Here is a 576,716-nt window from a genome sequence, read left to right on the forward strand (position 1 = left end):
TGGGTGGTGACAACTTTTTCTGTAGATGGCGGACAACTGTACGATGTGATGAATAAAGCGTTTAACACGCCGACAAGAAACCCATTCCTCACAGCACCATATAACAAACAACGATTTGCTCGGGATTTATCACAAAAAATCTCTCAGTACGGTGCTGGTGACTTTGATATTGGGAATCTGAAATATTACTTGGCTCAGGTGAAAAAATCTCCTTATTTCCGATCAATCTCGATCAATATAGAGGCGAGTTTCGGACTGAAGCATGTGTGTCTTGATGTGAAAGTCAAAAGCGATTCTATTCCGAAAGCTTTCCTTAATCAAATTAACAGTTTGATTAAAGCTAATGGTAGAATGTATTTGAAATGTTACAGTACCACTTTTCTTAAAGAAAGTTCTAAGCTACAAAGCGCGGCAGCATCGAATATTGAAGGAGGTCTAGGAGTTTTGATGCAACAGTCAAAGAAACTTGAGATGGATGCTTTTGACGGTACAGTTGCTAATAATTGAGGTTAATTCGACAAAGGATTGACTTATCTGAGTTTTTTCTTTCACTATCCCTATTGTAAATTAATATTTATTTTAGCATTGGATAAGGTCAATGTTTGCATCATATTGGCAACTGTATTTGCTTCACTTGCCTTGATCGTTTCATTCATTAAATTACCTTGCGTCACTATTCCTAAAAAGCAATGGATTGTGGGTATAACTGTTAGTTTAGCTATCATTGCAGGTGAGGAAAACACACGTATTATAGACGTTTATTACATCTGTAGTCAAATTTTTCCTTGCTTTAACTCGTAGCCTAGATGGAACCGCTAAAGAGATTTGACTTTGTTTTGTAACAGTACGTGGGGCAGCAGTACCCCCGCAAGATAATGATATCGTTCTGATTTAGTAATATACGCCCCGACTGAGTTTGGCACAGTAACTAAGAACGAGCATACTAAAAATGTTGATAACGTCTGAGTTTTTGCCATTTAAATACCCTTTTGTACCCTAATAAGCCAGGATATTCTGCAGCGGATTTAAGAACAGCCACTAAATTTCTGATTATGCACCAATTAATAACATTAGATTTCGAACTCAAGTTTTGAAAACAATCCAAGGTTCGCTGCGTCTCTTTTTCTTCCGAAGAAATTCTTTAAGAAATCTATTCGCGCAGTTTTTAAAAAACTAATATTTCAATAATATTTCATGTGTTTTATTCTTTTAAAAATGCCACACTATGTAAAAAAAAACATTTCAATAGATTGATGCCTTTGTGATTACCAAATTATGTTTGTTTCAATACGGTCAACTGTTGAACGAGGACTAAAATTGCTGAAATTTATCCCACAAGAATATTATTGGTACTTACCTCGATATAAAATATTGAATTCTCCCTTTACACCTTATACATTTTTGCATACTTAATTATATATTTTATATTTAATAAAATTTTAAATGCATTTCATATTTCATGACAGCTTTATCATCGGTTGCTGGTGTTGCTATTTTGAAAAAAGACTTTCATTTCAAGGACGACATTGAAGATTACAAAGAGGTCGCTATCACGTATCTCAAGACCTATCAGAAAGAAGCATACGCCCAATACGCCCCTTTCTTTGACGTCATAAAAATCACAGAGAAGATTGGCTACTCGCACATCTTGGTTTGTGTTGGTATTGTGTTCTTGATTGTTGCTATGGTGATGAATATTGGAGAATTGTTCAGTGCCAAGAAGAGCCATGACGATGCATATGAAATCTCTTTGTTATCTTCTGATGGATATAAACCAGCAAATGCGTAAAAAAACTTCATTTAGTTGGGTTATTTCTATTCACTTTAAGGTATTGCGTATCTTTTAAAATAAATAGTTTTTACATTTGCTTATTATTTTAAATTGATCATTTTTCATTGTTAATTGGCTTCTAGAAGCTTCATAAATCTTAAATTAATGTCAACAAACTCTCATGTTATTCTAGTTATTAATTATGTTTAATTATATTTTTAATTAATTTTCTGGGAATAAGGTGTTAAAAAAACGGTATACCCTATTACTTTTTATTTTTGTTTCTGCTTTTTGCGTACATTGAAATCTTTATATTTCCCGCAAGTAATTGACAGCGTGTCGGCTCTCCCGGCTGCACCCAACAAGTTCATAAAAGGCGCTAGCTATAGTTTTTGGTTCTTTTTTTTTTACTGTCTTTTCAGAGTTATAGTTTTTGTTATCGGGAAAGAACATTATGAGCTTTGGTTTTGAGTTAATGTTTGACATATTCTCTTGATGGCTTCATCAAGTATAATGATGTGTTCCTTCTTTAGAAATACTACATAGACACTTTTGACTCATATGTATAGCAATCTAAAATTGGAACTGGTAACACAAATAAGTGGACAGTCTTACCATCTCATTAATTTAATACCAATACCTGTCCATGCTTGAGTAACAAGACAGGAATTTCTTAAAAGCAACTTCCTAAATAGTATAATTGTATGTAAGTGTATTATCTGTCCCAAAATTTGCTTGCTTCTTTTACACCTATTTTATTCTGATTGGACAGTTTGTCAATAGTGGATTTTCAGTTGATCTTTTATCATTATAAGGCTCATTGACTTAAAATAAACCGTTACAGAAAAATTGATTTCTAGATTGTGCTATTTAAAGGTGTGTGTATAGTTTTTATGCTTAGAAAAGTAGTTTTACGAAAACATCTTTCATTTTAGACAGCCAGTCGGTTACTGAATGTGTGTTTTTAAAATTAATGTATATATCTGAATTACTTGCCTAAGCATCAAATGTATATTACAACAATAGCGTTCATTTTGAGGACAATGTTTTTATTTACCGCCCGTGGAGTGAAAATTTCACCCCGACAGTATCATTTACGCCCGATGCGAAGTAATATAATACTTGTTAACTCATACGTATATATGGTTATGGTTTTTGTGTCCGATATGCAATATCTCAAATGACCCAAAACAGGTATAATAAAACATTTCTGAAATATCGCTACACCACAAGCAATATTATTTACTAAATTGATATGCTAAAACGTCTTCCTTATGAATATCAAATGTAGTGCAGTATTGTTAACGTATTAGTTTTCACAAATCACTATTTGTATATTTCACTACATGAAACATTTTGCAAGTTCAGATAATACGTTATTTATTTCAAATAACGAAACAACATTGTAGAAGTTCTGTACAAAACAGGCTACTGGCAACCTAGGTATAGAGAATAAAATTACACACCAACGAGAATTCGAAATCTTTTACCCTGCAAGGGCTTTTCGTTATTGCTTAAAATAATCTAAAGCTAGTCCTGTTTCTGATCGTCTTTACTGGTGTATTATTATTTTTTTGTTTCTTGAGATTTGAGTTGGATCATAAAGCACTTGTACCTTTTTCTGAAGGAAGATTGAAGTAATTTAAACAATTATAACGCGCCAAACCGTGTGTTATTTTATCCTTTTATGCTGTTTCCAGATCATGTGCAGATCAACAAGGTAAAGTTTACACATAAGGTAGCTAGCTAGCTATAGCTAGCTACATTTTGTAAGCTGCGCAAGCTAGTTTTCAAATTTTGTTGTGCATATACAGCTATACGTATAAAAGAGTTAAAGGTATTCTCTGGAAAAAACATGGAGTAGCTATACTATTACCTCTTGACATCAGCCAGAAAAACCTGTAGCTTTAGCTAGTAAGGCAGACATAACAAATGTCTGGTGTTAGGTCAGCCAACAACCCTGCTAGAATCAGCCAACCGACTCTTCTTCATAACAATTTTTTATTTAGTAAGTGAAAACATGTTACAGTAAGTAAACAATGTGCAAAACCGTCATTAAAACAGAACTACAATGCAGCCTAAGCTGCACTTTAAATTTTGTGTGCGTTTTCGAAACTGTTTGACACTTTGAAATTTCATCAGCAATATTAGTCCAAGAAAAATTACATCACAGTTTCTCGTCCACCCCCATGTTTAAGCACCATATAAATAGTTTGTTATTTTTAAAATTAAGCAATTATATGTAAAAATTTCGATTTTGTTTACTATAAGCATTTTAACAGTCATCTTCATCCTTTTATTCACCTAAACGCAGAATCCCCTTTTTATCCAAGGTACTATTCTATAATGAAGGACGTGTTCCGGTGTAGTTTTTAAAATGGTCTGATTGTAAAATACGGTTTACCTGGTTAGTCTTACCAAAGAAGTAAATTAAGTCCCAGAATGAGTTGTATGTATAATTATCTCTGGAATTTGGAATGATTTGACAAGATTCGGAAACTTTCAGCACCTTTGTTGCTATTGTTGGAACTTTTCATTTACAGATTAGTAAAATTGCCTAATTTTTCATTTTTTCTTGCCGGTGAACTGAGTAACCCTTTATTCGGCGCCTAAATGACTCTAACATCAGATAGTGTTGTGTTCAACTGGCTAAAAGGAGAAATAAGATGATTTTAATGTTATGAATTTGTCAATTAGCCAAAAAATCCATAAGTATGAGGGCAAGCTTGGGTAAATTTTTAAATACAATTTGTACTTTCCAAATGAAAAACAGTACTTTCAATTCTATTGTCTTGGCCACAAGAAGTATTGAACTATATTTTATGTGGTTAGCCTCATTAGTTCCACTTAATTTACCCTGTAAATTTTTTCCAGGAGGGACAACAAAAGCGATTCTAAAGTGTTGAAAAGCTTCCATTTGAGCTACAGAAACCTTTTAAATTTCTGTTCAATAAGGAACAACTCTTATGTGGGATTGAACACATATGAATATGAAGTGAACGCTCTACCGACTGAACTACCAATCTCAAAAGAAGACAACCCTCAAAGTACACAGAGTTGCACGACTTTATTAATTTTTAAGCATATTGTATGTAGTAAACACTTTTTTAGTACTCTGTTCTAAAAAATGATATATATTTGTAGTTTAGAAGTTTAGCTCTAAATATCGTCCTTTAAAGGCACCGGATTTTAATATATTTAGAGACCTCATCATATCTATTATAATATACTATATAAAATGTTTTTTGGTTCCTTTTAGATTCAGTACAATGAAAGCGAGAGATGTTATCTTTCAATATGTGAGATAAAGCGAAAAAAGCAAAACCTCACACCGCGTTGTTATTGTTTTTCTGTCAAAAATTTAAAGCTGTTTTATAAATCTTGACGAAGTTAACAAATTGTTTTCATTTCTGTAGATTGTTTATTTTTGTTTATTGTTTCCCGTAAGTTTTGGAAACTCATTGCAGCAAATTTTGTGGCTTCAGGAAATCCATTTTCATATCTAGTGTAGTTATTTTTACATAAAAAACCCACAAGCTGCTTTGATCGTCTTCTCATCTCTAAAATCGCAAAAGCGAACGTCTCTATTATTATTTGCGTTCCGAGTATTATTTTCCGGTTAAAAGATCGTACCTTACGACTCGCATCCCCTTAATTCGTGACATTTTCGTAAAAGCTTCATCAACGTTGAATTTACGTTGACCAATACTGACAATACTGTGATTATTATCGATCTTTAATTAAGATTTCGGATAACATCCAAGATCTTATTAAAACGGGCGGCCTTTTCCTTTTCCTTCTCCTTCTTCTCCTTCTCCTTCTTCGACCGATTTTTTAACCGATTGCCGTAACATCACGACTTTTAAAGTCCGACCTGACCCTGCGACCTAGCGCTACGCCGGCTTTGTGCGTATCTTGATATTCGTAAAGAATGAAGACTGCGCTAAGAATTTGATCACAAATATAGTTGTAGACTTCTATTTTATTTGATATTATTTTATATTATATTATTATATTATTTGATGAGCTATGCTAGATACTCCTTCAAATTTTCGTTTCCAGATGTTTTTAAAACGAGACGGATTTTGTTCAACTAAACCGAACCCTAGGGTTTAAGGTACGTCTCGTTCCTTTCGAGGGACCGAGTTCAAGCAAAGCGAAGTTTTTTGAAGCGAAGGGAAATATTTAGTTGGGTTAGGTTAGTATAATTATTGCTGCTTAAATTTCAGTTCTATGAACGTTTAAGATATTCTCTTTATTGTGTCTATGTTTTCACATATTAAGACAAAAATATCATCAGGTTTTCTAGACATGTGTAAATCTTAAGCAAATCAATTTTAAGATTTTAGCTAGCTACAAACGCAGATTTCAAAGCAGCATCCTGCTTAAGCTGTACCTAGCCTTATTTATTCTTTTAAAATTTGGTATACTATTATTTATTTTTATGTTGGGGTTGTGGCTAGCTAGCTCTCTAGCTACCTGGGTTAAGAGTAGAAGTAGCCAAATGGCTTGCTAGCTAGCTACAACAAAATTCTTAACCAATATTTCTTATACTAAAAATGCAGTTTAGGTAGCAACACCTTGATTACTATTATAAAAACTTACTCAACAAAATAAAATTGCTGGAGGATTTTTTTAGCTAGAGGGCGTAACTACAGGCTGTTGCCTGTTTTTTAATTTACACAGAAGTTGCAATAAATTTTTTTTGGATAAGGGTATTGCGCCTATACACATGTGCAATACCGTTTACCTGTACTAAGCGCTCAGTCAAATGCTAATGATGGCTGTTTCCTGTGTTTCTGTTTAACCGAAATTACACTAAAGTTTTTTTCAAAAAATGGTATTATACCTATGTGACATTGTTTGCCCGTACTAATCACTCAGCCCGGAGTAATATTTATTTTTGAACTTTTAGTGGGAACGTTCTCTAAAAAATAATGAAGGTTGGCAGACTGTTTTTTCTCTATGACAGGGTAGCAATGATTTGTGTTTTTATTTCAGCTGAAGTTGTGGAAAGTTATTTTTTGTAAAATATATTACACCGGAAACACCATAATGTTTTACGGCTCACTCGATTTATGACATACTATACTATAAAGCGCTCCACCTAAATGTGTGGCATAATTCACATTAATCACTCCTACAGGCGTTCAATGCTGGGTAACACAGTTACTTGTGGTCTAACCCGGCGTTTCGACTCTGGGTCCCCGGCTAGTCTAAATAATAATACGAAGAAATTGCATTTTGGATTTAGTCTCTTTTGTTAATTCTAAACCGATGAACGTAGTCATAATCTTTTTGTTCCTTTCGCCTACTTCCATTTTTTTTTTTTAAACTTGTAGGATCCAATTTTATGGTCAAATCTTAGATATCTTAAACTTCATAATGATTTTAGTTATGTTGCAGGTATAATAAAACATTTCTAAAAAATCGCTACACCACAAGCAATAATATTTAATAAATTGATATGCTAAAATGTTTTCGTTTCTTTGTTATGAACGTTAAGTGTAGTGCCGTATTGGTTTAAAGTATTAGATTTCACAGGTTACTTTTTTACGAGCATCTGATTCTGAAGTCTGATCGACTGGCGTTTTTTTACCGCTTTGGGCAACTTTAAATTTATGACCCTTGCTCTGCCCGCTAACAGTAACACGTTGGTTTGTTCTAGCCTGTATCTCACATACTGCATAAAATATTTTGCAAGTTCAAGATAATACCATGGGATAATACCTATTTATTTCAAACGATGGAACAACATTGTAGGAGTTCTGTACAAAACAGGCTACTGGCGACCTTGAAAGGTATAGGGAACAAAATTACACATGACGAACAAGAATCTGAAATCTTTTAGCCTGCAAGGGCTTTTCATTTTATAATTTGTTTGTTCAGTTTCGTGCGATCTAATTTTCTCGCACCTTCTGAAATGAAATATTTCGCTTATGTTGAATTTTCATCAAAAAATCAGTACTTTTGCGCAACGAGTTGTTGTTGTTCCGTGGTGAGTTCATTTAACAATCTCTTCCCAGGGTTTTCTACGTCTATGGTATTCAGCTTTGTTGCATTCTTAAATATCTGCTGCAGTAAGATGTTAGCACCTCGCTGTATTATATCAAAGAGAAACAAAAACCACTACGGACAACTATGGGCTAGTTTCAATTTTGCTTGCAACTGGCGTAATGCAATGCGCCCCCATAAACAAATATTCGATTATTTACGGAAGCCAAAAGAGAGAAACTTGTTTGAGTTCAAAAAATCGCGAAACTTTTTGCATTCTCTTCCCTAAATCGACGATATAAGCACCTGTCTGACAGTGATCGCGATCTGGCTTGTTTAAACTGCAACAAAGCCTAACAAAGTTTTAAAACAAAACTGTAAAAATAAAATTTCCTGGAAATTTTAGCTCTAGGCAGCCATGTTTTTGGCGGAATCCTTCTTTTTGAGCATTTTTGCATTCGACTTGCAATTATTTTCCTTTCTCACACTCAATCACGTTATTTTATTTTTAAATCTGTCAAATTCGCCTGAATAAGGGTTATTACTGAGCCAACTGGAGCAGTCAGAAAATCATAGGAGTGAAATAGTGCAATGGTAGCGCATTCGACTTGTAATCAAGGTTTCAAGTTCGAGTCCCCTCTCCGGCGCACTTTAAATGTAGTGATGTCAGTCCATTTGGTGCCATCTACTGACCGTTAACCGACTTGTGTGGCAGGCAAGCAAGTTAGACCAATGCTATACGTACCTCTAACGATAATGTAACATAGTTACAGTCGGAGGGGAGAAAGAGCCAACCGTTAGGATGGAATCCGTAAGGACGTAAGAACTTCCCGTTACTTACATACTTACTTATATAGGAACTTTTGTGAGTTTACCTGGGACCTCATTCCAATGCGAGTTTTTTAGGATCAATAAAAAAGTGCTTTTTTGCAAGCTCTTTGTGTTAAAATTATTTCTTACGTTATGCTGATTGAAAGTAAGTACTTTTATAAATTCATATATTACGATTTAACGTGGTCCCAGAAAACTGCATTTTTGAAGAGCATGTGAAATGTAACAAAGCAGTTTTGTGGGACCTTCTGCAAGAATAAAAATGTAACTTAGCCAGTTTGGTGGGACCTTTTGTAAGTATAAAAATGTAACTTAGGCAGTTTTATGGGACCAGGTAAAAGTATGAAAATGTGGCAGTTTTGTGGGACCTTTTGCAAGTATGACAAAGCTGAAGTTTTTAAAGCAATATAAAACTCTGGTTAGATTTTACTTAAATTTAAAAAAAAATAATTATTTTGAAAACGAGGCTATTCTTAGAAAGCTCGGCTATATGAAAGGTTTGACCGTAACTTTTAGCTTGCAATTAAGTCACTTAACGAACAAAAATATTTACGAAAATAGGTAATTTGTTCTACCTTTCGGTGAGGAACTTAGGGATAAGAATCATTTTTAGTATCGACCTCTTCAATTGAGTTTGACATAATTAGGAGATTTGGGAAAGGTCTATTTAGGCAAAGAATTATTTCTTGACAAACTTAAATTTAAAATAGAGTGTTAGTTATGGGTGAGTGTATCGTGCGTCAAACATGTGTTTTTAGTTTTAATTTTTTAGTTTTTTTTTTTTTCATGGCAAACTTGTAACATTTTTTAAAATTATTTTTCTCGAAAATATTTTGAAAAAAATGGCACTAGGCTGTTTTTTTTTAGATGGCGTCCAAAGAATTTTACCATTTTAGGGTCAAATATTCGAGCTGGATGGGTGCATGGGTGGAGATAAATATAGTTTTTACGTATGGCAAGAAAAGACTAAACTTAATTATTTGTTTTGTGATGTGGCTTTGCAAACAGCAATAAGCTAAGGTTGTAAGGTGTTTTCCCATATACATCCAGTTACAAGGTCAACTACGCATCCAGAAAAATTAACAAGAATTTTATGAACTTTGAGCGCATATGTAAATTGTTGTGGAGGATTCTTTTGCAACTTTTTTTGCAGCTTGCATTTAATCTTTGCATGAAACCAAATACTTAGCAAGTTTAAATTTCACCACAAATAACGAGGAAAGATATATTTATATATTTAATTTCCGTACTAATTTAGTGCAGCAACAAATTTTTTTTGCACACATTAGTACAAACGAATAAAGTAAAGTGACCCAAGAGCATCGTTTTTAAGGGATGATAATTGGGTAGTGTAGATAAACTTGGCTAGATCAGTGTGTGTTATATAAAAAGTAAAATAATTGCATTGATATTGATATTCATCATGAGAACATTATACAAATACTTGTTCAACCACACTTTTACAACTAAAATAAACTTTTAAACTGGAATTCTTTAATAAGGTATTTAGCAAAAATTCTACGCAGACCAACATACCAAAACAGGTGTGAAATTGCGGGACTGTTTTCAGTCATTCAAAAGGATGGTTCATATTGAATAGAAATTGTGCTCCATAACGGCTATTGCCCCATTTCAACTTCTACGATGATTTTCTTTTTTTTAGCTTTGATCTCATTGATAAGTTTATTTTTCACAAATTTCTCGCCACGTTTTTGAAGTAATGGAAACGCTTTTTCGGCGTTTTTAACACGATTTAACTCAGTGTGACAGACAGAATCTGGGTATCATTAAAATAGAGACCGGTTCATTTTAAAATTAGAAGTTGTATATATATAGAGGACTAAAAATTGAAACAGCAAGCAAACCTAGATAAAAATCCACTTTTCGGATTATAAGAATTTATTTAAAATTTCTATGAAACATAAACATAAATCGTTCCTTTTCTAGGTCGCAAAACGATGGACTTTGGGACTGCTGAGGATATACCACAGTTCAAAAATGCCTTTACTTTTTTGCTTGGTCCTCCTAAAGATGAGTTGCGAAACCGGACAAAACAAGAAGTGTGCGGAACAATAAGACACATCCTATGACGGGCGAAAATCCGAGTGCCCGTGGACTCTTCCACGTCTAAAGACTAGTAAGAGATAAAATATAACAATAATATAGTAAGGCAAAATAATAAGCATTGCGTCATTATTTAGTTAATGAATATGCATATCTTCGTAGGCATATTCATTAACTAATATATTTATCATGGTTTGAAATTTGAGCTATGGTTTTGCGAATAAAGACTTGAATTACGTGGCACACAGTGTAAGAAATAAACGATGCTGACTTTCAGATTTATACTTGAGTTGTTAAGTTTATATTTAGATATATTATATTTATGTTTGTATATTCTTTAGATGTGAAACGTTGTTTATCGATTACAAACTGTGTTTTTTGAATTTTCATGCCATTCGCCAAAATAAAATCCATACACGTTTTTTACAAACACATAGATATTTCATGTTTAGCTTCCAAAAACGTTTGCTTTATCTTAAGGATTCTAATAAGGCTTTAATGGCGTCATGGTATTATTGTTTTTCTTTTTTAATATTTCAGGAGAACGATTTTTTATTTTTGATCAGCAAAATAAGAACTTAGCTACACACATAAAATGTTATGATTTTTATTTCAGAAATCACTTTTTCCATGTGGCGACCAACACATTTACCATATATCAAGGGATGTAGTAAAGTAGCTTTTATTCTTCCCATGGATTGATTTGTATCAGTATATTCAACAACTGTGCTGTTTAGGTTATCATCTAACGACCAAATTACTTCCCCATCCGCACTCTTGGACATTTTAAATTTTTGTTAGATCATTTTGGATAGAAGTTAATTTCATCAATTAAACAACTAAGGTCGCATTTTCTCAATCAGAATTTTAGTCCACCCGAGATACGACTAAGATAAATAGATTACGAAAAAACATTTGAAAACTGTTATGAACATTTAAACCCAAAGCCTTTAAAAAATCAGGTCTTTGATTTTAATTTTGAGATAAAAATACAAGATAAAAATACAACAACAGCATTTAATCAATTTTGTAGTAACATATACCTTTTTAGCTGGCATGTCATGTTCTATATCATGTTCCACAACTCCTGGTAAAAACTTTTCATGTTCTTCACTTCCTCCAGCCTCCAAATTGTCTTCATCAATTACATTTCTCTCTATAAAGTAAAAGTTCAATTCACACTACAAAACGAGTTCTTACAAAACGTCTTAAAAAAAACCGCCCTTGAATTTTTACGAATATTAGGGATGTTGAATGTGGCAAGTTTGTGAAGGAGAGACGTTGGATTCTGGAGTGCAAAAATAGAATACCGAAAAGTTAAGCCCATTTTAAGCTGCTACAATTCTGTTCATAGTTTTTTGGAAAATGACAGTTTTTTGGCCATTTGTTTAAACATCGTGATGGGTAGGGCTTACTATAGAACTATCAACGCGACAGTCAACGAAGGTCCGGGAAATAGAGGAAATGGGCCATGCTGACGTCAACAACAATGTGCACATTTTGAGAGTTTGAATTTAAGTACTAAGTCTGCTGTAAACATTAACAAGTTCAAATTAATGAATCTAATATAGAAATAGTCTAAAATTACTACTTGTGGGGGAAACTACGAAATTTGAACATAATTCCAATAATTTTCTAGACTCCAAATAGGACCTATAGTAACTGCCATATTTTAGACACATCTTATTCCGAAACAATTATCTTCTTACGTGCATTGCAACATTTGGCTAAACAAATTTGGGTAACTAAAGTTAAAGATAGTTGACATAGTTAAAAGGAAACAAACCTTTTAGTTTCACCAAAGAACACTATTTGGTATGGCTCTTTTTTGACAATAGGTACATTTTATTATAAGAATATCGAGGCTAAAAATGTGTTTTTGAAAGCGAAGCTATTCTTAGAAAGTTTGGCTATATGAACACGGACAGTGGTCATCGTCAACATCTCGAGATGTCTACATAAAAGACAGTAAAACAAATAGACTTAGCGTTTCAAAAAACCTAGGATTGTAAATATTCTCAATACTCCCGGTTACTCTTTTATACCTCTCGGATTTCAGCCACCGCATAATACCAATGTTCACCAAAACTGTAATTTTTTATTTGTTTGTCAGGAAGATGTGAAAAGAAGCGATGTTTCCCGATTTCGAAGATTTCGGGTGGCAAAGTTTCTTTTCGGATTCTGCACTGCAATCAGTGCGTAAATGATGCGCATGCGCTGTTTAAAGCGCGTCTAATATATATTCAATAGTTAAATACTGTTCTTTCTCTCTCGCAACAAGCTGTTATCGTTAACTTAATTACTAAAAAAAATTTTTCTTTCTTTTATATACTATGTAGAACTCGACGACCTCGACAAAACAAGACACCACCTAATCAATTCAAAAGTAAGAGACATCTCCCAAAACAAATCTTGGAGATAAAGGATGATTCTGTTTAAACATTGTTAAATAGGAAATTAGTTAAAGTTAAACTCAAAGGTTTTTTCAACCGAAAAAAGCATAAGAAGCTATAGTTCGGCTATTACAGAGTACGGTGTAATACTAATAATTATCAACAATCAACGCATGCGCTGGACTTTGTTAAAATGTGTATATAATAAAGATGAGTTGTTTAAGAATGCCATCAGCAAACTATATAGCACCGTGTCAGCACCGGTGGCAATCGACTACAGAGTGTGCAAGATACATACAGTTGCATTCTATTACAACAAGACAAGGGAACAAATTTCGGGAGGGACAACGCTTTACGACGAGATTGAACGGGAGGCAATGGAGGACTACATGAGGGGGATATTCAAAGCCCCGAGGACGATATCCAGATGTTGGAGGATGGAAATAGGATCAAAACATGGCGTTTCAACAAGCATCTAAACCAACCTCTAAAGGACGCGATTATCCAAAAAAATTACACCACACATGGACATGCGCGTTAACCCTATTATACCTGAGCTTTTTTGGCCCTTGTAACCCTGGGTGGGCACAAAGTGCCCGCGGCCCATAAATCCTGAACCACTTGTGCTTAAGTGATGAAACATGGCTCAATTGGAGAATGTCTTAGTACAAACTTAATCGAGGTAAAAACATATTTTGATGACGTCATAATGACGTCACACATGTGAAAAATGGTCATTTTCCCAATTCTTCAGTACGTTTTAATTTTTCGCGTGTTACTAATGATATGGCCTTGATTCTTGGTAAATTTATGGAATGAATGCCAAAATATGTGTTTCACATGAAAAAAGTAATTTTAATGACGTCATTTGGATAAAAAATGACGTCATTTTGGCAAAATATTTCTTATTTTAACGATAAAGATAAAAGACCCGTTCTACCAGAAATATTGATGCTCATGTCATTAAACTTGGCATATATGTAGAACAGGACATTTAAAGATAATCGAAGTAAGGAAAACAATTTAATGACGTCATTGGGATCCGAAATGACGTCAATTTGCTGGATCGATAATTCCTTCAAATCTGGTCTGCTTTTTGTCCCTAGTAACCATATATCACCTTAGCAACACCTTGGTTACCACTCAGTAACCAACATACATGTAATAAATAATTATATACCCAATACAACATCTTATAACATTCTTACATGAATGTTAACGGTTTTCAAAATTCCAAAAATTTACCCCCGTCCAAAAGAAGCAATATCTCCAGCAAGGTACATAATTTTTCCAAATTTTTTTTTTTTATCTGAAGCATTATTAAAATTTAAAAATAGTCACAAAATTTTAGCACTTAATCACATATGCCTAGTCAAAATGGCCGCGGGGACTTTGTGCCCCCCCCCCCAGGTATAATAGGGTTAAGGTTGCGTACAGCTTTGGCTGTCATATTTACAAGGGTGGGGGAGATGTGTCTGATTACCACAAAGCTAAGAGCTCTGGGTCATTGTCAAGTATAGCGGAAATTGAAGTTTTCGTAGTTCTGGAATAAGGCTTATTTACCACCCACTACAACCACCGAGACCTCGGGAGCGTATGAAGGCAAATTTATCATCTATCACGTACAGATTAAGGTGATAAGCACACATGAACACCTCTTGGAATGCGGTCCTCTCCCGGGTTTGTTGCGAAAAAAGAGGTGCATCTACGCCATGGACGGGGAAAAAAACGAACAGACAATCTATGTTTCTGGAGATGCTTTGGTGTGATTGAGAGGGCTAACGTAGCACTGGGAACAGAACGTCTAACGAAGACCGCTCTCATATTAGCTCGAAAGTACTACGGGTACCCTAACCTTAAATGTAAGGACGTCAGGCCTACGAGGTTGGTGGATCTGGAGGGCGGTGCCACACAATTCAAGATCAACGTCAGAGTCTTTGAACCCAGAACAAACTCTGAGAAAGCACCATAGCGACTCGTCTATGGTCAAAAGCAGTGCAAAAAGGCTTTAGACACTGTCAATCTTGGTATGCTGGACGGGCACTGTTTTTACATCAAGTATTCAGATGTGCTGACCCAACACTTGCAATGCAAGGTATGCGGCCAAGTTTTTAACGAGGTTTGGAATCTCACGCGGCATAAAAGAAACGAATGCAGGGGTGTCTAGACAACAATTATCTGCAAAGGCTGAGAAGGTCTTTTATGATGAGAAATATAGCTATGATGCATCAAAATGGGTAGAATACATGTCAAAGCAAACCGGAAGGCATATCCATCATGCTTTATGCGGTCATGGTGTTGAACGTGTTATCCGTGATGGCAGAAAGGAGTGGAAGGTTGATGGCTATTAACCTATTTCAAAGACTGTTTACGAGTACAATGGTTGCAAATAGCACGGGTGTCCTTGTCAGCCCAAGGAAAGGATGATGCAGGAAAAGGGCTATAACCTCGTCACGGCTTGGGAATGTGAAAAAGCACCCAAAATCAGGAGGTACTTTCAGAAAGAGTTCAGGACATATCCTCACTACCTGGCATTTGATTTCGAAGCCGTCTTATCACCTTTAAATTACCAGAAAACATCCGATCTAACATACCTTTTGAGGCATGTTCCCATAAGTGTTAGTATTGCAGACAGTTTGAATGGCCACCCGACGTTCATCGAGCACGAAGTTTTGGTTAAGCAGTTTGTGGAGGAGCTGGAAAAGAGGCATGCCCTCTTTGTGAAAGAATTCGAGAGAGTGTACATGAAGCCCAACGACTTTGACATGCTCTCCAAAAAAAACCAGGAGTTGTGGGATGAGTGGGTAAATCAAGTAGCCGTAATAAGGTTTAATTCCAGCAAGTACGACATCAACCTGATCAAGCGGTATTTTGTTGAAGAGATCGCGCAGGGCGATAAGATCAAGGTGGCGAAAAAAGATAAGGACTACATGTTCCTCGCTACCTCGAGATTTAAATTTCTAGATACTAAAGCTATGACGGTTGGTGCAAGTCTTTGGAATGTTTCCGTATGAAAGATCATGTTTCCGTATGAATGGTTGACGAGCCACGAGAAGCTGAAACATGTTGGGTCTGAGGACTTTTATAGCCGTCTAAGTGGGAGAAACACACTATCCGGCAAAGAGTACGAGGCATTCCGCTCCGAGTTTTACGGGCGAGGCTGTGTCACCATGATAGACTGGTTGCGTAAGTACAGCCTAGCCGATGTGGAACCGTTCATTGAAGCCGTGAACAAGACGAGGTTGCAGTACTACGATGATGAAATGGATATTTTGAAGGACGCGATCAATATTCCGGGCGTGTCAATGCGCTACGTGTTAAACATGTCTCTACGGCTGAACCCAAAGCTAGAACTATGAGTAGAACTAGGTATAATGCAAACATGCTGTACCCGAGTACCCTTATGCAGGACCTTCCTTGTGGGAAGAAACAGGTGATGAAGGTGGCCACACCGACATCGGCACATAACTTAGAGCTACTTGCGCGGGATGTGAGGTACACGAGTATCTCCGCGAAACGTTTAGTGAAATGTCTCCCCCGTTTGTCGTCAAGGAGATACATGATGATCAAATTTTTGGGCTTGATTGAAGCTGAAAAATCCTACTGTATACCTCGGTGCTAAAGTGTTACCTTAACCATGGGCTGAAAGTGACTGCCCTTCACCAGTTCCTCAAGTACGCCCTTTGCCTGGTTCCCAGAGGAGATTGCCGATGCACGACGACAGGTCGATAAATATCCCGACAAACGTATTGCGGGATAAACGGCAAAGTTGAAAGGCAACTCGTTTTATGGCAAGATGATTAAAGATTTGGCAAGGCATGCAAATACTACATTTACAAGGGATGAAAAGGAGGTTGACGCTGCTCTGCGAAGCCCGTACCTTGAGGACCTTGAAGAGATTGAGGATGCGTATGAGGTAAGAAGACGCAAGCACAAATGTACTATCGATAGCGCCTACCAGTGTGGTATAGCGATATATCAACTAGCCAAGCTTCGGATGTTGGAATTTCATTATGATTCTCTGGACAAGTACGTGGATCGTCGGGACTTTGAGTATATTTACATGGACACCGACAGTGCGTATTGTGCCATCTCTGGATAAGAGTTGAGGGATTTCGTTCGTCCCGAAATGCTTGACGAGTACGATAAAGACGTAAAAATCTGGCTCGTCACTGATAAGTACTTGAGCCAAACAGGAGGGTTATTCAATTTGGAATTTATTGGGTTTCGGATGATTGCCCTGACAGCCAAGTACTACTTTGTTGAGGGTAAAGAGGGTACTAAATTCTCATGCAAGGGCATGTCAAAGAGACAAAATGCTGTGACCTTGTGTAGATACCTGAGTGCGCTGAAGGGTGGTTTGGACATGGCCAAAAACGTAGGTTTTCGGGTACATGAGCAGGGTATGATCACGTACGAACAAAAAAAGCTCGGGCTCTCGGCCTTCTTCGACAAAGGAGTTGTAAATGACAATGGTGTACATACCTCCCCGCTTCTGCAATGATTGCCTACATACTTGTGTCATATCAGCTACTAAAGAAAGGATGTCTGATATTGCACAAGTCTTTGACAATGCCTCTATAAACAATGCCAATATAAACATGTAGAGCCCCCACCCAATAAACGTTAAGTCCTGAAAGAGGCCCTACGTAAGGGCAAGGGACACCTTCTGCCCAAAAAATGCACAGAGGGCTCTATTGACAAAGCCCCCGACGAGACTATCGACAAGATCCATACCGAGTACCTCCAACGCGAGCTTCGGGAAAAGGGGGAGAAAACAGCTAAACCACTGTCTACCCATGTGGTCAATCTGTATGCCAACATGATTGGTAACTTTGTGGATATTGACAATGTCGAGGAGCTGAGAAGGGATATCGAAGAAGACCCTATAATTCGAGACTCTATGACAGATCTCCGGATCATGGTGTACTGCACCATCGGCAGATGCCTTGCACCACTCCTGGTCCTGTATCACACGGCCAGGCATATGAGCAAGAAGAAAGGGAACGCGGAGGAGGCCAAAGATAACAAAGATGAGCAGTGCGTGTAGTGTAGTATTATCATCAATCAACAGCAGCCCGAGACGTAGAAAAAATTATTGAGGTACGCAAAAAGCACCCGAAAAGAGTTGCTGCTGGCAAGAGACTTGCCGAATGGAACCGGCTTCGAAAGCCCCAAAAGAATGAACCCATGACGTTTAGGGAGTTCTTGAGATACTTCGAGAGGGATTTAAACACCCCGAAGCCATACTCAAGGGGATAAAAGAGACCATGGAGATCCTTGAGGACCAGAGCCTTACTATCTCTCTTGTAGTAAAAAAGAGGTAATTTGTTATAATTTTTAGGACTTATAACATATGAGTGAAGATGATAAACAAGAAGAAAGAGTCATTACTAAAGCACAAAAGCATCCGTTGAGGGTTGCGCAGGGGCATAAGTTGGCGGCATTGATGAAGAAGAGGAAGGAAGGAATGAGGCAACAGGAGGGTACTGTAAAGCCTGCATTCAAATCCTCTTCTGGGATAGTTCTATACAGTCGCTTCACATCTATGGAGTTGGAGCGATAGCTGTTTGACAGGGGTGGGAATGACCCAACAAGTCGGTGGCTAATCCAGAGCCTCAGCATGGCAAAACCCAACTAAATATCGATATTTTTAAAATGCAGTAATAATATTAAATGAGTGCAAGCAACGTAACACCGATGGAAAAGAAAATTTTGGAAATGTTGCACGAGACGGTCGTGGACCTTGGTTTCACATTCGCCTATGCAATGGCGGGTAAAAAGGTCCTGGGCATAGCAAGGCTTTCTACAAAAATGGACACAGAAGACGTCCTCAAAATGGTTGCGTACTTCGCGGCAGGGAGAGAAAGTCGTGAAATGGACGTATCCAAAGGATGGCTACCCGCAAGCACCGTCTCGAAGCTTAAATAGAGTGGACAAACATGAGTTATGGAAGGAGTGAAGTGCTCAAGACGCAAACAATGAAATGGATATAAGATGTTGTCGCGTATGTAAACAGCTATTACCCCCGCACAAATTTAAAATTAGGGGCAATACTTTAGCGAAAAGTTGCATGGCCTGCCTAGCTAAAACCAAGAAGAGGCTGGCAGCAGCAAATAGAGATATCGAAGACGTTGAAATGGATCCCCTTGCTATTGATAGGAAAATTAGGAGTGTTCAACAGGATGAAAACTAGCTAAGCCTGTATGATCTACTCACATACATCATTATACCCCGATACATTGAACTTATCGGAGATAGCCCCGAGAAGGCAAGGCTCGTTGAGAGATATCGCAACGCATTGCGGTGTCTGCAGGGTAAATTAATATATACTCCACCACCCCTCGAATATCAGACTCGAGAGACCAAGCTCTGCCCTACCTGCCAGGGGTCCTGGGAAAATAAGCATGGAGGTGTATGGGCATGTGCGGAATGTGTGGCAGTACACCCCAAAATTTACAATCGAAAGTGGTCGAATTACTGATAAATTGACCGGTAGAATTTGTATTTGCCCTTAATGGCAAACACAAATCAACATGGAGGGGACCAGGAAATGCGCGAACTGTAAACACTCTTTATCTTTAGAAAAATTTAGGATCAAGGGTAATGGTCAATTAACAAAAATGTGCATCAGATGCCTCGATAGAAAGAGGGTGACAATAGAACGCGCAAGGTGCTCCCATCAGCGCGTGAGATCCTCCTGTAAAGAGTGCAAAGGTAGCCAGAATTGCCGCCATCAAAGGCTGAGATTCCGGCGTAAAAAATGCAAGGGAAGCTAAACTTGCCACCATCAAAGGATAAGATCTCACTGTAAGGAGTGTAAGAGAAGTCGGTATTGCGACCATGAAAAATATAGGGCCCAATGTCAAATTTGCGACTTTAACGGATATATGGCCCAGGTGGTAAGAAATTGTGTCTACCAGGCCCTGAAGGGAAACAAGGAGCTTAGTTCTCAGGAGTAGTTAGGTTGCGACATGGCTACGCTGCCGGCCCATATTGAAACTAAGTTTTCTGAGGGGATGACCTGGGATAATTTTGGTAGGGGGTGGCACATCGATCACATAATCCCGCTCAGGTATAAGGAGAATGGGAATCCCCATCGCTTGCCGAGATTGTTAGGAGATTGCACTACACCAATACTCAACCTATGTGGACAAGTGAAAACATATTAAAGGGCAATCGATATATTACAGAATAGGTGTAGCTTGATAATGAAATCCCTCAGCAAGAATAAAATGTTGGATGCTTTAAAAGACCCCCACACGGCAATCTTCACTGTCCCGACAAGAATATAAGAAGCAATTCAACAACATAGTCATTTTGTGCTCAACTATACGGTGGAATGCCACTTATTTGGAGAGGACATCAGAACCCTTTTTGGAGTGGGTTGTAGAAGAGGTGCTACCCAAAGAAATGCGAAAGCTTACTGCGGCAATCGAGAACAGAGATACTGCCGTCGCTAAACTCAAGGATGATCTAGAAGATAGAGACAACCAGCTCATGGTATTGGGGGATGAGCTCGAGGCACAGGCCCGGGAAAATGCAAGGCTTGGGGAAAGACATGTACCCAATGCTCAGGACCCCGGAATAGACAACGTTATTATCATCTACCGTAAGCACAGCGCACAGGATGATGACGAATACCATCATCTTCCCTATTACTGCACGCGTGTTTAGAGGCGCAATATTAGCAGGAAGAGATTGTGGTTCAGTGACAACTACCCAGGCGCGGAGGAGATTGTCGTCATCGATAACCCCAAAAGTATACAAGCCTTTAATCGGTTTGAGGAGGAGGAGCATGTGGAACGTTATAGAAACCATTTCAGGCTTATCGATCTTACTCGGGATGACCTGTACGATTTTGGTTTTTCGGCATTAGAGGATTAGGCAGACGCTAATTTTAATACCCTTGTATGTTAAAAGGTATTGAAATATCAAAACAGTGGAAGCCTATGTACAAAAAAAACAAGTAAAGGGTTATGATATTCGGGTACCTGTGCTGCATTGCTGCATAAGGGTAGGCTCAGTAACTGGTTATTGTACTACTTGCCTAGAAAATTTTAGTTATCGAGACGGGGCATGCTATGAAAGTTTTGAATACCCCACGGATGATGATCTTTTACGCGAAAAATCATGGAGAACATTTGCAAGAAGCGGGATCGATGATGATCTCGAAGATTATATTGAACGCCTAGGGCTCCATAACGTCTCGGTTAAGGAGAATAAGTATGGGGCACTCCGTTACGAGGTTATCAAGGATAGGGCGTTGAAGTTGTCGGATTTGGCTAATATAGAAACAATAAGCAAAATACTCAATTTTCCTATACCGGATAGACAACTGGTTGATATTAATTGGGATATTGAGCCTGATGTCATTAAAGGTATCGTTTATGGATACCCATTCTATACCCTACTTCCTTGGCTGTATATAAGAGATCCGAGTAAGGAGTTGGAGGATGAACCCTTGGACGTACTTCTGAAAATTCTCTTTACCAATCCTTCACACCCTCCGGGGGCATCTGAACATCCTTCGGAATAAACATTAGTTCTTCCGAAACAAAGCTCCTTTCAGGAGCGTCCTTTATGTAGTATAAAATATGACTACCCATCACAATACGATCCAACCTGTACGTATGTTTGCTGTAAAAGGCGTCGGTGGCGCGTCTTTTAGAGTCACTATGCTCCTCTCCGGGTTGAAAGAGGTACAAGTACAGCCCATCCTCCGGCAGGGGGTTCTCTTTGGGATTTTGCTGACCTTTCGCAATTAGGACACCTTCGAGCTTGATTGCCTTGTTAGGCTTCCTGTTTATCATGGTAGTCTTGGTATTGTTAAGACTTTTGACGATGGTATACAGGTGCTTGACCCAAATGGTACTAGTCTTGTTAGAGACCAACTCCTACGCATCTTGTGGCTTGAATAGCCTTTCCGCAAGGTCTTTATTGTAGCTTTCCACAAAGGCAGTGAACGTATGGTGGTATTTAGTAGTTGCCCGTCTAATTTCAACACCCTTATCCTCCAGTAGTTTCGTTATGTAGGATTTGAACTCACTACCATTATCGCATAGAAAAGTCTTGGGGTATCGTAAAGGTCCTGCTTTGTATATGTCCTTCAACATCTCGGCGACCACCACGATCACTGCTATTGTGGCCATGTCCCTTTATTCTTCTTGCAGTCTTTGCATCGATACCTTCTCCTTTCATGCTGGCATATCTGACTTCCCTTGCAGTCTTTACACCTGGATCTCTCCCTTTGATGGAGGCAAATGCTTCCACCGCACACTCTTTACACTTGGATCTTATCCTTTCATGTTTACATATTTGACTTCCCTTACAGTTTTTACAAAAGGCCCTCTGCCTTGAATGGGGGCAGATTTGACTTCCCTTGCACTCCTTACACTGATCCCTCCGCCTTGAATGGGGGCAAATTTGACTTTTTCCGCATTCCTTACACTAGGTTCTCTGCCGTTGATGGGGGCACCTATTCCGTTCACGTGACGCGTTATTTTTATCCAGGTATTTGATGCATGTCTTTGTAGTTTGATCATTTTTTAACATCCTAAAATTGTCGAAATATAAAAATTGCTTGCATTTTGAACTCTTACATTTTCATCCATATTGATTTTTATTTGCCTCTTGAAGACAAATACAAATTGTGGTCAATTAATACTCCACAGAATGGAACCTACCGTCCAGAATGTTCAGCTGGGCATCCTGTAAGAGGTAGACGTAACCCATAAAATCTCCGGTTCCGCCGTCTGTTTTTTTGGTAATGTGTAGGGTGATACCATCAATTAGACGTTGTAGGGGTCTTCCACTACCATGTAGGATATGATCGAGAGACGCCGAAAGTGTACAAAAATTGAAAAATTGCCCGATGGTTACGCTAGAGTCATTGCTACTAAAGAGGTTCACAATCTGTTCAAGGTGATCCTTGGGCAACATAGCGTGAGAGTACAACTCATTAGGCTCTCCCTCGACAGTGACGCTAACCTTCTGAATCCCAGGGTTATAAAACGTTTCGCGTAAGCCTTCACTTTTCCGGGGTCTATGAAGAGTAGCAACACACGCTTAAACGATTCGGAGGGGGTGTCAATTTGTGGGTTATAACTTGTGTCGGCTTTTTTCACAGTAAGCACCTTGCTACGGAGTATCCATTTGTATGGCAGAGCCAATTATGCATACCCCAAGATCATGGCGCTCGCGAGACCTTCATGACTGAGCTTGTCAAATTCTAGCCTAATGTTGGTGATCCCGTACGCGGCATCGGCTGCCTTCGCCGTTGCCCTGGAGCCCATACCTCCATCCTTGATGACGTTAGCATGTCCGACAAAATGTATTACGAATTGTAGCCTGTCGTACAGGCCCGCTGCATAAAAGGGTAGGTCCCTCGTCAGTTCAAACATTTTGCCTAGTGGTATGCTGAAAGTGTTTCCATATGCCTCCGCGATTGCCTTCTCCTCATCTGTTCCCACATGACCAGTTGCCTTGACTTGCAAGGCCTTGATGGTTCCGTCGTTAGGATTGATGCACTCCAAAACAAGGTTGTTGCCCCTATCAAATTTTGGCAGCCACAAGTCTCTATATACGACTAGGATATTGTAGTCCGATATGTTTTTTATCTTGTAGCCGTTCAAAGCGATACGTAGGTTCTTTACCAGGCTTTTACCAATGTTACTAACAATGGTACGTGTCGTGTTGGTCCCCGTCAGCCTCAGGTCAAACAGAAGCTTGAGACTACCCGGAAAGATGATATCATTATCGGACATATTAGGCATATCCACACGCAGGTCCTCGTTCTGGTTGATGGTTGAATGTATGTGACTTATCTGAATCCTTTGTTTTCGGCCCTTGATACCAAAGAGTTGCTTCATCTCTGCATAGGGGTGTAGCGTCGTTTCAAATGCACTTATGTTTGTTATATATAGGGAAATATTTTAAGTAAAAGAATGCCAACCAATCCAATTTTTGTACCTGACATTGATATTGATGATGAGGAGGAGGATGGGGGCCATCCAGATAAGCCCGATGATACTACATCGAAACTCCCCGGAACGCCAAAACTCCCTGAAACGTCGGGGCCTTCAACAGAACTACAGCATGGGGATCTTTCTGGGCAGAGGCAAAAGTTACTAAAATCAAAGATCGATGGTTTTTACGATCGTCTTACGGAAAAATTGGGGTTACAGCCTAATATTATGATATGTTCAGGGTATACAAGGGGAATCAACTCATCGTAAAGGAGAAAGTGAAGTGTAAGAAAACCTTCAAGGAAATAGTGGTTACGAGCCAAGATGGTAGCCTAAAACCGTGGGTCAGATACAAACGCTCCTGGGTAGTAATCGCCTGCAAGCCGTTGGGTTTGTTAGCTATGTTACACCCAATAAAGGCGGTAAATTTAGGGCCCAAAACCTCCTGAAAAGGTACAATAAAATAGAGGAGGAGGCCGAACATATTGAGATGGAATTGTTGGAGGAGATGGATGAATTTGTAGATGCCACGCAAAGCCTTATACAGGACACTTCGTTTGTCGGGCCTGATGAAAGTGGCATCACCCCACGTGAAAGAATGGGACTTGAAATCGAGCTTCAGACGCTAAGGGGTTACTTGAAAAGCCTGAAAAGTAAGATTATCCTATACGACAGCGAGATTAACAAGGCACAGGGCAGGGTGAAAGAACTCGAGAAGTAGAAGGTTGGGGCCGACGAAGAACAACAGGCTAACCTTGAGAAGGAGATAGAAAAGGCGAAGAAAGAGATTAAGGATCTTAATGATAAAAAGAAGGCTATAGGGGAATCACATGGTATACTATCTACTGACATATACCCCTAACTGAGACATATCAAAGATACGCTGTTGAAAATTGCTGGAGATAACACAACTCTGCTTGAGAAGCTTCGTATACTCTTCAGGGAACAGGGGATAACCATAACAAGCATCGTCTCTGCTATTGGTCTATTGATAAGCACCATTGTACTCTCTGTTATAGGAGGGGGAGGTGCCGCCGCAGGTGCTGCAGGTGGTAGTGAAAAAAGCTTTGTGCAAGAACAACTTGAGAGGCTCGGGAACTTCCTTAAATATATAGCAGGCAAGGCAGGTGCTTCCCTACCCGGAATTATCGGTACGGTAGTCTCATTCTTTCTGGGGGTACCGTCAACTATCGTTACATACGCGGCAAAACATCTGTATATGGCCATCGCGGGAGCTGCCGGGCTTGTCGTACTATACGTGAAATAATAGGCCTTATTTTTTTAGCCATATATAGGCCAGTATGATGCGTACTCCTATGGTGATTAATGAGGTCTTGGTATGTATAGGAGATGTAATAGGTGTTATATGCTTGGGTATCATGGTATACTTTGGAGGTATAGTATACATGGGTGGTGTGGTATGCTTTGGGGGTGTAGGTGGTATGGTATGGGGTGTTGCATGCCTTGCAATAGGTTTGTTATTCAAGTCAAGCCGGATGCCATTCATTGCATTTGCGGTGCAATCAAAATATTATTGTTATACCCGACAACTTTGCCTATGCGCAAGTTCATGTCGGATGGCAGCATATACACACCATGCATGACGGCGAAGTTCACTGGGGTCGGGGCATATTGCAAAACTTTCTGAAATTCGGTGATGTCATGACTTACATTTTCTTGACGTTCCATAGCCTCAAATTTCTCTACCAGAATCTGCCTTGCTATGTAGTTTTCCGCACCAGTTCCTAGAAGGGATTCTTTGGCACCTGCCTGGGACCCCAGCAATAGAACCACATAAACCCGCATACTCTCGCTTAGCTTGGTCAGACCCTCGACGTTAGGCCTTGGGTTGTTGGCATAATAAACTTAGCTCCGTCGCCATCAACCTGGGGCCAGTATCTACAATTTGTCAATGAGGACATAACGGCCTTGAATTTGTACAAGGCGTTAGGGTCTGCACCGTATTCGCGACAGACCTGGGCGTATCCGGAGCTCGAGTAAGGGTTTTATACTGTGAGAACCCACCGTCATACGGCATGGGTGCCTTCATTCTTGCAAGAATACGACGCATGTGGTAGTACACGTGGAATTTGAAGATGGAGTTGATGAGTGGTACAGAGCCCGTAATGTGCTTGGTACAGATGCCTAGGGCCGTCGTTGCGCAATGGGTAGCGAAGTTAACCTGAATATTCCAGTAGTCCAACGCTTGACCTTCGCAATTCACGCTAACAGGGTCATTGAGGTAGGTTGTTGGAACCTTGATGGCGTACTTCGTGAATTTGGGAAAGGCCACAGAAATATGGGAGTCTGTACTCACATACAGGTCCTGATGCTCCAAATTCGTAACACCAAGTGGCCATTTACCCTTGTAACTTTTATACTTTGCCACGGGATGGTATTAATAGATATTCATTTCTCAAAACAAAAGGATATGAAGCAACTGTATATTAGAGACATCGATAAACCTACCATATTCGAAGACTACTTTACTATTATTAATCATATTTATACAGGTTTACATCTTTAGTTTGATATAATATATCTGCACTGTTATCGACGAGTGACCTGCTAAAACAAAAATAAACAAAGTAAACAAAGAGCCAAAAATTGTTTTTCTTTTAAATAATATATATAGAATTATGAGAATGTTAGAAAAAAAAGAAAGAAAAGAAAATAAGAATCAAATAGCAGACTATGAACAGAAAATTAGCAAAAATGGGAATTAGAAAAAAATTGAGTTTAGGATTCAAACTAAGGTCAAAAACTTTTTAAAATTTATCATACTCTTTTCTTCCCTGATATTAGAGGGGAGACTATTAAAAACTAAAGCTCCTTGATAATACGTAAGCTTCCGACCAGCTTCTGTCTTGATGCTAGGTAAGACTAATTTAGATCTATTTCCTATGGTGCTAATCGAATGGCTAACCAATTTGTAATTGCTATCAACAGTAATATTGTTAACGGCTTTGAACACATCAATTGCTACTTTCCGTTTTCTTTGAGTAACGAATGTTGACCAATTCTTGCGGGTTTTGATGATGTTATTAGCTCTTCTCAGCAAGGACTCAAATTTTCCAATCCATGTTTATTCATTCCACCAAACATGTCGTAGCAGTAGAAGAACAGTGGACGCTTATATGTTTTTTTAAGGTGATGGTTCATGTTAAGGTGAGTATCCAGTTGAATCCCAAGGTATTTGTAATAATCTGGTTGGTTTATATCATTTTGATCGATCACAATACTGACAGAGGCTTGTGGTTTTTGGGACGCAAAGACGGCAAATTCTGTTTTGTCCTTTTTTGGATTAAGAATTAGGCAATTTTCTTTCATCCAATCGTGAATGATATTTGCATCCAAGTTTATACAATGTTCAATTTCATCTAACGACTTGCTTGATGAATATATGACTGTGTCATCAGCATACAATACTCGACAGTGTTTCAATTGGCACGGTAAGTCATTGATAAAAAGAATAAATAGCAATGGACCCAGAATGGAACCTTGGGGTACACCATGTGTCATATTTTCAGGATCTGATCAATGAAAACAGTTTGACTTCGATTAAAATTACTACCAGGCACTACCTACCTAATATTATTACCTGAGACAGGACACTCGAATAGCCCTAAGATCCATCAGCATTAGACCCGGTTGGCTGAACTTGTATAGCAATACAGAGTTTACAATACGTAAAGGAGCGAGATCATCAGCGGTTTGTTCAGGATAGAAGATATTGCGACTATTGTGAATAGCCAGGCAAATCAGGTTTTTCGTATTGAAAAGTGGCTACTACAGGCTCCGTGTCGGCGATGGGTACTCAGTGGTGATGAATCGACAATTACAAGAGCTCCTAGGCCTACCGGACCGTTTGGAGTTCCTTTTAACAGACGTCTTCCACCATGAAAAAAATGCGACGTTCACCGGCCTTACAATGTGCATTCACATAGAATAATAAATGAGCGATATCAGCAAACTTTACCCGAGTTTGCTTAGTACGCCTGCACAAGGCGCCCATATGCAAGAGGAGAGCCAAGTATATAGGCTCAAAAAATCAATGATATTGAAAAATATCTGCGAAAAGAAATAAAGGAGCGGGACAAGCTTCCAAAGAATTTTGAAATGCAAGGGATCTGGGTGCAAATCTGTGACCATGGCTTGCTTAGTGTGAGCGTGATTACGTCGGGGCTTGGTATCGGCGCTACAGCCTCGGGCTTAGGGGTACCATTGGCTATTGCCTTGGGGGCTCACTATTGCAGCTGGGATAGAAATGCCTCAAAAAGGCTCGGGGTTAAGAGTAAGAAGCATGAAGGCATAAGGTTGCTTGCGGAGGCTAAATTAAATTATTTTATCGATCTTATTTCAAAAGCGATGGAAAACGGTGTGATTAGTGACTAAGAGTATAGCCTGATTAGTAGGGAGAGGGAGAAGTATATGTTGCTAAAGGAACAGATGAGGCAACGTTTTAACCGTGTCGTGAACAGCATCAACGAACAGGAGCGTGCCCAGCTGGTCGCTAGGCGTAGGGAGGAAGGTAAAAATGACATTTTAAAAAAACTTCAGTCTGTACAATATGCAAGCACTACCTAGAATCACCACCCGGGTAAAAGCCTTAATTTGTATTATATTTTATAGGTCCACAAAGCCTATAAAATATATGTTTTTTTCAATCCTCACTTAACAGCATTCTTTTTTGAAGTCCTTGTATCGGCATTCTGTAATATGTACCTGGGGGTAGTGGTTTTTGCCCTCTGTGTAGACCGATGAAATACTCAGAATTGCACTGACTTGGCAGGGCTCATCGTAGGGTACCGGCATACCGTAGAATTTATTTGTAATTGTATGGTACTTTCTAGGTGTAAACTTTTCAAAATTTTTGCAATATGACTGCCTCTGCTTTTATTTTATTTCAAAAAAATTGTTACGATTGGTTATTTACCCCATCGCTTATCGGGTGGAAGCTTCTAGACACCTTGCACGGGTTCTCTGTAGATATCTATTTGGCTGCAGCTAGGTGTCTTTATACCACATTGTAGGTTACTTATTTTATTGGGGGGGAGATGTAGAGGTAAATCCTGGTCCTATAACTGAGCCAATCACAGTGTGCCATTGGAACTTAAATGGACTTGCTGCTCAAAATTTTATACTTGAAGCTCTTAATGCTGTTCATAGCTTTGATATTATTTGCTTGTCCGAAACCTTTTTGGATTCTAGTTATTTGAGTGATGATCAAAGGCTGAAGCTCCAGGGCTATGATATGATCAGGTGTGATTTCCCCGGTAACATTAAATGTGGAGGTGTTTGCGTATATTACAAGGAAAGCCTACCTTTGACTAGGAGGGACGATATTTCTACTCTTGGCCAATGCGTAGTTTGTGAAATCAAAGTTAAAAAGTCGAAATGTTTTGTTTCGTGTATGTATGGTTCTCCAAATGAATCTGAAGAGGAAAGAGAAATGTTTTGTCAAAAATTTAAAACCACATGCCATAACATGGCCTTGGAGAATCCCATAGCGTGTTTTATTCTTGGTGATTTTAACGCGAAATGCACAAGCTGGTGGCCTGATGGAATAAACAATCAATGTGGTTTGATGCTGAATGACATTTCCACTTTTTACAGCTATACCCAGCTCATTCATCAACCTACTAATTTCGAGCCGAATAAATCCCCCTCTTGCATTGATCTTTTTTTCACCACACAACCAAACCTCGTTTTGGAAAGTGGTGTTCTTCCATCCCCGTCTAAAACTTGTCATCATCAAATTATTTTTGGTAAAATTAATTTTGAAGTATTTCGGCCTCTGCCTTTTAAAAGAAAAGTATGGCATTTTAAAGAAGCTAGAGTTGATCTTATTAGGCTAAGTATTGATCGGTTTGATTGGCATGGAGCCTTTGCTAACCTTGGGGTTGACCAACAAGTGGAGCTTTTCACTGAAACTCTCTTAAATATTTTTCGAAATTTTATACCTCACGAATTAAAAACTTGTAAAGCTAAAGACTCTCCCTGGATGACAAATAATATAAAAATAGCTTTACGTCGTAAAAATCTCTAGGGGTATGAAAAAGGAAGACAAAAATGTTCTCGATGAGCACAGTAGTCGCTGTTATAACCTGATCACTTCTCGTAAGGAATCTTATTACTTAAATTTTGGTCACACACTGAACAACTCCAAAACATCTTCCAAAGCGTATTGGTCAATTTTAAATCGGTTTATGGGAAGGTCAAAAACACCTGTAATTCCCCCATTACCTGTTGAAGATAAACTTGAAACTGACTTTCAAAAAAAAGCTAATTTTTTTTAATAAATATTTTTCTAGTCAGTGCTGTACTTTAACGAACAGCAGTACTTTGCGTCCATTTTCTCTCTTTACTAATCATAGCATATCTAAAGTTGTTTTTAACGATGATGGTATATCGAAGATTTTAAAAGATCTCAATCCCAACAAGGCTCAGGGTTTTGACACTATCTCTATAAAAATGATTCAGATACGTGGGGATTCTATTATTCGACCTTTGCCAGCCATCTTTAAAAACGCCCTCAAGTCAGGAACTTTCCCCGAAAACTGGAAAAAAGGAAATATTGTTCCTGTTCACAAAAAGTCAAGCAAGCAGCAAGTTCATAACTATAGACCTATATTACTACTGCTAATCTTTGGGAAAGTTTTTGAAAAAGTTATTTTCAATAACTTTTTCAAGTACTTTCAGAGTAATATATCTTTACAGATAAGCAATCCAGATTCAGACCTGGAGATTCCTGTGTCAATCAACTTGTGGCAATTACTCATGAAATTTATAAAGCTTTTGATGGAAAGACCTCTCTTGAAACTAGAGGCGTATTTCTTGATATGTCTAAAGCGTTTGACAAAGTTTGGCATGATGGCCTTCTTTTCAAGCTAAAAAGTTATGGTGTTCAGGGAGAACTTCTTAGTGTTCTCGAAAACTATCTAAAAAATCGTCAACAACGGGTTGTTCTCAACGGGTAACATTCGACGTGGAAGGATGTACTTGCTGGCGTTCCTCAGGGGTCCGTTTTGGGTCCATTGTTATTTCTTATTTATATTAATAACTTAGTCTCTTCAACCAAGTTATTTGCTGATGACACGTCCTTGTTTTCTATTGTAACTTCTGTTGAAAAGTCTTGTAATGATTTAAACGGGGACCTCGATGCCATTAATATGTGGGCTCATCAGTGGAAAATGTCATTTAACCCAGACCTCAAAAAACAGGCTTCAGAAGTTGTTTTCTCTAAAAAAAGAACTCCCAAAATCCAACCCCACTTCTTTTCAACAATGCCCCTGTTTTAGTTGTACCTTATCAAAAGCACCTTGGTCTAACACTTGATGGGAAATTAGCCGTTGATCATCATTTAAATGAAAAGATTGCCAAAGCTAATAGAGGTATTGGTCTTATCAAACAACTTTTCGGCAGCCTACCCAGAAGCTCTCTTTTTACCATGTACAGGTCATTTGTGCGCCCTTATCTCGATTATGCGGATGTAATTTATGACTAGCCGCATAATGATACCTTCTGTAATAGGATCGAATCTGTTCAATATAATGCTGCTCTAGCAATAACAGGTGCTATAAGGGGGACATCAAGGGAGAACATTTACCAAGAACTAGGTCTAGATAGTCTCCGTGATAGGCGATGGTATCGTAGGTTATGCTTATTTTATAAAATTGCAAGTGGAGATGCTCCTCAGTATCTCATTGATATTTTGCCTGGTTATGTGTGTTCGCGTAGTGTTTTTCGTAGAAATTTATTTAATCGCATACCATCACGGAGTAACTACTTTGGAAATTCTTTTTTACCGTACTCGATAAATGAATGGAAAAAACTGATGTATCAGGGAATTAGATTCTTTGCCCTTGTTTAAAAAATCCATTCTCAAGTTTATTCGCTCTAAACCTTCTCCTATTTATAATATAATGGACTCTCTTGGTTTGAAATTGTTAACACGTTTAAGAGTTAGTATGAGTCACCTAAAGGACCATAAGCATCGGCATAACTTCGCTGATACGCTTGTTCCTTTATGTAATTGTGGAATTTTAGAATCAGAAACCACGTCTCACTTTCTCTTGCGCTGTAGTTTTTATGGTAACCAAAGAAAACTCCTTCTTGATAATATTATAGAAATAATTGGTGATATTTCAAATTTTTCTGATGAAAACCTAGTGCAAGTACTTCTTTATGGCCAAGAAAACACTAATATGGTCGAAAACGTATCTATACTGAATAACACAATTGTGTTTCTTAAATCGTCAGGAAGATTTGAGGGACCTCTTTTTTGAGTTAACAGTCCTTTTCAAACCATTCTCTTAAACTTTTTTCTTGCCCATTTCTTAAAGCGTTAAAAAATATTGTATATCACTTATATTTTATTTTTGTTTATTTTGGTAGTTAAGTTTGTCTAACACCTATTTAAATGTCGTACTTTTAGTATTTTTCCATTTTCTGTATCTGTCTTGTAATTTTTTCTAAATCATTATATAAAATATTTGCAGTTATCATCTTAATCTCAAGGGAAGTTGCCGTTCGAAACAAAGTGGATATCACATATTTTCTTTTGTGTGTTGATCGCATGACTTTTTTTTCACCTGTACAAACACACAGACTCGTATTAATATGTATCTGTTGTGTGACCCCCGTGTTCTGCGTCAAAACTAAACTTCACTGATTAAACACGCAAAAAAAAGATGATATATAAAAAGCTTTTCGTTTATTTCTTAGTTTAGATTAGACTTTGCAAGCTTTGGATTGACAAAACAAAAATAATGCGCATACTTGCTTTAGCATTTTCAATATTTTGTTTGAGTTCTTTCTATGTGAAAGGTGATGATGCTACAAGCAATCCATGTGATGGAGGAGAGCTCTTCTCCTTAGTGTGTAAAATGCTGACTATAATGAAAAGAAATACGGCTACCGCAAGAAAGCATTTAGAAGCAAAGTTTGTAGCTGTGGAAAAAGAGCAAAAGAACGTTACCTTGCAAGTCCAAAAAAAGTTTCGTAAAGAATCAGAAAAACTATTGCAGAAACACGACAGCGATGTGAAAGCGTTAGTAAAACTTATCGAGACAAAGGTCCAAACAGTTACAAAAATCTTGGACAAAAAGATGTCCGAAAACAAGAAAACAATGGACGAAAGGCTTACAATGATTTGGGGAGTGACACAAAGCAATCTTTCACGTTTGGAAACCAAAATAGTTAAACAAATAAATAACAGTATGGTTTTAAACAGTAAAAACTTCAACAAATTGGAATCTGAAATTGTTGACAACAAAAATGATCTAACTGAGAAACTAAAACTGGAGAAGGCAGAGATGAATGCGAGGGTGAACACAAAATATGAAAACATCAAAAACGAATGTCAAAAAAAGATTACTTCTGTGCAACATCAAATGACAACACAGATTCAAAAAAATCAGCAACAGATTCAGAACCTGTTAACCAAATACAAGCAAACATCGAATTGGCCGTCGGGAAGTTATTGTATTTTGCAGAATGGGGCGTGTCCTGCAGGATTCAGATCAATCATGGGACACATGATAGCTCTCTCCATGTATGCCGCCACTTCAACTTACATCAAGCCAGTTGCTTTTGGAAACAGCAGAATCAGTTGCCATGGTAGATGTGGACAATATCCAAATTATTTCGGAGAATTACACATTAGTGCATGCTGCAAATAATCGTATATTCCATTCAGTGTTATATTAAATATTAATCTTAAAATTGAGTTACCAAATTGTGTTTTTTCTTTTTTATATGCTACTCTAAGATACTACCGTTTCCATGTGAATTGAAGTATTATTCTTCAAACACACATTCTAACTGTAATACCTTGTTAAGGAAACATTTCTGGAGTAATGAAGACGAATATACTTGCTTATGATATGTTCGCCAAAGAAGTCTTTTCACAGAAAAATTAATAAAATTAAAAGCACTTTTATTTTCATTGGCTGAGGATAGCAAATAAAAGAAAAAAAGAATTAAAGTTATTAATTCCATCTTATAAAAGTTAATACAGGGTGTAACATAATACATAAATTTATAGAATGCAGCAATGATAGAATTTTATGGTATGATGCCTTATCAAACAGAAAAGTGCTTTTACGCTCTTCATCACTCATTAAAGGAAAAACTATGAACTTCCTGCACAATTAATCCTCCCTAGGATAGATGCACCTACAGCAAAATATTTATCAGTGATAGCTGATGCTGACATTATTTCCTCTGTAATTTTCGTTCACAACTTTAGTTTCGATCTTATTTTGTTTACATCATAGCTTTGCTAACCACTATCTATGCTTATTTGTAGCGATGATTGTTGATTTGAAATAATCTTTCTTACTTTACACTAAACATTACTTTAGAATGAAAAATCGGTTTGTTTTTTCAGAAATATCTTTTTTTCAGAATCTACTTGATACAAAAACTTTGAGCGTTGAATTTCAGATGCCATGAGCCTAGCTTAATTCTATATTTTATTTTATAGTAGCAGCTTGTTCACTATAAAGAAGTAATTACTTGAAGCAAAGATATGTGGTGTGGCAATGTATCTCTCACATATGATTCTAACATTTTAAATAAACCTTATACATTTTCAAATCATTACTCGCCCTATAGCTAACTTAGAATTTAAATATACTAGTCGTTAGCCCGTGGAAAAATCCACGGGTTCGCCCGTTGCAGCTAAGCTACCATTTTGCGTGACAGACAGGCGGACGGACGGACGGACAGGCGTATACGGGCATTATAATATAGACTGTGCAGAATATGCTTCAGAATCTATACAGAATATGCTTTTTAATAAGTATTACATCTGAAGCAACGTGAAACTCAAATGTGGAGAAAAATAAAGTGTTAAATAAGGAAGAACCAGTCTCGATTAAAGTCCACCTGAAAAATGAATTGACATTCTTCAGAATTAAACACAACGTAAGGTAATCACAAGTAAACAAAAATAAGACTTCCTTGTTCCCTTACGAAAATTCACTCATGTTCTACTTTAATAACTAAGTTATTAGTAAAGTCTTTATATCTATAGATTTTATCATTATTTTAAATTATATTACGATTAAGCAAATTGTTACTCGTTTGAATCATTACACAAAACGTTGTTAACTACTGAATCACTGTAAAATTAAGCAACAACAGCGAGACGACAAAAAGCGTTGTTCGGTCGTCAATAGGATTCTACGAAGTACACACCGTAATGATCCGATTAAGCCCAGCATTTTTTAAGCGCCCCCTCAAATAAGCGCCCAGGTAATTTCCTCAAAGTTCAATAAGCGCCCAGCACTTATTAGACGCCCTCCTTGAATAAGCGCCAATCTGATAAAAGGGAGCGCTTAATCGAAAACTACCTTGAGAAACGGGGCTCTTATTGGAAAATTATACTTTCTTATACCGAGAACCCTAGAAACACTAAACTCCAATTTGTTACATTCTTTGTTCAGTTTTATTTTTCAGGAAAAAAAACAAAGTTGAAAATTACTGTTGTCTTTAACTTGTACAAAATTTGGAAAAATTCATAACCGCCCAGCATTTTCAAGCGCCTCCCTCGATTAAGCGCCCATGCAAAAAATCCAAACATTTAATAAGCGCCCAGGGCGCTTCTTCGGATCATTACGGTAAGTACAATAGAATTCTGCGAAGTACATAAGTACAATAGGATTCTGACTAATAACTTGGCACAGTACCTAGCCAAAATAAAAAACATATTTTGGTTGACGTCATCATTTTTGCTATTTTTAACAGTTTTTTCCTTATTCCTATTTTTATTCCCGTTTTTTTAATTTAAAAAATTTTTTCGCCAGTTTCAACAAAATATACAAAAACGTCACTTTGGTTTCAGTAACGAAATGCTTTTCCACTTCTCTTGCAAGAAAAAAGATGTAAAACTTATTACCGTTTTAGCCTTCCTCTAGGTGGATCTGGTTGAAAAAAACCTATCCAAAAAATTTGGTGAAATGTCTAATTCATATAAATCATAGATAAAAATGCGATTCATCTTTACTTGTTTTCGTCGGTTGATGGGACTAACAGAAAATATTGATTTTGCTTAACAAAGGGATAACCATTGTAATACAGAGATAGAATTTCAAGGATTATTACATTACACTGCGGTTTAAAACAGATTTGTTTTAGCTCACGCATGTTAACGCATCGCTTGTCTTTTTGTTCCGTTTATCCGTCAAAAAGGAAATTACATTAAAACTCTTACATAGCGGACATACTATATAGCGGACACACAACGGAAAATTTTATTAGGAAAAGGTGAAATGACAAAAAAACATTTGGAATAAGATCTTTGTATAGCGGATACTTTAAAACGGAAACAACACCACAGCGGGCGTCATTTTAAGGTGATAATTTGCATTTCTGTTTAGAAGTGACACTTTTGTGGTATACACGTCCACGATGGGTCATTTAAAACAATTGTTGAAAGATTGTTCAATTAAAAAAATAGTTTACATTTTTGTTAGTTTTTCTTTTCAGTTTTTGTTATTATATTATTTAGCCAGCTGATGGCGCTTTTATTAGGCCCATGAAATCCGCATTCGTATCTCGGCTTGGCACGTACAGTATATTTCTTCAGGCTCTACCTTCTCTACAAACCAGCCTCTTGGCATCTATAACTTAACAGCCTAGAGTAATTTCTTAAAGCAATATCAGCCTGTATTAGTCGATAAGTCTATTGGAAATCCACTAAGGCAGCTTTTATGACGTCAGCAATCGCCCGTCGATACTTAAAAAATGTATTTCATAATTTTTTCCGTAACTTGGAACGCTTATCAAGAAAATGTATAGAATCATGTGCTTTTGACAAACAGTTCAAAAGATATTGTGGTTTAAAGTCTTTTTGGTGTCGTCATCAACTCGTCCATTCCAAAACTCTATGAGACGAATCTTAACTTAATGGACACTTCTATATAGCGATTACTATGTACCAAAAGTGTCTACTATGGAAAGCTTCTACAGTAAAGCTCTCTTAACGTAATTTAGCATCATCCAATATAGGTAACCAGTCATGTGGAACCACAGCGTCAGTCATGCTTCTTAATAATGCGCAGCAGTGGGATCAATCAAAAAAAGAAATAACTCAATCTTCCAACGCAAGTTGTAATTAACACTAAACGACATCATTAACGTCATTAATTAGAAAGAAACAAAAAAATTAATGACAATGCAAGCTGAGAACAAAATAAGATTGAAAATAACAGTTTCAAAAAAATAACAACATGAACACTATAACATTATACATATATTTCGCTTTTATTTTATCAAGTTCAGCGCTAAGAATAGAACGAAAACAAGATGGGGATGTTCTTTTAGATGTACCAAGCGAGGAAATATGTAACAGATTTAAACAAACTGAATGGACGGGAAGGATTTGTCGTTGTAAGACAAACTATGCAACTTTTTACTCTACCAGTAATGACGTGTTTGGTTGTTACGCCGCAGATGAAATAAAAAGTAAGATTTCTACAGTTTCTAACACAGTTGGAAAATTCTATTACAATTTTTTCAAGGACTAAGTTTATAAGAACGTTGAGGTTAAGATTTTTTGATAGATTATTAAAAACAAAATAATATTAAAAAATTGTTAAAAACATTTAATGATAGACTTTAACAGCATTTTTAAAAAACTATTTAAATTTTGAAGCATCTTTGAAAAAATATTATCAAGGCTGAAGAAGCATAAGAAATAAAACGTACGTGTAATAAGAATCATAATGTGTAGTAGCCCATATACAGTTATACAGAACAGATATTTGCACGAGAAAGAGTGTTTTATATAAAGGCAGCACTAAAAGAGATAAACTGCAGCAAACCTATCGGTAAGTGGCAGTGATCAAGTGCTTCTTACAGTAGCTAAGTTCTTGTTACTTAATGAATGCAAAAGGACATTAAATAAGTCCATTTAAATTTTATTCAAATTTAATGTGACTTTTACTGGTTGGGAGTCCTGGCACATATTTTTCGATATCAATACTTGAGAAATAAATTGAAAGATATGACCATCGGGTACAAGCGACGGATTGTACAATCCGCGCGCTCTACTTGGTAGAAAATCGCATAAATTACTTGATTGACCTTGGTTGACTCCCAGAGCTAAGTATCGTTTCATTGCACCCTCTTCCATTAAATTTTAAAGAAACTACTGAGATGCCTCTCCTTCTCTTTCTAAATCTTCTTGAATAAATATAGTTATAAAAAGTAACCTGAACAGCCTAGCTCGAGTTTAAATAATGTTTAACATAAATTTTCATTTCATCATAACAGTATTTACTTTTCTAGAATGTCAAATTAAAACCCCTGGAGGGACTGGAATTGTTTTGTTGACGAATACGAAAATAGATTTGATGGAAAAATTATCTTGTAATAAAAACACCAAAGCATTTTTGACGCGACGAAATTACACTGATCACATGTGGAAAAGTACGGCGGTGATTTATGCCGAATACTCCAATGAAAGACAAATAATAAAGGTAACCCTCAATCAGAGTATACATGATGGAGAGCACTGTCAGCGAAAGTTTTGGGCTGTCTGAGCAAATAAATCTGATTTGTTTGCCATTTTGAACACATTGACAAAAGGCCCGACGTAGAACGTGGTATGACGCTTAGAGCGACATGTTAAACGCCGTTTAGCATTCCTACACATAAGTATTGGCGATTTGATGCTTTTTGTAATGTTGGAAACGTGCTCAAGAAACTTTCTTTGTGCTAAGTTTTTTGTCACTAATTGTAGCTAGCAGCATAAAATTTCGAGCGTAATCTACTACCAAAAAGGGCCATATTTCACAGTTCTATAAAAGACATACTCATTACTAACTCATAAATGTTAAATTTTGAATAATACTAATTGTGCTGCCATTACATTGCCCTGCTCCTCAATTTTCAGACTTTATCTTTCGGCCGTGTGAATTTTTCCATAATATAAAATTTTTAAAAAAAATATAGCACCTAATCAACCCCCTTTACGTGCGAAAAGCAAGGCTTCGCAGCCTGTCTTCTGCGAAGTTTTGGTAAGGTGATTCTGTTTAGTTAATTCGACAAATAGTCCAAAACACACTGCCATTTGCAAAAACACTTCGAGCCAAATTCGAGAAAAATTTCTACATAGCAGCTTTGAAGTTCTTTTTATAAAATCATTAAATTCAGCTTTTTGCATTAAATCTCTCGAGTTAGGAAACAACTTTAAATTTTAATGAAAATGCATCTATGTTTTTTTTTCAGTTCCATTTTTTTTTTTTTTTTTGATTTTGCTTAACATCAGAAGTAAACTCCTCTTCGTCAAACGTATTTAATTTATAATCAAAAATACCACCGATAATTAATAAGAGAATGTTAAACAAGCCGATCTGACTTTAACTTTGCTCCCAGATACGGTGAAAGTATAACACTGCTTCGATTTATTGTGCTTATTTGCAGTATAGTCACAAAGAAATGGAATGCTTTTTTTAGTTTGCACAAAATAGCCTCAACTTGAAAAGCTTGATCGGCGCAGTAATGAATCTAGACTTTGTAGATGATGGATGTGATGATTGCATGCTTGTTAAATTTGGTGGGAAAGGTAAAAATATATTAGTTAATAGCACATAGCACTAGAATTGATGATATTGAAATGTAGATAGATTTTTCCTTATGAAGTTATTGAGTGATCTTGAGGCGAATGACATTTAAAGACTAATATTTTTTATTTTATTCTTGTACTTAGAAAATATTTTAAATCTAAACTACAAGAACCTTTTTATTACTACAACACCTATGCTGACTGGTACGACATCCACGACATCCACGACATCATCTGCAACAACAACTACGACAACGACGTCGGCACCATCACCACTACCACCACCACCAACAACAACAACAACAACAACATCAACAACAACATCAACAACAACGACATCTACTACAATGACAACAACAACAACAACAACAAAGTCGGGAAACAAGCCTAATCCTACGACAAATGCGCCTACCACAACGAATCCTACTTCACAAACAAACAATACTATTATTGAGCAACAAAAGGAAGATTCCAACATATTTACATTACCTCTCATTATTGGAATTGCTGCAGCAACATTTCTTCTCTTTCTTATTATTGCAGTACTAATTTGGAAAAGGTAAAAGATACAGATTTTTCTAAGAACATTGAATATTTAAGAAGCCTTGAGTTGCCTTTAAGATTGTTAAAAGCATATTATATGTAGGGTATCAGTATGACTTTTTATTGCCGCACTACGAGTTACCAAGTTCTGTTGTTATCAGTTGTCAAAACAGTTTGTTATTGATACTTTTGGATAGAAAGTTGATTAAAATCCTAAAGTTTTCCTTTCTCATTCTAAATACTTAAGCCATGACAGATTCTGCGTTTTTATTCTTTGTTTTAATAAAAAAAAATGTTTATCTAAATGAACTGCAACAGAAAAACCTGTAAAGAAATTCTATTGCTAAACACCTCTTTTAACCTATAAAGTAGTTGCTTAGTCTCAATTTAACTAAATCCCTTGCAGTAAAAATTTCCATTCTTCAGTTTACCAGTTTATTCAATTATTCGTTTTATTGTTTCTCGTTTTTAGATGCCACAGAAAACGCAGCAATGTAAGTTTATTGATACTGTTTAAACTTGGTATTTGTATGAGTTCATTTTCAGTTGTTGATGCGTGGTGTGTTACCCTAGCTAACATTTCGCAAAGGTCATCTACAAAAGAGACAGTTCTTGTACCTTTTCACTAACCTTGACAAGTTCGTAATACGTAAATCTCAAATAAAAATGGTCTATATAATTACTTGTGGCGAAAATTCGAAATTAACTGTTCTGTTTCCATGTATTTTATCCATGAGTGTAGGTTTTTTTTGGAAAAAAATTGCACAGTTATTATTTGAGTTAATGAGGGTTAGGAAGGAGTTGAGAAATATATTGTAGTTCATGATAATCAGGTTATGTCAATATTTGATATGCCATTGCGAGAACAAATCATATCAGATAAAAACATGACCATACAAGTCTACATTGGACGAAAGAGTGTCACAATTGTTTTGGTGCGTTTTGTAATGCGTACCTTATATAATACCACGTTTACACTGAGCACACTTCTGCTTTTTCGTCCAAAAATTTTGTTTTTGTAGAAAAACGCTAAAATCAAAGATCAAATATTAGATGACTTGCGTTTTCGTGTTTTCGTGCGTTTACATTAGTCACAAAAAATCATTAATAATTTTCGCTTATAAACTCTGGTCGTCCCAATATGTTCAAAATTCGCAATGGTTAATATTTTTTATCATATTATTCCAGTCGGCTGTTCCAGTCCGTAGCAATGCATCAATAAATCAGAATGGAGAAAATATTTATCAATATGCTCGTCCACAAGATTTAAAAGTATTTTCAAGTAAGAGTTATTTCACTTAATAAGCTTGTTAAATTATGAAGAACTTTATTCAACTAGATAGTCACCAATCTTGTTTAAATATTATCACTGGAATTTTTTTCAATTATAATTGGTTACAGTTTAGTTAACTTTTCATACTTCCAGAGAGTAATCTTTGTGTAATTAGATTCGGTATTATTACTCAATAATCTATATGTTTTGTGACTGAATGAAATGTATTTCTTTGAGTGATATACAAACTCTTCACGTTATAAACTCACAACAAACTTTTTTTATGTTTATTGTGTTTCTTTCTCTCTTTTAAGGCAACAACAATGACAAGAAAAAGAAAGAAATTAAAGAAAATCAGGTCAGTTTTTTATGGTAACATTTTTAAAGTTTCCATTGACAGTTTTGTTTGTTTGTTCGTATTATATTATTTTCTCTTTGAAGAGTGACTCAAATTCTTTTCAGGCTTGTTTAAAAACCAAGGGAGGAATAGGTGGGCAGCAGTGGATTACACACATGCATTAGGTTTCTTGATAGCACCACTGACATTTTTAAAAACTTGAAATTTGAAACAGTTTATAAGCTAACGCTTTCATTTAAATAGGCTGTTACATCTGAGCAAAGAGGTTATACCAGTCTAAGCATCACACATAATCCTGCAGAAAGTTATGGAACGCTGAACAAGAGACCGAACATAGTTGATAGCACTATCTACGATCAACCATTACCTGGTCAAGAACCTTTATATCACGAAACACAACCAGAGTATTTTGAAACACAACCGGAGTATTTCGAAACCGAGCCCGAATATGACGAGGCATTACCGGGAGATCCGCGTTTTATACCAAGTGACAATAAAAATGAACCGTTATACTTTCAAACTCAGCCTGATGAATACGCAGTTATTAACAAACCAAAAAAGTAATCGGATATACACTCAGGTGTCACAAATGCTGGTGCAAGCGAGATACAATTTATCATTATATGTGGAAATGTATAGAACTATTAAAATTTAGTTAAAAAGAATTTTTGCATAATCCGACCTACAATATTCCAAAAGGCTTTGAAAAATAAAGCAGTAAAATATAACTAATTATTGCAGATCTTACATATTATTTTTATAAATATCGACGAACAACATTTTACATTTATCATAATTACATACTATATTATATTATTTTTATTAACCATTTAGTTTTGCGACGGATTTGGAATGGCAATGTTCTTAACCCAATTCAAAATGGACTTAAAAGTCCCCCCCCCCCCCCCTCCCAGTTGTAATAACTTTTAGAGCGTATCGTTTTAAGGTTAAAATTTTCATCTTTATTTATATAACTTCAGAATAGTAAAAACAAAATGGTATGACGTCACATGCTGACTTGACGTCGTTTCCTAACTAATAAACAGGCAGCAAAATTGAGCAATTATTTTATTTCTTCTAATATCCTTTTATAGTTCCGAAGTCATATTTTAATTATTTCTGTTTCCACCAAGTAAAAACGTTTGCAATACCGAACATTCCGCCGTTTCAGTATTCTTCAGGTTTAGAAATATATGATGACGTCATCTTGGACTCAATGGCGTCATCTAAATACAACTCTCTTTACCGGATCTTCTTAGAAATACAACGTATCGTAACGTAACGTGTTATTTATTTTAGCGACCATTTTACAACAATCTGTTCAGCCTAAAGAAAGATTATTCTAGAACTCAGTGATGCAAATTATAAATATATTTCTAATGAAAAAATCAAACGTTCCCGGATGTTTTTCCTATATTTTCGTCTGGACAGACGTTCACCAATAGCCTCTCCACAAAGTCCGACCTGTAATAGTACCATTTCATTATTAAGTCAAAATGATAGACGAAAATGACGTGAGATAACACACCATATACACATGTATCTTCTTATAAGCGACAAGTTGATAAACCGCTGTACTGATATCTGCAACTTTAATATTAGCGCTATAAGATAAGCTACAATTTAAGTGCAGGTTTAAAAAAATACATCATATCAATCAAAGGTAGGGTGGGCTTGAAAGTTTTGTTTTTATAGCAATAATCCTTTTATACGCAATTATGGAACACTTCTTTTCTTTTTCCTCCTTTCTATAACACTTCCTTTTGATAATGTACGATTTTCATCAAAACAACTCCAATACGCGATCAAAATCGGGTTGCTGATACAGTGGAGTCCCGCTAAGGCAAACACCGAGTCTAAAGCGAACAGCTCTATAAGACCGACAGTGGTACTAGAAACAGATACATATTAGGCTAAATTATTAAAACGGGCGAATTTATCAGTCGGAACAGCCCTGCTACTTTATAGGCCCTGGGTATAAGCCGCAGATGCGTAAAAATGTAAATATACATTTCAGAAATATGTTCATTTAACGCGAAGACAGGATTTTATTTCACTTAATTAAATCAACCTTTTAAAAAGATAGAACTCCAGGGGCCATAGGTAAAGGTATCCAACGAGTCAGCTTTGGTTTATATTTGTCTGTGTGAGTAAAAATCATTACTGTTATCAACAGACACTTTAGTTTTTTTTTATCTGCGTTTGAAATAACCTGGTTCCTTTTTTGGTTCCAATGTAAAAAAAGGCAAGGCATCCTGGGAACGAGATTCCCTATGGACGTCAATCCAATAAAGTTTAAAAGTATCATGGCTGCCTAGTCTCTCGTGACAAATAGATGTTCGCTGCTTAATTTTTTTCGACCTTCGACTTCTTATCCCCCAGCCCATTTCATGCTCAATGCTCAACTTTAATCTAAAAATTAGTGTCACACAAGATTTTTAGCAAATATATACTCTATCGAATAAAAAACGCCTCCGTATATATCTATTTTTGATATAAAGATGTCGTATCTAACCAACTTGGATTTTGCGGCTTACCATGTTATGTCGTTCCCCAGTTGCCATGTGGTCATTTGTGGCGAAGATTTTTCTTAAAATATATATATAAAGGGTAAAAGAATACTTTACTTCAAAAGAAAATCTTCAGTTCTTTATTTCTTAATATGTTTCCCTAGGTGAAGGGTAATCAAGCGATTAATTAACACGACAATGTTTGTTTAAAAACCAATTTTGAAATAGTTTATTCACGGTACAGTAGGCTCTGAAGAAAATTTAGACCAAATTTTTGATAATGAAACTCAGAAAATCCCTTTGTGTTTGGCGTTCTACGTTATTACATTTTGTAACAACGAAAAAAAGCTAAGCCTTATCATCTAAGGCAACTTTTCATTTTTACAATTCAAAGATAGCTATACGCTAGGTCCTCATTCAGCATGAAAACAGTGTGTTCCTCACTTTCTGTTTCATGCAAAAAATGAGAAATTTCAAACAGCTCTACACCACACATTCAGTATTGCTGCACCACCAACCAAAATGGTGAACAAAAGGGTTTTACATACATTGGTAAGTTAATATCTTCTTAATATCCATTGTTACTCCAAAGTTAGATAACCAAATGCTTATCTAACTTTGGAGTTCTTACAGTAGCTTCTGATGAACCTAATCTTGCAGCACCTTTCTTGTTTTAGGCATAAAAAAAGCTCGTTCTATAGTTTCATTATTGCATGCTTATTTTATTGTGACTTGTGATATTTCTTTTTACAGCGTCAATTTTTCACGCGTGATGGGAATGTCACAAGCTTTATGTGCCTAAAATAAAAACATCCTCCCACAGAAATAAACAACATCAGACGTAGTATAAAAGAGATTTAATGACAACTCAAATGGAGTGTAACTAACTAGCTAGCTTCCTAGTTGTACGTTATAACACAACCTTTATATTTCACTTAGATTTGCTTCAGCTGTTTGATTTTGAAAGCAAACAGTCAACTTCCTCTTTGGGATAATTTGGTTGACTCTGATGTTGTACAAGTTGTCAAAGATGAACTCACTTCAAGAACTGTCGTTGGTAAGTTGAAATATTTGTTTATTTATTTCCTCTGTACTTTTGGGAATCTTATTTTGGGTAGAGGTTTTGGTTTGTGTTATAAGCTTATACCTTCTTTATTCTGTAATAAAAATCATGCGGCTTTTTTCTTTACTATAACTTTAAGCAAACACCACAATCCAAAATTTATGAAAATAATATTTAAAAACATAACCTTCTGTTTGTTTCAGAGAAACCGTTCGAGCCAACATGGGAATCTCTTGATAAACGAACGCTACCGAGCTGGTATGAAGATGCAAAATTTGGAATTTTTATGCATTGGGGTGTTTATTCAGTGCCAGCTTTTAAATCAGAATGGTTCTGGTGGCACTGGAAGGGTAAGAAATGATACAAGAATCGGGAAAATTGAAAAAATGCCACATATCTTTATAAGCTGCACCTCACATCTTTAAAATTTCACGTATTTTTTATTTCTTATTTCTTATTTTGTTTTTGTTTTTGTTGTTAGCTATATTTATTAATACGTATTTACAAAGTGTTCTGATATTTCTTTTAAAGAAGAATTAACGTCAAACAAAGCTATGGTAACGTAAAGATTTAACCGAAAATAAAATGATATGATCAAAGCATTTCTATATTTCTTAAATCTCTGACGTCCCCTCTAAAAACTTTCCAAAATAAACCGTTTTAAAAGTTCTGATGCAACCTGCAGACAAACTAATGAAAACGTTTTCAAATGAACCAGTTTTAATTTCCGATAAAACTTGTAAAACTTGGGATATCAGTTTTATTTATATTTTTTTGTCTTTTATGTTTTTTAAATTCTGTGTTTAGCACATTTCTATACGCCCAACTCATATCACCCATCGTTTTTATAACGAAGGACTGAGTAAGAATATAAACTGCTCCAAACAAATCAGTTGACATCACGCTCTAAATGGGAATTTTTAATTTTCCAGACTCGCTGTGCGATCCCTTGTGAAAAAAAAGTTCCTGAATTAGCTCTCCGAAGCTTCCCGCGCTTAGAAACAAATAGTTATTGCTCGTCTTTCTTCTAAAACATTGGACGTCACTTTTTATACCTACTTTTAAGTATCTAAAGCGGTCCAACTATGGTGTGGTTTATGTCTGATTTTTGACCGGATGTTTCTGTGACCCACCTAAGTGTACAATAAAAAAATTACCAGTACTATAAAAATTTGCATTTCACAAAGCGAGTACAATCATGACAACAAATTGAGGAAATAATCAGGTTGAATGACAAACAATACTTTGAACTTACCTAAATCTTCATTCCAGGCCCGTAGTAACCGGTTGTGAGACAGTAATTTACCACGCAACCAATAATTTATTTTTTATCTGCCTTAACAATCACAATTTCCTTATAACTTGACAAAAAATAACAAAATGAAGCTAATATTTGGAAAGTTACTTTATCGTCAACAATACTTTCATGATATTTAAAAAACAGCATGCTCATTTTAACGCAAAACCCCCTTCAATTCCTAATTTTAAGCTTATGTATATGTCGCTAAAGTCACAACTCGTTCAAAACGTACTTGAAATACTAATATGACTTTTTCTTCTCAGGAGATCGCAAGAGTGAGTACAGTCAATACATGAAAGAAAACTTCCCTACATACTCATATCAAGATCTGGCGCCTAAGCTTACTGGAAAACACTTTAACCCTGATGACATCGCATCATTAGTTGAGGATTCTGGCGCCAAGTAAGTTTCCTTAAACTAAATTATAGGATAAAGCTTGAAGCTCAATACATACAACTAGTCGGTGGCCCGTTGATAAATCCACAGGTTCGCCTGTCTTCTTATAACGCATTTCATATGTCTCGCTGTTGCAGTTACTATTTTGCGCAGAAACAATTAGATGACGGTTTTAATTATAGAAACTAGTCGTTGGTCCATAAATAAATCCACGGAATCACCCGTCGTTTATTTACTGCATTTCGTGTGTCTCGCTACTTGCGATACCATTTTGCGCAGAAAGAGACAGAATATGGCTGTTATGATAGTCAGAATATCTCTTGATCAATACTACACTTTATCAATTGAGTAAAACAGAGAGAGAAAGGAAAGGAGCAACAAGTTTTATTTTTGGGTTAAAACAAAAATATCATTGATGTTTACATGGTTTCGTGCAAAATGAAACTTAAGTTTTCGCATTGACGTATGTGAAGACGACCAACCTGAGATAATTCCATTGCGCATGTATACGAAACTGCTGCGCATGCGCACAAAGTTGTTGTGCATTTATGTTTGCAAGACCCTAGAATGTAAAAAAGACGTAATTTTATAGCGGTTTAAAACCTCATCGGGTAAATCTCATTTTGGGTACACGTAAAGGCTACGTAAGGCAGACGATTGTCTTAAGAGTAAGGGGACATTGTTCTAACGTTGTGACGAAAAAATTTCGTTTAGATAAACACAGTCGTTAAGCAAAATTCTTAAATATATCTCACTCACAATTGCAGGCATCTATAAGGAACAGTTTAGCCTTTTCCCGCGTTTCAGGTATTTTGTTTTTACAAGTAAGCACCATGAAGGGTTTACACATTGGAAGTCAGAAGAATCGTGGAATTGGAACTCTGTTGATATTGGTCCCAAACGTGATATAATCGGTAGGTTGCTGGTAAAAAATAGATAAATTTGTCCTGTTCCTTTGAGCAGCCCGTATTAGCACTGTTATGAATTGATAAAAAAGTTCAAAAGGAAAATACGACATATCCTTTGAGATTTTTTTTTCCTATTTTTTATTTACGTGACTTTTCAGCCTTAACTAAATCACAAATAATTCAGATTAAGAAAAACACAAGTTTTAATATTTTTTCAACACCTGTTGTTAAAAGAAAATTCTTTTTTTCAGTTAGATGAAAGACTCTTTTTTTCAGTTTAACTATCATTACCTTAGACCTTCAAATAAAAAGCTTGGTTTACCATTACTCATCATTAACCTTAAGGATGTCATCTGCAAATTTTCTGACCTGTGTAGCTCAATTTTTTTCTTGAAGTGAGCTAAATTGCTCAGAGGGAATCATTCGAACATTCTCGAAATGATATTATGCCAAATCATTTTACACCATCATTTTTACATTTTTTTGGTGTGTTTCAGATGAATTAAAAGGTGCATTTGCGCAAACTAACGTGACTTTTGGGTTGTACTTTTCGTTGTATGAATGGTTTAATCCTTGGTATAAGAAAGACAAGAAAAACGAGTTTACAACTCAAGAATTTGTAGAGGTATGTTAAGAATACAATTATAATAGCCGCATTGATCTTGCATATCACCACATCTAGCACCTATTGAAGTTCTTTGAAACATTAAACTATTTCTCTTCCCAGCGATACAGGAGCTAATATTATTTATTCTATTAACCTTATTTATACTTAAACAGATTTGCACCAAGTTTTATAAAAAATATTAACAAGAATTTAAACTTATCTCTGTCGTCATTGTTGTGACCAATTTTCTCATAGCATCGTTGCATCTAGGTTTTTCATTTTGAGATTATATCAGTTTAATTGGGAAAGTCACATGTATCTTGTTTTATATATTTTTTTTAAAGTTTTAATTTATCTTTAGGTTCTTTCTTTTCTGCAAACTAGATTCTCAATTTACGCTTTTTGCTTAGAAAAAAATTCGACATCAATTGCGTGATATTGTGGAGAAGTATAAACCTTTATATATATGGTCGGATGGTGATTGGGAAGCGCAGTCGGAATATTGGAATAGTACCAACTTTTTAGCATGGCTGTACAACGAGAGGTAAATCATAATCAATTGCGTACGCAAGTCTATTAGATAAGATTTAAAATCTAATTCCATGAGTATTAGCATTTAAGTTGATCTGTTTACCCTTCTATTAAAACCTAAAATGCATTTTTGCACTACAAGCATTGCGAGTTACATCTCTATGTTAGAAAAATAATAATAATAAAACCGATTGTAGATCATGGTTTTCGTCACCATGTTGTAAACACGACGCATTTGAATCGCTTATTACTTCCTATTTATGACACGTCTCAGTTTGCAAAAAGCTTATAAGCTGTTTTATTAGCGCGTGCGCACTCGAGCAAATCTCTAATTTTGCTATAGTGCGAAGGTGGTAATGAGAAAACTCGTAAGCTGTTTGCGCTGTAGCAAAAAACAGTCGAATAAAAACAACCCTATACACATGAAAAAAAAAATGTTTTAAGAAAATCAATAAATATGAGTGAAATGCTACTCCATATGTTGTCGCTCTTATCCAGCAGAATTGGAATCCTGGTCGTTATTAGCCATTTTTCACAATGACTAAACAAAATAACCTTATTTTTCTGTTGTGTTTGTTAGTAAGTATTTATATTTATGTTTTTTATATTTATGTTTTTTATATTTATACATTTATATTTATATTTAGTCCTGTCAAAGATGACATAGTGGTGAATGATAGATGGGGAAAAGATGCCAATTGTGTTCATGGAGACGTTAAAACATGCAAGGACAGATATAACCCAGGTATCATGTTTAACCTTTCCCGCTTTGTTTTATGTAACATGAAACGAGGGGTAGTTGTTCATTTTTAAGCATTTTGATACCAATGTTGATGACAATATATATATAACACATACCTTATTGACTATAGATTAAATGTTTAAATATTTAAACTATTAATTTTATACCAATTTTATTATAAAAGTGATACCTCATATGTAAAAGAAATAATCGGGCAAAAAATAATTAGCACCTTTAATTGGGAAAAATTTAATAGGATAATAATAATTATAGGATAATAGGGTAACTGTCCAAATTATTAATTTTTGCCAAATTTCACATAATTGGCTAAAACATCAAATAACAGTGGCGTTTAATTTAGAGAAAAAAAAATTGTTTATTGTCTTCTTAAGGTATTTCTGTTCATTTTTAGGCAAGAAGTTACCATTTAAATGGGAAAATGCAATGACAATCGACAGAGAAAGTTGGGGATATCGTAGCGAAGCTACCTTAAGTGCATACATATCATCTGCTAAATTAATTGAAACTCTTATAGAGACGGTCAGGTAGGGTGTGTCTATTTCCTTTAAATAAATCTACCCTCCTATGACTGTTGTTTTAATGTGCAAAGATAAATTAATGTAACCAAGTTTAGTTCAGTGACAACATTTGTAGTGAACAAAAATAATTTAACGACAACTTATTTTTACCCATTTGTTGTTGTTGTTGTTGTTGTTGTTGTTGTTGATAGCTTTTTTGTTAATTTTGCTTATTCTTTTTTATAATGCGTTAAGTACTAGAACGCCTTAATAAAAATGATATACAAACTTTAAATATTTTCAATTTACCAATAAATTCATTATGTAAAAGGGACATCTAATAAATTTCTTTGTACTTGCTTTCCATTCTATAAACAAGTATTTTCAACAACAAAAATTTAGCTGGTAAAAAGTACTAATTAAATTTTTAAGCAAGTGACTAATATTTTCACCGACCGAAATTTTGTCACCGTTAAATTATTATTTAGTCGTATACAAACCTTTATGCCTGGTCTTAATCTCATGCAAACGTCAAACTACCTGTAACAATTTTGTTCGCATCGTGCTTTTGAAATCCTTAACAGGCGTTAGTTGTAGTAAAATGGTATTTTAATGTTACAACGATTCATCCATTTAAGCAATACTTATTAATATCATGAATTTTAGGATTGAAATAAGGATTTGACATCATTACTTTCACGAAATTTAATTTACGACATACGACAATATTTGATATGTTGATTCTTACACATAATTATAGAAATATTTTTTTGATTTAAGACTCTTTTTCGCCTATCTAGAGCAACAAGTGGATAGGAAAGGGTGGAAACTAGGGGTAGGTTTGTTGGAATTATTATTTTATGTTTTTTTCCATGATATTTTGTTTCAGTTGCGGGGGCAATCTGTTAATGAATATTGGACCTACTGCTGATGGTAGAATAATTCCTATCTATGAAGAAAGGTTGAGGGATATGGGTAAATGGTTGAAAATAAATGGTGAAGCTATATATGGTACAAGACCATGGAGGATACAAAAGGATCCAACCGGTTGGAAAGTATGGTAAGGATTGAGATTTTGAACTGTTTATATAAGTTGTTAATCTTGAAGCAATATGAAAGTCTTGCAATGCAAGTAAATTCCATGATCACATGTCAAAACTATTTTTATTATTGAAATGTGTTGTGAGTTGATCACATAGTGTTAGTGACTGATCAATTTTTTTGCTGGTTAGTTAGATTATAAAAAAATTAAAATGATACTTTAGCAGTTATGAAAATCGGTATGATATCATCTTATGACGTTGGGTCTTCTCCATTATGCGATTTCATCATAAGCATCTATGAGCATCGCCGCCCCAACACCCCATTTAGCATCTAAAGCGCGCTCTGTTTCTTATTTTTTTATTTATTTATTAGTATATTGAATATAGTGAGCAAAACTTAAAAAATATGGTAAGCAAAACTGTATCTTTCCTTTGTTTCAAACATTCCATTTTTTTTAGGTACACTACTAAATTCAATCGAGTTTATGCACACATGTGCCGGTGGCCGAAAAACCGATATTTAAGAATACGTTCACCAATAGCAACAACAATAACAAAGGTGAAGTTGCTAGGGTATGATGGTGACGTCAAATGGGAGAAACAAAATCCTGGACTAAAAATTGACCTGCATCAAATTCCAGCAGGAGAATTGCCTAGTAATAAAGCTTGGGTGTTTGTGTTAGAAAATGTAAAATAGGTTAGCTTTATATTTATTAACCAATTTTATACAATTCTAAGCAATTTTCACCTTCACTGCAATCCTCCATAGAATATATTGAGACTCTACCGACTGTGCCGAATTAGCAAGAAAAATATCGAAAAAGTTAAATTATCTCAATATTTTTGTGTGGGATTGTAGCTTCAATTAATTATAGTTTTTTCTTATTTTATTTAGGATCCTTAGTTTTGAATTTAAAACCTTTTTTATAAAAAAAAAAAAGTTAAAGGCAGTTTCTTGCAGAACAACTGAACAAATATGTTTAGCATAATTACTCATAATTAATTATTTTAATTATTTATAACTATAACAACATTATATTGTAATTCATAAAAGTTAATACCCATAGTATGATTTTTACAATAATTACGTTTCTTCAATTGTTTTTTTAGTCTGCACCAAACCCACTTAGAGCTTCATAAGGATAGATAAAAAAATTCTCATTTTTTAATTTGCAATACTTTACTTAAAAATAATAAAAGTAGGGATTTTAAGCTGACGAGATCTTACATAAGTACGTAATCGTTCTACCTAAAAGACGATGTAGACATAATTCTGAAATAGGCTCGGTTTTATATTCATTTGATTTTAATTATATTTTATTGTGGTTTATAAATTGACCCTTTTTAGCTATTTATTAGATTAACTAAAATTTGTAAATATACGTTTAAATATAATAATAAATATATTTATTCATTAAAAATAATTACAATTTAATTAAAATATAAATAAACTAAGGTTAGATAAAATGAAAATTAATAATGAAAGGAGAGTATAGAGTAAAACTGTATTGTCAAAGGCTATGAGCCACGCGAGTGTTTGACTGAATAGGAAAGAAGTGCGCATTGGTGACTAAATAAAAAACTTTATATTCTGGCATCTACACAGGCAAGATCGAAATCATTAACCACCTCTGTGTGCAACTTGCTATTCAAGGATCTGGAACTTCTAAGGCCAAGCAAAGCAGATTTCATTATTACATTATTCATTTTCAGCTTCATGCTTTTTATAAATCTTACTAATTGACGTTTCAATTTGCGAAGGCGTATTTACATTGGTCAAACGTATATCGAAGTAAGCCGATTGTCCTGAACGCCAAAAACCCCTGGCTCTTACATCAATCCTTGCTTCATCGTTGTTGACTGGTGAAAGCTTTGGCTCGATTTCCACATCATTACAAACTTTTTGCAACAAATTTGCTTCGAAATCACATACGATGTTATGACGCATAGTCACAAACCACCTTTTTTACAGCACACGGCATGGGTGGCATTGAAATCATCTACGCACGCACATTTTGATGGAAGATTTTTCACTGAATGATTGTATCTCAGCGCATGCACATATTGAAACTCTTCCTTTGTAAGATCCTTTTTCCTTTAATGGTATAACGTTAAGCCAGCTCGAGGCACCTTTTTCACTATTCTGTTCCATTGCCCGTATCTCACTCCTGTTCAGTTGATTGTTCATTATCATTTCGTCTTGTTTACGAGGTTCCCTGACATCATGCACACGACAAGCTTTAACTGGTTTTGTTTCATCTTTATTCCGAAGAGAATCTGATATACATTAGATATACATAATCAGATATACATCAGATATACGTTTAATGAAGGTTATTATAAGCTATTTGTTTTTTGTAAATTAATTATTTCTTAATTTTTTTCAGCTAGTATCCAGTGAAACTTCTCCCTTTTGCAATACTGTTATTTATAACAGCACTTTTAAAAAGTAACAGTTAGTACATGAACCATAATCTACAATACCTTTCCATGCGAACCGACACTATACAGCATTATATATGACTAGCAGGTCAGTCGCTAATGACATATAAAATTGACGTGTTAGTCTCAAGTCGTGTAAATTTTTTACGTTGATTGTTAATCACAAGTAAACTGCTATGTTAGTCGTTAATTACAAGTAAACTGCTACGTTAGTCGTTAATCACAAGTAAACTGCTACGTTAGTCGTTAATCACAAGTAAACTACTATGTTAGTCGTTGATTACAAGTAAACTGCTACGTTAGTCGTTAATTACAAGTAAACTGCTATGTTAGTCGTTAATCACAAGTAAACTGCTACGTTAGTCGTTAATCACAAGTAAACTACTACGTTAGTCGTTAATCACAAGTAAACTGCTACGTTAGTCGTTAATCACAAGTAAACTGCTATGTTATTCGTTGATCACAAGTAAACTGCTACGTTAGTCGTTAATTACAAGTAAACTGCTACGCTAGTCGTTAATTACAAGTAAACTGCTATGTTAGTCGTTAATCACAAGTAAACTGCTACGTTAGTCGTTAATCACAAGTAAACTACTATGTTAGTTGTTGATTACAAGTAAACTGCTACGTTAGTCGTTAATTACAAGTAAACTGCTATGTTAGTCGTTAATCACAAGTAAACTGCTACGTTAGTCGTTAATCACAAGTAAACTACTACGTTAGTCGTTAATCACAAGTAAACTGCTACGTTAGTCGTTAATCACAAGTAAACTGCTATGTTAGTCGTTAATCACAAGTAAACAACTATGTTAGTCGTTGATCACAAGTAAACTGCTATGTTAGTCGTTAATCACAAGTAAACTACTATGTTAGTCGTTGATCACAAGTAAACGGCCAGGTTAGTCGTTAATCACAAGTAAACTGCTATGTTAGTCGTTAATCACAAGTAAACTACTATGTTAGTCGTTGATCACAAGTAAACAACTTTGTTGATTGTTGATCCCAAGTAAACTGCGTTGGCCGTTGATCACAAGTAAAATACTACGTTAGTCGGTATATATGCTACACACCCACCATTGTGTTTAATGAGGTCCTATTTGTGTTTCTAGGCGTTCTAAATTGGTTGAGAAATACAAATAAGAAATACAAAATGGACAGCACACGAAACATAGTAAGCAGGCAAATGAAATAAAGTAATGAGTGAGTTTCTTTTAAAGTCGAATATTTTGAACACTCGATTTACCATAATATATCAGTATACACTATTCACAAAAAGTCGTATTAGACATTATTATAAAGTACACATCCAAAAATTCGAATACGCAATAGATAGGAAAGTATGTTGGAATAAATGAACGTTCGAATTAAGCGGCAGTAATCTAAAAAAATTCATAAAGCAAGGCACAAAGAAGTTTGTTTAAAATAACGGATATTCGAATTAACTGCATTCGAATTAATTGATGTTGTACTGTACACTTTAGAAATAAAATAAAATGAAATAATAAAAAAGAGAATATTGGTTTTATAAGATTTAAAATTGCAGGATATACTTTTGTCAATTGATGTGGTATTGTTGCAACACGACATCAAGTGTTTTACGATAAATTGACCATATAAGAATTTAAAAATAGAACAGTAGCAGCACATAAGCGTGATTATGTGCTATAACAATTTTTAATATTGTTTAAACAAAATAGCTAACACAAACTTTAATAAGCAAACAGAAATTAAAAGAAAAAAATTTGAACGGCCTTTTGATTGACAACTCTGCCGATTTTCTTTTAATACTTGTTATAGAAGCAAATTCAATGCGCATTTATAAAAAAAGTAAAACCTTGTCTGTGTATGAAAGAAAAACTGTACAACATTAATTAATATTCTGTTCACTTTATGAAGCCGTTTCAGCCGTATTGATGCTGCAGGAGTCCGTTTTGGTGCTGTCGCCACGAAGGGATTTAAGCGAAGCGAATGATTTCAAGTGATTCTTCAAAGATTTGCTCATATGCGCGAGGTAAACAAATGGGTTCAGCAACGAATTGAGTAAAGCAAGAGTGAAGAATGATCCACCCACATCTTTGGTTCCACACCAATAGCCCATAGCTTTGATCAAACTGCATGTCGCAACTGGTGTCCAACATATGATGAAAACACCAACTGTCTTTGCTGCTAACGCGACAAACTTCACCTAAAATAATCCAAATGATGAAATAGACATCTTTTATTCTGATTTTGTTGACATGTAGTATATTTCAAGTGACAGGTGTTTTGTGAAGTATTCAGTGTACTGTCAATCTCCTCGGAGTATGTCTTTAAGGATATCAGAAAGATAATTTGAAAAAGACTGGTGTTAGCGATAAGCAAACGCGAACAAGTGAAAACTATCGCATATGAACTTGCAAACAATTTATTTTGAATATTCATATTAAATACATGTCTCCTTCGACTGTCTATAAACTCTCTCTGAAGTCTTAGGTGAACTGAAAATCTCAGCGGTGGAGAGCACTGGCTCCTGAACGAGTATTTCAGAAGAAAATTTTAAAATAAATTTCACGTCACGCGCTCGTATTCCGAGATGAAAATAACTTTACACCACTAATAAAAAAATATGCCTTTTGCACGCTATTTTAGCCAATCAGTAAAAACATAGCTAAGCTTTTTGCACCCTATTTCAACCAATCAGTAAAAAATATGAACTTTTGCACTGTAGAATTGAAAAATAAGTAAAATTACACTTGTTTCTCGGAAAAAAAAAGGCATTTGTAGCATATATGTCGTGCTTATCACAGTGCGAGAAAAAATCAACAATATGATAAAAGCAGCCAAAAAGAGCTTATTATAAAATGTTAAAGGGAAATAGTTTTCTTTTTATTTTTTTATCCTATTCCGAATCTCTTGTTAATTCGCGCCCACAAATCTAAATAGAATAATACCTCGTGCATAGACGATCTCTGCACCGATTTTTCTTTCCTTTGGCTTGATCTTGTTGTGGACGATTTCACATGCAAGCTACTACGTATGGTTAGATAGATCTTCACGTAACATATCACGAATATGATGATCGCTGTATATGTTGGGATGGGAAACACCAGGTTTTTATACACCGCTGTATTCTCAGGATAAAAACGGGACAAGCAGTAAAGAATGACCACACACATGACCGATAACAACCATACACCAACGCAAATCTTGACGGCACTTTTTTTGCTCAGCTTTCGATGGGATAAGGGTCTTGTAATTGCCCAAAGTCTGTCCAATGTCAATGCAATTAAATTGAAGACAGACACAAATAAGGAAATTCTGATAAAGCAGAACTGGAAGATGCTGTAAACTTCTTGCACGATCTCTACTTTCTTCCATGTTGTTGAAACGACTGGATGCATGGATTTTAACAACACGATCAAAGCACCAACAACAACATCAGATATCGCAAGATTAAGGCTGTACACAATCGCCATTGGTCGTTTTAGTTTGGAGTCCTTGTATATCAAACCAATCTCCAATGCATTTACCAGAACGATAAGTGTGCCAATCGTAGGAGAGACATACTTGTACAATATATCATAATATTGTGACATAGCTGATCAAACCAGAGTGAAACCTTAAAAAATTAACTTACATTATATTTATGAGTAAAAATGTGAGGCTAAATAAGCACAGGGAATTTATAGAACCGCCGTAAAATTATACGTCATCTCTCAACAAACCATTGAGGTAAAATCTTTGAACGGAATTCGTGGGATGTGTGAAGGTGTACTAGACGATACATATCGCGTTTCTCACAACTTACTTGAAGAATATTAATAAAAAAGTTTCTTAAAACCTACGTGAGTTCCTTAAATCTTGTGTGTTAATTAGAAGAAGAATTAGAAGAAGTCAATAAAAACTGAGAAAGCGTTTTGTCATATCGCCTAACCTGTTATTGTTTACTCTCCTTAAACGAAATATTTTGTTGTTGTTTTTCAAATATTTATTCAAGCAGTCTGGAAAAAAAGATTTTAAATTCATTTTTTTAGTTTCTTTATCTCTACATGTCTTATTACATCTACCGCTTCTATCGTTTATCTGTATACCTAGTAATATTCACTAGAGAAACTTTTTTATCAAAGTTGCCGTGGTTTCTATCCAACAGATGCTTCCTAGCTATATCTTTTTGAGTTTTTTTTTCGAGGTCAGTGCTCCTGTGTTAGCTAGATACGCATTGTCTTAATACGAATTTTTTTGTAACATTTAATGAAATTTGAATATCCATGGGTTCTCCCGTCCTTTTTATACCGCATTGCGTCCGTCTCGCTACTTACGCAGCTAAGCTACCATTTTGCGTGACAGACAGACGTATACGGGTATTATAATATAGACTAGTCGTTAACCCGTGGAAAATCCACGGGGTCGCCCGTTGCGTTCGCTCGTCCTTTAAATTTACCTGTCGCAACATAGTGGATAAAAATATATCACATTTGATATTCGTGAGCATTTTAAAAATTTCGTGTTTCCATTACGGGACGCCGCTTTCGAGGAAACACGGACAGACGTCGGCTATTATTAAAATGACGTAAATGTTGTGTTATACTTACTGCAGACTTAAAAATTAATATTTTTTTTTTGTATTTCTAGAATTTCTTTATTTACAACAAATATTCCTACTTAAAATCTAAAAAAATACACCAGGTTATAATATTTTGGTTTTGTTTTTTGAAGTCGGTTTTCCGCCCACTTCTATTTTATTGCATAAAGAAAAAAATGTGATCAAATTTACTGTTCTTTTATCTTTCTTGTTGCTATGAAGCAATGGTGATGAGTAGTAATAAAAACATCGATAAAAATATGCTTTCACAATGGGTGGCCTGTAAATCCCGCCCTGCGACATTTCCGAAAAAATTTAAGGTTTTAAAACAATTTTACGTCCGGCTTTAAAAAAAAAAAGAAAAAGGATAGCGAAAATAAGTTTTCTTTGTTGACTCTTGACATTTGAAGGCAAAAAGCCCTGGAAGGAAAGAAGGTTGTGTTATAGTATTCATCTGTTGAAAGTTCAAAATATTTGCAAAATAATTTGTAGGGGAAAATTTACAGTTGTATTTCCGTAAGAAGGTAGAATTCGTCTGTCCACAAGAAAAACGTTATGCAAACACGAATTGCGATATTTTAAGGACGAGCGAACCGGTGAATTTATCCGCACGGTATTGACTAGTCCCTATAAAAAACTGTCCTATAACTAGTCTATTCAGATTAATTTCATTACTTTATGAAAAGGGGTTAATTTCATAACGAATATTATTACTAACTAGTTGATAGCCCGTGCACATATCCACGGGTTAACCAGTCTTCAGATTTTCCCCCGTCGTACTTCTTACCCATATCGACATTTTGTGCATTTTTGATCGCCTGTTAGCATGAAGTAATTCAATTACACTGCGGTGGTCCATTTTTATGACGGTTCAAAGTTGCAACACAACCATTTTAAACGTGTGTTATGTAATATAGTTATCGCACAATGCCGAGAAAAATATCGGAAGATTTTTATGTTGTTATTCAAGAACTTTTAGGCAAGCGAAATATACGAGACTAAAGAAAGCGAGCATAAATCAATGTATTTTGTATACTCGGTAGAATAAGGCATAATTTCAGTCATGGTACATAAAGTTGTTTGTTCAAGCAATCAACAGTGGGTAAAGTTATTTCAAGATAGTATACGTGACAACAGGGCATTGTCTTGTTGATGAAGTTGATACCGGCGAAAAGGTTTGCTGCCCACTCCGTAATAACGGCTCAGGGGGCACAAGACCCTGGGGACGAGGATGTATACGTGACCAAGCAAGTTAATGCGTAATAACTTTGAATAATCAAATTAAACACAAGTCTTCTTCAATGTGCTATAAATCTTAACGTGGTCACAGCGGAAATAAAAGTAATTGTGGAGATTTATGTTTGTTAAAAATTATGTTTTGATTTGAGGAGAAGAATTCAAAATGAATTTCCCGACAAGTTATCATTTATTAAGAAAAACATAACTTTTATATAACATAATATAAGCTTTTCACGCTATTTCAGCAAATCAGATAGAAAATAAAGGCAAAAAAAGAACTCAAAAATAGCAGGATAAAAAAAATAAAAATAAAAATTAACTCAACACAAAATAAAAATAGAGCATATTTTCGCGTAGATTAGTCAAAACTCAACCATACAAACAAACAACATTGTTATAAAGATTATACGAAGTCACAAAGTTGGACATTGCGTGTATTTTTATAACAGTTTTTTAATTAGCCAATGTACTCACCGCTATTCGTCAAAATACCAGTTTGGGTAGGTTCCCTATTACTTACAATACACTTATATCCAGTGTTCATCCAATCGAACCTAATTTTTTACTGGTTAAGAAAATTGGGCGAGTTTTTCCAAATATAATTTTAACTATAGGCACGTGCTTAAAATAAGACACGTGTCATTAAGACATAAAAATATTGTCAAATCAATCAAATCGCGGCAAATAACAATAGAACTTTTTTATATACATATTGTTCTCCACAATGGTTACCAAGGGGATTTTATGACAGATTTCGACACTGTCAAATATATCGTCTTCTTTGCAGTTGTCAAGGATTGCATTATTATGGAATTTAAAGTTATGTGTAAAAATTACGCTAAAATCCATCACCCATTGCTACTTGCAGCTACTAGGCTTAAAAAACAAAAAGGCGTTGAGATAAGAAGTATAATAGACTAGTCGTTAGAAAATCATTTTGCCCGTGCTATATAAAATGGTATTCAAGGTATTATCAGTTATACATGAATCAGATCGCATTTAGTACATCCTTATCATCAAGTAGCGATTCAGCTAACATTTTGTACTATAGTTATTTCAAGATAGTATGCGTGATCGCGTGAGTTAATGCATGATAAACGTCCTTACTTTGAATAATCGAGTTAAACACAAGTCTCCTTCAATGTGCTTTAAATTTCTATAGGCTCGCAGAAGAAATAAACATGATTCTTTAATGACTATATGCAAAAGTAATTGTGAATATCTATGTTTTGAGGAGCTTGTGCGGAAACTCGCGTTTCGTCCATCTGTTATATATCGCGTTTTGTGTTTCCATAGCACAGGGAAAGACAACGGGTATTGTTACCATGGAGCAGTGTAACAATTCTTGTTACTTTGAAGATACATTATTTTGAAGATTTGGCGAAAATTGAGACCATTAAGAAATAATTCGACGAATATTTGGTTCATCTTTAAGTTTTTGTTTTTGGAAAATGCTAAAGAAACTTATAGTCAAGTAGCTTGTAAAAGAGATGCAACAGATGTTAAAACAGCAACAACGCTCTCGTCATGTTAAAGTGACAGATTTTGTCAGGTTAATGTGGCAAAGTTTAAGTAGATGAAAAAATTTTAGTCAATGAAAAAATGTTAGTTAATTTTTTTTTGGTATTAATCAAATGAAAGGAGCGATTGTTTTTAAACTTCATTTATGGGTTTTAAATTAACTAGTGACATTTTTAACGTTACACTTTGATAAGGATCATTTGATTGACGCGAATTTTAAAAATTCGCGTAATTTTGTGTCTCATTAATTTCCTAGATGAAGTATTCTTGACGATGCTATAGGATCGATATTTATGTAATTCTTACTGAAGTTAAAATTTATTTTAATATTGAAGGTAATGTAACCAGGAAATCTCAGCTGGGTCATCCTTTGAAATTATACAGCGTTAATAAAAAATTATAAGAAAAATATGAACAAAAAGATCTTTATAATTCTTACCTTATTCCGTGTTCAAACTTGGAAATTTGAAAGATTGTTTTTTTACTGTTTTAATAGCTTCTATCCATCTGTTTCAAAGTAACACTTCTGTGGAACGGTAACACAGAAGAAAACCAATCAGTGTCAAATATAGCAGAAACATCTGTCCGCATGTAAATTTCTGTAAAATTTTGCAATGTGAACCTCATATTTGTATCTGAATAAATATCTATTTTCGTTTTTGTAGAATTTGTCCAATATGTTTCTTTACACTTGACACGTTTGAATATTTTTTTTTTTTTTTTTTTTAGTATGCATATTCCACAACACTTTAGTTATAAATGGAATGCACCTTTTCCGAATTAGTTTTCTTTGATGTACCGCTGCTATTTCCCAATTTTGTCAAACAACCTTGACTGTAACATTATTACCACTAAAACAGCATCTTCACATGTCTTCACAAGTTGAAAATTTATACGCACACCAAAATAATGATGCTAAATATGATCTTAAAGTAAAAACATCAAAATTCTAAAACTTTCAAATACATGCAATTCGGAAAACATGTATATATTGATAATTATTATTTATTGATAATTATTAATTATTAATTATTATTTTATTTTTTATGCCATGATATTTTTTTTCAGTTGCGGGGGCAATCTGTTAATGAATATTGGACCTACTGCTGATGGTAGAATAATTCCTATCTATGAAGAAAGGTTGAGGGATATGGGTAAATGGTTGAAAATAAATGGTGAAGCTATATATGGTACAAGACCATGGAGGATACAAAAGGATCCAACCGGTTGGAAAGTATGGTAAGGATTAAGATTTTGAACTGTTTATATAAGTTGTTAATCTTGCAGCAATATGCAAGTAAATTCCATGATCACATGTCAAAACTATTTTTATTATTGAAATGTGTTGTCAGTTGATCACATAGTGTTAGTGACTGATTAATTTTTTTGCTGGTTAGTTAGATTCTAAAAAAATTAAAATGATACTTTAGCAGTTATGAAAATCGGTATGATATCATCTTATGACGTTGGGTCTTCTCCATTATGCGATTTCATCATAAGCATCTATGAGCATCGCCGCCCCAACACCCCATTTAGCATCTAAAGCGCGCTCTGTTTCTTATTTTTTTATTTATTTATTAGTATATTGAATATAGTGAGCAAAACTTAAAAAATATGGTAAGCAAAACTGTATCTTTCCTTTGTTTCAAACATTCCATTTTTTTTAGGTACACTACTAAATTCAATCGAGTTTATGCACACATGTGCCGGTGGCCGAAAAACCGATATTTAAGAATACGTTCACCAATAGCAACAACAATAACAAAGGTGAAGTTGCTAGGGTATGATGGTGACGTCAAATGGGAGAAACAAAATCCTGGACTAAAAATTGACCTGCATCAAATTCCAGCAGGAGAATTGCCTAGTAATAAAGCTTGGGTGTTTGTGTTAGAAAATGTAAAATAGGTTAGCTTTATATTTATTAACCAATTTTATACAATTCTAAGCAATTTTCACCTTCACTGCAATCCTCCATAGAATATATTGAGACTCTACCGACTGTGCCGAATTAGCAAGAAAAATATCGAAAAAGTTAAATTATCTCAATATTTTTGTGTGGGATTGTAGCTTCAATTAATTATAGTTTTTTCTTATTTTATTTAGGATCCTTAGTTTTGAATTTAAAACCTTTTTTATAAAAAAAAAAAAGTTAAAGGCAGTTTCTTGCAGAACAACTGAACAAATATGTTTAGCATAATTACTCATAATTAATTATTTTAATTATTTATAACTATAACAACATTATATTGTAATTCATAAAAGTTAATACCCATAGTATGATTTTTACAATAATTACGTTTCTTCAATTGTTTTTTTAGTCTGCACCAAACCCACTTAGAGCTTCATAAGGATAGATAAAAAAATTCTCATTTTTTAATTTGCAATACTTTACTTAAAAATAATAAAAGTAGGGATTTTAAGCTGACGAGATCTTACATAAGTACGTAATCGTTCTACCTAAAAGACGATGTAGACATAATTCTGAAATAGGCTCGGTTTTATATTCATTTGATTTTAATTATATTTTATTGTGGTTTATAAATTGACCCTTTTTAGCTATTTATTAGATTAACTAAAATTTGTAAATATACGTTTAAATATAATAATAAATATATTTATTCATTAAAAATAATTACAATTTAATTAAAATATAAATAAACTAAGGTTAGATAAAATGAAAATTAATAATGAAAGGAGAGTATAGAGTAAAACTGTATTGTCAAAGGCTATGAGCCACGCGAGTGTTTGACTGAATAGGAAAGAAGTGCGCATTGGTGACTAAATAAAAAACTTTATATTCTGGCATCTACACAGGCAAGATCGAAATCATTAACCACCTCTGTGTGCAACTTGCTATTCAAGGATCTGGAACTTCTAAGGCCAAGCAAAGCAGATTTCATTATTACATTATTCATTTTCAGCTTCATGCTTTTTATAAATCTTACTAATTGACGTTTCAATTTGCGAAGGCGTATTTACATTGGTCAAACGTATATCGAAGTAAGCCGATTGTCCTGAACGCCAAAAACCCCTGGCTCTTACATCAATCCTTGCTTCATCGTTGTTGACTGGTGAAAGCTTTGGCTCGATTTCCACATCATTACAAACTTTTTGCAACAAATTTGCTTCGAAATCACATACGATGTTATGACGCATAGTCACAAACCACCTTTTTTACAGCACACGGCATGGGTGGCATTGAAATCATCTACGCACGCACATTTTGATGGAAGATTTTTCACTGAATGATTGTATCTCAGCGCATGCACATATTGAAACTCTTCCTTTGTAAGATCCTTTTTCCTTTAATGGTATAACGTTAAGCCAGCTCGAGGCACCTTTTTCACTATTCTGTTCCATTGCCCGTATCTCACTCCTGTTCAGTTGATTGTTCATTATCATTTCGTCTTGTTTACGAGGTTCCCTGACATCATGCACACGACAAGCTTTAACTGGTTTTGTTTCATCTTTATTCCGAAGAGAATCTGATATACATTAGATATACATAATCAGATATACATCAGATATACGTTTAATGAAGGTTATTATAAGCTATTTGTTTTTTGTAAATTAATTATTTCTTAATTTTTTTCAGCTAGTATCCAGTGAAACTTCTCCCTTTTGCAATACTGTTATTTATAACAGCACTTTTAAAAAGTAACAGTTAGTACATGAACCATAATCTACAATACCTTTCCATGCGAACCGACACTATACAGCATTATATATGACTAGCAGGTCAGTCGCTAATGACATATAAAATTGACGTGTTAGTCTCAAGTCGTGTAAATTTTTTACGTTGATTGTTAATCACAAATAAACTGCTATGTTAGTCGTTAATTACAAGTAAACTGCTACGTTAGTCGTTAATCACAAGTAAACTGCTACGTTAGTCGTTAATCACAAGTAAACTACTATGTTAGTCGTTGATTACAAGTAAACTGCTACGTTAGTCGTTAATTACAAGTAAACTGCTATGTTAGTCGTTAATCACAAGTAAACTGCTACGTTAGTCGTTAATCACAAGTAAACTACTACGTTAGTCGTTAATCACAAGTAAACTGCTACGTTAGTCGTTAATCACAAGTAAACTGCTATGTTATTCGTTGATCACAAGTAAACTGCTACGTTAGTCGTTAATTACAAGTAAACTGCTACGCTAGTCGTTAATTACAAGTAAACTGCTATGTTAGTCGTTAATCACAAGTAAACTGCTACGTTAGTCGTTAATCACAAGTAAACTACTATGTTAGTTGTTGATTACAAGTAAACTGCTACGTTAGTCGTTAATTACAAGTAAACTGCTATGTTAGTCGTTAATCACAAGTAAACTGCTACGTTAGTCGTTAATCACAAGTAAACTACTACGTTAGTCGTTAATCACAAGTAAACTGCTACGTTAGTCGTTAATCACAAGTAAACTGCTATGTTAGTCGTTAATCACAAGTAAACAACTATGTTAGTCGTTGATCACAAGTAAACTGCTATGTTAGTCGTTAATCACAAGTAAACTACTATGTTAGTCGTTGATCACAAGTAAACGGCCAGGTTAGTCGTTAATCACAAGTAAACTGCTATGTTAGTCGTTAATCACAAGTAAACTACTATGTTAGTCGTTGATCACAAGTAAACAACTTTGTTGATTGTTGATCCCAAGTAAACTGCGTTGGCCGTTGATCACAAGTAAAATACTACGTTAGTCGGTATATATGCTACACACCCACCATTGTGTTTAATGAGGTCCTATTTGTGTTTCTAGGCGTTCTAAATTGGTTGAGAAATACAAATAAGAAATACAAAATGGACAGCACACGAAACATAGTAAGCAGGCAAATGAAATAAAGTAATGAGTGAGTTTCTTTTAAAGTCGAATATTTTGAACACTCGATTTACCATAATATATCAGTATACACTATTCACAAAAAGTCGTATTAGACATTATTATAAAGTACACATCCAAAAATTCGAATACGCAATAGATAGGAAAGTATGTTGGAATAAATGAACGTTCGAATTAAGCGGCAGTAATCTAAAAAAATTCATAAAGCAAGGCACAAAGAAGTTTGTTTAAAATAACGGATATTCGAATTAACTGCATTCGAATTAATTGATGTTGTACTGTACACTTTAGAAATAAAATAAAATGAAATAATAAAAAAGAGAATATTGGTTTTATAAGATTTAAAATTGCAGGATATACTTTTGTCAATTGATGTGGTATTGTTGCAACACGACATCAAGTGTTTTACGATAAATTGACCATATAAGAATTTAAAAATAGAACAGTAGCAGCACATAAGCGTGATTATGTGCTATAACAATTTTTAATATTGTTTAAACAAAATAGCTAACACAAACTTTAATAAGCAAACAGAAATTAAAAGAAAAAAATTTGAACGGCCTTTTGATTGACAACTCTGCCGATTTTCTTTTAATACTTGTTATAGAAGCAAATTCAATGCGCATTTATAAAAAAAGTAAAACCTTGTCTGTGTATGAAAGAAAAACTGTACAACATTAATTAATATTCTGTTCACTTTATGAAGCCGTTTCAGCCGTATTGATGCTGCAGGAGTCCGTTTTGGTGCTGTCGCCACGAAGGGATTTAAGCGAAGCGAATGATTTCAAGTGATTCTTCAAAGATTTGCTCATATGCGCGAGGTAAACAAATGGGTTCAGCAACGAATTGAGTAAAGCAAGAGTGAAGAATGATCCACCCACATCTTTGGTTCCACACCAATAGCCCATAGCTTTGATCAAACTGCATGTCGCAACTGGTGTCCAACATATGATGAAAACACCAACTGTCTTTGCTGCTAACGCGACAAACTTCACCTAAAATAATCCAAATGATGAAATAGACATCTTTTATTCTGATTTTGTTGACATGTAGTATATTTCAAGTGACAGGTGTTTTGTGAAGTATTCAGTGTACTGTCAATCTCCTCGGAGTATGTCTTTAAGGATATCAGAAAGATAATTTGAAAAAGACTGGTGTTAGCGATAAGCAAACGCGAACAAGTGAAAACTATCGCATATGAACTTGCAAACAATTTATTTTGAATATTCATATTAAATACATGTCTCCTTCGACTGTCTATAAACTCTCTCTGAAGTCTTAGGTGAACTGAAAATCTCAGCGGTGGAGAGCACTGGCTCCTGAACGAGTATTTCAGAAGAAAATTTTAAAATAAATTTCACGTCACGCGCTCGTATTCCGAGATGAAAATAACTTTACACCACTAATAAAAAAATATGCCTTTTGCACGCTATTTTAGCCAATCGGTAAAAACATAGCTAAGCTTTTTGCACCCTATTTCAACCAATCAGTAAAAAATATGAACTTTTGCACTGTAGAATTGAAAAATAAGTAAAATTACACTTGTTTCTCGGAAAAAAAGGCATTTGTAGCATATATGTCGTGCTTATCACAGTGCGAGAAAAAATCAACAATATGATAAAAGCAGCCAAAAAGAGCTTATTATAAAATGTTAAAGGGAAATAGTTTTCTTTTTATTTTTTTATCCTATTCCGAATCTCTTGTTAATTCGCGCCCACAAATCTAAATAGAATAATACCTCGTGCATAGACGATCTCTGCACCGATTTTTCTTTCCTTTGGCTTGATCTTGTTGTGGACGATTTCACATGCAAGCTACTACGTATGGTTAGATAGATCTTCACGTAACATATCACGAATATGATGATCGCTGTATATGTTGGGATGGGAAACACCAGGTTTTTATACACCGCTGTATTCTCAGGATAAAAAAGGGACAAGCAGTAAAGAATGACCACACACATGACCGATAACAACCATACACCAACGCAAATCTTGACGGCACTTTTTTTGCTCAGCTTTCGATGGGATAAGGGTCTTGTAATTGCCCAAAGTCTGTCCAATGTCAATGCAATTAAATTGAAGACAGACACAAATAAGGAAATTCTGATAAAGCAGAACTGGAAGATGCTGTAAACTTCTTGCACGATCTCTACTTTCTTCCATGTTGTTGAAACGACTGGATGCATGGATTTTAACAACACGATCAAAGCACCAACAACAACATCAGATATCGCAAGATTAAGGCTGTACACAATCGCCATTGGTCGTTTTAGTTTGGAGTCCTTGTATATCAAACCAATCTCCAATGCATTTACCAGAACGATAAGTGTGCCAATCGTAGGAGAGACATACTTGTACAATATATCATAATATTGTGACATAGCTGATCAAACCAGAGTGAAACCTTAAAAAATTAACTTACATTATATTTATGAGCAAAAATGTGAGGCTAAATAAGCACAGGGAATTTATAGAACCGCCGTAAAATTATACGTCATCTCTCAACAAACCATTGAGGTAAAATCTTTGAACGGAATTCGTGGGATGTGTGAAGGTGTACTAGACGATACATATCGCGTTTCTCACAAGTTACTTGAAGAATATTAATAAAAAAGTTTCTTAAAACCTACGTGAGTTCCTTAAATCTTGTGTGTTAATTAGAAGAAGAATTAGAAGAAGTCAATAAAAACTGAGAAAGCGTTTTGTCATATCGCCTAACCTGTTATTGTTTACTCTCCTTAAACGAAATATTTTGTTGTTGTTTTTCAAATATTTATTCAAGCAGTCTGGAAAAAAAGATTTTAAATTCATTTTTTTAGTTTCTTTATCTCTACATGTCTTATTACATCTACCGCTTCTATCGTTTATCTGTATACCTAGTAATATTCACTAGAGAAACTTTTTTATCAAAGTTGCCGTGGTTTCTCTCCAACAGATGCTTCCTAGCTATATCTTTTTGAGTTTTTTTTTCGAGGTCAGTGCTCCTGTGTTAGCTAGATACGCATTGTCTTAATACGAATTTTTTTGTAACATTTAATGAAATTTCAATATCCATGGGTTCTCCCGTCCTTTTTATACCGCATTGCGTCCGTCTCGCTACTTACGCAGCTAAGCTACCATTTTGCGTGACAGACAGACGTATACGGGTATTATAATATAGACTAGTCGTTAACCCGTGGAAAAATCCACGGGGTCGCCCGTTGCGTTCGCTCGTCCCTTAAATTTACCTGTCGCAACATAGTGGATAAAAATATATCACATTTGATATTCGTGAGCATTTTAAAAATTTCGTGTTTCCATTACGGGACGCCGCTTTCGAGGAAACACGGACAGACGTCGGCTATTATTAAAATGACGTAAATGTTGTGTTATACTTACTGCAGACTTAAAAATTAATATTTTTTTTTTGTATTTCTAGAATTTCTTTATTTACAACAAATATTCCTACTTAAAATCTAAAAAAATACACCAGGTTATAATATTTTGGTTTTGTTTTTTGAAGTCGGTTTTCCGCCCACTTCTATTTTATTGCATAAAGAAAAAAATGTGATCAAATTTACTGTTCTTTTATCTTTCTTGTTGCTATGAAGCAATGGTGATGAGTAGTAATAAAAACATCGATAAAAATATGCTTTCACAATGGGTGGCCTGTAAATCCCGCCCTGCGACATTTCCGAAAAAATTTAAGGTTTTAAAACAATTTTACGTCCGGCTTTAAAAAAAAAAAGAAAAAGGATAGCGAAAATAAGTTTTCTTTGTTGACTCTTGACATTTGAAGGCAAAAAGCCCTGGAAGGAAAGAAGGTTGTGTTATAGTATTCATCTGTTGAAAGTTCAAAATATTTGCAAAATAATTTGTAGGGGAAAATTTACAGTTGTATTTCCGTAAGAAGGTAGAATTCGTCTGTCCACAAGAAAAACGTTATGCAAACACGAATTGCGATATTTTAAGGACGAGCGAACCGGTGAATTTATCCGCACGGTATTGACTAGTCCCTATAAAAAACTGTCCTATAACTAGTCTATTCAGATTAATTTCATTACTTTATGAAAAGGGGTTAATTTCATAACGAATATTATTACTAACTAGTTGATAGCCCGTGCACATATCCACGGGTTAACCAGTCTTCAGATTTTCCCCCGTCGTACTTCTTACCCATATCGACATTTTGTGCATTTTTGATCGCCTGTTAGCATGAAGTAATTCAATTACACTGCGGTGGTCCATTTTTATGACGGTTCAAAGTTGCAACACAACCATTTTAAACGTGTGTTATGTAATATAGTTATCGCACAATGCCGAGAAAAATATCGGAAGATTTTTATGTTGTTATTCAAGAACTTTTAGGCAAGCGAAATATACGAGACTAAAGAAAGCGAGCATAAATCAATGTATTTTGTATACTCGGTAGAATAAGGCATAATTTCAGTCATGGTACATAAAGTTGTTTGTTCAAGCAATCAACAGTGGGTAAAGTTATTTCAAGATAGTATACGTGACAACAGGGCATTGTCTTGTTGATGAAGTTGATACCGGCGAAAAGGTTTGCTGCCCACTCCGTAATAACGGCTCAGGGGGCACAAGACCCTGGGGACGAGGATGTATACGTGACCAAGCAAGTTAATGCGTAATAACTTTGAATAATCAAATTAAACACAAGTCTTCTTCAATGTGCTATAAATCTTAACGTGGTCACAGCGGAAATAAAAGTAATTGTGGAGATTTATGTTTGTTAAAAATTATGTTTTGATTTGAGGAGAAGAATTCAAAATGAATTTCCCGACAAGTTATCATTTATTAAGAAAAACATAACTTTTATATAACATAATATAAGCTTTTCACGCTATTTCAGCAAATCAGATAGAAAATAAAGGCAAAAAAAGAACTCAAAAAAAGCAGGATAAAAAAAATAAAAATAAAAATTAACTCAACACAAAATAAAAATAGAGCATATTTTTGCGTAGATTAGTCAAAACTCAACCATACAATCAAACAACATTGTTATAAAGATTATACGAAGTCAAAAAGTTGGACATTTCGTTTATTTTTATAACAGTTTTTCAATTAGCCATTGTACTCACCGCTATTCGTCAAAATACCAGTTTGGGTAGGTTCCCTATTACTTACAATACACTTATATCCAGTGTTCATCCAATCGAACCTAATTTTTCACTGGTTAAGAAAATTCGGCGTGTTTTTCCAAATATAATTTTAACTATAGGCACGTGCTCAAAATAAGACACGTGTCATTAAGACATAAAAATATTGTCAAATCAATCAAATCGCGGCAAACAACAATAAAACTTTTTTATATACATATTGTTCTCCACAATGGTTACCAAGGAGATTTTATGACAGATTTCGACACTGTCAAATCTATCGTCTTCTTTGCAGTTGTCAAGGATTGCATTATTATGGAATTTAAAGTTATGTGTAAAAATTACGCTAAAATCCATCACCCATTGCTACTTGCAGCTACTAGGCTTAAAAAACAAAAAGGCGTTGAGATAAGAAGTATAATAGACTAGTCGTTAGAAAATCATTTTGCCCGTGCTATATAAAATGGTATTCAAGGTATTATCAGTTATACATGAATCAGATCGCATTTAGTACATCCTTATCATCAAGTAGCGATTCAGCTAACATTTTGTACTATAGTTATTTCAAGATAGTATGCGTGATCGCGTGAGTTAATGCATGATAAACGTCCTTACTTTGAATAATCGAGTTAAACACAAGTCTCCTTCAATGTGCTTTAAATTTCTATAGGCTCGCAGAAGAAATAAACATGATTCTTTAATGACTATATGCAAAAGTAATTGTGAATATCTATGTTTTTAGGAGCTTGTGCGGAAACTCGCGTTTCGCCCATCTGTTATATATCGCGTTTTGTGTTTCCATAGCACAGGGAAAGACAACGGGTATTGTTACCATGGAGCAGTGTAACAATTCTTGTTACTTTGAAGATACATTATTTTGAAGATTTGGCGAAAATTGAGACCATTAAGAAATAAGTCGACGAATATTTGGTTCATCTTTAAGTTTTTGTTTTTGGAAAATGCTAAAGAAACTTATAGTCAAGTAGCTTGTAAAAGAGATGCAACAGATGTTAAAACAGCAACAACACTCTCGTCATGTTAAAGTGAAAGATTTTGTCAGGTTAATGTGGCAAAGTTTAAGTAGATGAAAAAATTTTAGTCAATAAAAAAATGTTAGTTAATTTTTTTTTTGGTATTAATCAAATAAAAGGAGCGATTGTTTTTAAACTTCATTTATGGGTTTTAAATTAACTAGTGACATTTTTAACGTTACACTTTGATAAGGATCATTTGATTGACGCGAATTTTAAAAATTCGCGTAATTTTGTGTCTCATTAATTTCCTAGATGAAGTATTCTTGACGATGCTATAGGATCGATATTTATGTAATTCTTACTGAAGTTAAAATTTATTTTAATATTGAAGGTAATGTAACCAGGAAATCTCAGCTGGGTCATCCTTTGAAATTATACAGCGTTAATAAAAAATTATAAGAAAAATATGATCAAAAAGATCTTTATAATCCTTACCTTATTCCGTGTTCAAACTTGGAAATTTGAAAGATTGTTTTTTTACTGTTTTAATAGTTTCTATCCATCTGTTTCAAAGTAACACTTCTGTGGAACGGTAACACAGAAGAAAACCAATCAGTGTCAAATATAGCAGAAACATCTGTCCGCATGTAAATTTCTGTAAAATTTTGCAATGTGAACCTCATATTTGTATCTGAATAAATATCTATTTTCGTTTTTGTAGAATTTGTCCAATATGTTTCTTTACACTTGACACGTTTGAATACTCTTGGTTTTTTTTTTTTTTTAGTATGCATATTCCACAACACTTTAGTTATAAATGGAATGCACCTTTTCCGAATTAGTTTTCTTTGATGTACCGCTGCTATTTCCCAATTTTGTCAAACAACCTTGACTGTAACATTATTACCACTAAAACAGCATCTTCACATGTCGGATTAAGTTGAAAATTTATACGCACACCAAAATAATGATGCTAAATATGATCTTAAAGTAAAAACATCAAAATTCTAAAACTTTCAAATACATGCAATTCGGAAAACATGTATATATTGAGCGAACCAACAGAAATGGGCTGTTCATACGGAGGAAAAATAAAACGAATGCCAACACAAGACAAAGATCGAATACTTTGTGCCGCTTTTATACAGAACATAGCGTGCCCGAAACAAAAAAAAAGAATGTTATACCACGAACGAGACATCACGTTTCAGCCAGATGGGGCAAAATTACCGAAGGATCAAACTTTATAATCCCGTGAAATTTGTTTTAGGACAAATTAAAGGAAATGATTACCCGTTTTTGTTCCTTTACCCGGCCTCTTTTAAAAACTCATTCCAGATTCAGATACATAAAACATCCAATTTCTTTTGCTGTTCTACCAATCATATATAAGGACATCAATAAGTTTGACAGCATAATAATTAATGTAAACAAAGAAGGAAAGTCCTGTAGCAAAATCACGGGGGGAGGTAGAGGTAGACAAGTTCAGATAATGTAAAAAAAATGAAAGTTATGTATTATAGAATATTATTGTGATCGGTAAATGCGTATAAAAAAAAGGCCGACAATATATCGGTGTATTTTTATGAACCGACGATATTAGACTTTTAATACAACGCATCATTCTTTTAACGCTTTTTCTTTAGATTTGTCCACCCAAAAAGTAATATTGCAGCGATCCAAACTTCGACTTTTTACTGACGGTTTGTATATTATGTGGTTAATTTTATAATTCCGAGAGAAATAACCTTGCCAATAATTATTTCTACTTCGGAATTTTAGTTAAAAATTAAAACATTTTTTATTTCCAGCAACTTATCGCCAACGCTTTTTTTTACTTCGGTGACCGAAGTATTAATCCAGTAATCCAGTAACAACTTTAGTAGTCCTACTAAAGGCACCCCCGCCCTATTTTGGTTTTTTTTGCCTCCGTAAAACCAGAGGGCAGAGATAGTAAATTCGTAATCCGTAAAAATTGCAATACATTACCTAATAGAAGCATTAAACATGGCGCCTCAAGAGTCATGGTAATTTTTTTTATCTTTCAGCTACTGTTTTTTGTCAGCACTAGGTCTTAAACTAAGTGAGAATTTATCTATACAAGATTATGTGGATTTCCTCACCATGCCTAGAATTTTCCATTTTCTATATATATATATGTATACACAAGCCAGTTTTGAACTGTTCAAAAATATTCTTGACCAAATGCTTCTTTCACTTCGGGAGATGACACTAAAAGGGAAACGGTTTCCCATGGAAATTCCCATGTCATATAAGGAAATGGTTTCCCATATAGGAAACTGTTTCCTAAACTAATTTTTTTGATTTTAATTTGGGTTTCCCTTTTGGTAAACCGTTAGCTACCCATTCTCAGAACCATTTTACGGAATTGCGGAAAGAGGCTACGATAATTTTTTTTCCTTCGGTGAAAATTTGCTGGAAAATATTCCCTTTCTATTGGTTAAAAATTTGTAGTACGCTTCTTAACCAGCTCTTGCGCAGATTCCTTTTTATTTTGGTGGTTTTCCTAATGGAAAACCATTGCCATATTTCTGGCTTGTTTAGGGTAACAGTTTTCCAAATTGGAAACCGTGAAGTTTCCCAAATGGGAAACCGTTTCCCAGATGGGTAGTGGTTTCCCTTTTTGACTCAACTCCTGAACTGTCTTTGTTCTGCTAGAAAAACACAATATTTTGTATAATAATATATAAATATATTGACACATTAATAGCATATAATTGCAACAACTGCCGTCCTGGCTAACTTCTATTTTACAGAAAAATTGTAAGCCAATGTCTTGCTCACTGATGGGATGAAAAAAATTTTCTGCAGTGGGGTATGACATCATTTTAATTTAGGCCACCCTTAAAAATATAATTATAAGGCAAAACTCAAGTCGGGTAATTTGTAAAAAATAAACCAAACAATCCACAAACAATCTTCGACACGCAACAAAATCCACCATTTATCTTTTCAGCGGCCCTCCGAATTACGGTTGTTACGTCCAAATGTTATTTCGATAGGGGACTGCGCTGTGCTACTCAGTGCTATATTTTCCTGCTTTGCATATATATGGCAATACAAGCAAAAACCATGGGAATGACTTTGATTGTCAAAAATGTTACTTGAAACGGAGGCTAAAAATTCAGCCAACGTACATTTAAAACAAATAACAAAATTTGGCTGCAAAATATAGTATTTTTGTAATTTTTCAGAAAATAATTTTATCGCATCGATTGACTCACTTTTGTAATTAAATATGACGCTAACCAAACATATTTTCAACGGTGGCCTTACTTTTTTGAATGTTTACATTTGCTGTGGTAAGCTTTTCTAACAACTGGGTAGCAGGCAGAAAGATTTTGGAGCTTTTTGTTGATTGACTATTATGTTAAGTGCAGAGACGTATAACTTCTGATTGACATATATATATTTAGCTTGTAAAGTTGTAATGATACCTTCGTGTGAAGAAATAGACTAAGAAGGACCACACTTCACCAAGCACCCACATCTTTTTGCCTGTCATGCAATTGTTAAAGCCAAAAGGGCTACCGTGAAAAAACACAAACATTTAAGAAGGTCCATAGCTAGCTAGCTAGTTATCTTTGTTTTTTTTTGATATCCTTGTTTATCTATTCATTTGAAAATAGCAGCAATAATTTTATTTATGCACAGCAATTATATATATACTCAATGAAAATCCCATGAGCAGAGTACAGACATTGTCTACATAATCTCCACCTCCATCAATACAAGTTTTCTTAGTTAATCGACTCTTTTACTGGCCCATCCAGGTAGAATAATAATAAATATAATAATCCTTGGGGACTAATGTTTCTTTTACAAGGTTTCCAAATTGCTGAAAAATGCTGCATATTTGAGGGTTAGGAACTCACTCAAATCATTCCAAAATGCAAACAAACGAAATTCGTCAAAACTATAAAATATTTTTTTTTAATAATAAACTAATTGCTACATGTTGTGCAGGTGCATCCTTAGATATTTACATATAGTACAATCTACATGCTAGCTAGTTAGGAAATATTTCTTAAAAAAAAAACACTTTGTTGATTTGACATGAATAGCGATAAGCATCATTTCATAAGATTTATAATATGACCTTCAGTTAGCTAATTGTTACACTGTTTTTTCATATATAGCAATCTTACCCTTACACACTAGTTTTGTTTTCATCTTGCCTATATTGTGGAGTACTAATAATCGATTGGTCATGTGACTTAGCCACACGTCAATTGTCACATGGCAGCAACTGTATTTCAAACCTTCCTGTTGGCGAAAATGTGCCTAAATTTTTTGCTGTCATATAAAACTTTTATATAGATACAGATAATGGAAGTTAATATCTCTTATAATATTATGAAATGATGTCTGTCTGTAACAGGCTAGGTGGATATGTTTATTTTACTTTACGGCTGCGGAAAAATATGTCTCAAATGTTAATTGACAAATTAAACGTAACAACATCAATAACATTAATTTCAATAGCTTAATTTGAGCTAACAAAGCCATTTCAATGCATCATGCACTTGTTTATTTAGGGGTCGTCTACAAATTTCGTATGATATTTTATACGAATATATACAAATTTAATTGCTTTTAATTCGTATAAAAATCGTATACAATTCGTATAATGTTAAATAGTTATACGATTTTTAAAAAATCTAATACAAATTTTATACGATTTTCATACGAATTGTCATACGAATTATATTCTCTTTTATACGAATTTTCATACGAATTATACTCCTTTATTTATACGAATTTTCATACGAATTATATTTGGTTTTTAAACTTTTAAAATGCGATCTAAAAAAACAAACATTAAACAATGGCTCTTTGTGTCACATTGATAGAGTTGATAACATTTGCAATCATGCTATTGGGAGTAGTTAACACTATTTAACAATAGTTACGCGCAGTTATAATAAGCTTTTTTTTTCTTCAATAATCCCTTGTTTATTCCGCGCAAGTTAATGACTTACAAGACTCAAGATAATTAATAAAAACAAAAGACAAACAACTACCGCCTCCGAGAAAAAGGTGTAAAACTTGAGCGTACGCATAAGCTTGCATCTGGACTGTATTATATACGAATTTTTTTTAAAAAAAACCATACGCATCTAATTATAAAAACTCAAACGAATTTTATTTTAAAACTCATATACGAATTTAATACAATGTCAAACGGTTTTCTTTTTTTTAAAACCATACGCATCTAATTAAAATCTCATACGAATTTTTTGTTAAACTCGTACGAATTTAACTCATACGAATTTAATTTAAAACTTTTACGAATTTAATTTAAAACTCATACGAATTTTTTTAAACTCATACGAATTTCATACGATTTTAGAAAAATTTCATACGAATTTAATTACTGTATGGCAAAAGAAAATTCGTATAGCATATACGAATTTTTTTGATACAAATTGCTACGAATTTTGTAGATGACCCCTTACCTTAACTATTCATTTACATCCTACCCCCTTTTTCTTACCGTAATTACATACAATATATTGGCAGGTCTTTGGCGTGGCACGGTAGATTAGTGGTTATAGCTCTCATACTCTATACGGGAGACCGGGGTTCTATTCCTCATGACGGCGATTCAACATGGGCGAGTGAATGTTACCATAGCCTCGGGTTAATCCAAGCCATGTGAGGAAAATTGGGGATGGCACATTTTGTGGGTAGTCGGATGTTGCCGGAAGTTGTCTAGTAGATCGCAGGCCTAATTGGGTCTGCGTAGCTCAAAAAGAGTATTAAATACTCTAGGACTTTCCATCTAAGCCATGGCCCCTCCTGGAAATAATAGACAGGGTATATCCCTCGATATTTGTGAGGCTAGCCATGCAAAATATGCACATCTATCTATCTAATTTTGCAACTTGTGCAATCTGTGCTTTGTTGAAATTTACTAATGTATAACCAGGTTAATTTTGTTTGTCTTGGTTACCACTGGCAAAGAGACCAAGCAACTGTAGGTTACATGTCTATACTGCTCTAATTTTTAGTCAGGAATTTGTGAATGAGATTTCCAGGCTGGTCATTTGAACAGGTCAAACCAAGGGTCTACTAAATACACCTCTATTCAACACGTATATTTGAACAAAGCTCCATTTGCTACCAATTTATTCTATTTTGGAACTCTATCCTGGCAAACACCTCTTTGCATCTTACAGATTTTCTCTTACAAACTTTTGATCATCAATCACCCAATACTGCCTTGAATATGTTATAAGACCTGTTTTATTTAATCTATATCTGATATTGTTATACACTATTATTATCTGGATTAAGACAGTTTTTGTTTGCTCAATTTTGCTCCCATATACTATGTTTAGTCATCCATTTTTTTCCTGTGAAACCAGTGAATAAGAATTTTATTCTCTTCTCCCCTGGACTTTATGGATATTGCATGCTTCTGTTGAAACATGAATTTTGCTATGCTTTTGGTTGTACTGTAATTTTAGCTTGTTAACAACATTTCTCCTGGAAATATTGCTTAACTACATCTTAACTTTCAGGAATTGAACTTTTATTGAATATAATAAAGAAATCTTTATTATATTCAATAATAATAAATATATATATAAACAATTAACAACAAACAATTAACAACAATAACAATAAACAATTATTATATCCAATATTTTATTTGGATCATTGGATCATTTGACTTTGTGGATACATTTTATGCTGTTTTTCTCCCCAGTGGTTAAAGTGGTTAAAGTTAAAGTGGTTTTTTTTTTTAAATTAAATTTTTTTTTTAAATGATGTTATACACTTTCTATTTTATTACAGAAGTGAAATGTTATTCATTTAAAAATAAAATATCACCATTTCACGAAAAGAAAAACATAAAAACTTTAGATATATACGCTTCATCATGCTTCATCATTATCATTAGCTTACCGTTTTCCATGCTAGCAATGGTTGGACATGTATGTTAACAACCCTCATTTAATCTGATCTGTGTTAAATCTAAACTCAAATTCAAGTTCCTCTGCATTAAGTCTGTCTTTATTACCTTCTGCCTAATCTTTCTCTGTCTACCTCTTGAACTATCAACTTACTTTTTATACTTTCTCACCTGATTATCACGCTCCATTTTTTCCAAGTGTCCCAACCACCATTTTGGTCTTCTTATCTGGATAACATCTTTAATGCTACGGATACCTAGCCTGCTTCTTAGCTCATTTTATCTCTTTCTGTCTCTCTTGGACTGGTGCTATACATCCACCTAACCATTCATATATTATTAATTTCTCAGGGTTAATCCAGCGTTCTCAGTGGCCATTAAACGGTTATTTCCAAATTGAAATTTATCCCAAATGTTTCAATTTAATAGAGGAGCTAATTATATTCTCTACAACAATATCGATTTTTTGTCTGGTAAAAGGATTGACTTGACTGACTGAATGTAGAAAAATAAGTTTGATAATTCTTAACTAATCACGCTTAACATATACACCAACAGCCAGGTATGTCACACACACAAAAATTTTTAAAAATGCTATCAATAGTATACATCCAGAATGCCAGAGTTTTTTTAATTGAGCTTTTTACATTACCTGTGTCAAACATTTCCTGGAAAAGCCTTGTTACAACTAAGATATTAACTATTTTTCTATTTTTAAAGGAAAAAACTCACTTGACGAGTAGTCTCAGAAAAACCCTTATAATTTATCAATACTGTTATATTTTTTTTTTATGTTTTTTTGTTTCTGAATGCTTGATGAAAGACTTTTTTGATGGTGTTATTTTCGTGAGATTGTAATTTTCCAAAAAGAAAATATAATGAAATAAACACACACCAATTTTTTTTCACCGTACGTTTTAAAATGGCTTCTTTTTCCGAACGCGTGGTCGCAGACTTCTCCTTTTCGCACCATTATATTCAGCATAAATTAAATTCAAAAATGTTCCTGGTTTTTTTTTTCTAATAACGTCGTTATGAAATTATTTGTAATTATATATAATCATTTAAAAAAAATGCATATTTTTTTCTTTCTGTCGTCAAATTCGCTAATCAGTAATTTATACAAAAAAATCCGGGAACCTTTTGTGCATAATTTATTCAGCTTTTCATTACTGAAAATTTCAATGAGCCAATAGGAAGCTTTCGGAAAAAGAGACCACAAACGTAAAGGCATGTATGCGAAAATTTACTAACGAGATATTTGTTTTTAAAGATTTTCGTAGGTGTTTTGAAAAAAATGTGTGAACTGAGTATGCAGAAAGATGATAGAAGTGCGAACTTTTTCTTTATGCTGAATATGCGTGCACGCTTTCAGAATTATTAATAGACAAAAGTCAGGTTTACAAGAGACAGCTCATATGCATATTCCTTAACTTTGATTTTTTTTTAATTCGATAGTGAAAATAAACTATCTAAAAAATATTATTATGCATATTTTTATACGGGAGTTCCATATTATGCATAATGTTTACAAAACATATGCTCAACTCATTTTGCACATATTTTTTCAAAGGTGTGAAGGATATAACACCTCTAAAAAGGCTTTTTCCAGAAAAAAGGGATGTTTCAAATATTTTCATAGAATATAAAAATATGTCATTAGAAAGAGATTATTTTTTCTGTATGTTATGAATTTTTTGCAAAAAACCTAAAAAAAAATTGTTTCCTTTACAGTAACCTTAAAGACATTTTTTAATATTCACTTGTAAACCCTGTGAGAGTGTAATTTCTTATCACTTGCCCTACCTGAATTTCTGTGATTTTACTTTAGGATGCGCAATTACCTAGATGCCGAGCAACTTGGTCAAGAAATAATGGAGTTAATAAATGAGCGTAATTCATTACAGAGAACTGGATCCAATTCAGCTAGGGTGTGTATGTGAAAAAAAAATTGAAAATATTGTGCTTTGCATTATTGGTGTACTATTTCGTAATAATCTGTTTCATTTATGCTGTATAGATTCAGTCCACAATTCGAAGCAAATTACAGCAATTTTCAAGAGATATAAAAGATTTAAAGGATGTATTAATGCGTACCTCATCATCTTCTCAAATGTATCTTTTCATCTTAAATGTCAATCAAGACACAAAGCTTGAACATAAATGTTATAGGTGAATCAATTTTTGTCATACTGGGGTCAACATTATCTTTTACGTTGTGGCATTATAAGACGCATCTACACCTTTCTTCACCCGCCCCCAAAATAAGTTGATTGAAAAAGTTATTAATTTCGATAGGATTTTATGCTAAAATCAAAAACCTTGTTTAGTTTCGATATCCTGGAATGGATGAAATTTCCTTTTGTAAAAACCTAAAGTCTTACACATTGTATATAACTCTTACATGTTTTTGTAGAAAGATGATGTTATTTGATATTCGCATGACATTGTTTAAAAATTACATTATTTAAAAAATCAAATTAGCTAGATAGCTAGCTAGTATGATATTTTGTATAAATATTTTGTTAAATGTATTATATTAGGGCCCATATGGCTTATATAATGGAAAAATTTAAAATAATATTATAAGCAGTAAAAGGAAAACGTTTTGATATGTTTTTTTCGATTTTAATTTCATAAATATAATCTTGTTTTTCTTCTCCATTTTTATTTGTTTACAAGTTGTCGAACATTCAAATGCAAACATCATCATCAGCTAAGAATAATTGTTATGCTGTAACCGAATTTAAAATTGCTTTGTTTTCAATAAATTTAGAAAGTTATTGTGATGTGTGATTTATTTTCTACTATATTATTTTTAAGCTATTTTTAAACAATGAATTTTTACAGTCTTTCTTTAAACTTGTCTTCTTGGCTTGAGAGATAGAGAATCTGTTGTGGTGTTTAAATTTGTTGAAAGAAAATGACTTTAGTTGCACCTTAACACACGCATTAGCACTATTCAAGAAGCCACACGGAGACAAAATCAACTTGATCTGCTTATATCAAGGTAAGCATATGTAACTGTACTGCTGGTCAATTAAATTTGTCAGTAAAAAACCTTGTTTTTCCTCGAAAACAATCTAATTCTTTTTGAGATGTATAAAATATTTTGCACAGCCTAAACCATAGATAGCATACTCATCTAAAGTTGGATCTGCACTTACAGATTACCAATTTTTGTTTTCTAACTATATATAAGAATTCCACAAAGACTTTCTATGTCTTGAATCTATTATTCCTGAATCTTAATTTCATGTTTTTTTAAAGAAGGCTGAAAATTCTTTTTAAAGATCCTTTAATTTGACTCTACAAAAGGGTAGCACAGAGAGACTTTTGAAGTTTGTGGCCAAAAAGACAACTAAACAACCGTGTTATTTGTCGATCGTACTCCCATATACAACATGTGTTAGTGATAATATCAACCTGTTGATTGATAATTTAGGGAGAAACAATTAAATGAAGCCTTCAAGCCATCTGCAAATTATAACAATGACTTTGGACGGTAAATGTTTCTTTTGTCCTGGTTTATAATGTTCTTTTATTTCATTGAATTTTTCCACTTTGACTGCTTTTAGAATAGCTCTTTAAGTCACAGCATCGACTTGGTTTGTCATCGACATTAATTTTTTGTCATCATTAAATAATTTGTTTGATAAATTTCCACCTGTATTAATTCTAAGGCATGTAGCAGCTTGTGTTACTATGGCAATGAAGACATTAAGTTAAAAAGAATTCTATTGCTGTGTTATGCTACTTTCCTCTCCGCATTAATTTCCTAGACCAGATTATGATTACACTCATATTCTGAATTAATTTTTGCTCTATTAAATTAACATTTGACGCTTACATTTAAAATATTCTGTGGTCATGTAAGCCTTGTTTTTACAAATTGGCCTTGCGAAAAATTTTCGCACGGACAAAGTTTCGCGGTTATGGGTAAAAATTCGCGAAATTCGCTTGTGAAATTATTCAAATTTAGTTTTGTTGTTTATTATTCATTTGAATGTTTGTCTTACCATTCAGGTCTGGTCTGTTAAATGAAGGATTCGATCGCGAAAAGAATAATCCATTTGGTGCCACGTCACGTGATGACAGGGCGGATGATATTACTCCAGACAAATTTCGGACACAACAACAACAAATTATAGCTGGTAAGTACTTTGCACTGTTTACCAGGTTGGCTAGTACTACTGGAAAGTCTAAAAAACTCCTTGTAATAGGAAAACGTTCTTGAAAATAATTTTTCTGTATCTGTTTTGTTTACGTCAGTTTTTTAAGTCATCAGGTCGTGGGAACTGTGTACGCTTCTTTTTTCTTATTAAGATTTTTGGGTTTCCTGATATCAGTTCACTTTCTCTAAAATTTTAGAAACAAGGTTGCTTTTTCTTTTTTTATATTACGTAACATGTATAAGTTGTCCTATTACAAAACAAGTCGGCCAAAGCTCGCACAAGAATTGACATCTTGTGGATGATGGGACGACAATTTGCCATCTTAAACTCACGTACTTAAACGTTGCGAATCAGTTTCAACACTCATTTAAATTTCATTTTCGCACTACGAATAATTTAAAGCGTTTTTGTGTATTGCACTTTTAAGTTGATAAAATCCGAATTTTGTTTGATATGAACCAACATATCGTTCTACATATTTTTTTCTTTGATAAGCAGAAACACATGCTCAGGTAGGGAAATTTTTTAAGCATGTGCTAAGCGTATTACTCAGGCTTTGCGAATCCTTCTTATGTGTGTTTTTTCTTAAAGATTTCATTAACACCATGGAGTCCAAACTTGGCCTTGTGTTAATGTACCATTAGTCTTGTCGCTGTTTTATTAAGGCTAAAGAAAAAAAAAATAATTAACTCAATTAATTCAATAAACATGACGTAAGTATACTCTAAGCGTGACTGTGTTTTTCGTATAATCATATCCCAGCGCGATTTCAATTTTTCGCTTGCTTGAGGTGTACAATCACTCTAAACAATGTGTAAGGTAAGATCAGATAAAGAGATACGTGTGCGCCATTATTACATGTTAGCGAGAATCATCTACAGCATTTTTATTGCTAACCTTTTCTGACTGTTCGGACAGCCTAAAAGAAAGTTGCTGTTTGGTTGAAACAGTTTGATAATAACAGTTAAAAATAAAATCTAGTTTAAAATCATTTCTATATGTAAAATTTCTCTGTTTTTTTAGAACAAGACAAAGGCCTCGATGCGCTTTCTCAAGTCATAAAAAGACAGAAGTTGATGGGTCAGGAAATTGGAAATGAAATTGACTATCAAAATGGTAACCTTTCTGTTTCTTGGTTTCTGTGTTGTTGTTTCTGTTTGCCGATTTTAAGAAATCACTTCATGAAAATGTTTAAAAACATTCAATTTTCTGGAATTCTGTTTTCACAGAATTGTACTGAAGTAGCCCTGAGATATATAATAGGTGAATAGATCAAGTTGGCCGAATTTTTTCTGTGAATATTTTCTGTTATTGCCTTTCTATACTCCATTTCGGAATGTTGATCATTCCATTGGTGTAGTCTGGCAGCATTGGAATCAAACCAAGAATAACTTAATGCGTTAACATGTTTACTGTTGGAACAAAATTTTTTTATGTAGTCTAACGTAAAAACCCTCACATATAGTATCTTGAACAAAAAAAAATGGGAGACAATTAAGAAAAGAAGCCTATGAATATTGCCAGTTTGTTGAGTGGGTTTTAGCTAATGAGTTTTTGGGGTAGTATTAAAGCACCGAGATGGTTTTAACACTTTGGGAAAGATTAGAAGCACATAGGGATATATTCTTTCAAAGCAGCCAAACTGGAAGCTTCTTCCAAAACAGCCAAACGGAAGGCTTTTTTCAACACAGGCACTTTAAATATAGTGTTGTCAGCCCATTTAGTGTCATCTGCCAGTTTACGGCCGGCTTGTGTGGCAGAAAAGCAAGTTATAGCAATGATATACTTATCTCTGGCGGTAATGTAGTTTAGTTAAGATCACAGGGAAGGGGGAGCCAATCATTAGGATGGAATCCCCGAGCATCTGTTCCTGGCACCTACTTTTCTGCCTACTTGTCGTTTACCTTACCATCTTTTTCGGTCAACACAATGTTATGTATTGTGATTGTCCATGAAAGTGAAAAACTTGATTCGGCAAACGAATTTGTTTTGACCATTTGTATAGCCATGTCGTACAATGTTTACATGTACAAGGCTTTCACCGAGTCAGGGAATTTTATCTGTGGTCAGGGAAAGTCAAGAAAAAAGACCCATGGAAAAGTCAGGGAATTTTTGTCTTTTAACTTGACTTGGAGTGATAGAGCTTTATTTCTATAAATTCAAAAATTGCAAATGCAAAGTTGTATGCCTGATTAATGTTATGCCGTGTTTCTAATCTTGTCAGTTATGTTGCGGCAAATACGGTTTAAACGGTTTTAGTTAATTTGTTTTTCTGTTTGGCTGTAGAATTTCTTGAGAAGTCAGGGAATTTGACCTCAAAAAGTCAGGGAAAGTCAGGAAATTTGATACCATATTTTCGGTGGAAACCCTGATGTGCAATTTTTCACTGTATGAATTTTAAAAGTTAAAATATGAGCGTTCATTTTTTAACCAATGGTCGAATGAAAAATTGTTGACAGCTTGTCTTTGATATTGCGTTGGTCTAGTTTTCTACAAAATTAAAGATATTTAATGGTGTATCTTTTTTTATTTTCTAGATTTAATTGATGAAATAACAGACGGTGTGCAGAATACGAATCAAAAATTAATTAAAACAGATGCACATACTAAAAAAGTGACGAAGAAAACAGGAAGCTGCGGTATGTTTTTTATCACGCATAACGTTTTGAAAAATATCGCGTTTATATTTATTTGAGATCAACAGTATATTTATTTAACAGAGATTATGAGCGTAGATACTGAAGAGTGAGCTATTTAAGACTAGGAGCTTGTTCGGTAGTTGTTAGTATATAACCTGGGGCGAACTATAATTACATATAAGTAAAATTGATCAAAATACCAAGGATTAAGATGACTAATTTTGACATCAAACAATTTTTTCCAGTTTAATTATAAAAGCGCGACACTGTCAAATAAAGTTCTGATGGAATGGTGATCGCCCCCACCTCTCCTGAGGGCAATCTTATCATATTAAAAAGATCTGTAGCTTTAGTCGAAACCTTTTTATAAATATTTGTTTATATATTACAGTGTTATTGAAGAATTATTTTCTAGCAGAGTTTAAATAAATCGTCCCAAAAATCTTTTATAACGCCAAAAATTTTAAACTTTTATCTACTTTTTACATTTTACTTTCCGCCACAGCCACTGTCATAAAAGTATGAATCTTTCATTTTCTTTATTTTTTTTAAAAAATTTTTTACTTTAGAACAGATAATCAAAAAGTTTTTAAAAATCAATTCTTCAGTCAATACAGAAAAAGATCAACTTAAGAACAATACACTTCTGAGTTCTCACATGTAATGTCTTTTTACCATAAGTTGTTTTTTCTTTGTTTTAGTGTTGATGATTATCGTCGTACTTCTGTTGATTGCTATCATTGTTACCGCTGTTGTTCCGAAACCATAGTAATGTCCACATGGCAGGTATCTTACAAAAAAATCTAAAACGACTGAATTTTTAAATTGTGCAAACTGAAATTCTGCAGCAACTAGCTATTGTACAATGGCTCCAATTACAATTTCATGAAAATACGTATCGCCAATAATATCCACAAAACCTTGCTGTAGCTGTTGCTTAACCATGGAGCGTAACAATTTTAGCTTTGTGTTGTTTCACGTTTAAATTACTTTAGCTAGACCAAACAAGATTTCTTCTTTCTTTTCTGCATTTATATAGTAAAGAAAAAGCGAGGGGCTTTTTTGTCGTCATAAAAGCAAGAAAATAGTGTTGTTTTGTTACTGTTTTGTAAATAAATAAATTTTTTTGGAATATAAGAAATTAACTGTTAAATTAAAAGTTTATAAACAAACATTTGTTTTTATTCAACATACCTTATTGTGAGAAATTGAGACCAACTGCGAATTATTCTTTACTTTTATCTGACATAAAATATATAGAAGTGTAAGCTGGTTGATTTCCAACTAAACATGACATCAAAATATATTTAGCTGGCCTTATTTTCGTGGATTTTCAAAATATGCGATGCAGTACTCGGTTGCGACAGGCTACTAAAAGAAGATCAGAAAAAGTTTCAATGACGATACACATCTGGAAATTTGCAAAAAAATAAATTTTCCGTTTTTGATAAAATGCCCTAAATTTTACCTAACCCCCGACATAGTTAACATCGTTTTATGGAACCAAAGTCCATCTCCCTTGGATTTGGCCTTAGAAACTCTCGATTTAACCGGCTGGTGACCTGGTAGAGCGTTCGCCTCCAGTACAGGCCGAGTCATGCGAAAGACCATATAAATGTGATCGATCCTTTCTGCTTAACGTTCAGCATGAGTACTGGATTGACGCGGTTGTCCATTTAGGCAATTGCTCTTAACGGAAGTACACTGTCCCAAATTTATGCAAACTCAGTTAGGCCAGATATTTCTCTCCGGTTGCAGAAATGCTCGCTTCAATCAAAATTAACATGTTTCTGCTTGATTACTCTGTATGTTTCTCTTCATAAGTTGCTATATTCTATAAAAATATTAGTCAAAATAACTATTTACAGTAACACAAAATATTTTACGTAAATAAAAGTTCACGTTCACAACTTCTATAAATGTACCTACAACCCTTAAGAAATAGCTAAATAATAACGCAAGATGTTAACATCATTACTTGCGGAAGCACAAATTTCTGACATTTTGTCGATTAAAAATGGCGCGATATATAAATATATAAATATAAGCAAGCGCACGATATTATGCATCAACGATAAATACACAAAAAGATACCTTCAGGGAAGAAATATGCGAAATTTACAGGACAATTTCAAACGAGTCGGAAATAAGGTAAAATGAAAATACGAGGCAAACACGCAAACAATTATTCCCCATATTTTCTTCCGCATTTTTCACTTCTGCATTCGTTTCTTCCCTAAAGTTAAATAAATATTATTTTACAGAAAAACGACATATTACAAGTACGACGTACGGCATAGCAACGACTAATTGCTGTCGGCGCCAGTTTAAAATCGCAGATGCAAACATTTAACAAAGAAAGAAAGACAAATTATCGCATCGTCTGTCATCTTAACAAGATAAGATCGTTGCTAAGCGATCTTAGGACTGCTGTGTGATTAGTTTATACACAATACACCGTTCGATCGAATCCTTTTCCTGTAAAAAAGAAACAAAAAGAAGATAATAAACCAGCTGATCTGTTTGTCCTGTTTGCATGGCGTATAAAAAAAGGTTTTTCAAGTGATAAACTTTTTGACTTACTTACAAGAAGCAAAACAGAGGACAACAAACAAAAAAATTCCTACCTATTCCTTCGATAATCTTCTTCGACTACAAATTAAATAAGAAATTATTAAGTAAAACCGATGTGATTATTCTGCATGGAAATATTTAAAGAGATAACTCACCATAAAAGACGTATCACTAGAAAAAACACAACATTCGAATTTATCTGCAAATGAACACGTGGTATTTCTAAAAAGAAAACAAAAAACACGTGACCATCGGAGTGATATTAAACCTCAAATAATATTACAAAGGTTTTACTCATTTGAGTTGTACTTTACGTAAAAACATATCGAATGGTGTTCCTGTAACAGAATTAGTTCGCTACTTCTGTACGTAAAAAACACATAACCAACCACAAAAAGGAATACTTAAATACAGGTACGTAGCTACGTAAAAAAATATCCAATGGTGTTCCCTGTAAAAATAGGATTGCTACTTCTGTACGTAAAAATACTTACCCAACCATAAAACCAAAGAAACTCGGATCAGTGTCATAGACTGCGCATGAAGAAGTTTCGGTATATGAATATCTTTTAAAAACCTAAACATACAAATGATACATCCTGTAGCAAGGACCTACTCTCTCATCAAAGCAGTATTTTAAGGTTGTTTTTATTGCAGGGGTGTTCATTATAGCAGCTTTACTTTTTTTGCAGAAGCAGTACTTGCTCGAGGGAAGTTTATTACAAGAGAGGAACATAAAGTGTACTCTACTTTACTATCAGAAAGTTTCGTGGAAAAACAATTCCGCAACATTCTAGGTTTAATATCAAGAAACAAGAAAAACAGTACTAAAATCTTTAATTGCGAAAATTTCTGACAATAAAGTATATTTCTGTTAATTTCTATAGCTTTGATTGGAATTTTATGTGGCAGTGTAAACTTAGCCTTCTAATGTTTCTTGTACCTCTCCATCTTCTTTGGTTAAGACAATATCTCTCTCCATAAGTTGCAATTTTAGTCGTACCTACAAGTGAAAAAAAATATAATGGAGAAAATACCCTCGTACGCAGAGCCTAAAATATTTATCTAAACAAAAGGTTACAAGAACATGGCGCTGCACTTACGCCTCCCAGTTGGCTAAAAGGCGTTATGCTAATTTCTCGGAAATGTCGTTTTTAAAGTTGGAAAGCAGAATTATTTAAACGCATAGAATAAGATCTTGATATTAGATATTTTTTACTTTTAATTTTATCTAGCGCTTACAAGAATATCCGTTGCTAATTTATCAACCAACTTCCCGTATTAAAAGATGATTTGCTTCGAAGTACGCATGCGAATTCATAAAAAAAAAACAATAATGGCGCATAATTGAAAAACATGATGGCGCATAATTGCAAAACTCAAAAACAGTCGAGAAACCTAAAGGTTTATTTTAAAAAAAAGGACAAAATCTATGATATTTTTAGTGTTTACACCCTAGAGTAACAAAAAAACTATGAAAGTATCCTCTATGTATACAAATACTAGACAACATAACACAGTATGTACATAATACTTACACTTTTGTATTCTGATTGTAAAAGTTTTTTGACTCCATCTTGAACAAAAATGCAACTGCCATTCTATAGCAATAAAAACGTTTCTTAATCACATATCAAACGAACAAACTAACAAACAAATGACGGAGAAACTGATTCTGCATCTGTTGTTATCGTCGTTGTTGCCATGGTAATTACTTGTTAAAATTGACGACTAATTTAATCCTAAGAATGCATTGGATGGATTATTTATAGTCGAAGAGTTGAACATCAAAAAAAATTCACTAACACTTCCGACATCAGAAGAACCATGATAATTCACGTAAAACGTATGAAGTAATCTCCTAAAATGAAAGAATATCTAATTTTATTACGCAAGAATTCTATAGAAGCATAAGTAAAGAAAGTCTTATAAATCTGTTTAAAGTTTAAGTTAACCTTTTCTGTTTAAGCACGGTAGAAAAATATTTAAAGAGGGGCATGAAACGAAATACGTGTTTTCTATTTCACATTCTATTCACAAATAACACAAAGGGTACTCAGGGTACTACACAAAAAGTCTGGGTGTAGAACTTATAACGAATGATTGCTAATACATAAAAACAAACAAACAAACAAACAAACAAATCAAAAAATAACTTAATCATACTCGTTTTCTTGATTGTTTGGATCACAATTCTCTTTAGGTTGTTCTTTTTGTGTGACCATGGAACATTTACCAGCTGAGCACAGAGCTGCAAATCTTCTATAAAGCGGCGAAAACCAACGGCCGTCTGGAAAACGACCCTAAATAAAACAGGCCTACTCTTTACTAGAACTTGTACATTTAGGACTTTTTAGTAGAACGGTACTGGTAGCGAATTCTTGCGAAATGGGCGACATTCGATCCGTAGAAAAATCTGTAAAAGATCTGAAGCAAATTTACTTTAACAATGGTAGCTGTGATAGGCTTTCCACGATTTTTCCTTTTCAACTCGCTTATCCTACATGACCAACGTTCATCTATTAACTGTCCATGCAACTCATCGAGACAATCTCCGGGCTGAACATCATTCTGGGAAATAGAAAAAATAGTTGTAGCATGACAAGCCACACGCGGTATTGATTAACATTAAAAAGAATTGAAGAGAATTTTACAATATTTATTTTTGGGGGCCAGATTAGACCTAAATGGGGAAAACTCTTAAAACACGAAAGTTATCATCAGTACGTTATGAGTATCAACATGCGTGTTTGTGAAAAGTTCAGGCGAACGTATACAACAGGGGAGTGTGCGTATAGAACAGGGGAGAGTGCGTATAGAACAGAGAGGTGGGCGTATAGAACAGAGAGGTGGGCGTATAGAACAGGGGAGGGGGTGTACTAAACGGGGGAGTGGGCGTAAATTCCAGTTTTCGTTAAAATACCTCGTCAGCTGCACTACCAACCGCAACATCAATGATCATGCATTTGCCTTCCCAAGTACTAAAAACAGATGCGAAGGTGTGTATAAAAAGATTAGCTTCAAAAACATCTTAAAGAGCGCTTTTTTTAAACAGGCTGTGTGAATGGAGCAAATGCCTAGTTAAGCTGTATTTGATCAGTATCCATCTGGTAAACACATAATTTTAGAGAGAAAAGGGTGTTGAAGATCATTGACAATATTTGTGTGAATATATGTTGTTGTTTTTGTTCCAAATTATCGCTCACCTCTCTTGTATACCTAGAGTAAATACATTCTCATCCTAGTAAGAAGAATGAAATTCGCAGCAATTATTTGGATTTATACAAGCAGAACATTCTAGAGAGGCGAGTATGTAAAATAATCCTCTAAGTTGTCTTGTTAACACGTTCTAACTTAGAAAAGTTACAAAATAGTTCAATTCTTAAAAGATGTTTGCAAAACTCAAAAGTACTCACAACAATGTCATTCCTAAAAATGCGCATGGTACGAACTCAAATCTTTGATACGCCTAAAAAGAAAACAAAGTTTTAACAAAAACTATCTATAATACCCGTATACGTCTGTCTGTTACACAAAATGGTAACCGCAGTAGCGAGACACACAAATTGCGGTAAATAAAGGACGGCGAGCCCGATTTATCCACGAGCCACTGACTAGTACTATAAAAAACAGTACGATATCGTATGACGTGACACAAGGCGGAGGGCGGTTAAGGGCGGTTAATATTATGTTAAAAAATCTTTTGTATTCAAGTACTTACTGGTATTAACCATGTTTCGTCAAGAAAAGAACAATCCTGTGATAAAAATAGTTAATTTCAAACAAAAAAAGAACGACATTAACAACGATAACGACGTCTAAATTGACAACGATTACGACAATAACCAGAGCGACAACGACAGCAAATGTAAGCAACAACAATGATGGCAATAAAAATAATAACAAAGACAAAAACAGGGACGACGACGACAATAATCAGAGAGACAACGGCAGAACAACATCGACAACAAAATGACAGTACGTACAATGACAAAAAAACACATACATTTATATTCAACTTGTAAGTCTTTTTCTTGAGCGATTTTAATATATCGATCACCACACCTAAGATGAAAAGGAAACTGAGTGTACTATTAAACTTTTTAAAGTAAACTTTTCTGAAAGTGACAATTAAAATCAGTTTTTTAATTGTTATGTACGAAAAATAATATTTTGCAGAATACCTAAAGTCATAAATTTCGCGCGTAAATTAAAACTTCATAAACATCAAGTTTTGCACATCTTTGGACAATTTTTATAGGTTGTTCAGAAAAAATATATTATTAACAAGCTCGTGAGCTTGTATTAATTAACAAGCTCGTGAGCTTGTATTAAAACGCAAATGTGTCCCACAAGAATGGAAATTTTTGACTCTCTGAGCACCGACATCGTGGTAACTATTTTTAATTTTTTTTTCTTTGCTGTTTTAAATTTTATTTTTTAAAAAGATAAGATAAGTGTTCAAAAGCATTATTTAACTAACTGGTAAAATAAAGGTGTCTCCACCAAAGTTTACAAAAGTAAATGTAGGCAGAGTTAAGGTCTTCCCACATGCCTGGAAAGTAGTCTGCCAAAAATAAAAATTTCACAACTAAAGTAAGAGAGAAACGAAGACGCTCCACCATATCAATTTATTAAATACATCGATTTTACGAAATTTGGTTAATGTAATGCAAGCAAAAGGCGAATTATATTGTAAATAATGACGAGAACGGAATTCTTTTCACTACGCTAATGACACTCCAACATAAAGAAATATGATTTCGGAAACACTCCGAGAAAACGTAAATTTTCCGATTCCCTCCTTGTTATTTTTCTCCGCGCTATAAGTGCACAGGATTCTTTTTATCGAAGTTTGCTGTTTGTGACAGTTCTGGTAATATATATTTTTTTAACTACAGCTATTTTCTTTTTCGAACAATTAAGATATAATCGTATATTTTTTTTTATTTTGCTTTTTCTCACTGAGTGACTCTCTTATACCCCGTTCTTTTTTTTGGGGGGGAAAGGTCTACTAAATTATTAAATTTCGCAAATTTTAGATGCGGCTTGTAGTCTTTCTTCTTCCTGTCAGTCAGAATATCCAAGACTGACCAACTAAAAATAGAAATTTCGAAGAATTTTCCGTTCAAGAAGATCTCACAAATCAATTTTAAAAAATAACTGCATAGTGTGTAACACATATTATTGCCTATCTGAATAGCAAAATATGTCGTGTCTAACTTCGTGACAAAATTCCCAATCTGATAGACAGCTTTTGTAAACTTTATTCGCGAGGTTGTTTACGTGTATCATATGTCTTGTTATACTTTAAATCTTAATCTTTTCCAATTTCGCATTTTTTTAAAAGTATTATTCCACTAACATCAATTTTCGCGCAATCAAATGCACAAAAAATAGTAATTTTGTGCAACCAATTGTTCGTCCAGCGGCTCTTGCGAGAGTTAAGGTAACAAATCAAAACGAAGAGAAAAAAAAGGAAAAAGGTTATCGAAAATTTAGAAATACCCTATTTTATTTACACTTTGAAAACATCCAAGGTAGCCTTGTGATAAGTTCTGCGGAGAAGAACGGAGAACAATACGGTACATGTTACTATAGAAAGGTGACTTCATAAAAAAAAGTGACGTATGAAACATACCTTTCTCGCGGTAATCTACCAACACTGAGTAATCTTTGTACCAATACTGAAATATAATGTAAACAGTCTGTTATTTAATAACAATGGAAGGGGGGAAGGTTTGAGTATCAAGGTGTTTTTAATTAAACACAAATAAAATACCTTAACATAGTCTTGATTATCTACAAGTGATTTTATTGCTTGCACCAAAACACCTTTCACTAAAGCAAGGCGAAGAAACACTCGACCGCGACTCAGTGACGTACAAACCTAAATAAGGGGGTAATAGGGTTTAGGGGTAAAAGGAAAAAATTAAAATTCCAAAAAATTGCAGATAGGGATGTATTATGCCATGGGTAAATCCTTTACCATGTTTGTACTTATATTACCTACTTAAATATATTACATTAAAATAGCAAATTCGATATATCTTTAGCAATTCCAAAAATTTTTTCGCGGGCTAACGACTAATACTTTTCATTGCACTGCACGAAAAATGAAAACAAACCACTGCAAGAAAACTAAATGTTCAAGAAATTCTACGAAATGCAGTAGAGTAAGAAATGATGGATTTGTGTTTTTATCACATGTTGCAATACAATGTGCTTGCAAACCTGAATGACTAAACACATCAATCACGTGATCACAAAAGAATTTTCTGGTTCATGCAATTTCAAAGACAACTTGTAAAATATATCACTGAAAAAAAACTGCAAGAGTTTACCACTTACCCTGGGACATTGTTTTACCACAGATATAACGTGAGAGATGGACGGAGGGACGCTAAAAAAATAGCAACACATCACTACACACTGACTAGCCAGTTTAAACCGTAGCGGATTCCTCTTTGATAAGATCTTTAATAAGATACTGACAATGAAGCCAATAAGTGATGTCACACATTTTGACAAACCATCCTTATTCCGAATTCGGAATAATTTCAGCAACACCTTTGTGAAGAGAACATGACACACGTATATCACAAAAATTAACTGTTCTTTTATGGTTTTTTTTATTAAAACAAAGCAATAGCTTGATCACGAAAGTTTTTTTGGCAATTTTATCCTATAAGCTTTTAAATGGTTTTGTTAACTTTAGATGCGTGCGTGTCTAACCAAGATGTCTGGATAAGAACTGTGTCAAATTATCACCTTTTGTTATATTTTGGTAGATGTTTAGAATTAGCAGATATTGATTCAACTTTCTTTTAGAATAAGGAATTTTCATAGAAGAATTTGATAAAATTTGAGGAGATTTTTATATTTTGATTTTTTAAATAAAATTATTTGAGGAGATCTTAAAGGTGATGTCAGAAGTGAAGAATAAAGTAAGAGCAAACTGGGGAATTTTAGGGAAGCCTTTTAAAATTTAGAAGAATTGAGGAGTTTTGATGAGGCTCTTTAAAATAAGGAGAATTGATGAGTTTTGATGAGGCTTTTTAAAATGAGGAGAATTGATGAGTTTTGATGAGGCTTTTTAAAATGAGGAGAATTGAGGAGTTTTGAGGAGGCTTTTTAAAATGAGGAGAATTGAGGAGTTTTGAGGAGGCTTTTTGAAACTGAAAACAATTAAGGAGTTCTGAGGACACCTAAAAATTGAGATGAATTTAAGAGTTTTGAGGAGGCTTCAAACTTGAGAAGAATTGAAAAGTTTTAAGAAGTCCTGACAACATACCGATTTACTACTTTGGAAGAAGTCGTCAAACCTTCTATACAGTTCCAATAGTCTCGATCAGCCAATCTAATAACACCAAGCCCGCCTATAAGAGAGATTTTAAATTAAGAAACTCAGACACACTGATATACATTCGTTTCTTTATGTAAAAAATCAAATATTCCAACCTTGTTAAAATTAAAAAAAATTACTAAACAATTTGGCTGGAGCAACGAAGTAGTTAAAATAGTAAATAAATACAATCTTTTTTAAAATCAACTTAATATTTAGTCAAATCTCAACATGCTTATTTTTTAGTCAATATCCAGATTTGAAGTGGTTTAATCGGTGCTTAATTGTATTCACCTAATTTTCGTAATTTATGTAAGAAAATAGAGTAACAAATTATATTCTTAGTTCTGTACAAATACCGAACTGAAGTTCGTTAATATTTTTCATATCCAGTTCAGTTTTTTTTTGTAGCAGAGTAACAAAAAATCATTTTTTTATAAAGAAAGAGTGTAGCTATTAATTAACATGGCCGAATTAAAATTCTAAAAGTAAGATTTGAAAGAGAACAGCGTCTGCAAATTGCCAAAAATAAAAAGATATCCGATTTAGAAAACACAGATACTGCCGAACGCGTAACAACTTTCCAAAAAACATTCCATTGATTTTTTTTACTAATTGAAATTATTGTTATTGGGTGACATATCAATATATATATACAATACATACATATATATCAAGCCTCTTTGAAATTTAGTTTAATTACGCTTAAACTTCCTTCAAACCGTCTCAAAATTTTAATTCTATTTGACTATTCCTCCTTACAAAATATTGTTATTGTCCAGAAAAGAATAAACTCAGTCATACATGATTCTCTCTAAAATCTTTGAGAAACAGGGGGCAGTATTGAAATTGGTCTGTAATTAGATACTTTATAAACATCTCCTACTTTACAACTCTACTCAGGTGACTTATGGTGCGACCCTATAAAGTTCGTGTAGAGATAATGAAATCGTCATTGCAGCATGAGGTGTTGGTGTGTTTAGGTTTACTATGTTAACAAAGCTGCACGACGCAGCAAAATGCTGTTTTCCGCGTTTCACGTACTGCTGAGTTGCCAGAACGTGCTTTTCTCGAGTTTTTATAAATTGAGTGTTGTTCACTATAGGTATTATTAACTGACTGTCGGAACTGAAGCTTAACCAACACTGATACGCGAGCAGACGAAATGAGCAACACGCATACTTACGTTTTAAACCCTGTCTCAAGATGGCTTCCAGTGACTGACAGAATGCTGGCAACACTTCACTTGAATCTGTTATTACGTCTTCATGTTCCTGAAGTGTCGATGTAGCAGCTGAAAGTAAAAAAAAATCATCAGTTCGATGAAGAACAATGCTTAACATCAAAAACATTAAAACCTTACACAGTTAAATGTTAGAAAACTATCGCTAACTCTTGCCAGAGTGTAGTGAGATCATTCTAAATTCTCTGATAAAGAATTTTCATTGTTAATAGCACTATAAATAAACTAGTCTTTTGATAGCTTATTAAAACAATGAAAATATCATCGTCAACATGTACCGTAGTTAGAGGTGGGCAGTGAAGCAAGGAGATCTTTATCGTTTAGAAAGGAATGATATGAGACGGACCAGGTGGTAGCTATGTAACATCATTTTGTAAGACAGAGAGAGAAAGTTCAAATGAGCTACGAAACAGACAAGTATTTTTAGTTTTAAACATATTATTTAAATAAAAAAGATTGAGTTAGTTGAGAAATTTGATAATCAGTTCCTTAGACAAAGCTCTAAGATAGATCGAGAAAGACTTGGCAAGAGATAATAAAGACAGATTTGATGCAGAGGGGTTTGAGTTTAGAAATAATATAATCTAGATCAGATTGAAAGGTCATTAATACACCACGCTCAACTCATGCTAGGGATGGTAACCCAAGAACACAATATCGTTAGTAGGACTGGGACATAAAAAATTTAACAGAAAAAGAACATGTTTTTCTTTGAAGAAAGTTTAATGCAGTAACAACATATGTCAAAGTTTTTTTTTCGTTTTATTTTTTATTTTTGTCAAACTGCCCATGCGCTAACAAATAAACTCGCGAACTATTTGCGCTACAGCGGAAAATGGAATCAAATGGAACTAAGGCTAAACAAAGTCTAGGTTACGCAGAGGGTCTTCGAAGCGTGACGAAACTCTCCTCTGATTGGTGAATAATTCTGGATAGTGAAAACATTTCTAACAATTAATGCAGGGTTGAGTTAAAAATTCCCTGATAAGGAATTTTCATTGTTAATAGCACTAACAAACTACTCGTTGGATAGCTGATAAAAACAAAAACAACAACAACAACAACAACAACAACAACAAAAGCAACATTTTGCAACTTGACTAATCGCTTTTAAATAATTAATTAAGAAAAATGTATTATTGTAATGAGACCTTACCACTGAATCTATCAAGCAAGATGCTTCTTTCTGTGTAAAAAGACATACTGGAACGGTACCCGACCACACCAAAAGAGTTATAATTACGAATTCAGTTTGACCATAATAGCCAGAAATTTTTAAGCAAATTCAAATTACTCTTATTTAAAAGAAAACTTCACAAAAGAAAAGTTTTTATTGCATGTTTAAAAAAAACAGAGCTCATAATGGGTACAAATTCTCTAAGTTGAGCAGCATGCATAATTTATGAAAACTCATGTTAACATTCTCCCTAATTATGCAACTCAAGTCTGCATAAATTATTAACAGCCACTTCCATTTTGTAAAACCTATAACGCTAATTCATTCAAGCCAGAAATAGACCTGAAATAAGTTTGACAGATTTCTTTTTTTATATAGCTTCTAAAAAAACTATATTTTTCTCACTTTAGTACTGACATCTGGTTCGAAAGAATATCTTAAAAAGAACATATTTTTTATAGTAAAAGTTATGAAAGAATATAAAGAGAAATTCCACTGTGAATTCTTATTTTACATAGTACCGTACTACTTACAGCAAAGTACGGCACAAAAACAAAACAAAAAATCATAGATATTTATAGACTCATACTATAGGTCATAGTCTGCAAGATCATGTGTGCTTAATATAAATCATAGAAGATTGGAATCAAGCAATGCATATCAAAATTCAGAATCCATCCAACCATTTTAAACAGATCCTACGATGGGTAGGCGGTAAAAGATAGGGGAAAGTGGTGTAGACTAAATCCTTTTTTTTAGTCATTTCCCCAAGGTGCTACTTACGTTGTAGGACTTGCAATCAACTATTAATTGAGTTGAAGACTTTGTCTAACGTTTTAAAAAATTGCTGATGGATTTTACAGACTTTTCTCTTTCATATTTTCTTAAACTACTGGTGTAAACAACATAGAACTCTTTAAACGCTACGGCCGTGGTCACGTTCTTTCTAACACACTGCTTTCTGTACTGAATAAAAACATTGAAATTTCACCATGAAAAGTGGTTATTTGCCACATGATCTGTTTAAATCACCCATCATAATAAAAATGAACATAGAGGCATATTGACAGATCACATGGCAGATCACATGACAGATCACATGACAAATAACCTGAACATGGATGAACTTTCTTGATTTTTCCATAAATAATTTTTCACAAAACCAGTTTTTCTTCCAAACATAGTAATACACTGCTGACACTTGATACCATGGTTTTACATTAAATCAAATCTTTATAGCAAACATGAAAGTATCATTTTTTCTTCTGCTCTTTCTCTCTCTCTTTCTTACCCATTATAACAAATCAAAACAAAAAAGAAAGAACTAAATAAAAATTCGCAAATTCAACTAATAAAAGTGCTCAAGATTTCCCAAAGTTCCTTTCGTAAAAGGTTTTTCTGGGAATATAACAGACAAAAATTTTATTCTCCATTTTCTCCTTCTATACGTTTCAATGTATGAGGCCTAAAATACATGTTGTCAAAGTATAAGGCCCAGAACACATGTTCTCAAAGTATAAGGCCTAGAATACATGTTGTCAATGTATAAGGCCTAGAAAACATTTTCTCTAAGTATAAGGCCTAGAATACATGTTGTCAATGTATAAGGCTTAGAATACATGTTGTCAATGTATAAGGCCTAGAATCCATGTTCTCAAAGTATAAGGCCTAGAATACATGTTCTAAATCAGTCCTAATAACTTTAAAATTTCAAAGTAAGCTATTTTTTGTGACTTCGAGAATCATAAAACATTAAAAATTTACTTTCCTAACACAGGAGTGAAAATCTACAAGATTGGTGTAGTATAAGAAAACATACTGCAGTATAAAATCAATCCCTACCATCGTCAGTGTTGTTGTTCATAGTTTTTCAGCAAAACAACTTTCTAACTTCTTCATAGCCACAAAATTAAAATTATTAATTAAAATAATCTAAACATAAAAACAAAAATTAGTTAGAATAAAAAAACCCCAGCTTTCCTCATTTACCATAATTACTGGATTAAAGATAAAAACAAAGGATGGCTTTTAAAAGAATATCGGAGTACATGAAAAAAATGAGGAGAGTTGTGTAATCGTGTAAAATGGCCGTTAAAATTTTGATCAAATTATAAAATAGCCTCGTGAATCTGGTTTAGTATTGTCTTACTTGAAAATGACAGTTAATATCTAAGAAAATGTATTGATGAGTTTATACTAATATCAGATAAAATTCATAGAAGATAATAATAGTATCTCTGCACCGCCATTACTGACACTTCATGGTGGGTTGAATAAGTTGGTTAATCTTATCATATAGAAAATTGTTTTTGCTAGGCAATTGCTATATAAATGGTCTAACATTATTCGTTAATAAAAATCATTGAGTTGCTGTGGATTTAAAGACGTTTGACTTTACAGAATTATTCCGTTTATGGCATGGTAACCTAACTTAACTGATTACAAGATGTCGACAAAGAAAATAAAAATGCAGTCAATGGAATAAAAACAAAACAGCAGAAGTTATCTATGAATAAATATAATTTTACCTCAATAAATATAATTTTTTACATAATTCTCGTACATACTATTGAAAATGTGACTCAGTCCAAGATTATTCTATAACCTCTTTAAAAATGTAAATCTTTACAAGAGTAAAAATAGTTCATCATTAGTTTATACACATATTGCTTGCAAAAAATGTTTATTTGTTGTTTTATATTCACCAAAGCAAACAAGAAAACAAAAAATTCGAAAAATTATTCACACATGTAAACAGATGTTCCCACCAATCCTGATATATTTATATTCTTAATAAAAATTATTAATTATAAATTACATCTGATATTGTTTTGATATCGGTGAGAAAATAAAGATAAATATCTTGTCTTGAGCACATAAAAGCACTTATTGAAGCCACATATTGATAAAATGTCACAATAGTGGCATAAACAAGAAGCAAGAATACGATAAGAAACTAACTGTCTTGGTTTTGTCAATATTTTTAAACATGTTGGATAAAAATTTGCCAAAACCAAATTAAATCTTTTAAGAAGTGTTACCAACAAAAAAAAGTTAAAAAAATCCCTGCGTCACTTTCTGTTCTGTTCTTTATTTGTAGGAAATGAATATTTGCATTTGTTATTCATTTGTTATTTAAACAAAGAGCAACCTAACGATTTTTCTTTTTTGACAACTTCGACCACTGTAAACCGTAAACCCGCACCGTGGAATTTCTTCTCTTGATAAATAAAAAACAAAAACTCAATTCCTGAAGACCTAACATTTTTTTAACAATCTCTTAGAAATAAAGTTTCATAAGAGTGTGGATTAAAAAGGACAGGAAAATATTGACTAAAAAAACATTATCCCTTACGTAGTTATTAAAAAGAATGCATTTTGAATTTTACTGTCAACAAGTGAACGAAGAATAAAAAAACAGACTACATCTATCAACGTTCCATAATTCAGTCTTTTACAAAAGTAGTGATGTGACGAATAATACACGTAACATTGATCGCACAACATCACGCCAAACATGCCTGTCCCCTGTTTTCCTCTACTTATCCAATGTTGACCCAAGTGAACCGCTACACAAGTCTACTTCAATCGGAAAAACATTAGCTTTGTCCAATTCTGTTTCACATTCATTATGGAACATTGTCATGGCTTCTAAAAATCTTTGCAGCTGATACACAAGATCTTGTACTGAAATGAAGAATAAAGGAGTTGTGAATACAACTATCTGGTTTTAACGGAACTTGACTAATAAAAGTGCACGGTAATATCACCAATTATAACACCAAATTTTACAGAAAAGTAAGTAAAAGAACATCATTTTATTTTCTATGCATGTTCCCAAAAACCTATTTCGTTGTTAAAAAATTCACAAAAAGAGGCCTATTTTAAAGGTAAATGAAAAGTTGAACTGAAATTTCTCTCCTTACCATGCTTATTATCGAGCAGTTCCAACTTGACAAGTACGTCAGATCGAAGCTTCGCAAATCTTTCTCGAGCTAGCTGTCTGCAACGTAACACAATCCTTAAACATAAATGAAGAATTAATCAAAAGAGTATGATCAGACATTTGTATGGTGTTCACTCACAAAAGTCTTTATGTGCTCCTACCTATAATCATAATTACCAGTTTCAACTCGGTACAGAGATTCATGTAAAGCCTAAAAACACAGGTCTAATATAAACAAATGGTTGTTTTGTTTAAAATGACAGATAACAAACAGAAATAATCCTAATGAAAGTATATCATCAATTATCATAGCTCAGTTTAATAAAAGAAAAGTATTTAATTTTAAAGCATGCAAAATCACACAGAATATGTAAATGTATTTTTGACATTTCGAGAGTATCCTGAAGCCTTTTGAAACCAAGAAAAAAATCTTATCAAGATTTCTACCTAAGATGAAATAAACCATGATAATGAACTTGTCATTATGTACCAATGAGCTAGAAAAAACTGTTGTCTGTATGTAAGTCATATTCAAACTGTAAGGGAATGCAATAACCCTGTAATAAAAATTGTAATAAGTTTAATATTTCTGGAAAATAGGTAGCTGCCTTATTTAAACACAAAGCACTATTTTTATGAGGGGGAAAATTATTTCTATTATTAAAGTCATTATTGAATAATAATAATAATAATAATAATAATAATAATAAAAAGGAGATTTTCTAAGGTCCTATACAATGAGGTGCTTGAACAAATAATGAACCCTAAACAATAATAAACAGTTTCTGGTCGCTTTAACCCTAGCGACCAAAGCGTTTATCAGATCTCCTTTTGCCATAGAGAAGTAACAAAAGTTTATCACGTTTTCGCTATCTTTATTATGACCCTAAAGACAATTACTCTCGATCTCAGCAAACACCCTATGCAATTTATGTGTATGCTTACCACTCATCTGCAAATCAACATTGTGGAAACGCAAATAAATTGTTGTTATTTCCTTGTGATTTTAAGACATCTTTTACATAAAGTTTCATTGTAGGTTCATGCAAAGGCTACTTAAGTGAGGCTGTTTTGCAGTTAATTACAAAACAAATCAACTATGGTTGGGCCAATACTGACTGCTCAATCCGTCTAGTAATGTATTGTTGTTATTAACATACTGACTTATCTGATCAATGAAGTGTTTAACAAAGCCAGGTTGGATGAGTAGTTTTTATAAAAATCAGTACAATCATTGGTAGGTACTTACTGTTAATGTTTAATATTGTGATTTTCTTTGTTTTTATAGTACTCTAGACAATAGAACATTGTGGAGGTGCAAAGGGGAAGCAAAAATATAAAGACCAACTGGTAATATCCTATATATCTCTTTAACAATGGTAGTAGAACTGGCAACGTTTATCCACTGCCCAAGTGTAATTGGATTACTGAGGTATTTATATTGACTCTTTTGACGATTATGCATCATGGAAGAATGATGTTGAAGTTTGGCAATACTTCACAAAGGAAGAACCTAAACATCAAGGGCCTACTGTATATCTGTCATTGAAAGGCAAAGCTCGGGAAGCAGTTCGTGCCATATCAGTTAATGACCTGAAAGGAGATGATGGTGTCCAAATGACGAGACAACTCGTGCATATCATGCATTCAAAGAGTTTGTAGAGTATAGGACGAGTAATGGAGGGAATTTTTTAACCTATACTGTGGAATATGAAAAACGATATTGTGAAGTGAAGCGGTACAAGCTAGAATTACCGTCGGGTGTGCAAGCGCTTTTCTTACTGCAAGCTGCAAATTTATCTACTGATTTAGAGAAACTGACGAGAGCTACTGCCAAGTTAGAGTACATGGATATGAAAGACAAACTACAGAAAGTATTTGGTGACTCGTTTAAAGACAGCTCTGAGGTGGTTCCTGTGAAGCAAGAAGAAGCTTACTATACTTATGGCAAGGACAAGTATTGTAATGGAAAACAAGGCAGGAGAAATTATTCCTGTGGAAGCAGTTTCTGGAAGTCAAAGAAAAGGAGTACAGCAAATACATCTGGTAACCCAGTTGATTCTGAAGGCAATGTTTTACGATGTCATCATTGTGAGTCAACAAAACATTTCGTTGGAAATTGTCCTCATCGCGAGAAAGTGGTGAAAGAAAGTAATATGACTGTTCATATTACACTGGTGACTGGGAAAGGTAGTGGAAGTATGGTGTTAGAAATGCTGGAAAAAGGTATCCTTAACAGTGCTTGCACAAAGAGTGTGGCTGGATCAGTGTGGATTGATAAGTTTGTTAACATGTTGAGTGAAAAAGATCGACAAAAGGTTCATCAAAGTACTGTTTCAAGTGAGTCGCTGTTTCGTTTTAGTGATGGTGTGGAGAGCCGTAGCTTCAAATGTATGAAAATTCCAGTATTTTTTGGTGGAAAAAAGTGGAAAATTATGAGAAAGTTGATGTTGTGAGTAATGAGATTCCATTGCTTACAAGTAAACCTACGATGAAGTCCTTGTGTATGAAAATTGATTCTGAAAATGATTCTGCGATGATTGATAGTAAAAAGCTTGATCTTCAGTGTAGCTCATCAGGACATTATTTTTTGTCATTGACAGAGTTAGCTCATGAAACTGTAAAGTTGTTTTTCAACATGTTGACCTTACCTAAAGAAGAAAAGAAGAAGAAGGCAATAAAACTTCAATGTCAATTATGTCATGCGTCAAAAGAAAAGTGAATGCAGTGACAAAAAAGAAAAGTGGATGCAGTAACAAAGAATTTTTTTGTGTGATTGATGATTGTTGTTCTTCTTGTAAGTTCTGTGAGCTTTATAAAAAACCTTACTCTAATCCTGTTGTCTGTATGGATTTGAAAGAGCTGGAAAAAGGAAAGTTGTGGCTCCTTCATCTTGTTGATGCTGGTACTCGATACACAGCTGCATGTTTGATTAATACGAAGAAGAAGTTGTGGTATGCAGGATATTTCAATTATGGATAGCTTATTTTGGAGCACCTAGAAAGTTTCATAATGATTGTGGAGGGGAATTTTGTAATGCAGTTATGAATGAGAAGTTAGGTGTCGAGATTAACACAACACCAGGTGAATCACCTTTCAGTAACGGCATTGTAGAGAGAAAAAATAAAGTGCTCTATGAATTAATGACGAAAACCAAAGATGTTAAATGCCATATGGATACTGCTTTGGCATGGGCAGCTTCGGCGAAAAATGGGCTTCAAAATCAGGGAAGATTTTCTTCAAATCAGCTTGTTTTCGGCACCAACGTGAATTTACCTTCCGTAATATCTCACTCACCTCCTGCTTTAAAATTAACTACTTCCAGTGAAATTGTGAGACGAAATCTTAATGCTCTTCATTCAGCTCGTGAAAATTTTATTAAAGCAGAATCAAGTAACACCATTTGCAGTGCTCTAAGACACAATGCACGCACTTTTCCAGAGGAAATTACACAAATGGCGAAAAGGCTTTCTACAGGCACAAGAATACAAAGAATTGGAAAGGTCCTGGAACAGTTCTTGGTAAAGAAGGCAATTTTGTGTTAATACGTCGTGGTAGTTCCTTTTACAGATGCCATCCTTGCCAAGCTGGTGATGCCTCTGATGTTGATGACGAAGCAGAGAGAGTAGTTGGCAATGTTGAAGGCGAAGATGCTGATAATTGTGGTGAGACAGTAAGTGATGTGGATGCTGAAGTTGAAGAATTGGTAGCAAGTTGTGCTAGAGAGGTACTTGATGAAGGTGATGCTGAGAAGCTAGATAGCACTGTTAGAAAATAAAGTGACAAAACTACTAGATTTGCGAGGAAGAGCGAGGTGTCTCAAAAGTAAATACTTCAGCCAGAAACTAACATTCGTTATATGCTGAGAGATGATTGTGGTGTTCAGGCAAGAGTTTAATCAAGGCAACCAAAAAGAACAGGTGGTTTTAGAGATTGGGTTAATGTTTTGAGCGCTGGAAAGGATGAACCAAGTAGTATAAATTGGAATCAGGTTTCTTGGTGGAAAAAATTGGCTTGAGAGGAAACTGTGTTGCTTCTTTCAGAAACGGATGAGTGTAAAAAAGCTGTGATTGATGCAAAGGAGAAGGAGTTCTCTAATCTGTGTGATCATAATGTGTTTCAATGGGTTGATGATGTTGGTCAAGCAACGGTGTCATGCAAGTGGGTAATTACAGAGAAGGAGAGAAACGAAGTTACGTTGTTGAAAGCTAGGCTAGTACCATGAGGCTTTGAGGCGGTTGTAGAATGTAGAACTGATTCTCAACCTTGTGGTCGCCAAGCTTTAAAAATGGTGTTTGTGTCCACAACATCAATGTCTTGGAAATTGGATTCATTAGATATTACATCAGCCTTTTTTAAGGGAATTTCTTAGAGAGAGATGCTTTTGTTCGATCGCCTGCTCAGTACAGATAAAAAGGTAAAGTTCGGAAACTTAGGGGCTGTATCTATGGTCTTAATGACTCCCCACGGGAGTGGTGCAATAGAGTTGAAGAAGTTTTGAAAGATTTCAGTGAGAAGAAAAGTCGTTTTGACAGTGCAATGTTTCTGTGGTATGATGATGATGAATGTTTGTGTGGCATTGTGGTGACCCATGTCGATGATTTTATACATTGTGGCACCAACACGTCTTCTGTTATCGATGGTATTTTTACGATATTCAAAGTTAGTAAACAGGAGTGGTATGCTTTCGCTTTCAAATATATTGGACTTAACATTGTACAAACACTTTCAGAGATTTTTGTAGACCAAATCAATTACGTTTAGAATCTCAGACCAATAGAAGTGTCTCAACAGCGAGCTTCACAGAAAGATGATGATCTTACTCTTGAAGAAAAGAAATCCTTAAGATCTTTTTGTGGTCAGCCTATATGGGTTACTTCTCAGACCAGACCAGATTGTGCCTTTGATGCATGTTATGGGAGTAACTATGGAAAGAGTCCAAAAGTCCGTAATCTCATTAATACAAACAAGGTGGTTAAGAAATTGAATGCTACAAAACTATGATTGACATTTCCTAATCTTGGAATCTTGGTCATCCAGAGAATCTTGCAGTAATGGTATATGGTAATGCGACTCATGCGAGTCCACTTAGTGGTGCTTCACAAGGTGCTTACATAGTTTTCTTGTGTGGTAATGGATATGTTTCACCTGTCACATGGCGCTCAAAGAAGCTTGATCTTGTTACAAAGAGTCCACTGAGACGATGGTGTTAAGTGAGTCAGCAGATGCTGGATACTTTGTTGCATCAATGGTAAAGCAAATAGTTTTTTTGTCTTCATCTAAAATTGTGTTCCATAATAATGGCCCACGACAAGATATTGAGTATCAAGTGGTCACTAGAAAGGTCTTTGTAATGTTAAAATTGTTTATTGAATATCTTGTGTCATACCTGTGTTTTATTTCTAGAAACTGATTTGTGAAGGCCTTGGGTGCAATGCCATATCTAATTTTATACATAAATAACAAAACCTGGTGTATTTTCAATTTATAGATATTCAAGGCCCTTATTTTTCTCAATAACGGTTCTGCTGTGGTGTATCTGTCCTTGCCAAATATTATACGACATGCGTGCTTCTGTTTACCGTAAATTTTTGTAAGTTTGGAATGATTAGTGCTAGCCCAGACGATGTTACAATATGTTAAGTAGAGGTGAATAAATGAAAAGTATAAATTTTTAAGACAATGAAAATTTAGTAATGACTTCGCTTTGTATAATATTCCAATATTTTTCGAAATCTTATTCTCTACTGTTTGTATATGGCTTTTCCAAGACAGGTTTTTGTCAATAAGAACACCCAAAAAGTTTAAAGAGTTTTCCCTTTTTATGCTAATTTCATTTATACATAGATCTGGAAGTTTTAATGGCAAGTCGTCTGATTTAGACTTTCTGCAGAATAGCGTATATTTTGTTTTATTTACATTTAGGGACAGTTTGTTTGCTTTAAACCATTCATTAATACTACTCAGTTCTTTGTTTACCGTAGTAAAGAGTGTTTTTATATCTTCGTGAGCGTAGAATAAGTTAGTATCAAGAAGAATAAAGTTTATAAGTGTCCATGCATAAGGCAAATCATTAACATATATTAAAAAAGGAGCGGTCCAAGCATAGAACCCTGTGGAACTCCACATTTCACATTTTTTAGTTCAGTCGTATGATTACCGTGAGGAATACATGTTTTCTGTCTGTAAGATAGTCTTTAAACCAAAGTAAGTTTGAGTCCTGTACTCTGTAATACTGCAACTTTGATCGTAAAATTTTGTGATTCACGGTATCAAATGCTTTTGAAAGATCAATGAACACCCCAAGTGTAAACATATTTTTATCAAAACTTTCTGAAATCTTATTTACCAGTTCGCTTACCGCGTGATCTGTAGAATGTCCTTTTTGAAACCCAAATTGCTTTATGTACAACATCTCATTATCAACAAAATATTTGTAAATTCTATTGTACATAATGCGTTCTAAAATTTTAGAAAAACAAGGTAGTACTGAGATAGGTCTATAATTAGTAAGATTGGTGCAATCTCCTGATTTAAATATTGGTGTTATTCGAGGAATTTTTAATTTTTCGGGTACAATTTCGGGTACAAACCCTGTGTTAAAGATAGAATAAACACATAAAAAAGGGGAAGCTTAATCAGATCAAACACATTTTTTACGACGTTGACACTTATTTCATCAATACCAGCACTATTGTTGCTTTGCAAGCTGTTAAAGGCAGTATTCAATTCGGCCATTGTTAAATTATATTCTTCCATCCTACTGTCATAACTTTTTAGATATGAGACAAAATGCTTGCTACTTGTAGGATTTTTTCCGGGAGGCTTAAACCAATGTTTACGAAAAAATCGTTCAACCCATTTGCTATAGATACTGTGTCATTTATCATTTTCCCATCAAGCGACAAACATTTAGGTAGATCATTGCTAACATTTTTAGATTTACCAATAATTTCCTTAATAATATTCCAAGTTGTTTTAGTGTCATTTCTAAACTTTTCGAGTAAAATGGAATAATGATTCTTTTTAGAAACTTTTTTTAGTTTTTCAAATAAATTTCTGTATCCCTTGTACCTCTTTTCATTGGAGTATGTTTTCTTTTTTAAAAACTTTTATATAATCTTTGCTTCTTCTTTGAGGATATAATGAGTCCTTTTGTCATCCACGGTCTCAACAGGCTTTTGCTTTTGACAGTTACACGTCTTTTCAGCAATGCTTTTTCGTACTGCGTGTAAAAATATTTTAAAAGTAACTCATACGCGCTATTGGCATCTTCGCTTTGCATGACTAACTCCCAGTCTAATTGTGAAAGTATGTTCCGAAATTGAAACATAGAGTGTTCATTGAATGTTCTTTTATAAATAACATTTGTTGGGGTTTAAGTTGTACTTGACAAACTGTCAGTTTGTAAAATAGTTAAAAAATGGTCAGTCATCAGTTCTTATTATGCCAGTATCTAGTTTATTATTGCTGAAATTATTTGTAAAAATATTATCAACTAATCGATAAGACCCGTGGAGTAATCCACTTAAGCAGAAGGACAACGGAAAAATAGGTTGTTTGAGATTTTTCGCTGACGTCAGCAGCGCAAATTCAAAATAAATAAATGGAAAAACTTGTTTTTATGTTTCCTCCACTGTGTAGAGCTTACACTACTGATCAAGAAAATGTATATAATCGTTTGGTTTTGATGAGCGATTAATGAAATATAAGGGTTTAAAACGCTGATCAAAAAAATGTATAGTATCATATGTTTTTGACAAACGCGTAAGGAGATATAAGGGTTTAAAAATTTTGCTGACATCAGCAAAGTCCCTACCAAAAAATCCAAAAAAAATTTCTTTACAAATTCGTACACACGTTGCATTCATCGTATAGATCTTGAAATGCTGATCAAGAAAATGTATAGGAACATGAACTTTTGACACACGGTTGCAGAGATATTGGGGTTTGTAGGTTTTCCATTCTGAAACGGATTCGGGGACTCAGGTTTTGGAAACTTACCCAAATTGGTCCCTAGTTACCCACGCGGTGAAAAATCATTGACGTCACCGCCTCGTTTCCAAGTTATTTGGTCACAAAGTTTTAAGTGCACTGTAACAACTTCATTAATTTAATATAGGATATTGACATTAAAGTAGTGTTATTGACGTCTTGCAGTAACGTCAGAAAATTTAACATATTAGACATGCATTTTTTGGATACTTCAAAGAAAATTTTGATAAGATCAAAGGAAAATGAACATATCCACTGGCATATTATCATATAGATATATTTAATTTTGATGTTGCTCATCTGTTGCATGTAAAACTGATAACCAATCGCTACGGGAGCATCTTGAAAGCACAAAGATCATCCAAGATCTGAGATTACGTGTTGATATTGCGAGATTGCGTGAAATGATTCAACTCGGAGAAATTAATGTACAATGGGTACCTGGTGCTAAACAGATAGCTATTGAATGACAAAGTATGGTACATCGTGGCTAGACTTGTTCATGTATTAAAGACGTTTGCTTTTTGAAAGCAAGCCTAAGTGTTAAATATTGCACTTAAAATGACTTATATAAAAAAAAAATTTTGGAACTTTGGAAATACCAAGTTGACTTGCAGAAGACAGAGCCAATGTTAATGTTTAATATTGTGATTCTCTTTTTTCTTCTAGTACTCTACACAGTAACACATCGTGGAGGTATAAAGATATAAAGAAATATAAAGACCAACAGGTAATATCCTATATATCTCTTTAACACTTACAGCATAGCCATATTCTTCATCATCCATTTCTTTAACTTTTAGACAGTATGACTAAATAAGTATGAAATAAAAGTTAAACACAAGGATGTTTCAAACAGAAGTAACAACGCAAGTTTTGTAATTTTATTAATTTTTTTTGGCGAAGGATGTTTCTCTATTGTCTCCTTTTTCTTCTTCTTCTTCTTTTTCAGCAGTAAGGAACTTGTAGCATTTAATACTTAATACAAAATACTTCTAGTTTATTCTGACAACTAAAATACAATCATAACACCTACTAAATATTCAAACTTTGCATCAAGATACTTTTTGATTGTTAACTTGGTATCTGGTATAGCCTAAAGATGAAAAAAAGACAAATTACAACAAATTCCCTTTAAAAAAGAACAGGATTTTTATACATGGATTCAATGCATTACCTTTGTCAAGTAAGTGTTTAGATCACTTAGCATAGGCTTAATCTTTTTTAAAAAGTCGATTCCAGATTTGTTAAATCCCCTAGAATTAAAGAAAGAGTAAATCAGAGTTTAAGCAAATTGGGTCCACGGACCTTATTTCAGTCTTGCCTTCGAAGGAAAGCCTATTAGACGTGTGTGAACGCGTGCGAGTGTGTTCTAGATTGACTAGACTGCATAAGTCTAGCATGGTTCCAGTTAGCCTAGTATGGCAATTTCTCTAACCCCGTGAAACTGCTGTTACTTGTAAACTCCTCTGATAATCTGGCCTGATTAATGTAAAAAACTGTTAGTATGAATTCAGATGACCAAACTAACAAGATTTAAGGAACAAAACATACCGATGGCATTCAGCAAAAATAGCAAATGATTCACTTGCATTTGGTTGTAACTCACGAACTCCCACAGAAGCAAATATATCACCAAGTTCTAAAAACATAATACAAGTTTTGAATGTAAAATACAAAGCCACATGTGTAAGGAATAAGCTTGCAAGGAATGATAGCTTTGTTTGATGAGAACAGTAATAATGAGTGGTGTTAATCGTCTGGATTTTACAAGTGGGCAATACAGGTTTTTAGGCATTCTGATTGTCTTAAAGCTCTTGACGATGGCCCTACAATATATACCCACAATATATTTATCGCTAAAACATTTCATAGGATAGAAACAACAACAATGTCAAGTTTCACTGTTTAAGTACCTAGATTTAGCCAAAATAAATTTGTCTGGAAGCTTCTTCAAAATAGCTAGTTGATTTTAATAAGTTACATATGCTAAATAAGGCTCCGTGACATCTGTATAGCAAAAAAACATCATTCCTCACTAACCATTAAAAATCATAATGCACTTCTTTTCATAAAAGCTCTGTTTCGTAGATTTTTTTCTGCAATAAACCTTTTGTTTGTTCGTAAATAATATCTTTGTATGAACCACAGAGAAACTTCCGAAAAAACAGGTAATCATATTTAATATAATTTTGATGTTATTTTTACTCAAATCGAGTACATTTTTTGTAGTTCTTTGGAAGTTTAAATAGTATTAAATTATCTTTCGAATGGTATCTGCCACTATGCAAAAATGGGGTTTCCCATCATGGAAAGTATGGGACATTTTTTTGGTGATTTTCTATGTCTCTTATCAAATTAATGTTAATTGCCTTTTTTCCACACAACCACTAAGTAATACTCTCTGCCTTGAAAAAAATGGAAGAAAGATACCAGACAATCAGTGTACATTTACAAAATACCCATTCATTTTAATAAAGTGCTTGAAATATAAAGCTGTGGCCATCAGATCGGATGAAAGATGCCTGGATCGATATTTTATAGATGTAAGTAGCAAATTTTTTGCACAATTTTAGTTGAGTACTGGTGCCCTATCTTCTACTTTTTTGTATCTTATGGCAAAACACCACATTTACATTGCTTTTTGATGAGGAAAACAAAAATTACGATGCATAATAGAAAAAAAGAGATTGCGAAAACCTGGTAAAAAAATTATTTAATATAAAGCCAAAATTAAATCCTAAGGAAAACTTTCTGATGCTCAAGAGATTTTTCAATTTAACATTATTGTAGTTAGTGAATAGATAGTATATTTGCTGAGTGTTACTATAGGATATGTTTTTTTTTACTCTATAACAAATATTTTACTCAACTTAGGTAAATTCCCATTGGGTTCAAAGGTTTAAAGCTTATTTGTCAAAAATTGGTTATATAGTGAATTTATTTACACTCTGGGCTTATTTGATGTGCAGGTTTATGGGAAAGAGGGGGCTTAATCAGGTTCTTAAGGTAAAAACAATAAAAATTGAAAAAGGATAGGTAAAAAAATCAACCTTTGACATTAGATATTAGATATATACATATAAACAGTCACAACATTTAAACCTTTCTAGATAAAAAGTTATTTACAAAAATCTGTAGCAGAAGCTGTGGGAGCCTGGTTTTAAAAAACGTGAAATAGTATTTTTGCTGCATTCGAAAGCTTATCAAAGGTAAAGAGGTTGCAAAAACATCACTCTCATACTGAGTGCTAAATAGGGAAATATACCTTTGTGCAAGTTTGCCATTTGGAAAAAACTCTGCAAGAGACGTTTTGTATGTTCTACAAGACCTAAAAATTAGAAAACATAACAATAAATTACAAACTCATTGTTCTTCTATTACCAGTATAGTCTATTATTTTCTTCTTTAGGTTCAGCCATATCAGAAGATGTTACCTTTGTATATAAAGGAATTCTGTTCAAGTTCTTCTAATTTCTTGACCAGCCCATCTACAAAACAAGAACAACAAATCTATAGTGCAGGAAATATCTAGCGCTTCACGCTCTGTCCGGAGTAAACGATCGATTGATAATTCAGGTTGCAACAGTCTCATAAGTAATTCCATTTTAAAATGGCTGACAGGAATTTTTTAACAATTTTTTGATTATCAATTTATGCAGTTTATTTACTTTTTACGTGATATTTTATATGTTAGTGCCAATAATATAAATATACCTATAAATAATAATAATAGATACAAATATAAATACTATTGTTTAAATATGACATAATCTTATGTTGTTATTTTTCTTCCGTAGGATGAAGGATATTCCAAATAAGTACATCTTTATATACTTAAAATTCGAGTAGGCAACAGCTGTGAATTAATTTCAAAACCACAAGGTACATGCAGCTTTATCTTGCCATTGTCAGGGGCAAAATCAGGCTAATTTAGGCATGGTATACCCCTTTTGGGGGTATCTAATTGAGATGTCAAAATAGACAGACATTTGCCTATGTGAATGCCAACATGTTAAACAACGCAGGCAGAAAAATAAGATTTTTGCCAACGCAAACAAATTTAAATTAAAAAAGCTAAAAAATGTATGAAAGTTGATTTGTTTCTTGAATGACAGAGAAAAAATTAGTGGGGATTGATCACAAACTTTTTGAAGTTTACTTGGAAGTAAAAATGTTTAATGCAAATACTTTGAGTTTTTTACTTCTTGAGAAGACTGTTTTAGTATGGCACAACTATTACACCTGCAGTTTGTTCAAAGTCCTACTTTATACTGGAAATGCAAGAAATTGTGATGTCCAGGATTTGTGTAAAGAAAGGATTTTCGTACGGGCTAAAACTTCTTTTAAAAAAACTATCACATTTAACTTAAAAATATGTCATACTATTAAGAATAGTGCAAAGGGGTACAAATATTTAGGAACCTAAGATACATACCATTGCAAAGAATTGCACGACTCAGTCCAAGAGCATCTGCAGTGCCCGAGCTCATCGTTTCAACAACTTTGTGTTTTAACTTTTTCATCACTAAAAGAGAATAGCTATATTATACTTCTGTCACGCAAAATAGTACTGCAAGTAGCGCACGCACGCAACGAGGAATAAAAAGGCTGGGCAAACCCGTAAACTTTTCCACTGGCCACTGACTAGTACATGACTACTTTTACTGCAGAGTACATGAGTTATGCATGTGAGCTAAGGAACAAATCGTATTTTGTATTGGTCCAATATTGAGTACAAGTACCAATAATAGACTTGTGAAAAATTAAAATCTTTCAATTTTTCTTTCGGCATCTTATTTACTTGCCTGCTTAAATAACATGTCTGCATAGCAGTTATATTTGTTACAGATCTAAAACCCTTTTTTAGTATACAATTATTCAATTGTGCATTTTGTATTATGTAATGTTATTTGTACCTTGAAAAATCTTTGTACAAGCTTTTAAATTGTTTGCACTATAAAATATACATTGTATACTTTGCATTTTCATTCATTCAAAAAATGGAATAAACATTTTTTTATTTTTTCCTTTTTTTAATTCATAGAATACATGCATGATGGAATATACATAAATTTGCAGACTTTTATAATCTAGTAAGTTAATAAAGTTTGTTTAACATAGACATCATCAGTCAAATACTGCCTTTCCAAACACCTTTTACAGCCACTTTTCTAATTACCTAACTTTATCACGGTTGTGTTTTAAACAAAATAAACCGATTAAACCTTACCAATGTCCAAAGATTTTCCTTCTTTTGGGTCAGCATGAAGTTTCACGTACTGAATGGTCACACTCTCCTACAAAAAAGAAATCAAAACATAAACACTAAAGCACATCATCAATAAACAAAATACACAACAAGGTGAAATTTAAGCAACCTCAATTTTGTCACTCTGTTTTTATCATCTGATATAAAAAGGTTATGTAAAATATGTTTATTTTTAATTATAAGTCCAAGATAAAGGACTTGCATTTTCTTGGATTTTCATCTATGTACACTCATGAGAAATATATTTGAGACCATATTTATCGTTGATTCTTTTACTTCTGATTGGAAAAACAATAAAGATTCTTTTGTTTGCAGACTAATGATTTGGTGGCCCAATATGACGTTGTGTGAAAATTCTAGAATTGCTAGCATAATTCATATTACTTACTCAAAAAAAATTTGAAAACTGCTGACAGAGAGAAAAAAGAGACTCTTTGTAGAGAAATACAATACAATCTGATTACAATTTTGTTACTTGCTGATTTGATAAAAATTACAAGGATGAAAATGGTACCCATATGGCAGTTGCTAAAAGCTGAGATCCTTTATTTCATAAAAAAAACAAAGCTAATATTGCAGAAGTACAGTCTATGATTTGTGTACAAAAACGACATGTCACTCTACACATGAAGTAAAGGTTAGATTACTTTGTATTTCGGTCAGTAGTTTATCCTATGTTTTCCTTATGAAGTTAGTGAAGTAAAAGTTATATGTTTTATACCTTTATAGCCTGTATAGCCCTAGCTACATCCACTTTTGTCTTTCCTCTCATAGATTTCCCATTAACTCCAACAATCTCATCACCAGCTTGCAATGTACCTTCTTTGGCAGCTGGTGTATTATCAAACACTTGAACAACATACAGGCAAGGACATAATGGAGCACCACCACCTATACTTATGCCAATTAAGTTTTGTTTATCTTTTTTTAAAGTCACACTGCCTGGTTTACCACCTAAGGACCTGAATCAAAAAGTAATAGTTTTAATAAACCATAAAAAATTTAAATATTTTTCACTTAAGCATAATATAGTAGTCTGTTACATTGTTTCAAACATTGGCAGTTAAAAGGTAATTCATTGTGGAATTTCTAATAGTTACCATACCTTGGATCAAGTTCATATTCATAATCCATGACTAAATTCTTTCCGGGAAATTATACTATATATAAATTTTAATGCTAAAAAAATAATGCATGTCAAAAACTATAGTGGTAATGCTATTGGGTGATGCAAGTTCAGCAACTAAATTATATGAAACACTTAATTTGACACATGAGTATGAAACAATGCAAAAAAATATATATATCTATACAAAGAAAATTGATTCAATTGATATAAAAAATGGAACAATCTTAAAGACGATCTCTCGATTAGGTTGCATTTAATACAATTTTCTTTATAAATATATCGTTAATGAAGTCCTTTAACTATTTACTACTAGGGTACTCTTTTTCTGTTAAAGAAAATCAAGGTTATTGAGAAAGCTAGACAAAAACCATAAGTAGCAAGCAGAACTGACAATCTAATTTTGGGTCATCAAAACCACTTCTCTTTTGGATATAAGGCTCTAACATTATCCAAAGTTGTTTTTGTGCGATTCATACAGATCATAGCTGGTGGAACCATTATGGTCACATGAATTTTTTTCTTTAAATTCAATAAAATAACACCACAGTCATTGTTCGGGTTTATGCGGGTATTTTCGGGCGAATACTTGCCTGGAAACGAACGCACTTTTTACGGCCACAGCTGTTTCGTAGGGGACAAAAATTTTACGAAAAAATAATTTGATTTACCCTCTAAGTTAAAACAGGGTATTTCAAGAAAGAAAAAAGATTTCTATGTTCTGTAAAAGGAACAATAATCTCAGATAAATTGTCCATATTATTAAAGCAAAAAAAATTTTGGACACCTGTCCGAAATTGGTAAATTTAGGCCAAAATGTCTTAAAAATTATCATTTAAATGAATGTCTTCCACAATATCTCAGGAATAAAGTTAAGAAAACATGATTTTTATGATTCACAGGTTAGGTTAAATATCTGGAATGAAAATTACTTAATTTTATTACTGTCCGAAATTGTCTGAAGGGTTATATTTTTGGGCCAAATGTAAGAAATATATGAAAAACGGCCTTTAGAGCCTGAATGTATGCTTAAAATTTGTTTATTAACTAATTAAAAAACATTACTTTGGATAATAAACTGTACAAAGGTTTTTTGGGCCAAATATGTGGCATCATATATTAAATAAAACGTCATTCAGAGTCGACGGTTTCAATATTCTAGTGTATCATGCTAGTAGAAAATATCTCAAGTTGGCATAAATAGTTTATTTATTATATACATTAAATATGTATATAAGCAATCATTTTGTTTTTCTTTATAAATTGTATAAAAAAGCACCCAATCTTGTGATAAAGCCAAGATTTGCTAGCTAGCTAGCCATAAACATCTTTGATTTCAACAATTTGATCTTGAGAAAGCCCACCAAAGTCTTAACTAAATATAAAAAAGAAGTGTTAAGTTACTTACCTACAGAACACGATGCAAAATGCAAAACTGTAGGACCAAAAAATATAGCTACTCTTTACAGAAAATATAAAACAGGAGAAACAAGATTAAAAAAAATATCAATTAGCCACGCTTAAAATTTTACAACCTATAAAACAATTTCTCCAAATCAAGGCTGCATTAATATCAAATTAATATTAATATCAAAATAATATCAAAATCCCTGCAAAATAAAGTAGTTTACTGTTTTGTCCCTTACCTCGTGCTTTGCTAACCTTTAGCTAGCTTCAAAATTGCAAGACACCGTTGTCTCGCTTATTCCAGCATTTTCGAAAAATTCCGTTTTCGAACAAGGATTCTTGGTCGAGCAATCAATTCCAAAGTAAAAACCAGGCCGCCGTAATTTTTGGGAAAAAACCATACCTAACAAAACATTAAATGCCATCTCTATGACTCTTTTAAAAGTTTAAATACTTATTTAATTGAACAGGAAAGAGATCACACTACATCAAATTGCCGTGTACCACTTTGGCAACTTTTTCTCCTCTTTTTTAGTGACTTAAGAAGACTGTAACTTAAAGTTTAAGTAGTTTATAGTTTGCGAGGACTGTACACAGTACGGGCCGATAGAACCATGTTTCCAGGCCCCCCATACCCATTTTCAAGTTCGTAGCTATTACCACGACATTGGCACAAGGTTGGAAAGATGGTATACTTTCATCATAATTTCATTTTGTTTTTTGTTCGACGAAATAACTCGAAATCCATAACATACATGTATAACATATTTATATGTTTAAAAAGAAGAAAAGTAGATCGTTTTAATACTTTTTTCAGTAAAATTAAAACAATACAAAAAAAGTTTTAATAACTTAAAAAATTATAAAAATACAAAATTTCCAAAAAAAATGTGAAAGCCATTTTAATTTTGTCCGTGGTTTGACCGTAGCAAACAGCCGTGCCGTGTATGTGGCTTATCGAACGAGGGACCCGAACAATGCCCAAAAAAGAAGAAAAAAAACAGACACTATTAATTCAAAAAATATAAAAATTAAATTAAACTCACTATGTAGTAGCGAAGTTCTTAAAAGAACTGTTTTTGATAAATAACTTTTGATAAATAACTTTATATATAAACTTTATAAACTTTATTAACTCCTTCATCTTCAAGGGCGTTTTTCCAACTATCGTCAGCATGGTATGTTACAAGGAATTGCATTTTAAGAATGTTCCAGGCGAGTTTGTAAAAAAAGTACTGGCGGTTTTAGACGACAACCACCAATTTAATTCGAAAAGTCGCCTGCACTCACCCTTATATATGCTGGCGTTTGCGGCTTATCAACACCCTCTTCTTATCGGCACCCTGATGAATATCCACGTTTAACAAAATTATAGAAGCTTGGGGCAATGCTTTGTGCATGAGACTGGTTTGGGGTTTGATTTCCATTGAGGCGATTTAAAATGGGCAAGTAAATACTACCATCACCCCAGGCTAACCCGAGTCATGTAAGGCAAATTCGGCGATTCAGCTCAGCTTTGTTGCTGTAGTGACAATTGACATTTTGCTTAATTGACGAATCACATTTGTGCTACATCCGCCGTTTTTAAAATTTTGCAGGGTGAAAACAAATTTAGTTCGTAGGGGGAAGAATTCTAAAATATGTGGAAATGGAAGAATAATTAGCTAACGAAAGATAACCACAATAAAAATCTGTCTGGAAATGATGCTTAGCTAGCTATCTAGATTTTTCTCCAAAAAAATATCTGTGCTCAAACTTCCTAACATTGTTCTTAAAACTCCAAAATGTGTCCAACTCTGCACTCTTTTCACCTAAAATGACGTCAAACTGAATCACCAAATAATTAGGCTGATGGAACATTTGTGGGTTGTTGGATGTTGCAGAGAGTTTTCGGGTAGATGTTGGATGTTGAAGGAAGTTGTTTAATGTTGAAGAGACATTAGATAGAGACATGGTATATCCTTAGCTAGGTATTTGTGGTGAAACTAGATATGCAAAATATGCATATCTTTTTTTGAGATAGCCAGCAGCTCCCTAGCTAGCTAGCTATCTAAAACTTTATTAAAAAATAAATGAATATTAAAAATAACAAGTTAGTTTGGAACCAGTCTGGAAACCTGGAATTTCTTGACTCTCGTTGCCTGGAAGGCACTTCTAATGTTTTCTTCCTCTCTGGTGCCCCCTGAAACAACCAACTCAAAGATCATTCACTTCTGTCATCCTCCATATTGAAAATATGTCGTCATCAAAACAAATTCGTTCGACTAAAACAGGAATAAACTGAATGGACTAAATTGAATCTAGTGGAGTATGTAATGTTAAAATTTTTATAGTTATGTTTTCATTTTTTTCCTACAGGACGATACTATCTTTTCATTCTTACTATAAAATAAAAAAAAATTAACAAAAAGATGTATCAATTTTTTTTGCACAAAGAAAATGCATAAACTGGCTCACTCATGTACACTTTGCTTTGTTTACATATAATGGCGGCATTGACGGAGTAATCGGCTCTCTGCTAGGTAGCAAATTTTGTTGATCGTTTGAATTGATACTTAGGGTAAAGAAATATTGTTAATTCTTCTGTAGCAACGGAAATTTGAAATCGTTTGCCATGAGCAAGAAGCACAAAAAATCATCACGTGTTAAAGTAGTAAGTTTAGGTAGCACTGAATCAGGAAAATCATGTGTCATAAAAAGATATTGTGAAAAAAGGTTTGTTACCAAATATATGCCAACTGTTGGTGTTGACTTTGGAGTAACGAAAGTTGTTGTTGATGACCTGGAGCTGAAAGTTAATTTATTTGATTTATCTGGACATCCAGCTTTTAAAGAGGTATAAGTTTTTTTATTTAAAAAGTGGCTATTGTGGCGCCGTAGATTAGTGGTTATAGCTCTCGTACTCTGTGCGGGGGAGACCGGGGTTCGATTCCTCTTGACGGCGATTCAACATGGGCGAGTGAATGTTACCATAGCCCCGGGTTAACCCAAGCCATGTGAGGGAAATTGGGAAGATGGCACACTGTGTGGGCCGTTGGATGTTGCCGGGAGTTGTCTAGTAGAGCGCGGGCTCTAATTGGGTCTGCGTAACTCAAAATGAGCATTAAATACTCTAGGACTCTCCATCTACGCCATGGCCCCTCCTGGAAATAATAGACAGGGTATATCCCTCGATATTTGTGAGGCTAGCCATGTAAAATATGCACATCTATCTATCTATCTATCTATATATTGTGTACAGCTTAATTTGGATGTCAGCTTAATTAGGATGTATGATACAGTCTAATTAGGCGTTTTACAGCTTAGTTAAGATGTACAAAAATTCAATCATCGAAAACACACATTTAGCTAACTGAATTTCAGCATCTATCTAACTGAAACCTAATATTTATGGGCACATAAACATCTCCAATACCTTAGTTTTTTCGTAGCACCCCGAAGATCTGCTAAATTTAAAGTTTTAAAAAAAGCTGCATAAAGAGGCTGTATCACGTAAAGTGACATCCCAACTTTTAGGAAGCAGTACAGCTTAAATAAACTATTGCTACAATGAACCATTGTTTCTATTCCACATCTTTTGAACCCTGAGTGCTGGAAATAACTTTTTTTTATAATGAATATAGTGGTCAAACTGACGATGAAAGAGCTGCAGTGGTGATTCTGCTAAAATTTACATTTTTTGAGAAATCGAGGAAAAACTTTTTTACCTCCTAATTTAGATGTATGTCTCTAATTAAGCTTTGGAGATTTCCAAATTAAGCTATACTGCCTAATTACGAGGATTTCCCTGACTGTTGTATATAGCAGCTAGGCCATTATGTATAGCTAAATTCTTACTTGGAGACAATCTAAAATTTTTGAAGCAATAGACCATTTCGGAGATTATGCGCCATTATGGATTTTCGAAGCTCGGTGGTGCAAGTTGAACTTTGAACCCTATATGCCGTAGTAGAAAACTCTCTTAAAACACACAAAAAGAAACGAGTTTTGTATACACTCTTAGCGTGCCTAGGTCTTCGTATGTTTTTATCTAAGTAACAGGGGATAGCACCAGACAACATTTATTTAAGCGTATTGATTTGATCTATTAATTAATTAGAAATAGCAATTAAATACACGTGTAGGACGTAGGGATACTGAGTGTTTTTAACGCCAAAGTGATATATTTCATCAACTTTAAACATATTTTTACGATCGAATTATGCCGCTTACAACGTATGAGGATTTTTTAGAACTTAGTGTGAGGCATCTGACTGACTTCTTGTCAGCTCCTACAACGTATAAGGATTTTTTAGAACTTAGTGTGAGGCAGCTGACTGACTTCTTGTGAACTGAGTAATAGTTGAGTTAATCGCCAGAGCTTTTTCTGCTATGGAACTTATTATGCCAATAATTCAAACGAGCTTCAAAGAGTAATTTATTTATTTATCATAACGATTTACACTTTAGTAATAAATTACTGCTATAATTGCGTGTCCTGATAAAGAAACCGATAAAGACATTGGTATATATAACAAAAAATCATGTAAAATATACATTGTGACTGAAACAAATAACATAGAAAAATTAAAAATTGAATAACACTTTAGTCTGTAAAGTAAACTCATCATTTTTTCCTTTTTGATATTTTTTAATAAGGGAAGCATACAAAAAAATTATAGGGCAATAGCAAAAGCAGGGAAGAGAGACAGGTATTCTTTCTAATACCACTCTTAAAAGACTTCAGATAGGAGTGTTTAGGTAGACGAATCAAGGGACAAACATACAATTAGTGTAATTATCATCGAAAAACAAAATAATAAAAATTATTTGCAATTAAAAATGACTACTGACTCTATTCCTAAAATTTTGCGACTGCACCTGTTCACCGTATCTCTATGGGCGGTGTATTGAAAATTTTTACACCCATTATAGAGAAGAAGCCAGATTATTTTGCGAGCTTAAGTTTCACTTTAGGAATAGATAACATTGTAGAGTTTTGACAAGTATTTTGACGATGGATTATAACTCTCTAGATCTTCACAAATATTACAACCTAAACATTTCTTTACAAACCCAAAAACGTCCAAATCCAGTAAAGAATTTCCAAAATCAAAAATTTCTCTCTAAAAATCCAAGTTTAAAATCCAATGCCAATATCTTTATAATACACATTTTTAAATATCTAAATATAAAATGAAATTACCTTTAATCAAGCATTAATTACTAATTACAGACTTATAGCTAGCCACAGTACAATGTCCTAAAAGCATTTTTGAGAGACCTCTAGCTAGCTAGCTAGCTAGTTTAAAGATTTTTAGGATATATTAAGTTGCCTTTATTGTACAATAATAAATTAAAAGTACAAATAAGTGCATAATAAAAGCATCTTTCAAAATATATATCATAAAATTAGTATCACAAACATAAAAACAGATAACAAAAAGCAAAACTGTCCTGCCGCCAGCACGTCTGTTAGGGAAAACACTGAACAAAACGTGAAGTCCAAAGTTCAACTTGCACCACCGGGCTTCGAAAATCCATAATGGCGCATAATCTCCGAGATGGTCTATGTATTTCATAGTGTCAACAAAGTGCAACTTAGCTAGGTAAATATTTGGAGTGTTAGCTTTACGTAAACAATTTCCAATTTTCTTATACAGCTGTTTGAGCGAATCTAAAGCATTGTCTGTATTACGTGTATAAACATCTAATCTATACAAGATTTCAATTTCTTATCAAGTTTCTTTAAATGAAAATCTTCAGCTGCAGTTCTAGCTAGGATTTCATATTTTCACTGGTACTAAGACTTGTGTAATTTGCAATACTAGTCGTTAGCCCGTGGAAAAAGCCATTGGTTCGCCTGTCCTTTTTATACGGCATTGCGTGCATGTCGCTACTTGGGCAGCTAAGCTACCATTTTACACAACAGATGACAGATGGACAGACAAATACAAGTATTGTAATATAGATATTATACAGCCCAAATAATTTCTAGCGAATAAAATGTTATGCCCTATTGTTTATTTGATTCACCAAGTTTTCCCAATAACTTGTCTCTTCTGATTTTTGCACAATAGACCTTTTTTATTGTTTACATTTTTCACGGTAAATAGATGCCAGTGCTAGGTGAAGTGTGGTTCTTTTCTGTCTGTTTCTTTGCCACAGGTACAGTGTCGTTTCAAGTAACTATACACAAGTATACGAGTATGGGTACATTAAATGACAAGTACAGTGCAAGACGAGTACAAGTAATCGGCAAGTATACTACTCCGTACACTTAAGTAAAGCAGCCTCTTCCACATTTGAGTACAATAAGTGAATGATTTGTGAGTACGTGTTTGAGTATAAGATACAAAAACGGGAATTCGTTGTAGCATAATTTTATTAATTATTATTAATTTTAATTTTAGTTCGTTTTCGCATCGTAAGAAGTAACATTTTATTTTACATTAATCTTTTTTATGTTGTACCAAATTCTCTTCAGTTTACATAAAAATGTATACTTTTCTGTAATGGTTTTTTATAACTTTACATTTAAATACTTTATTTCTCATTAACAAGGAAACTCTTTGCTACTTACATCTGTTATCTAAATGCTTTTTTCTCCTAGCTAAATGTGTTCTTGCTACATTAAACATCATTCCCTTCTTTTCGCATGCACAAATTAAACAATGGACTCTGGAGAATAAATTAAGCCAATCACATTTAATTTAATTGTTTTGTAACAAAAATATGAAGTTTAAAAATAATGTGAATCAAGCATCTGCGTCTTTTAGATGCATAAAAAGAAACAAAACTTTGAATTGTTACAGATTTTCTGTAACAACGATGTGCGGAGGATTTTTCTCCTGTTTTTATAATTTTATTATCCATTTTTATCTTACCAATCATAGTGTTCATAATAAAATAAGTGGCAGTAATTGGAAGGAGAAAGTTTCATGTGTCTTTAATTGTATTTTAATTTTTTTTTACACATTTTGTGGCCACTTGGTGTTTGAAAGTTGCGAATATAAAAAATAAAAAAGAATGAATATCATGAAACTAAATTGTTACATTTTTTTACTGTTTTTTAACAGCATTTATCAATTTAGTCCTGGGCACTAGCTTGTTAAAAATGCCTGTCAATAACACCTAAAAGTAATACCTGCTCTATTACAAGAAGCACATTATTTCAATATGCTCAATGTGATTGCAAAGATATAAATAGATTTGAATAACATTCAACACAAAAGAAAAATTAATCTCCAGAATCGTGTTTTAGAGAGAGTGAGGAAATCGTTATTGAGAGAAAAAAGTGCAGTTAGGTCATAAGTATTGGGTTCTTTTAAAAAACAAAACAAAATGGCCTATAACATTACTCTATTTCATTAGAAAACTGTTTAAACATTGCAGGATTTCTTTCAAAAACTGTTTAAATCTTGCCATGATGTATTTTATTTGAAAATTATCAAAACAGAGTTTTCCTAAACTTAAGAAAACTGTTTTTTGTTTTAAAATATGACAACGAGATGGTGAGAAACCCAACAACGTCCTAATTAATTAAAAAAAACATTGAAACAAATACTAACATAAACACCGAAAAACATTTTTAGACAATATCATAAAAGTTTATTGTTTAATTTTACCGTTTCCCTTTCGTGCACGCTAGCGAGTACTGTGTGAGTACAGTAGCAAAAAAGTGCGAGTATTTTTGACGTACTCGTACGCACAGTATACTCGTTGCGTACTCGTGGAATACCCACAGAAGAAATTACTCGTACCCGTAGTTTAATACTCATGTATAGTTACTCGCGATTGGTACTGTATCATTACAACTTTATATGAATATATGTCAATCAGAATTAACCATCTACACTCCACAATAGCCTCAACAATGTTTTCGGAGAAAGAAAGACAAGTCAACAAGTATTGCAACACTTTTGATCATAAAAGAGGCTTTAGAAATAATTCCAATGTGTCTCATATTAAAGTATACATCACAGAATAAGCGCAAACCACATAGATTGGATTTTATCAGTTAATTAATTTTTAGCTCAGCCTGCACAAATACTAAACCCGTTTACCAGCATTTTTGCTAAGTTGTTTTAAGGGATGACATATAAATGTAGTCAAAACCATAAAGTTATGTATATACAGTAGCAAGTGGAATCGTCATATTATTCTTTGGATCTTGCAACGCCCTCTTTGCCTTTGTGGACTCCCCTAAGTCTTTATCTTGGTGTGCAAGGCTCTTTTACAATGTTTTCATTTTTCCAACAATGTTCTCCTGTTAATGAAATGTTTCGCAAATTGTGTCACTTCATTCCAGTTTTTTCACTTCTGATGTCCGTCGTATTTACCATAATCTTCTCCTTCCAACTCATCTCTTCTATTACTCCTTTGCATGTTAGTACATGTGCTCCTGTGTTTCCTCACTTTTTCCACACTTTTTCCACATCCAAAGCATACTCTTTCAGCTGCCATATATTTTCTTATATTCCACATTCTCAGTTTTGTTTTCATTCTATCTGATACCTCTTCTATCCCCTTTTTTATTATGTACCCTTGTTTTTTATATTTTTGCCCTATCTGACTTTTAAGCTTACTCATTTTTTCATCTTTGATTCTTTTTCCACCCTTCTGGGGATCTGTTCCAATTTTTTATAATTCTCAACATACTGTATATACATCTATTCCATATTCATTTCCATCCTGTTCTATTTCTCCATACCAGTTATCTTTCCATCCTTGTCTTTTCTGTTCTAATATTACTCTCTTGAATACTCTTTCTTGTTCATTTGAGCTTATGACATTCTGCAGTAGCATCATTCTTTCATACACAACCCTTGCTCACATTGTCCACATTCCCAATGCATTAATAATTCCCCAGTATGGTGTTGAGATTGGCATTCGTATCATATTCTTCAGTGCACGAGCCTTATCCAGTTTTCCCCAGTCACACTTTTTCACCATTTTGTCCATGTTTTCAAATTATACAGGATTCCTGGTACTTTTGTTTTCTCGTGCATGAGAATTATCGCATCTGTGCTTTTTTCTCCATATTTCCCTTTGTCTGCTATTTTCTTTGCCTCTTCAACCGTCGCTTTATTTTTCCTCTCAGCTTCTTCTAGTTGTCTTTCCATGGTCCCAGTAGTTGTTATGTAATTTCCCAAATATGATACTCTTTTGTTTGCTCTATTCTTTTCTTTTCAAATTCTACTTTAACTTCTTCTACCGACTCTCTTCCTGTTTTGATCACTATGTATTGCCTTTTTCCATTGGCATTTTTGAACGCATATTTCTTCTTGATCTCCATTGCCCCCAGATTTCTCCCTACTCCTTCTATGTGATTTTTGCTGCCTGCTCCGTTATGTCATCCACGTATCCAAGTGCTTTCACTGCTAACGTTGGTGAAATCACTGTTATAGTTTCTTCTTCCATTTCATTCACTTTATCTGCATTTTTAGCAACACAACCCTGGGCCAAACACAGTTTCTTGCTTCACTATTTTTTCCCACTTGTACCTATTTTGTCAAACTAGCTAGTGTATTCACCACAATTCTGACTTCTTTGTTCATTTCATAGATGAGTTTGATTTCTTTCTTCCTTATCCCTGCATCTCTCATATCTATCAGACAGTCCTGAAGCCATAATTTGTCAAAGCACTTTTCTGCATCAGCCATTAATATATACATGTTTTTCTTTAATCGTCTATTATTATCCATAATTGCCAGGGGTATAATCCGGTTGTCACTTGTAGATATCCCTTTTTTTCCTCCACTTTGATACACACTTGTCTGTAGGCTGCTTTCAACTTTGTTTAAGATAATCTTTTCCACAAGAGTTGTAAGAGTTGTTTGTTTAGATAATCATGTAATAAGGTTAGCTGACTGTACTTGATTTAAATAATTATACTAAGCAACTCCAATTCTAACTGTGCTGTATTTTTAGTTATTATATTTTAAGAAATTATCAATGATTGTGATCTAGAAATTATAACATTTTGTAATTTTTTCAAGAGTCTGGCCACTTTCTCTGCTCTAAAGTATTACTACTTTGTATTTCACAATTTTTAGGTGAGAAACGAGTTCTACAAAGACACTCAAGGCGTCTTGCTAGTTTATGATGTTACTAACAAGGCATCATTTGAAGCTCTTGATAGTTGGTTTAAAGAAGTTAAACAGTATATCCCTGATCCGATTGACATAAGTCGTATTGTGTTTATCTTATGTGCAAATAAGATTGACAAAAAGAACTCTAGGACTGTTGATTTTGTGAAAGGCCGTGAGTGGGCACAAAAACATGGATTTTATTACTTTGAAACGTCATCACAAACAGGAGATGGGATAAATGAAGCCTTTGAAATGTTGTTTAAAGGACTCACTCAAGTCATTGAAACTGGAGAAAGACCAAAAAATGTTGCTGCTACTTTAGGTATCTGAAACTTTTTAAAAGCATAAAGACTATAGAAATATTTTTTAAAGGTTTTGATATTTTCCATTCATTAGGCATAGTATTTCAAGACTAAGTAAATAAACTAGTCAATAAGGCCCGTGGAAAAATCCACTTAGGCAGGATAACAGAGAAAAACAACCGTCATTTAAATTTTGCTGACGTCAGCAGAGACCTGTCAGAAAACCAAAAAAATTTTTTCAGAAATTTGTATGCCTGTTGCCTTCATCGTATAGATCTTGAAACGCTGATCAAGAAAATGTATAGGATCGTGTACTTTTGACAAACAGGTGCAGAGATATTAGGGTTTAAAGGTTTTTTGATGACGTCATTAACCTGTCCATTCCGAAACGGATTCCCTGACCTAGGTTTGGGAAACCTACCCAAATTGGTCCCAGTTAGTCCCTAGTTACCCACACAGGAGATGACGTCAGTTATTTCCACCCGTTTCCAAGTTATTAAGCCTTAAATTTAAAAGTGCAATGCAATGGCTTCACTAATCTTAATATACTTTCCTTTGACGTCAATATTGCTTTAACGTCAAAGTTTGCTAATTTACAGAACAAATTTATAGGCGATGTTTTATAGATTTTATCAAAGAAATTTTATCCACTTTGCAAAAGTGACAGACAGACACACTTAGCGTATTATTATAAGAGATTAAACAAACATTATCTGAGACAGCTTATTTATCAATGTTTAATGGAATGATGCTTTAGTCACAAATTTTTGAATGCTTTCTTTAAATCTGACTGATTTATACTACAATTTGAAACAAAAAGCTCTGACATCAAAAAAGAAAAGGTTATATAGATTATTAGTAACTTTAAATGGATAGTTTTTGGATGTTTTTAGGGTTTTCGCCTAAAATTTGACTTGAAACATTCTAAATTTTACTCAAAAATCTTCAAAATTATGAAGTTTAAATCTGTGGCTATCCTTCACACTGCATTGATATATAAAATAACAAAAACATTAGGAGGTTATATTTTGCCAGTTTTTTTACCCTGCTGTATAGATATCCGAATTAGATTTATATTCTTTTTTTTTCTATAGGTTATACTAAGGAACAGATGGATGCCATTCAAAAATTAAAAACATGTAAAGATAATTACAGCCGACTTGGACTTTCCTATGGCGCTTCACAAGAAGATGTCAGTAAAAGTTATCGCAAGCTTGCAAAACTGTTACATCCTGATAAATGTGAAATTCCAGACAGCGAGGATGCTTTTAAAATACTTGTAGCAGCTCGAGACGCTTTGATTAATAATGGGAAATAATAATTTAAAATTTAAAAGATATTTAAATTTGTAATTGGCTTGTTTTCCAAATGGAGTGTTTTTAAATTTTTTTTTATAACAAATAGTCTTTATTTTTAAACTTTTATGGTTATGTTAATTTGCTGAAACAAAACATCTTCCAGAACTACTGATGAAATTTTGTTGGTGATTGTGCTGCTAATTTGTTTTTTGTTGTAATGAAAAAGATTTCTGTGAAAAAAAAATCAGATTTTTAAAATTGTGGTTTTCTATTATTACAGTAGAAATCCAGCTCAGTATAGGGACATCATACTTTTGTTAATAATATAAATGTACAAATATTCATATATTTAAAACTCTTTTAGGATCAATCTTCCCTTTTTCCTGTCATATGCTTTTGTGTTTAGAATTTGCTATAATCCTAATATATTCCCCTGCAAATCGTTATTTATATATATTTTTACACAGTAGTTTCATGGTAAAAGTTGTATTTGTAGATTATTTTGAATGTTGTATATTATAAATTATTTTCAGTTGTATATTCTTTTAAAAACATGTTGGGGCTGGCATTGTATTTTCTTCCATGTTTCTCTTAATCATTGTATAAAGTCGTAAGATTAAAATTAAACTCAAAAAGGTAACATGGGGCCAGGAAAGCTTGATTAACTATGCTGATTGAAAAAGCTGATTATGTGGTTACGTAAATACTTGACCACACAATCAGCTTTTTTAAGCAAGGTTGTAGATTTTATACTCAGTGAAATCCTGCTGTTTTTCATCATTTTCCATTCTAATATTTTAAAAATAGAGCACTCTTCGTCAGTTTCTCCATTATAATGTTTTTTATTTGAATCATTTCTTCGAATTTATGTTGTATTTTTGTTGTTTATGGTACACACTCAACGTTTTGGTTATATTTCATGTTTTAGTAAAAAATAAACGAAATTTAAAACTGCAATCGAGGAGATCCTTTTGGACAATGTTGTTAGAGGCTTAGTCTAGCTTTTGTCTTTAAGGTAGCTAAAGATTTATTCTCGTAGTTTTCCCACAACCTGGTTTGTGGTTTGAGTCATGTGTTTTCACTGTTTTCTCGACCGAGTCCTTCCTGTGCCTTCCTCACAACACCAAGCTTTTATTTTTATTTTATTTTTCATCTAGTTTTTAATTCGTGTATTATTGTGCTTGCAGTTTTATTTTTTTGGTCCTGAAATGCGTGTGAGTTTGTAAGCTAAATAAAATGTTCAAGAGTGCAAGATCACGTAAAACAGATACACATTTTTTTATAAACAAACATTGTTTAACTATACTATTAAAACATCCCAAAATATGTGCATATACTCATTTTTACCTGGGTGGGTTTATTAGAAAAATTATTTATTTTCAAAGTATTTTTTTCATTTATACTACTATTTATCACTTTATACGAAATTTTAACAATTTCTGAAGTGATTGTTTAAACTTTGCATTGTTTATCAAAAAAGGTGTAACCAACTTTCCTTGGCCTAAGCTATCAGAACGAACTACACTGTAAATCTTTAAAGCTTATGGTTATTGCATGTTTTATAACTTTATAGATTATATGGTTATTTAAAAATGTAAGATGCAACTAGAAGAGAAACAAATTAATAAGGAAAAAGAAAATGTCGATGATGTGAAATTGTGTGTTGTTGAAGATGCTGAATATGAAGAACTTTTGCAATATTTAGGTGTCTCGTCATCTCAATTATGCGATGTTGCCCCAAACCCGCAAAAATGTAAGTGAGGATGATTTCACCTTTTTTATTACATCCCGCTGTTATTCTTTAGTGTTTCCACAAAACATTTTTTACACAACATCTTTTTTTTTTTTTTTTAAATTTTCATTCCAATATCTTACAAACATCAATCTAACCATAAGTTATATTAGCAGACCAAAGACCTAAAATTCAAGATAGCGCTGAAATGAAAATAGGTTGTGGATGCTTTAGTGACTGTAGTTTAATTCATAAAAAAACTCAATTGAGTTCTTGCGACCTTGTGCGTCACAAAGTTTATGTACAATAATCTAACTGGCTCACCTGCATTATCTCTGCACTTACGTTTTTATTACTATTTTAGGTTCAGCAAGGGAATATGTTGAATATTATATATTCCCTGTTCTTCTTCCTGCGTTGAATAAAATGCTGACATCAGCAAAAGAAAATTTAGTTTTTGAGGTACTGTGTATATATTGGTTATAGCTGTGTGTACCTTAAGGACTTAAATTGTTGGGACATAAATTTTCGTTTCTGCGTTTTTTCGCTCAAGATCCCAATAGTTGTGTCACAAAATGCAATCTACCATCGTGAATCGCAATAATAATATCGCGAAAGATTTAAAAACATGCCGAAATGCAATAATTATTTTCGCAAAATAATTGAAAACATGCCGAAATGCGATAATTAATGTCGCAAAATAATTGAAAACATGCTGAAATGCAATAATTAATGTCGCAATATGTATAAAAGAAAATTAATATAACTTAATATAAATCTTTTCTGTAAAAATAGTAAAAATTCCATACAAAAAAATTAAGGCATTTTTATTGAGAAGTCCTAAAATATATAGTGAGCATTCAAATCGCAATAATTTATGTTCGCAATACTTGTCCTATAAGGTATACCTTTCTGTTACAAAATACACCAGTGACACGAAGAAGTTGATTTATTTGCCACACTCTCGCTCATACACTAAATTTATTTGTTAAAAATAACTTTAATATTGTTTTAAGTGTGTGTGATTCGATTTTTTTAAGAAGTTACCAAAAAGATTGAAATGAAGGCTAATACATTTATAAATTTTGACCATGTAATTTCATTAAAAGTATAATATATTTTCTAAAAATTTAAAACGTTCCAGTGGTCAATGATTTGGGTCAATGAGTTGCTGTTTTCACAGAAACTAAATACGTTATTGCTAATTTCTTCTGTTATACTGTTCTGTTTGTTTTCTAGAGAAAAAGGACTAAATTTAACCCATGCGACTTCTTGACTGAATATTTATACAAGTAGGAATGATTATTGTGTGTTTTTTATATATTTTATATTTATAATAATTTTTTATGTAACAAAATAAGTTTCTTTAAACCGTTTCATCATTTATTAAGAGACAGATCTTATTATTTTTCAAAAAGAAATAGTATGCTTTTAGGTAGCTTTCGAACCTCTAGTTAAGTGTGTGCTCTGCTTTCACAATGTCGATATCTTTTACGCAAACTGAGAGTGAACTAAGATCGCTCACACATCCACTCTTTAATAGCATTATCTTGGAGGAAGACTTCCAAGGCTGTACCAAAGGGAGAGGTTATCTGGGATTAAATCTGCAGTACACTTGCATTCAGTTTTCGAACTAGTCGGCAATTGTTTTTTAGTCATAATCCATATCAAGAAGAACGCGAAAATCGCTCTCTTTGGGATATCCCGTTCGTCCAAGAAATTTTAAAAAGAAAGTAAGTATAGCAAAAGAATTTTCTTGTTTCGCAAAACAGAAAGATTAAAAATATTTACACCTCTCAATAACACGTCTACAAGTACTCATGCTCCTAACTTTTGTTTTAGACCCAGACCCCCTCTGCCTTTATCGTTGGTGTGGAGTGAAGAGGAAGCAGCAACTGTTATTCAGTCGGGATGGAGAGGGTATATTGTAAGTGAAATGTAGCACTAACTAAAGCTTATGGGTTTTTTATTTATCTATTTATTCGCTTCTTACTTTGTAGGTCTGTACACGCCCTTTTTGTTCCATAATTTGTTCATTTTTTTTCTACTTGTTCTTTTTGTTTGTTTGTTTTGTGAAACGGAAGCTAGATTGGAGTAAATTTCACTTCAGTGTAAGTAAACAACAGAGGAAACCCTTACTAGAAAGAGAGGGGAAGTACCACACATGGGCTTATAATAGGGGAGATATCAGTATTTAACACTTTCGCAACACCAGCATCTCTTTAATAATAGCCGTATTTTGTCGTCTGTCTGTCCGCGATAGGCGAGTCCCATGGCGGAATCACAAAAGCGATATATAAAGGACGGGCGACCCCATGGATTTTTTCACGGGTTAACGGCTAGTCTCTTTAATAAGACGGGCGAACCCGTGGATTTATCCAAGGGTTACCGACTAGTATGTTTTATGATTCCTACATCGTAGCCTACTGGTTTTTTAACGCATTTAAGTACTGGAGCAAAACTATGCAGCACAGTAAAAGCGGAAATAGATCCTACCCGTATGAGAACTTCTGACCCTTTACCTTCCTTAATGTTACTTAAGTTTCTGCAGTTTTCAGGCTCAAATGTTGCTCATACTTAATTGATCATTAGTCATCTACTTGGGAAGTCCAAAATTTTTTGTTGCTCAGCTGGCGCTCCAATCGAAATGAAACTCCCGTTTTTATCACATTTGTTGTCGTATAAGAAACTTAAAAGTCTTGAACACTATTGCTGTTTTTCTAAATCCTTTTGTTTTTCTTTTTTTACTTTTTTATTTCTTTTTTCATTCACTTCAGGCTAGCAGTCACATTAAATGTTTGCTTCGTTTTTTTAAAAGAATATAAACCAGTCGTATTGGCAGAAAGTTCTACGGCGTATTACTGATTTTTAACAGTCCTCCACAGGGAATTATTATCAACCGGCACAGCAAAAGACGAAAGAAAAATATAAAAGCAGAAAAATGAGTTCAAGTTTGTAAACACCTCTCTTTTGAAAACTAGATAAAACGTAAAAATCAATGAAAACAACTATTTTTGATTTATTTCGGTTTTTAAAGAGAATTTTAGTTTTTGAAACTCCTTGTAAGCAAATACAAATCTGGCTTCATAAAATTTCCGATCAAAAAAAAAAAATTAACAAACGACCGTGGTAGCTCGGTGAAACTGGCGAAACCAACTGAATATAAAATAATAATTCCAAATGATTTATTTGTAAAAATAATAGGTTTTTTTTTTGTACCTTTTGTACCGTTCAACCTTGGAGGAACAAGGTTCAATAGGGTAGTTTTCAAAACCTAATGATTTTCGTACCGCTACACTAGACTGGTACCCTTCCGTGCTTCACTAGTCTCGATAGTAAAAACGGCGATAAAAAAGAAGCCCATTTTAAAGTTCTACCGGCTAAAGTCGTAGAACAATAAAACCTTCTATTGCTTACAAAAGAGATTGATACATCTACTTAAAAATAAAGGGATTGATACGTCTAAGGGGCTACTTGACTTAACTTAATAACGACACGCAATGTTTTTTGTTGTTAGGTTAGAAAAGACCCAGAAGTACAAGAGTTGAGACAATATCAACAAGACATGCGAGAGGTGTGTAACCCATCTTACCAACCATCAATCAAAAGTCGTACAGTAAAACGTATTTGCAGATGTGAATTGTTTCTTTATAATTAAATTTTATTCACATTAGCTAATTCTATAAGTTAGCCGATCGGCAAAATTAACTTATCTACCATTCTCTGTAATGTTTCTTATTTACGACTTTGTTTTTAAGTTTGCTTGCTCATGTTGTCAGTTATCATGGTTAACCGGCAACCTCTTTGGTAACAAGCTGAATTAATATGTTGTGAACATTATTTTGTTCTTTTATATTTATGTTTTGTGTGAATTTTATGCCCTTTTTTAACAGGTTTCTACAATATGTCCCAAAAGGCGAATAAAGTCTTTGCACTATTTTAAAGTGTTTTCATTTTACCCTGTCAACACTGTTGCCAATGGCAATATTGTTACCATGACAACTATTAGCATGTCACCACCACAATTTATTTAGAGTTCATACCACATTATGTTTCGTGTTGAGGACTTTTGGAAACAACACCCTGTGGAAGATGTTGATAAAGATGATGAAGTTATGTGCAGTACCGAAGTTATCAACAGCGATGAAGTGGCACCGCGACACAGCGAAAAAGACATTACGGAATACATGTCAAGTTACAAGGCTACATCCAGTCCTGAAGTTATATCCACTTCCAAAGTAGTATCCCAAGCTGATGTCGACCCAAACATAGAATTAATGTAAATTTTATTTATTGTGAAATGTTTGTTTTTAGTAATGTTATTATTTGCGTTTTGTTATTAAACGCAGTTATTTCCTTCCTGAAACGAGGTACAAAATTAACAATCACGGAATTACCACGAAGAAAATTAACGCAACTGCGTATAACAACTTTAAGAAAGGATATAATTAACGCGATTTAACTCAAATCACTTTACAAAAGCATAAAATAAGGTGAATCAGGAAATATCTTTATTTTGAAAATGGGTTCATTAACAATCAGTTTCTATTCAACATAGTATGATGTCAGATTCCCTTGCACACATTAAATGAGTGAATCTTACCAGGACGATACTAATTTTATTTTCGTCAATCAAACGAAAAAGGAGTATGTGTGTGCGCAAAATATTTTGGTAAGGTGCATTTAATTAACGCAAACTTTTAAAATCTCCGTTAATTTGTGCGACGTTAATTTTCCGGAATAAGGTAAATCATTCCTTTTTTTGGTACATATCTTGCAGGTTTAAAAACCCATGATGGAACAAATGTGACCAAATGCGAAAGAAAGAATGCGGAATTAATGCTAACGAACTTGCCTTGTATCGTAAACTTAAATCCTGTATCGTTTAAACGAAGGCTGACAATCCCAATAAGATATTGGCGGTTACTAGTTCCGCAATTTCAATAAAAAATGTGCGCCTTCGCAATATTTTATTCTGCGTTTTATACAACTCATGCTGATTTTCACAAACAATTTCTTCTCGTAAGGAGGTAAGAGTGGTACTTTAGGTTAAAAGTCCGCTTTGTGTATTGCATCTTTTTATGATTTTGTACTTTTTACTTCAAAATACGTCATTTCCAGACAATGTATATACGGAGTGTGGTATTTCAACTGTGCGGATTCTTCCAACGCTTACAAGTACAATATCACAAGACAGTCTGCGAAAACAAATGATATACTTATATATTTATAACACTTGGCACTAGAAAATATTATTCTTTTTTTACCATTTACCTAAGGTGAAAGTATTCCTTTCTGGTACGTTTCGAGCTTTTTTCTCGTCTTTATGGCTGTAATTAGCCACTTTTTATAAAAATACACGAAAAACTAACGCTAATCCAGTCTGTTGGAACATCAATTTCTTCATGTAATGTGCCTATACACTTTGCCAATTCTACCGGAGAGTTCTTAATAATTTCGTTTCCAGCCTGGGAACTTAAGCTATAAAACAATGCTGAACTTATATTATAGAGCTTAAAAAGTTGTTTAACAATTTTTTTTTATTTTTTGTAAGAAACTCGCATACCTTATGACGTCACTTTTCAGCTTGGAGGTCGCCATAAAACAATAAGAGGCCTGGGATGAGCAAACATGTGTCTGGCATAAATTTTATGTTAATCAATTCACCTTGATAATATCTATGCATTAATAAAGTTTGAATGCACATCCCTTAACAGGTCTAAAATTACAGATGGCAGTAATGTCAAAATTGCCATTACTTCTTATATATGACATCATAATTTATGCAGCATAATTAAATCTGAAAATTTTTAAGTGTGAGTATCTTGAGAATGAAGAGCTTTTAAAAAAAATAAAAAAACATAAGACCAACAAAGACCAACATCATTTTATACCTCGGATTCTCTTTCAGAGCTGGCACGAGGTTTAATTTCTACCCAATCCCCGACCCCAGAGCTCTTTGAGATAAACTCGAGACTTTAATCCCAAAGAGCGCTGGGGACGAGAATATTCCATCCTAACAACAGTTGGCGCATTGTGAAACACGCAGTTGCGGTCATATAATGTGACTGCAAAATACCCTGTTGTCCTAAACACAAAGCGGACACTTTTAACTACATTCACCGTCCTGACGTAACAAATCCGCTACTGGCATTGTGTTTCATTTCTACATACATGGGGACAGTGACACAAATTTCGTATATAGTTGTCTCAATGTCTTGGAGACAAAGTTGTAGCAGTGTGATATAAACTGACGTTTTTCAAGAAATCAGTTATATAGTCTTGGCAAAACACTATACCGCTTACTACGCATGCAACGAGTTTGGAAATAAAGCGAATTCGCACCCTCGTCCCCAGGGTCTTGTGGCCCCTGAGCCGTTATTTCGGAGTGGCCAATCAACAAGGCAAAATGCCCTGGGAACGAGGTTGGCGAATTCGTGCACTGGTTCTTAATACAAAAATTTATATGTACAGGAAAGTTACGGTTAGTTTACCGGTCCTCTAGAATTCCATCCTAACGGTCTTCTTCCCCCTCTCCAATTGCAGTGCATATTAATATTAGAGGTACGTATACCATTGCTCGTTTGCGTGCCACAAGTGTACACCCCCGTTAGTATAATCAAGTAGTGCGAAATAGATTGTCAGGAACAACGTAAATAAATACTCTAGGAGACCATCCATAAAGAAAGTCCGCACAATTTTGTCGATTTTACCCCGCCTTCCCCATTTGCCCGACAAAAAAACTACTAAAGATTCTCTATCAAAACTGATATCATTTAAATTAAATGAAAAACGAAAGTTGTATAAATGCTCTCTTTCTCTCTGAAAAGACAACAAATCAACAAGACATACAGCAATTTTATGTAAAGGATTTCCGCTTAAAAGTGAACACCATCCCTCCACCTGTCCTCGTTTTTTGCAATTTTCGCTAACCCCATCCCTCCCTAAAGATGCAGACAACAAAAGCAGAAAAATTCCCTAGAAAAACAGAACTACTAAAATTCTCTATCCAAAATGCGTCTCGTGTAAATTAAATGGATAACAAAAGTACTTAAGTACAAAAATTCTCCTTTCTCTGAAAAGACAACAAATCTACGAAATGCGAAAGATTATCTGTAAAGAATGTTCGTTTAAAACTGAACAAACTTAAGTTAACTTTAGCGAACATGAATTTTCTTTTTCACAATAGTTGTTACGTTCAACTCATCCTGGTTAGTTTTAATAAAGTCGCGTTGAAATCGTACTGTAATTTCGGCAAAATTTTGAATACTTTTAATGCGTTTTTCTCGAAATACACGCAATATTGACACACAAAGGATAAATTTGGTTATGACAACCACCACATGCTTACTGAAACAGTAGACTAAAAACCCTTCGACATAATGGATCGAATTCTCAGTGATTTGAGCTTATAACATAAGTTTCTACTATGCACACATAAAACTCAATATGGGACAGTAGAAGCGACTAAAACCCATGAAAACACGATACCATTATTTTCTTATAGAACATTTAGGAAATGTAACGAAAACAGTAGGCCAGGAAGGGCAAAAATAACACCCCATTTATTCACGGTAACCATTAAAAATATTGGACTATTTCATTGGAAACACGGAATTCAGTGCGAGGCAATTCGATTAAAACTGAAAAAGTTACATCTACTATTTCAAAATGATAGGTACCACATAGACATATTTATATACATACAAAACTTGATATAGTCTACGAGTATACTTGTAAAAAACAAGACAAAAAGTATCTTGCTTTATGCCAGCAATTGTTTTAACCTTAGTAACCACGTCGCACCAAAAGTTAAGAATCATCTACATGCGAGTTCTATCTTGCGATAAGTGAATTTAACAGATTACTTGTATCAAGCGCATACTTCAATTTAAAAAGAAAGATGAAAACATAGATACTATACAAAATCCAGTCACAACAAAAAACATTTTCCGCGTAAAATACTTCGTGGGTGTGTATAATTTTAACAAAATTTCCCTCTTTTGTGAGGTGAATCCATAGAATTCAACTCGCCCAGACGTTTTCGGTTTTCGCTACCATATGGATTTCTTCCCTCTACAAATGCATTGAAATCGAATTCTCTTGTATCTGGAAAACTGATATGGTCGTTTGTTGGTGACATTGGCTTTGGCGACAATGAAATTGAGTTCCCTTTATCATTCACTCTCCTTCTCGGAGGTGATCTGCCTGATAAGTTCGATAATATATCTTCACGGCGAATATTCCGTCGTTTTTTTTTCACCCAATTTGTGATGTCTTTATTTCTTTTTTGGTAGCCTGCACGAAAACCTAGTTCTATTCCAGCGCACAGAGCATCATTTCCATCTAAAGAAAGGTGAAAGTTATTATTTCTTCCACAATCACAATAGGTTCACACAATACACCTGGGCAAGGTCCATTTTTTGGAGATAAGAAATATGTCAACAAGTCTTCAAAAATAAAGGACATAAGAAACAATTCAACTTTCTGACAAAGTCTCGATGAATCAAATGTATTGTGTTCAAGATGTCTAACACAGGCAAGCGTACACAGGAAGGCACACACTGAGATTTTCTATATAAACATTAAACTTTAGCAGGTATGAAGGAGGTAAAATAAAAACTATGTAAACGCATTTTATTTTAATAAAGCTTTTATAATGGTTGAAGTGAGCTCCAGCTGAATAAAGGTAAAACGTCACGACAAATGCTATGGCATATTTGATACTTTGTTACCTACGCGACCGTTACAAGACAAGCCAGTCAAATTGACCGAACTGGCTTGGTTAGCCTACTCGATTGGGCTAAGTTAGCCTCCAATAAATTTTTCTGAGTGTGCGAGGTGTTTTTTATGCCCACAAAATCAATTTCGTTATTAAAATATTTTTTGTTTTGCATTGTTATGTTTCAGAGCCAGTCCACCTAAACCTTTTTTGCATATAAACACAATCCAAACAACAGCCTAATAAGTGAGCAAGCTTGCATCCATATGATCAGCCCTCATAATCCTGGAATTTAAGGAGTCCTTTTAGTAATAAGACGAAATACCTATTAAAATAAAATAAAAACAATGTCATCATCAATCAAACTTCTCGTACTTATTTTTATTGTGAAGTCATATGCCTGAATTAATATCTAGTCCTTTTAATGTAACTAACCATTTAAATAAAAGCTATTAATTCATGCTGGCAAGTTAAAACAACATCATAACGTGAATATCTTGCTTCTTATTACTACATTGAAACTTCCTACCTTTGTATAACATGGTCACTTTGTTGGCAGCACCTTGGAATGGTAACCAGCGGTCGTGGTTGTTGTGTCTGTATATACAGCGCTCACAGCACTCGCATGAAGCACGTTCTATAATATTATAACAATTATAACAAACACAAAATAGGTCATTTCTGTAGGTACAGATTTTTATATCTGAAATGAATGCATTTTCATCTAAAGTTTATGGTCGACTAACACATTTTAAGGGGTACTAATCACATTGGATCTTTTATTATACTCATACGTGATGTGTGTAAGGCAACACGTTTGACAGAGATTTATTATAGGCGAATGTTACTATAGTCCCAGGATAACTCCAACCATGCAAGAAAAATGGGAGAGACGCAGACCGTGTGGGTGTTTGGAGTTGATAGCAATGGTTGCACTGAGCCTAATTGTGTCTTTACATGCCAAGCAAAATATTGTAGCAGGACAAGATTTCTACAGCATTGTTTATAAAACTAGTTGTTAGCCTGTGAAAAATCCATGGGAATCTGCTGATTGCTACTTGCAGCTACTGTTTTGGCTTACAATATATGTGAGCCTTACTATAAATATATGTGATAATTACAACAATGATATTATCTCATGTGCTAAACATCAAAAAAATATGTTGGAAAATTGTGTAATTACATTAATCAGGAAAACTAATGCCAATGGATAATACAAGATTATTAAAGCCATAAAAGCAATGAAAGTAACTTTCTTGGGGTCAATAAGATGGAACCGGCTGAAAATACCAATCCTGTGTGGGTAACTAGTGTAACGTACACCAAAATTGAACCCATTTGCCAAAGCTTGGTCAAACTATCCAAAAAGTGCCTGCAGACCATAAATCTAGAACTACTTATCCTTAGGTTAAAAAACTTGCATACTTGTAGAAGGTCTAAATATACACGGATTTTATGTAAACAAATAAAATTTTTAAAAAAAAATTATTAAAATCGAGTCGAGTATTAAAATCAATGTTGAGTTGAATCGGGTTAATAAATAAATCCAGGTTGGTATCTGGATTTATTATTTGAACAAGACATGCCTTTTTATCCAAAAAATAATGAACAGAGCCAGTACTATTGTAAGTGGATAAAATTTCGCGAGGGCTAATTTTCACAACGTCAGAAAAACTTCATTTAGTGAAGATTAATTTTTGCGAATCGGTCATTTCCAAATACTTTGCGTGGACAAATTTTTTCGCGAATCGACCATTGTCTTATTTTTCATGATGATTTATTTACGCGAATGACAAATTTTTAGGAAATAATTTTAGATTGTACCATCAGAAATAATAATGGCTTTAGTAAAGAAATTCGCTGTAGTAGTGAAGTTACAAAGATCTATATATCGCAGATCTACTTTACCATAAAAAAAGACGAATCAAATAAACAAATTGTGTGTGAAGTGACCATTCCAGCTAGTATTAAAGGTCATTTGCTGTTGTAACGTAATGAAGAAATGGTATAAGAACTCCATTGTAATAGGTAGTTTTATTAAGAAAAATGCTAATGCAAATGTTCAGTTTGATGTAAAGCCCAAAGCACAACGTAAAACGGATTCTGTTCAAAAACCACTTGGACTATTAATATTGATTTATGATTTATGTATACTCTTTTTGTGAGAATTTATTTTTTCGAATGAGCCCTTTTAAAATTTTCACGGGGATTATATTTCGCTAATTGGGCTTCTTTAAAGTTTTCGTTAGTACTTATTTTGGTGAAATTAGCCAAATTCACGAAAATTAATCCTCACGAAAGTTAATCCACTTAAGGTAGTTATTATACATTAAAACAACTTAAATAGCAATTGGAATTTCTAAAATCCATTTTTTGAACTATTGACTGATTTTGCCAACAAATTCGCCAATATTGGCTGAAAAAAACAATTCTCAAAAAAAAAACTCAATCCCATTTTAAATTGTTCTTTATCTTTGTGCAAAATATTAAAAAAAAGCAATGATTTAATGCTGAGAAATTTCCTAAAAAACATATTTTCTCATTTTGCACATAAATCCATTATATACTTTTCAAGTGATGTTTTTTTCATAAAACTGACTTTGTCATCTATCATTGTGCAAAAGATCAGAAAAAGCTACTGATTTAATTCTAAGAAAAGCTGGCACTGGACAGAACACTGCTTGTCAGCACATCTTTAACATTTACAAAAATTTGTCTTGCAATACAAAATTTAATAAAAGTTAGGAAAAGTCACAATATATCAGCACTCGATAACATGCTGAAAAAAATGTTAAATAGGGCATAGGGTTAGATTTTTTCTTTCATAATTAAGTGGATATTTTCACTGGATCATTCAGCTGGCAATATAGGTAAAAACAAAGCAAACATGGCCGATTGTATAAACAAATTCAACTTGGGTAGAATATTTATTGTCCATGTAAAGAATATTTTTTAGAAAACTTGATAATTCATTTTACATATATATAAAAGACAATAGGAAATATTCAGAACTGAGAAAAAGCAATTTGACGATTTTAGCATGAGAAGTGCAAAGTTAGCAAGGTTTTACATAAAAAACAACTCATGGGTTTTTATTCAGAAGAATACAGTTGCATCGCAATATTTCTAGGAGCTTTGTTTCCTTCCCAATACTCCAATATGTCACATTCCAAAAGTTAGCTTAATAAAATGTAGTGAGGGAACAGCATGTTTCAGCACCGCATATTATTTGCAACAACTTGGTTAAGTTCAAATTTATTATGAAAAATAGTCATGGAAATATATTTAACGAGAATTCCATGATGCTATCACAGAATGGCATAACCCCAATCCTAAAACAGAGAAAATTCATTATAAGTGAGGCAAGTTTTTTGTTGATGGCTTCTTAACAACAAGATTTGTTTTACTGCAGACTTATTTATTACAACAAATTATTGCTGGCTGATACATGGAATCACAGTCCCGATATTTACTTGTCCACACATCTAAGTGATTACACAATGCCCGATGCGCGCACAGAAATGGAGGTGAAAATGTAAAAAAACTAAGCGGAAAAATTACCTCTATTTCTGCAAGCGCAGGAAAAACACAAAACTATGATTAAGTGTGTTGATGACGCATCACAGAATGGAAGTATATGATGCTCAAACCTGTACAATTCCACCTTGTTTACTGGCATTTTTTAAGTTGTTTTATAGAATGCTATGTAGTGAAGGAAGTTACTATATTGCACCACAGCTATCATCAGTTTAAAGAATCACAGTAGCTATAACAGTTAGGGACAAATGCAAATTAGACTATTTCTCCTAAATAAGCTAGTAGCTAAATTAGGAGATTTTTAATAGCTTAACTTGGAGAGAATAGTCTATTTAGTAGATGGAAAATTTTAATCAACGATATCTTCGCAATCTTTGTTGGTCGCGCTACTATTTTTCCTGTACTACTTGCTGACTTAGTCAGCTTTGCTTAGGTCAAATTTCATAGAATTTGCATGGCGGATATAAAGTTATACATGTGAACGTGCCCACCAACCAAACTCGTTTCCAATTGACTAGAACAAGGTCCGGGGCGAGATTGTCCAAGTAGCTTATTTTGTCTATGATAGCGTAATTAGGAGGACATCATAGCCTAACCATGCTCCATCTTTTTTTAAATCAAAATAGTCTATTATGGCGGTTTTTTAAAACACGCCGGAAAAAAATGTTGTGCGCATGCAGATTAGCAGCAAAACAAATTAAAAGCAATATCTTCAAAACGCACCATAACATTATTAAAGATATTATTTCGGTTTGTCTGTTCAGTATTCATATTACTGTGGAAAGTTTATCATTTCTTGAACATGATAGTTTTTAGTAGGCGAAACGTTGCCTACTAAACTATCATGTTCAAGAAATGATCCACAGCAGCACCATAACATTTAGGAAAATAATACTTCTACATCCGAGGGAGGTTTGTTAGATCATATTTAAGGAGTTAAATTTCACCTAATTTGTCTATCATAGCCTATTTAGGCAGAATAGTCTAATTTGCAGTTGTCCCTAACTGTATAATAATGAATGACGGTATATGCTAGCTAGGTATATACAAGCTCCTAAAACATGATAAATTCATAAAGAAAGAAAATTATTTCTTGCCTTTATATAATTGTGCTAGAGAAGATGCAGCTACTTGAAAAGTTGACCAAAGTCGTTCTATTGCTGCTTCTCTCTGATCTTGCAGTCGATTAACTAAGTCGTCCCCGCCTTCAATATCACGAATACATTCCCTTTCTCCTGACGAGAAAAGGGACCACGGATCGAAAAATGTATCATCAGGCTTATGATTATGATGGTCGTCCATGATGCTGAAATTGTTGAAGGATGAATTCGAGTGAATTCAGGGTAGAGCTACACAGAGGGAAATTAGTTACTCACTGACCCAAACGTTGTGTTTATCTTGTTTTTGTAAAGAATTATGGGAAAGGTCGCGCTAGCCCCAATCCCCGTAGCTATTAACCGAACTTTTTTGCATAGCGGAAGTGTTCGGGCTTTTCTTTTCCGCGTTTAGGGTTAAGATTTGACGCCCGCGCCCCTCCTTCTTCTTCTGGTCCTCGCGGCCAACCCGCTAGAACTAACTTTATATGACTACCAACTCTGGATTTTGCCTTCTTGATATTTTTGCCTTCTTGATATTAGACAACGAAAGCTGTTTGGCGACAACTGTTATGATGCTAAAATTAAGAAGATTAAAGGAACATACCTGGAGAGAGAGAGGGGTTTTTCAAACAGTGTTCGTTCGTTAGATAGAGGAAAAGAGAAAGAAAGCACTACCGAAAACCCGCGATTTCCCGTAAATCAAGTAATTACTTTCAATGATGTGTTTTGCCCTTATAATTTTTACACAAAGTATAAAAAAATTGCTCTAAAATGTGTCTCCTCCTAATTATCGTTATTGTTTTCGATATTTCGCAAGATTGCGCTAATCATTGACAATTGTCCAGCCCGCCCTTTAATCGCAAATTTCACCAATAAGCTTGTGTTTTTATCACAAAATACAACTTCTATGCTTCAACCAATTCACCAAGGTGTCATACGCAGCCTTATAACACATTATAAAGGGAGTGTTGTACTTTGCTATGCCTTTTCATTTCAATTTTGAAAGCCATAAAGATACTGGTTAATTCTTGGGGAGTCGTAACCAAAGAAACCATCGTCCACTGCTTCAGGAAGGTGGGAATAACGGAAGAGGCGTTGGCGAGGTTTCAATTGAGAACATATTTGGTCCCTTGATTGAAACCTGAGGTTGATTTGATCCTGTTGTGAAAAATCTGTCAAAATCAGAAATTGAATCTGCTTTACTTTAACACGCGCTGTGAAATACATATACAATCTTTCTTGACTTTTCTTTAGCCGCTTAGCCGGGCTAGCTCGCCTTATATGAACAGCCCCTTAGATGTGTTAAACAATACTGCAATGTTTAAATACGAAAGTGGGCAGACGATATATAATATTTCGTTAATATAAGAAATGAAAAATTTGAACGTGAAGTCAAATGCACCTTCCACTTTTGCTATGTTAACAAAAAGATTTTTATGAGATTTTTTTTTATCTCAAACAAACTTTTTTGTTCCTTGTGAGTTTTAGATAGAGAGAGTCCACTGTTTGTCAAGAAATAGAAATAATAAAACAAATGATAATAAATAGGTCTTTGCTTTATTGAGTTATGGACTGTAGAATTTGGAAATCAAACAATTTGCCTTGCAGAGAAATTGAAATAAAAATATAAACATTATTTACCCATTTTACTTCAGAACGTTTCCAGATTCACATTTTTCTCAAATAACAAGCCTCCCGTGGTGAGGTAGGTCTATTTGCTAATTTTAATTTTAAGCATTATAACTATCCTATCCTCTACAATTTTACAATATTTTCCAATATCCAAACATGGCTGAGACCACCAACTCACGAATTTATTTGTCCGAAAAGAGCAACGTTACGTTGCGCACGCTGCAGCGAATTGTGAAACGAAGTTAATAATTAACTTATATGAATCGGTGCGACGAAATATTTATGCAGATCCGGGCCCTATATTTACAGAATAAGTGAATTCGTTTTAGGCGTTTTTTTCCGTTTTTTGTGGCATAAAATGATGCGATTCTTCATGGGGTTGGATTTGCATGTACGATTTTTTTTTAATAAACAAATTGGAATTTTGGTCACATTTTAAGTTACTTGCTTTTCGGCTAATATCTAGCTAGATTCGAAGTTGTTGGATGGTTGCGTAATTTTCTTTGATTAAATTTTAAGTGTTTCTATCGCTGTTTTAAATCCGGGAAACAACGGATAAATAAAAAAGAACTTCAAAAATGTTTTTATCTTACTCTCTTCGTCTCTCTCTTCAATCTCTGGTTCCTCTCGTCTGATCCAGGTAAAACATCAACTGGCTAAACTCTACTAACCCCGTCTGGTCGAGGTGTCTCCGTTACTTTAACTGAATTTCAATATTTAGTTATTTTAGCGTTTTAATTTCTTTAATTTACTGAACTTTGTACAGAACTGAAGTTGCTTGATAATTTTTTATTTCAGTTCAGTTTCTTATTAGGCGAGTTGCTCATAGAAAAAATCGTGTATTCGAGAAAACTGCAAAAAAAATTGCCTCACATTTACCTCATTCTAGAATCTTCTTGGGACGAGCGCTAAAACCGTATTTTTTTTTTAGTAATTGGGTCACAAATTACGACTGCTTTTTTTAAAATAATTTTTTACAAAAATAAGAGTGACGTAACTAAATCCACAAACACATTTTAACCATATTTGGCTAAAAACACGGAAACTTATCACCACCAGCACGAAAATCAAACACGAGGAATGGTATGCCTCAAATGAAAAAAGCTGAAAAAATGGAGAAGAGTTTAGGAACTTCACAAAAAAAGTTCTAGACAACTTGCAGAAAAAATAAAAATCATATATGAAATTACTAAAAAATCTATTTACAAGAAAAAAATAGAACGCAAATTATGCGACAGAGAAAATTAAAATATACAATTTGGCACAAAATCATTTACATTATCTGCTCTTTCTTCATTCGGATCAACTAACGTTGAAGTGACGTCATTTTTTTCAAAAGTTCAAACTGACGTTGTTTTTAAAAGTTTGGACAAAATCATGCTGACTTGACGTGATTTTCTAACAGTTTGGACTAAATCACGACGAATAGACAAAACGTCGTCGAAAAATTGACAACTGGGTGCCGTTAAAAGAGCTAATAAGGTACTAATATTATTTTATTTTAAATATGTACGACTTACGACGAAGTGCTTTGTTCTAGATTTGACTGCCTCATTAAACACAGACGCACGTAAGGTTAACAAAAGACAACACAAGAGTTCGTGCAAATGTGATAAATACAAGTTGATAGCGGTGGGTGAAAGTTTTATATAAGTTCTTTTGTTTTCTACATTTACTTACACCAAATCATATTCATGTTTTTACACAGTACACAACGAATAAAGAAACGCTCTCTTGATCGTATCATCTTGTCGTGATTAGCTGAATGTAATTTGCTGGAAACATACCTTCTCGGTCGTTCACTTTCCCGTTCCACCAATGTTGGTCAGTGTTGTCGGAAACTTTAATAAGATCACCTCGACTGAAAGATAGCTCGTTTTCTTCCTGCGCCACGAAATCGAACAATGCACGACCAACCTAAACACGATTAACTCAAAATATAAACTACTTGTTTTGCATTACGTCTTTAACTGTTCCCGGAACAAGCAGCTTCTAGGGGCAATAATATATCACAGAGGAAGTAAAATACCGTACCGTAAATCCTTAATTAAGCATTCCACTCGAAAAGCGCCTACCCTTTTGTAGTTATTTTGAAACGCATCTGTCGAATAAACGATATTTGAATATATCAACAGAGCTTTAAGGGACTAAATATTTTAGAATTCGACATAACGGAAAATCATCTGCAGCATGAATTTAGTGTCATGTTTGTGTCATCTTTTCGTTTAAGCAGTTTGCTATTATTTTATTGACGTAGAGCAACCGTAAACAATTACACTCGGGGATGTTATTTACACCTGCTGCATATATAACATTTTTTTTTATATTGTGCGACCAATCAGTTTCCCAAACACAAGAATGGGATAATTTAAATAAGCGCCTCTCTTCATTTACCGCACCTCTGCAATAAGCATTCACCCTAAAAGTTAATTTAGGTGACGGAAGAAAATTATTACGAAATGATTTTTTTGTGATGCGTCGCAGCTTTTTTTAAAAACGTGGATAAAATATTGACCAACTCTATAAATTTTTATTTCATACCGAAAAATAATAACCTGCCAAAACAGACGTTCTGCTTTTAATGTTTCAATGAGTTCAAAATTTACACGCATGTTAATATAGCTACGCTCAATTCAAAGATAAAAAATCACCAGCCCAAAGATTTAAAAAACATGAAACTAAAGAAGGGTTTATTAAATAGACAGTACAAGCAAAATCACTACAGAAAATCTGTAATAAAAATTTTAAATTAAAAAAATGATTTATACCTCATGTGCGTTGGTCATGTCTTTTAAATATATAGTTTGTGAACGGCTAACTGAGGCTGCTCGGTGATATTCAACAAGTTGATTCAGAGAGTTAAATTTGACTACCCATAAGAAATACTTTCCAGCACCATCACGTAAGACTTTAAAATGTTGAACTTGATTATTGAATCTAAAATATGTTTTGTAAAATATTTACTACCATACTCCATAATCTGCATAAGGTTAAAAAAGACTTATTAAAAAATGGAATGCTACATATTAACCAGACATCTAGTGAAGGGAGATAGGGATGTGGGGAGTTTGAATTAGTTAATATTTCAAGTATTGAGTGCAATATTTATGAAAACAAAACAATAACTCTACATATAACGAAGGGGCTGTTCAAATGAAGCGAGCTTCCCCGGTTAAACGGGCTGCCCGCCTTGCCGTGACCTCGGTAGAAACAACAAGGCTTAAGTGAGGCAGCTCGGTCAGCTTGCCTCCATATGAACAGCCCCTTAATACATTTGTATCTCTACAACACACACTAGGTGCAACCAGTTTTTGTTTCAACTGGACTCATTATATTAACAATTTCGATGAAACAAATATGATGGTTATTTGATAACAAATTGTAATTCGTAAATATTTTATTTTGTTTCGTTTTTTAAAAGACATAGAGTACAAAGGCCATACCCCCCCCCCCCCCCCTACTAGGTAGATGTTGTAGCAAATCTTCAATAAATCAGAACGGATTTGCATGTGTGTGTTTTTACAGAAAGTTTTTTGAGTTTTTTGAAACAAATTTAAATAAATTTTAATGCTTGTGTGTACCTTTCAGCAACTAAATTCACCATTAACAATTCAGATTGTAAAAACCTGTAAAAACTAAACTAGTGCAGTGTAAAACACGTTCGTAGGCGACCGCCAGCAGGCTGTACACGAAATTCTGAATGTATGCATTTGTCATTTTCGAGTGCGAAATATTCAAATCCTCAAAATTCGCTAAGTTTTTAGAAATTTAGAAATTCGCTTAGTTTTTAGCTTAGAAAAAGTTTTTTCCGCGAAACTGCGTAAGAAATGTCTACCTGACAAATTTCAACTTTCGTGGTTACAAATTTTTGCGAATAAAGCTTTATTTTACATATCCCGGGTTCGGCAAAAATGTTTTTTTCTTTACTAGCGTTCCATCGGACCAAGCGTACGCGTGAGTTAATGGAGATAATAATTTATTTTATGGAGTTAATTAACTCCGTATTCTTCGCCACTCATTTCAAAGATGGTAGACGTTTGCAGCGAGTCAAGATTTCAGTCCCGTCACCGCTGGTGTGACCGCCTTCAGGCGGTTGATAGAGCAAGAATATAAAATAAAAAATCAAACTTACTTGACAGAAAGAGAGAAGTCACCTAAATAACAAATAAATACAAATAAACAACAAACAAACAAATTGTACAAAAACTTGAGAAAGCAAAAAATTTAAACAACAAACGAACACTTAATTATAAAAAAAATTTGTGACTGTCTTGGAGCAGCCATGTGAAAAACACCCACCTGCAGTACTTTCGCTATCTCTAAGCAAGAATGCTCCATCATGCTGTTCTTGTAGTAACAACTGCTCTGCTTCTGCTCTTCGAATTTTTCCATAATACCAACTGAAATACAATAAAAAAAATGTAAAAAAAATTTTATTAGAGAAAAAATCTTCACACAACAAAAACAATAAAACTATATCATACGCATGTGGCTTCATTTGTATATAATTTTTAGGGACGAAGCCTTCTTTTCCATTTTGTTCAGCTTTAAACCAGTTTTTATCATCTGTCATATTCAATACCTAAAATAAAATTAAAAAATAGTAACACACATAAAATGGTTAGATAGGATGAGAATAAGATTCTTTAAAGTGACAACTTGTATAACCAACTTCTATTATCAGGAAAGACCAAGTATTGATTGATCGAAGTAGGTTACAATTATTTTGCACAAACTTAAAGCGTCAGTATCAGGTCAACCTGTTCACATTACAGTCTGACATTGGTATAAAAGGTATAAAAAATATTACAGCCCTTTCATTGGACGCTTGGGAGATATCAGGGAGAACCAACAAAGAAAACACCGATATTTGTGTGTAAGTGCATCCCATTAAAATTAAATTGATGGTCAGTTGAAGAGAAGAAGAATGTTATTTATTAGAAACAGTTTCAAAAACTACATTTCATTGACTTTCTAACGGTGTCAAACCGTTTGAGTTACAACGGTTGCGTCGCATATTCGTACCAACATGTATTTAGTGACCTTTTTCCGATATTACTAAGTTGTATCGCTTTTAACAGTGAATCGATTGACTGTGGGACTTAATTGAACTGATTCTGGACTGTGACCTTATAAATGTGATAAATGAGCCAATTGAATTTTCCCTAATCCCTGAATCCAAAAGTCCAGCTGCTACTACCTTAACTTGGTGTAAGTCCCTGACTGATGTATCTAATGTCCTTCTTTAATTACTAAAGCTTATAATATTATATGTAAAAAATAAATAAATAGGTCTGACATTAAATAGTTTGCTAGTACCTATAATCTTCTTGAGTTTACAAAACCTTGAAAAATCATTATTTGGATATATTTTATGTTGTCTTGTCAAACAATGATATTTTCCAATTTTTTTTACTGGATCCCCCTATAAATTTCTGGTTTTCCTGAAAACAAGTGACAGGATATATTATGGGTAGTCACCATAAAATATAAATCGCTATGGTTTAATGTTGATGTTATGACCATGGAAAAAGAATACACTGAGAACTTATAATATTGAATGAAAAGTGTTACCACAAGTAGTGATCATCCATTTTTTACTCTATTTTTCTGATATTTTTATTAACGTTATCAGGGAATTCAATGAGAAATACTACACGTATACAGTTTTTAAAAAATTTTATATAAAAAAAGGTTTAAGGGCCTTTTACCAGGCTTGAAATTTAACATCATTTAATTCTAGTGAAAAAAATTTCTTACTTTTTCCTATAAAATTAACATAAGCTCCGTAAAAAGTAACGTTTAAAAAGAAAGCATTAAAAATAAATCGCATTTTAACAAAATCAGATTGTAAAATCAAAAAAATTTTCGCCTGCGCCATGCTGGAATTTTTTTTCTTCGCAAAGAAATTCGCTGACGATTTAGTTACAGTTAATTCGCTCTCTGTATAATTTAGCAATCCCTCTAATTTTAAAACAAAAACAGAAAGGTTAAAAAAACATAAAATGAAAAAATAAAAAATAATATGCAATAAAAACATTAGGTCAAAGGCATAAATAATTATTAAAGCCCAACAAATACTTTAATTCAATCGCCAAAAAAAAGGTAACTTGCGCTTTGATACTCCCCTCAGTATATAAGATTTTCCAGCAAAATCATATGAGCAAATTGCTCTTATTCAGATCGGTTTGCTCCATTGTTTTTTTTTTTTTTAAAAAACACTTCATCTAAAAAAATTGTAATTTTTTCTCCTTTTTGATGCATTTACTCTAATATCTTGCTAAGGACTTCTTTTTAGCATTAAAAAAAGTGTTGTAGGTGTGGGTATTATCAACACAACAGTGTTTGTTGTGTCATGTTTCGACAAAATGGAGGGAGATACATTTCAATTTTACTATGATAAAAAATTACTTCACAAGAAAAAGCTTTTAAATTTTTTACTTAAACCTGTAAATATGTGCTAAAAAATTCACATTGGTATGCAAAAAGTTTGAGATATTTAAAGGGGAACTCCAGTAAAAATCACTTTTTCCTTTTATATGTACTCAGAAAAGCATAAGAAATCAAAAACAACTTACTTTACTTGTTTTCCTTATTTAAAATTGTTGTACTTCGCATATTTGATTTTTTTTCTCATAAAAAACAGACAGGTGCAACTTCATTTAGGACTGCACATTGTGCAGAAAGTTTGAGCAAACGCAGAGAACATTCATGTTAAACTTATAGCTTACATTTAAATCACTTGTTTTTGTATATGTACTTAACCAAATGATCTACCAAGCGATCAAAGTTTTTATATTTGTTCTTCGCACTTCACATATAGTTCTTTTGAAAGAGAAATATAGGAAATAAAGATAAAAAATTGAAATATTGCCATTTCGTAAAAATGCCTTTTTAGATAATTAACGCAGACGAAGATTCTCATTTCTTCTTATTTCATTATTTGTACCTATATCCACACAACACAACTAAATAATGTTTTGTACATTGCTGGCGCCCGCGTAGTGCTCACGTAAATTCTCGTTACCAGAGCATTCTATTGCTCGCGTAAATATTAACATTTTGAGATAAGTGTACACGTTTTTCTCAAGAATTGATTGGTCTTTTAAGTGAAACTGAAAGGACATTTGGTGTGACTATTTTAAACCCTTCGTGCAACAGTTCATTTATAAAACGCGTGCAAGGTTAATCTTTGTTGTGCATTCATTTTGCAGTAGAAAAGTGGGGGACGTTTTAAATCGTGAACCCCAAACACGATGATCAAGTGTCTACTGGTATAGCGACTCTCTTAATCTTAACTTTCTTTTCTACATGTCCGAAATAGTATGCATGACTATACTGTCGTTTTCATAAATAGGAAAAAATGTACTTCGTTATCAAATTAAAAAAAATCTTTATCCATGTGTTAAATAAAACTAATAAATAAAATATCTCCTTTTAAAAAGGTACACGTCAGGTAAATAAAATTTATACAGAAAAAAAATATACCGCATGTGGGTTTCGTTTTTAAAATTGTTTAAATAACACTTGCGGCACAAAGAAAATAATCCATTAAATTTGGACCTGCTATGGTTTCTAATTGTTTCGTTGAATGAAGAAATTATCTACAATTAAATCCATGATAAATTGTCTGTTCCGCCTGTAAGTGCAGTTTTGCAGACTTTCGTCATCCGTGCTCCGTTGGCGTTTACCTCCGCATTAGTTAACAACAGTATGGCTGGATTTCTTGTGTAAGACCTGGTTACCAAGGGGCCAGGCAAAAGAGATTTTTGTCTACGAAGTTTTTTAACTAAGTCAGGAGTCAGTGAATTAGCTAGGATGGTCAGGTTGGCTATGAATAGGCTTGCTCATGGATTTAAAGGACCAGGACTATTCAGTAATTCTGAGATCTAAAAGTGTCAGACCAAGACGCAAATCTATTGGACGTTTTAACTGACCAAAGTTCGAAACGAGCTACACCTGAAACCATTTAGGTGTGTGCCAAGGCACACCCCTCTCTCGAAAAAGATGCCCTGAGAGACTAAATGTAAAGTGTTTTTAGCAAAAAATATGGCGAGCAAAATTGCTCGTGTAGACACTCTGACGCGAGCAATTAATTGCCCAGGAGGTTATTTGCTCATGGCAAGGCCTGCTATTCTTTGTTTTTTTAAAAAAGAAGATTTTTTGATGGAAGGATTTGACCCATTTTCTTAACAATTATTTTATCAGCGCTACTTTTAAACTTTGTTACTGTTTAGGCTGCATGCAATGCAGACAACACAGTTATTAAGACAGCTTTGTCAAAACAACCACTTAAAATCAGTAGCTTCTGTAACGCATTTATGACCTGCAAAAAATATTATTACCTGTTTAACCAACTTATCACGACACGGACATTATTCGATCATTCAATCATGCATTTCAATGGTTCTCCAACACCGAAAAAGTTCAACATCACATAAATTTGTTTACATTTGTGTGCAAAAAAGCGTGTGCGGAAGAAAAATATTGCTGAACTGTGAAAAAAATAAATTGGCTTGTAAAGTAAGAAAGATTTTTTATATACTGAAGCAAATGATAGTTTTTGATGAAAAGGTTTTTGATGAAAAAATGTAAAAAAAGCGATTATATATATTTTTTATTTTTTAAAAAGGAAATCTTTCGTTATGCATCAGTAAAAGACACCTTTTCACTTTCCACATTGTTATTAATTTTGCCCTTGTGAGGCACAAGAGGTTTAAAGTCGTATGACTGCAGTAGCTTTATAAAGTCTTTTTCATGAAGAGAATTATCCGGTTCTAAGCTTCCTAAGTTATAATCTTAGTCATTATAACAAGACATCTTATCAACAAACAATGTAAACAGTAAGTACACAAAACCGCCCGAAATGTAATGCCCATGAAGCTCATGGTTCTCATTTAAATTTTGTCGCGAATAAGGAAGGTGCTATTTTGTCGTTTTACTCTCAGTTTATTATTTGTGGGATTTTATTACAACTATATTTATCGAATAAATGATATAACTCCCACTGTTTTGAGTATATGACTATTAGGCCAAAGGAAGTCGTACTTCAGTTTACCCTTGGCCGCCTGCATGTATCTTTACCACCGCATGAAAAATGTCGTTATTTAAAAAAATGTCATTATTGTCTTCAATTTCCCTCCAGAGAATAAAAATATGAAGTAATCACTCAAAGAATATCTTAATAAACCCCTCTGACATGCTTTGCACATCACCACACCATCATCACTGAGGATTTCCAACAACAATTCGAATCACCGCGCATGACGTCATGCTTTATTTCCTGACCCTTTAATTTTTAGTCACCCCTGAGCCACATTCTTTACCCCTACATGAAAAAATTACTGAACCGTATAGTAAAACCTATAATAAAAAAACAAATAAACAAAAAAATAATTAAATATTCAATATACATAAATGATGAACATATTCATCACAGTTCCACAAAGAAAGAAATGAAATATACTCAATGCATCCTATTTCGAAAAAGCTATTGCGTAATTTCAATTGATGTTGCAATCGATCGAAAGTGTTCTTTTTTGAATGTTTTCAAATGTAATGTAGTGTGTTAATTTAAATTTCGAAGGGCCTTTGTTCCAATGCGTGCCATACAAAGTCGTGCGATCAAGCCTTGCCTCATTTGGATATGTCCCAGTCTCCTGAGGTTGTCTTTCGACGTTGTAGTTCCGGTTCGGTCTCCGAGGGAGGGACAAAATAATGAATAATGAAAATATCCTTGCATGGTACATCTGAGATACAGACAACGGTAAACTGAGGTACAAATTCCTTCGGCCTTAGGGGCCTTCGAAAATTTTTTTTGGGCCCCGTTAGCGGGATATCGCCGCTAAGATTCGCCCACCTCCCCCCTCTTTTAGCGGATTTCCGTCCTTGAAATATACACATTCGGATAAATCTTGGAAGGCACAGGGGCGTGTTTTGTAAATAAAAGTTATCGGAATTGATGACAAGAGGAATTATGCTCACCAACGACGAAGAATTTTCAGGCCACAAACAAATTTTTGAAATATCTCAATCCTTAGCGGATTTTTTTTTCAAACTTTAGACCCCCTCCCCCCCTTAGCGGTGATATCCCGCTAACGGAGCCCAAAAAAATTTTCGAAGGCCCCTTAGTCTAATGTCATGTTTATGTTTGGTATCGGGTAACTTAACCATGCCTTTATGTCCAATATGCAAATAAAGCGCTATAATGGCACAGTAGCTGTGCTGTAAAATATCTATGGACTTGGTTAATACACAGAAGACAGACATTTATGTTAAATATAAATATACGTGCTCTTATTTCGTTTAACCCTCCGTCATAACCAGAGATTTAAGTCTAGTCATTAAAAGAATAAATTATACATCATAGTAATAAATGTTTAAAAAAAATGTTGTTGAATTTCCGCGCCCGAAGGCGTAGGAAATTCCTTAAAACCGTTGTTTTTTTCTTTCGGAGCATTTTTGGAGAAAAAAATCGACCCTGGGATTTCACGTTCATCTGAGAGGAGGATAGTATTGGTATAACTGACTAACTAACTATCCCTGTCCCAAATGGTCAATTGCAACGCCACAGATTTAAACTTCGTACCCAAGCTCCCTAAGTACGGGGAAGTCATCTAAATAACGTTTCAGGCCAAAATTTGGCACAGTTAACAAAAAATTTTGATTTTTGTCACCTAAATGTCATTTTAGGCCAAAATTGGTCCATAAATTAAAACTACTTCATTTTTAACAAAAATTGGCAAAGTTAACAAAAGAAGTATGCTGAACATAATGGTGACATTAAAATTTTAATTTTTGTCACCTAAATGCCATTTTAGGTCAAAATTGGTCCAAAAATTAAAACTACTTTATTTTCGACAAAAATCGGCACAGTTAATAAAAAAGTATGCTGAAAATGATGGGTACATCAAAATTTTGATTTTTTGTCAACTAAATGTCGTTTAAGACCATAAACCTTTCAATCGCAAGACTTTCAACCATAAATGATAGGCTGCATTTTTTGTTAGCAATTTCTTTTAAAACGTTAGTTTATTATGACACGTTTCGTTTTGTTTGCGTTTGTTTGTGCTTTATCTTCAGAGCTTCATGCACCAAAACTCTTCGAATGTTTGGCATGATAACAGAACAAATTAGCAGGTTGTCATCAAATATTTTGGTACCGAGCGGAAATTCTTAGAGCCCCCAGGGCTTCTTGTTTCTGGTTGATTCGGGTTTCTCCATGCGAAATTTTAAGTCGCCCGCCAGCCCCTTGGGTTTTTGCGGCGTTTGCGGAGAGTCAGCACCCTTGTCCCGAAGTATTCCTAACACTAGATAGATAGATAGATAGATAGATAGATAGATAGATAGATAGACTATATAAGCTAGCTAGCTAGCTGGTTAAAAAAAAGTTTGATAAAAGTTTGTCATGTAAAAGAAACGAGAAAAGTTAGATACTTACTTTTAAAATCGAGCCTTTTCTAAATGGTAATTCGTCATCATTGGCACTTTGAGGAACAAAGTCATGAAGCGCAACGGCCTCCATAATGAGGGTTTACTAACAACTCCTGCCTGTGTCACTGTCTCCGTTCCTTATTTTCCTTCTTTTTGTTATATTCACAAAAATGTATGCCGATGGGATTGATAAAACGTACTGGTGGACGGATGCTTGCACCAGGCTGAGATGACTTGCTGCAGGCCTTTTCTGTGGATTTCAGTAAGTACGAAGTAGACACCACAGCCCTGAAAATGAGTTTTTGATTAAAAAAAATGCTTATCCACCAGTTCAGTAACGCGGTTTTGAAAAAATTTGTCGCTGCCGTAGTTTTGTGTAGGAAATAACAACAAATATGGTAGGAATTTATACTTGATGTTAGTGAAAGCTGAAAAGTTTATATGAATTTAATGAGTGATTAACGGGGAATTGGGGTAAATACTCCCACTTGCACTCTAATTGATCAGTGATGGAATCTGATAACTATCATAATCCAATGCGTAGTCCTGTTAATGGATATGGTCAAAATATGGAACGGATACTGGGAAGATGGAAAAACACAAACTGGGAACCGCTTTTAACACCTATATTTAAATTCATTGCCGACTACCCATTCACGTCTCTTTTTATTGGGGTTATCGCATGTTTTGCAAGTTTACCGTTATTGTTTTTCTTTGTTTTTGTCGTTATGACCTTTTTATTGACATTTTGCGGAGCATTTATTATATTTGGAACTTTTTCTTCATTTGCGTTTGGGCTGACTGCAGTTTTGGTGTTTGTTGCTGTGATAACGGCAGCTATAATCACATGTGGTATTGTTGTTGTATATGCAGCTGGTTTTACGTTTCAAGATACTTGGAATCGTTACAGACATTTACTGTTTTAAACAAGCAGCAGATACAAATCGATTTCTTTTATACTGGATCTTAAGCGAAAGAGTGTATATACAAATCTATCTACACTAAAACAAATTGTTGGTTTGATCAAGCTGCCAAAATGAAAAAAACAAGGCAAAAAAAAAGTTTTTTATCTCCTTTGTTATTATAAAATTTAGGAAATTTTTCAATATGTGCTGAGAAGGATGGATGAGAGAGGAAGTTAGGATAAAAAACGTTGAGCATGAAATAAATAAGTCTGTATATAGCACCCCTCAGAATTATGGTCATTGTATATATAATTTTTAATGCATGTATATAGTAGTATAATGTTGAATTCCTCAAAAGTTAAAATGGAGGACTGAAATAATGACTGAATAATAGGTTTCTCTAACAATTTAATTTAAAAGTAACTTTTATTGATATGATTGTTTTTCTTGCAAACCCAATTTTATTTGACAAACAATTCCTTTGACACGAACTACTAGGAGACATGTTTTAGTAGCTGGCAGCAAAATTGTGTGTCGTGATCAATGTATACACTTTGTCTTATTCCAGGAAATTAACGAGGCACAAAATTAACGCGAATTAGATACCTATGTGAGACTTTACTGTTTAATTACTGTTTAAAAAAAGTTTCTAGCAGTCGCAATACAAAGCTCACACATATAGCTGCTTGATTGACGCGAAAAAATATAGTATCGTCCTAATACGGTGCACCAAAGTCATGAAGTCTGTGGGGCAGCTAATATTGTAAAAGTTTTGAAAGAAACAATAGAAACTGATTGTCCATGAACCCTTTTAAGTTGTCACAGGTATTCGTGTTATTTCCGTGATTGGTAAATTTGTGCCTCGTTAATTTCTTGAAACAAGGTAACTTTAATAATAAATACAACATAAGAGATTATTAGGGACCAGAGTGTGATTACAAGATTTTTACCTTATCTAGTTGTGGAGTTCTCTGTCCCGTTTTACTAAAGGCTTTCTTTGACAGTACTACGATATCTTAGTAATGACGACGTGAGGTAGCTTGATTGATTATGACAAAGAAATCACAGATTCCGGTAACAATCAGCTAATCTGTCGTTAGAGTTGAAATGAAACAATACTTAAAAAAGGAAACCTTAATTTTCTCGCTGATGAGATGTTTGAGTAGCTAAAAAAGGGTTTCTAGCTATCCCAAGTCCCAACTCGTTTCATTGTAAGCATTCCTAGAAGCACGATTCTATTCTATCTGTCATGTTACTGGCGGTTGGCATCTCACTGGACCTTTTTTAAACAGGTCGGTGAATTCTTTATCTAACTCATCGTCACTTTTAGTTGGTTGCTCAGCAATGCTACATTTTTCAAAGCAATCTTTAATCGTATCGTGAGAGACTTCCTTCCAAGCATTCGCTGCCCGATTGCATGCGGAATACCAATTCAGTTCGCAATCTCCAATACAAAACTATCATCTGCGATCCGAGCCAACACGTAACGCATAAGCTTGTTTTGGTATTTTAGCCTATAAAGCTTTTAATTATGACAGCATCCAATGGTTGCAGGCGTGATGTAGTATCCTTGGAAGGAACACAATTTTGATCTTGCTGTACTTTCGAATCTAGCTCTATAGGTGTACTGCTGCGTCGTCCAATAATAATATCGCATTTTCACTTTGATGTATTATTTGACGGTTAAGCTTTCCCAAAATCGTTTTCATAATCTGTACTCGCATCCAGGACTTTACGTTCGAAAAATACTTAAGTAAGTAAGTTGCAGCATTTGCTTGCCGATAACATGAGGGTTTTTGCTTCTCAATATGACAATTTTTTTTTTAACTTTGCGACCATCAGTACTTACGAAAAATGCGACACTCATGCGACGCTGCCTCTTTTACCCTGTCCTTCACTAAGATACAACCGCCTTCATTTATATTCCAAATGTTCTTCAAATCATATCCTCTGCGTAGCTCTCTCAACCGCCTATGCGCAATTCTACGGTGATTTCTGACATGTCGAGAGTCTCCCCAAATATTTGTTTCTCGCGATTACCTTGAGTCAATTTCCATTTGTCAAGCCAACCATACGATGCTTTTCAGGTTGTTCTAAGGATGACTTGATGTGCGTAACTTCTTCCTTCAGAAGAGGTCCAGTGACACAAATGCCCGAGGCCTCGTATTTCCTGTACCAAGCGTAGAGTATTTCGTTAAAAGCTTTATATATCTAGTGGTTAAAACCTTTCCCTTGGAAGTTTTCATATTACGCTTTTAAACGAGTTTTAGTACGCTACAGCATTGGCTGCTTGAGTTTTGCCCATTATAAATTCGCCTGTAATGTCCCTGCATCTAAACTTTCTCTTCTTCACTGCGTTTAATACTTTAATCTTTCATCGGTTAGGCAATGTCTAGAAAACTTTCCAGCTGCTCCAGTGTTAGTGAGTTGTCTATATTATAATACCCGTTTACGTCTGTCTCTCCGTCACGCAAAATGGTAATCGCAGTAGCGAGAAACAAAATGCAGTAAATAAACAACGGCAAACAGGCTATCGACTAGTCTATATTAAAATACCTGTATACGTCTGTCTGTCTGTCACGCATTATGGTAGTCTAGCCGCGTGAGTAGCGAGACGCACGCAATGCGGTATAAAAAGGACGGGCAAACCCATGGATATTTCCACGGGCTAATGATTTATCTCTATTTTTCTAAATCATAGGCCTGATTTGTTACCTGAAATACACCAACAAACAAACCAGATTCTTATAAAAGCCTGAAACATTATAACCAAAATAAACAAAGACACAATGTAAGGGTTGCTAAAAAAAAGAAAAAAAAGGAAAACAGTTAAGGGGAAGATTCAAATAAAGTGAGAACAGTGTCTACAGGCTTTTTCTTTTACAAGAAAAGGTTTATAAGAATACAAGGCTGAGGTTTTGGGTAAACACAATAGGTCTATTGTTTAAACAACAGAGCAATAAGGAATAATGACCAGCCTGGTTAGAACTTTGATATTCTCATACATGAAACCATGTACTTTAATGTCAGAAATTTTCGCGAGTCGCCCCATTTGCGAAATTTATTTGTATTTCGCCGGAATTAATTTTCGCGAATTCGCCAAAAAAATTTTTCGCAGGAATTAATTTTCGCCAGTTGAAAAAAATAAAAAAATTTTTAAGGAAGCTTTTAGAATTGATTAACAAGCGCAGATCTTACCGAATAATTAAATGTTAAAAGGAAAGGATTTTTAAATACAGATGATTTTTAAATACAAGATCAGTGATCAATGGGAAGCTTTTCTTTCGTAAAATAAAATGATTGGAAGACATATGCATCTATATCTACTTAATCTTCTTCCTCCATGGAATCAAAAAGATCGAAGATGTTTCGATTGTCGCCTAGGGGTAAGTATATCTCATCTTCATCGCTTTATCAGCGCTATTTTCACGCTCGTCAAGAAACGCCTGTTTTTCTTCTTCTTGAATGATGTCGAAGGTAATTTCATCATCGGGAACCTGAGGGAGTAATGAGTCCAAATTACTAAAAGGATCAAGACACAGTTTGCTGACGCCACCTTCGATTGCCTCCAAAATTCCAGCAGCTCTCCATCCATTCATTATTACTTCTTTACATTCGGGTTTCGTCATATTGTTGTATACATCTGTTAACCATACAGCGTTAAATGACTTGAGCTTCGTTAGCTGAACACAAAACCGGAAAAGACTACCACAATATAAGACTAAATTTATTTTTACATTTTGCGACGTTATTTTGGCGATATTTTTATAAAAAAGAAGAAAACTTATTGTTTTTTTTACGTTAGTCACAATTTTCCTATTTCTTTTAACAGTCGACCCTTATTATCTCGGGGGGAACGACGAAAAGTTAGGGAGTAGTAGCATCAATTGTACTGTTTTATTCCTAAAACCTGAAAAATACAACACATGAAAATATTAGGCTCAAAAGGACTGAAAATATGATTTTTAAGACTTCTTTAGATTTTTGAAAAATTTCGCGGGTATTTAATTTCGCGACTTTAGGGTCTATTCGCGAAAATTTCTTCCCGCGAAAATTTCTGACAATATAGTAGTAGATTTCAAATCAACTATATACGGGGAGTTGATTTAATTCGCCTATACTGTCACGTTGGCTGGTAAAGCTGTGAAATTTATAAGTTTAATGCATCTGGTTAATGACCTAGACGTTCAACCTCGTCCCTAGGGTCCTATGGCCCCTGAGCCGCTATTACGGAGTGACCGCAAAATGCCCTGGGAACGAGGTTGCTGGACGTTGTGTTCAGTATTTTGAAGAAAAAAATAACATTACACGCTCGAGAAGTGTTAATCCACATGCGAAACAACTGTCCCCTGTCAGAAAATTAAAGCGAAAATAAATCGTCGTTAAGGCATATTTTTTTTTACAATTAATTTAAAATTTTTAAACAAAAAGTAATGTTAAATGTATACAGTAGCCTCTTGATAAAACATACCCCCGATATAGTGAACATCTCGATATAAAGAATCAAAGTCTATTCCCTTTGGATTTAGTCTTAAGAAACTCTTTAATCAGAAAAGATCAAAATTATTTTTCACGAAGGCAATAGTGGTAAAAAATTTTTATTTGTATCGTTAAAATTGTGCGCTATCTAGTGTCCGCTATTTGACTGTCCGCTATTTAGAAAGTTTCGTGCGAGATCTTGACTCTGGTGTTCGCTAAATAGGGTTTCCGGTAATTGGAGAGTTGACTGTTATTTTATTTCGCTGTTCAAGAAATATAGACAGTATTCTCAACATTCTACCTTTATGATTTTTATTCAATAAATAATGCGGAGATGATGGTGAAGTGCTAGCACATTCGACTTGCAATCATAAGGTTTCAGGTTCGAGTGGCCACTCCGGCGCACTTTAAATGTAGTGTTGTCAGCCCATTTGGTGCCATCTACTGACCGCGGGTTGTGTGGCAGACAAGCAAGTTAGAGCAATGCTATACGTATCTCTGGCGGGAATGTAACATAGTTACAGTCGGAGGGGAGGAAGAGCCAACCGTTAGGATGGAATCCCCAAGGACGTTAAAACCTCCTGTTACTTACTTACTTAAAATAAATGAAAACAAATACTAGCTAATATTATTGAAATCTTTGTTCATTTTAATTTTTTCAATTTTTTTTTTAATTCTAATGTTAGACTAGCAACTTGCCTGCCCAAACCATCATTATAGACATCTGTCAAAGCTGTAATTTAAAGTATGAATTTAATGTGTTTCTAATAACTTCTAATGACTTCAGTGTAATCCTACAGTTCATTATGAAAAATCAAAAAACGTAAAACTAAATATATTATAATTTGTAAAATAAGAAAAAGAATAGATGTAAAAAACTTTTTTAAAAAATTAAAAAAAAATTAAGACAAGAACGTTTTGCTGTTGCAACATCCTGGTTGATATATCACATACAAAAGTTACGTAAAAAAATTAAGAAATCTTCTATACAATATTGTAATAAATTATTTATTTTTTTAATATATACTTCTATTTTTTTTAAATTAAATATATTTCGCGCAAATATTATTTTTTGAAAAATTTGGCGTAAAAAACAGAAGCCTGCAAAAAGAAATCTCAACAATTTTACTTTTCTTCGCCCGCATAGATGAATCAAGTGGCGAAGATAAATTTATGCAAAAATAGGTTCGCGCGAAATTTTATCGGGATAACGTCATAACCTGAATCACATATTTATACCACGTCTTCCTCTTCTGTCTTCTTCCTCCACCGATAAAAATTCGGTCGACCCATGGATGGCACGGTACTACAAGAGAAACGGAAGTTAAATTTATTTGCTTAGAATTTATAAGCAAACGCTTACTGCACTGCGCTACGCTAAGCGATATCTATTAGAACTATATTTTTATTCATCAAATAACTACCAGTAATCTCTACAATAACAGCCGTATTTCGTCTGTCTGTTCAACATGGTTGCACCGCAGATTTATTTCAGACCCTGCCTAAAAGGATTTAACAACTAGTCTCTTATAATAACCCACTAATATATCGTAATACAAAACAGAACAATATATAATTTTTGTTTTGTTTTGAAATATGGAAACGCATTGTCACCAAAATGTAAGAAGAAGGATACATTTAATGCATTAAAAAAACAACAACACAACAACAGAAGAAGGACATTTCGTGTACACAAAAGCATTTTTGTGGCATGTCATGATGTGACATAACTTGACACTGCGCCATATTGTCATGTAAACAAATAATACAGCTTCACATTAACGTAATGCGGGTCACAATAAAATTCTGATCTAAATATTGTTCTACTGGCCAAAATTTGTCCCAAAAATAAAAAAAAAACACAATGTAAAAAAAAACATTCCCGAACGTGATTTATTTGACAAAGTTTTGATGATTAAAATATGAAAAAAGCTTCTGTTTGAACAAAAAACGGACAGCAAATAAAAGTAATATGTTATTTTTGACAAGTTTGTTGTGACAAGAATCTGAGGATTTCAGCTTGTGAGGATTTTTAACTAAGCCGAAATTATTTTCGGCGCAGCTTTATTTTATGTTATTATTAATACCACAAATACCCCTTTCTTGATTAAGATTTTATTCAACATCAAATCAGTTTATTTTCAAAACAATTTAACTGTGTTTTTTGCTACAATCATTTTTTTTTCATTATCTTCACTATTAATACAGCTTCTCTATTAACACAAGGCTAAAATTTTTTGCATCGCTTTAAATCGCTTTCGATTTTTTTTCTACATTGTGCAACGTTAACAAAAAAGATGAAGTAACAAAAACAACAACACTGTGGATATTGAGTATTATAGGTATGTATCTTACCGATGGAGGTCCTCTGTCACGTTTTGCGAGCAATGGTAAATGCTCAAATTCATTATCATCGATTGACTTGTATGAAACATCAAAAGACGATGAACCATGAAAACTTTCAGAGCTAAAATAGAAAGAAAACTTTAAGGTAATAACTTCTTTGGTAGCGAAATTAGATAAAGCATTACAACTGCGGATTTTATATACCTTAAGAGAATACATTTTGCAGAACATTTATTTTTGTGGGTGACTACATTTTCCGCAAGTTTTCGAAATTAATTTTTAAAGACGCCGATTCGGTAATTTTACTAGTGATTTTAGCAGACAAACATTTTTTCGCCAAACATAACTTTCAGTAATGAACGTACTTTTCAATGAAAAACAAAAAAACCTTATAGTTTAGGTCCAACAAGAATTTATTTTAAAAACACGTTTTTGCAGTACAAACAGAAAATGTTGCAAAATGTCTGAGTTCAAATCCGCAACAATATGTTCCCCAAAGAGGTTCTGCAAAAAACTTTTCTGCAGACATTATGATTAACCCAAAAAGCAAGAACATCAACAACGTATCCTACCCTCCAGGTGGACCTTGATAACTATCAGTAACTAAATGGACGCCCACTTTATCGCGTTTTAATATCGGTCTAAAATATGAAATAACCATAAAATCACTGACTGAGATCTTAATTTATTAAATAATAATTTTTGTAGATGATGGATTTTATTTTAGATATGGGCGGGTAAGGAGCTATGGGCGGGTAAGGAGCTATGTGCGGGTAAGGAACTATTGGCGGGTAAGGAATTATGGGGGCCAACTCTGCATGTGACAGCGCTGTGGCGACCCTTTTGTTTTTTAGTGTGGGCTTTTTAAAACATAACTATCATGTTGTCCTGTCATGTTTGAAAATATTTAAGTTAAGTAGAAGCATTAGATTTTATCAGACATTCTTATTCTTGAATTTTAAGTTTCTTAATTTCTCAAGTCCAGAGTCGTGGGCGTATTGAAGGATAGTGCGCAAAATAGTGAGAGTTGGCAATGATGACAGACCTATATTGCGAGGGGATAATTATTTTTTAACACAACGCGGGCAAGCTGACATGGGGAGGGTAGGGTTTGAGGAGAATTTTCAGGAAGAGGGCGGGGGACTTCCTAGGACACCATGGTTCTAAATTTTAATGAGCATCAAGGATGCATCGATCGGGGATCAATAACATTAACGTAGTAGGAATTATACAAACCTGAGAGGAGCCAAGGCTTTCCATATAGGCGTGATACATAACAGCGTGATGATAATCAGCAAGCTTGTGAGAATACTACATAACATCAGTAAACCCAAACCATCTCTAAAACAGGTACTTAAATAAAGTGTTCAGTATTTCAAATCTCGTACTCCTCATATACCGAAGACTTTTCCTGACACGATTTATTTTAAGAAAAGTAACTTTGGCGGGAAAAAATTTTTGCGAGTCAAGTGTTACTTTTTGAGATATACGGCCTAACTATTAATTCCCAAGCAATTATTAATACTTCTAAGTTTTGTGACTATGCCAATTAGAGAATTCTTATTCAGAATAGCTTTATATATAGCTTGGCGTATTTCACAAGAAAAAATTTTCGGGAATCGGGCGAAAAAAATCGCAAAAATTTTGTGACATATTGTTAAACAAAAAGGAAACCAAATATTTCAGCGAAAGTAATCATTTTAACTTACAACAAAGTGTTACAAACAGCAGCTAGACTTGATTCGAATTCCTAAAAGAAATACAGTTGTCATGTCAAATAAAAGGAAACTCTTTTCTACGTTTTTTGTACTCGGCCTGATCTACCCACACCCCAGTACCAAATAACACGAAGTCTAAAAATATATATAATAAAAGGAATACAAAGAATAGTTCCACATACACAGTTTCCTAACCTCTGATTTGTTAGTTAAACATAACAAAATTGGCAGCATAAAAACGCTTATGTCGAAAGGAAACAATGTCCACACCATATGTCCCTGACATTCCTTAAGCCACACAAAAGTTCCCAAAATTTCTGTGACTTTTTGGTAAAAAAAACCTCGCTTATATTCCAGGTTTATAAAGACTCGTCATTAGCAACATACGTTAGGATCAACAAGACAACATTGTCTCTGTTGTTCAAGTTTGATATATAATATAGCTACTTACTTTATGTAATTCCGCACAACCCAATATCTCCATCAACTGATCGAGAACATTTTCACTGTTTGTTAATGATTGTTGAATTATGTCGATATATATCTAAGGAAAAGTACAAATTATTATATTTTGCCAGTTGCAACAAAAATATATCATAAGTGAAATATTTCATATGGAATGGAACAAATAGTCTGGCTGGCTGGCGAAAAAAAAGTGTGGTAGGACCTTTAGCATTTTAGGTCGCATTATCGTTCATAGGTGAGTTGATTTTTGTAAGTGGGAGTTCTGACCCCTTTACATATTATGACCTACATGCAGCAAAGTATAAACTGTGATATGAGTGAAGCCCTAACAAAATAAAGTGGGTAACGATAAGGCATTTTTGGAATGATCAGTTGGTACAATTTCAGAATCCTTTTTCTACACAAGTTGTTAGCAAATTTCCGATGACAATTAATGAGCACGTGGAGGATCAAAAACAAAACGAGGCCACAAGGATGTATAAATTACATTTTACGCATAGCTTTTAAATAAGATAGTAAATCAAGCAGTTGGATTATAACTCACGTCACACTATCTAGATTTGAGGACGTGGAAATATTGTTGATGCCACACTGTTGGATGTATTTTCTATACCCTGAATGTACACATGCAACAAAGTGATGACCCGGTTACTAAACCAGGTCATCACTTTGTTGTTGCTTTGTAAAGGCTGAAATACACTATCATTTTCAATGATACATTCCAATGACATGAAAAATGACAAATTTCGGCGGGAATACACTATCATTAAAAACATGAAACTTGAGCATGTTTTTCTTTGCAACATGGACTCTGAAGAAGAAATAGCAGCTGCTGTTGCTGTGTTTATGTTATCAAAAAAGAGAGCCGAACGTAGGAAAAGAAAGCAAAGAAATGTATGGGTGAAGCCGTGGTTAAATAGGGGAACGGAACTTGGCATCTACAATATTCTCATGTATGAACTGCGCGTGGAGGAAATTGCAGAGTATACGCGATTTTTAAGAATGCCGGCGAATATTTTTGATGAGCTTCTTAATCTTATAGAAGCACATTTACGAAACCCGATTCCTGCTAAAAGGCTGGCTGCTCCAAATTTCAATAAAATTTTCAGTCGCTTCTTGCGTCCCTATTCTCGGGTGAATTATCTTGTTCAAATCTTTGTTTTCAAAAATGTTTACGCCTAAACCTATATCGCGTGCAACAAACACGTGTGCGAAAACAATGGATTTGATTTAAAACAATAGAAAAAAAATGTCATTGAAAAATTAAAAGTTAAACATGTTCAACTTTTAATTTTTAAGGATCATTGGAAATGAGAGTGTAAAAAATGAAATTTTTTCCTGTATACACTGTCATATTTCAATGATAATTGGAAAATGATCATTGAAAAATTATAGTGTATTTCAGCCTTAAGACTATGCATACTTCAAATTAGTTGTGATTTCACTACTCCCAATTCAAGTGTAAATTAGCATAGGTTTTTCCCTGGTTATTAGATAATTGGTTGAGAGACTTATCAATCACACTTTAAGTATGAGGTGGCTGAGTATCTATGTGATTTTTTTTTCTATCAGCAGTAAACGTAAAAGTAAATAGTGTGATGATTGACCACGTACAACTCTAGCTGTATTGCATCAGTGGTCAAGACAATCAATTCCATCTAGCGGAGTTCTAACTTGAAATTTCCTGAATCATGTAGGTTGGCGTTTATATTTTATAGATTTCCTCAATAGGGCTTAGTACTAAAAGCAGAGAACACATAATATTCAACTGAGGCACAAAAGAAATTTATTTGGCAAACTTGTATTGTGATTCATTGGAGAATATTCTAGAAAGTTTCTTTCCAAACAGAGAGCTCACATACCTGTGAAGAAGGCAAACTGTGAATCAGAGGGTCCAATTTAACGATATCCAATAGTGCTTGTGCTGTTAAAAGTTCTTCGCTAATAACTTTGTAAGACTAAATTGAAAGAAGACAGTCTTGCAATATAATCTGCTTAAAAGACACAATAAAATTTACCACTCCATATTTTTTTCCGGACAGTGTCATAAAAGAGACAGGTGAGAAGATGAGAAAATAAATTCTAACCTGTTGTAAGGGATTTGTTGAATTTGAGCATTCTAAGTAGTATCTTACCAAATCTAAGATACGTAATATTTATATATATTAGTTTTTTTATATATAGAGTCACGATGATGTAGAAAAAAGTTAGGAAGACCATTATTGATGCTGCTGTGTGTTTGACAATCGCTCGCCATTTTTTTAAAAAAAGTTTTGCTAGTTGATAATGTATTTTAACAAAAAAATACGATATTTTACCAACAATGTGCAGGAAACAAAAGTAGACCACGACTCAAATAATTTTAATAAGTGAGTCAAAACATTTTAAGAATAAATACGAACACATTTTAAAGACTTTTAAATACAGCTAACATACCATTGGCTGCTGGCTTTGTTATATATTGCAATAAAGATTGTTTTGGATAAGTGCATAAATCACCTGCTCCCTAGTAAACAAAAGAGAGATTTGGCAGAAAAATTAATTAGCTGAAACAAAAAGAAGGGAATGTTGTGTTCTTCCTTTATAAGGAACATCTTTAAAAAACCATTACGCTAAATACTGTAGGTACTTTTAACTGTCAATCCTTGAAAGCATGGTCATTTTTATAATAAAGGAAAAGATAAATCATTTAGTAAAACTGGCAAGCGAGTTCACATAAGCACCTTGGAATTTTAATAGCCTTTCAAAAGTTATTACTGTTGCTTACATATCGAAACCAAAAACACTTACAATGCTGAGAGGGACTTCAACACTCACAGAAGCCATCATAAGAAATAAACTTATAACAGCCATTATTGTTAACCTAGTAGAAAGAAAAAGAAAATCATTTCACTACATACCTCCATGATTAAAGTAAAGCAATTCTTTGCTTGATAAAGACAATATTTCTCAGTGTTTAATACATTGAAAAGAAACTTAATTTTCCCGGAAAGATATATATATATATATATATATGTAGGTCGACCAAAAATTACATTTCACAGGTATAATTTTTGTGAATAATGTAAAAATGCTATTAAATATCTTTAAAATAAATGTTTGCTTAAAAACACTTTCACGAAAATTCACTTTAAAAAAAACAAAAATTATAAAATGCCTTTTCCTTATTTAAACGTTTTGTCTTCATTTATTTTAAAAACATTTACAGAGCTGAAACAAAACGAAACGAGCTACATAGTAAGAGGGATAATTACGATAGTTCGCATACACAATAAATGGGCATCGTCTTCTTGAAAATGCAGAGTAAATTGTTATTAGTATCAGGATCAACTGCCACAATAGAATGCATAATGTGATCCACCATCTAAAAATAAGATCTTAAACGCATCAGTAACATGTTAGGCTAGCAACAGTCCTCTGACTTTCCCTGATCAAGTTTAAAGTTCAATCAAAATAAAAATAAAAACATTCTTAATACACTTGTGGAGGCACAATGTCCTCACACAGTTAAGATTGTTACAAGAAAAAGCAAAATGTATTTTCACTTAGTAACGATAGCAGTAAATATGTTTTTTGGAAACCTTAAAATTTTATTTATTTTGGAATATCCATGGGTTAAAGAAAAAACTCACTTGATGAGTAGTCTCAGAAAAACCCTTATAATTTATCAATACTTTTACATTTTTTTTATTTTTTTTGTTTCTGAATGCTAGATGAAAGACTTATTTGATGGTGTTATTTTTGTGAGATGTTAATTTTTCAAAAAGAAAATATAATGAAATAAATTAAATTCAAAAAGGTTCCCTGTTTTTTTTTTAATAACATCGTTGTGAAATTGTTTGTAATTATATATAGTCGTTCAAAAAAATGGATATTTTTTTCTTTCTGTTGTCATAATTCGCTAACCAGTAATTTATACAAAAAAATCCAGGAACCTTTTGTGCATAATTTATTCAGCTTTTTATTACCGAAAATTTGAATGAGTCAATAGGAAGCTTTCGGATAAAGAGACCACAAACGTAAAGGCATGTATGCGAAAATTTACTAATGAGATACTTGTTTTTAAAGATTCTTGTAGGTGTTATGAAAATGTGTGAACCGAGTATGCAGAAAGATGATAAAAGTGCGAACTTTTTCTTTATGCTGAATATGTGTGCACATGTTCAGAAATATTACCAGACAGAACTCAGGGTTACAAGAGACAGCTCATATGCATACTCCTAAACTTTGATTTTTTTATGTTTTTTTATATGACAACATTTATATATATATATGGTGAAAGTAAATTATCTAAAAAATATCATTATGCATATTTTTATACGGGAGTTCCATATCATGCATAATGTTTACAAAAAATATGCTAAACTCATTTTGCACATATTTCCTTGAAGGCGGGAAGGATATAACACCTCTGAAAAGGCTTTTTCTAGAAAAAAGGGATGATTCAAATATTTTCATGAAATATAAAATTTGTCATTCGAAAGAGAATTTTTTCTATATATCATGAATTTTTTGCAAGAAACCTCAAAAAAAATTTGTTTCCTTTACAGCAACCTTAAAATATTGGACATGGACCAATAAATATTAGGGAAGTACATCAGGGAAGCATTTATGTTAGTTTAAAAAAAAAGGAAGAATTCATCAATAGTTGTGACATACCTTAAACTATCATATGTTAAACAGTCTTCTGAAACGGACTTTAAATCCACATTTACATCTTTTAGCAGATTTCCTTTTTGCTGCAATATCTCCTGCACTGACGACAGATTATAAAGTAGTAGCCTAACTTCTGGCAAAGAGATATTAAATGGTAGCGTGCTCTCCAGTTTTTCAACACCGTTTTGTAAACCAAGTGTAACATACCTTGCAAGTACTTTGTTCTAAACAATACTTCAAGTTATTATTACTTATGATTATAAGTAATAATAACTTGTTAAACATCACTTGCAAAACAACAAATGAAAACATCCCTGAGAACCACACAACATATTCTTGATTATAATCTGGTTTGGTTGCTACTAAGGTTAGGAATTGAAAATGCATTTTAGAAAAAAACCATGTCACATCAGGTTTTCTAACAAATTTACCCCGAGAGAATAAGTTGCATGTATTCCTTTTTCAAAAATTTTTAAAAATCAGGGATTTTTGTTTTTGCAAATAGTAATTATCGATAAAAATTTGACAAAAAGAAAACTCAAAGAAGATTTAGAAAATTAGCAACTAGGGTAATGGATAATCAATTGTTTTAATAAAGTTTAATTTGTAACCAATAATTTTCATACATTTTCAACAAATATCTCTAAAATCAAGAATCATACCTTAAACTTATACAAGTCAAAGATATTGTATATTTTTTTAGCTCCAGATGCAAATTTTTCGACACCATCCTGTGCTTTGTTATTGCCATAGAATAAAATACCCAGTGGAAAGCTACAACAATGTGTGAAGATAATAATAAAATTTCAAGTTTCAAACATAAATTAAGAAATTACTCTTTCTCTGTTTGTAAAATCAATTCAATGTATCTCCGTTAGTGACGTCTGTGTTTCTTAGAAGTGGAATGTAAAAACATGGACCACTCACATACACATTATTGACATATGCTATCAACGGCAGATGTAGAATGCTAAAACTCTATGAGAAGTAGATCAATTGCAACCTTTTCTCTCTATTTTCTAGGGTGATTATTCATAGTATAGTAGTTTAATAGAGTAAACAATGGTTAGTGCTCAGCTTCCCTGGATTACCTAACTGCCATCAGTAAGTTTGAATATTATGCAATACAGACATAGTTTAGGATCGTTTTCCACCCATCCACTTCCATCCTAAAACTTGTGACTTTCTCGTTTATGTTCTCGGTCAGAATAATGGATATTATATTCTACCCCTAACACACTCCCCTGGAAATATGATCAGCTGTCACATCTGGAGAACATTAAACGGTTGGTGTTTAATTCCAACAAAAAACTATGAAATAAATCATTTGTTTGTTTGTGCAAGCTATAAATTTGTTTGTACAAAAATGAATACTTATACATACCATGACAAAACTGCTAAAGCTCCAATCAACAGTCTCAAGCATCTACTTCTTGTGGGTCTTGGCTTCAAAGCTTGTGATCGACAATTTGCACAGAAATAACATGAACACACCAAAAAATAGATTGAAAACAATAAAAACAACACAGTTGCTGCGAATATGACGTAAATACCATTGAAAAACAGTGCCTAAAAAGAAAAAAACTTTGATAACAAAAACAAGGCATACACATAACTATATATTAGGGACAATGTGGTTGGCCAAATTAGGGGATGCAGGTAAAATTAGCAATTGCATGTTCCTATGAAATACAGAGTATATACATATCTTTTAAAAAATATATATATATTTAAAAATATATAAAAATATACTAAAATCATTACCTAAATACACTGAGGGTATGCCAAAGAAAAATGAGACCTAAAAAAGGTCTCATTCCTTGCAGTCTTTGATATTGGCACAAAGAAATTTAATAACTTTCCTTAAAATCACCCTTAGAACAACAGTTATATTTCATTGTGGTAAATTACCTTTTAAATCACCTGTTTTATGACAAATCTTTTAAACCCTTCTTCCAAAATTATTTGTCTATCAGTCTGATATATTTTCTAGTGCATTATCATTAATTTAACAACAGTTGATTAGTACGGCACTGAAGAAAACAGTTTCAAAAGAGACTGAAACCCACATTATGATAAATCAGCCAACAAATAAATAAGAAAAGTTTTAAAAACACATGTTAAAATTTTATTCTTAATTTATAAAGTAGCACGAAGCTTTTCGTAACTGAGTTACATTTTCAAGTGATAAAAATATCCTAAGCTAAAAACCTTTATACAAAATATCTACAATAAAATAATTAATTGATTTAATTAAAATGTTCTACCCAAGGGAATACAAGTAAAAATCATGGACAAGCGAAACAAAAGAAAGAAAATGTGCAAAATCACCATGTGTAAAAATAAAATAAAAGAAACAAAAACTAATTGCCCACGGGAATAGAGAATAAAAACAGGCGATTGTGTGGATAAAAAGCTATGTAACTCTATTCCTAAATAACAAAAGTGATTTGGTCTCTTTTTGATCATTCAAGAGGGCCTTATGGGAACAAATGAAAAATGCCTCCAAAATCTTTCTTTTTCTAGTGTCTCTTGGCGCCTTAGACAAGATGGACCAATTAAAGGCGTGATCAGGATTTCTGACTAAGTGCTTAGAAGGTTCGGATTTCTCACTGTTGGAGTTATGTTCTTTCCATCTCACAATAGCATTTCTCATTGTTTCTCCTATGTAGATAGTGTTACACGTCGCGCATTCTCCCTTGTAAATGACTTTGTTATGGTGGTTAACTTTATCCTTTAATGGGAAAAGAGACCTGACTTTAGTAGTTTTCCACGTATAAACAACTCTGACTTCCCCATTCGTAAACGATTCTATGTTTTTGGCAACTTTTCTAATTGACACCTCATTCTTGGGACAGAATGGTATTTGGATAAAGACTGAAACCTAGTTCAATATTTTTAGAACCGCTGGAAAAATTTTGGTCAAGTGGTCCCGTTCGAGTGTGTGGAATATTCTCACGGTCGGAATGTCACTTGGTAAAACTTTCGGCTGAGGGAAAACAAGGACGTTTAACAGTGAAACTCTCATAATAAAAAATTTGATTAAATAAAAGTACATATCTCAATTAGGGTAAAGCTGAATTAGCAAAAATTAACCTATATAATACTTTAAAAAAACACTATCAATATGGATTCGATCAACATTGATCGATTTGATCGCATTTGTTTGAGCGGAAACTCGCCTTAAAACTACACAATATGACAGGTTTGAAGTTAGAAAACAAAGATTTTATGAAAAATTGACGTGTTTTCTCTCAAACTTTATTATTATTATTCCAATTTTTTATACAAGATATAGCCACGTCCAGTGTTGGAAACACTGTTATTAAAAACATCCTGTGTTTAAATGTATACATTTGGTATACACCGGCTAGCCTATCCAATTTCCCCAACATGGCATGGATTGACCTGTAGCTGTGGTATAAAGTAACTTGCTAAACATGGCCGCGCTGTGGACCGTACCACAGACTTTGTGATTATGAAGTGAACGCCATAACCACAAGGCCATGCGCTATAATTGGCTACCTTGAACAATATGGACCTGTAACAGTTCCAGAGATAACACTAAAGGGGAAACAGTTTCCCATGTTGTATAGGAAAATTCCCATGTCATATAGGGAAATGGTTTCCCAATAGAAAACCGTTTTTCGTTATTTTAATTTCGGTTTTGGGTTTCCCTTTTGGGAAACCATTACCTATTCTCAAGACCATTTTACGGAATTGCGGAAAAAGGCTACAATAATTTTTTTTCCTTCAGTGAAAATTTGCGGGAAAATATTCCCTTTCAATTGGTTAAAAATTTTAAGTGCGCTTCTTAACAAGCTCTTGCACAGATTCCTTTCTATTTTGGTGGTTTTCCCATTGGGAAACCATTGCCGTATTTCTTAACCGTTTAGGGTAACGGTTACCTAAATGGGAAACCGTGAAGTTTCTTAAATGGGAAACCGTTTTCCAGATGGGTAGTGGTTTCCCTTTTCAACTCAACTCGCGAACTGTGTTATTGGTTTAAAATCATGTGACATTTGGCAACTGGGAGAATAATATTGAAAAGCTATAAATCATTGCTTAAGGGTTGAAATTAAGCATTTATTCTAATAATTTCTTGAACATTATTGTAGCAAGCTAGCAAGTTACAAGGAAATTTGATGTAGCTAGCTAATTTTATTCATTTTTTGGAACAGATGAATACAAAGCAAAACGCAATAATTGCAGCAAAAAAAGAAATATAGACGTTACCTGTTGATATCTTAAGTCATCTGGGGTAAATAAAAGTGTTGCATTGTAGAAATTAAAATCTACATGTGGAAATGAGTGAAATACATTCGCCAGCATAGATGTGTTCAGAAGCGCCGCCATTGCAAACCTATTTTTGTGATGTTTTGAAGAAAGGGTTAAAGGGGGTTATTTTATGCTCTCCTTCCGCGGGATAAATGTGTCGCGTGGCCAAACACTGATATTATCAGTAACGGATATGCTGTTAAATATCAGTAACGGAGTGTGACTTATAAATAATGGCGCACGTGTTACAATTTCCTGGAGGATGTGTGTTTGTTTTGTGCAGCAGGTTCCGGCAGACGGGTAGATAGCTTGTAATGATTTAAATTACGCTGGCCCCCTACCCCTACGCCTTACTTCTTTTCTAAAAAAATAACACTTCTCTTCTTAGTCAAAACACTTCTCTTCTGTTTTTACCCTACTCTCTTCGTTCACCTTCGTTTTCCTGATGACTTCTTTTTCATTGTCATTCATTGAGAGACTTCACTTCAAACTGTGAACACTTAATCACTTTCATTAGTGTTGTCTTGTCTTCTTATGATAGATGAATTTGTGTGTCAATCTTTTTCTGCGATAAATTCGAAACTGCAGTTTTGTGAAATGGAAATAAAGAACAATTTTTAGGTTGGGAATGGCTAAAGAATAAAGGACAAAAACAATAACAATGCTTGATTTCTCTTTCTCAAATTTTATTTTCAAAATTTGTAACTAGCTATTATAGAGTGGGTTTGCCCATATACGGCCATCGCCCAATTACAGCCAGGGATATAAATTAAGTATATATAACTTTATTTATTGATTACAATCCTATGTTAAATTCCTTGTTTGAAACACTTAGAACCTTTTAGCTTAAAAGAAACAAAGTCTATCAATTCAACCACTTAATTTGTCAAGAAATGTTGGTTCAAAGCTTGTTGCAGACTGTGCACATTAAAAATGGCTGACAAAATATTTTTTCGAAAATTCTTGGAACTCTCATAAAAAGTTGTGAATAGGTAAAATTCAATCAACTCTGTGTGAGTTACATACTTATTGTTGTCCTTTAACAACTTGGTTAGCAGTTCCTTATCCACACTAGAGGATTGGAAATAATAAACCATAGAAAATTCCACATTAAAAAAAATATCCCCTAATACGCCCTAATACGGCTACATACTCAGACAATTTAAATGGATTTTAATGCTTTAAACAATGCAAAGTTTCATTTTAATAATAAATATTGTAATAAACAACCTGTTGTTATTGTTTTCTTCGACATTGTTTATTTTCTTATCTTTAATCGTGACAAAACAACCACATGGTAGTCGCGTGATAAAATGGACCCTGGGTGAGGGCTTACAGGATTTAGGGGACTGGTAATAAACCTGACACATTTTGGGAGTGTTATCAGTTGGCATATAAGAAGGTTTAATCCCCTCTATTATTGTTTTTATTTTTTATTCTCAAAATAAATTGAAATGCTACATTAATGTGTAAGTATTTTGATGATGGTGACGACTCGCTGAAAACACAGCAAAAACCATGGGCTGTCAACTTAAAATTTTGTCCGGAGAAACCCGAATCAACCTGAAACAACTTTTTTTAAACATTTATTACCATGTATATATAATTTATTCTTTTAAAGGGGATACAAACTGGTTATAATCCTCACACTCAGTATATTCCGCGCACAAATTAAAAATCCGGCAAACGCGTTTTGTGCAATGAACAGACCAGCGTACTTTGCTCACTGGTTCAATATTTTTTTTGAAAAGTATATATATTACAAAGAAATATTTCAGCAAGACTCATTCTGGATGAAAACGTGACCAAGGCTGGAGAAGATAAAAAATTTAAATTTATCTACATGTTTGAGTCTGTAAATTACATACATGCTGGTTTTTCGCTGCCATCAGCTCGACTTTCGTCACTAAAGTCGAAAAACAACAGCCGTTCCGTAGCCCCTTTAATGTTAGCAGCCAGTGGTAGTGGAAGAGTTTTTTATATCATTTATTCCATAATAGCTGCCCCGCAAATAATAAACTGAGAGTACAATGACGAAATAGCGCATTCCTTCTTTCAACAAAATTTAAATGAGAACAAAAAGCTAGAACACGTTGCATTTTGGGCGGTTTCGGACGGGCCCAGGCGATTACAGACAAAAATCTTGAAAAAAAAAACAGCGGCTCTCACATATATACAGCCCTTTCAGCGAGTCAGCAGCCTCAATTTTTTTTAAAAAAAAAATTGAAGAAAGTCCTTAGTTTGTCTTTAGTTTCTTTGTAAAAATGCTGACATCTCAAAAAAGGTTGTTCAAAAAAATTCTAATCAAAATTCCTCAAATTTTATCACATTTGAATCTATAAAAAGAGTGGCAATCTGATAAAGAAAAAGTGATGCAACCAGAACACAACATAAGAACAAACAGGGTCAATATTAAATTTTTAATACAAGACTGCAGTTAACTCCTATATAGTAAAAACTATATATAGTCATGGATTTGGTATATTAAAATGCACCAAAGCAGGTTATAAATTATAGAAAAAGAACTTCTACTTTTTAGAATTTTAGCTTTGTATAACTCTCTCACTTGTGTAAAAATCCACAATGTGTGGTAACCACGGGATTTTTACATGATGAAAAGTTAAAATAGATTCCAAATTTTTATCATAATTTGCAGGTTTGACTCCCCACTCTGACACACTTTAATGTATAATGTCAGCCCATTTTGAGCCATTTACTGTTCACAAGGTGTGGCAGGCAGGCAAGTTGAGGAATGCTTGTGATGTAATTTTCTAGTCAGTCATCAGGATGGAATTTCCTAGGACATTAAATTTCCAGATATATATACATACTTTGTTCTTTGCAAAATAAAGGATTGTATGTATTTTAATACTATTAATACTATTTTAATACTTTATTTTATCTTTACAGACTGCACATGTGACTGTTATGAAGGAAATTTCAGAAATTGACGAAGTATGTTCGTTATTTTGTGCATGTATGGAAAATGACGAATTAGATTTTTCATCAAGTAGCATTGAAGAATTTCCTATGCAAGTTTTTCAGTTACCAATTGGCCGGCTTACAACAATTATATTGGATCATAATGATTTGCAAAAGCTGCCTTGTGAAGTCAATAAACTTAAAAATCTTGTTGAATTAAGTATAATTGGGAATGAATTAACATATTTACCTAATGAGCTGACAGATTTAACAAAACTTGAGAAGCTAGTTGTAAACGAAAACTGCCTTTATAATTTGCCTGATAAGCTTGGAAGATTTGAATCTCTACAGTATTTATCAGCAATTGGAAATAATATTCAAAGTATTCCATCTAGCATTACATTGCTGCATACGCTTAAGGAACTTTACCTGGACGAGAATGAAATAAAAGTACTTCCCAATGGCTGGGATGAAATGGTTGCGTTGACTATCTTTGAAATTAGTAACAACAAACTTGTGGCATTACCAAAGGATATTGGAGATTGCGAAGCTTTAAAAGTTTTGAATTTAAATTCAAATTGTATTGAAAGCCTTCCTGAAAGTTTTTCAAAACTTCAGTGTCTTACCATACTTGATTTATCTCACAACAAGGTTGAAGAACTTCCAGAAAAATTTGAAAGTGCTTTTGTTATTGAAAAACTTTATCTGGAAAACAATGCAATAAAGTCTGTGCCGGTTTGGTTTAGCCACTTGTACAATATCACAGAACTTTTATTGTCAGATAACTTACTACACTGTGAACCGTTTGGTGATGAGTTTTGCAATCATTCTAAAAGGCTAAAAATATTGGAAGTTGGGGCCAATTTTATGACGTCGTTGTCTAAAGATTTTGGTCATCTTAGTGAACTAGAAGTCATCCACATTGGAAGTACAATATCAGAATTGGAGCGAAGCAACTTTCAAAATGGGAATTGGCTGAACATCTTGCCAGAATCATTTTGTTTATTAAAAAATCTTAATAAAGCGAACTTAAATGAAAATCAAATAGCAAAACTACCAAAGGACTTTGGACAGCTCCTACAACTGTCGTGGTTGGATTTAGGTCAGAATATGTTGGAATATTTGCCTGATTCCTTCTGCAGTTTGGTGAATTTAACCTTTTTACAGCTTTCAAAGAACCTGTTAAAGGAATTACCTGAAGACATCGGCAATTTGCACAAAATAATTGACCTTAGATTAGATAGCAATTTATTGCGAAAAGTACCTGATTCAATTGGAAAAATTAGAAATCTACAGTCACTAGATTTGTTCCATAATAAATTAACTGAGTTACCAAAAGTTCTGAAAAAGCTGCGTGGCTTAAAACGTTTAGATCTAGATCAGAATGATTTTGCTTTTGATTTATCAAATGTGCCAAAGATTACTCCAGGTTAGTCTATTTTCTTGATTGATATTATGTATATGTATATATAGTTTCTTGTTGTATAACTTGAAAGTCAATTTTGCAATGGTGATAATAAGGGCCATTTGCTATTTTGAAATTTTGAAAGATGTTTTTGTCTTTGCAATGTTCGTTTGCATATTTCAAAGAACCATTAACCACGACAATATGAAACATAACAAAAAATGTTTCCAATAAATAAATTCTCTAGAAGTAAAAAATATTGACAAGGACCAGGAAATTGATTTAAGGTGAAATGATGTTCGAATTTAAATCATCTTAAATAACATTCAGGAAAGTTTTTTCATGATGCGTAGCAAAAAACACGAATATCTTAGACATGATGTTAGAAGTGCTGTATTGCTCGACTCCTCCAAGTTCAGCATTTTGTATTTGCTGTCAATAAGATGGTGCCTAAAAAATATTGCATCATACTGGTGTTGATTAAACACTACCTTCTACCTAAAAAATCTTTCTCAAATGCAGAGTATAAATGTCACATAAATGTTTACAACCTAAAAACAGTTTATATACATCAGAAATTATTTTAACCATATAGGGAACTCTTACCCAGAGAGGGATCCAACCTTGAAGAACAACTGGCGTGGTAAAACTAGACCTGATAAACTACAATCGACTACCGTGATTGATATACTCTGTAATGGCGAAATCGAAAAAGAAAATGAGAAAGAAGAGGAGGAAGGTGAAGAAGAACCTTGGAATGAACAAGCTTTAAAGATGGCTGTCAAACGTGGAATGTCTATGTGGAGATCACATACTGGTAATGTGTTGTAATTTAACAGCATGGTCTGTCGTTTTGAATAGTGTGAAAAGGCTTAAAAGACTCACAAAAATTTTTTCTCTCGAATTATTACGTTACGTTACAATGCATACCGCAAGTAACTATACATCAAGCGCAAAAAATTTCAGGGAACAAAATTTTGGACAAAAGAAACGTTTGAAAAGGTCTGAAATTACCTCAAATCTTTTTTTTTTTGTTTTTTAAAATATAGTCTATGAACAGTTTTAAGTTATCACTATCACGTCTTATGGTCAGAATCGCCATTTTGTTTTCTTTTTCATCTGCTTCTACACTTCATATTATATTGAAGAAAAGTGTTAAAGAATAAATAAACAACAATACAAAAACTTTAATTTGTTGTAAAATTTTATGACTTAAAATAAGTCTGAAAATACTTTGTCAGAATTTTTTTAGTCCAAAAATTGATGCACTTTAATAGATGCAAATATATTTAGGTCCTGATGTTAGAAAGAATGTTGCGGCTGAACAACCAGAGCAATTAGACGATGATGATTGGGTAGCATATAATATCCCCTTGGCAACCAAAACAAAAACAAAAACAAACGACAAAACTGACCCCTGTGAAGAAGACTGGGACGACGAAATCGAACAGGAAACTCAATACAATAAAGTTATCGAAACTTGTAACGAACGGCGATTTAAAAACTCCAGCGCGATAGACGCTTTTCAAAACTCAATCAACAGGTATCCACCGGCTCACCAAGCGTTCAGTGGAACAGCGCAATACGATTCGTTTGTTTACAAAAGTGTAACACAGCAAATACTTCCAGCAAGGAGTCAACGTTTTGTCCCTGCTGTAGGACAATTCGATGATGCTGATTAGGTTGATGAAAGGATGGACACAATCAGTGAATATGACAAACTTTTCTAACATTAAGATATTTGTATTTTTGTCAAATTTAACTTTGTTTTTTGTCCATCAATTTATCTACCGGATACCTTACTTATTGGATCTTTAAAAATATCAAACGAGCATTTTGCTTTTGATAATAATTATTAAATTCAACGGAAACCTTAACCTAATTGTACCTATGTGTGCTGTCAGGAAAATTGACCAGATAGTTGAAACAAAGAAAGCAGCGTAGATGGAAATAGTATAGAAAATATCGTTTATTAAAGATCGCAGTGCGATTTTGTTGTATTGCACGCGCTAAGTTGCACTATTGTTTTCGGGCATATTTTTTTTATTAACCAATCAAACGCGCAGAATATAAATAAAAAAAGACAAAAAAATCGTGGAGGCTGACTTCGCCAGGAAATGCGTAGAACATTAAGAACTTTTTAAACCTGAATTTCTTCCTTAGGTTAAGAACAAGAATTATTTCGGAAAATATTTTACCTTATTGCCAATATACATGTCAATTTTAACAAAAAATAACTTTGCCAACAATTAGTTCTCCCAACCTCAGTTATTTTTTGGGAGTTGACTTGCGTCTTACATGTACTTATTTTTCTCAACAAAAGAACTGCATTTTTTTACAATCACTCGAGTTGAATTCTTTCTGAGTTTCGCGCCAATCTCACCATCCAGGTGCGAAAAAAAATGATTGTGGACGAAGTGGGACACAATCAAAAGAAGAAAAAGTAATTAAACTTTGTCGATATAAATAATTATTAACTAAATCGGTGTTTTATACAGCAATACCTTGCCCGCAGGTTCTCTTAGCTCCTAAGCCTTTTTTACAAATGGCCTGGAAACAAGGTTAATAAAGCAGTGCAGGGATTTATGTGAGCAAATAATTTTTTTACAGTTTCCGTTTCGTAATATACAGAATACAATTTCACACGCCGTCATAAGGAAATAATCGTGTTCTACTTTTTATTACGTTATGCGTAAAAAAAGTCTTGGGGTCGAGTTTGGTAAAAACTGACGTGCTGGTGTGCCTATATTGCAACTGGCTGAAAACGTTTTTTTTTTACCGATGATAAGGTATTTCAGTAGTTTAACTTCAAACAGCACACAAAAAAACTAGAAAAACAAACAAGGGGTAAAAGAACAAAGTCTCCTACGCAGATTACTTTGTTGTGCAATAAATTATAAAAGAAAAACAAAACGAAAATTTTAATGCAAAATAATATGCTAGGTTGAATGGTTCAAAATCTTGACGTCAACACAAGACATTTACGAAAACTGAATACGTCAGAACAATTTATTAATCTTCAATTTCATCATCATCATCTTCTTCAGAAACGTCCGACGTTTCAGCTTCGTTTTCCATTCGTTCCAGTTCTTCGCGTTCTTCTTTTCTTTTGATGGACGCTGCTTTCAAAAAAACTTTTGTCTCAGCCGGAGACATATTTCGCAACTTCGTTTCCAATGCATGCAAACCATCACAAAACTGAATTTAATAAAAACAAAAATCAATGATAGAAAAATGTGTTGTGTTTTCGCTAATAGAGAGAGATTCATGATTATCTGGCAGCATGAATCACCCTCGTCCCCAGGGTTTTTTTTTGTCTTTTTGATATGAGAGAAGACGACCCTGGGGACGATGGTAGGCATGAATATCACGGCGCGACAACGTACTTTTTCTTATCAGAACTAGAGAAATTTGACTTTAGCCTGAGGTGTTATTTTTTATACATGTTCAGCTTGAAAATTATTCTTATTTTGTTCTCATACTTTGGGAAGTTTAAAACATCCTCGTCCCACGTTTTTGCCTGATGTGAAACCGCTAGTGTTCTTGGCGGCCGCTGACTTTAAATAGGCAAGAATCCCTGGGACGAGGTTGATTCTAAACAATCACAACAATCAAGGCTGCGGAAATTTCAGTCTTAAGAAGATATTTATCCATTGTTCCTTGTGTTTTAATCAGGGAAAAAGAATACATTGTCTGTAAATTATATTGGCACCTTGGGGGAAAAACTTTTGCGGAACTTATTTTTGCCAAACCTATTTTTGCCATTTTGAGCCCTGGTCGCAATAAGCATATGTAAAATGCGAAATAGGGTATTTTTGTGCAGTATTTTCGTCAAGTAGTGCAGGAATTTAACAGATCTCCACGGCTATTACATCAGGTCTGTCACACACTAAATGATACACTTAAAACTAGTGAACTAATATACACACCTCTGAGTCGTATACGTAGAAATCAGTGCCCAAAATAGCGGCCAAGGCGTTTTTCTTTCGAATATCTGCTTCCTCCTCACTAAACCATTTTATTTGTCTGATTTCTTCCCCTTCAAAATTTCTCATTAAATAGACGCAGTTATCGGCGCGCTCTTCAAACCTCTCCATCATTACATCCCATTCGTCTTTCCAGTCACTGTATATCGGATCCACACCGGAGGCGGCTGGAATATAAAAAGACAATATAAACAACCATATAAAATCGAGACAACGAAAATACAATCGCAGGCGTTTCATAATAAAAACCGTTGTGTTAGGCGGAATGAAAGGCGCAAAGGAAAAGTGGGGAGAACGACGGGTGCATCTAACCCTCTGTAGGAGTAAATAATAAGAAATAAAAAAAAATGCCACTCACTCATAGCACCTTTAGGAGCAGCTAAACTTTTAACTCGATTAGCCATGAACGACAGGACGCTTGGTTTTTCTTCGTTATCCTCCTGCTCTCCTACTTCGGCAAACGCGTCACATATGATGCCGACAAACATATTAATCATGATCATTTGAATGGCCAGCATGTAAGAAAAGAACATGATCGGCCCAAAGATGGGAGCATTATCAAGATAAGCGTAAATGTCAAAACTTCCCATAAACATGTTTGTGAGAGCCACGAAACTTGTTTTGAGCGAGTTGAAGTCTTGTAGCTTGTCCGCGAAAATACAGTGGCAGAATGATACATACGCCATAAAAATGATGATGAACGTCATACCGAACGACATGAGGGGAGTTCCGAGAATTTTCATTGTTTTCGTCATGTTGGCAATACTTTTGTTGAAACGCATGATGCGCAGATACTCTATATTGGTGAAAAACAAGACGAATCCAAGGAAAGCCATGACAAAGTTTTCCATCTGATCCACCATGCTGAAGCTGACAAATTTTTCCGGTTCCTGTGAGTAGGTATACACAGCGGTTTTCACAGCAAACAAACGACCAAACGTGAGACAGATCGCACCGAGTGCGCTGAGTGTAACTATAGTATGTAACAGATTCCAGAAATCGCTCAAGTAGTTACTGCAGCCGTTTCGTTTTATTCCTCGAATCATCTTGTACAATCCCACAAATGTAACAAACACGAATATGAAATCAAATAACAGTATTAAGTTTGGCACCCCGCCTACGTATCGGTACAATCGGATGGCTTTTACATTGCTGAAGTATTCCCAACCGCCTGTAGCAAGGATTTCATGAGCAAAAGTCACCATAAGCATAAGGTTAGTATTTGCGTTGTAGATGTTGGCTTCCAATATTATAGCTCTAGTGAAGCGATCGATCCAGAAATTATCTTTCATGTTGCGCACAATTTTTTTTGCCACTTTTTTGGTTGGTCCAATGCTAACTGAGTATGAACCGCCACTGTAGGTTCCAAACTTCGCAAACAGTGGGAAGTTATTCAGTTCAGCGGATGCTATAAAACAGAGCAATAATTCAACACTAGTTTTTAGGCCGCCGATGATTTCGAAGGCGATTTTCGGCTTTCGTACATATTTCATGCATCCTTAGCATATGGACGCGCAGCTTTCCGCGTTTAACAATTCACAAATACGCAGCCTTTCGCGTTAAACAATTCACAAATACGCCGCCTATCGCAGCAAATACTTTACAAATACGCCGCCTATCGCAGCAAATACTTTACAAATACGCAGCCTCCCGCCGCAAACAATTCACAAATACGCAGCCTCCGCCGCAAACAGTTCACAAATACACAGCCTCCCGCCACAAACAATTCACAAATACACAGCCTCCTGCCACAAATACGCAGCCCCCCTCCACAAACAATTCACTAATACGCAGCCTTCTGCATTTAACAATTCACAAATACGCAGTCTTCCGCAGCGAATTCTTCACAAATACGCAGCCTCCCGCAGTTAAAATTCTACAAATACGCGGCCTTCTGCAGCAAATACTTCACAAATACGCAGCCTTCCGCAGTTAAAAGTCAACAAATACGCAGTCTCCCGCAGCGAATACTTTAATACGAGGTTCAACTTACATTGATGTTGCCACGGGTTCTCTAAACCCAAATACATAGCTTCACGTTTATTTTTCCGGAAAGCTTTTCGCTCAATTTCTTGAGCTGTACTATTCGGGTTAAGCGGTCTCCAACCAGTATTGTAAGTTTCGGTATCTTCCACCGCAGTGCTATAACCCGCAATGCACAACCGGATTAAATGTTCGAATACTTCGTGTTTGGTGCAAGACACTAAAAAATAAAAACACATAAAGCTTTGGTAAAGGAATGCTGTGTCTAACGCTTAACTTGATAGATTCTTTCTTATTATAATCTGGGAGGATAGCAATGATCCCAAACTAGATTTCAGGGCCTGTAGCGTTTTTTAATATGAGGATGTTTTACCCTTATATCAAAAACCGCTACAGGCCCTGGGATCAAGGTTGCAATGGTCCTAGTTGTAATGGAGAGTGATCTGTATCTAAGAGCACTAAAAAAAGGTAGATAGAAAAACATTTTGAGCAAACTTCGAGTAAGTTTGAGCAAGTTTTAAGTACGCTTTAAGTAAATTTCAAGTTAGCTTCCAGAAAGATTCGAGTAAGTTTTAAGTACGCTTCAACTAAATTTCGAGTTAGCTTCCAGAAAGTTTCGAGTAAGTTTCAAGTAAGCTTCCAGAAAGTTTCGAGTAAGTATCGTTATATCCTCTTTTCACTTACTGTTTTTTGCTCTAAGCATTCGAAATCTTGCCATAGCCAATATTTTAGATGCTTCATTGTCTGCTACGAAACCAGGTTTGTAGTCCTTGTTTCCATTATACCAACCAGTAGGAAACAAGTATTCAATTACTGAATACCTCGCCCAGTCAAACCAATCCAAGCGATTACTCACCTAAAGAAGAACAATATAAGAGTCAAACAAACCATTATAATAACTTATCATTTGAAAATATTATATGCTGTATATAACTTCAAATCTAAGCACGCTCGTGAAAAACAGGAAATTTTTAGGTTTCAAAGTGCAAAATAATTAAAACGTTGAAAAAAAATCGAAAAAAACCTTTTAACTCACAATGCCCAGCTTTTCTAATGTAGAAAGCTTAACTTTTTATAAACAAAACTTTTGCCTGTCTCCTTTGCAATAATTACATGACCAATACCCTCGGCTGTCAATTTGAGTGGAGTGTGAAAATGGCCGCAACATGCAACATTAACAATTTGGTTTACGAAGAACTTAAAGTGATAGGAACATACAACGAAAAGCACTAAAAATCTTTCAAAACAAGAAGGCATCTTTTAACAAAGCATGGCTGCGTTTGGGCGTATCCATTTTAGCGAAATGGTTTTAAGTTGTAGGAAATAGGTTTCAGGAATTACACCCAGAATGTAAAAACGGAAAAAATGAATCCAAAGCAGAAATGACTGTTCTATCCGTTTGCTTCTTCTTTGTGTTATTCGCTGTCGTGAATTGTAAAGCACATTTAACAAAAACACCGTGGCTTGACGGATACATGTTTTTTTCGGAACCATAAAACTTTGTTACATGAAACTTTCTAAAAAAGGTTCTGCACATTTATTGACATTTAACTTTTTTCCATCTAAATTTTATTTAGCTAAGAAACTCATTAGAAAACGTTTGAAACTAAAATTACTGTAGAATTACAGACACTCTTAGACCACAAGAAGAAGTTTTCAAACGGTTGAGCAAAACGTAAATGGAGAATAGACGCCATTTTGTACTAAACCGTGTTTTTATTCTCCTCCACGTGGCTTCTAAAAATACAACAAGACGTATGATATACGCAAACAACCTCGCGAATAAAGTTTACAAAAAGCTGTCTATCAAATTGGGATTTTTGTTACGAAGTTAGACACGACATATTTTACTATTCAGATACGCAATAATATTTGTTACACACTTATTTTTCAAAATTGATTTGTGAGACCTTCATGAACGGAAAATTCCTCGAACTTTTAATTTTCGATGGGTCCGTCTTGGGTGAACCGACTGACAGGAAGAAGAAAGACCACAAACCCACAAACCCCAAAATTTGCGAAATTCATTAATTCAGTTAATTCTGCCTACATTCACTTTTAAAAAGTTTGGTGGAAACACCTTTATTTACTAGTTAGTTAAACAAGTGTTTTGAACACTTGTCTTATCTTTTTAAAAAAGAAAAAAGAAAAAAAAGTAAAAATAGTTACCAAGATGAGATTCGAACACACGACGACTCCCGTGTCGGTGCTCAGAGAGGCAAAAATTTCCATTCTTGTAGGACACATTTGCGTTTTAATACAAGCTCACGAGCTTGTAATAACTCAACATACCTCCATAGCTGGTTTGACATCTCTCTTTGTTTTACCATCAGGTTCGATATCTTCCAACATGTAAGCCTTGTTGTTAAAATACTCTCTCGTGACGCCGTTGTCAATCATAAGTTTTTGGATTCCGTCGTAAAGCTGATAAGAATTCGGATCAACCGCTGCGTAACAGACAACTGATGCTAGCACGACGTAAGCGAGGTGGATAATGATTTCGCGCACCATCGCCTTCAGTACTTTTTCCTATAGTTCAAAACAACACGAGAGTAAGATTGAGCACGAAATGTCCATTACATACTACCTTTGCTTGTTTGTTTGTTTATTTGTTTATTTGTTTGTTTTGCTGATTAAAAGGGACTACTACGCTCTAGTGGCTTCATTTAACCCTGTTGAAAAAAAAACAAGGGCTTTATCCGTTGACATTTCGATTTCAGAAGAAAATCTCGTGGTACTTTAAAACTTAACAGGTGCTTAACCAAAACATTACAGTTTGTCTTCCTTCAAAACCTGAATTGCAGAAGTTAAGAAAATCATTTAAGTGAGACATCTGCCTTGATTTCCCATACAAAAAAACACGTGTGCGCGACATACAGATGCTTAGAAACGAGACACTTTTCTTATAACTCCAGCAAAACTGGCAAGACATTCAAATATTGATTGAAATAAGTTAGCTACCTTCATTCTTTGATGTCGTGCTTCTTCCTGTCGTTTCTCGTTAGGTAATCGAAATTCCATTTTCTTTTCTTCTTCTTCTTCCTCGGTTAATTCTGTACAATAAATAAATAAATTCAATTTTTATCGTTATTACACTGTGTCTTACATTATTGTTGACAATGGTTATAAGACTTTATACACACGAATAAAGAAAAAATAGGGGAGTAAAAAGGTCTCTTAGTTATGAGGTGAATGTGACAATTTGAGTATTGAAACTATTCACTGTTAGTGAAGCGAGAATAAAAATACTATTACCTCTTGCATTTGGTAATTTTCCATCTAGTACGTATTGTTCGATATGTTGCAAATTTCGTTCAGGTTCTTTTATAAACACGGCAAAGATTATAGATAATATCAAAACCTAAAAAAATGTAAAATGCTACCTCTAGAAAACAACAACAACAACAACAACAACAACAACAACAACAACAACAACAACAACAACAACAACAACAACAACAACAACAACAACAACAACAACAACAACAACAACAACAACAACAACAACAACAACAACAACAACAACAACAACAACAACAACAACAACAACAACAACAACAACAACAACAACAACAACAACAACAACAACAACAACAACAACAACAACAACAACAACAACAACAACAACAACAACAACAACAACAACAACAACAACAACAACAACAACAACAACAACAATGACGACAGAAACTACCTTAACAGAATTAATTTTCGTTAAGAAATTTGAATATCAAAATTTAAATTTTCAACATTTCTCGGGAATTAAATTTCGCGAATTTTACGAAAAAAGAATTTGTAATTTATCAATTTATCAATGTATACCGTTTTTAAAGGGCTTTTATGTAGGAGATATAAAATAAAGACTGCTGAAATTAGAAAAAAAATAATTAGTTTAAATTGTTTTCTAAACAAGGAAAAAAATCCGAATTCTGCGGGAATTAATTTTCGCGAATTTCAAATAATTTTCGCGAAAACTAATTTTCCTTAAAGTACGATGACAACAATAACGCCTCTCACCTTGATGGGCTGGAACAAGAAGAACGACTCGAACAACGACACCAGTAACGTGACCACCCACTTCTCTGAAATATCCTTTCCAAACGAGAAGCCATACAACATAACGAAGAAAGCGCTAACCATCGTAGTTAAGAAAACAAGAATGTAAGCGATGTAAAGTGTCCAGTACGGTAGAGGACGTTTCTGATTTTCATCCGTGCGACCAGAGAATAAAATAAATTGCAAGAAACGTAGGGCTGCGTTGTGTTTTTGTCTTGCAACTTCTTTCTGCGGTGGGTCAGCTTTAACTGGAGTGGCTTCAACTGGTGTGACGTTGCCTGGAATAAAAACATCACAAAGATAATAAAGCAGCTAGAGAGATGTGCAGCTTAGAGAAAATATCAAGTTATTGGACCATAATAAAGTTTCAGTATACACACACACACAAAAATTTTTTAACACATATCAATCTTTGTTTCTCATACCTTTCTCAGCATCGGTCGGCGTGACCTCAGTTCCTTCTTCAGGTCCATATTTTTGTGCATTTTTATCTGGTTTGGGACTAGCTGTCTTAAACAAGAGGACGATAAGAAGGTGAATAGGTATAATAATCACTGCAGTGGAGAACCCAATCCTAACTTGATCGATGGAAATCTTCAAAGGTCCAATCCTGTACACCTCAGCAGGAGGAGGAAGATCTAAAAGAGAATGTTGACGTTGTTAGAAAGAATCGACGATGTTCTACCTATATGTTCTCTGTTAAAGGTCTGTTTCTATTAACTGCCGTGTGACAGTTTTTTTTAACTTTTGTACAGATTTGTTGTACGACATGTGTTTCGATTAGTGGTAACGGTGATTGTTATGCGACTGTCGTATGACTATTATGCGACTGTTGTACAACACTTTTACGTTAACGGAAACCGGCATTAAATATAACATATACGAGCGATAGAATTTTGGGATGAGAGGATCAGGCATAGAATACCTGGAGAAAAGAATTATAAGGATTCTTAACTATTTCATAATTTAAAGCAAACTAGAAAACAATGGTTTGTACAGTCAAGTCTGTATATAGCAGACATGCTATGTAGCCTGCACCCGTACAAAGACATTTTCATGCACCATTTACGGTCAAACACCTCCTCCACGTAGCAGACACCTGTACATAACGGACAACGGTAAAAAGCAGAGTATTCTTTTGTCACTCTAGTGTCCGCTATGTACAGCCTTGACTGTATTAACTCCGCTACACTTGCAGAAAAAAAAAACACGAACACATAAGAATTAAATAACTGAACTTACTATCAACGTTGTAAAACATAGCATTGCATAACATAAACATCAAGAGCAGAGAAAGGCATGTGCTAAGTCTTTGAACAGTTGTGTAGGTACTCTGGGCTTGCTTCGTGAAAACAGAAAGCCAGATATGACCGTCGTAAATATCGCGTCGAATTGTGTTGTAAAACACGTAACTAAACTCCAGCAGATCTTCTTTGCGAGCTAACGGCACAGTTCTAATAATGGAGTTATCGTCCTCTGCCACGTCGAGCCATTTGTCGCAAACAAATATCGACGTGACGTCTCTTTGAACGTCGCGCACCTTGAGAAGAAATTAATGATAAAAAATCACACAAAGCCAGAATAAATGCGTGAATGGATGAACAGATAAATGAATGAATGAATAAATAAATAAATAAATGAATGAATGAACGAATGAACGAACGAATGAATGAATGAATGAATGAATGAATGAATGAATGAATGAATGAATGAATGAATGAATGCTACATATAGTCTGCTACACTACAAGAGAACCTTCCAAGCTGTCGCCTTAATATCTTCAATACAGTAAGATGATAATAATCAGTACCTGTACTTGTTGTAGATACCAGCCAGGAGATTCTCCAGCATTATTATGCCATATCTCCACAGATTCCAGACGACCTACACTGCGGGGAGCAGCTATCAAGAAATAATCAATTTCACCTCTATTAAAACAGCTTCTGTTTGGATTGTGCAATTTTTTAGGTGCAAGTTCGTTTTCGCTTCCTTGGAGTATAATGAAAACATCTGCAGTCGTAGCAGCATTCATGTCGAATCCAGTTTGAATAGACACCTCGTAATAGTAATTGTCGTTCGGATGGTTATCATCAAGTGGGTATACAATTCGCTGTAAGACAAAAACAAACTCATCTATGACAGAATGTCAATTATTTTATTGTGAGGAGTCCTGCACACTTTCTTTCATACAACACTGCACAACAAAATCTAAATAATCCTCTCAACTTTTAAAATTTATCAAAGTCACACGAAAATATATCTTAATTTTACCATTTCGCGAATTTATTAAAATAGCAAAAGGAAAGAGACTCTTTAGGTCTTGTTATTAGTATTATTCGTTTTTCCTTTCCCTCGTTAATTCTCGCAAAAAATATGTAAACACCTGATTCGCTAAAAATTTCTCCTCGCGAAACAAGGAAAAAAAGAGAACTGAAAAAATGTCTACCGGCAAAAAATACTTCCCCTATTTTTAATTTTTATAAAAAAACATGCAGCATTGAACCTACATTGCATCCTTTACCAGACCACATCTCAGTTTCCTCATCATAAAACAGACAAGCTCTTGAATAGAACATAAAAGTGTAGTTGAGTGGTGCGCACGATGCTTTTGTAAGTGAGAGTTCTCTTGATTTGATGTATTCAGTGTGATTAGTGGAATTCGTATAGTAAACCACACCAGCTACCCATCTATAAAAAAGCCCAGCAACTAAAATTAAGACGAACATAATCCGAAGGAGACTAATAACAAACACGATCAAAACAAAACAAAAACAAAACAAAACAAAACAAAACAAAACAAAACAAAACAAAACAAAACAAAACAAAAACAAACAAAACAAGCAAAAAAAACATAAAAAAAAACAAAAAAAAAACAAAAACAAAAACAAAACAAAAACAAAAACAAAAACAAAAACAAAAACAAAAACAAAAACAAAAACAAAAACAAAACAAAACAAAACAAAAACAAAATAAAAACAAAACAAAACAAAACAAAACAAATCAAAACAAAACAAAAAAAACAAAACAAAAACAAACAAAACAAAAACAAAACAAAACAAAACAAAACAAAACAAAAACAAACAAATAAAACAAAAACAAACAAAACAAAACAAGCAACAACAAAAAAAACAAAAAAACAAAAACAAAACAAAAACAAACAAAACAAAAACAAACAAAACAAAACAAAACAAAACAGGCAAAACAAAAACAAACAAATAAAACATAAAAAAAATATTATCAACATATAGACGAGCAAACAGATCTCTCAACGTACCTTCCTAAGCACTTGCGGTCCATTTGATCTTCAGTAACAAAACACCTCCACTTGTCTTCGTTTTCAAAGTGCTGCTGTTCTTCCCAAGAAAGATCAGTCCAATTGGCTGGATATGGATTCGGTAGTGTACAGTTGATGTCGTGAGAAACGAGAGAGGGAGCAAAGCCTAAATAAATAATGTGATGAGATGGTGTACTAATAGCATTCGGTTTCAGGTTCGTGTCTACACTTCGGCGCACTGTTTATGTAGTGTTGCCAACCCATTGGGAGCCATATAATACTCTAAAATTTAATACTCTAAAATACTGCCTGAGAGGAGGAACAGTGGAGATGTTTGATTTTTTACCATCTTTTTTATCCTATCCGCTACAGTATCTGAATTGATGAAAGAAATCTACGTAATGTCACCTTTGTTGATGAAGATAAAAATATTCCCATCAAAGCTCTTGTTGACTGGTACCGTTTTAATCATCATTGCAGTTGAGTTTACTTTGCAATCCAACAAATGTACTTCCCTCACAAGTTCGCAATATGCAGTGTGGTATTCGGGAGAGGGTAACTTATCATTCATTGGCATCACCAGACGAACCGGATCGTCCGTAAGATTCTTAACTTCTTTGATCATCTTTCTGCCAGGAGATAAAGACATTCCGTAGGTCTTTCCATAAACAGAAGTCGATGTTACATCAAACGTGTATCGATTTTTCCCTTTAGTGTTCTAAGGAACAGTATGTAAGATTATAATATCAGTATTTGTTAAATTACCTAAAAATACATTTGGATCACTCTTACACCTTAACCTGACCTAAACCTTACAACTTGCTTTAACCATGCCCTTTTGTAAAAATGTATAAAAAATATTCTTATAGTGGACAAAAGAGGATGTCAAGTTTTAGCTCGCTCTCTATCAAGAAAATTATAAATATATTGTGATGTAATCGTTCTAGATTCTGAAGAATTAAAATATCTACCAAGCTGAAATCCCAAAATCAGTCAACTGACAACAATGGTACGCTTCATTACTTACTATGACTCCAATGCATTCTTTACTTCCACCCTCATTTGCATTTTTCGGTATTCTAAAACCACTCAAATCGAAATTCTTCTCGCGGGCTACTTTTGGATCAACGCAAGACAACTTTACGTAATCATCATCGTTGTAATACATGGCCAATGGTGGTTCACCAGAAATCATTGTAGATGCTGTTGTTGTTGATAATATCATTTCGCTTCGCATTGCCCATTGCAAATTCGTTGAAGACTAAATTGCCGAAATATATTATTTTGAAAATGTGGTGGTGACACTCACTATAGTTAACTGATGACGACTGAAACCGTTTTTGCTAAGTTTTTGAAGAAGTCTGCAGTTTTAATGTGAGAACAATCTTGAAATAAATTTTCGCGTATTTGCGAAATTTGACCATTTTTTAAATCCGAACTGTGGAGATTCTTCTTGTGAAATATATCTACGTCACCCATTTGTCAAAACTATTTCTCGCCAAAAAAAATGTTTGTTTAAACTAGTAAAAAGACTTAGAAGGATTTAAATTTGAAAGGTGATAGAAATATTATTGATTGATTGAATTTCTTTTTCGCATTTTTTCGGGTTGAGAAACTAAAATAGCTAATGCTTTTGCTGTCTGCAAATTAACAAATTCTTCTTAAAACACAGAATCTATAAACTTGTGAAAAAGTAAATGCTGCAACATTTATAAAAAGACACGTTCAAAAATTCCTCAGAATCACAACCCAATACTCACATCATTGCCAATGAGGTCAGCAGTATATCTTCCGGATGAAGTTAACGTGTGAAATGTCGCCTTTTCCAACTCTCTGATTGGTAAATATTCAGAGCACCTTGCAATATTTTCAGTTATAATCAAATTCTGTCTCTACAAAATCAATGAGAAACAACTCGCTCAAAATAACTTAAGTTGATATTAGTTATTTCTACATGCACAAACTCAGAACCCTAAAAATATAGCAAGGTGTAAACCAAGCTTTAACAAACGTGGAATTAGATAACAATAACTCTTTAAGTTGTCTTCTGTGTATAAAATTTGAACTGCAGTAGACTTGACATTCTCTTACCAATGCTGTTGCTGAGTCAGTATCTCTCAATTTAAGATCATAGAATGTCCTGGTGATAGAATCCTGTGTTTCAGCTGCCATCACGCAAGACCAATCTGAATCGAGTGGCAGACTGGATACCATTTTTATCATTTTATTAATAATCTAGAAATAGCAGAATGAAAAAAAGACTAACAGAAATAATTTGGATTTAACGGTACAATCTTTTAGGAGACAGTGACAAAATCCATATGTATATTATAAAACAACACTTTCTTTAAACACGCTAGCATCAATAACAACAAAAAGAAACCAGCAAATAAAAATGTTCACATCAATGAAACAATCTTCATTGCACGTTCATGCACTGAGTTTCACTGAGCTAAAAGCATGTAGCAAATTTAAAATTGGCAACATTATTGTTTAATATTGATTTTCATCAATGGTGAGGCCTTTTTTATTCCAAGGTTTACGAAGGACAGAAAACATAATGGCTTCTGGACAAATATCCCATCCAATATATTTTAGTTTTTTTTACTCAACAAGAATACTAACAATCACGAAATTAATTTTTCGTAGTGTCAAAACATGCAAAAAATTCGTAGGTATCTGTAATCTCTATAATTGCTGACGTCATCACAATTCAAATCTTTGTAATTTCTTTTTTTGCATAAGTCAATTTTTCCAAAGCCTTACCGATTTGTAATAATTTGTTGCCAATAAAAGATTATAAAGAAATAATATTTCGCTTAAAATGAAAACGTGATGTTACCCTAGTCGGATTGGCACCCTCGAAGCTATCCATACTGTCCAACATACTGTTTATAACGTTACTCATCAAACCAGGATCGTTGAGAACACCCGGATCATTTAAAAATTCATCAATTTGGTCATTCTTCATGGCTTTAGCCACAACCTAAATAATGAAATCATAAAACTGATGTTCACACAGCGACCAACACAACATTTTGATTTTATGACAACAAAAAAATAAAAAGTATTTTAATGCAGATTGTCTAAGAGAACAAACAATGTGAATACGTCAATACAGATGTTAGAAAGTATTTTGGATGTGGCAAAGTAATGTAAATTTTTTAATTCATTTTACATTACCAGACAATAAGACACGCCAGTATCAGAATAAACAAAAATTGAAGAAGTTAACACACCGTAAGGCTTTTGGTAAATATGGGTTCAGATGTTGCACCAAACACATCTGTTACGGTCACTTTGATATTAATTTGCTGGCCCATTTCTTTTTCACCAGGAGGAAGAAAAAACAAATCTGACATTGAAGAGCCTAAAGAAATACATTTAAATTATTCAAAATTCAAATATTTTTATTAAATCCCAAAACATTAAACTGCCAGAATAGCGTCCAAGGTGATGGTAAAGCCATACAGGCTTTACCATCACCTGTTTAAGAATCAGTGTGGAAAGTAGAAACCCATCATTAGATAATTTAGCAAATCCGCCTTAGTTATAGAAAAGTAGCACAAGGCTAAAAAAATAAATGATCAGATCTGTAGCTTGCTTTGATTATAAAAATTAAGAGACACTTTGTTAAATATCAAAGCTTGGCCCTCACTGTGGTTTAGTTGTGGTTTATATTTTCAACACAAGAATTTAAGTGTATTAAAAATTGAAAAAAAGCACTTTAATTTATTTGTATTTTAGACCTAAACGGGACCTCCCACCCAAACATAATTTGATATCGCTTGCTTTATATCATTGCTGGATTGCCAATTCAGTCTTAAAATACAAAAACTTAATATCTTTTTTCAACACAATTCTCTCTTTATCGAGCAGCTTTTATTAAAACAGACTAATTTAGTATATGTGTTTAAAACCCATTTAAAACCACAATGGAAACAAAGCTTTAGATAAAACGTAAAATCATCTATTTACTGTCAAATTACCTGATGATGGCGAAGAAGCAGGTTTCCATTCTGTATCTAATACCTCCTCAGAAACATTCCGAACACGCCTGTAAAACCATTTATACGTCAGTGGGATATCAGCATCAATTACACCAATACACGAAATTTTCACTTTGGTCTCGAGAGACGTTGCTGTAGTTATTTCTTCATCATCTTTGTTTTGTGTTTGGCAAGAAGCTGCTGTAACTATAGGTGCTGTATTGATTTTCACAGTGTACTGTGAAAAACCAATCTTGTTGAGATCAAATTTTGTGTTTGGACTCCAGGAGCTGAACAACTTGACCTTGTAATCGTAACCTAAGAAGAAGATAATATAAAAAAATAGTAACTTTCTTATGTCTTTATTAGAACTGAAATCCCCAATTAATTAGACAATACATCTTACCTTCCTCAAAACTTCCTGATTTTATAACTAAATTTTTTTCAGATGTAATATCTGTTGTCGCAAAATTTTTCAACTCCAAAGTGATGTTTTTAAATTCTTCTTCCGGTGAGTTGCTCCCAATTTTCTTTTGGTACATCTCCCATCGATAATATGGTGTACGACCATTACAGTTCTCACATGCAGCTAAGAGGGATGTTTTAAAGACAACTATTGCTTTTGCAAGACAGTTCAATTTGCATCTAAAAAAATGAAGCAGCAAAAGTTCTTAAACCATACTAACAAGTTAGAAGCATACTTTTAAAGTTCGAATTTAATAAATTTTGCATACTTTATCGAAACAATAGGTGGTTCTTCAAGTAACACTTTAAGATCAAAATCAATTGTTTGAGATTTTCTGTTAGGCTTGGTTAGTCGTAATTTTATATCATAACTCTGCGAGTACAGCATGAACCTTTTTTCAATTTTGATAATAGGGCGGTTTGTGAAGTCTGAAAAATAGAAGCATTAAGCTGAACATTATTATTTAAAAACTTTCAAATTTTTACCTATCTTCTTCCTAGATTCAGTTAAAACTTATAATTGCCTGATATATCTGAATAATCATCAAGGTTTTTTCTTGGTTAAAGTGTTTTTTTTTTTTTTTACTTAACAGATTTTCAATAGCCTTTGCCAAATGCTAAATATGACAAGAAAGAAGACAAAAAAGAACCTGCTCCATCTAGTATTCCGATCTTTGAACCAAAACATCCAATGAAATTGTTGCGTGGTAATGAATCATTCGTTGTCGCTGGATCAGGTTCTCTAGGGTAACGAACTTTATCTGAATTTGCCAAAATTGGATTAAATTCTTCTAATGCAACACCCTTTAAATCTTTATTGTTTCTTTTGCAGTACCACTCAAACGTCAGATCCATATCTGTTCCCCATTCCATATCAGGATCATGACTCTGTGAAGCATCCAAAACAAGTTTGCCTTAAAAAAACAGAACATCGATGTAAAGATAAGGTATTACCAGAAGACAATCTAGAAAGTGTTAACAGTCACAACACGTGTAATAAAAACATGGGAACATTAAAAACGGACACAAATAGGTAAAAAAAAGGTATAAATGTAATGATTTATTTGGCTATGTAACTTTTTTTAGTCAACAGTATTGGGTATTGTCAATCGTCACATTCTAATTTTTTGTCATGGCAATTCTTTAAGAAATTTACATTGACAATTGACAATTGCCAGTGCTCACTCATGCAGCACTTTAGCACAAGTTCTGAAAAATGGATAAAGAAGTTTACGAGGCTTTACATGCATTGATTAAAACAACAAAACTGAAACAATATCCAGATTTGAAAAAGCTAAAAAGAAGATTAAAAATTAAATAAATTCAACAAGATAAAGAACACAGGATAACAATTTATTAAACATACCATCATGTCCAACAGCTCTTCCTGTTCCGCCCGCTATGTCAGCAACAAGAGGACATTTTGTAATGTTAAAATAACCAGAAATTGAATATTCTGTTTCTGGTATTTGCTCAGGAACTCCAGTTGTGTTATGATACATTGAAGCATTAAACTCAATATAATAGATCCCATAATTTAACAATCGCTTTTCAATAACAAATAGTCCATCTTCATCTAAAGGCACAATGATAACCAAAAATTAACTTAATTGAAAATATTAGATGTATAGTGCACAAAATGTGTCGTTGAATTAAAACATAACACTCACATCCGGGCATTTCAGGAATAGGACCATCTCCAGGTCGTCCCTCATTATTATAAATATGCTGTAGCAGCCAGGTTCGCCTTATGGTAGAATTAGGTTTCTGACAATCCGGTATAACTTTTGTCAAGACTGAATATCTCATACATTTAAAAAATGGTGCTTTAATAGAAGCCTCATTAATATTATCTCCCATCGCACTTGCCCAACTAGTTTTTGGTGGATTGCAGGGAAAATCAACTACTTTTATTGTTGTGGTAGTGACAAGCTCGGAAACAGGATTGTATGCTCGTAGAGTCACTGTATATAGATTTTGTGAATAGTAAGCATGTGAATAAACTTTCTTGAATTGTAGTGGTGCCAGCGTTACACCACCCACATACTTAAAAAATGCAAATCTGTCATCATTAGGGCAGGATTCATCACCAAAAACAATAGTTTCTGCACTTTCTGAACCAAATTCAATAACGTAACATCCCATATAGGCCTTAGTTTCAATTTTTACAGATATATTAGCTAGCTGACCAACCATAGTATCTTTTCCATCACCTTTAACAGTAACATTTTTTAATTCTGTTATCACTTGAACAACTTTCACAACTTCAACCCAACTAACAACATTAGACGCATTAATTTTTACCGTCATTGGGAAATAATCTTTAGTAGATTTTCTCTCAAATTGAAACAAGTGTTTTGTTTCTGAATTATTATAAGTTATTGTTTCTACAGGCATATCATTTTCATCGGTATATCCAAAGTCAAAATGATAAGAAACATTGGTACCTGTTTGGTCAGATACCTTAAAGATGATATAGCATGTTATTGGAAACAAGTCCTCTCTGTCTCCTTTTCCTCTGCTTCTGTTTTTACCTTCGCATTCATAAAATAAATCAACAAGAAATTCACTGACAGGGTTATAAGAGTACACCACAGCGGATGCATTTCCATAATATAACCGACTGCTACAATTAATTGAGACATTGTACACACCAGGTACTAAAGGATCGTCAGTTGCAGGGTACTGCTTTAAAACTGCCCCATAATTTTCCAGAAAATGGTCATACGAAATCAATCGAGAAGTATTATCACCAAAATCCCATGTACAATTAAAGTAATCTCCACTTTGAATGGCCAAAGTCATGTTCATTTCTTCTGTTGAGTTTTCTGGGGAATGTAAAATCTCAAACCCAAGAAGAACTTGTACAGGCATTTCAACATACACCATCATTGTCTTATTTATTTGCTCTATAACATTGGTAGCCGTTATGACAACGTGGAATGATCCATTCTCACTCCAGTAAGGATACGTAAAAGTATATGATCGATTTTTCGTGGTAAAATTACGTCCGTCACCCAAAATATAATTAAAAACAACATCACCACCTAATACATATGAAGCATATAATGTCAGAGTTTCATTCAACTCTATAAAATCCAATGTTGCATTTCCATTTATGTTTAGTAGTCCTCCAGTTTCAGCTTGTGTTAAATTTACTTGGTACTCTGAAATTCTATTTTCCACCGGCATATAATACCAAATCATAGCACTGCTCACATCGTTCTCACAATGTACAGTAACATTGTAAAAACCCCTGTTTAGATACACATAAATGCCATGAGCAAGCATGCTTGAATCATTTGTTTCAATATCAATATCAAAGCCAAGCGGTGAAATTAAAGTAGTGTTATACTCAATCCATGTACGAACACCTGTTCCATTGTTTAACATGTAAACTACTGATGCATTTGTGTTATGTTCAGTATAATAATGCGATGTTCCAAAAAAGGAGAGTCCCTGAATAGTATCTTGTATTGTGTAAACAAATTCCAATGTTCGAATACTGACCTTGTTATAAGCTGTAATAGTTACAGTCCAATTGCCGTAATTCATATATGTATGATTTGCCTCACGAATATACGTGTGGTTGTCAGTCCCACCATCTCCCCAATCCCAATAATAAGATACGTTAGTTCCAATGTGTTCATATATCTTAAATGTTGTTTGATTATACGTCGCTCCTGTTTCATTGGTTTGAAGTTCAAATATTCCAACAGGATCTTCAACAAACCCATAAGCAGAAATATATTTTGACTGTAATGGATGGTGCACATTTACGTTGCATAAAACATCAGATGCAAACGGAAAAGCTCTCTCAATGTGACCAATGAAATAACTTGACAGTGTCCCATTAAACATTGTATTTACTGTCTCGTTAGTAAGATAATCAATTGAAAAATCAACCCCTCCAGACCCTACAGCCTTAAAATCAATTATCAGCAATTCATTTGTTGGTACTGGACCTATATCCTCGACAAAGCTTACATCTGTTATTGAACCAAGCACAGTAATTTCTTTTGTTGTGTTTTCTACTGAAAACATATTGTAGGCTTCAACGAACACACTGTACACACCAGGAAGTTTCCAAGTATGAGTTACTGTTTTGTTTTCAACTTTAATAGAGCATTTTTTATCAGCATCTGGACCAAATCCATCATCCCAGTTAATACAGTACCTAATAAATACAATGATAAGTAACAATTTTTTTTAAAATCTATTTTTTTTTTGACACTACCTTAGCCACTACTAAATGATGATATCAAAATAAGAACAATATTATCTCACAACCTTGTTTCTTATAATTTTATCACTATATCACAGTTAACAAATAAAAAGCTAAACAGCAAAAACCTTAGAAAATATATGTAGCTGCGAGAACATAAATTATAGCACACAGACAACAGCACAACAGAAGTTACACAGAAAGATTACTGTAACTGCCAGAATTAAGAAGTATATTTCCAAATTAAACAATACAAGGAATTACTTCTGAACATTCAAATTTTATTTCATGCCTCTGCTAAACAAAGATTTAAGTATAAGACAACTTTTAAAATAGTATTACTGCTTTAAGCGGTTGGATGTTGAAATTTGTACAACCTTTTATCTTGTTTTAATGATTTGAAAAATCTTTCTTACAATTGTTATTTTTTCTTTCAATAATTGGAATTTGTACTGTTTCTTTGTTTAAAATTTTTAGGAAAAATATGACAATTTATATGAAAACATAGCAACGGTGGCTTTGACATTTCAAAGCATGTACTCTGTCAACGTCATAATAGCTTTAGTTTGGAAAAATTGGCATCTGTGATAGTGTATAGTACAGTATCAAGACAATAAAATTTTTCATAATCAAATTCTGTAAATTGTGAAAAAAAATGCATTAGTAGTCAAATAGTGAGAGTTGTCTCTGGAATATAAAGTGCACCTCGCTCATTTTAGCCAATCAGAGTTTTCATGTAGGTGTAATGACATTCATTATGCATATCATTCACAATAAATAGTTTGCAAACATATGCTTTATTAGACTGTCATAGTTAACCGCCATAGATTTATGCATTTTTCCAGCACCCTTTCAATAATATTGGTTACAAAACAATGACTATGATAGGAATATACTAACAAGGTTAATATTGCTAATTGAGTTGACTGTCAACATTGACATTTAGAACTATTCTCTGAATGGTACAATTATATAAGAGTTTGCTTACTTTATCCACTACTTTAAATGATCACTCAAATAACACTCAAATAATTAATATAAGGCCAGCATTTATTTTAAGAAAAACTAGTTCACATTGAAAATAAAAATAAATATAAAAATAAAATAAAAAAAGAGAAGAAAACACATACATTTCGCCACTACCATTGGTCAATAAAAATGTTAGTGTGAGTTCAACACCTGCATAAACTGCATCATCACTAGAGATTGTAAGGTTGCCTATCTTTTCAGTAATGATACAAATATCATTAGAAGTTACCGTCACATTATCTACCGATATTAATTCAGTCGCAATATTTATAGTGTCACCAGGGCTACCAGTCGCTAAAGAAGAGAAAAAAATAATATTGCACAATATTTCACATTAAAAGCTGTATAACAAAATACAATTATTTTCTCAATATTAGTTGACTAGTCGTTAGCCAGTGTAACATTCTACCAGGGGTCGTTCGTGGTACATATTTCCTGTATTGCCATATGTGCATAACTCCCTTCCAAGTGAAGAAATTCAGGATTATTACTATAGTTATAAGTGCTGTTATAATGCGGTTTTTAACTTAAGAGCAGCCTGGTTTCTAAAAAATTGCATAAAAAAACACAGGAACATTAACTACCATTTTGAACAGACAGACAGGAATAATAAATATGATTTTTCATTTAAGTCATTAATTTTTCTTGTCTTTTGGCACCTGTTTCTACTAGGTATGAAATTAATGGAAAAAAGGTAAGTAAATTAACACCTTCAATTTTTCGTTCTTGTGGTGATCTTAGTTTTCAACAAATACATGAAATGTGCATGTCTAAATTCACCTATGTCCAAGAATATTAAAGTAAGCTCAACTTTTTAAATACTAGATTCCTATTAATTGATATGCAATGGCCATTATTATGATTTTGAAAATTCTCTTCAATCGTGTATGCAAGTGTTTGAAATGCAAAACGTTTCTCTATGTTTACTAATATAATTCATATAACTTTGACTTCCACAGATATTATGGTTTATATAAGTTAGAAGATAGTTGTAGGTTAAATATATTATTATTATCAATTGCTAAAATGTAGGGCAATACTTTTAGTATCAAATTACCAGTAAATGTTTCTAGGTATTCAGTTGGAGACAAGACATAAGCCCTCAACATGTGCATGTAGTTAGATACTTTGAAGTAATCCACAGTTCTGTCAAAGATTGCACCATTGTATGTGCTGAACACTTCAGGATACTCGTATTCTGGAAAAATGCTTTCATAGATAGGATCAATTGGGTAATAACCAATATCTGCTGGATTTTCTTTACAAGGAAGCCAACCAAGAATATAACCTGGTTTCACTTTAAAACTTTGATCATCTGGCACAACAAATATGTTATTACCTGTACAAATAACAAAAAAAAGAGAAAATGAAAATAGTTTCATCTAAATCATAAATATTATCAAGTTATTAAAATTTCTTTGGTACGCAAGGTTTGGATCTGAGTGCTTCAGATTTCAAAACTCATTGATTTTAAATCTGTGTTGTTTTTTTTGTTCACCGGACCAATTAAAGCAGTTGGAGCATACAGATTTGAATAATGCATAAAAGAAATAGCCTCTAAGTCATTAAACATCTACAATTTATGTTATACGGGTCATTCCATATGAAAAAATAATGAGAGGAAAAAGAATGTTAATGATGTATGGCATTATGGCTTTTGCCAACAATTGGTAATGTATAAGTTACCACACAAGAAATATATTTTTCTATTTTTTTTGTTTCTTATTTCAGCAGTATCTTTTAATTCAACCATACTATATGCCAATGGACTTTATTATATTTCTCCTCTGCAGAGATGTAATGTTCACCTGTTCTGGTTAAAAAATCTCTTATCAGATAAGGATCCTGAAAATTAAAGATGCTGAAAGGTCAGCCAAAATTCGAAAAAAACGTTTTGTAACACTATTTAGGGCACATTTTCTTACGTCAAAATATGGCTATCAGTGCCTCCAGTACCTGTAAATAATACTATTTTCCTGTTGTTGTTTTTTCACACATTTGTGGTACCGGCAGCCGGATAATTTTGTTGGTCAAGAGGAAAGGTATGGAAGGTATATATCGACACAACCTGAGGTTGAACATGCTGTTACTGTATACCAAAATAATAAGTAACTCCTAACAATGATTGTCTTTGTAAAATACAGGTGTTAATGGCAGAAATTATGACATATTTTTATCATCTTCAGCATCATTGTATTTTTCGTTAACACTATTTTCATTGAAATAATAACACAACAAAAATATTATTTTTTTCTTTCCCAGCTTAGCCATATTGTTTACATTTTTCACAGGCCTAATTATGCAATGTCTTGCTTAATTATTTCAACACCCTACTTTTATAATGGCAGATTAGGGCAGTGTTGGCAGTTGGCTGTTTTTTCGATTATTTCAGACAAATTTGGTTAGTACCAGTGGCACTAGCAGAGAGATTTTAAGGTATGTAAAAAATGGTCCCTTAATCATCAAATTTTGCTTAGTTTATTTAAGTCTGCTGAAAGGATGTATAGTGTGAGCAATCACATGCTAGATAGCTTTGGTGCAGGTGTAGGCAGATTTTAATGTTGTAAAATACTCTGCTTAGAATGGAATGACTCGCATAATAATACTGTTATTAGCAGCAGGAAAGAAACATATTGCATGTTAATGGCTCTTACCAAGGTGAGTTGCTGTCCCTGTGAAAATGTACAAGACTTTATAATCAGCAAGAAGGGAGGACACTTCAACTAAATTCGGCACATTGTACCCCTTTGATACAGCAAATCTACCAGAAGTCATTGAATATACGGGGTATGTATTAATATCATAAACCGAAGTTAGATCATATGGATCTTCTCCACATAATGTGGCAACAGGGTAACATGATTTTTCTAATACACAGTATTTGTTTTCTGCCAACAAGCAAACAGGTTTTAGAATCTAAAATAAAGTCAAATAAAAGTGTAGCTACAATATAAACATTACTCTCCCTGTACTTGTCAAGATTATTGTACCATCCCACTATTTTTACATTGACTGGTTAATGACAACATCCTGAGTATGTTCAAAGTTCAACATTTAAAAAAAAACAAATCTTAAAAAGATGGCTTTAGCTCCTTTCTGCAATATGTCTATTGCAAAAATTTCAGAAAGTGCAATACCTGAAATACATAGACGAAAAAAATAACATAAATTACCCTTTTTTAAAATGGTTTATTCAAATGGGAAAAATATTATCAATACGTTATTTTTATTTAAAAAAACAGAAGTAAAATAGAAAGAAATTTTATTTAGCAGATTTTTTTTAAAATATTAGTTGTGGAAATTAGTGATTTAGGGTTTATCAAAGGGGTTTATTTCTCTGAATTATTTTTCAACAACAAGAACAAAATTAGTATATATCGCAGCATCCTAGTTGAGCAACAAGTTAAATATATTTAACTAGTCGTTAGCCCGTAGAAAATCCACGGGTTTGCCCGTCCTTTTTATATCGCATTGCGTGCTTCTCGCTAGTGCGCAGCTAAGCTACCATTTTGCGTGACAGACAGACAGACAGACGTATATGGGTACTAGAAACAAGTTAGAACACTTGAATGTTCCATGTGTGCACACATACCAGAAATTTAACACATGAATATTCTCCATCCATCCTTGTTATATAAGCTTCAAATGCTTTGACAGTACCCTCGGAAGTGAACTCATGATTTGGATTGATAAAAGCAGTATTGACATTATTGCTCCAATCATATGATTCCCAGTAATCTTCAAAGCGATTAGTCTCCATGTTTCCACCAACACTGTAATAGTATGGATCTAAACAAAGTTTGCTATAATGTAAACTTCAGTTCTCAACACATTAACTTTTCACATGAAAAAGCCAACAAAAAAGACAAGAAGATATATGGAAAATGGTTTGTCTTAAAATTTTAACAATTATCATGCATCTTTACTACAAACCACCAAATGAGTAATTTCAGATACTATATTCAGTCCAATATTTTTTCTTCCACCACTTCAGTAATCGCACTTTTTGGGTTGATTTAAAAAAATCCCACCACTCTATGCAAAATTTCTATTTTCATTTGATACATTCTCCAATATTTTCCACATATAGCAGTGTGGGTAGATTCTGCATTGGAAAATAGGTCAGAAAATTTTTTTTTAACTTTTAATGAATTAGTTGTAAGAAATAAAAACACTACAACAAAAAAAATTAAAAAAACAGGAAATGTTTAGTTTGCTTCTTTATCTTGGAAACTATTAATGATACATGATAAATCATTCATTTGGCATGGTTAGAAAAGGCATCAGAAATGTTTAGTCTCGCTTTGTTGAGATTGGCAGTCACAAGCCGGAATAAACAAGTGCAGATTATTACCATCATTATTTAGGATTAAACACTCTAATACATTATTAAGAGAAATTTTTGTAGGTCAAAAAATTTGTGGATTTTCTATAAATCCACAAAATGACCCATGAAAAATGTTCTTGCCCTCAACCATGAAAAAATAATCCCTGTGAAAAACATTTCGCTCCTACAATCATATCAACATGTATGGCTGCAACGTCGCTGTCAACAACAATGTCATTATTTTCTACACTTTGTAGCGTTGCGCCATAAGTCAACTAAGAATTTGATGATAGGGAGAAATAGAAAAATAGGCAAAATTAAATCCCTACAAAAATTCAAAAACCTTCTGCAAATGTTAATCATTGCGAAATAAAAACATTTCACAGTCAGCTACACAAATTTCTCTCCTTAAAGATTTCCCCTAATTAAGGTTATATATAAATCAGTAGGATTTTTTAATGTACCCTGTTTTTTCATTTCATTATTTTAATATGCTTTTGTCTCTTTTTTCATTCTGTTGCTTTTTCATTATTAATGGAGACATTCAATTTTAACAAAAACAAATTAATATTTGAGAACATCATTAAGTTTCCTAAAAGTGATGTAGGGCTTGTAGATGTGGTTGTGTTATTTTGTATTGTATATATATATATATATATGTTTTTTTAATTATGCTTGTCAAAATATTGTCACCAAGGCACATCAAGGGCAATATATATGATAATTATCTATCTATTATAGACCATATTATAAAAACAGATTGATCTACCGAAATAAAGTCATTTATGATTCCAATGCTAGGCATCTTTGCCAATTATATGGTCAGAAAAACAACGTTTTATATTTGAATCATCAAAATAAGAAAATTTCTTGCAGACATCATTTTTGATCCCACTTTACATGTTTTATTAGTAGTAAAACCCACAGTCTATCAAAAAACAAGACCACAGAATAGATAACCCAATACAGTACCAGTTCAGGAGGTACATCAAAGAGCACTTTATGCTCCCCTCCCCCTCCTCCTCCTCCTGGTGCTGCAGATTACTAAAAAAGCAATGTTAAATATCTTATTCAGGACTGTGCTTTAGTATGTAGCAAATATTAGGAAAAAAATAAGAAGTTGTTTTCTTCATACCTGCGGGGTAAGATACATGAATTGATAATGAAGTTTGCCCTTCACTACTAATCCAACTCATGTTTTGCAGACTGGTTCCTCCCACTGACGCATGACATTCAACCTCCCCATCTAACACAACATTTCTGTCACAATCCAATGATAAGCTTGCAGGAATGTATGTTTCAATAGTGTGTGGATCACTTTGACAGCCCCAAAAAGCTATAACAGACAAGGATATAAGTTGTTAAAAGTTGTGATATTCTATTTTATAAGTTGTTAAAAGCCAACAACTTATAACTTTCCCTGTAAGGAATACAATAGACACACTAAGCATCATGTTTAGTGTATAACTCGTTAGATAATATTGTACTTGTAGATTTCTCAAACAAAGCAAAAACACATGCTTTTATTGGTGCCTTGTTTTAAATTATATAAAACTTTGCGAAGCAGAAAATTTCAATATTATACCAACACTGCTAAAATTGAGCGGTGTTGGTATATTTTAACTGCACATCTTACGTGCAACAATACAATGGTGGAGCATATACTGGATGCCAATACTCATTAAAAAACAAAGTACAAATAGACCAGCAAAATTATTTAATGAGAAAAAAGACAATCATATTGTATTGCTTTGCACATATCCATAATAACTAAAAATGATTAAGACAGAAGTAAAAGTATGAGAAAAAAAAATACCTTCTGGCTCAACAATAATGGTGTTATTAAGTTCAACCAAAGATATAGTAACCATACTATCATTGTATTCTGATAATTTCCCATTCACCACCACACCATACTTATAAACATTAGCCACAGGTGTAATATGAAGAGAGAAATTTGTCAAAAACTGAACTCTTGTCAAAGGTGTGACTTCAAATCCTGCTACAAAACCACTTGCGAGTTCTTTCTAGACGTAAAAATACAACAAAGAAAATTATAAATTAGATCACAAATAGTTAAATTTCTTATTAAATGTTAGAGAATGTTGTATCTTTATTCACTGAATCAAGTATGTATTGTTGCACTCACACTCACAGAGACATAAAATGCTGTAGACTTTGTTGGAGAAAGGTTAAGAATTTTAAACTGCATATTAGGTTAAGACTGCCCATGCATCTCAAGCTTCAATATTTCTTTAACATTTTTTCAAAAGCACATATCTGATCAACATTGCAAGTTGTACATAGTAGAGGCACAAACACAAACTTCTATAAAATCTTTTTTTATGTATCAACAGGTAATTGCTAACGTCATCAAAATTCAAATGACGGATTTCCTCTGTTGTTTTTCTCCCCAGTTAATTTTCCAACTTTAACATGTTGTAAATTATACCATGGAAAAATACATCTTTTAAATGTGGATTTCCATGGTCAGTTATCAGTTATTTTGCAACCCATCAGACTGTGTAAAAACAGCTTTATCTATTGATTTGTTTATGTTTGTGTCTATTGTGTTAAGACAAATAAATATGTATTATTATAGCGAGAAGAGGTTAATTTTTAAAAGCTTCACAGAAGTATTTTGACAATTCTGTAGAGGAAGGCAAATTTGATTTTTAGCATCTTCTCTAAATAAACCCAAACATTTAAGAGCTTAGGGTGCAATGATTATGTCAATATTTTCTGCACTGACTTTTTGAGGTCATGCTATAAGTCACAATGTTCTTACTAAATGTAAAGTAACAACAAATATTATATATACTTACTGTAAAGCAATCATCATCGCCACTACAAGCCTCTCCTTCTGAATTACCACACCAACAAGAAGACTCATCAATAGCAGCATAGGTAAAAGAATTACAACTACAGTAGGCTTTGCATTTTGATGCAGATAATTCCCCAGCAAAATGATTAAAAGCACGTCCCATAGTTCCATTAGGGTATTGCACAAATTTTTTAATCTCATCTAACAAAAAGAAAGTACTGAAAATAACATTAATAATTAGTACTAGTCAATAAAGCCCGTAGAAAAATCCACTGAGGCAAGATAAAAATGAAAAAGAAGCATCATTTGAATTTTGATGACGTCAGCAACCCATCCACACAAAAAAATAATTAAGAAGCTTGTTTCCATGTTGCCTCTATTAAAGCATTGATCAAGAAAATGTATATGATTCTGTGCTTTTGATGAACGGTTAATGAGATATAAGGGGTTAAAAATTTTGCTGACGTCAGCAAAGACCTGTAAAAAAACAAAAAAATATTCTAAGAAATTTGTACACTTGTTGCCTTTATCGTATAGATCTTGAAACGCTGATCAAGGAAATGTATAGAATCATGTACAAACAGTTGCAGAGATATTAGGGTTTAAAGGCTTTTTGATGACATCATCCATCCGTCTATTCCGAAACGGATTTGGGAGCCCAGGTTTGGGAAAATTACCCAAATTAGTCCTAGGTGGTCCTTTGTTACCCACGTGGTGAAAAATCATTGACGTCACCACCTCGTTTCTAAGTTATTTGGCCTCAAAGTTTTAAGTGCACTGTAATGGCTTCGTTAATTTAATATAGGATATTGACGTTAAAATAGTGTTATTGACGTCGCGCCGTAACGTCATAAAATTTAACATTTGAGACATACTTTTTTTCGGTAAGATCAAAGAAAAATGACGATATCCACTATGACCGTCACATACACTCCGTATTATTATAAGACACTAGTCGATAAATCCCGTGGAGTAATCCACTTAGGCAGAAGGACAATGGAAAAATAGGTTGTTTTAGTTTTTTGCTGACGTCAGCAGTGCAAATACAAAATAAATATATTTTTTCAGAAATTTGTATACCTGTTGCCTTCATCGTATATATCTTGAAATGCTGATCAAGAAAATGTATATGATCATGTATCTTTGACAAACGGTTGCAGAGATATCAAGGTTTAAAGGTTTTTTGATGACGTCATCAAACCGTCCATTCAGAAACGGATTCGGGGACCCAGGTTTGGAAAACTTACCTAAATTGGTCCCAGGTTGTCCCTAGTTACCCACGCGGTGAAAAAACATTGACGTCACCACCTGGTTTCCAAGTTATTTGGCCTCAAAGTTTTAAGTGCATTGTAATGGCTTCACTAATCTTAATTAACTTTCCTTTGACGTCAATACTACTTTATCGGTAAAGTTTGGTAAATTACAGAACAATTTTATAGGCGATGTTTTATAGAATTTGTTAAAGAAAATTTTGAAGAATGTAATCCACTTTGCAAAAGTGACGGACAGACACACGGAACTGGCGTATTATTATATAGATTTATTATTTATGAAATCCATCTTCCTTTTTCACTTTATTTCACTTTTGGAGACTCTCTTTTTTGTTTAATCATATGCATGCAAAAACAACTAGCTGAAATTAACCAAATACTACATAGTTTTATTATTATTTTATTATTTATCATTTACACCTCTCCTTTCTTCGTTGTTAGCTACATATGACATCACACCCCTCCTCCTTAATGTCACACATCACTACTGATTAAGAACTTCCTAGCCTAGGAGTAAGTAGTGTAGTATTTATTTAGAAAATAAATTTGGCTACAGACTTTTATTATTAAGGATGCCAGCAAAAATATAAATAAGTAAATAGTAAATAAGGCCCACAATAAATAAGATCCTTTTGTGTCCTTAGAAACAAACTCATGCCATTGTCTTAAAATAGGTAGCTAAATTTCACATCTCTAGTAGATGTGAACTGGCAACATTTTTAGGTTTTTTTGGCAGTCTAAGTATTAAAAAAAAGTGTAAAAAGAATAAGAAATAAATCTTTACCTGTGGGTGGGCTTAGGGCGTTTAAAAATAGGAAAAGATAACAGTTATGACGCATCAAACAACACTAAAAGCACAATGCGACTTCTGTTCGTGTTCCTGGGTGGAACACGAACTAGCTTTCTTGGAATTGTGTCAGGGAAAAAAAAGCGAATGAAAAGAAAGAGCGAAAAAAAACCCTTTTTCACATCATTCCAGAGCTGGCAAAACTCTGAGAAAGAGAATATCACAAAAATATACTAAAAAATACTAATATTGACCAATAAATTGTTAAATCAACACTCTCTGGCGCTGTTGATCCAAGCTTGAGACCCATCATGATTTTTGATTTTTTTTTAAAGATGGTCCCAAGCTTAAATAGTGCCGTTTCCAGTTGAGGCTAAATCTGCCTACACTATTTAGCCATGTGATACATTAAACACTTTTACTAATATCACATGAACTTTTCTCGGACACATAGTGCCTCAAACTCAAACTTTCGTTAAGCTATATCGCAACTGACGTACCAGCTCTTTAACTAAACCGTTAAATTTTTAGGTCACGTGATTCATCTGGACGACCATGCTATACTTATACAGTATTACATACACTATACTGTATTTTTTATAAAATTGCTCTCATTGCGGAAAGTCAGTTGTACTCTTTGTTTGAAGAGAAATTTTACTGAATTGTGGATAAGGGATTGGAGAACCATAAAAGCAGCACAGGGAGGGTTAAAAAAGAATTGAATCCTGATTTGAAATATTACGAGTTCTTTTTAGAACAGTAAAAATTTGAGCAAGGGAGAAGAGGGCGTAGACGTGGTCAAGAAGAAGAGGGTGAGGTGGAAAGAAGAGTCATGATGAACAGTTTTATTTAAATTTAATTGATTTATCATTTTTGCTTTTGTAAATATGGTTTTGTTTTCTGTGAATATTTCATACATATTTTTGTAAATATACTTTTTTTATTTTTGTAAATATATAAATATACTTTTGTATTTACCTTTTGTCCTTTAAAAAACTCCTCATTCTATATAATTCTGCAAAAAACTGGCACTGTAAGTATCTCTTTAAAAAGCGGCACTCTAAGGTAACCTTGTCTCGTACAAAAAAAAAACTCTAAGTCCACTGTCTCTTATGAAAAAACCTAGCACTCTAATATTTTTACAAAAAACCCGGCACTATAAGGTAACCTTTTCTTCTCCAAAAAAAACAGCATCCTAAGCCTAATGAGTATCTTACAAAAAAACCAGCAATCTAACTCTAATGAATAACTTACGTGGATAAACTTTGGTGAGTATTTAATTTGGCGAATGACCAAAATTGAATATTTGGTGGGGATTTATTTTGGTGAATGATAAATTATATAAAATTTGGTGAGGATTTAACTTGGCGAATACAAAAAAATGTTTACTTTGGCCGGGAATTTATTTTGACAAATGACACAAAGAAATGAATTTTTATGTCTTAAAATGTTTTATAAAAAATAAAATAAACGTATATATAAACACAGGATAGAAAAAAAGTTCGTTTTTTTTAGGAAAAAAACATTTTTCTTTCTTTAATAAAAAAACGCATTTTTTTAAATTTATCAGGGATTTAATTTGGCGAACAGAAAATTATGTTAAATTTGGCGAGTATTTAATTTGGTGAATTTCGCCAAATTCGCCAAATTTAATCCTCACTAACAAAAAAAATGGCACTCTAACTTTACGAGAAAAAAACGGTTCTCTAAGTATCACTGCAAAAAAACCGGCACTCACTGTCTTTTACGAAAAAACCCAGCAATTTAAGTTTCAGAACGCTTAAAGCACCGGTAGCTCTTACACACACCGTTCAAGATGATTATTTAGCATAAAAACTGTATTGCTAAGATCCAGAATTTGTAATACACACCTTCTGGATCTCAACAATGCATTTTTTTTTCATTCAGTTAACAAACACCATGTCAATTTCTTACATATCGTTGCGCACATGCTATTTTTAAATTTACCGGTTCTTCAAGCGATTTTGAGCTTAAAGAACTAGTACTGGTGCACTAACCATGCCCATTTTTTACATGTAATGAACCTTTTTTTATTCTTACTCACACCTAAGACTAGCTAGCATAAACTACCGACCAAGCTGGAAAAATAACAGAACTTAGTTGGCATATAGCTGGCTCGCTATAGCTAAGAGTTAGCTAGCATAAAAACAAACAAACAATGCCTTAGCTAGCAAAAAACTAACTTGCAGAAAGTTAACTACTAAGCTGGGATAGAACTACAAATGTAGTAAAATTAGCCATTTTAGCTAGCATAGAAAAATCATTTTAAAAAAGTTTCTTCTATAGCTAGCTATACATATACCACACAGTGAGTGAGATAATTTTACTCTGTAAGAATGTCCCATCACATAGCTTGTTCTAGCTACAATTGTGCACCAAATTTGTTAGCTCTGGCAATTTTATACATCAAAAACCAAGAACCAAAAAGTTTACAAAAGTTAGCAAAAGAACATAGCTATATATACATATCCGGCAAATAGTACGTTCCATCCCCACTGATAATCAATGTGTAAATTCAAGGTTGATGCGGCCATGTGTAATCATTTAAGCTGCTGAGCCACAAACATTGGGTATGGAGGGTGAGTGGGAAGCCATATTTTTGTGGACGATTGTAGCTATATTGTAGGCACGTCGGGTCAACTTTTTTAACCCTGCCAGTGAGCATACACTAGTGCAGCTTAAGTTACAACCAAATCAGCTGCTGAAGTATTCCATGACGAAATGACTAACACTTTAGCTGACATCCAATAGGCTGCTAACATCTATGATGACATCATTGTATTCGGTCGTACTCAACGAGAACATGATTTGACATTAATCCAGGTTCTACAATGACTAGCAAACTGTGGATTAACAATAGGACGATCCAAATGTCAACTTAATGTGACATCTGGTAAATTCTTTGGTTTAATATTCTCGGCTAGTGGTTTATCACCAGATCCTGCAAAGGTGGCTGCGCTTGATGCCATGACAGCACCTTCAAATGTAACAGAAGTGAGATCCTTTCTAGGCATGACCAATTTCAGCTGTACCTTTATTCCTGGTTATGCCAACATTACTGCACCTTTACGACAACTAACTTTTGAGTGGACAGATGAGTGCAACACTGCACACAACAAGCTCAAAAAAAATTTGAAGCAACTCACAACAATGGCTTATTTTCATCCCTGTAAGGACATCAAGCTTATTGTAGACGGATCAAAGAAGGATGGTTTTGCTTCCATTCTTACCCAGAGAGATCCTCAAGACAACATCTTTAAGCCTACTTGTTATGACAGTAGACCTACTACACCTAACGAAAAGAATTGTCATGTTTGTGGTGCCATACATTAGTAGCTTTAGCTCTCGTACTTTGTGCAGGAAACTGGGGTTCGATTCCTCTTGATGGCGATTCAACATGGGCGAGTCACCATAGCCTCGGGTTAACCCAAGTCATGTGAGGGAAATTAGGCAGGTGGCTCACTGTATGGGCTGTTGGATGTTGCCAGGAGTTGTAGAGCGCTGGCCCTAATTGGGTTTGCATAGCTTTAAATGAGCATTAAATACTCTAGGACTCTCCATCTAAGCCATGGCCCCTCCTGGAAATTATAGACAGGGTATATCCCTCGATATTTGTGAGGCTAGCCATGTAAAATATGCACTATCTAATTACTCACAACTAGAGATTGAAAGCCTTGCTCTCGTTTTTGGAACAATGAAGAACCACATACATCTGTATGGTCTTCCCCAATATACTGCCAGCACAGATCATCAACCTTTACTAGCCTTGTATAAGCAAATGAAGCAGGACATGCCAGCGCATATTCTGAGGCATAAACTAAAACCACAAGGCTACAATTTCCAGCTAATACACGAACCTGGTTCAGTTAACCTATCTGATCAAACACCTACTAAGATTTTTTAAATATATTCATTACTTCTTATTTAATTTCCAATATGTATAGAAATAATGTCCTGATAATAACTGTTTCTGTAACTTCACCTGATCTCTACACCAATATAGGATATCATGCTTAAGTCCATCTGTTGCAAAAACTTTTCCACAAAATACAATTGCTGAGTGATTGTTTTAGCTGCATAGGGTAACAACAGGCTGTTTACTGTCTGTTTATTTGAACCAAAGTTAATGCATGTAAGTCATATTGAAGAAGAACTACTTTACGTGATGTATACCTGTATATATATATATACCTGTACTAAGCACTTAAACTAATGTTAACATCAGGCTGTTACCTGTATTTCTATTTAACTGAAGTTGCACTGCAGTTTCTTTTTTTGTAAGGCTATTAAACCTATGTGGATGTGAAACATTGTTTACCTGTACTAAGTGCTCACCCTGGATTAAATTCATTTTTTAAGTTTTGCCTGGAACATTTTGAGAAAATTGATGGGCACAATAGGTAAATTGTATTTTTACAGGAAAGTTATTTTTTGAAAAATATATTGCACCTGAAACACCTTAATGCTGTGTGTGCTTTACACGATTCACAATGTACTGTGTGCTCGTACTAAAGTGCTCCTCATGAATGTGTGGCACAGTTTAAATTTCTATTAATCCACCAGATATTTAATGTCAGGTAACACAGTTATTTGTGACTAAACCAGACATTTAACACTAAGTCCCCCTGTAGTTAGTATGTGTGCTGTAAATCCATAAGCATATATATATCAGATAGACCTGTAAAGTTTTTCATATGTACATATATATTCATGCCCTGTTGGTCTAATGGCTATGACAGTCATGTAAATGAGAGATCCAGGTTCAAATCCTGGACAGGGCATGAAAAAGTGATCATCTTGCACCCACAACAACCACTTTCATTTACATATCACAAAAATGCCATGTTTAGAAAAGGCTTGTTCGTCTGGCCATGTTTCAAGGAATCTTTTTAAAATAAGGGCCACTAAAATTTTCGGTTGCGAACCTACTATATAGGCCACCCACGCTCCAACCCTTTCTATATTGATTAGCAGCCCAAGTAATAAAAAGTATAAAAAGAATAATAAATAAATCGTTACCTTGGGCTGGATCGCCTCCGAGGATGGCCTAAAAGAAAGAAAAGGTAATAGTTATGGTGCATCGATGCTTCAAACAAAACTGAAAGCACAATGCGACTTTTGGAACACGAGCTAGCTTTCTCGGAATTGTGTCAGGGACAAAAAATAATGGAGCGCGCGAACCCCAGCTTTGTCCCCAGGTTTTTTTGCCTTTTTCACATCTAGAACAGGCAAAAAACTCTGGAGAAGAGAATATCACAAAATATACCAAAAAATACTAATATTGACCGACAAATCGTTAAATCTACACTCTCTGGCGCTGTTGATTCAGGCTTGAGGCCCAGCGTGATTTTTCTTACCCCCAGGGATTTTGGAAAAGTAAAGTGGGGGCAAATTGCGTTGAGTCGAAAACAAACTGTCGCTTATTGAAGTTTGTTCTTAACTCTTAATTTTTTAAGTTAATTCTTAACTTCAAATCAAACTGCTTTAAAAATTGTTAACTTCAAATCAAACTGGTTTAAAAATTGTAAGCATTTCAAGTCACAATTTGTACGTCGTGGTCACATATTATACACTATATATACAATATAGTGTACACTATATTATACAAAGAACAATTGTATACAACTCTTTATACTTGAACAAGCTTTTTGTGTAAGAAACCTGGCGAAGGGCCTAGTTCTAAAAGTTTCTTATTTGTAGGCTAAAGTTGCATGTTTTTAGTTCCAAAAGTTTCTTATTTAGCTTCTTAATTTTCCAAGTAAAATAAGGGTTTCTTATATCAAATAAATAGCTAGTTCTAAAAGTTTTTTAATTTTTGGACTAGTTGGTTTCAAAACAAAAAATATAACATTTTTACGTTTCAAAGTCTCTTTTATCATAAGTTCTCAACAGCAGAACAGCGCAAAATATAAAGAATAAAATTCAGGAAGAATAAAAAACATAACCCACTCTAAAACTTGTGTTGGGGTTCCTTTTATTTAAAAAAAACGCGCAAACAAACACGTGATGGACAAGCACTAAAATTTAGTACAACTTTATAATATTTTAAACATTTTTTTCGATAAACTGTATATGTAAAAATAAAAACAGTAAGTTCAAAAATATACTCGAAGTTATTACCTCAAGTTGCACAAATACCAACACAACCAACAGTTGCTTTAAAAGCATCGTGAAAATCTTCTTTATCTTTTTCGATCAATTTGTATTGTTCGATGAAAAGTCATTTAATAAAGAGAAAAAATACGTACAAAAAAGATATCCTTATAGGAAAATTTTTTGACAATATATTTTATATTTAAATCAATTATAAATTTTAATACAACCTGCTCAAAGTCAGTATGTTTTCAATAGTCTTAATTATTGAAGTCACCACTCGCAGTAAACTTTGGGGAGGTGACATAAAAATTTGATACTAATATCACAGCAGTACTACATTAATTTTTTTTATAAATAATGATTTAACAGGTGTCTGTATACAGGTAGTTTTTGATGTCCATAGCTTTGCTTAGCAATTAAAAAAAAACATTTTAGTTCCCCGCAATCCTCATATTCGTGGTTAGTTCGTACGCCATTTTTTTGTATCAAGAAGTAAGGAAATTTCAATTAGTGCAAATTCAGACAGTTTAGGATAAATCTCTCTAATTCCGACCTATCGACATTCCCAGAGTTTCTTCCCATAGCTGTTCTGGCGCGAAGGCCAGTAACATGTTTATCAAAAAGGCAAAACAAACTTGGAATCAACTTGCTTTTCAAACCCGTGCTGGACTCCAAATTTTACTGCTTTTGATTTCACAGTCTTTTACTGTAAAAGTGTGGTGATTTCTTAATTAAAAAGCATATGTTAGACACTATCATTTCTTTTATTTCTTTTTTATAGATTTTTTAAGTTTAAAATTTGTGCAAAAATAAGAGATATAAATGAATGTTATGAAATTTAGGAGGGATAAGAATTTTTACGATAACTATAAATAAATAATCACATAAAAATAGCGCAACAGTGATAAATCTAACGTTGTTATGACTACCAATGATTGCTATGGAAACAATCAAAATATTCCACCATATGAAAGCGCATATTTTTATCATGTCATGCATCTATTTTCTAACAAAAATGCATGTTTTCTTTTCTTATAAGACATGAAGCAAACGACTAACTAATAAAAATTGCAAGTTTTTTCAAAGTAGTTTCTTATTTTGACAGTAAAAACCTCTCAAATTTTAAGGTAATTTTACAAGGAAAATTTTTTTAAAGTTTGACAATTAAAAATATGACTTTTACATCATTTCAACAGACGTTTATCACCATATACGCAAAAAGATAAAATAATGTCCTTTCTTTATCATCTAAACTAATTTTTATTCTGTTAAAATCGTCAGTTTTTAAGTTGCCTACAAATTTGTTAGTATAACTTCACTCGACGATTGATTACAATTGATGGGAGGTATGTTGAAAAAAGTTTCCTTCAGAAATTTTTATAATTTCAAAACAAGCAAGTTTCTTAATATTTTGGAAGGCGACTAGTAAATTTCTTTTAAAGTCGTGTCTTAAAAAAAAAAATGTTCAATGCTGAACAATACTCGTGGAGCGTGTACTTAAAATAATTTTCTCACTCGAAGCATGTAAAATGTTGGCTTTTACCTTCCTCTCTCTCTCCACACTAAAACATGTTACATTTGACCCGTGAAAATTTCGATGTTTATTTTTTCACATTCGTGGTCCAACGTGTTGTGTCAGCCGTTTTCAATTCCTCGTAACATTCCAGGGCTCTATTTTGGCGGGAATTTCACGAGATAAGTAAGATGATAAAGCTGAACTGGATATTATGTCAGTGAGCAGCTTGTTATGATTTCGAATTACACCTGAATTCGTAATATTGCGTAACATCTTGGAGAAAGCAACACACTGTCTCTTTCTCCAATGTAACATCGTACGTAACGTAACATCGATTTTCACGTTAAAAATTTTACGAATTTGCTTTAGGACCGCGTGTAGAAGAATAGATGCAGTATTAAAAGACACGCTGAGCTTCGTTAAAACTCCATTTTTTTACAATTTGCGATAACGGAAAAACTTATGGATGCTGGGTTTAAAACGAAAAGGTAAGTTACTTCTTGGTTACTCTTGATAAGTTTTTAGCTTTTTTATACCGTTGGTGTATTAAGACATGACAACCTTTGGAGGTCAAAAGATTTTTTTGTTGAAATAAAGAAACTGCTAACTTATAAATATTTCATCGTATCGTACTTTTAAAATGTATGAATATAAAACTCATACCTTATTTCATGTTATTTTCGCACACATTTTTTTTACGCGTTCAATTTTACGCATCTAGGGTTAGCATACATTTACTTTTTACAGAACTCCTGGCGAATTTTATGAACACATGGATTGTAACGTTTCGGGAGATCCTTCTCCCATCATCAAGCCCGATGATGGGAGAAGGATCTCCCGAAACATCGCCTACTAAACTATCATGTTCAAGAAATGATAAACTTTACACAGTAATATGAATACTGAACAGACAAACCGAAATAATATCTTCAACATGGATTGTACGTCTTAAAAAATTAAGTTTAGATTGGCGCTCAATCGCTACATCAACCTTGGATTTACACGAAACAACATGGATTATATTGATGGTATTTTATGCCATTTTATTACGCGCAATCTACTTTTCGCGCACTCTTTTATTTCACGCACGTTAAATTTTCGCGCAGCCAAAAGCGAAAAAACAAGTCATGTTATTGATCCTGTTCACGTAAGACTGATTTCACAACGGGCTTTTCAAAATTATCGTTGTTTGCTTTTAAAAGTTTGTGTGAGTTTACTTCACCCTTATTTCCAAGGACTTTTGGCCTTTTGACAAGAAGATATGTAAAACATTCCGAAGAACGAAGGCGGAGTAAATGTTCAAAAAATAATGGATTCTTAAAATATGCATCCGGAAGTGGACAATACCGTTCACTTCCGGAGACGGAAATAGAAGACCGACATGTTCCTGTACGTTCAAAAGGTGCGTTCGGATGATCACCACCGCTGCAACTACCTTAATCTTGTTCCCAGGCCCCTAATCATATCCGTATCATCGTCCCAATGATAGAAAAAATACAAGATGCCATGGTTGCAACTCTTTTTGTTAGTTTAAAGGATCTCTACAACCTCGTCCTCGGGGCTTTTATACGCCTTCGATTTCTGATGGGACCAGAATTTATAGGCGAAGAAAAGTCCTGGGGACAAGGAGTAGTTTTTTATCTACTTAATCTACACTGCAATTTATTTTCACTGCAAGCGTTTAGGATACATGCTTTTTATAAGAATTTTTTTTTAGTATATTCTTAAAAAAAAGCGTGTAAGCCAGTGTTTTTTCAGCACGCAAAGAGGAGCAGCTGAATTATATGAAAAGTTTTTCAAATCACGCAGCAAAAAAAAATCATAACCAAAGAGTTTGTACGGCAACCGAAAGTGATTTGCCAAATTTTGTCATGACATCCACAACAAGCTACACGCAAACGGCATGAAAAATATATAAAGAATTTAAAATACCAACCTTGTCCCCATACATGCTTGTTTCAGGTTATCTTGCTTCGTCCGCAAGAGAAGTAAAGAGAACCTGGGAACGAGGGCGATCTCTTAAAAGTTTCTCATCCCTAGGGTTTGTTGCCTAGCGCTTACTTGACGGTATTTTCGCCGCCACCTCGATGTCAAAAAGGAAAAAGCACCTGGTGACGAGGGTGAGTTTGACGGTGGTCTGGGTATTGCGCAAAGCACTAACGATTCATGTCTACACGTTTTTCATTTGGAAGGTAGTAAATTTATCACCAATAATTCAGATCAAATACATCAAACATGACATTTATTTTTTATCTATTTTAGTCAATCGTTATTAAAGTGTTTATTTGGGGAATAATATATAAATAAAGAATTTTGAGTGCTTCTTTTTTCTGTTTAATAAAATGAAGAAAAAATAACAACAAATAATATCGTGCAAAAATACAAATTCCTTCAAAATACAGGTCGTCCAGTGCAAGTGCTACATATATAGGTTTTTTAATTTTTTAACGAGCATATCTTGCCTAACATTGTACCTTTCTGCATCTTTTTTTTTTGAAATCAAACAAGATAAACCAACATGAACGTCATCTTTCAAAATGCTTGTTTTCTTTACTTGTATCTAAATTCACTTTTCAAAAATTTTTTTAATTGATGCATCATTTCCACATTTCCACATGCACAGCCTACCACTTTAAAACCAAAACATTTTATGAAAAGAAAAAAGTAAAGTATAAATATCGAAGATTTAAAAATAAAAAAAATGTTGGTTTTCATTACGTCGGTTTAACATGAGATGATTTCATGCCACCACGGGCTGGGGTTAGAAGTATTCGCGAGAATTCGACCATACGAATTTCATAACAAGGACCGTCATAAAATGAAACAGCGTAATAAAACCAACAATGCAAAAAAACAAGATGTCAATTTGTCACACAATATTGTGTCTCTGTTATATACAACGTCAAGTTTCAAATCACTAGCTATTCCTCTTCACCCTTACGACGAATCAACTTCTGAATCCGATGAACTTTTGCCGTCGTCGTTGTCGGAGTCGTTATCGCTTGACGATTCGCCGTCCATTCTGGATTGATTCGACATTTCCGAAGCTCTTCCTTGTTCCTGGAGCAAGTCGTCCCTTCGTTTCAAAACAGCAGCAGCAAGAAAAACTTTTGATTCTGTCAGCGTCATTCTTCTTAACTTCCTCTCCAAAACCTGGATACCGTCACACAGCTAACATAAAAAGGAAACAAAAAAGCCATGCATAATGTTTGATTTCTTGTTGAGAGCTATGGGCATGCGCACTCTGTGGGTTAAAAAATGCAAACAAGAGACCACAGAAGTCAAATTTTGCTTAAGATTTGTTAAACCTTTTTTTTTATTTAAAAAAAGGGAATGTAGTTGAAAAAAAATTTTGGATTTTGTAAACATAACTAAGTTATCATAGGCTGAATCATAGTAACATAAATAATATTATATTAAACCATATCTTAATGTTGTCTGCCGGATACAGGAAATCATTATGACCAGTTGGTAGAGAATAGACAGGAAGGGTGAAAGAAGGAAAGGGCCAGTACAGTCACTGACAGTCACCATACCTCTTTATCGTACAAGAAGTACTCAAGTCCTAATACTGCCACCAACATATTCTTTTTCTTCTCGTCAGCTTTCCTAGGTTCAAACCATTTTGTTTGTCTTGAATCCTCGCTTTCGAAGTTACCTAGCGCGTAAACACAGTTATCGCAGCGCTCTTCTAACTTCTCCATCATTACCTCCCAATCTGTCTTCCATTCGCTATAGATGGGAACGTCAGGACCTAAACAACAGAATTGTGCACACGTAACATGACGCCGATGTATATGCAAGTATATCTCAAGGAGTGGCTAACTAGCTTGCAGCGATAATCGAGGCTATAAAAAGTTTTTTTTCAGAACGGAGTGAACACCTAAAAAGAATTCTGACAAAATAATTTTGATCACGCATTCGAATGGGGAAAATATTGTCTGTAGCAACGAAAAGCTTTTGTTTTTAAAAAAACTTAGAAACCTTGTTGATTGCGTAAAGCAACTCCACATTGAATAATCCAATACAGTCCAACCAAGTGATACTCTTCAGAAATTGGCCTGACGCAATTAATTTTTTTAGCAATTACATTTTAACTTATCGCAAATATCAAGTGGAAATCTACTTCAGTTGTGGCACTTTATAGAAAGCTAAAGTGCCAGAACCCCCAATAAAGAAGACCACCCCCTTCTTCAAAAAGACACCCTTTAAAAATAAAAAAATCACTACTATTGATGCTTATATAGTTGACCAAAAATCCACGCCAACAGTACTACTGCAAACATTCGCTATTTCGAAAACATTTTCGCATTATGACCTTGCTGTTTAAAAGTTAATTAGTAAGTACCTCGTTAAGTTGAAAAAATATTGTCAAATCGAGATCTAAATTTATTAGGAACCAACTTAACAATCCATAATTCTGGAACAAGCACAAATATTTCCCTAGTGACTTTCCAGAGAACTATTTTGGACCGGAAATCAACAAAAATAAAGAAGTACTACACACCTGTCGTAGAACCAGCTATCTTTTTAACTCTGTTCGCCATATACGACAAGACATTTGCTTCTTCTGTGTTATCTTCTTCTTCCCTCACAGTAGCGAACGAATCGCACACAATACCGACAAACATATTTATCAGCACCATTTGGATGGCCAGCATGTAGGAGAAGAACAGAATTGGACCAATGACAGGAGCATTATCAAGGAACTCATAAACTTTGAATTTACCTAGAAACATTTTCGTGAGCGAAACAAAGGTTTTCCCAACTGTTGAATAAGCCGGTAGCTTATCAACAAACATGCAATGCGCGAGCGATACATACGCCATGAAGATGATCATAAAGAGTAACGCAAATGAACGCAACGGCTTTCCAACTATGGACATCGTTTTTGTTAGCAAACCAATACGTCTGTTAAATCTCAAAATGCGCAGAAATTCCAAGTTGGTAAAGAACACCACAAATCCAATAAAAGCCATGATAAAGAATTCAAGTTGGCCAACATACGTGAAACTTGCAAAAAGCTCGGGTTCCTCCTTATATTCTGCAGTTGCCCATTTAACGGCCAGCATTCGTGCTCCGGTGCAAACGATGGCACTAAGTGAGCAGAGCGTGACAACCACGTGCAGAAAATTCCATGGGTTGGACAGGTATGCCATGAATCCCTGTCTTTTGCCATGTTTGATCGCTTTATACAAACCAACAAGGGTTACGACGGTAAAAGCCAAATCAAACAGCATAATAATCGAACCGAGACCTCCGACATAACGATAAAGTCTTAACGACTGAATGTTAGTGAAAAAATTCCACCCGCCAGTTGGTAAGATTTCATGTAACATGGTCACGATTAACAGCAGATTCGTGTTGGCGTTATATATGTTGCTTTCAACGAACAAAGCGCGGGTATAGCGATCAACCCAGAAATTATCTTTCATCGCTTTAACGATAGCCTTTGCAAACTTTTTCTTAGGACCAATGTTGACGGAATAGGAAGATCCACTATATGTTGCAAACTTGCCGAAGAACGGGAAACTTTTAAGTTCCGCGGCACCTAAAATGAACAAAAAACATGTCGTAATCGGCTATAGTAATAGGTTAAGTCTGTTGTAAGGCGTGTAAGGCTTAAAAAGAGGACGTTTTGTCGTCTCATTTGTTCACTATTTAAAAAAAAAAATTTTTTATTTTTTTTTATCTTTCTATATTACGTTTGTCCAGTACTCCCATTTAAAAGGCTTGTCTTTGGTTTCTCCTGAAACCTCCAAAAGCATTTTGGGTAATATGCTGCTCAACAGATCACTGGTGAGATTTTTCTCGTTTAATTTTTAGTAGTATAGTATGTATTATCGACCTTAAAGGCTGCATGCACTGCCTAGTGTATAGGGACCTTTAAAATAGACATACCAGTGTAGAAAGACCTTAAAAAGGGACGCAGTATTATTAAAAAAATGCTTACTTTGATAACTCCAAGGCGTTTCCAATCCTAAGTACATGGCTTTCCTTTTGCCTCTTCTCAACTGTAAGCGCAAGGATCGGTTGATAGGTGGCGTCCAACCATAGTGATAATTATTAGTGTCTTCCACTCCCATACTATAGCCTGCGTTACACTCAACCACCAGGTCAACAAAAACGGGATGTTTCGTGCATGACACTGAAAGAAAAAGACATATAGGTTGTATAGCAGAACGCACTGGGGAATTTTTTGAACATGCTAATACAAACGAGCAAGAATCCCAAAAATTTAAACCACAAGCGCAAGAAATTTTTTAAACAGCGAGAATCCTACAGCAAAATTTTTTAATATATCGCATTTTGATTTTATGCAGGGCATCTAAGTCACCTACTCATTCGAAAGTACCTTTTTTGTGAAAGCTACGTTAGGAAAAATACTAATTCTACCTCTAATGACTAAATATATTGCGCAGGATGAAACAGCTTAGGACTAACCACCAAAAATAAGTCCCACACATTACCCTTAACTTACTTGATTTTACACGCAGTTGTCGTATCCTTGCCATGGCGAGAACCTTCGAAGCTTCTGTGTCAGCTGTGAAGCCTGGCTCATAAGTTTTATCGCCATTGTACCAACCGTTGGGAAATAAATATTCGGTCACAGAATACCGAATCCAGTCAAACCATTGAAGGCGATTTGAAACCTTGAAATAAATAAATATAAAAAAAGTAAAAATCATGGTTTCTGTTCCGTCGTGAAATAAATTGTTTGGTGAAATCATAGGAATGATGGTGTCTGATGATAAGATTTTTTAATTTTGAGATTATAAGTATAAAGATATGTGTACACTTCATGAGTTCTTTTTACATCGCATCTTAGAGACATTAATTATTTGACCTAACAAGGGTCTGTGGGATATAGCAAGGGCCTGCGGGGTATAACAACTGCCTGCGGGGTAAAACAAGGACCTGCGGGGTACAGAAAGGGCTTGCGGGGTATAAGAAAGGCCTGTGGGGTATAGCAAGGAACTGCAGGATTTAGCAAGTGTGTACGAGGTATAGCAAGGGTAAGCGACAGGTACATACTTGGTCTGCTTTTACAACTTTTCTTTTTTCCCCATACTCATCAGCATAGGAGACACTTTGGAAATACGACTGTAACACGCCATTATCTTGACACTGCTTCCGCACGCTGTTGGATAATTGAAATGAATACGGGTCAGACGCTGCGTAAGCCACCATCAAACACAGCACAACAAACATGAGATGTACCACTATTTCTCTGATGATTGCTTTGATTCGTTTTTCCTAAAAATAGAAAACACGGCTTGTTATTATACACGCAGAGGTAAAAATAAAAACAGTGGACGAGGTTTGTTACGTAGGTACTCTCTGGACAAAGCAGACCAAGGAAGAGAATCAAGAACGATGTTGTACTTAAGAATATGAGAACTTCAACAACGGTTCTCTAACAGAAAAAAATACTTAGTGAACATATAAAGAAGAAAGGTTGACACTCGTTTGTATATTTACCACTTTGTAAAAAAAAATTACCTAAATTATATAATATTCAACTAAGTCTTTGTAGCAGCCAGGTAGTAGGGATCACTTGTTATAATATGTACACTTATTGCCCTGGACGTTAATTAAAAAAGTTGAAGTCAACCTAGGCGTTTAGTTGAGAAGGGGAGATAATTCTAAGGGGCGTTTATCTTAGTTTGGGTTGTTAATCCTTTCAACCGAGCTCCAGAAGAAAAAAAAATTGTGCATGAACATCTTTGATAAGTGAAAAATTGAACAATATCCTCAAGAATAAATAAGAACGTATTATAGTTATGTTTAAAAAAGCATTGCTTTTTTAATAATCTTTTGCATAACGAATATGGGCGTTTATTCACACATGGTAGATTGGTTGAACATAGACACAAGGGTGATTAGGTTTTACTCTTGGCGTTTATTAGAGCATGGGCGATTATCCAGAAGTGGGCGTTGGAACGGTCATTTACCGGTCATATGCATATACATAATTCGAACATAACAGTAAATCTACTAACTTCTACGGCATAACACTCGCGAAAACATTCGCTAATATTTTTACGTTTTTTTGCATACGATTATACGCGAAATATCACTAATTTACATATAGGTGGAAAAACATTTTATCAACAAACAAAAAAAGCGTTGTAACATACCATTAGTCGTTGCTGTCGAGATTCCTCCAAACGTCTTTCATCTGGCATTTTGAATGTATTCAAAGTCTTCAGGATGTCATCATCTTCACCTAATGAATCTTCCGCATCTTCATCTAAAAACAAATAGTTTCAACTTACATAGCACTAAAAAGCACAGCATTGTATATTAAAATAAAAAATGACATCGTATCCGTGCACAATATACCACTACAGAGCACAACATGGTATATTACAATAAAAATAGCTTGATAACCGTGTACAATATAGCATTACAAAGCACAATATGGCATATTACGTTAAAATATGATAAGTAAGCGTGCACAATATACCACTATAGAGCACAACCTAGTATATTAGAATCAAAGATGGCCGTATAACAGTATACAAGATAGAGCAATAAGAAACAATATTTACCAGTCTCTTCTATTTTTTTCCTCTTAGTTTGTTTATTTTCATCTTCGTCCTTAGTTGGGTCTTTCACAATGAGTGCAAATATGACAGATAAAACAAGTACCTACAAGATATGGTAGTGATTCGATGTAAATAAAAACATCTTTTAGTCAATGCAACTATACTACAAAAGTCAAAAGAGAAAAAACAGCAGAAGCAAATATTCACTGAAATGAATTTCAAAGAGTTTATAAAAGAGGAAGAATTACGTCATTTGCAGCTAACATTTCGACCCTTTTTTCACCATATTATTTACGTCCGTTTTAGTATATAAATCATTTGGGTGACGTTGTCGTGGTGAGATTTGTTTTTGTATGAAATTTAATCTCAAATGTACGAGAAGAAGAGCCTTACATTTGATGAGAAATTTGATGAGAAAATGTCTGCTTCTGCTTAAACTATGCATCAGATTAATAACATACCTTTACAGGTTGGATAATCAAGACAGACTGGAAAAACGAGACAAGCATAGACACAATCCATTTATCTGATTTTTCCTTTCCAAATGTAAACCCGTACAGGATGACGAAGAATGCACTGACAGCGGAAGTGACAAACACGAAAAAGTAGGCGATATATATCAACCAGTGAGGTAATGGGTTCTTCTTCTTTTTCATTTTCTCATCTTCGTCATCTTCCCGTCCAGCAAATAGAATTGATTTAAGAAAGTTGACTCGCTTGTTGTGCTTCTTCGCTTTGCCTGAATAAACAACAACAATAAATAATTACGATCTAAATGAATATATTGGGAGAAATTTTTGCAGGAAAAAATATGTTTTGAAAAACCGTGAAATTATTTTTTTGACCCTAGCCGCAGAAATATGGCAAATCGATTAATTAATAGCTCTTCTATAAATTCGATGTCAGATAGGTCAATCGCAAAATTTTACCCCTCAATTAAACAAAAATTATCGAATTCCGCCATTTCTACGACCCAAACTGGGACTACGCAGGGTTGTGTCTATTGCTAACCCATTTTATAAAAACACTTTTAGGCTACAACAATTTTCAAAAAATTACACCTTATTCCACAAAAACACTAAAATCAGGGTTTGGGTTCAGTCTCTTTTTTTGTTGTAGGTTAGGCATCTGGTCCAAGTTTAAAAGAAAACGCCTGCATTACCTTCTTCTTCTAAGTCAATGTTGGAAGCAGCTACAGGGACAGAAGAACCTGCCTCTTCCTCTTCCTCTTCTTTATATTTTTCTGCATTCTTGTCCCTCTTTGGACCAGCTTTTTTAAACAATGTTATAATCAACAGATTGGCAGGGATAACAATCAAACTGCTTGTAAAGCCCACGCGTATTTGAGTGATTGAGATAGTGAAAGGTCCAATACGGATCGCATCAGAAGGTGGTGCATCGTCTACAGATAACATCAAATACTTCAACCACTAGAAAATTTTGAGTCAAAACTACGGAGAAAAACTGTGGTGATTTTTTGCAAAGTTTATGTCTTTTTCGAAATTTTGTTTGATATAAGTATTTATAAAAAGAAATATGATAGCAAAAAAATAAGTAGAATAAAGATAAAAAAATATTGTGATGAAAATGACGGCAACGAAAAAAAATCCCACTTACCACCGGTGTAGAACATCGCATTTGCTAACATGGTTTTCAGAATCAGCGAGAAACATGTACTTAATCTTTGAACTGTAGTGAATGTACTTGCAGCAGGTCGCGTAAACACTGAAAACCAGATGTGTCCATCGTAGAGGTTTTTTCGCGCCATTTGTGCGAACGCAAAACTGAATTCGGTCAGATCTTCTTTATCAGCTTTCTCGAGGCGTCGGTGGATCAAGCCATCATCTTCTGCAACATCCAACCATTTGTTGCACACGTATTGAAATTTTTGATACGTTTGGAGGTTTGTTATCTAGAGAAAGTCAAAGCGTTACAAGGTGGAAGTAACAGGTAGAATTTTTCTACAATTAATCAGAGGATCAGTGTTCGGTCACCGAAGTATTTCCTGCGCTTTTTTATCCTTGTTAATATATTCCATAACAACTTAAAAAACTATGAATTAGAAAGGTGATTCCCCAACAATGAGTTTAATTTCCCTATAATTTTTGAAAAAAGCGTTATAACTAAATAATTGTTTATGTCTCATAGCTGCTCACTTACTAACCTGAACTTGCATCAAAAACCACCCCGGAGAAGCGCCAGTGTTGTTATGCCAGATTTCAATCTCCTTGATATTCCCCAAACTATATGGTACAGCCAGCAAGAAGGTGTCTGTTTCTCCTTTGTTGAAACATTTGCGGTTAGGATTGCTAAGTTTTCTTGGTTGTGTGTCGCTTTGCACACCGAACAGTTTGATGAACACCTCTGATGTGGTGGTCGAACCTGTTTTGAATCCTGTTTGAACAGCTATTTCATAGTAGTATGTGTCGCCGCGATGATTATCTGAAAGTTCTGCTACTGCTGCCTAATAACAAAAAATAGTTACATCTGTAAAATCGGACACAGCTTTATAATCCGTTTTTCATACTTCGGATTGTGTACCTTTTAATTTAATAAGAAATCTTGTTATAACAGTAGAGAACCTTAGATTGTATCTGGTTCCAAGTATCCCCTTTTTACACATAGGAAAGAGAGTATTGCAATGATATGTTACTATTGCATTTTCATTTTCACATATCTATGTAATTCGTCCTTCTTTCGTACAATTATAATAAGTATAAATAATAAAGTATAATAAAAATTCCTAAATGTTGTTTGAAGCGTTTTTGCCATTTAACGAAATGTTGCATGTAAAACTGTTTTGAATTCACTGCAAAACAATTCAAATCACAAAGTTTATCACAAAACAATCAAACTAATAAAAAAGTGTCAAGAATGTCAAGTGTCTAGAATCCTTCACAGAATTGGCAAGTCACTTTTAAAAACAGTTAGTAGGCAAGCAAGAAAATCGCTGTTACTGCATACACATAAGCCGTGTTGGCGGCAATATAACTTTGCTCGTCACACTAGCACGCCTACACAATAAAATAATCCACGTCATTATCCGCGAAAGCTTCGAAATCCGTGGAATCTAAGTCCGCTTTGATCACTGAGAATGAAATTTGGCAAGTTAAAAAACTTTTTTGAACAGGATTGTGGGTCTTTAAAGTAATGTCCTTAACGAGACCGTAAGATTTTTGGACCCGTGAAATTTAGCTTTTAGCTTACCTTCTCCAAGTTCTTCTTATCCTTTCTACGAGCCCAAACCAACATCATGAAGTACAGAACGATCAGTGACAAAACAACCGCAAACACAGTTGGATTTTCACCAAGATTCGAAAAACCAGAAAAGGCGGCTCCAAAGTCGATTGGTTGCGGCTCTGCAAACGGACCACCGCCACCAAAGTCAGTTAAATGGTCACAATAACAAACGGTTTCACTATCTTTCGATTCCGTACTGACCTATAATTGTATTAGGAATTGGGTAAATAATGCAATAAAAAGTAAAAATAATTAAAAAAAACGTTTTCATTTTCTAATAATGTTTTCAGTTATCGTGTCACTTTTATTGGACAAACTTCAGTGCTGAGAGTTAAGGTAAAGCTCCATTCAAGTACTTACACGTCATTTTAAACTCACCATGCCGTCGTAACAATGCTCTAGTTAATTTCTACTGTTTTATCTTTCGCGAGTACTTGCTTAAACTTTCAAATTATTGCTCTGTTGCAACCTTATCAGAGTCTGAGAAAAACATTTTTACTTTGGATATTATATACTTTTAAAATTGAATTCTTAGTGCCTGTGCTAACTGACTTCTAAAATAATTAAAAAAATTCTTCCCGCTCTACATTCACATTGTAAAATCTGGTTTACATTTTTCAGAGTTTTGATTGGCTAATTCTTACAACAGTATTTTTACGATCATGCAAGTAGGATATATTTCTAATTTTTTTACGATCGCACGCTGTAGAATGATACACTCAATTATTTGAACAACAAAGCATGTCCATATGGGTTCACTGCTTCAAAGATATGCTCACAAGCGTGGAAATAGCTTCAGTAAAAACCCATGTTAAATAACAAAAGACGAAAGTGGTTACGAAATAACACCATACCTTACAACCTTCACTTGACCATTTTTTCTGTTCATGACTCCAGTAGAGACACGACCTTGTGTAGGCGTAAAATGTGTAGTTTAATCTAGAACATTTCGCTTCTTCAACAGGATAATCTCTTGGTCTTAACTTGGTGGTAGTGTTAGTAGAATTTGTGTAATAGATGATACCAACACACCATCTAAAGAAAATGCATTTCTATTGTTACACAAGAATAGATCACACATGGAAAATTGTTATGCCTTCAGTGGAGGATGTGACTGTGGAAGAAACGTTTGCAAACGGTTTGCACTGGCAAAAGTTTATTTTCACAAAAAATATGACCAACTGTCAACTGAAAAAGTTTTTTCTTAAAAAAAATGTTTTTACCAAGATTAGCCTCTAGGACATTCAATGCCAAATTCATAAAAAAAATTTAAAACAGAATGAAGTATTTTTTTTAGAACAGCAAATTTTTCGCGCAAATAATTATTTCCCTAAAGAACAAAAACGAGCATTAAATTCTTCTTGAACGTAATTGAAGTTCGTCAACTGTTTATAATGGAAGCTACATTGCGAAATATCGAAAACAAAAACATTCTCAAAAAGGTATGAGGCTGTAATATCAGCACAGTAAATACAAGCACATGATGTATATAACATAGCATTAACGTGAGATGTTGATATACCTTCCTTCACAATAATCTTCCATTGCCTTTGCTGAAATGACACACCTCCATTTGACCTCTTCTTCAAAATGTTGCTGCGCAGCTGTTGTCATATTCTCCCAGCCATCTGGATACGGGTTGGGTAACGTACAGTTATGTTGGTGACTAACTAGCGATGGAGCAATTCCTAAATTTAAAGGTCATTTAACGTTAGTATAAAGAATATGCAAAAAAATGATACCTCAGGGGAATAAATTTTCGCAAGAATTAAATTTCACGATTTTGCTAAATTTTTTAACAATTTTGTAAAATTTGACGATTGCTATTTGCATAATTCAGTTCTTCTGAATTTTCATCATTTTTGCATTCCGCAAAAGTAAATGCTCCTGAAATCAATCAGCAAAATATTATTCTGTTTAAGGTATTGAAAATTACGAAGTCCTAAAATAAGCTAATAAAAAAAAGGTTGATTTTCAATAATTGCTAATATTTTTTCCATCAATAACAGTATTTAGAAGCACAGTTCGCATGGAGGTGCTTGTGGTTTTTCGCAAGACTGGCAATCTGGACGTAATTTTTTTAAACAGAGACTGAATTTCAAAGTTGGACTCACAAGCAATTATAGGCACTTTTCTTATTATAGACTATGAACTTTTTGAAGTTCGCTTGTCATTGATCGCAAACAGACTTAGGATCTTCAAAATCTTAATCCAGTAATTTTGTCAGAATTACTCAGCAAAGATCCTGCAGTATTTTTATAGAATCACTCACCTTTGTTCATGAAAGCAAATAAATTCCCAGTAAAATTGTCGTCCTTTGGTTTCATTTTTAAAAACAAACTGGACGTGTTTACATCACATTTCACTAGATGCACAACTCTCATCAATTCACAATACGCTGTATGAGATTCAGGTACAGGTAAGGGGTCAATGTTGGGTATGACAAGTCGGATTGGTTTTGTCAAATTCTGCACTTTCTTTTTCTTTCCTAAGCCAGCTGATAACTCAAGCCCCAATGTTGGACCCATCACTCCCTTGGATGACTCATCAAATGCAAATCTATTTTTACCCATCGAATTCTTAAATAAAGAAATGGGCAAGTGAATAAACAAAATAGAAACTTTTCCCATATACGCTTATCTTATTCCCTCATGTCATGAACTAGAATATTCTAATCTGAAAAAACCGAGTTTATTCCGATTAGAATTTTTCAACAATTAAAAATTTTAAATTTTTCACAATTAATATTAACTTCAAAAATACGATTTCTTTCTACCATCCAATAATTATCCATCTTGATGCACTAAAAACATCCTACAATGCAACCATTGTAAGGACATACCGAAGCACCTGTACAGCCTCCCTCATTGTCGTCATCATCCATGTCAGGTAACTCAAATCCCCCTAAGTCATTACTTTTATCTTTTGGATCGATACAAGAAACTTTGGTTTCCCCATTTGATGTTTTTATACTTGATGCCGCTTCTCCAGCTACCATATTAGCAGCAGCGCCTGATGTCAACACTGACTCACTAGCCATCGCATTTTTTAAAGCCTCTGCAGCCTATTGTATATATAAATGAATTCGATTAAAATATGTCTAAATAAAATAATGAATTTATCTTCTCCTCAATTCTTATACTTTTAATAACGTAACTTTTCGATAGCCGGCACAAAAATCCATTAGTTCACCTGTCATGGATGCACCGAGCATTAGATTTTTGTCCATTATAAATATTTCAGGCATCACTATTTTATGCATCTTTAGCACAAGATCTAGTCGTGTGACATACAGATAAACGGCTATTCTTATAAAGTCAAACAAGGTATATTTTTCTATTAACAAATGCTCTAGCAAAAAAAAAATTTAGATAATAAATAATTTGTAAATCAATTTCCTGTGATTACGAAGTGCAAATCCCAACCTTTTCTCCTTTAACATTTGCTGTAAACTTTGATGTTGCCGATAAAGTCTTCTGTGCAATTCCTGCAAGTTCTTCTGCAGTAAGCTCATCAGCGAAATTCGCTATGTTAGCACTTGCTGTTAATGATTTTTCCTATAATACGTACAGATACATAAGTAGGAAAAGGGATAATAAAAAATGCACAAAACTTTACAGTTTTGTTTAAAAAAAGAGAGCAAAACGTAAAAAGGTTGTAATATTATATAAAACGAACTAAAGCACTGAAGAAATGGCTCCTTCACTTCATATGTGGTCAACATCAAGGTAATAGACATTTCATTAACTGAAGTATGTAAAGACAACCATAGAGTTATTGTTACCAAAGAGTCTTTGTTGTTACTCGTTTGTTACCTTTAGTTACTCCTTTGTTACTCTTAGTGACTCCATTGTAACTCTTAGTTCTTCTTTGTTACTCTTAGTTACTCCTTTGTAACTCTTAATTCTCCTTAGTTACTCTTAGTTACTCCTTTGTAACTTTTAGATACTCTTTTTTTACTCTTAGTTCTCCTTTGTTACTCTTAGTCACTCCTTTGTAACTCTTAGTCACTCCTTTGTAACTCTTAGTTCTCCTTTGTTACTCTTAGTTACTCCTTGGTAACTCTTAGTTACTCCTTTGTTACTCTTAGTTACTCCTTTGTTACTCTTAGTTACTCCTTGGTAACTCTTAGTTACTCCTTTGTTACTCTTAGTCACTCCTTTGTAACTTTTAGATACTCTTTTTTTACTCTTAGTCACTCCTTTGTTACTCTTAGTTCTACTTTGTTACTCTTAGTTCTCCTTTGTTACTCTTAGTTACTCCTTGGTAACTCTTAGTTACTCCTTTGTTACTCTTAGTTACTCTTTTGTTACTCTTAGTTCTCCTTTGTTACTCTTAGTTACTCCTTTGTTACTCTTATTTACTCTTTTGTTACTCTTAGTTACTCCTTTGTTACTCTTAGTCACTCCTTTGTAACTCTTAGTCACTCCTTTGTAACTCTTAGTTCTCCTTTGTTACTCTTAGTTACTCCTTGGTAACTCTTAGTTACTCCTTTGTTACTCTTAGTTCTCCTTTGTTACTCCTAGTTCTCCTTTGTTACTCCTTTAAAAGGCCTTGTTATTGTACATGGGAAAGTCTACCTCGGGAAATTATGGCTTGTCATCAAGATCTACTGCTTTATTCTTTGTATGCCATTTTTATTTCTGTGAAACATTTCTTTATCTGTCATTCTTTAATACAACAGAATCTTCATTGTTGTTGACGATGATTAGGTAAATTATGAAGTTAATGATGATATAAACCAGGTAATTAACTACTTGGATTAATTTAAATTGGTCAGCCCTGGTGATTATGACATGAAAATGGGCTCTTTCCTAAAAGACTGTTTTTTCACTTTTATGTTCTATACGCAGGAATAAGATTGCAATTATAACGTTCAATTCTAAAGCTATTTGTATAAACCTTTTTGGTCCTACAAGCCAAAGAAACCATTAAAATCCTCACAAAATTTCAATTGTAGATCCCGACAATATAAATAAAAAAACCCAACTAGTTAAAATTTTATTTATAATAAACTGGATGCTGAATAAAATAATCAAGAAACTTTCTACTGAACTTTTTAAGAAATTAAGAAACTTATACCATTACTTATGTTATTCCAAACTTTCCAAAAAACTTTTTGCTGTTTTTTAAAGCGATAAGTAAATAAAAAAACATTTACCACTCCATCTTCACTCATCGATTCACCAGCATCAGCTGCATTATCAAGAGTTCCAGCAACCATTTGAGCACCGGCAGGAGAATCAATTTTTACTTGAGCTAACATTGCTACCATTTTGTCTTTCACCTAAACATGACATTTTATTTATAAAAAGTACTAATCAATACTACCATGTCCCTAATATTTTCAACAATTGTCCATAAAATTGCATTTTGCTATTTTTTTATGTAACAACAGGCTAGAAGTTTCATTTTCTTTAGTCTTTGGCCATAATTTTGTTTGTGTATTTTGCCAGAGTTGGTGAGCACAAGTACACATGCTACCCTGCTTGAAAACTAACGTTGGAGATCACAACAGAATCTTCCGAACCTTTCTTACGGTGCCATCTTATTGTAAAAACTTGTGAGGTACGAAAAGAAACAAAACCCTTTTTTAAAAAATAGTTATATTAAGAGGCCGGGGTAACATATAACTTGGAGTGAATTCAAACAGATTTGATTTCACTTCAGTCCACAGTGTGTTACTTAGACTGTTAAATGATTTTTTGTGACTTTAGGATTTTACTTCTCTCAAATAGGCTGAAGTGAGATTTTAAACTGGTGCAAGATTTAAATCTAAACAGTCACAACACAAAAGATTCAGCCATTCACAGGCCATCACAGGATTTAATTTAACCCGAAGTGATCAGTTGCACTTTTCACTGCAGTTTGAAATTTCACTTTTCTTGAATTTTACTTGTCTCATTTAGATGGCCTTTAAAAGAAAAACATCAACTATTGTTGAAAATTTTATTCTCAGTTGATGATGACTTACAGCTGAATGGTCAATTACTGATTCTTGCTCCTTCGGTGTGCTTTTCATATTGTCTAGTAGACCATTCATCACACTTCCCATAACAGCTGGATCGTCCATCGCCTCGTCAAGCAGTTTATCAACTGAAGCACTATCAATTGGTTTGGGATCAACCTAAAATTACAAGTAAATTTATAACAATCTAGGAAATGATTACAAATTTATAAGTACTATTAATTTTCTTGAATTTATTCTTATTTTACATTCTCCCAGCAATAATATTTGAAAATTGTGCCGCTCAGAAACAATTTTGAATTATTAAAAAGAATTACGATCACGTTATTTTGGTCATTTGAATACAGAAAAAACAATTCTTTGTACATTGACTTAAAGTGTGCTACATTACAGATCTTTTGTTCTATTGATTGCCTATCTTTTGTTATTATGTGCTTGGAATCAATTAGGCGATTCAAAAATTTTCAGTCCCTCATTCCTAATTACTTTGTCTACATGTGACTGAACGGTTTAAAGTGTTATTGTGGTTGGTTTTACCCACATGATTTGTTCTTCCACAATTACAAGCAGTACTTCAACTCCTCTGATACACTTTTTGCATACATTAGCACAAAAAGACAAACTTGGTATCTTCCTATCTGCTAAAGATAAAGCATGGATAGTCCAATCTCTGCCAAATAAGAGTGTGAGTTGCACAGTTTGGGTGAACTGATCTGTGTGGTTAGAAACTGGGTGCTCATGTTAGTTGTGGAGCATACCTCAGCATTCCATTATCCTTGGTCTAGTGAAATGCGAAAAGAGTAAGACTCCTCGTTGATAAGTCGATGCTCACAATAGTGGATGTATATAAACAGACGTTACGCTGATGATGTTAATGATGACAATGGCGATGATGATAATTTAGCGAACAACAACACATTAACAAAGTTAACACAATAATACTTACTCTAATTTCTAACAGGTAGGGATCCATAGATGCTCCAAACAAATCAGTGACAATTACTTTCACTTTTAATAGATTCTGGCGCTGGCTGTTACCAGCAGGTAAAGTAAACAAAGCTGATTCTGGACGTCCTATTAAAACAAAAATCATAATAGTTTTAACTGACAGTTATATAACATAAAAATGCGTTATATATGTTACATATTCCTTCTTTGTTTAAGTTATTATTATTTGAGTTCTTATTATTTTATATTTCTCTATAAATCTATAATAATAGCCATATTTTGTTCAAAATGGTTGCGTTGCAGCTTTATTTTAGACTCCGTAGAGTTACTTGATAACAGGTGGACTAGAATGTGCAAAATACTGTTGTGAGAAAAATGTACAACAGGCGAAAATCTGAAGACTAGTTGATGCTTAATTTCCACTGGCTATTATACTTTATATATTTATTTGAAATGTTTGCTAAATATTAGCTTAGTGCTATGCATGTACGAAATAACGATGCAAGAGATAGGTGTGTTGGGAGAAAATATGATGACCAATATATCTACCATGAGCGAATCTGTGAATTTTTTACAGGCCTTTCACAGATAGCCTCTACATAGAGTGGAAATGAGATTTACCCTAAATAAGACCTCAAAATGCTAAAAAAATTCTTTATGGTCACATGAAGTTTTTTAAATTGAGGGGTGCAAACTGCACACGAAGCACAACTTTTCACACACGCACAATAACTCTTTAAACATGCACAGCTGAATATACAACATATGCTTTTTAAACAGCTTTGTCTTATTTTGGATGAGCATTTACATTGCAAAATAAAATTTAATTTTAGTGATTCTGGCCTAAAAAACTTTCACGCCACCCGAAATCATGTGAAGGTTAACAAGACTAGACTCAGCCTTAGCGTCTGCACAAAATACTAAAAACTCTATCTTACCTTGACGTGGAAATGTACATGCAGTCCAATCCTTTGTGGAGTTTCCAGGTAAATAAAACCAAGAATAGGTCAAAGGTGTGTCAACATCGTGAATATCAAAACATTGTATATTAAACTTAGTGTCTAAAGCTTTCCCACTCATTTTATTGAACAAACATTGAGCGTACTTTCCCATATACGGTGGAGTGTTAATTTCAAACGCATATTCTGAAAAGCCACCACCTTCTGTCCCTGCATCTGCCTTGGTCCAATATACAGATAGCTTGAGAATATAAATTTTTTCTAGAATGAAAAAATACAGTAACGCAAGTTACAATTACACTTTTCTTGTTAATTTTAAACTGTGTCATAATTTTACACTTAAATATAAAATTGGTTTAAGAGAACTAAAGCTTCTTTCTTATCTTTTACATGACAAAACATTTCAAGATAGGAAACTTGCAAGTGTGGAGCTGTAGCTTAGTGGTCAAAACTCTCGGTTTCGATTTCCTTAACAGCGATTCAATACGGGCAAGTAAATGTTACCATAGCCCAAGTTAACTCAAGACATGTGAAAGAAAGTAAATAGCACACTGTGTGGGCCGTTGGATGTTGCAGGACGTTTTCCGGTAGAGAGCAGACCCCAAATGGGTCTGCATAGCATTACATACTCTAGGGCTCCCAATCTAAGACATTGTCACTCCTTGAAATAATATAAATAATGAAATAATATATCCTTCGATATTTGTATAGCTAGAAAATATGCAAAGGTGTGTTTACTCTTTCAAGCAACAGATACATAGAAGTGTGACATTTAAGTGAAAGAGACTTAATTAAAACACACATTATTTATATCAATTTCAGGAATTATTTATGTATTTCTGTGATAAAAAAAAACTGGAATTATTCAATTAAATGATACTCTTTTTTTAAAAAGGTAAGATCAAAATGGAAAACTTACTTGCTGATAAAGAATTTGGCTTGATAACTAAATTTTTATCTTTTTGAATATTGGTTAAAACGCTTTTTTTTAATAATTCAGTGTCATCTTCATAGCCAACACTTTCAGGAGCTGTAGCTTCTTTTGATTCCATTGACCATTCATAATATGGTGTAACGTCTTTGCAGTTTAGACACATGGCCACAAAAGATATCTTTTGAGTTGGATTTTTCTTCACAAGACAATTCAGCTTACATCTGTATAAAAGAAAATCAATGCATGCATTGGAACGCAGGTAATGTGCTAGAATCAAGGATTGCCTACACTAATATTGCCTCTGCCCATAGAAAAAGTATAATTTATTAACATTGATATCTTAAGCGTTCGTCTAATTAAACAAATGCTGTGCTTGTACGACTTTTATACCTCACATGGGAGCTTTAAATGGGCTAATTCGCAGGACCCTCGTTGATAGCAGTACTAAAGGAACTAAAAAGGCTATCCTGGGTAAACAATTTTAACAATAATAATAATAAACGAATGGATGTGTGAATCCAGTGTTTCAAAGTAAATGCCATCATAACCAACAATAGGAAAGTAGCTGCGTGTGTAAAAATTATTGATATCTATTTCTTATATTTCTTATGTTTCTTTATTTCCTACAAACGTCCTAATAGGTGAGAATAATAGTGAAATTACATGCATGCCGGAATCAGTTTGACACTTAGGTAAAGTCACTCCATAATGTTAAAAATACAAAACATACTCAATGCTAACTTCTGGTGGTACACCGTAAACAACTCTTAAATTATATTTCACAATAACATTCTCCTTCCGACCAGTTTGAGAGAGACGCAACCATATATTGTATTCTTGGCTATACAACATAAAAGTAGTGTTTAAAAATAACACTGGACCAACGTGACCTAAAAAAATACAATAAATAACTATGTTAGAACTATCACAGCTACATCCTACACAAAGAGTTCATTTAGAGTGTGACATTTTAAAAATGTCAGTCGTTACACATTTTTACGAGTTTAGTAATAAGATATTATAGCCAATAATCTTGTTTGAGAATTCCGCAAAACGATACATTTATCATATTGATGAGAAGCTACTTTGAGCATCACTAACGTTTATCTTGTGTCTGCTATCCTAGACATCATCACCTTGTTCAGCAATAAAATTGTATTGTAACATGGTTTTTCATAAGTTTATCTAATAGCTGCTAGCATTTAGGATTTTTTTTTAACTTTTATGTTTTACCTACTTCTAATTCTTAATAAGCAAACTGCAGGGGAGACTTAAACTTGATTTCCTTTAAAATCCATAACAATTGTACAAAAGTTATTGTACAGAAGAACCACATATTGTGCTACATCTCTTGCGTCACTTTGTTTATAACGATGTGTTCCCATTAAAGTCAAAACTGTTGTTTAATACTTTTTGTAATTAATGAAAAGCGAACTTTAAATCAAGCCTTGTGATATTCCAAATGTAAGTCACAAAAATCACTTGAAAGAAAGGGTTGTTTAGTAAGTGAAATTAAATATTCTACTTCGGTTAGTCAATGTTTTCCTTCCATTTGAAATTATAATTCTCCCTGCCTAGCTTGACAAAATCTGGAAATTTTAACTCTGCCTGCTTTGCTTAAAAAAATATTTTTTTGGAAGTAACATTTTATCATATCTAAACATAAATCGAGCATAATGTCACTCAACAAAGTTTTTGTGGGCATGATAAACAAATTGAGTAAAGAAGGTGAATTACTTAGCTTTAAATTCAAATATTTCAAATTAGCAGATATGCAATTTGTAGATATTATTCATACACTTTCTGCAATAAATCAGATTTTAGACTGAATAATGTTGTTGTGTGTTGAAGAGAAATATATTTAGTACAAACCTTCACCAATAAGCCGGCCATGACCTTGACCAAAACATCCTTTGAAGTGAGCTCTTGATATACTTGCATTTCCTGCAGCAGGGTCTGGACTTTCTGGATAGTTGAACGTTGGAGCATCGTCTAAATTTTCTGGGAAATACTCGTTTTCTATATTTTCATCTTTGGAATTATCCTGCTTGCAGAACCAGTCAAAATGTAACCCCATTGGTGTATTAGGCTCCATATCAGGATCAGTGCTTTGGGACGCATTAATATTAATGACACCTGGAAATGATAAAAAAACATAATAACTATATTTTCAATAGACTGAGATTAGCACAAAAGGACTATAGTTAACAAATTTTACTGTGGACAGCTTATGAATAAAGTTGATGAGCTATAATGACGGTTTTGAGAACAAAGAGGCTTAACCTCTGTCTGCATGTTGAACTGGTATGCACTTCCACCTTTTTGTTAAAGCAGTTGTATGTGTACACTAATATTAGACATATTCTCCCTGTCACGTGATACTTTTAAACCATTACAAGTTCATATTTTTCAGAGTGGCCATTATGATTTGAGGGACAACACGCTGTTTACGCAGTCACCTCTTCAAAAATAGGGAAAGAATTTGTCATAGAATCTTTGATTTCTTACTTTAAATCTGTCACATTGTGCAGTTTTAGGAGAGTTTTGCTAGTTTAGCTTAATTTAATTCAGACCCTTCAGCTTCTTCTGTGAGCCTTTGACCATGAAACGTACATGTCTTTCCTTAACTGAAAGTTGGGTCATGTGACATTTCAACCAGGAGAATACCGATGGGGGCTTAATAGTGATAAGATGGGCTTATAACACTGAAAGTGAGGAAAACATTTTAATATCTTCTAGTTGCTAATTTTTGAACACGTATATCAATAATTGGTTTGCATGTATTACTTAATGTAAAATAAAGATAGTGCCTTTCAGTTTCTAATGTGGCAGGAAAAAATCGTAATTGAGAAATAAGATTTCATATGTTGTACAAAAAACATTTTGCAGATTTAGCATTTTTCCTTCCCTGTACGACATTTAATGCCTACAAGTTTTTTTATAGTATCTAATTCACGATAACAAATTCCTGCAAAACATTCATGAGTATTTATCATTTCTACTACAGAAATATGTTTTAAAAACCAATGCTTTTAGCAGATTCTCCAAATTAATCTTTACAAGTCAAACAACTGAAAAAAACAGAGAACTGCTTATTTCATGAAAATTAGTTACCGCTAAATACAATTTTTCTGCCAAAGTTAGTTCTTTTGGGTAATTCTGTACCCAAACCTTTTTGTCTAAAACAGTACGTGCCTTACCTCCCTGTCCCACAGCTCTTCCATATCCACCCAAAATATTAACAATTAAATCACATTTCTTGATTTCAAAATATCCACTTAGTTCAATATCTGTGCCATCTAGCACAATGTTTCGTTCCAAATCAAACATGCTAAATTTCAATTGTATATGGTAAAGTCCATAGTCAAGTTGCCTTTCTGAGATAATGTGTCGTGTATCATTTCCTGAAAAAAAATCATGATAATAAAAAAATATAATATACTAGTCCTTAGCCCGTGGAAAAATCCACGGGTTCGTCCGTCGCAGCTAAGCTACCATTTTGCGTGACAGACAGACAGACGGACGGACGAACAGACGTATACGGCATTATAATATAAATTTTAAGCTATAGCAGATAAGAAAATGATGCAAGCTTAATAATAACACCATAAAAAGCAACAGGAACTTTCATAATAAATTAACCTCAACGTTTATTTGAATAAAGCATGACGATAAATCTGTTTTATTACTCAACACTAATGCAAGATTTTATTAAAAAGAATTTTCTTGGACTCTGTCATATGTCTTTTCTCAGAATATTGCACCCTGGAAAATTTAACAATTTAAATTAAATGTGTTATTGTCAAAAAAAAAAAAAAAAAAAGGCATCTTTTTAAGTTTTTTAAGTACTTTAATATAAACCAACCTGGTATTTCAATACTTTTGTTTACAATGATATCACCAGTTTCATTTATATAGGTAATCAATTGCAGATTCCACTCTCTTTTAATAACTGCAGTTTTTTTCTGGCAGTCACGAACAGCTTTTGATAAAATATTATATTTTCGACATTTGAAAAAGGATGAAAGAGTCTGTGCCTTTCCTGGTTCATCAGCCATTGCACTATCCCATGCTACAACTGGTGCATTACATGGTAGGTCAAGGATTTTGACTTCAATTGTTGTGGAAACTGAAGACACGTCATTAGTTCCTGTAACTGTCACAATGTAAGTTTTGACTGATTTGTACATGTATGATGTAATAGCAGTAAATACATCAGGTAATAGGTCAACACTCAAATATGAATGAAACATATATTCTTGTTTCGACCGGCAATCAGAATGGCCAAACAAAAGAGGCTTATAATCAGCACCTTTTTCATCAGCATCGCCAAAATCTATTGCATAACATGGTTGGTGTGCTTTTTGTGAAACTGAACCTGTAAAATTAGTTAGCATGCCAATCCTATTGATAGTATCGTCAATTTCCACGGTAACATTTTGAATGCCTCTAATTATTAAAAGAGGTATAGCTTTTAGAAACTCCTGAATCGGGTTTTTAGCTAGTACTAGAACATTAACTGCAAGAATGGTCGTGTCATCTTCAAGAAACACAAACTTGTGACTGGTGCTATTTTCTGGGGTGGAAGTGACTGGTGTCTTACCATTTTTTTGAACGTAGTTAAAGTCATATATGTACGTAACATTAGTTCCCTTTTGATCGCTTGTGAAAAACACAATTTCACAATCTACATCAAAAGTATTTTCATACTTTCCTGTTCCTTTTGTTAGTACCTCGCTATTGTCACACTTTGAAAAAACATCAACAACAAAATCAGTAATAGGGTGATAGGAGTAAACAGTTGTTATTAATGTAACATTATATAAACGGTTTGAACAGTTCGTCACAACGTCAAACTCTCCTGGAGGAAAAATGTGTTTCACAACATTACTTTCCAAAAAGGAAGGGTAATCCACAGAATGTAATGGTGATCCATCTTCAAAATTCCAACCGCAAGAGAAATCATCACCACTGATAATATCTAGAGTCATGGATAACGGGTATGTAGAGTTGGTTGAAGTTGCAGTCACTCCAAATCCAGTCATATTTTGCACTGGTTTCTGCACAAATATAGGAATTGAAAGATTATCCCTGGAGATTTCATTAAAAACAGAAACTTCTACTATGTATGGTGGGTTTACTCTCCATTCAGAATAAGAAATACTGACAGAGGTCTCATTGGTGGTTAATGGTGGATTTCCATCACCAAAATTATACACAAATGTAACATCAATTCCTGTTGATATATTTGCAATTATTGTCAAGGTTTCATTGACCTCAACATAATCTAGTAATCCACCTGAATGCTGTTGTTCAATCTGCACAGTCAAATTGGTTATACGTTCTTGGATATAGACATCTTTCCATATTGTCAAGGTTGACACAGAATTTTCACAATGTATAGTCAAATTGTACTTCCCATGTTTTGGGTACTGTATACCTCCTCTTCCATAAATTGCAGTTCCAGACATATCCATATTAACTGCTATTGGAGTAGTAATTGGAAGGTCAAAGTTATCTTTCAAATCAAAATCAATCCATAAGTTTACCGCAGTACCCTGTGTTAAATAAAAATCAACAGTGGTTATAGATCCAAATTCTGTATTTAGGTTCTCCTTGACAAAAAACAAACCCTCGATTTTATCTTGAATGGTGAACGTGTAATTTCGATCCGAATAGCTTATTTTATTCCATCCTTCAATATAAATTGAAAAATTACCATAATAATGAAAAGTGTGATTCATGACTCGTACATTGTATGTTCCATTCGTTTCATCAATATGACCATCACTCCATGTCCAACGATATGTAACATTAGTTCCCATATGAGGGACAATTCGATATTGAAAACTTACATTTGTTTCTGCAATTCCATAAGCTTCAAGTGACAGTTGAGCAATGGGATCTTCAACACTGCCATAAGCTGCCACAGCTTTACTATCGCCTAACTTTATCACAGAGAGAACATCTTTTGGAGCACTAAATACAGCATCTGCGAAAGCATAAAAGTGTGAAGCTACGGATACATTGTATTCAACGCTCAACGAATCGATCTCCAAGCTTAACTTTAGCGGCCCCAACCCACTACCAAATACTTCAATCAGCAATGGCTCGTTCGTCGCAACAGCTTTAATTGGAATGGGCGATGGTATAAATTCCAAAAGAGATATGGATCCTTCAATTGTGACGATAGTTGTGACATTTGACATTGATATTAGGTTGTAAGCTTTAACAAATATAGTATATACACCAGGCCTTGGATAAACTGTTGAAGGGTTAATAGATGTTGTTGTTATATCACATGTGCCATTGTATTTCTCCATGTCCCAGTGGATGCAAAATCTAAATGCAATAATAGGGTTACATAAAAAAATATAAAGATGGATTACCTCTTGGACTGCAATTTTGAACAAACTTCAGCTACTTGTGAAATTTACGGTTTTTGCTGCTTAACACCCAAATTGTTATAATAATTATATAATATAAGAATTAAAATAATTATTTCAAATAAAAACACACAAATCTTTAAGAGGGCAAAGATGGAAAAGGGAAAGCATACTAGAACAAACAAATTAAAATTGAATATCTCATAAAAAGAAAAAACATTAACCTCATGTTTAAGGCTAAAGTTACAAGCCTTTATGAATATGGATAAAAAGCATTAATGTTCTGGACAAGCTGAGCACTCCAACAGTGTCTTTTTTCTTATATATGAATTGTTATGATATGAATGTGAAAAAGTAAAAAATGCCTTAAACTTTTAGACTTGACAGTTAGAAACGTTTGCCAATATTGCTCATTTTCCAGGTTTTTATGACTAAAATAGCACTATTCCGTAGGCAATCTATTTGTCTTTTGGAAAAAATACTTTTATATTATTTTATTATACAGAGTCAGTATTCTCAACACAGGTAATAGGTGTGTCATACGTCTTTAATTTTCTAACATGTTTTAATTAGCCGGTATGTGCTGTTGTTTGAATTCTTTGACGAAATAATAAAAAAATTAAAATGTTGGAAATGTTTGTGAATTTAGTGCACTTGAGTAAAACCTATTCTAAATATAACAGATAGGCAAAAACCATATTTCAACAAAAAGTAGTTGAAATACACATTGAATAAAATTATATTACATAAATGAATCTTGTTTTAGATTAATGCACCTACCAATACTAGTACAAGGTTTAACAACAAACTTATTTAATCTTTTCTTTTAATTTTAATCCAACAGTTTATACTCTCAAAAGGTAAACAAACAAACAAAAACTTACGTTACATCACTAAGTCCAGTACTAAGCCCGAGTGTTAATGTTACTACTTCGTTAGAATCTACTTTGGCAGCTGCAGTGAGACCAACAATGACTTCTTGAATTCTGACAGTCTTAGAGGCAGTAAAAGTCGTATCAAAGGTTGATTCTAATGCTGCAGACACATCTAAATCTGTATTAGCAGTTGCACCTAAATATTTAAAGGGCAAAGTTAAATAAAGCGCAAAACCTTTCTTTCTTCTCTCTTTAAAATTCCATGTTTAGAAGTCATTATATTTCAATTTAATAATTCTTATACTACTTTCAGTTAGTAATTTTAAATATTTTTTAGGAACCTTGCTGTTACAAGCACCATGTAGCTTATACAATATCAGCAAGGTTTGGAACAAAAAACAGCAATATAATATTTTAGACAACAAGGAAATACCAAGATGGCATGGTTAAGGCTGGAATAATATGATTAATATGTGTGTCCTGATGTGTGCAATAGAACATAAGGCTTTTATCGAAAACATTTATATCTGCCATGTTTACCATTAGCTAAGCATTTTGTTTATAGCATAAATTTGTTGGGACTCTAGATTTTTTTAAAAAAGAACAACTTTTTAGGCAGCCAAATTTTTTGCTAATTATGGCCTGTGAAAATAACATAAAATCGAATTGAAATATCTGACGTTTTCTCCTGTTTGGGTAACTAGGGCTTAGACCTAGTCACTTATTATAAAAAACACAACCGTACAACAAATTACCTGTGAACATTTGAGAATAATAAATCATTGAAAAAACAGATGCACGTAACATATGCGCCACATTTAGAGTTGAAGTCAGTGGATAATCCATTGAGAATACAGCTCCTACTTTAAGTTGATACACTTCGTCATACACATACACTGGATACAAATCATCATATACAGGCTCAACAGGATAATACCCAATGTCTCCAGGATTGTTAACACATGGCACCCAGCCAAGTATATATCCTGGTTTGACCATGACAACATCAGATACACCAAACACATTATTACCTGAAAATAATTACTAATCAATTTAATTTGAAATTTACAAGTCTTTCTTATTGGGAAAGTTATGAGATTTTACTATCAATACGAACCTAGAAAACAATAAAGGCCTGCTACTGATTGCAAACGTTTGCATATTACTGACAGAGAAACATAAGTCAATGCACATCTATTTTTGTCTTTATGGCCTGCTAAGGTATTATATTTAACATTTTTTTCAACAATTTTGAAGAAAATGTACGGTAGTGAGACATGGACAATGAAGCAGGTAGATCTTGATTGTTTAGAAAGGAATGATATGAGAATGGTTAGGTGGATGTGTAACGCCAGTCTGAGAGACAGAAAGAGTTCAGATGAGCTAAGAAGCGGGCTAAATATCCGTAGAATTAAAGATGTTATCCAGATATTTTCTTGGAAAGCTACAACTATTTTCTTTCAATTTTTTGATTATTTTATAATAAGATATTTTTTGCAAAATTAATGTTGAACTTCTTTTTGTACATTGGTAGTAAAAATAAATGAAAATACATTCAATCGCAATACAATAAAAATTGCAGTACAAAATAAATAGCATAGGCAAACAAAGAAAAATGAATATTAGACCAATACCAAAAAGAAATAGAAATCAAGTTACAAATAACCAGCATATTACCTAGTTTACTAGTCTGTGCTTCATGTTCATACACAATTTCGTACTGAGCAGCAGGCCCAGATGGTGGTGATAGCAGACATGACGAATTTTCTGGATTAGTAAATCTAAGTGTATCGGAACAAAACATTGTATCTGTTGAAGATGAATAAAATGTTACTGTGTCATCTTTTGCATCACCACATTCATGAGCCAAGTCCACGCAAGACTGTTTGGAATGACAATACTTCTGGGTAGAGATGTCACAGGTTGGTTTAAGTATCTAATAAACATAAATAATATACAAAATAAAAATTAATTATATTATGGTAAACCAAATGAAAATATAAACTATAAAAGAAGCGTTAGAAATTTATATTTGCTTTCCTTGGAATTACCGGAAGGTAATACAACATGCAGGCAATGGCCCAGCGATGTAATTTTGCCTTTATTAGGTTTATCTTCACAGAAAATCATGTTAAGCTGTAAATATCAGCATTTTTTTTCATTTTTGCTTTATATTTTAGTTTTAATATGTCATTTTTATTAAAAAACATAACTTTAATAAAGAAACAGACAAAGTGTCATTTACACTTGGGGAAAAACACACAAGAAAAGCAAAAATTTGCATCTCATGAAGATTGTGAATTCCACAAATATATCGTAATTGCAACTTTGTTGTAGATAAATTAACAGCAATAGAACATTTCTCATCTAATTTTGTCCTAAAAACAAATTTAGCTACCTCAGTAACGTTGTTAAGATAGTAAACAAAAATTTGCAGATAAAACAGATTGCACATCACAACTCTATCTTAAAATTTACAAAATGTGTCTTAAGATATAAGAACAGTAAGGCTTTCTTGCTTCAAATTTTGTAAAACACTATAAAGTTGTATTTCTATCTGTTCATTTTTGCTCACTTTGTTTTTATCTGGGTTTTTTTCTTTTAACTGGGGGATATTTAACTAAGTACACCTTTAGTTTGTAATGAGTAGCTAACTGTTATGTTTTTAGTCTTAAAAATTGATTTACAAAAAAATGATTTACAGAAAAACCAGACAGGTGCAAGATTTCTTTAAACTTGTTTGTAAAAATAAACATTGGGAAAAATTTGCTGAGTGTGAACCAGCATGACAGGATAAATTATAGTAACATATCAGTGAAGCTTACAGCACTTGAAAATTTCTTGTTAAAACTTTCACGTTATGATAATATCGGCAAAAAATAACCTACCAGAAATCGCACACACCCCACGCCTGAATCAAGACGTGATATGTATGCTTCAAAAGCCTTTACCACTCCCTCAGAAGTAAATTGATGATTGATGTTTATGTAAGCTGAGGGATATCCAAGTGTCCAATTATACGATGGCGAATAGTCATGAAAACGATCACTTCTCAAGTCACTTCCAATTTGATAATACAAAGGATCTAAAAGGCAGGATTATGTTATAGTTTTATTTGGATAGCCTAGTACGCACAGTATTGTTGCATTTTAAACCTAGATAATTTTCCACTTTACCAGGTTAATAGAAAAAATGGATCACAATATGAAAAATACATTAAAAGCAATGTGAAACAATAATTTTGTAAACCTAAAAAGATTCGCTATACATAGTACTAAATAATAGCAATAAACTATGCAAACTTTAATAAGTACAGTATTTGACATGAGCGGGATGCTAAATTTATATATTGGTCTCCTTGAAAGAAAAAATTAAAGAAGTGAAGAAAGTTATACAGCACATTTACTGGATTAATAAATATAAATTACCTGAAACATCGGAGATTGTAGCAACTGATGATCCATCTTTGGAGATTGTCATTGTTGTGAGATCTGACCCCGATGTTACAAGAATCAAACATTCAAACTCCACTCCTTGTTCAAATGCTACAGGACACTGAATGATAAGTTCGCTTCCAGCATACGCAATTACAAAATGAAGTGGACTTCGAGCACCCCAATATGCTAAAAAAATTGTGAAATGTTAGAATACCTTTGTAAAAAGAAAATCTAAAACGTTATTTATTCTTGCAGACAAACCCAAAAGAAAACCTTAATACGGATTTTAACCGACTTCCTAATTTTTATTTTTAAAAAAAGAGTTATGTAAATGCATATTGCTAAATGGATACTCATTTTCTTAATGTAACAGAAGATCATTTTTTGTTTTAATCTAGGCTAGAAATCTTTTCTGCCATTCAGTGCAACTTGTTCTACAAGTTTTTTTTTCACATGCCATAACTCTCTACAAGCGGAATTTTAAATATCTCTGTGGAGAACTTGATGGAAAGTGTAAGATGGTAACTACACTAGTTGGTTCAGATTATGCTAGATCAGAAGTTAGTAAATTTAAAGCAGGTTTGCTTTGAACTTGCATTTCTTATTTTTAAATATATACAATAAATTTTAAGTGGTAAAAAGTTGCATTAGAACATTATCTAGAATATTGTGATCGCCCACAAAAGTTATTTAGACAAGCAGGCTTTTTGTGGAGAAGTGTACAATAGAACATGGACACCCGCACACTTGCAAATTATTTATCACGGCATGCTATTAGTAGCATTATGCAAAAAGCCAAATTTTGTGAGAGGTTGACCAATGTAGCACCCTCATAAAAACACTTTATACACTTGACATGTGTTTTTTGCTGCATGCATATTAAAATCTTTAAGGTGGTCAATTTTGAAGTTTATCCAAGTATATTTGTTTTTGTATACCACATTCACACAATTTAAAATTGTTAATGTTTACAGCAGATTTGGGACTTAAGATCATAGATCATTTTGTTAGATTCAAATGGTCAAAATGTTTTAATTATTTAATTACCTTACCTAGGTATTTAGAAAACAAGTAAAAAGAGATATCCAAATTGAGGGGTTGAAGATTTGTAAGAAAATAAGTAGATAACTTAAAATTTATTTCCTGTTAATTAGTTTTTACGGGTAATGTGATTCTAGTACCAGAATTTACTTATGTGATTTCTTATTAGGAAGAAAGAAGGTATAGTTTTAAATAATATATACTGAGTCTGCACATGTGTTGTTTTTTTACAATTTGTGCTTATCTAACAAACAATGCATAGCTACAATTTACAGTTAATTCAATCTTTCCTCCAAAACATGCAGGGGGGAAATGACATATCAAGGCAGTGTACCTTCTTAAAAGTTTTTATTTTTATAGTAAAAAAGCTCTAGTAGTATAAGTTTCTTAAAAAAATTTAGTGCATAGCACAAAAACCATTTTTTAAGTACATGTAATTACCAGTTGTCATGTTAGCTAAAACAAGAATATCCACTTACCTCCTAATTCTGTTGCTAATGTATTATTTCCAAGTTGAGTAAATTTAACAGTAACATCAGATGTCCTTGTCTCTAAAACTTTACCATTAATGTAGACACCATAAATAGGTAAATTATCAGATATTCGTATAGACAATGCCACATCTTCAAAAAGTTTAACACTTGTAGGTGGCGTAGTAGTAAACTCAGCTGATAAGCCATCTGAAGCATATACCTACGAAAAGAAAATTAAGCTATAGCTAGATCAATATGGGTGCAGTAAAGAAATTTTTGAAGTTAGACTCCTGCTGTAGATTTAACAAAGTGGTGGCAGATTTACCTTAAATTTTAACTCAACAAAAAATAAAGTATTTTTGACATAGCAACTTCAAGAAGTAATTTTAAACTAATTATATGACTTAGAATACCAAAACTCTTTTTCATATGTGCAATGCCATTTTCCTGCCTGGTTGATATCACCTTAGCATTTATGTCAGCAATTACCAAATGCATACATTAATTTAGGGAGACACAACTTACTGAAATAAAAAACAAACTATTTCATTAACATGTTTTTTAACTTGTTATCTTTACTTTACCAAAAAAAAAGAAAAACAAGAAAGAAAATATTGTAATATATTCCCCAGTGAAAAAATACACTTAGGCAGAAGAACAATAAAAAACATCTGACATTTTAATTTTTATAATGTCAGCAGTGACCTGTTGTTGCTTCTATTCTTAGGAGATTGAAACGCTCATCCAAAAAATATATATGACGAACAGTTGATTAAATTTTAACAAAAATGTTTTAAAACGTTATATCACAAGGCAAACCTCTAAACACTGTGTGTCATTAACAGATCCACATGCATCTCCCACAGAAGAACCACAAAAGCAATGATTTCCATTATGGTCAACTCCAGCATAAATTTCTTCTTTAAACCCACAAATTGCAATGCATTTATCAGGTATTATTTGACCAACATAGTGTGGTAAGTTTCGATTAACTAAGCCATTGGACTCTGTCGAATAGGTCTTGCGGTTGCCAAATGAAGCTGAAAAGATTAGTAGTGTTAACAGCTTAATTTAGGAAATTAATGAGACACAAGTTACCCTAAATTTTGCAAATTTGTTTTAATTAGATATCCAGTATTGTTAAGATGTAACATAACTTAAAGTTTAAAATTATACTTTCCTTGCAACTGGAATAAAAAGCTCACACATAGATATCTCAGTATATTCTGATATATCTAACTCATCGAATGTAATTTATGCAGGTTGCAGGGCAATAGGCTACGCTTTCATTGGTTAAGTTTTTACAATGGAACTACAATGATTATTTATTGTGGAGTTGTATTATCACGTTTGTTAGGAAAGTATGATCGTCAGGATTTTAAAAGTAAAGAACCTACTATTTTGTTGCTTGCTTTGTTTATCTTGGTGTGCGTGATGAAATATCAAAGGGTGATATTTTCTTATCACATTAATTAAATGCTTTTTTATCAGCTGTAATTTTCTTTGTGTTAATAATTGTGATGGTACTGCATAGTAACTTTAAACACATAGCCCCTGAACTTTAAACTCAACTATAAGTGAGCTTAAATCATAAAACGTGTCACAAGCAGGACATCTTGCCAGTGAATTTATAATGTCCAACAGTTGTTATATTAAAATAATTAGACCAAATAAATCAAAAATGTTTCAATCTTATCAACAACTAGATTCGACAGCCTGCCTTTTCTCTTTGTTTCAACCTGGTTTGGCCAATTAATAAAATTTTACATTTTTACTTGTTTCATTCACAAAACATGTTTTTTTAAAAAAATAATATGCTATGAATGATTTGAGAATAACTTACCTTGGGGTGGTACAACAACTTTTACAACTTGAGGTACCATTTCGCCAGCTAAGTTTTTGACATTTGATATTCTGGGTAATCAGTCTAAGTTAGTCAAATACTATTTTCTGAGTCCCTTGCGACTTGTTGAAGTAAGAAAAAGTGACTTTATATACAAAGTCAATCTCCTCTGATCCATTAAAATAAAGCCTAGCGAAATTGTACCACTGTTGTAAAAGTTGACGTACAACCCCAAAACGTATAGCTATAAGTTATTCTCAAACATTTTTCTCCAGATGTTTTAAACACTGACAAAAAGCCTGTGGCAATTTTTAATCTCTTTATATTTTCGTATTTAGTATTGTTATTATTTTGTAATTAGTACAATACATTGGTAGAGTTAAATTTTGATTACTTTTTCTAATTTTCTAAGTGGGAGGTAAGCTTTAAATGCCAGTTTTGAAGTTTTATTGGACTGGATGTTAATATTCTACAACTATACATGAAATTAAGTTACATACTTGCTGCAATAATGAACCCAACCTATAAAAAATTAAGAATATTTGGTTATGATAGGTTATAATGACAAAATGTGAGAAAAGCAAACACCAGTCAGGTGAGTCAACTTCGCATTTGTTTCTTTCACTTTCGGTTTTTGTACAGAGAAATGGTATAATTTCAAGACTGTTCGCGTTTTTATGCTCTGCATCTATACGAAGATTGCCGCGCGATGTAGTGGGTCCAGAGTAAAGCTATCATTTTCTTAAAAGTAATATTTCGTTTCATTTTCCACAAAATGAAAATTATTATTTTACCCGTATTACATGCATGCAAGCAAGCTGTTGTAGTCATTTTAGAGCTTTTCTTCAGTTTTATGTCACCCCTCACTCTCCTTAACCCGTAAAAACTCGACCCCGGGGCATCTTTTATTCTTTCTTACATCAGGGGACGGCGATACCTGGGTTATCTATCAAAAGAAATCCTGATAATTATTGCAGCTATATATTTTACGTTGAAAAATGGTCACATGAACTGTCCTACGCCAAGGTTACGTTTGTATCGCTTTTTCCATGTCAGATACAGGACAGGAGAAACCTGTAGACAGGAGAAAATTACAATCAGTGAATGAAAATGTTGGCACATAAACGCAAAGTTGAATTCTGTTGTTCCATTTAAATTCCGCGTGGGTGCGAGGTTATAATAAAAAGTACAATTTACTACAAGAACTGTTTTATTATATGAAAATTGAGTTTGGGAAAAACTTAAAAATAAGAGCAATAGGGAGGCTAAAATTGTAATATTTTTCCTAAAAACACACAGCCAAACATGAAAAACATTTTTTGTAAAGCGTGAAAAAAAATTCAAATTTATTTGCAATGTATGTGAGTATAAAACAAAAACAAGGGCTCCGTCTGGATAAACTCAAAATACCCTGGAGACAACGTTTTAAGAACATAATAAAAACAAATTAGACTGAAAATAAGAAAGGATAAGAACTTCTTAGATTTTTGAAAATTTTCTGCTTCTTATAAAAGAATTGCTTTCCAGGCCTTTTTCTTTTTCGCTCTCTAATATATGACCGGTAGCCTAGGTTCGTTCTTAGCCTGTTCTTATAGCTGGATGGAAACATGTATTCGTATGATGTAAAAATATTTCAATCTTCAACAGCAAAAAGAAAACTTACATTAATAGTAAAAACACACACAAAAATTGCTTGTCGAAATTTTTCTTTCATCTTGTCACATTTATCATTACTTGATTTTTTTTCTTTCGTCAATAAATGAAATAGTCACCTACGAACTTTTTCATTTTTTTTTTCGCATTCAAAAATAGCCAATGAAATTTCAGCTCAGCCATCACCATAGCACACAATTCATTAACCCCTTAGCTTATCCAACACTCCATTTATCGAGAAATAAGAACTAAAAAACAAATCAATTGGCTGCACCCGTTATTTCACAGTAAATCTCACAAGATGACAATACTAATATTGCTAAATTAAAATTACACTTCCAATAACCTTTTGTTTTCCCATATAATTGGCTTGAAAATATTTTTATTTTTTTACCTACGAAGGAGAGCATTTATTTTTCTGTTTCTGCGCAAGGTACACACTTACAAACTTAATTTCAATCCGAGCGTAATAATATAAGAAACGGAGGTTTGTTTAATATTTAAATTATCATACAGAATTGAACAGGTGTTTGTACTTTGTAACTTGAACAACGAGATATATCTGCAACTGAATTCTTTTATTCATCAACTCCACAGCAGTTCTCAGTTGCCTATCGATATTCAACACATACTAGTTACCCCGTATGAATGGGCACCATTCAAGTTTTCTGTTTGTTTTTAGTTACATATGTAATATGGCGGATGTCACTAAATATATCGCAATACTGAAATGATAACATTCTCCTCGGTATAATAAAATATCCACATAGAATTAATTTTTTACGAAAGTTTTGATTTCTCTTGACTCTGCAAGAAAAAATTGGTGTTCAAGCAAATTTTTTTTTTATATTTAAACTATTTTATCGGTGAAAACTACCAGTTGCATAATACGATAGAGAGTTAAAATTTGTGTATTTTTAGAATTTTTCCCACCCGTCTATTAATATGTCTTAAACAAACAAACAAAGAAACAAATAAATAAACAAACAAGCAAGCAAGAAATCCAAAAGCCACCAAAAGCAAAAAGACTCCAAAATTTATTCATTAAGACTACCTTCTATTAAACTTTCCATTTTCTGAATTGTCGGTCATTAAAACATTTGAATGTATAAAACCCTAAAAAAGTTGACGCGTCTTAATTTTTAAAGCTGCTAAATTTCAGACGTCAAAGGTTGGGTGGGATGGAAAAAACGGGGAGGATTTCGTGGTGATTTTTGCTATACTATATGACACAGAGGTTTGCTCGGTTTGCTCAGTTCAATACTTCATCCATTCGATTTCCTAAGTTAATAATAAGTTAATAATACAACCTTTATCGCAACTGTCTTTAGATTGGGATGAAGTAATACCACAAGAGCTACAGTTAAGATGGAAAAGTTGAAACATTTCATGGCATTAATGGTAGATGTTAAAATTCCAAGATGGTTAGGAATTACAAAATTTGACACAAATCTACAGATTCGCCTGTTTTCCGATGCATCAAATACAGCCTACAGTGCTGTAGCTCACTTAAGGATTCGGCGCAAAGATATAAAACGACGTGCCCTTTCATCATGAGAGAAAGTAGATTAGCGCCTTTGAAGGGTTTACTTACGATACCAAAACTCGAACTTTAAGCAGCCATAACCGCTTATTGGTTGAAAACAACCATACTGGAAAGGTTATATGTTAACATTGTCAAAGTTAAGTTTTGAACAGATTTCGAAATTGTGTCAAAAAACATAAATCGCAGGCGAGATTTCCACCTTTACATACATAGAGTGAATTAAATTAGAATAGCCAAAAGACCCCTATCAGCGACATCGTCTTCGTCCAAAGTTCAACAATGGAATGTACCTCAACAATTTTTGTACGAACAAGAGAAAACTTGGCCGGTAAATCATGAGAATATACCCAGTGAAACCGACACAGAAACCGATAAAGAAGAAAATACTGTGTTTGCATTAAATCAGGCTTTATCCACAGTTATTATTAAATAGGAGCCTAATTCATCGTGATAAATATTGTTATGTCACATTACTTGGATAACAAAGCTAAAACGCAAATTTATTAAGTCAAATAACAATAAAGGTAAAATAAAGGAGCATGCACAGACAATATCGTATCCTGAAGAACGGATTTTGTTGATCAATAGGCACAGCATATCACCCAAGAGTTCACTATAACCGTTAAGGCCAATCTGTGTAAATGATATGCTAAGATGTGTTGGACGGATAGGAAAAAGCAGATGTTGTATTCGGTAAGAAACATCAAATTATACCGTCCCCTAAACATCATCTATCATTTATTATAGTCATGCACGCACATGTCACCATCGCACATAGTGGAAGAAATCAAACATCGATTGTACATGAAAAGTTCTGGATTATAAGAGGAAAAGAGTTCGTGCTAAAATGCCTATCGAAATGTTCACGGTGTATAGCTTTGAGAATGAATCAATGATTGGTTCACCTGAGTTTACATCCAGTGGAATTGACTATTTTGTACCAATGTATGTGAAACTAATGTCAAGTAGTAAATCAACACACAATGCACGTGTAAACGTTATGGAGTATTATTCACTTCCCTAACGACTATAACAGTGCATTTAGAAATACCCGGATATTAACGAACTGACAGCTTCATTCTCGCGCTGATAAGATTCCGATGCTGAAGAGGCAACCCACATGTCCTTTGGAGCGATAATAAAACGAATTTTGTTGGAACTGCAAGAGAAATAACGAAAGAACAAAAAAACTTGATCAAATAAAGATTTCTAGCGAATTGTTGAAACATGAAATCGAATGGAAATTCAATCCATGCTTGGGAATCACTCGTCAAAGTAACAAGAAGAGCATAAAAAGCAATCATGAAAGACAGGAAAGTCAAAGAAGAAGAAGTCCTCGTAACAGTTCGATCAGAAGTGGGATCCATTGCAAACTCTAGACCCCTAACTTCATTAAGCGACGACATCAAAGATTTTAAAACAGCTGTTACACTAGATCACCTTCTGTTGGGCAGACTGTCAACGAATGCTAATTTTTCTGAAGCAAATGAAAGAGATTTAAACAGTAGAAAAAGATGGAAGCAAGTACATGCTGTGACTGGAATGTTTTTAAAAAGATGAATTAAGGAGTATTTACTGACATTAACCATGCGACCAAAGTGGCACACCAATCAGAAAAATAATAATGTTGGAGATTTAGTTGTATGTTATGACAAAATGAAAGCAAAAAGCCAGTGGCCGTTGGGCGGAATAACCAAAACAATACCCGGAGATTCAATCCACCCTTAAGGCCATTGATGGGTTGTGCTTATAGAGTGAAATCTCACGAAGGGTGTTTTACTAGACCAGCTGTTTTGTTAGCTGTTTTGAAAGAAGCAGCACGTTGAGTATGTAACGGAAAGTGGATGACACCATTCTTCTATCAAATCCACGTCATGCTAAGTGCGACTACAGATGGTTTCATTCATGTTGAAATTATACTTGTGTTTACATTTTTTCGGGGTCGACCGGTAAATATTGTTGTTAGTCATCCAGGAGTTAACACTCAGGATTGTAAAATATCATTTCCACCACTTAACATTACATTTCATTATATTCATGCTTGCCGACGTTTTGAGACACGATATCACGAAGAAACGACGTGGTTGAGCCAACACGACGTAATTAAATCCAGACGACGTGGTCGAGTCAAGACGATCTGATCAAGTTCGAAACGACGCACTCAAGTTAAAACGATGTAATCGAGTTAAACCACGTGATCAGATCAAGGGTACGTAATCGCGACGTGCGGCGTTCTTACCGAGAATTATCATCTGTGGCGCGTGGCCTTGTGGTTATGGCATTCGCGTCGTAATCACAAGGTCCGTGGTTCGGTCTTACAGCGCGGGCATGTTCACCAAGTGCCTTTACCACAGCTACGGGTCAACCCATGCCATGTGAGGAAATCGGGTAGGTATCGCCGGTAAATACTTAATGCATACATTCCGAACACAGGACCCACATTGATAATAGTGTTTCCAACACAGAAGTGGCTATATCCTGTATAAATATTCGGAATAATAATAATAATCGTTCGAATGGAATTCTCCCTGGGGGGAGTGTCTAGAGTAATGTCACAAAGTCTCAAACCCCGTATGAACAGCGGATTATTATTTTTCACCACGATAGCGCTGGTACTTAGAAAGAAGCTCTAATTTTTTTAAAGCTTACCTGCTGTCTAGGCAATCGACTGCGCTGTATTAATCTGATGCTATCTGCTTGGAACACGCAGTATACAAGGTGATGACTATCGCCACAAGGGCAAAACATATATGTCCTCCTTGCGACACATTTTTTTAATCACACTTACGAAATGTCATTGAATAAAAAGCTCGTTCCCAGGGCCTTTTGTTTCTTAAATTGACGTCAATAAAATTTCGGATCACGTATTCCGACGTTCCGGCGGGGTTGAACGTTTTACTACCCTAGGACGAAATGGAAATAATCCATGCGACGGAGCGCATTGTGACACAACGTTACACTTTTGGACAATGTGGTGAGGACTGCACAGTCAAATGGTCAAGCCAAGTGCAACAATGGCGCAAATGTTTTCGTCCGGATGAGCGAGGTTTGATTTTGTGGGAGGAAGGTGAGACAAGAGAATGAGGGCAAACTGGTTATTCTTACTTTGTTAATTAAAAAAAGCTTTTCCTCTTGTCAAAGTGTAGCTATCGCCTTGTTTTCTTAAGCTTGGTTCTCACTGAGCTAACGATGAGCTTACCATAGTTGATAGTGCGCGTGATGCGCTAGGACCTTAGCCCATGGTGTGAACGTAAAAGTACCTGCTTAGCTCACAGCTGAACTCATCATTAGCTCATCGTTAGCCGATTTTTTTTAAATCAAAATTTTTGATATAGCTATATATTTTTTCCAGCTAGCTAGCTGGAAAACTAACAGTTAGATAAGCTCATTTTTTCAGCAATCTTCAAAGGAAGCGGACATAAATTGTGCTCAAAGCGATTTATGTTTTTAAAATTAGTTGTATGTTTTGTTGTGTGAAAGGTCATTTTAAAACTAAAATGGCCGACAATATTAAAAAAATGACTTTTGGAGAAGAGGAAGAGTTGGCGTTCAATGTGAAAATATTTCCCTGCCTTTCTGACCAAAAGTTGTTTCCTTTATCGTTATTTTGGTAATTCCTTTCTTTCCGGGCTACGCTGTCTTCTTCTTCGAAGTATATAGTAATAAGACTTTTTTTCTATCTATCTTTTTCATTCTTTCTTGCATTATAGATGAGTTGCAGCGTGACGTAGTTGTTTTGATTTTGCGTCTTAAACAATGGACATGCGTGTGCATACAGGCGAGAAATATTAAGAACAAACTGCAACGATCGAATATATAAATCAAGTTAAAAGAGCAACTTACATTTTGAACTAATTAAAACCTGATCTTCAGAAAGACAGTTAAGAAAAACCAATTCCGGCTTTATTTTGATCGTTTATTTTTTAAATTTATAAATTAAAAGAACTATATAGTCAGTTTTCTTTGTGTGGTCTTTTTTTATTGCCTGTTAAGATGCGCACACATATACGGAACTTTGTAAACATTCACAACATATCTATATTTGTCTACAAAAGACCTAACGATGCACTGTAGTGTGAACGTGAAACGAATACATGAGGTACTCGTCGCTCAAAAATTGAAATCGGCTAACATATGCGCTCTATGGTTAGCTCATTGTGAGCCCATAGTGAGAACCAAGCTTTAATTTTTGTGAAACCTACGAAAAATGTCAAAACTTTTAAGGGATTTAGCTACACCTTCACCTAGGATGTTTTTGCTTATTATTATGTAGCGTAATAAATTGTAAGTCTAAGTATTGTTTTGTGGTTAATTGCTCTCGTTCCCAACGAAAAACAAGTTAAAAGTAAAAAAAATTAATTCGATTTTAAGGCCACCATCAAAAATATGTTATGTTCGCGTCCTGAAGACCCTGCAAAATGAGTTGGCCGCTTTGCCAGGCATATGTTTTCCTAGGATTTTAAGATCAGAGGAAGTAAATTCGTTCCCAGGGCCAAAAAACAGTATAAAGCCACCAGACATCGTTTTGCAGATCCTTTTCCACCGCCCTGTAAACTGTCAGTAGCCACAGGAGTGCCCTAAAAGAATTAAATTTTACGGGAATTAATTTTCATGAGTTTTTGTAAGTTTTGCGAAAATTATCTCTTGTTAAATTTTTTTTTTTTTGGAAAAATGTCTTGCTAAAAATTTTTTCAGGGTTTTTCCCGACTTGTTGACTCGGGTTTTTATTACCAAAGGTGAGTCGATCAGAGGGCGCGAACATAGCATATTTTTGATGGCAGCAGAATAAACTGGGGATAATTTGGCAGAATACATGGAATCAGTCCCCATATTTACTTGCATGCGCATCTAAGTTATTACGTAATGCCTGATGTGCGCACACATTTGAAGGTAAAACAAACCAAGCGGACATGGAGGAAAACCTTCAAAACAAACAAAATCCACAATAAAAACGTGGGAGCAATTTAGGTTTCAACATTTATTCACAATATGTTTTAACTGCATAAACCCTTGTGAATCAAACATTCAGTCTCTTTTCATTATTCCAAGGAGTATTGGCTGTTCGTGCATCCTGTAACACAGCAGTTAGTTGATTTCTTTCTTTTCTTCGCTGTGCTAGCCATATTTTTTGCAACACTAAGGTTTTCGTTACCTCCATTCTTAGGCATGCATCTATTTGGGATAGCATTATGTAATGTTAAATGATGCGCACGCAGGAAAAACATGCACTATGATTGAGTGTATTGGGTGAGGATGCTAGGCTGGAGAGAAGATACGGTCTCATACTCATGTACGTGTACCTATATTAATTCACTCTTCTACATTCTCTCCCATTGAGCAAGCAATTGCAGCCACAGTTGAGAAACCAAGTCAGACATCTTCCTACTTATATGTGACACATTGACTTTTGATTGGCTAACTGGCGCATGCCTATTAGGGGTTTAGTTCATCAAGATCCATCAGGTTTTTTTATGCAAATTTGGAAATTTGTGAAGTATACCACAATGTGAAGCTTAGGGTCTAAGATTTAATGCTGGAGCCCGAATGTAGGCTACACACAAAAGGTAAAAAATCGCTATATTTGTTCTGAAATGATGGGAAAATGACACAACAAAGCTATTTAAAAGGCAAACTATGTGAGATCAGTAGCGAAAATATTAAATCATTAGTCAATCAACCAGTATAAAAATCCACTTACAGAGAAGAATGGAAAGAAGACACTACAAAGCTTAGAAATAAATTTCACGGCATTTAATGTGTACACTATATTTATAGAAAGTTACATTATAATCATGGTTGGTAATTCCAAACTTTTTTGTTTCCAAAACTTCGTAGCAATACAAGATTGCAAAGAATTTTCATAAAAACTACAACAAATTTTATTTTTATTAACATGTTTCGACTTTACCAAAGTCATCTTCAGAATATTATACAGAAGTTAGTTACATACAATCAATCAATAAAATGACTTTGGTAAAGTCGAAACATGTTAATAAAAATAAAACGTGCCGTAATTTTTATGAAAAAACTTTTTTTGTAATTTTTAATTCTCATTTAGGTTACAATATACAAGTCATGAGAAGCTTTTTAAAGACATCAGTCTTGCCATGTTTGTTGTTGTTGGCATGGTCTGCAAACGTTGTTATTTCAAGCAACAGTACAAGGAAAAGCTCAATACAAACCAAGAATGACAATCTTTTTGGTAATGTTAACAGCAACACAAAGCATGACAGTCGACAAAATGGAGACAAGGATATAAATCATAAAACACTTACATTACCACAGAACAACAACCTTAAGAGAGACAAAAAAATTCAGAATGCTGATAATCTTAAATTCAAGCAAGTTGGTACTATCAGCAAACAAAATACCACCTGCTTCAAACCAACATTAGAAAACTTCCCAAGGGACTTATTTTCCGATAAAGATCGAAAGAATGGCGTTATAGCATTGCATGTTGCAATATCTATCTATTTGTTTTCAATTTTAGCTATGCTAATACAAGCGTATCTGATGGGTGCCATCAAAACAATGGCAGATAACTTCCGAATTGCATCAGACTCTGCTCGAAATACCATAACTGTTGTTGCTTCCCTGTTACCAGAATTTTGTTGTTCATTGATTGGGATTTTTGTATCAAAAGGAAACATAGGAGCTGCTACTGTGATTGGTTCATGTGCAGCTAACAGTTTGCTAACACTTGGTGTTGTAGGATTACTTATCAGTGAACCCGTCAAATTAAGTTGGTACCCACTCTGGCGTGACAATATATTTTACATGGTCACTGTGACTATATTGCTTTGGACATCATATGATCATGAGTTGAGATGGCAAGAGTGTTTGTTTCTTGTTGCAGTTTATTTAGTTTATTTGCTGATTATAAATTTTAATCATAAAGTGGAACGTGGTGTGCGAAGAATTGTGTTAATTTATAGAACAGGTGATGATGAGCAAGAGGCAGACCAGGAGTTAGAGAAAACTCCTAGAATAGGTATGTTTGTTGGTTACCATTTTTTATCACCTAAATGCTTATCACTAATGTTTTTTTGTAAATAACCAATGGTGTTTGTGAATACAGATTACAAATTTTAAGTCAGTGAGTTATGCAGCAGCAGCAACTATGATGTCTTGTTAAAGACTGATGATCTTGACTTCTAAACTACATTTGAAGTGTAGCCTTTATTTGGGGATTTTTAATTTTGCTGAGATAAAAAAAATATTTGGCCTTTTAATTCCTAAAATTTTTGATTATGGACAAACCCTGTTGTATACAAGAAACCGGAGGAGATCTGAAATTCTTTAAATGTAAAATCTTGAGAACGAAAAGAGCTTTTCTAAAAGGTTTAAAAAATCATGTTAACCAACTTTTAAGCTCTATAATATAAGTCCAACATCATTTTATACATTGGGTTTCTTTTAAATGCAAGAGTAAGTGTGTAAAAAAGAGTTCACAAATTTAGTAAGTGCTAATTCGGGTAAAGATTGGGCTTTCTGTTCAAACAGTCCAAGAATGGCAATTCCAGTGAAAGTTTTTAATATAGGCAAATAACAAAAGCATAAATTGGATTATTCGCTCTGTTTAAGTACTATTTCATGAAAACCCAAAATCACACCAAAACCTCATTCACATGAATAATGTAAATTTTTATGAAGGTCTTCCAACAAAATTACGTAAAAAAAACTTTCCTAACGTGAGGATTTGTTCATATGTTACATATATATATAGTTTTGTTCAGATGCAAGTCTCTTACATACCTCGCATAATTTTTTTTTCTTTTTTTTTTCTTTTGATTTATTCAACATAATCAACAAATATTACTGTTGTTGTTGGTGTGTTAAGATGGAGACCTTTGTCACCTTTGTCTAAGAATAGCAAATGAAACACGTCTTAAAAAGAAATCATAGATTAGAGCTATACAAGATTATGTCTTCTTGCAATTAGGGACAGTCAGCATTTAATAGGTCTTTTCCTTTAAACTAGGATTTTATAAGAAGAAAATCAGCTTCAAAAACTTTAAGAAAATCCCCAGCCTCAGTCTGCCATTCAACATCCAATTTTTGGAGTCCTTGATACATTTACAGTAATCAGTGCTTTATTGTTTTGAAATTAAAAGCTTATAGTGTTTTATGTTTGGTGGACAAAACGTGAATTTAATAAGAATGAGACTCCATTGATAAATACTTCCATTGCCTAACTTAAAATTTTCTCGAACTTTTTTAAATCCTACTTGAGGTTCTGCTCAAGCGGCAGCTACAGTATTTTCAAACATTCTTGGAAATTTTATTCTATAAGATGAAACATTGTTTAAAGTGTCATGTTATGTTATTTAGAGCGGCGGAAACTTTTTGAGCGAAGATCATCAAAACCAACTACTTTTGTTGAAGAGACTATACCGGAAGAGAATTCAGACGACATCAACGGTGAGCATCTTGACGATCCATTGGACATACCACATGATCCTGATACAATCAGTCTGCAAACTGAAGGTAAGAGAAAAAATCTTTAAAAACATTTTTGCCTGCCCAGTTTGTTAACATATCGCCATTAGCCAGCTTTAACTCTACAATTTGAAACGTCTTTCCAAAGCTTCTTAAACCTCTAAAATCAGGTTTTTTAAATTTCTGTTCTTAAATCTCCTCGGTTTTAATTTTACAACATGTTGCACGTTTTTATTTTTTTAAATATATAGATATGTTACATTCGTACAGCAATAATCCAATCACATTTAAAGTCTTTTCAACGCTTCTCAATTTTTTTTATAAAAGCATCATCATCTTATAAAAGGTTAAAAATTCAAATCAAAATTCCTTACATCTCCTCACATTTGTCTCTGTAAAAAGAGTGGAAACGAGTCCCCATGTAAAGTGCAAATCCTCCCACTCTTGTAGCTAGTGTACATCTCGATAAAAAGGAGACATAGAAAACTAAAGCATGGAAAAATTAATGCCATGTGCAATGTAATGCCGACTTCCTTAAAATCAGCGTTTTCTCGTTCGTGAATCTTACTAATTACAATAATCTGAGAATTTCAAACTTAACTTTCAATTGTATAATTAGTCATCGTTGATAAAATGTTTTGACATTGAACAGGCTTTGCTCACGCGTGCAGCCAACTGCCCTCAAAAGTCATGTAACTTTAATCTTGTTCTACGAAGTCTTTAATTATTTTCCTAATAGCCAGTCCCATGATGAAATATTTGATCTGAACTTAGTAAGTACATATTAGTAAATACAGAATGTATTCATCAGCTGAAGCTAAAAAAAATTTAGTATCAATTTTTTAGTTTTGTCCAACTTACCTTTTTCTGGAAAGAAGTTAAAAATTACTTCTGAAAGTATTTGCTAGAATTGAAACGAAAACTTGAGTTAACACGATTTTTCCAGGTGTTCCCGATCATTACAACAGTCGTGAAGATCGAATATCTCTTTGTACCGAAGATGGTTATACATCGGGCGGTGGCTATGGTTACCATTCCGACGGAGGTTATTTGTCAGAACGAGGCTACTTATCGGAAAGGGGCTATCATTCTGAAAAAGGATACGGTAGCATTAATTATAATTTCGATGCAAAGGAGGGTTACGCTTCAGAGGGAGACTACCTGTTCTCCACCTCTCCAAGAAGTCATGATTATCACGTGACCAGGTTTGCACGTCATGCGCAGCGTGTGACGACACGCATGAAGAGAAGATTAGTTCAAGGATCGTTCTTCATGACGCTCAACATGGATCATTACATTGACGGACCCTTGTCTCCGTTCATTGTCCCCGAAAGATGGTACATGAAAATCCTATGGGCGTTTAGTATACCGGCTATATGTGTTTTTCATATCACTATACCGGATTGTCGAAAACCAACATGGCGGGCGTACTATCCGTTGACTATTTTATCGTGCACCGTATGGGTGGCTTTACTGTCTTATGCCTTGGTTTGGATAGCAGTAGAGATTGGGTATGTGTGGAAGGTACCAGACTCCGTGATGGGATTTGCTTTTCTTGCCACCGGGTTGTCGTTTTCCGAGATTGTGGCAACGTACTTGCAAACGCAGGCCGGACACGGATACAAAGCGGTATATAGCATATACGGTAGCAACGTTTTCAACATCACGATTAACTTGGGGTTAGTTTGGTTAATCAAGAGCGCCATTCACAATCCGTACGAGTTGAATAACGGGTCGATTATTTTTGTAAATTTATGTCAGCTGATTATCGTTCTCACGCCGTTGTTGTTGCAGTTCACTAGATGGCGTTTAAACAAGATTCTGGCTGTTGTGTATTTATTTTTATACTGTTGCTTTACAACGATTGTTGTTTTATTGGAATACGACATCATTGGAGAATTTAATCCCCCGGTTTGTCTCGATTAGTTGACTCGCTTTTCCCGTCTGGCGTTTTGTTAGTCCAAGTTAATAAGATTAAAGAACGAACATAGGAGAAAGAGAATGGAAGTAAAAAAACAGCTTAAACGCTGTCTCATGTTTCAAAAAAAATTTATTTATAAGATATTTTTATGGAGAGAAATTTATTTAATTTTTTTATTAATGTCAACAACACATGTAAATAGCTAAAATTTTTAAACTAACCTCTTGACATCGTCTCGATATTTGTTCGAAAGCCTAAAAGAAACTTCAAAATTATTTACATGTTATATTTTTACCTTTTGTAGTTATTTTTGTTCTTCTTTTGTAATTACATATAAATTTATTATTTTTATATAAGTTCAGTTGTTTTGTTAATCCAACTTTACTGAACACGTGACTAATGCCGAGCAAATCAGAAAATTGTTCGTGTAGGATTTCACTTGCTCGAATCTATAAAGATGTCGCGCTCTAAAAAATGGGACTCTGCTAATCATGATTTTTCGTCATTGTCAAACTGTGAAAAATTTGCATCCATTCTTTTTCGTAACTACTCGGTGTTTTTCGTAACCGTTTGGATTTTTTTCGTTCCTACTCGCTTTTCCTAAAAAATAAACTGTTTGTCCGTTACCAGATTTTTGTCGGAATTAGCTCATTGGATTTTTCCTGATTCGTTGCACAAAGATAGAAAACAATAGACCCTCGAATGTAACGAAGTCGGTTTTTTAGAAAAAATGTACTTTTTTAAAAATGGCGGATTTATGCGCAAAATAAGTCAAAACTGAGGATAGTGGATAACAATGCTGGTTTGACATGTTTTAAACCACATAAATTTAGCGTAAATTGTACGTTACAATGTAAGAAAATTTGGTCGAAAAAGTTTTTGGCTTCCGCAGTGTGTTAGTAATGCCGGGAAATCTGTACCAGTAAAACTTAATATTCACTATCCATTCATTTTATGATTTTTGGGACTCTTCTCTGACGTAATGTTTTCTAACCTTCTTTGAAGATATAAGCATTATCACAACCTCGTTCCCAGGGCATTTTGCGTTGTGCCCGTAATTACGGCTCAGGGACTAGAAGAGCCTGGGCGCAAGATTGGCATCTTCAGTCTACATTGTTAAAACATCGCACATAGCTCCACTGTAAAGTGTTTTATACGTGCACACAAAATGTTGCGTAGCGGTATCTTTTCAATTTAAAATTTGTGAAGGTTTGTAACATAAAAGTAATATATTGTGCGCAATGTTAAGATATTTCACAGTCGCAAGCTTCTTGAAAGTTTATAAACTGCATGAGTAAGAAAGTCATAGGCATAAGAACTCGGTTCTATATGAGCAGATTCCTTAAAAAAACACGTATAAAAAGATAAAAAGAGAGTTCTGCTAATCTGTATCAAAACACTAAGAAACACAAATAGGATTAAAAAAGATGAAGTAAAAACATTAAAACAAAATACAAAATTTGTGTTGTTCTGTTTTCGTTTGATCGCAGCGATAGATTATCCAAACATTCCGGATGTATTGCAGAGGTCGCTCCCACAACATTGAGTCTAAAAAAATGAAAGATTAACGATATGTTTGTATTTTTCCTGAACGCGTTAAAAAAAAAATAAGTAAAACTATTTAAGATAATAACTTAATTTCCCCATGTATAAACTTTTGCGCTTTCGCGTAAAAAACTTCGTTATTACGCGACATTTAGTACAACAGTTACGCGCGAATCCATCTATAACCTATGAAAATCCCAAATTTTAGTATTTTTCTTGTTATTTGACGTACGAGTAAGGTAATAATGCTTATTTTAGTAATAATAATTTTTTAATATGGAATAGAAAATATAAAGTCTAAAGCAAAATTCTATAATCTCTTAAAAAACACTTGAATACAAGAATCTGATTATATGGTCAGCTTTTTGTTTTTGTAAGTATAGTATCTATAGCATACTTAAAACAAAGGGGTTTTGGAAGCATTGCTTTTTTAAGTTGTTTCGTTTTTACAAAAAAAATAGCATATGAAAATATTTTTACCTTGACTTTTTTGGATTACATAAAAAACTTGAATCTTAAAAAAACTTGTATAAAATACAGATAACGAGTGTCTACTCACATTGCAGGAACTGATAAACAGTCGTCTACTTTTTGCTCGAATCCGATTACACGTTTGGTGACAACTTTGCATGTCTTTCTCACAACCGTATGCTTTTGTAGTGATCGTTCCGAACAATGTTGACGTTGTCACCGTACTTGCTAAACAGACAGTTTTACCGTATCCACATTCCAATCGACGAACATGGTAAGTTCTTGATGTGATAGCACCTGCGTAGCATCTCAAACAATATCCTATAATAGATAACCAAAAATTGTCCAGTTTTTGGAAAGTTGATTTCCTTTCCTGTTTCTATAACAAATTATGTTGTCTGTTATCAAAAGCATATTTTACCTGTGTTTACAAAAAGCAAGCAAACAAATAACAGGTGAAATCTTATGTCCATGACTGCCCAATAACAATCTTATTTCTTTGAATAACTTTTGAAAGATATTTAAAAAATATCATCTTTCCCGCTTTTTTATAGGCTGTAAAAATCTTCCTCTTTCTCTTTCGTTTCTTCCGCTTTTATTTCATTACTTCTGAGTAAGTTAACAAATGACCACAAAGCGACCAATAAAAAACGATCATTGGTGCCTTTAAAGAGTGATCAATGTATTATTGCGCTGTGGTGTATTTTCGCTCTTCACATACCATACCTTCTTCAACAACATCTTTTGAACAACAAAACATAGATTTTTTTAAAAAAATTTTAACTTCCTTTCCACTCTCCTGTCAGGACTAGAAAATATAGAACCGTAACAGTCAGACAAAAGGCCAAACGACAGCTACTATTATAAAGACTAGGTCGTCAACAGGTGGAAAAATCCGCGGGGTCGCCCATCTTTTTTATATCGCATTACGTGTTTCCATAACAGATAGACAAACAGACAGACGACGGCTATAATTATAGAGACTAGTCGGTGGCCCGTGGATAAATCTATCCATCCTTTATGTATCGCATTTCGTGTTTCCGTAACACGACTTTTTACGTAACTGCAAGTAATCATAACTTAGCATGCAAAACCGACTAAGAACAAAAAATATCGTTCTTTCAAAACTGAATTTTACAATGAATAATATAAATATTATTATGTCATGAATGAGCAAGTTTATTCTATGCTACATTTCGACAGCTACAGCTGTCATCGACGGGTAATGGATTTTACAACTTGCCAAAGGCTGACCGGGTCGTTTGAGTAAAAAAAATTAAGAAGTTAGTTCTGTGATAAAGGTTTGTAGGGTCGGAAGGTTATTATGGAAAGGAAACTATATTGCTTAGCATAGCTTGAATTGATAAGTATTAGCTTGAAGGCTAGATATTAATCAATTTATAAAGGAAGCAATAAAAGGTTTTTATTGGTCGCTTTGTGGTCATTTGATTACTCGGTTCTTACGAAGTTGAAACCGAAGAGAAGAAGGACAAAGAGGAAGATTTTTCTACAAGTCGTGAGAAAGCAGAAGAGAAGAAATTTTCCAATTTCTTTTTTCTTTCTTTGACTCAAGATGTAACAGCTGCTGCAATTTGAATATACACCCTTCATATCTTGCTTCCCAAAACCTCTCTAATTCTTACATATACTATGGATTTACAAATTTTTCTTTTAGTCCCTTATTTTGGTCTAAAATTATCCCTTGTTGAGCATTTTAAATGCTGATTTTTGCCTGTTTCATGGCTTTAATAATTGACTTTCAATAAAACACGAAATGTTGTTACATTTATTTTATTATGGATTCCGTGGTACTTCATGAATATTGTTAACTTAAAAATCTTCTAAGAAACAAACAAACACAGAAAACAGACAAAAATGAAGCATAGCAGCACATTTTGAATGTTTTTGTGGTAAAAGAAGAGACTGAAATGTTAGAAGAACGCTTTGTTGTAATCAAATGGAATTGCGGCTAAGTTATTGAAATAGTCAAGACTAGTTATCGTTGCTACCATCTTTTACTCACAGAGAGACGACGAGCACTTTAATATAAAGATTACATATTGTTTATAAGCAAGTGAAATCAGGCTCGCATATACTTTTGCAAAAAAAATAATTAGGTTTAGAGTATAGTTACATTATGCTGTATTTTTACCTTTAAAAGAACGGCATTAAAACTAACTGTATAATCACACAAGAAAAGTGCAGAGAGTATAATGGTGTTAAGTGGGTCTTAACGTGTTTAAGAAATTAGAAAGGTCTGTGTCTAATAAAAATATCCATGACACAAGAGAAAAACATAAGACGGATTCACCAAGACTAGACAATATTGCTAGCATACACATCAGGTTTAGATATGAATTTTCATATCTAAACCTGAATATGCATAAAAAAGTTATGCTTATAAAAAAACCTGTATTCCAAAAACTTTTTTATCCGTTAGAGAAGAATCAATAGCGAACTATTCTTATCACTGTGACCTTCTATAGACTCAACATTGTCGAAGCGACCTCTGCAATACATCCGGAAAGTTTGGATTTGTTCTGATCAAACAAAATCACAGAAACACAAATTTTATAATACACTGTTTAATGTAATAAATATTCGCTGTTTTTATTCTTATTTCATGTGCTACAATTTTATATTTTCTTTTATTTGTGTTTCGATTTAGTTTATATAACTTTTTTTGTCCCTTTATACAGGTTTGGAAAAATAAAGTTATCAGGGCCTCATAATTTTCTTAGTGCAGCGTATTTACCCCAAAAGAAGTTGCGAAACATTTAATATATGCCACTTTTCTACATTTTTTTGAAGAATAGTTAATTACTTGTATCTTTAGATAAACTACATTTTTATTAAATAACGAAACTTTTTGTTACTAAGATCATGGAACTTCGCTTCATAAAAACAAACAAACACACGAACACAAACAAAAAGAACAGAATGAAGAAGTAGAAACGAATCGTAAAATCTTAATGCTTTTTCGATTGATATAATGTTAAAAATTTCGAAAAAAAAGAGTGTTTTGCTGGCTTTTAAGACACAGCGTAGGTTATTATCCAGCGGACGACATTTCGTCATAAGTAGGAATACTACTGTTTTAGTTGGCTCTAAATTACTAACTTACTATCAACTATTATTAGGTCAACGTCCCGACTCAACAGTCGAGGCAATTATTCAACCGAATCACCGAGGTCATTTTATTTACTATCTGAACCGTGTTCGGAAAAAAATGGCAAAAATCTATGATGGAAGCAAATTTCGGGCGCCCTGGACTGTATGCTTTGTTCCTTAAAGTCTTTTTGGCGCCGGTTGCTAATTTAATAAAACAAAGAATCCTCCCAAACATAACCGGGTTCTTCAGGCAGAAAGAAAAACCAATGACGTAATCAATTATCACACAAAAACAACAACATGTTTATCATTCTTAAATTCGTTTTCGTATTAGGATAAGATCATTCAGCTTTTTTGGGATTAAATTGAGTTAGTTTCTTTATAGAAAGCGGAGCTCAAGCGAATTATCTTACTATGCAAATGTTTTAGTGTTTTTTATTTTTATCATTTCATTTTTTTTAAATACATATCTATAAAATTTGCCGCTCTATTTATTTGACCTAAAATAATTTCAAAGACGGGGAATGAAAACGAGTATTTTTATGATATAATTTTATTTAATCTGTTTATTAGTTTCATTTTTTGTGTGTAATTTTTATATTTCTTTTTATTTAATTCTTACTATTGTGTTGTTTGTCAGTATAAAAATTGCGGAAGACGATGCACGCACGGTAAGTAATAAGAATATTCCTGACTGCACGGTACGTCTGAAAGTAAGACCCTTTTTCTTTTTCCTCTTTTTCTTTTCCTTTTCTTCTTTTTCTCTTTTTTCTTCTTCTTCTTCTTCATCTTCTTTTTCTTCCCTTTCTTCATTTTGTTTTTATGTTCTATATTTAGCACGTTTATTTTTAGATTTTACTCACTCATTTCCATAACACAATGAATACAATTATCACATTAGCTGTTGTATGTGTGGCCTTAGCCGTAGTTCAGGGTAAGAACAATTAAGTAAATTATTCCACAATTATTGGTAAAATGTGAAGGAAGAAACAGGCAATTGAGACAAACTTTAAAAAAAATGTTTTTTTGTTGTTTCTTGATTGGCCTTGAAATTAAAATGACGGAAATAGAATTGTACACAAATATCTATTATCTATTTTGTGCATTTTTTTACACCAGGATTTCTGCAGCTGCTTTGTCAGACGGACAAAAATAGCAGTAGATAAAGGCGTAATGTTTATACTTTGTTATATCCAGCCCTGTTAATGAAATTTGTTTTGTGACAGGGTGTGCAGATATTCATCCTGATTGCAAATCACTTTATCCGAGTATCTGTGGTACAGCCAGAGAGTTATGTTCAAAGACATGCGGAGATTGTCAAGGTAATGCATACATCAAAGTTTATTTATCAGATTATACGACGAAATTTCCGTGCTCCGTTCATTAAAGTTTGGCCAAAACTTGGACAATCAGAATTTTTAACATGTATTTTGTTTATTTTATATAACTACATACATTTAACAAACAATTTAAAAAATATACCTGCAGTTCCGGAACTGTACTTTTGCTATCTGCACTGATGGTGAACAGGAAACGCAACCTCGTCCCCAGTGTCTTGTGGCTCCTAAGCCGTTATTACGGAGTCAACTTTATCAACAAGGCCAAATGCCCTGGAAACGAGGTTGGAGGAAACGCATATGACTTGTAACCATAAGGCTTCAGATTTGAGTCTCACACTTTGCACACTCTGAATATAGTGTTGTCAGCAGATTTGGTGCCAGCCATTGACCCCTGCCCGGTTTGTATGGCAGACAAGCAAGTTGTAACAATGCTTTACTTCTCTCTGGACGTAATGTATCATAGTTAGACGACGAGCAGGAAGAGCCAGACGTTAAGACAGAGTCCCCAAGGACGAAGAAATCCCAATTGCTCACTTACACATTACATTTCATTTATTACTTTAATCCACCTGAATTATCACTTATTGTATACAGCTCATATGGATTATGTTAACTTACACTTCATTTGTACTTTTAGGTGCTTCTGTAAATTTCGGTAAGCCTCTTTTCTTATTGCAATTTTGGAATGTGTCTCAATTCACAATACAATATGGTGATCATTATTTTGCCAATACTCACAACGTTATCATCACCCGCGCTCTCATGTTTTTTTTTAAGACGCGCTATTAGTCAGTGTACACGAATGGCTAAAAAAAGGCTTATTACACAAACAATTATTTTTATCAATAGTGTCTACAATATACGTTGACAATAACTCAACTATTTTTTGATCGCAAGCATTAACTCTGTTATCGTGGCTGCCACAAAATCTAAAATCATCATTCCAATTCGCCGCCTTCTTACAGGTAGTAAGTGGTACGATAATAGATCTAAGAATCGAATGAAAGCCTTAGGGAAAAGTAGGCTTCAGAATATTTTAACCAGATATGGTTTCATAGAATATCTTCACATGAGATTTGAGATGTTGTATGATCATTTTAGGGTGTCAGGACAGTTTATCAAAAACTCTTTGCAAAAGTTTAGTCGAAAGCAAGGCTTGTGGAGAACCCAACGCTCAAGCTTTATGCAGTGAAAGTTGTGGAGCCTGTTAAGCAACACATTTTAAAACGGTAAGATGATATGAAATTTGTTAGAAGAATAAAAGTGTAGCCATTCTCGTTTTAATACTCGCAGAGATATTTAAATAGCGTTATTCTAGTCAACCTGTTAAAATTCATTTTAATTTCCAACTACTAACACGAGTACAATGTCACAAAGTAGGAAATACAGGACAGATATGAAAGAAAAATCTTAGGCATCTGGCAAAGAATTAGTTTATTTCACCACAACATCAGTGACGCTAGGTAGCCTTGCTACACGCCCAGATGGTTGAAAATTAAGAGCTGAGTGAAAGAATTAATTACGATTTAAGCTTTTACCTTTTTGTCTCATTGATATTTTGTTTTTGTTTTCTTCTCCCCCCTCTCGTTTCTCAATAGCGATGTTTGTATGCATATGTTATCGGACAAATTTGTTTGCTTAATGTATCAATGGTACAATTTCGAAGGACTTAATGTTGCTACTTTTTAAATTTGTCCTCGATAACTTTTATATCTCTCTCACAGTAAGAGAAGAAATCTTTGCGACTTTCGCGGAAGAAAGTATCGCTATCAGAACATTTTCCAAACTGCAAATATGGACTTTTTTATTTTTATTCAGGCCTTTTCGTTTTCAAAAGGTTTCCAAAATCTCTTTGGTAAAATGTAAATTAATTTTTGCGAATTCGCATTTTTAATTTATTGCACTAAAGAAATTTTCGCAAATCGGAAACTATTGGTAAATTTCGTGGAATTTATTTTCGCGAATTATGGCAAAATACGCGAAAATCTCTTCCCTCAAGGTAAGACGCTCCATGGTTGCAAAGAGATCTTCAAGTTTATTGTTTATTTTATTTTTTAGGTATAGAGAAGACAACAAAAACATGTATTAGTTATTGTAAATATAAAATTTATCATTTCAAATATACACCTTGCTTTGATATATGGATATCACCTCATTATACAAATCAGAAGTTTAAAAAGACTACAACTGTAATCATTATTACATTCACGCTAAACTTAACGTTCGCGTTTTTTTAATGTTAAGCGGCTGTATCTCTGTACTTTATGGTCGGAAATATAGCATTTTAGGCGATTTCAAGACATATCCATTTAGCATTACGAATTGAGTTTAAAATGCGTTCGATCTGTCCGTTGAGAAATAGTTTTTCAACTCTAAGGTTAAAGATAGGATAGCATCATATGCTTATTTTCGTGAGACCTTTATCCATATTTTATTGCATCTGTGACCACAACTTTACTACTAACATCTACCGTAGCTCCAAGTAGTGAATTTTCCACGTTGTTTTTTTCACAGTTGTTGTCTAGTTATATTTATTCTTCATCAAAGACAATTAGAGCTTTTGGGAAAAATTGAAAGGTACAAAAATTAAAACCACTTATATATATAAAAACAAAAAATCTTATTATATTGTTATATTGTATTTACATAAAACAATCCCATCTACATGTCTTCTAATTTTTCTCGAACTTTTTTTGCTTCTTCACGAAATTTCTCAATTTTTGCAGAAATCATTTTCTCCTAAAGAAAAAGAAAATATATAAATAGTGGAGAAATACATGGCGTAGTAGTGCTTATTTCCTTATTTGTGTTATGGTATAATTGCCCACCGATAAAAGAAACACAATCATATATTTATCACTAATGACTGGAAATATTTTTATACTTTAGCCCATAAAAAATCCACGAAAATTCGTGCGTGGTATATAGCATTACCCAGTTTTGATCGATAGACACAGCGGCTATTATTACATAGAAACCTTCTTTAGTCAACACATTTTTCAAAAATTACAACAAACTGACAATGAAATGTAGAAATAAAGAAAAAGGAAATGGTGGTTAAAGCATATCTTCTATACACTGATATATTTCCTCTTTATTTCTGCAGTAAAAAGAGCGATAAAAAATATAGCTTATGGGCATTTCTATAACCTGAATACCGTTTTAGGCCAAAATTATTTCAAAAATATAAACGTCTCTGTTTTCCACAAAAACAAAGTTCATAAATTCTTGTATAAGCCTTTAGACACTGCAAGGTAAAAATACTTTTGCAAAATTCCACACATGTATATAAATTTTATACAGTCTCTTACAGCTCTATTCTCTTGTCTTTTCACCTCTAATTTCAACATGTCTTCAATTGTCCAATCACATTCTTTTTTATTCAACTTTATAAATTGACATTTTGGCGAATGACGTTTATGTTCTTTCCTATGAAAAAATAAATACAAGGTAAAATATACATAAGTGAGTTTAAAAGGTAATGTTTAAAACGGAACAGCATTTACCATTTCACTTATCTTGTCGATCCCCTTGTTTTCAAAACTTTATTTAGCTTACGAAAAAATAATCAATTTTTTTTGGTAAAAGATAATAGTTCAACGCGGGTCAGGAAAGATTACTTATCTTTCTAATGGGTCTTGAATTGACAGTATTGTCAAATGAGCATACTTAAAACAACAGAAAATCAACTATTAACTTTTAAGCATACCATGGATTGTCTTCAGGTTCCCAGCCATCAAGTTCTTTCAAACATAAAAAACATTTTACAAGGTCGGGTTCATTTTCTGATGGAACATGAAAAAAGCCAGCTTCTGCCATCTTTTTTGATGAACACAAACAGTCTTCGTATGGCCAGTCTGAAAATGTTACTAAGCGATTTTTTTCAATATTCATAGTAAATTCATCAACAGGATCCATTCTGTGTTCTAACTCCTAAAAATTAAAATAATCCAGTATTTCTATAATTATTTATAAATATAGTACAAAAAATAGAACTATATATGTCCAAAGAAATTTTTTCCTGTAGTTACATATATATTATTATTATTATTATTAGAAAATCTTTCAACAGCATATACAATTCAGTTATTAACAAAAATGATTGCTATCAATATCCGTCCTCTGTATGTGCGTGCGTATTTATAAATATAGTACAAAAATTAGAACTATATATGTCCAAAGAATTTTTTTCCTGTAGTTACATATATATTATTATTATTATTATTATTAGAAAATCTTCAACAGCATATACAATTCAGTTATTAACAAAAATGATTGCTATCAATATCCGTCCTCTGTATGTGCGTGCGTGAAAACAAAAACTTTAGACACAAAGACAAAATACGAAAATGTGGCAAAATTGTAGAAAAAATCAAAAGAACTAAACGGACGGCACAGAAATATTGAAACTCAAAAATCTCAAACATTGAAAAACTGAATTAAAAAAACCCAATATCAAGAAAATATAAAAAAATAATAAAATTAGAGATGTGTTTTGTATAGCACAATTGTGCTGCTAATAATGTGAAAGCCAAGTTGCAACTATACCATGTAAAGTTGTTACAGACACGCATATTATTTATAGTCGTAAGAAAACAGAAAACAGACCTTTAATTTTATTTGCCAAGTGGAAAGTAATTGCTGTCAACAAATTTTCTAAGATTTCCTATGCTGAAGAAGAATTTTCAGCAAGCTTTCTCGATATATCTTTCAGCCAGTTAATTGATCTGATAATAATATTATGTGATTAGCCCTGTTGATTTTGAGGGCTATGTTTATCAATCCTATTCCCAAAGCTTCATGCATAAAATATAATAGCAGATAATTTACATTTCTAGACAAAGATATTTGATACATAGTTGTTTTGGGGTCCTTGTTTTTGCAAAAAGAAAATGCTTCATAATAGACATTGAAAGCGTTATTTAGCACAAGCGTGGTGATAAGCCGCATATGCCGTAAAAAGTGCAGGCGTTTTTTGGAGAGTTCGGAGTTTTAAAAAGGGAAGAGTACCAATCAAACGTTGTGTATACACTGATAAAAAAGACGAAAACTTTTCGTGAACAACTTTGGCAGAAAAAAAGAGTTTATTAAGGAGAAAACACGTTTTTTCGTGATAAATTTTCTTGCCGCGTTTTGTTTTTAATGAAAAGTAACATAAGTATCTTATTATTATTAACGTTTCCTGAAAATTTGAAAGAAATTGATACAACGGAAGTTAAAAAAACTGGAGAAAATGCGCTTTTGTCTCTAACAAACTCTTATAAACACACGATTTTTACCTCCTTTTTTCCGATATTGTAAAACGATGGAGAGCTGTAGGAACGCATAAACAATTGAATTATCGTAAAGGTGTATTCAATATGTGCTAGCCAAGTAAGATTTGCATATCTATATCTATCTCATATTAGAAGAGCTAAGCAAGTAAGCTGATAGATAAATTCTGTTGTTTACATTCGCAGCGGTAAGCTCTTCTGGCTCTGGCATCTGCATGTCAAAAAAAAGATACAGGCTCTAGCTAGCTAGCTAGTAGGTGAAGCAAAGTTATTTTCAGTCTATTTCGTCATACAAGGCATTGCAAGGACTTTAAATAAATTCAAATAAATCAAGAGGCATCAAAATACACTCAATAATAGTTTAAAACATAAAAAATGTTTCTGTGAGAGGAAATTGACAGGAAAATACCTCCCTTCACCAAATCCTAGCATCTTTTTTCCTGCCGGCAAACGCCAGAGCAAAGAAAATCATAAAAAAAATTTTCGCGCGCCTGGTTTGTTTATGTTCTGTTAGCACGACACCATATATGTCGCACGTCAGCATTTTTTGTCCTGCTGACTCAGCGTTATTACCGGCAGAGACTGTCACTGCGGTGCTGATGTTCCGTACGAAATTGACCCGTTGTACGAGGTTGGTCACTTTTCGCGCTTGTACGAAGATGGGCATTTTTGTACGAAAATGGGCATTACAATTGCTGTACAAAAATTAGGCAACGAATAATTTGGTTTAGAAATGAATATCTAAACATTGTTAATTACATTCAGTAAACATGATAATATCTTAAATATTCTCTGAACGTTAATTTTTGACAATTATCTGATGATTGTACCAACATCGTACAACTTAAATAACTGTGTACGAGGTTGGGCCTACTTCACTTCTTCTACTTAACTTGAATTTTTTTTATCCATACCAACTTCGTACAACTTAAATAACTGTGTACGAGATTGGGCCAACGTCACTTCTTCTACTTAAGTTGAATTTTTTTTTAACCATACCAGCTTCGTACAACTTAAATAACTGTGTACGAGATTAGGCCTACTTCACTTCTTCTACTTAAACTTGAATTTTTTGATCCATACCAACTTCGTACAACTTAAATAACTGTGTACGAGGTTAGGCCTACTTCACTTCTTCTACTTAAACTTGAATTTTTTGATCCATACCAACTTCGTACAACTTAAAAAACTGTGTACGAGATTGGGCCAACGTCACTTCTTCTACTTAAGTTGAATTTTTTTTTAACCATACCAGCTTCGTACAACTTAAAACACCAAGAAACAGATGAAGACTACTATATATTATCATTTATGGTCTTTACATCGCTTTTTTTATTTACTCTATCAATAATTTCCACCAACAAAAACTGAATGCGGTTTAACGATAATCTCCCTATATCGAATTCGCACGGGTACTTCATCCGAATGTAATTGGTGATGACCCCAGTTGGCTCTGCAATGTTCGAATGACGCATCAGTTTTTGATAAAATTGAGGATGTTTTTTCGCCAGTATTTCGTTATAAAATGCTTGATACTTGCTACCAGAACGTTTAATCAGAAGTAGTGGATTTACTTCAGGCAGCTTCGATTGTTGTACCAGGTAGTCCAGGGTACCGTTTTTGTATAATAATGGCAAAAACTCTCTCCTCCATTGCCTCTCCCTTTCTTCTTCGTCTTCTACTTCTTTCTCTATTAAAGGAAAGTAATCGTTGTATAACTATCTCATTATTATTATGAAATTGTTTGCGATCAGGCTTATAATTAATTTTTAAATACCTGCTTCTCTTTGTTGTTGACGCTGCTGGAAATCTGGAATATAAGTTAAAAAAGAAAACTGATAGTACATGTTAATTATACAATTTTGTGTAGGAACTCAGGGAAGCTTTACTGACCTCTTTTTGCAATATGTAAACATAGATCGCAAAACCAGTCCCCTAAGGGTTTTACAGCCAATTTGGAGCATTTAAAATGACACCAGACAAGACAGCGATCGCATGCAATTGATCTTCCTTTTCCAATTTTTCGTCTGCAATGACTGCATTTCCACAAAGGCGCATGTTTTTTCTCCTGTATCGTTGCTGCCATTTTGCTGTATGCTTTTTTGGAGCAGAAATCCCTAACTAGCGTTATATCAACCAACTCATCCACCACAGTTTCTGGCACCTCAGACGGAGATCTCAGATTATCCAATTGGACCGAGCTGTTTCCATACACAGATTCTTTAGCAATTTCAATTTGCGTAAAACATGATAATATGAAGATAGATTTTTCTTCATCATTCATATCTTTAAACGCAACTGGTTCAGCACCGTCCTCTGATTCGTCGGCCATTACAGTAGCTATTTTTATATAAAAAAAGGATATAATGAAATTGTCGTCTGTTTTTGTAGTTTATCTCTGTTTGCGGAAAAAAATGTCTTACCAGTTTCGGGTAACTGTATGTTATCGTTTTGGCTACTTTCAAGCTCGTCCGTTGTTGCTGTTGGTGCTAAAATTAAAAAAAAGGATATAGTAGGTATAAATTGTACTAAAATTAAATGTAATCCTTTCAAAAATATTGATATTAGGATAGATACCTTTCATATCTGCGAGTTGTTGTGTCGCAAGGAACAAGCAATATGTTGGGGTATAACCCGGAAAACATTCTTTGAGTGAAGTTTTTCCTAAAACATCCAACATACCATCATAGAATAACCATACGCCATTGAACCTGATTTTTGCGGTGTAATGCGATCCCTTCCATAGTGTGATTGCAACCAACTCAAATCTTAAAAAAGATTACGTGGTTAAAGGATATATCAATATAGGTCTCATTCTATAAATATTCAGAAGGCCTCTTTCAAAGTTAAAAAACATCCAAACCGAACTTAAGATATTTTTTGGCCTCGATAATACCTATTTCCTTGATTTGTGGAAAACCGAATGTGTAATTGTTCGGGAATGGTAGCCATGTCTATTGGGTCAATATCGCCTGCAACATCAACAACTAATAGTTGAGGAAGCTTTTTAAAAAATCGGGCCTTGTATATTCTGTTTCCATTACAATATCTGTTCTTTATCCTATGGAAACAATAACATAATTAAAAAAATTAATAACTTTTAACATCGAATACGAACATATTGGCGTACTATATACCCTGTTGTTATGTTTTCGTCGACGAAAGAAAATCGTCAGATATGTTCTGATTTACTTTCTTTCCACAAACTGACGTTGTTGCTTCAAGAAACCACTTTTGGACATCATGGACAAATGAACTTTTCACCGTTGCCGAAGGAAATGTGTTGAAGCAGGCTCTCGATTGTTTCATGCTACAATGCGGACTGTTGCAAGCTGACTCCACAATATGTTCCATGAATGGCGCAACGAAGTTTTTTATTATACATTCGTATTCTGCGCCAAAAAATGACAAGCATTGGTTGGTTGGTGTTATTCTTCGATAAATAGCAGTATGAAGTTTAGCAGCTTCATAAGCACCGTTTTTCACAAACGTAAAAAGCTGTTGTATGTTTTTGTCGGTAACTTCATCTGTTATACTTGGTCTCGTTACTATAACTGCTTTTAACACTGCCATCCATGTATCTAAAGCGCAAGTGTTATGGAATGTGATCGTTTCGTTCTCGTATTTAATTGACCCACCAAAGTTAGGTAGAAGTTGACGTAACTTGCTTCCGTCTGAGTGTAGTATCTGGTTTTCCTCAGATATGTTGTCGTTGTGCATGCCGCGATTCACACATGTTGAATAGTCACCTTGATGACAACGTGAAGTGCAATCCAGTGATGCCAAAAAACATTTGCACTGCTTGTTCTTACATTGTCCTTTTCGACATCTGCAAAATACTGTTGGAAATTTGTTGATTTTCCGAACAGCTTCTGACAAAGATATTTCATCAACCGAAGGATACTTACATCTTACTGGTTGAGGGTACAGCTGCAACGCGGATGCCGTGTAACGCCGTTGAATTGTGCCTTCACTACAGAGGAGTTTATATGTTGGTTGGTTACCACCTGATTTGTGTACAATCACACATGGCAATCTTTTTAAATCCGAAGATGTTCTAAGACCTTTTGGAATTGTCAAAGAAACATTATCCCCTTCCAGGAAATCAGCAACTTTAATTCTTTTTCCATTGCTGTACTTTCTACGCATCATTTCTGCGTTTCTTACACCCTCCTCCACAACATTTTGTCTGAGTTTTTGTCTTTTCGGACATGTTGTTTCAAACTCATCTTCCGAACAATCCGATAATTTTCTTGTACTTGGGTGCTTTAAAAAATCCACAGTTTTAGCATTTTCAAAATCTTGTGCACCATTTTCTTCCATTTCTTCTATGATATCTTGAACAATATCCTCTTCCACTGACCGTACACTTGAAGAAATTTGACCCAAACCATTTGGCTTCTGGCCAAAAACAATTTCGTAAGGTGTTTTTTTCACACTCCTCACCATTGAAGCATTCATGATAACTAAAACAGAAGTAATAGCGTGAATAAAATAGCTGCAAGATTCAAGAAAAGTTATTTGGGAACACGGCATAATAAGACTATCGTGACATATAAATATAATTCTTGACCCCAGAGAGAGCTCTTTGAGATGAATTTGAAGATATTTGGGGACGAGAATGATATAGATATAACTACATTTACATCGAATCTCTGGAAGCCACTCTGACCACGTTGAAGTTTGGGACTCTTTTTCTCTTGCACTAATCATCACTTGGATGGTGTTATTTCCTTGTTTAACAAGACCTTGAGATTGCGAGTGGCGCGGTTTCCCATGAACAAATGACACCTCACCCGGCCATATCACGGCTACAGCATCCATTACGTAATTGATAAATTCGGCACCGTTATCAGAGTGCAAAATTTTTGGTAACCCAAAAGTCGCTAAAAAACTTCTAAAAAAGTTTAAAGCAAATTCATTTGCTGATTTCCCTTTCATTGGAAATAATATCCTGAATTTGCTAAAATGGTCCACGACATGGCCAATGTAGTTGTAATCGGCATCTGGTTTGGATAACATAGCAATCAGATCAATCTAAAGAAAGACATGTATAATGTAACAAAAAAACTACTAACTAGCACAAACAAAGTGAAAAAGTATTAAAAATACCTGTACACGCTGTAAGAATCCTGTAGTGATAATCGGCTTCAATGGAGCTTTCTTTATTTGACTGGATTTCAGACAGCAAGTTGTGCAAAGCTTTATATAAGCACCAACAGCGTCTCTAGTAACGTTATCATAGGTGCGTGCTATCTAAAATTGTTAGCAATTAAAAATCAGTGACACACCCATATTCCGTGGACTCTTACTTTCAAACGAGGTTTGTTCGAAGAATCTAATACCTTTTCAAACGTTTTATGAACCCCTTGGTGACCAACTTCTTGGCGGTGTACTCTATTGATAATGTGAAACATCTGTCGGTCTGTTGCTACGCGACGATATTTTCCCAGAGGAGAATCGCCCTAAAATACCGTAAAATTATTTGAGTTGGCAATTTTATAAACCTTCTTTCTTAAGAACTTAAGCTCATAAGAACATCTAGACCGAAGCTATCCAAAAATTGAGAACACCATATGACCATGTCGAGCCTGAAACAAAATTTCTTAAAAGTAGAAATGTTTATAAAAAAAATAATTGTGACTTTAGTTTTTCCAAAATTAGATATATATAAAAATGTTCTGACATCGGGAAATGGAGAGCACAAAACACCCGATAAACCAAGTGTAGGATAACTCATCACTTGGAATTTTTTTCTTCGCAATTTTCTTTTCATAGCACGTGGAACGTTGTCTATTCTTCCACATAGAAAATCTACCATTGTTTTATAAGTCTGTTCGGGCATTATTACGGAATTCCGTTTAGTCCTTTCAACTTCCAACCATTCCTGAAATTTTTCTTCCATGTATCTCTTTTCAGTCTCCATTGTGCTGAACATAAAAACACGCGTTAAAAGTTTCAATGTAAATTTAAAATGTGCGTTCGAAAAAGCACTCAAAAAGGATTCGAAATTTACCTACCTTTTCCTTTATCGAAATAACTTAAAATGTTAGAAAAAATAATATTGAAATTTTTTGTGTTCTTCTCCGTTCTCACTCAATTATTAACAAAACTATGTTTACAAAAACAGTTTCGTACAAGCCACGCAAAGGCACTGGGGACAAGGGTGATTTACAGGTTTTTCGCACGAAAATTCAATATAGCATTAGAATTCAAAGGTCACTACCATAAGGTTAATAAAAGAAATCAATAACAATATCATACCTGATATAACCTTATTTGAATCAAAGAGATCAAATTTATACTTGCGAGCACTAGTACCATTTTTCAAAAACATCATTGTTTATTCCCTGTTAATATAAAACAAAGTATAAATATATATATACATATTAGCATTTTTCCAAAGAGGCATCCAAATCGTAAAACAAATGTCTTTTTTTGCAAATGACTTAAAAGAAAAAAATATATTTCAAAAAAGTTATTATTTTATTATAAAAGTTTCATTTTTTGACGATATTCGCCGCTGTACGAAGATGGTCAGTTTTGTACGAGGATGGTCACTCTCAGCGCTACGGCAAAAAAGCCCAACTTCGTACAATGAATGACATCGTACGGAACACTGAGCTTCTGATCTGGCATTGTTGTGTTGGACTGACTGTATATATGTGCACCTCTCCTGTCCTGTGATTTCCAAACGAATAGAAAAATGGCCAGCAAGAAAACGGTGACAGAATTATTAATAATATTTCAACATATTTTCTAGTTAACTATGATTGTTTATAATAATTTCAAGTAGTTAGCTTATAGCTAGCTAGTATAACCATGCCTGTTTTTTTTATAAGCATAACGTTTTTAAGCATATATTTAGGCTCAGGTTTAGTGAAAAATAAGCAAATTACAAGCTAACTGTGTACCCTTGTTGTTTGTGTTTTGAGAAAAAACAGTTAAAAATGTGAAACTTTTTATTGGGTTTTTGGACAAAGGTGCCAATAAGCCGCATAGGCCGTAAAAAGTGCGGGCGTTTTCGGTGAGATCGGTATTTTGAAAAAATCAAGTATTTGCCCGAATAAACCCGCATAGACTCGAAGATAAGAAAAACAGACATTAATGATTCAAAAAACTATAAAAATTATATTAAACTTACTATGTGGTAGCGAAGTTCTTAAAAGAACTGTTTTTGGTAGTTTATAATAAGATTTATATACTTGATAAATAACTTATATATAAACTTTATTAACTCCTTTATGTTCAAGCTCCTTCTTTCAACTATTGTCCGCATGGTATGTTGCACAAGGAATTGCATTTCAGGAATGTTCCGGGCGAGTTCGGAAAGTGTAATTTGAGCATCTTTTGTAATTAATGCTAAGCATACCCAAGCCTGATTTCAAAATTTCATCTGCTAATAAAAAATAAACGTGTATGTAAACATCTGTAAAACAGACGTCTCTGGTTTTACGATTTGGTACTTCTCTCGCTATAAAATCTCATACATAATCAGTTAAGATAACTAGGCAAAAATGCTTACAAACAGGAATTGTCTTTGTGACTTGGTCAAGCATCAAACTTATCAGCTGTAGGTAGCTAATTATAGCTTAATAGCAAGCTTAAAATATCCATTCTGTGTGACACCAGTACAACACTTTACCCCAATCAGTTAATTAACCTGATCAAGTGAATTCTCAACTTTTCAAACAAAATATGCCCCTACTGCGTGAGCACTTTCTGCTCCGACTGCGGTACTACTAGGTTAAGCGGCTGACAAAAGGTGCATATCAATTATAAAATATAAGAAGCAACCAAAATTTCCAGTACTGGTAAACTTGTTGTGAGTTTGTAGTTCCTATCTGCACCAACAGTGAGTTCAATTTTCTGAGTTCTGACACTGGAAAAATAAGTCCACAGAATATGCTCTGAACAGTTACTAGTTGAGCGATATAACAGTTTCATGTAGAAAGCATTTGCCCCAAACTTAATCTCAAGGCTTTTTGTCTGTCAGGTTCATATTTATTTCTTATTGATTTAATAATGAAAGCGTTATTTTGACCTTTATTTTAATAACAATATATATATATATATATATATATATATATATATACATATAAAGTTGAAATGCATGAAACAAACCTTTGCAAGCGCTTAAAATCTTTTTTTTACAACGTATTTAGTAATAAGCTAGCCAACTATCAAATGGCACATTGTGCAGAAAGTCTAAGGGATCCACAACTTGTTTTATATTTTTGTGTACTTCTTGCACCTTTATTCGTCGATGATATGAAATACTTGGAAGATACAACTTCGATATTTCATATTGGGATATTTTATTCTTGGCGACGGATGGTTTTCACTCAAACGAATGTGGTCGAATTGATCAAATAAATTTATTAAAATTGGTATCCAATTTCATTAGATCTTGTCTTTATCGATGGTGATTCATTAAATCTATTTCAAAACAATAACATATTTTTACCATATCTTTAGTTCATTATAACGTCAGTTCACACACAAACATTCACGCAGGTGCTCCTAAGTCATGACAAGGTCTAAAAATCAATGTTTTTGTAATACAATCTTAGCATCATAGACCCACCCACAGTATACAGGCTTCGACAGGAATGGCGTGTGATCGCAAACACATGCCTCTGCACACGCCATTATTGTTTTTGGTGTGCGTATGATCGCACACCTAAAAAGTATGTTGATGTGTTCTTAAAAAGTGGGGACGATTTAACCAGTAAACCCCAAACTATGAAGACTGCGAAAGCCTTTAAACATATAAAAAAATAAGCACGTTTCTGTAGCTACATCTTCCCTATTATAACTTCAGAAATTAAAAATCGAAACATGCAAAATAATGAGATATATAACTCAAATATAATCTGTCTCTTTTCAATCAACCTTCGTTCCACATCTTTTTTGTTTTATTTTTATCTGCCATGTGCCATCATGGTAGTTTCGTAATCATGATCACACTCACTACAAGTAATAAATGTGTCTGGTGGTGCCGTCAAAAAACAAAGTAAGGCTGTGCATTTTATTAAGCCAATTAAATCGCAAAAATGTGGTCGCTAAAGAAATATTAAAACTTATAAAACAAAATAAGTTTTTAAATTTGTAAAGTCATCACAAGCGAATAGGAAAAAATATGCTTCGTTTTCAAATTAAAAAAATTCTTTTAAGTTTATCCAAGTGGTTCAAATATTCTTTAAAATTCATTCAGAAGATTTAGCTACATTTTAACAAAATTTATACAGAAAAAAAATTATATTGCATGTAATTTCGTTTTGAATAAAAATAGCACTTGTAGCATAAAGACCCGCTACGGTTTTGAATTGTTTTGTCAAATTAAAAAAAGTTTTTCCTTCACTTGCAACACTCCATGATCTCAAAAAAAAAAATTAATTCATTTGTGATGGCCTGCACGCCAGAGATTTGACTCCTGTCCAAGCTTGGTAAACAATTGATGTTAAAAAATCAAGAAGTGAGTCATTATTCACTATCATTCTCGGCTTAACGTCCGTTTTCCATAATAATGACCCTCTTCCAATCTGATCTGGACTGTGTTACATCTATAAACTCAACTTCCTCTGTATCAAGTCTGTCCTTATAACATTATGACCCAACTAAGTGTTTGAACGTGGGTGTGTCTTCGCCTGCTGGTAAGAAACCTTGCACCTATTAAGTCAAGGCCACTCAGCTTGTAAAATAACTCTGGTAATAAGGCATAGCCCCTCATGCACGAATCTTTTAGCATTTTTCTTATTTTGCATTGTGCATACAAGTAGAACAGAACTAACAGATGTATAATAAATTTTAGCAAATTTGTATATATACTCCTACATCAAGTTGTTTGTGCTATATATATAATTTCATAAATGGACATTTAATTATATTTTTATTTTACAGATGATACTGCGTATTCAAACAAATGATGGAATGAAGAGAATAGAAGTGGCTGCCACAGATACAGTGAAGTCTTTATATGAAAAGGTTAGTTTGTATAAAATTAATTTCTATTTAGAACTTAATTCTCATTGTTTTTATATGTAATATAAGCTTTAAAAAGCTGGTTATTGTGTTTCCCCTTATTTTGCACACCTCAAGGCTTAAAAATGGCCTACCCAAAAAATCTTTTTGTTTTGGTTAACAAAAATATTCAAAGCTTCGGTTGTTTTGTGTACTTAGGTAAGTTTGACCAGATGCAGCCAGGTAATAAAAAAGACACTAACTGGAAAACTAAATATATTTTCTCAAATTCTTAGGGGCTATTATATTATTGTAAACAACATGTTTTCAGATAACACAAAGTTTTAATCTACATCCTAATGGCTGGCTGTTATGTAAAGATAGAGCATTGAAAAACGAGTTGAAAAAGAATACTAGAAGTACATTGAAAACTCTTAAGTTCAGGTAAGATTGTGTGAAGATAAGCAGAAGCAACAATCTAATACTGCAATTTAATACCTTTTCAAAATACATTTTACAATGTTAAATTATTTTTATATTAAAGCATAAAGTTTTTGTGTGATGACTTTGACATTTGAATAGTAGTGTGTAGAAGAAAATGAATATTTAAATGTGATTTAATTTTTTAGTCATGGTGATGTAGTTTATATGAAGAACTATGATGGTGAAATAGCTAGCAGTAACCGAAGTGAGACAAGTACACCTGATCAATCAACTGGGGAAGAAACAGAACTTGTACAACCGTCAACTATTAATGTAGTGGAGGATGAAATTGATGTTATTCTTTCCAATGAATCAGGTTTAATTCATCGTGAGAAAAACCCACAGCTGTACGTGATAAAAAATGACATGAATTTATATGTTAATACTGTGTATATTTTCTTCTATATTTTAATTTCTGCCATATCTATCATAAAATACCTGTTTAAAGTATTCAGACTAATACGTTTCTTTATTTAGATGTCGACATGGAAGACTAGGAAAATGTCTGCACTGTGCACCGTTAGAGGTATGTATGTAACAAAATTTTGTTAAATACAGTACAAATAACTTTACTTTATTTTCATTTTGGTAATGCTACTTTATCATGTTGAATAAATCTACCTCTTTTAAATGAGCTCCCATGTTAACAAATGATAGTTTCGTAAGTGCCTTCCAGTAAATGCCTGCCCTTGTTTATTCACCAGTATATTTCAAAAACTGTGTATATCTATATCTTTCAAAACAAAAATGTTAGTTTAAAGATATAAATGTATTAACGTTTTACATTACGATTTTCCTGTAGCAATTGAATAAATGTTTTCCCCAATTCACTCCTAGACCTGTTTAAGAAATGCTTGCAATAATAACCTTTTTTATTAGCCTTACGATGAAGATTATTTGAAAACATTAAATCCACCAGCAAAACATTTGTCGTTTCATGCATACCTTAAGAAATTAAAGTCTGGAGCAAGCAGGTATTCCTGAACAATTACTGTAAACTACCTCTTTGGTATTATTTTTAATTGTTTAAAAAAGTTTTTAGGGCTTGTACAGTGAAAATTTTAACTTTCTACTTTTCAAAAAGTTGCTTGCCTTTATAGGCTATGATGATCTCACTTTTATATTTCTTTTATAGAGGAAAATTTGTTAATCTGGAAGATGTTAATTGCAAAATTAAACCAGGTTGTACTGAGCATTTACCTTGGCCGAAAGGAATCTGTACGAAGTGCCAACCAAGTGCAGTTATGTTAAATCGTCAGGTACAAAGACAAAACTATAATGCTATATCGTGTTCACTACTTTGTGCATGTGATCACACTACATTATAACAGCAAGCAAGGTTTTGAGTGTACAATACATTGGTAGTCATTTAACCAACAAAGAAATTGTTGAAGGCGTTTAAAAATTTCAACGTCATAAACTAATTTAGGTTATTTTTGTAAGGGAAATGTTTTATTAACATAAAAGAATAATTAGAAGAATGGACAATCAAATTGAAGTCTCATTCTTTTTCTGATCCATTTTGTTCTTCAGTGTAAATCTAGCTTTACAGAGAGCATGGTGGAAAACTCATGCTACATCATTTTATTTCTTGCCTGTCATAAGATTTCATTACTTTATTTAGAAGAAACATGACACAATTTTCTTTTAAACTTATGCTTTTCGTTCTTAACCCAGCAATCATAATGATAATAAATTTAACATTGAAGGAAATAAATCTTTTGTGTTGTTATTAGTTTATTCATATTACTAGGTAATGCAATACCACGCTGTCCAAGCTATGCCACCACTGGGTCAAACCATTTCAATATTATGCATTTATAAAGACTAAAACAATTTAAGATAGCATTCAAACTAAAGAGCAAAATAACATTGGGATTGCATTATAGATTGATATGTCACATAATCATATATTAGTACCAAAAACATTGTAACACTGCTAGCAAAATAGCACTGCTTATTTTATTTTTCACAAAATACTTTACTGTTTCACTTGTTGCAAAATATTGGTCAAACTTGAAGAACGTAATCGTCAAAGCATTTGTACCAACCCTTGAATAACACTTTTAAACGTTAAAGCAACCACTTATCTGGATAACTAATGTCTATTTGCACAGAATGACTACTAATGATCAGTCTTGACTTTGTTACATTTAGCATTTATCTAATTATAAAAGTTGTTAGACTTGTTTTATTTAGCCTAGTTGCTTGTTTTCTGTTTATTTATATATTATGTATCTGTTTATTTTAGACATATAGACATGTTGATAATATTATGTTTGAAAATCCTGTTATAATGGACAGATTTTTAAATTATTGGCGTACAACTGGATGCCAGGTATGCAATCTTTGTCACAGTTCTGCAATTTTGCTTGACTTGTCACTTAATTTACAACCCTAAAACAATCCAAGGAAGTGGCACAACTCTTTTATACATGCATGACTATGTTTGTAACTATTATTTTACTTTCTATAGAGACTTGGATATTTGTATGGCAAATACGAGAAACACGAGAATGTTCCACTAGGTTTACGAGCAACTGTCGCTGCAATATACGAACCACCACAAGTGAGATACTGTTTATTTTATTGTTTTAATGTTAATTTAAATTTTGCTATTGTGCATTCTAATTATCCAAGCATTATATTTGATGAAATTAACAAATTAACAACAAATCAATTTTAATTCAAGCTCTATATAATAAGGCAACAGTTAAACAAATTCCTAAAAAAAATTGTGTCAACGGGTCATTGCTGACGTCATAAAAATTCGAACACAGACCTGCCTAATTCTATTTTTCTATAGACTTATCAATTAGTTACTATTGTTTACCCAGGATAGCCTTCATAGCTCTTAATGTACTGTTATCATGAGAACCTCCAATGGGGGTCCTAGTGCATTTAAAGCTCCCATTTAAGGTACCATAGACGTGTGTAAGCACAGCTTTCGCTCAACTAGACAATCAACTAAAATATCATATTCATCCTAAGAAATCAACATGAAATCTCTGCCAGTAAAAGTTAGTTAATTTTACCAAGTTAATTTAGAGAAACGTTTTGTACCTGTTTACGCTAACATGTTTATAGGATTCTTCTCGGGACAAAATTCAACTCAAAGATGATCCTTTTGAGGAGATAGTGGAATTACTAGCATCAAATTTGGGTTTACGGAAGGTAAGAAAAGTCTCTTTTATTAAGTACCGACTTAGGATTTAAAACTGGTTATATTTTGATTTAATACTTCTTTTATAAGGAAAAATAGCATTACTTACAATTTGTATAAATTTAACTGAAACTTGATGCTTTCACCAGTAGGAAAAATTTTAATGTACAAATAAAAAACTCAAATTCAAGTCGGTAATTAAAATGTAAAAAAATTGATAATCCTATGCTAAAACAAACAGTGGATTACTAATTTAGGCAAAGTGTACACATCATAGCGAAACATTTTCAAAGACGATAGAACAAAGGTGATTTCTATGAAATGTGTACAATTGCTTATCACTATTTTAGGTTGGTTGGATTATAACAGATCTTATACCAGATGAAAACATATCAGGACAAGTAAAGTATTTAAGGCATGCTGAAACACATTTCCTAACTGCCCAAGAATGCATAATGGCAGCAGACTTTCAAAATAAATACCCCAATCCCTGCAGGGACTCATCAAAGGGGAAATTTGGTTCAAAATTTGTAACTGTTGTAGTATCAGGTATGTCTACTTTGCTGGAACATGTTTTAATCTTTGTTTTTGTGCAGATAGTTTACAGTAACATAAATTATTTCTTAGGTTTTCATATTTCCCAGTCAATGGTCAGATTCCTTTTAATTAATTTTAGACTTGTCTACTAAGACTTGACGTATGTAAAAATAAATTTTATCAACAATGCGAGACTTTTGTGTACCATCTGTCAATCAATGTTAATCCTTTGTCTACTTCCTCTGAATCAATGTCAAACTGTTCTCTGATTTTTTTCATGCAATTTGAGACTTTTATCTACTTTCTCCTACTAAATTTGAGACTTTTCTCTACTTCCTCTAAATCAGTTTCAAACATTTGTCTACTTACTCTCAATCATTGCCAGATTTTTGTCACTTCTATTTAGTTGTCAGAATTTTGTGTACTTCTTCTCAGTCAATGTCAGTCTACTTCCTGACAATTAAATCACACTTTTGTCCACTCCCTCCTAATCATTGTGAAATGTTTGTCTACGTCCTCTTAATTAGTGTTCAACTTTATCTACTTCTTCTCAATCAATATCAAGCGTTTGTCTACTTCCTCCCAATCAGTGTCAAACGTTTGTCTACTTCCTCTTAATCATTGTCAAATGTTTACCTACATCTTCTAAACCAGTGGCCAACTTTTATCTACCTCTTCTCAATCAGTGTCCAACTTTTGTCTACTTCTTCTCAACCAGTGTCCAACTTTTATCTACCTCTTCTAAACCAGTGGCCAACTTTTATCTACCTCTTCTCAATCAGTGTCCAACTTTTGTCTACTTCTTCTTAATCATTGTCAAATGTTTGTCTACATTTTCTAAACCAGTGGCCAACTTTTATCTACCTCTTCTCAATCAGTTTCAAACTTTTGTCTATCATTGATTTTCTCAATCATTGTCAAATGTTTGTCTACTTCTTCAATAAATGTCAGACCTTCGCTGTTTACTGTTGTTTACGTTTAGGTCATGAAGATAAACATATTCACTATGATGGATGGCAGGTAATATTTTTAAAATTTATGATGTTTTATTTTTACCACACCCATACTGTGGGTTAGCTATTGTTTTAATAATATTTTTTTTTTCGATTGCTAGTTTGTCGATTTGAGTAAGAGCTGTTTTATGTTCTGGATGGTATAAATGTATGTTTGTGGAAAACATTGCTTTAAGTGTACATTTTATCGTGAATAACCAGTGGATTCTAGAATTAACAATTTTAAAGTGCAGGGAAAGCGTTGATAGATCTACAGTCACTTACATTGTATTTGGTAGGTTTCAAATCAATGTATGGCATTAGTTCGAGATGAATGCTTAGTACCAACACTTGATGACCCAGCACTGGGATATATTAAAGAGTCATCCAGTGAACAATATGTACCTGATGTTTTTTATAAGGTTAGTTCAAGTCTTTTTTTGTTTCTACATTATTTAGGTCACGAAACATAGGGTTTAAAGTGACTTTTAGATATCAACAAACCTGGAGAAATTACCTTGGATGAAAGCTGAGAGAGAACCTGGAGAAAAAAAAGATTTTCCATTTATTTGTACCCACGATATTGTGTTAAGTCTTTATAGTTAGGTAATGCTAAATTCTAAATAAATATTGACTTTGAAATCTTTATTTGTATATTCAATTTCTTCACCTGCTTAAATCTTCTATAACCTGTCCTATAAAAGTCTCTTGACTTTTCGATTTTTCTAAATTGCTCTTTTTTCCTCTTAAAATGTTTGCTGGTGTATCCTGTACTCCAATAAACATGCTGTCTAACAGACAAATTGACAACCTGAAATGACATTGTTTTCGACTCGACGCTCTGGAAGTCTGTTGTTTACATTATCGGCACGCAGTCTTGAACTTCACGTAAATCGACTTCTCTTCAGTTCGAGTTTGAAATAAGTCAAAAGTACCGGTTGTGCTATGCGACAAATATAGGATTCATAGGAATACGAATGTTCTCAATATGCGTCAAGTCAAAGGTTTTCGAACAAAAGCCCAACCGAAAATCGAATACAGCTTGCACTCAAACTTTCAAAGTTTTCGACTACAAATTTTTAGCATAGCATGCTTTTTTTTTCTGTTGGCTGTCTGTAAGCTTAATATGATGGCCGAAAGTTACAACGGGCGAATTCGCATGAATTTTTTACGGGCTTTTAACTAGTTTTGTTTACTTCCCCTGTTTTGTGTAAGCCTTTTAGAAAGAGAATGGAGGGTGAAGACTAAGAGGTAATTAGAACAGACTTTCTGTAGTTGCATTTAAGTTTAAATCCAACTCAGTGTAGATCAGACTAGAAGAAAGTCATTAGTATAACCGTCCAGGCTGAGAACGATGATTTTACCGTAGAAGATCGCATAGTTTCGAATAAAAAACGAATGCTATAATGTGAATGTGTGCTTAGTTGCGTACTTTCGAGAGCTATATGTTGTTGCCATTCTATTGAAAATGTCTCCATTGCATTCTTGCATAAGTCAAGTAATTTAGATCATAATTATAAGAACAATAACTTATATAAAACAAGTTTTATGCGCCGTAAAATTGTTGTATTTCCTTAGGAAAAAGATGAATACAAGAACGAAGTGACGAAAGATTCTAGACCAATGCCTATGGAATATTTTCTTATCGAGGTATCTGCTTCACATTGGTTCGACCGTTTTTTATTCCGTCTTCTTTCCCTTGTAACTGCAAATTTTTTATTTCAGGTTCCTGCAGCTTTTCCCTTAGAACCTGTAAACACTTTCATTGGCGTCTCTTCTAATCCGTTTCCTATAGAGAATCGTGTACAGATTGGCGAAACCCAGGTAAGATACAGTTGACGTAGTTTTATCCTCTTTTATTTATTGATGTTCTGCTAAGACTTTACTTTTCGTGGAGGAATTACTGCTTATTTGCCCAAGTTATGTTACCTAGCTGTGACGGTTGTGAAGAACGGAATAAATATATCTACACTTGTCTGTAAAATATTGCAAGTCTATGTATTCATTGAGAAACTGTATCAATTACAACCTCGTAATTTACAAACCTAATTTCTTAATGCTGTTTAAGGAAGCTACGATTGTCTTTTCTTTAGAATTTCGAAGTATTTATGAAGTACGTAACGAAAATTACTTCTGGCGACGCTAACGTGATGGAAGGCTTTCTTGATTTCCACTTTCTTATATATTTAATGACAAATGAAATGATTTCATTAAAGGTCAGTGCTTTTCTGAATTTGCCTTTTTTGTGTACCGCAGTTTATTCAAACGGTTCTACAAAAACTTGATATAGTAATACAAAGCATCACCAAAAACCTAATAAATTCTTAAATGTTCAGAATGATTAAGCAAAATTCCCCTGTACTAATGTTACAGGTATTCTGTCTGTGCGCGAGAAACACGCGAAATAACAAATTTGATATATTTTTATCGACTTTGTTGCGACGGGTCAATTCACGTAGTTTTTCCACAAGCTAACGACTAACTAGTAATCTTATATACTAATACCGTATTCTGTCTGTCCACAAAAAGAAATCCGTACTACGGCCACACGAAAAGAAAGTACAATATTTTCTGATCAGTTTTGTTGCCACAGGCAAATTTCTGTAAAAGTTAAAGACGGGTGAACCCGTGGATTTTTCCATGGCCTAACGACAAAGTCTTACTATACTGCCATATTCTGTGTGTTTAATTATCAGTGCAGCTTTTATTCGGTTCATCCTTTGCATTTTTAGAAACTAGAAAAAAAATCCAAAATTGTATATACTATGGCATTTTGAATATAACCCCCCTTGCAATACCCGCCGATTTTGTTGATGCGTACAACATTAGGTCCTGCCAGGTCTCAACATGTTTGGAAGACGATTTATAGCGATGGTGTCCATTTTAAAGGTCCCTTTCATGCTTTGTATAATTACTTTTTTTTCATTCAGCTTGTTTTCTTTTTGTGTTATCTTCACCAATCTGATTATTATTTAGCTGCAGCTTGGTTGTGCTAACTACCTGTAGCTAAAAAACGAAAGTAGCTAGATACAGTTGGGCGAATCAATTTTTTGAAATAGTCCATAGTCGTTGCATCCTGGGACGAATTAATAAGAAAAGGAATAAAAAATTTTGATCTTTAGTCAAAGTAGAAAGCCTGCGTTGATGTTTTTTTGAAATGCATGCGTACTGACATATTTGTTATTTATCAATAACTCGTTTTAGCATAAAATGAGCGAACTGTGTAAAGCGTTGATATCACGTGACGCTGCGCAGTTCCATCATTGGTTGGAAAGTGACGAATGGAAAACTATTGAGCAGATGATTCATGCTCACGGTAAGTTTTCATTGTAGAAACAATCCAAATTATCGGGTTCGCTCTTTGGTTATGCTTTTGTATCATGCCCATGGTAGGTTTTTAGTGTAGGAGCAATCCGATATTTTTGGATTCACCCTTTGGTTATACTGTTAAATCGTGCTATTTTGAATTGCGCTCGATGTGGAGAATTTCTCTGGCCTTTTTGGTATTTATTTATCACTTCTCAAAATGGCCTGGTATTTCCTTCTCCGCCATGTTGAATCAATTTTTTACACCGCAGAATGCATTCCAGTCGCTGTCCCGAACTTTTTTTTAAATGAGTAACATAAAAAGCAGCCTCAAGCTTAAAGAAGTAAATCCAATGTAAAGAGATGATCAGTAGTGGAATTGTTGACGGAGCCTTTTACTCAAAAAATGAGAAATTTTAAATGAATGAAGGGATAACTTGCTCACCCAAATCGGTGGTGGCTTCACCATGTGTGCACACTATAACTGCGAAGCATACATTGAAATAAGTTAATTTCAATTATCGCCTATATAGTTTTGACAATTTTGGATGTATATATGAATTCAGTCTTTCGTTTTGGTATTTTGAACGTAGTATACGAATGTGAATATTTAGTGACGATGATCATGTATAACCTGCAGTTGCGTCACATAATCCCATTAAAGATGTCATAATTTCGTATTAAGACATCTTTTGATGGGAAAAATTTTAAGCATTTTTATACAAGTTTGTTTTGTATAATGAAACATAATGGCACAATCTGTCGCTCTCGCTAAACGCGACAGATGATATAATGTTTGCACTTACTTTTTGTATTCTTCCTTTTTTCACAGCTCCTTCGCCGCCACCTACTGGAGCAGCCGGCGGTGGTTTTCCTCGCTCTTCGAGTTCAAGTTCAGTGGAGTACATGGAGACCGAAAATGTTGATTTGACCAGATGGACGTGTCGTCATTGTACGTTCATAAACTCTTCCAGTAAAGACACGTGTGAAATCTGCAGCCTACCAAAAGACTAAAATTTTCGACCGTCTTTAATTGTTGAGAATTTCGATGCTCAATCTTTCGGCTAACAGCATATGACGTGCGCCTTGAATTTCATACTTGCAGTGCGAGAAGAAAGTCTATAATAAGATGTTTAAAGAAATGAAATAGAAGTTCCTCAGTTGGAAGACAAAAAAAGCCAAGTAGCGAAATATGGAATTATTTTCTTGTAGTAGATATATTTTTTGCTTTATAGTCCTGTCGATTGTGTCTATATACCACTAGAGAAGGATCTTTCATTTTCACATTTTACTTCGTAAAGGAAAATGCCATTTGATTGTTCTCCAAGACGGGACATTTGCTGACAATAAGTAAACTATCAACGCTGCATTGAGAACTCCCTATTGAAAACACAGTTTCCTTTCTCTCCTTTCTGGTTTTTATTGACCTAAATTCACACTACAAATGCAGCTTCCTACGGCGCGGTGTGTTGCTGCACGACCTTTTTATTTTTGCCCACATCAAATTTTAAAAAACTTTCTTCAAAACACGTGTCATTAAAATTTAATCCAAACTTGCCGCAGCGTCACACGGCAAACGTCAAACCCAAAGTGAGTACAAGTCCTTTCATTTCAGGTTAAAAATAAGTCTATTGTTCAAAACGATAGAGAAATAATAATGAACAGCCTGGTTAGAATCCTTATAAAAAAATTGTGTGTACGTTCAAAACGGGCGGCGTGATAGAATATCTTTTCAGTGTGAATTTAGCGATACTTGACAGCATTGCGAAGTTAAGGGTTCCTGCATCTTAAAACGCAAATTTATCAGGATGTTATTTTGTAAGAGGAACAGCTTGATCGTTGATAGCAGAAAAATTTTGTTTAGAAGCGTTATTTATGTAGAGTTATTATTGTCACAGTTACAAGAAAAATTAAACTAATCGAAATGTCGTTTGTGTGAACAGAAGTACCTTCTTCATATTTGATGCTAGTCACTTTTCTTTCTTATCGCCTACCTACCTACTTGTCTTTCTTTTCGCGCGATTAATTTTTATTTTGTTATTTTTTTCAGCTAAGACATCTTTATTCCACACCTCTTTTGTTAACATTTGATGTTTTTGCCACCAAGGACAATCTCAGTGTATTGAAAACTCTTCACCACCATAATTTTTGTATAGGAAATGGCTTACTGCATAAAAGGGAATTAGCAACGTTTCATGGCATGTACAAAGAAACAAGATTTGTAAACATAATTTAAGACTATGTTTACACATAGCGATAGATGTCGTTCCGAAATGATTTTTGTTGCGGTTAGGCCTCGCGTCACACAGTTCTGCGACGTGTGAACATAGTCTTAAATTATGTTTACAAATCTTTTGTTTCTTTTGTAAAAAATAAGGTAAATCAGTTTGAAGAAATAACAAACTTATCAACCCTTTTTTTATTAAAGCTTTCGGCAGAATTTTTGTCGTTTCCATTATAACAGTCATACAGTATATTCATCATTTATATAAAATGTTACAAAGTAAGAAATTAAAAATTTAAATTCTATACCATATAATGTCTAAAAACCAAAATTGCCTAAATTATTTAGCAGCCCAAATATTTTGTCAGTTTTATAAGTAAGAAAACGTTGTGAAGGTGGAGAATAAGGGTCGGATTGAATTTGGGCCTGAATGTTTCGGCCAATAAGGTTTTTCCTGTGGAATTGAGTGGGAAAGTCTATCATATGATGCTAGCCATACGTCCGTCTGTAAATTGTAATTTCAAAGTTATATGAATACCAGCATTCCGTCTGTTCAAAATAGCTGCACGCAGCTTTATTTCGGCTCCCTTTTCATTGTTATATTGCGCGTGCATTTCTGCTTTTAGTGAACGTTTGGACGCAAGACCACACAACACTAAGTACGTCGTGCTTTGCGATCAAAGTGGACATTACTTTTTTAAACCTATTTTAAGATTTCGGCTGTGAGCATAAAACGTGAGGAAAATCCGAGCGAGCTGTTTTTATTCGATGTCCCTGCTCGCTGCCGGGGTGAATTATTTTTTAACCTAAGTCCTATTTTCCAGCACTTTTTACAGAACTCGATAAAACACAGACCGATCATCTTACTTTTATAAATTTTATTATTGACAGGTTTTTTATCGCGTTAAATTTTAAACGCGTTATTAAAAAATTTAGGTTAATATTAAACGGATATTGACCGGCTTTGGTGCTGTGAAATACAAAGCCCGAGGTGAAAAGAACAGACCGAGCTTGCAATGTCATTTCAATGTCTATTTTAAAATGTTTTCATTCGTGTCATTTCATTTTTTTCCTGTGAATCTGCTGCTAAAAATTGACGCATGTGCAATAAGGTCTCCCTAAATCCGACGACATCATGCAAAAGTTGAGTAGAGATGGAAAAGGCTACTTAAAAGAGCTGATGCTAATTAAGAATGTGTATATAATAAAAAGAGATAAGCTGGTTCTGAAATGCAATTAGAAAGCTATACAGTTCTGTGTCGGCACCAGTAACAACAACTGGCGATGCTCTTGCCGATCAATTACAGAGTGTGCGAGACACTGTTACCGAAGGGTAACAGTGTCGAAATCATTCAGCACATGTTCGATAAAAACGACACACAGATGCTGGAGGATGGCGGTTGACATGGCGTTTCAACAAGAACCTCAGCCTACCGCCCACGTGTGTTATTATGGAAAAAAACTACGCCTCACACCGAGATGAGAGTAAAGGTTATTTATAGTTTCAGCTGTAACATTCACGAGAAGGCTGAGACGAGTCATCTACCTACTGGAAGAGGAAAGACACGAAGGCACTTTCGCCTTGCGGATATAAAATCCTTCATAGAATAATGTAAGATGAAGCGTCTTGATTTCTAAGATGCAGAAATTTAGAGCAAAGCTTACCTACCTGCGGTGAGAATCATAGAGACCGCAGGGTCATGCAAAGGAAAAATCGTCTACAACCATGTGCAGATAAAAATCATAGGCACAAGGCTACAAATCAGCATCAGAGTCTCAAGATGAACTCAGGAAAAACTTCGTGGAGACTTGTTTATGGACAGAACCAGCACACAAAAAGGTTAGGTGACATCACCCTAGGTATATTGGAGGGACACTCTCTTTATATGAAAAAGATTTAATGAAGACGTTTATAACATGAACGGACAGGTACCTGTAGAAAGCCAATGAAATGTAGTTTTTGAGACTATCTTCACTCCCTCTGCGCGCGTTAAACGTTAGAAGAACCATGGTGAAAAATCCGTCCGTTATTGTTGCAACAGTTGCGTCACATCTTCGTACCAACATGAATTTAACCATAATCTTCCGATATTGATAGATTCCAAAGCATCTAATGCTGAAACGAATAACCATAGGAGGCGAATGGAATGATTTTGAAATTGGGCGTAATAATTATGATCAATAAGACCTTTTCACTGAGAGAAATAGCATTCTTCCAAACTTGAAATGACTGCTGGAACTCTGCGTTGAAAGTGGGCACTGTACTTTTGCTTTATTCAAAAATACCCGGGCGACAGAGGTTAACACAGTTTCAAAACATGGATTTGGAGATAATCTTCCGATATTACTAGGTTCCAACGCTTTTAATGCTAAAACAGATGACCATTGGACGCAAGTGGAATGATTTTGAAAGTTGGCGTAGTTAGTAACGCCAAAGTAATTGAGACTTTTCCACTGCAAAAATTAACATTTTTCCAAAACTTGAAATGACTGCTGAAACTCTGCAGTAGGGTGGGACGCTGTTCTAGTGCTTTAGTAAAATATTAAGATGGATAATTCATTTTTCACTGTGGTACTAATCCTAGCATTTAACGCGCGTCTCAAAACAACATTTGATTAGCTCTCTAACGATGCAAGTCTGTGTTACTACATTTGTGTCACATATTCACACCAACAAGAATTCAGCAAGAGTATTTTGATATTACTAGGGTAAATTGCTTCTAATGCTGAACGAGTGAACTTGACACGCGAGTGAAATGATATTAAAACATTGGCGTAAAAACTGTGATAAAGGAGACCTCTTCACTGCGGGAAAGCACGTTGTTAGAAACTTAAAATGACTACTGTAACAAACAAAAATTCAGTGATAATCTTCCGATATTACTTGGCTCAATCGGCTTTAACTGTGAATCCACTGGCCAATTGTACGTGACTGAAATGAATTAAACTTTGGCGTGATAACTGCGATAATTGAGACCATTCCACCGCGATAAAAGACATTCGTTCAAACATGGTATGGCTGCTTTAATTCGAAAGTGAAATTGGACGCTGCGCTTGATCAACAATTAAGATGAATAACTCATTTCTCACTGCGGTAGACAGTTAGTTCCAAAAACTACATTTCATTGACTTTCTACTGGTACCAATCCGTTTGTGTTACAACACTTACGTCATATATTAGTACCAACATAAATTTAGTGATCATCCTAAATCACATTTATTGCGCCAAAGTTAAAAATAAATTGACTCCCGTACCACGGTCAATCGTTTCACCGTTAAGACAGATGTAACCATGTGTATATGTGGATAACCATGTGAATATGTGGCGTAACAGTTGTAGACAATGAAATGTAGTTTTTAAAACTGTCTCCTATTCTTCGGCGCACGTTAAAGGCTAGGATTGGTACCATTGTGAAAAGTACTTATTCATCTTCATTTTTTAATACATCGCTAGCACAGCGCTCAATCTGGTGGCGGATTTCAAGCAGTCATTCCAAATTAGAAAGAATATTATTTCTCGCAGTGAAAAGCCTTCATTTATCAGAGTTATGGCGGTATAGCAAGGAAAGGTACCATAGTGAAATTACTTATTCATCTTCATCAACGCGCAGCGAAAAATGACTGTTTATCTTAATTTTTGAAGAAAAGGCTACACAGTGCCCGATCCCGCTCTCCAATTTAAACAATTAATTCAAGTTTGGTTGAATATATTTCTCGCAGTGGAAAGGTCTCATTTAACACAGTCATTACGCCAAGGTTCTAAATCAATTCACTCGCGAACCATTTCCAATCGTTTCACCCTTATACCCGATGGAACAGAGTAATATCGGAAGATTATTACTAAATTCATGTTGGTAGGAATATGTGGCGGAACTGTTGGAACACACACAGACCAGGGGCGGATCTAGGGTTAGGCAGCCTAGGCAATTGCTTAAGCCTAATTTGGTGACCTACTAGAGAAAAAATCTATAGATAGAACAATCTATAAAAAAACTAAATTATTTTTATAAATTTATTTTTGGCATCCGCCGATTTCGACTTCATGATGATGCGGCGTTTTATCGATTTTTTATATTTTACTCAAATAAGCAAACCCGGGGCGATCTTAGGCAAAATGTCGATTCGCCTAAAACGTCCGCGGGTTTTAAAGTTCCGAATAAATGAAAATCACAGATGGAAGAAAAAACGCCTAAAACGTCCGCGGGTTTTCAAGTTCCAATGAATGAAATTCTTGAATGTGAAGAAAAAACGCCTAAAACGACCACGGGTATGGTTACATGGACAAGTGGATGTTTCTTTTTCAACATGGTTTACCTGGGTCAGGTCCAATTGCAGGGAGCACTTCAAATGGCTAGAATATCAAAGCAATTGTATGCTACCTAAGTTAAATGAAGAAGCTTTGAATTTGGAAACCCTTTCAGATATTGAAAGGATTGGAAATGCTGGAGGGAAATATTTTCGCCACGTGTGCCATGTTGTTGTCTCAAACCAAACCTTTATCTGCCTCTGCAAGAGACAATAAATTCATTGCTTTAAAGTAAGTAATACTTGAAATATTATAGTTTTAGCTGCTCCTGAATTTTAGGCACTTTTGTGTCAAGACCTATTCTTAAAAGTAGTAAACCACCAGATGTTCTTACAAAACATGTGATTAAAATCTTTTTCTTATCAAAACAAAAGTTTTTTCACTTGACCTCGATCAAAAGTGTTGTTTGTTTATAAAAGCCCAATGCTAAACGAGATAATGTGTCCCTGTTAAGCAGGTACACATTACAATTTCAAAAAACTTTCTGTTCTCTAAGAAATCGATGTATACAGTATGAGATATACTTAAACATCAAAACCTCGTCCCACCGCCAAATTTATGCGTTTAGCATATACTTTTTTATTGTGATTGTCCCTAAGAACTTTGACTTTGTGGGAACTTTTAAACAGTGCATTTTATATACAACACCCCACTGCTCATTTTAAAACATTTAGGAACGTGAGAAGATCTCTTTAACTTCCCCATGTTACTTTTATTTGTAATAAAATTGCTAAAAAAATAATAATGAAGCAATACCTAATCTAAGAATAGTCCAAGTTTGTTTTATAATATTTCTTATTCTCATCTTGTTGAGCAATACAAAGTATATAATTTTGTTTTAGGATAAGATATTTTGATGTCACCCTGGAATCTATGATGAATATTCTTCTGACAACGAAAATCACCATCAATTACAGAAGATTTGTTCTGAATCCTTATCATATATATTGGAAAACTGTAAACAATGGATCTGGTATAATCCACAAAATTGGTGAAAAAAATTAATCAAGATAACTTGTGAATATTCAAGTAAATCATAGAAATGATTTTCACATAAAACAATACAGATCGAAACAAGAATTGCATGTTAAAGGACGTTCTGTTACAGACTGTAAACTAATCAAAATGTCATGTTAACTTATGCATATGAGTAGGATTTGTATGTGTGTTGCTTTTTATATGAAAATCTTCAGAATTGGCCTATAGTTACTAAAACTTTCCTAAAGATTTTACAGTATTAAAATATTTTTCAAACATAGTTGACAGGGACTTGCGAGGGTAAATAATATACAGACATGTTAAATGTTTTGATGTTGATGATGCCTTACTGTTGTGGGAATTTCATAACATTAAAATTAATGTTTAATAGAAATTGGTGCAAAACTACACCAGAACCCTAATACTAAACTGTATTAACTTCATGAAGAAAAAATCAATTTTTATTATTTTTAAAGTATGCAGGATGTAAGAGTGTAAAATAAATTATTGTCAAAATAAGAAAACTGAAAGCTAAAAGTGTGGAAGAGAACCTCAGGCCAAAGTAAAATGTGATAACATATGAACATTTGTTTTACATTCTTTACATTGACTTTATACATCACATAATACCTATTTAAGCTGTAGTAATGAGACATATGTCACAAATATGAAATTTACCTACAAGATCGTTCAGTTTCAAACTCTGTAGGCACACAAAACAAATTCCAATCATTTTTCATGTGAATTGAAACGAAAAGCTTGTGTTCCACTTTAATTTAGCATTTCAACAATGGTTAAACAAACCATCGGATTTTTTTATACCAACAAGTTTTTTGTATCAATCGGGTAATGATTAACCTGAAAGCTTTCTTGCTCATCCTTTGATCATAAATGCTTTTAAGGTCGTTCATTATCATCATTTTCATGCAATAAAACAGCGTTCTTCCACATGTGGCTAGAAGGGAATAGCACATCTCATGAGCAAACAGTGAGACTTGCTGTTTTTGACTTCCGTAGTCCGTCACAAGTAGTTGGGTGGACTACAGCTCTGTTAAAAAGTCGACTTATTTTTGTTCGAATTCTTGAAAGTCTGAAATAGTACAGAAAAGGATCCAACAGTGGATTTAAAAAGAAAATGCAAATTGTAATAGGTTCTGCATACGTTGCTAAAAACGTTTTTTGAACTATCAAGTTACGGCAAATAACGCAGACGCTCATTGGTAAGTAACATAAAATAAATGTGACTAAAATTTTCAATCCAGTTTTAGCTGACTTTTTCTTCGTTTTTAAAATATCTATCTGGTTGGAACTACTACTGGTTACGTTTTTGCACATTCCTTTTATCTGAAAATATATCTTAATATGCATTAATGATATTATAACACATGAAGAAAGCCCAATCGTGCCAGCTATGTGCTCAAATATGCTCCAATAGTCTTTGTTCAGTGCAGCGAATGGAGTAACCAATGTAATTGTAAACATCCATAGTCCAGCAACGAGAATAAACGCTCTTCTATTGGTAACATGCCTGTCATAAAAGAACGGATGGATAATTGACATATATATATCAACAGTAATGCAACCTATTTTGAACAGTGACCATCCAGCTAAAATATTTCCTCCAGTTATTAAGACTTTCCAAAGAAGACAATCTAATTTTGATTGGGACATTGACAATATCCACATTGTACACCAAGCTGGTGTCCATACCAGACCAAGTAATAGATCACTGGTTGACAAGAATGTGTACATAATTTCGCTTGGAAAGTAATGCCGCGTATACTTGATAACAGAAATGAGGTATATTGAATTAAGTATTGTTACCAACACAGAAGTTATTATTGAATATACAACGATAATTGAGTGGAAATATAAGTTAATGTCAATTTCATCATTATATGAAGGACAAGTCATTTTTAATCTAAAATTGCAATATTATCCACACGCATTAAAAATCCCCATCAATTTTTTTTAAGCCAGCATTTCCTTCTAAAAACAACATCGATAAAAAAGCAGCTGATACAAATTGTAGATATAATAGATATTTATATTATATTTATACACGATACATAAGAAAGCGTATTCTTTTTCAATGAGCTTTGACTTCTTCAACAATAAAATTATTCAAGACGAATTAAAACATAAAATTAATTTAAAATAAAAAAATAAAAAAAGAATCATTACGAAAAGAATAGTACAGCAACACAACTCAATATTTTTAGCGCTCATAGAATGAAAGTGCTGATATGGTACTTGCTTTTTATATTATCTTTAACGTGTTTTTAATTTTTATAAAGATTGCAATGCACTTTTTTCCCTTTCAGCTTCATCATTCTCTTGGACTGCAAAAGAGTCTTTATTTGCAATTAAATCAGTGTGTACGGTTAATAGTTCTTCATCAACAATATAACTGAATGGTTTAAATCCTTGATTGTTTAGGTTGAGCACAGCCAAAACACTAGGGTTATTAATCTTGTCTATATAGCTACCTGTACAAGATACAAATCAGAATCAGTACGAAACGAATAGTACAGCAAAACGAAATGATGCATATTGCTTAGGAGACTTATGTTTATTGGGTACATGTAATCACAACACAGATTCTACTTTTTGACATGTTAATAGATTAAATTCATGTCACTGCAGAGGGATACTGAATGGTTAATTTTAAAATCATTCGCCACCAGAAAAATAGGTTGACATTCATTGTTAATATCCAATTTTCTGGAAGAATACTACATAGCCAGGCACTGTGTTTAGCACATTCAATGCGATATAGCGTTCTATTTTTAAAAGTTTTAAAAGGTCTTTTAAGAGATTTTTTTAAAATAACGCAACTATCTTTAAAAAGTTCATCGATTTCGTCTTTAGGAAAACTCTGGGATAATGTTCCTCAGCCATAGTTCAGACATCAACATATATGCAGCTTTTTGAACAGAAAATTCCCGTTATTAATTAAACGCTTTCTTTGCAGTTTGCTTTATAACTTGAAAAGTTTCCTCTTTTAAAAAAGTAACCACAAACATATATGACTTCTTTATAAAGGGCTGAATTCGAGCTGAATATCAATAGTTGCTCCACATGCTATAAGCATACATCTATATAATAATACGAAACTGTGACTTGGAAACGAGGTGATGACGTCCATAATTATTCACCGCGTGGGTAACTAGGGACCACCTGGGACCAATTTGGGTAAGTTTCCCAAACCTGTGTCCGAGAATCCGTTTCGAGATGAGCGGGTCGATGACGTCATTAAAAAACGTTTTAACCTCAATATCTCTGCAACTGTTTGTCCAAAGTACATAATCCTATACATTTTCTTGATCAACGTTTCAAGAATTATACGATGAAGCAACAAATACACAAATTTCAAAAAAAAAATTCTGTTTTGACGGAACCATTGCTGACGTGAGCAAAATTTTTAAACCCTTATATTTCATTAACCGCTCATCAAAATCACACGATCATACACATTTTCTTGATCAGCGTTTTAACCTCTACACATTACAGTCAACGAATATACTAAACTTTGCCAAATATATATATATGTATCTGCGCTACTTATGTTAGCAAAAAATCTGAATCAACCTATTTTTTTATTTTCCTTCTGCCTAAGTGGATTTTTCCAGGGCCTTGAGGAATATGCATCATTACGTTTTGCTGTACTATTCGTTTCGTAATGATTCTAATTTATATCTGACTCGACTTTCGCAGCTCAAATGATAGCTTTAAATGCACTAGGAACCCCTTCTCAGGACCCTCTTTGAAAGCAGTACCAATATGAACTGAAGAGGCTATTCTGGGTAAATTTTAATAATAGTTATATAGAAAACTTAGAAAACCTAGTATTTTGGCTGTGATCAACCTAAACAATAAAGTATTTAAATCACACGGATTTAATTGCAATAAAGATGCAGTCCAAGAGAATGATGAAGTTGAAAGGGAAAAAAGTGTATTACGATCTTTTTAAAAATTAAAAGAACAAAAACGTTTAAGATAGCTTGCATAAAAAGCAAGTACCATATCAGCATTTTCATTCTATGAGCGCTAAAAACATTGAGTTGTGTTGCGCAATTTTAAAACGAAAATCCATTGATCCCGTCATGAATAACAAAACACTAAAAATTTTTGTCAGTAAAAACAACTGAACCCGCACCGGGGGATAAAATTATTGCCTTGTAATCTTGTAAAGCATTTTGAAGAAAATGAAAAGGATAATAGAAAATGTAAAATCCCTAATAAACGTTAACATAAAAACTCAAATAAAAAATTCGTAAATCTGAATTAAAAAATTGCATAACTTAACCTGAATTCGAGTTTTTCCAGAAAAATATAACCATATTTTTCTACTTTAGACAATTCTGCTAGTTTTATTTTAAATTAATGTTTTAATTCGTTATAAATAATTTTATTGTTGAAGAAGGTAAACCTTATTGAAAATAAAAACTTAGTAACCTTTTTTATGCATTATATTATGTATTAAATTATATATAACAATTTCTATCAGCTGCTTTTTCATAGATGTTGCTTTTAGAACGAAATGTTTGTTTAAAAAAAATTTATAGAGATTTTAATGCTTGTAGATAATATTGCAATTTAATATTAAATATGACTCGTCCTTCATATAATGATGATGAAATTAACATTAACTTATATTTCCACTCAATTATCGTTGTATATGCAGTGATAACTGGTGTGGTGATAATAATACTTAATTCAATATACCTCATTTCTGTTATCAAGTATACGCAGCATTACTTTCCAAGCGATATTATGTACATATTCTTGTCAACCAGTGATTTATTAGCTGGGCTAGTATACATACCAACTTGGTGTACAATGTGGATAATGTCAATGCTCCAATCACAATTAAATTGTCTTCTTTGCAAAGCCTTGGAAACAGGAGGACATATTTTAGCTGGAGTTTCACTGTTCACAATAGGTTGCATTACTGTTGATATTTATGTATCAATTATACATCCATTCTTTTATGACAGGCATGTTACCAATAGAAGAGCGTTTATTCTCGTTGCTGGACTATGGATGTTTACAATTACATTGGTTACTCCATTCGCTGCACTGAACAAAGACTATTGGAGCATATTTGAGCTCATAGCTGGCACGATTGGGCTTTCTTCATGTGTTATAATATCATTAATGCACATTAAGATATATTCTGAAATAAAAGGAATGTGCAAAAATATATCCAGTAGTAGTTCCAACCAGATAGATATTTTAAAAACGAAGAAAAAGTCTGCTAAGACTGGTTTAAAAATTTTAGGCACGTTTATTTTATGTTACTTACCATTGAGCGTCTGCGTTATTTGCCGTAACTTGATAGTTCAAAAAACGTTTTTAGAATCCTATGCAGAACCTACTACAATTTGCATTTTCTTTTTGAATCCATTGTTGGATCCTTTTCTGTACTATTTCAGACTTTCAAGAATTCGAACAAAAATAAGTCGACTTTTTAACAAACCCACAGTGCACCCAACTACTTGTGATGGACTACGGAATTCAAAAACAAGTGTCTAAAAATGTGTTTTTATTGCGCCAAAATGATGATAATGGACGTATTTAGAAAGACATATGATCAACGGATCAGATTTAAGGCTAATCATTACCTGATTGATACAAAAAGCCTGTTGGTATAAAACAAATTTAATGATTGCAGTCGTACTAACCGGTTTGGAAAGCATCAAAATGCAAACAATTGGGACAAAAACATTTCGCTGCAATTCACACAAAAAATGATTTGATTTTGTTTTGTGTGCATACAAGGGCCTAAAACGGAGCAATCTTGTAGACCATTTGTTTATTTATGACATGTGCTTCATTACTAGAGATTGAAGAGGTTTAATAACATGTATAAAGTCTATGTAAAAGATTGTAAAGCAAATATTAGCACGTTATGAAATTTACCTTTTTTTCACACGTTTTTCACACGTCCAGTTTGAAATTGTTCTTATTTGGAGCACTATTTTAAATAATTTATTTTTCACTCTTATATCCTGCATACTTAAAAAAAAATAAACGAGATAAAAGGCTATGCAGATTTTATTAATTCACCCTAAGTACTTAGGACGAGCAGCAGAGGTCAAAAGCAAGACAGTAAGGGCTTCATCTCTGGGTTGACAACCTGATACCTTATGATTACAAGCCGAATACCCTAACACTACACCATCTCCTCCTAACAAACCGTTCACTTACAGACTGTCTACTAGCTGCTTTTTCTAATAATTATACAAAAAAGAAACTTCGATATAGTGCGTGCTTAAGATCCAAGATTGCAGCCATATTTCGTACTGCATTAGCTATCCAGGCGCTTTACAGGCAAAAAGGTCTACGGAATGATACGAAAGTTAAAGTTCCACCATTAATGTCCAGAATTACATACGAGTTCTGGCTTCTAGGAATAATTCGTTTTTGAGGAATGGAGCAGCAAACAGTGCTGGGATTCTTGCTATTGGAGTTTGCTGAACACTATTTGCTAAACACTATGTCAAATGGGCGGATGTAGCAATGATACCGAAAACCAGCACTCAGTGTCTTTTTGACCAATAAGAATGCGTCAGTTTTATAATCAAAAGATAGTGGGGTGTCCTGATAATAAAACCAAAAATTATATGTATATATATAATAAAACATTAGTATCTAAAAAGTCATGTAAAACATGCATTGCGACTTAAACAAATAAATTAGAAAACAAAAAATCGAATACCACTCTTAAAAGACTTGAAGATCAGAGTCTTCAAGACAAATCAAGGGACAAACATACACATAAGTATAATTATCGCCCAAAAAAATGAAAATAATATTAAAACAATAAAAATTATTTGCAATTAAAATGACTAATGATTTTATTCCTAAATTCTGCGAATGACTCTGTGCGCCGTATCGCTATGGGCAGTGTATTGAAAATTTTAACACCCATATAGAAGAAGCCAGATTTTGCGAGCTCGAATTTCACTTTAAGAATAGATAACAGAGATATATATTTATTCCTTCTGGGACTAAGTGTTAACCCCCGCAACGAAAATCGTTGATATCGATGAAGTTTCACCCCTACCATAGTCCTTCGATCCTCTCCCCCGATGTTCATGTCCGTGAACGAGTGTTACCCCTAAATTCAAATCGTTAGCATTGGTGAATCCCCACCTAAAGCATAATCCTTTGATATCTTTCTTCGCATGCGCATCGGAAAATCGGAAAATCCACTAAATTCGATAGACTCCGACATAATGCGACAGTATCCACGCCTGCGCTAAAAAAACGTCCGATGATCTCCGACAAAGTGTGACGATGTCCTAGTGCAATTATAAATTTCTGTCCATGTAAAAATGTCTTGATTCATAAAATGTTATTAAATAAAATGAGTTGATTTAAAAATCCCCTTCTTACACTATTCATTGAGAAGTATGTAAAAACTGGGGAGACGTGTAAAAGGAATGTTGAAGGGAATCACCATATGTTCATGTATTTTCCAGATAAATTCAAGACTCAGGAAATGTGTAGCAGGGTCGTTGAAGAAGAGCCCTGGTGCTTTAGGTATGTTCCAGAACATCTAAAAGCACAGAAATGTGCAGCGGGGTAATTGAGAATAATCCTTATATGCTCAATCATGTTCCAGATAAATTTAAGACGGAGGAAATGTGCAATAAGGCTGTTGGACTTAATCCCTGGAGCCTCGGGTATGTGTAGCAGGGTAATTGAAGAAAAGCCATATATGTTCGAATATATTCCGGACTGGTTTATTACTCAGGATATGCGTAGGAAGATTGGGGTTGAGTTTGAATTGTTCGATGCCTATCGCCAGCGTAAAGCACAAGCTAAAATTAAAAATAAACTACTTCCATTAACATGGCATCCAGATCGATATTGAGATTTGTGCATGTTAGAAGACGGGAAGCAAGAGATGTCAAAATTATGTAAGCCCTAGTTCGAAAGAAAAATATTGATAAAAAAATAAATAAAAATAATAAAAGGAAAATGAATTGGTTTCAAAATATTCCATATTATTGCAAAACACAGAAAATGTATAACAACGAAAAGGCGGTCGAAAAGGATCCCTACATGGTCTCTTAAGTTCTAAAACTCAAAACGGAAGAAATGTGTAATAAAGCAGTTGTGGTGGAACCAAATTAGCATTCAAAGTGTTTCAAGAAATATTGGAATTCACACCATAGTTTTAAGGTTCTTGTATAAACCCTCTGCAGTCTGCGACCATGGTTTAGAGGGACTGAAGAAAATGTTAGGGCTAGTGATTTAGAAGAGTAATGACACTATACAGGATTTTATGTATCGTTAGAAACATGAAATATAACGATGATAGAACAGTGCGATGATTGCGAAAGTATACCTAATGAATATGATAGGTGCAAATGTGGTGGTGAAAAACTTGAGGCGCAAGGCGAAATTTTATGTCGGCATTGTTATCAGGAATATACATTATATAACGGTGGCTTTTGTAAATGTTTGAGGAAAAAATAAAAATTCATTGATAAATTTTTTTAATATAAATAAAAAACATGTTGAAATTTGGAGACCAAATGATTAAATCAAAAGAATTTTACAGTAATGTCACACCGTAAAATATCGAAGATGGGAAAATTGAAAAATGCAGGGGATTAAATTATTTTTTCGAATTAACGAATGTTTGTATTATCAGAAGTTCAGAAAAAACAAGAAATTTAATAAACATTTAAAGGTTTTATGCTAATATAACTTTATTACAACTTTACTACAACTTTTTATAAAAATCTTTTACCGTTGCTTACTTGGTGATGGGCAAGGCCTTTATTGGAAATGCCAATTTAATTGACAAATTGAAAGAAACTTTGCCACCATTGATGCAATAAAAATGAATAAAAATGAAAACGATTTTTTTATTTTCCCATAAAATTTTATTTATCGATAAACGCAGCCTTGGGACTAAAAAATTGTTCGAATTAGCAAAGACTTTATTAAACCAAACTCAAGGAACTTCTACTGTATTTGATAACAACTTTCTGAATAAATGAAGACGCTTCAAAAAGAAGCAGAATTATTGAAAATTCCTCGTTATTCTACACTGAACAAACCCGATCTTGTTGAGGCAATCCGCAAAAAAAAGTACAAGGACATTTCAACGCAAGCAGACGGTCCATTTTGCAAACCTTGCGTTGAAATTGCCTATGAAGAAAATCTTGAAGAATATTTGCAAGAGGGTTAACAGTTTGTCCCAGAAGGAATAAATATATATATATCTCTGTAACATCGTAGAGTTTTGCCGAGTATTGTGACAATGGATATTAAATTCACAATAACTCTCTAGATCTTCACAAATATTACAATCTAAACATTTCTTTAGAAGAAGAACTGCGTGCTTATATATTTCATCACAAACGCACGTTTGTTCCTCACCCAAAATAGCTGCTACTCTTCCATCGATCGAACTCAGCAGATTGAGTAGTGTTCGGGGACAGTTCAAATCGACAACACAATTAAACAAAAACGTTAGTAAAATTACTCCGTGATTTTGACTTTGTGTACGTCTATTTTCGTTAAAAAGGGTTTCAATGCTTCCAATAATCGTAATTTGGATGATGTTTCTTGCATGTTGAATGAAAATTCTCACCCATGTTTAGGTTGTGGTCTACCACCGTACCATAATATTTTTTTATAAGTCGTCGTAAGTTTTAGTGGCTTAAGAAACGAATTTTAATTCGTCAGGACATCGCTTAATCGTTTTGCAGTACTAAACACCATAGATTCAGTTTTGTTTTTCTTCAAATTGATAACTAATTCGTTTTCGATTATATAACTTGATTAGTGCATCTTGATCAGCAATGATTTTCAACGGGTGTGAACTAGGGACCTAGAACTCAAGTTTGTAAATTCTGCGTTTCGATCTAAGTCCAACTGCAAACTCTAGCTTGGGCTTGAAGTGCAAGCACCTTGTCTTTTTAATAATTGCACCTGACCTCTTTAGTTTTTAGCGAAACAGCATCAAAACGAATTTTCTCTTAAATATATCATTGAAGAAGCATATTGTTCCTGGTCAGAGCAGTAGGCAGCACTTTGGATTAATTCGGTACTTACACAATGCACGGCTTTTAATAAAAAAATAATCGCTTATAAAGATACATCGCATGCTTAAGGCCTAATACAAAACTAGATACTCAACAACGATTCCATTTGAACTGAAACCGGCAACCCTGCGAGTGTGAAACGGACGTGATAACCGCTACACCACCAAATCTTCTTCTAATACAACGAAAAAGTAATTTTAAGGTACTTCAAAAAAACATCGTATCTCTCTTTGGCTGATTCCATAGTGCAGTAGTTATCGGGTACGCTTAACACGCGCTAGTTCAGCAATTCGCATGCGGGTGGACTCGTTGATGACAAAAAACAGTTAACTCTGCAAGACTGATTTTTATTTCTCTTATAATAATACGGAGAGTGAGTGTGTCTGTGTGTCTGTAACAAGCAAAGTGGATGTGTTCATTTTCCTTTGATGTTGCCGAAAAATGCATGCCTAATATGTTAAACTTTTTGACGTTACGGCGCGACGAAAATAACACTACTTTAACGTCAATATCATTCATTAAATTAATGAAGCCATCACAGTGCACTTAAAACTTTCAGGCTAAATAACTTGGAAACGAGGCGATAACGTTAATGATTTTTCACCGCGTGTGTAACTAGGGACCACCTAGGACCAATTTGGGTAATTTTTCCTAACCTGTGTCTCCAAATTCGTTTCAAAATGGACGGGTTGGTGACTTCATTGAAAAATCTTTAAATCCTAATATCTCTGCAACCGTTTATCAAAAGTACATGATATTATACATTTTCTTGATCAGCGTTTCAAGATCTATACGCCAAAGCTAACATATATACAAATTTCTAAAATAAATAATTTGTGTTTTGGTGGGTTATTGCTGACATCAGCAAATTTTTTAAGCCCTAGTATCTCTATAGGCGTTCTTTGAAAACATATGATCCTTTTCATTAATTTAATCAGCATTTCAACCTCGAAAATTTTTTTGGGGGATCTGCACTTCCGATGTCAGCAAAACATCTAAAAGAACCTATTTTTTCATTGTCCTTCTGCTTAAGTAGATTTCTCCAATGCGTTTGCACTTAAAACTTTGAGGCCAAATAACTTGAAAACGAGGGGGTGACGTCAGTCTTTTTCACCGCGTGGGTAACTAAGGACCACTTTAGACCAAATTGGGTAGGTTTTCCTGACCTGGGTCCCCAAATCCGTTTCGGAATCCTATAAATTCTCTTGATTAGCGTTTCAAGATCTATACGATGATGGCAACGGGTGTACAAATTTCTAAAGAATTATTTTTTGTAATTTTGGTTGACCGCAGCAAAAATTTTACTTTGCTAAACCTCCCAACCTCTAATTTTTAACAAATGATTTTTGTATCCCTACTGCTGACGTCAGCAAATAACCTAAAACATAGGTATTTCTTCCATTATTCTCTATTTATTTTCCACGGGCCTTATCGACTAGTAATAATATAATTCCGAATTCTTTTTCTTTTTGACGTGAATAACAAACTACCAATAGTGCTATGTGAAGCAACCCTGTTGATTTACTCGTTAAAAAGTCAGACATTGCCACTTCATCTATAAAAGAATCGATAGAATTATTGTTTTGATCAGTGAAACTATGTGTGAAAGTTGGTTCAGTGGCAGATCGCTAGACTTTAAGAAAGTTTCAACAAATGCAGAACACAGACAAAGGGAGTGCTGAACTTTGGAAATATTTGGCTCGTGTTTTTCTCTATCGCTTTAACCCAAGTTTAAATAAATGGGATATACAAAATTGTTGAAAAAGACTAAAACAGTGTTAGGTAATAGGTACACTAAAAGGAGAATGTCACAATTATTGTAGAAACTTCAAAACTGCATTATTAATTATTGAACTTGTATTATTTAAATTTGCGACATTTTTAAAGCAAATCAACGATAGGGTAGAAAGTAGTTTTAAAAAAATGCAACTTTTATTGCTGAATTCTCGACATTTATTGCGACATTTATTGTTTATAAAGTTACGAGATTAAGAAATTTCGACGTTACGAAATCAAGCTGAGAATACTTCAAAAGAAGCGAGGCCCTTGTTGACTGTGTAGTTCTAATGGTTTTATGCCAATGGGCTTCTTGTTCTATTTCAAAAAACATATAACATTCTACGCAATAAGAAAAGAAGAAAATGAATATGATAACTAACATATAAAGTCAGTAGCATTTATTTTTTTTCTGTGTAAATATTTCCAATTAACTCAATGAATTAAATTTATTTTCATTGAAAAGTAACATTCAATGTTTGTGTTAGCTGCTTTTAACAAAGATGAAATTAAAATGTAGCAGCTGCAAAATGATTAATTCTAAGTTTAGCACGAGGGAAACGAAGAATTCACAAAGTGTACGTTTAGAGAAAAGGTTTTAATCCGAGTAACTAATCTTTTTCGTTAAATTTGTGTTGCACCACTCAGTCAGCTATTATCAATATAAATCTATACTTTTATTCAATGATTGTGCTATATGGAATTGCAACCAGTTTGTTAACAATAATATTTAATGCAATATATTTAATTTCAACATTAAAATTTCCAAGGAACTTTTTCCCAACTGATATTATGTACATTTTTTTGTCAGTTAGTGATTTACTATCTGGTATGATCTTCACACCAGCTTGGTGTACAATGTGGATAATGGCCATGCATCAATCAGAAGTTAATTTTGTTCTATGGAAAGTTGGTTTTATAAGTGGAAGTCTATTAACCGCAATGTCACTGTATACCATAATTTGCATTAACACTGATGTGTATGCTTCTATTGTTTGTCCATTTTTTTACGAAAGTCATGTAACAAATAAACGTACCTTTCTCGCCGTATCTTGCCTTTGGATATTTAGCATTATAGTAAAGGCAGCAACAAATGAAATGTCCCAACAGTGTTGTATTTACAAGATCGTTACAAGCTTTGTCGGCTTTATTTCGTGTGTAATAATTTCACTTATGCATATAAAAATATATCTGGAGCTTCAAAGGATGTGCAGAAGTGTATCAGACAGTAGTTCAACCCAAATTGATATCTTAAGAGCAAAGAAGAAATCGTCAAGAAATGGAATAAAAATCTTGATTACATTTATTTTGTGTTTTTTACCACTCAGCTGTTACAATATTTATGTCAGTTTTTTTGGACACTCAATTTTTTTAAAAAGCTATATAGAGCCAAGCATGATCAGCATCTTGCTGTTAAATCCACTGTTGGATCCTTTTATATACTATTTCAGACTGTCAAGGATTCGTTCAAAGATAATCCGACTTTTCAGAACAAATGCTGTCTACCCAAACACATGACTAATTACAAGAATAGTGAGATTGATAGAGTGAAATACAGTGGAACACAATATAATACATTTGAATACATTGGAATACAGTGGAATACAGTGGAATACAGTGGAATACAGTGAAATACAGTGGAATATATAATTACAGTGAAATACATTGGAATACATTGAAATGCAGTGAAATACAGTGGAATACAGTGGAATACAGTGGAATACAGTGAAATACAGTGGAATATATGAATTACAGTGAAATACAGTGAAATACATTGAAATGCAGTGAAATACAGTGGAATACAGTGGAATACAGTGGAATACAGTGGAATACAGTGAAATACAGTGGAATATATGAATTACAGTGAAATACAGTGAAATACATTGAAATGCAGTGAAATACAGTGGAATACAGTGGAATACAGTGGAATACAGTGGAATACAGTGGAATACAGTGAAATACAGTGGAATATATAATTACAGTGAAATACATTGGAATACATTGAAATGCAGTGAAATACAGTGGAATACAGTGGAATACATTGAAATGCAGTGAAATACAGTGAAATAAAGTGGAATATAGTGAATTACAGTGGAATATATGAATTACAGTGAAACACATTGGAATATATTGAAATGCAGTGAACCACAGTAGAATATAGTGTAATACATTGAAATACAGTAGAATACAGTGAAATACATTAGAATACAGTGAAACACAGTCTGTCTAAAGCGGACGTGGTATTAAGCAGACATGTGTTGAAGGCGGATACAAACTCTTGAAACAAAATGATTTACTCTCCAATTTAGCCAAAATTTTTATAAAGCAGACAGGTCATAAAGCTGATAGTACTAAAACGGACACTTTTTTTTGTTCTAAAATCTTTTCATACATTTTTTTACATTTAATATATTTTTTCCCTTAATTAACAAATAAAACGAACAAAGAAAAGAAAATACTACTTGTTCCAAAATAATCACAATACTTGATTAGATGCAAAGGTGCGTCGTCATCGATGCTTTCAACCATAACAAAGACAATTAAAGACATTGAAATTACAGCCTTTTTTGTCAAGGCATCCTTTTTGTAACAACTTTAAGATGATTTTATAAAGAAAACACTTCCTTAACTTGATAAATGTTCGCTTTTGTTTCTTCTGCCTGTTGTTGCCCGAGAAAAGATAAAGGTGCACATACGGGAACGAAGAAAGTACAAATTTCGGCAAATATTCATCAAATAAATAAATTTTAGGAACGCTCTTTATAAAGCGGACATCTGTCTAAAACGGACAGATTTTTTGCACCAATGGTGTCTGCTTTAGACAAAGTCAACTTTTTATACAAAATATTATATACAAAACATTAAAATCATCTTTAAGACATAAATTTACAGCTCCAAAGTTTAAAATATCTTGTTAGGTAGGAAGCTGACTATGAGCAAATATTTTGCATTTTTTAAGGTGCCAGTAACCCTTTCCCACATAATTCACATAAAAGTTATTTTTAGACAATATATCTATATTTTTGTATTTTCACACTCCGGGCACGTTTTATAGCTATAATACTATTATGATTGACCAACAAAATTTAGCTTAAACAATTCCTCTTTAAATTAAACCGTCGTGAAGAATTAAATAATTTTACCGGATGTAATAGTCCAGTGCCACTACTACGCACTTAAAAAATTATACAGAAAAAAATGATGGCATGATTAATCAGACATGTCTAATTAATCATGCGTCTATGAAATATTTTATTCCAATTTTTCAACAGAGGGAAAATTTGTGTAGAGAATTTGTGTAGCTAAAATAAAGGACCGATCATTGTGGATAAAGACAAATAGAAACTAAAGCTCTTTAGATTCCTTTGCGGCCCTTTTTTTACGCTTCCCCAAGCACTTCAAAATTTGACAAAAAAATTGAATCAGCTCAGTCCTTGAGAGAGGAAAGTTCCTTAACTGTTTCTTGACGTTGATAGATCTCTTTAGTGTGTCAATTTGACCTTTTCCTAGAGGAAATTCTCAGAAGATTCCCTTGTAATTGGCGTTGTCGTGAATAGGAGCATTCCGTGGTAAAGTATTTTTAAACAATCCTCTGACAATGTAGTTGAGTCATTCTTAGTTCTTATGTAGCCACGTAATACCTTTAATGTGATTGTGTAAGTTGTTCTGATCCAAAACCTAAGGGAAGTTGACTATATATTTTCTACTTTCACCGTAGATAAAAATCATACATTACTTATTAATTTATTTTCTTATAGTTTTTACTATCCCCCAGAATTAACGCCATTCAATAAACGAATTCTCTCTCTACCAGAATTAACGCCATTCAATAAACGAATTTTCTCAAACTTTCATAACTAGTCATAACGCGAAAATCAATGATTTTTAGTAATTATGCGCAGGAAAAGACATAATAATAGGAATAGATATAATATCAAAGAACAAACCTGAATCACCAAAAACACTTCATTAGAGTTTTTTCCTTGTTTTTCTCAATCTTCCTGAAGGCTTTTGATACAGGAATTAAAGTTGAGAGGCTATATTTTAGAAGTGCCACTATGACCGTGTTGGACTCGTCAGAGAAAATTTTAAAAATTTATCTATCAGAATGTAAAAAAAAAAAAATTCAATCACTTTCAATTAACATTAATTGTTTATCTGCAATCATTCAAGCCAATCGTTCTTAAAAAAGCTTCGGTATCCATTTCTTCTTTATTATATGCATTTCTTTTTGACAAAATTAATAACAACATTAGTGTGAGACATATATAAACTTCATCATATTCAAATGTTATGAATAGATTCACTGTTTAGCTAGTGTATTCGGCAGTTAAGTTATTGTTGCAAGTCAACTAACAAGAAAAGGTCCACTCTATCGAGATGTATGGATAAGAGAAAAAAAAAAAAAAAATTTTCGAAACTTTTTCATTTGTAGTTATTTTATTTCCTTAAAGGGGCTACGAACCGGTTAAAATGCTCACATTCCGTATATCCCGCGCACATATTAAAAACCTGGAAAACGCGTTTTGCGCAATGAACAGACCAGCGCACTTTGCTCGCGGGTTCAATATTCCTTTTCGAAAGGTATATTACAAAGAAATATTTCAGCAAGGCTCATTCTGGAGGAAAACATGTCCAAGGCTGGAGAAGATAGAAAGTTCAACTTTCGTGTCAGTCACTAAATTCCAAAACCAACAGCCGTTCCGTATCCCCTTTAACGTCAACGTAACGGTTTTACTGATAATACATACTTTTAAAAATACTAAATAGAATTATACTACACACTATTTTATAAACTACATACCAGAAAAGAATTAAATACTTTATCTGTGTTTTGCCATAAATGACAGAAGTTTTCGTAATATTGGCAGCAAGTTAATTTCGCGAATCAGATTTTTATTTTATTGTTTTCAAATTTTCTATCGCAATTTAATTTTAAAGGCTTTTGCTCAAGTTTCTTTCCCTTGAGTTATTTGAGAATGATGAACAATGCACACTGAACAAATGATTTTGTGGTTTTGTTGTACCATTGACGCAATTCTTCACTATATTTAAGTTAAAAGAGCGAATCTGCTGTCTTACAAGGCAAAATTTTTAATAAAGATAGTATTTTAAATAGTTAAGATACAAAGCAAGTATAAAAAGTATCACAATTATGGACAAAACACAATGAACCAGCATGACTAATTTTAAAATCAGCTGCCACATGTGATCATATTGGTTGTTTCTATATCAGAGTGTGAAATGTGAGAAAAAACTGCCTTTGTTTCATTAATTTTGTCTATGATTGTAGAGAGGAAAGAAACCTGCTATGTACATATGCTACAATTTGTTAGTTGAACTTCTTTCTCAAACATGATGTGATAATAGGAATGAGCTTCTTCACTATCGCTGATAGTAAAATAAGTACAATTACCAATGGAGGTGTCACAAGAATCACATCTCTCACCCACGCGCAAATAGGGTTGATTAATTTGAATCCTGCCAGATTTGTAAGATTATACATGTAATCCAGAGCCCAGATTAAATCGAAGACGTTGAAGAGCAGTAGAGCTGAAAGCGACCCGGTTTCCAAACGGTTTAATGATTTGTTGAAATAAGGCTGTTTATACCAATGATGCAACAGAAATAACAGAAGCATCGGAAATGTAAAAAACGTTTTTAAAACCGGGTTGACTATGCATACACATAGAACAGAGAGAATAAGTCGCCGGAATAAGACAATGACTTCCCAATTAATTGAATGAAGGTTAGTTTTCTTTTGTCGATATGGTCCCTGAAAAAGATCAATAAGTTTCTCTCTCTCTTTCCTTTCATTGCATGAATGATTTTCCATTGAGTCAGGAATGATTTGTGTCCCCGCCACGTAACAGTAGATTGTATATGGAGGAAATGCGAAGCAGATGAAGAATTGGTTATTCGTTATATTAGCCTCAGCCAGCATTTTTTCCGAGAGATAGGTTGATAACGGAAATGGGACAATCCAGATGGAAAAGAACACCATGATAAGATATTGCCACCATGAATAACAGACAACATCACCTTGTATGTACAAATGATGTGTGTCGTTTATAGTGACACAATTCATCATTCTTAAGCAGAATGCTGAAATTTCAGTGTAACCTAGCAAAGTAAGATGGATAAGCGATGATTTGATCTTCACTTGAAAGCCTGTGTGGCATTTGTGCAACTCTTTAACCTCTCTCTTTTTTGTTCTCCATGCTAAATAGATTTTTCTTGCGACAAAGGCAAAAACAAAAAGAACCATTGCTGCTGGAATTGTCGATGCCTTAATAAATTCCTTACCAAGTCTTGTGAGAACTTCACTCGGACACAATCTTGATAACGTTACTGAAATGATTTGGAAATTGAACGTAGAAGAAATGGCTTTTTTAACAATCGCCAGAAATGTTTTTTCTTGGTGATAGTTTTGGTCAATTCGCAACAAAATTTCAACTTGATAAAAGAAAAACAAAATAGTTTTCACTCCTGAAATATTCATTGCCATATTAACTTCTCTGAGACACATAGTGGTTTTGGAAGGTTCATGATCTATCACTGAAGAAATAGCAACAATATTATCTGCTTCTTCCTTATAATCAAAACTATTGCTTTCATCTTTATCAATCAATCGTTCCGTTAAATTGTCAAGATCATATGTCTTCTTTCTGGCATATGTAACATGTTTTAAGACATACAAGAACACCTTTTTGTAATAAAACAGTCCTCCCATATACAAGATGACGCAGAACAAATAGAGTAACCAAAACGTGTGTTTCTTGCAATCCCTTTTAAGAACACAACTTTCATCAAAGTAGTTCACTCGGTAATCAGTTTTACATGATCCACATAAAACACCTTGTCTATTCTTATTGCAAGTATTGTACGATACACACTTAACATTTTGTGGGGAGCAGCAATATGAATGGGGACAAGGTATAAACGATACTATGCTTTTATCCGGTGATGGGTAGCCAAAAAAATTACCACGACTGGTTATCCCATTGTTACAATTTCCTCCAGAGGGACACTGTTGACAAATATTAACATTTTTAGATATTGTGGATTTTCCTGGTATACGATTTCGGATTTGAAGCATTCCGGTATTTATCGAATAAGTGGTTGTCTTGCATCTAAGGCAACGAAGAGCTACAAGTCGTTTTAAATTACCATAGAGTACTGTTAACGCGTTATGATTTATCGGGCAGACATATGTAAAATTTTGCTCTTGAAATGCGATACTGTTAATGCACTTCATGTTACACGAGAATCCATCTGTCATTGACCAATCTCGTGACATCAACAAGATATTCATGCTGACTTTGCGAAGAATTGTAACAGTTGTTGAGTAAATTAAAGTACCAGAAACCGTTGGAAATGTTGGTTCACCTCGTAAAGTGACATTATAGAGAGTAAGCTGCGCATCAGTCCTCTTTCCGGTTTCACTGCTATAAATACTTCCACCTAACTTAATAGCTGAATTTAAAATAAATCTTGAATCTTTTATTAGTAAACCAGCTATACCATCCATAAAATAAACTGCTCCTCCATTTCTTGCTGAGTTATTAAAAAAAATGCATTGTGTAATTTCTCCTTGGCTTTTTTTAACCACCAGAGCACCTCCATTGAAGCCTTCATTATTTTGAAAATGCGAACGATCTACAGTTACTGAAAAAATATCACTAAGTGCTAACGCTGTGTGCTTGTGACCTTGAAAGTATGATAATATGACACCAACTTTCAAGCAGCCAGAGTTACGAATTGCATTTTGAAATTTGTGAGTGTTAATAAATCTGCTCGTGGATATACTGACTACTTGATCCCTTAAAAGTATCGCTTTGCATGCAAGGAGCACTTTTGTATTCTTGAAAACGCAATTTGATATATTACATTTTGCAATTTTTGAGGCTCTGATAACTGATGTACCATTTATGAAACTGTTAACAATAGTTAACTCTGTAGATATCAGATCCAATTTGGAGTTATTAAAGCTGCAGTTAGTAATCACCATGTTTAAGTAACTTTTTTTGGCCAGTTGTAGTTGCTGTACAAAACTAAATGAACTTTCAACAACGGAATTTTGTAGCTTAATAGTCATATCAGACTGGATATAAGCCAACGGAGCATTGTAAAACCGAATATTATCTACTTTTATGGTATATTTTTCCTTGCAATTAAAAATATACTGCTGTGACATAACATGATAATTAGGAATGATAATGGTAGGGCAAACTTTTCCAGTACTTTTTAGCGTTAAATTCCTATCAACTTGAAAGCTCGTATTAACTTCATATATAGAGGGATCATGTACATTGTTTCCACCGTCTATTTGAATGGTCAAATCTCCTGTCCCGGGAACTTCTGCGCTTCGAGTAATAGCATATACTAAGGATTTGCATGCTGAAATTGAATACCGTCCACATTTGTCTTCGTCCTTTCCGTTTTCCTTGGAAATGAATACGTTTGACAATTCTAAGAATAAAGAAAGATCAATAATGCATATAAAGCGTCTTAACTCTACTTTGTCGGTTACGGAGTTGAGGGAAGGGGTGCTGGCTTTAAGAACCAGGAAGACTAAGGTTTCTGATAGCTCGCTTTTACCATTTGAGAAGGCAAGAAGGCAAAAAATATATGCCAATTAGCGTTATTGTCAATCAAAATTCTGTAATTGTGGGTCGTTACGTTAAGAAGAGGTCAAACAGTATGCGCCCTGTGCAAAAGATATCCACTTACGCCCCTGGACCTTAATATTGAATGTTTTTCCGTCTTATTTTTTGCCGACAAATAAGCAATTTGTTGACGTTATTGGGTTCGCTTGACGTCAGTGACTTAATTATGATTAGTGAAGCCATTACATTGCACTTTTGAGAACAGATACCTCGGAAACGGGTGGAAATAATTGACGTTATCTCTTACGTGGGTAACTAGGGACAACCTAAATTGCGACCAACTCTCTAAAGATTTGTGAACGCACCTGGTTCAGAACAGACGGATTGATGACGTCATCAAAAAACCATTAAGCCATTTAATCTCAGTGTTTCAAGCTCCGCACTATAGAGCTAATAAATATTTTTTAAAAAAAATGTTTTTCCTTGTTTGTCATTGCTGACACCAGTACAAATTGTATACCCTGACATATTTTTTACTGTTTATCAAAACCACATAATCCTACACCTTTTTGTTATTAGCGTTTCAATACAAAATTCAAATGATGCATCTTTTTCATTGTTCTTCTGGCTAAGTAGATGTATCCACGAGTTTATCGACTAGTGTGGTGTTATTGACGTTAAACTGATGTAATAACATCAAGCTTTGTAAACGACAGAACAAATTTAAAAGAGATGACTTTGCTAAGGAGAATTTAAAAAAATATATTTCGCTTTACCAAACTCACAGACATGCGGATAGACAGAGAGTATTAGTATTTTAGATGTTAATGTTAGTGCCAAGTGTCCATTTGGCTTCCAGACATGTGCTTTTCAGACAAGTGTTTTCCACTTTATCTGTCACAGATCCCCGCATCCAGGAAATTATTACTTTACTAGCAATAATTTAAATCCTGTTGTAAAATCCACTTAGGCAGGAGAACAACGTACAAGGGAACTGTCACGTAAATTTTGATGAGCAAGGACCTATCAATAAACAATTATTTTTTTTGAACATTTTTTGACCAAGAAAATGTATAGGATTGTTTGCATTTGGCAAACTGTTAAAGGGATATTAAGGTTTAAAGGGTTTTGATGACTTCATCAACCCGTCTGTTCTGAAACAGGCGGGTAGACTTAGTTTTAGGAATTTGGTCCTACAAAAGCAGGAGATGACGTCCGTTATTTCCACCCGCTTCCAATTTATTTGGCCTCAAACAAAACGACTAGGCAGTTGCCAAATAAGACATATTTTTTCTCGGCTATATCAAAGGAAGATGACCACATCAACCTTTGCCTGTTACAGACACACAAATACACTAATTGTGTTATTATACAAGACTAGTGGAGTTTGCCGTTTACAGACGGGTAGACAGTTTTTGTATTATTATATACTAGTCGATAAAGCCCGTGAAAAAATCCACTTAGGCAGAACGACAATGAAAAAATAGTTTGTTTTAGAGTTTTTTTAAAAAAAAATTGGCAAAATTTAGTTTATTTGCTGCATGTAATAAGTGGAGGTTAAGACGTTGATCAAAATAATGTACAGGATCATATTTCTTCGACGAACGCCTGAGGAGATAAAAGGGATTAAAAATTTTGTTGACGTCAGCAAAGACCTGTAAAACACAAACATGGCTTCATTGTTGTCAATTTTAAAAAAAAAGTATGAACAATGAATTAAAACTTTTGAACAAAATAACAATAAAAACAATCATTTAATACAAAGAGTGTGTCTATCTGTGTGTCTGTAACAGGCGAATTATATTTTTTTTAATTTTCTTTAAAAGCGTCTATAATATATCTTCTATAAAAATGTTCCGTATTTTAATGACGTTTTGTTTACAATTGCAATTGTCTAGAAAAAATCATGTGATAAAATAAAGTCATTTCATTAGTTAAGAATTTAATTGCATGGTAATATAACTTTACCGTGACGAGTGCTTTGTTATAAATTATTGTGCAGGTCACAGGCAATTAACGTTGTTATTATTATTGTCTATTTTATTCAAAAGCTTTAATTCATTGTTCGTACTTTTTTATTGAAATTAACAACAACACTGTGATATAAATCATAAATAAATTTTAAAAAGATAATTAGTGGTTTATTCCACGGGTTTAAATAAATAGTTAAAATAACATAAGACTAGTCGTATAACCCGTGAAAAATCCAACTACAGTAGACGTTCGTTAATTCGAACACGTTAGGGACTAAATTATTTGTTCGAATTAACGAATGTTTGTATTATCAGAAGTTCAGAAAAAACAAGAAATTTAATAAACATTTAAAGGTTTTATGCTAATATAACTTTATTACAACTTTACTACAACTTTTTATAAAAATCTTTTAACGTTGTTTGCTTGGAGATGGGCAAGGCCTCCAAATTCCTTGTAAACTTCGTTTTATTGGAAATGTCAATTAAATCGATGAATTGAAAGAAATTTTGTCCACCATTGGTGCAATAAAAATGAATAAAAATGAAAAGGTTTTTTTAATTTTCCCATAAGATTTTATTTATCGATGCACTAAAGGTCGAATTATCGAGCATAATGTAGCCTTAAGACTAAAAAATTGTTCGAATTAGCGAAAAGACTTTATTAAACCAAACTCAAGGGGGCTTAGTAATTTGTTTGAAATAACGGAAAGTTCGAATTAAGTGGCATTCGAATTAACGAACGTCTATTGTACCATTAAAGTATAAAAATTAATGCTGAAAAAATCTAACAAAGTTAACAAAATAAATTGACTGGTTAGTGCTTCTTTAGTCGACTTAATTTGTTATAAATTTGTACTTAAAAGGAAAAAATAATTAAAAATTCATTGACTTTCTCTGTCGGCTGCCGTAGCTTTGTAAGGTATTCAACATCAACCGAATGGTCTAGAAATCTTCTTTAACCGAAACCAGGAAAGTGAATGCACGTTAAAATGTTACCATTACATTAGTAAAAATATAGCTATCTATCTCTCAACTAGACTCACCCCAGTTTTTGTGGTACTTCACCAGCTATTATTGGTACAAATTATACGCTTAAAAATTCTCATAGTAATAAAGCTAGCCAAGCTTCATCTCCAGCTTGGCAACATTCATCTAGCCGAAATTATCAACCTAATAATGTACCACCCCTTAGTAGGGCAGACTTTCAGAAGACCTTAGTTGCGGAAATCCCAGCAGGCCTTAGGAATAAGACATGACAATGATAACCAAGGATGTAATCATTCTTCTTCCGCTTTAATAACAACATCTAAACCAATTGTAGAAGGCTAGTTAATCGAGGAGCATAACAACAAAGGCGTCCTGGAGGGATTCAGCTGACACACTGTCAGATTTATTTCCAAAGCTTCATAATGACACTTCTGATGCTGGTAAGATTAATGCGAGTAATACTACATGAAGTAGCTGCAGATATGCCTGATGATCAAGAACTAGGCCGGGAGTATTCATAAAGCTCAGGGTAAGGGAATTTTAAAACAATATTTTGAAAATATGGAGTACATTTTGTTTAAATTATATAAAATTCCTTACAATTGTTTAGAATTACGTATGTCAAAAAACCTCGAAGTATTTTAGAAATAAAATCGTTTAGACTAAAAAGGTTTAAAAGAATTTATTTTTTCTGCTCAATAATTTTTATTAAAAGTGACATGTGCAATTAAAAAGATTGCTGACATGACTCTGAAAGTATAAAATGAGATGATTGATCGTAATCTAGCTATCAGATTCTGTTTAGATGATGTAATCTTCTTAGCATGCATAGTAGGATCAGGATGGAATATAAAAGAAGACAAAGAAACGTGTTTTTTACACATTTCACTCAAATGTACACAATTACGGTAAATTTTACCTTAAGGGACTTCAGGTGATGGCGGTAACAAGGTTTATGATCAATGAGGACAAAAACAACAAGTTAAATCATCTTAAATATTGGGCATTAAGATATAACTGAAAATGATAGAAAAAGTTTCCCACATATATTGGATATCCGCAATATATTCTATATAAGCACTCACCTTGCTTTTAACTCAAGTTTTCTAATAAAATAAACTTTTTAAACCAGCTATCTAGGAATCTTTTTCTTATTTTTGCATAGAAACATACAAGTTTATTGCATATGAAACCAGTTGAAACAACAGCAAATATTTTAAAACCTTTTTAGAGGTATTAATAACTTCTTCGCCAAATACAGCTTCTCGTGTTGTCTCTGTTCCCTCGTCAAAATAAACTTTCGATTTACTGATACTTATTACACTTAACAGACCGTACTAAATAAAAAAATATTTTTTAAAAAATAAAAAATAAAAAATAGTAGATTCTTCATAAAAAATTAATTATTCATAAATAGGTTGTCTCTAGACGTCTATGTGATGTAATTTCTTGCACACTAAACTTTTCATTGGTCTGTTTATTACACGCCATTCTTTAGAATGTGCAGGGATTTTTGAATCGTTTCGTAGCCCCTTTAACTGACGGACCCTCTTGATGATTAAATTTTAATTTCAATTTTATGTAATGGTACATGTGACATGGGAACACCGCTGGTAAATGGTTAACAGAGATGAAACAAGACAAGGGATTTGTCTAATATCAGTATATTTAATGTCAAGATATATTCCAGCTCGAAATAGCTGCAAAGACAGTATTCTGTTTCAGCTTGCCAAAAACGATTGTTGTTTTTTTAAAGAAACATTATATACATGGTTGTAAATTAGGCACATAACACGAGCTAGAAATATTAAGACAAACTGTTACGTACTATTTGAAGAAAACACAACCCATATCTATTTGTAGTTTTAAAACCCCGGACTGCAAGAACAAAAAAGAACCATCTAATTATGTATAAGATAATTTTGAACTTACCAGTTTTCTTGAAGTTAAGAGAAATTGTCAAGAATACGATAATGTTGTTGTACATATTAGAAATAATATCGGCGTGTATCTGATGAAAATTCGTCTGATAAATTCATATATTTTACTTTCACAATTTTTTTAATGACAACAAAATCCAGTTATAACACTTTAATTACGTTTCACTTTCTATATATTAATGATATAAAAAGCGCTTTCATACACTGAATTTCAGCTTAGTGAATTTCAGCCTGTGGTTAATTAACTTAAAATTTAACAATGCTAATTTACAGACAATGGTACATATTGTTTAAACACGAACCAATAGAGGTTAGATGCAGCGTCAGCATTAAAATATTGTAAATCCGTCATTTCAACCATCTCTTGTTATGTACTACGCGTGTCTTGAATAGGTTCTGAGAGGATTGTTTCAGTTCTGAAAGAACAAAAAATTGGCGAAAGATGCGCACATGACATGAAGTGAAAACGAAACCCAAGCTTTATATAAGCTATTTAGACCGAATATGACATTAAAATATGCCTAAGTATGTATCATTTAAAAAAAATGCGTAGTTTTTTATTAACATTCTTGCACATAATGAGCAAGCACAGTTTATCACCTTGGGAAGAGATAATTTGGCGTGGATTTAAGTTCCCAGTTAGGTGAATTAGTTTTATTTTCAGGAGTTAAACTTTATGCAAAATGGCATAACACACATTTCTTTTAAGAATAATACTTTTTAGTTTGAGCCTCATGATTCCTAAAAGATGGAAATTTTATATGTAATTATTAAAAATTTGTCGAAAAAATCAACTAATACTATTCAAAAGCCTGTTAATTCAATCCATTTTTCATTCTTGAAGGTAAATTTTGTTTTGTATGTGGCATGGATGTAGTATGGACTTAATTTAGCGTATTTTAGGAAACATCCACCAATCTTACCAGATTTTTGCTACACCAAATTTTCTCCTCATCAGCTACACCATTCAGACAAGGTCTGGCGAAACTGGCGGTTAATTTTTTTACGGTAACAATGTCAAATTAAACTCGTGCTTGAAGATTATAAGATTATTCCACTTTCGAAATTCTTATTGTTATACACCATAAATTTTTTCACGTGGTAAACTTTGTAGTAGATTTTTTTAGCATTTTTAAGTGATATAAAACGAATTTTAGTATTTCTTTATGATTTTTATAGCATATAATAGCTTTATTATATGAAAAACATTAAAATTATTAATAATTATACATAGTTGATGTTTTGGATAATGAAAATATAATAATAACAAAAAGTCTTGTCATGTATGATAAAGGTGACTAATTATAAAAATGTCATCCCTTCAAAAAAGTTTTGGTGTCAAGCTGAGTTGTGGAATATTTACTTTCTTAACCTGGCTTTTTAGTTCCTTACAGAGTTTGCATAGAATACCAATACAATTTTTCGCATGTTGTACTCCAAAATATTGCGGGCTTGTAACTTGGTTATGTTAGCTATCTTGCAACTGGGATCAGCAAGCTAATCGTTAATTCCTTTTTAATACCTACTTAAAGAGTAGCATCATGCATAAATAACTTCAAACTGTATGTTATTAGCTACTCACTCACATGCCAGAAACACTGTACATTTGTAAAGACGTTCTCCGAAACCTTATTGAGTGTTTACATTGTATGCTGTCATGTAATAAGCTACGCACATAGTTCTGTTTGCATGAGAGCATCCCGCACACAGCAACGATGCTTTTGCAATGCAGGCCTAGATGTAAAAAAAACATTGTTTAGATTGCAGATGCAGTATTTTTTTAAAATACATGCATAACTTGATTTGTTATTTTTAAGAGTCAAGTTCCATTGTTTGATGTCGTCATGTAATAAGATCATATGAAATTTTCTTCATATTAAAAGCCCTGTTTTTAAAAGAATTGTATAGAATACTTAAATTAACACAGTGAAAGGACATTATTATCACTAAATAGGCAAGGCTGGTCCGTGTCTTATTGTCAGACATTGCAACTGCAACTTTAAGGCAAATGGGTGAAGTAGTAGTCAAATATGATCTTTCGTGAAAAACTCTTCTGGCCTCACCACACTGTTCAGTTTCCTGCTGTAAAGGTTCAGCTTATAATACACGCCTGGTTATTCAGTATGCCAAGGACTTAAAAGGATTCAGATTGAACCTTATGCATGAAAATGATATGTTCTGTCTCACACATTTTGGGTGCACGTTATTCTCTGAGGCATAAGTAAGATATTGACATGACACCGACAAGTGTTTTTATAAAGTCATAAAATCAACCCCAGTAGGTATTCTTTATTTTGCTACTAATTGGAAATTTATTATAAATTGACAGCACTCATTGATTATCCTAATTAACATCGCCATAAGCCATGTTAAACCCAATCTATTGCTAATACTCGATTATTTTGGCTGGCTACCATTTTGTATCGCCGTTCGCTTAATCACTTTCAAGTATTTTCCGCCAGTTATTCTCTCCAAAAGTCTCACTTGATGCTTGCTTTTTTCTAAGAGCATTGGGTAACGCCATACTTATAATACAAGGTTCTTTCAATAATTACTTTCAACAAGTTGCACTTGAAGTTTTTGGTTATTTCTTGGGCGTACTTTTTATCCCTTCACTTTTTATCATAACTATGTTTTATTTTATTATCAGCACTAAAACCACATACAGCACTTGCTTTCGGTCGCATTGCACAAATTACTTCGTTAACTCTCAAATTAAGGTTAAAATACTCCATTCAAGCGTCACTGACAGAATTTACTACCAGAAAGTTTGAGTGGAGATAACAAATGGCTTTTCCCACTTTGCAAGTCTTCTAAAAATGCAACACGCGAAACAGAATGAGAAAACAGTGGGCCTCACTTTATTATTTAAAACAGTTCATTCAGTTATAAAATTATTTTTTAAGAACGTTTGATTATTAGTGACTTAACCCGGCGTTTCGACGTCGATTCCCTCGGCTAGTCTATATTATAATGCTGGCTGTTCTGTTTGTGCGTCCAAGATGGTAGCTGATAATGGCGACAGAAGACTTCTTTCTTCCTCACTGATGAATCAACTATTAGAATATTAAGATCACATAAAAGTACAAAGAATACAAGTTTCGAGTCGAGTCTCGAAATTTTTGAATTGACATTCCAATATTTAGTTTATGAAAAAAAGAATTGGTGCGACACTTAAAGTAAACATTAAAGCCAGCCAGCCTTATATCTACCATAAAAATGAATGCTAATGAAGGTCATTTTTTTTGGTGCTGACCTTCGAAAACAAGTATTTTTGAGACACAAAGTTTAAATTATAGATATTTTCTTATAACAGAGACACAGCATTGTATTCACTGGTATTAAAGTAAAATATATAAGTACTCTGTCCTGTATTGTGTTATTATTAAAACGGTTTAAAAAGTCGCCTGCAGTAATTTTAAAATAGATATATGTTGCATAAATACACCAATTAAAATAGTTTGCAGGATACTTCCTTTTCTATTTATAAACAAAAAAAGGAAAGCTTATATTTTATTGTCAGTGTGCATTTCACGAGTAACCATGACAATGTGTGACTCACTTCTTCATCTCTCTATTTTATCTCACGGCTCCAAGATTATAAAAGCATAAGTATACTTATTTGTTATTAATTACTTACTCCATTTGTTGTTTCTGTTGAAGCTGATTCTGATGGTGCTGTTATTGTTATTGTTATTGTTATTGCAGTTGTTGTTGTTATTGTTGTCGATGTTATTGTTGTTGTTATTGTTGCTGTTGTTGTTGTTGTTGTTGTTGTTGTTGTTGTTGTTTTCTCATTGTTTTTTACTTATTTACGTTACCTTTACTATCAGTTTCATGTTATGAGCTTTTTCAGCATTTGTAACCACTTAAGCATTAGTTGAAATACTTCAGAACTCGTCAAAATTCTTTAGTGTTTACACGAGTTGTATTGCAGATAAATTAGCAGTAGTAATTACATTGTAAAGAGTGAAATTAAAAATTAATTTTAATTAGTAGTTTATAAAAGCGAACATATCGCACTATTATTTAAAAATTAGGAATATGATAGCATCAGCTTCCCTCTACACTTCATGCAATTATTAGCTCATAAAGCAGTCTCTCTAATTAACGTGCACTTCAAAATCGGGACATCTGATTAACAGCCAGATTTTGTTTCAGTAGCTGAATCTTGCTCACCGCCTTATATGAAATTTTCTACAACCGCACAAGGAGTTAGTGGCTACTCCAATTTACACGCACATTTTTACAATTTTTTTCTCTCTATTTTTAGCGGGCACCTGACGAAAGTGAAGTAATTACTCTTTATATTTTCTTCTGTAGAGAAATAACGAACAAGAAACAGTGCGGTTCATTTTTACTATATTGTCGTTGCTAATTTAAAATTTAATCAGTTGATAAGATAGCTCTATTCGCGTTGTTACAGCTTTCTTTCGCAAGCTGTTTTATTTGCGATCGTTATAACTAACTTTAAAATAACAAACTTTCGCGAGTCAAAAAGTTTGAGAAATCAAGGGAGATAGCTTTTGCGAATGGACCCGTATATATTCTTTTTGCGAATGATCATTTCAAATTTTTAAGATTCAAATTTTTTAAATTTGGGTGTTGTTTTGTGTTTTGGAATAACGTGTAGAGTTACCATAAAATGTCACATCAATAATAAAACAACACATCATTTTGAATTGCTTTAAAGATTTGGTTACAATTATTATGCGAATCCTGCAACAATAAGTTTTTTTATTCCCTACAGGAAATTCGAAATAAATAGAACTTCGCAAGAATTCACTTTCCAATATCATTTGGGGGAATACACTTTTGCAGTTAAACCTATTAAAAAAATTTTGGCGGGGCTTATCTTTTTCGATTTAGGGCAAAAATCGCAATATTTTAAATTAAATTTTGTGAAAGTAAAAAAGCCGCAAAAAATGCAAAAGAGAACTTCATTAACATTCATTCGTTTAGGATAATAAATACCGTTTTGAATTTTTATACTTAAGTTAAATATGTTTATATATTAAAAAGTAAATGTAAACAAATAAATATTTCGTTTAACGTTAGCGCTCCATGCCGAGTGCAAATATGTTAGCCTTTATACAGTTGCTCTATTCTCATTGTTATTTTCGATACCATTGCGCAGCGTTTTGTGCAGTCTTTCTAACAAAACGAGAATATATAAGGCGGTTGTCAGCGAAATGCACCACAGACCAATAAAAAACATAGACCGTTAATTGTAAATCCTAGTGTCTTGCGGCAGCAGTCTTTTTTATGAAGAATTGAAGTTATAGACGATACTGACACAGTGAAAAAGTAAGGCTGAGAATAAATATAAAAAAATCTTGGCATAATGTAAGCAAAACAACAATCAGTGTGATTAATGCATTCATATATTTGTTTTCACCTATTGTGTCAGAAAAATAAATTGTTTGTATCAGGTTGACTATCATCCAGTGTGTCTAATGTACATATGTATTCATATAACTGGTGATTTTAATGAACGTTTGCATCAGGTTGTATGTCAGTGTAAATAATGTATTTATATATACATTCATATACCAGTTCAATGAAATAAACGTTCGTATCAGGTTCTGACTAATGCATTTACATATGCATGTATATACGGAAATTTCAACACTGTTTTTTCGTGCAGTTACTGTAAGTCTTTTCATCAAACTCTATTTACCTGAATTAAATAAAACAAGTTCCAATTGACGTATTTGCAAACTTTAATAATAATCTTGCGAGGGTGTGACAATAGGAAATTATTAGACAATGCAATGTTTAATATATTGCTAATTGTCTATGTAATTATATGCGAAAGAGGACATAGTAGTTTTCTTAGTCGCGTTAGCAAACGTATGGTTGTTTGTTTGTGATTGTAAAGATTAGGTTAGACTGTGGTAAATTTAGTGAATATCTATTTACCTTAAATAAAGTTTCTAGAATTTTATTATTCTTAGAATATTGCTGAATAGCTTGGTTCTTCACCGCCGTGCTTAATTGTAGCTACTTACTCGTCTACGTTAAATTCATCAAAGCCAAACAAATGCATTTATTGTTAACTGCGATATGTTTTTCCTTTGGTTTGATCCAACATTCAGTAGCCCAGAACTTTCACGTAATCGATACGAAGATAGCAGCTGGAACATATGACAAAAGAATTCGTCCCAGACTTCACGGTAGGTGTTTTTATATCTTTTGATGAATTAATGTGTTATTTCATTTAATAAATAGGCTAATATAGCAGCAAGGAGTAATTAGAAAATGTAAATAAGAAAATTTTTTGGCATCAACGAAAGTATCTTAAAGCTACAAATAAAAAAATGCGATGTAGTTTTAACGATTTTGCTTTATCGTGAATACAAGCTTGGAGGAAAGAATATATATTCTTTCCTCCAAGATACAAGTTTTAAGGCTAAGGCTAAAATACACGCTAAGTTTAAACGGACCGTTCAGGTGTAAAATAAAAAACTTACAAGATTAGTTGCAGGTACTATACCTGTCATTTTGTTAATTTCAATAGAAAAAAAACTTAGCAAAAGTTGAATATGTCTAACTTTTAAAAAAACTTATAAAACCAAAAAAAGTTTTACATCTTTGCTGTTTACACGGTAAGTTTTTTTATCCTACATTTAAACGGTATGTTAACCCTATTCGGTCCGGGGGGGGGGCGGATTCCGCCCCCCCTGACGGTTTTTTTTTAATAACTCCTGATTGCTTTGTTATATGGCTATGATACTTACTAAGTTTCAACATTTATCTATTAGACACCTGCATGCTAATTTTTTAGGTCCAATACCTTTCAGAGGCTTTGATATTGGCCATTACTCGAAACTACCCCTAAAAATCTCTATGAAATCCTTATAATGGGAAAAAATATAATAACTCCTGTTAGGATTATTCTTAGGACTTGAAAGTTGCAACACAATTTTGTTTCATCAAGAAGAATCATTTTGAATAATTTGAACACGTGACTAATCCGATTTCCCGATTTTGTTGGATTTTACCCGAAAATCGGGAAAAAACGGATTTTCGGGCAATTTTTGGCAATTTTTTATCCAATCCATTTAAAAACCGGAAGATATGTTAAATAACTTTTATTTAGCTTTCAGAAACTTCAAACAGAATGTAAAAATTCGCTCTAGAACAAAAGTAATTATATTTTAAGCAGATAGTGGCATTTTTAACAATTTTCAAGCTTTTGATGACGTCACAGAAAATGTGCTGACGCAAGCAAATTTTTCTTGGCGCCATTTTGTTCCTTTTATGACGTACTATAAGTGTGCCAAGTTTGATTCAATTTGAACAACCGTATGAAAAGTTATTGAGGGGGGGGCGGAATCCGCCCCCCCCCCCCCCCGGTCATAGTATGTTTGAAAAACCCCGGACCGAATAGGGTTAAACTTACCGTGTATTTTAGCCTTAATAATTTTTAACGAAAATTATCATTTTTGTGATTCTTCTTTTCTTTAAATTTTGATGGTATATTCATTCACAAGGTGCCAAAGAGGTAATGGTTTGCTAAGGTTTTAAGAAACTCTTTATCCAGTTGCCGTTTACTCCTTCGTTATGTAGGGTTGAAAACTCAAGTTACTGGTTTTCTTTTGGTTCGTCTCTGTGAAGAAATAGTGTTCCACATAAACTACTGCCAGAAGAGGGAATGGAAAGGTTATTAAATAACTACAGTATACGTGTAGTTGCACTGATAATCTAATAACATAGCAATTTCAACATAATTTGTTGGTGATTGAAATGGAAAAAAATTTAATTAGGATATCTATAATTTTCCTTCCAATAAGCATCTAGCTACCTCTTTTCCAGGTCCTAAATCGTTCTTTTCTCATCAACAATGTGTGAAAAGATCTTGACATTCCAAATTTATTATAACTTCATTATAATAAGGCCTTGTGCCCACTTAAATGTTATATATTTTATTTACGTCTTTTCATCTCAGAAACAATTAAATTTGATTCTTGTAGAATTTCATAAATTTCGTAAATGTTTTAATGAGTTCAATAACAACAAAAAACCCCCGGAAAAAACAGTGTTGGAAAACTGCATCATAGCCGCAAGAATTCATATCCTTAATTCATTCAAGCGTGTAATGACACAAAAACACACATTCAGATTAAATGCTAAGGTGATTCAATTTACTTTGATCGAAGTATCTCGACTTCGTAATAGTTGTCCGTAGTTCCTAAACCGCTACAATCAAAAAGTAACAAAATTGAGATTCCATGTGAGTAAATTTCGCGGGAATAAATGGCGCCAACATCTTTTGTTTAATCTTTTTAATAGGTAAGCTATCGCAATACGAAATAGTTTTATTTCATGCTCCAGTACGAAATGTGCAATAGCCTAAATTAACTTCACTGTTTAACAGTGTTAAAAAGACCTGTTAACGTTTAAAGAACTGTTAATTTTATTTATATCTTCAGACTTTCGAAGCTTATGGCTTCAATAAAAGCTCTGTTCTTTTGAGGTTTCAAATTTTTTGCTGTTTTATTTAGAAGAGAATTGGGAAGCTTTGAAAAACACCTAATTAAAACGCAACACGTTTTATGCATTGCGTAAAATTTGCGTGAACACTTATTGTTTTTTATCTCTATAAGATTTCATTATGCCAACTCTTGCATGACATTTGGTAACCATTTTGTAAATTCTTTTATTGACATAAGAAGTACTGTTGTCACTAACATATTGGTTACCAATTGTGCCGACGTTTGTTGCTATGACACTTGCGCTTTCTGAACATCAGTAGGGTCTGTATTTTTCAGGTGGTAAACAAAATGTTTATAACTAATACAAAATAAATGCAGCAGAGCAGACATTTTGTGCCAGGTAGCATAAAAATTTATCTTACCTTGCCGCAGTTGTACTTTACTTATCCTAACGGAGCAGACTTAATGGCACGTTTAAATATGCTGCGGGCTTTAGATAAATTCCTATTATCCAGCATCAAAATATTACAATTTTTTATGAAGTTTTCTTGTTTTCAGAGGACACAGTTCGCGTTACAACACAAATTTACCTATTGTATCTTGGTCCAGTGAACGAAAAAACTTTTGTAAGTATTCTAGTGATTTTAATTAAACAAAAGAAATGGCCAAAATTTTTCCAGGACGATGTGGAAACCAATCTTTTCCTGTATTCTGTAGTTACTTTAAATGGTGTATATTTTAGACGTACGAGATGGGATATTATCATCGTTCATGGTGGAATGATCCTAGATTAGAATTTAACACCTCAATTGGAAGCATCACTTACACAAAACCACCAGCTGATTTCATCTGGATTCCTGATGGTGCTGTAACTAACGCGAAGAAGATTGAACGCTTCGACACTTCTGTGCGTACCGTAATAAGTCCCAATGGAGATGTTTATGTTTCCCAAAGGTAGCTATCAAAAAGCTGTTTATACTATTTATACTCACAGTAAGAGCTTTTTGCACTGTCAGCATATTTTATTAGCATCGTCCTGCATTCTGTGATACACTGAACAACACATTTCCTGCAGATTTTTACGTCCGGAATATTCTTTACTTTCCATAAATATAGACATTTATGTAAAGTAAAGAAGTTGCATTTAATTTGCTGACAACTCCCTAATAATCGCCTTGCGTTTACCTTAGCTAAGATATCTAGATTCTACTCGGCGAAAGTGTAAAGTCGCGAGATTTTCTTGTTTACATTTCACATGTAATATTTGTTCTGTCATAGGATGAAAGCAATTTGTTCATGCCCAATGGATCTTAAAGAATTCCCCATGGATACGCAAAAATGTCCTTTCAGGATGGAAAGCTGTAAGTATCCAGAGACACATTTTGACAAACATTCAGAAGAAGTCTAGCTACCTATGCTCTTCTTACAACCCTCTCATCTTATAACACAGTTGTTGTGTTCGTGAAAAAGTCGTGAGTCACAGTACTGGCATAATTAGTTGTAAAGTATTTCTGAGTAAGCCTCAACGAAGAACGAGATAGCTGTTTTTCTTGCTCTTTTCATTTTCATCTTGAAATATATCTCGTTATAACATTTCATGTTTATCATTTCATATGCGTCCGATGATATGTTGCCTTTGCATATATATGCAAATCGCGTTATACCATTTTTAAGCAAATACTCTTTTTTTTAAACAACAAACACCATATGAGAGCATACATTGTCTCTTGCTTGAAGCTCTGTGTATGAAGTATATCTGCATAGATTATATCAATGGGGATATTTTTTAATTTCAGTCAGTTACAAGTCAAAAGATATGGAACTTTTATGGCATGAAACTCCAATTATCAAAGAAAACGCTGATCTTGAAGGATATGTGCTTGAAAATATCGAATTTACAAGTTCTTTGAAAAGTTACTTTATAAATAGTAAGTATCCTCATCTCGATATTTTGTTTCCTGTGTTGTTGGTAGTAAAAATTCAGAGAATTGCTTGTTTTATTACGGTATGTTATATTTGATTTAATTTGATTTTTTTTGATATACCAGTGTTGAATGAAAAGTTAAAAAATTAAATAATGGACATTTCCCAGCCGTCACATAGCGTTGAAAGACGCTCTTCCTGATGCTCTTTTGCGCATGAATTAAGCGCTCAACTTAATTGCGTCTTTTAAACTGCTTATCAAAGAACAGTATTAGACAATACCTTCTTTTGGCCAACATAGAATTGGCAAGATATCATTTTTATGAAATATGTTTTATGCAGCTTCAATTATATCAATAAGCACCACGATCTTAGTTCTTTGGAGCTTTAAAATTTAAGTTGATATGCAAGAAATTGTTTATTTCTATTTAGATGTTACAGAGAATTACAACAATTTACTGCTAACATTTGTCGTGCACAGAACGTTCGCGTTTTATTTTTATCGTATGTACGCTCCCACTGTTGTGCTGATGGTGTTCAACTTTGGTTCCTTCTGGATCCCACCATCTGCTGTTCCAGCTCGTGTAGCACTCATTGTCACTACTTTATTGATCAATGTTGTCATACTGCAAAGTGTTACGGAGCAGATTGTGAAAGTTGAATATGTAACAGCTATGCAGTTGTTTTTGTTGATCAACATTTTGTTTGTGTTGCTTGCTGTTGTGGAGTATTTAGTTGTACTGGCTTTAGAGATAAGAAAAACTCAAACTCAGGTAATATGCATACACATGTTCATGAGCGTTTTATTTTTTGAAAGAATTGTATTTTTTCGGAAAAAGAGAGCAGCAACGCTACTGTTGACAAAAGTAATCATATCTCGATACATTTAAGATCGTCCACTTGTATTCCTACTCATACTTGAGTTAATGTCATTGAAAAAGAATTAACGTTATTGCTAACTAAGATTCAACTTGATTATATTTTAGCAAAAATCAACAGAGGAGGAGAGCAAAAAATCAGGCATTGTAAACAAAACATTCAAGCCAAATGTCGAAAACGGAAACACAATAAATGTACAACCAATCCAAGAAAAAAAAATTCCGAAAAATTTGGAATCAGGACGCTTCAATGCACAAAATATTGATCGTTGGTCTCGATTAATCCATCCACTGCTTTACTGCGTATTTTGTGCAGTATATTTTGGCTATTACAAAAGATAAACAAGACAATTTGAGTATTACGAGGGCTGAGGTTCCCAGAATAAAAACAATGACTTTTTATTTGTCGCAAGCCAATTTTATACCTGTAGTTAATTAATAGTGTTTCATTTTCTGTCACCGTTATTGGTATGAATATTTTTTACTGGAAACAGTGCTTCAGTAAATGTCCCACAAAGCTATGTAGCTTACGTAGGTCACGCAAGCATTAAAAATTGCACAACCAGATAACCATTATTATTATTATTATTGAAATTACTTACCCAGGATAGCCTCTTCAGTTCCTATTGGTACTACTATCAACGAGGGTCCTTCAAAAAGGGTTCCTAGCGCATTTAAAGCTCCTAATTAAGCTACGAAAGTCGTGCAAGCACAGCAATCGCTCAACTAGACAACCCCCCAAGATATCAATCCTATTCTCATGCTGAACGCTACGCAGAAAGGATAGATTCACACTTTTATAGTCTCTGGCATGACTCGGCCGGGGTTAGAACCCAAGACATCCCACCCTGGAAGCGAACTCTCTATCACAAGGCTATCAGTCGGTTGAGGGCCTTGATCATAAAAAGACAATGTCATGGTTCATTCTTAAGCTAAAAGCGTTTGCCTTTAGCTTAAGAATGAACTTTTGCTGCAAAGTTGAGTGTGTACTGTATGTAGGCCAACCTATAGAATCTCGGGATGAGAAGACACATGTTAGTAATGAAAAGAGAGTGACAATAAACAAATAAATGATTGAATTTTCGTTTCGTTTCTTTTTCTTATTCAGCAGAAAACCTTTCGGGAAAAACGGTGTATTAAAACAATTCTATTGCATTTTGCAGCCGCGATGAGTAAAAGTATTTTTTTTGACAGATGTAGCTACACACGACTTTAGATTTTAACAAGTATAAAAATACTCAGTGGTATCATTATTATTCACACCGCTTTGTTTTGGATTATATGTCATGAAAGTTGATGTAGATTATGTCTGTCACATGATAGCAAATTATACCAAAATAAATATAATTTGATATTATGTAGAATAGTTTATCTGTTTGTGCTTGAACCAGCAACTTATTCAGGCGCCAATTACACAAGTTTATTTCGTTTGATGCACTAAATATGTGATGCATATTTTACCTAGTAAATTTTCATTGCTTAAACTCTAAAGCCATGGGACAAAAATAAACCTTTTAGTGGCGCAAGCAACAACATTTTGTTGGAACATCTTTGCAGCAAAAATTAACAGTGGTTTGTATGTAGCTAAATTTTGTGGTATCTTGCAACAAAAAACCTTGTCTACAAGTTGAAGGAACGGAAAAGACACTGCGTTAAAACACGGCTTAAGCGACGAGATCAAAAGGTCTGTTTTCACAATCGTTTTTACAAACTTATGCGACTGCAAGAAAAAATAAAAAAATCTGATAGTTTTTGGATTGAGTATAAATCACGTTTTTATATTTATGAAATTCAAAAAACTCTTTATTTATTTGCTTAGAAAACGATGTATGTCTATGTTGTTTTTGTAAAGCATGTGCAAAAAATGGAAGAATGATAAAACATGCTGCAGAGACGTAGTCAAAAACATGTTTATGGTCGAGTTTTGGTAGTATTAAAAAAATGTCATTAAGTTACATAGGTAAGAACATATCTATAATATTTAAATTTTATGAATTTAAATAAACCATTTGCTTGAAGAACCATGATAATGGATATGATGGAAATTTATTGGCATTCAAAATTTAAAAATGGCGTTATTTTGAAAGTGTTTTAAGTTTTACTTTGGCTTGTAAATACACAATGTGTAAATGTAGAGCTTTTTCAAAACCTAATTGATACGGGGTTGTGCGAACATACTTTGACCGACAGGTACCTCTGGCTGAAGAGTAAAAGTAGCCAAAGCCAAATGCAGTTTGGTTAGCTACTACAAAATTCTTAATCAATATTTCTTATGCTAAATGCGGTTAGTAGGTAGCGACATCTTTTATTACTGTCATGAAAACTTACTCCGCAAAATAATATTGGTGAGCGATTTTTTTAGCTGGACGGAGGTAACAATAGACTGTTTCCCGTGTTTTTATTTAAACCGAAGTTGCAGTAAAGTTTTTTCGAAAAAGGTATTGCGTCTATACACATGTGCAACACCGTTTAGCTGTACTAAGCGCTCAGCCTGTTGGTAGCAACAGATTGTTTCCTGTTTGTTTTGTTTAATATGAGGCTGTGATAAGTTTTTTTGAAAAGGCTATGACGCCTATATGGTATATGACACTGTTTACCTGTATGTAGTAAGCGTTTAACCAAGTGTTAACAGAGTATATCCCTTGTTGTTATGTAAACCAAAGTTACGACACAGTTTTTTGAAAAGGGTATCACGCCTAAACGCATTGACGACACAGTTTACCAGTACTAAGTGCTCAGTCCAATGTTAATGGTGGTTGTTTCCTGTGTTTCTGTTTAACCAAAGTTACGATAAAGTTTTCTTTCAAAAAAAGGTATTATACGACATTGGTTAACTGTACTAATCACTCAGCCCGAAGTAATATTTATTTTTAAACTTTTAGCGGGAACGTTCTCTGAAAAATAATTTATTTTAGCTAAAGTTCTGGAAAGTTGTTGTTTAAAAAATATATTACACCAGAAAGACCACAATGCTGCGCTACAATTTTGTTGAAAAATATATTACACTGGAAACACCATAATGTTCTGCGCCTCACTCGATTTATGACATACTATACTAAAGCGCCGGTTTAACCCGGTGATGGGGAAATCTTAGATATGTTAAACTTCATAAGGATTTTAGACATGTCACAGGTATAATAAAACATTTCAGAGATATCGCTACAACACAAGCAATATTATTTAATAAATTGATATGCTAAAATCTCTTCGTTTCTTTTATATAGATGTTAAATACTGTTGTGCGGTATTGGTAAAGTATTAATTTTCACAGATTACTTTTTTTAAATTTGGGGAGACCTTAATTCTGATAACATTTTTCATGGAGAAAGGGTGACTAATAAAAAAGGTGTTAATACAGTTGTTCTGAAGGACTAAATACAGAAACATAAAGAAAATTTTAAAAACAGGTTGAAAAAAATCAAAAATTAATACCTCAAAAAATACAAGCAATTTGTTTGGTTAGCGCGTGGCAAACGGCGCAGGAATAGGATTAGATCCTACTTTTTCATCTGATTCTGAAGTCTGATGCGCTTTGGGTTACTTAAAGTTAAAACCCTTGCTTTGCCCGCTAACTGTAACGCGTTGCTTTGTTCTAGCCTGCATCTCACGTACTACATGAAACATTTTGCAAGTTCAAGATAATACCATGGGATAATACTTAATTATTTCAAATGACGGAACGACATTGTAAAAGTTCTGTACAAAACAGGCTACTGGGACCTTGAAAGGTATAGAGAACACGAACAAGAATCCGAAATCTTTTGGCATGCAAGGTCTTTTCATTCATCATTTATTCAACATAGAAAAATCGGAATAATCACGTATCTAAAATTTGCAGAATAATTCCACGTGATGAAATAAAATTTTCAAGTGAGTATTAAGTTCTAGGAATAATCCTAACGAAAGAAATTAAGGAAGTATTATAACAAAGCAATAAAGTAGTAGTGACTATTGGCTACGATACTTCTTTGAGACAGCGACAAAAACCAGCGATATGGCACACAATAACATTTCTTACTCGTTTGACACTTGCATTATGGCTAGGCTGACCATGATGGATAACAACAGTTCATAGCAATTAATAACCCTAATGATAAAAATCAAAAACTGAAATGCAGTTAACAATATTCTTCTAGCAGATCCGCCATAGGGAAAGTTGGTAAACTGAAGGGAAATGCAGCTGAGATGTAACACAGGTAGGATAACACAAAACATCAAAACAAATTATATACTTATACATATATACTTGTTACAAATTATCTTACATAATAAAATAAATTAAAGTGTACTTTGCTTCTTCTCACAAAACAGTTTGTAGTCAATTACATTAAAATGATACGAGCAATCATAACAACTTTAATTGCTGGTGACTTTATCCTTGCAATAATTTTTAACAAAGCATCCGTTACATCATATTTTATATTAGCATACAATAAAATTACCAGCTAATAAAATGGCTTTATTAAAGCACGTGATTAGCTCCAGCAAATTAAAAACGAAAATAAAATTATATAAAATGCGGAACATTTTTATAGAGAATGTGTTAGGCGCTTTGTAAGAAAATAGTAGAAAATATAATCGACTTTGTTGGTCACAGACGGACAGACACAGTTTTCGTATTAATATAAGAGATCAATTAAAATGAACACACAACTCACACAAAGGAGATTTTATCTTAACATAAAATCACTTAGAAGCTTATTTAGACTTAAGCACTTTATATGACTTAAATAACCAAACAATTTACAACACGGGTACGTATGCTAAATCTTCAGTACTAATAACGCAAAACACCATTAGAAAGTATTGTAGCGATAGTGTGAAATCACAACTTGTATGTATCTTTCTGCAACTAGTTTTCCTTTTCATGGAAATAATTTCTGATCATGCAGTAGAGTTTTTTCACTGCGGCTGATACTAAGATGACTACAATTACCAACGGAGGCGATACAAGAATAATATCTCGTGTCCAAACGCAGATTGTATCGATCAATTTGAAGCCCGGTAATTCTGTAAACGCATACATATAATCCATAGCCCAAATTAAATTAAAGACATTGAGAGTCAGCAACAGTGATAGCGACGCAGTTTCCAACCTGTTAAGTGCACTGCTGCAAAACGGTTGTTGATACCAGTGATGTAACAAGAATAACAGAAGCATTGGAAATGTAAAAAAGGTTTTCCAAACAGGGTTGACTATGCATACACACATAGCAGAAAGGATTAGTCGTCGAAGCAATACAATAATCTCCCAATTGATTGTGAGTTAGAAATCTTTGATCGATACGGTCCTTGAAACAATCCAATGATTTGATCCTTCTCCTTCGTCCCGTCATATGGTTGGTTACTGTTGAAGTCAGGAATGATACGCTTTCTTTTCAGGTAGCGATAAATTGCATATGGAGGAAAGGCGAAGCAAAAGTAAAATTGTGAACTCGTTATATGATCCTTAGTCAGCATTTTTTCCGAAAGGTAGGTTGATAAAGGAAATAACACTATCCAAATGGAGAAAAAGACCATGATAAGATATTGCCACCATAAATAACAGACAACATCACCTTGTATGTACAAGTGACCTGTGTCGTTTATGTTGACGCAATTCATCATTCTTAAGCAGAATGCTGAAATTCCAGTGTAACCTAGCAATGTGAGTTGAATTAGACACGATTTGACCTTTACATGTACGTCTTTTTGGCAATTCGCTAATTCTCCTTCCTCTCTCCTTCGCGTTATACATGCCGAATAAATTTTCTTTGTAACGAAGGCTAAGATAAGAAACATCATTGCTGTTGGAATAATGGATATTTTAACGACTTCTTTTCCGACCTTTGTCAGATCTTTACTTGGGCACAATTTTGATAACGGTTCAGAAATAATTTGTAAGTTGAATACAGACGAAATTATTTTTTTAACACTTCCCACAACAGATTTTGTCTGATGATCGTTTTCGTTAATTCGCAGTAAAACTTCGATTTGATAGAAGAAAAATAAAATGGTCTTTGTTCCAGAAATATTTTTTATCATACCAACTTCTTCATGATAATTAGGCGTTGTGCAAGGATCTTCTTGTGTTGCCACTGCACTAATAATGGCCGTATTACGTTCATCCTCCCTATCAAATTCAGTACCGTCAAGCAAGGGTTCCATTACCGACTCATGTAGAACTTTTGTCTTTTTAAAACTTCTGATATGTTTCAAAATAAACAAGAACACATTTTTGTAATAAAGGAGTATTCCTGTATAAATAATTGCATAAAACAAGTAAAGTAGCCAAAATATGTGTTTCTGGCATCCGGTTTTTAAGATACAGCTTTCATCAACAAAATTTACTCGGTAGCCAGTTTTACATGATCCACATAAAATGCCCATCCTATATCTATTGCAAGTATTGTATGAGACACATTTGACCTTTCCATGTGAACAGCAGTACGATGGTGGACAAGGTAAAAACGCTACTATTCTTTGAACTGTTGATGCATAACCCCAAAAATTATCACGACTTGTAATTCTATTATCACAATGTCCACCGGAAGGGCATTTCAGGCATGCTGCGTACTTGTTTAAGACTCTAGAACGATCATGTAAGATTTGAAATTTCCCCTGGCGCATGGTGTAAGAGTTTTTCTTGCATCTTACACAACGCAAGGACGACAATTCTTTCAGTTTGCCATACCTTACTGGTACAACGTAATGATTATCTGGGCAGACATAGGTAAAATTGACTGTCCAGTGATCTAAGCTTGCAAGGCAGGCATCATGACACGTAAATCCGTCTGTAATTGGCCACTCTGGCAGCATCTTTGAAACAGCCATTGTGACATTTTGAAAAAATGCTGGAATTGTTGAATAAATCAACACACCAGAACTTAATGGATATATCGGATTTCCATACATAGTAACGTTGTTAAGTACAATAGTTGAATAGGAAAGGCTTTTTTCGATGATGGCATAAATACTTCCGCCTAACACCAAAGCCGTGTTTGAAATAAACTTCGAGTTCTCTACCAATAAGCTTACAGTACCGTCTGTAAAATAGATTGCTCCTCCGTATGTTGCTGTGTTGTTTAAAAAGATACTGTTTGTAACAACTACCCGGCTTCTTGTTAGTGTTAGAGCACCACCTAGTATACCCTTATTGTTTTTAAAAATTGAACGCTTTACAGTCGCCAGACCTACATAGTCCATACGTATTGTGTTATATTTGAAGCCCTCAAAGCTAGAATATAATATATAAAGTCTTGAGCAGAGAGATACTGTTATTGCATTTTGAAGCGTCAGCGTGTTCATAAAGTTGGTATTAGATATAACAACAACGGAAAAAGGTGATAGTTTACAAGTTAGCAATACATTGGGTATGTTTTGAAAAACACAATTTGATATATTGACAACGACTACATCGGTAGCATGAATTGACGATCTAACTATGGTGCTATTAAAAATTCTTAGATCCGCAAAGAGTAGATTAAATTTTGAGTTAATAAACTTGCAGTTGGTTATTTCGAAGTTTAATAAGTCTTTTCTGGCCATGATATTCTCACGAGCTATAAAATCATTACAATGCTCCAAAACACAGCTATGTAATTTTATATTCGAGAAGGATATTCCAACGGTGATTAAAGAGACATTGTAGAACCTAATTCTATTAACGGTAATGGTGTGGTTATCAGAAGAATAAAACAGATATCTGTTGAAGGTTCCTTGGTGATTTGGCATTAGTATAATCGGTAACACTTTTCCAGTACCTTCCATTGCGATATCTCTTTTAAGCTGGAAAGTTTTGTAAACTTCATACGTTAATGGACTTAATTCATCTTTACCTCCGTCTAGATTAATTACTGTCACCTTGGTTTCCAGAACGTATCCTAGAGATTTACAAGGAAATGTTAAATCTCGTCCACATCCATTTTTGTCTTTTCCATTTCGACGCGATACAAATACAGCTGCTGAATCTAAATGAATAAGACAACAACATATTACAAAAAGATACCTTAGATAGCTACAATCCTGACATAATATTTGTGGAAATGGCAGTTTTTGGGCTACTTCTTGCAATGGCCAAACAAACAGCATCAATTGGTCAGTATTTTTACTGTGACAGAAGTGTAGGCATTCCTCTTATCTTGAAAACAAAGCAATTTAATATTTGAGATTTGTAATAGGTGTAAAATCTAAGAGGTGTAAAGTTAGCGAAAGTGTCAAATCATCGTCATTTTTGCCAGCATCCTGATCACTATGCTTTCTTTATCCACCAAGTCTGCGTACAAAGCTGTGAATAGGCAACCTCATCCCCAAGACTATATGCTTTTCAACGGCGCTACGCTTTCTGATAGTTCTAGTGAAATAGATTTTCGCCGCTAAAGTAAACGGTGCTAGGGTCGATCTTGGTGAATGTGACGAAATGTTTGCTTCATGTTGAGTATAATTACCGTAAAGCGTCTAATAAGCGCCCCTTCTTTCAAACACCCCCTTTTATTAAATCCCCCTTTAATAGAAATGGCTTTTAATGAAGACATTTTCCCAGATGTCTTTTATGGGTAAAAACAAATGACAAGTGTTCAAGTTGTTCTCGCTCAAGTTGTTTTAGTGATTAATATTTGCTTATTTTCGCTTTCCAATGACCGTGATTTTCATAGAATTGGCTGAGTCAGCATTTAAAAATGATATAATAAACTTATAACTTTGTATAAATACAAAACTGATTTTTTTAAATACCTCCCTATTTTAAACTTCCCTTCCAATAAACGGTCCCCTCAAAAGCTAAAAAGATACCCCTCCCCCCACCTTCCGGGCGTTGTTTTGGGGATCTACGGTAGTCCTCTCAAGTAAAGCTCTTTTAGCCCCAACGACATCTTTTACCTAATGTCATTTACGTCAAAGTGAAACAAACAACTATTATGAAAGATAAATATTTTAAGGGTCAAACGTTAAAAATTAAATAAATGTAGACCTGAATCGTGTGAAAATTATTGCAGAGCGCTAAAATTGAAATATAACTTAGCTATGAAATGAATTACTCTGATGTATACGTACATTATTTCTGTTTTAATTTACGGGATCTTCAATCCTTGAAAAAAGGTTCACTCCCCATCTGTAATTTTTTGTTGTTTATAGTACACAAGACTTGCCCTGATCCTAAGTAACCATTTGGTAAAAAAATATTGCCAATGTTAGCACCTTTTCCAATGACGTCAAATCCGGGGAAACGTGGCAGAAATTACTTTCAGTATGAGATTCGCATAATTGCTTGAAATTAAGTCTTGGAAAACAAAATATGTCAAATGTATCCTGAAGCTACACCCTTAAAAAAAACACAGGCCGCAACGAAAGCAACAACATCAGCAACAACACAAATAAAACGTAAATTTCAAGCAAACAATCCACTGAATAGAAAGGCCTAAATTCAGAATGTACGAAAACTATAAGAAAAACTTGATTTATAAAATAATAACCTGTTAATGTCGCTGTTAATACCACCACCAAGATTTGAAACTGTATGTTAACCATTTTCAAACCTACAGGACTTTTATTTTTGTGAAATAGCACTTCTTCTTTTCTGTGCATCCGTTAGGAAGTGTTGAGCAGAGGTTAAATGATATTGTTACTTGTCATCAATTAGAAAATTGAAAGTCATCTATGACCTGTTTTATTGTCAAACGAAATAAATATAATAGAAAGGATAAACAAGTTGAAGGTTTTGTTTTAAAAGCGCTAAATTGAAAATGATAGTTGTTTTGAAAAAGGATTTTTGGCTTCAAAGTGAAATTCTCACTTTATACATTAAATGGAGGCTATGCATAACAAATGTTCACCCCGCAAGAGATGTTACATCTCTTTAATAATAGCCGTATTCCGTCTGTTTGTTTGTGCGTCTGTTTGTCTTTTTGTTACGGAAACACGCAATGCGATATATAAAAGACGGGCGACCCCGTGGTTTTTTCCACGGGTTAACGACTAGTCTCTCTAATAATAGCCGTCGTCTGTCTGTTTGTCTGTCTGTTACGAAAACACGAAATCCGATATATAAAGGACGGGCAACCCAGTGGAATTTTCCACGGGTTGACGACTAGTTATAATTTATTAGTTAACCGTTTATTCATGTATTTCATAGTTAGTGTGGAACTTAGTGTGGAAGGTTTTACTGCTTAGAAAATTTAATGTTTTTTAATCAGCAATTTCCTACTTGCCACAAAAGCCAAATGGTGCTTTTTTGTAAAAAATGTTTTAAGTCGTATTTTGACATGATCGGTTTAACACACTCAATGTACAACAAAATAAGCGGTATATATGTATTTATTTACTGACAGATATTTTCAACCGGTCAATACGGGCTTTATACAGCACGGTATAACTTTTAACCTCATAGCAACCAAAATGGTTACTATAGATATAAACAAACAACTTCGCAGGGAATTGGTAACATAGGTAGCTATATACAGTCTCAAAAATCAAGTTACAGTAAATCCAAAACCTCGCATCACTCCGCCAGAAAAACAGCAAGAAATGTTTAAATCCACTGCGTTTTTAATATCAACATTCATCGCAACAATAAGCAACGAAGAATAAACTTTGGGTCAAAAAACGTTTAAAAAAATTCTATATATGGATATTCGAATGTTTTGTTCTCTATTTGTACATGTATTTAAAAAATTGAATTCAAATCGAACATTTTCTTTCTTTATCAAAACCTGGTTTTACAACCTTGTCACAAGTAAATCTTTAGAAAATAATCGTGGTTTCTACAAACCCCCTAAAAATAGCTATCCGTTAATAAATACAATATACACTGTTTTATCTATCTCTTCCGAGAAATATTACCCTCGGTAATATTTCGAGTCTATACCTTTGACCTCGGGTAATATCTCTCGGTATAGATAGACAAAACAGTTTATATTGTATTAATAGGAATTGCTATGTCAGAATTTGTTTGTGTTTGCCTTCTATTCAAGGTATTTTCGAATTTGTTATTTGCCTTTTTATCTATTCCCCTGAATGAGCCCATAACTCTTGTTCAAATTTAAGACGATTTTTTATCTTTTTTATTTAGAAAACGATCCCGTATACATGAGCCTGTGTTTTTTATAGTCAAGACAGCAATGAAGATTGAAAAATAAAAAAGAGATTTTATTTTTCATAAACTTCGAGTAAATTATTTTGGACATGAAAACAGAGCATTTAAAATTATTCTGTTCCGATATCAATATCTGAGTACTCTGGCTTTCTTCTACATCTTTTTCTTTTTGTTCTTCTTTTAAATTACTCCTCACCTTGCCCCTGAACCCCTACGGTTGAAACAGCAGTAAGATTCAACTACTTGTGCCACGTTGTTGCAAGTTTTACGCCGGTTGTGGATCTTGGATTTTCATTTATGTTCAAAATCAATTCATACACCGGTAGAAATCCTTTATCTTGGCAAGAAAACGATCAGCTCGTTCTGGTGCATATACAGTAGACTCCCGGTAACTCGAATACCGGATAACTCGAAATTTTATTATCTCGAACTATTTTGCCCGGTCCCTTGGACATTCCTTATTAATCTCTTATAAAAATCACTCGTTAACTCGAACCTTGGTTAACTCGAACATTCGCTATCTCGAACCATTTTCGAGTCCCTCTTCAGACAATTCCTTCGGATAACTCGAACTTTAAAGGGAAGAGAAAAACAATTTGTTTTATAAAAATTGATTTCTTTAATTCTAATTAATTCATTTCAAAATAGAATTAAGCTTCACTTGTCTGGATATATTTAGTGTGCAGAAAACTTTCAAACCTTCCCCATCGCCAAGATTACATCTTTTTCCAATGATCTTCACATGACACCTTGAAAATGGGTCACTTCGCAAGAAATAAAACACGGTCTTTGCTCTAGTGGTTGACAATTGTCCGGCCTATCCATCAATTGATGCCCTTGTATCGGTCGATTTAATTTGTCTGTCATAAACACGGAACCAGTTATGACCAATGACGAAATTTTATTAGATATCCCAGATCAAGATGATCATGTAACGGAAGAAAGCGATAATTATAATCACATATTCAACCAAGTTGTCCCAAATCTTCTGATGATGAGCACTGGAGGTCTTTCGCGAGTACATGCTGTTCAGTGAAAATGGTGAGTGCATACACCAATGTAATCACCAAATTGACACAATTGTAGAGAATGAGTTAACCTCCAAATTAAAACAAGTGGATATTTGAGATTATTATCAAAATCAGTAATCTTTGACTATACAAAATGTGATACTTTAGTAGTTTTTTTTAAAAAAAGAAAAATCGCCTTAACTCGAACTATTATCTTATTTTTCCTAAAGTTCGACTTAATGGTGACTTCGCTTGGATCGAACATTCGTTAAGTGAAGCAAATTATTGCGGTTTTTTGGAGGTTTGAGTTAACCGGAGTACACTGTTTGGTAAAAAAAGAATTACACTGAGTGTGTAGAAAAGTCTCTTCTACGCACACAGCGTAATTCTTATTTCTAACATTAGGATTAGCCAACCTTTTGATGCTTTGAATGTTCCTTTAGGACAAGGGAAAGACATTTGGAAAAGGTTTTGCTACTTTTTTGTGAATCATTTTTGCAGCTAACTGTTTGACGGCTAGCTCTTTCTTTTTTCATGTACACCACCAGGGCATCTTCAATCAGAGTAATTCTTGCTTTCGTAACCATACTCGTTTTATAGATCTAGACTTGAAGTACTCTCTTTAACAACTTTTTCAATTGTTGTACTTTGGTTTTTATTATCGTAAAAAGTTCTTTCTATTAATAGAACAAATTTTGCAAGTGGTTGAAATTTTCGTTTTCTTTCATCTAAAGTTTCCATACATATTGTCAGTAATTCCCACTTAGGACAAGTGGAGTAACCCTGGATAACCTTCCCTTGGACAATTGCTTAATTAAAACAGAATGCTTGCTTCCTGTCTTTTAGTAGATGCTATTACAATATTGTACGTTTTCATGAGTCAGGGAAACATAACTTCACTTATCATTTAATAAACACGCTACGTATCACGGTATAGTCTCCTATTTGCTGCGTTCTGCACAGCATAACACAAAAATTAAAGAAATAGATATAAAAATTTTTTTGCCAAACAGTTTTCTTTCTCATTTCTTTTTTTTTTTCTGAAGTTTATTATATCCTGAAAAATCCAAGAAATTTTTTAAAGCTGGCTCAGCTGGCTCAACTCTTTTGCGAATGCAAAAATTATTGTCAAGAAAGAAAAATAGCGGTTACATATAAAAACCAGTGTAGTTTATAAATTCTTGATTTGCAAGAATTGGTAATAACATGAGGGATTTTACAATACAGTATTAGTCTTGTCTCTTTACTGTCATCAAGTTACTGACGTCATTAATGACGTCGCAGTTTTTAAAATTAGAATATTTTAGTGAATCACCTTCGACATTAAAGTGGAAGAAGTCAGTAGCATGAATACTATGATCATATCCTCTTCTATTCAGGGGACATTAAAAATCACAGAAATAAAACAAAACTCTCTTTCATTAGTATTCAGTGCAATTTGTTACGAATGTACTATATATTGAAAGTAACTGACTTTTTCACAATTTAACCCCTTAAGGCTAGAAGGAGCAAAAATCCGCTATCTGGCATACTTTCGTTAATAACATTAAAACTTTTCACCCAATGATCCATTTACATCTTAGAGTCTATTTTCCCTAAATTACGTCTATTTCCTTTTGCAGTTTTTGTGCCTCTAGCGTGCCTCAAAGAGAAGTACACCAAATAAAACAATTTTTTTTCTTCAGATTTTTGTCTAATTGGGGCCTGAATAAGGCAAATAATGTTAAAATAAAATTTAATTTTGCGGTCTCCACAAATAGTGTAACCAAGCACGTCACTTGCATGTTACAGAACGCACGCCCACTCATGGAATCCTATTGGTGGTCAGTAATAAAATTAAATTTATTGAACATGCAAATATTTCCAGTAATTTACCTAAACAGATAAGAGAAACTGGTCCATAGTTTTCGCAGTGATGTATATATTATAATACCCGTATACGTCTGTCCGTTTGTCACGCAAAATGGTACCGAAGTTGCGCAAGTAGCGAGAAGCACGCAATGTAGTATAAAAAGGACGGGCGAACCCGTGGATTTTTCCACGAGCTAATGACTAGTTTGTTTAATTTTTGTAAACATATTTGACTTTGCAAACATACGTGTGTACGCAATTTTACAGGTGGTGAAGATTTACGGTCTAGTGATTTAAAACACCGTTTTCAATAATTTTAACTTATTGAATACTCCCCTCTGCCAGAGTTTTCAAGAAAGGACAGAAAAATATTTATTGGTGTTAACTGTTGGTGTTATTCGATAAATATGACGTCGAGGTTCTACACTTTCTTAATTTTTGCTAACTTTTCCTTATTTGCAAAGAATTTGTCCAATTATAACGCCTTCATTATTCTATTTTTCATACTTTGCAATTTTTGCCCTTAATTGAATGAGAAACACTACATTTGTTTACCTTTAAACATTTTTATACATCTGAAATTTATCTTGTATTTCCGTATCTATTTGTTTAATAATTTGTATCAGCTAAATGTGGAAAGTGGGTAAAGTAATTTTACTGTCGCTTGCATCACTACCAATAATAGCATGACTTGAATTCTGTAAAGCTTTATGGGAGCTGGCATCATATTATTTTGCAAAAAATTAATTTAATTACATGTTTTCTTAATTTGTACTGTTTTTTACAGGCTTTTATGTAGGAGACATTACAGACTGCTGTTAAAATTTACATATATAAATATGTAGTTCTAGATAAAAATTTAGTGTAAATTGAAAACGAAAAGAATCCAACTTTCGCGGGAGTTAATCTTTCCAGATTTTGCAAATAACAATTCCAGATAATTTTTGCGGGAACTAATTTTCGCAAAAGTAACGAAAACTTCATCAAATGTAGTTGTTGCAAAAATTAATTCACTTATGGTATTCATACCTGACTGAATGAAAAAAAGAAAATGAAGAATGCCTGATGTGCTATTTTTTACAGATCTCAACAATAAATCCATGCCGACATATCATTTATTTACGTTATATTCACCTGACTAAACTATTTCAACCTTTTAAAAAGCAGAATAACATTATTCTAATACAATGCTTTCGCGAGCTAATTTAACACGAGGTCATTATGTTTTTAAAAAAGAATTAAATTTTGCCAAAGGAGGAATCTTCACAGGTAGCAAGTAAAAGCAACAGTATTTGCAACACTTGTCATCATGCAATGACACGAAGAAAAACTATATTTTCCTGATTGGAAAACACAAGATGTTCCAAATTTTTTTCACTCTACATTTGTTTATTTTTTTACCACATATAGCTGGAAAGATAGTATCAATTGATGACGTTATTGCAACCGTTAATTATGATAAAAAAATACGCCCTTATCATGAGAGTAAGAAAAGTCTCTTTATCATTTGCTGGCACTCTATTTGTTATAAGTGGAAGAGGTGGCTAGTTCAAAATGTTTATTTGCAAAATTTCTCCCTTTTTCTTAAGGTTACCAACTTAAACCTAAAATTGCCCATAGAAGTGTATTCTAATTCCTAACTTTGTATTTGAGTCTCATAAGCTGATTACATAAACACTTTTTTTGTTTCAGACGAGCCAGTCAACATTACTACACAAATACATATAGTATCTCTGGGACCAATAGATGAAAGAACGTTCGTAAGTTGAAATATCTAATACATTTTCTTTACTTTCGTGTTGACAATGAGAAATTACTTAATTTTACAGGATCGTTTACCCCTTGCTTTTCTTTGTTCTTTTAGCTTTTTGATTTGATTTTTGTTTTTCTTCTCTAGATATTTTTTTCTTCGTTCGTTCTCCCAGCATTTGACGGTTTGTTCCTTTAAGTCTTAATCACAACACTTGTGGAACGTAAGAAACTGATTGAAATTATGCAAGCGCTATGTTTTTAACTCTTCTTACAAAAAAATAAGTCGAAAGCAAGTATATATATCGATCACATCATTCATATCAAATTTGTACAGGAGACTTGCCACTAAATTTAAAAACCAACAACCAAAATGCGATAATGCGTCAGATTGATTGCCTTTTACTGTTGTAAATACTTTACTAGACCTACGAGATTGGATATTACCATCGGCAGTGGTGGAATGACCCAAGATTAAAATTTAACGGCTCATCAATTACACACAATTTTCCTCCGGAAGAACAAATATGGATCCCAGATCCCGCCGTGGTCAATGTGAGACAATTCACACGCTTTAGAACATCAGTTCGAACAGTGATATCACCGCAAGGAAATGTCTACGTTTCCCAAAAGTACGTGCAGTATGAATTTTTAATTTTTATTTTCAAAAGAATGAATTTTTTTAACTAGATGCAATGAAGTAAAGATTAATAGAGATTCTTAAACATACATAAACATAAAATTTAGTAAGAGAGGGTTATGACATTATTAGGGCAGATAAACCACTGCTTAGAAATTTTTATGGTTCAAATTTTATAGGACTAAAGCTGTTTGTTCCTGCGTTATGGATCTTAGAATGTTTCCGATGGACACACAGAAGTGTCCCTTCATTATTGAAAGCTGTAAGAGTATTATCATTATCAATAATAACAACAACAATAACAACATTAACAACAATAACAACAATAACAACAATAACAACAATAACAACAATAACAACAATAACAACAATAAAAACAATAACAACAATAACAACAATAACAACAATAACAACAATAACAACAATAACAACAATAACAACAATAACAACAATAACAACAACAATAACAACAGTATAATTTAATTTTAGTCGCGTTTAATGCTGGCAGTTTGCAACTCTTTCTGCACGCATCCCCTGTTACATACAACAACGAAGATGTTGAATTATCCGGTTATGAACTTCTCGATATCACAGCAGAAAAATTATTACCACAATATCAACTTGTTGGAAGTAAGACATCTGCGTTTGTTATCTCCACGACATTGCTACAACTAGATATTTTAAGTAACTTTTCCGGGAAATAATTTTCGCAACCTTCACAGTTTTTTGTCAAAATCATGAAAATTTTTTCCGCGAAATTATTCGTGAAACTCGACAGATTTTTTTTTCCGTTCCTTCTGATTTCCCTCCTCCTCCTACGTTTTGCATAAAAGCCCTTTGAAGTATAAATTAAGAAACAAAATGTCATTAATCTTTTGCGAATTTTGCGAAATATTAAGACTTGCTAACTGTCTTCACCAAAATGCGTTCAAAACCTTATTTGTTATCTTTAATAAAATTTCCTTTATATTTTTTACGTGCTGAAATCCTTGCAAAATTATTATTTTACAAGGATAGACAGTTTGCGTTTATTTTTATTCATTCTATATATATTCTAGATGATTCTGAATATTATGACAATCTGGTTTATACATTTGTTGTGAAGAGAACGCTTACCTACTACCTCTTTCGAGCTTACGCTCCAACTGTTGTGCTAATGATGTTTAACTTCGGCTCTTACTGGCTTCCACCATCTGCAGTACCAGCCCGTATCACACTGATTGTGACTACAGTTCTTACAAACGTTGTCATTCTACAAAGTGCGACAGAGCAAACAGTTAAAGTGAAATACGTGACGCCCATGCAACTCTTCCTGATTGTCAATATACTGTTTATACTCTTTTCCATAGTTGAATATGTATTTGTGATTAATTTCCACCGAGTTGGATATAAGGTAGGTTAAAATTTCATGGTTCCGCTTAATTTTTTTATATTCTGTGGTCAAGACGTTCCAAATTCAAAAATTAGTCGTTGAATGTGTACCGGCTCATGTCGCGATGGAAGGACATCAACCATTAAGGTTGAATAAAAAAAATCAATAATATTTACTCTTTTTTAGGAAAAGAAAGAAAAATTTGATTCCGATAAGATTGTACTAAATTCTTACGTCTTGAAAAACCACGAACATGCCAACCAAAGAAAGTTATCAATCGGACCAACGAAATATGATGGCAAACAGAAAAACTTGAAGAAAAGCAAAATAGACAATTGCTTCAAAGTTTTATTACCTTTTCTATATTTCTCATTTTGTTTTATTTATTTCTTTTACTTCTTACATACTTAAACAGCTGGTTTTAGTTTTGACAGATTCCAAGTTGGTTGTATGTTGCATACACAAGATCATCATGTACTTAGATATACATCGCACATCAAAGCAATGAAGGTCTTTTATTTATTAGAAGTAATTAAATAGTCATTGTATTATTTGAAACAGTTTCAGATGAAACAAAAACATTGAATATAAAGAAAGAAAGCTAAAATTTAAACGATGTTAGAGGAAGAGTATTCAAAGAACTTTTAGATGCAACATTTTTTTCTTTATTGTACTGGTGATTTTTACTTATTTTTTCTGATAAAGCATACTCTAATTTATTAATACCAGACGGTGGCCTGTGGATAAATCCACGTGTTCGCCTGTGCTTTATTTACCACATTTCGTGTGTCTCACTACTGCGGTTACCGTTGTGCGTGACATACATAAACGTATACGGATATTATATTATAGACAATTTAATTTTCCGTAGAATAAGTCAGCCTCCAAGGTGGTAAGTACGTGTAACGGTCGATTTTCAGTTCATCCTGCGCTTCGGTAGAATTTCTAATCACATGGTTCATCGCGTCACTAATAGTTAGTTTTCGTATTTCTCACGTGGTATATGTTTTTCTTAACCGTATGGATTATGGAAGGTCTTTTTTAGGGTTTTATAGGTCTTATCGGCTCAGAACTCTTGACGGCGTTCCGATATGTCCAGTGTTGCTTGCCGCCAAGAAACACGGCACCTAAACATGTAAAAAAGCTCGAAAGAAATTTCAAGAAGCATTAAAAATGATTTTATCAACCTCGTTCCCAGGATTTCTTGACTTTCTATATAAAAGGGCAAAAGCAATCTTGAAACCAGCCTTCTCCTTCATCCTTTGGAAATTCACAATGTTTGATCTGGTTGTTAACATGTGAAAAATTCTACGAGAATTCGAGGCTCAAATTAGTAAAAATATATTGCATTTACTATTTCCTTTGTAAACTTTTTCTCCTTGATAACATGTTTTGTTTATTTAAACAGCTTCGTCTCCAGTTCAGGTTTTTCAAAACCGCTAAAAAAATAATGGCTTCGTTTCTTCACTTTACTATAATGTGCCTGTCACGGATGCTGCATCAAATGCTTCGGTAGTTAGACAGATTCTTGAAACCAGGAGGCTGAGGTTTGATTTATCAGGCCATATGGCCAAAAGAACCAACGAACTACTACACATTTTATTATAAGAAACACGTTTATAAGAAACCTACATGTAGAATCTTAAAAAATTAAGAAACTTTTACTACTACATTCTATGTCTATTTCTGAATCAAGAAACCTTTTTCTAATTAATTCTTACAATTAATTAAAGAAGATGTTACAATCGTCACTAGTGTGTTGTTGAGAAATTTTAATAAAAGAGACTTTAAAACGAAAAAATGCTATATTTTTTTATTTTGAAACCGACTAGTCCAAAAATTAAAGAAACTTTTACAACTAGCTATTTATTTGATATAAGAAACCCTTATTTAACTTAATTAAGAAACTAATTAAGAAACTTTTGGAACTAAAAACATGGAATTTCAGCCTACAAATAAGAAACTTTTAGAACTTGGCCATTTGCCAGGTTTCTTATATAAAAAAAACGTGTATTTCTAAATTTAGAAGACTTAAGGAGAATTTTCATGAAACGAATTGAACGGCGAATTTCACGGCGAATTGTATCTGAGCATGCGCAGTTTTGTTTGTTATGATTTTGCATCAAAATATTCGTTTCGCTTAAAAATGTAGAAACAGTTCCTACTTTTTTGCAGCTAAAGGTTTCACTGCTAGTTTTAGACAAATCAGAACGCGGTTAACCAAATAAACAATGAACTTGGCGTCTAATTTATTTTGTCGTAAAAATTATAAAGCGAATTCGCTGTTATTCGCTTCGTGAAAATCCCCCTTTATATACGGAAAATGCCAGCAGTATGACCTGGCTATCGCGAGGAGTTATCACCGTCTTGAATTCAGAAAGATAAGATGCCCCGGGAATGAAGTTGCCAATTCATATACTTTTCTGCAGAATTACAAAATTTCCTAAAACAGCCGAGGAAGAAATCAAGCGTAAAATTTAAGTTACCCAGGGTTGATATACCAAATGTAAACATTGTAAACCCGCAGTTGTTTTTACTGGGTCGAGTACAAGCCATGACGTAGAAACGGAACTTCTGCCATTTTGGAAATAAGAACGTAAAATATAAACGAAGTTCTGTGCTTGTTACTCAGGTGGTTCCATAAATATACATCGAAATTGTAAAATAAATGGAAAAAAGAAGTATATCTTTAGAAGAAATCATTTAAATAACTTTTTTTTATTTTTTTGTATCCTTTGCGCATTGAAAATTAGTAATATTTTTCTTGGTTACTTTTTCGTACCAAGAACCTCCATAGTCAAGGCCCAGGCTTAATCCTGTTAAATCTGTGAAAAGGCCGATGAGATAAACAGTTGTAACATAAATTTTACAAGGTTAACTGCTCTATTGTAGATAAAAGGAAGAGTGTAAAGAAACATCATCATTTGTTCCGTTAACACAGACATGCCAAAGGTGGATGATAAAAGAAAAGAATACGATGTTTTAGGTCTCGAAACAACCGCAAACGAAGGTGATTATCTTCGTTTACCTCAGCAGCTAGCTAGATATGGTCTACCTACCTGGTTTAATCTTGCTACTAAAACATAAATCTGGCCCACTGTTTTGAAATAAGATCATAGCCCTCGAGCTATTTCTTTACTTTATAAAACTAATTCTCCATCTACTGCTCCTATTTGTACCATGGGCCTATTCACCAAATCGGGAGAGAAATTTCTGCCCCATCTTAGCCTACTAGCCAGCTAGCTATATATGATATCCTAAGGCCACCAGAAAATATGCCATGTTCATCTTCTGATTTCCTTGGAAAAATGAATCAGTTGATTTACTAGACTTTTCCTTCCGTTTTTTATAAAACAACTTATAGCACCACTTAGCTAGGGGCCACTCACTTATCGATTTTTCTCACGCTTTGCATTGTTGCGACGCCATCGGGCTGAGGGAGGGTGTTAGGGGCAACGCTAAGAAATTTCAAGAGAAATATCGATTTTTTACCATAATAAAAGTTTACAAATTTACCTTTTTATATACAGTAACAAATAAAAAATAAGACCCTGGAAAAAATGATTAATATATAATAATTTTTTCCAAGGTCTTTCCAACCCACCAACCTGGATTTTGTATAACCTAAATGGGTCGGTTGAAAGACATGAAACATGACATATTTTCGATAATAGCCTAATTAGGCTATGGACGATTTTGCTTATTAACATCATACTTGTATCATTATTGTAACTAGCTAGCTAGCTATATAAATAACTTTCGATGTTTACTGTTTTATGGGATTCTTAAGCATGCGCCGGAAAAATCGGAAAATCGACAGGCAAGCAAATAAAGGCCGATCTTGGGTAAAAAAAGTTAAATTATTGTTAAAAACATTAGACCGTGGCTACTAGCATCTTTTCACTGATATTATGATCTTAATAATAATAATAATAATAATAATAATAATAATAATAATAATAATAATAATAATAATAATAATAATAATAATAATAATAATAATAATAATAATAATAATAATAAATATTTAAAGTGGCTAGCCCAGAAAATCACAGAAACCACTAGGGTTTCCACTTGGGGCCACTAATGTCTAAACTACATGCAAGCTATATTCTAATTTCAAGATTGAAAGATTCCTTTAACTAAAAATAAAGTTTAAAATGAACAGGTCCACAACTTACTGCCTGCATTATTTTGCCTGTCAATGTACGTAAGTGGTCTGGTGATTATGAACAACACTCGTCACAATGAAAGTCGTCTTTATAAAATTTAGAATACCATCACAAAACTTAAAACCAATGATCACTGCCATTACATATAAGTTGTAACTAACAAGTTTGAAACAATCGTTGTAACCCCAACCACCTCAATTCCTTTGCCAATTTTTTTTCGGCATTGTGAGAAATATATTTAGCTAAGTGGGTTTCTTAGCTAAGTTGGGCCATGTTTTTCTAATTGGCTTTGTTCGCTTGTTGGTCTGTTGCCTCTTTGGCTACTTTTGCAACGCCCCCACGTTGGCTATATTGGTGTGTTGGCTATATCAGTAAAGGTTGTATTAATGATTTGCTTGTTTGCCAAATTTAATTAAAACTGCAATGATATTTTAAATTTGTATTAGCTAAACAATAAATACTGTTGGGTTTGACGACAGCCTTTTCTTTTTTCTTAAAGCCATCCTTACATAGTTTATTGTTTTTTTGCCATAACCTGAGTTAGAATTTTTTCAGCCTGCTTAGATTTTTAGACCAAAACAGGTTCATAAATGTTTTCTTACGTCTGCATATACTTTCCTAAATTATTAAAATTACAAAAGGTGAAGTGACATAAACAACCATTCTTCAGTCAAGGGGGCAAGCCTTGAGAGGTTCTATTAAAAAATTTCCTACTTTTCTTTAGGTTTGGGAATAATTTGTTAGGTTTCTTTTAGTTACAGCAAATAAAAAATATTTTAGAATGGTCTAAATTGCCATGCCCTAAGACAGAAGTCTTGTTTTTATAAAATTGTTTGTTATTATAAAAAGTGTGTTTATCATCACATGCTATACATGGTGTACTGTATTACAGTTATCAAACACAATCATGCAGAGCAAACAATGCCTTTATTTCAATTTAATATATATGTAATTATGTTGGTCTACACTTCGTATGAACTTTTTTGTTCCCTGCAGGTAGGGGGAGCAGGTAGGGGCCACCACCCTCACATACTACAACAATTGAATAAGTGAAAGAAGTAAAAAACAAAACATTTGTAAAACAAGCACACAAATGGATATGTAACATAATCCAGAAATACATTCAACATTTTTGTTTACTTTATTTTTTTTATTTAAGAATGAAATTAAAAGATACGAAATGTGAAGGAATTTGTTTTCGTGATAAAAAATGCTTCAATTAGAAACACATAGGTTTACTGTTAGTTTCTCTTTTAATATCCTTGTGATCTGTTCCAAAACCATCATAATCATTTTTACCAATCATAGTATATATATTTCATTTGGATTATTTAGATTTTGTTATTCACTTCGTGGTGTGTAGCCTAATGGTTATAAAGTTCGCTTCGTAATCAAAATTTTCATGCCTTTACCACAGCTATGGGTCAACTCATGCAATGTGAATTTATGTAGGCAAAGCTGGTGTATACCTAATGTATACATACAGTTGAACAAAGGACCCACATTGATAACAGTGAAGTGGCTATCCTGTATACGTACTCAAAATAACATATACAATCTTCTCCAATTATGTACCTTTTGAAATTAACGTTGATGATATAGATGAAAATGAAATTTATAAAATGATCATTGTAAAAAAAATCATTTAAAATGGTTGTTTATTTCAGCTTAAAATAAAAATTTGAAGCAAAAGATAATTATTGTCATGATCACCTTAACATCTGTTTTCAATGCTAGCATGGGTTGGACGGTATATATTATTGACCTTACATTGAAACTAATATTTTTTTTTACATTGAGTTTGAGGGGTAAGCAAATACTTTTGGGTACTTTTGTGCATTGACATACCTTGGTGCTTTGAATTATTAACCAATATCTGACATATTGTTTTGATAACTACCTGTTTCGTGTGATTGTGTCTGATGATTACTGTGAAACTTCAAGAAATGTCTGTAAAAGGTTAAATGATGCTATGCCAATGAAAAAATGTAAAAATTATTTGGAGCATATAAAGTATTAAAACGTCCTTTTTTCATTTTTTATGTATTTCATTTTAATTTTAAAAAGTTTACTTTCTCCCTTTTAGTTGACGTTAAGAAAGCATTTACAAAGCTTGCTTTGAAGTATCACCCAGATCAACACACCAAGGTAACTTCAATGCGATTTACATCGTTAAACAGTCGTATTTGTTTAAAGTCCTGATACACTTTTTAAATAATTCGTATTTATTTATATATGTATTTATTTTAATTTTAGAATTGTGGACAAGAAAGTCATCAATATAGTAAAACAAAGTTTACAGAAGTTTGTCGAGCATACAAGAAAGTAATGACTGGTAAGATGCATCAATATGAAGTAGATGCTTTTTTTATTTTTATTTTCTGATTTGTATATAACGAGCCAGGCTTTAGCCTAATATGAATTCTGTGTTGGCACATTCACACACATTTTTGGAAATTGAAGAAATTTACAATTAGTGCATTTTTAACATTCTTTAAAAGAAATCATGAACTGGATTGTAGAATATTGTTATTTAAGAGCCAATAATGATCTCTGAATTACAATCATTTTTAGATTTCATACGATTTAACTTTTACCAACTGCTCCATTAAAAAAAAGCTAAAGTAAAATCTAAAAAAAATTGTAACTAAGAGTTTATTATTGGCCCTTCATAAAGGTTACTGACTGCCAAAATTTGGCACTTGGCCATCAGGATACAAAAACGAATGGTCTAATTGACTAAAAATTTATTGCTATTATTTACCCAGGATAGTCTCTTCAGTTTCTATAGGAACTTTTATCAATGAGGGTCCTGCGAATCGGGTCCCAGTCCATTTAAAGCTTCCATTTGAGCTACAGAAAGCGTGCAAGCACAACAACCACTCAACTAGACAAATGCCTAAGACATCAATGTTATTCTCATGCCTTAATGTTAAGCAAAAAGGATCAATTCACACTTTCTTTGGCATGAATTGGTGGGGTTTAACCCAAGACCTTCCACACTGGAGGCAAATGCTCTATCCCAAGGCCACCAGTCGGCTAATCATGCCTTCCACAAGTGAAAAGAAGCTCCTCAAATTCACTCAATAAAAATAACATATTGTTTATCAAGAGCTGACAAAGCATAGTGTATAAACACCAAAACTGTGAGTGAATACACAATATTAAGTGCAACATTGAGTTTCAACTGGATCATTTAACAGTTTCATATCACAGGTGAGTTGAAGTGTGAATAAAACAACAATTTTTATTTAAGTACGCCGTTTTTTCCCCAGGGGTTAAATTAAACGTTTCTTCTTTTTTTTTAAAAAAAGGTTTGTTATAAGGTACTGTTAGTTTTATCCCTCTTTGCTACGTTGATTTTTTTGACTGCAGAAAAAAATTTGACTTCACAAGCCATTTTAAATCCTCAGTGGTCACTGTGACCACCTGGGATAAAATATTTATTTTTAGAGTTATATCTATGTTTGTTATTAATTATTGTTAATTCTTCTCTTGTTAATGTGGAAATGTTTTAGAGAGCGTTTATCACTGGAAATGTTGTATAATTTCACTAAGAGAGAAAGATTTTCTTCAAAAGAAAAATCAGTGGGAAAGCCTGGAGGCTTAATACTTATATTCATAAATTAGAACTGATAAACGGTCCTTTGCTTCAATTAGTTAGGTGTCCCCTCTGGAAATCAAATAGTTTTAAGAATCTCTACTTTTTCCAAAAATGTTTCATAGAAAAGCAAACAAAGCTTTTTTAAACAATGTTGTGTGTTGTATTGTAAAGGCGATTTCCTCTGTTTAATTATTAATACTTCACCTGTTTAAGAAATAAAGAAAAATGTATAATGTTAGGTTCTCTGTATTGTTGTGAAAAAGAGAAAAAAAAAGCACATAAAAATTTATTGCACCAATGTTTTTATTTTATAAACAATTATAAAAGTTGTAAACTATTTCTAGAAAGAGGAGTTACCGTAATGTTTTTTAACTCGTTTTTAGAAGATAATTGCAACCTGTCAGATTGGAATAATGACAAAAGTGACGAGGTAGGTATATCTGTAGTTTTTTTTCTGCGCCTACTTTGAATATAAGAATGTGTCCCAAAACTTCATAACTCCTCCTACAACAATTTCTATAGATATTTTGAAATATAAATCTAACAAACTTTTCAAATATTTCTTACATGTTAAACAGTATAATTCTTATATTTTATTAAATAGCTAGTATTTTCTAAATTATTAAATGCTTGCTGAAACTCTGTAAAGGTTTTTATTCTGTTGACTGCCATATGTTCTTTTTAATTTTTCCGTTTATCACTTCTCTCAATTTTTTTTTGCTATTACAAATATATCTAGAATAGGCATGAAAATATAAATTATATAGAAGTGGTCAGTGTTGTAGAACAAAAGGATAATTTAGATTCATTGACTGTGAAAGTGGAACTGTTTTTAAATAGAAATTGTGAAAAATGGACTATTATTTTACATTCCTACATTAAACGATTTTTTAATGCTGACTGAAACAGGAAGGGGGAGCTGGATGAAGCAGGGCATGGTTTCCCCCTTTATTCTAATGCAGCAAAACTTTAGAATTTCAATAGTGTCAATGGGAGAATCTTAAATTTCAAAATTTTTAAAGAAAGCCAATACCATGATGGTCTCTTCACTTTTATAATGATTTTGTCAGCTCTGCATTAATTTTTAATTCAATTTTTTGTTTAGATATTCTTCAGTTTACTTGGAGAATTACTTCAGAACAGTACACGTGCTAGTGAACTTTATACATTACTATCTTCTCAAGCCAACAGCAAACCGCAATTTCAAAATGATAATGAATACCGGTAAAGATTTCTCCTTTAGCACTAACTAAAGCTGTTTTGAAATCAATTTTAAATGCTACAACGAAGTCTGCTTTTAGGTGTAAGGAAGATGCCATGGAGGATGAAGATGAGGAGTCAGAACTGAACAAACTAGTAGATATATTAAAAGTATGGTTACCGTATTTTTACAAGATTGATGTAACTTTTGTATTTAGAAGAAAGGAACTTTTAGCAACACTGAAAAAACAACTTAAAAAAATCTTAAAAATGAAATTGCAAAGTTGGCTGTTTTATAATAGAATTACAAAAAAAAATAAAAATTGTTAAAAACTTCAAAGCGATAATAACATTAACAATAAAGCAGGTTCTAAATGAAAGTGTGATTAACAGCAAAAATCAAAAATTCGACCTCAAAATTCTATAATTAGTGTTTCAGAACAGATTAGCAAACAATATTTATTTTCTGATTCTTTTGCCAGTCACGTTCAATTAGGAAGGCAAACTGTCAGGAAGATATATCTGGGTGATGTTACCAGCCTATTCAGATAAAAAAAGTTTTCTTCAGCCATTTGGTATTTTGTTGTTTCTATTGTGCGAACTTTAAACACTGATCAAAGAAAATGTATAGCATCATGTACATGGAGGCTATCAACCTGTTGATTCTGGAAGTTATTCTAGACCAGCAATACTGTCTGCCTGGTGTTTGCCACTGCTGTCCATCTTTATGTTTGCCATGTAAATAATCTTTTTAATTTGCATCACTATGTGTAAGCATATTTTGAGTGCATTTGTTAAATCGATATATGACTTACCATCACCTTCTCGAAGAAACATACTTTTTTATGAATGTAATAATCTATTTTACATTAGACATTCCAGAGATTTATTTTTGTGCAATTATAGTAGATTTAAAGTATGCTCCTTTTTTGCGCTTACACTACGTACAATCTGTTTACAGAACCGACTGCAGAATGGCAAGTCTGTACCTGCTGGACTTACACAGGAAAAAGTATGTTAAAACTTCTCTAATTTTCATGCTAGGGTAATTGTATTGTTAAGTAGCTTTTTCGTTGTACTGCTGGGTTTGTGTCATTTTTGGTTATTTTTTTAATACAGGACTGCAATAACTATAATTTTATAAAGAAGGCATTACCCTCATCATTTATTGATAATGTTGAAGTAGCTGCTTACTTCAGAAACCAACTTTGTTTTAGCAAAAAAAGAAGTAACCTTTTATACCTAACTTTGTGGAATTCTAATAGTTTTAACCAAGATTGTATTTATTTGGTCCCGTTTAATAAAAATAAAAGTATTTTTCTTTACATATTGAAATGTTCTGACCTTTTCTGTGTTGTTTTTTATAAAATTGACTTACCAGTGCTTTCCTAACAAGGCGTTAAAGCTGGAATTTGAAGTGATAATAGTTATTGTTTTTTTCTTAGAATTCCTTTTAATTGTTGAGCATTTTTTCTTGCCTACTAAGCATTTGCAATAACTAACCCAATCCAGAACATTAATTATGATAGTTGAAATCCAATCTAGCCCAATGTTTTCTGCTATATTTATCTTTTGATCCCATCACTTATGGAAACCTTCATTAAGTGAATTTTTAGATTGTGTTTCACTTTTACTTTCCATACTTAATAAAGATGATGTTTTTCGTTTCACAGCTGACACGGCTAAAGGATGATTTTATCAAACAAAAAGAAGAGAACAGAAAGACAGAACAAGTATGTATTATGCCAAAAAATTATGCAGTGTTCTTTGTTTTGACATCAAAGGCGTTGCATGGTCTATGTGCTGATAAGGTTAAGAAGGCATGTAAACCATCAGCTTGCAATAAGTGAATATAGCACAGATGTTAAGGTCAGTATTTAAAGCTGCAAAACAATTAGTAATTGCAAGCATTTTTTGGGTAGTTTTTTGTGAGATACTGATATATGTCAATCTTGAAGGAAAGGGGAAATATGAAAGAAACAAAACGTTGTGCAGTTTCTAATAGGCGAATAAAATTAAAATGGCATTAAAAAAGAAAAAGAGAAAAACATTTTAGGCCAGAAGAAAGCTGTTGTGATCTAGGACATCTGTATGCTTTATCCTTTACCCCTTCTCCTAAATAAGCTTCAAATCCTAAAGCTTGATACCATTCATTTAAAATCCTCAGTTTTTAAAGATTGTATTGTTCTTCTAGTGCCACCATACTCCAACTAAAAAAGCAAAGACAGTGGCACCAGTACCTGTTGCCAAGGTATGTAGAGTTGTGCAAAAGCTGCATAGCAACCTGGAAAACTAAGCATTTTTGTTTGAAATGCAGCATTCAGATGTTTAAGTATTCTAGAATCGTTTATCAAAATGTTCTTGCTCAGGGTTTTTTGGATTAGCCCTGTTCCACATACCAAAGGCTTTTGGTGTTATTAGTTGGCCAGAATATGTTAACGGCACGTCTATGTGACGATGTGTGCTTTTTGCTACACACGTAACATTTTATTCCTGAAAAAATCTTGCCTGAGATACAAAACTTTTTATATATTCCTTTTGTTGTTTTTCATCTTTTTTTTTCATCTTATGGTTAATTTATGATATATCCAAGATGTTCTTCTCTTTTTGCCAATTGTTTCCTTCTTTCCATTGATGTGATATTTCTATTGTTCAGGTGTTTCGTGTAACCATTTAAAATAAACATAAAAATGCAGATAAGAAACTCTCTTTGTTAGAAGCATCCTTACCACCGTTTTTTTTTATTCATTCTTTAAAAAGGGCCTATACATAAACAGTTCTTAAAAATTAAATTTGATTTTACACTAATTAAATTATTTATAATTTATTTTTATTGATATTTCTTTTCTTGAAATAACTAAAATGAGAGAAACAGAAATTCGATTTAAGAAGTGAGAAGTGGAGATCATTATTTCATTTTTTTTTCATGTTAAGGCTGGCTTGATGCATTTTTATTTTCTTGATAAGAATATCATTCATCTTCTCATTAATTTAATGGTTATAGTTGTTGGGGATAGAGAATTTGTTTGAGAAGTGTTTTTATTGCTGTTGTTGCTTTGCATTGCACATATTTTGTGTTGTATATTTTATTATTTTCTGTTATTATCTATCCAACCAAGGAAAGATATTTTAACAATAAATGAGTTAAAAGATTAGCTGACATGTCATTCTGAGTGTAAAGTTCTTGCCACTTTGACTTTTTTGTGGCTACCACCTTAAACAACAGTATGGGTTTCATGTTAAACAAGGCTAAAAGGAGATGTAAATTATAAATCGAAATCACTTCAAGATCTGCTTGACTCCTTTAAATTAACATGATATTGGAACTAGTTTTTAATTGTTTCAATGTTTTTATTTTTCTTTGGATGATTTAAAAAAGCCACAAGTGTAGCATGGTGACACAAATCGACTTGTTTGTTTATATATCTGAGTTGAGTTGGTTGTAAGGAATCACTTCATTACACAAACAAACACATAGGAAATGTTCAATGCAGTTCGTACGTCAACTTTTAAAGTTTATTTGTTTTAAGTCTGGTTTCTATGTGCTCTATAAGCCTGGTTTCTATATGCTTTTAAAGATTTTAAGCTCTTCAAGCACTTTTAAAAGAAGGCAGAGTTTTTTTTTTTTAAAAAAAATTGTGTTTAAACCATGCAGTAGGATTTTTTTTCTGTCCGTTTTTCTCAAAGTTATTAAAGAACCTAAGGTTAGCTGAGGTGACGTAAGATAAAACGTTTGACCCTTCATCCTGTGAAATACACTGTGTTTATCTTTCGTTTCTTACACTAGCTATTTTTGTCAACAGACAAAATTACTTGTTACAAAAACATCAAATTACATCATTACCAGTGATTGTTCGTGTTTTCCCTTTTCTTTTTTCTATCACCCTTCAAAGTTAAATGCATTCAAGAAATCATAAATGGTTTATTTTATCTAGATTAATTTAAATGCTCTTCTCCATAGGAGCTTTGGGTATAAGGCCATCATGTTAACCTTTGTTTAATACTTAAAAAAGCATATTTTGGAGTGCTGTATGACATAGGAAAGGAAGATAGCGATGATTAATAGGGCAGCATTATAACATTTTGATAGGATTGTAAACACAGTATTGTAAAAGTGTCTTAAGAAATATATAAGATATGAGGTTTCATATTTTAATTTGACATTTACTGTCTTATCTTATTTTATTTGTGTATATTTTTTATCAGATTTAATGTTTTATGCATAGCTTGTGTTCGTGTTGTTAATGTTGGCACACCATATTGGAATAACAGTTCACACGCGATAGAATGTTTTTTTTTTAACTCTGGAGAACATTAAGAACGTATATATATATATATATATATAGATTGTGCTATCAGACATTTTAGGAGAAGATTGTCAGTAGCAGTTTCTCTTTTCTGTTTTTCTTTTTCTGTATGAGAACTAAAACATGTTGACAGAAAGTCTGAGAGAAATAGGGAGTCAACCAACAACAGTGAACGACAACACAATGATTATCATTTTTGTTATATTTACTTCGTTTTCATTACTCCGGGAAAAACCTGCATAATCTGTATAAATAACCTGCATAAATTTTTTGTTCTAAATTGTGTGGAAATTCTGTTGAAAGTTTTGTAAATAATGATTGGTTTCTCTCACCAGTTGAAGTTTGAGATGGAGTTTGTCATTTTCAGTGCTATTTTCAACTTAATTTTTACCAGCTTCTGATTTTATTATCCACGTCTAATCACACTGCAGTTCAATTATACACTTTTTGTATTTTGAACTATTTATTTTAACATAACGAATATAATTTACACTTCGAGGATTCGTGATTTGAAAGGTGACTAGATGTCGTCATTTTATTCATCACTTATATCAGCTAGTTACAGGTATTCAGTGAAATGATGTTTTAGGAGCTATTTATAAAATGACAATGAGGTTGAAAACAAACAGAATGGAAAATAAATTTTACGTTTGTTTTGAATGTGAAAGCTGGATTGTCACAGAACATTCAGCTTTGAGTACAGAAACGAGGGTAAAAGAGAAGTGATAGAAGCAGAAATGGTTTAACAATATAAGGTTTCTAAACCTCCTTGCGTTATCAAGTTAGCGATATAGTTAAATAATTTAATTCCATGTCTTTCTGTGACATAAATCTTCACTGAATGCTTGCTAATCTTTTAACTGTGAGTTCACCGGGTAAAGTACTGCACTACACTTTCATTTCCCTCATAAATTAAAAAAAAATTACCCAAATATAATGTAATGACTTTTATAGGTATTAGTTAGATTAGACATAAAAACATTGTCAGTCATGCTAATATCCTTTTTTTTTTTCATTGTCTTTCACATACTAATCACTCTCCTTATTACACTTACCATGGTGTATAGCGGATGTTCTAATGAGGTGACATCATTAACTTGGTTTCACGGTCATGTAATTACATCAAGATTTCTTTCAGGCGTTGTTTTTTAACAATGTGTTGTAATTTCTAAACTGTAATGTTTTGTCTGTATTATCATTACGACATATTGTATCTTTTCGGTATTATAATACTCGCTGTCTGTATATCTGCTTATGAATCCAAGATGGTAGCTCATAGTAGCGTGTGAATTCCCGACAGATTACCACGCTATTACGGCCAGTATCAATATGCTTGTGATCGTTTCATTTGTTACAGCAGTTTGACACTCACCGTCCAATGAAAATATGTTATTTAACATGACCACAGAAACACGGAAAGACTGTTTTGAAAGATTTTGATTTTTAAATACGCTTGATATTATGGGTCAAGACATAACCGGTTATGTTTTGTTTTGCTTAGATTCTTGCCGTTTTTATGGACATAAAATCGCTATCAGCGATGAAGAGATAATTCTTAATTTTGATATACACTACAGTGATCTCTTTTTATCTCGAGGATTCTCGAAATGATCCGTTGTCGATTTTGCTATTTCTTTATCCTTTCTCTGTCTCAATGTTCCTCTATTCCCCTAACGAACTGTCTAGTTCTTTGCAGATTCGGTATAGAGAGTCTACTATAATCATTGTGAGATTTGACGTATTCTTATTTCGACCACCCTATTCATGTTGTAACAAAATTGTGTAAATTAGTAGCCTGCTGAAACACCTATACATGATCATTATTTTGCGTAAAGTTCTTTTTTTTTGTCGCAGAATGGTTAGTTCTAAAAGTTGTCATTGAATTGTAGCCATAGCAACCATTATCGTCATTAAATGTGAACAATAACACTGCTGTTTTGACGGAAAAATATTTTGGAGTGCCTGTTAAACGTTGTTGGCCCCACCCTAATCAACAACGGAGAGTAGCAACTCTCCCACCCCTCTTTTTTTAGTTAATGTGAATAGTAGAAATATTGAAATACATTCATAACACATGGTCAAAGTTGACAATATTTAAATTTGAATTCTTTCCAACATCTTTGTTACAATGTTTTTGTATAATGTAAGAACTTCGTTTTTAAACACAATAAAACCAGTTACCATTATGTTAATTCCTAGAATATTCTTAACTCGTTCTAAACTTCTTGTTGTCAGAAGCTTTAATTTATTGTATTTTTTGTCCTTATAACTGTAATAGAACGGTTGCCGCATGGGGGAGTGTCATGTCGTTTTGTCCATTATAATTTAAGATGTCACTCCACGCTTTTTTATTACAAAAAATGTACCATTATATTAATTCAATTATTATCATCTTTTAAAACATGTATGAAATTAAATAAACACGGTAATATTAATAAAAAATAGATTGGGAATTCTTTCGTTTCACTGGGGACAGTACAAGTCAGAACATTTAATTGTTTTTTTTTTCGAGAAATAAAATTTGAATTTAATCTGGTTACGGAGTTTTCATTTCGAAATGTTTGTGCTGGTAAATCTGATAATTATGATGAAATCGTTACGATGGAGAAACGTAAACGTTTATCGTATAGTGAAAGTTATTTTCACGTCTTTTAGAGATCGAAACAAGTTGGAAAAGGAACAGGACTTTTCTGTTTAAAGCAAGAAGATAAATACTTTCTTCGTGAAGTTTACTTAACGTAGATACTACCAGGCGTACAGTGTGTTTTTGTGAAACTTTCTAGCTTACTAGCAAAGTTTTTTGATGGTTTTTCTGCAGAGGCTTTATGTATAATGGGGTTTGTTATTATTTAAGTTTAGCAGCGATTCTCAGATGACGAACAACGGCGGGTATTAACCTTTTTCTTTTTAATAGCTATTTACCGCCAATTAGTCATGCGTGTGTTTACACCTCACTACGGTATACATACTAAAGGTAGTAATCGAATGTTTAAGATTTACTTTGTACCTACAGTTTGAGATATCACGACCAAGTGGTCGTGATATCTCAAACTGTAAGCTAAGGACTCAATGTACCACGTGAATAGACTACAAAATGTCACAACGTTGGCACAGCACTGTTAATCATGATTTTTAATGAACACATTGAAGATAAATATAGAAAGGTGTTCTATTTTTAAACTTGATGTCAACTCGGTCACCTGGCAAAAAGAGTAATTGTTAAATTTTAGATTAGTGCTAAATTATGGTGTCGCCACATGCGAACGATGCAGTTATTAGAAATCTTTCTGTGTAATAAGCTTCATCTGTGGATTCTTTTCTTTTCTTAGCTTTTAAACTGATTTTATTAGTTGCGAATTGATTTACATGATTGCTCTGAGTGTTGTGTAATTAACGAATGCTTTGTGTTTAGATTTTTTTGATGTTTTTGAATACCTCGAGTTCTTGTCAACTATAATTTAAAAGTTCTTATATAGATTTGTAGATTTTTATTTGCACTTGAAAATGTATTTCTTTTTTGAACTTTAAGAAATATGTGTGTTTTATATGCAATAATTAATTCGTACTTTTATGATTTTTTAACTACTTATTTTGTGTAAAGTTTGATAACATAGATATAAATAAACTTGATAAGCTAATATGACCAATACCCTTCAAATGGAGTTCTCTGAAAAGGTAAGGTTTTTCCGAAGCTTTCGTTTTCCTATTCTTACGTATAAAATAAGTTTGCATGTATTTTTTATACTCTCTGCTTTTTACGCAGTTACAAAAACCAACTTTTATAGCTACGTGCTTTTACGTAGCTATAAAGCTATATACGAAGCGACTTCTTTGTTTAAGAACAAGGTCATTTCATAGAAAGCGAGTTCATGGCGTAGCAACAAGATTGCACATGGAACTTTGTAAGCCATTAACTTGTTTTGCACACAACGAACCCGCTCTTGTATGTAATAACACGCTTATGCGCAACCAACTGACTTTACACTTACACAACAAATTCGCTTTGTACGTACTGAATTCATTTTTCTGTTAGATAATGTACTCGCTTTATGCGTATAAGACACTCGCCTTGTATATAACGAACTCATTTTTTGCGTAAGACACTCGCTTTGTATGTGAAGAACTCGCTTTGTGCGTAAGACACTCGCCTTGTATGTGGAGAACTCACTTTGTGCGTAAGACACTCGCCTTGTATGTGGAGAACTCACTTTGTGCGTAAGACACTCGCCTTGTATATACGAACCTGCTTTATGCGTAAAACACTCACCTTGTGTGTATTGAACTCGCTTTGTGTGTTAGACACTTGCCTTGTATGTATTGAACTCGCTTTGTGCGTAAGACACTCGTCTTGTATGTAACGAATTCGCTTTGTACGTAAGGCACTTGTTTTAAATTTGAAAAATTCGCTTTGTGCGTAAGGCGCTCGCCTTTTGTGTAACTAACTCGCTTCATAACAGTAAATGCGACCTCTATTACCGAACTTCTTTTCTACCGCACGTAGTGTAGTGGGTTCGTTTGCGGCTCCCAGTTATGGGGAACGCGGATCGAATCCCGCTCACTGCCAGGCAGTATGTTAGTGATGAACAAAGTAGTTCTCTTTCAGTATGACTTACACGCATTATACTCGCCCGTCATGATCAGAGGTCTGATCAGGGTGAAGCATTCTCTGTTGAGAATGAAATACGGATGTGCTATGATAAATATTCACCTATGTATACACACCATCTGGATAAACTATCTGAGTTCATCACTAACATATTGCCGCATGTAGTGTAGTGGGTTCGTCTGCGGCTCCCAGTTATGGGGAACGCGGATCGAATCCCGCTCACTGGTAGTAGTTCTCTTTCAGTATATTCTTTTCTACCCTTGTCTTTTTAGAATTCCACGTTCGTATTTTCGTATTTTCTATAGAATTCTTTCCTCTCAAGTGTTTAATTTTACACTTTCTCTTCGCAGCCTAAACCAAAGAACAAGAAGCAGCTGCAAGCGGAACAAAGGAGGAGGGAACTAGAAATGGCAAGTATAGCAAAAGAACTTGAAGAGAAGAAGAAGAAAGACGAAGAAAAAGAACAGGTTAGTTGTCTTATATTCACTTTGTTAAGAATGATAAATCTAAATATTACAATCCATAAGTCTGTTTGTCCCAAGAAAAAATGAAAACGAAATTTCATGAGTTGATGGAGAACCAACCAATTTACATGCAGTTTTCATGTACGCATAATGGTGGACGTCAAGTCATGTGTATTTATGTTGTGTAATCACCGTGTATCTTAGGTTCGCAAGAAACAAGAGAAGGAGAGGAAGAAACTTTTGGAAGAAGAAGCACGGAAACAAGAAGAAGATAAAAAGAAACAGTTGAATGAAAATCGAAAAAAGAAAGAAAGGTGGGAGTTATTTATGGTGGCCATTTTTATTATTTTATTTATTTTTCATCTTTTATATTTATTTTTTATTTAACTATTCGAGTTCAGGTTATTATTATTATTATTAAGACTAATTTCCGCTTTTTTCCCCTTTCCAAGCTTAAGTTGAGAAATAATGTTAGTTTCTTTTGTGTTTTGAATTTTGACCCTTTTGGCCGTATTTAAAAAATGACGAAAAAAAATTAATTGTGTCAATTTTCGATTGTAGCATACAGAACTGGGAAAGTATAAAGTTCACGTTAAAAAACCGAAATAAGTTTTTTAGAACATATAATTTATAAACGTTTTTGGTGAAATTTGGGGAAAAGTTTGAAGTTACAAAAGAACCAAGGGCTTTATTCCAGTACAACATTCGAAAGTGAACTGCTTTACCATCGAATTACCGCACATAACACTTCCCGCTACAATGGCAACAGTATGATTTTGAAAATAAAAAAGGGCTTTTCTTCTGTGTTTAAGATTGTGCGCTACCTGTATGATCTAAACAAAGAATACTATTCCTGTCTCAGAGGATATATTCGATATATATATAAAAAAAAATTTACCTGCTAGCCTCTAAAACCTGCAGAACGTTTTGTTCTATAACATAAATCTACAAGTGACTTCCTTTGAGGATAAAGGTATAAATAGATATTGATTTATCAGATGTCGATCTGATTATAATAACTGCTTAAGCAACGAAATCTAAGATATGTGCAAAATGAAAAGTCCCGGCTTCGAATACTATTTTTGGTACGAATGCTTAATATTTTTTGTGCGTTATTTTTAGAGAGGAAAAAGAGCGCGAGCAAAGAAGTCAAAAAGAAAAAGAGAGACAGGAACGACTTAAGAAATCACAAGAAGAAGAACAACGAAAAAAAGAAGAAGAAAAGCGAAGAAAGGCGGAAGAGAAAGCAGCAAAACAGAAGTCAACGAAGGAAAAAGGTGCGAAAATTTATCTAAATTGTGATTCCGGTTGATATTAATTACTACTAGTCGGTGGTCCGTAGATAAATCCACTGGTTCGCCCGTTTCATATTTACCGTAATTTGTGTGACTCGCTACTGCAGTTACCATTTTGCGTGAAAGACAGGCGGCTATTACTTAAGAGACCAGTCTTTCGAACTTCCTCCTAGCTGTAAATAGTTCGCACGTACGCACACAACTTGATGCATTATTGCGTCTAAATTTAAACTTCGTCATTTTTAGAGTAACATATTTCTTTTTTTCAAATTTCCCAAACTATTACAGTCAAGGTTTATTTTTTGCGTATGTTCTTGTTGGGATAAACAGTCTTTGTTATGCGTTCCAGTGAAGTTGTAAGATCAGATGGTGAAAGAAGAAAGAATTTGTTCTTCAAAACCTCCTTCAAAACGTTTTGTATACTTGTATGTCATTAGTAACAGTGAGTTAGCACTTATCATGATTTTTTCTCACTCTTTATTTGATTAAGAACCAATAATTTTACGAATATATTAGTATGTCTTGCCATTTTATAAAGCTCTTCCCCTTTCATCTCTGAAAATGAGTTTCGATGATAAAAAAAAGCGCTGAGCGTCTGTTTTGATTTGCTGACTTCTTTCTTCTTGTTACTTAGTTACTTTTTTTATAGAAGAGAGAGAAAAACTAGAAAAGCAAGTTCCGAAAAATCAGGTAATACAGTGATTTAAAATGTCCAATATGATGAAAGAAAAATTACCTAACTTTGTTTTCGATGTATGTTACTATTACAGTAAACTCTAACTCTTTTCAAGCGTTTGGCTTATCGAGTATCTGAGACGACAGGCTTTCTTAAGCAAAACAAATCGTGTAATGAGAGGATATGAAATCACTATTAAGCCGCATGGTGCTGGAACGCAAATTCGCTTTTAAGGCATTTAACAGTCAATCAATTTTAAGGCGTGCGGAACACGCAATTCGTTTTTTAAACATACGATATTCTTTTTCTTCTTTAGAATAAACTTCGTTCGCAACAATACCAGCAATACCAGCAACAGCAACAGAAATATCCACGAGAAGTACCTCCCAGGTTTCTACGGCAACAGCAAATGAAACAACAAGTCCCACGTAAAGATCAGGATTACTCGTTCGATAATAGTAACAGTTATAAAGAGGAATCTGGATGGACTGAGACTGCGCCCGATACGCAGACAGACAATAACGTTATGTCAGAAAATTGGGATTTAGATATAGATAATAATGCTAATAATCCGGTAGCCGATCAGAATACGAAAACTGATACATACTGGGGCGGTGTGCCGGCCTCAGAGAATTGGGATTTAGATCTAAATAAACCAGCGACGCGTTCTAGTGTTACTGATTCTAGATATGAACATCCTGCTGCTCCTATTAGTACGAGCCCTCTACTCAACGGAACAGCTACCCTAACCAACGGAACGAGCGAACCTTCGTGGGGTGCTAGTTTAACAGGGTCAACTTGGGATAGTAGTAATGTAGCCTCGAAACAATGGGACGTTGTAAAGCAACAAAATGGTCAAAATAGTAGTACTTCGAATAGTGTAGTCGACGAGAGAACACAGTCTAGTTATGCAAAGAACCTTCATAACTCTGTTAATAGTTCAAGTCAATTAAGTGATAGTACGACACCTTGGAATAGAATATCTTCTAAGCCTATCAACGTAGAGTCGACCAAACCCACGGACACTCTTAAATCAGCCAGTCCAGGAATTACCCCCTGGGCTGGGCTAGATAGTTTTGACGGTGGTCCTTCACCTATTAATAGCACGCAAATTTCGAATAATATTTATGCCGGGGGTGCAAAACCTAGAACAACGCCGGGCAGCAGTTTCCACAGTCACCACAGTGATAACTCCGAGAAAGCTAAATCACAGAGCGTAACACGAGCAAAGGAGACCAATATAGATTTACCGAACGAACGATTTGTCGCTAGCGAGAAAGCAGAAAAGAGAGTTACTGTACCTTCACTAGACAACAAAGTTGATAGTAATTTGAAAGTAACTGGTTGGTTGCAAAACTCTACAACTTCAGAGAACTGGGACGAGGAGGAAAAGTATCACGACGGTGAATTTGGTTGGACGACGGTTTCCATGAAAACAAAGGTTTGTTGGAGTAAATAAGTGTTTCAATAAAGTGTCAATGAAACTTCCAATGTGCGTTAGTCGTAACTTTTACGAGTATTGATTTGAAGAAAAGCCATTCCACGACACGATCCATTTTACGACATTTGTATCTTTCAAAACGTTTTCACCAAAAGTGTCGTTCTGAATTTTCCCGACACATTTAGTGATTTATGTACAGAATTTTTGTTTTGCTATCGAACTTTTTTTTTCCTTGCTATTTGCAATGATGTTGAACTTGTGGAGTTAGACAGTCCATTTTTTAATAATAAAAGTCTTTATATGGGATTCTTTCTTTTTCAAATCATCTACTCAGCCTTGATTATTCATATTTTTTTTAAAAAATTTAAAGCTTTCCCCCTAAAAGGTTTTATTTACCAAAAAGTTTAATACGCCAGGAAATGAGGAATTTTCTAAGGTAGGAGTATTACTTTATACTCATCTTAAGTCTCAATTTTTCTTTCAAAAACCAGTCAAATTTTTGCTTCAGTTGCAATTCTGTAGACGTGTATAGGTTATATAAGGATGGGTTGATTTGATAATTCTTCGTAGAAGCCAGGTCTAACCAAATCAACCTTTCTTTCATAGAAACCAGGCCTAAGTAACAATCAAACATCCTCGACGCCTGGTACGCCTTCGAAAGGTGACGGTTGTAATGCATGGACGAACAGAGCCCTGAAACAATTGCTTGATATGGGTTTTAAGGTGATTGTTGTCTTCTTAGATGTCTGTAACATTTTGCTTTGAATTAATGTTATATTATCATTGACAATTGCGGTTGCGACTATCACGATTTTACTGTCACAATTTTCGTCCACGTCAGCAACTGCCACTTGTCTTTGTTAAGAATATTTTAGTGATTTTGTGTTGTATCAAAAATGTTTGCCTCGTTTCTTAAAAAATGTCGAAGAATCTGGCATGATGTAAACACAATTTCTCCCTACAAAATCGAGGTAGATTGTCAAGCCATGCCAGCTAGTTGTGAACAGCCGCTGTGATTTTAAGATAAAACAATGGGAGTGGGTCAACTGTTACCAGGCTATAATAAAGCAAAATGCAGTTCCCAAAGACGAAATAGACTAGGAAACTGTATTTAAAGTTTTCTTTTTAGAGAGAGCAAGCTGAGAGAGCACTGCGTGATAATAATGGAATCATTGAAAGCGCTGTCAGTAAGTCCTGTTTATTTTTGTGGCTAACCATTACAAAGAAAATCAATTCTCTGCTTGATTTTTACACCCTTTTATGCTTGATGGTTAATGGAATATTTGGCTTTTCTGATCAAAACACTGAAGATTACCTTTGCGTGCATGAAAATTAGGGCATGCTAACAACTGCTAACTCGCGTAATATTTCAGAAGATTGAAAAAAATATTAAAGATATTAAGAGTGTATGTCATGATTTTAGAAAGTCTCTAAATTTTAGAAACATCTAGGTTGAACCTAAGAGTGTGTCAAAAAAACTGTACGTGGTTATTGCTAAAGTATGTAAGACGCACTTTTTACTTACAAGTCGATATTAACAACAGTGTGTTTTTCTCGTGTTTAGGCGATTTACTACTTAGAGGTGATAGTACTGAAAATGCACAACTACCTCCTGCGGAGCAAAAACCAGCGTCAAAGTCAGAGACATCAAACGACGCTCATCGAACGACACCGCAAAAGTTAAATCGAAAACAAAGACGAAAGTTGCAGCAGATGCAGAATGCTGAGCAGAAGGAAAGTGCTGCTGCTAGTACCGATACCACGACCACTTCAAATTCTGTAGTTAAAGGTGGTGATGGTTTGTTACCTACCCCACCTGCTAGTCATAGACTTGTCCTGAACGAAGCAATGAACTCAGGTCAGGCTGTCGATAAGACAATCAGCAGACCAGCATCATTGCAGTCCAATACGAATGAAAGCAACTCTGCGCAAAAACCTACGTGCGGACAACAACGTCAACATTCAGAACTTCGTAATTCTAGTCAGGAGGTAACAAAGAGTAGTGTTACACATGCACCTATCGGGTCTTCAAGGCCGTCAGGCCCAGCACCAATTCAACCTCCTACACCGATACAACCACCAAACGCACAAGTATCCCAGTCTTCGACATCCACAACAAAGGAATCTATAGATCAAATGAATGGTACAAATCTTCAACCGCCTGTCAACCCGGTGTATTTGGCGCAAATGCATTTGCAAAAACTAGGTCTTGAGGATGCTCCATCAGTTCCTCCCTACAGTTCTTCAGCCTCACCTGTACCATCTCAAACCGTTACTAACACTATGATACAGAGATACCTTCAACAGATTGCTCAAGCACCTGAGGTGGAGAGCTCGCCTAGTGTTTCAGCGTCTATGCATCTTTCTGGACTTCTTCAACAAGCTCCAGTTCCTGCTAATAGTTTATCAGAAGGTCCGCAAAAATCAAAGTTGCTCCAGTGGACTCAAACTAGTTCCGCTAATAATAGTGAACCAACAACACCACCTTCGGCTGATGAGAAAGCTTTTCCGGCTGTTCAAAAAGTTGATCCTGTGTCAGCAAAATGGGGTGTCATAGCTGCGCCCCGGCTGTCCCCGACACCTGCCGAATTTAAACCTGGTGTGCCTTGGAGACCACGTGGCGAGCCAGGCGAGGATAAAGACGACGAAATTTACGACACGAGGACTGCAGATATACTTGCTGAACTGGATATACAAAGTCGCTTGCCCTCCTCTACTCCGCCAGCTGTGATGGCCCAACCTCAAGCAAATGTTACTGAAACTGCAGTCAGCCAAACATCCGCTGTGACTGCTCCTGGCAATGAGGAATCTGTTTCTATTCGACCACCTCCTGGTCTGGATACTGCGAGTGGAGAAGTGAAACAAGATTCCAACTGGTTAATATTGAACGGACTTACATCTGCTGTAAGTACAGTTACTTTTGATAACCTTGTTATTTGAAAAAGTAACACACCACAATCATCCCGCCATTTTTGACACAACCATATTCGAACAAATTTTGGCGCGAATTAGAATAGCGATGTAGAAGAGAGTTAGCGCGGATTTAAGATGGCGATGCAGAAACAAATACAATATAATTTTTATCTAAAAAATAGAAGTAAAGCTGATAGGACAAAAAAAAGACGTATTATTAAATGTTTAGCCAATTCAAACTTGAACTTTTAAGCAACAGTATAATATAAAATTGGGTACGAAAGAATTAATTTGATTTGGCAACGATGGAAAAATAATGGCGTGAACATTATTTGTCGATATCAGTTAAGTTTGCTAACTTTTCCGCGCCAAAATTTGGACGCTTAAGGTATTATTATTTGGCGTCCTTTTTATTGACATTAACATTTTTACGTTATAGGTCGATCCTTCTCCAATTCGTTCACTATGTCAACAGTTTGGTACACTGCTACACTTTCGTGTGGTTGCCAACGCGGTTTATGTTTGTTACGAAACACCAACCCACGCACAGAATGCATGGGTAGCGTTAAATGGCAAAGTTGTCTTTAATACTCAAGTTATAGCTGAGGTATCAACTGAGAGTGTATGTATGAAAGCTATGGAGTCAGCTTCGCTCATAAACAGTGTACCAGTGGCGACGACCCCTCTTACAAATCACGTGTCGCAACCACCGCTAGCTCCAGGTTTTCCAAACATGTCTTCATTCGGTGGATTATGGACGACACCAGGACAACCGGTGACAGCACCCACCGCTCCTCGGCCATTGTTTCCACAAACCTTCCCAGCTTCTTACGGAGTACCCGGCAGTGTTGTGAACGGTGGTTTTAATCACTGGGGGTTACCGCCCCAACAGCAACCCGTAATGACGAATTCAAGCCAACTATGGAACCCAGCACCCCAACAGCCTTCTACTGTGTTTCAGGCTTACCCCGGCTGGGTAACTACAAAACAAGAAATCCCCGTCCAAACGAACATGTTTAGTCCTGGTATGGATAGGTGCATACCAAGCGAACTTTTTAATGTGAAAGAACAGAGCTCCTAATATGTGACTGCTTATATTATTTTTACGGGTCCTTAACAGCTAATGGATACTTGCTATGCCCTGAAACATGGGTGTATCTTCAATACTACTTGCGTCAACCCTGAAATATTGGGTGGATTCAGTAGTAGCTTTCTAGACTTTGTTTTACGCCCTGAAATAATGGGTTTGTAAAATTGTCTTTAACGCCCTGAAATATTGGGTTGTGTATTGTGTCTCGTATATTTCGCTGTGATGTGATTTACTTTTTATTGTTATTAAATATTTCTTTTCAAATATTTTTTTACCCCCTGAAATATGGGGCGAAAAATAAAGAAATTATTACTTATTTTGCGCTGAATCTAGGGCGACCTGTAGATTTTTTTTTGAAAAAGAAAATTCGAAATGCAAATGCTGTATTTTTTATCACGCCATACACCTGATAACTTCAATCTCAGAGAGACCAAAAATATGGACAGTATGTTTTAACTCAAATAATCAGATATGTAATCTTCATAATGGCGAGGTGTTGAAAGTGCCTAGTAATTTACTAGAGCAGAAAGTTCGTGTGTATTTGAAGTAAAAAATGCAGTTGTTTGAATGAAAATTAGTAGTCTCTCAGTTAGAATACTGGATAGACATTTTATCCCAGGATTCTACCTTAAAATTTGGCGAATGCACGAAGTATCAGGGGTTACATTATTCGGAGAAACTTTCGCGATAGAAACTTTCGCGAAATTTCGCGTTTTTTGGCCTTTTTTGCGAAACTTTGTCTTGCTAAACTTTCAAAAATGACCATTCGCGAAAGTTTATTCAGTACAAACTTTCTAAATTGTCGATTCGCGAAAGTTTACCCACTAAAATTAAAAAACATTTGCTGGTTTTAAAAGTTATTTTTTGACTCGCCCTCACTTCGCTCGCCTTCCCGATAAAAAAAAAGAGACAACTGGCGCTGGGAACGAGATTGGAATAAACTAGAAATAAACAAAAGCGATGTTTGGCTTATAACCGAGTTACTGGCGAAGAAGACGATGACGACGATGCGTGGGAGCCGAGAGAAAACAAGCCTAGAAATGTGTTTGATCTGTTTTGTAATTTTGACGATAAATCCTATTATTAAATAGAAGTTTCACATACCACTAGAAAGAAAATTGCATCGTTAAAAAACATTTTTCTACGATAAGAAATATAGGCCACTTTTTTTTAAGAACATAAAAAATCACGAATCGCGAAAGTTTATCTCGCCAAAACTTTCCAATTTCAGATTTCGCGAAAGTTTATCTCGCGAATTTTTTTTAATTTGTAGATTCGCGAAAATTTATCCAAAAAATTTCGCGAGTGTTTGGACTCGCGAAAGTTTCTCCGAATACGTAGACTTACCCAGTTGTTTTGATGGAAAATTATAAGTGCAGTTTCAAGGAGAGTTCAAAAATAGTTCGAAAAATACGTATGTTTTACTTTTCTTCCTAATTTAGAAAATTGAATTTTAGCTGTATATCCACCTTGCAACATCGTGCTTGTTGTTATACAGCTCGTGTATTCTGTTAATTTTTGTTGATCTTGACGAACGATTAAAGTGGGTGTTTTGGCGTCGACTAAATCTAGTAAATCGAGAATGCTCAATTTGATATACATTTTACTTTTTTTGTTGGGCAGTGGAGGGAGACCTTTTTCTTGAAAATAATTTGTTTGTATTGGTCTAACTGTGCATCCGTTATTAGTTACATTAAAAGACTAACTCACTTCACTACCTTTTTTTAAAAGAACTTTCGATTCCTTTTCTTTGATAAAACAGGATATAATGATTGACCAATGGTTAGTTATTATCAAAATAACGAGGTTTAATTGACGAATTAGACAAACGATCGCACGACAAAAGTTTGTGATTGAAATGTTAACCACTGTTCTTTGTTTCGCAATAGTTATACCAAAAATTCTTTATTTCATATTATTCACAACTAAAACTCGATTGAAGTATACTGTGTTAAGCGAACAACATTTTCCGCATGAATGACCCGTTAAACACAAAAAAGGTCTGTGCACTAGGTTCTTATGTGCAAGTCAATGCACAGTTTTAAAACCTCGTGCACACTTGCTGCTATTTGAATAGAAAAAGTAAGGTCATAAACAGCGAACAGGTATTCTTGCGAACAGTTTGACTGCATTTCAGCATGAAGAAACCCAGCAGTACACCACACGAAAACGACAGATGGATGGCATATATGTAAGTACTCACTCACTTTAAGTAGCGTAGTGTGAAATGAAACGACAAACTAAATTACATGGTTTGAAAACACTTTCTCGTTGTGTATGGTAGTGGTTGTTTTTGCCATTATGGTTACTAAGGTAAATTTTAAGTCTAACTAGCACATTGCGTACCTTTTTTATAGTGTCTGTTCTAACTGTGCTTGTTTTTTTAATTGGGTGAAGGGAGAGGAACCGTGCAGCGGAATCTAAGAATTCAGCAGCCGGTCGCGTACCGTGTTTTCTCTTTTAGAACGAAAGGCTTATGGAGGGAGGTTAGAGCAAAAGCAACAAAAGAATGGGAAGTACAAGGGTCAGTTAATAATGTAAAACAAAGAAAGACAAAATGGGTTTCCTATATGTGCATACCGTTGTTATCATTAAAACAGAAGACAATAGATAAAACGGATAGATAATCCAATTGTACCATATTATCCCGTGTTTGAACGAAACATATCATATTAAGATATCTCTTAATTGAAACTTTTATGAATTAAACGCATTGATTTTTATAGAAGAAAATGAAGCTTATATTTTCCATAGCTCTTTTCGACAAGGACCTTTCATTTGATGGCTTCTACCCCGAACAGATTTGCACACAGCTTTCTTGAATATACTCCACCTTATTCTACATATTTAGCCGCGCGGTTTTTTAATGTTAATTCCTATACAACTTAGTTTTTATGGAATTTTGCTTTCACAACCGACTCTAGACAAGAGTCCTAGGGAACGAGGTCGATGATAGTGTTGTTGCAATCAGTCAGAAAAGACTACTCACAACATTTTCGCAACCTCGTTTCCAGCATTATTTTATTTCATCGAGGCTGCGTTGTCTCGTCGTCAGATCCATTGATTGATCAATACATCTGATCAATTTTTTTTTTAAGTACAGACAAACATGGTGCCTGTTCGCCACCATGATAAGTAAAAATTTCATTATGATCTTTTAAAATCCTGAGTACCTATATAGCATGAAGTTGGATGATTTAAGGCTGACTAGGGGGCAATATAATATTTTACAGAACAGAATATTAGTATTTTGCAAATCAGAATATTGGAAAAATCAACTTTATGTGTTCTCCCTCTGCGTCAGTAAAATTTCGAAAGTCACACTTTTAAAGAACTTCTCGTTACACTAGACAAACCTTTAGGGAGAAGATGTAGGAAATTGTATTATATGACAAATTTACTTTAATATAATATTTGATATTTGATATATATATTTGATATTAGATATATCTTTAATATTTGTAAATAAATTTTACAAATAATATCATTTTTTTATCTTTAACTCTGTCAAGTGGTAGAAGCAGTTTTTTGAAATATTAACTTTCCAAATTCAAGTTGGACAAAGAGTTGATTTTTACATTTCTTTCTTTTAGGTCATGAGTTTATGTGAAAAATGTGGCTGGTTCTGGTGTTGTGTTTTTGTCCTGTGGTAAACGGTTTTTTTGATTATGAGCTGTACCATAACTTGACAGCTGAATCGCTACAAGGCGCCGAAGTAACAACAAAAAATGCTGCTGACAGAACAAAAGGTAATACAACAAATTTATTTACTATATCAACGATATTTTAGTACTTCGTGTAGTATTCGGAACGGGATTACGCTTCTAAGTCCGCCATATTGATCTAATGTGTTCGTATATATCACATGAAATACAGACCTAGGACGGCAAGACGGGACACATATAGCGCGGATCGAAACCGAGCTAGGTACATTACACTTCGTGGGATCTGACATTGATTTTTCTATAATTACGATATGATAGAAAGAGTGCGAAAAGCTTAGGATACCTCCGTATAAATAAAAGTTTATGCGATTTGACGCTCTTTGCAACTTCCAAAAATGTCTCAAAAAACTGCCGTTGTGCCAAATTTTTTTCACCAATAGTAGTTAATAGTTTTACTAAACGCTGCCTAAGCAAGGCTATTTGGAGTCTCATTGGATAACAATAATCAGTTAAGAACTGCAGGTCTGTAAATACGCACAATTCATAACACAACAACACTGCTTGTCAAGTTGACGAGTCGCGTCTTGTTAATACGCTGATCGCATTTTTTCTTTATGCTTTTTTTATTATTTTGGTGATCTGACTTTTCGCATAAAACGTACCTTTTACCACAACGTGCTTCGTCAGTCTTCATTTCCTATGAGAAATAAACTTTCCATCCTTATATTTCAGTTGAAAAGCTGGCAATGCATGGCTTCGGTCGTGTCTTAACATGGAACGTAAAGAAACTTGGCGCGTGTTTACGCCAGGACAATGTTGAGCAACTCAAAGAAGTAGTGTGTGTTATCCTACAAAGTGCGAACGTTATTGTCCTGCAAGAAACAGAAAATTTGGATTTGTCGTGCCTACCATGTAACACTGTATTAAAAGATGAATATGAATGGCCAGCAGAGAATCCAAACAATGACTTCAAGATCATGATCAGAACTAAACATAGTCATTCCTTTAAGTAAGACACCGTGAAGTACCACTTACGTCAAAGCTTTTAGTCTTAAGCTGCGTTTACGCAAGCGCCAACTTCAAGTTGCTTCAACTCAAAGTTGAAACATGTAAGTGCAAATAGCCAACCTCGTCTCCAGGACTTGTTACATCTAACAAGTCCTGCGGACGAGATTGTGTAAGCAGTGTTTTAACTTGATGGTAAAATTCATTGAAGTGCTCTCAGTCAGGAAAGAAAAATAAACTCAGGATTACTGATATACTGACCCTATTTTACCAACCCTAAACACCCCAAAAAAATTACAGTTTTGAAATACAAAAGCTGTTATAGGGCAAAAAAAATTTCTAAATTTTTATCTTCTTTTCACATTTCACTTTTCGCCGCAGCAACCGTTATGCAGCTATCGAACCTTTTATTTTTATAACGTGATTTTTTACCATATATTCGCCGTGGAGGTTCTTAAAAATTTTAAAAATACAATTTTTATTTCAATACATTTAATGGGCATCTAAGAACAACAGGGACTTCCTTTAAACTTGTCGAAAAAGTTGGGCAGGTATCAATTTGACAAATTTGTTTACATGTTTCAATTTGTTGAAGCAACTAGTTGAAGAGTATAAGAACTGTTTTACGCGTTTTTACTGTATCCATAAAAACGTTACTACATAACAACTTCATAGGTATATGTAGATAATGCTTTAAATCGAACCTAATGAAAGGAAACTTGCTTTCTTTGTATTAATTTTTGCGCGTACTAATATTCGCGCAATTGTTCAAAAAAACGAAAATTGATAAGCGCAAAAAAAAATCAACCTCAACCTCGTCCCCAGGGTAGCCGCTAGCAACTGATCAATTAGGCAAAATGCCATGGGAACGAGGTTGAGAAACACTGTCAATGTTGCGCAAAATTTAATAAGATAGTAATTTATTTAATTCTTTCGTCTGATTTTAAAACATTTTTGTAGGGTAAATAAGGCTGGAAAGTGCGAATCCGCTCAACTTGGGAACAAAAAAAGCGACCTCGATAATCCAGATTCTTTGTACCAAACAGCGATGCGCAAGTTACAGTTTAGCGTTGAACAACAGAGACAACAACAGCAGCTCGGGGGCTATCGCACAGTGACAACAAAAGCAGTTGATGGACCCAACACATACATAGGCTCGGACGCAAGCGATGTACATTCTACGTATGAAGATTTTGCCACGGACGAAAAGTCGCAACGTATAAATCAGCCCTTAGCAGCTGTGAAGGCTCCAGATTCACCAGCCCTTAAAAAATCTCAGCATCTTAGTTTTCATGAGAAAAATAAGGAACTTCGCATAAATGTAAGGTTTCACGTTGTAAATAACAGCTCTGGTAATATGGTGAACAACTCCAGTTTATCTCAGCTAACCTCTAGCAGTGAGCCTTCTCAAGAAAGTATTGCAAACTCTGTTGCTAGTGAAACACAAATTTTCGACAAGAACGAGAATCAGCAGGACTTGACACGTGATCATACAAACCGGTTTCTACTGACGCCCGCATTACATTCTGAAACGTCCGATCCTTCGAAAGACGACACGGTCAATAATCGATTTGTTTCAGACACAACAGATACAAACACGACGCAACATGCGGAACGATTTCGTACGAAGGAAATTGACACGGATAATGTAACGTCAGCCGAAGAGGACTTGCAGACACGTTTACTAAAGGACAAAGAAATGCTCAACAACACCACGATTAACGAACAGAAAAGCGAACGATTTCGTTTAATAACTGATCAACTAAAAAATATCGAAAAAGAAATCGTTATGTTACATGGAGCGAACGATAATTTTGAAAATCGTTTTTATAGGAACGAGAGTGGGAAAAACACCTCCGCTGCGGTAGAGAGCGGTGTGATGAAGTCTGACGTATCCAAATGGAAAACACGGTTAACTCTGCCGACATTGACGGAAGAAAAAAATGATCGTTTCCATGCCAATGACGTCCTAATAACTGAAATGAATCCAGCAAAACTTGACAATGCAAGGTCGTCAGAAAGTACATACAGCGAAGCAAGTGAGACATCACCACAGAGAAACGTCGAAGAAGGTACACCTTTAGCGGACATTGATTTAGATTCTGACAAAATGCACCATTTAGTTAACGAAGTGCTATTACAACCAAAGTTAAGAACATTCAACGAAGAATTTAAAAATGACCAGCTCTTGGAAGAGTTGCTAACACATCGGCGATTACACTATATGCAAAATAAATCCAGTGAAGCGAGATATAAGAGAACATTGAAAGTGTTACACCTAAAAAGAAGGAAAAAAGGCGTGATGGGAAAAACTAAAAGACGTAGTCATCGTTTGGGTAAACGAGTAAAGGCAGTAAATGCTAGCAAAAGAGGCAATGTTGTGGAACCCACAAACGAACTCAACTACGTCATAACAACCGTAACGTCTGATTTAAATTCAGGAGAGCCGTTTCTCGTTGCTAACGTTAAATTACCTAGAGATAAACGATTTCAACGTCATTGCATGGAAAAAATTATGGCCGACGTTAGCAATACTAATTCTGAAGCTGAAAAAAAGTTACCCGTGTTTATTATGGGAGACTTTCATTTCGATCATTTAACCGGTGCAGACGATACGGGAGATATCTATAAAATTTTAAACAATTTACAAATTGATGGAGATAATTATCATGCACCAATCATATACAGCGAAAAAGATCCAATCACAACCGTGTACGGCCGTCGCTTTGACAACATTTTAACAAACATGAATCTAAAAGGTAACCTTAAAACGATCGGTCCAGATTTGCCTGTTGAACCGGAACCGATTATTCTACCGTTGACATTACAAAGACTTTATAATAATTATATGACGGCCTTGTACTCTTCGGATGGCGGAGAGTCGGATTCAATCTATGAATGTATTAAAGCATTTCAGCTAGCAGGCAAATCTGAGCTGAATAACGTCGTTTGTAAAGATAGCTGGGTCCCTTCAAGCTTCATAAGCGATCACTTGCCACTGCAGGTAAAAGTAAAAATAAAAGTTCCAGGAAAGTCTTCTCCGATTGAGATTAACATTGCGAGTTGGAATATTCAAGGCGATACTTTTAAAGAACGATTGATGGATCCTGCTGTGAAAAAGCAATTCTTTTCATACTTGAAGAACTTCAATATGGCTGTCTTTCAGGAATTTCCAGGACATGATCGTATTTTGGATGACGATGAACTGGGAACAAGTAATGATTTTTGATTTATCAAACTCATCCTTAGTCCGTACGTTTGAGTCAATCCTTTCTCTCACTATTTGTGTCTACAGAATGAAAACAAGGTTGGGATGTACGTTCTTACACATGGTTCAAACTTTCGCCTCTTTGTGTGATCAGTTTACACGATCTCTCAATCAATTATAGTGATTATTTTCCAAACCCTCACTTTTCCAATTTTAATACTCTGCATTTGTTTTTATACAAATTGAGATAAACTGCAAATAAAAAAATATAATTTTTCGGTTACAATATGCTTTAAAAGAGTAGTAAGCTAGTTTCAATACTCTGATATGTTTAGAAAATTTATCAGTCTGATTTTCCAAAGAAAGGAAAACAAAACGACTTGTTACTATCTAACTTTTTTTGTTTTTCCAACTGCGAATTTAACTAACAAATTAACGACATCAAAGGTCTTCACCTTTTCGATCAATCAGATATACAATAAAAAATATATGTGCTGTCAGACATAAAATTGATAAAATTTCAAAAAATTCCAAACTGTTCTGACTTTTATCATTCTTATTAAAACACCGTGTGTATTGCAACAAAAGAGTTTTAACGTTAACAAGAACTTTAACGTAAAAGACGTGAAATATTTGAACAAAAAACAGTAAGATCAGAGCATAAAATTAAATTTTCATATTTTCAGGTGATATTGTTCGATTGAAACAAGGCGATATAACCACGGATTTTGGCATGTATGTGAGTGAATACTCCAAGGACGGAGAAGCAGATATGTTTGTACTTCGAAAAAAATTCAAAGACGAGGAAACTGTAACGTTAGACGACAACTCCCACGTCATTACAACAGTCGGTTTATTTGCACCGAAATTAGTTATCGATACCGTAAAAATACGACCATGTTTGTATACCGTCAAAACAAGCGAGAATGACGTATCCACCGGAGTGGGGTTTGCAAAAATCATGAATGCTATACAGAAGGACGTCGCTACAAGAAAATGTGACTTTAAAGTTCTACTCGGAAGCATGAACCTGGAAGAAAATTTTGATCTTGATAAAGAAATATATAAAAATTACAAGTATATCAACATGAAATGTAAAATGACTGATGGAAAGAACAAGTACACATACAATATCCCCAGATCACGTGATCTTGCTGATTACGTCATCATACTTGATCGAGATAAAGACGTAGAATTTGATGAGTGTACCATCGGACTGCCAGGTGATGAGCCGAAAAGAGGGATAGATAAGTTGAGTGACTTTGAAGAGTTGTCGACACACTACCCCTTCTCCATTGTGGTGAAGAAACCCGAAATCTAGTGGGAACACAAACTGTGGTGAATTCATTATCACAAAGCTTATACCTCCGCAATTGTAATCAAGGAGCTATATGTACAAGAAACACATATTCATGGAGATTTACAAATGTAATAGTTGCAACTTGTATTATATACATACATCATTATCACTCAGCTCACAGAATGTATGCCCCATCTACATAAGTCAGAAGTATTATTTCGGTGGCTTGATACCACCCGTCCTGGCAAGTTGTTACGAGCTAAACCTCGCTTGTTGTAGTGAGTTAATCCCATTCGCTGTAGCGAGTTTCACTTGTTGTAACGAGTTACAAAATAAAAGCGGAAACAATTTGGCGCGGCTTTAACGACATTCGCTATTTTAAAAAAATACCATTTGGTGTGACAGACAGACAGACGTATAGGGGTAATAATATTACGGAGAAATTTTTTCATTTAATTATATAAAACTTTTTTTCAAAATTATTACATATAAACAAAAAAATAATTCATACGTTCCTAGCATGAAGATATAATATTAAAAAACAAAAAAAGTATGCAAAATCCTACTGTAAATGCTCTACTAAACGCCACAGGCGTCTATTTACTTTTGAGATCTCTAAGGGTGCGTTTATTGGAGCCAGGTGTTAAGTAGATACCGAGTAAATGTTTATTAAAAACCTAAATATTCAAATTTAAATTTTTGACATACTTATATTTTTAACCCTAATAAACGCCCTTTTTGACTGTAGACAAGAAACGTTTATTAGAGACAGGGCATTTTATATTTTTTAATTCCTAGAGGGACGTTTAATAGAGCCTTTATGTATGAAAACAATGTGTTAAACATACGATGGTGATTTTATATCTATATGAGACAACTAATAATAATGCCAGGGTTAAAATTATGCACATAAAATGTCTACCGATACATCGTTGAGATGGAAGACTTTTACATACAGATCGTCGGTTGGTAAATCATTCAAGCAATTTGACAAACACTAAACACAACAAAACGTCAACTAGAAATGACGCAAAAAACGCATTCCTTGCTTTAAGAAGTAATCGTGGTTTCTGTATCGTCAGAGAGTTAATAATTCGTAGAAGAAATAAATAAATACATGCATGCAGAGTACATAAAACAAATGTTGATGCTTACGTTTATGTTATGAGAGTGATTGCAGCAGAGGCTCCTTTAAAAATTCCCCTAATTTTTCCATCTAAACAATAGTAGAACATATATATAAATCAATTAATCAGGGAATCAATCCGCCAATCAATGAACATCAGTTATATTAAGATTTGTCATGACATGTATCATGCCTCACTGAGAATGGTTCACGCTGATCGGCCTCCGATTGAGTATTATCGGGATAATCAAATTAAAGTAGAGCGTGCATCAATAACATACTGTCTGGCAGCGAGCGGGATTCGATCTATTACAAGGAGCTGTAGACCTACCCGCTACACGTGCATCAATACGCTATCGATGCACGTAAATAGCTTATCCGGACCCGAAAAAAAACGCTTATTTATGGGCAATAATTTTCGCATTTGAATGTTTTAGCGAGAAATTTTCGCTAAAGAATCAATTATTTCATAAACGATAAAAAAACTGCAAGATTTTAATCGACTCAAAGAGTTGGTTAAAAAACTACTACATAAAATCTAGAATAAGGATATAAAGCAAATTATTTTTATATCATTAAAAAAAATAAAAATTCATGAAAATTAACGATCTTGGGAGAATAAACTTTCGCGATTAAGCCTTTTCAATTATTTTCGCAGGACCCAACTTTCGCGATTTAATCGCAAAAAAAAAATTTCCAAAACTTTCTTCCTTTTAAAGTAAATAAAGGTTTAACATGGTATTACAAAATAATGTAAGAGCAGTTACGAGTGCGCACGAAAACCCATTCTTCAATAAATTTAAGTTTACTTCTTTAAAATAAAATGTATAAAAGTACGCTGTTTTTTATGGATTGTGTTTTCTTATTATAAGTTGAATATTTTTAACTTTGGCCAAAACCATCCTGAAGTATTCGTAGAACAGTTAAGATTAAAAAAACTGGAAAGCAAAATGGCATCAAAATTACGCCTAATTCAACTGACAGACAGACACCCCATTTTGTCTAGTGCAAAGGGTCACAAATTGTGTAATGTACTAAAGTTCTGGTGGAAAAAAACTCCCATGTGCCAGGCTAAGCTTTTAGTGCGGTGGGCAAAAATGAATACGCGAACAGACTCGCACGCATAAAGTAGTTTAAACTTACTTTTAATTTTAAAATACCAAAGCCAACATCCGTGTTTGCATACATGCACAAAAGAATACCAGATATCTTTGTTACAGTGACTTTTCCTTCCTAAAAATACATAGAAAAAAAAGGTCTATAAGCGTTTATATTTATAAAGTCAATCAATCTTGTGATTTAATAAATACTTTATACTTAAATTTCCTTAATTTTCACTTAATTTTCCTTAATTTTAGCGCACCCCACAAAAATTCCCGTTTTCGAGCTGGATTATTTTTTTCGATCTATGATTCCACTATAAATGATGTTATTAAAAATTTAAGGGGCAGCACACAAAATAATAATAACATACATCAAGAAACAAAATTTCAGCGGAAAAGGTAGAAAAAAAATCTGCAGGAATTTCCTAGTATTTTAAATGTCTAAATGTTTGGAATATGATTAAATATAATTTCTCTCAAAACTAATTTAATTACAACCACCTCTGTAACAGCAACAAAATATTTGTTAAGTTGTAGAGCAGGGATTTGCCATTAAAAAATTTCACAGATTTAAAAAAAATCATATTTAAGTAACGAAATAATCATTTAAACTTTTAAGAACCTATTTCCAACTTACATTCCCACCTAAACTTTAAGTTCAGTTTCTAAAATTTTTTTTTCACATTTTCACCAAAATTCTGAAAATCTCGCAATATTTTTGCAACCAAACCGTTCCCCTGGTTTACAAATCAACAAAACTTTATGACTTTACATACGTCGCAATCCATGAACATATACTCAAGTCCTTCATTGTTAAATGCCATCTTTCCACCTTTTTCATATGCAGACCAAATATTTGATGCTACGGCAGCAGTTACTTTAGCATCTTTGTATACATCAGTTCCAGCATACGCCAACAAGGACCCTTCATGATTAAGCAGCCTAAATTGAATTAGTTAAGAAACTTAGAAAGATAGTAATATAAAGGCTCTCTTTTCCTAACTTTTAATTCTCCTAATGCTGCTGAATTTTTATATAATTTTATATATAAAATCTTGAAATCTATTAATAAATTTCTTGCTCTCTTCACAATGAGTCATTTTTTGGTATCGGTGCGCAGAGATAGTGCGCTAATGTAAAAAAACAAACTATGGTGGTCCTAAACGGACAGTTGACATGAATGGGCCACCAACTACGTCGAAACAGCTCAATCCATCGAGCATTTCAACCAATGAGAGGAAAGGAGACTCATAAAATGAATAGGTTTTGGGGTCAAAAATCGTCGGAACACGTCACACAACATCGAAGGGGCTTATATAATAACATAATTTAACCTGAAGAAAATATAAGCATGTCAAAATATGTCAGTTAAAAGTTTGTTTTCAAAACTATCTGGATTTGTTCTTTTACATTCATTCTGTAATAGATCATTTTTAAATTACAGTTCAAGCGAACTAGAGGTATAAAATGATGTTGGACCTATATTATGGAGCTTAAAAAGTTGGTTAACAAGTCTTTTTAATTTTTTTTAAAAGCTCTTTTCGTTCTCAAGATATGCACATTTAAAGAATTTCAATTATACTGCATAAATTTTGATGTGATATATAAGTAATAGCAAATTTTGACATTTTTTTTTCATCTGTAATTTTAAACCTATTAAGGGATGTGTATTCAAACTTTATCAATGCATAGATATATATATATATCATAAAGGTGAATTGATTAATAATAAATTTTTTTGTCAAAATAACACTTGTTTGATCGTCCCAGGCATCTTAATTTTTTTCCCCAGCCACGCAATTGTTAAAGCCCAAATGGCTTTTACCGCGGAAATGTATACATTTTAAAAGGTCTATAATGAATTCAGCATCGAAATTTATGGAAACATGCACATTTTTTAGTTTATACACTAAGTACAATGGCCTTTATTAGTAGCCAAACTTATAAACTGCTATAAAATCTAAAAACTTTGAATTACAATAAATGCCAAGGTGAATCGGTGCCTTCACAGTACCCTCATATAATCAAATGGCATTTAAAATTTAATATTATGCCACTCATTTTTCTCATAAGTTTCTTGTTTTCTCTTTTAAAATTTGATGGTGTTAACCCATTCAAAAGTAGCCTGCTGCTACATATAGCTAGCTAGCTCTAAGCTAGCTACACAATCATTTCCTCTAATATTTTTGGGAAAACTTTTCCCATAAAGTAATAAACTTGTTTATTAAATTAAAAAAGAAAATACATACATCGTACTTATTACTCCCCCAGTATTTGCCTGAGACAATACATCGGATAAAACCTTCGGTTTTAGCATTTTTCTTCGCTGCCCGTTTTAAAAAACAAATTATTTTAAGTGCCGTGCAGCAAAGGTTACCATTTTCTTTGAATCACGGGATCAATAAGATTACGGCAACCAGCAAGCAGCTTGAAGAAAAAAGACCACAAAAATCACAAATCACAAAAATCCAGTAACGTATTCATCGAACACAAATTCTTTACTATTTTACACTAAGTTTTTTCAAAATAAAACAAAATTTGTTATAGCAATCAAGTCATAAAAACCCTTACTTTCGCACCGCCCCAAAACAGTAATAAAAAAGTTCACTGGATTCAAACTTGTACTTTCACTTTCCTGATCCGCACAAATAAAAAACACGCCCGTTAGTTTCATTTGGTCGTATACTTGGAGTGGTTGTTACGTTATAATCTTCTGTTGTTGTGTAGACTGACCAGAGTCCACAACTTTAAAAATGTCTGGAAAAGAAGTAATTGAATTAGTAGAAAAGCCCGTAAGCTGTTATTCATTCAACAAAGATAGAACTCGTAAGTTTCTCGTAAAGTAGTAGCTAGCTAGCCAGCTAAATTTTATTTTCAGTGCGCTAGCTAGCTAATAATAAAATGGTTTATATGTCACCTCAAATTTCAAAGCAGAATTTCAATTTAAGCCTCAAATTCAGCACTGTTCAAAGCAGTGACAATCAGTTTGTTTTATGTCATTCAGAAACAACAGCAAATTATGGTATGGACTAAATAAAGGGGCTGTTGACAAAAACATTTGTCATGCAAAACACACTGTCCATTTTAGGCTTCACTCTAAAGTAGTGATAACATTTAACATTTGAGGTGATAACGTTTATAATCTTAGTATTTGTCTTCTCGTGAGCACAGTCATTTTCTAAATCAGCCACTCTCGTGGGGCACACTAATCAACCACAAGAACAGGTTATGGTTATGGTGTAGTAAGGCCACCCTCAAAAATATAATTGGTTAGTGTCACCCGACCGACTCACTTTGAAAGCCGAAATTCAAGTCGGGAAGTCGGTAAATTTGTAAAAAATAAGCCAAACAATCCATGAACAATCTTAGACAAGCAACAAAATCCACTATTTACCTTTTCATCGTTCCCACGAATTATGGTTGTTACGTCCGAATGTTATTTCCATAGGGGACTGCGCTGCGCTACTCGGTGCTATATTTTCCTGCCTCGCAATTAAACAGCAATACAACCGAAAACCATGGGAAAGATTTTGACTGACAAAAATCAAAGTTGAAACGGTAAGTAAAAATACAGCTGGCGTACATTTAAAAGGAATAACAAAATATGGCTACGAAATATAGTATTTTTGTAATTTTTCAGGAAAAATTTTTATCCAACCGACCGACCGACTCACTTTTGTAATTGGAAATGATGCTAACCAAACATATTTTCGACGGTGGCCTAATGGCTACACATATGTAAAATATATTCTAGGCAGGTGAACACATCTATAATGTAGAAAGATAGCCAAAACTTTTGTGAAATATGCCACAACCTTATTGGAGAAGAGTCACACGATTGAGTGACTACAAGCTCTAAAGCGCCACTCACTCAATCAGGGTATTAAAAAGTTAGCGTCATCAACTTACTCAATCAGGGAAAAGTGCACTTTGCCTAGTAAGGCAACCAATAACCAATAGTCGCTTATTAGACCACAGGTGACTTAACTAGCTATTAAGATCTTACCAATGCAATGCTGAAATCATGATAAACCGCAAAACATCTTTAACATGGATCAATCTGTGTTCTTTATAAAAATGTCTGTGGGCAGCTTTGTTGTTTTAAATAATGGAACTTAGCATGAAAAATGTTATAGTGAATAATGCATCACCTAAAAAAATGACACATAACCTATTTAAAGCTACGTTCATGTTTTTAAAATCATGATTTACATGGACTATCCATTGTAACTTAAGTTTTTTCTCAAGACTGTTTGTGGAAACCCTAAAGTTTTTAATAGCCCAATTGGGTTACAAATTACCCAGTTATTTTACAAGATGTTGCCTAACTAGGTCAATAGCCCAATAAGTACAATGTAGCCTACAGTACTGTGAAAAGGTTTGTTAACATCCTGGTTCGTGTTTATTTCATGTTCGCACAAACGTCGATAGCCCACAATGCGTATTTTTTTAACAATCGTGGACCTCACGATCATGTTTCGTGGACTACACGAACAAAAATTAAACATTACACTGTGGCATCCACGATAGATAACTTCTATTGTAAAACAACAAAGCCGTATTAGTTCATCAATTAAATCAAAAACCGACGGCAAAAAAATAAATTAACACTTGTTGTTTTAATTCGTTGTAATAAAGCTAGCTAAATAATCGATTTTAATCGTTCGTGAATCAAAATGCGATCTTAAAAAACATTTCTATCGCCGCTTTTCGTTTATAAACTTTTAAAACGCGATCTTAAAAAACATTTCTATCGTTGTTTTTCGTTTATAAACTTTTAAAATGCGATCTTAAAAAATATTTCTATCGCTGCAGAGAAATTTAACTTTTCTAGACAAATGACATTTTTTGAAAAGAAAAAAATTTAATTATACTGGCTATAAAAATCGTGGAGCTTGCGAAAATAATGGTGGGACACACGATCCTTCGTGGAGATAATAATATTAGCGTGGTGGCCACCATAGAATGTTTGAATGTTTGTTATACATAAAGACCACCATTTTATTGTGGTTCGTGTACACCACGCCCATTACTTGAACACGATGTTAACAAACCTTTTCACACTATTGTAGTTAGATGTTTGCCCTCACTGTATGCTAATCTGTTATGACGTGATGAAAATCTTTTTAAGAAATATGAGAAAGGGGGCTTGGCCCTAAATAGACAACTTTTGTTCTACCCCATAAAATGTTTTTTTCATGGCCTTTAAGCCGTTTATTTCAGGACTTATCTCTCCTAATTAAGCTACAATCAACCTACCTGTATGACCTAAATGTATTATTTATTATATTATCATTATTCGTGTTATCAGAAGATATATAGCATTTATGTTCTTTCAAAATAAGAATATATATATATGTAGTAGTAGTAGTAGTATTTATTTCGTGTGAGATCTAACTAATATTTTATATTTAATAAATACCTACGGGGAGACTATCAGATAGTATAAATACTAATGTAGGTGATGACCACCTATATAAGATCAAACGATTGCAATAAGCGGTATGACACTCCAAAAAAAATTTTTAGTAAAATCTTTTTTATGCAGTGGAGAGATTAGTGTTATAGCAATCCAGAAGACAAGTTTTGCAGATTTTTTTTGTTTGTTTTAGAGTGAGAGAGGCTAGGTCGTATTGGTGAAAGTGTTGTTGGATATTGTTCCAATTATTAATAGATTGGTAACGTATAGATTTAAGACCAAATGAGGTAGTCCTACCAGAAGGTCTAGCTAGAAGTTTATTGGATTTACTTCTCGTTGAATGATTAGATGAATGGCAGACCAATTTAAAAATATCACAAGTATTACCTGGAGAATGCAGATAAAAAGTTATAATAATGTTGAGAAATTTATAAGATCTGAAAGAGTAAGAATATTAAAATTAAGAAAAATAGGATTTGATGGTAAGTTAAAATTAGAAAAAGTAATGATTCGGAGAGCAGCTTTTTGTAAGCGAAAAATTCTACATGACTTTGAAGTGAGACCCCACACTTGCGGATGGTATAAGAAATATGAGAAGAAAATAATGCATGATAAATTGAAATTAGGATATCTTTAGGTACATAATATCTTAGTTTGCATAGAACTCCATATGTTTTTCTTAATTTATTGCCAATATAACATATCTGAAAATCAAAATCTAGAAATTCATCTATTAAAATACCTAGATATCTTACATGAGATGAAAGCTCAAGTTTTTTCCATTCAATTCCAGCCTTATATCATAGTTGACTGCTTTATTTCTTTGCCTATATAGAATGACTTCAGTCTGCTACATTTAATGCTATTTTGTTTTCAGTTAGCCATTTATATATACATTTTAAATCTATATTTAATTGATTTTGCATTACTTTCAGATTATGGTTAGCATATAACATGCAAGTGTCATCTGCAAAATGAAAAATTTCTTAAAAAATTATTAAGTTAATTAAATCCTTATTATAGAGTAAAAATAAAATAGGACCAAGAACGGAACCTTGGGGAACTCCATGTTTGATAAAAAGTTTTTTAGATTTGGTGTTAGTTAGGGAGACATTGCACCCTAATTCTTGTAGAACCATTTTTAATATGTTTGGGAATACACCTTGTTGTAGAGAGAGATTAAAAATTTTGGTTAATATTGGAGAAATTGCTATATTGGCTTGTTTTATGATAAGATTAGGCACACTGTTTGGGCCGGATACTTTGTTTAAATCATGATTATTTATGAAATTTAAAACTCTTAATTAAATATGCTCTTTATAGCTTCTTTGTTCTATACGATCCTGGAAAAAGGCCAGCTAAATTTACTACAGATATCTTCAACATGGGTGCACATATAGTCCCTAGCATCATTTGCTCATCCAGAGACATTAACATAATTTCTAATTTTACAAGCAAAAGTACATCAAACTTAGGTTAAACAAAGTTGACTTAGGCAGCAACTAAACTAAAGATTGCGCGAATAGATGTGGTTGTCCACTGGCTGTTAATGTCACCTGCAGACCCTTTCCCAAACAGACTAGGGCTACCTTTTGTTCATATCTGTACATTAACCAAAACTCCAGAAAACAACCCTGCAATTTCAGAATTATATAAAAAGTTTATTTGAATTCCATAAGCAATCCACTGTTGTGACCCTCTTGAGGTCAACATGACATTATATTTAGGGTAAAACAGAACACTTGCCTAGTGATTTTAATTAAAACATTTTTTAGATTTGTTTGACAATAGTGTATGTTTTCACAAAGTACACCAATGTCATTTGCTAAAGGCAAAATCACATGATATTCCCACCTGAAAAATCATTTGCACCCCACTTTTGTAATTTTGTTACAAATACTGTTCAGAAATGCACATTTTTTATTGAACTAAATAGCTATAGTGGCGGTTAAAACTAGGTTTTGTCTCCATAAGTAATTTTGGGGATGGTCAAAGCAGCTTGCAATTATAAAATAAAATATGGAGATGAAAATTAACTTTAACATATTTGTTTGAATAATGAAAAAGAAAAAAAAGACAGAGTTATAAAAATCAGTATAAGATTACCAACAAATATAGCAGAATAGACTTGCCTGCGAATAACAGTGCTATCCACTATCCACTTTCCACCTGCTATATTGTGGGAATAGTCAAAAGAAAACACAAATCCACACAAATTAATTTAGGCTAACGACTCAAAATTGCAGACTTTGAGAGAATTCAGCACACTGTGTGTTTTGTTATAAGTACAAAAACAATTACAACTATTGTGAGTAATACTAATAAATTTGTTTTTAAGGAATTGCATTTTCTGCAAATGACAACAACGTGCTGATTTACAAGAAAAGTGGAGGAAAATGGCAACAAGAAGCCATCTTGTCCGAGGTATGTATGTTATAAAATTTTAAGATAGTTAAAGCTTATCTTTTTCCCAAATGGTATTTTTAAATATAAGCTGTCATTTACGGGTCAGTTAAAACAGCTATAGCTGTCAAAGCGTATCTTAGAATAAATTTGCTCACATGATTGAACTGAAAATTGGGAATATTTTTGAATTAATATACCCAACAAATCTTTTAAAATAGCCAAATTCAAACTGATGAAATATTTTATAACAAAAATTGAGCTTTATATTACTATAGTAATGTTAACTGACAGCCCTTTCATAACTGGTTGTTTCATGTTTTTTCCACATTGACCAAAACTAAGAAGTCTTAACCCTGTTTAGCTGTTTTTTTAACGTTCTTAACATTTGTGCAATCTCAGCATAAAGTAGTGTTTTACTCTGTGGGAAATGCAATAAAGTCAAAAAATATAAGAATACTAGTTGGTAGCCTGTTTGCCTCTCCTTTACATGTCACATGTCGTGTCAGCTAAATGATCACATGGGGACACGATTTGCAACTGTGTTTATCATATGTATTATTAATATAGAGATATTTGCAGTTGCCATTTCTAGTTTCAAGATTTTCTATTAGCAATCAGCTTTTGATTAGAACAAACAAAATATGATTAAACATTCTTTCGTAAGTAACATGATTTAAGGCTTAGATTATGTGTGAAAGACTTAATGGTGAAATATTGAGATAATTAAATAAGAGGGAATTGAACTGACAGAACCGCTATTTAAAACTTTTTCGGTATATAAAAATATTTGAAGGTATAAAACACAGGTACGACTCTGTACCTCTACTTTATAAAACAACCTGCCTAAACCCCCAAAGTATGTTTTCTTATCAAAACTATTAAGGGATAACAACTGGTTTTAATGTTGTATTATGAAATATAAAGCTTGTAGTCAAAAGTACAGAATCTATTATGTTATAATATATGCAGCACTCTATCATCCAATCTTAATGAAGATGTATTTATGCTAGTAACACCTAAAATTAATGGAAAGTAGATGAATGCTTTTTTTATAACAGGACATGTAGAATTAAGATAACATTTGTTTACCCTGTCTTAAAAAGGCAAGTGTACATTTCCTATTTGTATTTTGTGTAGCATCATCAAAATGTAACCGGCATTGATTGGGCACCTGTCAGTAACCGTATTGTAACTTGTGGTGCTGATCGTAATGGCTACGTTTGGGTTGAAGAAGGTGGAAAGTGGAAACCTACCCTTGTCATTTTGCGAATTAATCGTGCTGCGACATTTGTCAGATGGTCACCTAAAGGTTAGAATATGTTTTTGTTACCTTTATTGTATCCTAGTATGTTGCCACCCCCTCTCCCTGAAGAAATTTTACCAAACCTTCACCCCTCCTCTCTCACTGCTGTGCATTGTGATATTGTTAAATTCACAGTTTATACAACGAGGGTTGTGGTTTTTAGAGGATAAATTTGCTGTTGCAAGTGGTGCTCGATTGATATCTGTGTGCTACTTTGAAAAAGAAAATCACTGGTAAGTTCTTTATAACAAAGTACATAAAATATATAGTCCAGTATAGTGTACTAGAAAGAATTAAACTAGGGAAATTAATAAGGAATTTAATATGCCTTGGTGGTTTTAAACTGGTAGGGTTTTTGTGGCCAGAAAGTAAATATCTTTCATTCATTTTGATATAAACCTCAAAATTTAATATACAATTTCTTTAGGTGGGTGAGCAAACACATTAAGAAACCCATCCGGTCAACTGTGTTATCATTGGATTGGCATCCCAACAACATTTTGTTGGCTGCTTCTTCTTCCGATTTCAAGTGTCGTGTTTTCTCAGCTTACATCAAAGAGATTGAGCAGAAACCCGAACCAACAAACTGGGGAAAGAAAATGCCATTCGGTGCATTGATGGCTGAATTCGCAAATGGAAGAGGTATATGAAAAACTTTGCGAATTTTTTTGTAAAATAAATCGTGGATTACGGATTGTGTAAGCTATCAGAATTGCGTAAGCTATCAGAAACTAAATCTTTTTTGAACTGATTTTTGTTGCATTTTGGTTTTGTTTGTTTTTTAAAAAAAACTATTTAAAACTGAATAGCAAGTAAAAACTTTATACTGTAGTATTTTGTTTTTTCCTCAATCCTCAAATAAATTCTTGTTGTGCCTAAAATTGATGCCTAGCTGGCTGTTTGTGGTATTAATTTCTATCAGGGGCCATATAAAGATAAATTATGCAGGATAGAGAGGTTACCAGATTTTAAATGAATGCTTTTTTATCGATTAGCTGTGCTTATTTTAGTCCACTAAATAAACATCTCTAGTTGTTTCCATTATATTTTTCTTCGAAGCATTAAATGCCGCAAAAATTAATGCTGTTCAGTGAAAATGTTTTCACCATAATAGGGGGTTGATTTCATTGCAAGATGCCAATAAATTATTTGGAAAAATATTGACGGATTGATATTGTTGGATTTGTGTTGTTTGTTTTGGGTTTTTTTTTTCTAACAACTCTTTGCTATTTTAAACTTCTATCCAATTTTATTTTTTATTTTTTAGGCGGTTGGGTGCACGACGTGAAGTTCTCTCCATCTGGTTCCAAGATATGCTGGGTTGGACATGATTCCAGTCTGTCTGTCGTTCAAGGTGGCGAGAATGCTGAAGTTGCCACCGTTCAATTTGGCAATCTACCATTTGTGACAACTGTGTGGTTGTCTGAGGGAACACTTGTTGCTGCTGGTTAGTTCGCATTCGACATTACTCATGAATGAATGCATTATACTTTTCGCAATAGAAACTGGATTTTTGGAACACTATAAGTATAAGGCTAACATGGAAAAATACAACAGGTTATCAGGACTCTAAATTTAACATTTTTAAAAATCTGGTTACAAGGATTTTAAATTTTTTTATCTTTCTCAGCCATATCTGCAACTTATGCACATGATGTTACTACAAAAAAACTGCGCAATGGTTTCAAAAAACATTTTTGAACTGTGGGCATTAAACACAGAGTTTGGTTGCAGTATCCTTGTTTATTGTCTGCTAGTTTAAAAAAATCTTTAAAAGTGGATCAAATTCTTATATTTCTTGTTAGGTCATGATTTTATTCCCATGGTATTTACTCATGATGGTAACAACAAAGTGTCATTTATTGCTAAACTTGATCAGCCAGTCAAGAAGGGAGGTGATGAGGAGACAATGAGTGCTATGGATAAATTCCGATCGTTGGATAAGCGAGCCACTGGTACAAAAGAAGTCAAATCTTCCACAACTCACACCAATACTATTGTGTATGTTTTGTTTGTTTCGTGCCAATGTGTACCCCAATCGGGGGATTTTAGAAATTTTGTCACCTTGTCAATCACTATGTTCTTCTATTAAGTAATGGAAAGATGTCAGCAAAATATCATTGTAATAATTTGTGTAATAGCGTTCTAATAAGTTTACGGACCTGGTTTTGTTGTTGTTGTTGTTGCTATTGTATTATTTTCTCGATTTTTTTGTGTGTCGAAATATCTGTTTAAAGTAAAGGTTATCACAAGCTTTTAAGTTTTCCTGTATACATGCAATATTTTGCGATATTTGTTGCTGTTATATTTTATATTTATTACTGTTATTTCAGCTACATACCTAGTCGTGAAACCCGCAATACGTAAAGGATTGGTACTAACGTAAAATGTTTTGTTTGTTTAGCCAACTTTCTGTGTACCAGGGAGAAAGAGAGAGTGTGACAAAGATTTCGTCTGGTGGGATGGATGGTAAAGTTGTTATCTGGGATATCAAGGTAAACTTTTTTTGAAAAATCTTTGCTCACTGGACTGATATGGTTACCATTATGTCTTGAAGTTACATTGCTACTTGGGTGTTCAGGATCTAAGCAGTCGCAGCTTGATGTTTTGTGTTTGCTTTATGATTAGGACGATTTTATAATTCTATTTTTTAGAGCTTGGAAAAATCCATTGCTGACTTGAAAATTGTCTAGTTGTCCAAATGAGGTACACACAATGATAAAGAAAGATGAGAAAATATGTGGTAACATGTGTGACCAGGGAAATTTTGTATTAACATTTTTTTTGAAGACACAATTGTTTAGTAAACTTTGTCTTGCTACCCCAAGTCATATGCATCATCATTATTTTCGTCGGGGAAATTCCCCCAAATATTTTAGCTGGGAATGTTTGGGAAGATTTTATCGTTAAATTGATTTGCTTCGTTACTAGGCGTGCCTTGAAAACTGCTTTTCGACAAGAAAAAGACGACAAGAACGAGAATCAGCAGGACTTGACACGTGATCATACAAACCGGTTTCTACTTACGCCCGCATTACATTCTGAAACGTCCGATCCTTCGAAAGACGAGACGGTCAATAATCGATTTGTTTCAGACACAACAGATACAAACACGACGCAACATGCGGAACGATTTCGTACGAAGGAAATTGACACGGATAATGTAACGTCAGCCGAAGAGGACTTGCAGACACGTTTACTAAAGGACAAAGAAATGCTCAACAACACCACGATTAACGAACAGAAAAGCGAACGATTTCGTTTAATAACTGATCAACTAAAAAATATCGAAAAAGAAATCGTTATGTTACATGGAGCGAACGATAATTTTGAAAATCGTTTTTATAGGAACGAGAGTGGGAAAAACACCTCCGCTGCGGTAGAGAGCGGTGTGATGAAGTCTGACGTATCCAAATGGAAAACACGGTTAACTCTGCCGACATTGACGGAAGAAAAAAATGATCGTTTCCATGCCAATGACGTCCTAATAACTGAAATGAATCCAGCAAAACTTGACAATGCAAGGTCGTCAGAAAGTACATACAGCGAAGCAAGTGAGACATCACCACAGAGAAACGTCGAAGAAGGTACCCCTTTAGCGGACATTGATTTAGATTCTGACAAAATGCACCATTTAGTTAACGAAGTGCTATTACAACCAAAGTTAAGAACATTCAACGAAGAATTTAAAAATGACCAGCTCTTGGAAGAGTTGCTAACACATCGGCGATTACACTATATGCAAAATAAATCCAGTGAAGCGAGATATAAGAGAACATTGAAAGTGTTACACCTAAAAAGAAGGAAAAAAGGCGTGATGGGAAAAACTAAAAGACGTAGTCATCGTTTGGGTAAACGAGTAAAGGCAGTAAATGCTAGCAAAAGAGGCAATGTTGTGGAACCCACAAACGAACTCAACTACGTCATAACAACCGTAACGTCTGATTTAAATTCAGGAGAGCCGTTTCTCGTTGCTAACGTTAAATTACCTAGAGATAAACGATTTCAACGTCATTGCATGGAAAAAATTATGGCCGACGTTAGCAATACTAATTCTGAAGCTGAAAAAAAGTTACCCGTGTTTATTATGGGAGACTTTCATTTCGATCATTTAACCGGTGCAGACGATACGGGAGATATCTATAAAATTTTAAACAATTTACAAATTGATGGAGATAATTATCATGCACCAATCATATACAGCGAAAAAGATCCAATCACAACCGTGTACGGCCGTCGCTTTGACAACATTTTAACAAACATGAATCTAAAAGGTAACCTTAAAACGATCGGTCCAGATTTGCCTGTTGAACCGGAACCGATTATTCTACCGTTGACATTACAAAGACTTTATAATAATTATATGACGGCCTTGTACTCTTCGGATGGCGGAGAGTCGGATTCAATCTATGAATGTATTAAAGCATTTCAGCTAGCAGGCAAATCTGAGCTGAATAACGTCGTTTGTAAAGATAGCTGGGTCCCTTCAAGCTTCATAAGCGATCACTTGCCACTGCAGGTAAAAGTAAAAATAAAAGTTCCAGGAAAGTCTTCTCCGATTGAGATTAACATTGCGAGTTGGAATATTCAAGGCGATACTTTTAAAGAACGATTGATGGATCCTGCTGTGAAAAAGCAATTCTTTTCATACTTGAAGAACTTCAATATGGCTGTCTTTCAGGAATTTCCAGGACATGATCGTATTTTGGATGACGATGAACTGGGAACAAGTAATGATTTTTGATTTATCAAACTCATCCTTAGTCCGTACGTTTGAGTCAATCCTTTCTCTCACTATTTGTGTTTACAGAATGAAAACAAGGTTGGGATGTACGTTCTTACACATGGTTCAAACTTTCGCCTCTTTGTGTGATCAGTTTACACGATCTCTCAATCAATTATAGTGATTATTTTCCAAACCCTCACTTTTCCAATTTTAATACTCTGAATTTGTTTTTATACAAATTGAGATAAACTGCAAATAAAAAAATATTTCGGTTACAATATGCTTTAAAAGAGTAGTAAGCTAGTTTCAATACTCTGATATGTTTAGAAAATTTATCAGTCTGATTTTCCAAAGAAAGGAAAACAAAACGACTTGTTACTATCTAACTTTTTTTGTTTTTCCAACTGCGAATTTAACTAACAAATTAACGACATCAAAGGTCTTCACCTTTTCGATCAATCAGATATACAATAAAAAATATATGTGCTGTCAGACATAAAATTGATAAAATTTCAAAAAATTCCAAACTGTTCTGACTTTTATCATTCTTATTAAAACACCGTGTGTATTGCAAAAAAAGAGTTTTAACGTTAACAAGAACTTTAACGTAAAAGACGTGGAATATTTGAACAAAAAACAGTAAGATCAGAGCATAAAATTAAATTTTCATATTTTCAGGTGATATTGTTCGATTGAAACAAGGCGATATAACCACGGATTTTGGCATGTATGTGAGTGAATACTCCAAGGACGGAGAAGCAGATATGTTTGTACTTCGAAAAAAATTCAAAGACGAGGAAACTGTAACGTTAGACGACAACTCCCACGTCATTACAACAGTCGGTTTATTTGCACCGAAATTAGTTATCGATACCGTAAAAATACGACCATGTTTGTATACCGTCAAAACAAGCGAGAATGACGTATCCACCGGAGTGGGGTTTGCAAAAATCATGAATGCTATACAGAAGGACGTCGCTACAAGAAAATGTGACTTTAAAGTTCTACTCGGAAGCATGAACCTGGAAGAAAATTTTGATCTTGATAAAGAAATATATAAAAATTACAAGTATATCAACATGAAATGTAAAATGACTGATGGAAAGAACAAGTACACATACAATATCCCCAGATCACGTGATCTTGCTGATTACGTCATCATACTTGATCGAGATAAAGACGTAGAGTTTGATGAGTGTACCATCGGACTGCCAGGTGATGAGCCGAAAAGAGGGATAGATAAGTTGAGTGACTTTGAAGAGTTGTCGACACACTACCCCTTCTCCATTGTGGTGAAGAAACCCGAAATCTAGTGGGAACACAAACTGTGGTGAATTTATTATCACAAAGCTTATACTTCCGCAATTGTAATCAAGGAGCTATATGTACAAGAAACACATATTCATGGAGATTTACAAATGTTATAGTTGCAACTTGTATTATATACATACATCATTATCACTCAGCTCACAGAATGTATGCCCCATAAGTCAGAAGTATTATTTCGGTGGCTTGTTACCACCCGTCCTGGCGAGTTGTTACGAGCTAAACCTCGCTTGTTGTAGTGAGTTAAATCCCATTCGCTGTAGCGAGTTTTACTTGTTGTAACGAGTTACAAAATAAAAGCGGAAACAATTTGGCGCGGCTTTAACGACATTCGCTATTTTAAAAAAATACCATTTGGTGTGACAGACAGACAGACGTATAGGGGTAATAATATTACGGAGAAATTTTTTCATTTAATTATATAAAACTTTTTTTCAAAATTATTACATATAAACAAAAAAATAATTCATACGTTCCTAGCATGAAGATATAATATTAAAAAACAAAAAAAGTATGCAAAATCCTACTGTAAATGCTCTACTAAACGCCACAGGCGTTTATCTACTTTTGAGATCTCTAAGGGTGCGTTTATTGGAGCCAGGTGTTAAGTAGATACCGAGCAAATGTTTATTAAAAACCTAAATATTCAAATTTTTAACCCTAATAAACGCCCTTTTTGACTGTAGACAAGAAACGTTTATTAGAGGCAGGGCGTTTTATATTTTTTAATTCCTAGAGGGACGTTTAATAGAGCCTTTATGTATGAAAACAATGTGTTAAACATACGATGGTGATTTTATATCTATATGAGACAACAATAATAATGCCAGGGTTAAAATTATGCACATAAAATGTCTACCGATACATCGCTGAGATGGAAGACTTTTACATACAGATCGTCGGTTGGTAAATCATTCAAGCAATTTGACAAACACTAAACACAACAAAACGTCAACTAGAAATGACGCAAAAAACGCATTCCTTGCTTTAAGAAGTAATCGTGGTTTCTGTATCGTCAGAGAGTTAATAATTCGTAGAAGAAATAAATAAATACATGCATGCAGAGTACACAAAAACAAATGTTGATGCTTACATTTATGTTATGAGAGTGATTGCAGCAGGGGCTCCTTTAAAAATTCCCCTAATTTTTCCATCTAAACAATAGTAGAACACATATATAAATCAATTAATCAGGGAATCAATCCGCCAATCAATGAACATCAGTTATATTAAGATTTGTCATGACATGTATCATGCCTCACTGAGAATGGTTCACGCTGATCGGCCTCCGATTGAGTATTATCGGGATAATCAAATTGAAGTAGAGCGTGCATCAATAACATACTGTCTGGCAGCGAGCCGGATTCGATCTATTACAAGGAGCTGTAGACCTACCCGCTACACGTGCATCAATACGTTATCGATGCACGTAAATAGCTTATCCAGGCCTGAAAAAAATCGCTTATATATGGGCAATAATTTTCGCATTTGAATGTTTTAGCGAGAAATTTTCGCGAAAGAATCAATTATTTCATAAACGATAAAAAACCGCAAGATTTTAATCGACTCAAAGAGTTGGTTAAAAACTACTACACAAAATCTAGAATAAGGATATAAAGCAAATTATTTTTATATCATTAAAAAAATAAAAATTCATGAAAATTAACGATCCTGGGAGAATAAACTTTCGCGATTAAGCCTTTTCAATTATTTTCGCAGGACCCATCTTTCGCGATTAAATCGCAAAAAAAAAATTTCCAAAACTTTCTTTCTTTTAAAGTAAAGAAAGGTTTAACATGGCATCACAAAATAATTTTTAACATGTAAGAGCAGTTACGAGTGCGCACGAAAACACATTCTTCGATAAATTTAAGTTTACTTCTTTAAAATAAAATGTATAAAAGTACGCTGTTTTTTTATGGATTGTGTTTTCTTATTTTAAGTTGAATATCTTTAACTTTGGCCAAAACCATCCTGAAATATTCGTAGAGCAGTTAAGATTAAAAAAACTGGAAAGCAAAATGGCACAAAAATTACGCCTAATTCAACTGACAGACAGACACCCCATTTTGTCTAGTGCAAAGGGTAACAAATTGTGTAATGTATTAAAGTTCTGGTGAAAAAAAACTCCCATGTGCCAGGCTAAGCTTTTAGTGCGGTGGGCAAAAATCAATACGCGAACAGACTCGCATGCATAAAGTAGTTTAAACTTACTTTTAATTTTAAAATACCAAAGCCAACATCCGTGTTTGCATACATGCACAAAAGAATACCAGATATCTTTGTTACAGTGACTTTTCCTTCCTAAAAATATATACATAGAAAAAAAAGTTTATAACGGTCTATAGATAAAGCGTTTATATTTATAAAGTCAATCAATCTCGTGATTTAATAAATACTTTATACTTAAACTTCCTTAATTTTCACGCCTAAAAACGTTTTTGCGCCCTTTCAACCTAGCGCACCCCACAAAAATTCCCGTTTCCGAGCTGGATTATTTTTTTCGATCTATGATTCCACTATAAATGATGTTATCAAAAAAAAAATTTAAGGGGCAGCACACAAAATAATAATAACATACATCAAGAAACAAAATTTCAGTGGAAAAGGTAGAAAAAAAATCTGCAGGAATTTCCTAGTATTTTAAATGTCTAAATGTTTGGAATATGATTAAATATAATTTCTCTCAAAACTAATTTAATTACAACCACTTTTGTAACAGCAACAAAATAGTTGTTAAGTCGTAGAGCAGGGATTTGCCATTAAAAAATTTCACAGATTTAAAAAAAAATCATATTTAGGTAACGAAATAATCATTTAAACTTTTTTTTTCTTTGAAGAACCTATTTCCAACTTAAATTCCCACCTAAACTTTAAGTTCAGTTTTTAAAAATTTTTTTCACATTCTCAGCAATTCTGAAAATCTCGCAATATTTTTGAAACCAAACAGTTCCCCTCGTTTACAAATCAACAATAATATAAGATGACTTTACATACGTCGCAATCCATGAACATATACTCAAGTCCTTCATTGTTAAATGCCATCTTTCCACCTTTTTCATATGCAGACCAAATATTTGATGCTACGGCAGCAGTTACTTTAGCATCTTTGTATACATCAGTCCCAGCATACGCCAACAAGGACCCTTCATGATTAAGCAGCCTAGATTTGAATTAGTTTAGAAACTTAGAAAGATCGTAATATAAAGGCTCTCTTTTCCAAACTTTTAATTCTTCTAATGCGAGAAATTGTGCAAAAAGTTATAGCTGTTGAACTACAACTGGCAAAATTATAACATAATTTGACCTGAAGAAAATATAAGCATGTCAAAATATGTCAGTTAAAAGTTTGTTTTCAAAACTATCTGGATTTGTTCTTTTACATTCATTCTGTTATAGATCATTTTTAAATTACAGTTCAAGGGAACTAGAGGTATAAAATGATGGACCTATATTATGGATCTTAAAAAGTTGGTTAACAAGTCTTTTTAATTTTTTTTAAAAGCTCCTTTTCGTTTTCAAGATATGCACATTTAAAGAATTTCAATTATACTGCATAAATTATGATGTCATATTTAAGTAATAGCAAATTTTGACATTTTTTTTCATCTGTAATTTTAGACCTGTGTCAAACTTTATCAATGCATAGATATATATTATAAAGGTGAATTGATTAACAAATTTTTTTGTCAAAATAACACTTGTTTGATCGTTCCAGGCATCTTAATTTCCTTTCCCAGCTATGCAATTGTTAAACCCGAAATGACTTACCGCGGAAATGTAAACATTTAAAAAGGTCTATAATGAATTCAGCATCAAAATTTATGAAAACATGCACATTTTTTAGTTATACACTAAGTACAATGGCCTTTATTAGTAGCCAAACTTTATATATATTATGGTCAAACTCGACTTGCTAAAATCTTTGTTTACATTTTATTTCGGCAGGCCAATAGTTTTTTAACCAATCAGATCTTCTAAAAAGAATTATTAGCCAATTAAATTGCTTTATTTTGCCTGCCAAAAAATAAAAACAAAAAAATTATCAAGATAGCATCTACTCTTTTAAAATTTGATGGTGTTAACCCATTCAAAAGTAGCCTGCTGCTACATATAGCTAGCTAAGCTAGCTACACAATCATTTCCTCTGATATTTTTGGAAAAACTTTTCCCATAAAGTAATAAACTTGTTTATTAAATAAAAAAAGAAAATACATACATCGTACTTATTACTCCGCCAGTATTTGCCTGAGACAATACATCGGATAAAACCTTCGGTTTTAGCATTTTTCTTCGCTGCCCGTTTTAAGAAACAAATTATTATAAGTGCCGTGCAGCAAAGGTTACCATTTTCTTTTGAATCACGGGATCAATAAGATTACGGCAACCAGCAAGCAGCTTGAAGAAAAAAGGCCACAGAAATCACAAAAATCCAGTAACGTACTCATCGAACACAAATTCTTTACTATTTTACACTAAGTTTTTTCAAAATAAAACAAAATTTGTTAAAGTAATCAAGTTATAAAAACCCTTAATTTCGCACCGCCCCAAAACAGTAATAAAAAAGTTCACTGGATTCAAACTTGTACTTTCACTTTCCTGATCGCACAAATAAAAAACACACCCGTTAGTTTCATTTGGTCGTATACTTGAGTGGTTGTTACGTTATAATCTTCTGTTGTTGTGTAGACTGACCAGAGTCCACAACTTTAAAAATGTCTGGAAAAGAAGTAATTGAATTAGTAGAAAAGCCCGTAAGCTGTTATTCATTCAACAAAGATAGAACTCGTAAGTTTCTCGTAAAGTAGTAGCTACCCAGCTAAGTTTTATTTTCAGTACACTAGCTAGCTGATAACAGTCAGGGAAATCCTCTTAATTAAGCTGAATAGCTTAATTTGGAGATCTCCTAAATAAGCTATATCATACAGCTTAATTAGGTGACATACATCTAAATTAGGAGGTAGAAAAACTTTTTCCCTGATTTCTTGAAAACGTAAATTTTAGCAGAATCACCACTGCAGCTCTTTCATCGTCAGTTTGACCCCTATATTATAAAAGAAGAACAGTATTTCCAGCACTCCGTATTCAAAAGATATGGAATATAAACAATGGTTCATTGTTAGCGATAGTCTATTTAAGCGGTACTGATGTGATGTCACGTGATACATCCTATTTAAGCGGATATTTTTAAAACTTCAAATTTAGCCGATCTCCAGGTTGCTACGAAAAAACTAATGTATTGGAGATGTTTATATGCACGTAAATATCGGATTTATTCAGTTAGATGCTAAAATTCAGTTAAATGTGTGTTTTAGACGATACAAAGTTTTGTACATCTTAACTAATCTGTAACACTCCTAATTAGACTGTATCATACATCCTAATTAAGCTGACATCTAAATTAAGCTGTACAGCTTAATTAAGAGGATTTCCCTGACTGAATAATAAAATGGTTTATCTGTCACCTCAAATTTCAAAGCAGAATTTCGATTTAAGCATGAAATTCAGCACTGTTCAAAGCAGTGACAATCAATTTGTGTCCAACAACAGCAAGTTATGGTATGGAATAAATAAAGGGGCTGTTGACAAAAACATTTGTCATGCAAAACACATGGTCCATTTTAGGCTTCACTCTAAAGTAGTGATAACATTTAACATTTGAGTTGATAACGTTTTTAATCTTAGTATTTGTCTTCTCACGAACACAGTCATTTTCTAAATCAGCCACTCTAGTGGGGGACACTAAACAACCACAAGAACAGGTTATGGTTATGGTGTAGTAAGGCCACCCTCAAAAATATAATTGGTTAGCGTCACCCGACCGACTCACTTTGAAAGGCGAAATTCAAGTCGGGAAGTCGGTGAATTTGTATACAATAAACCAAACAATCCGCGAACAATCTTCGATACGCAACAAAATCCACCATTTACCTTTTCAGCGGTCCCCCGAATTATGGTTGTTACGTCCGAATTTTATTTCCATAGGGGACTGCGCTGCACTACTCGGTGCTATATTTTCCTGTTTCGCATTTAAACGACAATACAAGCGAACACCATGGGAAAGATTTTGACTGACAAAAATCAAACTTGAAACAGAGGCTAAAAATACAGCTGACATACATTTAAAAAGAATAACAAAATATTGCTGCAAAATATAGTATTTTTGTAATTTTTCGGGAAACATTTTTATCCCTCCGACCGACCGACTCACTTTTGTAATTAAAAATTACGCTAACCAAACATATTTTCGCCGGTGGCCTAATGGCTACACATATGTAAAATATTTTCTAGGCAGGTGAACACATCTATAATGTAAAAAGATAGCCAAAACTTTTGTGAAATATGCCATAACCTTGATTGGAGAAGAGTCACGCAATTGGGTGACTACAAGCTCTAAAGCGCCACTCACTCAATCAGGGTATTAAAAAGTTAGCGTCACCAACTCACTAGATCAGGGAAAAGTGCACTTTGCCTAGTAAGGCAACCAATAACCAATAGTTGCTTATTAGACCATAGGTGACTTAACTAGCTATTAAGATCTTACCAATGCAATGCTGAAATCGTGGTAAACCGCAAAACATCTTTAACATGGATCAATCTGTGTTCTTTATAGAAATGTCTGTGGGCAGCTTTGTTGTTTTAAATAATGGAACTTAGCATGAATAATGTTATAGTAAATAATGCATCACTTAAAAATGTGACACATAACCTATTTAAAGCTACATTCATGTTTTTAAAATCATGATTTACATGGACTATCCATTAAGTTTTTTCTCAAGAGTGTTTGTGGAAACCTTAAAGTTTTTAATAGCCCAATTGGGTTACAAATTGCCCAGTTATTTTACAAGATGTTGCCTAACTAAGTGAATAGCCCAATAAGACCAATGTAGCCTACAGTACTGTGAAAAGGTTTGTTAGCATCATGGTTCGTGTTTATTTCATGTTAGGCACGAACCACGATAGCTCACGATGCGTATTTTTTAACAATTGTGGACCTCAAGATCATGTTTCATGGACTTCACGAACAAAAAATAATAATATTGCTGAAAGTGTTGTTGGATATTGTTCCAATTATTTATAAATTGGTAACGTATAGATTTGAGACCAATAGTCCTACCAGAAGGTCTAGCTAGAAGTTTATTGGATTTACTTCCCGTTGAATGATTAGATGAATGGCAGACCAATTTAAAAATATCACAAGTATTACCTGGAGAATGCAGATAAAAAGTTTTAATAATGTTGAGAAATTTTATAAGATCTGAAAGAGTAAGAATATTAAAATTAAGAAAAATAGGATTTGATGGTGAGTTAAAATTAGAAAAAGTAATGATTCGGAGAGCAACTTTTGTAAGCGAAAAATTCTACATGACTTTGAAGTGAGACCCCACACTTGCGGACTATATAAGAAATATGAGAAGAAAATAATGTATGATAAATTGAAAGTAGGATATCTTTAGGTACATAATATCTTAGTTTGCATAGAACTCCATTTGTTTTTCTTAATTTATTGCCAATATAACATATCTGAAAATCAAAATCTAGAAATTCATCTATTAAAATACCTAGATATCTTACATTAGATGAAAGTTCAAGTTTTTTTCCATTTAATTCCAGCCCTATATCATAGTTGACTGCTTTATTTCTTTGCCTGTATAGAATGACTTCAGTCTGCTACATTTAATGCTATTTTGTTTTCAGTTAGCCATTTTTATTTACATTTTAAATCTATATTTAATTGATTTTGCATTACTTTCAGATTATGGTTAGCATATAACATGCAAGTGTCATCTGCAAAATGAAAAATTTCAGAAAAATTATTGAGTTAATTAAATCCTTATTATAGAGTAAAAATAAAATAGGACCAAGAACAGAACCTTGGGGAACTCCATGTGTGATAAAAAGTTTTTTAGATTTGCTGTTAGTTAGGGAGACATATTGTACCCTATCGCTGAGATAGGAGCGAAACCAGGAGTTTGTTACACCTCTAATTCCATAATGTTCAAGCTTTGAAAGGAGAATTTTGTGTGATACAGTATCAAAGGCTTTTTGGAGGTCTATGAATATTCCACATGCAAACTTACAATTATCTAAATTTTGTCAAATAGTTTCAGTGAGACTAATTAGTGCATATATGGTTGAATGCTTGGTCCTAAATCCAAATTGTTTATTGGTTATAATTTTATTAGAATCTTAAAAATAATCGTTTTTTAATTATTTTTTTCAAAGATCTTATCCAAAATGCTTAATAATGATATAGATCTATAATTATTTGGATCAAGAGAAGACCCTTTATTCTTGTAGATTGGTATTACACTAACCAATATGTTTGTTGCACCTTGTTGTAGAGAGAGATTAAAAAGTTTGGTTAATATTGGAGAAATTGCTATGTTGGCTTGTTTTATGATAAGATTAGGCACACTGTTTGGGCCTGATGCTTTGTTTAAATCAAGATTATTTATGAAATTTAAAACTCTTAATTAAATATGCTCTTTATAGCTTCTTTGTTCTATACAATCCTGGAAAAAGGCCAGCAAAATTTACTACAGATATCTTCAACATGGGTGCACATATAGTCATCATTTGCTCATCCAGAGACATTGTTAAATTTCTAATTTTACAAACACAAGTACATCAAACTTAGGTTGAACAAAGTTGACTTAGGCAGCAACTAAACTAAAGATTGCGCGAATAGATGTGGTTGTCCACTGGCTGTTAATGTCACCTGCAGACCCTTTCCCAAACAGACTAGGGCTACCTTTTGTTCATATCTGTACATTAACCAAAACTATAAACACCAGAAAACAATCCTGCAATTTCAGAATTATATAAAAAGTTTATTTGAATTCCATAAGCAATCCACTGTTGTGACCCTCTTGAGGTCAACATGACATTATATTTAGGGTAAAACAGAACACTTGCCTAGTGATTTTAATTAAAACATATTCTAGATTTGTTTGAGAATAGTGTATGTTTTCACAAAGTACACCAATGTCATTTGCTAAAGGCAAAATCACATGATATTCCCACCTGAAAAATCATTTGCACCCCACTTTAGTAATTTCGTTACAAAAACTGTTCAGAAATGCACATTTTTTATTGAACTAAATAGCTATAGTGGCGGTTAACACTAGGTTTTGTCTCCATAAGTAATTTTGGGGATGGTCAAAGCAGCTTGCAATTATAAAATAAAATATGGAGATGAAAATTAACTTTAACATATTTGTTTGAATAATGAAAAAAAAAAGACAGAATTATAAAAATCAGTATAAGATTACCAACAAATATAGCAGAATAGACTTGCCTGCGAATAACCGTGGTATCCACTATCCACTTTCCACCTGCTATATTGTGGGAATAGTCAAAAGAAAACACAAATCCACACAAATTAATTTAGGCTAACGACTCAAAATTGCAGACTTTGAGAGAATTCAGCACACTGTGTGTTTTGTTATAAGTACAAAAACAATTACAACTATTGTGAGTAATACTAATAAATTTGTTTTAAAGGAATTGCATTTTCTGCAAATGACAACAATGTACTGATTTACAAGAAAAGTGGAGGAAAATGGCAACAAGAAGCCATCTTGTCCGAGGTATGTATGTTATAAAATTTTAAGATAGTTAAAGCTTATCTTTTTCCCAAATGGTATTTTTAAATATAAGCTGTCATTTACGGGTCAGTTAAAACAGCTATAGCTGTCAAAGCGTATCTTAGAATAAATTTGCTCACATGATTGAACTGAAAATTGGGAATATTTTTGAATTAATATACCCAACAAATCTTTTAAAATAGCCAAATTCAAACTGATGAAATATTTTATAACAAAAATTGAGCTTTATATTACTATAGTAATGTTAACTGACAGCCCTTTCATAACTGGTTGTCTCATGTTTTTTCCACATTGACCAAAACTAAGAAGTCTTAACCCTGTTTAGCTGGTTTTTTAGCGTTCTTAACATTTGTGAAATCTCAGAATGAAGTAGTGTTTTACTCTGTGGGAAATGCAATAAAGTCAAAAAATATAAGAATACTAGTTGGTAGCCTGTTTACCTGTCCTTTTTATGTCACATGTTGTGTCAGCTAAATGATCACATGACAGCATTTGCAACTGTGTTATCATATGTATTATTAATATAGAGATATTTGCAGTTGCCATTTCTAGTTTCAAGATTTTCTATTAGCAATCAGCTTTTGATTAGAACAAACAAAATATGATTAAACATTCTTTCGTAAGTAACATGATTTAAGGCTTAGATTATGTGTGGAAGACTTATGATGAAATATTGAGATGATTAAATAAGAGCGAATTGAACTGACAGAACCGCTATTTAAAACTTTTTCGGTATATAAAAATATTTGAAGGTATAAAACACAGGTCTGACTCTGTACCTCTACTTTATAAAACAACCTGCCTAAACCCCCAAAGTATGTTTTCTATTAAACTATTAAGGGATAACGACTGGTTTTAATGTTGTATTATGAAATATAAAGCTTGTAGTCAAAAGTACAGAATCTATTATGTTATAATATATGCAGCACTCTGTCATCCAATCTTAATGAAGATGTATTTATACTAGTAACACCTAAAATTAATGGAAAGTAGATGAATGCTTTTTTATAACAGGACACGTAGAATTAAGATAACATTTGTTTACCCTGTCTTAAAAAGGCAAGTGTACATTTCCTATTTGTATTTTGTGTAGCATCATCAAAATGTAACCGGCATTGATTGGGCACCTGTCAGTAACCGTATTGTAACTTGTGGTGCTGATCGTAATGGCTACGTTTGGGTTGAAGAAGGTGGAAAGTGGAAACCTACCCTTGTCATTTTGCGAATTAATCGTGCTGCGACATTTGTCAGATGGTCACCTAAAGGTTAGAATATGTTTTTGTTACCTTAATTGTATCCTAGTATGTTGCCACCCCCTCTCCCTGAAGAAATTTTACCAAACCTTCACCCCTCCTCTCTCACTGCTGTGCATTGTGATATTGTTAAATTCACAGTTTATACAACGAGTGTTGTGATTTTTAGAGGATAAATTTGCTGTTGCAAGTGGTGCTCGATTGATATCTGTGTGCTATTTTGAAAAAGAAAATCACTGGTAAGTTCTTTATAACAAAGTACATAAAATATATAGTCCAGTATAGTGTACTAGAAAGAATTAAACTAGGGAAATTAATAAGGAATTTAATATGCCTTGGTGGTTTTAAACTGGTAGTGTTTTTGTGGCCAGAAAGTAAATATCTTTCATTCATTTTGATATAAACCTCAACATTTAATATACAATTTCTTTAGGTGGGTGAGCAAACACATTAAGAAACCCATCCGGTCAACTGTGTTATCATTGGATTGGCATCCCAACAACATTTTGTTGGCTGCTTCTTCTTCCGATTTCAAGTGTCGTGTTTTCTCAGCTTACATCAAAGAGATTGAGCAGAAACCCGAACCAACAAACTGGGGAAAGAAAATGCCATTCGGTGCATTGATGGCTGAATTCGCAAATGGAAGAGGTATATGAAAAACTTTGCGAATTTTTTTGTAAAATAAATCGTGGATTACGGATTGTGTAAGCTATCAGAATTGCGTAAGCTATCAGAAACTAAATCTTTTTTGAACTGATTTTTGTTGCATTTTGGTTTTGTTTGTTTTTTAAAAAAAACTATTTAAAACTGAATAGCAAGTAAAAACTTTATACTGTAGTATTTTGTTTTTTCCTCAATCCTCAAATAAATTCTTGTTGTGCCTAAAATTGATGCCTAGCTGGCTGTTTGTGGTATTAATTTCTATCAGGGGCCATATAAAGATAAATTATGCAGGATAGAGAGGTTACCAGATTTTAAATGAATGCTTTTTTTATCGATTAGCTGTGCTTATTTTAGTCCACTAAATAAACATCTCTAGTTGTTTCCATTATATTTTTCTTCGAAGCATTAAATGCCTCAAAAATCAATGCTGTTCAGTGAAAAGGTTTTCACCATAATAGGGGGTTGATTTCATTGCAAGATGCCAATAAATTATTTGGAAAAATATTGACGGATTGATATTGTTGGATTTGTGTTGTTTGTTTTGGGTTTTTTTTCTAACAACTCTTTGCTATTTTAAACTTCTATCCAATTTTTTTTATCTTTAAGGCGGTTGGGTGCACGACGTGAAGTTCTCTCCATCTGGTTCCAAGATATGCTGGGTTGGACATGATTCCAGTCTGTCTGTCGTTCAAGGTGGCGAGAATGCTGAAGTTGCCACCGTTCAATTTGGCAATCTACCATTTGTGACAACTGTGTGGTTGTCTGAGGGAACACTTGTTGCTGCTGGTTAGTTCGCATTCGACATTACTCATGAATGAATGCATTATACTTTTCGCAATAGAAACTGGATTTTTTGAACACTATAAGTATAAGGCTAACATGGAAAAATACAACAGGTTATCAGGACTCTAAATTTAACATTTTTAAAAAACTGGTTACAAGGATTTTAAATTTTTTTATCTTTCTCAGCCATATCTGCAACTTATGTTTTCACATGATGTTACTACAAAAAAACTGCGCAATGGTTTCAAAAAACATTTTTGAACTGTCGGCATTAAACACAGAGTTTGGTTGCAGTATCCTTGTTTATTGTCCCCCTCTGCTAGTTTAAAAAAATCTTTAAAAGTGGATCAAATTCTTATATTTCTTGTTAGGTCATGATTTTATTCCCATGGTATTTACTCATGATGGTAACAACAAAGTGTCATTTATTGCTAAACTTGATCAGCCAGTCAAGAAGGGAGGTGATGAAGAGACAATGAGTGCTATGGATAAATTCCGATCGTTGGATAAGCGAGCCACTGGTACAAAAGAAGTTAAATCTTCCACAACCCACACCAATACTATTGTGTATGTTTTGTTTGTTTCGTGCCAATGTGTACCCCGATCGGGGGATTTTAGAAATTTTGTCACCTTGTCAATCACTATGTTCTTCTATTAAGTAATGGAAAGATGTAAGCAAAATATCATTGTAATAATTTGTGTAATAGCGTTCTAATAAGTTTATGGACCTGGTTTTGTTATTGTTGTTGTTGCTATTGTATTATTTACTCGATTTTTTTGTGTGTCGAAATATCTGTTTAAAGTGAAGGTTATCACAAGCTTTTAAGTTTTCCTGCATACATGCAATATTTTGCGATATTTGTTGCTGTTATATTTTATATTTGTTACTGTTATTTCAGCTACATACCCAGTCGTGAAACCCGCAATGCGTAAAGGATTGGTACTAACGTAAAATGTTTTGTTTGTTTAGCCAACTTTCTGTGTACCAGGGAGAAAGAGAGAGTGTGACAAAGATTTCGTCTGGTGGGATGGATGGTAAAGTTGTTATCTGGGATATCAAGGTAAACGTTTTTTGAAAAATCTTTGCTCACTGGACTGATATGGTTACCATTATGTCTTGAAGTTACATTGCTACTTGGGTGTTCAAGATCTAAGCAGTCGCAGCTTGATGTTTTGTGTTTGCTTTATGATTATAACGATTTTATTATTCTATTTTTTAGAGCTTGGAAAAATCCATTGCTGACTTGAAAATTGTCTAGTTGTCCAAATGAGGTACACACAATGATAAAGAAAGATGAGAAAATATGTGGTAACATGTGTGACCAGGGAAAGTTTGTATTAACATTTTTTTTTGAAGACACAATTGTTTAGTAAACTTTGTCTTGCTACCCCAAGTCATATGCATCATCATTATTTTCGTCGGGGAAATTCCCCCAAATATTTTAGCTGGGAATGGTTGGGAAGATTTTATCGTTAAATTGATTTGCTTCGTTACTAGGCGTGCCTTGAAACTGCTTTTCTTTATTTTATTTCTTTTTTAAATTTTATTTATTTTTTCCTTAAACTCCATGCGTTTACAACCAATATTCGTAAAACACCATTGTAGTGTAAGCTAGTATATCGAGCACCGTTCTCCAAATGCTAGAATGTGCGACCACGACAGCTTTAATGGAAAGAGATCTTAAGGATTGTCGTCACTGGTCCCCGTATTAAAATGTGAGGTCGTTATTCTGTGGCGTGGTTCTAAAAATATATTTTATTGTCGCAAAGCGTTTAGTGACTTTAGTAAGTAAAAAGAATTGGAAATGCAAGTAGATATTTACATCCATTCAGTAATGTTATTATTCGTTAATATTTCTGAGTAAGCGTGCTGTAGGATGTGGAAAAAATAACACTTTTATTCGAGAGGGTCTTGGAGTAAGAACCCTTTGGTAATAATAAAAAGAATAGTTCGTCTTCCGCTCGATATATTTTGACTTCAAGCCTTTGCGTTACAGTAATACAATGGAATCTCTCTAAAGCCGACATGATCTAAAGCGGACACCTCTATATAACGGACACTATTTCTTGGAACGGAGTGATTTCAGGTCAAACTCTCACAAGAAAATTTCTAGAAGACGGACAGTTATAAGGCGGACACTTTATAAAACGGACATTTTTTTGCATGAAATGACATTTTCCCTTGGAAAAGCTCTGTGTAAAGTGGACACATGAAAAAAAAACAGTTGTTAAATTTCTATTTTCATCTGTATTTGTCGCAGCCCGATTATTGACGAGGAAAGTCATCAGTTACGAAAAAAGTGGTGGAACTTAAAATATCAAAAAGAAAGCAAACTTCAATTCCAGATTTCTTCAAGTAGATATAAAATACAATGTATTTGTAAGTTGATATTTGTTTTTGTTTGTATAACAGTACAGCGTATGAATAATACAAATTCACATTCATCAAATTATATGTCTTATTTCCTTGATTTGAAAGGAATAAAACAAAGAAAAAACGTTTGTAAACAAAAAAAATCATGGTTTTAGCAAAATTTTGCTCAGAAAATTTAAGTCGGGCACTCTTTTTTTTTGCACCAATGTTACGTTTAAAAAATGGAATTATTTCCTACAGCAAAAAGCACGCATCGAAAATCAAAGTCACACAACTAGTAAACAAGTACAAAATTCTTTGTTGTGAAATGAAACAATCTCGTCCACAGAATATCACATGCGAATTTTTACATGGCTTCAAAAAAATGCTAAATATATCTTTGTCTCTAAGGCTTGTTGCCTAATGTCAGAAACGCTAGTATTTACTTATGGGCTAACAAGTTTCTTTGTTTAAATACCTGGTGACAAATTTGCGCTAAAAAGTAACTAAAAATGTTTCCTGATTTTTATATCTGACTATTTGATTGGTATGAATTGGTAACTGATTTGCTTTGACTGATCCTTTGAGCACTGCACTTTTCCTTTTATAACAGCTTTTCTGAATGTCAGAGCTTTTTTAGATTACCCATGAATCCACTTTGCATGGAGTCAATGTTTTTAGTCACCGCTGTGACCCAAAACCAAACGGTGCTAGGATGAATGAATATAGATAATTGGAAATGACCCTATAAAAACTTTTATTTCTTAAAAAAAGAAGTTCTATGTTGTCTTGGTCAACCACGTCGGCAAAGCTCTTCCACGCCTATGATATTCGTTCAGGGCTATTGCAGAGCCCTGAGAACAAAGTACAACCCTTGGTCTCATTGAGGTTTAAGTTACCAGAAGTTCTTGACAAACGTTGTGGACCCCAGTTTTTACACAAATTTAAACATTGAATGTCGTATTTGAATTAACATCGATAGAATGTTATTCCCAAAATTTCATAATAACACTTATAAGTTTGTTTATAAATATGCAAAACTTATTTCGAATTGATGTAAAAATAACAACTATAAAAAACTATTTTTTCAGAACTCAAGACATTCCCACGAATGCAAAAAAATACGCAGTTACCTAAATTGTTTCTTAGTTGGCAAGCGCGTAACCTCTTAATTCCTAGTACTCTACTTTTATTGAGAGCCTTTAGAAGAACCAATCATATTCTTGCTGCTTAGTAAAGGTTTCGAATAAGACAAATAGAATTTATTTGCGTAGTTTTGGGGTAATTATGCCTGCCTTAATACACCTTTCCCGAATTTATTTTCTTTGGTGTGCCGCAGCTCTTTTTTAACTTTTTTAAAGAAAATGAATGTAATTTTCGAAGTCCTCACATAAAAATTGATAAATCGTGAAATTTTTATATTCATACATCAAACAAACAACCTGCTACAACATTTTTTTTACTTTTGAAGTAACCTTTGCTCGAAGATGAGGCTTATTAGTAGAAGTCGAAAATTAAGAAAGCTTTGACCGTAACAATGATGCCACCAAAACGGCACTTTCCAATGTCGGATTAAGTTGAAAATTTATACATTAACCAATTTACTGATGCTGAAAATGATATTAAGGTGAAAACATCAAAATTCCAAAATTTTAAAAAACATGTAATTCGGGAAACGTGTATACACCAGAAAATTTTGCGCTGTGGATTTGACATGACCCGTATTCCATTAAATCTTGACCGATAAAATTGAAAAAAATAGCGTTAAGACCAAAGTTATAAATTTATTTCTCTTTTTATTGTCTTCGTATGTTTTTCATGCCATTTCTTAACTAATTTACAAATGAATCATGTCTTTATCTCTATAATAATAGCCGTATACGTCTGTCCGTCTGTCACGCAAAATGGTAGCTTAGCTGCGCAAGTAGCGAAAGGACGGGCGAACCCGTGGATTTTTCGATGGGCTAACGACTAGTGTTTATATAAAGGTGTATTTAACTTTTCTCTGCAATTTTGCAAGTGTTGTGGAAATTAAGACAAGCAAAACACAGACAACTAAGAAAAACACACATATTATGTATTCGACATTGCGCCTATTATGGTTATAAAGTGGGTCTTGCCAAATGGTGATAGAAACCAGGTAATATATAAGAAGTACCTCTTCTTTGAGTGAAAAATAGAAATATTTTTCTCACAAGAATGATGATTATTTTCTACTTTTCTGTGTGTGTGGTTGGCTGTGTTTTTAGTAGAAAAAAGGATTTTAAAAAGAAATGATGGAGGAAGGCAAGACATTTTGGCTTGATTTACCAAGTATTCAAAGACAGAATCGAAATATATACGGAAAATATGTCGTTGAGAAGGAAAGGCTCGAAAAAAATGAACAAATATGGTTAAGAGAATTTAATTTTAATCAAAGACAAGTTAAAAGAGAATTAGATTTAATTAGAATGAAAAAATTAAAACTTCAATATTTGGATAATCAAGACGAAAGCAAATGCAAGTGCTTAAATCAACATCCATCTCGAAGTAAATCCGCTCCGTTAACGAAACAAAAATTGTGCGATTTTCATTTTTTGAACCCTCACACAAATAAGACACTACCTCGAAGGGAACATAAAAAACCGCTTTCCCCTTCGTCGTCATTTAGTTCCATTGATACGTCAAAGGGTTGGCAAAAAAACAATGCTACAAAACAGACCGTAACGAAGACTCAACTACCCAAACTGTTACAACATAGACAGCATGCTGATTATTGGAAGTAAACTATACGACACGAAATAAATTTTTACGACAATGACAGTCAGACAGTTTTACGAAAGTCTTGTATATTTATTTGGTCTGTGTGGCCATGCGTGTTTATCGTTTTTATATTTGTGCAATCTACGTTTATTGCTGTAAATCTTTTTTTTTTATGTCTGCATATCTTAATTTTTTAAGAAGCGCTGTTGTGTGTGTATGAAAATAGTATAAGTCGAAATCCGTATAAAACTTATGAATATAAAATTCAATTGGCTTTGCAACAAAAGCCAGCAGAAGAAAAGAAGTTATGACCACTAAACTTTGTTATTGTATATTACCAGTGCATCGTACGAGATGTAATCTTTTATTGGTTTGTACGGACGGGATTGATCACAAGAAAAAGCAGACATTTTTGTTAAAATTTAATATATATATACATAAATATCATTTAGAAATTTGTAAAACATTTCTAGTTGCATTTGCAGCTGCTTTTATGAGGATCAAGTAACCTTCCTTGAGAGAATATATAGCCATAAAACGACTTTTCTGTTCAATTTACAAGAAAAATAAAATTATCTTTATAACGGGATTTTATAGTCGTGCTACGGACACACGAAAACGCCAACATGATAAGCTACACGGAATAAGAAGACGTGCGAACCAATGGGTTTATTTACCGGCTATCGACTAGTCTGTTATACATTTGCTCTACATACTATGTCAAAACATTATCTTTCGAATTTTTTTTAAGACATCTAATTGTCATATTTAACACCATAAAATCAACAACTGCAAGAGAGGCTCGTACAACCAGCAGTAACTGCAACATCCCTGTTTGCTTCATCGTACAAAATTAACAGAACTAATCACCACAACAAAAGATATAAGAAGTAGCTTCTCCTGTGTATGTCATATCCAAATCATTTGAAATCAATTATTTAGTTATTTTGACGACCACCAATCCATTATCGTCAACAAATCTGAATTTATTACTTGTTCTATTTTGACAACCTAACATCTCTCTCTGCAAAAAAGTACGACGAACCAGACAAACGCTGTTAGGATTTATCTTGACGGCTAAAATTCTTTGAGATAGATCTGTTGTTACAGTTTTGGTAGTGTATCCTTGTGTTTTTCTCATAGTTATCGTTGCGTCTATCAATGGTGCCTTCGTTGCCGGCTTAATCGGTCCAAGTTTTTGATTTATGAAAGTCTGTATACGAAGTAACTCTGTCTGATTTAGTTTGTTTAGGAGACTCTGAAGCGAGGCTGTTTCTGTTGAACACGATATATTCCTTTTTTTCCTGTCAGGTAAACAATCTATGAAAAGATTTATAAATTATAAATGGGAACCGTGGTCTGGCAGGATGCAGGCCAGACACCTTAGCTAACCCTGTTCAGGCCGCACTTTTTGAGGGCTCCTTAAGACCATAGAGTGTCTGAGATTAACGAAAGGGACATTGTAATTTCACAAAACTTGGCACAAACGCAGACCATAAACTTTGGGGTAAGAAAAATTGTTGCGAACGTTTTAGATATGCAAAATGACTTGATATCAGCAAAAAAGGCTAAAATGTGACTTTGGAAATGTTGATCTTTTACCATGACAAACGTTTTTAAAATTTGATAACAAGATATACATTTTTAAAACCAGTGTAAAATAATTCTTCGTTTTAAAAAACAAATAAATTAATTCTACTTTTGAACAATGTCCAAAGTACAAAACTGTGTTCGGACAGCATTAATTGTCTGAGAAAACAGCCGTCAATCTCGTCACACTGGCCTGATATATAAATGTTAAACTGAAAATGCAACGATGGAACGAAAAAGTCTTGATGATTATCACCTTGCATAAATGTCATCACTTTCTCGATAGCATCAGTCTATCGAGACAAGTACGGTCGTAATAGCGTCGGGTCATTGTAATATGAAAGAGAGACTTTTAAACCAATCTAGGGGAATATCTCAGTTTTTTCTCCCGGCACGTCAACCTTAAGGATACGGTAACCCCCTGAGACACATACTCAGTGTATTTAAAATATCCCCTCTGCTCGCTATATTAACCCTAGCAAATATATATATTCGGAAAGCCAAATAAATTATCTCTAGAATGATGATAAAATATTTTTATAAAAAAAATTCATAAAGTAGAAAAAAAATTATATACAAAAATTCACCCTTCCAGTTCATTTTGTCGAACACTCCCCTCAGTAAAGTTTTTGTTCGTACAACAAAAAAATATCATTGCGAAGCTCTTATTCAGCACTAAAAAACTTTGCTTTTTTTACTCAAAACAACACGTGGTTCCAAAAATGTAACATATTTTGTGTCACAATAGCTGTTTTATGACAGATTAATCTATTTTTAAGCATGATAGATCAATCACTCGATATTTCCTCACTTTCTGCGTTAAAAAAGCAAAGTTTTGTAGCCAAAGATATAATTGTCGCAACTTGTTTTCCTATAATTTCGACAAGATGGAGGGAGTTTTCGACAAAAATATATACCGTTACGACTGAAAATTTTATTTTGAGAAAAAGCAAATCAAAGATCTTTGCTTTTACCTGCAAAAATCATGGTTACACTCACTTAAACGTTATGAATAATTAATAACTCATGAATATTTTGTTTAAAATTAATGGTAAAGTGTTTTCGCAGAACTTTGGATCTAGTTATTGGTAAACAGACAACAGGATAACATAACATAAGAGGATAAAAACGAAAAAAAATAAAGAAATAAATTAAAAGGTATAAGATGATAAATAATAATATATTTGTATAGATTATTAAAGTGTATGGAAAAATCCATTTAGGCAAAAGGCCATTAAAAAAATAAGTTGCTTTAGATGTTTTGCTGACGTAAGAAATGCATATACAAAAAAATTAAGTTTGACATTCCAAAGATAACTTTGTATTCCAGATTCATTTTATAAGTTTGTGTTCTTTTATTGCTTTATTGTGAATATCTAAAGTCTCCCCTTCGGATTGTTCGTTCATGACCATTTTTAAAAAATTAGAAGGGATTTATATCCTTGTAACGTAGGTTACACTCACTGATTTGATCCTTTTGATTATCTGTATAGGAAATGTGAAAATTCAAATATCTTGTACTGCTAACCATAAAAGACTCTAAATTTTGTAAAAATTCGAAAAAAATATTAAAATCTGACACATTAATTTTTCATCTTGACTACTGTCAAATGTCGCACCTTTTTGAGAATGGCTCATATGTAGGGATGCAATTTTTTATTCGTTCTGCATAACTCTCTTTAATTATTATACAGATTAAATGTGTTTAAGGAATTTTAAACTTTGAGCACACTATTGAAAACACTAAAAAATAAAGAAGATTTTTCTTCATTTTATCACTCTTAACAATAAATATTTTTTCATTCTTTTTTAAAAAATATCAGGAAATTGTGCCAAAGAATCAAAATTTAAAAGAATATTTTTTTAAAAAAATGACCCTGAAGGGGGTTACCGTATCCTTAAGTTTATTACCTACCCCAACACTACCACCACAACCGACCCAGTAGTTACGACCCTGACACCTGAAATCGTGATTTTTAATCTTAGAAATAAAACGACCTAAAATAAATTTTTTATCAAATAGAAATATTTTCTATTCTTTGCATGTAAACGACCAATTACAACAGTCCATTGCCAATAGTATTAACAATTAACATCACTTAACAATTCGGCATAAAATATCCATACCTTCATCTGCATGCTTTTCCAACAAATCTGTTGTTGCAACTGACGTAACCAACAATATAAATGAAATCAACAATCCAAAACAAACTAGAATAATAACAACGGCTTTTGCTCTATCCATGGTCAAATGATGCAAACTAGATTCTAGTAAAATGTGTAGCAAACTAATATTCTATTGGAGACTTGTGAGGCATGTCGATACAACCACAATATGCTAAAACTGTCATTATTTTAAAATGTAAACATGGTGAATCATCCGGTTATGTGATTGTCAATCCATGAATTCGAAATATGCTTACTTGAGATGTTTATACCAGCAGTAAACACAGTATCTCCTCCTTCTTAGCTGAAGGAAAATATTTTAATATGCAACTCGATAAAATATAGTGATTTAGCCGGAGGGAGTGTAGATCAAAGTAACATGGGAATGGATTACGTGCAGTAATTGTCTTGAATTAAAAATTTAATCTTGCTATCGATATAAAGATATAAAGAATGAAAGGCTTATTCATTAGTTATACGGTTTAAATTTAGACTTCAATTTAGTTTTGGATTTGGCATTTTAACCTGCTAGATCGGGTAGAAAAATCTCCCCTTATTTACCACGAACGACAAAAGTATGGGGAATGTGTCCCGCTCACAGGGCTTTTTTTTACGAGGCTTCTAGATAAACACAATATTACTATCTATCGTCAATTTGGAGAGAACAGGAAAGACAAAGATGAAAAGTTTGATCTTTATTAGTTTTATTCTTTTAAAATTCATTCCCTTTTAATAACAGAGCCTTTTACTCTTTTCTAAATTTCAGGCGGTCACCACTACAACTATGATAAATAACTGCTAAGGTACCATCTTTTGGCCTCGATGAACCACCTTTAGGATGAATACATTTTTTTGTTTCTGCATGCTTGAGAGCAAAATTCTGTCCATCCAGTCTTGTTTTTTCGAATTTATCATAGCATTGAGGAACCATAGCAATATAAGAATTGCTGTTTTTTCCTTCTGGGGCGGCACACATACCCGTCTTCTGGTCCTTCAGGGCACCAGAGGTCGTAAACATAAATTTGGTGTTGCACGATTTCGACAGAGATAACTTAGAGTTGACAGACACTGATAGACACAAATCACTTGTGTGACGAAGTATGAATCCGTTTGTTGCTGTTGTAGGCGATGGTATAACTGAACCTATAAGAAAGTAAAAATGTAAGAAGAAGAAGAAGAAGAAGAAGAAGAAGAAGAAGAAGAAGAAGAAGAAGAAGAAGAAGAAGAAGAAGAAGAAGAAGAAGAAGAAGAAGAAGAAGAAGAAGAAGAAGAAGAAGAAGAAGAAGAAGAAGAAGAAGAAGAAGAAGAAGAAGAAGAAGAAGAAGAAGAAGAAGAAGAAGAAGAAGAAGAAGAAGAAGAAGAAGAAGAAGAAGAAGAAGAAGAAGAAGAAGAAGAAGAAGAAGAAGAAGAAGAAGAAAAGAAGAAGAAGAAGAAGAAGAAGAAGAAGAAGAAGAAGAAGAAGAAGAAGAAGAAGAAGAAGAAGAAGAAGAAGAAGAAGAAGAAGAAGAAGAAGAAGAAGAAGAAGAAGAAGAAGAAGAAGAAGAAGAAGAAGAAGAAGAAGAAGAAGAAGAAGAAGAAGAAGAAGAAGAAGAAGAAGAAGAAGAAGAAGAAGAAGAAGAAGAAGAAGAAGAAGAAGAAGAAGAAGAAGAAGAAGAAGAAGAAGAAGAAGAAGAAGAAGAAGAAGAAGAAGAAGAAGAAGAAGAAGAAGAAGAAGAAGAAGAAGAAGAAGAAGAAGAAGAAGAAGAAGAAGAAGAAGAAGAAGAAGAAGAAGAAGAAGAAGAAGAAGAAGAAGAAGAAGAAGAAGAAGAAGAAGAAGAAGAAGAAGAAGAAGAAGAAGAAGAAGAAGAAGAAGAAGAAGAAGAAGAAGAAGAAGAAGAAGAAGAAGAAGAAGAAGGATGGATGGAGGTACTTACCTTCTAGAATAAACCTTAATCTGCTATAATCACAGCCAGAATAAATGACGGCTTTTGTGCCATCTTTTGGATTGATCGAGCCACCATTTGGATGGATACATTTCTTTGTTATTGCATGCTGAATGGAAAACAAATTTCCTTTTTGTCGTAATACATACTTATCCGAGCATGACGCATCGAATTTAATGTAATCTCCATCGTGTTGGCCTTGTAGTGAAGCACATTCTGATGAGCCAGCCATTCTTAAAGTATTCAAATCCGAAAACCTGGTTGCGCAAGCTGTTGTGTAGGAGAGACTCCCATCAGAAGCTTTAGAAAGATATTTTCCACTGGTTGCATGTTTGATACAATAACCATTTACTGGATTTGTTGTTGATTTGGTTGCTGTTGTAACTACTGGTTGAGCGGTAGTTTTTTTAAATACGGTTGGCTTTGCAGTGTGAACTTCTAAGAACAAAAGGCATAAACTGAGAAACAATCAAGAACTCTTGATTAAACTTTAAAATAAGTTAATTTGCGACCCTCAAAACTGTAAATACACCAATTCGGTTATCAGTTCCGTGATTATGTAGAGAGTCGTGAGATGAGTTTACTGTAGTTAATAAAATCCCTGCACTAAGCATCCTTAGAAGAAAACAAATAGCAAGTAAGGTCTTTCATCTATAAGCGTAACTTTTTCTTTGTTTTACATAAACGTTCGCTCACTTCTCACTTCAACGAACTCACTTTCATTCTATTCTATATTCAAGTACTAGTCATTACGGTGTGAAATGAATCCACAGGTTCTCCGGTCCTCAAATTTTTGTTCATCGTACATATCCCTAGCATCGCTTTTTCATATTTCTTAGCACAACGTAGTAACTCAGCTACCAATTTGGATAAAATAGGCTGCTCCGCCAGGCTTAAATTACGCGTTATTTTGTTTGCACACACCACGACTTTTTTTAGACAGACAAAATAGGGGTGTTATTAAAGAGATTAAATCATGCTAAAAATGAATTTGATTCTGCGAAAAATTATAAAAAACAACAAACTAGAAAAAAGACTGAAAAAGTAGTTTTTTGGAAAAAGCGTTTTATAACGGTCTCTTGTTTCGTTATGAAAACGACGTTAGGGATTACTGCGCTTGTATTGTGTAGTGTTATCACACTGTGTCTATGGGTTCTAAGGCACTCCCCCCTGGATAATCCTCCACACCCACCTCCTCCCCCCTGATAATCACACCTGGACAATTCTCACTGGGTAGCCCTCCACTCTGTCGGACAATTGCCTCCTCTATTTACCACTAAGTATTTTTTTCCTGGAGTAATGAAAATGCATTTTTAATGATAACGTTGTTTGACCGTTGTAACAATACATGAATTTTATTTATTTTTTTTTTTTTTTTTGGCGCGCCCTTATCATGTGTCCTAGTCTTTTTATGTACAACTCATCACAAGTCGATAAAATTGACGCTCGCACTCACCCTTAGATCAGAATAATATTTGTAGGACATATACTGAGGAAAGAAATATATACCATGTATTTTGTGTTTGGTATTGTCTCTCATCAGCGCTGCAGTCCGATATACAAAAAGAGACAACTTGTCCTGGGATCAAGGTTGATATTGTATGACAATTGCTCTACCTTTTTAAAGTGATAAAGAAGTAAAGACAATAATAAATAAATTTATCATCGTTTGAGGTACGAACTAGAAAATAAAGATGTTTTTTATGAGCTGAAGGTAAATTTATAAATTTCATTCTTCGTTTAATAAACACACTTCGTATTCACGTTCGTAACAAAATGAAAAGGCATCAAGTTTCGTTGGAAAAAACGTTTCTTTAATTTTTTTTTAATATTTTTATTTTTTATTTAACTTTATTTTTTTAAGAAGTTTACCTTCTACAAAATGTGTGAAAACATTTAAACAGGATAATCTATAAAATTGATTTTTTTAACAAGAAGCCAAAATTGTCAGACGCACAGACAGCGGAATACCCGACATAAGATAATACGGCATAAGAAAATCTACCTCCGCACTTGTACATTTTATTGATTTGTGCAATGTCGATCTTGCTAAATCCTCTTCGGTTTCCTATTTTCTTCGTTTTATTCAAAACTTCGATGACCACGCCCTTTCCGTGTCCGAATGCAGTGGCACTGTAATGCATAACGCTTTCGTAATCATAAGGAAAACCCAATGAGTCAATTTGTTTGAACGTCATCTTACGAAACTGTGATGCACCTGGAATGTACATGCGATCCATAACAACACTTTATCCTGTAGGTAGTATTATTTCCACGTTTTTGCTTTAAAACAAAACATTCCCCCGCTAATGTGAAATATTTAAACCTCACAGTTCATATCAACAACATCCAACAACATTCTCACAAAGTGTTCTATTCTGACCCAAAACTAAACAGTTTTAAAATTTATGTTTTTTGTTTTGGTAACATTCTTTTCTTTTTTTAATAAAGGGCCACTTTCTACCAATCTTTTTGTAGCTACGTTTAGATACAGTACAACCACCAGTGTACTCTTGTTTCTCAAAATAAAAATTCTACTTTAAAAAAAGTGAGTTGCTTTGGCAAGTTGAGTAAACATATGTCAGTAATTCCCTTCCCTAAAACATGTTGTGGTTAGTGTCAGGTTTAGATTCGAGTTCAACCTTTGGATGAAAATAACCGATTAGTACCTATATGACAACAAAAGTTCGCTCAAATAAACAAGAACATATAAAAGAATCTTCAAGCCCGAACCCAGGATCTGTATATACATCCTAATTACGAAATATGACCAGCCCGGGGTTCAAAGTTAACAAATGCTCCACCTACAGCATTTCAATCGATCGTAATGAACTTTCACGTAGTCATCTCTATCGGGACGATTCTGCTCATGCCAAAATCCTAAACTATGAGCAATTTCGTGCAAGAGTACACCGTGCTGATAAAAACAACCAGTTGCAAGCCGGATGAAGTTGCCATAGTAACTCATACCGACTGGAGAGCTGCATCTATAAAACAAAATTAAGTCGGGCTCAAATAAAAAGTTAAATATAATATCATCGTGAACAACATACAAATTAAGCATTGAAATATTTCAGCATTTGGCTATCTTTTCGTTTCGAATTAATCTCGTCCCCAGAGCTCTTCTACGCATATGATATTCTAACGAGACGGCTTTGTAAGATGTTCTGTGAATATATCATATGCGTAGAAGAGCCCCGGGACAGTTTTGGTTCCTTTCCGGTATTTTTGTCACCAATCAATCTAACTAAAATAACCCGCACATTTTAATAAAGGATGGTACTTTTAAAGTTTAGGCTGTTGATAAACAAAATAGTTTACATTGAAAAAAAAATTAATAAAGAATAAAAACTAAAAAAAATAGACCGACAGATAACGTACCCTCCTCCTGGAACGAAACGTATGTAATTTCGCTCTTTATCTTTCCCGGTCTTCCTCTTCGCAAACCTTAAACAAGTTTGTTTCTCATAATCAGCGAGTGCTTTTTCGATACGTGTTCTATGCCACGTGCTATTTACTAAAGTGAAATCAATAATTAGCCAGCCTCGTTTCCACGTCCTTTTTTAAACGCAAGAGGTTACCTAAAGAAACACACTGATGACAAAGTTGCTAGGGGACATTTTTTATGTCCACTTCATCGTATATATTTAAAGGCGATTTTTCCCTATATATATACGGAAGTCAGAATCGAGGATTAAAACATGCTGACATTAGTAGCAAAAAGGTAAAACTCGTAACGCAGAATCACATTTTTTAGAAATTACTCGGGACTCCTCGACGTTGTTCATAGTATTATTTAGCGCTGAAACTTGTGTGAAGGCGACAAAACTGAACTTTACGACTGGCGAAGAAATCATGACTTAAAACTGAAGACAATGCAAAGAAATGCTAAGAGTAAGACAAGAAGAGAAAGTTTTGAACAATATTTTTTATTGGATTTACAGGATCTTGAGGCACCCCACAACAGTGGTTATATCTTGATATTATTTACTGTTAGATTTTGTTAGTAATTTTTTTAGTATCAAAGGTTGAAAATAGTTACACAGAACGACAGGACGAAATTGCAGAAATACAATCAAACCATAACGTAGCCAATATGCTGTGTAGCGGTATCCGCTATGTACCTCGCATTCAACCTCTATTTCGAGAATCGGCGTCGTATAAACTTGTTTTCACTATTTGATTGTAAAATGAATTTAGAGGAGAAACATTTATATACTTACGAAAAGCTTCATCAATTTCGTACGGTATAGGCTCACCAAGCGGCCAGTGATTATACAAACCCTTTTTAGTCGCAGCGTAAGAATTAAGTAAGGCTTTCTGTTCTTTTGTTAGTTCGATATCTCCTTCGTACAGTGACGGATCTGTAAGGATAAACACGCAAAAAACTTACGTTTATAATACAACAAGAAATCTCGTGTTGTTAAAATTTATTCTCAAAACGTACTTTCCATTAATGGAATCCAGTCAGCCTTGGTGAACGACAGCAAAAACACGGACAAAAGTAACTGTTGCGCGTACATTTTCCTAAATTCCATTCCGTTAAAGCAAGTGAGAAAATGTACGAGAGTGAATGATACTAAGGCTATTTATATCTAAATCCTAACAGCGCATGCGCATGTAAGGTAAAAATAGGTCTTAAAAAATCCCTTTAGATACTAGGCTCCCATTATTTACCAAAGATGTTATGCTGGTTGTAAATAAGGCGAAAACAGGTTGGGACTAAGCAATGTGATTTACACTCGCTTTTATGTTCATATTGCTTTGATCAGTACGCTGTTTATCCATCTTGCAGCCTGACCAAACAAACACAAACAAAGAATATAAATATTTAGTGAAATTTGAGTTAAGACAAAGTCATTTTTTTCAAAGTACTTGAACCCTTAAATACACCTACAAACAACTACATGTTGCAAATAAAATAAGAAAATCTAAAAATCATATTAGTAGGTCAGCAGATGACATACTGTAGGTTTCAAAAGACATCATCTATCTATTTCCTATAGTATCAAAAAGTTCATGTAACAGATAATCAGACAAACAGTGTTCTAAAATTTAAGAAAAAGATATAACAGGACCATTTATTTAGATGACATTTTTGGTACTTGTGAGTAGGTACAGAGGCAAAAAAGAATCAAGATGTTGATCATACACAATAAAATAATTAAGAAAAGCTCAACCTTGAGGTAATTACAAGATATATTTCAACACAACAAAAGAGCTCTCCCTATGAACGCCCATAAATCATTCAGCACATTTTTAGCTGCAAAGGATCTGAATTTTGAACTCAACATATGCAAATAACTCATAAAAATGCTTTTTAATATATATCAGAATGTAGTCGGAATATTCAAATTCCGTTCCCCCAAATAAGAAAATAAGTTAACCATCCGCTAGAATTTATATGAAAATTGGTTGGTGTAGCCTGTGCCAGAATATCAAACCTGTGTCCACCTCAAAGTCAAGTTTATCCAAAAAAAATATATGACTAGATAGAAAGATAGATAGATAGATGTGCATATTTTACATGGCTAGCCTCACAAATATCGAGGGATATACCCTGTCTATTATTTCCAGGAGGGGCCATGGCGTAGATGGAGAGTCCTAGAGTATTTAATGCTCATTTTGAGCTACGCAGACCCAATTAGAGCCCGCGCTCTACTAGACAACTCCCGGCAACATCCAACGGCCCACACAGTGTGCCATCTTCCCAATTTCCCTCACATGGCTTGGGTTAACCCGGGGCTATGGTAACATTCACTCGCCCATGTTGAATCGGATTGTTTTTGAAGGTATCTTTCCTTGAATAAATATAAATGCATCAAAATTTATAAATCTGCACTCAATAATAGTTTAAAGGCTGAGCGGCCTTTTTCTTCAACAATCTTCAGCATTATAGTGCCTGTAACGTAGTCCGTCTATTCGCGGCAGTTTCAAAATGGTCCCTGGGTTTTACGGCCCTTCTCTGTGTAATAGGGAAGCACTTCATGGAAGGATCCATTTAGTCTGTGAATATGTCGTATCCGACATTGTCGTATTCTTCCAACGACATCCGACACACGACGTTAAGCAATTTATCAACGTCGTAATGTTGTTAGCACATAATACTGCCTAGTATACATACTAGTGCCTAGCATAATATCTTTGTAATATACAGTAATACAGTGTAGTACATAGTAATATCCCGTATTTTACACTGTATTACTTTGTAGTATATTCAGAAATACACTGTAATACCTTGTAGTATTCAGTAATATACTGTAATACTTTGTAGTATTCGGTAATATACTGTAATACCTTGTAGTATTCAGTAATACACTGTAGTACTTAGTAATATACTGTAATATTGTGTAGTATACAGTAATACACTGTAATATCTTGTAGTATTTAGTAATACACTGTAATACTTTGTAGTATTCGGTAATATACTGTAATACCTTGTAGTATTCGGTAATACACTGTAATACCTTGTAGTATTCAGTAATACACTGTAATACCTTGTAGTATTCGGTAATACACTGTAATACCTTGTAGTACACTGTAATACCTTGTAATATTCGGTAGTATACTGTAATACTTTGTAGTATTCAGTAATACACTGTAATACCTTGTAGTATTCAGTAATACACTGTAATACCTTGTAGTATTCGGTAATACACTGTAATACCTTGTAGTACACTGTAATACCTTGTAATATTCGGTAGTATACTGTAATACCTTGTAGTATTTAGTAATACACTGTAATACCTTGTAGTGTTCAGTAATACACTGTAATACTTTGTAGTATTCAGTAATACACTGTAATACCTTGTAGTATTCAGTAATACACTGTAATACCTTGTAGTATTCGGTAATATACTGTAATGCCTTGTAGTATTCAGTAATATACTGTAATACTTTGTAGTATTCGGTAATATACTGTAATACCTTGTAGTATTCGGTAATACACTGTAATACCTTGTAGTATTCAGTAATAAACTGTAGTACTTAGTAATATACTGTAATATTGTGTAGTATACAGTAATACACTGTAATATCTTGTAGTATTTAGTAATACACTGTAATACTTTGTAGTATTCGGTAATATACTGTAATACCTTGTAGTATTCGGTAATACACTGTAATACCTTGTAGTATTCAGTAATACACTGTAATACCTTGTAGTATTCGGTAATACACTGTAATACCTTGTAGTACACTGTAATACCTTGTAATATTCGGTAGTATACTGTAATACTTTGTAGTATTCAGTAATACACTGTAATACCTTGTAGTATTCAGTAATACACTGTAATACCTTGTAGTATTCGGTAATACACTGTAATACCTTGTAGTACACTGTAATACCTTGTAATATTCGGTAGTATACTGTAATACCTTGTAGTATTTAGTAATACACTGTAATACCTTGTAGTGTTCAGTAATACACTGTAATACTTTGTAGTATTCAGTAATACACTGTAATACCTTGTAGTATTCAGTAATACACTGTAATACCTTGTAGTATTCGGTAATATACTGTAATGCCTTGTAGTATTCAGTAATATACTGTAATACTTTGTAGTATTCGGTAATATACTGTAATACCTTGTAGTATTCAGTAATACACTGTAGTACTTAGTAATATACTGTAATATTGTGTAGTATACAGTAATACACTGTAATATCTTGCAGTATTTAGTAATACACTGTAATACTTTGTAGTATTCGGTAATATACTGTAATACCTTGTAGTATTCGGTAATACACTGTAATACCTTGTAGTATTTAGTAATACACTGTAATACCTTGTAGTATTCGGTAATACACTGTAATACCTTGTAGTACACTGTAATACCTTGTAATATTCGGTAGTATACTGTAATACTTTGTAGTATTCAGTAATACACTGTAATACCTTGTAGTATTCAGTAATACACTGTAATACCTTGTAGTATTCGGTAATACACTGTAATACCTTGTAGTACACTGTAATACCTTGTAATATTCGGTAGTATACTGTAATACCTTGTAGTATTTAGTAATACACTGTAATACCTTGTAGTGTTCAGTAATACACTGTAATACTTTGTAGTATTCAGTAATACACTGTAATACCTTGTAGTATTCAGTAATACACTGTAATACCTTGTAGTATTCGGTAATATACTGTAATGCCTTGTAGTATTCAGTAATATACTGTAATACTTTGTAGTATTCGGTAATATACTGTAATACCTTGTAGTATTCGGTAATACACTGTAATACCTTGTAGTATTCAGTAATACACTGTAGTACTTAGTAATATACTGTAATATTGTGTAGTATACAGTAATACACTGTAATATCTTGTAGTATTTAGTAATACACTGTAATACTTTGTAGTATTCGGTAATATACTGTAATACCTTGTAGTATTCGGTAATACACTGTAATACCTTGTAGTATTCAGTAATACACTGTAATACCTTGTAGTATTCGGTAATACACTGTAATACCTTGTAGTACACTGTAATACCTTGTAATATTCGGTAGTATACTGTAATACTTTGTAGTATTCAGTAATACACTGTAATACCTTGTAGTATTCAGTAATACACTGTAATACCTTGTAGTATTCGGTAATACACTGTAATACCTTGTAGTACACTGTAATACCTTGTAATATTCGGTAGTATACTGTAATACCTTGTAGTATTTAGTAATACACTGTAATACCTTGTAGTGTTCAGTAATACACTGTAATACTTTGTAGTATTCAGTAATACACTGTAATACCTTGTAGTATTCAGTAATACACTGTAATACCTTGTAGTATTCGGTAATATACTGTAATGCCTTGTAGTATTCAGTAATATACTGTAATACTTTGTAGTATTCGGTAATATACTGTAATACCTTGTAGTATTCGGTAATACACTGTAATACCTTGTAGTATTCAGTAATACACTGTAGTACTTAGTAATATACTGTAATATTGTGTAGTATACAGTAATACACTGTAATATCTTGTAGTATTTAGTAATACACTGTAATACTTTGTAGTATTCGGTAATATACTGTAATACCTTGTAGTATTCGGTAATACACTGTAATACCTTGTAGTATTCAGTAATACACTGTAATACCTTGTAGTATTCGGTAATACACTGTAATACCTTGTAGTACACTGTAATACCTTGTAATATTCGGTAGTATACTGTAATACTTTGTAGTATTCAGTAATACACTGTAATACCTTGTAGTATTCAGTAATACACTGTAATACCTTGTAGTATTCGGTAATACACTGTAATACCTTGTAGTACACTGTAATACCTTGTAATATTCGGTAGTATACTGTAATACCTTGTAGTATTTAGTAATACACTGTAATACCTTGTAGTGTTCAGTAATACACTGTAATACTTTGTAGTATTCAGTAATACACTGTAATACCTTGTAGTATTCAGTAATACACTGTAATACCTTGTAGTATTCAGTAATACACTGTAATACTTTGTAGTATTCAGTAATACACTGTAGTACTTAGTAATATACTGTAATATTTTGTAGTATTTAGTAATACACTGTAATACTTAGTAATATACTGTAATACCTTGTAGTATTCGGTAATACACTGTAATACTTTGTAGTATTCAGTAATACACTGTAGTACTTAGTAATATACTGTAATATTTTGTAGTATTCAGTAATACACTGTAATACCTTGTAGTATTCCGTAATACACTGTAGTACTTGTAACATCTAACTGTAATATTTTGTAGTATTTGGTAATACACTGTAATACTTAGTAATATACTGTAATGCATGTAATAGATCTTTGACGGTTGCGCAAAGCATTCTGGGTATTTTTTCTTCCCAGCGTGGGCTGGTTCACATATCACATGGAACGTTGGCTGCAGATACAGATGTAGATACGGATAGAGATAATCTTTTCTGGGAATGAAAGTTTACAAAAATTGAACTGAATAAATACAAGGAAGTATTAACAAACTATCACAACCAGCAGGGGACCTCTCAAAACAGCCCGAAGGCCAGTTAAAAGATGCGAGTAGGACCCTATGCAAAAAAATTTGTACAAACTTCAATACTGCAAGAGCTCTGATTGCTCATGAGCAAAAAGTAAAAGTAAAAGCCACTGCTGAATATACAATTTGCTTCTGCGTAACATGCGAAAAGACATTTGAATCAGACGATGCGCTGACTTGGAATGTTTGGAAGGGTAAGTCGGTTTAAAATAAATGAAACAAATACCCTTATTTGGTTGGTTCGTTTCTTATGTAATTTCGAATGTTTTTTTTCCTTCGAAATTCGAACTGTATATTCTAATTTAAGTAGTTGTGGAAGGAAATTTGTCATTGATATTCTATCATGTGCAAAATTTGATTATTGCTTTAAGACGAGAATAGAATCCAGGTAATAAAATAGCTACTGACTGGTTTTGATCCTGCCCTGTAAAATACAAAGCCATTTGTCAGACCTTGGAGCATGTGCAATAACTTTGACCTCCAGGAGGAGAAAATCCCTCTGACAACTACAACAAAAAAGCTTAAAAAATGTTCCTTTAAAACAAAACTTTGGCTGCGAGAAAGAGTAAAGCTAAGTCTGTAACCTTAAATTTTGATAAAGCTGGATTTAAAAGCAATCCAGTGCAATTCCCTAGAGACAAAATTAGGGGCCTTCAAAAAAACTTTTGGTTCCCGTTAGCGGGATATCGCCGCTAAGATTTGGACCCCCTCCTCCCTCTTTTAGCAGATTTCTGTCCGTGAAATACATACATTTGGATAAATCTTAGAAGGCTCAGGGGCGTGTTTTGTAGATAAAAGTTATCGGAATTGATGACATGAGACATTATGCTCGCGAACGAAGAATTTTCAGGCCACAAACAAATTTTTGAAATTTCTCAATCGTTCGCGGATTCTTTTTTCAAACTTGAACCCCCCTCCCTCCCTTAGCGCCAATATCCCGCTAACAGGGCCCCAAAAAATTTTTGAAGGCCCCTTAGGGCTCAATTAGGAAACTCTGATTGTATTTCGGCCACAAGAACACAAATATTGCCCTCAACTGTTACTGACACAACTTCAGCTGCCATTCTCCTTTCGGTTTTGCTGTAATGGCAATGTTGATGCTTTGCGCACTTTTTTCCCTTTATTCCGCCTACCCATCCTGTGCCCAAAAGGTACGTGGAAATAATTAAGAAGTGCTAGTATGTTAACTTTGACCTGCTTCTTCTCCTATGCTTAATGCTCTTTTAGCCTTGCGTATTTTGATGGATGATATAGGTGAGTATGACCTGAATGTAAAAACAGTGGCAGTGGTCACAATGTCTCCCTTATAAGAATGACCACAAATAAGTCACACATAAGGGTTAAGTCCTGGTGTGTTGTCTTTTTTCTGCATCTTTGCAAGGAAATGATTACATACAACACTTTGTAACTTAGTTTGCCAATCAATATAAGTTTTTTTGCTGTCTACGCATTTGACCAACTCCATTGCTTGCACATGGCTAGTGATCCAGCACGTTGGTTAATGCATAGATGACCTTTTACAGTACATGCATAGTGCCTCATTGCTTCCTTCAACATCATCCTCGCAATCCCTCTTCATCTCGCGTCCAGGACCATGACCTGTTTTTTTTCGTTTCGAGAAAGGGCATTTTGCGTTCACCTCTCCAAATCGGTTGAACAAAGGTTTGTAAATTAGTTGAAGTGGGATGTAATAACTAAAACAGGTAACTACCAGTCTCCACAGAACCAGCAGTCCCTGTAGAACGACCAGAAAACCAACAGCGAACCAGCAGTATCATCACAGAACCACCAATGAATAAATAGTTCCAATATTAAACTTCCACGCCAAAGTGAGCGCAACGAAGCTAATTAAATACATAACAGTCGAAGACCCTACTTTCCACTGGCTATTTCGTGTCCCTCGTACACAAACTAACGGTCCTCGTGCAGGTGAATTTTAAAAATGACTCTCAAAGTGTTATAAACTTCATTCTACGTAAAAAAAATAATCACAATACAAAAAGTCGATCTTTTGTTATTCATTTCATAAAAATTCACGATTTGAATCAGCAAGAAAAGTGTTGTTTTGCTGGAGGTAACATATGTATTTTAGACGCTCGTTAAAAAAAGATGGTCGTCGTATTACCGAGTTCTATGTTCTAGCTATTGTTGTTATCATGGTAATCATTAGCATTCCTGATTGAAATTACCGAAAAAGATTGAAATGTTGGTTTGTTATTTATTGCGTTGAAGAGTAAATTGCAAGGAAACAGAATGAGTCTTGATTTTTTAATCCCAGAACGGTATAATTTGGATAATATTTCACTAATATAGTGTATACTGTGAATAGATCTGTATTCTTTATTATTGCATAAAGCCATACATCTAAACCTAAAAGATATAATGAACATAATGACAATCTTGCCACTACATTCTCTCTCAATAAAACAAAATCATAAAGTATGTTCAAGAAAAGAAACTGCAAGACGCAGGAACACAATGTAAGAATGCTTTTAAAGTGTCATTTGGCATACTGTTATATTTGTTTTAATTAACCAAAACTTAACGGTATTTCAACTGTTCTCTACCGGATAGTATACGTAGCAGGTTTTCAGCTGAAGCAGTGCCTTTCGTAAGACAGTCAGCAATCTGATCACTTGATTTCGTAAGAATGAGTTCCCCCATTTCTCCTTTTTCGACCATCTCACGAAGTGCACGAATATCAATATACAATCGTTTATCTTCTATGACGTTGGTATTTTTGACTGCTTCCGCAAGTGATTTATTTTCTGATTTACAGATAATTGGTATATCAACTGAAAAAATCTCTTTAATTAGGGATCTGATCAACATAGCATGTTCCGCACCTTCTAAGAGAGCCATGGTTTCCGCACCCATGGCGCTTTTAACAGCCCATTTTAACTTGTGAGATCTCCAAATAATTGGCGGAATTTTGCTTTCACCATGCAGTAGCAAAACAAATCCACCTTGTGAGCCGCCATTAATTAAATTTCCATGTGATGCATCACTGAAAAGTATGAGCGATGATGCTTTAACATCTCCAGTGTTTGAAATAACAATCTTTACTTCAGTTTGCTGCAGATGTTTCAGCTGCTTGTTAGCTCTACGAGCATCAGCAACTGTTCCATGTCTTATGCGAGTGCTTAAATCACAGGCAACGTAAGCAGCATCAGGTCTAGTTTGTTTTGCTGCCCATTGAATTTGACGTGCTTCATATCTTGTAAGTGGAATTGTAGACGTACTATTGGTCAAATTAATTGGTGAAATGTTACTAATGTAATTATGCTGATGAATAATTACTGCACCACACTCTTGTTCAATTTCTAATCCCAAAAAGTTAAACGACTTTGAATTCTCTTTACTAAGTGAGAATGTCTTACGTAAATGTGCAATGATAGTGTCATGAAACAAATCACTTCCAACGAAGAAGCAATCGTCAACATGACAGCAAATTACACCTTTGAGAGTTTCTTTTCTCCAGAAAAATAATGCATTGTCATAAATGCTTCTTGTAGCTCCAACTTTATCGAATTCGTTAGATAATGTCTCATACCAAGCGCGTGAAGCGTCGCACAAGCCATAAACAGGTGTTTTTAGTTTCCACAACTTGTCTGTGTTAGCTTCTGGTGGTGGAAGAAGATGTACGACTCTATCAATCTTGGCACCTTGAAGAAACCCAGCTTTAATATCAAGACTGTAAAATTTTCCATCCATGGGTTGCACCAATATTACACACAAGACGAAAGTTCTCCTTGTTTACAGTTGGCGAGTCTGTTCGTATACCAATAGTGTCCTCCTCAAAACCTTGTGCCACTAATCGTGCTTTAATTTCTGTTTTCCCATCATGACTTTTCTCAGATATCGCCCAGTGGGTTGTGGTTATGTCTTGCCCTTTGTCTTCAACTTCATCATAAACATTGTAATCACGCCTTAATTCTTTATGTTGAGCTTCACTAACATCACATGACGTTTCTACATTATATACTGACTCTGTGTTTACCTTTTCCCAATCCAAAATGTTTTCAAAGTCAATTGATTTCATGGCTTTGGTTTTAACATCTTTGACATTCAACCAATTCTTATATGCTCCAACTCCAGATTTTCCTACTTTACCAGCACGACTAACAACCATAAATTCAGCAAGTTTATTAGTATCAGGATCAATAAACCTAACCCTGTCAATGACTGTTCATTGCGAGGTGTGTTATAAACTTCTTGCTCAATGCTTGATTGATGTGTTGTTTCAACCTGAGCATGGGAAATAGCAGGGATCTCATTTGTATTTACGGCATGATCACTAGGAATGTCATCAAGTACAACTTCTGACGATGTGTTGATATCAAAATCGTTTACGCTTTCAAGCAACCCATTTGCTACGCTGTTTGAAATCTCATCAAAGCAATCTTCTTCTTTGGTTGTAGTTTTCTTCACTTGAGGGTTTCTACTTGTGCTTTCCTGACAACTACGGTGTCCCTTCACTGATTGCAAGTGACACTCGAACGTAAGTTCCTCCATGTTTAACAAGGACCTGTTTTCCATCAATGCCAAGGACTACACCAGGTCCTCTCCACTCTTTCTCTCCACGTCGCTTATAGTATACCAATTCACCATTATAAAAATCTGCTGGTAGATGGCCGTGTTTGATGACTGAGTGCTGTTTTAAGATTCACTTTCAATGAATGCTTTGCGAGCAACATGCAGGGCATTCAGATGATTCGCAATTAATTGACTGGGTGTAACTGTTCGAAGAACAGGAGGCTTGGCTGTAAGCACAGATGGGAGATTTGGATTGCGTCCAAATACAAGCTGATTGAGACTGAATCCACGGTTATTATGCAACGCATTCTTGGCACAATTGGCCCATGTAAGTGCATTTTCAACAGAACAACTAGTGTTGTCAACAATTTTCATAATCATATTTTCCAGGATGAAATTATGATGCTCACATACACCATTTGACCATGGAGCTTCTGCTGCTGTTGTACACACTCTGTGTTTAACAGTTCTGCTACATCTCTTAAAGGGGAACTCCAGTAAAAATCACTTTTTTCTTTTTTGCTATATACGTGCTCAGAAAGTAGTTACACATCTTTCGTAGCGATCAAGTTTCTATTCTTTGTTTTTCAAAAAAGAAGCTTTTTTTATGGAAGGACATGCCAAATATTTTCAGGGGGTAAATGTACTCATTTTCTTCAATCTTTGTAATGTTTAAGGCTGCATGTGATGCTGATAATGCAGTTTCTAAAACAACTTTGTCAAAACAACTACTTATAAGTCAGTAGCTTCTGCAACGCATTTATGACCTACCATAATCATAAGAATGATTTTTATTTGTACAATATTAATACTCATGTTTTACCAACTTATCACGACCCGAACATTATTCGATCTTTCTATCACGAATTTGAATGGTCCTCCATCATGGTGAAAATTTCAACGTTACATAAAATTTGTTTGCATTTGTGTGCAAAAAAGCACGTGCGGATGAAAAATATTGCTGAATTGTGAAATAAAAATAAATTGGCTTGTAAAGTAAGAAAGTTTTTTTACTGAAACAAATGATAAAGTTTTTGTGATGAAAAGAATGTTAAAAAAAAGCCAATTAAATATATTTTCTATTTCTTTAAAAAATATTTTACTCAGAACGTTGTTTTGAGTTAGTAGAAGACACCTCGTCACTTTGCATCATTATTAATTTCTCCCTTGTGAGACACAAGAGGTTCGAAGTCGTGTGGCTGTAGCTTTGTAAAGTCTTTTTCATGAAGAGATTATCCTATTCTATGTTTATCCTAATTATCCTATTCTATGTTTTCTAAGTTAAAATCTTCGTCATTACTACAAGACGTTTTATCAACGAACAATGTAAACACTAAGTAAACAAACTTTTAGAAGGTGTGCTGCTGAGCTCACGGACTGTCTGCACGATGTGACGTATGCTTATTTATTCGGACCTAGTCCTCTCAACTTTAGGCAACCTTGCAAATTTATTTAAAATTGAAGATGTTTACAGACCCCATTAAGGTATAAATAAAGATTTTTAACGATTGTAAAAGGTTTATTCTGACATATTTATGTATTGTCTTCTTAAAATAACATTTTTTTCAAATATTTTTTTTCACTGGAGTGCCCCTTTAAGAGCTCATTGTTGAACTCCCCTCCGTTGTCTGAAAAAATCGAGTTTGGTGTGCCAAAAATAGCAACCCAGTGCTTGAGAATTGTGTCTACGATAATTTCCTTATTCTTGGATTTGATAATTGTTGATGCACTGTATCTACAGAACACATCAATCATATGAAGTATGGTTAACTTTTTATGATTAACTGTCAGGAATTTTAGGTCCATGGCAAGGCATTCATTGACATCTGAGGCCATTGGTAGTGAGACAATTGGCCCTTGATCGAGCCTTCATATATATCTACTGCATGTGTCACAAGAGTTTGTAACATTGTCAATTTGCTGAAATAACTCTTTATCTTCAGCATTTTCATCTTGGAGAAGAGTTTTCAGTTTGCTGCTGTCTATGGGATGTCCAAACTGTTTGTGAAGCTTTGTAGCTATTTTGCATTTTTCTTCAGGTGATTTTACAGTGAGATCGTTGACTGTGAATATAACTCTGGTGGCATTTACACCAGGAGATGTTTTGTTAACAGCAACTTGCTTAGGTGTAAGAGGTATACAGTAATGGCCATTTGACGTGTGTTGTAAAGGAATGTCTCTTCCAAACATAGTGACTTTATCATTAACAAAATCAAGTTGGCTATTAGCTGCTTTCAGACTCTTTTTTGATAACAATAATGGTAATTCACAATCGACAACATCAGTAAGAATATGGGCTTGCATTCCAGCCATATTAACAGGGATGTTAACTTTTTTAACTGAGGGGAAGCTTCCACCTGGCCCAAATTTAAAGGACTTGTTACTCTTACTTTCAGCTAAAGCTGTCCCTTCTGGCATAGTGTCTATGTAACAGTCAAGCCAATTTTTACCACAAACTGTCGATGAACATCCTGAGTTTAGTAAAGCACAATTCAAAGACTCAGACACAACTTGCTCCATAAAGCATTGTTCCACACCCTTTGCGAAAAACTGCACATGTACTTTATCCTGCCCTTTGCTTCCTTTATTCTTATCAGGACAGTCATTCATGAAATGCATTATAGATTTGCAATGGTGACATTGCAATGGATGTCCATCAGGACCATTAGGGTTGTACTGGCTTCTTTTAGCACTGAAATATTTACCACCTCTGCCACGTCCACGAGTGTTCCAATTGTTAAAACGTCGTCTGTCAAACTTTTGACCATATAATACTTCTTGCTCAACACCAATATCATTACTGTCTCTACTACTTTCACTTTAAGCACATTGATCATAAATGGCTTTTATCTGTTTTTTCATAGAGTCGTATGTGAGGGAAGGAACCGTAGCACGTGTTAGTTCACGTGTAGCTTTCGGTACATGTGCATTTTTTAGTAGTTGATATGCAAGAACTGCAGTTGGTAACTCAATTTTAAAACTCTTAAGTTTTTGATTCAACTGTTCAAATTCATTTACATAATCACCAATCGACATTGTCTTGGAACGGTGAAAGGTCTCAAATTTTTCGTAAGCATTGAACATTGCTTGATCTTCAGTAATGCCATATAGTTCTTTTATTTTATTAACAAGTTTATTTAAACCATCTTCTTCATTCAATTCTTCTTTCGTTAAGGCTGACGTACTTCTGAATTTAAACTCAAATAAACAACTGGTCCTTGTTTCTTCTTTGGAAGTTCTGTAACTACTTCCCATAAAATCCCCATCTTCAGAAAATTGGGGCAATCCATACTTTTGTGCCATCATGATTGTTCCAGTTGCCATCTTCTTAACTAGCCTCTGCTACCAGAATGTGAATAGATCTTTATTCTTAATTATGGCATAAAGCCGTACATATAAACCTAATGAACATAATGACATATACTACTAATTTATTCTTAATATTCCCGGAAATAAGGGGCGGGATAGTAAATTCTACCGAAATTTTGCAGTTTTTTTTTTTTTTTTTTTTTAATAAGGCATGGAGCATTTACAGCGAACGCTATTCTGATGATTCCGTCAACTATTGTTTTTTCTCATCAACATTTTCTGGTGGTTCTCAACCAAGACTACTCGTTCTGTCATAGTACTGCCGGTTCGCTGCTGGTTCTCTGGTTGTTCTACGGAGATTGGTGGTTCGCTGCTTGTTCTGTGGTGGTTCTGCGGAGACTAGTCGTTACCTGTTTTAGTTATTACGGAAGTGGGAGCATTGTCCATATTTTTACAACATTTGTATCTGAGGAATAAAAAAAGGGCATGGCATGATTTACATAACTTAGGCATAGCCAAGGATCATTGGACCTTGTTTAATGAAATTGGTATTCAAAAGTATAGATTTCATTGCAATTACAGTGGGACCACTTATCACAATAATTGCTTAAAATTGCATGTCTGTTGTTTTTAACTGGTTTTCCACACACACTACAGGGAAACTGTATCATTTACACTTTAAACAGAAAAAGTAACAAATAATAAATCGACAAAAAATCGAAAGTAAAAGCGATCACAGAAAATGAGAAAAAAAGAGAAGATAAAAAACATCTACTTACAAGAATTACTCCTGGCACCATTTTAAACTGGAGTTATTACGATAGCAGAGAAGCAGTGATGGGGCCGTTAAGATTGTACCCTTGGAACATCTCATTTAACTGGGATTTATTAAAGATCAAAACTAAAGAGGCGTCTAGGGCCTCAATCTTGACAGTCCCACCAGTGAATCAGAACTAGAGATAAGACTGTCACTGTATAACATATGCACATTGTACCAGGAATTCCATGAAAAAAACAACACGAATGAACCTATATTTGTTAATTTGCGCATGCAATTTTTTATTTTTTATTATTCACTTATGGAGTGGTTTAAAAGTGTTAATATATTAACGAAACACATTGCTTTGTCGTTAGAAGTAACCTATAGCAAATATATACTGCAGGAATACATGACAAAGGGAGGGCTATGTCATACCATGTTGTATTCACTGCGATCATCTACTATTTTGTTTGCTATGTCCATCCGCCCCTCCACATGGCCGCAGACTATATTTTTACGGCAAGTGATATTTTCTCCGTAACGATTGTGTTTTTTACTAAAAGACATTTTTTTTAAACTTCAGTTCCATTTCGATCTTTTGCTCCATACAATTCTTTTTTTGTACGCAGCGTGTCCATAGATGTTTTAAAAAAGATGATATTTCCAATTACTTTTAATTTTTTTTTATAATTTTTTAGAATTTGTGCATATAATGTTTACAAAATCAAGATTTTTAATTTTAAAAATGTTACCACAAGATTTTTAGTTGTGTAAATTCTCAGTGATCTGCTGTTATAAGACCAAAAAGTAACTTTTTGAGGAAAATTATGATTATTGGTATAATTTTCATATAAAAATTGATTCTTCCAGGATGCAATTTCTGGCAACAATAAATTTTTAACTGTTAAACGTCATAATACGTAATAAAGCCATGCTATTAATAGTATACATTAACTCTGGAAATTTGCTATTAAAAAGTTTAAATTGATATGTTTTTTTCGGTTATCTGTTGAATAATAATTTTATAAAAAAATTAAAATATTTTTTTGAGAAAAACGTTAGTTTTTAAAATCTGATGTGGTGAAAAGTAGGCCAGAGTTGATTTTTTATATAAACAATACTTTTTTTAAATATATTTTCTATCAACATAAAAGGTAGCTAATTCCATACTGAATACATGTTCCAAAAGAGCTAGTGCATTTGCATTTATTGTTGAAAAAAGAGGCAGTGTATGGCATCTTTTCAAAGATATCTGAGTTAAGCATATAATTAACTTTTTGTAGCCTGAGCTAGATTGAATTTTGTTAACGAATTATTTTAATCTTATTTTTTAAAGCAAGAAGAATAGTGTTGTGTGCTCACTTAGTAGTAAGAATGCTTTGTCTTAAAAAGTTGTTTTTTACATTTATGATACATTTATCTTTGATGTTAACATGCTTTATTAAATAAAATACCAGTTAATTGAAATACAATTGCTCAGAAGATATTTTTTGTCTTGTATGAAAGAAATTTGTGAATACTTTAAGGCAAGAAATTCTATTGTTTTTTGCTCACGTGATCAGTATTGAGAAATCTTTAATGTTAGATGTGGTCATGCTGGCTTTATGTTTATTGGTTGATTTTAATTCGGTTTTGCACTGGAAAATTATTAAATAAGAAACTCAATTTTAATATCTCGAAGAAAACTTAGTTAACTAGGCTAGAAATGTCTGAAATCTGGACAATCCTTGTTAAGTTGAGACAGTGTAGAGATATTGCTAACTTGATACCATAATTATTCAAATAAGTAGTCAAATTTTTATTCAGTATATTGACTTTCAGGAGGGTCACATTATATGTACAGGTAATATTGCCAGTTGAAATACCCCTCTCTCTTCAGTGAGCTAATTTCCTACCTTTTTTTATTATTGACTTGTGTTGAAAAATTGAACAAGCAACACCAAATTTCGAAAAATTTTATGACCCATTTCAATTTATTACCACCCCTCATATTAATAATTAATAGCTTTTTCTGCTATGGAACTTATTATGCCAATAATGCAAACAAGCTTCACAGAGTAATTTATTTATTTATCATAAAGATTTACACTTTAGTAATAAGTTACTGCTATAATTGCGTGTTCTGATAAAGAAACCGACAAAGACATACGTATATATAACAAAAAATATACATTGTGACTGAAACAAATAACATAGAAAAACAAAAAATTGAATAACACTTTAGTCTGTAAACTAAACTCATTTCTCCCTTTTTGATATTTTTCAATAAGAGAAGCGTACAAAAAAATTATAGGGCAATAGCGAAAGCAGGGAAGAAAGACAGGTATTCTTTCTAATACCACTCTTGAAAGACTCAAAGATAGGAGTGTTTAAGTAGACGAATCAAGGGTCAAACATACACCGAGAAACAAAATTATAAAAATATCAAAATAATAAAAATTATTTGCAATTAAAATGACTTATGACTCTATTTCTAAAATCTGCGACTGAACCTGTTACCGTATCTCTATGGGCAGTGTATTGAAAATTTTTACATCCGTTATAGAAAAGAAGCCAGATTATTTTGCGAGCTTAAGTTTCACTTTAGGAATAAATAACACTATAGAGTTTTGACAAGTATTTTGACAATGGATTATAACTCTCTAGATCTTTACAAATATTACAACCTAAACATTTCTTTACAAATCCAAAAACATAGTTCAAGTCCAAATCCAGTAAGGTATTTCCAAAATCAAAAATTTCTCTCTAAAGTAAAGTATAATCCAAGTTTAAAATCCAATGCCAATATGTTTATAATGCACAAAGTAGCTACACAATTTTAAATATCTAAATATAAAATGAAGTTACCTTTAACCAAGCATTAATTACTAATTACAGCCTTATAGCTAGCTACAGTACAGTGTCCTAAAAGCATTTTTGGGAGACCTAGCTAGTTTAAAGGCTTTTAGGATATATTAAGTTGCCTTTATTGTACAAAAAGAAATTAAAAGTACAAATAAGTGCCTAATAAAAGTTTTTTTCAAAATATATATCATAAAATTAGTATCACAAAGATAAAAACAGATATCAAAAATCAAAACTGTCCTGCCGCCAGCAGTTTCACAAGGCAAATGACTGAATAAACGTGAAGTCCAAAGTTCAACTTGCACCACCGAGTTCCGCAAATTCATAATGGCGCATAATCTCCGAAATGGTCTATTCAGAGCTATACGCTATCTTGTGAACTGCCTTGGTCAATTAGTGTTACTAAAAAACCTTTTAGAAATAACTCAACAAATTTTCCTGTTTTGCAAAAAAAATGCTACAGTACTATTTCTTTTTAGGAGTCGAATTACACGCAATATTAGCTAAATCAAATTCTATTTACCCTATTATTAACTAATAGCTATTTTCAACCGGTTATGAGAAAGTCGTAGCGTTCAATGGCTAGAGAGCTTTAAGAACGGGCCTTGTACAGCGCAATATAACTTAACTTCGTAGCAACCATATCGTCGTTATAAATGTAGACAATTAACATTGCCGGTAAAACGTGAAAGATGCAGTCATAACTCAATTTTATATAGCTAGTTACATTATATTAATAACTATGTTTCTCCGAATAGTTTATTTATTTATTTATTCATTTTTTATTCATTCATTTATTTATAATGAATATTTATACAGTATAAAACATCGTCTGCTATTGAAATGTGTGCTATAAATATTAGCAATATTAGTTTTTCTAACAGCTACGAACAAAAAAAGTCCATATACTTTTTTATCATTGTTGTCATGAGGTTTTAGTTTTAAAAATATTAAAAGTTCAAAATCAAATTACACTGCTTCCTATAAACAGCAAAAAAAACATGACACACAATTATTTTTCTAAAATATCGTTTTTATTTGTGTATGGATAGTTATCCAAATCTACTGTTTGTTTTAATATCTCTCCTTTGATAAATGTATGTATAGGTGTCCCACATTCCAGCAAACTTACTGTGTTAAGATAAAAAATAAAGTATTCCATGAATTGAGCTGTTAGAACATCTAATTTATTATTTTGTACAAGCGTATTTGCGACTTTTTTCCAAAATCTCCTTTTTAGTGGTGTATGGATGGGCATCAAAAATCACTCCTTGTTTAGTGTCTAGCATAAAGTTTTCTACCAGGTTGGCGTGCTGAATATTTTAATTCGCGAGAAGGGTAAATTAAAAAAATGCGTTTTTTAAATGATGCATGTATATCGATAGAATCTCTATTTTTATAAGGTATGGATGGATCTCTCATTTTCTTAGTTGTTTACTGAGGAGAACTAATGTTGTATACACAGGTCTGCTACGACATGCTGTATGTTTTTTCCGCCTGAAGGAAGGTTTTGCAAAATATCCTTTTAATATTGTATGGTGGTATGAATCAGTCTCCCCCGTTCCTGCTTCTTACTGAGTGGGATAAAGTCTTCCTGTGAATTCACATGTTAGGACATTTGATATTATCTAAATCTCCTTTTTAGTAGTGTATGGATGGATATCTAACTTTTTATTCAGCGTGAAAAGCAACTTCCAAAATTCTCATTTTAAATGATGTATGGATGGGTCTCACACTCACGTGCCTGTTTTCTGAGTGAAATAAAGTCTCGAATTGGCCGACCAAGAGATTTAATACTTCACCTTTCGCGATGTCGTTTTTATCAGATCTCTTTGTTAGGTTGTATTGCAGGATCTTTTGCTCCCTTGCCTGTTTACAGAGTAGAAGAAAGGTTTTTTTATTTGCTTACTAGAACATTGAACATTTCATTTGGTGCGAGAGAGCTTTAACAAAATCTTTGATGTATGCACATGCAATGATATACGCACGCGTGTGCTACTCGCCCTTTCGATTTTTGAATAGAAAAAAGTGATCGTTTGACGTTTTTTTATTCTGTTCTTTTTTTATATTGCGTAAGGTTATTCCCCAAATTGAATTGATAGGTTTCGCTACTTGTCTAATTGTTTTTTAATCAGAATAAGCTTTTCCTTGTTTAGCTTCACAATACATTCAATATCGTATTTATTGCGGGAATAGTTTCCTAAATTTTGTTTTTAGTATTGTATGTGTAGGTATGGATGGGCCTGGCTACTTGCCTAAATATTTACCCTAATAGGACATCTTCCCCTATTACTTAATTCAGTTCGCTTGCTTGTGTATTGACTAGAATGAAGTTTCCCCTTGCTTTTTTGTACAGCATGCGTTTTCGAACAAGCTCGTTAAAATTTAGAACAGTTGTACACGTTTCATGTGATCAAAATCGACCTTAAATGTTAATTCAAGATATTTAGTAGGCCTAAAATTTTAAATTTTGTTCAAGGATGAATTTCACGTTGCAAAATATTAAATGCGTACGATCATGGATGGAGGCGTTGTTTTATAAATGGCAAGCATATGCTATAACCCATTGGGTAATTCATTACTCTGCAAGTAATAAAAGAGAAACAGTTACATTAATACATGTAGTCATGCTGTCGAGCATGGTGATACATACTAACTTTTTGTTGCCCTTCCCTGACCTCTTCCCAGACCTCTTCCCAGGTTAACTTGTATTATGTTTCATAAGTACAACGTCGTCCCGGGTCTAGGTTGTATTTAAATTAACGTGAATTTTTTAAAAAATTTGCCTAAAAAGCAAAAATAGCCGAATACCAGTTGGCTGCAACAAAAGTTTTCAAATAGCTGGCTACACCCTTTACTTTAATAAAAACTTTGGCGAAGTCTAAAGTTTGTTAATTCAAGGAGACAACAGTTTCAATAAACCTGTAATACTTAGCTAGGGTTTTTAACTCACAATTAATTTTGTAACAACAAGCTTTATGATGTGTTTTTATTTGAAGTGACATTGAATTTTGTGAATTCCAAGCAAATGTCTATTGTTGTAAAACCATGAAAGTTATTGGTTCGAATCCAATCCATCTTTGAAGGTGGTAGTTCAAATGGAAGAACAACATGGTGTGCAGTAATTAGTTTCATACTGCAACAAACAATAATCCAAATCAATTCAAAATTTAAAATTCATACAGTTATACCCTTTTTCCGTCTCTTTGTGTGCAAAATTGCGGTGAACAGAATAAGCTCCATTAATCTACAAAAAAATCGAAGGTTCAATTCGATATCGGGGTATTTTAATTATTTTTAATTGCCATTACTAATAAGAACCGCCGTACGCTTTGTTACGCAATCTTTTGTAACCACATCATCAAGTTCTATCCATGCCAGTACCGATAAGTAACGATATGGATGAAATTCTTATTTATCTTTTGCAGCTTTTTTAAAATGGAAACAAATCAGAAATTTAAGCTCTTCGAATTTTCTATCGTGATTAATCAAAAGTTAATGGTTCGACAACGAAGATTTGAACAGTCAGATTTAAATAGTAAAGTTGTTGGGTTGGGTTTTGACAAGGTTTAAAATGTCCTCGTTATGACTTTTTTGACTTCTAAGGGCTTTGTTTTTACAACATCCTCACTATAAAAAACGGACAATATATCGATAATGTAGAATGGATATTATGTCCATATGCACTGGAATGAACGGGCTTCTAAATATTGATATATTGACCATATGTATAAAAAATGGATATAATGATGATTTTTTCAGGAGATCCAAGAATCCATATAATGTAGAGACCTGGTGACCATGTCAGGGCGGAGCGCATCGCTTCTGCGTCTATCCGCTGCACTGCAGGGCGCTCCGCGGTTTACGGACTACTGCATCCTTGTTCCCCACCCTCTACCCTGTTTTCAGACAAGGAAATATAACACTAAGATTTATTTATTTACGCCATCATCGGTATCTACAAACTTGAGAAGCCGTCACTTACACTAGACAGCAGAGGCTGTAGCCAGGATACCCAGCTCAACCTTCCACAACATTTCATATTATAATTTATGGCTGGCCTAGTTATTTAAGCTTTCTTTTATAGAGAAAGAAAAAATTATTATAAGGGTGGTTTGAAGGGACAACGCTGGGTCTCCTGGCCAAATTTATGGCTAGACAGACTGAAAGCCTTTGGAGATGGCCAGCCAGTTAGGCGTGTACAAGAGTTATCTCACCTTCTTTTTTGCCTCCAGCGGTGAGTTAAGGGGCCATTAATTCATACTGTATATTTTACCGTGGTCACTCACAAACAGAGTTGTTTGCCATGGTATAGACAACCGCACCAAACTAAATTGCTTAAAAAGGATAACTATCATAACACAGGAACTCACAGTAGAGTACTAAACACAAAGTAAAAGGCTAAGAGTATAAAATATCAATTGTTTAATAACAATCTATGAAGTTTTCTATAATGGAGGATCATTTGAGACTTAATTAATCAGCATCAGATAGTTTGTTGGGAAAGGTTGCTGAATATTGTTTCATTATTTAAAAAAATGAACGCCGAGCGAATGTAGATTGAAGGTGTTGTATATCTAGGTAGCTTGTGAGTGAAGTGCAGAAAAATTATATTTCGAGCTAAAAATGATTCCTTCCTGACCAATATAGTGAATTTCAAAAGGAATAATTGAAACAAGAACGTGTTGAAATTTCAACAAGACGTATGATATACGCAAACAACCTCGCCAAAAAAGTGTATAAAAAGCTGAAGTTAGACACGACATATTTTGCTATTCGGATAGGCAATAATATTGATAGAAAATTTCTCGAAATTTCAATTTTAGTTAGGTCAGTCTGTAAACACGTCCTCGCGGGCGAGATAGTAAAAAGAAAAAAAAAGTAAAAATAGTTACCAAGATGAGATTTGAACACACGACTACTCCCGTGTCGGTGCTCAGAGAGGCAAAAATTTCCATTCTTGTAGGACACATTTGCGTTTTAATACAAGCTCACGAGCTTGTAATAAACACATTGAAAATGTGTATGTACTTTTCATGAAACAATCGCATAATGGTGCCATGGCGAAAATTTATCTCACGAAATTTAATTTCACTTTTCGAAATTCTTCTTCAATTCAATTCAATCTTGCAAAGTTTCTATGATTAAAGTAGGTAAGATATATTCTATCATCTGAATATATCTTCTCTCTGAAAAAGATCTAGCAAAATGGGAAAGTTGCTCCGTGAAAAATTTAAAAATAACAACAGCTAGCGAAAAGGACAACGACACCTTATTTCATGGGCAGAAGCAATGCATATAAGGACAAACAAGAAACAAAGAAGGCAGATAATAAAAGGAGAATTGAATTACATAGTATGTAAATCTGTGGAGACTCTGATAAAAATTATAAATGTTGAAAATTATATTGTATGGTAGTAAAACTTGAGAGCCAATACTGTTTATGTATAAAATAGAAGTAGAGGGTTTAAATTTTACAACGAATGCTTGATGCTGAAATATTTTACTCAATGTGTTTTTATTTCTAAATATATACAGTATTAGGATATGGTTATTAGAATTAGGGAACATACTATATTTTTATCTCAAAATATACAGATTTTTTTGGCTTGATATTCAAAAACATTTTGTCTGTTGTTTTGAATTTTGGATAGTGAAACAAACTCCAATACATTTTTGTTGATGCATGTTGTGTCATCATACTTTATTTTTTACTTTTTCATATTTGAAGGAACACATTCAATTAGCATTGGATTTATTGGCTACAATGCCGCCATCACAAAACAGTTCTCAACTATGGGTAGACTTCATGAAGTGTCATCCCAATGGATGGAAAATACCGGAATTGATGGTAAGTAGAATTGTTGTTACATTTCTTGACACTTCGTATATCACGATTTTACATTTATTGTGAAAACATTCGGATAGAGGTACTGTAGGGCTCAAAAAATAGTGGCAACAACGAAAATATTGTTACACAAAAATATCTCCCAATATATACTACATCGTATTTTTTAAAGGATTGTCGATGAAATTTAAAAGAGTTGTTCTGATTGAATTAGAGCTGTTGAAAAGATGTGAAGAAGAAGTCGGCATACTCAAAAAAGAAATGTCTAGCTACTTGCTTCCTTTTTGCTGCTTGAAGAAACTCTTTACGTTAAGATTTCAATCAAGAACTACGATATTTTCGATTCTCACTTTTACCACACGCTTGTCCTATTCGTACGGAGATTAGAAGACAATGTGAAAGTGCGCGAAAAAACTATAAAAACCCAATTAAAATTAATGTGACGTGACGGGTCTCCATCTCCGAGACGGATCTTCATCGTTTATGTTCAAAACAGTTTTCTTCTTCTCCTCCTCACTCACTCCACGCAGCATGTTCTATTGTTTGTAATCAATTTATATTATCAACTTGTGTCAAGTCATTAAAATATGTTTCTGAACTATAAAGGGAATAAAGAAATTGAGTTTGTTCCAAAGTCTTTTAGCCCGCATTCATTTCATTCTACTTCAATCAAAACTATTAGCTGTATACTATTTCAACTATTTGTAGAATATATTTTTTTAACAAGTACTTATTTGCTTCTTATAATAATACAAGATGTATAGTATACATAAAACTAGCTCACCTCATACGTGGCACTGTATTATATATATTCATTTGTGGAATTAAAATGGAAATCAATCACAATGGGCTATCAAACAGAAAGTGAATGTTTCAAAATATCATTCCAGGCATGCTATGTAATATATTAAAAAGGATGGCCACAAGCTTGATCATATTTTTTTTGAAGTAATCACATAAAAAACTTTCTAGATTAACAAAAAGCAATATATAAAGAAGTAGTAATCTTCTTGTGAAACATTCTGTGATGCCACAGATGCTAATGGTTTTGACTTTCGTAGTGCATGAGCATATTTTTTGAAAAAAATAATTATTTGAGGAAACTACAAAGAAAAATTGAGTTACTGTCAGTACATTTATATACATTATGAGAACCATCATAAAACCATTCAATAAACCTGAAAGTATAATTCATAACTTCAGTCTATGAAATACACAAACACATTTCATCAAGAAACTACAACTACAAACTACAATCGTTCAATATATATTAACAATTGTTTCACAAAAAAAACGGATTCTTCTATATTCGAAAGCATAACAGATTAATCCTTAACGAAGACGACGTGATACACGTTTGCCTAAAGTTCATTCCAGTATATGTTAACAAGTTTTAATGTTGTGAAACAAAAAAAGGTTTCGTTCAACCAAGAGATAATCGCTATGTACAAAAGTATTCAGGCCTCAATTCATCGAAACAAGACAAGTAGAGTTCGTATATGTGATAATACATTAGACACAATTCATTTCCGGCCAAAATTAAGCGAAACGAGAAAAATCTGCAGGGCTTAACTGATAATGCCATAGACAAGTGCCGACTTCGGTGTTATGAAAGGCCCAATTCACCAAAACAACGGAACCTGCTATGTATGGATTGCTTCTAGAAACAGGACCATTTTCCTAAATTTTTTTTTAACGACCTAGCTCACCGAAACAATCAAATCTATTATGTACGGATTCCTTTTAAAAACAGGATCCTTTTTCTGAATGTTTACCAATGGCTCAATTGACCGAAATAACCGAATCTGTGATGTATGAATTGCTTTTAGAAACAGAAGCTTTTTCGTGAATGCTTAACAATGGGCCAATCCACCGAAACAACTGAATCTGTGATGTATGGATTGCTTCTAGAAACAGGAGCTCTTTCCTGAATGATTATCAAAGGTCTAATTTGCGGAAATAACTGTATCTCTTACTTATCAGAGGCTCGATTTACCAACATAACCGAATGTGTTATGTATGGATTGCTTTTAAAATCGGGAATTCTCACCTGAATATTTTGTGAAGGCAATTTTGCAAATGTTAGACAACTTTATGTGTATGGATTGCTCCTGACTTGCCAATTCTTTCCTAACTTTTTTGTTAAAGCCTTACAGATGTAAATTTCTTCCGCCCTTAAAGGAAATAAAAATCTGATATTAAAGTACCACATCAAATGCGGTTGATTAACAATTAATATTAAAAATCAAATAGAAGAATAATTTTAACAAAAGAGCTTTGGCTCTTTTGGGATAAGGCAGTTTAGAAGGGGATTAAACACAAGACGACGATAAACATTTGCGTAGATATTTACGCTCCATCTTATAATACAACCACTATGTATATAACACCAAATGTCAATAAGAAAACAAATTAATCAAGTTCAGAGAGCACAGAAAACGAATACAAAAAGTTGTATCCACAAGGTTCCAGCCCTGCTCAGTTTTATGGTACCGCCAAGGTTCACAAGATACCACCTAATTCTACAGTAGCTGACGATTTACCATCACGACCCATCATATCGAATATCGGATCTGCTACTTACAACACATCAAACTACCTCGCGAAATCTTTAACACCGCTGACAAAGTCAACATATACTACTGAAAGCTTTTTAGATTTTATATTATCATTGAAAGGAGAAAAGATACCTCATAATTACAAACTAGTACCTTTTGACGTCACTAGTTTATTCACCAACGTTCCGTTGGAACAAAAGATAGACATAATATTGCAAAAGATATATGCTGAAAAAGTTATAGAAACAAAAATTAAGCGAGAGGAAATGAAACATCTATTAATATCATGTACAAAACATGTACATTTCAGTGTTAACAACCAACTTATATTCAGGTAGATGGTGTAGCAATGGGCTCGCCTCTAGGACCAGTCCTAGCATATCTTCATGGTTGAGTTGGAGAATGAAATAGTCCCAAAATTAGAAAATTCAGTAAAATTTTGGAAGAAATATGTAGATGACACTGTTAATGAAAACCAGATAAACAATGTGCTGATCACACTTAATAGTTACCATGCGAATATCCAGTGAACATATGAAGTTAAAAACGATAACTACATAGCCTTTCTTGATGTAAAAACACATCTATTTATCGAAAAGACACGAACACTGACATATAAATGCACTAGAATTCATCTGCATCACGCCCATGGAAAGTTGAAACGGTTAAATGGTTGGTGTTGAGAGCGTTTAATATATGCTCTTAATCACAAGATCTGAAATACGAACTAAATCACTTAAAAAATGTGTTTATAAAAAACTTATCCCGAAGCAGTTGTATCTAATGTAATTAATAACACACAGCAAAATTTCAACATTCAAAATGCCGACACTGTTTCTGAAGAAGACACCAATGAATCTCCAATAACACCTTTCATGGTTTTTATTCTGTCAAGTCTGGCTACGGAAAATAAATAAGGTTAATTTCGTTTAAGAAAAACGAATTAGAAAATAATGGTAACTGTTTAGTAAAGCGTCTAACACTTTTAAACAGTTTCTATCAGCCAATGTCAAGCCACGCATTGCTGATCAATGTAAAATGTTATGTTTGCTATTTTCTGTGAAATAGAACCAAGGATGAACACAACATGGTGTTGTGTACAAATATACTTGTCCGGTGGAATAGTGCGATGCTACATACATTGGTGAAACAGCCAGGAGGCTTAATGAAAGATAGACCACCAAAAACGCGATAAGAACTCTCACATCCTAAAACATTCAGTCATTGAGAATTACCAACTTGGTGAACAAAAGAACTTCAGTATTTTGATAGATAATGTTCACCACTTTAAAAAGAAAAAAATAGCTGAGGCCATGTATATTTGTGATAACAGTCCCACGCTTAATGTACAGGGATTATCTGTTCCATTAAAATTGTTTTAAGATAAATATTATTTATAGTCAAGGGGAGGAGTGAATTTGTGCACCGCGCGGTGGACGTTACCCTCACCAACGGTATATAGTTTATATACCTTTGGGTATGCCGTTATGTGTTATATGTTTCGTTAAGTATTGTTTTATACGTCCTCTGTGTATTGCGTAGTTGTTGAAAATTATATTTAAAAAACTTTTGAGATAATTGTAACAATTTACGTTGATAATTGTCTTGTAGTAACAAGACGAAATATCCGTTAAAATAAAATAAAAAATGTCATCATCAATCAAACTTCTCGTATTTATTTTTATTGTGAAGTTATATACCGAATTAATATATAAGACTAATTAAGCAAGAACATATTTGTTAATATCGATCTGCTTGTGCTAAGGCACTTGCCATTGTATAACTGGATGTCAGTTGAGCTTGCTGCAATTTTTGGTTATATAAATTGGCAAAACAGTAACAGCTAGTGGATTTCAATAATCAGTTTCTTCACTAAAAAACAATTAATCTTTAAGAATCTTGCTATTAGATCACAGAAATGTTACACAAAAAAACTTTGGAAATGAATACAATTAATTTGGAAACTATGAATTTTAGGAAAAGTAATAGCAAACAGAGAAATATATCACCTAGCAGTCATAATATGTATTGTAAAGAAACAAATAACAACAACATGATCAACACTAACATTTTATTCCAATACATGGAAAAAGAGTTTGGCAGTACTTTTAAGCTCTATCATGTGTACAGGTAGTGGCATAAAAAGACACCTTAGTCATTAAAGTTACTGCAAAAAAACTTTCATAACAAAAGAACCATCCATTATGTAAATTCTCTTACAATTCTGCCTCAAACCACTGATGGTGATTTATATTTAATGTGGTCTGTGCTCAATGGATTTCAGGATGGACCAGGTTTCCAGTGTTTAGCTCCCATTGCTACAAAAATCTTTATGAAATGACAAACTAACTAGACAATGGGGGGACATTGAACTTATAATCTCAAGTAGAGATGATTCAAACGCTCTACCGACAGAGCTGCACTAAATCCATCATCTTTTTAAGAACTTATGGGAACACGACCTTATATTTGCTGCAATGATTTCCACAACATAGCTTAGTACACCTTTTTTGCTTGACATGACATTCATACTCTTTTTAGAAAGATTGCAGTTCCCGAGCATTAACAAATGTAAAAATAACATTTTGCATTGGTTATAATGTTTTGTTAGAAACAGCATCCATACTTTTACTAACAGCGCGTGAAACCGCCACAGCATTGACGCAATTCTTATATTGATTTTCACCACACAGTGTTCTGTTAAAGGCACATAAGACGTATATTGGTTCCATGGTTACAGAACTCTCATGCACACATTCGCTAAAATTTTCAAGAGGGGAAAGCAAATACACAGTTTGTGCTTGCTATCAACGACACAGTATCCATAAATTCGGCAGATTTTTTTAAAAAAAATTATATTTGGCGCACTTTTTTACATGTGTTGTAAACGACTCAGCATCCATACATTTCTTAGATTGTTTTTCACTGATCATTCACTCGTTCGTTGTAATGTAATTAGTTTCTCCACTAAAAAACAAAACACAAAACAATAAAGTATTGAAGCAATTCTCCGGAATTTGCAGACAATACATAGAGGTCTAATAGTACTCTAAAAGATGTGTTCACATATTTCTATTTGAGGAGTCTAAAGCAATAAAAAAGCAAGGACTTACATTTACATTGTATGGATCTTCGTTTAATATTATTCTTTTACCAAAAATACAATTTAGCAAAGCAAAAAAATGAATGCCAAGATTTAATCTAAATATAACGTAAATATTTCTTAATAACCCTAGAAGGACACTGGTCTCTGCTTCATGTACAATAAAAATATAAAGTAAAAGAACGTTTTAGTCCAAAGTAAAAGTCTGCATAACTTTTTAAACAGTTGTGTGAAAGTTTAACAAACATTTAAGAAATTTCCTCAAATAATTATTTTTAACGTTGCAAAAATAAGAAATATAAAAACATTTATATATATGCAAATAGTAATGAATGGAAACATTTAAGAAGTTTCCTCAAATAATTATTTTTTAATGCTGGAAATATATAAATAAAAAAAACCCATCTATTCATGCATGCAGATAGTAATGAATGGAAACTCGTTGTTCTTAATTGAAAAAAAAATTTTATATAGAAAAATCCTAGTTGGTACACATTGCATTTTTGCTGTTTTTTAGGCTGAATCAAAAAGAAAAACATTTATGTGGAGTATTTGTTCCACTAGTGCTATTGGCTTTATACCATAGGTTATAACTGTGTGCCGTTTTCATGAATACAAATAGGTCCAGAATCAATTTTTAAAAGCCAATTGCTCTTTTCAAGTACAAGTTTCAGGAATTTCATAAAGTTTCTTCGTTGACGGTATTTTTTGGGCTTGGTGACTTGTTGATTATATTTTCAGCCTGAACACATATGTATTGGTTTTGACGCACAATCAAACACTTGCAACACTGACACTGGTCCATTGTGGCCAAAAAGTAGCGATGTATGTCACTCACTAACTGCAATGCTTGTTGATTCTTTTTTCCTTATTGCTTTATAAAAATCCAAACAATGTTTTCAATTCTGTTGACATGGTCACAAAAAGACAAATAGAAATAACAGACTTCGTAGACTACACATTCATTGAGAAAATTGTATTACATCCAGAATATTAGAGAACTCCATTTCAATTAAATTTTAACAAAGTTTTGTGATATATAGTATGATTTTCATTAAGTATATGCGGGAATATTGGAATACCATGCTTGACTCTGTACAGTTAATCAGTTAAAGCTAAGATGTTAATGGATAACAATATAGAACCACTGAATTATGTTTCACATGAATTAAATTCCATGTGGACTATTTTTTTTTGTGGATGCCACATCGTCTGTAATCAGTTTGCAGATATTTTTTGAGCTGATTAATTAATGTGAATAACTGTTTTTTGTAGACAGACTTAGTTCAAATCAAGTGGACTTAATTTGACAATTTTTTTAAACAACAATACCATGAATTTTACCCATGCTAAACATAATTCACGGAATACAAACACTGTGATCAGTAGGAAACGCATGTTTGGCCAATGTAGCTTTGATACACAAAGAAATATTGACATAAATTCTGTATTTTTTCTTAAAAAAAACAAAAAAATGTTCCCTGATTTTTAAAATGTATGTTGGGTTTATAGTTAACGGACTAGTTTTTATGTGTCTTGAGCCATCGTGACAACGTTTTGCAAAATAGAAAATGTTTGGTGGCTAATCCTGCTGGAAAAGGTTTTAATATGGTGTAGTTATTTCGTGCTTTTTTCACCGCTACTTGTGAGATTTTAAAATATATGTTCAGGTAGGGGGTACAGTACATCTGAATAAAGCACTCCGCCATGATGTGTGACGGTTTAAGTGATCCAACTGGCATTCAATGTCTTATAAATAACTCAATTTTATTTGAATCGCACTTGCAGAAAACTTCTTTCTATAACAACTCAACAGAGTTTTAGTATAACGTATATCTGCACTAATCACTAGATGAATGGCAGGGTTTAACTGCATTTAACGCTCAAACTGTCGTTTAACATAGATATTGAGGTCAACATACCCATACTCATCGAAAAGGATTGGAATGAGTACTATTACAGGGAGCTGTTACAATTCAGGCATGAGCCATCTAACGAAGTGGACGGAAATGCAATAGCAATAATAAGAACTGATTCTTTACAAAACGGACAAGAAAAATTGATTGACTGGTTTGCGAAGAAGATTGAGACTGTAAAAGCAGACATTTCCTGTAAAGTTTTAAAGTGTTTAAAATAGATATTTTAAAATTAAATGCTTATCTCTAATTTTTTGGATTGTACGCTAATTGAAGAGAAAAAAAGCCTATAGTTGCCATTTCGTGCAAAAAAATTTGTCCGCTCGAGTGTCCGTTAATTAAGTGTCCGCTAATTGAAGAGAATACTGTATACATTTATTTTCAGCAGCGTTTTAAGCTCTACTCAATAAAGGCGACGGAGAAACACGGGGAAAATTTTTTTTTGTGTGTATTCACTAAGTAGATTTTTCTGCGGGCCTTATCGACTAGTGTAGGTGCTTACACGATTTCAACTGAGTTAACTATTTTTATTCGCTAAACGACAAAATTACAAGACGAAATTTAAGCAACAAATTACACATGTAAGATGACATAAAATATAATAAGAAATAAACACTTACTAGATATATAGTGGCGTAAGCCAAGCCAACTACATGTGAGAGAAAACAACTAAAACAGATGCTGAGATACAGGACAACTCCTGTGATGTATGAAAGAAAAATTTCACTCAACAGCAAATTTAATACAAAAATGTATGTTCGACTCTGTCATTACATGTTGAAGACTGAATGCGCAGAAAAAAGATGTGCAAGATGTGCAGAAAATTTAACTAAAAATAGTACCAAAATTACAATTATTCTCTTTACATAATTAACACGGGACAATACATCACAACACAAAACTAACAAAATGCATCTTGTTCTCCACCGCAGAGCGAACTCTACAGCAGAGCACATACGCGACACCACAAGGACAATACAAATGACGTATCAAAATAAATGTCAATACGGCCGGAAATTCATGTAGGCTGTTGTTTTGTGAGCTACTTTACGTATCCGCACCCTAAGCAACGTTCATTTACACATATGCGCATTAGAAAAGATAGAATTATCACATTTATGTTATCTTAAAATAACTCGAGTTATCTTACAATCAAGACATTTATGTGAATATACACGCATTCCGAAATCACATTAATAGAGTTATCTTAAGATAGCACTTGTTATCTTAAAATAACTTTATTAATGTGACTTTTGAATGCCGTAGGGCTGAGCCGAAACCAAACCATCGCGCTATCGCAATTAAAAAAGGTATTAAAATTAAAAACTTAAATTTAGAGTTAAAAACTCTAATTTAGTATTTTTAGAAAAAACAACTTTTCTTTTTTATTTCCAGATCTCCTTCCTGGTTATTTGTTGAAGTTGGATCTGTCAGGTTAACAATAACAAATTTTGAAGAGGTTTTTCTGTTTGTGTAAAATCTTTCTGACGCTATACGTTAATTATTTACTAAGGGTAATCAATTTCATTGTAGCGCGCTCTCAAAATGAGCCCTAAAAGAAAGCCAGCCCTTAGCAAAAAATGGCTATAAATATTTCATAAGTTATTAAATGTTTCAATCCAAATATTAAATTATTACGGTTCTTGACATTCCTTTACATTTCGGGGATCGTGTGCGCGGGGTTGATGATGGGCTATGTTACGGTAATCCCCTAAAAATAAGTTAATAAAAAGGGAGAAGAAAAACGCGAATGGTCTGAAAAAGATCCTGAATCTAAACATAGCTCTTGATAAACGTAGGTCTCTTTTAATGTGTTTCTTTGTGAACTAAAAAATCTCACTATAGGAGTCTCAAAGGCTCTTTATAGGAGAACAGAGGTTTCTACTGTTACATGTATGTTAGCAATTTATTATGTATAAATATGCCTCAGGGTAAGATATCAAAGTTTCCAATAATCTGTTAGGTTTACTGAATTTTGTTTGATCTGACCTACATACTAACTATGAGTATAGCCTAACGCAACTATGACATCATAACCATTGAAACTTTAAATTGCTTCTAGTCAACATTAGAGTAAAAATAAATAATAAAAACATGTCTGTCATGTCACATCATACTTCATTTTAAGTGAAAAAAATAAAAAAAAAAGTTTGACCTTTGTTTCCCATTACCGCGAACGTTTGTCTGTTTTATAAAAATAATGTTTTGAGTAAAAAATTTTGGAATGAATTTCTCTACAAATTGTCATTTTGCTCGATATTCAGCAAATTATAAAGTGTAACCTTTCTGGAGTATGGCATTGAAAAATAGGTGCAACTTACACTCGTTTTTCCGTAGTATATTTCGTGCACATTAACCAATCACAGAAAAACTTAACCACATAAGAATATAAAAACCATTTCCGTTAAGGTGGATTTCCACTTAAAATCAAACAAATCGAAAAAAAACAATAAAAATACTGAAATTTGATTAAATATCTGCTAATTATTTTGTTTTTAAAATTTTTTTTTCCTGAAAGTTGACTGGCTTTAAACCTTTCTGCTTTCTTAGCATTGAAATAATCCACTCCGCCGCTATTCCTTTGCAGGCTTAATTTTGTTTTAAAAAGATTTAATCTTTGACGTCAGTTAACTAGAGAATTGATATTAAAACTGGCTGAACTGACTTGAACAACGCTCAATCAATAGTCATGACTATGCCAAACCTACAATCTTGGGCGACGTTTTTGGTTATAAAATATGGTGTAGGTAGGACCAGCTCATACACGTTGTTAACATTTCTGAAAGTACTGAGAGAAAAAGATATTTTTATTTTCCCATTTTTTGCTAAAATTGACCCAGTCCCAAGTCATTTAACGTACAAAACGCCTCAGATTATTCTGATAACTCCAGCATTCATTTTATCAAATCACTTTCTCGAGTCTCTTGAACTTTCGTTAATACTTCATGGAGAAAGACATAAACAGAAAAATAACTGATACAAATATAATCTGATTTCTAACATATATACATTGTGCTTTTAAACAATTTTGGCAGAGCTACATATCAGTCCAGAACCTTTAGGACTGTGAAATATTTCTGCCAAGTAATTGTAAAAAATGTTTAGTAAAATAAAAAAAATAATAAACCTTTGTAAATAAGCAAAATAGAAAGAAAATAAAACACTTCAACACTACAAAACAAAAGTAAGTTCAAATAAAAAAGATATCGTTCTAAATTTTAAACACTTTCTAGTCAAAACAGTGATTTTATATATGTCCTTTTTGTTTTTCGACCAATAACAGCCTTGACAAATTGTGCACTTAATAAGGTTCAGCATAATTAACGTAATATATATCTACGATATCTCCAAAATTACATAAGATGTAAACTACATTTATTAAAACGCTTAAAAACGTATTTGTCCGAATCATGCTACTAGACACAAAAAGTTATTAAACAAAACAAAGAAGCACGACATTTTATAGTTTGTTACCACTTGCTATTTTAATATAACGCAGTAAAAAAAAGAGGTAATTCAGCACGTCTTTTATCTCATTTTCTTTTCCGCTTCCCTTCCACCCTCTCATTAGCGCTCAGGCTGTCAAATAGTATAACGCTTTCTAAACGAAGTATAATACAGCTAGTTATTTATATACTAGTTTATACTTCATGCATTTTTAGCACAAAGTGTAGATTATGAACGATTAGTTAGTGCAACACTCCAGTTCTATAAAACATCGCCTAAAAATTTTCTAAAGAGATTCTATTTCGTCGCAATTTTTTTTTATACGCCGGTTTTTACAACGGGAAATGTAATTGTTTTGTTATGAATTGGTGTATTGGTATTATTTTGTTTTAATCTGCAACATTTTTTAAAAAATTAGGGTGATAAGAATGCACGAAAAAAACTTCGATATTTCGACTTACAAGAACACCGTCAAGGAATATTAGAGCCAGTATTAAACACTGCAGGACCTCTGAAGCAAGTTATATATATCCTAACATGGGGAGCAATGATTAGTGCATATTATAGTATCAGGATACGAAATTGTAGGAATCCCGCAATCCCCCCTTGCCTCTGCATTCCACCACGCCACACGCATATCGATGTTAAAAATTCCCAATTAGAAATATTGTCGTCCCAAAGTTTACAAAATTAAAGATAATCTTTGAAGCTCAAAAATAAACAACTTAGCTTTGGTCTAATTTAGGTAACGCAGTAGTGTTCATCTTATTAGCGTATAGATATTTAAAAATATAAAAAATCAAACAAAAACAATAGGGATAATACTAATGATTTGTCAAACTACAGAGTACCACTGTTTATTCAACATGCTGTCGTCGAGTGTTTATTGTAGCCTCTTTGCAATGGTTGTTGGTTTTCGACTAGTGACTTACACGAAAGTCAAGCTAATGGCGGGGGAAAATGTATGATCACTGAGGACAAAAACAACAAACTTAAATCATCTTAAATATCACACTGGACATCCAAATACAAATGACAGAAAAGTCCCATATATAGCTTTATTACCCAGGTAAAGGGCGGCATGTCATTGGTTACAACTTACGTCATAGCGGGCAATAGCAACCGTGTTTAAAGTTTTAATAATCCATATAACAACGTATTACTATTATTGTATTACTGAATACTACAAGGTATTACAGTGTACTACTGAATACTACAAAGTATTACAGTGTATTACCGAATACTACAAGGTATTACAGTATATTACTGAATACTACAAGGTATTACAGTATATTACTGAATACTACAAGGTATTACAGTATATTACCGAATACTACAAGGTATTACAGTGTACAACTGAATACTACAAAGTATTACAGTGTATTACCGAATACTACAAGGTATTACAGTGTATTACTGAATACTACAAGGTATTACAGTGTACAACTGAATACTACAAATATTACAGTGTATTACCGAATACTACAAGGTATTACAGTGTATTACTGAATACTACAAAGTATTACAGTGTATTACCGAATACTACAAGGTATTACAGTGTACAACTGAATACTACAAAGTATTACAGTGTATTACCGAATACTACAAGGTATTACAGTATACTACTGAATACTACAAGGTATTACAGTGTATTAACGAATACTACAAGGTATTACAGTATATTACTGAATACTACAAGGTATTACAGTATATTACTGAATACTACAAGGTATTACAGTGTATTACCGAATACTACAAGGCATTACAGTATATTACTGAATACTACAAGGTATTACAGTGTACTACTGAATACTACAAAGTATTACAGTGTATTACCGAATACTACAAGGTATTACAGTATATTACTGAATACTACAAGGTATTACAGTATATTACCGAATACTACAAGGTATTACAGTGTACAACTGAATACTACAAAGAATTACAGTGTATTACCGAATACTACAAGGTATTACAGTGTATTACTGAATACTACAAGGTATTACAGTGTACAACTGGATACTACAAATATTACAGTGTATTACCGAATACTACAAGGTATTACAGTGTATTACTGAATACTACAAAGTATTACAGTGTATTACCGAATACTACAAGGTATTACAGTGTATTACTGAATACTACAAAGTATTACAGTGTATTACCGAATACTACAAGGCATTACAGTATATTACTGAATACTACAAGGTATTACAGTGTACTACTGAATACTACAAAGTATTACAGTGTATTACCGAATACTACAAGGTATTACAGTGTATTACTGAATACTACAAGGTATTACAGTATATTACCGAATACTACAAGGTATTACAGTGTACAACTGAATACTACAAAGTATTACAGTGTATTACCGAATACTACAAGGTATTACAGTGTATTACTGAATACTACAAGGTATTACAGTGTACAACTGAATACTACAAATATTACAGTGTATTACCGAATACTACAAGGTATTACAGTGTATTACTGAATACTACAAAGTATTACAGTGTATTACCGAATACTACAAGGTATTACAGTATATTACTGAATACTACAAGGTATTACAGTGTATTACTGAATACTACAAAGTATTACAGTGTATTACCGAATACTACAAGGTATTACAGTATATTACTGAATACTACAAGGTATTACAGTGTATTACCGAATACTACAAGGCATTACAGTATATTACTGAATACTACAAGGTATTACAGTGTACTACTGAATACTACAAAGTATTACAGTGTATTACTGAATACTACAAGGTATTACAGTATATTACTGAATACTACAAGGTATTACAGTATATTACCGAATATTACAAGGTATTACAGTGTACAACTGAATACTACAAAGTATTACAGTGTATTACCGAATACTACAAGGTATTACAGTGTATTACTGAATACTACAAGGTATTACAGTGTACAACTGAATACTACAAATATTACAGTGTATTACCGAATACTACAAGGTATTACAGTGTATTACTGAATACTACAAAGTATTACAGTGTATTACCGAATACTACAAGGTATTACAGTATATTACTGAATACTACAAGGTATTACAGTGTATTACCGAATACTACAAGGTTTTACAGTGTATTACTGAATACTACAAAGTATTACAGTGTATTACCGAATACTGCAAGGCATTACAGTATATTACTGAATACTACAAGGTATTACAGTGTACTACTGAATACTACAAAGTATTACAGTGTATTACCGAATACTACAAGGTATTACAGTGTATTACTGAATACTACAAAGTATTACAGTGTATTACCGAATACTACAAGGTATTACAGTATATTACTGAATACTACAAGGTATTACAGTGTATTACCGAATACTACAAGGCATTACAGTATATTACTGAATACTACAAGGTATTACAGTGTACTACTGAATACTACAAAGTATTACAGTGTATTACCGAATACTACAAGGTATTACAGTATATTACTGAATACTACAAGGTATTACAGTATATTACTGAATACTACAAGGTATTACAGTATATTACCGAATACTACAAGGTATTACAGTGTACAACTGAATACTACAAAGTATTACAGTGTATTACCGAATACTACAAGGTATTACAGTGTATTACTGAATACTACAAGGTATTACAGTGTACAACTGAATACTACAAATATTACAGTGTATTACCGAATACTACAAGGTATTACAGTGTATTACTGAATACTACAAAGTATTACAGTGTATTACCGAATACTACAAGGTATTACAGTATATTACTTAATACTACAAGGTATTACTGAATACTACAAAGTATTACAGTGTATTACCGAATACTACAAGGCATTACAGTATATTACTGAATACTACAAGGTATTACAGTGTACTACTGAATACTACAAAGTATTACAGTGTATTACCGAATACTACAAGGTATTACAGTGTATTACTGAATACTACAAGGTATTACAGTATATTACCGAATACTACAAGGTATTACAGTGTACAACTGAATACTACAAAGTATTACAGTGTATTACCGAATACTACAAGGTATTACAGTGTATTACTGAATACTACAAGGTATTACAGTGTACAACTGAATACTACAAATATTACAGTGTATTACCGAATACTACAAGGTATTACAGTGTATTACTGAATACTACAAAGTATTACAGTGTATTACCGAATACTACAAGGTATTACAGTATATTACTGAATACTACAAGGTATTACAGTGTATTACTGAATACTACAAAGTATTACAGTGTATTACCGAATACTACAAGGTATTACAGTATATTACTGAATACTACAAGGTATTACAGTGTATTACCGAATACTACAAGGCATTACAGTGTATTACTGAATACTACAAGGTGTTACAGTGTACTACTGAATACTACAAAGTATTACAGTGTATTACTGAATACTACAAGGTATTACAGTATATTACTGAATACTACAAGGTATTACAGTATATTACCGAATACTACAAGGTATTACAGTGTACAACTGAATACTACAAAGTATTACAGTGTATTACCGAATACTACAAGGTATTACAGTGTATTACTGAATACTACAAGGTATTACAGTGTACAACTGAATACTACAAATATTACAGTGTATTACCGAATACTACAAGGTATTACAGTGTATTACTGAATACTACAAAGTATTACAGTGTATTACCGAATACTACAAGGTATTACAGTATATTACTGAATACTACAAGGTATTACAGTGTATTACCGAATACTACAAGGTTTTACAGTGTATTACTGAATACTACAAAGTATTACAGTGTATTACCGAATACTACAAGGCATTACAGTATATTACTGAATACTACAAGGTATTACAGTGTACTACTGAATACTACAAAGTATTACAGTGTATTACCGAATACTACAAGGTATTACAGTGTATTACTGAATACTACAAAGTATTACAGTGTATTACCGAATACTACAAGGTATTACAGTATATTACTGAATACTACAAGGTATTACAGTGTATTACCGAATACTACAAGGCATTACAGTATATTACTGAATACTACAAGGTATTACAGTGTACTACTGAATACTACAAAGTATTACAGTGTATTACCGAATACTACAAGGTATTACAGTATATTACTGAATACTACAAGGTATTACAGTATATTACCGAATACTACAAGGTATTACAGTGTACAACTGAATACTACAAAGTATTACAGAGTATTACCGAATACTACAAGGTATTACAGTGTATTACTGAATACTACAAGGTATTACAGTGTATTACTGAATACTACAAAGTATTACAGTGTATTACCGAATACTACAAGGTATTACAGTATATTACTGAATACTACAAGGTATTACAGTGTATTACTGAATACTACAAGGTATTACAGTGTATTACCGAATACTACAAGGCATTACAGTATATTACTGAATACTACAAGGTATTACAGTGTACTACTGAATACTACAAAGTATTACAGTGTATTACTGAATACTACAAGGTATTACAGTATATTACTGAATACTACAAGGTATTACAGTATATTACCGAATACTACAAGGTATTACAGTGTACAACTGAATACTACAAAGTATTACAGTGTATTACCGAATACTACAAGGTATTACAGTGTATTACTGAATACTACAAGGTATTACAGTGTACAACTGAATACTACAAATATTACAGTGTATTACCGAATACTACAAGGTATTACAGTGTATTACTGAATACTACAAAGTATTACAGTGTATTACCGAATACTACAAGGTATTACAGTATATTACTGAATGCTACAAGGTATTACAGTATATTACCGAATACTACAAGGTATTACAGTGTACAACTGAATACTACAAAGTATTACAGTGTATTACCGAATACTACAAGGTATTACAGTGTATTACTGAATACTACAAGGTATTACAGTGTACAACTGAATACTACAAAGTATTACAGAGTATTACCGAATACTACAAGGTATTACAGTGTATTACTGAATACTACAAGGTATTACAGTGTATTACTGAATACTACAAAGTATTACAGTGTATTACCGAATACTACAAGGTATTACAGTATATTACTGAATACTACAAGGTATTACAGTGTATTACTGAATACTACAAGGTATTACAGTGTATTACCGAATACTACAAGGCATTACAGTATATTACTGAATACTACAAGGTATTACAGTGTACTACTGAATACTACAAAGTATTACAGTGTATTACTGAATACTACAAGGTATTACAGTATATTACTGAATACTACAAGGTATTACAGTATATTACCGAATACTACAAGGTATTACAGTGTACAACTGAATACTACAAAGTATTACAGTGTATTACCGAATACTACAAGGTATTACAGTGTATTACTGAATACTACAAGGTATTACAGTGTACAACTGAATACTACAAATATTACAGTGTATTACCGAATACTACAAGGTATTACAGTGTACAACTGAATACTACAAATATTACAGTGTATTACCGAATACTACAAGGTATTACAGTGTATTACTGAATACTACAAAGTATTACAGTGTATTACCGAATACTACAAGGTATTACAGTGTACAACTGAATACTACAAAGTATTACAGTGTATTACCGAATACTACAAGGTATTACAGTATACTACTGAATACTACAAGGTATTACAGTGTATTAACGAATACTACAAGGTATTACAGTATATTACTGAATACTACAAGGTATTACAGTATATTACTGAATACTACAAGGTATTACAGTGTATTACCGAATACTACAAGGCATTACAGTATATTACTGAATACTACAAGGTATTACAGTGTACTACTGAATACTACAAAGTATTACAGTGTATTACCGAATACTACAAGGTATTACAGTATATTACTGAATACTACAAGGTATTACAGTATATTACCGAATACTACAAGGTATTACAGTGTACAACTGAATACTACAAAGAATTACAGTGTATTACCGAATACTACAAGGTATTACAGTGTATTACTGAATACTACAAGGTATTACAGTGTACAACTGGATACTACAAATATTACAGTGTATTACCGAATACTACAAGGTATTACAGTGTATTACTGAATACTACAAAGTATTACAGTGTATTACCGAATACTACAAGGTATTACAGTGTATTACTGAATACTACAAAGTATTACAGTGTATTACCGAATACTACAAGGCATTACAGTATATTACTGAATACTACAAGGTATTACAGTGTACTACTGAATACTACAAAGTATTACAGTGTATTACCGAATACTACAAGGTATTACAGTGTATTACTGAATACTACAAGGTATTACAGTATATTACCGAATACTACAAGGTATTACAGTGTACAACTGAATACTACAAAGTATTACAGTGTATTACCGAATACTACAAGGTATTACAGTGTATTACTGAATACTACAAGGTATTACAGTGTACAACTGAATACTACAAATATTACAGTGTATTACCGAATACTACAAGGTATTACAGTGTATTACTGAATACTACAAAGTATTACAGTGTATTACCGAATACTACAAGGTATTACAGTGTACAACTGAATACTACAAAGTATTACAGTGTATTACCGAATACTACAAGGTATTACAGTATACTACTGAATACTACAAGGTATTACAGTGTATTAACGAATACTACAAGGTATTACAGTATATTACTGAATACTACAAGGTATTACAGTATATTACTGAATACTACAAGGTATTACAGTGTATTACCGAATACTACAAGGCATTACAGTATATTACTGAATACTACAAGGTATTACAGTGTACTACTGAATACTACAAAGTATTACAGTGTATTACCGAATACTACAAGGTATTACAGTATATTACTGAATACTACAAGGTATTACAGTATATTACCGAATACTACAAGGTATTACAGTGTACAACTGAATACTACAAAGAATTACAGTGTATTACCGAATACTACAAGGTATTACAGTGTATTACTGAATACTACAAGGTATTACAGTGTACAACTGGATACTACAAATATTACAGTGTATTACCGAATACTACAAGGTATTACAGTGTATTACTGAATACTACAAAGTATTACAGTGTATTACCGAATACTACAAGGTATTACAGTGTATTACTGAATACTACAAAGTATTACAGTGTATTACCGAATACTACAAGGCATTACAGTATATTACTGAATACTACAAGGTATTACAGTGTACTACTGAATACTACAAAGTATTACAGTGTATTACCGAATACTACAAGGTATTACAGTGTATTACTGAATACTACAAGGTATTACAGTATATTACCGAATACTACAAGGTATTACAGTGTACAACTGAATACTACAAAGTATTACAGTGTATTACCGAATACTACAAGGTATTACAGTGTATTACTGAATACTACAAGGTATTACAGTGTACAACTGAATACTACAAATATTACAGTGTATTACCGAATACTACAAGGTATTACAGTGTATTACTGAATACTACAAAGTATTACAGTGTATTACCGAATACTACAAGGTATTACAGTATATTACTGAATACTACAAGGTATTACAGTGTATTACTGAATACTACAAAGTATTACAGTGTATTACCGAATACTACAAGGTATTACAGTATATTACTGAATACTACAAGGTATTACAGTGTATTACCGAATACTACAAGGCATTACAGTATATTACTGAATACTACAAGGTATTACAGTGTACTACTGAATACTACAAAGTATTACAGTGTATTACTGAATACTACAAGGTATTACAGTATATTACTGAATACTACAAGGTATTACAGTATATTACCGAATATTACAAGGTATTACAGTGTACAACTGAATACTACAAAGTATTACAGTGTATTACCGAATACTACAAGGTATTACAGTGTATTACTGAATACTACAAGGTATTACAGTGTACAACTGAATACTACAAATATTACAGTGTATTACCGAATACTACAAGGTATTACAGTGTATTACTGAATACTACAAAGTATTACAGTGTATTACCGAATACTACAAGGTATTACAGTATATTACTGAATACTACAAGGTATTACAGTGTATTACCGAATACTACAAGGTTTTACAGTGTATTACTGAATACTACAAAGTATTACAGTGTATTACCGAATACTGCAAGGCATTACAGTATATTACTGAATACTACAAGGTATTACAGTGTACTACTGAATACTACAAAGTATTACAGTGTATTACCGAATACTACAAGGTATTACAGTGTATTACTGAATACTACAAAGTATTACAGTGTATTACCGAATACTACAAGGTATTACAGTATATTACTGAATACTACAAGGTATTACAGTGTATTACCGAATACTACAAGGCATTACAGTATATTACTGAATACTACAAGGTATTACAGTGTACTACTGAATACTACAAAGTATTACAGTGTATTACCGAATACTACAAGGTATTACAGTATATTACTGAATACTACAAGGTATTACAGTATATTACTGAATACTACAAGGTATTACAGTATATTACCGAATACTACAAGGTATTACAGTGTACAACTGAATACTACAAAGTATTACAGTGTATTACCGAATACTACAAGGTATTACAGTGTATTACTGAATACTACAAGGTATTACAGTGTACAACTGAATACTACAAATATTACAGTGTATTACCGAATACTACAAGGTATTACAGTGTATTACTGAATACTACAAAGTATTACAGTGTATTACCGAATACTACAAGGTATTACAGTATATTACTTAATACTACAAGGTATTACTGAATACTACAAAGTATTACAGTGTATTACCGAATACTACAAGGCATTACAGTATATTACTGAATACTACAAGGTATTACAGTGTACTACTGAATACTACAAAGTATTACAGTGTATTACCGAATACTACAAGGTATTACAGTGTATTACTGAATACTACAAGGTATTACAGTATATTACCGAATACTACAAGGTATTACAGTGTACAACTGAATACTACAAAGTATTACAGTGTATTACCGAATACTACAAGGTATTACAGTGTATTACTGAATACTACAAGGTATTACAGTGTACAACTGAATACTACAAATATTACAGTGTATTACCGAATACTACAAGGTATTACAGTGTATTACTGAATACTACAAAGTATTACAGTGTATTACCGAATACTACAAGGTATTACAGTATATTACTGAATACTACAAGGTATTACAGTGTATTACTGAATACTACAAAGTATTACAGTGTATTACCGAATACTACAAGGTATTACAGTATATTACTGAATACTACAAGGTATTACAGTGTATTACCGAATACTACAAGGCATTACAGTGTATTACTGAATACTACAAGGTGTTACAGTGTACTACTGAATACTACAAAGTATTACAGTGTATTACTGAATACTACAAGGTATTACAGTATATTACTGAATACTACAAGGTATTACAGTATATTACCGAATACTACAAGGTATTACAGTGTACAACTGAATACTACAAAGTATTACAGTGTATTACCGAATACTACAAGGTATTACAGTGTATTACTGAATACTACAAGGTATTACAGTGTACAACTGAATACTACAAATATTACAGTGTATTACCGAATACTACAAGGTATTACAGTGTATTACTGAATACTACAAAGTATTACAGTGTATTACCGAATACTACAAGGTATTACAGTATATTACTGAATACTACAAGGTATTACAGTGTATTACCGAATACTACAAGGTTTTACAGTGTATTACTGAATACTACAAAGTATTACAGTGTATTACCGAATACTACAAGGCATTACAGTATATTACTGAATACTACAAGGTATTACAGTGTACTACTGAATACTACAAAGTATTACAGTGTATTACCGAATACTACAAGGTATTACAGTGTATTACTGAATACTACAAAGTATTACAGTGTATTACCGAATACTACAAGGTATTACAGTATATTACTGAATACTACAAGGTATTACAGTGTATTACCGAATACTACAAGGCATTACAGTATATTACTGAATACTACAAGGTATTACAGTGTACTACTGAATACTACAAAGTATTACAGTGTATTACCGAATACTACAAGGTATTACAGTATATTACTGAATACTACAAGGTATTACAGTATATTACCGAATACTACAAGGTATTACAGTGTACAACTGAATACTACAAAGTATTACAGAGTATTACCGAATACTACAAGGTATTACAGTGTATTACTGAATACTACAAGGTATTACAGTGTATTACTGAATACTACAAAGTATTACAGTGTATTACCGAATACTACAAGGTATTACAGTATATTACTGAATACTACAAGGTATTACAGTGTATTACTGAATACTACAAGGTATTACAGTGTATTACCGAATACTACAAGGCATTACAGTATATTACTGAATACTACAAGGTATTACAGTGTACTACTGAATACTACAAAGTATTACAGTGTATTACTGAATACTACAAGGTATTACAGTATATTACTGAATACTACAAGGTATTACAGTATATTACCGAATACTACAAGGTATTACAGTGTACAACTGAATACTACAAAGTATTACAGTGTATTACCGAATACTACAAGGTATTACAGTGTATTACTGAATACTACAAGGTATTACAGTGTACAACTGAATACTACAAATATTACAGTGTATTACCGAATACTACAAGGTATTACAGTGTATTACTGAATACTACAAAGTATTACAGTGTATTACCGAATACTACAAGGTATTACAGTATATTACTGAATGCTACAAGGTATTACAGTATATTACCGAATACTACAAGGTATTACAGTGTACAACTGAATACTACAAAGTATTACAGTGTATTACCGAATACTACAAGGTATTACAGTGTATTACTGAATACTACAAGGTATTACAGTGTACAACTGAATACTACAAAGTATTACAGAGTATTACCGAATACTACAAGGTATTACAGTGTATTACTGAATACTACAAGGTATTACAGTGTATTACTGAATACTACAAAGTATTACAGTGTATTACCGAATACTACAAGGTATTACAGTATATTACTGAATACTACAAGGTATTACAGTGTATTACTGAATACTACAAGGTATTACAGTGTATTACCGAATACTACAAGGCATTACAGTATATTACTGAATACTACAAGGTATTACAGTGTACTACTGAATACTACAAAGTATTACAGTGTATTACTGAATACTACAAGGTATTACAGTATATTACTGAATACTACAAGGTATTACAGTATATTACCGAATACTACAAGGTATTACAGTGTACAACTGAATACTACAAAGTATTACAGTGTATTACCGAATACTACAAGGTATTACAGTGTATTACTGAATACTACAAGGTATTACAGTGTACAACTGAATACTACAAATATTACAGTGTATTACCGAATACTACAAGGTATTACAGTGTATTACTGAATACTACAAAGTATTACAGTGTATTACCGAATACTACAAGGTATTACAGTATATTACTGAATACTACAAGGTATTACAGTGTATTACCGAATACTACAAGGTATTACAGTATATTACTGAATACTACAAGGTATTACAGTGTATTACCGAATACTACAAGGTATTACAGTGTATTACCGAATACTACAAGGTATTACAGTATATTACTGAATACTACAAGGTATTACAGTATATTACCGAATACTACAAGGTATTACAGTGTACAACTGAATACTACAAGGTATTACAGTGTATTACTAAATACTACAAAGTATTACAGTGTATTACCGAATACTACAAGGTATTACAGTGTATTACTGAATACTACAAAGTATTACAGTGTATTACCGAATACTACAAGGCATTACAGTATATTACTGAATACTACAAGGTATTACAGTGTACTACTGAATACTACAAAGTATTACAGTGTATTACCGAATACTACAAGGTATTACAGTGTATTACTGAATACTACAAGGTATTACAGTATATTACCGAATATTACAAGGTATTACAGTGTACAACTGAATACTACAAAGTATTACAGTGTATTACCGAATACTACAAGGTATTACAGTGTATTACTGAATACTACAAGGTATTACAGTGTACAACTGAATACTACAAATATTACAGTGTATTACCGAATACTACAAGGTATTACAGTGTATTACTGAATACTACAAAGTATTACAGTGTATTACCGAATACTACAAGGTATTACAGTATATTACTGAATACTACAAGGTATTACAGTGTATTACTGAATACTACAAAGTATTACAGTGTATTACCGAATACTACAAGGTATTACAGTATATTACTGAATACTACAAGGTATTACAGTGTACTACTGAATACTACAAAGTATTACAGTGTATTACTGAATACTACAAGGTATTACAGTATATTACTGAATACTACAAGGTATTACAGTATATTACCGAATATTACAAGGTATTACAGTGTACAACTGAATACTACAAAGTATTACAGTGTATTACCGAATACTACAAGGTATTACAGTGTATTACTGAATACTACAAGGTATTACAGTGTACAACTGAATACTTTAAATATTACAGTGTATTACCGAATACTACAAGGTATTACAGTGTATTACTGAATACTACAAAGTATTACAGTGTATTACCGAATACTACAAGGTATTACAGTATATTACTGAATACTACAAGGTATTACAGTGTATTACCGAATACTACAAGGTTTTACAGTGTATTACTGAATACTACAAAGTATTACAGTGTATTACCGAATACTACAAGGCATTACAGTATATTACTGAATACTACAAGGTATTACAGTGTACTACTGAATACTACAAAGTATTACAGTGTATTACCGAATACTACAAGGTATTACAGTGTATTACTGAATACTACAAAGTATTACAGTGTATTACCGAATACTACAAGGTATTACAGTATATTACTGAATACTACAAGGTATTACAGTGTATTACCGAATACTACAAGGCATTACAGTATATTACTGAATACTACAAGGTATTACAGTGTACTACTGAATACTACAAAGTATTACAGTGTATTACCGAATACTACAAGGTATTACAGTATATTACAGTATATTACTGAATACTACAAGGTATTACAGTATATTACTGAATACTACAAGGTATTACAGTATATTACCGAATACTACAAGGTATTACAGTGTACAACTGAATACTACAAAGTATTACAGTGTATTACCGAATACTACAAGGTATTACAGTGTATTACTGAATACTACAAGGTATTACAGTGTACAACTGAATACTACAAATATTACAGTGTATTACCGAATACTACAAGGTATTACAGTGTATTACTGAATACTACAAAGTATTACAGTGTATTACCGAATACTACAAGGTATTACAGTATATTACTTAATACTACAAGGTATTACTGAATACTACAAAGTATTACAGTGTATTACCGAATACTACAAGGTATTACAGTGTATTACTGAATACTACAAGGTATTACAGTGTACAACTGAATACTACAAATATTACAGTGTATTACCGAATACTACAAGGTATTACAGTGTATTACTGAATACTACAAAGTATTACAGTGTATTACCGAATACTACAAGGTATTACAGTATATTACTGAATACTACAAGGTATTACAGTGTATTACCGAATACTACAAGGTATTACAGTGTATTACTGAATACTACAAAGTATTACAGTGTATTACCGAATACTACAAAGCATTACAGTATATTACTGAATACTACAAGGTATTACAGTGTACTACTGAATACTACAAAGTATTACAGTGTATTACCGAATACTACAAGGTATTACAGTATATTACTGAATACTACAAGGTATTACAGCATATTACTGAATACTACAAGGTATTACAGTGTATTACCGAATACTACAAGGCATTACAGTATATTACTGAATACTACAAGGTATTACAGTGTACTACTGAATACTACAAGGTATTACAGTGTATTACCGAATACTACAAGGTATTACAGTATATTACTGAATACTACAAAGTATTACAGTATATTACTGAATACTACTAGGTATTACAGTGTATTACCGAATACTACAAGGCATTACAGTATATTACTGAATACTACAAGGTATTACAGGGTATTACTGAATACTACAAGGTATTACAGTGTATTACTGGATACTACAAAGTAATACGGTATATTACTAAGTACTACAGTATACAATACGGCATATTACTAAGTACTACAGTGTATTACTGTATATTACAAAGATATTACATTAGGCAGTAGTATGTATTAACAACATCACGACGTTGATAAATTGTTTAACGTCGCGTGTCGGATGCAGTTGAGCTGTCGTGAGGAAAGGAATACGACAATGTCGGGTAAAGGTGAGGTTGTGTTAGAGGTTCAAGTATACGACATATTCACAGACTATATGGATCCTTCCATGAAGTGCTTCCCGTGTAATATTGTTGAGGGATCCTGTCTCGTTACGCATGCGTAAGGGTTTGTTTATGTTCTACCTCAACATGGCGGATTAACACTGTGCAAGCTAAAAAATGCTTTCGTTTCTGAAATCCTGTTTGGTTGTGAACTACGTTGCATTTTACGCTAGTTGATAGCTTGTATTTTTTAAAGAAAATTAAAACTAGTAAAGAAGCTATGTTTTGGACCAATGAGCTTGAAAATGGCAAAAAGACAAAGTGATTCAAGCACTCAGGTTTGTTTATTGTGCTCATTATCATAATATAGCTAGCAGCTAGCTAGCTCGCTTATAGCTAGCTTAGCAAATACTACAGCAGCAGAAAGATAATGCTTTGGGATATTTTAAATTTAAATGCTTTACAGTCAGGGAAAACTGCTAATTAAGCATTTACTGCTAATTAGGTGGTTATTCAATACACGTTAATGATAATTCGGGAAAATTAACACTCCATTGCAGTTTATTTAGCGGAGGTGGTAAACATCACACTTTTATAAGAGTTTATTAATGAGAAAATACGTTTTTTTGTGATAACTTTTCTTGCCGTGTTTTGTTTTTAATGAAAAGTACATATAAGTTGTATCTTATTATTATTAACGTTTCCTGAAAATTTGAAAGAAATTGATACGTTGGAAGTTTAAAAACTGGAGAAAACATGCTTTCGTCTCTAACAAACTCTCATAAAACATGATTTTTACCTCCTTTTTTCTGATATTGTAAAACGATGGAGAGCCGTAGGAACGCATGTACAAGTGAATTATTGTAAAGGTGTATTTAGAAGTAAGATGGGAAGTAAGATAAATCATATAATGCTGTGCATCTTTACAGGCATTAAAAAAAGGACAACATAAAAAAATTGACTATTTCCTTTAATTTATAGATTTAAGAAATAAACGATGTAAAAAGAACTGGAATTGTTTTTTCTCAAGTATTATTTTCTCTTTTTAAGATCAGATTTTAATTATTTTAAAAAGTAAGTTATATACTTTTTTAATTTGAGTTCTTCGATCGTTGCCTTCTGTTCTTTATATTTCTTACCTATTTGCATTTCCATTGTTTTTTAAACAAACATAAATACCGTTTTATCCAGTTATTCCAGAAACATATATGTAAACACACTTTAATAAGGGAATAACCAACAAATCAATAAGAATGACAAAAGTTATTAATACGTAACATTTCGTTGGCGTATCAACCAACTTTTTCCAAATTATTACTCAACTTTAATTATAGATCCAAAAAACACAGGTCATTACGCCCTATTTCCATGGTAAATTTTAAATCTTCAATCAATGAATTTAAAAACAAAAAAAAATTAATTTAATCTTTCTGTTGAGCCACACCAGAGTGACAAATAGTCATCACAATACCGACCATTGTATAACATTTCAGGATAAGTAGATTTCATGGATTCAAAAACTGCGTCATCAATAGGCGAAATGGCAAAATCAGCATATGAACAGGAGTTTGGGGCACCTGTTGCTGTTCCATTTGTTTGTTGTAAGTTATCACTGGCAAATAATGAGTTGTTGTTAAAAAGGCATATATTGAGTCCTTCAATGATGCATGAGGTCAACAGCATTTTGCTTGCTCGTTTATCCAAGGCTGCTTTAACTGCATTTATGTCATCGCATTATCAATACCTGGATACATGTTAATGATATCAAATGATACTAACATTGCGTTGTCTGGAATGCCATTAGCATTAATTCCATCTTTAATGTTGAGTAAGTTGGCAGTGGTTTTTATGCGACTACAAAAATTTTCCGTTTCCGGGGCACAAACAAGTTCTATAAATTTAGCCAAGTTCTTGATTGCTGTGTTACACCCTGAGGTTAATTATCTCACTGGAGTACCTTCTTTATGAGTTTTATAAAGAGTCAAATTTTTTCCTGGTTTTGCGTCTACATTAATCACAAAATCCTTCCATTCTTTTGATATTTCACCAATTTCGTACCATTTCTCTGCCCATTTTTGTACGTTTTCAATGTGCTCTGCGGTAGGGTCTTAATATAATTTTGTAAAAGAACTTCTAGCAATTTATCCACTATAACAAATCGTTTTTTGTCTTGAATACGCATAACAAGATTACTTTCATTATTAAAGAGATGATTTTTTCGCCAGAGATTAAGCTGGTTGAGATTTCGTTAAATTATCTCTCACCTTTTTACGCTTAGTATCCTCAAAGAGCGATTTTTCAACATTGGATAAAAAGATGAATCAGTTGTAATAATTCTGATTTCATGATGTCAAGGCATATATTGTAGGTTGTGATGTCTTGTTATATTGTTTTGTGATAGAGAATTCATTCATGCTTTCATATTATCTATTTTTTATGCATAGATCTTCATACATATAATCTTGTCTTGAATGATCAACATTGATTTGATGAACCTTTATATATTTGGTTTTTGAGATTATAGTAATTGTTTTGAATATTGTACATGAGAAAGCAGATTGTTAAAAGGCGAAATATGTGACTAACCTGATAATCGTTGTAGCTCTGACTTGGGTTTAACACAACAATCATTAAACACAACAGCAACACAACAGCAACGCAACGTTGTACCAATGTATCAGATCTGCACCAAACAGAACAAAAACCCCATCCAACACTATTGCAATTAGTTATACTGTCTAAACACGAACAGTAGGTTAACAATCTTCCCCACTTTTCTTCAATCTTTATGTACACTATTTACACATCACCAACTTGAAATTAATAGAGCCCACCACACTGAAGGGTTCTCAATAGTCCCTCAGCAGATGCTCCTCTTTTCGTAAGACAATTTGCAATTTGTTTCTTGCTATCAATCCACTTTACATCTGTTTTTTCTCCTCTGTCAATCATTTCTTTAAGTATAGACAAATCTATCCGTAGTCGCTTATCCACAACAGATTTGATCAAATGAACTGCTTCAAATAGTTGTCAACTGTCTGTGTAACATATAATGGAATTTAAAACATTACGACCACATACTTCAGTCAGTAAATTTGATAACCAGAATGCTGCTTATGCAGCTTCAACTTGAATCAGAGTTTCTGCAGCCATTGTACTCTTTACTACTCTTTGCAGGTGCTTTGACTGCCACATAATGGGTGATAGATTTCCACAGTCGTCTTTCAGAAATATTATATATCCGCCTTGAGATCCTCCGTTTCTAAGGTTTGCAAAAGATGCGTCATTGTAGACTTCAAGAGTCAAATTCTTCATAGTACCTTTAAACTGTAAAATAACATTTTCGTTTTTGGCTTTTCCCAGATCTTTGTTGCCTTTCAATAAATCATCTATTGTGGCTTCCTTTACTGATGCTTCTAATTCACAGACTTCAAACATGATATCGGGTCTGGTCTGTCCACTTAACCAGCACAGCCGCCCTATTAAAGCTTTGAATTCCCTGATCTCATTTTCATTCAGTGGATAATTCTTCTTCCCCTTTCTTTCTTTGTCTATTTCAATAGGTTCAATTTCCTCAACATATGCATTTTGGCTGATTTGAATGGTAAAATCACTGTGTTGGTTCAAGCTTAATCCAAGATAACGAAATACAGTTGAACATTCAGATCCCACAAGAAACACTCTCCGTAAAGGTTCTATAACATTTTCGATGAAATCCTCATTCCCGCCCCAACAAAAATCATCAACATGTGTGGCCATTACTCCTGATAATTGTTGACCATGATGCCAGTAAAATATTGCAGGATCACTCTTGCTCACCGAGACATTAAGATTTATGAGCTCTTCTTTTACACGCAAATACCAACAGCGAGAAGCATCCACCAAACCATAAATGCATTTCTTAAGCTTCCACAAAGAATTTCTATTATCAGCTTCTTTTGGAGGTTTTAGGTAAACAGTTCTTTCAATTTCCTTTCCTTGTAAAAATGCAGATTTGATATCAATGGAACTGCACCTCCAATTATTGTAAGCAATGAGGGTGAGTATCAAACGCAAGCTTTCCTTCAAGCAAGTTGGGGAGTCTTTTAAAATGTCATTATCTATCTCCTTGAAGCCCCGTGCAACTAATCTGGCTTTCATTTTTTTCTTCCCATTCAGTATTTTCTCAGTCACAACCCACAATGCCTTTTGTCCATGGTTTTCAACATTTTCATAAACCTTGTTCTTTTTCCATTTTTCCAATTCGTCAATTTTAGCATTCAAGACGTCTGAATCTGCAAATTTTACTTGCGAAAGAAGTACCTCTTCTGTGTTTATTGGCTGCCAACTTTCAATTTCCTCCCAATTAACACATGACAATGAATTACTATCTACATCTCGTATATTCAAATAGGATTTATATTTTCCAGTTGCTTTACCACCTTTTGATATAATTTCCACATCTTTAACTGTATCACAGTCCTTGAACTTACACTTTACAAATGACTTAGCTTTGGGTTTAACGGAACCATCAAACCACTTTTGGTCTTGTGTGTCACTGTCTGTTACATCTAAGGAAAGTCGACTTATGCTGCTGGTTAGATTATTTATATCATTAATTTCATCTGATGCAACTTGTCTCCCCTTTCTAATGGCATCCCTTCTTTCTGGTTCATCACTTTGGAAGTTCTGCAAATAAATATCAGAATTTTCTTGTCTCTCCTTTCTAATGGCATCCCTTCTTTCTGGTTCATCACTTTGGAAGTTCTGCAAATCAATATTTTTAGCACTGTCATCACTATCTCCCTCACCTGCTACTTCTTCATTCACAGGATTATCGGTGTCGGTTGAAGATGTTATTGGTTTATTTCTGCAACTTTCTATGGGAGTAGCATCAATCAGAGAAAAGCCTGTGTCTCTTTGGATACGACAAGGGTGCACACGGACATACGAACTGCCATGTTTTATTAAAACCTGTTTGCCATCCTGTCCTATGACACTACCTGGGCCTTTCCAAGCATTGCTTGTGTTTCTTTTGTAAAATACCTTGTCCCCAGTTTCAAATCTATCATCACCTGACGTTCTTGTTTGATGCCTTAATGCTCTTCTAACCTTTTCCGCTGATTCACTTTGTATGAATGCCTTTCGTGCAGCGTTCATAGCATTTAGATTTGTTGCAACAATCTCACTGGAAGTCTTTCCTTCTAAAGCTGGTAACTTCGCATTATCTCAGTTCGGAAGATTTGGGTTGAATCCAAAAACAAGTTGGTTCGGACTGTAGCCATTGACATTTTTCAGGGAATTTTTGGCGCTCACTGACCAGGCTACTGCCATGTCCAAATCGACTGTAACTTTATCCTCCATCATCTTGCTAACATTATAACCAAGAATAGCATTATGTCTTTCCACCAAACCATTGCTCCAAGGGCTTTCTGCAGCTGTTGTGCATATTCTGATGTTGGCATTTTCACACATGGATACAAAATCCTCATTTGCAAATTCTCCGCCGTTATCAATAAGAAATTTTTCAGCAGAACCAAATATGGAAATCCATATTTGAAAAATTCGTTTGATTTTTTCTTCTTTCCTTTTTGTTTTGATGACGCACGAAGTACTGTAGCGAGTAAAATGGTCAACTAAATGCAAGAACCAAACCTTTGGCGAATCTGATCATTCTTTCAGATCTAATGCTACTGTTTCATTGAATCGTCTTGCCATTGGAAAACCTACAATCGGGTTTGGCTTTGGCTTTTTGAATTTCAAACAAATTTGGCAGGAATGCTCAAGCTCATCAAGATGATTAAAGATCTCAACATCATTAATATTTGCATCTATCAGCAACTGTTTTAGTCTTGAACTATTAGGATGACTGAACTGTCGATGAAGTTTGACTGCAGCAGCCTTCATTTGCAGTGGTGTTTTCTGTTGTAAAAAATTACATATAGCAAGTGCTTCTTCTTTATTGTCTCCTTCTTTGAACTTTTCAACTCTTCCTATTGAAATACAGTAATGACCACAGGAACTAAAAGAAACTGGTATATCTGTGTTGAAGATAATTTTTTTATCGTTGGCAAAGTCTATTCTAGTGTTTGCCTTTTTCATAGCTTCCTTGCTTAGCAATAAGGGTAATGGTATCTGTACCACATCTGTGGATAACATCACGCTTCGTTCAGCAATTATTGTAGGTAAGGTAACATTTTTAACAGATGTCATAGTTTACCACTTCCAAACTTGAATATTGTTGCACTTCTTCTTTCAATCCCAGACTTTAACTCTCCATCATTCAATGTGTTCAGATAACATTGCAACCAATCTTCGCCACAAACTGTTTTGGTACACCCAGAGTCAAGTATCGCCATGCTTAAAGTTTCTCCAACAAGATTTGTCATGCATTCTTCAATAAGGGTTACCTGAACTTCATCTGGTGCTTGTTTTGTTTTGTTCTCCTGTCCCTGACGTGTATCTGAGCATGACTTTGCCCAGTGAAAAACTGATCCACAGATAGCACATCTACTAGGCTCACCATTTCTATCTAATGGGTTCAATCTTCTATTCCCATCTGCAAATTTTCGGGTATATGTTCTTCTGTTGTCTCTAGATCAATTTTGAGTTTTATTTGGTCTGTAGGTAGCTCCATAGTAAATGTCTTCAGTCTTCTCGATTTTGATATCATCACTACCTTGACCAGTCATAAAATTTGCAGGATCACTAAAAATCTTTACCTTGACCAGTCATAAAATTTGCAAGATCACTAAAAATCCATAGAGAGTCCATAAGATACAAGGAGTCTAACTTCTTCACGAGTTCCTTAACACCATCATCAGAACTTAACACTTCAAGTTCCATCTCTAAAATTGCTTCTCGTGCTTGACCAGTCAAAGTCAAAAAAATAGCAGGTGCCTGCTTCTTCTTCTCCAACGAAGTAAATAATTGCCATATCTGTACTTCTTTTTTCCAGTTCTCATAACACATATTAGTGTTATCACCAAGTGTCGGTGGGGCTTTGTAGTGTGCCATCTTTAACAATTTTAATACATAATTTTAATACACAAGGTTCAATAGTTGTCCATAGCTCTAAAAATCAGACTCATTTGTAAGCCTTTTCTCATATTCTCATTAGTATAAAGGAATTTGCGCTACAGATTGAGTAGTTTGCACTACAGATTGAATGGATTTTGGTTTTGTATTGTTTTTAGACCAAAACTTTTCCTTGCTTGTTATTTCTTAACGTTGCTGTGATAAACCTTTTTCTCCAAAGTAAACACACATCCTTCAATGGTTCTTTTCTCTTTTTTTGCATATACATTTAAACTTAACCTTTAATAGAGTTTGCTTTACAGGTGATTGGTTAGGTTTTCACCTTCTTGTTAAACTGATTGTGTGTCTCAGTCTTACTGCTTCAAGTAAAAATGTATTAGACCCAAAGTTTTCTCACTTGTTACTTTATTTTGTTTTATTTGCAGTAATTGTTAGTGGGCTGTTTGTTTCATAAAAATAATGTTTCATAATAATCAACAATCTGTCTATGCATAAAACCAAAGTCAAGATTTCATTTTCTACATTTCACGTTTTACAGAGTTGCCAAAAGGAGTTTTTCTGGCTATAGGCGCTGATAATTTAATGAACAACTGTAAGCATTATAAAAACCCTAATCTTTTTACCATACCATACTATCATGCCATATAATGTTTGGTATATAAGAAGCTCTTATTTTACATTTTGATATTTGGTTTTACTTACTTTTATTTATAGTTGGAGAATGTGGCAAACAAAGATGGTGGAAATGAAGCCTATGAAGAATACCTATTACTTCTCCAACAGAGAAATAAGTATTTGATTTAGACATTATTTTTAAGGCCTTTTTTCTTTCTTTTTTTTATAAACGTTATAATCCTTTTTTTGTAGATTACTTAAAAAGTTGAAAGAAAAAGATGAAAAACAACTTGACTTGGAGCGTAAGGAGCAAGGATTTTCTCTCTATTTAAATGGTGCTAATGTTGGTTTACACCTGAGTGGACATCACAAATCAAGAAAGACAAAAACAGCTGGAGGTAATTATGAAGGATGCTTAGCTACTTTAAAGCTTGTACTGAATACCTTGCTTATCAGAAAATAACCCTCTAAAGTCCTTTTTTTAAAAAAAACTATAACCTCCTCTAAAAAGTTGAAAATGTGGTCAAATCCCCTCTTTAAGTCCTCTATTTTTTCAGGTAAAGTGATAATAGTTTGATAGTATCACTTTTATGTTACAGAGATTTTACATATAGTTATATAAACTGTTAGTTTTCTATCCTTTTTTCAGCAATACATTTTATAATATGTTTTTCCTGAAAGTATTCCTAAACAAATTTGTTCTTGACATCAGAAATTGATTAACTTGAGAAAACCAAAGAAATAAAAAAAGTTAAGCCTCTAAAATCCTCTATTTTTTTCAAGATTTTTGACTTTTGGCAAAATAAATCCTCTAAATTCAGTGCAAAATCTCCTTTAAAATCCTCTCTTTCTTTGAAAAACGTTTTGTGGCCCCCGTGCTCATGTTATTCTATATTTTTGTTGCGTTTTTAGAGTCTCATACAAGAAGAGCTTATAAACATGAAGATGATTTAACGTATGTTTTTTATATATAATTTTGGTTAGTCTTAAGACCTGTGAAAAATCCCATGGGAATTTGCCCGTAGTAGATTTTTTCTCTATTGGTATTTCACGCATCCTTATTTGTCTGATGGATATTCAAAAATACAGCCATTTTTAACACATTAGCTACCCATGAGTCATAGCGATCCTACGACTGCTGAAGAACCCGAAAACCCATGGATAACTAGTTTTATTTATTCAGGAATTTGTAATGCCAATGTAATTTGATATTTTTGAATGAACGGTTCAGTCACATTTGGTTGAATTCTTTTTTGTTATATTTTTCAATTATCTTTTTTCTTCAAAATCTAGAAGTCTAAAACAACCCTCACTGAAATATTTTGTGGCTAAATTGCTCCCTGTAAAAAGGGACAGCTATTGTTATTAATTCTATTTTTAAAAAGGGTCAATAAATTTTGCTCTAATATCACACAGGGAATCAGATTTGTAGATTTCTCTTTACACCTTAAAGGAACTGTTGTCAATGTCTTATTGACACCTTATCATCCTTTTTTTGTGTTATGTTAGTAACAGTTAAATCAAAATTGTGTATAGAGATACAAGAGCTGTCACTGCACCATCAAAACAAACTCGAAAAGGGTGGGGAAGTGTAAGTTTGTTTTTTTTTGTAAGAAAAAAATGACAGTTTTACACCTTTAGTTTTTGCAAAACTGCTGAATTTTTAATTAAATATTTTTTTCTAGAATCCCCCAGAAATTATTAAAATTAAAACTGGAAGTGGAGAGAAAATTAACATGCAAGTTCCAGGTATGCTTTTTTCTGTGCTGCGTAGTAGCGTTACTTTTATATTATTGTTTGTTTGCAATAATCTATATCAACCATAATTAATTTACAGGGTCTAAAGAATTACGTACACACTCATAACTATGCACCTGACGTGCATCTAAAACGTAAAAATCAATTCTGTAAATTTCATGCTATTTTCAAAAAAGAAGTCCATCTTAAAAAGTTTAATGGTGCCTATATTCCTTTGATTCTCTACTTGCATGTGCACCGAAACAACCTACGACACATAAAGACATGTTTGAAGGTTTTGAACTTAGGAACATTTCCCTCTTTTTGTCTACTTTTTTATTTAGCGACCATTCATGAAGATTTTTGTTTGGCTGAAAATCTTTGGCTGAAAAATTCCCTAAACTTTAGAACATTATAAAAATCAAATATTTCTCAATTGCACAGCATTTACAAGCTCCAAAGCTCCAAAAGAGACATTTAAAATGGCTATATCACTACACAGACTTCACAGATAGAAGAATGTAATTATGTGCTTTTAATTTAGAAGAAACTTGGTATACTTTGACTCATGCAACCATATCCTTAGGTATTTCAAAAAACTGGGCAAAGGTTATTTCTTTGGCTATAGCTCTAAAAATCCTCCATTCTTAGAGAAGAAACTTTTATATATATTATATAACAAGCTATACTTTGCCACACATACAGACATATACAGGTATAACAATATAGATGTCTTGCTCTTGCCTTTTGAAACTCTTCTGTTTACTGGTTGAACTTTTGTTTATTCAAAACATATTTTTCTGCTTCCTACTATTTTTGAATTAACAGGTGTGTATTGTGCAGAGAGAAAAGATAACCAGGCTGCTGAAAAAGTAGGCTAAAGCTTGAAATAACTGACAAACCAAATTTTACTTTTTTGAATAACCAAGGGTTTCCACGCCTCCTAAAAAATAAAATCCTCCTAATTAATCCTAAAATATCCTAAAATTTCCTGATTGTTTGCAAATATTCATAAAAATCTCCTAAATCTTTAGAGAACAATTTATTTATGAAACTATATTTATATAATGGATTTTTTCGTGAAATATAAGTCAGAAATATTTATATTCTGCATCAGTTATGCTATATTAAATTCTCCTAAAATCTCCTAAATTTTTGTATGTCTTTTCCCTGCTTATTGAAAAAATCTCGTAAAAAAACAGCTAAAAAAAGTACTTGCAAAATGAGTGGGAACCCTGTAATCAAACTATGTTCAGTTTGGAATGAAATACATAATTTTTACTCGACTCAGATCACCTATGCCTATTTTTTTATTGGGGGATTCCAGTGGCTGAAATCAGCATGTCACCTTTATAGCTATGTATCATTGCATATCATCTTTTAAGGTATTTTTTAAAGAGGTACTCTCTCTAGTTATAAAAAGTGGCCTTTGATTTTTTTTAGTTCATAAAATGTCAGCAGGTGTGCACTTTTAAGTGGTCACTGCACATGTTTTTTAATGGCTATCACACAAAGCAGATAATTAATTTTCCTTGGCCTAAAAGTAAACACATTGGTTTCAAATGGCTGTAATTTTGTGTCTTTTTGTTTCATGCCTTTTTGTCAAATCTGTTTGGAATGCATATCTTTAAAATGACCCTGGTGTGCTTCTAATATGCAAAATATGAATTGAACTCCTTAAAGTATCATGAGTGATATCTTATAATGACTTAAGTGTGGGAAACAATTTGTTGCTTTTATATAATTTAAGAAAGATATGCAGATATCAGAATAAAATGTCAAGTTTACTTATTTTTAACATTTTAACAGGCCAGAAGTGAATTCCCCTTTGTTCAGTTTTTCCCACAAGTGAGTACAGTTATCGATTCGACAGCCTTTTGAAACAGTCCATTTCAAAAATTGATTCGTACCGAGGAAAGTATATGGTGTTGATTTTATATTCTGGTATATGATATTATACCAGAATTATGTTATTGTATTCCAAAATACCAAATTGCCACCAAATCAATTTAAAAACCATCTGATTCATATTACAGGTAGGTAGGACATAAACAATTCATAGTAGAATTAAGGCCTTTTCACTTTGCTTAACGTTTTAAATAAATAAAGTAATGCTGCCTTTACTTGCGGATATTTGAAGTCAATAGGGTTAATATCTATAGAGTTAATATTTATCTCACAAAGATTATTTTTATTATATAGAAAAAAATACTTGTTTCAAAAAAAAGAGTTATACAAAACTAAGTTTAGTTACACAGCTGTTGTTCCTAAAAATATGATAAATTAGTATTGTTATAAAACAAATAAAAATTATAGTCTATAAAAATAAGCATTTTTCTTGGCAAATCAAATCTGTTTATGTCGAAGACTATGTTTTAACAAACAAATGGCTGGATACGAAGAACTACTACCATAAAACGTCAATGCCATCAGCAAGTGAAATATTATCCAACAATATTTTCTATATGTTTTTGTTAGAGTTCACTAGTATATAACTTTTGCGGTTCAGAGTTTATTTTAGCATGTTCTTTTGAAGCCATTGTTGTTGAGCAGTGCTCATGGACTTGTGATTCTTCTCCATAAATAAGTGATTTAAAATACTTTCTAATTCTTGTATTTCGTAAAACATAAATGGTCGAGTTTAAACCAGAGTTCAATGATGCAGGTAAAAGGCTCCAAATTAAAGCAATGATTATATTTCTTATGTATGTAGGGTTGGTAGAATAATAATGAAAAAAACATCCTGTTACAATTAGCGCTATGACTGATGGCATATAGCATATTACGAGCGATATTGTTATGAACAGAATGGTGGCAGACAATCTTCTACTGTAATTTTTTTGATTTAGTTGTAATGTTGCAGTTTTCGCTGTAGTGGCGTAAACAGTTGCTCGTACCATTAAGTTTATTTTCATGGCTAAGGTTAGAATTATCGCTTCAAAAATTCCAAGACAAATGAAATATGTTCCTGTCTTTTTTGAATCCATTCCTTGTGTTATGAACGCATATCCAAAACCCCAAGAAAACGCAATCAAAACTTCAATTACAATTAACAAAAGCACTACTTTATCTGTAAAGCGTTTTTTATACCAATTATTCATCGCAATCATCAAATAACGATCAACAGATATCAGAAGAATATGAGTACCAGATAAAATGACAGGAAATGTTATCCAAAATGCTCGTACTGCAACTTCTAAACATGATATATTTGGTGAAATCTGCAGATGATAGAGCAACAGTGGCATTAACACCAAGCCGACTGATAAGTCACTAACTGACAAAAATATAAATAACTTATTTGATCGGGTCATGGTTTTATTCTTTGTCTGTACTAAGCCAATAATCAAAGCAGTATTCATCACAAAAACGAATAACATGTTAAAACTGTAGAATACAGTCAACATGTTCCCATTGTTATTCTTTAAAATGTCTTCTGTAAAAGTTAGGAAGCACTCAGGTCTTACGAATCTGCTTGTGTTGTTACTAATTGTTGTCATCTTTACGTCAGTCTAGTTTATATCTAAAAATAAAAAGTATTTGCTCTGTAACCTTTTCCAATTTTTAGTGATAAAGGATTTTGTCACACTGCAAGATTACATTCACTAAAGCCTTTTTTAAGAACCTTGCATCGTTAAAACAAATGTTTTCTTAAATTTTTTTCTGTGAAATATGCTGCTTTATAACAATTTTCCTCCATGACAATAATGAGTTGGAGCATTCACTTAAAATTAAGTCGGGGGCATGAGGTTGCACAATTTTAATTTATAACATCAACCCACATTTCTTTGTGTGAACAATGCAATGACCCTGTTCTGTTGCCAGATATCAGCTTTGTATGACTTACAGATTTTTATTGTTGCATGTCTTGTTAAGTCAAAGGTTGTTAAAATGAACTTGTAAGTTTCAAAGCTGTAACAACATTTCAAATGTTTAGTTGATCCGAGTGTTTTTTGACACTTTGCAATATGATCCTTTGCTTGTGTTTAATTCAAATATTTATTATATTTAATTTTAAAACAATGTCTTTAATCTTTATTTACTTAGTTGACAACCCATAATTGCTAGCGGAAAATTTCATGAAAATTTTATATAATAATACTTTGTGCCTGTCTGTGTGTCTCTGTCTGCGATAAGCAAAGTGGATATTACTACCTAGAGTTGTCTATAACAGTGTGTCTTTATACCATCCTGATAAAGCTGTTATGTATTTTATGTTTGTTTACATTTTTAAAGTCATGATGTCAAGATTAAACTTCTTTTAAAAGTAAAACATGCAGGAAAACATTTCTTTCTGAAAATACTGACAACCAAGTATAATATGTTAAACTATCAGAATAAATTAAATGTTCAATTCAAATCGGACATTTATTAAACTAAACTAAATAATTTACGATTTTTTTAAGTTTAAAAACGTCAGCAATTTTTGTTAGTAAGTAATAACATATTTATTGTAAGGATATCTAATATACCATTATTATATTTAGCTACATCTGTTTCATTCTTTAAATACAGTTACATTAATTCGGTAAATACAGTATAACAATATTATGAAATTTCAAGGGAGTTTGTGCATTTTTGAAATATTTTATTTCAGTTTTAAAACAAAAAAAAGATTTCAAGCAACTTACCTGAACCTTCTTGCAGATACTACACTGAAATAAATTTTTTCCTGCCTATATTGCAGCAATTATAATTAATTTTATCTATGTCACTCACAGTAAAGGTAGCTATTGTTTAAATATAATTACTATAATTATCTCTCATGAATGAAACTATTGAACTCTGGTTTTAATTTTAAGTACACTTGATTTTTAACTCAAATTCTTAACCACAGACTTTATGCTCCAATAAACATAGCTTTTGCATGCAAGCCAGTATTTCAACCTAATAAAGATTAATTAACAAGATCACCATGACAATATGTCGAAAGACTTTTAAAAAATATACATAAATGTAATACATATTTGTTTTGGCTAAAAGAAAGTAGTTTTATACTTTCTTTGTTTATTTAGTATCCTGTTTAATGTTAAATTACTTTTAAATTGCTGTCTATTGAATCTTTTAATTTTGGCGACACCAGTAAAAGGTTTTTAGTATAGTTTATGAGATCTAAGGAAGCCTAGAGACACACGTATTACTATAATCACCTTCCCCCATTTGTCTTAACAGTTTGAAACAATAATGTAATTGTCATGCACAGAAAAAAAGAAATAAAAAAAAATATTTTGAAGAAATCCATATTTTTTATATTTCAGAATAAAATGCAAAATTGATACCAAGTGGTTAAATTTGCTAATAATGTTTTTCTTACCGACATAACTTGTATAAGTTTCATATTCAAATTGTTATCTATTCTGAACTTCTTACAAATTTCTTTTTAGATTGTGTGCAGCCTCTGCTGGGTTAACTTGACCTTATGACACACATGTCCCTTTTTTTCTTACCCTTTTTCTTTTTAGATTGTGTGTAGCTGTTGCTAGGTTATCTTGACCTTATGACCCATATATATTCCTTTTTTAGCATCTTTCCATGATGACTTCTAGAAACGAACTTTAAATTGTTCCAGATTTTCAAAAAAAATATTTTTAAATGTTCTGCGAAGATTAGATAAAAATGTAAGATCTACCAAAACATTCCTATAGAAAAAAGAAAGCTCGTCTCTTTTTTAAGTCTCTTTTCATGTAAAACATCGTATATTTTAATGGAATGGACTTTTTTGTTGTAAATGTTACTCAGCACTTTTTATTATTACCACAAAGCCAAAACTGCATATGCTATGCCCACAGTGTTTTAAAGCAATGTATTATGCATTGTAAAATTTTCCAGTTGTAAAGATGTAAAATTAAATCTGGTTAAAGGATTACATCCATTATAAACTAGTTTCGATTTATAGAAAGATAATTTATTAAAGGAATAAATAAAAAGCTGTTTAATATTTGAAATAATATTATTCATAAATAAAAAAACTGCTTAACATGTAAGAGGAACAATTCCCTGTCTGACTTTACACACAATTATTATATTATTAAATATTAAAATCTTTCTTAACCACTAATAAAACATTTCCATTTTTACTTAGTGATGAATGGAAATTATTATACATTCAGATTATGCTCGTTTCAGCCTAAATACTTTTTTAAGTATAACTTATTAATCATCAGTAAACTTTCCCATGTGCTTGAGAATTTGTTAAGATTTTATTTTTTATTTTGCAAATAATCATATCATGGGCGTAAAATTTTCATATTGTGCAAATGCAGTAAAAATTAATTATTATGTCTTTTTTGTCTTGAAACATATATTGAAATTTTAGAAATAAAATGATGTAGATATAAAAAGCTAGCATTGTTGTGTTCCTACCCACACATTTTATCACATGTGCTAAGGACGACAACAAACAAACATTATAAAGAATATTTTGCATCACCAAACAATCTTCATACTTGATAGACCCCCTCTTTCTAAAAAGACCTGCCTTTTGTTAAAAAAAAATTACAGAGCACCACTCCATTTCAACATCCCTAAATGAAATAATGTATTTGAGATTGTGTATTTAAAAATATACATCATCCTGACAATAAGAAAACTGAAAGTAACTGATTCATTTTGTTAACCACATCTTTTACCAAAAATAAGAAGTAAAATTAAATTAAGAACATACATATAGTAAAATCTAAATTCTACAAAACATTTTAATTATAAAATAATACAAACATTTATTTGACAATGATGCATCTACATGCCTCTTGTTACTAACGTTCTAACATATTGGAAAGAAAATATTTACTTGTGTGTGCATAATCTTTTTTACCCATACGAAACTTTCTTCCCATTAGTGGTTAACGTGCAATGTCATGTATAATCATCAGTTTAATTTTATAATGTGATACAATTAGTTTCGAAGCACCTCCTTATTCCACTTTATCATCCATTTTATCAGTGAGAAAATTTTGAACTTGTTGTAAACAAGCCAAAACATTAAGTTTGCTTATTGTGGCATATCTAATTCACATGCATAAAAAGTATTATAACTTATTGTAAATGGACTGCATATGTATAACAAATCTTTGAAACTAAAGTTTATTTAACTAAAAAACTTTAAAAGGTAACATCAATGTGATGTTATCTTTTTAAATACACTTTCTTTTTTGTTTTCAAATAGTAATCAATAATGTTGTTATTTAATTTTAATATATAAATTATAAATATTGTTAAAGAAAATTAAAATAGTATTTTAAATGTGGTTTTTGCAAAATGAATAAAGATTAGTTTAAATTTTATTGTCTTCTGTGTGGTAGTTAGGTTTTGCGATTGTTTTAATATATTTTAAGTCAAAACCGCTAATGTGTTTCCACTTTTTTTAATCAGGCATCAACCAGATTGTTTCTTTCTTTAAATTTGTTAGTTTTCTTTTATGATATGGAAGATAAATAATTGTCACCATTTTTTGACAGATAAACTGTATTTTTTCCCCATTAACTGATGATTTGATGAGTAGAAGTTAGCATGTCCAGCCTCATCATTTTAATCTAATCACGTGAAAATAAATAAAAATGTTTTAAATTGCAGATTACTCTAAAGTTATTTTGTAATTTTAGTGTGCGCACTAACACTGTTGATGTTCAATATTTTATTATCTTATAATAAAACGTCTGACAAGCTTCAAAGTTCTTTACAAACACAAATATATCAGCAAAACTGAGAAAAATCTTTCTAAGTCCTAACTTACTCTTTGTTTAAAATTAAAGCAAAAAAAAACCCTTAAAAATCATTTATATATTTTTTATATTATTTGAGAGAGGATTTTTTTGATTAAAGAGTTGTTTTGCTTATTTTAATATTTATTTTATTTACTTATGATTATTTACTGAGGATAGCCTTTTGATTTCGTATTGGCACTATTATATGAATGCGAATTTGGCCATTTATTTTAGCATGTTAGGTATTTCTTAAGGCTTTCATGATAATAATTAGGATCTATCTAAATGAATAAATTACTTTTTAGGTGTTTATAGTGGCAAGTATAGTGAGGACTTTGAAGTTTATCAAAGTTTTCTTGAGAATAAGCTGGGGGAGGAAGAAGAAGATAGTTCCAATGATGAATCAAGTGATAGTGAGGTACCCCTTTAGATTTATGTTATTTGTTGCACTGTATTCTAAAGCGTTTTTGCACATGAAGTGATAATATGGTCTAACTGTCACAATGTAGAGCTTCGCTTTAGTTCAGAAGATCTTGGGTTCAAACCCCAGTGGAGTCATGCCAGATACTATAAAAGTGCGAATCTATCCTTTCTGCTAAGCACTGAGCATGAGAATAGGATTGATATCTTTGGTGGTTGTCTAGTTGGGCGCTTGCTGTGCTTGCACGACTTTCGTAGCTCAAATTGGAGCTTTAAATGGACTAGGACCCCCTTTGTCGGACACTTGTTAATAGCGGTAGCAATAGGAACTGAAGAAGTTATCCTGGCTAAATATTTTCAATAATAATAATAAAAAATTAGTATGTTATGGAAATAAAAAAATGCTCAAATTTCTTTAAAATTAAATGTGAGGATGTTTTATGGAATAAAAAATATTCTAAAATTTTAATGTAATACAAAATTAATCTATTCTATTTTCTTATTTACTTTGTCAGAATGAAGATGAAAGTGAAGCCAGCAGTGAATCAGAAGATGGCTTGGGTGCAAAATTAAATTTAAGTGTTCAAGATGTTAAGGTATTCTCCTGAGTGTTTCAACATTGCTTTAAGGAAAGAAAAAAAGTTTTGAATCAGCCCTGCATTCCATTTATCTCTAAGGAATTGCCTCCGATTTTACGCTGACAATTGTGAAAACGAACGCACAGCCTACAACACAATATTGCAGGTTGTAGTGTGTTTAACTGAATTTAGCTTTTTGCTATTTACAGATGTAGTTCTTTGGTTGATCCCCAGTAGTCGTATGTTTGTCATCAATCTGCAAATCTAAAAAAATATATTATTTTCAGACACTGCGTGCAAGTCTAGAAATGGATTCCAGCATTATGCGAAGCATTGCAAGTGTGAAAGAAGTATGTAGCTCTTTTTACCTTTAACTTTATGTTTTTTCCATTTTCAAAGAAGGAGGATTCAATAAACACTGTTATTTCCAAGTGCTGACAGTGCAATAAACCTTTACATAAACTACTTAAAATTTGGTCAGTTATATGCAGAATAACTATGAACATTCTGGTAACAACATTTTTAATATTACATACCTAAATTTAGGAGGTGTCTGACAGTGACAGCGATGATAATAATGATGATGTTGAAGACAATCAAAACAACAACACAGGCTTTGGTCTTGAGGAAATAGAAGAAGAATTACCTGAATATTTGAATACATCAAATTCAAATTTTGAAAAAGATATATCTGAAGAACTTATAGATATTGAGGACAGTGATCAGGATACAGACAATGATCAACATGGCAGCGAGAGCAATAAAGATGTTGAAGAAAACACCAAAAATGAAGGTGTAACGATTGAAGATAATTTAAAAGATTTTATGTTCAAATCAGGTGAAAAAGGACCAGATGTTCTTGAATTTACTAAAGGTATGCTTTAAATGGAATTTTATTTGTTTACTATTTTCTTATTGATATCTTCATAGATATAACTTTTTAAATAATTTAAATCAATCTACTGTGAAAATGGGAGTAAACATCTTGTTCTCAAAAGTATTTACTTTCACCTAGCTGCTCCAAAAAGTAGACCGGTAACAGCAAGCAGAAAGCGATCAGAAGAAACTTCCTTGCCAAATACTGTGATATCTCAAGATGTGATTGCGGCAATTGCTGAGGAAAATAAAAAGTTAGAAGAGTACAGAAAAGGTTTGCTGAAAAAATAATTATTTATATAGAGATTTTAAATACTTATTAAGAGAAAAACCGTTTGCTACTTAAGACTTCTGTGGTAAATTAACCTTGATTTCTGCAAAAGTTTCTTTTGCACAACATGGTATAAAATATCCTGATTTTTCAGAAGCACATTAAACTTATTCGCGTGGATTACACACTAAAAATAATTCTTTTCCATTTACCTAAATGCATCATTGATACGCAATATCAGCACTGATTGAAAAATGTCATAATACCTAAAAACATGATTTGTCTCTGCCAGAGTTCTTTTCAGGGTTTTATTTTTGGAGGTTTGCCTAATGCAATTGATTTTTTAAGTGCACCATTCGATAGAAAAGCGCAGAAAAATTAACCAAGAAAGTTAATTCCAAAAATTTCGCATTGATTATGGTTTTTAAGTGTTTCTTTTCTTAAAGTATAATCATTTAGTTTAGGAAATCAGCTACATTTTATTTATTTTTAGGCAAAAGAGATACTAAAACTGCTCCAGAATCGAAGGTAAAAACATGTGCTTTTATGTACTAACTAGTTGGTGGCCAATGGAAAAATCCAAGGCTTTAGCCGTTCTTTTTATACCGCATTGTGTGCCTCTCGTTACTTGCGGTACCATTTTGCATGACAGACAGACAGACAGATGTACGAATGATGTAAGAAAGAAATAAGAATGCTTAGGTGAATGTGTAATGCCAGTCTAGAAGACAGAAAAAGTTTAGAATGGCTTAGAAGCAGGCTAGGTATACGTATTATTAGAGATGGTATCCAGATAAGAAAATTGAGTTGGTTGGGAGACGTGGACAGAATAAAAGAAGGATAATTGAGTAAGAAAGTTTAGAGACTTGATAGTCAAAGCCCAGAGATAACCAAGAAGGACTTAGCAAGAGCTAATAAAGACAGGCTTGATGCAGAAGAAATTGAGTTTAGATCCAACACAGTCTAAATCAGATTAAAAGAAGGTCAATAATATCCTCGTCCAACCCATGCTAGCGTGGACAAAGGATGTTAAGCCAAGAATGATGGTGATGATGATAATGATGCATATGCACAAAAGTGTTTATTAATTTCATTTTATTTTTGTAAGCCACTACTGATTCCAATTGCTGCATTGATGGTTTTCGTGGCTTGTTCTCTGATTACAAGTAATAGCGAAAAAATTGCCTTTTAGACCCCATTTCCAACTTTAAAACTTGAAGAACGACCTGACACAGTTGGGAATACAATGTCTAATGATGTTATTAATTCCATAACAGAAAAAGTTCGAAAACTTGGTGGCAGGTATAAATTCTTATATGGTTGATTCAGATCTGTTATTATAGAGTGCAAATATTCTATATAATTCTTCTCTATTGCATCGCTAAATATATCCTAAATTTTGTGATGCCTGTTGATTATCATAAATTAATGATTTAGTATGTTCAGAAGTCTCAAAACAAAACTCATATATATTTTCACTCATATATATATTTTCACTCATATATATTTTTAGACAGCAACGTAAACTTCTGAAAATGCTTGCTGAACTAGAAGCTGCAGAGGAAGAAATTTGTGTAAAGGACTGGGACAGTGAGAAAGACTTGAATAGAAAATTTTTGCAAGTAGAAAAAAATAACAGGAAGTCAAAAGGAGAAGATTCGTCTTTACAGAAAAACAAGGGAATAACAAATGCAGAAGATCTAATGGAAAATATTCCATCCGAGCTAGAGCTAGATACCAGTGTCACCACAAGGTTGTCGGATTTGCAGAAATCTATGTCTGAAGGCAATTTTATCAAAACGTTTTCTAATATGGACTTAGAAACTAAAAGATCATTGGATATAGCTAGAAAACCTACTGGTAAAAAAATTGAAAACATAGAAGTTGTTGTTGAATTTTCTTCAAATTGGGGAAATAAAGATTTTATTGGATTGACAGAGGTATGAATAAAGTACCTTATTGTTAGAGAATATTTGAGGAAGAAATTTTCCTGGATGGAAATAAATCGAAATCGTTGCATGATGATGAAAATTACAGAATATCAGGGTTCTAATTTTTGAGGATGATTTAAAAAGTTTATCAATATTTATCATAAATCAGGTGCATAAAATAAAAGATTAGTTTTAAATAATTTCAAAGAATTGAATTTTACAGCTTACAAGATGCCCTGATATTTTCCAAGAAACACAAAACCACAAATTCTCTTTCCTAAAAATTTTCTTTTTAAAACTCTTCACACAATGAAATAAACTATACCCTTCCTTTTTTATTAACAACATTGAATATTATGCAAGTTAAAAAAAATAGTCAGGTATAAGTTTGACAATGATAAACATTTGTGGCATTTGATGATATTATGTTATTTGTTTGTTGGATTAATCCAAAAGTAGATGATGATAATATTCTTTTTAGAATTAGATTCCAAATACGCTGTTTTTATTTTAGTGCTTTGCTCCGATTAATTAACTTCTTAATATGGAGTTTACATTTAGTGTTCATTTTCTTTAGATTGAATTTATAGACAATAAGAACAAGCCAATTATTATTGATAGCCATGATATTGAAATACAGAACAACAACATTACTCCTGGTAATATAAAAAGTATTGTTGATGGAAAAACTAAGGTATAGATTTTCAGATGTTTATTTATTGTGTCAGACTGTGTAAGGTTGATTGCATGCATATCTTTTATCATGCCTTATTTAAACTACCTTATTGTCCGGAAAACAGTTACCTATAACCTATAACTATATACTATTTCCACAGCAATACATAGTCATTTACTATTTCATGTCCTTGTGATAGCTACCTTAACTTATTTATTCATAATGTGAATAACTGACTCATGGAACAACATCTGATAAACTGTCTAAATTTGTGTTAGTCACTTATTATTGGAGCAAACTTATACGCACAGCGTTACGTTCATAAATTTTCACCCACATTGTTACGTTTTCAATTGGCTTTATTATTTCGTTATTCATAATTATCGTGAATGTAACATAACTAACTGCTCTTTTTTTCCACAAGAATACTAAGGCTTTTTATTAACTACTAACAACAATGGAAGCAAGAATTTTAACCTTTTTTTTAGACAGTAAAGGATCGTCATATGTGGAAATGTGATTACAATGAGAAAGACAACCTTACTATAGCGTTTATGTTACCTCTAAGTAGTCCAGAAAAATTATGTAAAATTGTTGTGTGGAATTACAATAGACATTTGCAGGTAAGATCAGCTATGACAAAAAATATTTTTATGGATTATTTTAAAGAACTGTAGCTCAAAATTTAATGAAGCTAAGATTTATATGAAAGCATTAATCTATCACTGTAAAACTATAAAATTTCGCCAACTTTTACTTTATTTATTAAATATTGTTGTTCTACCTTTATTTTAGCATAGATGTCTTCCCATTAAAATTTTTTAAAATATAAATGTATGAAGCTAAGTTGCCTAGAGCACAGCTTATTTCAACAAGGCTTTGTGTGAAACGATTCTAACTCGAAAGCCATTTCTAAAATAGTACCACAGTGTAAACAAATAGAAAACAGAATTTTATTTCGCACAATTTTTTTTCCTTGGCAACCTGGGAAAACAACTTAGTAAATGGCTTTAAATTTTTTTCTTTAAATTTGTCAGATGCAGGTAATGAATTGGATACTGATCAGTTTTAATGTTATATTGTATGATATTGTATGATGCCCTCTGCAAATGCCCCCATAGTCTCAGTGTTATTCCTTCATGGAATAATCAGCCCTCATAAATCCCACAGATGTGAGAAAAATGGCCACACTGACGTCAGCGACAATTAGCACATTTTGAGAGTTGGGATCCAATTACGTAACTCAAGATACTAAGTGCTAAGTCTGCTTTAAATATTGACAAGCTCAAATTTCATGGATCTAGTATGAAAATGACCTATATATGTACTTGCCAACTTGTCTCACTATATATCGCTTTTTGTAAAAAAGACGGTTTTTTAATATGCTATAGGGACGATAATTTAATTTTAAATCAATGCTCTTCAAAACTCAACATGGTTCAGGGGTTATTACTTGTATTTTTGGAATATTTTGTGAGTGCTAAATTTTTCAATTTCCACTGCAATTTCCACCTCATAACTTCTGTGTTTTTACTGTATTATGTGTTACGTATTTTGCTTTATGTATTAAGTGAAAATACAAGCATAGAGTCATATTCAGTTCTATTTTGTATTTGCTTGAATAACTCGTTAAGATTCTCCTACAATGCTATCGTTGTATTATAAAAGGTAGAAAAACCTTATTAACTCATATTTCTTATACACCTTAGGATCTCAACATTGGTGTGAAGGATTGTCGTATTATAATTGATGGAGAACTGAAATGGGCAGGAGTTATTGACAAGGTAATACTTTCCACCAGAAAAAAAATGGTGTAATTTGATCTTCTAATTTCCTTCTTGCACAAACTTTCAAATTACATCTTCTGATTTTCTAATGTTTGACTTTATTTTATTGTGCTTGTTGCCATTTATTTCAAATTAAAATTCAGGGATGTGGAAATCAAATTTTCGATTACAGCAAAATTATCACCCTCAAAGAAATCGAGGAAGAATTAGCAGATACGGTTACAGATCCAGCAGAAGTTGAGTTGAAACGGCCCGGTACACGGACAATTGATAGTTCTGGGGAAAATTTTAAACATTTACCTGTGGTTGAAATTACCATCAGGTAAATATGTTATTGACCATTTTGTTATTATTTTCAGGCTTCTGTGCACACACTGTCAGAATGCCATGCTATGGTGGAATAAACATTCCCTGTACATGTTAATATATTAACCGTACTGGTTAAATTCGATTGATTACCAATCTTTTTGATTTTCACTTCTGTTTTAGTGAGCATACATCAGATTATGATAAACCGACACCAAAAGTCAGATCAGATCAATTTAAAAAAAACAGTTACCAGGAAAGGTAGATCTATTTGTTCATTAAATTCTTTTTGACTGCCTGTGAAAATATGAAATGCAGAACAATTGTTTGAATTATAGGCCTAAATCAACAAGCAGCAAGCCATTATGGTTGGAAGGTATGTGTTTTTTTGACACCTTGTTTATGTACAGCTACTATTTTTACCTAATCTAATATCAACGGTATATGTCTTAGTTGTAAGGCTATGTTCTATTAAATTTTTATTTTGTGTTTCATAGAAGCAAGTAAACCAAAAGAGAAAGGGAAAAAGGAAGACTCAGACTTTGTTATTGACGATAGTCTTCGGCCACGTTCACGACCATCGAGTGGTCGAAGAAGTCAACAAGGTAATGACTCTCTTGATGAAATTTCAAAACCGAACAGACCCACAAGTGGAAGGAGGAGTGAAGTCTCCACACCGGATAAAATGGAAGAAATGGAGAAGAAAGAATTAGACGATCTGTTTGATTTGAATGTAAAACCTAAAAGTGGACGAAGAGGGGTGTTTTCTCCTGATCACAAGCATAAAAGTACATCTAAAAAACCCGTAAGCCAATTTTTTTTTGTACTTTAGGAAAGAAATTTCCACAATCTTTTGTAGATGATAATAAGATTAAATAAGATTAAATTCAAGCAAAAACTAAAAAATATGTGTTGCAGGAAATTCAATTTACACTATTTTATTTAAATTTCCACCTATTGCTTTTTTATGTTCCTATATGCCTCAATGCACTTTTATATGAAAACTAGTCAATACCCTGTGGAAAATTCCATAGGGGATCTTACATTGGGAAATTATTTCCTACATCACTATGCATCCTTGCCCACCTGTTAAAATAAAGTAATTAAATTTACTTAGACGAGAGCTTTTACTATGATTATAAGGTGCGATTGTAATAGCTTCCAATTACAAAACACCCGGTTTTTATAATGACTCACAAACAGATTGCGATTATAATATAGCGTAGTCGTTAGCCTGTGGAAATTCCACGAAATTTCCCACATCGCAGCAAAGTCTATAAAAACATGTCACATTTGTTATTTTTTCTGCTTAAAGATTTGTGTTTGGTATAACATGACCCAGTTTTAGCCAGCAGACAGAGAACAGCTATTGTTATAGAGGTAACCTAGTGAGGCATTACGCTTGATCCCATGCGTAAAATTTAATTCCTATGAGATGTATACTTTTGTAAAACAATATTCCTCCAGCTCTATTGATACAGTTTTACATGTGTCATCATACATGTAAAACTATATCACCATATTCTTTATTCCTATTGTATAAACACTGGAATTGCACATGCTTTAATTATCACGAGAATTGCCAACTAAAATATAATTTATTTTTTATAGTTTTCTCCGCCACCGCAGACAGGCCGGCAATCACCTGTATTGATTGACATGCCTTCCAAGATAGATGAAGAAATAAAAACAAATCGTAAAAAATTTAAAGAACTAATGGATGTCAATTTAGAACAATCATTACAATCAATCGATAACTTCAAATTTCATCATCTTGGACGTCTAACAGCCAACTTAGATGATGGTGAGTCATAGTCTTTAAGGCTACGATAATGAGCTGCTTGAAATTGAGAGCATCTTTAAAACTGGAGAAAAGTCACTAAATGTATGAAATCTTTTAATTTGGCATGCATAGCATTTTAACATCAATACAGGTAGGATGTTAAAGATGCAATATCTAGAACAAAAATATATTCTATAAAAGATTTCACCATTGACATCAATTTTGACATCAAGTGTCAAAAAAAATTTACTTTATCCATAATATTCATAGTAATAGAGTTTTTATTTTTAATTTAGATGATGACGACTTTGGAAGCTTAGTTGAACCAATGAAAGAAAAGGATCGAATAGATATGCAGGAAAAATCCATTGAAAAAGTTGATGTTAAAAATGAAGTGATTCAAGACAGGTGCTATTCATTGTTTTTGCATGGAGAACAATTTTCTAAGCTTTTTATGAGTTACTTAGGCGTAAGCTTCGTGCTCGAGGTTATGGAAAATATTAAATACATCTTCAGCAAAGTTTAATTGGTCATCCGGAATTATTCAGTGAAGCTTGAGATATTTGAAGACATGCAGCAGAATTTAATATCAAAAAAGATTCTTGTTTTGTCTTGAACACACTGCATGTTCTTGCTTATTAATAATGATAGGACAATGTTATTAAAAAATCATAAAAAATGAAACCTACTGTCAGGTAATCTTAGATGTCCGATATCAGACATTCAAAATTATTTATTTGGTATTATAAATGTATGATAATAATTGTAATTTTCCTTTTTCGTAAAACCCTTCCAATTGACTGATTTATCTTGCAAATATTAGCAGTGATGTACTGTTCGAGTTACCTATCCTACCTCGTGGTAAAGAGCTTATCATAAATATAAAGACAACTTGGGGTGATCGTCATTATGTTGGACTGAATGGAATTGAAGTGTTTTGTAGCTCTGGTCATCTGTTACCAATAAAAAATGTATGTAAATTGACGATTCTATCACTCGTTGCATAGAAGGGATGTTGGTTATTCGTTGTAAATTAAAAAGAAATGCGACTATTTTCTAACAATATTAGCATTTTTGTGTCAATGTTACTTGATGTCTCGTAATACCTTATTTAAGAATGTTCATCATATTCTTAGATCCGAGCTAATCCATCTGACATCAATATCTTACCAGAATATGAAGGTGATCCAAGAATAGTGACAAATCTCATTGATGGTTGTTATCTGACAAGGTGACATATATTCGTTTATTTCTCAAATAAAAATCATTTGATTTGATTCACCAGATCATTATTTCACTTTTTTATTTTTTAAGAGATGACATGCATTTGTGGTTGACTCCATTCATCGCTGGGGGTGATCATCTTGTAGAATTGCAATTTGAAGAAGAAGCAGAAGTAGCTATGATAAGGATTTGGGTGCGTGATATGCCTCCTCTCATTCATTTTTAGTTATCCAGATTATTATGCAAACCAGCAATTGTTTTGCAACATCTAACTTATGACGTCAAAATTTCACAAAATAAAAAACTTTAATATTTTAGAAACCAAGAAATACTTCTTGATTAATCCATTTTTTCATAAGAGCTTGTGCATTTTTGTTATCTTTTATGTTCAAGTTATTGCCAGCACGTTATGATGTTTTCCCTTTTTTTATCAGAATTACAATAAATCTCGCATCCATTCTACAAGAGGAGCTCGTTTTGTAGAGATGGCATTGGATGGCAGATTAATATTCATAGGAGAAATAGCCAGGTATAGATTACAATGTGTTTCTGAAATACTGCACAGAAGAATTTTCTTGCATAAAATGGTCATTTAATGGTGGATTAAATCTTAAATAGTTAAGATTAACTGGATTAAAATTTTATTAAGATGTTATTATTATTATTTGCTAATCTCATAATTTTATTACTTAGAGCAAGCGGTGTGTTATCTAGCGAAGATCCTTATGGTGATGTAAGTTTTGTTATATTGATGTTATTTAACGTGAAACTTGTCAGTTGGTGTAATCACTTCATGTGAAATCTTTCATGCAAGAAAATAAATAAATAAATAAATTAAACGAACAAAAACGTTTTGTTAAACAGGCTATGCACGATCCATTTTGTAACCATTTTATATTTTTTTGGTTTAATTTGAAGAATTTCAAATGTTAAATCCTTTTGATTTGTTAAAACAAACGTCGACCAGAGTTTTGTTAACATAGATGAAATTTTATGTCAATCTGTCAATTTTGGAAAAAGGATTGATTGGTGTGTTCTTTTACTAGACCATACTTTTCACAATGGATGAAGATATATTAGAACTGGTGGCATTAAATGATTTTACCTATGAAGTGGATGTAGAAGATGATGAATCACTCTTAGCAACTTCTGGTGATTTTAGTCAACGCCCAACAACTGCTGATAAAGCAGAGGTTTGTTTGTTTTCTTTTGTGCTGGTGTGTTGTGTTGCTTGCTTGTTTGATCTTGGCGGTTTATTCCGAATTATTACAAACAAAGGGAAATAATCAAAAATCACATTTACCATAAAATGACAAAGTATGTCCTTGACTCTGATACTTAACATTGCTGCTAAAGAAAGTCTTGCATTGAGTCCTGGAAACTATTAACATCTTGGCATTTTTATTTTTTCTGCTGTTTTCTGTTACCAGGAATATTCTATATTTGCTAGTAAAATTGCTTGGCTTTTAGGTTCCATTAGAAAGACCTTTTACTTGTCCGAAATCAAGAGAAGGGTCACGGGAAAGTGCAAGAGAAGCAACAAAACTTAAAGAGGGTTAGTTGTTGATACATATAAGTTACAATCTGTCGTAAAGTGCATTTTTGTTTAAAAACAGCTTACGATTTAAAAGGAACAGGATATAAACAACTCGCTCAACATATGATTTTACTTGTTTTTTAGATCATGTTGTTGTTCCTGAATCAGATTTTATGCATTGTACAGGTGAGTGGCTTAAAAGATGCGGGGTTATTAAATCAAAGGCGATTAATTTTTCCAAAGTTGGAATATCCAGTTAGTGTCACTTTCACCATAAAAAACAGCAAGTTTTAAAAAGTCATGGGATTACCTTAATGGAATAAATTTTTACGAAAATAAAATTTTGCGATTTAGCATTTGGTTCTGTTGCCATTCCCAAAAATAAATTCTTGCGAATTTTGGTAAATCTGTTATTCGTGAAATTAAATTCTCGCAAAATTCAATTTTTTCAAGTTCTTTGGCAGAAATAATTTTTTTTTTTTCGTTGACATCGTGCCAGCTGTAGAAGTGGAAGAGTCCTTCAGTAACTTCCTATCTACAATCGTGGACCAAAATATTCAGACTAAGGCACTTTTTTACTCCTTATCCAAATATGGACAAATATGGACAAAATAGTAAATACTCTGCAGCCGGCAGGCTGCAAAGTCGCTACTTTTGCACACAGGCAGGCCAGGCAGAGAGTGTTGAAAAGTTGCTAGTCACATTCTTTAGCACGTCCGCACACCGACATAATTCACGTCGGGGACCACGAAGGCCCCGAAATTTGTGATTAATGGCCTTGCTGACGTCAGCAACAAATAGCACATTTTAAGAATTTCGTGTTTACCAAATAACCTAAGTCCACTCTGAACTTTGACAAGTTCAAGATGTGTGAATATAATATAGAATGAGCCTACGCAATTACTTGTGGTGGCGAACTTCGAAATTCGGTGTCTTGTCCCAACATATTGTGACCACGATTGTAGGTGCTAAAAGCCTTTGCCACGTCAACAATAAAGATGACGATTCCTTTAATGAATGTGATTGGTACGTACAATTTGATGTTAATGAAGATACGAAATTCCTTTCAACTTTTTGGTGAATAGTTGTATACTCATGATAAAATAAAAACATTAAAATTGCAAATTATGTAATAGTATTTGGCCATTCCAGAGAATAAATTGTCACAGAATTTATTGAAACTATCTATTCAAAATTAAATTGTCGCGTTCTCTGAAAAATTTCTAAAAAACTTTGATATGCGAAATTACAAAATTAAATTCCTACGAAAGTTATTCGTTTAAGATATGATGCAAAAACACAAATTTGAACCAATCTGTTTCGTGCAATAAAAATGAAACTTTTACAACTTTTAATTGAAAATTGTATAAAAAATAAAAAATTTGTTATAAACTGCTATTTAAACTGTTATATGCGACGTAAATGTTAAAAAAAACATAGATATGGTAAAAAAATAAAGCATACGAAATTAAAGATGAAACGGAATTATTTTTTCAGCCTAATATAAAATGAAGGAAAAAGCGCAGTTGCGATATATGTTGTAATTACACTTTCTTTTTGAAATTGTTTATAAAAGACTATCTGTTTACATGGTACTAAATCATTGTATTGTTCGTCATATTAGCTTTGTCTTTTTTGTTTTAGTATTGACAATTTTCTTCAGTGCCACTTGGGGTGACCAAAATTACTTAGGCCTAACAGGTCTTGAACTACTTGGTGAAACATTTGAGAATATCCGTCTAAGTATGGACATGTTGCAGGTAAGAAGAAGGCATGTGTAATGCGCGATAAGTTTTATTAGAATATCCAAAACCCTAATTTCTGGGAACATGAACTTTACCCCATCTTGTGGATGTTTATTTAGCTCTCAGAGCAGGTTAAATCTTGTATGAGACATTAACTATTATTAAACCAAATAGGCGTCCACCATGGCAAATACTGCTTTTGTTGTTGGCGTTTGCTGTGGCACCAGAAACTTGAAAATTCACAGCTCTACATTTCCGGAAAATGCATTAAAATTCAATGAACTCGGGTAACAGAATGGTCCAAAGGAACGAGGAAGCCATTTTAATACCTTTTTCTGTTATCTTTTAAAAACAGCTTTTTAAAAAAAGTATAGGAGAGCACTCTTGAAATTCAGGTTGGAGATATTCGTGTTTTTATATGAAGCAACGCTATATTTTTTTTGTGTAGCCCACGAACCCAGGCTAAAATAATGTCAGAACTTCTCAGGTCCAAATATTTTTATGATGATTATTGTTTTGATTTTGTAGAAAAAATATTTACCAAGAAATTAAAGTTTAAGTTTGAAATTATCATCATTGGTATCAACAGTAACGTAATTTTTACTAAGATTGATTTCACGAACCGTAAAGAAATTCTAATTAAATACTATACGCTAATCATTTTACAAATGAATACTTGTGTTAATGATAAGCTCTTTACTGTTTTGATCAACGATTCGCGAAAATAAATTCCCCTTTATTGAAGTCTATTGTCTTTTAATGTCTAATTTTGATTTGATTCCTTTAATTCGCATGAATCTCTGTTTATAATTTATTTATTTATATCTAGGCCAGTCCTAATGATTTGAACGATCTTGATGAGTATGATGATGATGATAGAACATTAGACAAGTAAGATTATCCTTCATATCCTTCCTGTTAAAATAGTCACATGACTACTATGAACTAAAATTTTTACCATATGTTCATTATGTGACCACACTGGAATCCTCTTACCATTTAAACTACCTTTTACGTACTAATTTTTCAACATTTATGCAGAAAATTAATACGCGCGAAACACTTTCGCTGCGTGAAAATTAGTATGTGCGGAAATTAGTACGAAGAAGTTAATTTAATGACAAAAATTTTGATTTGTCGATTCTTTGAATGTTTCGTTCATCTTAATCTGTTGTACTTTAGAATCTTTTTTAAAAATTTTTGTTTGTTGCGTAAATGGTTTATTCGCGAAAATAATATCTTTGAAAATATCTGAATTCGATGAATTCGATCATTAAAAGTTATCCTAAACGACGGTATCATTTTTTATATATATTTTTAGAATTATTAATGGTGTAAATGTGACCATGTCTGATGAGAATATGTGGATGATTCCTTTCAATGAAGACGGGACTCACTTACTAAAAATCACGTTTGTTGAGCCGACTGTTGTTACTGGGTTGAGAGTATGGAATTATAACAAATCATTAGAAGATACCTTCCGAGGAGTAAGTTAAGTTTAGTTGGAAATGTTTGAGGATTAAAACTCTAAAATCATGCAGAGTCGAGAGAAAGCTCTGTCATGCTATTTTTTTGAATCTTGTGTTCGCATTAATATAAAAATCTCCCGTACGCACTATAGGTCGAAGTCAAGCGAAATAAAGTTCTTAGCAATACCAATAACTTCTTGAGGGCATGGCTTGCTCTTGGGATATTTTGACAAATTAACCAACAAGTCTGAATGTTTAACGAAAATTTTAATGTCATTTGAAGAATTTGTAACATTCTAAAACATTTTATTACAGGCTAAAGTAATACACGTTTATATGGATGATTTTGAAGTTTCTCCAGAGGAAGGATACCTTCTCAGAAAAGGTAAGTGGTATATCTTTTTTAAAAAACTAAGCTGCACTTTGTACAAACTGAAACCACAGTTTCTTGAAATTGTTTATCCACTGGTTTCTGCTGACATCAGCAATAGTTAGGTTTTTGGTTCTAATTTAATTCGCTCTGGTCATTGGACCAGTTATGTCGTATGTGTATAATTCATGAAGCGCCTTTTTTTAACTGTTTGTGGTTAACTTTTTTTAAATTTTGCTTGTCTTTAAAAATATTTTGTCGCCGATTGCCAACATAATTAACTGTGACCCTACAATTACGCCGAAAGATTTTCTTATGTTAAATAATTTTAGCAAAGAATAGTTTTGCAAATGTCGCGATTTTCATCCATATTTGCATGTGCAAATATGGATGAAAATTGCAAGTTTATTTTAGCAGAAATACTTAGAAAAGTCAATTCGGAAAAAAATAACAAGAGTAGTGAAGTGACTTATTTTTTAAAATTAATTTTTGCTGAATTTTTTTAAATATAAGACTTTTTTACTTCTTATATTCAATCATTTTCTAGCCTATCATCAAGTTTAAAGTCTACCTTATCTAAATAAATAGGTCTGCAATAAAATAAAATCGTGAAATTACAAGTAATATACTTGTAGTTTCGCAAAAATAATTGTAGAAACGACTTACCTGCAAAAAATAATCTGTGAAATGCAGTGAAACAAATTTTGGAAAATCCGAGCAATTTTTTATTTTAGCACACCCTATAAACCCTGTTTAAAACCTGTATTTAAATAAGGAGTCCAAAGAACCCTAAAATTTATAATAAATTTAAAAAAAAAAATTGTAATGCCAGTTTGGCAAACCAATTGAAATGACTATTAAATTTTTTATTTCCACCAATTCTTTGATTTAAAACAGGCTTTTGCAATAAGTATTGTAAATCTATTGTTTTTATATTTACAAAACAATATATTTAGTTTCATTATAATTGTTTTTTATGTTCTTTTCAAGAATAAGACCCTGAAATTCAAGATCCTGAAAAACCAAACAAAAACAGCAATTCAATTGTTCAGCAATTCAATAAGTTCGCCAGACACCCTGGACCTTTTTTTTAAAAAAGCATTAAAATCTTTCCTTTCTTATTGAATGCTGACTTTGATGATTAGAATGTAGTGTTCTAAGTATTAGATCGATTATATTTATCCCATCACTTTTGAACCGTCATAATATAATGTTACAGTTAGAATCGGCTGTTAGTCAACTGGTCCGTAGACTATCCTTGAAAATTGCTAATACAAACTGGAATTTTTAGTTGATATATATGAAAAATTCTTGGAAAGTAATGGAATTTTGATTTCGAAATTTGCTGGTTAACCTGTTGTTGGTGCACAAGCACCTTTTACGTGTTACCACTTGTTTGGGGAAATATTTAAGATAGAATATTTAAAAAATTTAAAATAAAGTACTCATCTTTCATAAGAAAACAGTCCAATCGCAAACATTTGTTTTTCATTTTCTGATTGACAGCTACTATGAAATGACAAAATTAACGTAAGAGGTTCTCTAAAAATATTAAAATTTGCAAAAATAAATCCACACGGTTTTTTTAAGACTAAATGCACTCAAAATTTCTTCTGAAGGTGTATTTGAATCACTGGAAATACCGAGTGTGTAAGCCATAATCGCTTGACCTTTTGTGTCGATCTCCTTTTTTATTTCCTAATAAGCTGTTATATATGCACACCTGAACTTTTTCGTATAATAACCTACTTAAAAGGGAAAACTGTTTTTATCTTGTAGGTCCTGGTCATTGTCACTTTGATTTTGCACAGGATGTACTATTCAATATTCCAGACGGATTGTGTGAACATGAAGATGATTCTAAGTAAGAATGATGGTTGCTTTGTTGCTAATTTTTTTTAAAAAAAACTGTAGCTTTTGTTAAAATGTATTCTACCATCCTTCCTCTATCTATATGGTTAGTTATTCTAGTGCAATTACATTTTTTTTTAAAAGCATAAAGCTTATATGCTTAGATTCTTAAAAAACATAAGTATGTTTCTAACTCGTTTTCGCTAACAAACAGCTAAAGAGAGCGAGGAAAATAGTTCGACTTAACGAATGTTCGAGTTAAACGAAGCTCGTGTTAAGTCAAATTTGGTCTAAAATGAGATTTTAGTTCTAGATAAAGTGATTTTTTCAAGAGGTGGGGTAACAATTACCGGGAAAAGGTGCAATCTTGGAGGTGAATAAGGCCTGCAAGTCCCTTTTAAAGTGAATTGTTTCCTTGACAGACAACATATCTTTATAACATCAGGAGTTAATAAAAACTAAAATTCAAATCTGACAATCATGTGGTCTTTGATTTCCTTTTCTCGATTAAAAAGTTTGAGTTATCCGAATAAATTTGCTTCAGGGGTACGAAAAATGGGTCCAGTTGTTCGAGTTATCCGAGGCTTAAGTTAGCAGGCGTTTTTTATAAGATAGTCTTAACCGGGAGGTAACTGTATGTACAAAAACGGAACCTGTAACCAGAGCAACAAATATAATTAAAAAAAGTAGAGTAATAACAAAGTGGCTTTTTCTTCCCAGCGAGGAAGACTATTGCAGTGTTTGCAGCTAAGTTATTGCAGTGTTCATATCAAAAACAATATCAGACTATCAAATTTAGTTTTAAACTTAAGCATACTTTAAGAATAATTTCAGGTTAAAATCTGAGACATATTCAGCTTAGTTCAATTACTGGCGTACTTTTTAAATTACAGAATATGCACCACGTCGGTTAACAACCTAATTAATTTTCTATATTTAGACATGGTAAAATAAATCTGCACCAAATTGTCAACGAATATGAAACGTTGATGATGCCCAGTGGGTGTATCTTTTTTAAAAAATTTGTGCGTCACTACCGGTGGTTTGAAATCTGTAACAACTAGTCTGTAGTACTAATATATTAATCCATTGAAACCTTTGTTAGTATCCGCTGTATGTTTGTTAAGGTTTTATGTAAGCCTAACAAAGACATTAACGTTGGTTAATGGAGGCGATGAAGTTTTCGTTAGGGTTTAGACCATCCAGCTTTGTGAGATTGGATATTGTTGGATAACTATGTATTAAGTTTGGAACACTGAAGTAGGTTTAACGATTTCTGGATGTTTTGTTTTGCCCATTAATATGTATCTACTTTAGAGGGGATAAAAGATTGCCCAACCGTGAATTTCTTTAAATAACTGTAAATTAATTAATTTGCAATGTTTTATTCCTTTACACATACATACATAGAAATTATAAGGGGAATAATGTAAAACATTAACATTTATTAGATATTTTACCTGAACAAATTCGCAACAAAAGTATAATGTGTTTGCATCATTTTTCTTTCGTATTTGCAGATAGAAAATATTTTCCGCATGGATTTTTTTTCGCAGTTTAAGGATTCTATAACCACTAGGTTACGCGCCACCATACGTACGTGTGTACTTGCACCAATTATTTTTACTTAACAATATCTATTAGTTGTTTTCCAGTTCAAGTTATTTTCATCATGGAGTGATCCTTATTATGTTGGTTTAAATGGTATCGAAGTTTACGACAAATATGGAAAGAAGATCGAATTATCTGATAATAGTATCCATTTCATGTTCTTTTTATCAATTTATTGGTTTTCTTTATATGCGGTTTGAAGTTGCGCTAATTATACGAATTTAGGACATCATCAATTAGCTTTACTAAAGCATAATTACAATAACTAGATACTAAAATTCATATAAAACGTTCATAACGTCTATTTAAATAGTTAAATACATATATAACACTATATGCCTTATTAAAACTAGCAAATTTAAACCAGAGCTAATTCATGATGTCATGCATAATTAGTTTAAGTTGCATGTCCAAAATCTTAAGAACTGATCAAAATGATTTGATCAGTTCTTAAGATCAGTTCAAAATGAACTGATCATTTTCAGAGAAATGAACTTGTTTTTTTAAAGGGAGGTGAAGCTTTAAGAGTCATAAGTGAGGCTGAAGTATTGTTATTCTCCATAGTTAGGTTTTTAATGTCTGCATAACACTATTTACAAATTTTGATGTTACCATCTTTTATTTTCTAATTTAAAAAAGTTACTCTGTTCGTACAACTTTAAAAAAAGAAAATGAAACTTTTGCGTTCTAATTTTACAGAAAACGTTTTGCGTTTTTGTGGCAAAAAACTTTCGCTGTTCCGCAAAATATTCTATCTAATTCACAAATTTCGTGAATTGTGTGATATGGCAGTGAAATTCTCAGCGGTAATTTATATTGGAATATTTTGCGGGAATATGTTTTTTAAATTTTTCGAAAACTGCAAAAGTTTCTTCCGCAAACACTTTCTTCCTTTGAAGTAACCACGTTCTATTAATTGTTCATTTTCAAAAAAAATTTTACGCCTCCACTCTACGCCCAAATACTGCGCCCTAACGTAACTTCTCTTATCAACATATGGTCATTCTTAACTCGACCTTAGACATCACAGCATTCCCTCACAGTGTGAATGTATTGGAAGGCGTAGAAGACGATGTAAGAACGCCAGATAAACTGATCGATGGTGTGAATGATACACACGATGGTAGACATATGTGGTTAGCTCCTATCTATCCTGGAAAGGTGTGATTTCTTGTTGTTTTTGTACTTTTTTTACCCGATAGAACGTTTTTGGGTTCATAGTTTTTAACACGTGACATTTTTGGTCTATGCTTTTTTATTAAGTAACAATTCAGTTCCCATACTTTTTAACTGGTTTTAATTTTACTCCCATACTTTTTAAATCGTGAGAATTCGGTCCGAACACTTTTTTAACAGGTGATAATTTTAGTTACCATACTTTTCAAATAAGGCTCGCATGCTTTAAACAAGTGACAATTGCACACTTTTCAACTAATTACAATTTCGATCCAATGTTTTTCAACGGGTGCCAATTTACTTCTATTACTTATTGACAGGTAACAATTTAGTTTCGATACCTTTTAACCGTCTACAATTAGTCCCCATACTTTTCAAATCGTGATAGTTTCGCTCCAATACCTTTTTAAAAGGTGTCAATTTGGTTTTTAATCTTTTGATGAAGTCACAAGTTAGCTCCTGTATTTTATAATTAATTACAATTTATTTTATGTTTTCTAGCCGAATATCATTTATCTTGTTTTTGACGAACCTGTCTCCATCTCCATGATCAAACTGTGGAATTATAGCAAAACACCTGCAAGAGGAGTCCGTCAGTTTGGTGTAAGTGCGTAAAGGTCGTATAATTACTTTAGTAATTAAAGGGCTACAACCAATAAGGATGGTAATGACTACAACCATTAAGGCTGGTAATGACTACAACCATTAAGGCTGGGAATGACTACAACCATTAAGGCTGGGAATGACTACAACCATTAAGGCTGGGAATGACTAGAGAAAGAAAAATTAAGAATGATGCAAAAAGGACGAAATTTTAATAACACGTTCTTCTTTCCTGAAATATAAAGAACATTAAAAAATAGGGGAAATGCCTCTGTGGCAAACATTTTTGTAGAATTAACTGATGCGAAACTAAGATTTTACATCGCAAATATTGGCAGTGTACTGTAAAATAAAAAAATAAAAATATATAAGAACAACAAATAAGGACAATTTTGCATTAATTATGTAAGAAAAAATTAACCTTAAGCGGTAACCAAATCTCTTGGTTCTTATAGAGAGGTAATATTAAAGCCGTTGAAGTCAATGAATAGTTCATGTAATTCATGATAATGAGAACTTGAAAAAGTTGCTAACAAATTGCTCGAACACTGTAAGGGAAGAAATTTTCGATGAAGAAATTTATGAAATTTAGATACCACATTTTGTTTGTCTCGCTACTGTGGTATCATATTGCACAGAGACAGACGGACAACGGCTATTATTTTTTCAAGAAGGCATTGAAATAGCGTGTAAAGTTACTATATAATACAAACAATGATACAAAACCACATGATTTTTGGTCAACTCACAGAATTTGTTACGTGATGCAAGGGAATTTTTTAAAAATTTTCGCGGAGCCTAACTTTTTTGGCAAAAAATATCTCATTCGAAAGTTATTACAAAGTTCCTCATGTCTAACCTCTTTTAAAACGTTTTTTTGAATCCCTTCCAAAAAGGAATGACGTCTTGAAGATGTTTTACCCATGTGCGAGTGAATATTTATTGATAAACCTTGGAGTAAAAAAACTTTTTTTCTTACTAAGAGCGATCTGGTTGAATATATTCACGTACAATAGGCCATGAAGTTACCCTTAGAAAATGAATTTTTGCGGAAACTGTTTTATGAGAATGAGTGGCCAAAATAGACTTTTTTTTAATGGGCATGTTTTTGTGATTGAAAGCTATCTAGAAGAAAGTACGGAATGAATGTTTGGAATACTTTTCTATGAAATATTACTAATTTTTTATATTTCCCTTATGAGATGGTAATACGAAAGTGTTTATCATAACAATCATTGTATGGAAGCTTAGTCAGACTAGTTTTTCAAAGCGTCTACAAAAAAATCAAGTCTTTTTACAAATCCAAAGCTTTTAAAGACTATTTAACTTCGCCTAGTTTTGCGAAACTTATATTTGCGATTAATTAACTTTGTCTACTTTTGCGGAACTTATATTTGCGATTAATTAACTTTGTCTACTTTTGCGGAACTTAAATTTGCGATTAATCAACTTCGCCTACCTTTGGAACTTAAATTTTCGATTAATCAACTTCGCCTCCTTTTGGTCTTAAGGGTGCATTTTTACGAAACTGAATTTTGCGAATATGGTTTAGATCGCAAAATTTCTGCAAAAACTCTAGTAGAAGATTTTGAATTAGATAGGCATGCTGGTGTTTTCGTTAAATTTTTAGGCGAAATAATTTTAGTACTACAAAGACTAAAAAAGGTCTCTGTGGGTTGTAGGTTTAGTTTTGACGGCTTTTCTGTGAAACTTTATTAAAAAAGAGAGTATGTTGGGTAAATAAATAAAAAAATGTTGATTTTTTTGTTTTATTTTTACTTACTTTTTTACTATATATTTACGTTTTTATTCCTTATAACTTTAATGGTGAATATTTTTAACGACATGACTGTTTTAAAAGGAAAATTTCCGCCATGTGTGGATTATTTTATAGTTAAATGTTTTATTTTTAGCTCCTGGTTGACGACCTACTTGTATATAGCGGTGTTCTTCCACAGTGCGCCATATATGCGCGTGCTATCATACCAGGAATTGAACTCCCAATTGTCCATCATACCATATTGTTTACTGATGCAGAAGACATTGCATTAAAAGAGAGGCATCATCTTTTAAGGTACGTCTAACTGAACTGGTTGGTTCTTTGTGTTTGCGTCCAATGTAATGTATTGTCGATTTGTATAATCTTCGTATAATCGCGAGAGGATTAAAAAATTAAAATGTTAAGCTCTTTTTATTTACTTATCTGATACGTCAAGGGTATTAAATTTTGCGTGGGTTATGTGTTGGGGGTTTAGCGGGGTGACGTGGTGAATCCTTGGGTCACTTTCTGTCCGGCGAAGTGATTACAACTTCTGGAATTCTAAAAATTTCTAGAATTCTTCTAGAATTTCTGCTATATAAACCAACCTGAAGCTAAATGTCAAATATTAAGGAATTCCCAGTTAAACATCACTATGTTTTGATTTAAAGCTTATGTAACTTTATGATAATCTGTATTTTTTTAAAAAAGAAATAAAAATAAACTTTGGTGATATCGGTTAACTTGGATGTAATTCTTAAAATCACTAGTAAAGTTTTTATAATTGTTTTTCTTATACTCTTCTCTTTTTATCAGTATATTAGGGCTTAAACTGCAAAAATTTGGGAGCAGATTGGAAATTGTCAACCAGACTCGACCTTCCCTAAATTTAAACAGAAAAATGCAGCCTATATTGGAATTTAATTTCACCAGTTAACTGATATTTCAAGGTTCTGGCGTTAAACTTAATCAAGAACTGTAGATAAATCGAAGTTTTTTCACGCGTAAATTTTTTTCAATAAAGTATTTCTGCTCCCACATGTTCTTTGATTCTTTTCGCTACTAATTAAAAATATATCAAACCATCTGGGCGTTTCTTGCTCTTCAAATCAGTCAAAAGAAGCATAGGGCTTCAAAGGAAAAATAGGTGTTGAATAAAATTAATTAAAGATCAACTGAGAGTCAAAATTGAAATACAAGATACATATAACAGAGCGTTATTAATCAAAAAATGATTTCGGACTTTCTCTCTTTATAAAGCTTGGTTCCCACTGTGGTTTAACTTGGGTTTAAAAAAAACCTAAAAGGTTTTAAATGTGTTTTAAAAATTAAAATAAAACCTGAGCATTCCCACTGTGTTTTAAAAGCAAAAACATGTAGCGTTTCTCTCTAGGTAGCCTTTGTGTGATTTATCAAAAATCACTGGATATTGGCGAATAAGTACGCTAAGATTCTCCTCCTGTACCAAACAAGTTTTTTTCTGCCATTTTTTATTCTCTTTTCTGTCTTAACGTGAAAATGCGCAAAATGTGCCCTGAAATCGTTGAAAACTCACTCCTTCGGCATTTGTCGGCGCCTTTGAACTTTAAACCACAATATCGAAAATTTTTGATCTAAGGTTTTTTTTTATCTGTGGTTTAAGCAGGTTTTATGCCGAAAATTTTAAAACACGAACACGTTCACATTATGGTTTAACTTTAAAATCTTATTTAAAATATACTTAAACCACAGTGGGAACCGAGCTTAAAGCGCGCGCATAGATAGTTATTTTCCATTGCTGGCATAACAAGGAAAAAATCTATATTGCTGTTTTTACTTAGCTGTGTAATTTAATTAAAGCGTACTTTATATGTATATTTTTCATGAATGGCTATAGGGCTGATAATTTCTTTTTAAATTGTCGCATATAAATTTTCCGTTCGTATTAAAATTTTGAAACCTAAAAAAATTTTGTTTACGCTCTTGTGAATTGTGACAATTTATTAAGATGTTTATCAGAAGGAAACATAACCGGTATTTATGTCGTGTTTTTGTAAATCGTGGATAAACTTCTTCTGCTCTTGTATTTGCAAAAGACGTTTAAAATATTTCGCGAAATTAGGCCAAACTAAATCTTGCTAGTATACCAAGTATCCGTGGAGAATAAAGTTTGCCTCAATGCTGAATTTTAAAGCACTTTTTAATGTCAACTTTAAACTTTATAACTAGGCTTCTCATTAAAAAAGGGGTATATTTTTTTAAACCGAAGTGATACAACCGTAAACGTGACTTAAACAACTTAAAAAAACTTTAGCGTTGGGTTAAACCCTAATTTTTACGTTCACTTAAACGCATAAAATAAAAGGTAGATTTTTACGAAACGAATTTTTGTGGTGGAAATCCGCCTTAAAACCAGAAACGTTGTCAATGAAATATCTTTGACTCTTTCTTGTAAAAATATTTAATGTGAATACAGCCACCGTTATAGATTTTAGAGCGCGCGGACTTTAAATATAAAAAATGATACAAATAAAAAAGAGATGATCGTATCATTGAAGCGTTGGAAAAAATTTATATATTTTTTTCTCTACAGATAGTCATTAAAAAATTTAATTTCATAATTTTTGTTATTGTCAAGGGGGTTAGAAAGGAGATCGTAAAAAATTCGGACAATAATCGATTTAATAGTCAAAAAAGTTTCAACAACTATAATCGAATTGTTTTGCCGCGCTATTTTGAATGTGAAAACATCCATCCTTGGAGATATAGCTGATGATTACTTCGCGCCTTTTATTTTTCGCCCCAGACCCCTGCACAAAAGAAACCTGTTAAAAACATGTTCCTTTTCTGACGTCATAATGTTGTTATTGTTCTTGTTCTGACACAGTACTGTAATAATTATTACCTTTTAATGTACTCATTTGTTTGATGTTTATAATTTTCATATTCCACTGGTGCGATTAACACATCTCTATTCTCTCTTCAATTATAAACTCGACATAGAGTCGTAAAAAGAAATTGCTTTCAATTGTGTTTTCAACCAATCAGATAAGACAAAATAGGGAAATATAATTTCGAGTTAATTTCATGGTGTCACTATCTTTAACACGTGGTTTGAACGCAGTTATCTAAGTTAGCTGCGAAGTATATTTCAAAAGAGAATCACACGTGTCAGTACTATTCGAACGAGTCTTGAACAACACTGTATACTTCTACGCCATGAAGCGATCTATCACGAAAATTTGGCGTCCTTATGAAGATTTATTAGACGACAAACAACACGACGACGACGTTGAAAAAGAAGTGTCGCTTATAAACTTTCATTCTGATACACACCTATCGTCGTACTTTACGTGTGCAAATGTAGATTATTCATTTCGTCCAATCACATCGTATACGGCGTCGGAAACGTCTAGCATGAACTCGTCACGTTGTTCCGACGTTAGTATTTCACCCGATCCACCCTCATCATTAGAAGGTACATTTTACCCTATTTTAATATTTTTTAAGTTATTTTTGTATGTATCATTATTTAAGTATTATATTTCATATTTCCATTTTTTATTTAGATTTAAAAGACGATAAACCTCAAGGCGACACGGATCGTCATCGTCGGACAAAATATTCCGACGCACAGTTAAGTGAACTACATAAAGTTTTTTACACCACTACTTATCTCACCTTAAAAGAGAGATACGAACTTGCTAACAGACTTAAATTAACCGAGAGACAAGTAAAAAATTGGTTCCAAAATCGCAGGATGAAAGCTAAACGCGATTATATTGACGCCATAGAAAAAGGGTATGTCGTACCTGTTGAAAATCCTGGTTTACCACGCTTTAGTCGTCTGCCGGAGAATTACTTTTTATCGTATCCGACATCACCGACAAAACGTTACTTACGCAAATTTTGATGATTTCAATTTTAATTTTTATATTTATTTATATATTTAGTATTATATATTTACTACTACGGAATTTCATTTTTATTATTTTTTGCACAAAGTTGTACAAAGTATTACAAATATTACCGTTCTGTTTTCAGGAAATTTATTATTTTTATTATTTTTATTTTTTACTTTTCACATTTTACTGGTCTTTTTTACCCGTCGTGTATTTTTTGCGGCCCCGGGTTTTCATATTTGTACAATTTTGTATTTATTAATTTACTTATTTGAAATAAATTGTTGTCGTTTTATTATTGACTTCTTAAACGTGTAAACCCACTAGCCGCTGTCTATCGCACTGAGTAATAATGTCATGTTAAAAACCAAACGAAATGGCGATGCGGGAAATATGTATGACGGATGAGACTTATAGCATCGGCGGACCCAAGGATATTTGTTAAAACTTGCCCTTAGAAGGAGATCTTTTATTCCTAAAAAATCTATACATTGGATTATCTAAATTGCCTATGCTGTTTTGTTTCAGCTTGTTAAGAACTGCGCTTTGTTCCCACTTACTTTATTGTCCCTAAGTGGCGAAAATTCGAGAAAGCGACATGAAATGGGACTGAAGAATAAATCAAATGAAACGTTTTTACGAGGTTTACTTCTAAGCTTGATATTACAGAGACACCACAAGAATAAAACTGAAAACCAGAAGTAAATTTAGCAAGAATTAACTTCGCAATTTTTCGATAAATTAGATAAGGTATAACACTATGTCTCACTTTTTTTAGGTACTTTTTTTGCATTTTGTAAATATTTCATAAAATTTAAAAGTAGTAAAATTATTTTTCGGAAATTAAGGCAAACAATACTTTGATACGATAAAATTTGGGTGGAACTTGAAACGCTGGTAATAATGATTTATAATACTCGACCTATTGTGTGAAGTTCTGAAAGTAAAAGGGATGTAGCAGATGATTACTTCGCGCCTTATATCATTTGCCCCAGGCCTCTGTACAAAGAAAACCCGTCATTCAAGAGGTTTTGGTTCGAAAGTACTAAGTAAATATGGCGTGTATATAAGATGAATTAATATAACAAACAATATTTGAGATGATAAATCATTCTTAACAAATTCTTAACAAAGTTAAAAGTTTCAAATTTCGTAAATTTTTTGCATATTCATTTTTAATTAAGTCACGCATGCGCAGTGTTGAATCGTTTAATTTGCCCAGGTGTTGTTGGATGGTTTAAGAAAAAATCAAAATGATTTTGACACCTTTTTAATAATAACTTGGAATTTGGATGAAATTGATGACATTTTCCCTGGGTGACGAATTTTTTGTGTGGCAAAAGATCTTTGAAAACTTATAACAGATCGTATTACCCAACCGCTTTCTTTAGTTGTATTATTTTTTATTTTAAGCCAACGAGCTTGTAAATATATATGTTCCGTTATTTATATAGTCCAATTATTTTAATTTATTTCTATAAAAAGTGTAATTCACAGATCTACAGCTATATTCTCATTACACATTCCAGTGAACCTATATCCCCGTATACACATTCCAGTGAACCTATATCCCCGTATACACATTCTAGTGGACCTATAACTACATTCCCACATGCACATACCCAGTGGAAGTATACATTCTACTAATACTTCCCTATGCACTCTTGTCAGTAGATATACATCCTCGATCATACGTTTCAGTGGATATATACGTCTCTATAAACATTTTCTTTTGAATATGTTGCTGTTGTTTTCTCTTTGTTGTTAGATATATGGGCTACGAGGTTTGTAATAAATTTAGGAATTATATATTAACCCTTTACCTGGAGAATGTGTATAATTTCCACTTTATCCTATTCCCCGTAACACATACAAATGTATGTTTCTGATCATTTATTTGGTCAATTCTGCAATTGATACATGCACGTATTCTTTTTATAAAAAGCATTACATATGGTTAATATATCTGAGATAAATGTGTGTTATACATTTCAGCTCTACAGTCGCTACTCAAGAACAAGCAGTTCAGTTGACAAACGACCGTTCAATTCTAACGGCACATCAAGACAAATATGACGTTAAAGGGACAGCAGATCCTGGTAAATATATTTTTGATAAATAGCCGGTAAACGAGATTACTGAATTATTTGAAGAATTATGTTACAGTGGACTCTTAACAACCCCGATATAGTAAGCATCTCGATATAACGAACCAAAGTCCTTTCACCTTAGTCTTAAGAAACTCCTACAAATCCTTTCTATATAACGAACCCCCGATATAGTAAACTCTCGAGCCAAATTTTTCCGTCCCCCTCAAAGTACCAAATCGTAAAACAAATAACAAAAAAAAATAATTTCTTGCATCTAAGAATAAATCTTTTCTTAAAAACTTTGTAAAAAGTCGAGCTACATTTGTAGTTTTTATTCAAACAGCATATTTATCAACCGAATTTATAGGTTTGCATTAAACTTTCAAGTGTTCACAAAACTCAGGTGACCAGGTGTCTTTGTCAGCATGGTGTACTTTAATTTCCGTTTTATGCGAAATTTTTACTGTCATTTTATCAGGCAATTCATCTTGCAAAAGCATCTTGTAGATTACATTCAAAGCGATGTTGATAAAAGAAACTTGTGCGCAAACAAAACAATGCTTAATGAAGACATTGTGCCATGTAAACACACTTTCGAACGTCTCGTGTTTATTCGAATTTCTTTATCATTTTAATTTTAAACAATACAAATTTAAAGCACTTTTGTTCAAAAAGGTTCGACTTTTAAACGATTTAGGCAAATTTTTTCTCACCTTTCGATGTAGCGAACATTTTTCTATAACCCTTGGATGTTCGTTATATCGAGAGTCCACTGTATTTTTATCATTATTATTCTTTGTTTATTTTATTTTCTAGCTATGCGACCCATGACGTCTGTCAAATCTGCCGGCAAAAAACGTCGATGACGTTAAGATATAAGTAGAAATATATCAGTCGCGGGAGAATATCCAGCAAAAACTTGATGTATTGCATTCTCAGCGCACTAAAATTTTTTTAGTGCATAATCTTGTTGATGTAATTTTCTTATGAACATTAAAGTGAAAAAAGAAACTTTTTTTAAGAGATAAACCCAATGTGTTGTGTTGGAAGTTGACATCAGCGTAATGTTTGTGAAAAAGCGCACAAAAAATTTTTACTTGTAAATATATTCTTATTGTCGTGTATAAATAAATATAAATTATTCTATTTATTTGTCGTCTCCAGCATACCAAATTTCGAAATGACTATGCTTACATCAGCAACAATTAGCGCAGTTTAAGAGGTTAGGTCAAACAACCTAGAATCGTACGTCCTAAGATTCGCCGTGTAAATTGACAAGTGAATTCGTAAATCGTTACAAATTGCCATAGGTTTGGGATAAGAAAATGCGACAAAATGGCTTAGAAGGGTTCCAAATTACAAAGTGTGAAAAAATCGGATTGCAAAGTGATAAATAATCCGTCTCCCAGTAAAAAAGAAGTCACAGAAAAAGAATTTTATTCTATTTTGGCAGCAGAGATGAAAAATAACCATGGCCACACGGCAAAAGTTGTTTTTTGTGCTCATCATTTCATTTATGTGTTTAACTAGATAAAGTCAATAACACGAAGAGCTTCACCCTAATCTCCATGGAAGCTTTAAAATATCTGATGAACCTAGTCAGACAAATAGCCAATCACAGACTTTAGCTTCCACCCTCATCTCAATGGAATATTTATTAAAACGAATCCAACAGGTAGCAATTTGCAAAAGCAATCAAGATATAAACCATTTTGAACAGAGAATAAATTATTAATAACATTTCCCCAAAACAATATTCATCGGACGTCATTAATCATTATTTTTTAAAGTTGAACTTGAATCGAAGTTAATGCATATTATCTGCTAAATTAAATGACTTCACTATCTGATGTGTAGTTTCAATAAAGAATCAACGAGACTCCACATCACATAGCAAAAACATGAAATAAAAAATTCGGTGTCCAGCATAGGCCCTTTATATTTAATTGCATCTTTTGACGTCAAAGCCAGGATGAGTCAAATATCTAAATTTGCGTATGTAAATATCGAACACATGCGATAAGTGCGGAGGTGGTAGATATTTTAGCATTAAGAAACTCAACATGAAATTACTAATTTTATTGTTACTAATGGTAACTGTCTCTCATGGAAAGAAATGTCTCTACAAAAGATGGTACGGATGCAGTGGCATTGAAGTAGAGCACAAAAATGTTGACATTCCCGATAGAGGTATGTTATAGAAATCCACTTTGTAAAATCAATTAATGCTCTCTTTGTTTTTTCTGATAATTAAACGGCCCAAACCTTGTCGTCATTAAGTCACCAAAAATAAGGTCCACAGTGATCCCCCAAAGTTTGATGGAGATACCCGGCAACTACTAACATAGCTTTCTTGACATACTTTTCCAGTGCCGTACGAAAATAAAGTTTTGTTTAAAGGGAGAGAGGGGATGGAAGGGGGTATATTTAGTGTTTCCGCGAGGGAAAACCACGGTTTTGCCCTGGGGCAAGATTTTAAAAATGTCACATGTACTTTCGCCCGCAAACGCATGAAATTCAACAAAATTGTACGTATATAAAGTGCCAAAAGGAACAGTATCCTTAATTTTGTATTTTGTTTTTTTAAAAAACAATATCGTCTTTTAAAAATTATTGTGGGGACTAAGCCTATGGCACTGTACTTTACAATACCAAAAACTTGTTACTCAATCATGAAGACGTTCCCTCGAAATATTTATATATTATGTTTCCGCAATTTTTAATGTATAAAACCTGTTAAAACCTTCACTCCCCATTTATTCGACACTCTACATTCTTAAATCGGAAAATTATATATGTGTTGGTCAAGGGATGTTATTGTAACTTTTTGTTGTTAATTAATTTTACAAAGAGCTGAATTTTGCAAAATCTAAAATATATAGAAAAAGCTTGCTTCATTTTTAGATGTCGTGAAAGCCAACAGATTTCTGATGAAATACTTCAGGAAAACGCTAAAGAAACTCAAGCTGGTCCAATTATCAGTAGAAAAAAGCAATTTAACACTGGCATGACAGTGAAGAAGATATAGTTGTAAATGAGAACAGCATAATGTATATAAAACTTTATAAAAAAATTAATTATATATAAAACAAATCTGGAACTTGGCTCCCTGTTGTATTTAGCCATTTAAAATGTAAAAAAAAACACTTAATATCGGTCAGGAAGGTCATTCATTCCTGCTTTGTGTCCATGTTTTTAAACTCGGATGCTTTCTCTATATAGCATCAAAAAAGAGTATCGCAAGCAAGAGAGTGCATAGGTTTTTTCGATAAGCGCTCCCTTCTATAAAATCTTTATTCATAAGATCCTACAGGGGCGGCGCCACTAGGGGGGTTGGGGGGGGCTTCAATACCCTCCCCCCCCCTCCACTTTTTTGCTAAGTAATAATTTTTAATTTTTTCCAATAAGTGTGTCTATCACTGCATAAAAATTGATGTTATTCAACCAGAGAATCTGCAGGCTATCTCGCTAAAAATAGACGTTTCATGTGTTTTAGGACTCCAAATATGCGTTAGCTTCCAGACCTTTCGCCCTGGGAACCCACCAGGGGGCTTGCAGCGCCCCTTGGAACCCAGCTGTTTCGGCTATGTTAACTTAACTGCTATATTTTGTTACAATGCTTCCTCTACAAAAGGAATGTATATTTTTGTTCTTTGTGATTTTTTTATTGAAGGATTTTCTTTTCTTTAGATTTCCACGTGTAATAAAAACTAATCTTAATCTGGAAAAATTGGGGGATGCGGGTTCTAATAAATAAGTGTCGGTTAATTTTACGATTTTTTTTATTTAGAATTAAAGAATGTTAATAAATTAAAATGGGTTGGAAAAAGTTTTAAACTTTAGTGTTTCCAAAGCCCACTACTAACAGTATTGATAAAAGTTTGGTGATAAAAGACTAACGCAGCCTGCGATTTCTAGGGACTGGTGAAACATTTCAATTATAGCTTCCAGTTCAGGATATCACTGAATGCAGTATCTTACCATAGTTAAAGATTCTTTTGTGTTTTTGCACTCAACGCAGTGATAAAAGATGCAAGCAGTGCATCAAATACCCATCAAGCAGTGCATCAAATACCCATCAAGCAGTGCATCAAATATCCATCAAGCAGCGCATCAAATACCCATCAAGCAGTGCATCAAGTACCCATCAAGCAGTGCATCAAATACCCATCAAGCAGTGCATCAAATACCCATCAAGCAGTGCATCAAATACCCATCAAGCAGTGCATCAAATACACATCAAGCAGTGCATCAAATACCCATCAAGCAGTGCATCAAATACCCATCTGTTAATGTTGTTGTTGTTTTTTTCCTTGTTGCGCTGCCATTATGAAAAATTTGTCCCTACAAGCGATTTACTCGTGCCCAGACTGCGCTGTATGAAAGTCGGTTATGTAAAAGGATTCACCCACTCTCTAATGTCGGGTGGATGTGTAGCATTTCAATTTGTCAGTTACCCTTTAATTAAAAAAAGAGGCAAAAATTTTAAATCGACATTTTCTAATCTTTGATGGAATGTTTGATCAGTTTGCGTATATGCATAATTTTTACATTTTTTAAAAAAGAAGAAAAAATCGTGTTTGATGGTGTTTGATGAAATATTTTCCAGAACATATTTTAATCAAACATTTTTCTTTATCTAAATGGGAAAATTTGATCTATGATCGGTTTGGTGAAGTTTTTCATCAAATATTTTGACTTTCCAACGTCTTTATTCTTTTTCCGAAGGTTAAACATTACAGAAGCATCGTTATCTTGGCCGTTTGACCTGCAATCGGCAAAAAGAATAATCGAGTGGATGTGCTTATAATTACAATGAAAGAATCCACCATTATTAGACTTTTTCATGGTGACACATTTCCCATCAATAGCACACAATTCATGGGAATAATTCCAGTGCCCCTCATAAATTTTGGAAATTTTTAGCCATTCCTGCTATGAACTGGGAATTGTAAAAAACAAGGGCACTAATTACAACATTATTTAGTAAGTAGTTGTTAACCCCTGGAAAAATCCACGGGGTCGTCCGTCTTTAAATTATACGCTATTGCGTGGGCCTGTTGCACAACACTTTTCTTTCGGATAGACAAACAAAATGCGATTATTAATATACAGTTATGCGATACTGCATTTAGGGAGATTGATATTGATTGATTCTTCAGTAACTGAATACCGCAGAGTAAGGGCAAGTCGTTCGTCAGCTAGAATTGGTCAGTGGCCTCTATTTATTTCTTTTGGAGATGACATGAGAGATTTTTTCTAAGATAAGAAACATCTTCTTGAAACCGAATTGGTCCTCCATTTTTGGTTCTTAAACAATGTTATTATAAAATCTATTTTGCCTTGTTCTTTTCACCCATTCCCTTGTTTGTCGTCTTGTTTTTTTTTCGTCGTAAAAATCTACTAACTCGTTTATGACGACCAACATTGCCATTGATGCTTTACCATCTATTTGGAAGATGAATGAATGAACTTTTGAGCTGTATTACCAATGTTTGTTCAAAATTTCATCATACAGTTAGATTTTCTTCCAACATTCCATCAAATATTTCATGATAAAAGTTTTGATGCATTTGTGGGCGTCCGCTTTTATTAGTGTGACTTTGAGCCAAAAAGTGCTAATGCACAATAATAAATTTACGCAAAAAAATGATGTAGATTTACAGTAATACGTTCAGTTCTTAGGCCACATGTTAAACCCAAAAATTGCACAAATAAATTCTCCTTTTTCTACCTTCTGTTGGGCGAGTAAAAATTGAAAATGTAAACCAACCACAACTTAATTATGTATGCGCTTTGGCACTAGATCCTTTTTATTAAGAGGTTGTTTGTTATGGAACTCTTTGCCTGACAAAGTGCAGGTTTCTCAGTCCGTCGAGAGTTTAAAAAAGGAACTCATCTCACTTTACCTTTCACATATCTGCATATGTTGGTTACATATGCCAGCTTGTCTCTTATTTTTAATGTTTGTTAAACATTTTGTCTTCTTTTCTTTACTTTAGTTGGTGTAAATTAGTATATATTCTTTACTATGTAAAACCAACTTTAAATAAATGAGGTAGTAATAATAAATATACAATGTAATAGCATAGCTATAAACACACAAGGTTTAAATACTTATAAACCTAATAAATAAAGGAGGCTTTCTACTTATCTTGCTCTTGCTACACATGTAAAAACGGTTTACTGCCATTATTTTTGACCGGGATTGTAGCAACAATGCAACACATCACCATTTCTTCTTCCAAAACAAAAAGAATACAAATTTGACTATAAGCTATAAGCAGCTAGCTAGTTAACAACATTTAAAGAGATTGCTATGCAACGTCAACAAGAAAGATGTCAAATTAAGATCTGGAACTGTATTTTGAATGTTGTTCCCCACCACCTTGATATCCAGTCTTGGAAAATTGGAACAAATTGGACTACTGCTTTTATTCATTTGATACAATTTACTTGATAAATATATATTTATAAAGTAAAACCACTCTGTCTTCGCGGGTTGGCTTTATTTGTGTGGCTAAATCAACAGAACTGAAAGCATTGTTTTGCATTTCGGAAATATTTCGGGTGAGTTCAGGATAGCTTGCATTTTATTTGAAAAAAGCTCGTCCTCATACGTACAAAACTTATCTATCTTATCTGCCGTTAGGCATTTTTTTCTTTACTAAAACTAATATCGACTGGTTAACTTGAGGCAGCTAGTCACTTTGCAGCGATAGTCACAAACACTATTAGCTAGCTACAGCTACTTATGGAAAAGTAATAAATTGAGCATATTCTCACCTCACTTCATCTTCAGGCGGTTCAGGTCATAGTCACAAGAAGTTCAGAATTGTTTTCTTTCTTTTTCTTTCTTTCTTTCTTTTTTTTTCTTTAGAAGTTTTGTTGGATTTCAAATAAAACATGGCCACGCAGCAAATGATAAATCGCCATCCAATGCAAATAATTTTTTGGGGGAAAAGTGAAGCCAGAAAGTAAAATATGCATGTGTTCAAATGTGAGATTCTCACGCACATCCAAGCTGCCTTCGTGTTATAAGTGCACCAATAGTCTCATTTTATTCGCAGAGAAAAAAAGGCTAAACGATGGCATTTAGGAGAATACAAACACTTGCAAAGTTACATAACAATTAGGCTATCATTTTATGCCCATGTATAGAATATAGAATTATTTCAACTTCAATAACACCGCACGTTTCTGAAATGAACATTGTCAATTAGGTATATGTTAACTAAATACGTAGAATATTTTTCAAACATATTGACAATTGATAGAAGTTCATGGATAGAATGATATCACTTAGATAAGATGAACAAGCAAACAAAACATCTGAATCACACAATCAAAGAGGCACATACTAGTAACAATGGACTATATATGAAACCTGTTGATACCATAAGTGATACCATAATAAAATCATAGTTGCGTGAAGTTTCAACAAGTACTAGTAATTGATTGCATTAAAAAAAACTAATAAGATATTGCACTAGTAATAATTCAAAAAGCAGATTAGTCATAATTTCATAGGACGAGTTTTTCAAGTAACAATTTCATGTTTATTGTACGGTAATTCGATATGCCTGTTAATAATGCACAAATTCATCTTAAGTAAAATTCATACCATTTTATTAGTCCCTTATTCTCATTCACTAAAGATTTGATTGCTATATTGCAAGAAACACAACATTAATAATTCATAATTCCATAACCTTCACACTATTCAGGTTGCGCTTTTATTAGGTTTGAAAAATCGGGAGAGGTAGGGGATGGGCTGAAAGTGCCAACCAATCCCTTTCAAAGGTGGTTATAAAGGCATACTATTGTCATAAAATATTGGAAAAAGGTAACAGTGTCAATACCAGTAATTCCCGCGCATGGTTTTTATCGAGAGTCACCATGACAATAGGTGTGAAATAATGTCAAGATTTTTGACCGTCGTAAAGTTAACTAAAAATTAACTAAAAAATATAAAAAGAGAGTTAGTTCAGAAAACTAGTCGATAAAATAAGAAAAGTGCCGAAGTTATTGGACGAAAAGCGTGAATCTTATCTGAAAATTCGCACCAGCTTGCCCTCATACAGGCACTACGTTTTCGGCAAGTCAACTCCACGTCAGCGGATTCTGAATTTTAGGTAGACTTGCTTTACGTGCACTTAATCATTCTTTTCTTCACCACAACTGGTATCAGCTAGTTTACCTGATTCTGAGTTTGCACGTAAGGAACTGACTTGCTTGCACTTTGACTAGCAAGTAATAGCTAGCCAGTTAGCTAGTTATAACTAAAACATTCCAGCTGCTTTTTAGTGACAGTCATCAACATTAGTTAGCTATAGATACTTATAAAAATAAAATAAATTAAGCATGTTTTCAAATCACCTTATCTAACAGGCGGTTTGGCCGATAGCCAACGATACATAGCCAAATCAAATCTTCTTGGGAAAGTAAGTCTTAGAAAATAAAATTATAAATAGAACTTGACGTATGAACGCATTCGAGTTGGCTTCTATTATCACTATTATTATTTAGCCAGGATGGCCTCCTCAGTTCCTAATGGTAATATTATCAATAAAGGTCCTGCGAAGATGGTCTTAGTTCATTTAAAGTTCCCATTTGAGCTCTGGCAGCCGTGAAAACACAACAGCCGCTCAAACTACAACCCTCTAAGACATCAATCTTATTTTCATGCCAAACATTGAGCAGAAGGTACACTTTCATAGTCTCTGACATGACTCGGCCGGGGTTTGAATCCCAAGAGCTTCCGCACTAGAGGCAAATTCTTCACTTAAAAGCCATAGACTACTTATAGTCTCACCTTTTTCCGGAGGGTGGATACGTTAACTAGATACGTAAAGACTTTCTAAACATCTTGCTTATGAATAGATCACGTTAAAAACGAAATGACATCATTAAGATAAACTTAGATAACTTTCATAGCCTATGGCGAGTTCTAATAAAATGAACCAACAAAACATTTGAGTCACACAATCAAAGAGACACATACTTTTAACAATGAACTATATATATGCAGTTTGAATAATGAATAATGAACTAATGATCGCATTTTGCTAAGTATTATTAACAATAAATTGTAATAATCGAAGTAATAATTGAAGTAATAATCGAAGAGTCAAATTTGACATAAATACACAGGACAAGTTTTTACAAGTGCAATCTCACGTTAATTAAACGGGCGTTGCGTATGCTACTTAAAAATGAACAAATTTCTCTTTGACAGATCAAAATAAAAAAACATTATATTACTCTTGATCACTAATGTTTTTATTTACATGTTGCAGGGATTAGATTGCCACATTGCAAGAATCACAACATATAGTGATTGGTGACTTTTATAAACTAAAAGATAAAAGTCAGGAGTGTTAAGAAAGGGGGGCTAAATAGGCATACTTACTCCCTACCAAAAGTAGTTAAGGTGGAATATTACTTTCATAAAACTTAGCACAAATGATTGTTTGAAACAACTGGGATTAAGTACGTCGATGACATCATCCAGTTCAAGTAGGGTAAAATGATGGAATATCAACAGTAGAAAAAGGGATACCCAATGTGTCACAATGGCAACAGGTGTGACATCATGAAAAACATTTTGACTATCCTAAAGCTAAGTAAAAATCTTAAAATTTATTAAGTTCAAACCAACTAGACGGCATTTTTGATATGTTTTTATAAAAGGTATCAAGTTTTAATCCAAGAGACAGCATTTTCGGGAAGTTATCTGGACATGAATAAATATCTGAATATTCTACCGTCCTGACCTAGTACACAAAAAAGCTTGTTTGTATAACTTCCGCGTCGTTATGGGTGCGCTAAAAAACAAATAAACAAACCTCCACACCAATGTGAAACACAAAATTGAATTTTTATTAAACTAGGCACATACGTATATCGATGGATTGCAATGCACCGCCTGATGACAAAAATCAACAACAATAAAAAAAGATTATTGTTTCCATTTTAACATTTCATTCTATTTAAATCATAACCATTAAACGAAAACTCACTTTAAATTTAATTAGCAGCCATGCATACAAAACAATAATACAAGAAGACTCAATAGTACCAAGAAAATTTTGGGTTAAAAAATTATTGTTGAACTTTATTAAAAGAAGTTCTCATGAAACTCTAAAGTTATAGACCAATAATTTTTGTTTTTCTTACTCTTTTATTTTTGTATTAATAAAACTATTCATGATTATCCATACAATGACGCCTTGTCCCCCAAAATTTATATTAAAAAACACATACATATATGGATGTCGTATCGCGTTTGGTGAATAAAATAATTCGTTCCTCATGTTTAGGATTGCATTGGCGATAAAGAACTGTTTGTTGAAATGAATGCATAGTGTCACATCAAAGAGGTTATAACCCTGTTGGTGATGTTGTTATCAACACCTGGCAACAGTAATATGTACTTCCGAGACACCTACGCAATAATTTTTCATCTATAGTTCTAATAACTAATAAAGCAATATGTTTCAGTATTTGTTTAATAATATCATATCAATGATGTAATAGGAGAATAGAAAACACCTATCGTTCACCTTAGCAGCACATTTCAATGTTTCCATAGGCAATTCGCATATTTAGCGTTTCATAAACGCCACCTATAAAAAGAACAACTTAGCAGTATTTTTACCATTTGAAAACAGACATACAACAAAACTACAAGTTACAACTAGTACACCTCATTAACATTAAAATGAACAAAGTACTTGCTCTTATGTTAGTAGTGCTGGTGTATTTTCAAGGTAATTAAAAAGTATTTCAATCAATTTGCTGCTTTGACTCTAATGTGGGTACACTGGCACAAGTTTAATGATTTAATACAAAATTATTAGTTTTAAAATTTGAATTTTAAATCTTAAAAGTTTTAGGTGTTACAGCTAGACGTTGTCATCGCCGAAGATTATTTGGATGCATGGAATATCAAAAGTTTGGAGAAAGAAAAGGAAAACAAGAAATAAAAGGTACATTAAATTTAGTAATTGTTTCAGTAATTGTTTACATTTTAAGAAGCAGTTGCATCAATAAATGTCGCAAACTAATTTTTAAATTTCGCAAATCTAACAATAAATGTCGCAAATCTAACAATAAATGTCGCACATCTAACAATCAATGTCGCAAATCTAACAATAAATGTCGCAAATCTAACAATCAATGTCGCAAATCTAACAATTAATGTCGCAAATCTAACAATAAAAGTCGCAATCTAACAATAAATGTCGCAAATTCAACAATGAATATTCAAATTTATGAATAAATGAAAATGATTCCATACATTTTACTTTCAACTAACTTCACCCTTTATAACACCGATAAACAAAACATTCAATACTTAGTCAACAAATCTGCTCCAAATAAAAATCCTGCAAGTTAATATTATTATATTACAGACATCCTGCAAGTTAATATTATCATTCACTTTCTATACTCCGATATTTGTGATCTTAATTGTCAGTTGCGAATTTTAGCGTGAATGTATTGGTGATTGCACTATTTATGTTAAAATCAATGTTGCTGTTGTTGTAATTGGTGTTGTTTTTGTTGTTGGGACATTGATTGATTGTTTGCAACATTATTTGCATTCACATTCATTGGTGCAGCATATTCTGTGTATACTTAATTGTTAGCTACGAGTATTAATCTGAAGGGTATTGTTACTCTGAAGAGTATTGGTGCCTTTTTATGTTAAAACCAATGTTCCTGCTGTTCTTATTGTTGTTGACGAGACATTAATTGTTTGATTTGCAACACTAATTGGTTAAATTGCGACAATTATGATTAATTCGCATGTACAAAAAATTCTGTATATACTTTACATCATTATTTATTGTCAAACCTCTCATTTTTCTTTTTATTTGCTTACTGCTTTTTTTAGATATAAGAAAAAAGACGAACTGGCTATTGAGTTACATCAGATTGAAAATGGAGAAAAGACAAATACTAGCAAATACAAAACAAACTCATAAAATAAATGAAGAATGACTTAAATCTCTTTTATGATATATTTATTTGTCTATATTGTACATATTATAGATTTTAGTAATATAATATGGTCAACCTATATAGTTTTGCTCTGTGGTTACTTGTTCAGTTAATGTCAGAGGATTGGAACACAAAATGCTCACCTGTTCTCATTCTCGTTTTTATATTTCAGAGGGTATACATCGATTTTTTAAATTATATTTTTACAATTGCATTGAGAAACTACAGTTCGATGCATGAAATATTACCTTTTAAGTCAAAAAACTTTGTTAATAAAAGCCAATTTTTATTTTAAAAGCCTTTTTTCATTAAAAAAATTTCTTTTGATAACATTGGGTACTATTCATAGGGATGAAAACTTTTTTGGTTTTTCTATTTTCTAAAGAGTCATTAAATCGTAAAAATAATCATCACTAAAGGCGTTTGGCTCATCGTTTTAATGTTCTGTATCACCGTCACTGATTACCATTAATCTTTGTCGGTTGGAATTTTGAGTATGTAAGAAAGAAATGGAAAGAACAATCAGTATGCATTTCATGAAGATGGGCTACTTAAATTCATATTTATTTAAATTCTTGAATACTGAATTTTAAAAACATCCAAAAATGAAAAATGACAAAAAAGAAGGAATAAAGGCAAAAAGGTGAAAAAAACACTGCTAAAAATGTTTGGTCGGATAAAAAACTTTTGCCGACTTTTTTATCGATAAGTTACCAAATTGACGGTTAATGTTTAGGGCATGTTAAACAATTAAGACAGTGGCTGTACTGTCCTTAACACTGACCTATCAATACTACAATAAAAGTGAAACACCTATTCATTCTGACATCGATACAGGCGTTATCACGTCATCGGTGTCAAGCAATTGAGTGGTGACTATACGTGTCTCTTTGCTCTATTTATATTCGATGTTCTTTTATAAAAGATCAATACATAAATTGAAAATGGAAACGTCAAGGTATGTTGTTGTGTCCTCTATTAAAATTGTCCTATTAAAGGAAATGACGTTATAGTATTAAACGGGAAACCTTGGTTATATAAGTCACGGGAAAACATATAAATATATATTTATATGTTTTCGCGCTGGTATCTCGGAAGTAACAACGAGAGTTGTTAGGTGTTGGTATAATATATTTAACAGGGTTATCAACTTTTTAACGATACGCCTATGATGCAAGACACGCAAAAAATGACTTCAAATGTATCACTAGTAAAAATCCAAATTTTCATCAAATTTCCCTTTAGAATACGTGTCAGGTTAATGCAGTTATACTTCAAAGCTGCAACGGCAATGTTGGTATAAATAGTTATCATAGCTTCTGTGAGTGAAGGTTTAAGCCTCTTAAGAAGGTGACCTTCTAAAGAGGCCTTTCTGAACTTGTTATCACAATTGTTTCCAATGTTGAGTTATTAATCAAAAAGCGTACCCAGCTACTTGTAAGAGATTGTGTATGTTATTTTAGTTTTGTTATAAACTAGACTGTGTTCCTTCGGTCCACTAAATATCCGTATGGCTATTCCTAGAATCATACACTCGGGTTTTTTTAATTTTATAATAAGTCATTTGCGTGAAGGTATGTGGATACTTCTTTGAGGTCTTCATTTAAACTCTCCTGTAGTTGTTAAATGCAATGCAAATTGTATTGCTCTGCAATTTGTCAATCAATCTGCGAAATATCGTTTAAGAATATTAGGAATAAAATTAATCCCAAAATTGATCCTAAAATTTACCCTTGTGGAAAATAATTCTGTAGGGTCGGAAATTTTATTGTCGAACTTCACTAGTTGCTTACGTCCGAACAGATAATCTGTAAGGCATCATGAAGCGAGTCATTTAATTTTATAATTCCAGAGTTTTCGCAATAGTGTATCGTGGTACAATGTATCGAAAGCCTCAACGAAAACAGCACGAGATAAAAATCCTCTATCCCCTGCTTTCCTCATTTCATTTAGAAATTTATCACTTGTTAGTTCAATTGACTTTCTCTTTCGGTAAGCAAACTGTTTATCGGAAATTATGTTTCTAATAAACAGTTAAATTGTGTTCTTAAGTAATCTGTTCGTTGACTCGGAGCTGCCTTCTCTAATATTTTTGATACGGCCGTAAGTATGGAAATGGGTTTTCAAGTCCGTTGGTATTTTTCTTGTTTTCAGTGACAAGTTAATGTAACTTATTTTCGTAGTAATCGAGGCAAGTTACGCAATAGAACTTTCCCACCCATTTTTACTCACAAGTCAATTCTATTCGTACGGGTTAGACGATTCACAGAGAAGCAATCATGTCTAGTGGCGAAAGTGTATCAAGAGGACAGAAAAGACGGAGAGAAGACAGATCTGCTAAAGAAAATCTTTCTCTTTCTAGTATTAAAAATTATTTTGACAAAAAGTATGAAGATATCCAAACAAAGTTTGAAAAGGTTAATCACAAACTAGCAAAGAAATTCAAAAAGGAACCAGAACTTTCTTTTAAGTTTAGGGGAACAAAAAACAATACGAGTTTAATGAATCTATTCGACGTGACCTTGAGACGTTGGGAGATCTGATAAAACAAGGCTCAAAGCACAGATCTACAAAAATGTTACAGGAGATAGTTTCTAATATTAAAAAAAGGAACAAATTAATTAAAATTGCTGACAGATCTATTGTAGGGTGGAGTACCGTCGACGAATACATCTCAGATGACTTGGCTAGCGACCCCGCAGATAAGCGAAAAATTAAAGCTGCTGAAAATCGTGCCATCAGAAAAAAGCAAAACACATTTAATCGCACTAAGAAATCAAAGTTTTCGGATGTATCGTCAACGATCTCCAAAGCTCCAGATAAAATCCAGTTTCGGAATGCTGAATAGGACTTCAGACAAGTTGTTCACCCCAGTGCGAATAGCTTCAAGCCAACAGGAACTTGCTTTAGCTGCGGAAAAAACGGACACTGTAAAAGGCAATTTAAAAAACAAAACTCCCTTTTGGGAATCCATAAAAGCGAACAGAACAATTATAGATATCCTAAAACATGGCTATAAAATTCCATTTTTCTCAACATCGGAAAAAGCGCATTTTGAAAAAAATAGATCAGCTCTCATGGAAAAAGAATTCGTTACTGCTTAAATAAATGAACTGCTTGAGAGTGGAAGGATTCAAGAAACTGCATTCACTCCTCACGTGGTAAACCCATTATCCGTTTCTACTTAAGGTAATGGTAAAAAACGCCTTATCTTGGATTTAAGACATGTAAATAAGCTTATATATAAAGACAAAGTAAAATTTGATGACTGGAGAGTCATAGAAGAATACTAAAAGAGGGATAGCTTCATGTTTCATTTTAATCTGAAGCAAGGTTATCACCATATTGATATATTCGAAGAACAAACTTATCCTGAATTTTCTTGGAAATTTGAAGGGATAACAAAACATTTCATATTCACTGTTCTACCTTTTGGCTTAACTTCTGCCCCATTTTATTTTTACAAACGTAAAGCGTTGTCTGGTTAATAATTGGAAGCGCGATTTGTATTTTTGTGTACCTTGATGATGGTTTAGGAGTCGCAAGTTCATACGAAACATGTTTAATTGAGTCGGAATTTGTTCAGGGGACTTTATTTAAAAGCGGATTCGTTGTTAACAACGATAAAAGTGTCTGGAATCCACAAAAAGAAGTAATCTGGTTAGGCGTTAAAGCAGATTTGCATAGAAATGCTTTTACTATCCCTCAAATACGAGTTAACTCTATCTTAGATTGTATAAATAAGGCCATTCAAAACTTCCCATATTCAATAGCGAGAAATTTAGCAAGGCTGTGTGGCAAAATTGTTTCTACAAAATTTGTTGTGAAAGAATTAATTCAGTTAAAAACTAGAAATTTATACAAAATCATTAATGCAGAAATGTCTAGGGATTCTCGAATTAATCTGAAGAAAAAGATCAGGCTATTAAGGAAATTATCTTTTGACGTGATAATTTTGAAATGTTTAACAAAAGAGAAATCATTCCCTACAGAATTCCGCAAATTGATGTTTATTTAGACGCTAGTGATTACGCCATATGAGCGCACGTAAGAACGGACAGCAAAACATACACCTGTTTTAAGAATTTTAAAGTTCATGAGAAAAACTTTAGTTCCACATGGCGGAAATTATATGCAATTCTGTTCACATTAGAAACATTCAAAACCATATTAAAAGGAAAAATTATAAATTGGGAATCGGACAATTTCGCAGCTATTATAATAACAAAATCAGGTAGTGCAAAATCCCAGCTACAAGAAATAGCTGAACGTATTTTCAAAATCGGTTTTGATTATTCTATCGATATCAATATATCATGGATACCTGGAAAAGAAAATCGTTTGGCAGATAAAATAAGTAAATATTTTGACTACGATGATTGGCAAACTACAGAAAAGTGTTTCAATACACTGAACAGATTATGGGGGCCCCTGACAATTGACCGATTTGCAGACCACGAGAATGCGAAAACGCCAATATTTAATTCACGATTTTGGTGTCCCAGAACAGCGATCGTCGATGCGTTCATTGTCGCGTGGGGAAACGAAAATAATTACTTAATCCCGCCTACGTCATTAGTGAGCAGAACTTTAAGTCACATGGAGGCGTCGAAAGCCATAGGTGTGCTAGTTGTTCCATACTGGAAATCTGCAAAATTCTGGCCGTTATTAATCAACTCAGATTCGAAATTTAAAACGTTTGTCAAAGAATACCGTGTTTTTAAGATCCCTAGCGATTATGTTAGATTGGGAAATAACCGTGATGCTCTTATTGGCTCTGCTGCTTTTAAAAGCCCAATGATTGCACTAAGAATAGCATTTTCGTAAAACCGAGACAGTAATTATATGACGGAAACAAAATTGTACATCCTGAATTGTTACGAAATATTTAGGTCAGCAGGATTGCAGATCCCTACTGCTGTGAAAACACAATCGTAAAAAGTGTAAACAGATGGGCAGTCAAGCCCAAGTTTAAGAGGAAGGTAGCATTAGCAGGAGTGCAGATGGCTACTGGATATAAACTTTGGGTTGCTTAACCCACTATTTTAAGGAAGGTAGAATCAGCAGGATTGCAGATGTCTACTGGGCATTGAAACGACTGTATGAGGATTATATGTTGCCGGTTGTGCAAAACGTAATAAAATTAGCAGGATTGCTCAGGTTAACAAAGTAGGTTAGCAGAATTGCAAAAAACAGGTGTTGTACTAAAAGATGAGTGTAAATGCATAATAATTATATTTATCCTCTGAATTTAGACATTGTCAAATCTTACGTTGAAAAACAAACTCCTGGAAATGCGAATAAAGAGCTTAAAGTACTAGCTGATCAAATTCCAAATGTTTTTGACAAATGTCGAGAATCAACTACTCTAAAGAAGTATACTTGTTATTTTAACCTTAAGATTGGGTCGAGCGATACTCATTAAAATGTTTCCCAGCCGACGAATTCCAGGTGGCATTTTTCTTGTTAAGTTTAATTCAAGGTGATGCGTCTATTAGTATAATCGAGAGCTGTTTTTATGCCATAAAGTTTCACCACAACATCATTTCATGTCATGATCCTTGCGAAGCTCCTATCGTTAAAAACATGCTTGAGGCGGCAAAGAAAATAAAGAAGCAACAAGTGAAGAAGAAAGATCCTATAACAGTAGACCACCTTAATTCGATTTTTAATTATTTGGGAGGTGAAAATGCCGATTTGAAGAATTTAAGAACACTAGTGATATGCTTGATAGGATTTAGTGGCTTCTTAAGATTTAATGAAATTGTAAACTTAAGTCGATCTGACATCATTTTCTTTCACACGTACATGACACTTTTCATCAGCAAAAGCACAACCGACGTTTATAGGAAAGGTTCAACATTGTTTATTGCAGAAAATAATTCCGACTTGTGTCCCGTTAAGAATCTTAAGCAGTATTTAGTAAAAGCAGAAATTGCTGAAAATTCGGAAAAATTTATATTTCGAGCAATAACCGCAGGGAGAAAATTTTAGATGTGATTAAGGATATAGGGTTAGGTCCAAGAAATTTCGGATTACACAGTCTTCGTTCAGGCGGTGCATCTGCAGCGGCTAACACTGGAGTTAATGATCGGTTATTCAAACGACATGGACGTTGGAAGTCAGACCAGGCAAAAGACGGGTATGTTGAGGATAACATAAGTGCTTTACTCTCTGTATCTCAGACATTAGGACTTTGAAATTACCCTACGTTTAAGCACAGAATACTGAAGATGACTCCACTCACTAAGTTTTATTTCCCGAATAGCGTCCTAAGTCTTGAAGAGATTACGTAGACAATGAGGCTCTTATTTTCGGTTGAGCAAAGTGAATAAGAAAATAATATTGCAAATTAGTGGTTTCAAAATTTCTAACCAACAGTCTTTCAAAATCCCATTTGGCAGATTATCGTTACCGGTAACTTTTTTACGTTTTGAATTTTTCATATTTTTTTTTACAAACATTGTCGCTATGTACGTAAAATTGAACACAGTGTCCGTGTGTATGGTTTATGTGTGTGAAGTTTCCCAAACGAATTCAGTATGTGGGTAGACGATCATTTTTATAAATCCTGCGATTGTGGAGAGGAATTCTCAGAAGATGAATTATTGCGTGTTTATCTCGTTTTAATGTTAATCGACTATAACGGGATCAATTGATTCGGAGATATTCGTACTTTTTCAAGAAAACCATTTTTGATGGTTGTCCAAAATTTTGTAGATTGTTTCTGTATTATGTTAGAAGTTTTGGATGATATACATTTCTTGCCTTAGGGACTGAATAAGTACAAGAGTTTCTTAGTTAGATCATACGTTTCCCAGTTGAAAGTTTTGGTGGAGTTGTTATCTTGTATTCATACCCTTTTTTTACTTCCCAAGTCAACCATGGACACATGGAGCCTTGTACGTTGTTAAAATATTTTTCAAGTATCTAATTTTGCTGTCAACTTCATCCATTTGGTGTAAAGGTTCAGAGTCACACGATGATATATATATATCCATTCTTGATGAATTGGGATCATGTTTTGTAATTTCTACAATTTATATTCCTTGAATTGAGACGATTATGATTTAACTTTCATACAAAGTCAATAATGTCATCACCACTCACACTAAGAGCTGCTATAATAGCGGATCGTTAAAACTACATCGGTAAAGTGCTAGTATTGCTGGAAACTCTTGTAGTCGATTTGACTAATTGTTTTAAACCATTATTATTGATAATGTTTTTAAACTATTTATTGCTTACTTTCTTTAAGCAATCTGCATTTATGTCAACGAGGAGAATAATCTTATGAGAGCACTTGCTCGTGTTAATTATTATCCTTTGAAAAGGTTAGTTGAAATCTTTTACAAGATGAGTTGATGTGCCGGAGGGTTTACATAGAGTACTAAGTACTAACAAAAAGGTTTTTGAAGTTTTCAGGAAGATTTTGTCAAAAAATTGTTTCTAATTTATCGGGTTCGTTCCGTTTTAAGTGCGAAAGATCATCGTTTCAATCTCCTGCTGAGTCATGGTAAGAGACTATATATTAAAATTGATCCTAGCGTTTAGAATTAGTGTGGAAAATTGATATATTAGGACGTTGTCTAGTTGAGTGGTTATTGTACTTGCACGGCTTCCATAGATTTAAGATTTTCTAAACAACCCTTTATTAACGAATTCGACCTTGTTTAAGTCAATTGATTGTTTTTTTGCAAGTATACAGAAAGTATACAGACATGTTTTTAAAGGAACTTATTAGCTATGTGATGCGCATGTAGAATATATTTGTTTGCAAAGATGTAGACAATGGGGAAAGAAAATAGGGGTAACTAGTCCAGTACTAGAAAACGAATATCTTATTCATTACCTGGTCCTATTAACATGCAGTTTGTGGCCACCATGACGGATTTTTCAACTTTAGCTGCCCAATAGGCCGAAAAGATTTTGTCTTTAAACTCCAACATTTTTCATAACACTTGATAAGAAATGTCATATTGATCCTACTGTAATAAAATACTTATGTTTTTGAAAAATCAAACCGTTACGAGATATTGAAAACTTTTGTTTTCCTAATTCACAGGGTATTTATTAATATTCCGAATTATTTTTCACAACGCAATTAAGATGCAACAGGTTGATGCGTGTACTGTTTGTAACATTATTTTCATGACATGTCTGAGTCGAGTAAAAACAACAACAACATTTTACGACATGTTTTTTTAAGCTTTCTACTCATACACGACTCATGATCACAAATGAATGTACAAATTCCAAGTAAATTTAAATACACAAAATATTGAAAGTCCCATAAGGATAAGCATATTCGTTTTAATTGAATAAATATAATGGTGCTGACGTGATATTTCTATTAAACTTAAGTAAAGAAAACAATTTTATCTTTCGTGCTATTAACCAACGATGTCTTATGAAAGAAATATATAAATTTGTTAATGGCATGTTACCTAGCTTTATGGAAGATATATTCTGAATTAGAGAATGCAAATATCAACATATCAAGCGTTCGACATACCGTTCCCTTCGTATGGTCTGAGCACCCTCGCAAATAGAACTGAAGTTTTGTCGCAGTCAGTCCTGCTCTTCCATTTATTGGAGAGATGTGTTCCTGCTCAATACTTTTTTTATTTTATCTTATTTTATCTTCATATAGTCGATTTAAATAAAATTGACTTTAAATAATAACAAAGAGGAAGAGGACAGAGGTCTCTTTTTTCTGCATAAATAATAATAATAATTAAACACTCCTTCTGTCAATACATAATTAGTAGAGTCTGACGTCAGAACAGTAAAAGTGCCACGTGGTGAGACGACATAAGAAAATGTTCACTAACTGCAGACGGTTGTTGCGTAGCAACTCTTTTGCCTGTGAGTTGTGGATGTCCCAAGATGTTTACAAGACCTTACTTTCAGGTGCCGTTGGGTTAAATACCGTTTGGGTTGGAAAGCCAGGAAAATACTTTTTTTAAAAAAAAAATTTCATTTTATAATTTTATAAAATAAGGAAATACGGAACATAAAACTTTGTAGTTTTTATATTTCATTGGTGGTAAATGCTAAAAAAACGCATAGGTATAGCATGTAACCTAAAATAAAAAACAGTCGCGTAAAATAGATACGTTATTCATATTATATTATTAAAATCTATAATATGTACAATATAGACAAATAAATATATCATAAAAGAGATTTAAATCATTCTTCATTTATTTTATGAGTTTGTTTGGTATTTGCTAGTATTCGTCTCTCCGCCATTTTCAATTTGATATAACTTAATAGCCAGTTCGTCTTTCTTCTTAAATCTAAAGTGGAAAAACGTACTTAATTAAAAAAAATAAAGGCTTTCGCAGTGAAAAGTAATTTAAAGTATATATATACAGAATTTGTTGCACCAATGCAGGGGAATTAACCATAAATGTCGCAATGTAAAAAATTTTATGTTGCAAATCAATCAATGTCCCAAAAACAACAACACCAACAATAACAACAACAACAACAACAACAACAACAACAACAATACGAACAGAAGCAACATTGATTTAACCTAAGATGACACCATTAACAAAAATCGCAGCTTACAATTATGATCACAAATTTTGTAGTACACAAAGTGGATGAAAACAAGCAAGCAGGAAAAAAAGAAGCAAGCAGACAAACTAATAGTGAAATCGCCTTAATGTTAGATATCTACCTGCAAGCACGTTCATCATAATGTAAAAATTAGTATTTTCTTATATGGAGTAGATTTGCTAATTAAGTATTGTGTTTCTCAGTGTTTATTTGTTCTGGATAAAGGTGTTGATGGAAAAGATACAAATGCTTAAACGCAGTTGATTAATGATAAGGAAACAGGTTGCAAGGGTTGTTTGTTAACATTGGTGAAAGTTGTAGTTAATGCCAATTCATTTCGAGCGATGTAGATAATCTTGTTAAATGTAGTACTACAAGGCTAGTTAGATAAGGCGAACCTAACGTTGATGGCACTCGCATACCGAAGATCTCCATTTAGTAACTGTGACATGACTGATATTTTTAGTATTTTTTTGTATTAACTTTTGATTTCTGCTGTTGAGAATAGTATTATTACTTGGACATGTTCTTCAAATAGCAAAATCAGCATGTCGTTTTAGGAACTTATCAATACATTTAAAGGTGATTTTAAAATGAGCAATGCATTAAAGACAAACGCATAATATGCTAATATCATCTCTATCTAGATTATTGACGCTACTGCGTCTTAAAATGTAAATTATTTCTAAAACAATTTTAAGGTACCTTTTATTTCTTGTTTTCCTGCTTTTTTTTCAAGCTTTCGATTTTCCATGCATCCAAATAATCTTCGGCGATGGCAACGTCTAGCTGTAAAACCTAAACGTTTTAAGTGTTAAAATTTAAATTCAAAAAATATTAAAACATTGAATCTTATACCAGTGACATTAGAGTCCAGGCAGGCCTCGTCTAGAATAATTTGATTCAAATACTTTTTAATTACCTTGAAAACACACCAGCACTATTACCAAAAGAGCAAGTACTTTCTTCATTTTAATGTTAATGAGGTGTACTAGTTGTAACGTGTAGTTTTTTTGTATGTCAGTTTTCAAATGGTAAAAATACTGCTAAGTTGTTCTTTTTTATAGGTGACGTTTATGAAACACTAAATATGCAGATTGTCTATGGAAACATTGAAATGTGCTGCTTCAGTGAATGATAGGTGTTTTCTATTCTCCTATTGCATCATTGATATGATATTATTAAACAAATACTGAAAAATGTTGCTTTATATTTTTACGTGGGTGTCTCGGAAGTATCACATTACAGTTGCCAGGTGTTCATAACAACATCACCAACAGGGTAATAATCTCTTTGATGTGATACTATGCTGCCATTTTAACAAGTACGTCTTTATCGCTAACTCAGTCGGAAACATAAGGAGCACATTGGCATTTTTTATTCGTCAACCACGACACGACACTTCTTTTCTAAATACTAAAAGCTTAGCATCCCTATTGACAGCTTTTTCGATATAAGGGTGTTTTTAAATATATATATTTGGGGACAAGGGATCATTGTATGGATAATCATGCATAGTTTTATTAGTACAAAAATAAAAGAGTCAAAAACATATTGGTCTATTAGTTTAGAGTTTCATGTGAACTTATTTTAATAAAATTTAACAATAATGTTTTAATCTAAAATGTTTTTGGTACTGTTGAGTCTTCTCCTATTATTACCTTATATTATACGGCTGTTAATTGAGTTAAAATATGAGTTTTCGTTTATTAGTTATGGTTTTAATAGAAAGGAATGTTGACATGGAAACAATGATTATTTTTAATTTTTGTTTTGTTTTTGTCTCATCAGGCAGTGCATTGAAATCCATTGATATATGTATGTGCCTGCTATAATAAAAATCCAATCCTGTGTGTCACATTGCTTTGGAGGTTTTGTTTATTTGTTTTTTAACGCACCCATAACGACACGGAAGTTATACAAACATGCTTTTTTGTGTACTAGGTCAGGACAGTAAAATATTCAGATATTTATTCATGTCCAGAAAACATCTCGAAAATTATTTGGTTTGAACTTTATAAATTTTAAGATTTTTACTTAGCTTTAGGATAGTCAAAATGTTTTTCATGATGTCACACCTGTTGTCATTGTGACACATTGGGTATCCCTTTTTCTACTGTTGATGTTCCATCATTTTATCCTACTTAAACTGGATGATGTCATCGACGTACTTAATCCCAGTTGTTTTCAAGTGAGCAAACAATCATTTGTGCGAAGTTTTATGAAAGTAATATTCCTCCTTAACTACTTTTGGTAGGGAGTAAGTATGCCTTTTTAGCCCCCTTTCTCAACACTCCTGACTTTTATCTTTTAGTTTATAAAAGTCACCAATCACTATATGTTGTGATTCTTGCAATGTGGCAATCTAATCCCTGCAACATGTAAATAAAAACATTAGTGATCAAGAGTAATATAATGTTTTTTTATTTTGATCTGTCAAAGAGAAATTTGTTCATTTTTAAGTAGCATACGCAACGCCCGTTCAATTAACGTGAGATTGTACTTGTAAAAACTTGTCCTGTGTATTTATGTCTAATTTGACTCTTCGATTATTACTTCAATTATTACTTCGATTATTACAATTTATTGTTAATAGTACTGAGCAAAATGCGATCATTAGTTCATTATTCATTATTCAAACTGCATATATATAGTTCATTGTTAAAAGTATGTGTCTCTTTGATTGTGTGACTCAAATGTTTTGTTGGTTCATTTTATTAGAACTCGCCATATGCTATGAAAGTTATCTAAGTTTATCTTAATGATGTCATTTCGTTTTTAACGTGATCTATTCATAGGCAAGATGTTTAGAAAATCTTTACGTATCTAGTTAACGTATCCACCCTCCGGAAAAAGGTGAGACTATAATTAGTCTATGGCTTTTAAGTGAAGAATTTGCCTCTAGTGCGGAAGCTCTTGGGATTCAAACCCCGGCCGAGTCATGTCAGAGACTATGAAAGTGTACCTTCTGCTTAATGTTTGGCATGAAAATAAGATTGATGTCGTAGAGGGTTGTAGGTTGAGCGACTGTTGTGTTTTCACAGCTGCCAGAGCTCAAATGGGAACTTTAAATGCACTAAGACCAACTTCGCAGGACCTTTTTGATAATATTACCATTAGGAACTGAGGAGGCCATCCTGGCTAAATAATAATAGTGATAATAGAAGCCAACTCGAATGCGTTCATACTTCAAGTTCTATTTATAATTTTATTTTCTAAGACGTACTTTCCCAAAAAGATTTGATTTGGCTATGTATCGTTGGCTATCGGCCAAACCGCCTGTTAGATAAGGTGATTTGAAAACATTAATTTATTTTATTTTTATAAGTAGCTATAGCTAACTAATGTTGGTGACTGTCACTAAAAAGCTGCTGGAATTTTTTAGTTATAACTAGCTAACTGGCTAGCTATTACTTGCTAGTCAAAGTGCAAGCAAAACAAGTCAGTTCCTTACGTGCAAACTCAGAATCAGGAAAACTAGCTGATACCAGTTGTGGTGAAGAAAAGAATGATTAAGTGCAGTAAAGCAAGTCTACCTAAAATTCAGAATCCGCTGACGTGGAGTTGACTTGCCGAAAACGTAGTGTACATACACTACGTTTTCGGAGGAGGGCAAGCTGGTGCGAATTTTCAGATAAGATTCACGCTTTTCGTCCAATAACTTCGGCACTTTTCTGTTGGAGCCAGAGCAGCTGACTTATTAGCTAGATTTGGAAGTATTTGAACCTTGCATGTATATGGCTGTATTATTATATTATACATATAATTAAGCCGTGGTTTGTTTATATTTTAAATTTTCCACTCCCCCAGAAAGAAGCTGGGAAATTTTTGGACTATAGTATGATAATGTTAGCAGCACAAGGGCATAAATTATTATTCTAATTTTTGTGATGAAACTAAAAGCAAATTATATATGAGCCCCTTGGTAAATATATATATTTTTTAATACGTATTTTTTAATTATTTGACATTTTGCTTTTATTCAATTTTGGGTTAAATTTCAAAACAAAACGATGCCGTGCACGTTGTTGTTAGCCATTTTGAAATGAAAATCTTATTAAAAATTTTGACGTAATTCAAGTATAGGTTTTAACTGGCTGTTAAGTTAAAGCGCAAAGGTAGCTCGAACCAAGTAGAGTCCGTTCAACTTTTTTTTAATCGCCCCAGTGCATACAAGTGCGTGGTCATCAAAATTAATTCAATAATACGCATGCGTAAATCAAAAGTCACGACGCCTTTTACGTCCGGGCGCAAAATGCTACTGTATGGAAATTAGCCTTAATTCAGAATAAGTATACAGAAATTGATCGCAAAGCATACCATATCTAACGCTTTAACCAGCGCAAAATATTTCCAAATATAGTCTTCCTTGGGTCAAGTATCTTATAAATCAGTAGGAGTTCTACTTCCATTGTGATATGAATGCCAAACAAGCGATTTGTCCTTTAAGTAGTGTGAAAGCTGAGAATTTGATCTCAGTTTCTTTGCACCAATCTTAGTAACTTGAAAATGTGTATAATGTGTATAAGTTCTTGTGATAGCTTAGAGGAAAGAAGAAAAAAGAAACATCTGAACAATTAACCTAGATATCGTGTAATGGTGAAAAGAGAAAGTAGGGTATTTCTTTGGCGATAACAGAACGCCAAACAAGTAATTTGTCTTTCAGGTAATGTGAACGCTGAGAATTCGGTCCCAGTTTTGCCGTACAGACTATTAGAAGAAATTCCAGTATACTTATATTCCAATGTATGTGCAATGTTATTTCAAATACAGTAAAGCCAGTTTGGATAATTTTTTACTAAGTCGCCTGTGAAAAAAGAGTGACGAAAAAAAATGATTTTATTAAATATACTTTACATCTTCATACTAGGCATTTATACATGAACTGTAAATCTGTTTTCCTTTCAGAAAAATCTGAATTTTATGTTCACAGAGAGAGTTGCCACTCTTCAAGCGTTGGGCGTCTCCACTCTTCAAGCGTTGGGCGTCTCCACTCTTCAAGCGTTGGGCGTCTCCACTCTTCAAGCGTTGGGCGTCTCCACTCTTCAAGCGTTGGGCGTCTCCACTCTTCAAGCGTTGGGCGTCTCCACTCTTCAAGCGTTGGGCGTCTCCACTCTTCAAGCGTTGGGCGTCTCCACTCTTCAAGCGTTGGGCGTCTCCACTCTTCAAGCGTTGGGCGTCTCCACTCTTCAAGCGTTGGGCGTCTCCACTCTTCAAGCGTTGGGCGTCTCCACTCTTCAAGCGTTGGGCGTCTCCACTCTTCAAGCGTTGGGCGTCTCCACTCTTCAAGCGTTGGGCGTCTCCACTCTTCAAGCGTTGGGCGTCTCCACTCTTCAAGCGTTGGGCGTCTCCACTCTTCAAGCGTTGGGCGTCTCCACTCTTCAAGCGTTGGGCGTCTCCACTCTTCAAGCGTTGGGCGTCTCCACTCTTCAAGCGTTGGGCGTCTCCACTCTTCAAGCGTTGGGCGTCTCCACTCGTCAAGCGTTGGGCGTCTCCACTCGTCAAGCGTTGGGCGTCTTCATTGGTTAATTTCTGAACACCACTTAATAACTCATCTAAATAGGAGCACATCTTTTTTACATAAAATTGTGAAATGTAAAATTTCACGATCAGTTAATTTTGAATTAGAAAATGCTTGAAAGAAATTAACGTATTAAGTAACATACCTAGTTGTCTCAGAGTGATGGGTGCAGCTGCTGTATAGGTGAGAACAAGTAGAGAAAGAATGATAGCAGAGTAGGCCATGTCTAACAAGATACCCAGCGCAAACAATCTGTGTATGTATTGCTGACAAAACGATCATATATAGTCCTTGCTGGTTATGAGCCACAAAAATGTTTTTAAATTAATGAAGAAAGTTGATGTTTGTAGTAGACAATTAACCAACTTTGTTCACATAAGGATTATTTATGTCACCCAAAGGGGGCAACTTGGGAAAATTATTTTTTTCAAATGCGTTAACATGTTTCAAGATGTGTATTTGATAGTAATCTTCTCTGGGATGGTGGGAAATCTCAAAAGTGTAAGGAAAAATTCAGCATTAGCATGTGCCATGTATTTACTAGCAATTAGTGCAGAACTTTAATCTATAAAAGTTCACATTCTGGACAAGATTTATCAGCAGCAGAATGCATTCTGTCATTATGCGGTAATTTTATTCTGTGACGTTAGTGTTTGTGAAAATTACAAAAATAGTCGCACCTGCAAAAACTGTCATTTTTCGCCCGGCTGAAAGGGTTGTCTGTGTTTTTACTTTGCTGAATATGTCTTTGTGAACAATAAACTAATCCACACAAAAGAACCACAGCTTAACAGACTGTTGTTAAATTGTGCGAAGTAATAATATATTTAAACAGCAGTTTTGTAAAAATTACATTGCTGAGGATGGCACAAAAAGTAACAATAAGAAACCCAATAAATACCTTTAAACATAAATAAAACTACAATTTCCCATAAAATGTATTGAGACAAGGCGGCAAATTTCGGAGTTGTTCACACAAGTAATAATATAGGCCATTTCTTTACTAGACTCACGCAATTTCAAATTTTTAATGTTCACAACGGACTTTAGTTAATTGGTTAGATTCAAACTCTCAAAATGAGATAATTGGCGCTGACGTCAGCATGGCCAGCTTTGCCAAACTGTGAAGCATTTGCATGTACTTGCGTGGATCATTCCGTAAAGTGGTCAACACAATCTAAACGTTGCTTTACTAACCGACGCAACTCAAAGATTAGCACTTCCTAGACCGACTGGATGGGGAGAAATCACGAATTGAAGCTTTTGCTACTTTGGAAAATGTCCCAAAAAGTGTTAATGTCTCAAAAGTTTGGTAAGGGAAGGGAGGTTGTAAAGAACTGCCTAAGCTTTGCAGCCCACAATCTACCTTTGTAACTAAAATCATAAAACGATATTTGACACGATATTTGTGACTTTTGCAGAAAAATGTTATGCGCGCGAATTACGTATGCACGAAAATCTAATTTCAGGACTGTACGACGGGTAAACCCGTGGCATTTTGTTGCCCCGCTAGCATCTGGTATCCTTAGATTTTGGATAGAAAACATTTGTAGCGTATTGTTGACAAAAAAAATGCTCAAATGAAAATAAAAAAAAGCAATTTCAGGGTAAATATAGTACTCCTTTTAAACAAGATCAAAACGATATATATTTTTTAATAAATCTTGTTATTGTTATACGTTTGTTATAAGGAACTAGTATATAAAAAATCTTAGGCTCAATTTGATCAAATTTTAAGAAATTGAGAATCTTTAGCAGACTAAGAAACTTATACATACAATAGAAGGGAACATATAAAATAACAAAGTTTTTATGCAAAATAAATTAATAAACTCTGAAAAGTTAAAGAATCTCAGTCCCATATATGTTACGCTTATTGTGATAAATCCAGAAATTATACATATTAACCTGTTATTATCAATAAAAGCAGTAGCCCTAACCCATATCCTTGTACATAATACCTGGAAGAATATGCATAATTTCCAATTGATTATATTCTCCTTAACAAATACACATAAAATCACAAAAAGGTCATACTTTTTAAGGAAACCTAAGGGGTCAAATAAGAAAAACCAGTAACTTTTATAGCAAGAATACCGATAGCTTCCAATTAACACCACATCACATGTCAATGTTGAGATAAGGGTTAAGGGGTTTTGTTGAAGTCAAACAGAGATAAAAAAGTGGGATTATCTGTGTTTTTCACATGGTATAAAAAATTATTCAGAGTTAAATGAAATAGCTTGAAACCTATAATGGTAAGAAAAACGAATTTAAATTTTTAGTATTTATTTATTCTTTTTCAATTGACTTAGATTCATCAAAGCTTAATTTAATTAATGTATAATTCACGATGGACAATTAGCTTCATTTCTATCCCGTACATATGCACAGACAAAGAGTTTGATTAGTAATTTATACAAAAAACGGTAAACATGTGAGATATGTGGCTATGGCAAATATGCATATTGGCATTCGAAATGTTTCAGAATTGTTGGATCAATTGGTATATACACCTAGTCTTTCGTGACACAACTCTCAATATATTAGCTACTAATTGGTGAATTAATAATAACAACCTTGGCAGAGAAACGATGATAAAGAGGAACGTAACTTTCACAAACACAAAAAAGCAGTTGGTGAAGCTGCAATGGATATGCCCTAATTTCTTCCCATACAAACCCCTTTTTCGGTTGCATGGCGTTCACTCCTGCAGAATTCACAGATGCAACTCAAAAATAAAACACTGTCTGGAAAATGAAATTCAGGATAGCCTTTTCAGTTTGCATTGGAAGCGCTTATAATTTTATTTTTAAACAGACGGGTTGCTGGACAACACAAAACGCAATAACTGGTTTAGGAGATTCCATTTAAAAAACAAAATGCCAAAACTGAGTGGACGAACGACCACGCAATAGGATAGCTCTACTTACAAGGTGAAAGCTGCTTGTCTGTAAAATATTTTATTTACTCAGAAGTGAATAATTATTTAGGACATAAAAACATGCTCATACCTGCTGATAACATATTTCTCAACTTTTCAGCAGGCAATTAATTTCTAAAGATCATTTATCATAAAATATTTTCCATATGCAAAGTTATACTACATGGATTATTCAACACATCTCTGTTGCTTGTGCAATCGCTAACTGAATAAATTATGCTTAATCTTTACCCATCAATGTAACGCGGTAAAACTAATACAAACAGTTTTTGCGAGGGACAGCTACTCGGAAAATCTTTTAAACGTAAAGTCTATTCGTTTTTTGGACCTTAAAATGGAATAGCTGAGAACTCAGAACAAAACGAAACAATGTTGACATTTTAATTATTATTTAAATTTTCCTGCAAAAAAAACATGAAAAACATGGGAAATTTCTTTCAAACTGAGATTCCTAGTTTTTTTTAAAAATAGTGTATTGTACTCCTGATCCCGAACCTAATCCTAAGTCCTCGTTTCCGCTGCAGGGATGTATTAACAGAATTATAAATCTTCGTCTATGCTTATTCTAATACATGCCTATCACATTGACAAAAATAAATACGGAAAATGTTCCGGTGTCCAAAGATACACACACTTTTTTTTCCAAAAATATAGTTGTCAACGTATTGCGTCATTGGCATGACATAAAAGCAATTCTTGTCCGAAAAATTTTTCTTCTCATTACCAACACCTAACAACTGTCATTAAATATATCCACTACGCCCACACAACAATAATAACATTTTACCCCTTGTGAAAGTAAAATCTTTACGAGTTATTTATATTCAATGGAACAATTGGTAACCTTTTCTAACCCAGCGCATAAACATGCTTTCACGTTTCCATAGGTCAGTTTACATACATACTGTCTTACTCGCATTTTTATCAGATATAAAAAGGAGAAGCAACAAATAATTTTTATCATTTAAATTTTAAGTGAACATAAAAACTTATCTTATAAAGTTAACTTAAAAAGTTATCAGAAAAGAAAGTCATGAAAATTGGAATAAACAAACTTTTTGTTCTTTTTGTACTGCTGGTTGCATGTTCTCCAGGTATCATTGATCGTTTATTTGCATGCTGATTTTCCCAAAGCAGAGAGACAAATGTTTAACTAATTGCCATCCGTCGAGTGCACGCGTTTTAGCAATCAAGTAATACTAAATCAATTAGAAGTTGTTCATTGTTTCAAGAAGCAAACTGTTAGTAATGGTCATCTTTGCTATTGATTTTTAGATGTTGCAGGTAGACGCTGCTATCGTAGAAGAATATTTGGATGCGTCGATTATCGAAAGTTAGAAGTAGAAGCAGAAAAACAAGAAGTAAAAGGTAAGAATTCCGTAAAGTTTGAGGTTGATCAATGTTAAAACATGCTAAATTATCTACTATGATATCTTTCCCTTTTTCTAAATGCGCGTCGTTTTATTTTTTGGTTTTAGATATCAGAAAAGTCAAAAGTTGGTTATTGACTTATATTAGAATAAAAATGGAGGAAAAACGAAGAATGGCGTACACAAAGCAAGCAGTTCCGGTTAATAAAACAAAATAAAGAAATATTTTAATTTTAACCATCATTTTATAGCTAATGATCTATGTCATGAATGTTAAAAATTACAGGAATATATTTTCTACACATTACATTTGCTTGATCTTACTCTTTAAATAGGCTTTTGAAAAATAAATCACTGAATTCTAAGACATATTTGCGAACTAGCAAATCTTTTCATGGCTCTCATGTATTTTGTCTGTCTTTGTGTCTCAAAAAAGACAACTGGCAACATTTATTTGCTTGTGAGTTAGAATTATTTAAAACATTCTTTACAATTTTCTGAACCTCGTAAAACATTCTATTTTTGTGGCTTTTTTATGACTACATCTGGAAATGTGAAAACTCTTTATTTTTGTTCAATATTCTTTGCATCCAAATAACTGCGTCTCGTTGTACATTCTAAATTAATCTTTAATGATGTATTAAAATTTATATATGTATTCTAATATAAACATCCAAATAACTATCAGAAAAAAAAGGCTTTTAATGGAAACCGCTGTTCAAATAGATAGAAAATCAGAGAGAGATTTTTGTGTTGTATGCAATACAGATTTTAGTTATAAATAAAACCCCAGCTATATTTTAATATGCAAATGATTTTTTAATTGATAGAGTGTTCAGCTAAATGAAGATTAGCACAGCCGAACTTTGTGCAGACGTAAACATAGAAAGTTTATAGTGACATAGTAACCTTTGTAACAAGAAGAACCGTATCACTTAATAAAACGCCGTACAAAAATAATAAGCGATTTCATTGGGAATTCTACGAAGTTGGCAGACAGCATCAACTGACTTACTTTTTCAGATGCAGAGGTTAGGTAATATTGCACTAACCGAACATTTCAACACGTTCGCTTCACGAAAAAACCCACTTAAATAAAAATAGCCACGCTGACGTTACCAACAAATAGCACATTTTGAAAGTTGAGATCTGGCTGACTAACTAGTAATCCTAAGTCCAAGACAGTTGTGGATATTGACAAGTAAACTTTGACAGGGTCAAATTGCGTGAATCTAAAATAGAAAAAGTCTATGTAATAACTTAAGGGGGGGACTTTGAGAGGTGCAGCCTTGTTTCAACAAATTTTGTGGATGTTTGTAGACGCACCAGTGATTTCAGTTTGCTAGTGGGTACGTGCTATTAAGCCTTCATTGTCAAGTAATTTCTTGACTCTCTAACGAGAGAATTTACTATAGGTACGTGCTATTAGGCCTCTTTTGTCAAGTAATCTCTTGACTATCTAATGAGAGGATTTACTATTACATATTCTACCAATGTGCTTTTATGTTCAAGCCGAATTAATGTTATTCCACTACAGTTCTGCAGGTTAAGATCTTTGTTATCTCTTATGAGCATGTTACTAAGCGACGCTTAGTAACAGGCTCATAAACATGCTACTGGGAAGGAAAGGACACAGAGAACAACAGGATAACAGGGACTTAGCCAGAGAATGTTCCCAAATAACATCATGCGTTAGGAGGTATGCTAAAATAATCAGTAGCGTGTGAAAATCCGATTTGTGTGTTTGAACGATTATTCTAATTCCTAAAGCAAGTGCATGCAATGATTTTGCTGGTTGTACTTTCCTGCTAATTTTACAATGTTTTCTTAATACGCACAAAAAATTTTACAGTCATGTTCCAAATTGGATTACTTGCACAAGATTGTATAAAAATGCTAGAAGGCTAAAACCAATACGAATAAGAGCAATAGATTAAAACGTAAAAAGAACGGTTGGCTCTGCACTTAAAGGACTTAAATTTCCAATAGGAAGCAACGAGTTGGGAAAGAGGTTTGCACGCGTTGAGCACGTGGAAATAAAGTGGATTAATTTGAATTATTTCAGTGCATTCAAAGGAGAGCTATAAGACAAAATTTATTAATCCGTGTAAAAGCATTCTATGAAAGCCCTGCAAAACATCAAAGTAGCTTAACAGTAACAATGGTCTGCAATAACAGCTATTGTAGATCAGGCAACTTGCAGAGTATTAAACAGGCATTGCCCATGCAATTGAACTTTGCAAATAAAATAAAGGTGCGCTTTTAGATTAAGGTTTCTTTATGTGGATGTTATAAAGTCAAATCAAGCGTACCAGGGAAGACCTTAGAACTACTTTTTTGTAACAAAAACCATTTTTTAAAGAAATCTAAGTTTTGCCATAACATTGTGATGAAAAACTAATATGGAGAAACCTGTTGACGGGTTACTGTAGCATGTAATTGCTAACCACGCTGCTAAAGATTCGAACATTTAGCGGGATTCGTTGATGAAATGCGATTGAATATGCTGTAATTTCTATTAGTACTTGGAAAGTCAAACTACAACAGTAATATTGAAAGGTTAAGCTCAAAAATTAGATGGTGAAGTAAAAAAATGGAATATAGATTAATAAAACAGCATAACTGCCAACAAAACATTCTGTATTATTTTGTTATTTACTTGCATTTTGTGTCTATTACAACTACAGCACAACAAAACAAGGACACAGCGAAATGTACTTATTTCTCACATGGTCAAGTAATTTTGTTACAAGTATACTTCGAATCGTGCAAATGTAATTGCAATCATGTTTTTGCAATCGATAATCTTTTCACATTCACGAAATAATTGTTTCAATTCCCGATGCATTGCAAATCCATTGCTCCAGGACTTATGCAATCATCAAAACAATCTTAATAATAAAATATCTCTTTAGTCGTTCGCTGTGAAGGTACAATCATATGAATTTATTGAACTAGCATTCTTGTGCTTTACATAGTGATCGGTGTCTGTCTAAAAAATTTTCATTAGTAGCCTAAATAAACACATATACGTAATACGAAAGATATAGTTTATCGCATAACATAGACACATCATTTCCAGTCTTTAAGTTTTAATACAAAAGTATCCATGCAAACCTTAACCTTATTTAGGCCAGGCGTTTGCTACCTCTGGATAGCACCCCTCGCATGCCAACATAAAGACAGCAACATCTTAATGTCCCAAAACATGGTACGAATGTTTGTTAGCACATTGGAGGACAATTAAGATAAATAATTCGGATGAAGTTATCCGGACAAGAATGGCTGCAACACACATGAACTATCCTGAAATCTTTGCAAAATAAACGGGCATAGAAAAGATCAAGATGCCTAAAATGCCTAGTAAACGAAGTGAAAATGCAAAAATAGGACTTTGGAATTGCTTGTAGGCAAAGAAAATTAACCACTAAAACGGTATACTTCAGAAAATACCATATAAAAATTGGGGAAGAAGGTTAAAGAAGCCCTCTTTCCTGTCCTATTTGAGTTTAGATCGTTATAGCATTCCCTATTAGTAACCGGGGCAGACATACTATAAAAAGTACTTAAAAAGTTTGAAAATGTAAAAAGGTATAAAAGTATAAAACATACTATAACAAATAAGGGGGAGGATTAAAGAACACCCATTCCCTGCCCTAAAAGCGATTAAATTGTTATAGCATTCCCTATTACTAACCATGGCGCATTTTGTACAGAAGTTTCATCTCTACCTTTATCTCCATAAGCTTTCTAACATGGTAACACGAAAGGACAAAAAATAGGTGGGGTTTAAATTCTAAATTCTATAATATTCACAATATAGGCAAATAAGACATCATCAAACAAATTAAAATCTGTCCTCATTCTTTTCTATCGATTGCTGTCTGTCTCTCCACCATTTTTATTCTAATGTAACTTAATAACCAGTTCTTCTTTCTCTTTTTATATCTGAATGAAAAAAGAACGTACGGGACTCATTATTTACATAAAGTACGCACAGAATTGTCAAGGTCAATAAAATCTGGAATCAATCAGCATATAATGTCTCAATTTTGTCATTGAATTTTCGCAAATCCAGCGACAGGTATTAATGCAACAAAATGATTTTTCAGCATTGGATTTTGAAAAACACAACAAGTATATTCTTCTATTTTAAAAACAATTATTTAAAAATTGCAAGGTACCTTTCTCTCCTTGCATCTCTGTTTTTTCTTCAAGCTTTTGGTATTCCATGCATCCAAATAACCTTCGGCGATGGCATCGTCTAGCTGCAACATCTAATAAATTATTTGTTATACATATAATTCCAAATTTGATCTGAAATGTTTCGTGTTTAAGCAAATACAATTTCTAGCTACCTTAGAAACGTGCAATAGTGAAACTTACAATTTGACATTAACATTACCTTGAATACACACCAGCACTACTACCATCATCGCAATTACTTTAATCATTGTGATGTTAATGAGGTGTGTTAATCAAATGTGTAGTTTTTTTGGCTGTCAACAGTGGTGAAATGCTGCTGCTTTGCCCTATTTATGTGACGTTTATGAACCCCTAAATACTAAAATCGTCTATGGACACTTTAAAATGTGTTGATTCGATAAATCTGAGAAGTTTACCATTCTCCTATTGCAGTATAAGAATATATTACAGAATAAATACTAAAGAGTGTTAATAGCTATTTCTTATCAGTTATTAAAACTGAAAATAGAGATTTGCTACGTGTGTGTCTCGGAATTATGACGTTTCAATTTCTAGACGTCAATGCCAACAGTGTTATAATCTCTTTTCAGAGACACCCTACTGTCATTTCAACAAGCATGTATTTATCTTCAATCCAATCCTAAACCAAACACAACTCACCAGTTCTTTACTGAAATACAATGCTCATAGTAATCGTCACTATCAATAGTTTACATTATTGCCGTAGGTTTATCTTTTCGTGAATATGAGAGTTTAGTGAGCGATGTTTCGAAATATCCTTCTCTCCTCAACGGGCAGAGTAAAATGAACATGTATTTGCATAATTACAGAGAATCATGAAGGTTTGCTAGATCTTCCCTTTATTTTTAAGGTCTAACCTTTGTAGCAGGTACTACGAGATCATTCGTCAAGTTATAAAGCAACAAAACAGGAAATGCATTTTTAATTTTAAAGATACAATACGAAGCAACAATTTGTCTAAACTAAAACACAAAATAAGCTTGGAGGAACAAAGCAATGTTTTAACGAAGTCTTGCGTAAGGATTGTTATGCAGAATATGTAGGCAAAACTAAAAGAAATTTCAAGCAGCACACACAGATGCAGCAGAAACCATCAGTTCTACTGGAACGAGAAGAAAGTCATCGACAGAGAATCGACAATAACGGCATGGAAGATAAAAGAAACCATCAATAGTGTAGAATGTGACAAACACATAACCAGCATCATGTATCAACTTCCTGAGATGTTGTTGGTGGCCCTATAAAAGAAGTAGTAACTTCAATCTACGTTCAAAAAATGTTTATTAGTGTCAACTTGTTCTTGATTGGTATATTTAATGAATAAACGTTCAACATTATTTTACTTTGCCCGATGATAGGAGTCAGCTACTATGATGTTCCAGAAATAATAGACCTTCAACAATAGTGTGAATACTTAACACACAAATCAAAATAATAGTTTACATGTTTTCGCATGGGAAATATCATAAGGGTGTTTTAGAAATTATAATTTTTGGATCAAGGCGCCATTGTATTAGTCTACATATGCCATGATGCAAAATTCTTACCAGTGTGACTACCAGGTGTGTCACAACAAAAAAAGGTTGTTTTAAACAAACACGTGTCTTAAGCAAAGTATTAGAAGTAAGCCCACATGCGCGTTTGAAGCAATAGGCCAATATTTAATATAATGAAGGTTTACATGGCAACGGAAATCTCATCAGCTGTTTTCTTGTTTTTTTAGTAACTGGTCGCACCTTGCACTCCAGTCATATAAATAGCTTCATGGATTAAGCAACAAAAATTCCTGTTTCTGTGTTTTACATGGATTCGTAAGATTGGTTAATTTTAAAAACTCATTATACCTATATGTCCACGAGAATGACGAACAGATTTGTTACCTTATAAATTGATTTATAAAACGGTTTTCTAAAAGGACAGTAACCTGAAAGTTAGAACAAAAAAGAAGAAAATATTTGGCAGCAAATCTAAAGAAATATGTTCTGTATCAAACATTTATTTCACTTACTTCGAGCTAAGAAAAGTGGCTATGCAAATAAGGCGAAGTATCCCTGTTCTCTGTGAACCAATCTTAAAAATAAATTAGAGTAATTTCATCGAAGCAGTGTAGTTAACTAGGCTGGCATATTTCGTGTCACCTATTCTCTCTCCACGGACGGTTGCTTTTATGGAATATACTATAGGAAGGAAACATCCGACAAACTTTTCTTCATACAATGGCAGAAAAAACAAGCCGGACAAACAATAATACCATCCCGCCTCTCAGCTTAAAACTCCGCCTGAAACAGTCCGTAAATAAAATAATTCTGTTCTCTGTTTTATTGATAACCATATTTGCCCCGTTTTGTGGGCAAACACAGCAGCGATAACTTTTTTGATCTTGCCGAAAAGTCATTTCTTTTATATTTTATTTTTTATTGCGCTTATTTAAGACTAGCCAAGGGGCCCGACGACGAAACGCCGGATTAAGCCACTTGTAAATTTTAGCCCTGTGTTGAACGTTACGCTAAACGCGCAATCGCAGGTAAACAGTTTGTTAAAAGTCTAGTGGAGCGGGCACAATTATTGAATGATACAACCCGTATTTAACCTGCCGTAACACAATCAGTCAACTAGCTTTTACTATTTAAGTTCCTGCGAACGTTAAAAAAAAATCGTGATTGACACCGGGATGAGCGCTTAGTACATGTATACAAGGTTGCACAGCCGTGTGGAATGCTTACATCAGTCCGAACTATAGGCGTAGTTCCCATGTAAAGAAACATTATCGCAACGTTATTTTAAATAAAAGCACAGAATAAAAGCCTGTCATTACCCCCGTCCAGTTGAAACAACCAATTACCAAATAAATCAATAAACTTTAGACATTTGCTAAAATTTGTATTTCAAAGTGTACTACCCAACTGCATTTAGCATAAGAAATTAATTTTTTGCAGCCAACCCTATTTGGCTACTTTCACTTTTCAGTCAAAGCTAGCTAACAGCTAGATAGTCGCGACCCCGTTGCAGGTAAATAAAAATCATACAGCTATTCAGACTTTCCCATGGTACGAAAAGTTATGCAAGGTCTAAGATTATACCTCAAAATATATGCTTGCAGTCAAAATTTTAAAATTTGTTTGTTTAAGATTTATACAAGGATGAGAAACGTACTGATATATTTATCTTAAAATTCAGAAATATATAATAAACAAATGCTACAAAAAACACATTTAGAAGACAAAAGTTCCACAAAAGCAGATCTAACAACGTCAACGCCATAGGTTATAAAATTGCCGAAGTCAAGCTGGCTAAGATTGTTTTATATTCCCTTGTCAACATGTCGGATCCGCGAAACACTTGCTGATTGGCTATTCATAAAAAAGATGCGGGCAGTAGTTATGGTCAAGATTTTTTAAAAAAAAATTAGCAGTAGTTATCGGCAGTAGTTATTACAGTGCCGAGAAAAATATCGAAAATTTTCTTGTTAAAGCTGTACAGATCGATTAAATGATGTCCTATAAGATATCTCTTGTGCTAAATGCTGTTATTGCTGATGTAGTCAAGATTTTGAACTTGAATATAAAGAACTTACATTAGCTTCAAATATCCTCATTAAATAATCAAAAGTCATACGTTTATTTTTCATACGTTTTTAAGTAATTTCAGTCATCTCAATCCTGTATATGCATTTTTTTATTTCAAAATCTTTGTTTCATCACTTTATTCTGATTTTAATTCTCCTCTAATGCTAACAAGCATTTGTACCAAGATTTGTGGTAATAAAATGTCACCATCATCCTTTTTGGTTGCAAGATGGTGCTTTCCTGAGCCAGGAAATCACCTGGCCTCAATAGACTTAAGGTTTGCATAGATGCTTTTGTACCTAAACTTAAAATCTGGAAATGTTGCGTACATGTTATGTGATTGACTTTATTTCGCTTTGGTTTTAATATAACGCATGTGTATTTGAAGATAAACAACCCAACCCCTTAATCGGTATACTTCAGAACTTACTATAAAGAGAAGGTTAAATAATCCCTTCCACCTTAATAGGGTAAAAATAAGCGTATTTTTTATAAAAGGCTTTTCTCTATCTTCATTTTCATCACATTTCGAAAGTGGTAACACGAAGACAGAAAAGATAGGTTGCACTGACTACAAAAATCTATGCTATACACAATATAGAATAAAAGAAACATGGGAAGCTATATCTTCATTCTTTCCTGTCGACCGCTTTTTGCGTTTCCACCATTTTCACTTTAATGTAACTCAATAACCAATTCGTTTTTCTTTTAGTATCTAAATTAAAAAAAACGTACAAGACTTATCACTAGCAAAAAGTACACACAGAAATGTCCAGACCAACAAATGCTTCAATCATTATATACCGTCTAAATTCTACCTATAAATAGTTGCAAATCCAGCAACAGCTATCACCAAGTCAAAATGATTTTGAAAAGCACAATAAATATGTCGTTCTTTTTCAAAATAATTTATTCTAAAATACAAAGTACCTTTTAATTCGCGCTGGCCTCTTTCTCCTTTAAGCTTCTGGTAATCCACGCATCCAAATAATCTTCGGCGATGACAACGTCTAGCTGTAACATCTAAGAATTATTAGTAAGAAATATATTTCTAAGTTGGATCCTAAATGTTTCATGTATAACAAAAAACACATTCTTGCTTTCCAGAAACGCGCAACAGTGATGCTTATACTTTAACAATAGTATTACCTTGAATACACACCAGCAGTACTACCATAAGAGCAAATACTTTCTTCATTTCAATGTTAATCAGATTATTAAAAAAATATTACTAAATAAATACAGAAAAAAGTTGTTTTTATAGAACATTAGAACTATATTTAAAGAAGAATCACATGAATGTCTCGAAAGTATCATGGTGCTGTTACCAGGTGTCGTCAACAACACCACAAACAGGGTTATAATCTCTTTTCAGCGGCACCCTGCCGTCTTTATAAAAAGCAGACCTTTGTCTCAATTCACTTCTAGCATGAAACGCATTAAGCTTTTCATTCACCAAACCAGACGTCAGTACTTCTTTTAAATTACCAGGTTCATTATAAACTTTTTACTATTAACAATTTATCTTATGTTATGGGAACGGATTATGATGGATCAAGTGGCTCCGGTTGTGCACCATTTAATGATATCTCGGTACGTGTTAATAGAAAGGTATGTCGCAACAAGGACATACGCCTTGCCCTTGTCGTATGTCGCAAGGAGGTAGTATCATTGCCTAGTCTACTTCATGTGCTAGAGAGATAGCAATAGATCGATAGCGCAGTCGGTAGAGCAATTTCCTTGCAAGCGAGAGCTCGTGGGTTCACGTTCCACTCGATGCATCATCTTTGCAGCACTTGAGAAGATAATGTGCAGGATTACTTATACCAATATAATTTATCTTAGAAAAGAGTAATGTAGACTTAACAATTTTATGACAATATGTATATTAAAATAAAAAAGTTCAACAAAGTAAATACATAACAAGGCAATACCACCTAACTTTTCAGCTTAAGACAGTATTCTCAAATATTACTGTTAATCCTATTGGTATTGAGGGATCTAAAATGTCCCCCATTCACTCTCAATTATTTGTAATAAATCAAATGACTAGGAAATAACCGGACAAGTTTTCTTTAATGTTTATATTCCACTGTTCCATCATATATTCCACAAGTTCTGAAATATATGATGATGACCGAATGACGTCATAGTTTTATACTTACCTTATATCTTTCGGGGCTTCCTAAAGTCTCGGCTGAAGATCTGTTTACCTGCTTCTCTGATTTTTATATTGACAGGCGGTGCATTGCAATCCATCAATATCATCATGTTCTTGCTATAATGAGAACCAATTTTT

The 576,716-nt window shown here is 33.4% G+C and overlaps 44 protein-coding genes and 2 long non-coding RNA genes across 56 annotated transcripts in view; 23 read left to right on the forward strand and 23 right to left on the reverse strand.

Annotated features, from left to right (window-relative positions):
- The window catches only part of LOC130649142 (uncharacterized), a 4,960-nt gene extending 2,931 nt beyond the window's left edge, over positions 1–2,029 (forward strand). Inside the window, exons 2-4 of the mRNA XM_057455367.1 lie at positions 1–487; positions 584–730; positions 1,467–2,029. The exon at positions 1–487 is cut by the window's left edge and continues 104 nt beyond it. Of these exons, the coding sequence (XP_057311350.1) occupies positions 1–487; positions 584–730; positions 1,467–1,789 (957 nt within the window). The 3' untranslated portion in view covers positions 1,790–2,029. The remainder of the gene's footprint in view (positions 488–583; positions 731–1,466) is intronic.
- A 30,697-nt stretch (positions 2,030–32,726) lies between these two features.
- On the forward strand, positions 32,727–33,774 carry LOC130649402 (uncharacterized). Its single transcript, XM_057455673.1, has one exon. It carries the CDS (start codon positions 32,792–32,794, stop codon positions 33,701–33,703), a length of 912 nt encoding a protein of 303 aa, XP_057311656.1. The 5' UTR covers positions 32,727–32,791; the 3' UTR covers positions 33,704–33,774.
- Positions 33,775–37,193: 3,419 nt separating this feature from the next.
- On the forward strand, positions 37,194–43,048 carry LOC130649154 (uncharacterized). Its single transcript, XM_057455380.1, has 8 exons — positions 37,194–37,493; positions 38,319–38,509; positions 39,489–39,597; positions 39,742–40,156; positions 40,613–40,634; positions 41,329–41,422; positions 41,728–41,771; positions 42,015–43,048. The coding sequence occupies exons 1-8, from the start codon at positions 37,259–37,261 to the stop codon at positions 42,333–42,335; spliced, it is 1,431 nt and encodes a 476-aa protein (XP_057311363.1). The 5' UTR covers positions 37,194–37,258; the 3' UTR covers positions 42,336–43,048.
- Positions 43,049–44,780: 1,732 nt separating this feature from the next.
- Positions 44,781–52,235, forward strand: LOC130649328 (tissue alpha-L-fucosidase-like). Its single transcript, XM_057455585.1, has 11 exons — positions 44,781–44,833; positions 45,221–45,338; positions 45,548–45,694; positions 46,908–47,046; positions 47,848–47,954; positions 48,446–48,573; positions 48,966–49,099; positions 49,734–49,831; positions 50,241–50,373; positions 51,236–51,406; positions 51,849–52,235. Exons 1-11 carry the CDS (start codon positions 44,804–44,806, stop codon positions 52,084–52,086), a joined length of 1,443 nt encoding a protein of 480 aa, XP_057311568.1. The 5' UTR covers positions 44,781–44,803; the 3' UTR covers positions 52,087–52,235.
- Positions 52,236–54,634: 2,399 nt separating this feature from the next.
- Positions 54,635–57,514, reverse strand: LOC130649164 (melanopsin-like). The gene has a single exon (XM_057455395.1). The coding sequence runs from the start codon at positions 57,404–57,406 to the stop codon at positions 56,705–56,707; it is 702 nt and encodes a 233-aa protein (XP_057311378.1). The 5' UTR covers positions 57,407–57,514; the 3' UTR covers positions 54,635–56,704.
- Positions 57,515–61,694: 4,180 nt separating this feature from the next.
- LOC130649183 (tissue alpha-L-fucosidase-like) lies at positions 61,695–63,206 on the forward strand. The gene is made up of 2 exons (XM_057455426.1): positions 61,695–62,391; positions 62,820–63,206. Exons 1-2 carry the CDS (start codon positions 62,204–62,206, stop codon positions 63,055–63,057), a joined length of 426 nt encoding a protein of 141 aa, XP_057311409.1. The 5' UTR covers positions 61,695–62,203; the 3' UTR covers positions 63,058–63,206.
- A 3,356-nt stretch (positions 63,207–66,562) lies between these two features.
- Positions 66,563–68,396, reverse strand: LOC130649499 (lysophosphatidic acid receptor 3-like). Its single transcript, XM_057455781.1, has 2 exons — positions 67,731–68,396; positions 66,563–66,987 (listed from the first exon to the last, which is right to left on the reverse strand). The coding sequence occupies exons 1-2, from the start codon at positions 68,373–68,375 to the stop codon at positions 66,691–66,693; spliced, it is 942 nt and encodes a 313-aa protein (XP_057311764.1). The 5' UTR covers positions 68,376–68,396; the 3' UTR covers positions 66,563–66,690.
- A 5,609-nt stretch (positions 68,397–74,005) lies between these two features.
- On the forward strand, positions 74,006–86,996 carry LOC130649653 (syntaxin-8-like). Its single transcript, XM_057455986.1, has 9 exons — positions 74,006–74,094; positions 80,842–80,941; positions 81,031–81,125; positions 81,967–82,020; positions 82,456–82,515; positions 83,037–83,164; positions 84,209–84,301; positions 85,723–85,824; positions 86,526–86,996. Exons 1-9 carry the CDS (start codon positions 74,075–74,077, stop codon positions 86,591–86,593), a joined length of 720 nt encoding a protein of 239 aa, XP_057311969.1. The 5' UTR covers positions 74,006–74,074; the 3' UTR covers positions 86,594–86,996.
- A 321-nt stretch (positions 86,997–87,317) lies between these two features.
- Positions 87,318–100,122, reverse strand: LOC130649649 (uncharacterized). Of its 3 annotated transcripts, none has more exons than XM_057455982.1 (19): positions 100,006–100,122; positions 96,930–97,037; positions 95,693–95,777; positions 94,750–94,801; positions 94,181–94,288; positions 94,040–94,085; positions 92,405–92,463; positions 92,120–92,155; positions 91,815–91,867; positions 91,322–91,379; positions 90,841–90,969; positions 90,565–90,701; positions 90,205–90,259; positions 89,937–89,999; positions 89,342–89,401; positions 88,893–88,975; positions 88,554–88,620; positions 88,452–88,476; positions 87,318–88,302 (listed from the first exon to the last, which is right to left on the reverse strand). In XM_057455982.1, the coding sequence occupies exons 1-19, from the start codon at positions 100,025–100,027 to the stop codon at positions 88,268–88,270; spliced, it is 1,281 nt and encodes a 426-aa protein (XP_057311965.1). In that variant the 5' UTR covers positions 100,028–100,122; the 3' UTR covers positions 87,318–88,267. The 3 variants fall into 3 exon arrangements, with proteins under 3 accessions (XP_057311965.1, XP_057311964.1, XP_057311963.1); XM_057455981.1 differs by lacking the exon at positions 100,006–100,122 and adding an exon at positions 98,143–98,632; XM_057455980.1 differs by lacking the exon at positions 100,006–100,122 and having other exon boundaries at positions 96,930–98,045.
- Positions 100,123–100,665: 543 nt separating this feature from the next.
- Positions 100,666–116,613, reverse strand: LOC130649650 (PRKCA-binding protein-like). Its single transcript, XM_057455983.1, has 13 exons — positions 116,482–116,613; positions 116,098–116,338; positions 115,338–115,404; positions 114,543–114,632; positions 113,542–113,595; positions 113,373–113,435; positions 111,659–111,746; positions 111,282–111,360; positions 111,141–111,200; positions 110,866–110,916; positions 102,271–102,320; positions 102,090–102,184; positions 100,666–101,850 (listed from the first exon to the last, which is right to left on the reverse strand). The coding sequence occupies exons 1-13, from the start codon at positions 116,508–116,510 to the stop codon at positions 101,702–101,704; spliced, it is 1,116 nt and encodes a 371-aa protein (XP_057311966.1). The 5' UTR covers positions 116,511–116,613; the 3' UTR covers positions 100,666–101,701.
- A 3,156-nt stretch (positions 116,614–119,769) lies between these two features.
- Positions 119,770–130,414, forward strand: LOC130649651 (dnaJ homolog subfamily C member 27-like). Its single transcript, XM_057455984.1, has 3 exons — positions 119,770–120,745; positions 127,947–128,304; positions 129,379–130,414. The coding sequence occupies exons 1-3, from the start codon at positions 120,524–120,526 to the stop codon at positions 129,600–129,602; spliced, it is 804 nt and encodes a 267-aa protein (XP_057311967.1). The 5' UTR covers positions 119,770–120,523; the 3' UTR covers positions 129,603–130,414.
- Positions 130,415–130,503: 89 nt separating this feature from the next.
- LOC130649652 (IQ domain-containing protein K-like) lies at positions 130,504–135,636 on the forward strand. Its single transcript, XM_057455985.1, has 8 exons — positions 130,504–130,597; positions 131,156–131,335; positions 131,679–131,776; positions 132,554–132,606; positions 132,970–133,047; positions 133,157–133,241; positions 134,832–134,888; positions 135,349–135,636. Exons 2-8 carry the CDS (start codon positions 131,182–131,184, stop codon positions 135,595–135,597), a joined length of 774 nt encoding a protein of 257 aa, XP_057311968.1. The 5' UTR covers positions 130,504–130,597; positions 131,156–131,181; the 3' UTR covers positions 135,598–135,636.
- Positions 135,637–138,113: 2,477 nt separating this feature from the next.
- On the reverse strand, positions 138,114–144,990 carry LOC130649654 (HUWE1-associated protein modifying stress responses-like). Its single transcript, XM_057455987.1, has 3 exons — positions 144,671–144,990; positions 140,566–140,673; positions 138,114–139,660 (listed from the first exon to the last, which is right to left on the reverse strand). The coding sequence occupies exons 1-3, from the start codon at positions 144,873–144,875 to the stop codon at positions 139,299–139,301; spliced, it is 675 nt and encodes a 224-aa protein (XP_057311970.1). The 5' UTR covers positions 144,876–144,990; the 3' UTR covers positions 138,114–139,298.
- Positions 144,991–147,458: 2,468 nt separating this feature from the next.
- LOC130649656 (growth factor receptor-bound protein 2-like) lies at positions 147,459–157,956 on the reverse strand. The gene is made up of 6 exons (XM_057455988.1): positions 157,743–157,956; positions 150,787–150,884; positions 150,602–150,702; positions 150,435–150,456; positions 149,071–149,239; positions 147,459–148,219 (listed from the first exon to the last, which is right to left on the reverse strand). Exons 1-6 carry the CDS (start codon positions 157,824–157,826, stop codon positions 148,046–148,048), a joined length of 648 nt encoding a protein of 215 aa, XP_057311971.1. The 5' UTR covers positions 157,827–157,956; the 3' UTR covers positions 147,459–148,045.
- Positions 157,957–158,089: 133 nt separating this feature from the next.
- Positions 158,090–159,073, forward strand: LOC130649657 (uncharacterized). Its single transcript, XM_057455989.1, has one exon. It carries the CDS (start codon positions 158,245–158,247, stop codon positions 158,659–158,661), a length of 417 nt encoding a protein of 138 aa, XP_057311972.1. The 5' UTR covers positions 158,090–158,244; the 3' UTR covers positions 158,662–159,073.
- A 4,962-nt stretch (positions 159,074–164,035) lies between these two features.
- Positions 164,036–176,908, reverse strand: LOC130649648 (protein tweety homolog 2-like). Of its 2 annotated transcripts, XM_057455978.1 has the most exons (15): positions 176,541–176,908; positions 173,689–173,873; positions 172,967–173,078; positions 172,308–172,528; positions 170,917–171,012; positions 170,439–170,511; positions 170,085–170,154; positions 169,736–169,788; positions 169,511–169,606; positions 167,635–167,727; positions 167,175–167,215; positions 166,702–166,806; positions 166,038–166,106; positions 165,475–165,586; positions 164,036–164,425 (listed from the first exon to the last, which is right to left on the reverse strand). In XM_057455978.1, the coding sequence occupies exons 1-15, from the start codon at positions 176,658–176,660 to the stop codon at positions 164,345–164,347; spliced, it is 1,527 nt and encodes a 508-aa protein (XP_057311961.1). In that variant the 5' UTR covers positions 176,661–176,908; the 3' UTR covers positions 164,036–164,344. The 2 variants fall into 2 exon arrangements, with proteins under 2 accessions (XP_057311961.1, XP_057311962.1); XM_057455979.1 differs by lacking the exons at positions 172,967–173,078; positions 176,541–176,908 and having other exon boundaries at positions 173,689–173,867.
- Positions 176,909–179,462: 2,554 nt separating this feature from the next.
- Positions 179,463–182,761, forward strand: LOC130649647 (leucine-rich repeat protein SHOC-2-like). Its single transcript, XM_057455977.1, has 3 exons — positions 179,463–180,933; positions 181,505–181,726; positions 182,203–182,761. The coding sequence occupies exons 1-3, from the start codon at positions 179,511–179,513 to the stop codon at positions 182,589–182,591; spliced, it is 2,034 nt and encodes a 677-aa protein (XP_057311960.1). The 5' UTR covers positions 179,463–179,510; the 3' UTR covers positions 182,592–182,761.
- A 601-nt stretch (positions 182,762–183,362) lies between these two features.
- LOC130649646 (uncharacterized) lies at positions 183,363–219,430 on the reverse strand. Its single transcript, XM_057455976.1, has 35 exons — positions 219,267–219,430; positions 218,166–218,193; positions 211,069–211,268; positions 210,060–210,270; positions 209,379–209,579; positions 207,509–207,705; positions 206,571–206,832; positions 204,974–205,255; positions 204,018–204,210; positions 200,333–202,839; positions 200,029–200,238; positions 199,313–199,576; positions 198,932–199,091; positions 198,604–198,842; positions 198,198–198,515; positions 197,448–197,578; positions 197,051–197,194; positions 196,300–196,443; positions 195,969–196,100; positions 195,236–195,469; positions 194,617–194,926; positions 194,209–194,374; positions 193,442–193,622; positions 192,745–193,044; positions 192,177–192,474; positions 191,360–191,572; positions 190,896–191,212; positions 190,134–190,239; positions 189,840–189,931; positions 189,171–189,407; positions 187,563–187,734; positions 186,889–187,098; positions 185,254–186,303; positions 184,839–185,062; positions 183,363–184,107 (listed from the first exon to the last, which is right to left on the reverse strand). Exons 1-35 carry the CDS (start codon positions 219,312–219,314, stop codon positions 183,922–183,924), a joined length of 10,167 nt encoding a protein of 3,388 aa, XP_057311959.1. The 5' UTR covers positions 219,315–219,430; the 3' UTR covers positions 183,363–183,921.
- Positions 219,431–223,066: 3,636 nt separating this feature from the next.
- On the reverse strand, positions 223,067–257,173 carry LOC130648710 (uncharacterized). The gene is made up of 36 exons (XM_057454781.1): positions 257,078–257,173; positions 255,915–255,936; positions 254,391–254,611; positions 253,578–253,791; positions 252,049–252,243; positions 251,509–251,705; positions 250,298–250,556; positions 249,376–249,651; positions 248,630–248,816; positions 245,225–247,701; positions 244,560–244,763; positions 243,232–243,495; positions 242,090–242,249; positions 241,345–241,580; positions 240,405–240,686; positions 239,465–239,592; positions 238,525–238,677; positions 237,712–237,837; positions 235,976–236,107; positions 235,393–235,614; positions 234,823–235,129; positions 234,073–234,238; positions 233,405–233,585; positions 232,518–232,751; positions 231,475–231,774; positions 230,928–231,222; positions 230,473–230,712; positions 229,772–230,049; positions 229,314–229,413; positions 228,900–229,012; positions 227,794–228,015; positions 227,240–227,411; positions 226,712–226,906; positions 225,266–226,309; positions 224,295–224,512; positions 223,067–223,929 (listed from the first exon to the last, which is right to left on the reverse strand). Exons 1-36 carry the CDS (start codon positions 257,126–257,128, stop codon positions 223,696–223,698), a joined length of 10,305 nt encoding a protein of 3,434 aa, XP_057310764.1. The 5' UTR covers positions 257,129–257,173; the 3' UTR covers positions 223,067–223,695.
- A 4,319-nt stretch (positions 257,174–261,492) lies between these two features.
- Positions 261,493–269,254, forward strand: LOC130648745 (sodium/potassium/calcium exchanger 3-like). The gene is made up of 4 exons (XM_057454825.1): positions 261,493–261,680; positions 264,672–265,604; positions 266,945–267,100; positions 267,999–269,254. The coding sequence occupies exons 1-4, from the start codon at positions 261,527–261,529 to the stop codon at positions 268,976–268,978; spliced, it is 2,223 nt and encodes a 740-aa protein (XP_057310808.1). The 5' UTR covers positions 261,493–261,526; the 3' UTR covers positions 268,979–269,254.
- Positions 269,255–270,391: 1,137 nt separating this feature from the next.
- Positions 270,392–272,013, reverse strand: LOC130648748 (uncharacterized). Of its 2 annotated transcripts, XM_057454829.1 has the most exons (3): positions 271,411–271,947; positions 271,078–271,310; positions 270,392–270,521 (listed from the first exon to the last, which is right to left on the reverse strand). In XM_057454829.1, the coding sequence occupies exons 1-3, from the start codon at positions 271,460–271,462 to the stop codon at positions 270,471–270,473; spliced, it is 336 nt and encodes a 111-aa protein (XP_057310812.1). In that variant the 5' UTR covers positions 271,463–271,947; the 3' UTR covers positions 270,392–270,470. The 2 variants fall into 2 exon arrangements, with proteins under 2 accessions (XP_057310812.1, XP_057310811.1); XM_057454828.1 differs by lacking the exon at positions 270,392–270,521 and having other exon boundaries at positions 270,594–271,310; positions 271,411–272,013.
- Positions 272,014–278,060: 6,047 nt separating this feature from the next.
- On the reverse strand, positions 278,061–280,782 carry LOC130648747 (baculoviral IAP repeat-containing protein 5-like). Its single transcript, XM_057454827.1, has 4 exons — positions 280,720–280,782; positions 279,150–279,373; positions 278,752–278,869; positions 278,061–278,179 (listed from the first exon to the last, which is right to left on the reverse strand). The coding sequence occupies exons 1-4, from the start codon at positions 280,765–280,767 to the stop codon at positions 278,102–278,104; spliced, it is 468 nt and encodes a 155-aa protein (XP_057310810.1). The 5' UTR covers positions 280,768–280,782; the 3' UTR covers positions 278,061–278,101.
- A 1,217-nt stretch (positions 280,783–281,999) lies between these two features.
- On the reverse strand, positions 282,000–283,449 carry LOC130648779 (uncharacterized). Its single transcript, XM_057454874.1, has 4 exons — positions 283,137–283,449; positions 282,607–283,053; positions 282,491–282,523; positions 282,000–282,403 (listed from the first exon to the last, which is right to left on the reverse strand). The coding sequence occupies exons 2-4, from the start codon at positions 283,043–283,045 to the stop codon at positions 282,009–282,011; spliced, it is 867 nt and encodes a 288-aa protein (XP_057310857.1). The 5' UTR covers positions 283,046–283,053; positions 283,137–283,449; the 3' UTR covers positions 282,000–282,008.
- Positions 283,450–285,820: 2,371 nt separating this feature from the next.
- On the reverse strand, positions 285,821–287,202 carry LOC130648781 (uncharacterized). The gene is made up of 2 exons (XR_008982963.1): positions 286,059–287,202; positions 285,821–285,969 (listed from the first exon to the last, which is right to left on the reverse strand). It is a non-coding gene; the product is annotated as an uncharacterized LOC130648781 (long non-coding RNA).
- An 80-nt stretch (positions 287,203–287,282) lies between these two features.
- Positions 287,283–302,592, forward strand: LOC130648780 (nuclear protein localization protein 4 homolog). Its single transcript, XM_057454875.1, has 18 exons — positions 287,283–287,437; positions 290,617–290,700; positions 291,008–291,120; positions 291,306–291,506; positions 291,637–291,685; positions 292,039–292,133; positions 292,295–292,418; positions 293,411–293,497; positions 293,636–293,728; positions 294,247–294,333; positions 294,673–294,871; positions 295,842–295,879; positions 296,151–296,273; positions 297,430–297,501; positions 297,577–297,675; positions 297,945–298,067; positions 299,056–299,167; positions 299,990–302,592. The coding sequence occupies exons 1-18, from the start codon at positions 287,420–287,422 to the stop codon at positions 300,169–300,171; spliced, it is 1,899 nt and encodes a 632-aa protein (XP_057310858.1). The 5' UTR covers positions 287,283–287,419; the 3' UTR covers positions 300,172–302,592.
- A 2,135-nt stretch (positions 302,593–304,727) lies between these two features.
- LOC130649371 (lysophosphatidic acid receptor 4-like) lies at positions 304,728–309,407 on the reverse strand. Its single transcript, XM_057455636.1, has one exon. It carries the CDS (start codon positions 308,577–308,579, stop codon positions 307,641–307,643), a length of 939 nt encoding a protein of 312 aa, XP_057311619.1. The 5' UTR covers positions 308,580–309,407; the 3' UTR covers positions 304,728–307,640.
- Positions 309,408–311,059: 1,652 nt separating this feature from the next.
- Positions 311,060–312,717, forward strand: LOC130649382 (trace amine-associated receptor 5-like). The gene has a single exon (XM_057455653.1). It carries the CDS (start codon positions 311,277–311,279, stop codon positions 312,201–312,203), a length of 927 nt encoding a protein of 308 aa, XP_057311636.1. The 5' UTR covers positions 311,060–311,276; the 3' UTR covers positions 312,204–312,717.
- Positions 312,718–322,433: 9,716 nt separating this feature from the next.
- Positions 322,434–336,143, reverse strand: LOC130649012 (uncharacterized). Its single transcript, XM_057455195.1, has 3 exons — positions 335,664–336,143; positions 332,016–332,439; positions 322,434–326,986 (listed from the first exon to the last, which is right to left on the reverse strand). Exons 2-3 carry the CDS (start codon positions 332,068–332,070, stop codon positions 323,847–323,849), a joined length of 3,195 nt encoding a protein of 1,064 aa, XP_057311178.1. The 5' UTR covers positions 332,071–332,439; positions 335,664–336,143; the 3' UTR covers positions 322,434–323,846.
- LOC130649013 (glycine receptor subunit alpha-2-like) lies at positions 335,593–343,753 on the forward strand. Of its 2 annotated transcripts, none has more exons than XM_057455198.1 (8): positions 335,593–335,635; positions 337,981–338,199; positions 341,020–341,087; positions 341,204–341,415; positions 341,740–341,822; positions 342,258–342,389; positions 342,817–343,157; positions 343,371–343,753. In XM_057455198.1, the coding sequence occupies exons 2-8, from the start codon at positions 338,067–338,069 to the stop codon at positions 343,602–343,604; spliced, it is 1,203 nt and encodes a 400-aa protein (XP_057311181.1). In that variant the 5' UTR covers positions 335,593–335,635; positions 337,981–338,066; the 3' UTR covers positions 343,605–343,753. The 2 variants fall into 2 exon arrangements, with proteins under 2 accessions (XP_057311181.1, XP_057311180.1); XM_057455197.1 differs by lacking the exon at positions 335,593–335,635 and adding an exon at positions 337,853–337,876.
- Positions 343,754–347,491: 3,738 nt separating this feature from the next.
- LOC130649380 (uncharacterized) lies at positions 347,492–353,206 on the reverse strand. Its single transcript, XM_057455651.1, has 2 exons — positions 352,712–353,206; positions 347,492–351,211 (listed from the first exon to the last, which is right to left on the reverse strand). Exons 1-2 carry the CDS (start codon positions 352,821–352,823, stop codon positions 348,486–348,488), a joined length of 2,838 nt encoding a protein of 945 aa, XP_057311634.1. The 5' UTR covers positions 352,824–353,206; the 3' UTR covers positions 347,492–348,485.
- Positions 353,207–358,378: 5,172 nt separating this feature from the next.
- Positions 358,379–362,123, forward strand: LOC130648436 (gamma-aminobutyric acid receptor subunit rho-3-like). Its single transcript, XM_057454488.1, has 10 exons — positions 358,379–358,460; positions 358,602–358,676; positions 358,884–358,951; positions 359,367–359,572; positions 359,760–359,842; positions 360,070–360,264; positions 360,639–360,973; positions 361,139–361,297; positions 361,824–361,844; positions 361,998–362,123. Exons 1-10 carry the CDS (start codon positions 358,379–358,381, stop codon positions 362,121–362,123), a joined length of 1,350 nt encoding a protein of 449 aa, XP_057310471.1.
- Positions 362,124–363,728: 1,605 nt separating this feature from the next.
- Positions 363,729–387,099, forward strand: LOC130648357 (trinucleotide repeat-containing gene 6C protein-like). Of its 2 annotated transcripts, XM_057454376.1 has the most exons (18): positions 363,729–363,962; positions 367,211–367,272; positions 367,381–367,459; positions 369,112–369,158; positions 369,834–369,952; positions 370,030–370,099; positions 370,890–370,940; positions 371,602–371,661; positions 372,123–372,179; positions 379,192–379,308; positions 379,510–379,619; positions 380,428–380,582; positions 381,250–381,290; positions 381,593–382,717; positions 383,324–383,440; positions 383,847–383,904; positions 384,282–385,621; positions 386,070–387,099. In XM_057454376.1, the coding sequence occupies exons 1-18, from the start codon at positions 363,896–363,898 to the stop codon at positions 386,709–386,711; spliced, it is 4,317 nt and encodes a 1,438-aa protein (XP_057310359.1). In that variant the 5' UTR covers positions 363,729–363,895; the 3' UTR covers positions 386,712–387,099. The 2 variants fall into 2 exon arrangements, with proteins under 2 accessions (XP_057310359.1, XP_057310360.1); XM_057454377.1 differs by lacking the exons at positions 363,729–363,962; positions 367,211–367,272; positions 367,381–367,459; ... (4 more) ...; positions 371,602–371,661; positions 372,123–372,179 and adding an exon at positions 377,757–377,910.
- Positions 387,100–388,840: 1,741 nt separating this feature from the next.
- On the forward strand, positions 388,841–396,101 carry LOC130649515 (uncharacterized). 3 transcript variants are annotated; one of them, XM_057455802.1, is made up of 5 exons: positions 388,841–388,911; positions 390,314–390,469; positions 391,118–391,394; positions 392,351–394,605; positions 395,285–396,101. In XM_057455802.1, the coding sequence occupies exons 2-5, from the start codon at positions 390,334–390,336 to the stop codon at positions 395,917–395,919; spliced, it is 3,303 nt and encodes a 1,100-aa protein (XP_057311785.1). In that variant the 5' UTR covers positions 388,841–388,911; positions 390,314–390,333; the 3' UTR covers positions 395,920–396,101. The 3 variants fall into 3 exon arrangements, with proteins under 3 accessions (XP_057311785.1, XP_057311784.1, XP_057311786.1); XM_057455801.1 differs by lacking the exon at positions 388,841–388,911 and adding an exon at positions 388,954–389,033; XM_057455803.1 differs by lacking the exon at positions 388,841–388,911 and adding an exon at positions 388,954–389,033 and having other exon boundaries at positions 392,351–394,642; positions 395,285–395,362.
- Positions 396,102–396,681: 580 nt separating this feature from the next.
- On the reverse strand, positions 396,682–400,595 carry LOC130649521 (ragulator complex protein LAMTOR2-like). The gene is made up of 5 exons (XM_057455810.1): positions 400,377–400,595; positions 398,904–399,069; positions 398,168–398,257; positions 397,054–397,114; positions 396,682–396,895 (listed from the first exon to the last, which is right to left on the reverse strand). Exons 1-4 carry the CDS (start codon positions 400,442–400,444, stop codon positions 397,061–397,063), a joined length of 378 nt encoding a protein of 125 aa, XP_057311793.1. The 5' UTR covers positions 400,445–400,595; the 3' UTR covers positions 396,682–396,895; positions 397,054–397,060.
- A 198-nt stretch (positions 400,596–400,793) lies between these two features.
- On the forward strand, positions 400,794–410,063 carry LOC130649518 (actin-related protein 2/3 complex subunit 1A-like). The gene is made up of 9 exons (XM_057455807.1): positions 400,794–400,953; positions 405,885–405,970; positions 407,090–407,261; positions 407,419–407,488; positions 407,683–407,897; positions 408,523–408,702; positions 409,061–409,256; positions 409,660–409,750; positions 409,910–410,063. The coding sequence occupies exons 1-9, from the start codon at positions 400,881–400,883 to the stop codon at positions 409,946–409,948; spliced, it is 1,122 nt and encodes a 373-aa protein (XP_057311790.1). The 5' UTR covers positions 400,794–400,880; the 3' UTR covers positions 409,949–410,063.
- On the forward strand, positions 409,971–413,425 carry LOC130648437 (uncharacterized). Its single transcript, XM_057454489.1, has 3 exons — positions 409,971–409,998; positions 410,060–411,985; positions 412,660–413,425. The coding sequence occupies exons 1-3, from the start codon at positions 409,971–409,973 to the stop codon at positions 413,292–413,294; spliced, it is 2,589 nt and encodes an 862-aa protein (XP_057310472.1). The 3' UTR covers positions 413,295–413,425.
- A 264-nt stretch (positions 413,426–413,689) lies between these two features.
- On the reverse strand, positions 413,690–417,695 carry LOC130649520 (ragulator complex protein LAMTOR2-like). The gene is made up of 5 exons (XM_057455809.1): positions 417,527–417,695; positions 416,305–416,470; positions 415,522–415,611; positions 414,401–414,461; positions 413,690–414,241 (listed from the first exon to the last, which is right to left on the reverse strand). Exons 1-4 carry the CDS (start codon positions 417,592–417,594, stop codon positions 414,408–414,410), a joined length of 378 nt encoding a protein of 125 aa, XP_057311792.1. The 5' UTR covers positions 417,595–417,695; the 3' UTR covers positions 413,690–414,241; positions 414,401–414,407.
- Positions 417,696–417,823: 128 nt separating this feature from the next.
- On the forward strand, positions 417,824–426,992 carry LOC130649517 (actin-related protein 2/3 complex subunit 1A-like). The gene is made up of 9 exons (XM_057455806.1): positions 417,824–418,095; positions 422,815–422,900; positions 424,012–424,183; positions 424,341–424,410; positions 424,605–424,819; positions 425,441–425,620; positions 425,989–426,184; positions 426,588–426,678; positions 426,838–426,992. The coding sequence occupies exons 1-9, from the start codon at positions 418,023–418,025 to the stop codon at positions 426,874–426,876; spliced, it is 1,122 nt and encodes a 373-aa protein (XP_057311789.1). The 5' UTR covers positions 417,824–418,022; the 3' UTR covers positions 426,877–426,992.
- A 4,117-nt stretch (positions 426,993–431,109) lies between these two features.
- Positions 431,110–435,018, reverse strand: LOC130649519 (uncharacterized). The gene is made up of 2 exons (XM_057455808.1): positions 434,430–435,018; positions 431,110–432,032 (listed from the first exon to the last, which is right to left on the reverse strand). Exons 1-2 carry the CDS (start codon positions 434,545–434,547, stop codon positions 431,647–431,649), a joined length of 504 nt encoding a protein of 167 aa, XP_057311791.1. The 5' UTR covers positions 434,548–435,018; the 3' UTR covers positions 431,110–431,646.
- Positions 435,019–435,155: 137 nt separating this feature from the next.
- On the reverse strand, positions 435,156–441,084 carry LOC130649516 (zinc metalloproteinase nas-32-like). Its single transcript, XM_057455805.1, has 7 exons — positions 440,838–441,084; positions 440,614–440,754; positions 439,772–439,907; positions 439,199–439,377; positions 438,396–438,608; positions 436,382–436,828; positions 435,156–435,611 (listed from the first exon to the last, which is right to left on the reverse strand). Exons 1-7 carry the CDS (start codon positions 440,926–440,928, stop codon positions 435,214–435,216), a joined length of 1,605 nt encoding a protein of 534 aa, XP_057311788.1. The 5' UTR covers positions 440,929–441,084; the 3' UTR covers positions 435,156–435,213.
- Positions 441,085–469,054: 27,970 nt separating this feature from the next.
- LOC130649572 (uncharacterized) lies at positions 469,055–474,086 on the reverse strand. Its single transcript, XR_008983065.1, has 3 exons — positions 471,895–474,086; positions 469,369–469,456; positions 469,055–469,222 (listed from the first exon to the last, which is right to left on the reverse strand). It is a non-coding gene; the product is annotated as an uncharacterized LOC130649572 (long non-coding RNA).
- A 16,238-nt stretch (positions 474,087–490,324) lies between these two features.
- On the forward strand, positions 490,325–536,360 carry LOC130648378 (protein KATNIP homolog). 2 transcript variants are annotated; one of them, XM_057454420.1, is made up of 43 exons: positions 490,325–490,532; positions 497,926–498,002; positions 498,079–498,224; positions 498,739–498,781; positions 499,363–499,417; positions 499,512–499,575; positions 507,572–507,684; positions 508,202–508,282; positions 508,552–508,614; positions 508,811–509,138; positions 509,280–509,414; positions 509,905–509,939; positions 510,604–510,713; positions 510,925–511,351; positions 511,920–512,036; positions 512,507–512,641; positions 513,728–513,802; positions 513,949–514,127; positions 514,295–514,372; positions 514,450–514,487; positions 514,609–514,916; positions 515,723–515,915; positions 516,191–516,302; positions 516,718–516,865; positions 517,031–517,125; positions 517,209–517,311; positions 517,553–517,647; positions 517,812–517,851; positions 518,165–518,311; positions 518,589–518,673; positions 518,800–518,841; positions 520,300–520,415; positions 521,230–521,291; positions 521,722–521,887; positions 522,185–522,254; positions 524,019–524,103; positions 525,031–525,095; positions 525,735–525,845; positions 526,723–526,862; positions 527,379–527,480; positions 529,394–529,554; positions 535,116–535,219; positions 536,027–536,360. In XM_057454420.1, the coding sequence occupies exons 1-43, from the start codon at positions 490,488–490,490 to the stop codon at positions 536,074–536,076; spliced, it is 4,944 nt and encodes a 1,647-aa protein (XP_057310403.1). In that variant the 5' UTR covers positions 490,325–490,487; the 3' UTR covers positions 536,077–536,360. The 2 variants fall into 2 exon arrangements, with proteins under 2 accessions (XP_057310403.1, XP_057310404.1); XM_057454421.1 differs by having other exon boundaries at positions 516,721–516,865.
- Positions 499,581–506,628, reverse strand: LOC130648379 (uncharacterized). Of its 2 annotated transcripts, none has more exons than XM_057454422.1 (2): positions 506,354–506,628; positions 499,581–503,086 (listed from the first exon to the last, which is right to left on the reverse strand). In XM_057454422.1, the coding sequence occupies exon 2, from the start codon at positions 503,061–503,063 to the stop codon at positions 502,038–502,040; it is 1,026 nt and encodes a 341-aa protein (XP_057310405.1). In that variant the 5' UTR covers positions 503,064–503,086; positions 506,354–506,628; the 3' UTR covers positions 499,581–502,037. The 2 variants fall into 2 exon arrangements, with proteins under 2 accessions (XP_057310405.1, XP_057310406.1); XM_057454423.1 differs by lacking the exon at positions 506,354–506,628 and adding an exon at positions 504,195–504,265.
- On the forward strand, positions 531,554–535,168 carry LOC130648381 (homeobox protein ceh-30-like). The gene is made up of 2 exons (XM_057454424.1): positions 531,554–532,696; positions 532,788–535,168. The coding sequence occupies exons 1-2, from the start codon at positions 532,438–532,440 to the stop codon at positions 533,129–533,131; spliced, it is 603 nt and encodes a 200-aa protein (XP_057310407.1). The 5' UTR covers positions 531,554–532,437; the 3' UTR covers positions 533,132–535,168.
- Positions 536,361–550,527: 14,167 nt separating the features above from the next.
- On the forward strand, positions 550,528–552,255 carry LOC130648438 (uncharacterized). Its single transcript, XM_057454490.1, has 4 exons — positions 550,528–550,702; positions 550,756–551,227; positions 551,332–551,959; positions 552,112–552,255. The coding sequence occupies exons 1-4, from the start codon at positions 550,528–550,530 to the stop codon at positions 552,253–552,255; spliced, it is 1,419 nt and encodes a 472-aa protein (XP_057310473.1).
- Positions 552,256–561,623: 9,368 nt separating this feature from the next.
- On the reverse strand, positions 561,624–562,581 carry LOC130648886 (A-kinase anchor protein 5-like). Its single transcript, XM_057455004.1, has 2 exons — positions 562,456–562,581; positions 561,624–562,344 (listed from the first exon to the last, which is right to left on the reverse strand). The coding sequence occupies exons 1-2, from the start codon at positions 562,532–562,534 to the stop codon at positions 561,656–561,658; spliced, it is 768 nt and encodes a 255-aa protein (XP_057310987.1). The 5' UTR covers positions 562,535–562,581; the 3' UTR covers positions 561,624–561,655.
- Positions 562,582–576,716: the final 14,135 nt, after the last annotated feature.

The sequence above is a fragment of the Hydractinia symbiolongicarpus genome, chromosome 7, assembly GCF_029227915.1.
Source record: "Hydractinia symbiolongicarpus strain clone_291-10 chromosome 7, HSymV2.1, whole genome shotgun sequence".
Taxonomy (NCBI): domain Eukaryota; kingdom Metazoa; phylum Cnidaria; class Hydrozoa; order Anthoathecata; family Hydractiniidae; genus Hydractinia; species Hydractinia symbiolongicarpus.

What these genes read in the sequence shown, in the direction of transcription:
- LOC130649371 (XM_057455636.1), bottom strand. Translation starts at nt 308,579, where the DNA reads ATGACTTGTCCTTCATATAATGATGAAATTGACATTAACTTATATTTC.
- LOC130648379 (XM_057454422.1), bottom strand. Translation starts at nt 503,063, where the DNA reads ATGACAACAATTAGTAACAACACAAGCAGATTCGTAAGACCTGAGTGC.
- LOC130648747 (XM_057454827.1), bottom strand. Translation starts at nt 280,767, where the DNA reads ATGCGTTCCTACAGCTCTCCATCGTTTTACAATATCGGAAAAAAGGAG. An exon ending in ACAATATCGGAAAAAAGGAG is followed by an intron (nt 279,374 to 280,719) that starts GTAAAAATCGTG and finishes TTTAATTTTTAG; the next exon opens with GAGTTAGAACACAGAATGGA. An exon ending in GAACCTGAAGACAATCCATG is followed by an intron (nt 278,870 to 279,149) that starts GTATGCTTAAAA and finishes ATTTTTTCATAG; the next exon opens with GAAAGAACATAAACGTCATT.
- LOC130649648 (XM_057455978.1), bottom strand. Translation starts at nt 176,660, where the DNA reads ATGGCGGCGCTTCTGAACACATCTATGCTGGCGAATGTATTTCACTCA. An exon ending in AGACGATGCCCATTTATTGT is followed by an intron (nt 170,512 to 170,916) that starts GTATGCGAACTA and finishes TCTTTCTACTAG; the next exon opens with GTTAACAATAATGGCTGTTA. An exon ending in GCTGTTTGTAACACTTTGTT is followed by an intron (nt 166,807 to 167,174) that starts GTAAGTTAAAAT and finishes TACCTGTTTTAG; the next exon opens with AGATGGTTTGGGTTTACTGA.
- LOC130649515 (XM_057455802.1), top strand. Translation starts at nt 390,334, where the DNA reads ATGTGGCTGGTTCTGGTGTTGTGTTTTTGTCCTGTGGTAAACGGTTTT. An exon ending in TGCTGCTGACAGAACAAAAG is followed by an intron (nt 390,470 to 391,117) that starts GTAATACAACAA and finishes CTTATATTTCAG; the next exon opens with TTGAAAAGCTGGCAATGCAT. An exon ending in TGACGATGAACTGGGAACAA is followed by an intron (nt 394,606 to 395,284) that starts GTAATGATTTTT and finishes TCATATTTTCAG; the next exon opens with GTGATATTGTTCGATTGAAA.
- LOC130648779 (XM_057454874.1), bottom strand. Translation starts at nt 283,045, where the DNA reads ATGGCCGACGAATCAGAGGACGGTGCTGAACCAGTTGCGTTTAAAGAT. An exon ending in TTTACATATTGCAAAAAGAG is followed by an intron (nt 282,524 to 282,606) that starts GTCAGTAAAGCT and finishes CTTATATTCCAG; the next exon opens with ATTTCCAGCAGCGTCAACAA. An exon ending in TCAACAACAAAGAGAAGCAG is followed by an intron (nt 282,404 to 282,490) that starts GTATTTAAAAAT and finishes TTCCTTTAATAG; the next exon opens with AGAAAGAAGTAGAAGACGAA.
- LOC130649521 (XM_057455810.1), bottom strand. Translation starts at nt 400,444, where the DNA reads ATGCTAAAACCGAAGGTTTTATCCGATGTATTGTCTCAGGCAAATACT. An exon ending in GGGGGAGTAATAAGTACGAT is followed by an intron (nt 399,070 to 400,376) that starts GTATGTATTTTC and finishes AATTCAATTTAG; the next exon opens with GCTGCTTAATCATGAAGGGT. An exon ending in TTGGTATTTTAAAATTAAAA is followed by an intron (nt 397,115 to 398,167) that starts GTAAGTTTAAAC and finishes ACTATTGTTTAG; the next exon opens with ATGGAAAAATTAGGGGAATT.
- LOC130649154 (XM_057455380.1), top strand. Translation starts at nt 37,259, where the DNA reads ATGAACACTATAACATTATACATATATTTCGCTTTTATTTTATCAAGT. An exon ending in CGCCGCAGATGAAATAAAAA is followed by an intron (nt 37,494 to 38,318) that starts GTAAGATTTCTA and finishes TTACTTTTCTAG; the next exon opens with AATGTCAAATTAAAACCCCT. An exon ending in GCAGTACTAATTTGGAAAAG is followed by an intron (nt 40,157 to 40,612) that starts GTAAAAGATACA and finishes TCTCGTTTTTAG; the next exon opens with ATGCCACAGAAAACGCAGCA.
- LOC130649654 (XM_057455987.1), bottom strand. Translation starts at nt 144,875, where the DNA reads ATGGACGACCATCATAATCATAAGCCTGATGATACATTTTTCGATCCG. An exon ending in TCTAGCACAATTATATAAAG is followed by an intron (nt 140,674 to 144,670) that starts GCAAGAAATAAT and finishes ATAATATTATAG; the next exon opens with AACGTGCTTCATGCGAGTGC. An exon ending in AGTGACCATGTTATACAAAG is followed by an intron (nt 139,661 to 140,565) that starts GTAGGAAGTTTC and finishes ACCTTTCTTTAG; the next exon opens with ATGGAAATGATGCTCTGTGC.
- LOC130649520 (XM_057455809.1), bottom strand. Translation starts at nt 417,594, where the DNA reads ATGCTAAAACCGAAGGTTTTATCCGATGTATTGTCTCAGGCAAATACT. An exon ending in ATATGTTCATGGATTGCGAC is followed by an intron (nt 415,612 to 416,304) that starts GTATGTAAAGTC and finishes ATATATTTTTAG; the next exon opens with GAAGGAAAAGTCACTGTAAC. An exon ending in TTGGTATTTTAAAATTAAAA is followed by an intron (nt 414,462 to 415,521) that starts GTAAGTTTAAAC and finishes ACTATTGTTTAG; the next exon opens with ATGGAAAAATTAGGGGAATT.
- LOC130649380 (XM_057455651.1), bottom strand. Translation starts at nt 352,823, where the DNA reads ATGCACAGAAAAGAAGAAGTGCTATTTCACAAAAATAAAAGTCCTGTA. An exon ending in ATTAACAGCGACATTAACAG is followed by an intron (nt 351,212 to 352,711) that starts GTTATTATTTTA and finishes TTATTCATTTAG; the next exon opens with ATTCAGCAGCTGTATTTGTA.
- LOC130649518 (XM_057455807.1), top strand. Translation starts at nt 400,881, where the DNA reads ATGTCTGGAAAAGAAGTAATTGAATTAGTAGAAAAGCCCGTAAGCTGT. An exon ending in TGAATTCGCAAATGGAAGAG is followed by an intron (nt 407,898 to 408,522) that starts GTATATGAAAAA and finishes TTTATTTTTTAG; the next exon opens with GCGGTTGGGTGCACGACGTG. An exon ending in TTGTTATCTGGGATATCAAG is followed by an intron (nt 409,751 to 409,909) that starts GTAAACTTTTTT and finishes TCTATTTTTTAG; the next exon opens with AGCTTGGAAAAATCCATTGC.
- LOC130649649 (XM_057455980.1), bottom strand. Translation starts at nt 97,095, where the DNA reads ATGTTTTTGATGTTAAGCATTGTTCTTCATCGAACTGATGATTTTTTT. An exon ending in TTGGTAGTGCAGCTGACGAG is followed by an intron (nt 90,970 to 91,321) that starts GTATTTTAACGA and finishes TCTATTTCCCAG; the next exon opens with AATGATGTTCAGCCCGGAGA. An exon ending in TCACAGCTACCATTGTTAAA is followed by an intron (nt 90,702 to 90,840) that starts GTAAATTTGCTT and finishes TGTTTTATTTAG; the next exon opens with GGTCGTTTTCCAGACGGCCG.
- LOC130648438 (XM_057454490.1), top strand. Translation starts at nt 550,528, where the DNA reads ATGTTTCATTTTAATCTGAAGCAAGGTTATCACCATATTGATATATTC. An exon ending in ACAGAATTCCGCAAATTGAT is followed by an intron (nt 551,228 to 551,331) that starts GTTTATTTAGAC and finishes GAAAAACTTTAG; the next exon opens with TTCCACATGGCGGAAATTAT. An exon ending in TTAAGATCCCTAGCGATTAT is followed by an intron (nt 551,960 to 552,111) that starts GTTAGATTGGGA and finishes CGAAATATTTAG; the next exon opens with GTCAGCAGGATTGCAGATCC.
- LOC130649382 (XM_057455653.1), top strand. Translation starts at nt 311,277, where the DNA reads ATGACTCGTCCTTCATATAATGATGATGAAATTAACATTAACTTATAT.
- LOC130648381 (XM_057454424.1), top strand. Translation starts at nt 532,438, where the DNA reads ATGAAGCGATCTATCACGAAAATTTGGCGTCCTTATGAAGATTTATTA. An exon ending in TCCACCCTCATCATTAGAAG is followed by an intron (nt 532,697 to 532,787) that starts GTACATTTTACC and finishes TTTTTTATTTAG; the next exon opens with ATTTAAAAGACGATAAACCT.
- LOC130649516 (XM_057455805.1), bottom strand. Translation starts at nt 440,928, where the DNA reads ATGGAATTTAGGAAAATGTACGCGCAACAGTTACTTTTGTCCGTGTTT. An exon ending in CTGGATTCCATTAATGGAAA is followed by an intron (nt 440,755 to 440,837) that starts GTACGTTTTGAG and finishes TTATCCTTACAG; the next exon opens with ATCCGTCACTGTACGAAGGA. An exon ending in CGAAATTGATGAAGCTTTTC is followed by an intron (nt 439,908 to 440,613) that starts GTAAGTATATAA and finishes ATTTCACTTTAG; the next exon opens with TAAATAGCACGTGGCATAGA.
- LOC130649183 (XM_057455426.1), top strand. Translation starts at nt 62,204, where the DNA reads ATGATATTTTTTTTCAGTTGCGGGGGCAATCTGTTAATGAATATTGGA. An exon ending in CCAACCGGTTGGAAAGTATG is followed by an intron (nt 62,392 to 62,819) that starts GTAAGGATTAAG and finishes CATTTTTTTTAG; the next exon opens with GTACACTACTAAATTCAATC.
- LOC130649653 (XM_057455986.1), top strand. Translation starts at nt 74,075, where the DNA reads ATGGCGCCTCAAGAGTCATG. An exon ending in ACAACAACAAATTATAGCTG is followed by an intron (nt 83,165 to 84,208) that starts GTAAGTACTTTG and finishes CTGTTTTTTTAG; the next exon opens with AACAAGACAAAGGCCTCGAT. An exon ending in TGAAATTGACTATCAAAATG is followed by an intron (nt 84,302 to 85,722) that starts GTAACCTTTCTG and finishes TTTATTTTCTAG; the next exon opens with ATTTAATTGATGAAATAACA.
- LOC130649647 (XM_057455977.1), top strand. Translation starts at nt 179,511, where the DNA reads ATGAAGGAAATTTCAGAAATTGACGAAGTATGTTCGTTATTTTGTGCA. An exon ending in TGTGCCAAAGATTACTCCAG is followed by an intron (nt 180,934 to 181,504) that starts GTTAGTCTATTT and finishes TTAACCATATAG; the next exon opens with GGAACTCTTACCCAGAGAGG. An exon ending in TATGTGGAGATCACATACTG is followed by an intron (nt 181,727 to 182,202) that starts GTAATGTGTTGT and finishes AAATATATTTAG; the next exon opens with GTCCTGATGTTAGAAAGAAT.
- LOC130648748 (XM_057454828.1), bottom strand. Translation starts at nt 271,462, where the DNA reads ATGGACATAAGATTTCACCTGTTATTTGTTTGCTTGCTTTTTGTAAAC. An exon ending in CTTGCTTTTTGTAAACACAG is followed by an intron (nt 271,311 to 271,410) that starts GTAAAATATGCT and finishes TATCTATTATAG; the next exon opens with GATATTGTTTGAGATGCTAC.
- LOC130649517 (XM_057455806.1), top strand. Translation starts at nt 418,023, where the DNA reads ATGTCTGGAAAAGAAGTAATTGAATTAGTAGAAAAGCCCGTAAGCTGT. An exon ending in TGAATTCGCAAATGGAAGAG is followed by an intron (nt 424,820 to 425,440) that starts GTATATGAAAAA and finishes TTTATCTTTAAG; the next exon opens with GCGGTTGGGTGCACGACGTG. An exon ending in ACCCACACCAATACTATTGT is followed by an intron (nt 426,185 to 426,587) that starts GTATGTTTTGTT and finishes TTGTTTGTTTAG; the next exon opens with CCAACTTTCTGTGTACCAGG.
- LOC130649499 (XM_057455781.1), bottom strand. Translation starts at nt 68,375, where the DNA reads ATGTCACAATATTATGATATATTGTACAAGTATGTCTCTCCTACGATT. An exon ending in AGAGATCGTCTATGCACGAG is followed by an intron (nt 66,988 to 67,730) that starts GTATTATTCTAT and finishes GGATTATTTTAG; the next exon opens with GTGAAGTTTGTCGCGTTAGC.
- LOC130648710 (XM_057454781.1), bottom strand. Translation starts at nt 257,128, where the DNA reads ATGAAAGAAAAATTTCGACAAGCAATTTTTGTGTGTGTTTTTACTATT. An exon ending in GAAGATTATTGTGAAGGAAG is followed by an intron (nt 233,586 to 234,072) that starts GTATATCAACAT and finishes CATTTTCTTTAG; the next exon opens with ATGGTGTGTTGGTATCATCT. An exon ending in AAGTTGTAAAAGCAGACCAA is followed by an intron (nt 227,412 to 227,793) that starts GTATGTACCTGT and finishes ATTTATTTCAAG; the next exon opens with GTTTCAAATCGCCTTCAATG.
- LOC130649012 (XM_057455195.1), bottom strand. Translation starts at nt 332,070, where the DNA reads ATGTACAACAACATTATCGTATTCTTGACAATTTCTCTTAACTTCAAG. An exon ending in TCTTAACTTCAAGAAAACTG is followed by an intron (nt 326,987 to 332,015) that starts GTAAGTTCAAAA and finishes CTTTATTCTTAG; the next exon opens with AATTGTCAAACGTATTCATT.
- LOC130648886 (XM_057455004.1), bottom strand. Translation starts at nt 562,534, where the DNA reads ATGGCCTACTCTGCTATCATTCTTTCTCTACTTGTTCTCACCTATACA. An exon ending in CATCACTCTGAGACAACTAG is followed by an intron (nt 562,345 to 562,455) that starts GTATGTTACTTA and finishes GCTCCTATTTAG; the next exon opens with ATGAGTTATTAAGTGGTGTT.
- LOC130649164 (XM_057455395.1), bottom strand. Translation starts at nt 57,406, where the DNA reads ATGTCACAATATTATGATATATTGTACAAGTATGTCTCTCCTACGATT.
- LOC130648436 (XM_057454488.1), top strand. Translation starts at nt 358,379, where the DNA reads ATGCTTTCGCGAGCTAATTTAACACGAGGTCATTATGTTTTTAAAAAA. An exon ending in AATACGCCCTTATCATGAGA is followed by an intron (nt 358,677 to 358,883) that starts GTAAGAAAAGTC and finishes TTTTTGTTTCAG; the next exon opens with ACGAGCCAGTCAACATTACT. An exon ending in GCTACAACTAGATATTTTAA is followed by an intron (nt 360,265 to 360,638) that starts GTAACTTTTCCG and finishes TATATATTCTAG; the next exon opens with ATGATTCTGAATATTATGAC.
- LOC130648437 (XM_057454489.1), top strand. Translation starts at nt 409,971, where the DNA reads ATGATAAAGAAAGATGAGAAAATATGTG. An exon ending in GAAAGATGAGAAAATATGTG is followed by an intron (nt 409,999 to 410,059) that starts GTAACATGTGTG and finishes ACAATTGTTTAG; the next exon opens with TAAACTTTGTCTTGCTACCC. An exon ending in TGACGATGAACTGGGAACAA is followed by an intron (nt 411,986 to 412,659) that starts GTAATGATTTTT and finishes TCATATTTTCAG; the next exon opens with GTGATATTGTTCGATTGAAA.
- LOC130649328 (XM_057455585.1), top strand. Translation starts at nt 44,804, where the DNA reads ATGGTGAACAAAAGGGTTTTACATACATTG. An exon ending in GCATGGCTGTACAACGAGAG is followed by an intron (nt 49,100 to 49,733) that starts GTAAATCATAAT and finishes ATTTATATTTAG; the next exon opens with TCCTGTCAAAGATGACATAG. An exon ending in ACTCTTATAGAGACGGTCAG is followed by an intron (nt 50,374 to 51,235) that starts GTAGGGTGTGTC and finishes ATTTTGTTTCAG; the next exon opens with TTGCGGGGGCAATCTGTTAA.
- LOC130649646 (XM_057455976.1), bottom strand. Translation starts at nt 219,314, where the DNA reads ATGCTTTTAAAGCAACTGTTGGTTGTGTTGGTATTTGTGCAACTTGAG. An exon ending in TATGTTTTACAACGTTGATA is followed by an intron (nt 191,573 to 192,176) that starts GTAAGTTCAGTT and finishes ATTCTCTTTTAG; the next exon opens with ATCTTCCTCCTCCTGCTGAG. An exon ending in TCTTGTTCCAGCCCATCAAG is followed by an intron (nt 190,240 to 190,895) that starts GTGAGAGGCGTT and finishes ACATTTTTTTAG; the next exon opens with GTTTTGATATTATCTATAAT.
- LOC130649650 (XM_057455983.1), bottom strand. Translation starts at nt 116,510, where the DNA reads ATGGATTATGAATATGAACTTGATCCAAG. An exon ending in GAATTCCTTTATATACAAAG is followed by an intron (nt 113,436 to 113,541) that starts GTAACATCTTCT and finishes TCTAATTTTTAG; the next exon opens with GTCTTGTAGAACATACAAAA. An exon ending in ACTGGTAATTATGATTATAG is followed by an intron (nt 102,185 to 102,270) that starts GTAGGAGCACAT and finishes TTTATGTTTAAG; the next exon opens with GATTGTGTTACGTTGCAGAC.
- LOC130648780 (XM_057454875.1), top strand. An exon ending in TGAAGTCTTTATATGAAAAG is followed by an intron (nt 290,701 to 291,007) that starts GTTAGTTTGTAT and finishes ACATGTTTTCAG; the next exon opens with ATAACACAAAGTTTTAATCT. An exon ending in CAAATTTGGGTTTACGGAAG is followed by an intron (nt 294,334 to 294,672) that starts GTAAGAAAAGTC and finishes TCACTATTTTAG; the next exon opens with GTTGGTTGGATTATAACAGA.
- LOC130649656 (XM_057455988.1), bottom strand. Translation starts at nt 157,826, where the DNA reads ATGGAGGCCGTTGCGCTTCATGACTTTGTTCCTCAAAGTGCCAATGAT. An exon ending in GAAAAGGCTCGATTTTAAAA is followed by an intron (nt 150,885 to 157,742) that starts GTAAGTATCTAA and finishes ATTTTATTTTAG; the next exon opens with GTATTGAATATGACAGATGA. An exon ending in ATACAAATGAAGCCACATGC is followed by an intron (nt 150,703 to 150,786) that starts GTATGATATAGT and finishes ATTGTATTTCAG; the next exon opens with TTGGTATTATGGAAAAATTC.
- LOC130649519 (XM_057455808.1), bottom strand. Translation starts at nt 434,547, where the DNA reads ATGGATAGAGCAAAAGCCGTTGTTATTATTCTAGTTTGTTTTGGATTG. An exon ending in GGAAAAGCATGCAGATGAAG is followed by an intron (nt 432,033 to 434,429) that starts GTATGGATATTT and finishes ATCTTTTCATAG; the next exon opens with ATTGTTTACCTGACAGGAAA.
- LOC130648745 (XM_057454825.1), top strand. Translation starts at nt 261,527, where the DNA reads ATGGAAATAATCCATGCGACGGAGCGCATTGTGACACAACGTTACACT. An exon ending in TTTGATTTTGTGGGAGGAAG is followed by an intron (nt 261,681 to 264,671) that starts GTGAGACAAGAG and finishes ATTCTCATTTAG; the next exon opens with GTTACAATATACAAGTCATG. An exon ending in AGAGAAAACTCCTAGAATAG is followed by an intron (nt 265,605 to 266,944) that starts GTATGTTTGTTG and finishes TATGTTATTTAG; the next exon opens with AGCGGCGGAAACTTTTTGAG.
- LOC130649013 (XM_057455198.1), top strand. Translation starts at nt 338,067, where the DNA reads ATGCATTTATTGTTAACTGCGATATGTTTTTCCTTTGGTTTGATCCAA. An exon ending in AATTCGTCCCAGACTTCACG is followed by an intron (nt 338,200 to 341,019) that starts GTAGGTGTTTTT and finishes TCTTGTTTTCAG; the next exon opens with AGGACACAGTTCGCGTTACA. An exon ending in CAGTGAACGAAAAAACTTTT is followed by an intron (nt 341,088 to 341,203) that starts GTAAGTATTCTA and finishes TGTATATTTTAG; the next exon opens with ACGTACGAGATGGGATATTA.
- LOC130649402 (XM_057455673.1), top strand. Translation starts at nt 32,792, where the DNA reads ATGCGCATACTTGCTTTAGCATTTTCAATATTTTGTTTGAGTTCTTTC.
- LOC130649651 (XM_057455984.1), top strand. Translation starts at nt 120,524, where the DNA reads ATGAGCAAGAAGCACAAAAAATCATCACGTGTTAAAGTAGTAAGTTTA. An exon ending in GACATCCAGCTTTTAAAGAG is followed by an intron (nt 120,746 to 127,946) that starts GTATAAGTTTTT and finishes CACAATTTTTAG; the next exon opens with GTGAGAAACGAGTTCTACAA. An exon ending in AAATGTTGCTGCTACTTTAG is followed by an intron (nt 128,305 to 129,378) that starts GTATCTGAAACT and finishes TTTTTTCTATAG; the next exon opens with GTTATACTAAGGAACAGATG.
- LOC130649652 (XM_057455985.1), top strand. Translation starts at nt 131,182, where the DNA reads ATGCAACTAGAAGAGAAACAAATTAATAAGGAAAAAGAAAATGTCGAT. An exon ending in AAGAAAATTTAGTTTTTGAG is followed by an intron (nt 131,777 to 132,553) that starts GTACTGTGTATA and finishes TTTGTTTTCTAG; the next exon opens with AGAAAAAGGACTAAATTTAA. An exon ending in TTGACTGAATATTTATACAA is followed by an intron (nt 132,607 to 132,969) that starts GTAGGAATGATT and finishes ATTGTTTTTTAG; the next exon opens with TCATAATCCATATCAAGAAG.
- LOC130648357 (XM_057454376.1), top strand. Translation starts at nt 363,896, where the DNA reads ATGCCAAAGGTGGATGATAAAAGAAAAGAATACGATGTTTTAGGTCTC. An exon ending in ATAATGACAAAAGTGACGAG is followed by an intron (nt 369,159 to 369,833) that starts GTAGGTATATCT and finishes TTTTTTGTTTAG; the next exon opens with ATATTCTTCAGTTTACTTGG. An exon ending in CACCAGTACCTGTTGCCAAG is followed by an intron (nt 372,180 to 379,191) that starts GTATGTAGAGTT and finishes TTCTCTTCGCAG; the next exon opens with CCTAAACCAAAGAACAAGAA.
- LOC130649657 (XM_057455989.1), top strand. Translation starts at nt 158,245, where the DNA reads ATGGAATCTGATAACTATCATAATCCAATGCGTAGTCCTGTTAATGGA.
- LOC130648378 (XM_057454420.1), top strand. Translation starts at nt 490,488, where the DNA reads ATGAGCTTGAAAATGGCAAAAAGACAAAGTGATTCAAGCACTCAG. An exon ending in CTTCTCCAACAGAGAAATAA is followed by an intron (nt 498,003 to 498,078) that starts GTATTTGATTTA and finishes CTTTTTTTGTAG; the next exon opens with ATTACTTAAAAAGTTGAAAG. An exon ending in TTCATAGGAGAAATAGCCAG is followed by an intron (nt 517,648 to 517,811) that starts GTATAGATTACA and finishes TTTATTACTTAG; the next exon opens with AGCAAGCGGTGTGTTATCTA.